We start from the raw sequence: 576,716 nt of genomic DNA on the forward strand, positions 1-576,716 counted from the left end.
TCGCTGAAGCCTGGAGAGCGAGAGGCGTCGGTGCGCACCGACACCTCTCGCTCTCCAGGCTTCAGGAAGCTATCCGCAAGCCTTGCGTGCCCGGGGGAACTCCCCCCGGGTGCGCAAGGCTTGCGGGCGGCAGCCTGCAGCGCGGAGCAAGGGGCGCCTTTGGAGGACGCCCCGTGCTTCGCGCAGGTGTCCGCAAGCCTTGCGGCCTGGGGGGAACTCCCCCGGCGCGCAGGGCTTGCGGGCGGCAGCCGGCAGCGCGGAGCACGGGGTGCCTTTGGAGGACGCCCCATGCTTTGCGCAGGTGTCCGCAGCCTGCCACCCGGCGGGCAGGGCGCCCTGAAGCAGAGCGCCCCGAGCACCGGACAGACATCCGCAGCGTGGGGAGCCCTGCAGGAGTTCCCCGCAGGGCTCCCCACCCTGCGGATAGCAGCCTACTGCCCGGCGGGTGGGGTGCCCTGAAGCAGAGCACCCCATGCGTCGGACAGACATCCGCAGGTGGGGAGCCCTGCAGGAGTTCCCCGCAGGGCTCCCCACACTGCGGATAGCAGCCTGCCGCCCGGCGGGTGAGGCACCCTGAAGCAGAGCGCCCCGCGCGCCAGACAGACATCCGCAGCGTGGGGAGCCCTGCAGGAGTTCCCCGCAGGGCTCCCCACGCTGCAGATAGCAGCCTGCTACCCGGTGCGTGTGGCGCCCTGAAGCAGAGCGCCCTGCGCGCCAGCCCCACAAGCTCGGGGGACAGCGGGGAGGCCAGCGCCGCCATCCCACTGTTCCCCCCCAAAAAAGTAGGTGCGTCCTATGGGACGGAGCATCCTATGGGACGAAAAATATGGTATTAAACCTCACAATAATTTCCTAATTATCTATGTATTTCTAATAGCATAACCAAATCAGTAATTTTTGATACAACTGTAAAAACTACTCTGAAGATTTATTATTCCAAAAACGAAATCTTCATCTGGTTGTAAACATTAAGATTATACCAGCAAGAATGAGTCTTTCTGTAAACAAAAAACAAAAAACGTTTTAAATCAAGTCTTACTGACAAGTGATTTGAATCGTGATTTGAATCGATTTGATTTAAATCAAATCCACCCTACATGATACGATGAAGTCCCTTGATGCCCATGGAAACGCAAGTTTTACAGAAATCACTGTGCACAGTCACGTCCCCCCTCGCCAACCACATTTTACTAATCACAAGGAATAACTTGTTGTGCTTGACTCACTCCAAAACAGGGTCTTCAAGTATAGTTTCTCTAACTAGATGTACTTAAAGCTTCATAAAACGATAGATAGATGATGACAGATGATGATAGGTAGATAGATAGATAGATAGATAGATAGATAGATAGATAGATAGATAATATTTATTCAGAATTTTAAAGATTACAAAAAGAAAAAAGAAAAAAAAGACAGAAAAAATACAATCATTTAAAAAAGAAAAAGAACAGATTAAACCTTTACATAACTTTCTTCCTTTACTTATTTCCTTGACCTCCTCACACCTCCCATTTTTGTATTCTAGTTCAAATTGTTATTTCAGCAAATCCTTCCAACCTTGTTTTTATCTTAATAATTTGATTTAATATATTGTAGTTTTACGTTCTCTCTTTCATCAATTCATTTTTACTTTAATCCTTTATATCATTTCTACCAAAACCACATAATTTTCTTTTTCCAACATCTTTCTAACAATCCTTAATTTTACAATATTTATGAAGATATACTTTAATTTTTTTCCAATCTTCTTCCACCAACTCTTCTCCTTGGTCCCGGATTCTGCCAGTCATCTCTGCCAGTTCCATATATTCCATCACCTTCGTCTGCCATTCTTCCCGGGTGGGTAGATCTTGTGTCTTCCAATACTTTGCAATGAGTATTCTTGCTGCTGCTGTGGCGTACATAAAAAAAGTTCTATCCTCCCTTCGCACCAATTGGCCGACCATGCCCAGGAGAAAGGCCTCTGGTTTCTTCTAAAAGGTATATTTAAATACCTTTTTCATTTCATTATATATCATCTCCCAGAAGACCTTAATCTTTGGGCACGTCCACCAAAGGTGAAAGAATGTGCCCTCAATCTCTTTACATTTCCAACATTTATTATTGGGCAAATGATAAATTTTTGCAAGCTTGACTGGCGTTAAGTACCACCTGTAAATCATTTTCATTATATTTTCTCTTAAGGCATTACATGCCGTAAACTTCATACCTGTGGTCCATAACTTTTCCCAGTCAACCATCATAATGTCATGTCCAACATCTTGTGCCCATTTAATCATAGCAGATTTAACCATTTCATCTTGTGTATTCCATTTCAACAGCAAGTTATACATTCTTAATAAATTCTTAGTTTTAGGATCTAACAATTCTGTTTCCAATTTTGATTTTTCCACCTATCTGGCTAAGATCAAGTGATGATAGATATAGATAGATAGATAGATAGATAGATAGATAGATATCTCATAGCCAGATTTTTTGGGGGGTTGGAGATTGGTGGTGATGGCAAAGTGGAGGGAGAAACAAAAGCATTGCTTCTACCGCTGGGAAATGAATCACAATTGCTTTCCAGATCTGCAGGCACAAGAGCCCTCCTTTAATTCCCTTTTGCAAATGCAGAGTCCTATTACAATGTGCTCAATGGTGCCAACGACTGTGCGATTCAGAGGACAAAAATAATAAAATAAAGCATCCGGAATTTGCACAAAGTACTGAATACAAATTACTCGCCACTTCCCTTCTATGGAGCCTGAGCTTCTCGCGGCCAAACGCGAAGGAGATTTATGAGGCTCCACAAAAATGCAGTATTGCAATTATTATATTCTGAGGTAGCAACCAGTTTCTAGGAAATGTGAAGCTGGTGTAAACATCAACTTGAAGAAATAAACTCCAACTCAAGATGTGGACATCAATCAATATAAATACGACCCCCCCCCCTCCCGATGGACATGTCAGAGTGACACCCTTGCCCCAGCCAACATTGTTAGTGGAAGGTGATGGCAGGAGCAAAGCCGTACGTCTTTGCTGTATGGCATCGGTTCAGTTACACCCAAGAGAGACACCCTTTTAAAGTGTTTGTTATGGTCCATCTTAAGGGCACGTAAAAAAGAAAACAGAAACCGTGGATGTGGTGGGGGGGGAAGAGTCATAATTATTGAGACTGCAGAACTGGAGTTTGACTCCTCCCCTGCTGTTATTAGTACTGGGAGGAAAGTTCTGGTCCCCCCCCCTTAAAACAAGTGTTTTTACACACACGCTCTTTCTAATCGATGGATTAAGTGATTAAGGGTGTGGTCAGGACATGAATGAAACAATCGTAATTAACTTGACCACCTCCTTTCAATGGGACCACTGCATAATCTGCTTTCTCTGGAACTAGGCCCATAAGTCAGACCGAGAATGATTTCCACGATCCAATGGCATTCCTAGTATGCATGTGTTTGCATCTGAATGTGTTACGCATAGGTGTGCATGCATATAATTCCAAGAAAACGTATCATATTGATACATCACTGATTATCCATATCTGTGAATATTGTCCTCTCATGGGAAACCCCCCCCAGCAATCATTCTAGTGTCCACTGTATGCTACATTTCAATTGGTACCACAGAGAGCAGGTGATACAGAGGGGGGGGGGGAATCAGTAAGTGTCATTAATCACAAAAATCCGATTGGCTTGGCTGGTTTGATCCATCCATGCTGGGTTCCTGTATCTTGACGCAAAGTGGGTCACTGAAGCATCAGCACAAGATTCTGATACGTTTTCCTTTCGTGTTCCCATGAGTGGTGCTTTGTGACGTACTCCTTTGCCTTCATTACAATCTCTTTGTGCAGAAATGGGTCGCCGATCAGGCTTTTAGACAGCTGGACAAACTCCTGAAAAGGTGAGAAATAGCTGTTGTTATTATCCCACTGCCAATATCCAAAAGGACTCAAAGGAGATTACACTCTATAAACTTGCCACGTTGCAAGGGAACAGGAACAGCAGCCTTACAGATTGTCAGATCATCAAGCACAGTTTTGTCTACATGGGCTGGCAAGTGGTTCTCCAGGATTTGAGGCCATGGTGTTTCCAGACCTACCTGAAGATGCCATGGACCTAACCTGGGACCTCCTGCATGGAAAGCAGGTTTTCTGCCTCTGGTCTATGGAAGAGGGCAGGTTAAGGGGAAGAGCTTTCCAGGGGCTGCCTGGAACAGAGATAAAAATGGGGGGTTAATGATGCAACTCTTACCACTTTGAAGCTGGCTCAATTCCAGCCATGTAGAAGCCTGAGCCCAACCTGGCTCCCTCGAGATGTTTTGGGCGACTGCTTCCAATGGCCTGATTGTGCTGGATAGGATTGTGTGAGTTGTGCCTAAAACATCTGAAGGGCACCAGGTTGGAGAAGGTTGGTCCAATGTGTCTATAAACACACTTCTCTGTCCTCCATCCAAGCTAGGAAGAGGCATTATCACATTTTCTTCTAAGATGCCAACAGTAAAAAGAGAATGGAAGCACAATACGACCCAGCGATTGCAAAATTAACTGAATAGGTTAGATTGAGGGAAGGAGGCAAACGCAGGGCCAATCTGAAAGATTAGGGTCTCCTTTTATGACATATACGGAGCAGAATTATCACATACAATAGCTTTAACATCTCTTCGCAGGTGAGATGAAAGGTAGCAAATGCAGAAAGAATAGCACTGATGATTAAAATGTATTGGATACTTACAAAGAATGAAATCATAATAGGATGTGTTCTGCAAGAATAACAGTTTTCAGAACACATAATCTTTGCTTCCGTATGCTTTTGTGCAGAAAAAAATGACACACACATACATGCAAATGAATAAAACAACACATTCCAGGGAGGCAAAAACAGTCAAGAAGGTGCAGTGCAGGCCGGTGAGGGGCGTGGCCTGGGAAGAATCCTGAGGGCCAGACAAAGAACATGGAGGGCCACATATGGCCCAAGGACCTGAGGTTTGCCACCCGTGAAACAGAACTTGCTTTTCAAACTTTGGCAAGTTCTCCTTTCCAGTGACGGTCAAGGGATGGTCTAAAATCCTTTTTGCGTGGAATCCTTCTTCCTCAAATAAAAAGGAAGGGCTGGTGGTCAGGGAGGATTCTGTTGTGGCTATCAATTGCATAATGCCATCTCTCCACCAGTGTCACCCCCACAATAAGCCTAGGGAGGGTGGGGGAGATCAGGATCTGGCCCACCAGCTGGATCCAGTCTCTCCCCGCATTTGGGGCATGCATATATGAAGGAGGTGTGAGACCAGTATCCAAAGTTGTTTAATGTTCAGGAACATTCCTGTATGGAGGCCACGAAGGACTACCCGAACTTGCAGACTCAAGATCTATGGGCAATAAGCAACCTCCGCCTGAGATCAAGCCGTTCTGCCTCTCCAACGCACACCAGGGGTGCGGAGGTGAGTTCCACGTTGATACAAGTACCTTTTTCCCGGAAAAACCAATTGCATTTGTTAACAAAGAGATTCATTTGTGAAGACCGCGGGGAACAATGAACTCTCCAGGGAGAAAAATGTTAGGCACAATTGTTTTATCGGAAGGGGGGTGGGGGTGGGAGGAGGGTCAGGGTAAAGGAAGTGCGACTGCCAAAGTCTAATGAAAACAGAGGATCTACCTTCCTCGGACTTGACTTAATAGTATGCATTAATCATAGGCACTCTGAACAAAAAAGCATTTTACACTCTGCAGTTTTATTTAATCTCTTGGTGTTGGGTTTTTTCTTTTCTTTACGGAACACGTTATTATTGCACTTAGCTGATTTTTGGAGGCCAAAATTTAATTTATAGAATCAACAGGATTAATACTCTCACACACCCCTCCTTTCCAAGCCTAATTAAGACCACCAGTTAATTGGGATATAGAGTGAAGCTTCAAAAACATAGGTTGCGTGTGAAGGAGACATGCTGGGGACTTAAAATCAAAGTGATAGTTGGGTTTTGCTGCTGTTCTTGCTGCTACCTGGGTGCCAGTTGCCTTTAGAATACTAAACGCTAACCAGATGGGAGTTAGAACCTAGGAAGCTGCCTTAAATAATTGACCCCTTGGACCAAGACTGGATGGATGGGATATTGCCCGCTCTTGATGTGGTTGCACTCCCTCTGAAGGAGCAGGTACATAGCTTGGGGGTACTTCTGAATCCATGCTTGAGTAGCCTCGGTGGCACAGAGTGTCTTCCTCGTGTGCCTCCTCCACAAGAGGTCTAGAGGGTGGCAACAAAAGAACAGGCCTGTTCTGTGGTGGCTCCCCATTTGTGGAAGGCTATGGTTTTCCCAGTAGTGATGTATGGAAGTGAGAGCTGGACCATAAGGAATGGCTGATCACTGAATAATTGATGCTTCTGAATTATGGTGCTGGAGGAGACTCTTGAGAGTCCCATGGACTGCAAGAAGATCAAACCTCTCCATTCTGAAGGAAATCAGCCCTGAGTGCTCACTGGAAGGACAGATCCTGAAGCTGAGGCTCCAATACTTTGGCCACCTCGTTAGAAGAGAATTCTCCCTGGAAAAGACCCTGATGTTGGGAAAGATGGAGGGCACAAGGAGAAGGGGACGACAGAGGACAAGATGGTTGGACAGTGTTCTCGAAGCTACTAACATGAGTTTGATCAAACTGCGTGGAAGACAGGAGTGCCTGGTGTGCTCTGGTCCATGGGGTCACGAAGAGTCGGACATGACTAAACAACAACAACAACTCCCCAGGGAGGTTCACCTGCGCCATTCTTAGATATCTTTCAGTGACAGGCAAAAAATTTACTCTATAACCAGGCCTTTGGCATTTAAATCTCTGTGGCCTTTTAGTTGTTTTTAATGCATTTCAGTTTCCCTTTGGTTTTAATGTTTCTCTATGTGGTTGCTCGTTTGTTGATTGGTTGGTTGCTGTGGGTTGCCTTGGACAAGATAAAGTGACTAACAAATTCAATATATCATCATCATCGGTCCATCCAATGCAGTACTCTCTGTGCTGACCACTAGGGGCGCTCTAGGATTTCAGACAGGGGATCTTGCAAAGTCCTACCTGGAGATGGCGGGGGATGAACCTGGGGCCTTCTGCAGGCAAATAAGGTGTTCTATCTTGGAACCACAGCCCTTCCCTATTCTTTAAAATGTGATCCATCCTTCAGGCCCCTTTCAATGAAAAGGTATTGTCCAAGGTCTCCCCTGGAGACTTCCATCTCTCCCATCACCATTCCTAAGTAGCTGCTAGTACCCAGGTGCCTGGCAGGACCCCACTGGCAATAAACCCACCCTGCCCTTGCTGGAGTTGGTACTGCTTTGACCTCCCCACAAATCTGTTTCCCTGGCCACAGGCTTATTCGCTGGCAGCGACCAGGTTTTCAAAGCTGCCAGCCATCTGAGGTTTCCCCAAATACCCTGGAGTGTCCGATGTAGAACTGCTCAGCGGTATTGTGGGAAACTGATTTGAGGATGTGGAACTCTCTTCCCCTAAAAGTAGGGAGGTAAGAAGGTGTCGATTTCAATTCTGAGCCATGTCTGTCACATACAGCAGCGCTTCTGTTCTGCTACAGTTCGGCTTCTGAAGGAAATATGTCATTTGGCTTGCTGTCTCTTGTGGCAGAACTTTATGAAATAAATTAGATAATAATACAGAAAGTGAGGTGAATAACGGTTTTTGTTGGAAACCGAATTACAGCAGAACAGTGCTAGTCACAATGAAGATGGGTAATTATTACATTATTCCACGCCACTCACTTCAGTGCAAAGGAAACGCAATACAAATGGGGGGGGACCCAACATGAATTACGTGTCATTTGATATCAATGGTGATCATATCCTGCACCACTGAATACCATAACTCCAACCTATATAGGTTTAAATTCCAGCATTATTTACTACTACTACTACTACTACTACTACTATTATTATTATTATTGATTGATTGCATTTATACCCCACATTTCCTGAAAGGAGTTCAAGGTGGCACATGGAGTTCTCCTCCCCATTTTATGCTAACAACAACCCTGTGAGGTAGGTCAGGCTGAGAGTGAGTGACGGGCTCAAGGTCATCTAGCGAGCTTCATGGCTGAGTGGGGATTTGAACCCTCATCTCCCAGGGTCGTAGTCCAACACTCTAGATCAGTGGTAGGCAACCTAAGGCCCGTGGGCCGGATGCGGCCTAATCACTTTCTCAATCCGGCCTGCGGATGGTCCAGGAATCAGTGTGTTTTTACATAAGTAGAATGTGTCCTTTTATTTAAAGTGCATCTCTGGGTTATTTGTGGGGCATAGGAATTTGTTCACCCCCCCCCCCCAAAAAAAATATAGTCTGGCCCATCACATGGTCTGAGGGACAGTGGACCAGCCCACGGCTGAAAAAGGTTGCTCACCCCTGCTCTAGTTGTTACACAACACTGGCTCTCAATGCAAGTGCGCATTGGGTCATTACTTCTTTTTTTACCTGGGGGTTTGAGTATAGAAGCCCAGTTGTCTTGTGCGTGATTATTGCAGCATTCCCTGGGATATTCCTTGCCATCACCGGAACATTTAAATCCATCGCCTAGTGGAGAAACACAGAGGAGAAAAAGGCTTAGGGTTAGTTAGGTAGAGCTGGAAATTTGCAGAAGATTGTGGAGCAGGGTTCTGAACACAGGCTTCTTGTTGGGGAATCTGGTTGGCTGCTGTAACAACAGGATTATGGAACTGATGGGCCACTGGTCTGATCCAGCAGGGGTCTTCTTGTGTGCTTATGAATACATCATCTGGGTTTATTTGGGCTCGAGAGCACTGGCGGATCTGCCAGAGGTTAATCTTCACGAGGGACATAAATTTCCAGCAACCACCGGAGCATAGAATGGCATGAGGTAAACCCTCGATATCTCTGGGGAAGCGCATGGAGCCCGCTTGCGCACTTGTCAAGCAGAATCCCCCCCCCCCCCGCCCGACCTGAAATTTTAATTACCGCCGCCAGCCTCAGAAATCCTGAAAAACATGTGGTGCCTTTGAGCGCTTAATGGCTCATCTTGTACAAATTACTGCGGTGTCAGACAACAGAAAGAAATCCACTCTCCATGTTGTTCAATCCATACCGATTCACTGGCACTTAGGAGAGAATGTGCTTTTAATTACTGTCATTATCGTGGGGGACGTGATTTCCCCATGGTGTAATCGGCCCGGAAGGAAAGCATGACAAGTTTGGGGGTTTTCTTGGGGTGGAGGGGTAGAAAACAGAAAAAAGTAGATTACTTGAGCTTGCCTGCACACTTGCGCACAAACACATTAGTGGGAAAGACGGCTCTGTTTCATTGATTAATTGGCTAACAGTGTGCTGCTAAACTTATCTACGCAGAAGTGAGCCCCACTGACTTCAATGGAACGTGTTTGACAGTAAGCAGGGGAACTTTGCTCAAGCATTTTTTCACTGCCTATGCTGAGGCAGCCAGAACAGTCACAAATGGCATTGCAGGCTCTGCAATTCCATGATTTCTATGACTATTAGGAAGGGAGAAGGGTGATTCTATGAAGTTTGCTCCAGTGATGGTTCTAACTGCCATCATCTCAGCCTGAATTCTTTCCAGCAAAGGGAGACGTTAAGGCAGGACTAGGGATTATTTCCAGTCTGGGGGCCAGATCCCTTTCTGAGCAACCAGGCAAAAACTTCTTTTAGGTTCCCAGTGGGTTGGGGGGCAGGTGTCTGTTCTGCAGCCCTAAGAGATATCTGATGGACTGGACAAACCTCACCTAGCCAACCTACTGGAATTGGTTTCTCTGTTGGATTGCACAGTGGTGAGACTCTGGTCGCTTGCTGCACAAATAGCTGTGCCTGCCCTGCTCTTCAGAAGGGAGAAGGCTCTTCACAAGGAAGGTGAGGGCATGTGGCTCTTGTTGGATTAATGCTTTAGCTCACGCTTAGCGCCATGCGTTTAACTTCTCTTGCACTTGCTCTTGATTTCTGTAACCTGACACTCGCCTAATGCACTGATCTGATCTGAAAATCACAAGATTTGTGAGTCTGAGTTTTTCACTGGACGGGGAGGGCCAGGACACCAACAAATTTTCAGTCTTCCAATGGGGAGCATAAAACTGGGAATGGGGTGAGTGGTAATTTCAGCCCAGACACTTGGGAGCAATGAAGGATATGCATAAAACAAGCAGGTTTTTTTTTTCAGGACGAACTTGCCAGATCTCAGTTTCAGCACTTCACAGGTGAGTTCTGGCACCTCTCAGGCAGGCGCCATTGCCATTCTAAGAGAAAGAGGGGTTAATGGTGAGTACGGCCACCTCTTTTTCTAGAAAACATAGCACTGAAAACAAGGAAAGTGAAGGTACATAACAGAAGTGGGATGGAATCTTTGGGGAATCTCTTTCCCCTCTGAGTGTACATTTCCATCAGAATTTGAACCAGGAACCCCTTGAATCTGTGGACCAGCATCTCGTGTGGTGAGTCACTTTAAACACAATCTGGAGGCAGATAGCTCACTCTCAGGTCTTAGCTTGGCTGCAACCCATTTATCAAAGAAGGTTCTTCCTGATCTGATCTGACTCAACCATAAACAAACCTGTCTCTTTGCCTGGCTGACATTTATGCTTCCATGAATATGCTTTTCTGATCCACTTGCACTTGACCCACAATTTGTTTTTTTTTAGAAGAAAGGGGGCCACTGTAAGAAGTGTCCAAGATGGGCTTTTGATCTAAGCCACAGCAGAGCTCTTCTTATGAGTCCACCAAACCCTCTTGATAGAAGGTTGGACGTCCTCATAGCTCAAATCCACCCACGGAAGTAGTGTTGGCTGAACAAGATGGTCCTGAATTAATTTTTTTTAATCAGTGGAGTCCAAGCACTGTCTGAGGTTTCACTTTCTTTTTCTGGAGCAGTTTTTCTGCCCTGGTTAATGAAAACAAGGTTTTGACAGATGGTCATTCCTCCTGTTGACCATCTCAGGTAGGGTTGCTGTTGTTTCTCCTAATTAAAATAGCACTGTTGTTCAAGAGCTATCTTCTCTTTCCTTTCTAGGCAGATGGTGCTACTTCACTGTCAGGGCCAAGAGTATCGCCCATGGGAAAGATGGACAAAATAATCCTTTACCAAAAAGACCACAAAATGGTAATGAGAAGAACTGAGAAATGGGCGGCTTCACCACTTATGAATTTCCTACCTCAGGGAGGGTGATCCCTAAAGAAAAGGAAGTGGGGCAGATCCAAATTGTCCCCTATAACAATCTTAGAAATGAATGAATAAATCTAGCTAAAATAGAACACCTTAGTCACCTCCTCCCTGCCCCAAATAAATTCTGAAATATTGTGTGATACTAATACTTTGAAGTGCCTATATTTTTGAGCCTTTACTAGCAGGTGAATGTGAAGCTGGTGGTGATTTATTTATCTGTTTGTTTTTAATAAGGCTAGGCAGAAATTCTCTCCCTCCTTCTTGTTTTGCAGCCCTGTTCAACCCAGCAACGGATTAGAGAGACAATCCAGCAATGGATAAGATCTGTTGAAAGGCGTTAGGGTAGCTGATGAATCTTTGAGTGAGTAGGCAAGAAAATGCTGTTCTTGCACCTGGACCACTTTTGGACCAATGCAGTTTGATTGGAAATCAGGAGCGTGGCCAGAAATTGCACTATGGCATGATCCAACAGGAACGTACTGTAATTATTTTCCTTATGGAATGGAAGAAGTTCTGTTTCAGACTCTGTGTACAGATTTTCTCCATCATCCCTTCCCACTCCGTGCATGAATGCTTTGCACTTCTTTTCTGAGGAAGGTAGTTTAGCACAAGGGGATCTGGCCTGTCGACGATGATCCAGATTTTATTTCCAAGCTTCTCAGGTAGGGAACCCTCGAGACCCTTTGGCCTTTGGACGGCTGATTAGAGGAAGTGTTGAAAGAAACTGAAGATTTGTGCTTCTTTTCCCCCTACCCCACTTTTTTCTTTTCCCTTGATTTTTTTTCCCTCTCTTCAAGCGTAAGTCCAGGTGCTTTCGTTAGTGTTTAAAGCCCCAAATACCTGAAAAAACACCTCCATTCCTATAGACCCTCTTGAGTGCTAAGGCTGATGGAAGAAGACCCTGTGGTTGTTCCACCAAGCTCCAAAATCTCTTTTTCTTTTTTGGTGGGGAGAAAGTGTTCTCTGTAGCAGCCTCTAAGGGACATGGAATGGTTGGACACAGAGGAGTGGTGGGAGGAACCAGCTGGGGAACTGCCAAGGGGAGAAGGCCCATAGCCAGGGGTTTGGTGATGGGACAACAATGAATGGGCAGAGGGAGGAGAGAGAGAAGACTGGGAGGAGGAGGTGTCAGAAGCTGAAGAGGTAACAGGGTTTAGTGAGCAGGAAGAGTCTGTGGCATAGAGAAGTCCAGAAGCAGGACAGAAAGCAGGCCAAGAGGCTGAGAGGAACCAGGGTGTCTCCCCCTCCTGCTGCAACAACCTCACCTCACCCTGGTCTCCCAGGATCAGGAGAGGCATGAAGTGGGAGAAGCAAAGGCTGGCAGGTAGTATCAGATTGCTTGGGGAAAACCCAGGAAAGGGAGAGAATTAGACAGCTGTGGGAAGGTGGGGACCTTCAGCCTCCGCAACTGCCTCATATGGGCAAGACCTACCAAAGAAGAGTTGCTGTGCTCATTAGGCCTGACACTCCTATGCAGATCCTGTTTCTGATAATAAAGAGTTAACTCCCACTTGCTCAGTGTGATTTACTGCTGGTTTGCTCCTGCCGCTAAGTTGTGGACCTCCTTCCCCACAGACCTGTTCCTGGCCTTTCACTATGCAGATTTGTAGTTTCCAGCTTCTGCTGAAGACACATCCTTTTACAGTAGCCTTTGGCATTTTTTAGGACCAAGCCTACTTTGTGATTGTGACTTGCTATCATTCTGAGGCCTAGAAACTCCTCTTTTCTCAAAAAGCTGGGACGCTCAGTCTCCCAAGAGAGCTGCTATGAATTCTTATTATGCAAGAATACCTTGCTTCTGTCTGTCGCTGTAGTAAGATGCTAAAACAATTCGTGATAGGATTATCAAGAAAGAGAGGCGGGGCTCTGCTTACTAAAACAGGGCAGCAGAGACGAAAAGTCAAGCCAAAATAAATGACGCAAAGCATGGTCACTATTATGTAAATATAGATGTAGAAATAGTACACATCACAAGCATTGTTCAGGCATTATGACACACAAGTAGAATTGCTTGCTGGCCTTGCACCCACCACTGTGTCTCTTCCCTGACGGCAAGAGCTGTTTAATAGTGGAATGGACTCCCTTGGAAGGTTGAACAGAGATTGGATGGCCAACTGTCATGGATTCTTTAGATGTGATGATTGCAGTGCAGAAGATTGGACTAAGTGGCTCTTGGGATTACTTCCAACTCTACAATTTTGAGACAGGGGAGGCCTGTTGATTTTGCTAGCCCCAAATTTGAATGAGGTTACTGGGTTGAGTATGGGACGCGGGTGACACTGTGGGTTAAACCACAGAGCCTAGGACTTGCTGATCAGAAGGTTGGTGTTTCGAATCCCCGCGACGGGGTGAGCTCCTGTTGCTCGGTCCCTGCTCCTGCCAACCTAGCAGTTCGAAAGTACGTCAAAGTGCAATAGGTACCGCTCTGGCGGGAAGGTAAACGGTGTTTCCGTGTGCTGCTCTGGTTCGCCAGAAGCGGCTTAGTCCTGCTGGCCACATGACCCGGAAGCTGTACGCCAGCTCCCTTGGCCAATAAAGCGAGATGAGCGTAGCAACCCCAGAGTCGGGCACGACTGGACCTAATGGTCAGGGGTCCCTTTACCTTTTCACTGGGGTGAGTTACAATTAAATCAGTTAAAATAAATCTTTGTCAAGAAAACGGGGTAGGTCCATTTCTCTCTCTCTCTCTCTCTCTCTGATGTCAAAAGCCAGGGTAAAGTGGTGTGTCTTCAGCATCCAATAAAAGCTACATCATGAAGATGCCGGGTGCATCTATATGCAGAGGGAATGTCACAATTTCGGGGATGCCACAAAGAAGGCACTGTTCTAGGATGTAGCCACCCCGAGGGTGCTGGAAGTACCAAGAGGGCACCCTCTGCTGATCCTGGCACCCGAGATGGACTGTAAGGAAGGAGGCTGTCTCTCTAGATCAGGCATAGGTAAACTTGGCCCTCCAGATGTTTTGGGACTACAACTCCCACCATCCCTGACCACTGGTCCTATTAGCTAGGGATGATGGGAGTTGTAGTCCCAAAACATCTGGAGGGCCGAGTTTGCCTATGCCTGCTCTAGATATTGCTGGACAACAGCTCCCATCGCTCCTGACGATTTTGATTGAGACTGACAAACAAAAAGACGAAGGCCACAGCTTCCCATTCCTCACCCACTAAGCATTTGTTAATTTCACAGGCCGGCTGAAACTGTGAGTTGCTAACTGTTCCTGCATAATGTTTTAGAGAAAGCCCTTGTGTTTTGCGGGCTTTGAAAGGCAGACAGGGAAGCTGATGGAGAGTTCAAACCAGCCGAGCAAGGGAACGTTCAACGTGAAGGTCAATGTTCAAATGCAATTACCTCTAAGATTGTGGCCGACATCCCCTCCGAAATGGAACTGTTGACAACGGCAAAGCATTTTTTCACAAGAGCGTGCAGGTCTTCTTGAGAGATCTCCTGTAGCAAATGCACCCCATCTGCCCTACCAAGCAAAGATGGTTTAGTCTGTTAGTTGGCCTCCAGACACTGGACTTCAGAGTCGTCTGGAGATATTGGATGGCAGAAAGATTTCAGGTTGAGCTGGGGATCAAACCTGGGAATTTCTGTGCACAAAGCAGATGCTCTAGCACTAATCTGTGGCCCCTCCCCATAAATTCAGGAACATCCACATAAAATGTCTTCTGCAAAGCACCACATATTTTGGTGGTGTTATATCAAAATAAATAAATACTTAACACACACACACCTTCCAATGTAGCAGCAAGACAGGATTAATCTCCCTTCTCCTGAAATGTTCCTAACCTCCCCTGCAGCTCCTCCACCCATAAAATGAAATGTAAACATTTTGGATTTCAATTTTGGATTATAAATGGCTAATTTTGCTCAGAAGCTTCTTTTTCAGAGCTCTTTTTAGAGTTATCTATCAGCTGGCAACCTGGTTTGCCTTTTCCAACTTGGGTAAAAATCCAAGCCAGAGAAGAATTATGGGGTCATAATGCTTGTCTTGTATTCAAGGAGAATGTTACGAGCCCTTAACACTCATAATTCTGAGCCAGAAAATGTATGCTTCAGTAAAATCGCCACCTCAAACTGAAGTGAACATAGGAGGTCTCAGTAGGAATCGAGCTTCTCAACTAAATCTGAGCAACATGGAAAGAGATTTGTTTGCAATGAGAATTCGGGGGAAATAAATATAGCTATATATTTTTCTATTTTTATTTTTTTTAAATCTCCAAATTAGGAGCCTACCTTTTAATTTTCTCTTTGACTTCCTCTGCAAAGAGTGGATCAACCTACGACAGGGGAAATAAATCACAGGAAACCTATGAATAGCAAATCATCCTCCACATTGGGAAAATATTAATGGGCTGAGGTTGCAGTTTTGCTGGATACCAGGGGTGGGGAACCTCAGGACTCAGGCAAAAGGTGGCCCTCCGGGCCCCTTCATCCGGCCCCTGGGACTTTCCCCACACCACACACCTAGATCACTGGCTCTGCTTTGAACCTTCCTTGAATGTTTTTGCCTGGATTGAAGGTGTGCTTGAGCTCTGGTACTGCTTCTCACTTGTCTGGTGGAATGCGTAAGTGTAAAAGTAAAATTTACTTCACTCCTCTACCCCATTTTTTGCCTCTACTCTGCTGATCCTGAAGTGTGATGATGCCTCTTGGTATCAGTCACTGAGATGTTTGAGCATGAGAAAGCTTTTGAAGCTCCCAAACGAATGACCAGGAGGGAGAGAACATGCCAGCAGGGCATGTGTCTCTGCTGGATTCCTACTTGTGTGTAGGACCTCCTGACAATCAGTGGACAAGGAGAACTAAAGGTGGCTGGATCTGCCTTTTTTAATGTTCTGCTGGGCCCATGCTGGCAGGGGGCAGGGAGGAGGGCATTCCCCCCCCTTTCTTTTTTGTTCTGGCCTTAAAAAAACCCCCAAACTATGCCAGCTCTAGGGGTTTAGCCTAAAATTGGATGTGAGAGCCTTGCCCATCCCAAAGTTACAGGTGAAGAACTTTCAGATTTGACAAGCATTTCTTCTGCTTCCTCTTACTTTGTTTGTAAAGGTAAAGGTAAAGGGACCCCTGACCATTAAGTCCAGTCGTGGCTGACTCTGGGGTTGCGGTGCTCATCTTGCTTTATTGGCTGAGGGAGCTGGCATACAGCTTCCAGGTCATGTGGCCAGCATGACTAAGCCGCTTCTGGCGAACCAGAGCAGCGCACGGAAACGCCGTTTACCTTCCCACCGGAGCTGTACCTATTGATCTACTTGTACTTTGACGTGCTTTCGAACTGCTAGGTTGGCAGGAGCAGGGACTGAGCAACGGGAGCTCACCCCATTGCGGGGATTCAAACCGCCGACCTTCTGATCAGCAAGTCCTAGGCTCTGTGGTTTAACCCACAGCGCCACCCGTGTCCCTTCGTACTTCGTTTGTATCCATCTCTAACAGACATTTATTGTTCCAGGGTGGTGTGGGAGGAAATGGGGAAGCTCATATTACCCAGCATCTCAAACACTGGCATGTAACTTCCTTTCTGCCCTGTTCTACATTGGGTGAGCACTGGCTGTGAACCTATCCAGTGTCTCACTGAAGAAGCAAAGGGGGGTGAGATTTGCCTCCAAGATGGTGGCTCTCTCTCTCTCTCCTTCCCTGGGGAGATCCCATGGGCCTTGGGGAGCACAGGAACTGATTCATCTAGCTGAGCCAGTGTGGTGTAGTGGTTAAGAGCGGTGGACTCGTAATCTGGTGAACCGGGTTCGATTCCCCGCTCCTCCACATGCAGCTGCTGGGTGACCTTGGGCTAGTCACACTTCTTTGAAGTCTGTCAGCCCCACTCACCTCACAGAGTGTTTGTTGTGGGGGAGGAAGGGAAAGGAGAATGTTAGCCACTTTGAGACACCTTCGGGTAGTGATAAAGTGGGGTATCAAATCCGAACTCTTTGTCTACTTCTTCATCCTATGGCCCCCCAGGAATGCAGCCCAAGACATTCTTGTTCCACCAGGGTTTTAATGTGTTTAAATTTCATTCAGATAGGATTTCAAAGCCTGTTTTCTTCTGTTGCAGATGCTCTCTTGAACAACATTGGTGTTTAATAGTCACAAAATGCCTTGGCAGAGTCAAATCACCATGCAGAAATGCCTTACAAATAAGTAAATAATCTCATCCACTACAAAGCTGTTTCACTTGGTTTCTTTTTTTTTTACCAATCCCTGTGCTGCTGCAGTTTAAGAATTTTCAGAAACTTTCCCCCAATAAAGGAAAGGAAAAAGCAGGTGTGCAATTAAACTTTAGGATATATAAACGTTTTGAGAAATTTCCCAAATTTGTGGGGCTAAGGTGGGACGCGCCTGTTTGTTTCTGGGGAAAGTGAAGCAGATGTAAAGTGAAGTGCCTGAAATCTTTCACAGGCTGCATCTGAAGACATCGGAAACGCAAACCACATTATACCTGCTCCCAATTTTCTCTTCCACCCCAGTTCGCTTTCAAATCTTGCAGTGTATCAGAGTGGAAAGAAACAGAGATTAAAAAGAAAGAAAGAAAAATAACCAGCACAATGGAAAGCAGGAAGGTAATAAGACAACTCAATGTTCTAATGAAAATATAGGAGCTGAAGGTTCTAAGAGACAAGTTAATAAGAGAGGGGAAATTGCATTCGTTTTGCATCAGAGATGTTTCAGGGCTGGGGAGGGCTGGGGGAATAAATGACAGAAGGGGGCGAACAGTGCAGTTTCCAGGATATCAGACTGCCAAACCTTGCAAGCGGGGTTGATATACCCAGGAAGATATGGTGTGCATGTGTTTGCATAAGAATAAATACATGCACACTCCAAAACAGATGCTGAAGGGAGAAAGAACCTGAGAATGTAAGAAAAGCCCTGCTGGATCAGGGCCCATCAAAGCCTGCCTCCTGTTCTCGCAGTGGCCAACCATATGCATTCAAACTGGACCTGATGAGCACAAGAGAAAGTCTCTCCCCTCCGATGGTTTCTAGAAACTGGTATTTAGAAGCACTCTGTGTCCTAACTCCCCAGTGGATGGGAGCAATTATGAGCAGGCTTGCGAGATCCACTTTTCGTTTTAAACTAGAATCCTGAGCTCCGCCAAGTGGACCGGGACCTTCTGTTTCAACTGGCTTGTTTTACTGCACATTTTAAAGTGTGGATGTTTAATGTTTTGACTGAGTTGTTTTCCTGCTCTAAATGCTTTGATCTTAGAAGCCACCTTGGCAATTAAGCAGTATGTAAATGAATAAGCTCCAGGGACGCGGGTGGCGCTGTGGGTTAAACCACTGAGCCTAGGACTTGCCGATCAGAAGGTCGGAGGTTTGAATCCCCACGACAGGGTGAGCTCCCGTTGCTCAGTCCCTGCTCCTGCCAACCTAGCAGTTCAAAAGCAAGTCAAAGTGCAAGTAGATAAATAGGTACCACTCTGGCGGGAAGGCAAATGGCGTTTCCATGCGCTGATCTGGTTCACCAGAAGTGGCTTAGTCATGCTGGCCACATGACCTGGAAGCTGTATGCCAGCTCCCTCAGCCAATAAAGCAAGATGAGCACCGCAACCCCAGAGTCGGTCATGACTGGACCTAATTGTCAGGGGTCCCTTTACCTTTAAATGAATAAGCAACATTAACAACTTCATCCTGGGGGAAGTGTCACAGCTCAGGGGGAGAGCTTCTGTCTTGTAAGCAGAAGGTCCCAGGTTCAGTCCCTGGCATCTCCAGGTAGGGCAGGGAGAGCATCCCTGCCAGAAACTCTGGAGAGCTGCTGCCAGTTTGTGTAGGCAATACTGAGCTATGTAGAGCAATGTAAGGCAGCTTCCTATGAAGGTCCACAAGCAGCTGGGTCTCCCTCTCAAAGCCCTTCCATGGCAGGCAGCGTTGCCAGATTCAGAAGCAGAGAGCGCTCTTCCTAATGCGGCAGGAGACTGGAAGGCACAAATCGCATCAGTGGCCTAATACAGCATCAAAGAAACATGACCGAACATGACAAATCAATAGGCGTGGGCTCTTTTAAACGCAAAAACTTCAGAAGAGGAGGACAAAACGATTCACTTCAAGCCCTCCCCCTCCAGTTGCAAACAACCATCCTGGATAAACAAATTATTCTTCTTTAATGTGGCCATCGATACAAACTTGGCCTGGAAAACCGTCTTCCTTTACTTTGATGTTTTATTAGGGGTGGGGGGAGCCTATCAGTTTATTTATTTATTTAATCCCATTTTATTACATCGCTTCCCATGAAATATCTCAAAGCGACTTCACATTTATTTGTTGTTGTTGTTTTTTTAAAGCCTCTGCAATTAAAAACAATCACAGAATTTCATATATAGAAATGCAAAACATAATTGAGGGAGATCTTTGTGTGGAAACACACTCGGCCTGTGTTGAAATATACCACATAGGATTTGGCCTATTGAGAATTTATCATCAGAGTGCTTGAGTATACAGTCACACTTCGGGTTGAAGTAGCTTCGGGCTAAGTATTTTTGGGTTGCGTGCTGCGGCGACCCGGAAGTAATGGAGCATGTTACTTCCGGGTTTCGCCGCTTGCGCATGCACAGGTCAAAATGACATCACACGCATGCACGGAAGTGGCAAATCGCGACCCGCGGACGTGGCTTGCGTTCGCTTCTGGATGTGAACAGGGGTCCAGAACGTACCAGAGGTACCACCGTATATAAAATTATATTACTGATATAAAGAATTCCCTCTTCTGCTGCCTTACATTCCCCCCCCCCCCCGGGAGGGGGGATTAACTCTGATATTAGTTGCTGCATTGGAGAACCTACCCTGGAGAATTTAACCTGAAGGGCATTTGTTTTCCGTTACTTCTCTTCCCACTCCACTGCTCTCGACTTCAAACTTTCTCAGAACTGCAAAGTTTCTCGCTGGATTCCAGTAAATCTGTTTTACTGGGGGCGTATCTCCCCTGCCACTTTCATTGTCAGCTGGAATTCTGTGCAGACTCTTGCCAGACAGAAATCTCAGTCGTTTGCTACCAGCTGACATCTGTTAATTATGTGCAAACGCAAGACCGGCAGGAATGGCTTCAAAATAGCCAGAGCACAGAGATGAGCTGTTGGTAGCAGTCACAGGACATGTTTGATCCTGCTTGGTACAGAGGTCAAGAAGGACGATCTATATTTCAAAAGAGCAAACGGCACAGATGGAGGCAAACTGCAGCTGGGGGTGGGGAAGTCTGATTTTTAAAACAGGAAACAACACAAATGAAATGTTCTTTCTTCTCTCTCTCTCTCTCTCTCTCTCTCTGCCTTGTGGTTCTAATCCGGTTTGGGACTGTTGCATTTGCTTTTAAACTACAAAATAAAAATTTGTCATGTGTGAGCGTGTAGCTTGGTCTTTTTGCAGACTCAGTGATGTTACCGGCACTCGGAACATCCAAGGGCAATGAGTCCCACAGGTTAACAAACTTGTTTTGTATATTCTGTTTCAATATACAATGTGTATGCAGGTAGAAGAGTTTGGATTTGATATCCCGCTTTATCACTACCTGAAAGAGTCTCAAAGCGGCTAACATTCTCCTTTCCCTTCCTCCCCCACAACAAACACTCTGTGAGGTGAGTGGGGCTCAGAGACTTCAGAGAAGTGTGACTGGCCCAAGGTCACCCAGCAGCTGCATGTGGAGGAGCGGGGAAGCAAACCCAGTTCACCAGATTACGAGTCTATGACTCTTAACCACTACACCACACTGGCTGTCAGTTCTGTTATCATTCATTGGTTGTATGCTTTGTATTGTATTTTCAGCTGGTGAAGACTATCACGAAACAGTAGTATCATTCCGGAAACACTGTCCTTGAGACTTTTGGGGACGTCTTACATTGGAACCTTTGAAAAACATTTGCGAAAACCTTACTTTTTAGACGTTTGAGTCATCTTTTGTTGAAACCTTTGAATAACCATTGTGAGACTGACCTTTTGACGCCTATCTTGAACACATGACTTGACGTTCTGTGCCACTAGTCTGTTACACTGCATATATGAACTCCAATAGATTCATTTCTACCTTTTGAATGATATTCTTTTACATATGATTTAACAGTTATTAGCCTATGTGTTGTGTCTTCATTTGTGTTTGGGCAGCCACTTCGTCAAGCTAATTGAAGGAGAACTCCATACCGTGAAACGCAGAGATTGCATCAGGTGATTTTGGGTCTTATGTGGCTATCCTACCCCCACTCCACACCAACAAACACTAAACTTTTTTTTTTTTTAAAAAAAAACCTTTTAAAAACAAATTCTATGAGGAGCAGAGGCAGTTTAGTGGGTTATATTTTACTTTAACATTTTTATGGTAAAGGTAAAAGGACCCCTGACCATTCGGTCCAGTCGTGGCCGACTCTGGGGTTGTGGCACTCATCTCGCTTTATTGGCCGAGGGAGCCGGCGTACAGCTTCCGGGTCATGTGGCCAGCATGACTAAGCCGCTTCTGGCAAACCAGAGCAGCGCACGGAAACACCGTTTACCTTCCCGCCGGAGCGGTACCTATTTATCTACTTGCACTTTGACATGCTTTCGAACTGATAGGTTGGCAGGAGCAGAGACTGAGCAATGGGAGCTCACCCCATCGTGGGGATTCGAACTGCCAACCTTCTGATCGGCAAGTCCTAGGCTCTGTGGTTTAACCCACAGCGCCACCCACATCCCTTTAACATTTTTAGATGGCCTAACATTTTTAGATGGCCTAAAAAACAAAAAATACAATTGTGCAAACTGGAAGTGAGTAGAAGGAGCATTATGGGTTTTTGAGGGGATACCTGCTGAGACCTTTTGCAGGTGCCATAGGAGGTCCTACTGGGCACACTGGCACGTACGAGCACCAGGCTGGCAATCTTTGGTTTAGTATGACCTTAATGGCAGAGAGATCTGACCCACAGGGCATAATCTAGCAAGACATTCTGGTGGAAGCCGCACACAGCAGTTTTGAGGGATGACTCCTTCTCAGTGGGGGGCTATAGACTTAACAGCGCCTGCCTGCCCTAGCACATGAAAACAAATTCACGCAAAGAATTTATATTTAGAAAGAATGCTTACAAAGGAAGCAGGGAAACTTACTGTGGGTCCAATTATAATCAGGTGTGTGCTGGGCTCCTCTCGGTGCCATTCTATCAAACAACAGGAGAGAGTTCTGGTTACAGGAAAATAAGCGTCATATTGTTCTGGTTAGGGCATTGTAAAGAGAAACTCGGGCAATCCATCAGTTAATTGGTTTATGCAAATTTTGACTCATTAAAAAAAAAGGAAGGTGCCCCCAACCTACTGGGCAGCAGACTTAAAACTAATTAATTAATCAACCACAAAGTTATTTTGCTGTTTCTGGAGGGAGGCACTCGTGAAAAGTCAATGAACACAGAAGCCCTGGTCAGGGTAACAGGAACTGAACTCTGCATTTCCATAGCAGACGCGATACTGGAAAGCTCTTCGCAATCACTGTTGTGCTGATGTATCAATCATTCTGGCAAACCTGACAGCCATTATGCCCAATTCACAGCTGGGGGACTGAGGCCAAGACATTGTGATTTTTCCAATTGCCCTACATTTTGCAGAGTCCCTTCAGATACCGGTCCTACTTGCTCTCTCTCCTAGCCATGGTATTCTGGCCCTCCTGTAGCTCAGTTAAAGAAATCCTACTTGATCAAATCATATGCATCTTAATGAATTATTCAATCAATCAAAGCTGCATGTGAATAAAACAACAGTCTACTATATATTTTAGAAAATTGTTTGCTCGTTTGCTTTATGCATTTGGACATCTCATAAGAGTTGGTATTTTGCATTATGCTTCCTGGGTTCAAGAAGCAAGTTTTCATCTATGCTTGGATAAAATTGGATGCCATTTTGAATCAAGATGGAGGACTGAACTTGTCAAAACCGCACTGATTTAAAACCAGATTCCAAAACCACACCAATATTATTATTTTTTGTCCCTTAAGAATTCCTAAGCAACACCAGGCACGAGGTTACTAGTTCTAAAGAAAAACAACGTTCTGTCCCAACAAATTAATAAATAAGTTGTTACTTATTTTAGTATAGTGCTAGCAGAGGCATCCTCCCTCCTGTCTCACACTCGTACATGAGAACATCTCTTCCTGGATGCTGCCTGCAGTGACAAGCACACACACATGATCTATGCCTCTCCACCCACCCACCCACCCACCCACCCCAGTGGTCCTGCTTCCTTCACCTGCAAAAGTACGAACATCTGGCCAATTAATTGACTGAACCTCACACAATCAACCTGCTAAGATTTCTTCAGTCAGGTGACAGCCCTATGTAGCAGCGAAGTGGATTACTACCCCATGTTCATATTTAGTGAGCAGAATTTACAGCTCAGCTTTAGCACAGAGTGACTGGATTAGCCTGATGATTAAATTCACTGCTTAATCAATGTTCTCTTGCTGAGGGTCAGTTCCGAAGCCTTGTCACTTTCGTGGTTTCTCTTCAGTACAAGTGTAAATACTTGTGGTGCTCAGAGCTGTCTCCCTGAAGCCTTTCCCCTCCAACTCTCTCTTCTCTCTCACACACACATAAACACACACACAAACACACTGCCATCCAGTCCCTGCCCCTGATTCTGTGTTCAGTACAGACTTATTGACCTTTCCTTTAAAAAAATATTCCATGGCCTTGCCCAACCTGATGGCTTGGGCCTCATTTCTCATTGTGTCAGCCTTCCCCCAACTTGGCGCCCTCCAAGATCCCAAGGCTCCAGATCCCACTGGACCCAGCTAGCAGACTGCTTTGGGCTGATGGGAGTCCATCAACCTCAGGAGGACATCAGGTTGGAGAAGGGCTGGGGCAGGAACTACTGAGCCAAGTGGGACTATCAAGGGCAGGGGAGAAAGATTTGGCGTTGGCCAGAAGGTAATGGCTTTTCCCACCTGCCTTGCCCCCCCCCACCTTTAGGAGCCTTCATAAAGGAGCTGTTTCCAGAGGAAGAACTATGGGGGGTGGGGGGTTGGAGAGACTCTGTCATCAGGAGATGCTGCTCCACCTCCAGCCCAAGGAACCTTTCACAAGGGAGCTGCTGCCATGAATATTATGTGTATGTGTCTCTTTAATGGACTGAATAGAGGGAAAGATTACACTGGTCAACAACAAATTTGTTGTCTGTGTTTTTTCAGCTGATTTAGGATGAATCTGATGCACTGAATCCAAAAATCACATTGGTTTTGCTCAATCAGGTCAAGTTTTTGAGGTATGACCACATGTCGGTTTTTTACGTTTTTGTTCACATGTACGCTTGCGTGGAGCATTTTAGAAGAAATAGCGGGGGTAAAATGCCATGTTGAATAATTGTTTTGATTGGAAATGATTATTTTAATGACAAGAAGTATTCAGGTCCAATAGTTCTGGGTGATTATGTTGAAAAAGGATCAGTTTGAAGTCATAAAACCTCGAAATCTTCCTTAAATTGGTGCGGCAAAGCATAAAGTTGGGGGATCAAAACTAAGTTAATGGGGCAGCCGCCCCACAAAGTGTAAAGCTTGGGCGCCACACCTGGTGTGCAAGGCATGCACCGAGACTCTACGTGGGTGGACCACTGGCAAGAGGAGTCTGAACTTTGGGATTCCCATGGTTTGGAGGGAGTCGACAAACCATGTCACCGACTGCTACTTCTGCACTGTTGATGTGACTGGGATCAACAGAAAGAACTGGAGCAGCCTCAAGTATACTGATCTTCAATCAGCACGTCGTCCTGTAGCTCGTTGTGATGAAATTCCAGTGCCTATCTTCGGAGAATTTCCTGACATTAGTGACGAAGATGCCTCCAGTGTTGAAGGACATGAAGAAGAAGAAGTGGTTCTTGAAGATGATGCTCCACATCCATTTTCCCAAAAGGAGTTGAATGATCTAGTTCACGACCTCAGCTTGTCAAAGGACTCTGCCGAACTGTTGGCATCCAGATTGAAGGAAAAAAACCTCCTCTCTGACAGTGCTCGCATCAGCTTCTTCCGCAACAGGCATCAAGAGTACCTCCATTTTTTCTCGGAAGAGAAGGACTTGGTGTACTGTGCAGATATTGCACAGCTTCTGCTCAAGCTTGGAGTGCCACAGTACGAACCCAAAGATTGGAGACTGTTCATTGACAGCAGCAAGCGATCACTGAAATGTGTTCTGCTACACAACGGAAACCAGTTTGCCCACTGAAGGAGAACTATGAAGCGGTGAAGTATGTGCTGGAGAAAATTGGTTATGATCAGCATAAGTGGTTTATTTGTGTTGACCTGAAGATGGTGAACTTTTTGTTGGGACAACAGTCTGGCTTCACCAAGTACCCATGTTTTCTGTGCATGTGGGATAGTAGGGACCGTGCTCAGCATTACACGAAGAAGGACTGGCCTGTGCGGGAGGAACTGGTGCCTTGCAGAAAAAGGAACGTCATCAACGACCCTCTGGTGGACAGAGACAGAATACTCTTCCCATCACTGCACATAAAGCTTGGCTTAATCAAGCAGTTCACCAAGGCTCTGGGCAAGGATGGTGACTGCTTCACTTACTTATGCCAGGCTTTTCCAGGATTGACCATGGAGAAGTTGAAAGCTGGCATCTTTGATGGTCCTCAGATCCGTCAGCTCATCAGAGATCCAGAGTTTGGAAGCTCAATGAACGAAGTGGAACTGGAAGCGTGGAAGGCATTTGTTCTGGTAGTGAAGAACTTTCTTGGCAACAATAAGGCCAGAAACTACGCAGAACTTGTCAACAACATGCTGACTGCTTTCAGAAACCTGGGCTGCAACATGAGCGTCAAGATGCACTACCTATTTTCACATATGGACCGGTTTCCTGAGAACCTGGGTTCAATGAGTGACGAGCAGGGGGAGAGATTCCATCAGGACATGAAAAAGATGGAGACCAGGTATCAGGGTCGCTGGGATGCAGTCATGATGGCTGACTACTGTTGGACTATGAAGAGAGACCTCCCTGCCGCTGAGCATTCCTGGTGTTCCAAGAAACGGAAGTTCAAGCCCTGAAGTTTGAAAAATGGTGAAGCAACATGCAATTTACGTGTACTTACCTTTATCAATGCCCACCATTCAGTTTACAGTAAACCTGACCTGATGGAGAGAAACGGATGCCATTTCCTGATTCAGCACTGCAAAAATACCCTAAATCAGTTGTAGAAATCTAGACAACATTCAAAAAGTAAAAAAATTGTTGCCCAGTGTTATGAATCATAGGGGTGTGGAGAGTGTATGTATGAACTTAACAGTGCTAGTTTGTTTTTTGGCTGCTGCTTTGTTGATATTGCCTTGTAGACTATAAACGCTGTATTGATTTGTTAATCATATAACATGAATTTTGCTTTAATTGTGATGTTTAGCTTATTTTTTTAGTTGAAATAAAAAAATAAAAATAAAAAATTGTCCAGTAGCACCTTATCTCAGGCCTATTTAATTGCTCATCTTCTAACATTGTGTATGCCATCAAATGCCAACAGTGCCCTTCAGCTCTCTATACAGTGGTACCTCAGGTTACATACGCTTCAGGTTACAGACTCCGCTAACCCAGAAATAATACCTCGGGTTAAGAACTTTGCTTCAGGATGAGAACAGAAATTGTGCTCTGGCGGCGCAGCAGCAGCAGGAGACCCCATTAGCTAAAGTGGTGCTTCAGGTTAAGAACAGTTTCAGGTTAAGAACAGACTTCCGGAATGAATTAAGTACCGTATTTTCCCCTCTATAACACGCAGATTTTTTCTCCTAAAAAGGAAGGGGAAATGTCTGTGCGTGTTATAGAGCGAATGTGTGGTCCCTGGAGCCGAAAAAGCAGGCAAAAATCAAATCGCGCGTCTCCTAGAAGGGAAACCTGAAAAGAGGAAGTGGCTGCTTTCCTGCATTCTGCCTCAGGGTCTTACTGCCCACCCTCCTCTGTTTCATTGCTGTCTTTGCTCAAACGGAACAAAGAGCAGGGAAAGCCCCTCCCCTCCAGGCAAGCAGAGGGGAATTCCTCTCTGTGCTACGGTGCTGCTGGGGGAGAGGGAGAGAGAGCGGGGAAGGGAGAGAGGGGGGGAGGGAGGGAGAGAGAGAGATGGCTGGCTTGGGTGGGGGGAAACTTTTGCCTTTCTTTCCTCCCTCCGTTAAATCCCTCTCCTGCATTCTTAGCCAGCTGCTTCTCTGCACACCCCTCTCATGTCGCTTCTTTGTTTTTCCTTCGCTCCCCACTTAAAATGTGGTTACAAAGCATAGATCCACATGGATCCTCAGGATCTTTGCATTGGGTCACCCCAAATTCACCATCAGATCACATAGCATGTCCATGGCTACAGCCTGCACCAAAAAAATCACGCACCCACTGTTGCCTGGGGCTGCAATGGTGCAAAAACGTGGTTACAAAGCATGGATCCACAGGGATTCTCAGGATCTTTGCATTGGGTCACCCCAAATTCACCATCAGATCACATAGCATGTCCATGGCTACAGCCTGCACCAAAAAAATCACGCACCCACTGTTGCCTGGGGCTGCAATGGTGCAAAAACGTGGTTACAAAGCATGGATCCACAGGGATTCTCAGGATCTTTGCATTGGGTCACCCCAAATTCACCATCAGATCACATGTCTGTGGCCACAGCATGAAGCCCAAAAATGATACATCCACTGTTTCATTCAAAATGTTTCCCCCCTTGTTTTCCCCCTCTAAAAACGATGTGCGTGTTATGGTCAGGTGCGTGTTATAGAGCGAAAAATATGGTACTTAATACGAGGTACCACTGTATTGGACAAACCGGACAAACCCTACACAAAAGGATAAATGGACATAAATCTGACATCAGGAATCACAAGACAGAGAAACACGAAAGCTTATACCAGAACAAACTTAGTTGGTCTATAAGGTGCTACTGCACAATTTTTTATTATTTATTTATTTATTTTGGCTGCGTCAGATCAATGCAGCTACCTACCTGAATTTATTTTTTCGTTGTTGCTTTGTTAACACAGTTTAACAGAGTGTCATCGTTTCACGGACAATTTGTTAATTATTCTAAATGTTTTGTGCTGTATCTGTGATGTTCTATTACGCTCCATCATGCTATCATTATTTATCGTTTGTAAGCCTCTTTGGGATCCCTTTGAATCAAAAGCGTCACAGAAACATAATGAATCAAAAGCAATCCTGCATTTGCTACAAAGCAAAAGAGAAAGGAAGGGGGTACCAACCTGCAAAAGCATCCACTAAATAAAGAGGATCCTTGACTCTTCTCAGACCACATATCAAGAGGAAGAGGCGCAGACTGCTGCTGTCCTGGAGAATCCCTTTATTATTATTTTAAAAAGCAAGAATGTCAAGAAAGATTACACATGCCTGGAAATGTGAAATACAGAAATCAGGAAAGTTATGGTTCCACCCTTCCTCTGGCCCAAGTACTTGGCTCTCCCACCTTCCTTGGACTTGGATGGTGAGATCCCAATGACATCCTCATCCATTCCATCACATAGAAGTCAGTGCCTGTCGAATCAGACATGGGGCCTTGACGTCACCACAGCCAGTTCCTCAAGGACACAAGGCCAACTGCTGCATAAAGCCTTGGGTTGCCCTAGTGCTTGGCAGAGACAAGTCTCAGTCAGTAGGACCCACTGGGACAGCCCAGGCTCCTGACATTCTTAGAGAGACTTGTCTGGACTTTGATGACCTGCTACCAGAGCTGACTTGACCTCCTCTGCTGAAGAAGAGTTTGGATTTGATATCCTGCTTTATCACGACCCGAAGGAGTCTCAAAGCGGCTAACATTCTCCTTTCCCTTCCTCCCGCAAACACTCTGTGAGGTGAGTGAGGCTGAGAGACTTCAGAGAAGTGTGACTAGCCCAAGGTCACCCAGCAGCTGCATGTGGAGGAGTAGAGACGCGAACCCGGTTCCCCAGATTACGAGTCCACTGCTCTTAACCACAACACCACACTGGCTCTGCAGAACAGGACAAAGAGCCGGCAGAACAGGACAAAGATGGCACCACAGGTTGGGCCATCAACCTTTGTAGGGCTAGCAGGCACATGTGGAATTTTGCAGAAGTGCTGTTGGTGCCAGTCACAAAATGGCTGCCAAAGGGGTCTTTGTGGTATTGCACCAAACGGCTGCCACATCTAAAAGAGCAGGGAGGAGCATAAAGTGGTGTAAATTTTCTCCCTAATTAATGAATGGAGCGGGGAGGAGGGAGGCAATTAAATCAGCCACTGCCATGCTCTCTTACCGGAAAAAAGCTCTTTCCACCTCTCTTCTGCTCAGAATGGTAAGGAGAGCAAGTGTCTCATCCACGGCTTCCACTGGTGAGCCAATGCAAGCAGAAACTGAGCAGCATAGATTTCTGAGGACTTATTTATGGAGACCTTTCATGGGCCTTCCATGGAGAGCACTGGTGCCCATGTGTGAAAGGTTGGCAACCCCTACTATATGTGCTTTATGGGTGTGTGTCCAGAGATAACAAGAGAGCTTCCACATCCTGAAAATCAGAACAGCTCCGAAAATTAAAAACACCCCTCTCCGAATCCTTCACCATTGCCTGCCAATCAGCTCCCTCGACACTACACCTGACATTTCAGTTGTTAACATGAGAGGGAAATCTACTGAAGATAGCAATCTATGCTCTTCGCCGTGCTTCAAATGCATTCTTTTTTTAAAAAAAAAAATTAATAATAGTAATAATCTGCCAAGGGAAGTTTTTCAAAGTGCCACTCGAGTCAATGTCAGTCCAGTTGAGGTATGAAATTCAAAAAATAAAATAACACACACACCCCATCATGTTTAAAGACAAGAGAGAAGGGACAGAACATAAAGGGAATGGCAAAGGCTGAGATGAGGCAGCTTGAGAAGGCAACAGTTGAGATAGAAGCGGGGTTGGAATGAGCTTCAGAGTGTCATGGTCTGGTTCACGGGCGATCAAAGTCCCAGATGGGGACGTCGGGACCGGGGGCAAGATGGCGGGGTGGGAGCAAGAATGGGAGTCAGGAAGCCAAGAGTCTGAGGGTCAGAGAGCCGGGAGTCAAAAAGCCAAGGGTCCGAGAATCAGGAAGCAACAAGTTACAAAGTCAAGAAGCCAAGAGTCACAAAGTCAGGGGTCCAAGGATCAAGAAGCAAGGAGTCAAGGAACCAAACGCAGCAAGGCAGTGAAGGGGTACTGTGGCAAAGAGCCGAAGGGAAAATGCTGACCTTATATCCCTTCCCGGCTCTTGCCACCAGGTGCTGTGAGTTACCAACTAGCCTCACCTGCCTTGCCTCTTCAGAACAAATTTAGGAAGGCCCTAGTCCTGCAGAGTCCTATTGGTCACAGGGCCTGGCTCCTGCACAGACACCTGACACAGAGTTAGGGAATGTAAGAAGAGCCCTGCTGGATCCGGCCAATGGCCCATCTAGTCCAGCATCCCGTTCTCACAGTGGACCATATGAAGCTCACAAGCAGGACCTGAGCACAGCAGAATTCTTCCCACCTGTGATTTCCAGCAACTGGCATTCAGAGGCCTACTATCTCTGAGGTACCGCCTAGCCCTTGCGGCTAGTAGCCACATAAAGCCAGTTTCTTTATAAGGCTGAGCCAGACCATTGGTCCATCAATCCCGGCGCTGTCCGTGCTGATAGACAGCAGCTCTCCTGTGTAGGGGACATTCCAAGCCCTGTGCAGGGGACTGAACCTGGGACCTTCTGCATGCAAAGCAGATGATCTAGCCCTGAGCTATGGGCTTTCCTCCGCTGTTCATTACAGGGGTGCAACTGCCAGCTCATCTCTGGTTGCATGTGGGGTGGGTGGGGCACATTGCACGGCACTGTTCAGTGCTTCTTTTTCTAAAAAAAGATTGAGGTTAAATCCTGACAAGACAGAAGTACTGTTTTTGGGGGACAGGAGGCGGGCAGGTGTGGAGGACTCTGGTCCTGAATGGGGTAACTGTGCCCCTGAAGGACCAGGTGCGCAGCCTGGGAGTCATTTTGGACTCGCAGCTGTACATGGAGGCATAGGTCAATTCTGTGTCCAGGGCAGTCTACAAGCTCCATCTGGTACGCAGGCTGAGACCCTATCTGCCCGCAGACTGTCTTGCGAGAGTGGTGTGTGCTCTGGTAATCTCCCACTAGGACTACTGCAATGTGCTCTATGTGGAGCTACCTTTGAAGGTGACCTGGAAACTGCAATTAATCCAGAATGCGGCAGCCAGACTGGTGACTGGGAGGAGCTGCCGAGACCACATAACACAGGTCCTGAAAGACCTACATTGGCTCCCAGTACATTTCCAGGCACAATTCAAAGTGTTGGTGCTGACCTTTAAAGCCCTAAACGGCCTCGGCCCAGTATACCTGAAGGAGCATCTCCACCCCCATCATTCTGCCCGGATACTGAGGTCCAGCCCTGAGGGCCTTCTGGTGGTTCCCTCACTGCGAGAAGCTAAGTTACAAGGAACCAGGCAGAGGGCCTTCTCGGTAGTGGCACCCGCCCTGTGGAACGCCCTCCCACCTGATGTCAAAGAGAACAACTACCAGACTTTTAGAAGACATCTGCCCTGTTTTGGGAAGCTTTTAATGTTTGATGCATTACTGTATTTTAATATTTTGTTGGAAGCCACCCAGAGTGGCTGGGGAAGCCCAGCCAGATGGGTGGGGTATAAATGATATATTATATTATTATTATTAAAAAATGTTTACGGGTACTCTCATGTTTCTACTCATATTGAAATACTGCCCCTCAATGAGGCCAAACTTAGATTCACAAAACGTTTAGGGGTATGCATACCCCTGGGGGAAAAAGCACTGGCGCCGTTCCACTGTCTCCCTCATACTTTCTCCTGGCCTTGGCAGGAATGCTACAGATCATTCTGTGCCATTCCAGATGTTGCTGTGCTCTGATCCCCATCAGACGCCTGCCTGCATGGCTAATGGTCAGGGATGATGGGAGTTGTAGTACATCAGCATCTGGAGGCTTCCTCCTCCTGAGATAAACAGGAAAAGCTCTTCCCCCGATCATCTCTCTCCCATTGCATCATTTTCTCCCTGTGTTGTCCTAAAAAAAAAAAAGACGACCCAGCAAATAACTCTCTGCCAGTAAGTTTCCTGCCTCTTAATTTCCTGAAACCTTTGTGATCTTTTTCAAAACAGCTGTGAAACGCAGGAATATCAACCACCCCGAGCTACTGAAGTAGTTCCCAAAAGCTCGTTTCCCTAAATGTCACCAGGGATTGGTAGCACGTTCCAGCAATATCGCTTTTGAAAATTAAAAATCAAACCGGGGATTTTAAAATGCTTTCATCTTCACAACATTTCCGTTTGGCTTCCATCTGAATAGGCCGGCTCCATCATGTAAGCTCCAGACAACCGAAAAGGTGATTTTAAAGGAGGTAATTTGTTTCACATTTTAATTTTCTTGTTTGAGGGTATATATCCACACACACACACACACACACACACACAATCTCTGAGTCCAAACACAATTACAAAATCTTTGACTAAACAGCAAAAAAAAATAAAAAAATAAAAAGGTAATCAAAATATTTCTAAAGCTCAAAACTGCATTTCTTTTATAAGAAAGGAGAACAGCTATTCTTAATGGCAGTTCAATATTTTAAAAATACCAACACAGTCTCCAAATTGGTTTATTTAATTCTTTTCTTTTGCTATCCTTCCTTTACACAAGAGGTACCTCATTTTGCTCACAGCAGATAAATTCCTTAATTTTTAATAACCATCCCTTCAATACTGACACTTCCCCTCAGTATTTTAGCACAGACCACTCTAGCATCTATTAACATAAGAAAACTCCCTTCTCTTTCTTTTAACTAGCAACCATTTTAAAGTTTTTTCTTCTTCTTGCAGTTCAAGGAGGTAACCCACCTCCCACCCCCTCATGAGATAGCAAAGAACTGGTGGTTTTTTTACCCCAGAAAAGCCACCACAGGTGTTAAGGCCTCTGAACAGAAGCATCAAGAAGCAAAGAGCCGCTGCAATAGGGAGGTAGACAGGCATCCCCACACCCCAGAAGCGCTGTGGCTTATCACAATATACTTTCAAAACATGTTGGTCACATTCACAGAAACTTAGCCTTAGGAAAAAAGAGAGACTTTTAGGAAGACTGGATTCTGCTCTTAGTTTGTATTCCTGTGCAGCTGGTGGACGGCGGCATGGGTGTAGCTCAGCTTCTACAAAACCAGAATAGGTGGAGTTTCCAATGAACATCTGGAACAGATCTAATCCCCTGAGCTGCATCTACATTAATGGTTTCTACCTGAAAAGCTGGGACGCGGGTGGCGCTGTGGGTTAAACCACAGAGCCTGGGGCTTGCCGATCAGAAGGTTGGCGGTTCAAATCTCTGTGACAGGGTGAGCTCCTGTTGTTCGGTCCCTGCTCCTGCCAACCTAGCAGTTCGAAAGCACGTCAAAGTGCAAGTAGATCAATAGGTACCGCTCTGGTGGGAAGGTAAACGGTGTTTCCGTGCGCTGCTCTGGTTCGCCAGAAGTGGCTTAGCCATGCTGCCCACATGACGTGGAAGCTGTACGCCGGCTCCCTCAGCCAGTAAAGCGAGATGAGCGCCGCAACCCCAGAGTTGTCCGCGACTGGACCTAATGGTCAGGGACCCCTTTACCTTTACCTGAAAAGCTAACTTCCAAGTTAACCTCCCTTGCAGCCCTGACATTCACTGATCATTCTTCTCTGTCCACCATGGCAGCACAACTGCAATGAAAGCAAGCACTCTGCTTCTGATGACAAGGTCCGCCGCGATGCTTGAGGCTCATCTTGCACCTTCCTGCGTTTGGGCCCTGCTGTGAGTCGTGATCCAAATTTGCAGGTGCGAAATTGCTCAAGAAAGGAAGGGTCAGCCCATGCCTATCACCAAAGCGCCCTGCTTGAAATTTTAATTATACGTATGTTATAGGCATTCGGCTTGGACGGAGACTCCGCTGGGCTCCATGCACATTGAATTCATCTGGACTGTCAACAGCATTAACCCCTGCACATCTGCAGGCTTCTCACCGTTTAAGATTCTGGGGTGTAGTCAAGCTCCACTATACAGGTGTATGCAGTGCCGGGTTTACATATAAGCCAAACAAGCTATAGCTTAGGGCCCCACTCTCTTGGGGCCCCCCAAAAATGTAAAGAATTTTTTTTCAATAATTACTTTGATAAAATACATATTTTGTTACATACAAATGGCTTTAGATACCTATTAGGTCCCTAAATGGGATGCGGGTGGCGCTGTGGGTTAAACCACAGAGCCTAGGACTTGCCAATCAGAAGGTCATGGTTCAAATCCCCGTGACGGGGTGAGCTCCCAGCTCCTGCCAACCTAGCAGTTCGAAAGCATGCCAAAAAGTGCAAGTACATAAATCGGTACCGCTGTGGTGGGAAGGTAAATGGTGTTTCCGTGCACTGCTCTGGTTAGCCAGAAGCGGCTTAGTCATGCTGGCCACATGACCCGGAAGCTGTACGCCGGCTCCCTCGACCAATAAAGCAAGATGAGCGCCACAACCCCAGAGTCAGCCACGACTGTACCTAATGGTCAGGGGTCCCTTTACCTTAGGTCCATAAATTACCATATAGCATATATTCAACACAGAAAACAGTGACAATTTGCTGTTGACAAAGGACAGCTGGACATATAAAGGGCCCCATTACCTTCAGTAGCTTAGGGTCTCATCAAACCTAAATCTGGCCCTGGGTGTTCGCACGATCAACCCACACATAACCACATATATGCATGGCGCCAGAAATGGCAAGAGAGAGCTGGAGAATGCCCATGGCTCATGAAAAGACCCTCCCTGGAGCCCAAAGTGGATATCTTCTTTTCTTCATCTTTTCTGTCTCTCTATTTCTTGATTTTTCTTTCTCGTTTTGGTTTTCCATTATTCTTTTGTCTTTAGACAGGTTTGGCTTTTAATGTAAAAAACTTTCAACTTTTATGTTGAAAACATTCAATGAAAATTAGCTAGAAAAAGGTGGGTTTTAAAAATGCAACAAACAAACAAATTATTCTGTTCCTAGCAAGTGCTTCCCCTTGGAGCCCCCCCCCCAAGCTATTTTGACAACCACCTGGGCTAATCTTACCAAAACTGGTCTGAAAAGGCTCACCTAACTTTCCTCTGTGTACACATATATATGTGTATGTGTAGAAAAGGACAACCAAAATGCTAGAGGGGCTGGAATAACTCCCCCTATGAGGAAAGGTTACAGCATTTGGGGCTTTTTAGTATTTTGGGGGATGGGAACTAAGGGGGGCATTAATAGTAAGAAACACATTTATGGAGCCCTTCAAGGCATGAAGCCATCAAAGTGGTATACAGAGCCAAAAAAGAAAGCACAGAATAATGCTCTAAGACAGGTATAGGCAAACTCCAGCCCTCCAGATGTTTGGGACTACAATTCCCATCATCCTTAGCTAACAGGACCAGTGGTCAGGGATGATGGGAGTTGTAGTCCCAATTTAATACAAGAAGAAAATTAATTAAGAAAATTAATACAACAAGCTCTAAAAGTTTTTTTAAAAAACCATACATACAGACAGACTTTAATAACAAAGAAAGCATTTCATCAAATACAAAACTGATCTTCCACAAATAAGTGGGTTACACCCCAGGGAAAGTTTTCTTAAACAAAGAATCAAAATGTACTCAGCAGGTGCCTGCCAGATTTTGATTAGTCACTGATTTCAGAGAGCTGGATCTGCAACACTAAAAGCCCAGTTTCTACTACAGTGGTACCTTGGGTTAATAACTTAATTTGTTCTAGAGGTCTGTTCTTAACCTGAAACTGTTCTTAACCTAAAGTACCACTTTAGCTAATGGGGCCTCCCATTGCCGTAAGTGCCGCCGCCAAGCAATTTCTGCTCTCAGCCTGAATCAAATTTCTTAACCCAAGGTACTATTTCTGGGTTAGCGGAGTCTGTAACCTGAAGCGCCTGTAACCCAAGGTACCACTGTACAGGCTAAGCATGCCTCTGAGGGTAATGGTACAATCTGCCCAAAGGAGTGCCCATCGCTGTGGTCTAAATCATTGAGCCTCGTGGACTTGCCAATCGGAAGGTCGGTGGTTCGACTCCCTGCAACGGGGTGAGCTCCCGTTGCTCGGTCCTAGCTCTTGCCAACCTACCAGTTTGAAAGCACGCCAGTGCAAGTAGATAAAAAGGTACTGCTGCAGCAGGAAGGTAAATGGCGTTTCCATGCCCTCTGGCTTTCGTCACGGTGTTCTGTTGCGCTAGAAGTGCTTTAGTCCTGCTGGCCACATGACCCAGAAAGCTGTCTGCAGACAAACACCAGCTCCCTTGGCCTGAAAGCAAAATGAGCGCCACAACTCCATAGCTGCCTTTGACTGGACTGAGCAGTCCAATGGCCCTTTACCTTTACCTTTTGCCTTGCTTGCCGCACTAAAGCTGTACCCACCTCACTCTTTCAAAGCAAAGACTTTGGGTCATGTCACCCATTGGCTTCATGTCTCACATTGCTTAGCCATGCTTATCACCTGATGGCATATCACCGACTGTGCTTTTTAACCCTTGTGTTGTCTATACACAGTACAGTGCTACCTCGGGTTAAGTACTTAATTCGTTCTGGAGGTCCGTACTTAACCTGAAACTGTTCTTAACCTGAAGCACCACTTTAGCTGATGGGGCTGCCGTGCTGCCAAAGCATGATTTCTGTTCTCATCCTGAAGCAAAGTTCTTAACCTGAAGCACTATTTCTGGGTTAGCAAAGTCTGTAACCTGAAGTGTATGTCACCCGAGGTACTGCTGTACAGATTAAATATTTTGGCAGAAATCGGGATCACAGTTCAAGTTCTTTATCCAGCAAGAGCCAGGACAGAGAGTCCTAAAGGGTAGATATGAGAGTTGTGGAGGGGTACATGTGACAAAAGTTCACCACACCTGCATTGCAGGAAGTGGAGAGGAACTTGATGCAGACATACCATTTCCAGAGGTAGCCCTGAATCTCTGATCACGTATCCCGACTGTAGAATTTGCTTTGCTTTCTTAGTCTGAATTAAGACATGCAGTATTTGTACGGCTTACTCTGTTCCCACTGAAAAAGCAGACTTTTCCTTTTCCTGCATGTAATCCTCCTCCAAGCTTTGCAAACACAATCAAAATAGTGTATCAAGAATAATTCCTATAGGACTGCTGAAATAACACTTTTTACTCTTTTCTTTTTAACTGAAAGTACGGTGCAGAACAGAAGCGCCCTTTTTAAAAAGGGCTTTGGAGCAGCACTCTCTTAATGCCATCCCTGCATGCATGCCAAATATATATTTTTTTTTAAAAAGAGAAAAAGTCTGTTTGAGAAATCACAGATAAAACTCTTACAAAACACTCCTTACAGATCGTTAATCTGACTGCGGGCCCTACAGGCTTCCATGCAACTTAGCGATATCAAAGAGAAACTCGCTGCAAGTAAATGGAACTGCTGGGGAGAGATTTATCTTATCTTAAGATAAATCCCATATATATATGGGTTTTCTTCTTCTCTCTCTCCCTGTCGGCTCAAAGAAAAGAAAATACAAGATGTTTTGTCCCATTTGAGGTTTTACACGGCGGCTTGCCTTACCATACACCCGATAAGGGAACATACAAGGTTTCTTAAAAACCAAGAGACGTACCCAGCTGCCTAAACAATCGACCCAGGAAGTGGCTGCTGGAGAAAACTGTGGTTTGAGAGCCCTAGTTTCTCTCTGTGTACAGGCAATGACCCAGAATAAGGCAGAACAGTGTGAATGTGTGTGTGCAGGACAGGGTGTGATTATATGTGCTCCACTGATGTACGCAGGAGGAAGGAATGAAGCCCGCATGTGAAATGGTTGCCGACTGTAGTGGAAGATTTGTGCATTAGTGACAAATACCAGATGGTAGGGGAGATCAACCCATCACCTTCAACAGGGTTTTCTGAAGTTTGTTGGGCACCTGGGCGCAAGGCTGGAACCAAGTATCTTAGTGCATGAAGAAAAAGAATAGAAAGTTGGTGGATTCTGCCCGAGAACCTGCAGAGCTGCTGACACTTACAGCAGCAATACTGCGATGGATTGACCAGTCAGTAGGATAGGGATAAAGTTAGCTTCCAGCAGAAGTTCCAGTGGAAGCTCTGAAGGTGATCAGGAATGGTGGCCATGTAGTGCTCTTTATCAGTCGGAGAGTCCACACTTGTATAGATTTAGAGGCACTTAAGAACATTGGGACGTGGGTGGCGCTGTGGTCTAAACCACTGAGCCTCTTGGGATTGCCGATCAGGAGGTCGGCGGTTTGAATTCCCGTGACGGGGTGAGCTCCCAGCTCCTGCCAACCTAGCAGTTCGAAAGCATGCCCAAAAGTGCAAGTAGATAAATAGGTACCGCTCCAGTGGGAAGGTAAACGGCGTTCCGTGCGCTGCTCTGGTTTCACCAGAAGTGGCTTAGTTATGCTGCCACATGACCCGGAAAAACTGTTTGAGGACAAACGCCAGCTCCCTCGGCCTGTAAAGCGAGATGAGCACTGCAACCCCAGAGTCGTCTGCGACTGGACTTAACTGTCAGGGGTCCTTTACCTTTACGAACATCAGAATAGGCTGCTGGATCAGGCCAATGGTCCATCTAGTGCAGCAACTTGTTCTCCCCTCCTGCAATTTCCAGCAACTGGCATTTGGGAACTTACCTCCAGCTGTGGAGGTAAAGCAGAGCCATTGTGGCCATTGATAGCCCTCTCCTTCTCCATAACTTTGTCTAATCCTCTTCTGAAGCCACCTAGGCTGGTGGCCATCACTGCCTCATGGGGGAGCGAGATCCAGAGTTGTCCATGAGCTACATGAATAAGTCATTTCTTTTCTCTGTCCTGAACCTTCCAACATTCAGCTTCATTGATGTCTACAAGTTCTAGTCTTATGAGTGAGGGAAGAAAGCATCTTCTCTGTCCACTTTCTCCGTGCCATTCATAATTAAATAAAGACTGTTGGTGGCCAACTCCAAGGCTCCTCCTTGCACTTCTTAAAGAACTGCATAGGTAAACTGCACTTGGACCAAACAGCCCTTCAGAGAAGTATCTGTTATGTCATGGGTCTTCAACACAGGTTAGGACCAACCAGGGGGTTGCAAGGCCATCCCAGGTAGGTTGCGGCAAGTGGTTGCTGCCACATTGGACTTTCTGAATCGACATTTCAGGATTAACAATGTACCTTGTTAGTACCATTAAGTATAAATCAAAACTGAGCATGTAAAAGTAGATCCCATGGTGCACATTGGGAGCCAGAGGTGGGTCTCAAGTCTGGACCAGTTAAAGACCTCTGTCCTATGTAACGTAAGATACATGCCGCAGCAGCTTTTGGGGGTTACTGTAGGTTTGAACAGGGAACCTGTGTTCCTCAATGCAACAACCATAATCACTGACCAGTGGCTGTGCTACCTGGGTCTTCTGGGAGTTGGAGTCCAGCAACATACCCATCTTCTTGCTCAAGAAATAAATCTCTCCCGTTTTAGTTCATTCTTTTCAGCAGTGTTCCAAAACCATGTTGATTTTCTAAAGGAAGCTATCCCAGGTCTGATGCATCCCAAGCTTTCCTTGTCTGGGTTTTCTCTTCTTCAGAAGCTGCACAACTCTTGAACCTGATGGCAGGGGTTACATCACCTCTCTGTTCCTGTGTTCTGTTCCCTTTGAACCACCCTGAGCCTTTCATTCCTCCTTAAAGAAACAGGCCCTTTCATCTCCCTTCTAACATTTCAAAGTGTTCACTGAACATCTACAAAAGTGAGAGGAGGGCACCTTGCTGAGAATTCTACCTTGGACCATGTTGGTTGTTTTATGTTCTGGTGTTTTCAAGCTCCAAAAGACTCCCCACCCCCCACCCCCAGCAGTACCAAAATAAGCTTTTTGATCAATTTCTCATAAGATTTCCCACCACTTCTAAAACTTAGGTCCTTCCATTACATGGTTGGGAAAAGTCATACTTGTGGCAGATTGCTGTGACCATTTTAGGTGCTGCAAACTGCGACTTCTTGAGAGGTTTGACACACTTATGAAGGAAAGAACATAAGAAAAGCTGGCGAATCAGGCCCATCTAGTCCAGCATCCTCATCTTAACAGTGGGCTGGAACATAAAACATACTTAAGAAGACTGAAAACACATCAAAGCACACACATTTCCCCCAACAATTAAGATCTTTAAAGCTTAAAGGCCCAAAGAGTCTTCAACAGGTTGTTGTTGTTCTTTAAGGAGAATGAACTTGAAGACAAACAAAGGATCGTTCCAGGTTCTACGCCCAAATGAACTTAATTCATGGCAATAACAGGAGCTGCTTTCGGGTGACATTCAGAGATTGCTGAACTAATTCAGTGAACTTCATTTAAACTGACCTAATTCATTCTAGCACCGACTACATTGCCGCCATGCAGAAGTCTAAGGTATCTATAAAGGTAAAGGTAAAGGTAAAGGTATCCCTGAACGTACGGGCCAGTCGTGACCGACTCTGGGGTTGCGCGCCCATCTCGCTTAAGAGGCCACGGGCCAGCGCTGTCCGGAGACACTTCCGGGTCACATGGCCAGTGTGACGAAGCTGCTCTGGCGAGCCTGCACCAGCGCAGCACACGGAAACGCCGTTTACCTTCCCGCTATAAAGCGGTACCTATTTATCTACTTGCACTTAAGAGTGCTTTCGAACTGCTAGGTGGGCAGGAGCTGGGACCGAACGACGGGAGCTCACCCCGCTGCGGGGATTCGAACCGCCGACCATACGATCGGCAAGTCCTAGGTGCTGAGGTTTTACCCACAGCGCCACCCGCGTCCCTAAGGTATCTATACCTGCATACAAACCCCTGCCTCTCTCCATCCCTCACCCAGGTGAGCAAGAGGCACCACTGCAGTGGAGCCGTGGCCTGAGATGAGTCTCCAGGACTTGAATGAAAAACATGGAGGGCTTAACTGAGCTCCTGGGCCCCAGGTTGCCCACTCCTGGGTCTACACTGACTACCAATGTCTCTCCAGGGTTTCAGACAAGGAGAATGTTCCAATGCTACCTGGAGATGCCTGGTATGAAAGCAGCTGCTCTACCTGCCAGGAAACAAAAAAGCCACGTGAATCTGATGATCATGCATTTCATCTGTAAGTAATTTAGAAGGCCCACATGCCCTCAGACATCTCTGTGTCTATTTTTGCTGTGTGCGGTGCCACTGGAAGTGATATATGCACATTTGGGATCTCCCCACCCCCACAAACCCCTGTACCCTTTTCTCCATTCTTCTGTTGCTGGTTCCTTTAATCACACAAAACAGCCAGATTCGGGATCCAATCATCATCCAGGCACAGCTCCCCAGAGACAAATCATCCAGCTTCTGAAAATTATCCATTTTTATTCTTTTCGTTCCCAGACACGCGCTATGATTTACTGGGAACGAAATAACCTCACAATGCTCAATTTAAGAATTGGACACTGCTTCTGAATAATGACACACATTTGCCGCCGTGATAAAGCAATTGAGCACTCGCAGTTCATTCGTAATGGAAAAGAGGCTGCACACTCTGTGAGCTGGGATTGATGAGTGGGCTGCTAAAATGTTTTTCTTTTAAACTTCCCCAGAGTGAAATACTGAAAATCGCCCTCGCAACCCTAGCCAATCCTCTGCTGATGACAAGAGAATCCTTCGCTAGTTCGTTGTCGTTTCGGGTGAGGAGGCTTTGCTGAAATAAACCAGTACTTCATTTTGTGAGCTGCCGTTTATGCTCCGCTGTTTTTCCATGGCGAAACCCAAGGCGGCATCCTCAGTAGTTTCGCATCGACACCGACCAGATCTAGGCGGTTGCACCATTCCTGTCCACCCGGCCACACCCTGGGGAACTATGACCCAACGCCTGAATTATCGCATCTGACCTGATAAAATTCTGTGTGCTTGAGCCCAACGTAAAGGATAAACAACAACAAAAACCACGTAGGACCACTACACTGTGGTATGGAAACTTGTTAATCAACAAGGTGGAGCAAGCTCTGGAAGGGAGGACAAGAGCCAATGACTTCAAGGTACAAGAAAGGCGATTCAACTAAATACCAGGGAGAACTTTCTGAAAGTAAGAGCTGTTCGATAGTGGAATGGACTCCCTTGGGAGGTGGTGGACTTCATTCATTGGGTTTTTTTAAGCAGAGGTTGGATGGCCACCAGTCTTGGATGCTTTAGTTGACATTCCTGCATTGGACTAGATGACCCTTGGGGTTCACAAGTATAAAAACCATTGACACAAGCATCATGAGATAAATCATCCAAATTAAAAGGCACTATAAAAGAATCTCATTAAAATAACAAGGTAATTAAAGCACGAGAGTTGGGGGAGAGATTAAAGAAATGGTCATCTCTTTGGCCATGCTGGCTGTGGGGTCATGGGAGTTGGAGTCCTACAACATCTGGAGGTCCCCATTTCTGCCCTAAACAATTTAGATGCACCTTATACGAGCACTGTGCTCAGCTATGAAATTTATTATTTTTATAGGGCTTAGTTTTATTGGAATAAAATGTTTTGGCTTTAATGTTTTATGTATGTACATTAGATGCCTCGGGAGGGCTTCAGGGAAGCAGAGAAATTTTGGGGGGAAATATGATTACTTTAATAAAAAGATGCTGCCAACTTGTCAAAGCTAAGTTAGTTAGTGCCTGGATTGTGCCTTAATATAATCCCCCCCCCAGAAGAGCAGGAGAAGAGCTGTAGCTCTGAGAGAGTGTTTGCTTAGTATGAAGAAGGACCCAGGTTTAATCTCCAGGCAGCACTGAGAAAAATTCCTGCCTGGAGCCCTGCAGAAGCTGTGCTTGTCCACTGTAGACCAGGTCTGAGGAACCTGTGGCCTTCCAATTATTGTTAGATTAGAGCTCCTGTCATCTGTGATCATCGGCCAGGGCCCCTGGGGCAGATGGGAGTTGGAGTCCCACACCACCACTGGTGCAGAACACCCTATGCTAGATGGATCAGTGGTCTAACTCACTATAAGCTTAAGGTGCTGGTTTTGACCTTTAAAGCCCTATGTGGCCTAGGACCCACGTACCTACAGGACCGCCTCTCCTGGTATGCCCCGTGGAGGACCTTAAGGTCCACAAATGACAACATTTTGGAGGTCCCAGGTTGCAAGGTGGTTAGATTGCTCTCAACTAGGGCCAGGGCCTTTTCAGTACTGGCCCCAACTTGGTGGAATGCTCTATCACAAGAGACTAGGGCCCTGCAGGACTTGACATCTTTCCACAGGGCCTGCAAGACAGAGCTGTTCTGCCTGGCCTTTGGTTTGGACTCAGTCTGGCCCTTATGTTTCCCTCCCCTTATGGTTTTGATTTATGGCCTACTTTTAAAATGAGGCTGCATTTTAAATTGCATTTTAACCTGTATTTTAAATTGGTCCCCCCCCCATTATGTTTTTTACTGTGATTTTACTGAGCCCAGCTCTGGCTGGGGAGGGTGGGGTATAAATAAAATTTATGATTATTATTATTAGGGAGTGCCCCATGTTCCCATTGGGGACTCTCATATGTACCACCTCTACAGAAGAAAAGTTGGGAAATCTATGTGGCCGCACTTATACTATGGAACTCATCATTGCATGGGGAGGCTGGACTGCCCCCCCCACCTCTTCCTGATGTTTCATTATATGGGAAAAGTAGGGCATATTCACTGGGGGGTGCATAGTACAGCTGGGTGTGCATAGAAGTAAATGTGGCCACTTGTACTGGGGCACACAAACAGGTAAAAAGGTACAGGGACCCCTGACAGTTAAGTCCTGTTGCAGATGACTCTGGGGTTGCGGTGCTCATTTCGCTTTACTGGCCGAGGGAGCCAACGTTTGTCCGCAGTTTTTCCGGGTCATGTGGCCAGCATGACTAAGTCGCTTCTGGCAAAACCAGAGCTGCGCACTGAAATACCATTTACCTTCCCGCTGGAGCAGTACTTATTTATCTACTTGCATTTTGACGTGCTTTCGAACTGGTAGGTTGGCAGGAGCAGGGACCGAGCAACGGGAGCTCACCACATTGTGGGGATTTGAACCGCAACCTTCTGATCGGCAAGTTGTAGGCTCTGTGGTTTACACCACAGCACCACCTGCATCCCACACAAACAGAATGTGTGCACAAATCTCCACAGCCACCCCAACATTGTGTCTACTTTCTGTCCCTACTTCTAAAGTCAGCTCAGCCTCCAGAGAGTCTCATAGCATAGACTATAAATCGAGGGTAACCCACACAGAGCCTTGCAAATGTTGTTGGGACTACACTCCTATTGTCCACTATCCAGGGAAGACCTGGGATAGCATGAGACTCTTAATCTCAGGGTCGTGGGTTTCAGCCCCACGTAGCACCAAAAATTCCTACGCTGCAGGGGTCAGACTAGATGACCCCCTTGGTCCCTTTGAACTCGACAATTCTATGATCCTAAGGCCACAACTGGCCACTGTAACCAAGGCTGTTGGGAGTTCTAAGCCCAATAACATGTGGAGGGCAACATGTTGACTACCGCTGCAATCAATGACTGAAACATGGACCAAGCAAGCCCTATTGATTCATACTGACGCATCGCCTCTCCGCCCCCTCAAAAATCATTATTTCATCTAGGCCTTCTTGGAAAGGTTGCGTGGAGATTATTCAGACTAGTGAGTGAACTCCCTTCAGTTTGCAGACACATACATTTCAGGGAGGATTTTATCTATTTATGCTTTTTTAAAAAAACTACACCATTTCTGTTTTTTAAAGAAATCACTGGATGAAAAGCTGGCACCAGTTCACACTCCCTCCCTCCCTCCCGACACTATTTTCACTGTGGTTTAGAGGGAGAAAAATCAATTTCCACCATTGCTAGTTGGAGCTGTCGCGGACTCAGAAGAGACGGCCTCTGTTTAGCTTTCAATTCAGGCTCTCTCAAAAGGAGCTTTGTTTTGCACTACTTAAATGAAGGTTATGGACATTAATTATGAAAACGTGGGATGAAAAGAAGAAGAAGAAGGGAATTTTAACTAGGGGCCTGAAAAGATCCATTCAGAAACAAGTTTTCAATTTGTTTCGCCAATTTAGCTGGCCTACACAGGGGTAACAGCAAAGTTTAGAGCCATTCGAGTCACCCAGGAACCACACGGTTTGGAGACCCTGTTTCCTGTCCAGGACTTTGCACAAGCTGCTCTAACCTGTGTATTCAAGGATTCGGCAACTGTAGTGGATGCAGAAGGGTAGTGGGAGACACCAGCTGGGGAACCCCCAAGGGAAGAAGAAGAAGAAGAAGAAGAAGAAGAAGAGTAGTAGTAGTAGTAGTAGTTTGGATTTGATACCCCACCTTTCACTCCCCTTAAGGAGTCTCAAAGCGGCTAACAATCTCCTTTCCCTTCTTCCCCCACAACAAACACTCTGTGAGGTGAGTGGGGCTGAGAGACTTCAAAGAAGTGTGACTGGCCCAAGGTCACCCAGCAGCTGCAGGTGGAGGAGCGGAGACGCGAACGCGGTTCACCAGATTACGAGGCCAGAGCTCTTAACCACCACACCACACTGGCTCCTCAGAAGGGGAGGAAGAGACTTAATAGAGCGGTGGGAAGGAGGGGACCTCCAGTCCTCGCAACTGCTTTAGATACCTATTAGGTCCCTAAATGGGACGCAGGTGGTGCTGTGGTCTAAACCACAGAGCCTAGGGCTTACCGATCAGAAGGCCGGTGGTTCAAATCCCCACGACGGGGTGAGCTCCCATTGTTCTGTCCTAGCTCCTGACAACCTAGCAGTTCAAAAGCACATCAAAGTGCAAGTAGATAAACAGGTACCGCTCCGGCGGGAAGCTAAACGGCGTTTCCGTGTGCTGCTCTGGTTCTCCAGAAGCGGCTTAGTCATGCTGGCCACATGACCTGGAAGCTGTACGCCGGCTCCCTCGGCCAATAAAGCGAGATGAATGCCGCAACCCCAGAGTCGGCCACAACTGGACCTAATGGTCAGGGGTCCCTTTACCTTTACCTAAGGAGTCTCAAAGTGGCTAACAATCTCCTTTCCCTTCCTCCCCCACAACACTCACTGTGAGGTGAGTGAGGCTGAGAGACTTCTGAGAAGTGTGACTAGCCCAAGGTCACCCAGCAGCTGCATGTGGAGGAGCGGGGAAGTGAACCCGGTTCCCCAGATTACGAGACTACCGCTCTTAACCACTACACCACTCCTGGCTTCTCTGGAAGAAGGTACAGAGCCGGGTGTTGGTGGTGGGGCGACAATGAGTGGTCAGAGGGAGCAGACTGGGAGAAGATGATGTTGGAAGCTGAAGAGGGAACAGTTTAGTGAGCAGGAAAAGGCTGTGGCAGAAGCGGAGGCTGGAGAGCAGGGATGCCAAGAGGCAGAGATCAGAACAAACACAAACCCCTGTGTTGCAAAATGTGACAATCTACAAAAATGCAAACGCAACACGCTGGATAATAACTGTTAGTAAATATATAATCGGTATGTCGTCATTCAAAATATATGAATAAGTCACTTCAAAACAATATATATATATCATACAACAAATCTCACAAAATATACAAGTAACCGCAAGTTGTTATGTGTATCAGAGTCAAACAAAGATTCAGACAACCAATGAATAGCGAGGAACGCCAAACCGTCTCTCAAAGGAAGACGTCTCACAAAAGTCTCAAAGGAAGACTGATCCACTAGTATGATCTTCACTAGTATGTATGTTTCACTGATAATTATTCGCTGATGAAGACTTCGTTCTGAAACAGTTGAACTATTCCGGATGCACTGTCCTGTTGAGACTTTTGTGAGACGTCTTCCTTTGAGTTATCTCCTGCTTAGACTACTGCAATGCGCTCTATGTGGGGCTACCTTTGAAGGTGACCTGGAAACTGCAATTAATCCAGAATGCAGCAGCTAGACTGGTGACTGGGAGTGGCCGCCGGGACCATATAACACCGGTCCTGAAAGATCTGCATTGGCTCCCAGTACGTTTCCGAGAACAATTCAAAGTGTTGGTGCTAACCTTTAAAGCCCTAAACGGCCTCAGCCCAGTATACCTGAAGGAACGTCTCCACCCCCATCATTCAGCCCGGACACTGAGGTCCAGCGCCCAAGGGCCTTCTGGCGGTTCCCTCATTGCAAGAAGTGAGGTTACAGGGAACCAGACAGAGGGCCTTCTAGGTAGTGGCGCCCGCCCTGTGGAACGCCCTCCCTTCAGATGTGAAGGAAATAAGCAGCTATCTTATCTTTAAAAGACATCTGAAGGCAGCCCTGTTTAGGGAAGTTTTTAATATTTAATGCTGTATTATTTTTAACACTCAATTGGAAGCCGCCCAGAGTGGCTGGGGAAACTAAGCCAGATGGGCGGGGTATAAATAATAAATTTATTATTATTACTGAGAGACGGTTTGGTGTTTCTCGCTGTTCATTGGTTGTTTGAATCTTTGATTGACTCTGATAGACATAACAACTTGCAGTTACTTATATATTTTGTGAGATGTGTTGTATGATTATATAGTGGCTTATTTGTATATTTTGAATGATGTCATACCGATTATATATTTACTAACAGTTATTAGCCAGCGTGTTGCACTTGCATTTTTGTAAAGAGGCAGAGGTCAGGCAGGCTGCTGAAGAAGACAGGGGGATCTCCCTCTCCTGCTGCAACCAGCTCCCCTCGCCACTGGTCTCTGAGAACCTGAAGAGGTATGAAGAGGGTGGAGAAGAGACGGAAGAAGAAGAAGAAGAAGAAGAAGAAGAGGAGGAGGAGGAGGAGGAGTTTGGATTTGATATCCTGCCTTTCACTCCCTTTAAGGAGTCTCAAAGGGGCTAACATTCTCCTTTCCCTTCCTCCCCCACAACAAACACTCTGTGAGGTGAGTGGGGCTAAGGTAAAGGTAAAGGTACCCCTGCCCGTACGGGCCAGTCTTGCCAGACTCTGGGGTTGTGCACCCATCTCACTCAAGAGGCCAGGGGCCAGCGCTGTCCGAAGACACTTCCGGGTCACGTGGCCAGCGTGACAAAGCTGCATCTGGCGAGCCAGAGCCGCACACGGAAATGCCGTTTACCTTCCCGCTGGTAAGCGGTCCCTATTTATCTACTTGCACCCGGAGGTGCTTTCGAACTGCTAGGTTGGCAGGCGCTGGGACCGAGCAGCGGGAGCGCACCCCGCCACAGGGATTCGAACCGCCGACCTTTCAATCGGCAAGTCCTAGGCGGTGAGGCTTTAACCCACAGCGCCACCTGCGTCCCTGAGTGGGGCTAGGAGACTTCAAAGAAGTGTGACTAGCCCAAGGTCACCCAGCAGCTGCATGTGGAGGAGCAGAGACGCGAACCCGGTTCCCCAGATTACGAGGCTTCTGCTCTTAACCACTACACCACACTGGCTCACACGGACAAGGTGTTAGAGTCTCAGACTGCTTGGGAAGGACCTGGGGGAGGAGGAGACTTAGGAGAGTGTTGGGAAGGCAGGGACCATCAGTCCTTGCAACTGCCTCCTTGGGACAAGATCTACTGGGAAGAGCTTCTGTGCTCACTAGGCCTGTTTTGTTTTTCGAATAAAACTTCGCTGACACCTTGTGAGTCATTGCTGACCTGCTCCCAGCCCTTGCCCTGACACAAGGACAGATAGGACAGAGTGAGGAGACTGGGAATGGGGTTGGTTACCTTCAGACTGCAGAAATCTCTTCCAGTTGAAAGAAGCGTTGCAGGTGGTCACAATTCCTGATAGCAATCATAAAAACAAGACGTGCATTAAATAATTCATGGAAAGCAATACATGGAAGGCCAGCTTCATCCATTTTAGTGGCATTCCTCTTCCCTTCCAAAAACCATTCAATGCACTGGGGCTTGTAGATAAGAGTTAGGGAACCAGTATCCCTCCAGAGCCTGTTGGATTCCCAACTCCCATCAGCCCTAGCTATCATGGCCAATGGTTAAGGATGGCGGCAGCCGCAATCCAGCCGCATCTGGAAGAACCCATGCTGGCTGTCCTTGCCATAGTTACTCTTCCAAGTGCGCGAAGATGGGGATTTCATTGCCACTAAAATTTGAAATGCTATTCCAGCCATCAACAGAGGCATCCTTAACACCTCCTCTCTTCATGACACCTTTTATGTGAGCGGCTATTACAGCATCCCCTGGCCTGGACATCTTTCAGAGGCAGACTTCAGGGGCGGGGAACACTTTTCAGCCCTGAGGGCCGAATTCTGCTCTGGGTAACCTTGCAAGGGCCACATGTATGCCAGCGGTAAGCGTGGCCAAAGGCAAATGTGGGTGGAGCAACAGGCACAAACTTCACCTTTATACAAGGGGCTAGCTTCTACAGTGGAGCTTCAACTTACCGTATTTTTTGCTCTATAAGACTGACTTTTTCCTTCCTAAAAAGTAAGGGGAAATGTGTGTGCGTCTTATGGAGCGAATGCAGGCTGCGCAGCTATCACAGAAGCCAGAACAGCAAAAGGGATTGCTGCTTTCACTGCGTAGCGATCCCTTTTGCTGTTCTGGCTTCTGAGATTCAGAATATTTTTTTTCTTGTTTTCCTCCTCCAAAAACTAGGTGCGTCTTGTGGTCTGGTGCGTCTTATACGGTACATATGCCTTGTCTCGCGGACATTCCAAGTTGCGTCTGCGGCAAAGCCGGAAGTAAACACCAGGTTTGCCACGATTCGTGCATGCGCGGAAGCGGCTTTTGCCATCTGTGCGTGCGCAGAAGCGTGCTACTGCCTAATGCGCACGCACACAAGATGCCTCTTCTAGCATACTGTTTCGACCAGCAGATGGACCGCCGGAACGGATTATGTCCATAAGTAGAGGTTCCACTGTACAGGCATCTAAACACCCCTCTCTAGCCTCTATCCAAGCAAGGAAAAGGCACAATGAGAGTTCAAGGACATGTCTCACCCAGGCACAAACATTCAAGGTTGTGTGAAGATGGCCACGACTCCACAATATGGAATACAGATATAAAATTTACAGCATATTATGGTCTAAGAGAAAATTACATGAAAATGGTATCTCAATGGTATCTAACACCAAGTAAACTGGCAAAAACATATAAATCAAAATCAAATAAGTGTTGGAAATGTAAAGAGAAAGAAGGTTCTTTTTATAATATGTGGTGGCCTTGTAGCAAGGTTAAAGCTTACTGGGAAATGATATATAGTGAATTGAAAAAGATGTTTAAAATAACATTTTTGGGGGGAAACACCCCAGAAGCTTTCCTTTTGGGAATTATACGGACAGAACTACCCAAACTGTACAGAAATTTATTTATGTATGCGACTACAGCGGCAAGAATGTTACTTGCCCAAAAATGGAAAGAAGAAGAAGTCCCAGTGAAAGAAGAATGGATACAAAAACTTGTGAAATATGCAGAAATGGTGAAATCAAGAAATCAAGATAACAAACTTTTTTTATAAAAGAATGGAAATGGTTTATTGAATATTTACAAACAAACTGAAAACAAATAAGAATGTTGGCGGGATTATTGTAATAACCTGCAGTTTGAGTATATATTTAAATTAGATGAATAAATGATCAAATTAAGTTAATTTGGATATGCAGAAAATATTTTTTAAAAAATGAAAGAGGAGGAAGTCAAGTTTTGAAATTTTAAAATGACAGTAAAATTATTGAAATGCATAAACCTGAAAATCATAAATTTTATATATCTAAGAAAAAGAAGATGGCCACGATTCTTAAACCTCACCCATCCATGATTTAGTTTTTCTCTGCAGAAATAGGAAACTTATAACACTTACCTTGAGCTTGAACATATATTTTGTTCCTGGCACGAGGCTTAAAAACAGAGGCATGAAGGGAAAGCAAGTTAATTTAACTAAGCAAAGCAAAAGTGAGAAAATATTTACAGTACACATCCATACACGAAATGGTTGTGTTTCAGAAACCACTCTCCCTAAAATACCTGCAGAAGGAGATTAAGATTCAGCACTTTAAAATGGTTGCTTTCTTTACCTCCCTCTGCAATGGAGATGTTGGCTTCCTGCTCAGAGCGTTTTTCAATTGTCAGTGTGATGACATCAGATATTGTTAGGAGCAGGGCCTTTTCCAGAGTGGCCCCGAGGATTTTCCTCATCCATCTTCCAAACATCTGGTGGCTACTTTTAAGAATGTGGGACTACGTTCTACCAAAACAAGAGATCATTTTCATTGGTGATATTTTTCGTATTTTACGGTTGCACATTGATACAATATGTGAATGGCCTGGGGGAAGATTTCACTCTTGAAAGGCTCTATAGAGCTTCTTTTGTTTTTAAAGTTTAAAATTGTGAGGGTTTTACCCTTAAAGATGAGGCATAAAATATTCAGAAAAAAATATAAAGAAAAAGCTCACCATTGGCATCAGAATGTTGACAGTGAAAACTTTGCAGGGGTCACCAATCTGGTGCCCACGGAATGTGCCCCACAGAGGCCTTCCCTCCACCCAAAGGGTGTCGTCGCCCCCCCCCCCCCCGTGCTAAAATGAGTCTTGAAAGAAGCATTCTGCTGCGGCCAACAAAATAAGCTGAAATGGCTGCTTGGTTGTGTTGCGAATATGTGGTCAAGACAGCTCCTCTGGTTTGCAAATGTGTACACAGGTCAGAAAGGTTTGTTGACCCTCTGTAAGTGCATCCCAAAGAAGAGAATTTCAAACGGGTTTGGCTCCTTCTAGAAAGGAGCGCCAGAGCAAGCTCAGGAGCATTGGGAGAACGGGAAGCTTGAAAAAGAACTTTACTTGCTATTTATGGTCTCCATCAACCAGTTTTGTAATTTGACACAGTTACCAGCTTAGCTCAAAAACAGCCCTTAAAAAATAAATGCTAACATACCAGCAACATTTCATAGCATCCCCTAGCAAGTGTCTGTTGCACAGAGAAAGGTGTGTGTGTGTGTGTGTGTGTGTGTGTGTGTGTGTAGCCTCTTGGAATGAGTGGGAGGTGGGGAATAAAACAAGAAGGAATAATGAAGGTTGCAGTTTGATGGGAGAGGACGGTTGCCAACAAAAGGAGGCGTAATTTGTGTTGAAGGCAGAGAATCATAGAGGAAGAGTGTACTTATCTGGAGTAGGCTTTTTCGACTGTATCAAAATAAATTAAAGCCCTGTCTGTGATTGCTATCAAATACTGTATTTATATGGAAAGTAAATCTGCCTTCTCTAGGGCTCTCTAAACCAAATCCCTCTTTATGTCAGATGTGTTTTATAGCCACTGCATACAAAAGCCAGTAGACCAGTCAACAGGCAACCCTAAACCTCGGTTTGATGTTGTGTACCTGAAGAGCCATGAGCCTCAGACATGTTCACACTGGCTTGCTTTAGATGGCTCTTGGGCTCCCTTCCGACTCTCCATTTCTACGATTCCAAGTCCACATAGACAACTCTAGATGGACCCGTGATCTTCATGGTATTGCTCTGTTTCCAGCAACCAGCAGCAACCATTTTCTCCACCAGGAGCCACCCATCCATCTGACCAGGTGGCCAACGCCCAAGGATGATGGGAGTTGTAGTCCAGCAACAGCTGAGGGCCACAGAGTCCCCACAAACCCACATTTTAGGGCAACGCTCTGCAGATACGACTGAAAATGCCATAATTACGTACCCAATTCACTGCAGCTGCTTCCTTCATTGACTCTGTGAAGGACACTGCAAACCTAGAGGCAGTGAGAACAAAGGGAGGTCAAATCAGGACCCAATGATTTAGATCAGAGCTGTCCAAACTGTTTGTCGTGGCACATTAGTGTGTTGGCTGCAGTGTGTAGTTGTGTTGTGCAAACGCTTCCCACGTTCCTCGCAGGGCTGGAAAGTGCTTAGTTTAACCTCTGGTTTGCTAGTAAAACTAGCAAAACTTCTCTGCTGCTCCAGAGAAGCGGACACGGAGCAATGGATCCAAACTACAAGAAAGAAGATTCCACCTAAACATTAGGAAGAACTTCCTGACATTAAGAGCTGTTCGACAGTGGAATTTGCTGCCAAGGAGTGTGGTGGAGTCTCCTTCTTTGGAGGTCTTTAAGCAGAGGCTTGACAACCATATGTCAGGAGTGCTCTGATGGTGTTTCCTGCTTGGCAGGGGGTTGGACTCGATGGCCCTTGTGGTCTCTTCCAACTCTATGATTCTATGAAAACTGAATTACTGTGTCGTGAAATGATGCATATCTAAAACAGTGCGTCACCAACATGAAAAGTTTGGAAAACTCTGTTTTAGACACACACACTTGTATACAGACTTCTCTTTTGCTTTCCTCGTTCTTTCATATGTTCTTTACCTTCTGCTGACATTCTCTTTTGACCCCTCTTTTTTTATTTTGCTTGTGCTTTGCGTAAGGGCCATAGCTCAGGGGCAAAACACCTGTCTTGCATGCAGGAAGTCCCAGGCAGTGGTGTAGCGTGGGTTGTCAGCACCCGGGGCAAGGCAAGTAATTTGCGCCCCCTAATCCCTAACCTGCCGCCGCTGCCAGCTTCTTCTTGCTGCTGCCTGGTCTGGTCTGGTGTGGTTCTCTCCCGCGCTCAGCGCTGGGCGGCCGCTGCACTGTCCCTCCCCCAGATAGTCCCTCGCTCTCTCTCCGCACCGCACGCCTGACACCTACCCCCTCCACAGTGGGCGGCGACCCGGCGGCTCAGATCGGATTCGCACAGCCAGCAGTGCAGTGAGAGAGAGTGAGTGAGCCAGGTAGGGGCAGAGAGCTGCGAGTGCGAGCGCGCCCCCCCAGAAGTTGCGCCCAGTGCGGCCGGCCCCCCCTGCACCCCCCACGCTACGCCACTGGCCCCAGGTTCATTTCCCAATGGCATCTGCCGCTGGGGCTGGGAAAGATTTCCTGCTGGAAACCTTGCCAGTCCGTGCAGGCAATACGGAGCCAAATGGGCAAATTCAGTAGAAGACAGCTTCTTCCTCTGATCCTATAAGGTTTGCCTAATGTTTTGAAATAAGCAGAGGCTGTTTGGCCTCAGGCTTTTCTCAGGAGGTTAATTGTCACACTAGACAGCCTATGCTAAAACCCAATAGCTTTAAAGATGATCAAAAACTTAGCCAAAGACATGGACTTTCGCTCAAACACCTTGCTCCAATTTCTTTTCAGTGCAAATTGTATTTCCCATCTATCACGTTCTTGAGTGGGAGGGAAACTGTGGCTCATGGCCTGTCCAGTGATAAGACTGCCAAATTAAAAAATATGCCCTCAGGGAGAATCACCAACATTTAAGAAGAGTTTGATTAAAATAAAATAAAATGGAACAATGGCATGCTCTTTTATGAAGCTGAATGAGCTTCTTCTCCCACCTCCCCACCCTTACAGAATTTGGCAGAATATGTAGCAGGTAAATCACACAGTTCCGCCAGTCAGTTTGTACTGGCACCCCATGCTCAGTTACTGGATAGGAAAGGGCCGTGTCTCACTGGTAGAACATATGCTCTGCATGCAGAAGGTCCCAGGTTTAATCCCCGGCATTTCCAGACAGACACATGTCATGAAAGCCTAGAGAGTTGCTGCCAGTCAGTGTAGAAATAGGCATAGCTGTCAACTTACAGATTTGAAAATAAGGGACCAGCAGCCTTGAAAATAAGGGATCAGCAGCCAAAATAAGGGATTTTCCAAGCACAGGTATGTTCAACTTCTGAGCCCCTCCGAGCCAAAGGCAGAAAGCCCAGCCAGCAGCCAAACGAAGCCTCAAGCGGTGGTTCCCACAGCGCAGCAACCCGGCAAAGGGGAAGCAGCAAGGAAAACCACCGTCACCTCTCCGCTGGGAAGCGCTGAGCAAAGGCGAATCCCCAGGCAATGCGGCTGATTTGATCGGCACAAAGTATGCAAGCTCCACCCCCCAGTCATTCTTAGACTCCTTATTGGATGAGCAACGCAGCCAACCAACACAGTTGGAGCCTCCCTCCTCCCTGGCTGGCAGGTAGGGAGGGAGAGGAGTTGCTTTCTTTGAAACCCGGGAAATTTAAGGGACATCATCAATAAGGGACAGCAGCAGGACACAGCCTTGAAAATAAGGGATCAGCAGCCAAAATAAGGGATTTTCCAAGCACAGGTATGTTCAACTTCTGAGCCCCTCCGAGCCAAAGGCAGAAAGCCCAGCCAGCAGCCAAACGAAGCCTCAAGCGGTGGTTCCCACAGCGCAGCAACCCGGCAAAGGGGAAGCAGCAAGGAAAACCACCGTCACCTCTCCGCTGGGAAGCGCTGAGCAAAGGCGAATCCCCAGGCAACGCGGCTGATTTGATCGGCACAAAGTATGCAAGCTCCACCCCCCAGTCATTCTTAGACTCCTTATTGGATGAGCAACGCAGCCAACCAACACAGTTGGAGCCTCCCTCCTCCCTGGCTGGCAGGTAGGGAGGGAGAGGAGTTGCTTCCTTTGAAACCCGGGAAATTTAAGGGACATCATCAATAAGGGACAGCAGCAGGACACAGCGCTGGGATATGGGACTTTCCCACCAAATAAGGGATGGTTCACAGCTATGGAAATAGGACTCAGTCTGGTGGCTGCTGAAGCAACTTCAGAGCCCTCCTCTCCTCTAGCTGTGGTTCCCAACCTTTTCAGTACGGTGGCCCAGAAGTCCAAATTTACTAGGTATGGCGAACCATCGATTTATCGCCACACAAATTCTGGACTTTAGGTCTTCAGCAGCCATTGGTTTCATAGGTTTTTTACTGCATTTGCCTGTTTTATAACCATTACTCGAGGCACCCACGCATAAATTTACTTAATGCCTCCATTAATGTGGAATTTGTTGAAATATCTACAGTTCTTGCAACGTTATCCACCTTTTTTTAAAATGGGAATTGAAGAAGACCAATCATGGGATTGTGGGATATTGCTTCATAAGCTATAAAAATTTATTCCAAAAACATAGAGTTATACTAGCAGTGGTAAGCTACAACAAATTATGAATATTTTTAACAGTTAACGTTCATGAAAGAAGCCCATTTGGGGAAGTATCACCGGAGGATCCTGCTGGATCAGACCAGTGGCTCATCCAGTTTCCTGGTCTCACAGTGGCCAACTGGATGACTGTGGGAAATCAGCAAGCAGGATTCAAGCGCATGAACACTGTCTCCTCCTGCGGCTTCCAGCAATGGGTATTTTAGAAGCATTGCTGTCTCCAACTGTGGAGGTACAACGTATCCATCATGAAGTAAAGGTAACGGGACCCCTGACCATTAGGTCCAGTCGTGACCGACTCTGGGGTTGCGGCGCTCATCTCGCTTTATTGGCTGAGGGAGCCGGCGTACAGCTTCCGGGTCATGTGGCCAGCATGACTAAGCCGCTTCTGGCGAACCAGAGCAGCGCACAGAAACACCGTTTACCTTCCCACCGGAGCGGTACCTATTTATCTTCTTGCACTTTGACGTGCTTTCGAACTGCTAGGTGGGCAGGAGGAGGGACCAAGAAACGGGAGCTCACCCCGTCATGGGGATTCGAACCGCCAACCTTCTGATCGGCAAGTCCTAAGCTCTGTGGTTTAACCCACAGCGCCACCCGCGTCCCATCCATCATGAAGTAGTAGCCATCAATGGGTCTCTCCTGTATGAATATGTCTAATCCTCTTTTAAAGCCATTCAAGTTGATGGTCAACACCCCTTCCTGGGGGAGCCAGTTCCAGAGTTTAGCCATGTGCCCCATGAAGAAGGACTTCCTTTTACCCGTCCTAAATCATCCAAAATTCAGTACACATTTTGCCGACAAGTAGGTCAACGCGGGGGTTAGATGGCTGTCAGACATACTCCCAAGATCATTCGATACATAGCCGGCTACAGCATTTTGTCCTCACAGCAGCTGAAAACCCCGTTTTGCAAAGATATGTGCTACCAAATGGCAGCACAAACATTGTTTCATCAGCAAACTCGGGATACTCTGTGGTAATCGGCTAATTTTAGCAACACGAAGCCAAAATTCAGAAAACCTTGCCTTCAAAAAAAATGTATCTTTGAACATCCTATCACATGACAGTTTAAGGAGCGGCATCACTCAATTTCCGCTGTTTCTTCAGCTGGAAAGCAGTGGACAGATTTGGGTTAAGCAAACCTCAAATCCCCCTTGGCTTAAATATTAATTAAACCAGATCGAATGATGGTTTGTCACAAGGTGCCCATACAGAGAGCTGTTTGTAGTGAGTATTTTACTCCAGTGGGAAGGTAAATAGCATTTCCGTGCGCTGCTTTGGTTCGCCAGATGTGGTTTAGTCATGCTGGCTACATGACCCGGAAGCTGTCTGAGGACAAACGGCAGCTCCCTTGGCTAGTAAAGCGAGATGAGTGCCGCAACCCCAGAGTTGTCCGCGACTGGACTTAATAGTTAGGGGTCCCTTTTATTCATTTTAAACTATCATTTCCTCCCTCTATTTCCTTCTCACTTTGCTCTGCTGCTGCCAGTGTCAAAATTAAGGCGGTAAATTTAGGCTGAGGGAGGGAAGACACCATGTAAACAACAACATCCTCATAATAAAAAAAAATATGGATAAGATATCCGAGATGGGGAGAAGGGCAAAGAAGGAGTAACACAGACTGGCTATATTACTACCCAAGGATCCTCTTTTGCCTAGGAATCTGGCTCTTTCCTCTACCTGGCTTCCTCCAACACTCTCGCCATCACTTTGGCCTTTTCGTCACACTTGGCATCTTCATTGATGTCGGTTCCACCAAAGATGATTCCAAAAGGAATCCCGCTGCCTGCAAAAAGCCCAGAGGTGCAAGGGTTAATTTGATTAAATTTAACCGAGACTTCTTCTTCTTCTGGTCTTCCTACACTGCCTTTGCAATGGCCGCCTAATGATTAAGTTATATTTTATGCCCAATGTCAAATTATACATGTTACAAGTCTGGACACCCTATCAGAATTTTACATTCCGATAATGAAGAAAAGATTCCATTAAAAAAAAAAAATCCTGTATTTGGCACGTGTTCTTCCAATATCGCTTTTACAGCAGGTAAGATAGATAGATAGATAGATAGATAGATAGATAGATAGATAGATAGATAGATAGATAAGATAGATATCTTTATTGTCATTGTCCCATGTAGAACAATGAAATTGAAAAACTACATAAAACTACATAAAACTACTACAAAACTACATGAAACTACTACAAAACTACATAAAAACACAGTAACCATGGGCCATGGGTGCCATGACACCCAGAAAGGCCTTTGTTGATGTCCCCTAGATGCTGAGCTTTCACTTTAAAAAAAGGGGGGGGTCTCTAGCCCTCTTAGAAAGTAACAAAACAAAATGTGCAGGTACCTTTCTAAGAGATTTCTATGAAATGAGCCAGCCTGATTACTCCTGTTGTTGTTGTTCAATATATTTATATCCCACCTTTCTCCCCAGATGGGATTTGAGGTGGCTTACTATGTTTAAAAGTATAACTCTTAAAAACAAAGTCATAAAAACAAAAAAATACTAGTTTAAAACAATAATTAAAATTCATCACTATAGGGAAGTTTTTAATGTTTGATGTCTTACTGTGTTTTAATTTGTTGGAAGTTGCCCAGAGTGTCTAGGGTAACCCAGTCAGATGGGCAGCAAATAAATGAATATCCTCATCAAAACACATTTAGAACCAGCAATTAGAATGCCGTTTGCCCTGACAGAAGCCAGCACTCAGCACTGTCTGCTAGTCAAACAATGAGCTAAAGTTTACATTTTGTGGTTCCATACCTTACAGTGCAAATCTCCATATGCAACTCAAAAGTAAGCCCTACTAGTTTCAACAGGGCTTGCTCCTTAGTAAGCGTGTATGGGATTGCAGCCAGAGTCAAGTAAGGTTCTCTAGCTGCTGAGAGATCCCTACTCTCTCCATCCAAAAACCAAAAGCTCTTGCATCTCCTCAGATCTGGTCCCTCTGCCACACCCGCTGCCAATTAAAAAAGAATGAGCCCCAGCAACCAACACTCTTTTCTTGCAACCGATCAGGATGGCAAAGCAGTAAGCTTTACATTCTTTTAAGCTCTGGAAGGTGGGGAAACAAATACAATTAAGTGGCAGTTTTACACCTCATTAAACTAACAAATAGCAGTGGGATGGTCACTAATTAGTAACATGGCTGCTTTTAAATTCCGGATAAACGCTTGTTAAAAATAAATCAGAAGGAGGACATGTGATGTATGCTCTAGCTGACCCAGGCTTGCCCAATTACTGTATGGTTTCCCCACCCAGTAGGAGGCATCCTATATCACAAAGTTTGTTTATTTATTATATTTGTATATCTCACCTTTTCTCAAAGGAGCTCAAGATGGCACACACTCTTCAACCCTCTCTATTTTATTCTTACAAGAACCCTGCAAGGGAGGTTAGGCTGAGAGAATGTGAGGTTGCCCAGTGGAGCTTCAACCCTGGTCTCCCATGCCCTAGTCCACTCTAGCTGCAATGCCACACAGACGTCACAGTTCATCCTCACACTTCATAACTCCACTAATGGGTAGTGCCCGGCACTACCAAGGAATTAGTGGAAACCATAAAACATTGCAATTTTAAAACGCATAGACTGATTTGTGAGTTTGGACCTGTTACACTAAATAGCAGGTCACGCCAAAGTCACATCTTGATTCAAAATGGCTCCCGGTGTCCAAATGTCAACAAAGACTGCCACCTCCGCCTCAAGAAATCTCATGTTGAGTTTGGCAACAACGTACTGAGGTGGCCAAGCCTATGCCAAAAAATAAGAATGGGTGCCATCATGCCAAAGTCACGTTTTGGCCCACCCTCTTGATTCAAAATGGCGCCCGCCACCATAGTAAAGTTTGCTTTCCCCATCTTGGGAACTCTCATGTCAACTTTGATGGCTATATCTGTAGCTGAAACTATGTCCCCAAATGGACAATCACCCCAAAGCAATGTTTTGGTCCACCATCTTGATTCAAAATGGCATCCAAACATTGATGACAAACAACGTTAGCCGGATTGATGGGGTCTGTCATGCAAGAACATTTGGAGGCCACAAGGTCAGGGAGACAATTTCTAGGAGACAATTTCTACCAGGTACAAATATGCAAAAGGTTGTAGGAAGATTTTGCTTTTTCCCAAATGGGCAAACAAAGGCAATAACACCCGAAATACACACAAAATCAGAAGCCACAGTACCTTGCAGAAGTCTGCCTGCTTTATAAAGATGAATGCCCAGAGCTGCCTCAAAGTTCTCAGAGGGAATGAGATTTGAAACTGCCAACGGGGATTTGCAGGAAGAGATATCTACAAGGGTACATGAGTGACCAGCAGCTTCTAGGTGATCCCTACAAACACACAAGAAAATGGAATAAGATCGGAGTTTAACATTACATATCTGCTAGAAACCTTCCATAGTGTCAAACAGCACAGACAAGGTGCTTCTCTCCATCTCAGTAACTTTGGGTGGAATCCAGTGTGGTATAAAGGTAAAGTTATCCCTGACCGTTAGGTCCAGTTGTGGACGACTCTGGGGTTGCAGCATTCATCTCGCTCTATAGGCTGAGGGAGCCGGTGTTTGTCCATAGACAGCTTCCGGGTCATGTGGCCAACATAACTAAGCTGCTTCTGGCAAACCAGAACAGGGCACAGAAATGCCATTTATACCAGTGTGCTATAGTGGATGGACAAGTCTCCTGGAACTACTGCACTAGAAACTACAACTTGCTAAGATTAGAACAGTGATTAGAACAGTACCTCTATGAATGGCAAACTATAGGGGAATTTGTGTGCTTTAAATGTCTGGTGTGCATACAATTCACACAAATACACACACACTCCATAGATCAGCTGCTACTTGATCACAAAACTGCGAAACGTTACAGATTGAAACTCAATGTGTGTGTGTGTAGATGCAGAGAAGCAAACAGCATATGTGTAACATAAAAGAATGCAAAAATCTACACTGTCTTTCTGACAGTAAGAAGTGTTTGATGGTGGAACAGGCTCCTATGAGAGATGGTGGATTCTTCTTCCTTGGAGGTTTTTAAGCAGACGCTGGATGGCCACCTGTCATGAATGCTTTAGTTATGACTTCTGCTTGCCTCTACTTTTGTTGTTGTTTAGTCGTTTAGTCATGTCCGACTCTTTGTGACCCCATGGACCAGAGCACGCCAGGCACTCCTGTCTTCCACTGCCTCCCGCAGTTTGGTCAAACTCATGCTGGTAGCTTCGAGAACACAGTCCAACCATCTCATCCTCTGTCGTCCCCTTCTCCTTGCACCCTCCATCTTTCCCAACATCAGGGTCTTTTCCAGGGAGTCTTCTCTTCTCATGAGGTGGCCAAAGCATTGGAGCCTCAGCTTCAGGATCTGTCCTTCCAGTGAGCACTCAGGGCTGATTTCCTTCAGAATGGATAGATTTGATCTTCTTGCAGTCCATGGGACTCTCCAGAGTCTCCTCCAGCACTATAATTCAAAAGCATCAATTCTTCGGCGATCAGCCTTCTTTATGGTCCAGCTCTCACTTCCATACATCACTACTGGGAAAAACATAGCTTTTACTATACGGACCTTGGTTGGCAAGATGATGTCTCTGCTTTTTAAGATGCTATCTAGGTTTGTCATTGCTTTTCTCTCAAGAAGCAGGCGTGTTTGAATTTCGTGACTGCTGTCACCATCTGCAGTGATCATGGAGCCCAAGAAAGTAAAATCTCTCACTGCCTCCATTTCTTCCCCTTCTATTTGCCAGGAGGTGATGGGACCAGTGGCCATGATCTTCGTGTTTTTTTTATGTTGAGTTTCAAACCATATTTTGCACTCTCCTCTTTCACCCTCATTAAAAGGTTCTTTAATTCCTCCTCACTTTCTGCCATCAATGTTGTGTCATCTGCATATCTGAGGTTGAAGACTTCCACTCAGTGTGGGGGTGTCTGTGTGGAGATGCAAAGACCAACAGCTTCACCTGACGGATCTCTGCCTGCAAAAGACACTGCGAGTCTCCCGGAAAATTTGTTTATTGTAAATGCTGCAACCCTCAAATACGACATAAATGCATGCGGCAAGCCTAATTCACCTAGCGAACTCCTGCCTGCCCGTTATTGCGGGAGCTCCGGTGCCTCGAGCCCCTCCCCGAGGCGCGGGGAGCACTTACTGGATCCTCCTCGCGGTGGTGCCGTTCCCGGTGTGGGCTCGCAGAGCCCCCAGCATGAGCAACCGCATGGCCCTGGCTGAGCACAGCTGTCTCCCTTGCCCTACTTCCGGCCACGTCCCTCTCGCCTTCGTTCCCTCGTGTTGGGTACCGGAAACCTGCTGCCGGCTCTTCTAGGCATCTCACGCGGCCCTCCTTTATTCTCAGCTCTATGGTAATCAGCGAGGCGTTTGTAGTGGCCTCCCACAGGGAACTCCCTGGAAACAAGATTCAGGACATTCCGTTCCGCTTCCATCTTTCAAAAGGTGATTTGGGCTTGGCGGTGTTGGACAGAGCTATTACGCAGAAGAGAGAGGACGCTTTATGGGTTTGCATTATGAACCATATGGGAGCAAGGTGCCAGATCTCTATAGAGCAGTTGTGGGGAAACTCTGGCCCTTCAGAGGTTTTGTTTAGTTTATTTTTTTATTGCTATTTGTTATTGTGGTTAATATTGTTTTAAATATTATGAATGCTGTAGTACTTTATGAATCCTATAATATCACTTTTGCTGTAATTGTGCTGTTTAGCTTATTTTTTACCTGTTTTGTTAATAGTGTTTTATATACTGTAACTGTTTTACTGACGATTTGTTAATTATTCTGCATGATTTATGTTTCCACTTCATTTTTTTCCACTTTTAATTTGTATACCGCCTTGCTAGATTACTATGCACAAGGCAGTTTAGAAGCTGAAGAAACCACAATATAGACAACCTTATAAGAATCTTATCTAATACAAAAGTCAAAAATATAAATTTGAAATAAACATATTCTATTGTGTTATTATTGTTTATTGTTTGTAAGCTGTTTTGTGATTCATGTGTATCAAGAGGTATAGAAATATAGTAAATCAAATCAAATCAGCCCCAGTAAACATGGCCAGAGCTGATGGAAGTTGTTGTTCAGCAACACCTTGAGGGTTACAGGTTCCCTTCCCCCCATTTAACCAACCACGAAATAGTATTTGAATAGAAAACTGGGTGAACAGGTAACCAGTCAAAAAGCGCTCAGAGTAGCCAGCCAGACGTGTTTGGCAAGCTTGCAAGCTAGGTGTAAACTCAGGAACAGCCTCCCGCTATTTTTCGACAGCAACTGGCATTTTTCCCCAAATGCAGTACGTCCTCGTACCTGAGAGTTCAGAACAATTACCTGCTCTATGTTTTGCTTTCCCAAATGTATCCTGGCATGCACGTTAATTTATAAGTCACATTTTACAGAAGTAAATAGATGAGTACTTTAAAAACCAACCAACCCTCTTGGTTCACTTCCAAGAAAAAGCGTGACTAGGGTATTGCGACAGTAACTCACGCGGCAACGCTCATTCCATTGATAAGACTGCGAGTTGCCATTGACAAAAAAAAAACCCACCGTGAAAAGCAAGGGCATTGGGCGAGCCAAGCCACGCCCCCGTTCGCTCGCACCTGCCTCGATTAGCATATTCCCCCTCCTCCCTCCCCGCAGCGTTCTATTTTGCCGCGGCTAACCACGTGAGGGCTGAACCTGGAAGGGCCTCCCTTCTGTGAGCGATCGCGCGGCGCGGCCAATCAGCGAGCGCGAATCTCCAGCCCTGGTCGGGAGGGGGAGGAGGACCTGGGCATTCCAACAGCCGAGAGAAGTTGGCGGGCGGAGGGAGGGAGGGCAGCGCGGAGCTCGGAAGGGCCGCCGAGCGCGAGGGTTCGGCGGGGTCCGGTTCGGCGAGCGCGGCGGGGAGGGCACGGGTAGCGGAGCAGCCGCGCCGAGGGAGGCGCCCTGACCGGGGCGAAGTCACGAGTTCGAATCCCGGGTGGGGCAGTTTGGGGTCGGGTGCGTGGAGCAAGGAGGGGGTTTATGGGGAACAGCTGAGAGCCGGGGGGAGTGGGGGATCCAGAAGATAGCCCTGCCCTGAAAGAAAGAAATACCCACCCCCTTCCACAGGAACCCCAAAACTGAGACAGGTTCAGGGCAGCTTAGGTAGATCTGGGTTTGCAGAGTTCTGGATTAGCAGATTTGGGGAGCAGCTAGGTCAGGGGGTTGGGAGGCCCCTGAGAGTGTGAGCAAGTTGGAGGGGTTTTTTTGGGGGGGCAGGCTAGCTGTAAGTGGGCTTAGTTCCTTAGACTGGGAGGTGTTTCCATTGCACTGGAGTTTGGCCGTGGTGTTTAGATTTCCCGGCGCCCCATGGAAGATTCTATGGAGAGGAGCCCCCTCTTAGGAGGGGGAGACCAGCGGGGCCCACCCAGCTCCCCCAGCGCCAGTGCCTTCCGCGGCCGGCGCCTGGCCTGTGCTGCGGTGCTGCTGGCGGAGATGCTGGAGCGAGTGGCGTTCTACGGCATCACCTCGAACCTGGTGCTTTTCCTCAACGGGGTGCCCTACAACTGGGAAGGCACCCAAGCCAGCCAGGCCTTGCTGCTCTTCATGGGCGTCACCTACCTGGTGTCGCCCTTCGGGGGCTGGTTGGCGGACGCCCTGCTGGGCAAGTTCCCCACCATCCTGTTCAGCATGGCGGTCTACCTGCTGGGCATGCTGGTCTTCCCTGCCATGTCTTACTCCACCACCCGCCAGTGGCTCTGCGGGGAGATGCCCCTGCGGATCGTAGAGAACTGCTCTGTGCCCGTGTCGCCCAACATCACCCACACCCCGTGCCAGCTGCAGGGAGCCAACCGCTATTGCCTGGTGGCCAGCTTCGTGGGACTGGTTCTCGTGGGAATCAGCGTGGGCTCTGTCAAGGCCAACATCACGCCCTTCGGAGCCGACCAGGTCAAGTATTTTTTAATTTACCTTTTCTTGTTTCCAAGAGATTTGTGCTGCATGCCGCAAGGCTGCAAATAATAATAATAATGCCGTTTCCTGGAGAATAAAGCAGTTCAGTATTTCACTCAAGAGCGACTGTTTTAAGATGTTTAAATAAATATAATGTATTAAAAATAATGAAGGTGAAAAAGCAGATTAAGATTCCTCTATGTGTCTGAACAAAGCAGTTATATCAGACACCAAAAATTTGTGGTACAGAAAAGGAGCTTGCTTGATGTCAATAGCTAGGGAGTTCCAAAGTGTGGGCGCTGTCATTTTTTACTTTTTTTTTACAAATGTGTAATGAGTATTATGGGGCACCATTATGGAGGTTTGCAGATGGAAGCGGTCAAGTGGTTATTAGTGAGGGGAGGCTATCCGCCAAGGAAGCTGGTCTTTTCTGTTGATAAGGAAGCCACACTTTGCTATGGGGAAGATGAATGAAACGTGGCCCTCCGAAACTTGCTTCAGGCCCTGTGCTCCTCAGCCACATCTGTTATTGGCCCTGTTCTGCACGCTCCATTCATGTTTTTGCCTGGAGTTCGGATGTGGCCCCTGAACTCTGATCACGGCTCTTGCTTGTTTGGATAGATGATAAGAGTGTATGCAGGAAGTCACTTATTGTATGGAAGGGGGGGCATTTGTTGCTCTGGACACCGGCATCAGAAGATACTGTGACGCTTTGGGGTGAAAAAGGTCCCCCACTTGCGCCTTGCGGTGAGGTCATATCTGTTGACACCAGCAAAGCACAGATGATCAAGGAGATGGAGCAAGTTTCCTTGTGAGCAGAAGTTGCAGCATTTTGGACTTTTCTTGTGTAGAGAAAGGGCAAGCAAGATACGTACAAGTTTATAAAGTTATACATGGTGTGCAGAAAGTGCAAAGAAGAAAGTAGCCACAATGACGATGTTCTGCTTCCAGTGTCAGGGGTATCTGAATGGCAGTTGCAGGAGGGGAGGGTGTCTTGCGTTCATGTTGAACAGGCTTCCTCAAACTCGGCCCTCCAGATGTTTCTGGCCTACAACTCCCATGATCCTTAGCTAGCAGGACCAGTGGTCAGGGTAGTCTCAAAACATCTGGAGGGCCAAGTTTGAGGAAGCCTGATGTTGAACTTGCAGGCTTCCCAGAAGCATCTGGTTGGCCACTGGGAGGACAGGATTCTGTGCTAGTCCGTCCACTGGCCTGATCTAGCAGGGTTGGTCTTCTGTTCTTACGTTAGATGGATTTCCTGACTCAATATTGCTGATGGTGTATGTATGGATCTGGCTCCTGTTGACCCATGTCATTAGTTCGGCTAGCCCAGGGCTGCCAGTTCCACCTTGCGGTCACTTTTCCAGGTCTCATGGGAAGGACCATAGACCAGCCCTTTACGTGCAAAAAGCTCCAGGTTCAGTCCCTGGCAACTCAGGGTACGAGGATTTTTCATGCTTTCAGGAATGTGCTAATCCAACCAACTTAGAGACTTCACTCCGGATTTGTGTTGTGTTTACTCCTTAGCCTGTTCTTCTCCTGAAGATGACCAGAGTTTTCCTTCCCCTACATGGGCTTCCTTCCCAGGTTGATGAGCCCCACCTGCCCCTCACTTCCCTTTACAGCACATGCAGAAACTGCCTTCTTTGACCTTTGGACCTGCTGTTGGTCTTGTCTGCTCAATCCCCAAACTCACCGAGGGTTTGAGACTCATCGACTCCCCTCTGCTGGTTTAGCTGGCCAGTTGAAGCCATTCCCGGGGTTCCTGAGCTTGCTCTATCCTCTATGTAACAACCCTTTACAGTGGTACCTCAGGACGGGTTAAGAACTTAATTCGTTCTGGAGGTCTGTTCTTAACCTGAAACCCTTCTTCACCTGAAGTACCACTTTAGCTAATGGGGCCTCCCACTGCTGCACAATTTCTGATCTCATCCTGAAGCAAAGTTCTTAACCTGAGGTACTATTTCTGGGTTAGCGGAGTCTGTAACCTGAACATAGCTGTCAACTTTCAGATTTGAAAATAAGGGATCAGCAGCCTCGAAAATAAGGGATCAACAGCCTCACCTATCCCGGGGACAGTCTACTGGATATCTAACAATCCGGGGTAGCAGTGGGAAACGGCGCTGGAATAAGGGAATTTCCCGCCAAAAAAAGGGAAGGTTGACAGCTATGAACCTGAAGCGTCTGTAACCTGAAGCGTCTATAACCCGAGGTACCCTGTACAGTCATACCTCAGGTTACAAATGCTTCAGGTTGCGTGTTTTCAGGTTATGGACCCGCCAAAACCCGAAAGTACCAGAACAGGTTACTTCCGGGTTTCGGTGGTTGCGCATGCGCAGAAGCTCCGAATCTCAACCCATGCATGCACAGACATGACGCTGTGGGTTGGGAACGCTGCGGGTTGCTAACAGGGTTCCTCCTGCACGGATCACGTTCACAACCCGAGCGTCAACTGTAGTTATTTGAAGATGGCTCTCCAGGTTGCACATAGCCAGCTCCTCAATAGGCTTGGCTTCCAGACCTTTAGTCATCTTGGTTGCCCTCCTCTGTCTGCACACGGTCCAACTTGTCCCTATCCTTTTTAAACTGCAGTACCCAGAACAGGACACAGCACTCCAAGTGTGGTCTGACCAAGGCAGACTAGAGCAGGACTGTTAATTCCCTCGACCAGGACATTAGACTTCTGTTGATGCAGCCTAGAACAACATTAGCTTTTTTGGCTGCTGCATCATGCTGTTGACTCAGTTGAAGCCTGGGATCTACTCAGACCCCGGATCCTTTTCACGTGTCCTGCTGGCAGTGAACCCATGACCCACATTGTTCAAGAAATGCAAATCTAAACCAGGGCTTGCTAATGTGGTGGACTCAGGATGTTGTGGACCTCAGCAGGTCAAAATAGGAGTTGTAGCCACAAACATAGATGGCACCAGGTTGGGGGAGAGGCACATGGAATTCATCCCTATGGTCTTTGGCTCCACATGACATTCACTCAACACTTCAAGTGGAATTTCCTTTGCATAACCAGCTTGTATGTGTACATGTACGCACATCAACTTCTAAGACATAGGTATTTTCTTCCTGTTTGGGAAAAGGCTCTGTGCAAATAAAAAAAAAACCCATCATGTTCTTTTACCAGCAAAATCTCAGCAAGCAGAAATGGCAGTGGTTGCGTATGTCTTGCAACACACACAACAAAAGACACAAAGCCTTTGTTCTATGGACTCATGTTTGCAACGATAGGAGGAAGTTTTTGGTTTGCGCAGAACTCCTCAGACCGCCGTGATTGAAAGGGAGGCAGGGAAAGAAAAGGAAGATGACATGCTCCAAATAATCTTGATTGAAGATACGGTGCATACTGAGCACATAACAGTTCAAACAAAAGAATGCTAGCTGGATTATAAACCGGGTGGCTTTCGAGAATCCCCAAGGGTGGGAAGTGGGACTTAAGCAGGAAGCAAACAGGAAATAGTTTAATGAAGGAGTGGGTAGTTAATAGGATAATAAACTATTGGATATTAACCTTTTTCTTCTACCCCATTGTTTTCTCCTCTTTGCCGCCCAATTGCCTGGGGTTTTCCTCTTGCTTCATTGGACTCTCAAGAGATAAAGATGAGAAATGTTTTGGGTTTGGGGTTTTTTACAAGGGAAAGGGCAGGGTGAGTGAGGTCTGTCTATCTTCCAACTGAACATGCATTCTTTCCTATGAAGGAAGGTGCAGTGTGAACTTAACCGTTTGACCCAGATTTAAAACAAAGCTGCCCCATCACAAATGAAGTACAGTAATTTTTCAGGGGAAGTAGCCTTCAAATCATGTCCACAGAAACCCTACGCATAAGAGGACAACAAAGAACACAGGAGCTCGATCATGTGGCCAGAAGCGGCTTAGTCATGCTGGCCACATGATCTGGAAGCTGTACGCCGGCTCCCTCGGCCAATAAAGCGAGATGAGCACTGCAACCCCAGAGTTGGCCACGACTGGACTGCACTAATGGTCAGGGGTCCCTTTACCTCTTTATGTGATTGCAGAAGTTCCTTTGTGTGCTTGTCATTTTGAGACTAGTTTAAACTGTCCTATATATATAGAGAGAGAGAGAGAGAGAGAGAAAGAACACTACTTCATTGGGAACAGTATGCTGATTCAGGCATGATTTTCAGAATGGGACATGGCTGGACGTAGGTTCCCCATCTCTGATCTAGATGTTGTTGTTGTTGTTCCCCACCTTTTCTCCTGACAGGGACTCAAGGCAGATTACAGGTAGATAAGAACCGCTAAATGAGGTTCTTTCTCCATCAATTCCTACATGATCTGCTGTTGTATTTAGTCAGAAATGCCTGAGATTGAACCTGGAGCCTTGTGCATTCGACACACGTGCTCTGCCACTGAAATATGGTCCCCCGTACACGCACTTCTTAGTTTCAACCATAAATCACACTTTAAGGACCTGACTTCTCCATTTCCATCATTGCTGTGTGTGTTTCATTTCTTTAATTCCACTTCCCAACCCTGTTGGTTAATCGATTGGGTGCTCCCTGGAGTTTCCGGGATAGATGTGCAAAGAACTGCTAAATCTTTTCAACATCGTTCATGTGCCATTTTATATGTGCGCAACACTGTTGGGTTATAAAAAAAAACCAAATAAATTTAATTTCGCTCTCACAAATTAACTAATGTGGATTTATGTGATTATGTGGGGAAACTCAGCCAGATGGGTGGGGTATAAATAAATTATTATTATTATTATTATTATTATTATTATTATTATTATTATTATTATAGCATAAGCCTCCCACCCTTCTCTCTGAAGGTCACTTTAACTGTCATGTCTTCCAGCAAAGTATCCTGGGATTTGTAGCTTCTGAGACTTGTGAATTCTGCGGTGGCTCTTTTCCCTTCTCATCGAACTACAGTTCCCAGAATCTTCTTGGGAGAAGGAATGACTTACAACTAGTGGGGATATTATAGAGTTCTCCCCTGCCCCACCAACATACAGTGGTACCTCAGGTTACATACGCTTCAGGTTACAGACTCCGCTAACCCAGAAATAGTGCTTCAGGTTAAGAACTTTGCTTCAGGATGAGAACAGAAATTGTGCTCCGGCAGAGCAGCAGCAGCAGGAGGCCCCATTAGCTAAAGTGGTGCTTCAGGTTAAGAACAGTTTCGGGTTAAGAACGGACCTCCAGAACAAATTAAGTACTTAACCCGAGGTACCACTGTAATTCAAATACCTAACCACAGTATGACTTAGGGTTTTTGAAAATATTTTACTGTAGTTTTCTAATGCTGGAAATGTGTATGCAAGTACATAAAAAAGGTACTATAAATATGTTTTTTAAAAAAACACAAAAAAACTAATAAAGAACGTAAAGAAAAAACAGTGTGGAGCATCTGATAATCTGGCCTGTTATAATGCTTCTTTCTTTGCCGGCTTCAGATTTGAACCCAGGTTTCCTGGACACAAAAATCACTGCTTTTACCTAACAAGCAGCAGGACAAATTGTACATTAGTCATGGCGTCCGTGGGGCGTGTTACATAAAATAAATATATTTTGTTGGCATTGTTTTCCCTCCCCACATGCAAACATCTCCACCTGCCTACATTTCTAGGAATGTGTCCTGATGTGAAGGTTGACTCAGTCAAAGAGCTTCATTCTCAAAAAATAGGCTTGGGACTGTGATGTCCTCTTTATCTCCTGCTTCCCTTTTTGAGCAGTGTTGCACTCTGTCCGTTTCCTGTTCTTCTGTGAGACGCGTTTTGATTCCCCCCCCCCCAAACTTTTGCAATTCTGAATTTAGCCCATTCGCCAATGAGGAAGCGAAACTGTCCTTAAAAGACAAAACATGCCAGTCTGAATGTGCAGCTCCAGCCAATCAGGTGGTTCTTCAGCACCACTGAAATGAATGGGGAACAGTGGCTGCACCCGTCTTGTTATTAATTAGTTCATCATTATTATTATTTATGTGAAGACAGGCTCTGGCAGATTGAGCAGACAAGACTAATAGTGGGCTCAACAGTCTTGAACATGGGTAGGCAAACTAAGGCCCGGGAGCCGGAGCCGGCCCAATCGCCTTCCAAATATGGCCCGCAGATGGTCCAGGAATCAACGTGCTTTTACATAAGATGTGTCCTCTTATTTAAAATGCACCCCTGGTTTATTTGTGGGGCATAGGAATTCTTTCATTATTTTTTTCCAAAATATAGTCCAGCCCCCCCACAAGGTCTGAGGGACAGGGGACCGGCCCCCTGCTGAAAAAGTTTGCTTTTTCAGCAGGCGCCATGAAAGAGGTTTCTGCATGTGCCATAGAGGGGGTAGAGGGGGCTCATTCATGGTGTGTGTTATTGGGTTGTTGTTTTTATTTTGATTATATATTTCATGGTTTTATATTTTGATTTTTTTCTGTGAACTGCCCTGAGACCTCCAGGTATAGGGCAATATATAAATTCAATAAATCATCTTCATCATCATCATCATCATCATCCACCTGGAAAGGTAACCCATCTAGGAGAAGGAAAATGGATCCTAAACCTTTGCTGCCTTGTGGAATAATTTCAGGACAAGAAAAGGCTCAGGGGGAAACCCTACACAAGATTAAACTGTTGCAATGCTAACTTTTGCGTGAAACGGGCTGAGCTCAATTTAGTTCTGGAACTTTAAGCAAATTCCTGCACCCAGAACATGCTCAGAGCCATTCTGTGAGAGGTAGACTACAGCACCCAGAATCCTTTGAAGGGCAGGGGAATGTGCTTCAAATCTGCTCTAAAGATTTAGTGTGTACACTGCCTAACTCTTAACCGCTCGCCTGCACTGCTGTTGCTCATCTTCTCAGTAAGGAGTTGTAGAACAAAGCTTGAAAAGCACGGCTTTAAAAATGCAGCTTGCACCTTCTCTATTTCCTTCCCTTTCTCCTGTCCACCATATTTTTGTAACCCAATTCATTGGAACCAATGATGGGGGAAATTGGGTGTAAGCACCCAGGTGACACAGGACTCTTCTTCCATGAATGTTGTTAAATGCATAAATAAACCAACAACCGTGTTACTAAGCAGTGGCGTCTACCCAGCAACCATCCTGGGTTTGCTTTTCACCCAGCCTCCTTGGCACGGGTGCCAAGCTGGAGGAAACGGGACACTTTAATTCGATTAAAAGCAAGTCATGCTTGTTATGGAGCGTGGCCTGGGATTAATATCATGTTGCTCTGCTAAATGCAAGTATTGCATAACTGGGAAAGTTTGAGCAAAATAGATCCCCAGCGATGATTCAGCAGGAAGATCGTTCTGTATTCTGCATTTCGTTTCATTTTTTTCCCTTGCCGAGTTGGAAACTCAGGAAATTTAGCAACTGGTGCAATGACTGGGCATAAGAACTTCAGTTAGTCATCAGTTCCAAACATACATCTGTTTAAAACTGGCATCTTGGGCTCTCTCTGTGTGTGTCTATCCCTGTCACAAATGTTGTTCTCTTAAGGGGTGATTCACCCTAAACAGATGGCCTGTGAGTCTCGGACATATTTTGGGCATGTGCTGAGTAGAGGAATGCAGTGCAAAGGCGCATTAGGAAAGTATCTTCAGCTGCCGTTCTTATTTATTATATTCCATCATTATTTCTATTTATCACCATCTCCTCCATTATAATGTCTGGGGCAAGGAGGTTCTGGGAATTTTGAAAGGATGCTGACAAGCTGGAACTTGCGCCGAGGGTGATGGGCGACCAAGATGATGAAGGGGTCTGGAAACCAAGCCTTTTGCGGAATGGATGAGGGAGTTTGGTAGGCTTACTGTGAAGAAGCCCAAGAGGTGATAGGAGAGCCATCTTCAAACATAAGAGCTGTTTGACAGTAGAATGGATCACCTCCAAAGATGCTCCTTCGTTGGAAGTTTTTAAGCAGAGGTTGAATGGCCATCTGTCAGGGATTCTGTCACCATGATTCCTGCATTTTAGGGGGTTGGACTAGATGAGCCTTGCGAGAGAGGGCCTTTTCGGTGACTGCTCCCAGACTTTTGCACTCCCTCCCTGGAGAAGCCAGACTGGCTCCCTCCTTGCTGTCCTTCCTCTGACAGGTGAAGATGACCTTGTTCCAACAGGCTTTGGCAGGCGCACAGCTTTTAATGAAGGGACTGGTGCCCTGCTGTTTTTATTGTACAGTGGTACCTTGTTTACTGAACAGCTTAGTCGTTGAACAAATCGGTTCCCGAACACTACAAACTCGAAAGTACCGTATTTTTCGCTCTATAAGACGCACCAGACCATAAGACGCACATAGTTTTTGGAGGAGAAAAAAGAAAGAAAAAAAAGATTCTGAATCTCAGAAGCCAGAACAGCAAGAGGGATCGCTGCGCAGTGAAAGCAGCAATCCCTCTTGCTGTTCTGGCTTCTGGGATAGCTGTGCAGCCTGCATTCACTCCATAAGACGCACACACATTTTCCCTTACTTTTTAGGAGGGAAAAGGTGAGTCTTATAGAGCAAAAAATACGGTAAGTGTTCTGGTTTGCGAACGTTTTTCGAAAGTCGAATGTCCGATGCAGCTTTCATTTGAGTGCAGGAATTGGAAGACGTGCCTTGGTTTTTAAATGGTTTTGGGAGTTGAATGGTCCACTGTAATTAATAATAATATGTTATTGTAGTTTGAATAGATTTATTAGATTGTGTGTGTGTGTGGTTAGATAAATCTAATTCTTTCATTGTTGAATGGGTTTTGGAGTTTTTATTTGTTTTTAGTTTTTCTTTTATCTGCAAGCTGCCTTGGAAAATGGGTGGGGTTTAAGTTAAAAAAAAAGGTTAAAAAAGGTAAAACAACAACAACATTCTTCCTGATGTTTAGTCCGAATCTGCATTCTTGTAACTTGAAGCCATTGCCTCAAGTCTTACCCTCCAGAGCAGGAGAAAGCAAGCTTGCTCCATCTTCCATGTGGCAGCCATTCCAATATTTGGAGATGGCTCTCATATCTCCTCTCAGCCTTATCTTCTTCAGACTGAACACCCCCAACTCCCTCAACCGTTCCTCATAAGACTTGGCTTCCGGCCCCTTTGCGGGGAGGGGATGTGGTCTCAGGGGCGCCTCCCGTCTCTGCATTGTGTGGCATAGACACTTAAAAAGCAGGTAAAGCAAAAAAGACCCTTTGACGCGAGTGGCGCTGTGGGTTAAACCACAGAGCCTAGGGCTTGCTGTTCGGAAGGTCGGTGGTTCGAATCCCCGTGACTGGGTGAGCTCCTGTTGTTCGGTCCCTGCTCCTGCCAACCTAGCAGTTTGAAAGCACATCAAAGTGCAAGTAGATAAATAGGTACCGCTCCAGCGGGAAGGTAAACGGTGTTTCCGTGCACTGCTCTGGTTCGCCAGAAGCGGCTTAGTCATGTTGGCCACATGACCCGGAAGCTGTACACCGGCTCCCTCGGCCAATAAAGCGAGATGAGTGCCGCAACCCCAGAGTCGGCCATGACTGGACCTAACAGTCGGGGGTCCCTTTACCTTTAGCATGAATGGGGAGAGTGGTCTTCCACATGAGGGGGGTCCAGTACATGGGGCCCCTTTTCACACCAGCCAAACTTCAGCTGGTGAAGTGGGGAGGCCACTGGCCAGTGTGTTTGCGTATGGACCAGCCACTGGGGTTGTCGGAAGTGCCCGGGGGGCACCTGCACAGCCCCCAGATCGAGACAAACACAGCATGGGACGGTCATAACTCTTCAGTCCCGTTGAGCAGCAGTGACACATAACCGAAAATATGTGCACACTCAAAGAGCAGAGTAAAGCTGGAAGCTGAGGCTATGAGGTGTGGCATTTAAGTAATTTATTAAACAATACAGTGGTACCTCTGGTTGCGAACAGGATCCGTTCCGGAGCCCCGTTTGCAACCAGAGAAGAACGCAACCCACGTCTGCATGTGGCGGGTCGCGATTCGCCGCTTTTGCGCAAGCCGTGATGTCATTTTGATCACCTGCACATGCACTAGCAGCAAAACCTAGAAGTAACCCATTCCATTACTTCCGGATTGCCATGGGACACAACCTGAAAACGCTCAACATGAAGCGTCTTTAACCTGAGGTATGACTGTATATACAAGACAAAGCAATCATGGCGTCCTCTTACATCTTCTCCAAAAGAGAGAGAAAAACAAAAAACAAAACAAAAGTACAATACAATGGAAGAGATAGGACTGGCTCCTGTTTCCCACACTTTCCAAGCATGGAATGTAAACACAGACATGTGATGTGACAATCACACATCCAGCAACGGGAGAGAAGGGTGGGTGACTCAGGGTGTGAAGCCCCATGTGGCTCTCATGCTTCGTTTCTGCATATGGGGGGGGGGAGCATTCATATGAACCCCCGTTAAGAGAACCACCTTCATAAACCAGCCAGCAGGGTCCATCCATTGCATAGCCAAGGCGTATTCCGGACAGCAGGCAATGCAGACCCCTCACAACATGGATTTGGGGAGGGGTGGGTGAGATGCCCAGCTAGTGCGGTTCTTGCAAAGATATGGCTGCTTTAAGCGCACGCAGGTCTGAGCCTCGTTTCGGCTGTGAAATGGTGGGAGGTTTACGGCAGAGCTATAAACTCTGGTCAGCAGGGAACTATATTTTGCATCTCTCAGTTCCTCCTCGCGGGGAGTTGCTGCACAGCTGCTCCTCAGTGGCTTCCCGGAATTGCTGTGGTCTTACTTTCACCAGTGTGGCAGAAACAAAGGGTGGTAGAGCACCTGCATGCTCCCCGGTTCATTCCCTGCCACCCCCAGGTTTGGGAGGGGAGAGAGACTCCGGTCTGAAACCCTGCAAAATCACTGTCGCTCTGACTTCCTGCGGGTTCTGATTTGGGATTGAGCGATTCCCTGTATTTTTCCTCTTAGAATAGAGTTGGGAAACCTCAGGCCCTTGGTATACTCTCCTCAGGCCACATGCTCACTGCCCCTTGCTTTGCACCCTCCTTGAGTGTTTTTGCCTGACTGGGATGTGTCCAAACTCTGGTGATGCCTCTTGCTTGTCTGAATGAGGAATACAGAGGGATGGGGCAGTGTAGATAGAAACCAGCTTATGGTACAAAAGGTAAAGGGACCCCTGACTGTTAGGTCCAGTCGTGGATGACTCTGGGATTGCGGCGCTCATCTCGCTTTATTGGCGGAGGGAGCCGGCATACAGCTTCCAGGTCATGTGGCCAGCATGACTAAGCCGCTTCTGGCGAACCAGAGCAGCGCATGGAAACACCGTTTACCTTCCCGCAGGAGTGGTACCTATTGATCTACTTGCACTTTGATGTGCTTTCGTGTGTTTTTTTAAAATAAATTTTTATTGAAGTTTCCATAGATTTTTAACACACCAACCAAGCACAATAACAAACAAAAAAGAAAAAAGACATTATAAGAGATACAAACAATAAACACATATAAATTCAATTTACACTTTCTTGTGGCTTACTTTCCCGACTTCCTCATACCTTCCCTTTCTGTATTCTAATTTCTGATAAAGTTATCAGCAAATCCCTCCCTTACTTTTAACTTAATTTCAATATTATTTATTTTCTTTAAATTATCCCTTACCGCTATTAACCTCTTATTTTATAATCCAGCGTCATTCTAACATTCCTTAATTTTACAGTATTTCTTTAAATAGTCCTTGAATTTTTTCCAATCTTCTTCCGCCGTTTCTCTTCCCTGGTTTCGGATTCTGCTCGTCATCTCTGCCAGTCCCATATAGTCTATCACCTTCATCTGCCATTCTTCCACGGTGGGTAGGTCTTGCGTCTTCCAGTACTTTGCGATGAGTATTCTTGCTGCTGTTGTAGCATACATAAAGAATGTTCTATCTTTCTTTAACACCAATTGGCCAACTATGCCCAGGAGGAAGGCCTCTGGTTTCTTAGGGAAAGTGTACTTAAGTACCTTTTTCAATTCATTATAGATCATTTCCCAGAAAGCCTTAATCCTTGGGCACGTCCACCAAAGGTGAAAGAATGTTCCTTCGGTTTCTTTACATTTCCAGCATTTATTATCGGGCAAATGGTAAATTTTTGCAAGCTTGACTGGGGTCATGTACCACCTATAAATCATTTTCATAATGCTCTCTCTCAGGGCATTACATGCCGTGAATTTCATACTTTGATGTGCTTTCGAACTGCTAGGTTGGCATGAGCAAGGACCGAGCAACGGGAGCTCACCCTGTCGTGGGGATTCGAACCGCCGACCTTCTGATCGGCAAGTCCTAGGCCTGTGGTTTAACCCACAGCAGTACTAAAGGTAAAATGTATGTTCAGCACTTGGCACAACTTTGCCTCTGCCCACCACTGGGATGTTGCCCCCAGATGGTCACCTGGCAAAGCATGTAGGCTGAAAAAGTCCCAATTCCTAATAAATGTTCTGATCTAGCTTTCTTCTCCCTGCCTTGCTAGTCTGTGTGTGTGCAACTCGGGTTTTTGTACGGAGGAAAGTTCAGTTATTGAACTGCATGTTAACAGCATAATACAGCGTCCAAAAACAAAACAAAAAACCTAATCTAGGCTGCATCAGGAGATGCAAAATGCCCAGATCAGAGGATGCAATAGTTCTGCCTTGGTCAGACCACATCTGGAGCACTGTGCTCAGTTCTGGGCACCAGAGTTTAAGAAGGGTACTGACAAGCTGGAAGATGTACAGAGGAAGGCGAACAGGATTATCCAAGCACCTGGAAGCCAAGCCTTTTGAGGAATGGTTGGGTATGTTTAGGGTGGAGAATAGAAGGTATGGTGGTTGTGGTTGTTGTCGTTTAGTCGTGTCCGACTCTTTGTGACCCCATGGACCAGAGCATGCCAGGCACTCCTGTCTTCCACTGCCTCCCGCAGTTAAGTCAAACTCATCCTGGTAGCTTCGAGAACACTATCCCACCATCTCATCCTCTGTTGTCCCCTTCTCCTTGTACCCTCCATCTTTCCCAACATCAGGGTCTTTTCCAGGGAGTTTTCTCTTCTCATGAGGTGGCCAAAGTAGTGGAGCCTCAGCTTCAGGATCTGTCCTTCCAGTGAGCATTCAGAGCTGATTTCCTTAAGAATGAATAGGTTTGATCTTCTTGCAGTCCATGGGACTCTCAAGAGTCTCCTCCAGCACCATAATTCGAAAGCATCAATTCTTCGGTGATCAGCCTTCTTTATGGTTTCATACATCACTACTGGAAAAACTATACGGACCTTAGTTGGCAAGTTGATATCTTTGCTTTTTAAGATGCTGTCTAGGACGTCTCTATTTTCATCAGAGAAATTTTGGAGGGTATGGTGTCGCAAACCACCTCCCATCATCCCTGACTGCAAGCCATGCTGGATGGAGCCAATGGGAGCTGGAGTAGCCATCTTCAAATGGGCTGTCATCACTTTCCCCAAAGATTTCTGGGAACTGTAGTTCAGAATGGGTGCTGAGACTTGTTAGGAGACCTCCGTTGCCCCTCACAGAGCTACAAATCCCTGCACCTTCAAACGACAGTTCCCAGGGTTCTTTGGAGGAAGTCATGTGTTTTAAAAGCCTTTGGTCAAGAGTAGGGGGACCTGCAACCCCCGTGGTGTTGCTGGAATGCAGCTCCCATCATCGCTGACCATTAACCATGCTGGCTGGAGTCGAACACATCGGGAGGGCAACAGGCTCCCAACCCCTGGTTTAAAAGCTAGCCAACAATTGGTGGTGTTCTTAGACAGAAAACAAAAAACACCCGTGGTTGACAACCTTGTGCTCAGGCTCATCAAGCTGTAGATTTCAGTCTAGTCACCAGATATGTGCTTTTGAACATCGGAAGCAATTCCCTACTAGAAAGGGGCTGCTTAGAGGACTTTGGTATCTGCTGGAGTCCTGCTGTTATGGCACTTTAATCTCGCTGCAGATGGGGCAGATAACCCCAATTAGAAAAGCCAGGCTGATTGGAAATTGCAGAGTTTGGAGAAATTAAAAGATAAAGTGCGAGATTGGTTACATTATGCTCAGATTAAAGAGGCTTTTAATTTGGATAAAAAGTTAGGATTCCAGGTGGAAAAATCGAAACTGGAAACAGAATTGTTAGAACCTAAGACTAAGCTACTCTCAAGAATGTATAATTTGCTGCTGAGGTGGAACACACAGGATGAAACGGTTAAATCAGCTATGATAAAGTGGGCACAGGATATTGGGTACAACATTATGTTTGCTGACTGGGAGAAGTTATGGACCACCGGTATGAAGTTTACGGCATGTAATGCCTTGAAAGAAAACATTATGAAAATGATATATAGGTGGTACATGACCCCAGTCAAGCTAGCAAAAATATACCACCTGTCAGATAATAAGTGTTGGAAATGTAAGGAAACTGAAGGAACGTTCTTTCACCTCTGGTGGACTTGCCCCAGGGTTAAGGCCTTCTGGGAAATGATATATAATGAGCTGAAAAAGGTATTTAAGTATACCTTCCCTAAGAAACCAGAGGCCTTCCTTTTGGGCATTGTTGGCCAGAGGGTGTTAAAGAATGACTGAACATTTTTTATGTATGCAATGACAGCAGCAAGGATACTTGTCGCCAAATATTGGAAAACTCAAGATTTGCCCACGCTGGAAGAATGGCAGATGCAACTGATGGACTACATGGAGTTGGCAGAAATGACTGGCAGAATCCGAGACCTGGGAGAAGAAGCAGTGGAGGAGGACTGGAAGAAATTCAAGGACTATTTACAAAAATATTGTAAATTATATGAGTGTTAAGAAGGATGAGAGATTCGAAAACAACAGGGCACCATAAACCTAGTTGAAAAGATTATGAGAATGAGTGAACTGTATGAGAATAATAAATTTTGAATAAATACTATGTTAAAATTAGGTATTTAAGATCTAGATAAAATATTCAAAGTCGGGGACAAAATATTGAAAATGTGTATAATAAGAATGGAAATAAGGTGATAAGTTGCTGGCTAAAGTTTTATTTGTGGAATGCAGGAACGGGAGATGTGAGGAAGTCCAAAAATGAAGAAAAGATGGTTATTACAAGATGCTAGATTTTATATTTGTTATATTTGTTTCTTTTTGTTTGTTTTTTGTCTATTCTGTTTTCTTTTTTCCTTATTGTATCAACAAAATTCTTAATAAAAAATTAAAAAAAAATTAGAAAAGCCAGGCTGTTCTTAGGCTGCATTCAGACAGCACTTTTATTCCTGACATTTCCTTACCTGACCATTTCCACGTTTTACGTGATCTTTCACACATCGTGAAATCCACTTCTGGGAATCTAGCAGAAGCTCATCGCCCATGTTAACCCTGCAAAATCATGTGCTGTAACTTTCCTGCTGTTTTATGGTGGCTCACAGCATGTGACAGAATTTGGGGGACTTATTTTCCGGCATGCAGATCCTTCCCCCCATTTTCATGGGGAGCAGAAGCACACATGGGCATAAGAGAAGGGGACGTGTCCGATAACATCTGCTGTGGTGCCTTACTGGTGTGGATGAAATTTAGTGTGCCATGGCTCTGTAGATCAATCAGACAGCTGCAGTTTCATAAGGCAATAGTTAAGGCAGTGCAAAAGGTACATGAGAAACCTGGGCAAAAGTACTAGCGTGATCACCAGGAAAACTAAGGCAGTAAACCCCAAGTCTGAATGCACACTTAGATTCTTAATCTTGCGTGGGTTCTTAGGAACATCACCAAGTTAATACTGACTTGCTTGCTATTTTCTATACGGCCCTCCGTTTGAGGATCACAGGATGGTTTACAAGACAGGCAGCTCCCATTTAGTGTGGGGTTACGTCTCAAGGCACCACACGGCTCAGTGAAATCGCATATATTTGTTTTTTTGTTTTTTTAAAATATTTTTATTGCTTTTAAGAAATACAGAAAAAAGAATAAAGAGTAGTTATGAGAAAATAGAATAGAAGAATAACAAATTTCCATATTCTTTTTCCATCCAATCTAAAGGACTTCCCCACATCCTCCAAACCCTGCGTTCCCTGTCTTATAAAACATCAGCAATTTGTTAACTTATTTCAAAACTTATTGTATCTTCCATTTTATCATGTTCCCTAATTTCAATTTTACTGTAACTCAATTCTTATATGCTTTGTATTAAACACAATAAAGTTGTTTCATTATTTTACCTCTGAATTCTTGTGTCTCAATTTTCATTTCATTAACTTACATTTGCTGAAGCTAGAGTTTCCTGAAAAGTGCATTTTTTAACATTCATACAGCTTATGGTGTTTTTTCAAATAGTCCTTAAACTTTTCCCAGTCCTCCTCAATTGTTTCTTCTCCCACGTCTCGGATTCTGCCAGTCATTTCAGCCAATTCCATATAGTCCATCAACTGCGATTGCCATTCCTCCAGCGTGGGTAAATCTTGTGTCTTCCAATATTTTGCGATCAGGATCCTTGCTGCTGTGGTTGCATACATGAAAAAGGTTCTGTCCTTCTTAAGCACTCTCTGGTCCACCATGCCCAGAAGGAAGGCCTCTGGTTTCTTAGGTAAGGTAAATCTCAGTACCTTTTTTAGTTCATTATGGATCATTTCCCAGAAGGCCTTCACTTTCGGGCAGGTCCACCAGAGATGAAAGAATGTCCCTTCCGCCTCTCCACATTTCCAACATTTATTGTCAGACAGATGATATATCTTAGCTAGCTTGACTGGGGTCATGTACCACCGGTATACCATTTTCATAATATTTTCCTTCAAGGCAGTGCATGCCGTAAATTTCAAACCGGTGTTCCATAACCTTTCCCAGTCTACAAACATAATGTTATGCCCCACATCCTGAGCCCATTTTATCATAGCGGATTTGACTGTCTCGTCCTGTGTATTCCACTTAAGCAGCGAGTTATACATTCTCGAAAGTAGTTTACTTTTTGGCTCTAACAATTCAGTCTCTAGTTTCGATTTTTCCACCTGGAATCCAACTTTTTTATCTATTTTAAATACCTCTTGAATTTGCGCATAGTGCAGCCAGTCTCGTACCTTAGTTTTCAATTTCTCCAAGCTTAGCAACCTCCAATTGTCTCCAATTTTTTCAATTATTTCCCAATATTTAGGCCAATGGGCCTCCATGTTAAGTCTCTTACGTGCCTTGGCCTCCACCGGTGATAGCCACCTCGGAGTCTTACTCTCCAATAAGTCTTTATATTTTATCCAGACCCTCCAAATTGCTCTTCTGACAATATGGTTTTTAAACAATTTGTGCACTTTAACCTTGTCATACCACAAATATGCATGCCACCCAAACGCATTGTCAAACCCTTCCAGATCTAGGACGTCAGTGTTCTCCAATAAAACCCAATCTTTCAACCAGCAGAAGGCTGCAGATTCATAATATAGCCTCAAGTCTGGCAGGGCAAATCCCCCTCTTTCTTTCGCATCAGTTAATATTTTAAACTTTATTCGGGGCTTTTTGCCCTGCCAAACAAACTTAGAAATATCCTTCTGCCACTTTCCAAAACATTCCACCTTGTCCACGATCTGTAGGGCCTGAAACAAAAATAACATTTTCGGCATATATTTGAAGCACCGTCACAAAAGCCTGCAAGCACCCCATTCCACCCCTTTTTGTGATGATTTGGGATCGCTTTCTGAGATGGCGCAATAAGTGTGTGCATGGCTGAGCGCGTGTTGAACACATGTAAATGGAGCCTTGACTGTATAAAACCACAAACGTACATAACATAGTAACAAACAAACACAACTGGTCCCCTCCCCAAAAAAACCCCACTTTCTCTGATGCTCTTGGATTTTCAGAAGCATCACAAATGCAATTAAAACTGAATGGGAATGCATTGCTCTTGATTAGGCGTTTGTTTTGGCGAATAGTTATTGACTTGTAGGTTGTTTTTTTACGGAGGAGATTTAAGAACAACAACAAACTCTCGTGCAGGTCAAAGACCGGGGCCCCGAAGCCACACGAAGGTTTTTCAACTGGTTTTATTGGAGCATAAACTTGGGGGCCATCGTATCCTTGGGAGGCATCGCGTACATCCAGCAGAACGTGAGCTTTGTCATCGGCTACATCATCCCAGCTGTCTGCATCGGGGTGTCCTTCGTCGTGTTTCTCTGTGGCCAGAGCTTCTTCATCACAAAGCCCCCTGACGGCAGCGCCTTCACAGACATGTTTAAGATTCTAGCTTATTCATGTTGTTCCCGGAAGAGGCCTGAGGAATACTCCAGCAATAGGTAGGTAGTGGGGATTTCCCCCCTTCTAGGCAGTGTTCAAAATTCCCCAGGCGCGTTTTGTGACTGGCGTGGGTCCAGTAGCAACTATGTGGAGATCTCTTGAGGCCATCTTGTGACTGTCCTTCCTGGGGCCTGATGGAAGTTGTCGTTTAGCAGCAGCCAGAGGGCCAAACCTACCCTAGAATGTGACAGGATGTTGGGAAACTGATTCATACGGATGCACTCACACACATTGTGCTATCCAAGGGAAAGAAATCTTAGGCGAGCTTAGTTGCCCGATTAAATAAGCATGAGTGTTTGCTTGTTATCGAAAGGAATGTCCTGCCTATGTCTAAGATAATTGAAGGCAGATTAACGACCCATAAAGTAATAATTTGTAAAAAAAAAATACATAATGTTGAGAAGAATGAGCAATTAGCAGCCATGCAATAAAGCACACTTTGGAAGATTGAAAAGGCAGCAGTAGCATAAATGGTTTTAAGAGAAATATTCTGCAAACACTGGATGGAGAAGAACTTCAGCTGGCTGCTGCTGCAGAATCTCTGTCTCAAAAGAGAGAGCGTGTTTTTAGATGCTGTGCACCCATATTGGAGAAAACTTAGAAAACATCTTTGGCTTTGGGAGCGTTTGGATGCCGTTTTTGAGCCAAGATGGCGGACTGAACCTTTCAAAGCTGCACTGATTTTAAACCCATTTTTGTATGATAGTTGTAAACACTGATTTCCAAACTGCCCTGATTTTGTTTGTTTGTTTCTTAGAACTCCCAAGCAACACTGGGGATGGGGCTGCTAGTATACTATACAGGTTTCCCAAAATTTCCAGTTTTGCTGTGTTGCAGTCCTTTGGATCCATCTCCCTTCTTCCTTCTTTCAAGTAGAGACACCCAAGGGGTACTTCATCAACCAGCTCCCAAACAAAGCCTCTTCGAGATGGCCAAATCATCCCATGGAGGGCCATTCAGGGAAGATAAAGTTGAGGATGTGAAAGCGCTGGTCAAAATCATTCCAGTCTTCTTGGCCCTCATACCTTACTGGACGGTCTATTTTCAGGTTGGTGAACAGGGCCCAATTCGGTTTTTGGTTCCTGTAAGTCAAGAGCAGCAAGGGGGCTAGATATGCCACCTAAACAGTCTTTGGCTGTTAGTGCAGAGGGTGAAAGTCCTTGACGTATTGAGATGGAGCCGCGGATGCCAGTCATAAAATGGCTGCCGCAGGAGTGTGGCATGACGCAAAATGGCTGCCGCGTCTAAAAAAAGTAGAAAAAGAGGCAAGAGCACAAAATAGATTGCAGGGAAGCCCAACAATGCCTGGGTCTGTTTGCAAATCAATTGCTTTCAAGGAGAAAAAGTGTGTGTTTCTAGGGACAAGCAAGTATTTGCTTCCCATGTTGACATCAGCCAATAGAGTGTAAGCTGCTTGGGGCAGGGACCCTGCACTCTGTAAAGAGTCATTGATGGGACCCTTGTCAGGGATGGGAGGCCTGTGGTACTCTGGGTGTTCATAGACTCCAGGGCCTTCCTCTTCCGTCCATCATGGCCAATGGTCAGGGATGATGGATGAGGTATAGTCCAGGCATAGGCAAACTCCAGCCCTCCAGATGTTTTGGGACTACAACTCCCATCATCCCTAGGTAACAGGACCAGTGGTCAGGGATGTTGGGAACTATAGTTCCAAACCATCTGGAGGGCCGGAGTTTTCCTATGCCTGGTATAGTCCATTGACATCTTGGAGGGGCACATGTTCCGACTTCCAGCAGAATATAAACAATTTCCTTTCTTTCACTTCAGATGCAGACAACGTATGTCCTCCAAAGCCTGCACTTGAGAATTCCCCAGTTTTCAAACAGCACCTCAAACAGCCATACGGTAAGTGGTCATGTGGATACCCCAGTTTCCCTGCAGGTTGGCTTCCTGGGTTACAGTTTCATAGCATGCAGGTGGGATTGGGGGGGGGGGAGCATGATGAAGAATCAAAACAGAAAGGGGGGGAACAGACTCTGTCATTTAGTGGTCCGAGATGCGATCTCTTCCGGAGTGACCTCCTCCTCCTTTGTTGTAACTGTAGGCAGAGATAAGAGACAACACTAATTTAATGATCCTCAGAGGCATGGGAGAGTGTTCAGGCATACTGTTAAAATAATAAATGGTACCACTGAGCATTATCCTACCTTTTAAAGAATCCTTATCTATTAAGCCCCATCTGCAATATGCATTTAAAGCAGAATCATAACCATCTTTCCCCAAAGAATCTTGGTGGGGGGGTGCAGTTTGTTAAGAGTGCTAGGAGACCACTATCACCCTCACAGAGCTAGAATGAGCAGAGTGATTTAATAATTAATAATAATAATATTTATACCCCACCCATCTGTCTGGTTTTCCCAGCCATTCTGGGCGGCTTGCAACATACCTAAAAACATAATAAAAACACCAATCCTTAAAAACTTACCAAAACAGGACTGCTTACATATGTCTTCTAAAATCAGATAGTTGTTTATTTCCTTGACATCTGATGGGAGGGCGTTCCACAGGGTGGGCGCCACTACCAAGAAGGCCCTCTGCCTGGTTCCCTGTAACCTCACTTCTCGCAGTGAGGGAACCGCCAGAAGGCCCTCGGCGCTGGACCCCAGTTTCCGGGCAGAACGATGGGGGTGGAGATGCTCCTTCAGGTATACTGGACCGAGGCCATTCAGAGCTGTAAAGGTCAGCACCAACACTTTGAATTGTACTCGGAAACATACTGGGAGAAAGTGAAGATCCTTTAGGACTGGTGTGATGTGGTCCTGGCGGCCACTCCCAGTCATCAGTCTAGCTGCCGCATTTGGGATTAGTTGTAGTTTCCGAGTAACCTTCAAAGGTAGCCCCACATAGAGTGCCTCTCCCAAGGGAACTCTGGGAATCGTAGCTCCGTGAGGAGAAAGCTCAGCAGATGCCCCTTTTTGGTTCCAGAATGCATGCAAATGGACACTGGCAGACATCCATGGGATTATCCAGGATCATTCCCTCAGGCTCTTCCCCAGATATATCGTTACCTCTATCGCTTATCTCTGCATATCTCTCTCTCTATACATATCTGGACTGGCATGTGTGATAATAATAATAATAATAATAATAATAATAATAATAATAATAATAATAATAAATAATTTTATTTATACCCCGCCCTCCTCAGCCAAGACCGGGCTCAGGGCTGCTAACAACCAATAATAAAAACAAGTTGATTAAAATACAAATTTAAAGATTAAGATACAATGTTAAAACAATTAGTGAGCAATCTCATCATAGGAGGAGAAAGAAAAAAGAAAAAGGGGGAGGGAATCAAACTGATTCTGAGCCAAAGTCCAGGTGGAACAACTCTGTCTTACAGGCCCTGTGGAAAGAGATCAGATCCTGCAGGGCCCTGGTCTCAAAAGACAGAGCGTTCCACCAGGCCGGAGCCAGTGTTGAAAAGGCCCTGGCTCTGGTTGAGGCTAATCTAACTTCATCTAGGGTGTTGCTGTATGTGGACCTTAAGGTCCTCTGTGGGGCATACCAGGAGAGGCGATCGCCTAGGTACAAGGATCCTAGGCCGTGAAAGGCTTTAAAAGTCAAAAGCAGCACCTTAAATCTGACCCTGTACTCCACCGGGAGCCAGTGCAGCTGGAAAAGCACTGGGTGAATATGCTCCCATGGCAGAGACCCCGTGAGAAGCCTTGCTGCAGCATTCTGCACCCGCTGGAGTTTCTGGGACAGCTTCAAGGGCAGCCCCGCGGAGTGCCCATTTTAATAAAGTAGAAATTCAAACTCCACTGGCACACATCAGGATTGTGCCCATGTTACACACAGGGAGCCTTGTACCCACATTCTGGTTTAGTAATGCCCTTTTGATGACACCGCTCCTGCAGGTTGCTGAATGATTAATCAGTTTTGTTGGGAAGGCACAGAAGTTGGAAAGGCCAGGGGGGGCTCCTGTCTCTGTGGGCGACCCCTAGTCCTAGGCTCATCCCCCCTTCCTAAATGGTTCAGCTCACCTCCTTATCACCCTAATAACCCAAATTCATAATGTATCGTGGTTTTAATGCAGTATTCATAAATGACGTGTTTGATCCAAAAAGCTAACCTGCTTAATATTAACATGTCAGCAATTCCGAGCAATTTGGAAGAACTGCATCACAAGGAGCCGCTGAACTTCAACGTGGGTGGGCAGAACTTCCAAAGTTGTAAATAAAGTTCTGAGTGTATAAGTTTCAGGCTTGTATCTCAACTTTGAATTCTGAGTGGCTGGGGTTTTTTTAAGACTCGTTTTAAGCCTGATGTTGCAACCAGCATCAACCCCCTAAATCCCTAGGCCTGTATTTTGACTTTAAATTCTGTTTGGGTTTTTTATTTTACTTCATTGGACTTGTTTTAAACCTGGTAAAGGTACAGGGACCCCTGACCATTAGGTCCAGTTGTGACCGACTCTGGGGTTGCAGCGCTCATCTCGCTTTATTGGCCAAGGGAGCCAGCGTACAGCTTCCGGGTCATGTGGCCAGCATGACTAAACCGCTTCTGGAGAACCAGAGCAGCACACAGAAATGCTGTTTAACTTCCCGCTGGAGTGGTACCTGTTTATCTACTTGCACTTTGATGTGCTTTCGAACTGATAGGTTGGCAGGAGCAGGGACCAAGCAATGGGTCTCACCCCGTCGCGGGGATTCGAACTGCCGACCTTTTGATCGGCAAGTCCTAGGCTCTGTGGTTTAACCCACAGCGTCACCCGCATCCCTTTAAACCCGATGGGTACTTCCAAATTCATGTAAGCAGTTGCATCACCCCACCAAACTCCTAGCATTGTGCTCTCCACACCCCTGAGAAAGGTGCCACACCTGATTCTTTCAGGACCAAATGGACAGGGGTTTCCACTTCCATGACAGGTTCTGGCTGTCATGGTGTGGGAGGTACATCACCAGAGTTTTTGCTACCAAGGGAGGGGAGAGGAACCTATGGCCTGCCAGATGTTGCTGGACTACAACTGCCTTCGTCCCTAACCATTGAGCATGCTGGCTGGGGCTGAAGGGAGTTGGAGTCCGAGAACATCTGGGGAACCTGTGCACTACTGGCGACCCTCATTCGGAACCTCCTTCTCCGTGAGAGAAAAACAGATTCTCTACTTTTATTTATTTATTTATTTATTTATTTATTTATTTATTTAAAGAGCAACTCCTCTGTACAGCTGAGGGACTGGGTTCCACAGGTGCCTTGCCTTTCCAGAATTTCTGGGGCTGCAGCTTACTGGCCTACATTTTCTGAAGCGGAATATTTAACCACCGTCGTAAGAATCCACACGGGCTTTTAAGTAGACGGCCCTGGCAAGGTTTTCGGGTTTTAATCGGATGCCTTTGTGCCTCTGTGGATCGAACTTTCCCGGTGGTTGCTGGGCTTGTGGAGTGGGCAGCGTTTTCAGTTTCCAGTCGGCCTGTACCGTTGTCTTGTCAGTAGCAGTCTTAATGAATGGCAGAACAACTACCATTGCCTCTGAGGGCATTTCAAGAAGGGTGAGACGCAGAGGCTGAAAACACAGCCTGTGTGTGTTTGCATGTGCATAGATATCTTTATTATTATAAAAGACATTGTGTACATGCCCTCTGTACTTAACCTGTGGTGCTCCCGCAATACTTCCTTGCTGCCATAAATCGTATTTTGCTGAGCGCTGTGGGCCGGTGCAGATGTTGTGTTATGTGACTTTAATGAGTTTGCAGCCTTGGGGAAAATGAATTTCTAATCTCTCTGCTTCCTTGGGCTTCTGTGCAAGGGGTCGGTTAGTTTGCTGCCTGCCAGATGGAGCCCAAAAGTGACACGGTCCTTGGGCAAAAGCTCTTTTGAGGAAGGGACATGGCTCAGTGGTAGAACATGTGCTTTACATGCAGAAGGTCCCAAATTCAGCCCCCTGGTATCTCCAGGTAAGGCTAGGAGAGAGCTTTGCCTGTAACCCTGCCCATCCGTGTAGACAGGACTGAACTAGAGGGACCAAAGTTCTGACACAGGAAAAGGCACTTTCCAGCTCACAGGTGTGGAGGAGAGGCCAGGCAGGAAGAGGGAAGTTAGGTGAGTTCCCATCAGCCTTGAAATGTGTCTTTATGAATCTGGCACAGGAGGCCTTCCAAACTTATTTTCTGGATTGCTCTCTCCCTTTGCCTACTCAGCTGAGAGACACATTTCAGCCTGAGAGACACATTTCCTTCTGGACATCCTTTTGTGGGGGGGGGGGTGCATATCAGTGATGGGCAGGACCAGAGACAAAAGTGGGCCAAGAAATAAATGTTGTTTTTACTTTAATACTCTATGGTAGGCTAGTTCCTACACACACTTGCAGCCCCTCCCTATCCCCAATATAGAAAACCAAGAGGCATTATCACAAAGGACACATTTCAGGTAGGCAAAACACTCAACGGTGGTGACGGGTCTAGCCTGGGATGGAGGAATGTGGCTGTAAATAACTCCAAGGGCCAGAGAGCAATGTTTTGAGGGCTATGCTATATTCAGCCCCTGGTCCTTAGGTTACCCACCCCAGGGTTGAACAATCAATAATTAATCAAGTACAAATCAGGCTTACAACAAAATACTGCTCCTATTAAGGATGCCAGCCAGCAATGGCCATTTTCTAGAATACTCCTTTCCATCCCCCCTCCTGTTTTTTGTCCACCCCCCCCCCCCAAAAGAAATGGCCAACTAGTAATCTGTGCCCCACAAACATGTGCAGGTCTCATTGGGCCAGTTTGGCTCCACCCCTTGGTTTGTTTGGTTTTTTTAAAAAATATAAACTATTTTTTCTCATGCGCAAGTCAAAAAATGTACTCTTTCGTCAAGTTTTCTCTGTTGGGTAGGTAAAGTATAACTTGAAATCTTTAAAGCCAACAGCAAAGACTATACTAGTGGGTTGTTGTTGTTGTTTTGAAAAAAGAAGCAGTAACATGAAAGTGCTCTCAAATGCCAGTCTTCCAAAATGGCCGGATCTCTGGCTTTTAATGTGCTGCCTTCAAAACATTGAGGTGTTTACTCAAAATCGTTTAGAATTCAGCGGCTGGATGGTGGAGCAATATCCCCAGCATTCTGATTGATAATTTAAATGGCATTTCTTTCTCAGATTTTGTCGAAATAGCCCTAGGGTTCTTAATAATGAAAGTTGGGAAAATGTTTTGCATTTTGTTTTGTTTTTTAACATGCAAGGTGTGATTGTCGAAATCTGTCAGATACGCATAAAGTGAAATGCATCGTGCTATTTCGTTCTGCCTCAATTAAATTTAAAGTTTTGGTGGTTTGATCTGAATGCAAATTCAGAATCTTTTGACATCACATACAGGGGCATCAGCTTTTATGAACTAGGGCAGACTTCAGACATGGCTGATCTCCTTTGGGGTTTTGTTTCATGTTCGTTAGAGTGCTGGTAATACATGTGAAAAGGACCAAGGAGTTCTTATTAGAACTGCAGGTTCCTGGGTTCTGATCTAGGCAGTGAGATTCTTTAGGGTGTGAAAAAATATGTGCATGCCACATTGAGCTTGTTTGAGGGAAAGCAGTATATACATATGATTAATAAGTTAATAAATAGTAATCCATGTAGGAAAATACAGGTATTCTGGGAGAGTATACATGCAGAACTGCAAAAAATGCTAAAGATCTCTTTCAATAAAAAACCAGAGGCCTACCTCCTGGGAATAACAGATTTGGATATTCCACAAAAGAGGAAGGGTATCTTTTTATATGCGACGGCGGCAGCAAGAGTTTTGATCGCAGCAAAATGGAAGAGTAATGAAATCCTCTCTATACAAGATTGGATCCAAAAGCTGACAGAATATGCCGAATTAGATGGTTTATCAGAAAAAAATAAAGAATAAATCAAAACAGGAATTTGTTTCTAAATGGGAGGTTTTCAAAGAATATCTGAAAAATAAATATAGTAGTTTAAATTCTGTTGCAGCATTCCAGGAACTTCAGTAATAGTTGCTAGGTAGATAGAAGAAATTAGATTTATTGAGAATAAGTTTAATTATGAAAAAAATGTGTATTGGCAATAAGTAATATGAATTTGAAATATGGAATAGACGGGAAGTTGGGTCTTTAGTGTTAAGACCAATAGATGTTTTATTGCTTGCCAAGAAAATTATGTGTCTATGGTTATTTTTGTAATTTGTGTGTAATTTGGTATTTGTGTTTTTTTGTGTGTGTTTTTCCTTGTTGCATAAATAAATATTAAAAAATAAATAAATAAATAGTAATAAATAGTAATCCACTTGAGATGTTGTGCTCAGACCCACCTGCCTGCTTGTCTTGGTATGTTCCCAGAGTTTCTCATGGCGCAAAGAGCTGGTGCAAATGTGCATTTGCTCTTGTGTTTTAAAGTAGATTTCCTAATATATTTGAAAACAAATGAACACACGTCTGTGGATAATCTGACTGTATCCTCATGACCACTGCTCCTTGTGCATTTTTCTAATCTATGGGTTGTGCTGAAGAAGATTCCAGCGAAACAGTCAGATTATCCGGGATCGCTGTCCTACGTTGTTATTCACTTACTACTTCGGCACCATGAACGCCTAAAAAGCTTTACTGCTCAGCCCACAGGATAGCATCTATTACTTTGTCTCAACCATAGACTTACTATACTTTTATGGACTTTCAAAGAATGACAGACATGTGTTCATTTGTTTTCAAATATATTAGAGAATTTACAAGTGTACACATTTTGTTTTTGTTGTACTAAATCATTTATATTATGCAATAAGAACTACGGTGCTATCTAGTATATTGGTCTAGGTGTTGCTTGTGTTGCTTGTTGTGTTAAGTTTGCAACACAGGGGTTTGTTGTTCTGTATTAAAGTACCACATTTTTCACTCTATAAGATGCACCAGACCACAAGACGCACCTAGTTTTTGGAGGAGGAAAACAAGAAAAAAAATATTCTGAATCTCAGAAGCCAGAATAGCAAGAGGGATCGCTACGCAGTGAAAGCAGCAATCCCTCTTGCTGTTCTGGCTTCTGGGATAGCTGTGCAGCCTGCATTCGCTCCATAAGACGCACACACATTTCCCCTTACTTTTTAGGAGGGAAAAGGTGAGTCTTATAGAGCAAAAAATACGATAGATTTCCAGCATCAGGCTCTGTCAAGCGAGATGCTCCTTTAACTCAGAGCCGGAGAACCTGCAGCCCTCTGGAGGTTGTTGGACTCCCAACTCCCATCAGCCCCAGCCAGCTTGGACAATGGGAGCTGGAGTCCAGCAACATCTGGGAAGGACACAGGTTCCTATGCCTGGGATAAATGATGTTGATAACAGCAGCGCAAGATCCAAAACTCTTAGGCACTTTTGGGGCGGGGGCGGGGAGACTTTCTAGCAATGAGAAAACAGTTAAGCAAAACCATGTAGGGGAACGTGTGGTTTCTGAAGCAAAGGGGGGGATCAGCAGGGAATGTATAACTGACTGCTTCCTGTCACCCTCGCCATTAATATGAGCTCTGATGGCTGTTTAAAAGCCATCTTTGTGTGTGTTTATTTCAATAATTTACAGGGCTTTGTTTATCAGATGTGAGTGGCGTAATCCATAATTCTGCAGACAGGTGTTCTGGTGATTAATAGGGCTTAATGGAATCTCAGCCCCTTGCATGACAGTCCTGTTCCGTTAACGAGATTCCAGGCTGAGTCAAGCGGTGAAATCTTAACGATGAAAATTAATGCCCCTCGTTCAACTGTACAGAGGGGTGTGTCCTCCCTCCCTTCAAATTGGTAGCCATAATGTATAATGTTCCTTATGATTTATCACTGTCCAGAAACTGATTCTGAATCACTTCTGGTCCTGGAATCATTAAAATTATGATCCCCTCCGGGACTGTTAAGAACGATGACACACACACACACACACACACACACACACACAGAGGAACAGTTTCCATCCTCCTTTTCCCTTTGGAGAACAATTGAAAGTGGGCAGAGTTATTAGTACTATTATTATTATTATTATTATTATTATTATTATTATTATTATTTCATTAAATTTATCCTTTTTCTTTTAGCAAAGTAACTCAAAGCACCTTGCAGATAGATGCATTGAAACCATTAAAAAAGGAAAGCAGAGCAAAATTGAAAAGGCAATTCGTTTTTCAAAAAGCTGGTTAAAACATCCCACCCCCTCATAAACAGAAGAACATAGATAATTAAAAACCAGAGACCTGGTAAAGGGGGACGGGGCTTGCCTTGCACCTAATGATATATAATGACGGAGCCAGGAGAACCTCCCCGGGTTCCATTCTACTGTGGAATGTGGAGCAAAATTGGGGAGAGATGCTCTTGTGGTCAGACCCTGCTTGTGGGCTTCTCATTTTGGACATCTGGTTGGCCACTGTGAGATCAGGATACAGGACTAGATGATAATAGTAGTAATAGTAATAACAACAACAATAATATAATTATAATAATAATTTATTATTTATACCCTGCCCATCTGGCTGGGTTTCCCCAGCCACTCTGGGCGGCTTCCAACAAAACACTAAAATACAATAACCTATTAAACATTAAAAGCTTCCCTAAACAGGGCTGCCTTTAGATCTCTTCTAAAAGTTTGGTAGTTATTTTTCTCTTTGACATCTGGTGGGAGGGCGTTCCACAGGGCGGGTGCCACTACCGAGAAGGCCCTATGCCTGGTTCCCTGTAACATGGCTTCTCACAGCGAGGGAACCGCCAGAAGGCCCTCAGTGCTGGACCTCAGTGTCCAGGCAGAACGATAGAGGTGGAGACGTTCCTTCAGGTATACTGGACGGAGGCCGTTTAGGGCTTTAAAGGTCAGCACCAACACTTTGAATTGTTCTCAGAAACGTACTGTGAGCCAGTGTAGGTCTTTCAAGACTGGTGTGTTATGGTCTCGGTGGCCGCTCCCAGTCACCAGTCCAGCTGCCGCATTCTGGATTAGTTGTAGTTTTCGGGTCACCTTCAAAGGTAGCCCCACATAGAGTGCATTGCAGTAGTCCAAGCGAGAGATAACCACCACCACAACAACAACAACAACAATTTATTATTTGTACCCTGCCCATTTGGCTGGGTTTCCCCAGCCATTCTGGGCAGCTTCCAACAAAGATTAAAAATACATTAAAATACCACACATTAAAAAATTCCCTGAGCAGGGCTGCCTTCCGATGTCTTCTAAATGTCAGGTAGTTGTTTAGATGGGCCTTCTGGCCTGATCCAGCGCTCCAGGCTCTCCTTATCCTCTTACAACTTTGTTCCATCTCTCTCTCTCTCCTCCCCTTTCTCCCCCAGTTCCCTGCAGCTTGGCTGACCATGTTTGACGCGGTGCTTATCCTCATATTAATACCTTTGAAGGACAAAGTGGTCGACCCCATCTTGAAGAGGCACGGCCTGCTCCCGTCGTCACTGAAGAGGATTGCCGTCGGCATGTTCTTTGTGATGTGTTCTGCGTTTGCTGCAGGTGAGAGAGGGGAGGGACAGTGAGAGTGCCGCTGGTTGAACGGTCATTTGGCGGCTGCCCGGAACATCTAGAAAATGGGATAAAAAATGTGATACGTTACACCAGCATCAGACCAAAAGCCTATCAAGTTCAACACTTTGTGTCTCGGTTTCTGACCAGATGGCTCTGGGAATCCCACAAGCACAACAGTGTTTTCCCCACTTAGGGTTCCCAGAAGCTGGGGTCCTGAGGCCTTCTTCCTTCCAACACTGGCTGGTAAACCACTGAGAGCCTTATTCCTCCATGAGAGCCAGCGTGGTGTAGTGGTTAAGAGCCGTAGACTCATAATCTGGTGAAAGGGGTTCGCATCTCCGCTCCTCCACATGCAGCTGCTGGGTGACCTTGGGCTAGTCATACTTCTTTGAAGTTTCTTAGCCTCACTCACCTCACAGAGTGTTTGTTGTGAGGGAGGAAAGGAAAGGAGAATGTTAGCTGCTTTGAGACTCCTGAAGGGGAGTGAAAGGCGGGATATCAAATCCAACTCTTCTTCTTCATGAATTTGTCTAATTCTGTTTTGAAGCCATCCAAGTTGGTGTCCACCACTTCAAATCCCATGTAAAGAAGTGCTTTCTTTGATCTCTTTGGAGATTCTGTTCCAAATCAATTCCGTTCCTCTTCCGTTCCTCCTATCCATTACTCAAATCACCTCCAGATAAAAGTCATGTTAACATTTATTTCCCCTTCCAAGAAAAGTTAACACCTACCTACCCAGTAACCAAGATCACACACCCCTCCAATTCGGTTCCTCCCAAATTCTTTGCCCACCCAGGAATATTTTGGGCCCATACATAGACCCCTGCCAACACCTGTGTCACTGTATTTGTTTCAGCAGTCCTGTGCCTTTAATCTTCTCTAATTCTGCAACTTAGTCAAGAAGAAAACAATGATGCCTTTGTAGGATGTGTAAATGATCTACTTATTGAGAATAATTTCCACATGCTCAGCACTTTTCCACAATGCTTCATAGACTGCTCATACCTTCACCCTGGTACCCACCACAAGGAACGTATTGATAAAGCGTTATAGTGTTAAATAAATTAATCTTGAGGGCTTGTAATCCTCTCAGTATATCAGAGAGAGGGACACTTTATAGGGCCATTAAGGCTTCTCTCTCGATGAGAAGAGGTAGTTACCTTATTAGGGACAAGGTCATTTTGATATGTGGGCAAGACAAGTTCCTGCTGTAAAGTCGTTTGAACTTTTAAACCAAGAATATCTTTTTGGCGTTTCTTTTATTTCTTTTATCCCTCTGCTACAAGAAATTTGTGCGTTTAATTTTAGTCAGTTCCCTGTACCTAGGCAACACAACTTTCTGAGGTCTATATACCATATTTTTCGCTCTATAGGATGCACTTTTTGCCCTCCAAAAATGAAGGGGAAATGTGTGTGCATCCTATGGGGCGAATGCAGTGCGCACCAACCCCTCTCGCTCTCCAGGCTTCAGGAAGCTATCCACTAGCCATGGGATAGCTGTGCAAAGTCGTGCAGCTCTCCCACAGCTAGCGGACAGCTTGCCTGCACCCAGAAGCTTGGGGTACACTGCGCTCAGCACGCCCCAGGCTTCAGGCAGCTCTCCACTAGCCGTGGGAGAGCTGCGCGAAGTCGTGCAGCTCTCCCACGGCTTGCAGATAGCAGCCTGTTCTGGGGCTTCCCCTGCCCCACCCCCACACCTGGGGGGGAAATAATTGTTTTCCCCTTTATTTCCCCCAAAAAAAACTAGGTGCGTACTATAGGCCGGTGCGCCCTATGGGGCGAAAAATACGGTAACTTCAGCAAACAAAATTATTTTATCCCGCCTCATTTTTCCCCGGGTGCTAGTCCAGCACGACATCGTTTTGGCTGCTTATGGATTGGGCAAACGATCCGGTAGCACACTTTTTTCCGTGGGGCAGCAACTTCTTTCGGGTTCTTCTATCCAGGCAAAATCCAGCGGCGCCACCTTTGCCTTCCCCACCCACCCCACCCAGCTGCCACGTCCCCTGAGCGCCCGCCCTCCCCGATGCAATTTGCAATGCCTATTAGAGGCTTTCGATTATTTCAGAATATCTTATAAATTGTGCGAGAACGCGACTGATTAGATTTAATGAACGTTGGCGGTGCTTACTTTCGTGGCTTACATTGTAAATTCTTAGCACCGGTATTTAAGACTACTCAGCTGGAAAATCAACTCCGTTTGCAGCCTTTTAAAACAATTACGGCAAAAATTTAATCCCAAACTTTAAATGGTAAAGAAGCGCCTTCGATCGTATCTTGAAACTTAGCACATTGCTACTTCGAACAACCAAAAAAGAAAGGAAGAAAGAGGAAAGAGGATGTAGCGTGTCAGGTGAAATTATTATCATGGACATATTTTTTTATCCCTCCGCAGGAGGCAAGGCAGTAAATACTGGGTGGGTGTGAATGTGCAGGGAACTTAGTGCCTGAACAGGGATTCGAATTCAGGCTTCTGCAAGTCCAACATTCCATTGACTACACCACTTTTTTTAAACAGCCACCACAACCCTACAGAAACAAAATAAACTCATTTTGAAAGGCTTTGTGAGGAAAGGAAAGTATTCAACAAAGAAGAAATTGTTGGGGTTTGCTTCACTTCTAGGAAAAGATAATTAATTTGTTCATTTCATTTCAGAATTTCTCAGTGGCTCTACATTCACTGAATACCCAGAAATAGAATGTAAAGCATGATACCAGATTATAAAACAGCATTAAAGAATTAAAAACTGCAGAAAGAAATTCGATTAAGGCTGCAATCCTAACCCCATTTACCTGGGAGCACGTCCCATTGAATTCAATAGGGCTTACTACTGAGTAGACATAGTTAGGATTGCAGCTGAATTCAGGAAGGCATGGAGAGAAAAGAAAAACTTTCAACAAATGGCAGAAACATTTATTATTATTATCTGGGCGTTTTTAAGCAACAACGAGATAATGCAAAGTGACTTACAGTATACAAGCAAACAAATGCATATGTTAAAACCAGCATAAAAGAGAAAACAGAAAAATCTAAAGGACAATCCTAATTTTTAAAAGGAAGAATTCAAACATTCCACCAACTCAAGGCCACAGATAAATAAGAGAATGAATTAAATGTTTCTTTACCTGGGGCCTTAAGGTGTGTAAACGATGGCACCAGGCGGCACTGGCGGAGGAAGAGGAGTGCGGGGGGAGCGCACCGGCAGCGCGATCCCGGCAGGGTGCCATCGCAGCTGCTCTCCCACCCTCACTGGGTCCCCCACCCCCTCAGGTGGAGTGCCACACCCCCAGGATGCATGCCAGCCTGTTCTCCCCCCCCCCCCCCCCCCAGTGCCGGAGCATGAAGCTCCACCACTGCCAGGCAGGACTCCCCACAAATGGGGAGCCACTGCAGTAAAGACCCTTCCTTGTGTTGCCGCCCCCTGGACCTCCCAAGGAGGGGGCACATGGAAAAGGACCTCCAATGACCACCACAGGTGGTAGGTCGGTACATATGAGGAGCGGTGCTCCTTGAGATATAACAGTGTTCGGCAGGGAATTGATTGATTGATTGCACCGCCGTATACACATAGGTCTCAAGGCAGTTCACAACATAAATTTTCAATTAAAAGCACAAAATGCATAATAAAAACAATTAACAATACTAATGTATGCTAACTAATAAAAAATCTACCACCAACAAAAGCCTCTAAACAATTCCCTAGGCCACAAATACAAACATCCCAATTAACATTTAAAAACATTTTAAAACAACCCCCATTCCCCAAATAAAACAACACCCACCCAAGTTAAAACCCCATCTCCCGTTAAAACAATCATTTTAGCACAGGGGGTCAATCCCACAGCACTGAAAGCACTTCCTTGAGCCAGAGAATGGTTTGCCACAGGAATATGAGGCACCATCTGTAGACATAAGCAAGTGGGGTGGGATGTATGGGGAGAAGCAACTTCTCACCTGCCGTGGTCCAGAACTGCCTAAATTGCAGCCCATTCATCCCATCCAAGCTGGTAGACGGAGCCCGGCATTACTTATTTACTGTATTTAATTTTAATCCTGCTTTTCAGACATCTGAGAGCCAGTGTGGTGTAGTGGTTAGGAGCGGTAGTCACGTAATCTGGGGAACCAAGTTCGCGTCTCTGCTCCTCCACATGCAGCTGCTGGGTGACCTTGGGCCAGTCACACTTCTCTGAAGTCTCTCAGCCCCACTCACCTCACAGAGTGTTTGTTGTGGGGAAGGAAGGGAAAGGAGAATGTTAGCCGCTTTGAGACTCCTTAATGGGAGTGATAAAGCAGGATATCAAATCCAAACTCCTCTCCTTCTTCATCTGATGAAGTGAACAAACACAAACCCGTGTTGCAAAATGTAACAGTCTACAAAAACGCAAACGCAACATGCCAGCTGATAACTGTTAGTGAATATATAATCGGTCATGATGTCATTCAACATATACGAATAAGCCACTTCAAAATGATGTATATATCCTACAACACATCTCACAAAATATACAAGTAACTACAAGTTGTTATGCGTATCAGAGTCAAACAAAGAATCGAACAAATCAATGAACAGCGAGGAACACCAAGCCGTCTCTCAAAGGAAGATGTCTCACAAAAGTCTTAAAGGAAGACGTCTTATCAATGGAATATTCATACCGGTGGGAACTATCCAGTGAGCACTGATCCACTAGCATGATCCCCACTAGAATGAATATTCCATTGATAATTATTCACTGATGAAGACTTTATTTCGAAACAGTTGAACTATTCCGGATATACTGTCCTTTTGAGACTTTGGAGAGACGTCTTCCTTTAAGACTTTTGTGAGACGTCTTCCTTTGAGAGACGGCTTGGCATTCCTCACTATTCATTTATTTGATTTGTTTGGACGCTCTGGTTGCGAACGTGATCTGTGCGGGAGGCATGTTCGCAACCCGCAGCATTGTGTCTGCGCATGCGCGGGTCGTGATACGGTGCTTCTGCGTATACGCAAAGCGCGATTTAGCGCTCGTGCGCAAGTGCTGAAACCCGGAAGTAACCCATTCTGGTACTTCCGGGTTCGGCGCAGCGCGCAACCTGGAGCATCTGTAACCCGAGGTATGACTGTACATCTGTTTGAAGTGGCTTATTCCTATACGTTGAATGACATCATAACCGATTATATATTCACTAACAGTTATCTGATGAAGTGGGTGGGAGTCAGGGAGAGCTTACGGCGTACTCAATTTGTTGTCTTTCAAGGCTGCACAAAGCACCTTGTTGCTGATTTGCTTGCTTGCTTGCTTGCTTGCTTGCTTGCTTGCTTGCTTGTTGCAAAAAGCAAACATAGGTACCACTCTGGAAATTCTGACAATAATTGCCTCCCAAAGCGACTCACGTCACTTAAAGAGGGAGGGAGAAGAGCCTGATGCCATCAGGTGTGCAAGCTAAAAATAGGCAAGACGTACGAGTAAAAAGGAGTAGACAGATTAGATAGAGGAGGGAGATCAGGTTCTTCTGATAAGTGGGACTTTTCATCCAGCTGAAGCCAGGCTGGTCTTCCCTTGCTGGTAAGAAGAGGTAGCTCACTGGGACAAGACGGTTTGAGCACATAACACCAATCCTGCCTGGTGGTGGCCACAGATCGGCACGTGTTAACCATGAGCAAGCAGCGTTTCCTGCTTCACATGACTGGCATGAAATTTGAAGGGGGGGGGAGGGAACTGCCTTTTTCAGACATCCTCCCAGCTGCATAGAAACCTGAAACGCAGTTTGCCTCCGCTTCCTCTTTCTTCTGCAAGCACAGCACCAATGTTGAAGGAGGCTGGTTTTCCTCCTGTAGTTGATACCTGCAGCATGGCAGTTTGGTTTTGGCTTTATTTTGAATTTTTAAAAAAGGATGAAACTGGAGACACTCTTTACGTCCGGAATCTGGAACCTGCGCCCACCCAACCCCCAGGTGTTGTTGGACTCCAGTCTCCATCATCTTTGACCATTGGTTGGGATGATGAGAATTGTAGACCACCTGGAAGGCCAGAGGTTCACCACTCCTGCCTTGCACTGCAAATATACCGTATTTTTCGCTCCATAAGGCACACCTGACCATGTTGTGAACTGCCTTGAGACCTATGTGTATACGACGGTGCAATCAATCAGTCAATCCCCTGCCCAACTTTTTTTTTGGGGGGGGGATTCAAAAAAATAAATAAAATACCCCCCAAAATACCTGGTTCTGGGGGTGGGGGATGCTCGGGCTTGCCCCAGCCCCCAAAACAGGTATTTTGGGGCCCGGAGCTTGCAGAACCAATGTTATGTGGTCTCGGCGGCTACTCCCAGTCACCAGTCTAGCTGCTGCATTCTGGATTAATAGCAGTTTCTGGGTCACCTTCAAAGGTAGCCCCACTTAGAGCACATTGCAGTAGTCCAAGCGGGAGATAACTAGAGCATGCACCACTCTGTCGCATTAGAAGCATTTTAAAGCATTCCAAATAGCTGGGGCCATAACAGCAACCGAAAGCAGCATACCCCAACCCAAAGATCTTCTGGCTGCCTCAGCTTCTGAGGCAGCAGTCCATCAGTGAATCTGTCAGAGCCGCACCTGAGGCCAGGTAGAAGAGGCAGGGGGCAGGTCCCACAAGGCCCACAGCCGATGGTCTTCTTTTTCTTTTTTTTTTGAAAATGATATTTATTGAAGTTTTACAGACAGAAAAAAGTTATAGAATAAAAAAGGAAAAAATAAAAATAAAAAAGGTACAAAAATACAAAGGAAAAATACAAAATACATGAAAAATAAAAAACAATTAAAAACAGATCAATCTTTTCATGTCTTGTATTTCATTTACTTGTTTCCTGACCTCCTCACACCTCCCTTTTTTGTATTCCAATTCACATGGTTAATTCAGCAAATCCTTTCCCTCTTTGTTTTTATCTTAATTCTTTATCTTAACATATTATAACTTCGTATTTTCATCTGATTATCAATCCATTTTTACATATTCTTTTTAACCTTGTTGCTAAAGCCGTTTCATTTCAATCCAACATCATTTTAACATTCATTAATTTTACAGCCACACTCCTTTGATGCTGTCTCCTCGGAAGTTTGTCCTGTTGAATTCACTTGGGCTTTACTCCCAGTAAGCAGGTTTAGGGTTGTGGTACTTTATCCAGTGACTTCTGAATCATGCTGTACAGTTTGCAAGCCTCATTTTTGTTGGGGTTTTAGTTTTCATAGGAATCAAAAGGGATTTATCTCTTGCTTTTGCAAAATCGCTGTAGTCCAGCATTTGCATAAAACCAGCAAGCGCTGGATTTCGGGTTTTTTTCCTCCCGCCAGATAATACAGGTCGCCAGCATCTGTTGATGCTCTGCTTTGACTTTGTACCGGGTGTGTGTGTGCTCTGCTAGCCATAATGAGATGGCCTTTATTCCAAATGATGTCTGTTTGCATCAGTAGCTGCAAGCTAATCCACGTGGGACGAGGGACGGATTTGTGTAATTCTGGTTAATAAAACGAGAATACAATAACTCCAGAATCCTGTGGTGCAGGAAACTGGAATTTCCCAAAAATGTGCTTCTTTTCCTGGCTGTTTTTGTTCTTGTTTCCTTTGGTGTGCTTACAGTATTTTCTGCATGTGGATGTGAGAAAACATAATTTAAGCTGTGGCTGCTTAGTTCAGCTAATCCTCTTGTAAGGCAAGCAGATCTGCATCCGTTCTCTTCGAACTGAGAAGAAGCAGCGGATCCAGGGTACCAGCTCACTTGCCTAGCTTCTTATAGGAACACAGAGTCAGACCATGGATAAATCTAACTCAGTATTGTCCACACTGACTTGGCAGCAGCTCTCCAGGGTATCAGCCAGGAATTTTTCCCAGCCCTTTGCAGAGACCCCAGGGATTCAAGACGGGACATTCTGCATGCAAAAGGTCATAAAGGTTTTCATAAACGCTCTATAGAGTTTGGAGTGAGCAGTGAGGAAGGGGCCAAGTTTGTTGACGACACTAAATTGCTCAGGATCCATAAAACAAAAATACCTTTCCAAACTGAATGAATAAGTGGCAAATTCAATTCAGTGTAAACAAGTGTAAAGTGGTGCATGTCAGGGCAAACAAAATCTTAATTTCACCTAAAGGCTCATGAGCTGGTAGACCAGGAACAAGACCTTGGGGTCATCATAGATGGATCCATGAAGAAGTCAGTCTTTGCAGTCTGCAGCAACTTTTATTTTTTACTTTTTTAAAAGCTAATTCCATGCTAGGGATCATTGAGAAAGGTTGCACAGAAGGGCCTGCAGCCCACTGGCTAAAATAAGGTTCTTCACCCCTGATCTCTGAGGGATGCGGGTGGCACTGATCAGAAGGTCGGCGGTTCGAATCCCCGCGACGGGGTGAGCGCCCGTGGCTCGGTCCCTGCTCCTGCCCACCTAGCAGTTCAAAAGCACCTCAAAGTGCAAGTAGATAAATAGGTACCGCTCCGGCGGGAAGGTAAACAGCATTTCCGTGCGCTGCTCTGGTTTGCCAGAAGTGGCTTAGTCATGCTGGCCACATGACCTGGAAAAACTGGGGGCAAACACCTGCTCCCTTGGCCTGTAAAGCGAGATGAGCGCCACAACCCCAGAGTCGTCCGTGACTGGACCTAACGGTCAGGGGTCCCTTTACCTTTTACCCCTGATCTAGAAGGAAGGGTGGGATTTTTTAAAAAATGTGAAGCTCCATATTGCATTTCCCCCTCTCTTGCAGGAATATTGGAAAGCAACAGACTGAAGATCGTGAAGGTCAGGACTATCAATCAGACGATTGGGAACGCAGTCTATCATGCGGCCGATATGTCCGTCTGGTGGCAGATCCCTCAATACCTCCTGATTGGGTTCAGCGAGATATTTGCAAGCATTTCAGGTGAGTTTGGGAAGGGGAGCTCAGAAAGGTCTTGCGGCTCTTTCCTGTACGGCCATTTCATCCCGTTGGCTGAGGAGCCTTGGGCCACAGGGAGAATGCAAACCCCACCCCTGCCTTCCTCCCTGTGTGGCCCTCAAAACTCTTCCCAGGTTACATGCACCACTCTCTCCCAGCTTCCCGCATGTAATGTTTTCTCTGGCCGGAAACGTGTCTCTCAGCTTTGGGGAACGCCTCTTGCTTATCTCTGCTGTGCGAGATGCAAAGCTCAAATTTCACGTCCCGCCCACTTTTGCCTGTGGCCCCACCCACCGCCAGCATGCGGCCCTTGGAACATTGCTTAGAAAGTAATGTGGCCCTCGGACTGGAAAAGCTTCCCCACACCTGATTTAAAAGCTCTCTCACCTGCCCTGGGCTCTTGCTTCCATTTCATACTTTTACGATGCCGCTTTTAGGGATCTGCAGGTGAGGGGAAGAAAGCTCATTCTGTGTATTTGCAGCGTTTTCCACTTGGCAGTTATTTTAAACACGTTTGTGGGAGCGGGGGTTATTGAGGGGTTTTTTGTTCTTGTTTTTATTACGTATTTGGTGTTCTCAATTTGTTTATGTTGTTAAGAGCCCTGCCATCTTCGGATAAAGGGCAGTATGCAAAATAATAATAATAATAACTAATAATAACAACAACAACAACAACAACAACAACAATAATAATACTACTACAGTGGTATCTCGTGTTAAGAACTTAATTCATTCTGGAGGTCCATTCTTAACCTGAAACTGAGGTACCACTTTAGCTAATGGGGCCTCCCGCTGTCACACAATTTCTGTTCTCATCCTGAAGCAAAGTTCTTAACCTGACGTACTATTTCTGGGTTAGCGGAGTCTGTAACCTGAAGCATCTAAACCTGAGGTACCACCGTAATAATGTTGATAACGTTGGAGCCCTGTTTTGTGCCATTGTCATCAAGGTCCAGGGTTCAGTCCCTGGAAACCCCAGTCAAGTTGTAAGACCTGGGAGGAGAGGGGATTCTCAGCCTGACATCTCAGGGGGCTGCCCCTGCTCCTTGGCAGTTGACATTGCAGAGCTGGATCCAAACCAATGGATTCAATTTACGAGGGGGTGGGGGAGAGGAAGAAAAAAATCTAGCCTATCTCTTAGCAAGATTACCCATGGGACACAAGTAGCTTTGATGGTGGGGCGATGGGCTTTGGTGGGCTCTCTTTCCCTAGAGCTGCTTAAGCAGAGGTTGGGTGACCACCTCGCAGGGATGTTGTAGGAGTTGATTTCCTGCATTGGCACAATGTACAGTGGTACCTCGGGTTACATATGCTTCAGGTTACAGACTCCGCTAACCCAGAAATAGTACCTCGGGTTAAGAACTTTGCTTCAGGGTGAGAACAGAAATTGTGCTCTGGCGGCAGCAGGAGGCCCCATTAGCTAAAGTGGTGCTTCAGGTTAAGAACAGTTTCAGGTTAAGAACGGACCTCCGGAACGAATTAAGTACTTAACCCGAGGTACCACTGTATTAGAACTGCTTTTAAGAGGTTTCATGTCCTGTTGTGTGTCGCCCTGGGCTCCTTTGGAAGGAAGGGAGGAATAGGGGAGCCTCGTAAAAAGGAGGGGCTGTAGATCAATGCTGGAACATGTGTTTAGTTGTCTAAGGCAGGGGTCAGCAAACTTTTTCAGCAGGGGGGCGGTCCACTGTCCCTCAGACCTTGTGCAGGGCCGCACTATATTTTGAAAAATAAAATAAAAAATGGACAAATTCCTATGCCCCACAAATAACCCCGAGATTCATTTTAAATAAAAGCACACGTTCTACTCATGTAAAAACACACTGATTCCCAGACCGTCCACAGGCCGGATTGAGAAGGTGATGGGGCCAGATCCAGCCCACGGGCCTTAGGTTGCCTACCCATGATCTAAGGGTCAATCCCTGGCAGCCTCAGGTTTGTTTTCGTTTTAAAAAAGATCAGGTGATGGCAAAGACTTTTGCTGACTTTGGGAGCCACTGTCAATCAATGCAGATGGCACAAGGTTAGATGGCCCCAAGGCTGCAGATGTTGCCAGTGTGCAGCTTGAAATTCGCTGCCCTAGCCCAAGAGGGAAGTGTCCTTGAGTATTTCCGTCCCCTGCCGGTTTCATGTAGTGTCCGGCAGTACAGGCTCCTATTGATTTTATTCTCTTTTCTCTCTTTCCTTGTTTTTCGTGGAATGCACAAACGGGAGGAGGGAGCGTGGCCGTAAAATCTCATTTTCTGGTCTGTTTCACACACATTCAGGGCTCATTAGCAAAAGCAAAGCAAGAAATAGCTCCAGCTTTGTGCCTCCGTTTCACATGCATGTTGTTTTGCGTAGACGTCGAATTTAATAACTGATGCTCTCTTTTCTCTGCTCCTCTCTCTTCCTTTTTACTCCCCCTCGACACTCGACACCTGGATCACCATGGGCCAAAAACAAAGAATGCCCCCCAAAAATGATAGTCTGTGCCTCGTTTTTAAAGTCCCCCCCCCCAAGTAAAGTTTAGTTGTTAATCTTGAACATTTAAGTTTAGTTTGGTTGATGAATAAAAACAATGTCCCTTTGATTGAGTACATCTTCACCTTTAAAATAAGTGCGGTCATACCTCGGGTTGAATGTGCTTCAAGTTGAGCGCTTTCGGGTTGCACTCCACGGCAACCCGGAAGTAACGGAGCACGTTAACTTCTGGGTTTCACCACTCGCGCATGCGCAGACACTCAAAATGACGTCACACACATGCATGGAAGCGGCAAGGTGCAACCCGTGCATGCGCAGATGCGCCGTCTCATCTTACGTTCCATTCAGGATGCGAACGGGGCTCTGGAACGGATCCCGTTCGCATCCCGAGGTACCACTGTACCATATTGGCCCAATTATAAGTTCTTCCCCGAATTCTGATCCAGAAAAGTTACAGTGCGGCTTATAATCAAGACCTTATGATGTGCTGCTGAAACAGCTTCCCAGGAGGACCATTGGGGTTGTGGGACAACGGTGCGCCGTGCACCCGTGACTCCCAAGCTTTCCCCGAGCTGCCGGGGGGGGGGGGGAGTTGCGCCACTCTGCCAACAGGAATCTCCTCTTCCTCCTTCATTTTGACAGCTTGGGAGTCGCAGGCGGGCTGCCGCCATTGCCCCACGTTCCTGGGATGCTTCCTGGGGGGGAGCTGCACCGCTTTGCCGACAGCATTCCCCCCTTCCCCGTTCTTTTTGACAGCTCTTGGGAGGCTCCCCCCAGGAAGCAGCCCGGGAGCGTGGGGCAACGGTGCATCATCCACCGTCCGCCCCAAGCCAAGATAACACCTGATACAAGGCTGCCTTCGTTATATTCATTAAAAAAACAAACTTAATTTATTATTATGATCCCTTTATACCCCCACCTTTTCCACTGACAGGATAAAAAGCAGATAAAAGCTTACATGTAAAAGCAAGAATTGCTAAAAACTTAAACAACAAGCAGCTAAACATTGATAGAATTAAAACTTTGGCATACATCTCAATGGAGTATGCCACCAGGGGTGAAGTCAAACCGCTGTGCTAGCAGCACTTAAGTGACCTCCCAGGGGCGCAAGCCTGGGGGGGGTTTATATCTGGAGGTCCTGAGCTGCCTGAATAACAAGACCCGCCCCCCCCCCAGCCTTATTGACATTGTCCAAAGGAAAGCGTAGCAAAATGTTTGGCACCAGCTTGGCTGCAGGGGTTGCTGGAAGGAGGCATACAGGGTGCCATCCAACTGTTTTGGTGACTCCAGCAAGTCAGATTATTGTCTTCCCCATCCCTTGTGAGGCAAGTTTGGTATCAGTGCACTTCTTCACCCCAGGGCGGCGGGGAGAAGACCGCTTTTGCGGCTTTTTGCCACGTGTATCTTGATTTTTATACTGTTACCTCCTTGCACAATCTTTATTATCAAAGCAGATATGAACTTGGTGGCCACAGAAACTCGTTACTCACATGCCCCAAAGCTCTTCATGGTCCACCTTTTTAGGAGACGACTTTTTAGGAGGCAACCTTTTTAGGAGACGACTTTTTAGGACAACACCTCAGGGTGTTGTTTTGAGCAGGGCTTTGGAGGGACAGCTCTGCAGATCTGGCAATGTAGATGGACCCATCTGCACTAGGCTTCAGGCTGTGACGGTGTAAATCGGGGCTTGGGAACCTTTTTTCAGTCAGAGGGCCATTTTCCTTACTGGGTGACCTTCCGGGGGCCACACGGTAGCCATTGGGCAGGGCCAGGGGCAAAAGCAGCCGGAGCAATTAATGTTAAGTTTTGTAGCATTAGGCTAACTTCTATAAACACATACAGTGGCCATTGCGGTATTAATAATACATTTCAAGGCCAGGAGAATGTCTCCCTACCTACCCATTTCCCCAGATGCGGCCAATGGAATTGCATTTTGGTTTCTCTAAAAATTCCTTGGGTGCTTCATCTGAAGAAAAGCCACTTCATTTGCTTCCGGGACGGAATACTGGCAGAAACTTGTAAAAGTTAACTTTTTCTCTCAGTAGTTCCACAGTGAAGCCACTAGGTGGCAGGATTTTAGATCCTCTTCAGGCAGAAAGAAAATGTGGGAAAAAACTGTTCTGTCCTCAGGAATTTCAGCCCCTGTCATTTTGCTTTTTTATATTTATACTTTTTCATATTTCTGCTTAGAAAAACTCAAAGAGGCCCTGTTCAATGTGGTGGGTATATTACGCTGCAGAGTTATACCAGGTGTCCTTTTAAAGTTGTTTCTGGACAAACATTTGGTTCTGTTTTGTATCTCAGTTCAAAAAGCGAGAATTGTCCTTCAAGGGCCTTGCGATTTGTTCAGATTATCCCACAATCCATACTGAAAGGGTCAGGTTGACTGTGGACTAGCCACTGTCTCTCAGCCTAGCCTACCTTAAGGGGTTGTTGTGAGGGTGAAATGAAGGGAGGGGAGAGAAAATGTATGCCTCCCTGTTTTTTTGTTTTGTTTTTAAAAAAAGTCACTATAAAATCCATAATAATTAAAATATACAATGGTACAGTTCCAAGAAAAAAAATATCTGTGATTAAAATTTGCAACAAAACAAGCTTGTTAAGAGGCTTAGCAATGGAACAGTTAAAAGTGTGATTAAAATAAGTAATTGGGTCTTTGGTCGCAAATTTCAAAGAGACTGGAGTAAATTTATTTGGTATATGAACAATTATTGTAGAAATGTGAAGACACTAGCGGGACTGAAGTAAATCCAGGAACGATAAACTTTTAAACTTTTCAGACCAAAGAGATAGAGTTGACTACAAGGATATTAAGGTCAGAAATTGATAATTTAAAGTGTGATACAAAGATCTGAAAATTAAAAAAAAAAAAACAGCTGAAGGGACAGAGGGAAGTCACAAGCTCGGCTGAGCAAATAGTATATTTGTTTGTTATTGCAAGGTTGGATTTGTTGTGTTATAAAAGGAAAAACTAATAAAAATTATAAATAAATAAATAAATAAAATAAGTAATTAGGAAAATCAAGTTCAGAGGAAGCCTTGCCTAAACTGGTGTATCTTCAAGAGCCGATGGAATGCCAATACTGATGGGCCTGTCGTCTTTCAGCCTGGAGGCATTTTGCAGGGATGGAAAAGCCCACCTGCGTGTTACCACAAGCTGAGCACCATCAGACTGTGAGAAAAACCAGCCAGGTTTCATTTGCTCATCTTAATTCCCTTACTCACAGCTGTCCATGGAGGCGCAGGTCAATTCTGTGTGCAGGGCAGCTGTCGACCAGCTCCATCTGGTATGCAGGCTGAGACCCTATCTGCCCGTGGACTGTCTCGCCAGAGTGGTGCATGCTCTGATTATCTCCCGCTTAGACTACTTCAATGGGCTCTACGTGGGGCTACCTTTGAAGGTGACCTGGAAACTACAACTAATCCAGAATGCGGCAGCTAGACTGGTGACTGGGGGCAGAACACATAACACTGGTCTTGAAAGACCTACATTGGCTCCCAGTACATTTCCGAGCACAATTCAGAGTGTTAGTGCTGACCTTGAAAGCCCTAAACGGCCTCAGCCCAGTATACCTGAAGGAGCATCTCCACCCCCACCGTTCTCCCCGGACACTGAGGTCCAGTGCTGAGGGCTTTCTGGTGGTTCCCTTGCTGTGAGAAGTCAAGTTACAGGGAACCAGGCAGAGGGCCTTCTCGGTAGTGGTGCCCGCCCTGTGGAACGCCCTCCCACCAGATGTCAAAGAGACATTTAGAAGACACCTGACATTTAGAAGACATCTTAAGCCAGCCCTGTTCAGGGAAGTTTTCAATGTGTGACATTTTAATGTAGTTTAAATCTTTGTTGGAAGCCGCCCAGAGTGGCTGGGGAAACCCAGCCAGATGGGCGGGGTACAAATAATAAATTATTATTATTATTATTATTATTATTATTATTATTATTATTATTATTAGGTGGTGACTACGAACCGTAATGGCGATGCAGTGCTGGAGACAGTGCCGAGAATCGCAAGTGGAGATGGCGCTGTTGCTTAGGCAGCTGGTTTGCCACTTTGCCATTCACAACAGACCTCTTGCTATTTCCTGACTGCCCTCTGCACCCGATGAGCTGTAATAAATGGGAAGGAACCAGATCTCAAGCTTGTCATTGCAAGCTTGTCATTGAGAGCCAGCGTGGTGTAGTGGTTAAGAGCGTAGTCTTGTAATCTGATGAACTGGGTTCGCGTCTCCGCTCCTCCACCTGCAGCTGCTGGGTGACCTTGGGCTAGTCACGCTTCTCTGAAGTCTCTCAGCCCCACTCACCTCACAGAGCGTTTGTTGTGGGGGAGGAAGGGAAAGGAGAATGTTAGCCACTTTAAGACTCCTGAAGGGGAGTGATAAAGCGGGATATCAAATCCAAACGCCGCCTCCTCGTCGTCCTCCTCCTCCTCCTCCTCCTCCTCCTCCTCCTCCTCCTCCTCTTCTTCTTCTTCTTCTTCTTCTTCTTCTTCAATGCTCTAAAACTGGCATTCGGCACTGCACAAAGAGTCCGCAGGGAGCATGTGGCCCAATCTGTTCTCATGGTACACCTTCCCATCTTCAGTGCTGGATCATCTTTATATGTGTGACGATGTAGATGTTGCAGGGTCTTCCTTTATTTAGATCTGGGTGCAACAACTTCCTCTCCAATGCAACTGGCATTCATATGCATACAGCCTCCCACAGCAGAAGACAGCGATTGAGGCTAGTGGCCACCGATAGCCTTACGCTCCATGACTTTGTCTAAATCCCTTTTAAAGCCGGTCTCTCTCTGAACCATCCCCTCAGCTTACTACATAGTTAAGTGATTGCTGATCCACTGCTATTTGAAGTACCTGTAGGGGCAACCTATTCGCTCACGAAGAATCATTATTGAAACAGTTCGTTATCCGGAAAAACTGTTCTACACTTGGAGCCCTCATCACCGCACTTCTGCAGGATTTTGACTGTTGAAAGACAATTTGCCTTCATCTCAGCCTGTTTTGATACTGACTGATCCCGCTTTCTGATTCTGTGCATGGAACATTTATTTGATTACTTGCGACTTTATGCAAGGATGACATATTTTCTGCTTATGAAGTGTGAAACAATATAATGTTAATAATATTTTGTTAGATCATTATTAGCCGCGTGTTGCTTGTGGTTGTTTGGAGTTTTCTGTTTTTGCAACACAGGGAATTTCCTGGCCGTACTGAGCCAAATGGAAACAATGGTCTGACTCAGTATAGGGCAGTTTCCTATATTGTTGGTGATGGACCTTGAGGTTCTGTTAAAGAAGCATATAGAATCAAATACAGTGGACGCTCAGGTTGCGAACGTGATCCGTGCGGGTTACTTCCGGGTTTTGGGTGTCGCGCACACGTGGGTTGCAATTCGGCACTTCTGCGCATGCGCAAAGCACAATTTAGCGCTTCTGCACATGCATGACCCCTGAAACCCAGTAGTAACCTGTTCCGGTACTTCCGGGTTTCGGCAGTCCGTAACCTGAAAAAACACAACCTGAAGCGGCTGTAACCCGAGGTATGACTGTAACTATTAAACTTGAAATGACCCCTGGGGTCATCTCGTCCAATTCCCTGAAATGCAGGAATCGCAGCTAAAGAATCCCCGGCGTATGGTCATCCCACCTCTGTATAAAAAAGGAGAGTCCACCTTCCGAGGGAGCCTGTCCCACTGTCAAACAGGTCTTAGAATCAGAAACTTCTCCCTAATGCCGAACCCAGAAATATAAAGCTTGGCCCACCTTTTTGCAGGGTGGATTTTAAAAGTAGGCACCAGTGCTTTTGAATTGTGCTTGGAAAATTGTCGGGCAGCCTGCGTAGTTATTTTTAAGTTTTCTTCCAGCATGCAACATGCTTCCGCTTTTGAATCCTCTGCAGCCAGAGTGTTGGGATAAAACGCAAGAGTTTGTGTTTGAACTGGAGTCTCCCTGCTGCTCTTAATTGCTTTTTGACATTTGTCCACCCCTCTTCCAGTTGCTCTACAAAGCTTTTGTTTCAATCTTCTGGTGGTTATCTGAGCTAAAAGGCAAATAATGAGAAGCTCAGCACCTCAGAGATGGGAGTCAGATATTCTGGGAGAGTGGCAGATTGTCGAACGCTTTGGTTGGATATTCTGGGAGAGTGGCGGAGTGCTGAATGTTTTGATGGGGCTCTCCATTGCGCTGTTCCGTTAAGCCCTTCAATTTGCATAATAAGTTGAATTGCAGCAATTATGACACATTCCTTGCTTTGAAACGCACGTGTCCTTTCCTTTGCACAAAGAGCCCAGATTTCGTACGGAGTAGAAACCAGGCTCTGTTTATAGCAGTCTTTTATCCAGCAATACGAGCTCAACTTCAGAGGCTTTTAGAAATGCAGGCATTGCCTTTCGTCTGCAATCCTGTTTGCAAAGTCAGAGGCACCTGGATAATCTTGCTGCAGTTGCAGAGCAGTGATGTGGAATCTGCGTCCTTCCAAGATGCCGTTGGACTCTCAGCTTCTCCAGCAAGTATGCCCAGTTGTCAGAAACAATGGCATGAGCCTCCCCTAAAAAGACACCCGCTAAGTTGAACAAAAGTTGGGGTTCGGGGCTGACGTAAGGTCAGGCAGATGTTTTAAAAGCCTCTGTGGAGGACTGTGGATTCTGCATATCACAAGAAGCATTCTTTCATGCAAAGGAAGAGACATAGGTGCACAGAGGCTGAGTTGTAAGTGTGTGTCAAAGCAGTGTCTACATGGCAGTTAAGGCAGTTGCCTTAACTTATCCCTTCCATGCTTTTGGCACATGAGTAAATATGTGAGGTTTAAACCCTTAAACCAAAGGGTTTTGGTCCTTAAGTTTTACATTCTATAGCATAGTGTTTAACATGCTTCACAGTAGCCTTTTAGGATTTAAATCAGGTGTGGAGAAACTTTGACTTTCCAGGTGCTTACTGAACTACAACTCCAATCACCCCTGGTTGTTGGCCATGTTTGCTGGGGCTGAAACAAATAAACCTGTAATTATATCTCTCGCTCACTGTCTTAGAATGTGCCATAAACATTACAGATAATGTGTGATGAATAATAATTGTGGGTCCACAGGTTTTGAGCCTGTGTCTTCATGGCCTTTATACTCGTGAAAAAATGTTGCCCAAAATAATGGATAGAATTCGCCTTAATTCCTCTCCCCCTTTGTTCTTTTGTTCCAGGTCTGGAATTTGCATATTCTGCTGCTCCCAAATCTATGCAGAGTGCTATTATGGGTCTCTTTTTCTTTTTTTCCGGAATTGGGTCTTTTGTTGGATCAGGGCTTCTGGCTTTGGTGTCTATTACAGCGATTGGCTGGATGAGTAATCACACAGATTTGGGTAAGTTATTTATGTGTTTATTTATTTATTTATTTATTTATTTATTTATGTTCCAGCATGTTAGAGAAAAAGAAAGCAGAGTACTTATTCCTAAAGCTGCCGCATGCTGTTAATTTTAAAAACTTTCCTATCTTAGGCACGGCTGTTTTTTCTAAGCTGCAATTTTCACTGGCAACCTTCGCCAGAGGAGGCATTTTAAAAGCTGAGCAACGATTACACAGAAATTCCGAAACGACCCTGTAATAATTCCACCCCCCACCCCCGTATAACAATGCTGGTTCGTTCGTTACTATCTTTAGAATGCTGTTAGAGGCTGCTCTGGAGAAATTGTTCGCTGAGCAAAGCAGTTGACACCGGGGATCTCCTTTATTTTGGTGCCCTCTGAGCAAAGTAGCTGGTTATAGACCATCCAAGGGGTTGTAACTACTATCTTCTGGTTGCAGATCCCTCCTTCCTTCCTGGTGAAAGACGACTGAGAGGGTTGTGAGGGAATAGCTTCAGATATTGCCAGATGAGACGGACTATCTGAATCCGTGCTAGCCCTGGGTTCAGGCCTGGTTGGGGGCCAAATCAGCCTCTGTCATTCTAATGGATGAACTTTATTATTTATTTATTTATTTATTTATGCATGCATGCATGCATACATACATACCCCGCCCATCTGACCGGGTTTTCCCAGCCACTCTGGGCAGCTCCCAACAGAATATTAAAAACACGATAAAACATCAAACATTAAAAACTTCCTGATACAGGGCTGCCTTCTAAAAGTCAGATAGTTTATTTTCTTGACATCTGAAGGGAGGGCGTTCCACAAGGGAAGCACCACTACCGAGAAGGCCCTCTGCCTGGTTCCCCATAACCTCACTTCTCGCAGTGAGAGGACTGCCAAAAGGCCCTCAGCGCTGGACCTCAGTGTCCAGGCAGAACGATGGGGGTGGAGACGCTCCTTCAGGTATACTGAGCCGAGGCTGTTTAGGGCTTTCAAGGTCAGCACCAATACTTTGATTTGTGCTCCAAAACGTACCGGGAGCCAATGTAGGTCTTTCAGGACCGGTGTTGTATAGTTGTATGCCGCATTCTGGATTAGTTGCAGTTTCCGGGTCACCTTCAAAGGTAGCCCCATGTAGAGCACATTGCAGTAGTCCAAGATGGAAGGACAGGAGGAGTGCCATGCTGCTGCTGCTGCTGCTGCTCAATCTCTCAGTGGCCTTCAGAACCACTGGCTATAATATCCTTCTGGATTGACCCTGCTGGATGGGTCTCAGTAGCACTGAGCTACAATGGCTCTGTTCCTACCTGCAGGGTTGTGAACAAAGACCAGCAGGAGAGTCTTGTCTGGCTTCTGGGATAGCCACGCAAAGCCTCTTGAGTTCAGCGGGGGCGCTCCTGCCTCTTCGCTCAAGAGGCTTTGCGTTGATTTCTTGTTTTCCTCCTCTAAAAACTAGGTGCGTCTTAGGGTCGGGTGTATCTTATAGAGCGAAAAATACGGTATTCAAAATCCAACCCAAACTGTCTAGGTTAATGAATTCAACAAAATGGGTGAACGTGATCCATTGATGCCGGCTTTTCCAAATCTGATAGTCACTGGCATCTCCAGCACCACCATCCCCCAGGTAATCCCACCGCCCGCCCCCCCAAGGAAGCAGCACCATCCACTTTGAGGACCGCTGTGTTGTGACATTGGTGGAGCTGCTCTGAGGTATAGAGAAGGTTTGATAGAGAAGGGGGGGGGGGGAACCTCATAGAAGGCTCAGAGCCAGGAGAACTATCCCAGGCAGAATCATTCCCCCCGGCTGATTGATCCAGTTTCCTCCACATGCCGCAGCAGCACAGTGTTAACTGTGTTGGCTCAAATCATTGTGTTTCTTTAGCTCCCCCTCACCACTTAATTTGCCCACAAACACTCAAGTGCCAGCCCAGCCCCCATGAAACAATTAAATTATTTCTGGAGTTTAAAAAATGGAGATTTCCATGGCGTTAACATCCTGACCTGTAAAAGGGAAATTGCTACTTTTAAAAGACTCGGCCTCTGCATTGTTGTTTTTTCATGTCAAGTGCAAAAGCCCCTTTGGGCTCTTCCGAGAGCTTGTAATTATAAATCCATTTAATTGAATCTTACGTTTTACGTAATTAAAGTAATTTCAACTTGACATGTATGCACAAACAAGGATTGATGAGTACAGAATTTTTTCTGACGCCCCACCACCCTGGTCCCTGCCCAGTTCTAAGTAATAACTATAATGAACCAATAGGGTAGTCCTCCTGAGGTCTATTGGACTCTGTGTGTGGACATGCAACATTAGCAAACAAAGTTTCCTTAACAGAAGCGTAATTTTCAACCAATGAGCTTTCCTAATTTAGGAAACTAAACCCTAGTTTTGAAGAAAAGCTGAGTGCAAGCCCTGTGCGGGTGAACTGAAGTGTCTTAATTGAAGAGCAAGATCTCAGGAAAGTTTTCACACGGTTCCAAGAAAAGGAAACTGCTAGACGGCTCCAGTATGATTAAAAAAAACAGTTTCCTGTTGAGGGACAGCTTCTGTAGAAAGAAAATATTTTAGCCCATGGACTGCTCTCTAGAGACTCAAGCAGCTCCCAAGAATACAGGCAACCCGTGTCATCCACAGGGGTTCGGGTCCAAGGATTATGCGCATGTACGAAAATCGTGTATAGCTAAAATTGCCTTTTCCTTGGCTGGCAAGGGGCGAGGGAGCCCTGCAGGGAGGCCTCCTCATGTCTCCACGTCTTCCCTTTCTCCACGTGAGTGACTGAAGACCGGCCGCTGTCACCTATTCATCCCTCTACCCTGCATAGGTGGAAATGGGGAGTTTGCCTAGTCTGCATGGGGGGGGGGGGAGAGCCGCTCCACAGCTAGCCATCCCACTTTCTATAAGTTGGCCAGTGAGGGGAAGGGCCAGAGGTGTGGGGAAGCTGGAGACCCCAAGTGGACCTCGAGCATAGAGCCTTGTGAGATCTTTGTGGGTTCAAAATCTTGGATCACCACCACTCCCAGAGCTGTTAGCCTTGCAGGCTCGCCAGGCAGGACTTGCCTGGTCAGGTGTAGTTCCTGGACCAATGGAAAGGAGGAGGAGGGAAGCAAGCGGAAAAGGCAGAGAGAGATGCAGGCAGAAGGAAAAGGCTGGGATAGAGCGGCAGCAGAGCGCATATGATTGGAATCGTGGGCGTTAATAGTGTTAATAGTCTTATGTGTTAATAATGCACATGAGACAGAGGTCGGCAACCTGAGGTCCGCAAGCCAGTTCCAGCCCGAATGGGTTCTGGATCCAGCTCCTGGACGGTCCAGAAATCTCCGCATAGTTCTGATTCATATAGTTTGGGCTGCACCATTTTTTCTTTGGAAATCACTTCTGCGCAGGTGTGATTTTCGGTGTCTGGGCATGCGCAGAAGCGATTTCCAGCGCTGAGCCGGTCCGGCCCGCTGACGATCTCCACAGGAGTGATCCGGCCCATGCCCTGTAAGCTTTGCCGACCCCTGACATGAGATATGATTTGCCCGCAGGAAAACCAGCCAACCTCACTGTAAAGCTAGCATTAGTGTTTCTCTTTTGGCAAAATGCTTCTGTGTTCCAGCTATGTGGAATGGCATTACTTGGTGTAATGGCATGAACTTACCTTATCTCTCTCTTTCTCTCTTTTCCCTCTAGGTAACATTAATGGGTGCCATTTAAACTATTACTTTTTTCTGCTGGTTGCTATTCAAGGAGCAACCCTTCTCCTTTTCCTTATTGTGTCTGTCAGATACGACCGCCAAAGATCCCGGACTAACGGACCTCCCGCCAGTGTGCGGACCTGACATCTGCAAGGAAAGAGCAGCTTTTATGACCGACGTTTGACGTCAGATGAACCATCCATCTCTGAGGTCTTAAATGCTAATAATACAGTGGCCCTTTGTGGCCAGGAAACATTTTCTTTAAACTTGCATGTTAACATTGCGTTCTTGCCTCAGCCCTCTTTGTTCCTTCCCCTGTAAAAGTAGGTAAGTGCCTTATGTTAGCAAGATGGCCTTGTCTTGCCCAGAGACATGGCCCAAGCTCTGTTTTTCAACTGTGTTGCCCTCGGGCACAGAAGATGCACAGAAGATGCAGCGAACTTATTCGAAGCTGTTTCCTTCAGTCTGTTGAAGCTGGGGATGATTAGCCTTTGGATACAGAAGCGATGAATGACTGCCTACTAAGGAGACGTTTAATTTCTTTGACGAATGACTTTGAAGGAAATGAGCAAAAGAAGGTTGCTTGCCTTGCTTATCCATTTCCCCAGAAATAATGTTCTCCTTTCTTAAAACGGAAGTGTCGGTGTGGATGGGGGTGAGAGGTCTCTGTTGGTGGTGTTGGTTATATGGGAATGAAGCGGTGTGGAATTTTTTTATTCCTGTGTTGTCCAAAAAGGGAAGCAACTTCAACCTATGTGGTATTTTCCGCGGCAAAAGTTATGAAACTACTGTAATGAACAGGCCTCGCTGTGCAACATGGTGGTCCTTCTGTTACTGTCTCATTTCTATCCGTTAAATCATTTCGTGGCGGGAAACTGAGCTGGTATCAGAGTCTTTCCTTTTCCTTTTCTGTTGCCTCACACCTTGAGAATTTATCCTTTTCTTTCTTAGGTAGGAGTTGAAATGTACTCAAGCGTTTGGGATATATTGTGTGCTGTGAATAAGCAAATCTGTTGCTGTTACCTCATTTTTAGGTCACTTTCCCATTTAAAAGCTGCTGGCGCGGATGGGAGTAGAAACTAAAAGTATTTGAAAGTGTACTTTGAGCTAGGTTGGATGGACATTCTGAAGGGCACAGCCAATTTGTAATGGAGGCCCAAGATGGATGGAAGTTGTTTGTGGTGGGACCTTGGCAATCTGTGTGCCAAAACAAGGCCCAAGAATCTACATTGACTGCTAGCCAAACAGGTTCTTCATTAAAACTCCATCTTGTGGAGGACAAGGCTCTTGTATATAAATCAGGAAGAGGGAACATTCGACCTTCCTGAAGTTGGACACCCATCTCCCATCAGCCTCAGCCAGCTTGAGCAGTGGTCAGGGATGATAGGAGATGTAGCCCCAAACAACCTGAAGGGCCACAGGTTCTCCACCCCTGACGTAAATCTGCCTTGAGCTTCTCAGCAGAGGGGTGTGCCATAGAAACAGTTGGGTTTCCTCAGTCATTTTCCTAGCCTTCTTAATTAACCTAATGAAAGGAAGAGCCTTTATATTTCATCTTGCGTGTACCTCGCTCAAATGTTTTCTATTTCTCACAGGGCCTAATTTTCAACCACATAAAAAGCAATATTTTGCACAGAAATTGCAGATTTCTGGCAAGTGGGAGTCAGCTTCACCTAATAACAAATGGTTTTCCAACTTTTTTATTTTTGGTGGGGAGGTGATTAATTTTTAAGAGTATTCAAACATTGGAATGGAAAAGGCGCCTTTGGTTTTCTATAATTCAAGTACCTTCATTTGGAAATGTTTACAAAAGCCCGTGTGCGGGGAACCTGTGTTCTAGAGTGAATAAAAAAGTATGCTGCAGGTATTCTGTTCTCTGTAGTCTTTGATGCTCCCCCTTCTGCTGTTGAACACCAAGAAAGTGCATTGTGGATTTACAAGTTTGCTGAGATCCATAAAGACAAAAGAAGACGATCTGCTTGACCAGACCAAAAGGAAAAACTTGCTGGACTTGTTCAGAACTGCCTGGCATGATGCCCGAGAAAAATGAGGCCTAAAGCAGGAATAATCCAGGTTCTATATCAGGTTTCCTCAACCTCGGTCCTCCAGATGTTTTGAGACTACAATTCCCATCATCCCTGACCACTGGTCCTGCTAGCTAGGGATCATGAGAGTTGTAGGCCAAAAACATCTGGAGGGCGAAGGCTGAGGAAGCCTGTTCTGTATGTTAATACTTTATAATTCCTGTACAGGGATGGGGAACTTTTTTCAACCTGAGAGTCACATTTCCTTTTGGGAAGGTTTCCAAGGGCCATACGGCAGTGGTGGGTGAGGCCAGAGGCAACAAATGTAGATTTTACAGTGAGGCCAAGATGAAGCACAAGTCCTGGGGACAGAAACCCTCATGTAAAATGGGTGCTGGGGAACGTGAGTGCTATTATAGGTGTGTGATTGGATAAATTTCTGCCTTTATTCCCACAGCAAAGGTTGTAATCCCCATCACTAATCCCAGGTCCCTGTCTCAAATCCCAGGTTCCTATTTCTAATCCTAAATCTCTTATCTCTAATCCCCAAATGTCTATCTCTAATCCCCAATCCCTAGCTCCAATCCTAGGTCCCTCTCTTCTCCCAGATCCCTAGCTGTAATCTACATCCCTAATCCCAGGTTCCTATATCTAATCCTAAATTATTTCTAATCCTAGATCCTTCTCTCTAATCCCCAAATGCCTATCTCTAATCCCCAATCCCTATCTCTAATCCTGGGTCTACTCCCAGATTCCTAGCTGTAATCCCCATCACTAATCACAGGACCCTAGCTCTAATCCCAGGTTCCTGGTTCTAATCATAAATCTCCATCTCTAACCACAGGCCCTTGTCCAAACCACAGAGGATCCCTGCCTGCACTCTCTCTGATAGCCACTATCTGACTGCTAGCATGTCATCGGTATCCAAATTAAATTTCCCCTCCGCTCTTCTGATGGGCTCACCAGCTCCCCCTGCAGAAAAGAGTATATTGCCACTCTGAAGGTCCTCTGGGAGTTGGGAGGCGGTGTAAAAAAAAAGAGCAAAGCTTTAATACATGCAACACACTCCTCAACATGAACATTTCAGTTCCTTCGTTCCCTGCCTCGTTTTTGTCGCCAGGGTCAAAGCTTGTCTGAATACCCCAGAGAGACGACGGTGGATACAATCAATTGCATAATTTCACTCTTTTTTAATATGGAAGGACTTGGCAGAGGCCCAATCTCTAGTAATTATGGCCATTTATGAAGATTAATTTGGCACTTATCAAAAGGAGACAGTCCCTTTCATTCAAAAGTTTACGAGGTTGCTTTCCACTAGTGTGTGTGTGTTTGTGTGTGTTTGTGTGTGTGTGTGTGTGTGTGTGTTTTCCATTTCCCATTCCTCTTCTAGAGAAGACTAATCAATTAAGTTTATGGCTAATTAAAGAAATACCTTGCCATGCATCATTTAAGAGTTATGGTTGATTTGGCTTTTTTTCAGATTGATTTAATGTAGCAGAAACATCTCTCACATTAAAGGATGTTTTGTGAGATGCTAACCAGGGCAGGGATTTGTAAAGTAATAATTTAAGCTGCAGTCTTAGAAGTAAGTCTATACAAAAAAAAAAGGAGTGGGGATCATTTTATTTATTGCCATTTATAGACTGCCTTTCTGCCAAGGCAGTTTACCATTTTAAAATATTGACACCGACAAACGACACAAAATATTCTCTGGCCTATTTACAGAGCTGATGGAACAGGCTTCCAGGACTGAGAAGGGCTGGCGCTCAGTTCTAGACCATCTGCTTTGTATGAAGAAGGTACCAGGTTCAGTTCCTGTCATCTCCACATGGGAATTTCCCCTGCCTGGAATTTGGGAGAGGGGCTGCCAGTCAGTGTGAGTGAGCAGTAGTGAGCTAGGTCAGTGTTTTTCAACCACTGTTCCGCGGCACACTAGTGTGCCGCAAGATGTTGCCTGGTGTGCCGTGGGAAAAATTGAGAAATTCGAAAGATTTAAAAATAAAGTATTTTATAATTTTTCATATTTCTGTTTACTTACTATTTCATAAAAAAGTAATTATAAAATACTTTGTGTTTATTTGATTCCTATTCAAGAGAATTACTTTATATATAGTCAATATAGGCACAGAGTTAATTTTTTTAACCTTTTCTAATGGTGGTGTGCCTCGTGATTTTTTTCATGAAGCAAGTGTGCCTTTGCCCAAAAAAGGTTGAAAAACACTGAGCTAGGTGGACCAGTGGTCTTGCTCCTGCTCCAAAGGTTAGGACCTAAACCACTGGATTCAAGTTACAAGGAAGGAGATTCTGAATACTAAGAATATCATATAGTAAAAGGCCAGAGGCATTCCTTTTCGGAATTTTAAATGATGATATTCCAAAAGACAAAACAGAATTTTTCTTATACGTGATGTCTGCAGCAAGAATCTTGGTGGCTAAGTATTGGAAAGGGAATCAGTTACCCACTAGGGGAGAGTGGCTATGTAAGCTTCCAGAATATTTAGAATTAGCCAAATTGACAGACATAATAAGACCAAAACCAAAAAGTGAAGTAAAAAAAGAATGGGAGTGTCTAAATGAATACCTTAAAAGCCAGAACTCTGGCTGAGTCTGGAGTAACCTTGTGAAGTGATAGGATAGAGATGTGCTAGGATAGAGATGGTAAGGAAAACAGGAAGACACAATGAGAGCTAAAGGAGGTACTGTGGGATTGGTGGAAGTCAATGTTTTTCTTTTTAGTGTTTAGTGTTTCTTTTTAGTATTATTAACTTGTAAGATATGGATTTGTGTTTTTTTTATTTGTTTTTTGGATGTGGGTTTTTGTGTTTTGTGTATTTTTCCCCCGATATTTTTCGTGTTGTGTGGAAAATACTAATAAAATTTATAATAAAAAGTTAGAAAAAAAGAAATAAAGGAGATTCTGAGTCAACATCATGAAGAATTTTCTGACATTAAGAGCTGCTTGACCATAGAACTGTCTCCTTAGGGAGGTTATGGATTCTCCTTCCTTGGAGGTTTTCAAGCAGAGGTTGGATGGCAGTCTGTCATGGATGCTTTAATTGAGATTCCTGCATTGCAGGAGGTTAGACCAGATGACTTCAGGATCCTTTCCATCTCCACAATACTACGATTCTATGAAACGCAACAGGACAACAACAGTAGTTTATTTGTTGACCCCAAAATTGAATAAATTATTATTATTAATTCTTTGCAATAGATGACAAATAAATCACATACATTATTTCTTTATTAGGTGACAAACTGAATAAATTAATAATTTTGCATTAGGTGACAAACAGAATGAATTACAGTGGACGCTCTGGTTGCAAACGTGATCCGTGTGGGAGGCACATTGGCAACCCGCAGCGTTCGCAACCCGCAGCACCTTGTCTGCGCACGCACAGGTTGTGATTTGGCACTTCTGCGCATGTGCAAAGCACGATTTAGTGTTTCTGCGCATCTGTGAGTGCCAAAACCCCAAAGTAACCCACTCTGATATTTCCAGGTTTCAGCGCATGCTTAACCCGAAAACGCACAACGTGAAGTGTCTGTAACCCGAGGTATGACTGTATTAGGTGACAAATACATCGCATATATTATTAATTTATTAGGTGACAATAATTTGAACAAATTAATAAATAATTTTGTATTAGGTAACATAAATTGTTGCATTATTATTAATCAGCATTCCATGACCACAAAGCATGCTTAATCTTCATTCAAATGTTTGTACATTTCCCTGTTTCGTTTTGAGAAGTTGCAAGTTGTTTTTCTGCCCTGTGTGTGTTTTTGTGCGTGTGTGTGTGCACGCACGCACACTTGCAAAGCTCAGTACCCCGCAAGCCTGCCATTCCTTCCTTTTTGACCACTGATGGTTCCATGTTGCTACATAAGGAGCCACCTTCAGCGAATGAGTTCTGTATTGGTATCTACGATGGCAAAACTCCTTTGATTGCAAGGTGGGAATAGGTTTCCACTTTTAATCTGGAAGAATGATGCCCTGGGTACCTGTTCGCCGTGATATGCCTGCTGCTCCTGAGTTTAGGACCCACCCGCGACGGAGTGGCAGTGACCATTTCAAAGCAAGGTCGCTCCAGCTAGCTATGAAATCAATTCACAGCCAACCAAGGACCCATCTGCAAGGAATCGAAATCCATTTGCAGATGGAGATATTATTAATCAGAGAAAACTGCCCCCCCCCAACCTTGCCAAAATCATCCTTGAGACTACTAGGCAAGATATACTGGTACCTGAAATTGCTCAGCTCGGTGGAAAGATAATTTCATTTGGACAGTGTATATGTTTGGGTGGTTGACAGTGTCCCTGTAGTGAGAATTACAAACCGGCAAAGACAATCAGATGTTGATCAATGTGAGTCTCAGACTGCACAGTAATTCCTTGATTCTTTACGCCGGTGCTTTGCACGGACTTCCCTAGTCTAGTTCTTCCAGATGTTGGATGCCAGCTCCCACCCAGTGCCAGATCTACAGATGTTGGTGAAAGGGGGCAATGGTCTGCAGGGGGCAGGGGCTTTAAGGTTCATGTCACCACCACTAAGAGAAGGAAATAACAACAACAACTACAACAACAACAACAACTTTTATTTATACCCTGCCCTCCCTGGCCAGAGGCGGGCTCAGGGCAGCTAACATCAATAAAATCACAGTAAAAACATAATAGGGGAAGGGGGGGAACCAATTTAAAATACAGGTTAAAATGCAATTTAAAATGCAGCCTCATTTAAAAAGTAGCCGATAGATCAAGACCATAAGGGGAGGGAAATATAAGGATCAGACTGAGTCCAAACCAAAGGCCAGGCGGAACAGCTCTGTCTTGCAGGCCCTGCGGAAAGATATCAAGTCCCGCAGGGCCCTAGTCTCTTGTGACAGAGCGTTCCACCAAGTCGGGGCCAGTACTGAAAAGGCCCTGGCCCTAGTTGAGACCAATCTAACCACCTTGCGACCTGGGACCTCCAAAGTGTTGTCATTTGTGGACTTTAAGGTTCTCCGCGGGGCATACCAGGAGAGGCAGTCCTGTAGGTACGTGGGTCCTAGGCTGCATAGGGCTTTAAAGGTCAAAATCAGCACCTTAAACCTGACCCCGTACTCCACTGGGAGCCAGTGCAGTATAGACTTCTTTTCCTTGGTGACAGCTGCAGGGGGTCGTGAAAAAGAGAAGGTCCTTCTCCTCTTGGTGTCCCATCGACTTTTGCATCTTAGTGGTGGCAGGAGTGGGATCACTTCCCCTACTGTATAAAATCTGAATTGACATTTGTTCCAATTCAGCTTTAAAGAGCAGGTTTCTGAGGGAAAAGCTCGGCAGGGGGGGCCCGTTCGGACACAGAAGGTTAAAGTGTGGACCTCTGCGTGGAAAGAGCAGCATAAAAGGTAAATATGGATAAGCTCTCAGGCACTCTTACGAAGGCCTTTTTTTTTTACATAATATCACACTGCATCATGCAACTGGAAGTCTTTAATCCAGGCATAGGCAAACTCGGCCCTCCAGATGCTTTGGGATTACAATTCCCATCATCCCTGACCCACTGGTCCTGTTAGCTAGGGATCATGGGAGTTGTAGTCCCGAAACATCTGGGGGGCTGAGTTTGCCTATGCCTGCTTTAATTTTAGAAACAAATTGAGTTATCTCACCCATGTTGAAGTTGCACTGCATCAGGGGATTTGTAGTCAGATCATTCCCATTCCACTTTCTTTCACATTGTTCACTGCAAGAGATCATTTTGGGTGCAAAAGCTAGTCTTTTTTATTGGGGCCCGCTCCTTTGCTTGTATCATATTGGGCAAAATGAGCTTATTTCATTTTGTCCAATGAGATATTTAATACTTTATTATGCATCCTGTTTCTACCTGCATGCAAGGACCAGAGTGATACACCCAGAACACGCTCCAGTGGCTAAAACAAGTAATACGAGTCTCTTTAGCTAAATAATCTTAGGTTTTCATGGGGGGGGGGTTTCCCTCCAAAGAGGCAAAGATATACTTCTTCAGAAGTGTCAGTAGTTGATAGCTTGATGGCGTAGAATTATACAATCATGAAATTATACAGCCCAGTCTTTGGAATCCCTGCAAGACATGAGTGTTGACTTCATCAGATTTCCCGTACTGATATTTAAATGTAATCTCCAATCGTTTTTTTTAAAAAATGGAGGCTACCAGTTGATAACCTGTGGCTTGAATTACTGCACTAAGACTCACTGAAGGGAAGAAAGAGCAAAATGATAGCTTTGGGGAAGAATCCAGGGAAATAAGCTTCATTTGCCCAACAGAATTGTGATTTTTTTGACATGAGAGGCCATGATAAACTGGAAGGGCGTGAGCCACCCAGGGGCTGTGCTTAGGTAACTTCATGGACTCGGGATACACAAAATTGCATATGCCTCACCCAGATATACAGTGGTACCTCGGGTTACATACACTTCAGGTTACATACGCTTCAGGTTACAGACTCCACTAACCCAGAAATAGTGCTTCAGGTTAAGAACTTTGCTTCAGGATGAGAACAGAAATCGTGTTCAAGCGGCGCGGCAGCAGCAGCAGGAGGCCCCATTAGCTAAAGTGGTGCTTCAGGTTAAGAACAGTTTCAGGTTAAGAACGGACCTCCAGAACGAATTAAGTACTTAACCCGAGGTACCACTGTATGCTGTTCTTGCCATCCATCTGTCAGGTTACATTACCAATATGGGAGAGACGTTTTGTTGCAGCTGGGGCAGAGGGAGACATCCAGTTGTGCTGCTGCAAGTGTACCATTGCATTTCCCCTCTCTCTGCTCCTCTCAGTAGTCATTCCTCCTCTGATCACTGCTAAGGTTGATCAGATTGAGGTTGAATCCTGACAAGACAGAAGTACAGTTTCTGGGGGATGGGGCAGGCAGGTGTGGAGGACTCCCTGGTCCTGAATGGGATAACTGTGCCCCTGAAGGACCAGGTGTGCAGCCTGGGAGTCATTCTAGGCTCATATCTGTCCATGGAGGCACAGGTCAATTCTGTGTCCAGGGCAGCTGTCTACCAGCTCCACCTGGTACACAGGGTGAGACCCTACCTGCCCATGGACTGTCTGGCCAAAGTGGTGCATGCTCTGGTTATCTCATGCTTGGACTACTGCAATACGCTCTACATGGGGCAACCTTTGAAGGTGACCTGGAAACTACAACTAATCCAGAATGCAACTACAACTAATCCAGAATGCGGCAGCTAGACTGGTGACTGGGAGCAGCTGCCAAGACCACATAAAACGAGTCTTGAAAGACCTACATTGGCTCCCAGTACATTTCCAAGCACAATTCAAAGTGTTGGTGCTGACCTTTAAAGCCCTAAATGGCCTCGGTCCAGTATATCTGAAGGAGCGTCTCCACCCCCATCATTCTGCCCAGACACTGAGGTCCAGCACCGAGGGCCTTCTTGCAGTTCCCTTGCTGCGAGAAGCCAAGTTACAGGGAACCAGGCAGAGGGCCTTCTCAGTAGTGGCACCCGCCCTGTGGAATGCCCCCCATCAGATGTCAAGGAAATAAACAACTATTGGACGTTGAGAAGACATCTGAAGGCAGCCCTGTTTAGGGAAGCTTTTAATATTTGGTGAATCATTGTATTTTAATATTCTGCCGGAAGCTACCCAGAGTGGCTGGGGAGACCCAGCCAGATGAGTGAGGTATAAAAATTATTATTATTATTATTATTATTATTATTATTATTATTATTATTTATTAATTCTGGTGCTCTCACTAAGGTTTCTATTTCCCATCCAAGATGCTGACCCAAGGATGGGTGAAAATTCACATACACCCCTCCCTGGCTATATCATGGCTATGGGTGGATTTGAACCCTGGTCTCTCCCAAGTGGCGATCCAGCGCTCTAACCTCTACACCACGTTGGCTGTCAGTGCTCTCCTTATTGCCCTCAGATAAAATTAGAGCTGCATTTTGGGAGGTTGGCTGTGGAGGAAAAGCAAATGGCACCGGCCAAAGGTGGATGGGACTGGCAGGGCAGATGGCAAGGAGGCCAACAGTAGGTGGCGCCAGATCCAATGACAGGGATGCCCAACTACCTTATCTTTCCATGTACAGTGGTGCCCTGCAAGACGAATGCCTCGCAAGACGAAAAACCCGCTAGACGAAAGGGTTTTCCATTTTTCGATGCGCTTCGCAAGACGAATTTCCCTATGGGCTTGCTTCGCAAAACGAAAACATCTTGCGAGTCTTGCGATTTTTTTCACTTCCCCCCCCTTTTTCTAAGCCGCTAAGCCGCTAATAGCCTTTTAGCCACTAAGCCGCTAAGCCTTTAATAGCCGCTAATAGCGCTAATCCGCTAATAGGGTTGCTTCGCAAGACGAAAAAACCGCTAGACGGAGAGACTCGGGGAATGGATTATTTTCGTCTTGCGAGGCACCACTGTATTGGATGAAGTTTTTTGACTCAAAAACCATGTCAAAAAACTGGGGTCGTCCAATACACGGATAGTGGCATGGGGGGGGCAGAAGCGGCGTGCCCACCAGCCAACTGGTTGGCAGGACCGTGGCTTCCCCTGATGCCTCAGCGAGCGAGGAGTGATCTGGGGGCGCTGGCTGGTGGGAGCGCAACTTCCCTTGATGCCGCTGTGCGCAGGAAGCACTCCCTGAATCATTTCCTGCACAGCGGCGTCAGGGGAAGTTGCCCCCTAGCCAACCGGTCGCTGCCGCTGTGTGCAGGAAATGATCTAGGGAGTCTTTCCTGCCCACAGCTGCGTGGGGGGAGGGGCGCAACAACTTTGTGCCATCTCCCCTCATTTTCTTAAAATTGAGTCCCCCAAAATAGGGTGGAGTCTTATACATGGGGGCGCCCCTTATACATGGGGGGCGTCTTATAGATGGGGAAATACGGTGATTCTAGTCCTGCCTTTCTCCTCTCCCCCTGCTCAGTTCTACAAGAGCAACACTGAGATTTGGGAGGAGGCAATTGTCAAGCAGTGCCCCCCCCCCCGGACTGGATATGAGTAAGGTTGGTGGCCTAATGGACTGCCACTCTCTGGCATCTTCAGCTAATGTGAAAGACGCCTTCAATCCTTTTGCTAGCCACCCCAGAGACCTGATTAGCCTCTGCCGATTTACTCAGTGGGAAGAAGAAAAGGAAAGAAGTGGGGTGGGGAGGATATCTCCTCTCCGCGTGCAACAGGATTAAATTGAAGCAGGTGATTACCTGCGATTTGAGGCTTTTTGCTTCCATATCAAAGGCCCATCCGTCAGCAACACAAGGCAGGTGTTCTTCTCCTGGTAAAATGCATAGATCTGCACGATGAACAAGGTAATAGCAGAGCGCAGTTGCGGGAAAATTGAATAAAATCAGCCCAAGTCGGGAAGGAGGGAGAAAGGGCTGCCCTGCTGTCACTCTGGAGCCCTGCTGCAGATTTCGCTTACGGAAGAGATTTCTGCACATTACTAGAAAAATACACCTGAAACGAAGGAATCTTCAGATTATGTTCGGCAAGGGATTCATGGCGGTTGCTCAGGTTCACTGTAAGGTGGACGACTGCACATCCCCACCTCCCCCCAAAGAGTAAATGTTTCTACAAACGAGAGATACAGGAAGCTGCATTGTACTGAGTCAAGCCATTGGTCCATTGAGGTCAGTGTTGTCTACATTGACTGACAGTGACTCTCAAGGGCGTCAGACAACCCTACCTAGAGATGCCAGGGATTGAGGCCTTCTGGGGCCTTCTGTGTCACTGAGCAATGGTGCTTTCCCCTTGTGCAAACTTTTTCCCCAAGGACAAAAGAGGGCACCAAAGTGCATGCAAGCCAACATGTGTAATGGATTAGATGCAAATATCTAATTTACATGGAAGTGGAATCCAGGTGACCTGCCTGCCTGCTCAGTCATGATGGGCAAGTTCAAGGCCCATCGGTGCAAGTCTTCTCCAGGTTCTTTGTCTGTGAAGCAGCCTTGGACCTGGCAGTCCGTCGTGCAGAGGACTGTCCTTTACAAAGTGGGATGCATGACTATCCAAAGAGTGGGAATCAATCTCACACTCTTCCAATCACACAATCAGTGCAGGCATTTCACAATTCTTGGCAGAACAATCTCCCATCTCTTCCTTCTGCACACTGTTCTGAAGGTTCTGTTGTGATTTTTGACTACGTGCCATTCTGTGCAGCTTCACACAGAGTCAATTAAGCATTGGCCAAAGGCCAATGAGAGGAGAGAGGAGTTATTCTGCCTAGAGATATGAGACCTTGGATACAGCTCCACCATTGGTTGAGGTCTCACACAGGCATGATGACTTATGACCTTACTGACTGGATAGTTTGTTGGTCAATGTGGAGTCTGAGAGTCATTTGGAGTTTGTTAAGAGAGAGCTAGTTAAGATCCATTTTCTGTTCTTGCATATAGTAACTTGTGGAGTCTGCTGTAAATAATAAACACATCTAAGTAACCAAGTTACTAGTAGCAGCATCTGGTTCCTGCTTCGTCCATCCTGCCTGCAACTGATTGCTTTCTGCATATGCTCTGCTAAGGTCTGGCTAAGGTCCTGCAAGAGGTGAAACACCAATAGGTTATGGGCAGCAGATCAGTTGCAGAGTGTTTCTAAAGTTTCTGAAGTTGTGGACGCCTGGGTAAACAGTCTCCCAGATTCCTAGCAAAGGAGTTGGTGATCAGTGGTAGCTGTGTCATGTGTGTGTTGATGCCAGATGCTGACCCAGCAAGACCTGCGTGTCCTGGATGACTGGACGTCTGGAGCTGCTAAAGACAGACACCAGACACCAGCTGGAGTGTTTGGAAGCTGGATGTTGCGGATTGCTCTCTGGAGTTGTAAGCTATGAGTAGCTGGTTCCTGTTTGTTGTGGAACACTGCTCGGATGAAATGGCTTATCTGATGACATTGCCATTTGAACAGCTCAACAACCACAACTATTTGCTATGGTCTCAGCGCATGCAGGCTACGTTGCAGAGAGAGTTTCTCTGGGAGTCGGTAGACAGGCCGACAATTTGGAGGGATTGTGGCAGAAGGGAAGAGGAGAAAGCCCCATTGCAGCAGTGGGAGTCCTTATTTGCAAGCAACGCAGTTGTAGAACATTTTGTCCCCTCTCCCCAGTCCTGCTTTCAAGCATAGGCTGCCCACAACCCTGGTCTGGCCCTGACAATTGGCCTGTTCTTAGACTATGTATATGCTACCTAGAATTTGGACTGTTGAGTTTTTCCTCTCCCTAGCTTTAAGTACCGTCTTTTGGGGAATGGTCCTCCTAGCCTCCAGATACACTGAAAAGTGCACACATCTTGCCTCAAACGTGGCTCAAAGCTTCCTCCCTCTCCATCTGACAGCATGCTCATTTTCTTCAAAACAAGGAGGACCAGAAACATGGTCAAGAGATAAACCACTGTGAATCTCTGAAGGAAACTCTCACACAAAGTTTTGTAAATGTTCCTTACAGCCATGTTCCCCATGGGACATGAGGACCAGAATCTTGCTTTATAATAAAACCACAACTTTGGGGAGAGTTGAGATTGCGTTCCAGGTGGACAGTGATGCTCACTTTCCATTCTCATGTACCTTGGCTTGATTTGCTTTTCTCCCGCATTTCAGTCAACCATTCAGTTTGCTGTAACGAAATATATTTTAACAGGCCTGGCACTGTCCACTGAGGGACCAGCAATGGAAAATCCATTACTCTGTTGTAAAGTATTGGTGAAAAGTTAATAATTTTGAAAGTGCCCTGCCAGAATCATAACCACATCTAAATTCCAAGGCATAAAGTTTGATGATCTCCAGTATTGTTAAATTGCCCTGGATAATATAATGGAAAAGAAAAGCAGCAAAGCAAAGTACTTGTAAATGAAAAAAATATGTGAGGAGAAGCAATAACTCAAAATTGCAGCGTGTGTGTGGCTACAGGAGTGGTCTTAATATTGGCAGAGCACTTGAAATATTTTTATACCGATTTCTGATGGAATGGAAATCAAATATCCTAATGTGTGGGGATTTTGTGAAGTGCAAAATGGATTGAATTGTTTGCCAGGTGTTATAGCAACAACTTTCAAAAAATTATATACACATATACATAAAGAAAGAGAGAGTGTTTAAGGGTCACTGTTGTTAACAATCCAATTACTTTTAAGCGCATGGTTTTAAAAGCATTTTCTTCCTCCAGATTTCTAGCTGTTGCGGAAGTTTGTTAACTATGTGAAAAACCCCTGAGAATGTGATGGTAAATGACTCTTTTGCAAGGTTAACCCACTTCCCCAAATTCATATAACAGGTGGTGTTTGTGGGATTTGTGTGTGTTGCAGGAACCCCTGAGCACAGAGGGCCATTGCCCCCAATAAATGCCATTAAATGTGCATGAACACACACACACACACACACACACACACAAACACAAACACACAAACAAACAAATGAACACAAACACAAATCCCTCTCCCTCTGCCTCTCTTCCCTGCCATCATTCCAGCTGGGATGGAAACCATGATTGTGAGTACAGTGAGGGGGCAGGGAGTGATTAACCCTTTCTCCCATATGATGGTCCTAATCAGGGGTGTAGGAAGGGGGGCGCAGGCAGCCCACCCCAGGTGTCATCCCTGAGGGGGTGACAAAATGGCACATCCCGGGGGGGGGGGTGGCACTTACCGCGGGACCTAGCCTGCAGTGCGCCCAAGCCACGTGCCTCTCCTGGGAGCGACGTGGTGGCTTGGGGCCCCGCACTGCCCCAAATGACAGTCTGGGGCTTGCGTCTGCCCGGCAGACTCCGTGGGTAGTTCACCACAGTGCCCCCGTGGGCAGATCGCATTGACCCCGCCGCTCTGGGTGCCAGAGCAGCTAGCTACGCCCCTGGTCCCAATTAAAATCACCTATCCCCAGCCTGTGGGACAAGGGCATTGTCCACCTGACCACAGAATAATCTCTTGAGTCAAGAAGTCTGGAAGCGAACTAGCAATTATCGGGTGCTGCTGAACCGTTAAGTCTGGAAACACGCTATGAACCAGCTTCTTGTGTTCTTTTTTACCCTTGAATTGCTCTGGAACTGACTTCCAAAAGATGCAACCCAGCCCACTAACTTAGATGGCTTTAAAAGTGGATTAGACAAATTCATGAGGGTAAGGCTATCAATGGTTACTAGCCGCAATGGCTACCTTCTGTCTCCACTTTTGAAAGCCTCTGAATACCTGCTGCTGGGAATCACAAGTGTGGAGAATGCTGTTGTGCTGAGGTTCTGCTTTCAGACTTCCTAGGGGCATCTAGGCAGCCTCTGTGGGAACTGGGTGCTGGACTAGATGGGCCACCTCTGGCCTGATCCAGCAGGACTCTTCTTATGTTTTTAATTTGCAGTTTTGAAATATCTATTGATAAATATGAACAGAAATGCATAGATACAGATAGGCGTCCCCCAGCAAGTCTCCAGACTGAACATGCTCAAAATATCAAAATTGCAGGATGTGAGGGCGATCTGGCTGCGACATCTGTCACCCCATTGATCGCCAGGGTTGATTCGGCTGATCTGGCTGGCTAGGCGGGTGTCCCCTTCCTCCCTCACTGCTCCATGTGCGTCCCTCCCGAAGCTGCGCACTCGGTGGAAGAGGACGACCATCCCAGATAGAAGGAGTGTGCCATTCTTCGGTCAAGGGTATACGATAGCTGCGCTCCCCTGCTAGAACCTCCAAACAAAATATCAAAATTGCAGCATCTTCTTCTTTGGCAATCACTCGTAGCCGAGTAAGATTGTCTTCCATAAACACGGTTTTAACAATGAGTACATAAGTGACTGTTGAGGCCAATTCTGGATCCACACGTCCTTCCACAGTGGGGATATTGGTTCCCAGGTGGGAGTTGATCACAGTGGGGATTTGCCAAGTGTGCCTTCCTTTTAGCACATTTCTCCCTTGCGTCCTGAATTCGAGTGTCTTCAAAGCCCATAACACCTTTGGGTAAAGGCTGTTCTCCAACTGGAGTGCTCGCAGGCCAGTGTTTCTCAGTTGTCAGTGTTTATACTACATTTTTTTTAGATTTGCCTTGAAACAGTCTTTAAACCTAACCTCTTTTGTTGAAAGCATTACATTTTAAGTTTAGAATAGAGTAGTTGCTTGGAAGACGATAATCAAGCATCTGCACAACATGACCAGTCCAACAAAGTTGATGTTGAAGAATCATTGCCTCAACACTGGTGATCTTTGCGTCTTCCAGTACACTGATATTAGTTCGCCTGTCTTCCCAAGTGATGTGTAAAATTTTTCGGAGACACCGTTGATGGAATCTTTTGAGAAGTTGGAGATGGCATTTATAAGTGGTCCATGTTTCACAAGCATATAGTAAGGTTGGTAGTACAATAGCTTTGTAAACAAGCATTTTGGTTTCCCTGTGAATATTCTGGTCCTCAAACACTCTGCACTTCAATCGGGAGAAAGCTGCACTCTCAGAGCTCAGGCGGTGCTGGATTTTGGCATTAATGTTGGCCCTTGTGGAAAGATAACTGCCTAAGTAGGAGAAGTGATCGACATTTTCCAAAGTTACACCATTGAGCTGGATTTGTGGTGCTGCAGACGGGCTATTTTGTACTTGTTGGTGCAGCACTTTGGTTTTTTGGATGTTGAGTGATAGGCCAAGCTTTTCATAAGCTTCTGCAAAGATATTTAGGATGTTTTGGAGGTCATCCTCTGAGTGTGCACACACTATGTTGTCATCAGCATACTGGACAGAAGTACATAGAGACAGATAGGCATTCCCCAGCAAGTCTCCAAACTGAACATGCTCAAAATATCAAAGTTGCAGCATATATATATATATATATATATGCTTTCGTAGATTTTCACGGGTACAGGAATGCAGGTTTTGGTGTCCTCGGGTGTCTTCCCGTGTAAAAGTTGGGGTGTCTAGGCGACGTTTCGACGAGGTCTCACTCGTCATCTTCAGGCTGGTGCTTTCGGCTTCTTGTTACTGGAACAGAGCGGGATCTCAATGTTTGAGTTCCTATAAATACTGTAGAGGGGGTGTGGTGTCTAGCCTCCAATGTTCTGGGCAGAGAGGAAGTTCCTAGGCACACTAGCCTGGGAACTTCCTCTCTGCCCAGAACATTGGAGGCTAGACACCACACCCCCTCTACAGTATTTATAGGAACTCAAACATTGAGATCCCGCTCTGTTCCAGTAACAAGAAGCCGAAAGCACCAGCCTGAAGATGACGAGTGAGACCTCGTCGAAACGTCGCCTAGACACCCCAACTTTTACACGGGAAGACACCCGAGGACACCAAAACCTGCATATATATATATATATATATATATATATATATGCACACAGAGAGATACATTGTGCATTCAGTTTCTTCCTCCTGCATCCTGATCAGGAGATTAATGTATTTCTGCAATGCAATCAGGGTTATTTATATTAAAGCAAAGCGAAACCTTTGCTGTTCTAATATGATATATTAAGCAATCCTGCCTTCAATCTGGTTCCTGTGCCATCTTCTGGTGCGGCTGGCTTTCCACTTAAATATGATCATGTCAGTTCCACTTGACAGACAAAAGCTGCATCAAGTTGCAGAATGGAGGAGGCCACTCTGCAATGTTAAATGTATTCTCCAGCTGCCACAGTTAACACCGCTGATCTGCACTAAAGCAAATATGTGCCTTAAAACTCACCATGCTCCAGGAGCCCCAGCACGGTGTTTGGGACACCTGTAGAATGGGTGTGTTGTTCCAGGGAGGAGAGAGAGGGAGAGTTCCACTGTGGTGGGGATTGCACAAGGAGTTGGGATCAGTGTGATGCAGCAGCAAAAAATGCTGCTATTCTAGGCTGCATCAGTGGAAGTAGAGTAATATTCCCACACTATTCTGTCTTGACAAGGCTCCACCTGGAGTGCTGTGTCCAGTTCTGGACGCTACAGTTTAAGAAGGATATTGATAAGCTGGAACATGTGCAAAGGAGGGCAACCAAGATGATCAAGGGTCTGGAAACCAGGCCTTATGAGCAACAGCTGGGTATGTTTAGCCTGGAAAAGAGGAGACTGAGAGGAGATATGAAAGCCATCTTCAAATATCTGAAGGGGTTGTCACATGGAAGATGGATCAAGTTTGTTTTCTCCTGCTCTGGAGGGTAGGGTGTGAACCAATGGCTTCAAGAAAGGAGATTCTGACTAAACATCAGAAATAACTTTCTGACGGTAAGAGCTGTTTGACACTGGAATGGACTACCTCAGAACATGAGGTTGGTCTACAGAGGTTGGAAGTCCGTCAGGGGTTCTTTAGCTATGACTTCTGAATTACTCCTGAATTACTAGCTGACCTTAGGAGTCCCTTCCATCTCTGCAATTTGATGATTCCAAGGCTCTGATTCAAATCCTTACTCACACATCAAGCCACCTTGGGCCAGTCGCTCTCAACCTGGCCTGCCTCACAGTCAAAAGGGAAAGAGAGAAAAATGTAATTTCAAGGGTGTCTTAGCAACATATGATTGATTCTCTTGACAAGGGAAATGTAGTGATGGCTGACAAAGTGAAAGAGAATAAGACAGGTGGGAAGTGGGTCGGGACAGTAGTGTAAAGTAACGGCAGGTTGTAGATTCTAGGAAATGGCTGGTCAGTTTCTGATTTCTGATCGATTGCTGTGTGCCTAGGCCTTCAGAAACTGGAAATGGAGGTTACATGGGACTCCGTAGCTGGGATCCTAGGATAGGTTACAGTGCAACCCTCCACCTGCCTATCCAAAAGTGGAAGTCCTGTTGATTTCAATGCTACCAACCAGAGATTTAACAAACAAACAAACAAACAAACACCTCAGGTAAGATGCAAAGCAAGACAAAAGCAATGATTTTTTTTATTACTCTTATTAATTTCATTTATTAATTTCTACCTATGAAGCACCTCAATGCAGCGTCACAATACAATAAAAGCATATAAAACAATTGCATATATAAAAGCATTTAAAAGACTTGCACCTACAAGTTCAGGTGCACTGTAGATGCAGACTGGGATTTAAAAATTTAAAAAACCCTCCACTTTAAAAGGCTTGTTGAAAGAGGAAAGTCTTCAACAGGTGCTGGAATGGCATGGAGACAGAACCTGTCTGAGATGTAACAGGAGGGCAGTTCAACATTGTGTGGGGCGCATTTCTCCATTTCCTTTTTAAGTCTCCTAACCAAAGGTGGGATGTGGGTGGCACTGTGGGTTAAACCACAGAGCCTAGGACTTGCCGATCAGAAGGTTGGCAGTTCGAATCCCCACGACGGGGTGAGTTCCCGTTGCTCAGTCCCTGCTCCTGCCCACCTAGCAGTTCGAAAGCAGGAAGTGCAAGTAGATAAATAGGTACTGCTCCGACGGGAAGGTAAACGGCATTTCCGTGCGCTGCTCTGGTTCGCCAGAAGCAACTTAGTCATGCTGGCCACATGACCTGGAAGCTGTACGCTGGCTCCTTCGGCCAGTAAAGTGAGATGAGCACCGCAACCCCAGAGTCGGTCACGACTGGACCTAATGGTCAGGGGCCCCTTTACCTTTACCTTTACCTTTAACCAAAGGTTAACCTTCCGAAGTCCCTGATTCTTTGGAGGGTGTGTGTGTGTGTGTGTGTTATCTAGGCATAACATTTCTACATCATTCAAAGAGGCCAAGGTAGTCAAACTGAGAACTTGCGACCTCACAGAACTCAATGTCATAGGTTGCATACCTCCTCCCATATTGGCTTGTTGGTGTTTCAACAGATGAGGCTCTTCTGCCAGAAGCTTGTGGCCTTTCCAGAAGCAGCTGAACAGCCACTGTGGGAAGCAAAATGCTGAACTGTTTAGATATTTGGACTGATGTAATAAGGCTCTACTTATGTCCTGAACAGAACCTCCATGTGTAGAGGAAAAGTACCTCTGAGTAGATGCTGAAGACAACACAAGAGGATGGTTTACTTCAAACCCTGACAGCTTTTGTAGAAAAGAAGACTCCAGAGTTATAGGAAACAATTTTGAGTATGTGTGTAATGTGTTTCTATGCTGGGCAGGTGCAGAAAAGCAGGATTATGAATGGACTGCTTACAGGCGCAGACTCTGTGTGGATAAATACGATAACATTTGGAATGAGTTTATACAAAATGTAGTAGGCTATTAACATTTACATAAGCACTAGGACAATAACACTATACCAATTTATACAAGAATGTATGGGAATACTGTATATTATTGTTGTTGTTGTGCATATTTTCACTTTTTATATGTATCTTTGTTGTTGTTTTTCTCCCTCTCATTTCCCTTCATTTTTTTCTGTATCACTTTATTTCTTTTCATTGAAATCACTTTAATAAAATATAAATATCAAAAGGCAAGTTTTTAAGAGTGTCCCTAGAGGTAACACCACTTACAATCAGGAATGAATGGGGGGAATGGATGATGTGGGTCAAATAGAGGTGGATTTAGGGCAGCACAACCAGTTTCCCCACACTGGGCACCAAGCCTAGGAGGCAACATAGGCTGTTGCGACTATGGTGTCATGAATTGAGCACAACGGGAGGTGGGAGGCGAGGGGAGGGGCACTGAATGTTGGCCTTGCACAGAGCACTGCTGAAATTTGAAAGACCAAAGTCTGCCTCTGGTTCAGAGGTGGATCCTGGAGGAATATGACAAACCAGTGGCAGAACTAGAATCATAGAATCATAGAGCAATGCAGGAATCCCACAAACCTGAAATTAAGTCTCACACTCTATCTCTGCTCTATCTGAGCAGATTAAACCAGATGTGTCCATGTGTGCACACACACACATATGCCCCTTCTCCAGCCTCCAGCATCATTACATTTCATAGGCACATTCCAACCAGGCAAAAAACACTCGAGGAAGAAATAGGACAGAATCTGGAAGCTATGGGGCAGGATCTGGCCAGCTTTAGGAGGATCCTGCTGTCCCCTGGCCAATCATGGATGAAACCAAACAGAATCTTGACTTTCCTGCAGGGGCAGAAGACCTGTGGACTTTCTTGTGTTGCCAGACGACTTCCTTCATCAAACCTGACCACGCTGGCTGGAGCTGATGGCAGGTGGACTCCAGGAACATCTCCCCAAGCCTTGGTGTACTGGCTTTCAGACCTTCTCACTGATGACCAGATAGATGAAATTTAATGGCTGGACCAGCAAGAGAAGTTTCACTAGTTGGATCAGTGAGAAAGCTGAGTGGTTGGCAACTCTAAGAGACTGGCAACTGCGATTTGGCATGGCAAGGTGAACCACCGCTAGGCCTACTCAATTCTTGGCATGTCTAGGGCACCACAGTGCCACCCAAAGCAGGCTTAATTGCTCACCGTTTTGCAGTAGACATAATTAAACAGTAACACCCCGTCCCAGTTATTTCCAATTTGTCTCCTAACAATGGCACAACCTGTAGGCCAAAGTCAACCCATCAGCTGCTTCCTGGACCTATAAATTGTCTAATTAGCACAAGCATGCAAAATATGTGGCAATAGGGGTGTGATTATTTCCCTCTTTGTAATCAGGCTTTTGTGTTTCAAAATACTGCTGGAAAACAAATTGCTAATTGCGGGAAATCTTGATTTTAATTAACACGGAAGAGATGTATTGGGGCAAAGGGGAGGAGGAAATATCACTAAAATAAAGACCTGAGTGACACATTTGCATGCAAAACTCGTGTTTTCATTAGAAATGTACAGCTTCTCAGGTTTTACAATGCAACCCACATAATTGATTGCATGACATGGTGTACACACACCATTTGAATGGCAATGCCTTTCAACTTGGGGGAGGGGGCAGCCCCACAGAACTTTTATGGGGGGGGCAAGATTCCTTTGGCCCCCCAGGAATTGGCTCCTATGCCTCCTTGGCATCTTGACTAACCACCTGAAGCTAGACATACTTTAGCAAGGAGAAAGGGCCCTTTCCTGGGAGCCAGTGTGGTGTAGTGGTTAAGAGCGCTAGACTCGTAATCTGGGGAACCGGGTTTGTGTCTCCGCTCCTCCACATGCAGCTGCTGGGTGACCTTGGGCTAGTCACACTTCTTTGAAGTCTCTCAGCCCCACTCACCTCACAGAGTGTTTGTTGTGTGGGAGGAAGGGAAAGGAGAATGTTAGCCGCTTTGAGGCTCCTTTGGGTAGTGATAAAGTGGGATATCAAATCCAAAGTCTCCTCCTCCTCCTCCTCCTCCTCCTCCTCCTCCTCCTCCTCCTCCTCACAGCATGCCTTCTCTTGCTGCTCTCCTCCAGCCACTGGCATACTGCCTTCGAACACTGAAGCTCCACAGACCCATTGTGACTAACAGCCAGAAACAGTATTAGCCACAATATCTGGCAGCCAGTTTCCCCGTGGCTGCGGCATTCCTTCCATCTCTGCGTGGATATTTAGGCAGGCATTACAACTTCCACGGCGCCTCTGAAATGTCTTTTAAGTACACGACAAAGCTTATGGCAAACTCGGCTGCTGTGCTGAAGCCAGCAGAGCAGCAATTCAAAGCCAATTTGATGCAGCTTAAGAAGAGGGGGGAGAGGCAGGGAGAGCGCTCCCTTGCCCCAGCAAGACAGCACTTTAAAGAGCTCAAGGAATCATGGAACCAATTTTAGCAGCAGGAAAGTGGGTACTTGCACCAATACTCTGAGCACGACTGGCTTTATATCTATCTATTGACTTAACCGGCTTTAGCATTGTGGGTGATATTGAGTTTTGGACTCATTTTCTGTTGCAAGGATGGGGAATGAGCGGCAAGACACAGAGGCAGAGAAGAGACCATTTTTGCTAGGTAGAACAGGATCGCCTCCACTGGCTATTCATCTAACTTGTGCTCTGAGTAGACCCATTGGAATTAAAGTGCATGGCTTCAGTTAGGTCCACTGATTTCAGTGTGAATGCTCTGAGTAAAATTTCACTGAGTTGCTACCCATTGGCTCTGGAATTTGAGATTAACGGGTCCCAGAAAGACATTGCAAAATTCAGAGAAGTGTGACTTTCGAAACATGGTTGGTTTCTGGCAAAGATGATTTCTGGGAATGGAGTTGAGAGATGACATAACCTGGAGAGAAAACAGTAAAGACCTGATGAAGAGAGCACAGTGGGGGTTATATTTTCTGAGAATCCTCTGGAAAAATAATCTCTCAAAGGACCTGTTGATGGCATTTTACCACTGTACTGTTGAGAGTGTATTAACTTATGGCCTGTGTGTGTGGTTTGGGAGCTGCACGGTCAGGGAAAAAACAATGCTGTCCAGGGTTGTAAAGACTGTGGAGAGAATAATTGGGTGCCCTCTTCCCACCTTGGATCAAATCTATGCTTCCAGGTGTCATAAGAAAGCTGCAGAGATAGTGCAGGATAGTGCACACCTCGGAAATGATCTGTTTGGCTTCTGCCTTCTGGAAGAAGGTACAGGGTTATAAAGGTTAGGACTAGCTGCCTGAGAAACAGTTTCTATCCAAATGCAATTTTGGTTTTAAATGCAGTGTAAGGTAGCCTCTAAGGGACGCGGGTGGCGCTGTGGGTTAAACCACGGAGCCTAGGGCTTGCCGATCAGAAGGTTGGCAGTTCGAATCCCTGCAACGGGGTGAGCTCCCATTGCTCGGTCCCTGCTCCTGCCAACCTAGCAGGTTGAAAGCACATCAAAGTGCAAATAGATAAATAGGTACCACTCTGGCGGGAAGGTAAATGGCATTTCCGTGTGCTGCTCTGGTTCGCCAGAAGCAGCTTAGTCATGCTGGCCACATGACCCAGAAGCTGTACGCCGGCTCCCTCGGCCAATAAAGCAAGAGGGGTGCCGCAACCCCAGAGTCATCCGTGACTGGACCTAATGGTCAGGGGTCCCTTTACCTTTACCTAAGTGACTTGTAGGAATCAAATTTGGTTTGAACCATTATTGGCTTCTTCTTCTTGGCCAAACGAAGGCTCCCACCCCACCCCCCGCCACTCCAGCCCACTGGGAAGAACTGTAGCAGCAGCTGTTTGTCTCCATTCAAGTTGAGAGAAACCTGCCTTCTATGATTTAGCAGCAGTGGCGGTGACATAACCCCCAATGATCACCCTCCCAGTGTCATAACACTATTAATCTCTGGTAGCTGATGTAGTTGATGGATGGGGTTGGGGAAAGATGATGTGGATTGTGGACCTGCAGGGTACCATAGATGTCAAAAGTTATGCATAAAGAGAAAGACTGAAAAGGTAACCCAGATGAATCATTACGACGTCAATGGTTACTATCCAGTTTAATGTTACATGTGTTAAGAGAATGAATGATGTTGATGAAATCTGTAATCCAGTGGCTTGGAGCATAACCATCAGTGATTCGTAATATTTGCCTTTGATAGAAGGCAAGCATTATGACTCTTGAGTTCTTTCCTGGCTTGGATTTTTATCCAAGCCAGAGTAAAACTCATTTCGCCCACTTCCCTGGTTGCAGTGGAAGAGATGGGAAGAAGGATGAAATCCTTGTTGTACTCTAGTTTTGGGGTGGGAAACGTATTTCAGCCCAGGGGCTGTCCCTCATAGACAGCCTTCCAGGGGCTGCATGCCATTGTTTTATACATTTTTAAAACTGCAGATGTTATGATTGCAAATCTGGCTTAGATGTTTCGCAGGAAGTGATCCATAAATGCAGTGAAATAATTAATAATTATTCTCTCCTGTTGTTCCTCCAATCCCTCAGGGCTGCTAATATGGGTTAATTATGCAAGTGTCTTGCATCACCAGCTCCCTTGAATTAATTGCTCCCAATGAGATTCACAGATGGTTACGTCTGGAATGGTGGAAAGAAGAACTGGAATTCTAGCAAGAGTCATTGATAACAGAATGCGTTCCGCGGTCTACAGAGAAATGCTGCCTCCCTCACAAAGATCACAGCCTTCTTAGGCATTGGAACCACTTGTTGTTGTTTAGTCATTTAGTCGTGTCCGACTCTTCGTGACCCCATGGACCAGAGCATGCCAGGCACTCCTGTCTTCCACTGCCTCCCGCAGTTTGGTCAAACTCATGCTGGTAGCTTCGAGAACACTGTCCAACCCTCTCGTCCTCTGTTGTCCCCTTCTCCTTGTGCCCTCCATCTTTCCCAACATCAGGGTCTTTTCCAGGGAGTCTTCTCTTCTCATGAGGTGGCCAAAGTATTGGAGCATCAGCTTCAGGATCTGTCCTTCCAGTGAGCACTCAGGGTTGATTTCTTTAAGAATGGATAGGTTTGATTTTCTTGCAGTCCATGGGACTCTCAAGAGTCTCCTCCAGCACCATAATTCAAAAGCATCAATTCTTCAGTGATCAGCCTTCTTTATGGTCCAGCTCTCACTTCCATACATCACTACTGGGAAAACCATAGCTTTAACTATATGGGCCTTTGCTGGCAAGGTGATGTCTCTGCTTTTTTAAGATACTGTCTAGGTTTGTCATTGCTTTTCTCCCAAGAAGCAGGCGTATTTTAATTTTGTGACGGCTGTCACCACTTAATACACGTCTATTGCTCTGCTACAATGAAGGTTATGGGAAATGCAGGGGTGGGTGGGTAGGAATTTGAGGTATTTGTCAGTGCCACAAAATTTTGTTTTCTCCCTGTGTTTTAATTCATGCAAACCCCTTGGATTGATATTGATCAATCAATTTCCTTTATTCGACCGATAGTCAGAAATAAAACATTACACAATACAGAATTATAAACTAAAACATCATAGGGGTACATAAATAAGGTAGGGCCACAGTACTAGACCTCTCACAGATAACCCACATCAAAGCATTCAGTTATACGTTTCCGACACTTGAGTGCCAGGAAAAGGAATTTAGCCACTGACAAAGTTGTTTTCCCAGAAGACTTATTTAGCAGATATGCTGTCTGCTGATTGATATTGAAAACAGTGGTGAGCGCATGGACACAATTTATTCAAAAACAACAACTTCAGCCATCACTAGGCTGAAAATGAACTTAATTCCAAACAGGAAAGTTAAATAAAGATTGTTCCCCCTACAAACTTCATTTAACTATTTGGAATTAAGAATAATAAGCAAAAGCCTTTAAGAAATGAATTTTCATCAGGACTTTTTTTTTTAAATTGCAAACTCATGCAGAAATGTAAAAAAGTGAAATTATGAAAAATGGCAAACTGAGAACCATAGAATTGTAGAGTTGGAAGGGACCATGAGAGACTATCTGTTCCAACCCACTGCAACACAGGAATCGTTTGCCCATAATGGGGCTGGAACCCACAACCCCGAGATTAAGTGTCTCATGCTCTACGAACTGAGCTATCCTGGCTGAGAAACCAAAATGGATAGATTCATCTATTCCCTATTCCTGTGCTCCTCTGTCCCCTTTCTAGTGGTTTTTGCTAGTGGTTTTGGCTGATGCAACCATTTTCCTGGTCCTCTCCTGACATGCCCCACCATTTTCACTGAACCATCTTTGGAGCTCTGGCATCAACCACAAACATTTCCAGTATGTGGAGATGTGGGGAGGGGTCAGGATGAATCAACATTTTCCATTCCCTGTCAATTGTTTCTAGGACTTTCCCTTAAAAACAAAATAATCTGCCCAGGTGTTTGAGTACCTACAAGTAGGGATGTAAGAAGGAAGCCATTTCCATTCTGACCCGTATTTGCCAAGATCAGTGCTGTTTCTGTTCTGGAGCAGTTTGGTTTCTGCCAATTGCTGCATTATTCACCTTGGTGTGCGCAATATAACATCAAGTTACATAAGGGTTTCAGAATTATGGATCATAGCCAACACTGGTAGGTGGCAGAGTTTAAAGGCTGTGCAGCAAAGGAATCTGATGCATATACGTAGCTGCAGTGGCGAAAGGTTATTGCACAACAGTTGATTCTTGTTATGAAATCCATTGCACCACAATATTTGGCAGGCCAGCCCAAGACATTTTGGCACCTGAGGCGGCTTCCAAAATGGGCCCCCCTCTCCTCATTAGGGAAGGAGTGAGGGAATATCTGCATCAGGAAAAGGGGGGTGGGGTGGAGAAGAGAAAGATTGACATTGGGATCTGCTGTGCTGCTGGATCCTGCCACCTGAGGCAGTCAATTCACCTTGCCTCATGGGTGGGCTGGCCCTGATCTTTGATAATGTATTAGCACAATGTCCCACTGACATAACAAGCATAACACTACACAGATTAGGCTAAAGGTAAAGGTAAAGGGACCCCTGACCATTAGGTCCAGTCACAGATGACTCTGGGGTTGCAGCATTCATCTCACTTTATTGGTCGAGGGAGCTGGCATACAACTTCCAGGTCATGTGGCCAGCATGACTAAGCCGCTTCTGGTGAACCAGAGCAGCGCATGGAAACACTGTTTACCTTCCCGCCAGAGCGGTACCTATTTATCTACTTGCACTTTTTGGCATGTTTTCGAACTGCTAGGTTGGCAGGAACTGGGACCGAGCAACGGGAGCTCACCCTATTGCGGGGATTCGAACCACCAACATTCTGATCGGCAAGCCCTAGGCCCAGTGGTGTAGACCACAGCGCCACCTGCGCGCGTCCCACAAATTAGGGTACAATCCAGTAATTGTTTCAACTCTTGCTAATGCCTCAAGCAAGGAAGGATTGGCAATATTGTCATATTGTAACTTGGTTCCTCAGACAAGGTGCAACTAAATGTCAACAGAAGGTAAACATTTATTTATTTTTAAGATGGTGATTTCCAGAAGGTGTGAGTGGAGGACTTGGAGGTGAACAAGTGGCACAGCTGTCTGTTTAATCAATGATGTCTTAAATGCAATTAGCCACTTAATTGTCGCATTTCCATTTAGCTGATGTGTGGCCCATGTAATTAATTACAGTTAGGTTCCCCTCAACCTCGACCCTTTCAGATGGCAACACTGTGTTCTCCGGCTCCCACATGGCAAATTAGGCAGGGAGAGATTAGTCACGGAAGTCATCCGGATGATATTTCCATCAATGCTAAAAGCAAAAGAGCAAAGGGACAACGCAGTTCGCCCCGCCACTATCGCCTGTCTCACTCTTCCTAAGTGACAGAGACATCATGATCTCTCAAAAACACAAGCTATTCAAACAAACAAATCACACGATGTGCCTGTTGCTGCATTAGACTGCTGGGCCAGGGGTAGGCACGTAGCTCAGTGGCAAAGCATCCGGTTTGCTTGCAGAAGGTCCCAGGTTCAGTCCCTGGCATCTCCAGGTAGGGCTGGGAAATCCTGGACAGCTGCTGCCAGTCAGTGTAGACAATTCTGAACTAGATGGACCGAAGGTTTGACTCAGTGAAAGACAGATCCCTATGTTCCTACATACAGTGGTACCTCGGGTTAAGAACTTCATTTTGGAGGTCCGTTCTTAACCTGAAACTGTTCTTAACCTGAAGCACCATTTTAGCTAATGGGGCCTCCCACTGCCACCGCACAATTTCTGTTCTCATCCTGAAGCAAAGTTCTTAACCTGAGGTACTATTTCTGGGTTAGCGGAGTCTGTGACCTGAAGCGTATGTAACCTGAAGCGTCTGTAACCCGAGGTACCACTGTACTTCAGAATGAAATGTGTGGGGTAGCAAGGGCAAAACAAGCTTCCAAGCACAATTCAACTTGTTGGTTTCAAACTAGGGAATGGAAACTTGTAGTCTTTCACATAGAATCATAGAGCTGTAGATTTGGAAGGGACCCTGAGGATCATCTAGTCCAACCCCAAAGCTCCCACTTGCCGTACTAAGAAACGCTTTTACAGAATTACGATTCCAATCGATGCCCTTGGCGGTGGTGGATGGTCGGTATGGCAAAGTACAGTAAAAGTCTGTGTGGGCAACCTTGCATAGAGGACCTGTACCCCTATTTATTGCAATGCCCGCTATATATAGAACCAAGAGACCAATTTATAAAACCCCTGCTTATGAATGGAACACACTCGAACAGGGCAGAAAGGGTGAAATGGCTGCTGAGTGATACTGATGACTTCCTAACTTATAAAGTAGCACTATATGCGTTGGCAGCTAAGAAGATCAGGGGAAAGGAACTAGATAAAGTAGCGGTCAATTGCAAAGGTGATTTGGACATTTAAGCTGGCACATTCTATCTGAGAACCCCCTGTTATTCTATTGTATGCAACAAATAATTTCTAGGAGACTTGACTGTGGTTTATTGTATTTGCTGTGCCTGATATTTTTATGGTTTTTATGGTTGTTGTTGTTTTTCTTTTTGTTTCCTTTGTGAATGATGCCATGGCCTTTGGCTAGTGCAATAAAATTTATGATGATGATAGTCCTACAGTGCTGGAATATGCAGCTGTCCCATATGGGGATCACACCTGCAACCTTGCCATTATCAGCACCACGCTCTAACCAACTGAGGTGTCCAGCTGGTGCCATGTGATTGGATTCTAACTCCCATCCTGACCACTGTCTGTGCTGGCTGGGACTGATGGGAGCTGGAGTCCAAGAAGATCTTGAGGCCCAGAAGTCCCATATCCCTGTCGGAGCCTCCGTACGACCGAGCTGTAATAGCTAAGTCTTTGAATAAGACTTCAGGCATGCTCTCCATTGCGCAGAATACTCAGACAACAGCCAAAGGAGCCAGAAATATGTGCTACATTGCTACTTTATTTTTAACTATGCAAGACAGAAAAGAATATGTGTCTGCTCTCTGTGAGAGACAGAAAAGCAACAGGACACAGAAACAGGAAACCAGTAACTTCAACATCCGTCTCCCATCTCCCGTGAGACTTCCAACAGTCTGGAATGTCAACAGAGTCTTGTGACTCCAAGAACTGCACAGTGGCATAACAGAAACTTAACAATCCCCACTTTAAGCAGATTGGGGCCGATGAAACACAAAGGCAACTATCTCCCATATAAACTTGCCCAGCTGTGGAAATCTTCTTCATGAGCCCATCTCCAGGTTTTCCTGTTTTCAGAATTGGGCTGCATGGTGATTGGTATGGAGCCGGTTCAGCAGTGAAACCCCAGCTTTGCAATGCTTTCCCCATGTGCTTATATTTGGTGTATTTTCAGCGCCAGGTGAAGACTTCCTTATTAACCCAAGCTTTTCAGAATATCAGTCCTCCTGGATCAAGCCAAAGACTTATCTAGTCCAGGTAAGTCGGACTAGATATTCTGTTAGAATATTGCATGGGTCACTGCTCAGCAGGGCCACTCAGTCATTAGACAGAATGAGTGAAGCAGCTGCCCAAAGCAGCTTATTTTAAGTGTAACAAAAGCACAGAAAATTCTTAGTTATTTAATTTGTGACTGTTATATTTTTCTGCCAGAGAAGGGCAGAGGTGTTTGTAGGAAAATTTGCAAGTAAGTCCTCCCTTACCAGGAGGGAGGGGAGGCAAGAAAGTTGGTGCTTTGTAGGTGCATCAGCAGGAACACCAGACTGGCTCTAAACAATGTGCCCACACAATGCTGCCCTCCCCACTGCCAGTGAGCGGTGGCAACTTCACGAATGGAAGAACAGGTGGGTGGGTTGTGTCTCTCCTTGTGGACCACTCCTGGTAGCAGGTGATGGGGGCAGTGCTGGATTGAGATACCTTGCTGCCTGAAGTGAAGAATAAGATGCCAACCTCCTCTCATGCCACATACAAAAGCTAAACGAACTGGCATTGACTCTTACATCAACTCTTGTGATGGACAGGACACATGGGCAAGACAAATGGCACATACAGCTGGCCACCACCGAACCACTGCTTCCAGCTCCCACTCCACCCCACACAGCCTATGGTAGCTGCTCCCCCCCTGCCTGGTGCCCACAGGCATCATGGTGCCTGTGACTCTGAGCTTTCATTTTCATTTTTAAAATAAGCCTCCAGCCCTCCTAGAAAGATGGATAGGGGCAAAATGTGCCAGTTCCTTCTGAGTACTTTCCGTGAAACAAGAAACTGCATATTTGCTTGCTTGCTTGCTTGTTTATTTGTTTATCTACTTTTTTATTTATCTAGTTTACCCTCCTCCATCTGCAGATCTCAGGGTGGTTTACAGCATAAATATACAAAATAAAAACACAAAATACATAATAATACCTTGTGCATTTTTCATGGTACTGAGGAATGCTCCCTGTTGGTATTAGAGAGAAACAGAAACTGTGTGTTTGTGTGTGATCTCCACAATCAGGCCCAGCAGGACATAGCTAACTTCCCATGACAAACATCAGGTTGTGGGCATGGCCATCTCTCTAATAGTGTCTTATGCCATGCCCCACAGCAGCCATTTTGTGTTATGCTACACCCCCTCTATGGCAGCCATTATGTGACTGGTGCCTCCGGAACTCTTTCAAAAGTGAAAATGTGCCCACAAGACCAAAATGTCTGCCAACCCTTGCCATATGACAATCCCTTCTCATGTGATTTGAGTACTAAACAATGAAATTCTAACTTTGAGAGGCCTTCAGTAGCACTTGTCAACTTAGTTTCCCTCATTACTTACTTTCAAAATAATTTAATAACCCTGAAGTCTTAACAGAACGATGTTCTTCTTACAATGGATTCCATTTCAATTTGACTTCATTAGAGTTGAATGCTCCCTTCTGGAAATGAGCCCAGAACAGCCAGTTCTAGACCTGAGGGCCTCTGAATGATGCCAAATTGGTCCAGTTATTTCAAGTTCTGAGACATGATGTTTGCTGGCCAATCACTTTTAGTATTAGTATAATTTTGGCTGTGAGTGTGCAGCTGGTTTTGGCGGCACTGGAAATTAATCACGATCCATTGAATGACAAATTCTTTGGATTTGTTTCCTAGAGAGGCAGAGGTTTGCACATGTATGCTTGAACCTGATGTGATTAATGACAGCAGTGGGGGCTTTTAGTTCAGTCAAGATCGGTGTGTGTGTTTTCTCTTTCTTCAAAAAACAAATATTGCTCAATGCCAATTTATCTGGGAGCAAGACAAGAGAACCGTAGGCAGTATCCAATGCACTTGTTCTGTTAGCGCAAGGATTTGTGCTTGCAAATGGAGCATCCCTCCCTGCCTGTGCACACCCTGTACCTTACCAAAATGTGCTCTGGACTATTAGGGAAAACCGCAGAGCAGATTTAAGGGGTGCATGGAGCATGCAGAGAAATGAGAGGAACAGGAAGTTCCGTTGCCCAGCCTAACATCTTTGCACTAATGGAACACGTTTGTGTAAGTTTTATGGAGATTCTTATGAGATACCAGATACAGTCATACCTCGGGTTAAAGTAGCTTCAGGTTGAGCATTTATGGGTTGTGCTCTGCAGCGACCCAGAAGTAACAGAATGCATTACTTCTGGGTTTCGCCACTTGCGCAGATGATCAAAATGACATCATGTGCATGCACAGACGCGGCGAATCGTGACCCACGCACGCGCATACACGGGTTGCGTTCACTTCAGGATGCGAACAGGATCCGTTCTGGAGTGGTACAGAGGTACCACTGTACTTTATGGTGATGTAATTCTGAATTAATAATGTTATAGACAGTGGGTGGCAGTAATGGGGACCAGAGGCTTAGTGAGGGTTACCAGTGCCTGGGGGGTTGGGAGGAAAATGGATGGAATACGCATGTGCATTCAACTGCCTTATGGCATCGCTCAGGAGATCACAGCCACAGAGATAAGAAGAGTCGTTCCATTGTCTGGAGAGGTCATTTCCTGGTTCACGTGGAGAAGCCGTTTTCAATGGAGCCCAGTGACAGAAGCACGCAGCTGTAATGAGACAGCACCTGGTGTTGAAATTTTGCGACCCCTAACAATTTTGCACCTGGATCAACTGCCCCTGTGCCCCCCCCCCATGCTGCGCCACTGATAGGGCCTATCCCTTGCCTTGCAGCACCATCAAATTCCGAGAAGGACCTAGCTAAGACAACTTGGCCTCAGCTTCAGGAGCTCTATCCATGGTACTGAACCTATATACGTATTTTACTCCATCCAATGTTCTGACTCTTGCCTTAACCTGCCCTGCTTTGGTGTATTTCCTGTTTAGGGATCAAGGAACTACTGGCCCTTCCTTCGTGGTGGGCATCCTGTGGATCACAAAGATGTGACATTTCCCACTGGATTAGTGCCCAGGCAATGCAGAAGCATGAAGTCAATTCCTGGTGCCAAAAACAGAAGCGACTTCATTAACATTTGGGAATCTCTGCCTGGCTGGTGGCTGCAGCTTGGACATGGCACATGATATAATTGGAGGCCCCATGATATAATTCTGGATCTCAAAGTGGATAAACAGCACTGGCTTTATCGTTCGTTCCTCTCTTTCTCTTTCCTTTGCCACCCATATTCCATCTGCCACAATGTCATCTTGTTACTTCTCCTTTTATAACTTTGCAAAAAACATTTCCCTTCCTCTCTTTCCCCTTGTCAAAAAGTGCTTCCTGCACAGGTCATCTCTTGCCTAGACTACTGCCCTCTTCTCTTCTCTGACTTCCCACTGCATCCTCTTTTCCCCCTCAAACCTATCCAACACATGTTCCTTGCTCTTACCTTCAAAGACCTTGATGGCCTTGCCCTCCAATTACTCTTATATCCCAATACTTCCTGGCCCAGAACCTCTGTTCCTTCAGCTCCATTACCTTCCATTGTCTGAAGGAGATGACATCATTGTGACTTTACAAACACAGCAAAGAACGAAGGTATTCCCAGTCACATTCACTACAACTTTCCTGATTGGCTGGGGTCACTGTAGGAAAAGGATGTCCTGCAAGGGTCCAGGCCTTGTTAGGAATTCTGTGCTGCTCCTAAAAGAAAACCCCCAAACAAGCCTGCAATTAGATTGGTGATTCCAGCCACATGGATGGCCCACTGACCTCACTCTGCATGCATGGACACTTGTGGTCCCCCTTTGGCACAATCCCCACACCTAATGCTGTTGCAAGGGAGATTCTTGAAATTCCCGGACTCTTCAGATTCAAAGCTACGGTATGCCACCTTGTAACGACACGTTTTTAACAGATAATTATCTCATCTCAGCTCGCTGAAAGAGACTCTTAATATCGTTTTGCAGCTCTACAACTCCTGGGCCTCCTGAGTCCCTCGTCTGGGGAGCTCCGATACATTTGCCGAGAGCGATGCCGTCCTAGACGCTCTATCCATTCATTGCTGGGCCCCCTCCAGAGTTTCAACATGCTGGCACTTTCAGAAATGCAAATCTCGACATTTTGACCCAACACGAATTTCTCAAATAAATGATATTTCACAGCCCAACGGCTTCCTCCCCTGCTGAGAAGAGAATTTATATTTGCATTGACTTAAAATGACTTCTGATGAAAGGAGGGGCGAGGAGCAGGGAGGAATGATGCATTGCTTAAAAGCATAATGTTCCATCCACAGCTTCAGGGAATATCTGTTGGGCAACAGGAGAACTGTTCGTTCAATATTCTCGCTTTAAATACCACCACCACCCTTTAAGATCTCGGGAATTGTGGTTCCAGCATCCACTCACAACTCGGTTCAGATAAGTCCATATGAATGTGTAAGCAGGAGTAGGGCATTTAATAGCTGACCCGCAAAAGTATTTTGTAGCTGAAAGTATTGGGTAGCTGGTACACGCTGGCATTTAGTTTATCCGGCAGTTTTAGATTGCTGACAGGGACTGTGGCCTTGAGTAACTGACCACTGGTAACTTGCGTTAGATACCTGACAAAAATCAAGCCAACCAGGCAGTTAGTCTGAAGTGCTCATCTACTCAACAATTATATTCCACTTGTCCAGCCACATTCAACGTTTTGATATTTTGAGACTTTCAAACTCAAAACTGCAAAACTGAATGTGTTGCCATATTTCAAATAGCCTTGAATATGCGAAGTTCCCATAATCCTTTGGGGGAGGCCATGACAGTGGGAAATGGTATCATGGTACATTAAATGTATGGTGTGAATGTGGCCTTTGATGGTTGACCTCAGCTGCAGGAAAACTATGATCGTTATGTTTCACTAAGGTTTAAATTTTAATTAAACCATGGGTTTAAATGTAGTCAGGCTTGTGCTCTGTGACTATTTAGGCCCCCATAGCAGCCATTATGAGGCTTACAAGGCTCTCAGAGCAGCCATTATGTGGTGGTGTCCACAACAGTTTATCCTGTTCCAAAATGGCCGTAACTGGTTGGCGATTCCTTCCGTAGGGGATCCTTGATTGGGTGGGATCATTCTACAAAATTGAGTGAAGCATTAGCCCAAATCACAAATGACAAGTGTACCTGCTGCCCCAAAGCTAGCACCTTAATAATAATAAATTTTATTTATATCCCACCCTCCCTAGCCAAAGCCGGGCTCAGACCGGCTAACAACAGTAAAACGATAAAACGTTCTAAAATCATTTCATTATAAAATTAATTCCAATCAAATTAATGGCAACCATTGGGCTAGATGTTCTGTGAGGATTGCCAAAGGAGGGAGTCAGGCTGTGCTGGGCCAAAGGCCTGGTGGAACTGTTCTGTCTTGCAGGTCCTAGTCTCTTGTGACAGAGCATTCCACCAGATCGGGGCCACAGCCGAAAAAGCCCTGGCTCTGGTTGAGGCCAGCCTAACCTTCTTTAAAAAAGAAAACTCTGAATACTTGGCCCTACTTGGAATCTCCTGGAGCTTCACAGATTGCTCTCACAGACTTTATGGCTCAGTGGTGGAAAATATGGCGGAAGGGCAGGGCAGACGGCCGAGGTTCCCACCGGCATCGCCATTCATCAAGCTCATTCTCGCAGTCATCCTCGACATGAAAAGCTCCAGAAAACCTTGTTTCTGCCACAAGTGACTTTTTTGAGCAGTTCATCATTCATTGTGCCATCTCAGTGATGGATAGCAGGACTTTGCAGGAACTGCTTGGCGAGACTTGGGCTTGCTGATACTTTCCCGAGGACATGAATCACTGTGTTCAACCTCACTTACATGCTAATGGGGGTCAGGGACCTATTAGAGTGTTTTGTGCTTCCCCTGTGAAAGCTGTGTATGGTGTTTGTGTGTATGTGTCATCAGCCTGTGGTAACCGAGACCAGCCCTCTGCTTTTATGATGCAGATATGCAGTCTGATGAAATGGAATCAATGGGGCAGGTAGGTAATTTTAGGCTCTTGGAGTAAGTGTTCTTAACGGAGCCCCTCCGTCCCCACTTCAAGATGTGGTGAACCACCCTGGCGTTTGGGTCCCTCTTGCTTATTCTGTGCAGTGGGGCCTTGGGCTTCTGCCCCCTAAAGTCTTGCCTGGATAGCACCATTGAACAGAATCCATCCTCTCAGAACGACACAGCCTAGCTGTTTGGGCCAAGTGAGGTAGCAGATAAGGTATCAATGAGGCAATGCCAGGTCAAGTTCAAAGTGTTACTATTAGTATACAAAGCCCTTAGTAACTTGAGACAGGTTTACCTATGAGAGTGCCTTAACCCATAGACATAGGAGCCAATATTTTAGGGGACTCAGCCCTTCCAAAGTTGGTGGGCATTGCCATTCAAATGGTGTGCATCCACCATGTCATGTGATCATTTATGTGAGGTAGGGCTTACCTGCCCCCATGCAATATTTTATTCAAGTTGGCACCCCTGTCCATAGACTCAACACTTCAATCAGCAGAATTGACACTACCACAAGTACCACAAAATACCCAAGCCACATTGGTAAGAATACAGTCATTTAGTGTGGCAGCAGCACCCTCACTTTGAAACTCCCTGCTTACTGATATCAAACAGACGCCTTCACTGTATTTTAAGAAGGCAGGCAGGTGGGGGCTGGCTGATGGCAGACTGAAGTTGGTGGGACAGTGCCCCACTTGCCCAAATGGAGCAGCTTCCACTGGCAATTGTTCTAAATAATCAGGCTCTTCCTACATTCTCAGAAATGGTATACCCTACACCAGTGTTCCCCAACCTTGGGCCTCCAGCTGTTTTTGGACTACAATTCCCATCATTCTTGACCACTGGTCTTGCTAGCAAGGGATGATGGGAGTTGTAGTCCAAAAACAGCTGGAGGCCCAAGGTTGGGGAACACTGCCCTACACCATATGAATAGCAGGCAACACCACTTTCCCATGGTATCAAGCTGGTGACCTCAAGCTGAACATAACATCACCAAGAACCAATGAAGCCTATTGAGAGTGCAGGATTACTGTATCCATTAAATAGTGATCCCAAGTAGACCTACTAGAACTACTAACTAGATCACAAACTGGATCACTAATTGGGGAGCAGATTGTAGCTCAGTGGTAGAACATCTGATTTGCAAGCAGAAGGTCCTAGGTTCACTCTCCAGACAGGGCTAGGAAGGCTCCTTGTCTGAAACCCTGGAGGGACCCTGCCAGCCAGTGTAGACAGTTTTGAGCTAGATGGACCAGTGGTCTAACTCAGTAGAAGGCAGCTTCCTATGTCCCTAATGGTCTGTGCACGTATTGGGCACCTTTTGACCCTGCCACTGGCTGAAAATTTGTGAAATGTTTTTATTTTATTTTAATGTTGCCAGAAGTGTGTGCAAACACAAAACACCATTGCTAGCTAATTAAGGGCAGGAAAAATAAGAAGCACTTTTTAAAAGCAAATGCTTTTTCATACCCATAGGAGCCTCCTGTTGTTGTTAGACCAACTTCCACCCCCCCTAAGCTTTGGCCCTTTGAGTTGGGTCTGATGGCAGCTGGAGTTCAATGACATCTGGACTACCACAGCTTTCACCAGCCATGGTCAGGTTGAAGGCATACACATTTCCATATAAAACAAGACACTTATTTGCAACACACAAACACCCCTTTCCCACTTCATTGAAGCATCCTTGTATCTGTCTCTGCAAAGGATTTTGATTTGATTTCCACACTTTCACCAACAAACCTACTGATCAAGCCATGTAAAGCCTTTTAATTACAATTTGTATAACACATATAAATAAATATTACATTCTTTGAGTCTACAATGCATACTAGGCAAATTTTGTTTTTAAAAAAGTCAATCTATGTTATAGGGTGGTGGGCTTCGTCACACCCAGACAGTCAGACAAACAAAAGGGGGGTAGGGATTCTGGACCCAAATAAAACTTAACGAGTCGTTCAAATAATAATTGGAATTGATGAAGGCAAGCAGAGTGTGTTCCTATTTAGCAGGCAGCACAGGGTGCAGCTTTCCAAAGATGTAGAAGAGAGTGACAAGACCTTTAAATCTCAACAAGATTTTACTGCAAATCAGGAGGAAGAAGCGAACCTGGAATGTCAGAAACTGTGCTCTTTCGTCCCCTTGCCATTCGGAACTGAGTTAGAATGTTTTCTTGGGCTATGATAGTCCTCCCTGTCACCAGGGGAGCTCCACTCAGCCAGGCAGCACCTTAGTTTATTTTGACCTTGTGTTTTTTAAACCCCGCCCCCCCAGTTTAGTCCGAGGTTTTGATTGGGTGACAGGCAGCTTTGATTGGTGCACCTTGGCTTCTAAACCTGGCTCTTTTGGCTGTGGGGGTATGTCTGCTCACTTTCCTCCCTGCTTGCCAGGTCCCTCTCAGGCTCCAGTCCTGGTCACGTGGGACTCCCTGCTTCTCACCTTGTTCTTTTCCTGTTGTCAACTTTCCCCTTGTGTGGGTCTGGCCCAACCATGAGGCAAGGTGACGCAACTGCCTCAGGCAGCAGCATCCCCCGGGGCAGCAGACCCCAATGTAGATCTTAGTTCCCCACTTGTTTCTTGATGTAGCTCTTCACTCACTCCTTCTTCCTTGGCAGGGAGGGAAGCACCATCTTGTGGTTTGCCTCAGGTGCGAAAATGTCTTGAGCCAGCCCTGCTGCTGTGGCCTAACCTTCTCTGGGTGATGCAATATCATGGCATAAAGTTGCACACATGAGGTCACCAGGATTGGGCTTGGGCTTCTGCTAGCTGCTGGGAATAGGGGGAGGACTATAGTCCAGCGGTAGAGCATCTGCACTGCATGCAGAAGATACCAGGTTCAATCCCTGGCATCTCCTGGCAGGGCTGAGTGGGACCCTGCCTGAAATCCTGGTAGGTTTAGACATTATGGATACTCATATTTTCTGTCCTGACATTCTGAAAGGAGCAGTGAAATGCCTCCTCTTCCACTTCTGTAGCATGTGGGGCAGAAGAGAAGGGACGAGCCTTGTAAAATCTTCTTCCGGGTGTCTTTTGTTTTACTAATCATGGAGGGGTAAGAACCATGCACTGAAACCCATCTTGTGCACCATGAATTCTGCTGTCCCCAATATCTGAGATTTCCCCAGGTGATGCTCTCACACTTCCTCACCCTTGAGGACTGGAAATTTGCTTCCATGCTTCTGAGGCAAAATAGTCATCTCCATGCTTGGAAGTCATGTGCTGGAGATGACAACTTTTCTTTTCTTTTAGGATATAACTTTGGTTGTGAAAATGAAACTAGAAAGTTCATTTTCTTCCTCACTCACCTGCAAAAGAGTTGCCTCCTGCACATAGTTCAGGAATGGTCAATGCCTACCTTTGTCAGTTACAGATAGGTAGCCGTGTTGGTCTGCCTTAGTCAAAACAAAAAAATTCCTTCCAGTAGCACCTTAAAGATCAACTAAGTTAGTTCTTGGTATGAACTTTCGTGTGCATGCACACTTCTTCAGATATACTGAAGCAGAAGTTACCAGACCCTTCTATATAGCGAGAAGATGGGGAGGGGTATTACTCAGAAGGGTGGTAGGAATGGGTGATTGGCAGATAGCTGTGATGAGCCTGTTGACGACTCTTAACGACTGCAATAGGTCTTACAGGAAAAAGCAAGGGGTGAGAAGGTGAAAAATGGCTTTGTCATGTATAATGAGATAATAATCCAATGTCTTTGTTCAGACCAGGTCTCTCCATGGTTTTAAGTTTGGTAATAAGTTGCAATTCAGCAGCTTCTCTTTCCAGTCTATTTCTAAAACAGTACAACGCATCATCAGAGATCTACAACCTCTCCTGGACAATGACAGTTCTCTTTCTCAAGCTCTGGGAGGAAGACCTTTCATTGCCTACAGACAGCCACCCAATCTTAAACAACTCCTAACCCACAATAATACTACAACCAGACTTAACACGGACACTGGCACCAGAGCCTGCAATAAACCCAGATGCCAACTTTGCTGCCACATACATCCAGACAACACCATTACTGGCCCCAACAACATCACACATACCATCTCAGGACTATTTAATTGCTCATCGTCTAACATTGTGTATGACATCAAATGCCAACAGTGTCCTTCAGCTCTCTATATTGGACAAACAGGCCAAACCTTATGCGAAAGAATAAACGGACATAAATCTGACATCAGGAATCACAAGACAGAGAAACCAGTAGGAGAACACTTCAATCTCCCAGGACATTCTATACAAGATCTCAAAGTAGCTGTTTTACTACAAAGGAATTTCAGAAATAGACTGGAAAGAGAAGCTGCTGAATTGCAACTTATTACCAAACTTAAAACCATGGAGAGACCTGGTCTGAACAAAGACATTGGATTATTATCTCATTATACATGACAAAGCCATTTTTCACCTTCTCACCCCTTGCTTTTTCCTGTAAGACCTATTGCAGTCGTTAAGAGTTGTCAACAGGCTCATCACAGTTATCTGCCAATCACCCATTCCCACCACCCTTCTGAGTAATACCCCTCCCCACCTTCTCACTATATAGAAGGGTCTGGAAACTTCTGTTTCAGTGTATCTGAAGAAGTGTGCATGCACACGAAAGCTCATACCAAGAACTACCTTTGTCAGGACTATCTTATTGTTCTAGTCTGAAGGCTGAAACAATACACCTGTTTTGAGATCCTAAGAATCTTTAAGTCAGTTTTCAACGTTCTGACACACTGTGGGGTGACCAAGAAAGAAAAGTGGGGCTAAGTAGATGAGTGGGTGGAGCACCACCACAAGGAAAAGGTCCAGGCCCACTTAAGTGATGTACCTTTCTCCTTGCTCCCATATTTATGAATGACTGCCACCCAATCCTATGGGGGTACAGTAGTGGGGTGCGGGAGGAAGCCTTTGGTTCTGATGTTGCAGAACTTCAATCCTCCTCATCCCATACCATTGGCTATGCTTGATAGGGCTGATGGGAGTTGTAGTTCCAAAACATCTTGAGGACCAAAGTTTATGCACAGCATGGATACAATGGAGCATTGCTCTTGGAGTGTTGGGTGCCAACATTGTAGTGTTGCACCTCCCCTGCCCACCCAAGTAGAAGGTAGCCAAGTTGCCACTAATTGGAACACCATCAATGTATTTCCCCATCCTTGTAAAGACTGTTCTAACATTACAAGGGAAGGGCCATATCATTTTAATGATTCCTTCTACAAACCAGGACTTGAGTGTGGGACCATTGCCTCCTCTTCCAAAACACACAGCACCTGGGACGCCAAAAGTCTCCTTTAGCCTACATTTCTCAGGTCTTTGGGCTTCCATTCAGCTTGTGGAAACTGTGGGGTTTGCCCAGGTTTGGAGCAGGACTGGCCCCACCTCTTGGCTTGGCTTAAAACACCAGCCTTCATGATGAGATGTGGGAGAAGAGACGTAGAACAGGGAAGGGGGAACCTGTGGCCTCACAGATGGTGCTAGACTGCATCTCCCATGGTCCTTGACCATTGGACATCCTGGCTGGGGCTGGGAATTGGAATACAAGGATGTCTAGAGGGCCACAGGTTCCCCAAACCCAATGAAAGGGTGCATACAGATTGGGGCTGGAGAAAAGACTGGAGCTCTCTATCCTTGCCTCCCGCATGATAGTCTTGATGGGTTTTTATGGATAGCATGTTTAATTTCCTGTTCTCTTGGGATGAAACCACAAAGGGAACATCACAATGGAAGCACCCACCACATAGAGGATCCTATGCAGCATTTTGTTGGTGTCATTTGTCTACTGATGATAAGGCTTTATGCCAAGGGTAGCCCAAGTGATGCTTGGCATATGTTGGACTCCAGGGCCCATCAGCCACTGCCAGATGGCCACATGTTCCGCCATCCCTGGTTTAGTCTGTAATGGAGTTGGGATCGCCTAACATCTCATACTTCACAGGTACATCATACGTGCAATCAGGAACAATGAGGTCATTGATTATTCAAGTTAAGAGATGCATGTGCTTCTGGAGAGGTTGACAGTGGTTAACTCTGCCATTCCAAAATGTTCAAGAGCTTTTGACACAAAAAAGATGGACATGAAATATGCACCCAGCATCCTTGCTAGTGGTGGCCTCTGGGACTGGCAGGGCAGACACCAGGGAAGCCACAATGGATGGAGCCTGAGCCAATGGCAGGTGAAAACCAACTAATTCCACTTTTGTCCTGTCTTCCTCCCTGCTAAGCTCCATAACTGCAAAATAGAGACTTAGGAGGAAGAAGCTGACAGCCAGGGCCAATCCCTGGCTGTGAGAAGGCAGGCAGGGGGGGCTCGGAGGAATCAAGAATGAGGTTGGTGGGGCAGTGCCCCATTCACCCTTGTGCCCCATGCTCCACTGGTTCCAGCTTCTTCTCAATAGAAGGTGAAATTGTGTGTATGGGGGGAAACCCCAGTCCAAAGTGGGAAGGGCTAATAGTTGGCAGGTGGGTGGTGAGGGCTGAAAAGGCTGCTTCAAGGGCCAGATCCAGCCATCAGCTGGCCCTTAATGAAATTCATGCATTAGGCATGCCACACTGAAATGAAGTGCTTGTGTTGATCATCTTCAAGTGTTGAGAGTATATGTAAACTAATGTTGGGATATTATTTTTGTTCCATAGAAAAACTCCTTGCTTAATTATTGCCCCCCGCCCACTGCATCCCTCCAAAATGAAAAGTAAGGTATGAAAGGCAGAAGAGTGGGGAACAAAGCGAGGGGGACCCTACGTACAGCATGTGACACAATCTTTTTTTTAAAAAAATCGAACTGTAAAGAAAAATAATATTGTCTCTCCTCTGCCTGGCATCACATCCTGTCTCCAGCTGCAGCGACTGTATGACTACTACCTTCAGACAGTCTCTTCATAAGTCTCAGTATCATATTTTTGATGCTTTATTAGAAATATAAAGAAGTTTTCTTTCTTTTTTATTATCTTTTTTTCCTTTTTTTGTAAAAAAAAGAATACTTTTGGTACCTTGTGTTTAATTGTCTTTGACACCCTAATCATCCATATCATAACCTCACCTTGTCCCAGCACATCATCCTAGTCAGTTCAATTCCTTTGGGCTTCTTGTCCCAAGTTCTGCCAAGCTGGTGCCCTCCAGATGTTTTGGACTACCAAATCCCATCAGCACAGCTGTACAGGCTGGGGCTGAGGGGAGTTGGTAGTCCAAAATGTCTGGAGGGGACCAGCTTGGTGGAGGTTAGCTTATCCCAATGGTTGGACGTTCCATCTGGGGAGGGGGAATAAGAACAAGCCATCATGAACATCTTTAGCAAATACCTCTCCCTGACTCCCTCTCTATATATAATCTGTTGTGTGTAAGTCTGTTCAGTTCCCCCCACAGTTCACACACACACACAAACAGATCCATCTTATTCCGCAAGTCCCTCCCAACTCAACTGAAGGCATCAAGGTGTGGTTGCTAAACCATAAAAAAACCCCATCAACTGAAGCTATGCTTTGTCTTTGAGCTTCTCCATGTAGTTTCTTATCTCTTTCGACTCCCCCAGGTCCATGTCATGGCAAACCCATTTAATGTCATCTTCATTGCAGTTGAGGATAGAGTTGATGGTGGGGCAACCATCGTCTGGAGGGATGGTGGTAAACGTCGTGAACTTCACCCGCTTCCGCTTGGAGGTGGGTGAATGCAAAGGGGGATCGGGTTTCGGCCCTTCCCCCTGCTTGCCCCCTGAGTCAGCCGACCGATGGATTTGGCTCTGGATACTTTTCGGTGTGCTGCTGCCATTGAGGAGCTGGTTGCTCTCCTCAAAGCCTATCCCTCGGTCTATGTTAGTTGTGCGTTCGTTCTGCTGGGGGGAGACGTCCGCTCGGTTCTCTAGGAGCTCACTTTCATTCCCAAGCCACACCCAGTCATGGGAGTGGCTCATGGAGGTTTGCCCTTCCATCGGAACTTGCTTGTGCCTGTATTTTAACGTGAAGGTGGCACAATTTATCAGGAAGACAAGGATGGCAAGGCAGAAGACTCCCAGCAGAGCATACATCCCAATCTCCAAGTCACTGAGACCCCTGGGTGCCTGCACAAGGTCACTGTCCTCTGTGCCACCATTGCTTTTGGGAAGGTCAATTTGTGCTGGGAAGTTGGTGAAGTCGATTGGGATGTTTTGGAGCTGCCCGTCATCCGAGAGCTTTTCTCCATCCAGGCTGTTCTTAAAGACTTTGCTTTTGATCGTAGACTTTGCAGTGGTGCCAGCTTTCCTGACGGAAACCTCCTCTCGTTCGGCAGAAGGGCTTCCATAGTATCGCCCGTCTTGCCCATACCGCTCTTGGTCCAACACCTTCTGCCTTCGGTCGCTCGCATGGTTCTCAATCTCATCGGCATCGTAATCGCCGGCCCCATGGGAGTTGGCATCATTCTGACCAAACTTGACCTTGATGCTACCGTTGCCTACGGCAAGAACACTCTTCCTCTTGGACTTCTGGCAGGTTTCAGAGATCATCATGTCCACTTTGACCAATGTGCCTTGTCCTTCACCTTCTGCTGCAACCACTGGCCATTTCATAGCAGAGCTCTGGTGGGCTGAAATGACTGATTCATCGAGAGAGGAAGCCGAGAGGGAAAAGTCTTTGGGGTCGTAAATGTCCAGTGGGGTCACTGAGCCATCGCTGAACTGGATCCAGGAGCTGACCACTGCTTCCTAAAAGATAAAGGAAATGGTTAACCACAAGATCTGAAACGGGCCCTTCATCTCACAGTTGCATGGAGAGATAGGTATAGGTTTTCCTGCTTCCTAGCACTAAAATGAAGGATTATCAACTCAAATGAAATTGCAAATAGCTAAAACATGGAATGGGTTACTCAAGATGTAGTGATGTTCAACAACTAGACAAAATCATGGCAGATATAGATATCAATGGTTACCAGTCATGATCACTGTATACTGCCTTTAGGATTAGTCACAATAAAATGTTTCTAAGTATCAGGTGCTATGAAATATGAGTGGGAGAGCGATATTGCAGCCATGTTCTCGTGTTCCCATGGGTCACTGTGATAATAAAATGTGGACTAGATAGACCTTTGGTCTGATCTAGCACGGCTTTTCTTATGTACCATACTACCTTCACAGTTCTGAGATGAAGTATCCGTGTGCATGCATGTGCATAGGTGTGAATGGGGAGGGGGGAAAGATAACTCTTTCTATTTTCATTTTTCCTCTTCTTGGAAACAGGAGCAAAAGGACCATCTAAATGATCATTTAGCCAAACTGTGATTGATACATTTTTTAATGGTGGCACCCCAATTATGGAACCATCTCCTCACCGATGTCATTTTGCTGCCCTGAGAAACCTTTCCAGGTCTATTTCCCCATGATTTTTTAATCCAGAGTAACTCATTTGATCTTTGTCAGTGTTTTTATGCAGCTTTTTATTACTTAACTTTTATTTCTGCTGACGATTATGCCCTGCTCTCTATAGATCTTGTTGCTTGGATATATGTTCCTTTTAAATTGTTTCTTCTCATCTGCTTTTATTGCAGGTTCCTTCTAAATTGTTTTTATTGTATTTCCTGAGATATATATGTTTTTATTAGCCACCCAGCAAAAGTGTTGGAAGGCGGGGGTAGAAATCCCCACATTGAATAAATAAAATATCCATTTTCATCAAAGCTGGAAAGAGGGAGGAAGCAAAATATTAATTAACAAAGCAATCCCTCATTTTTTTTTTTTTAGGAGGGGAATCCTATAGCAGAGCTACTGCCACTTCTTCTAAATCACTGTAAACACGGCAGGTGTGTTTTTTCTCTTTTTTTCATGGAAACACAGGAAACTGCTTTGCAGTGAATCAGACCCTTGGAGCATCTAACTCAGTCCTTTCTATACTGACTGGCAACTGCTTGCCAGAATTTGGCAGGGGATTTTCTCAGCCCTTCCTGAAGATGCGCAAGGATTGAGCCCAGGACCTACTGCATTCAAAGAAGATGCTTTTACCAGTGATCTACATTCCTTCCCCAAACCAATATCCAAGTTAAAACCTGATACAGGGACACAGGAAGCTGCCTTAGTGGAGGCTGCCAGTGTTTGAAAAAGAAAAGGTTCTGACCTCCTTTTTACTCCTTTGCCTAGTCCTCAGACCTTAGTTGGCACAAAAGAGTCTTTGAGAAAGAGTATCCTTGCAGAGTATGGCTGCTTTTATTCTTAAAAAGTCTCCTTCTCCAACCACGACCGACAGCTTTTACATACACCAAACACAACCAGCTTTCTACCATCCAACCAATCCACACCAAACACTAACATTGGCCACTCTATATACAGTGGTACCTCGCAAGACGAATGCCTTGCAAGACGAAAAACGCGCAAGACGAAAGAGTTTTCCATTTTTTGAGTCATTCCGCAAGACAAATTACCCTATGGGCCTGCTTTGCAAGATGAAACGTCTTGCGAGTTCTTGCAAGTTTGCTTCCTTTTTCTTAAAGCCACTAAGCCGTTAATAGCCGCTAAGCCACTAAGGCGTTAATAGCCGCTAAGCCGCTAATAGCCGTGCTTCGCAAGATGAAAAAACTGCAAGACGAAGAGACTCGCGGAACGGATTAATTTTGTCTTGCGAGGCACCACTGTATACAGGTACAATTTGGTGAAAGGTTGCACGAGTCATTGTAGGCCGCTGACTAATGCTGACTTAGTTCTTGTAGCATTAAAGAAACAGCGGCCATTTTTTAGGCGTGACAGGGGCTGGTTCATTGGGGCGATCAATCTCAGTCTCCCTCAGCCAACTTGCATGCAGTTCATGGGGTGGCCCTGGTAGTCTGCTTCCTCCTGCTGAGTCTCAGGTTTGCCCTTCTGGAACTCAACAGAGAGGAGGGAGGTGGGGACAAAACTACAATTAGTTGACCCAAGTGCAACAGCACTGCCTCTACTTGTGACCCCCAACACCTGGCATTCAAAGGCATATGGTGTCCCATTGTACTGTCCAATCATAATGCCAGCATATGTTACCAGGTTGTTTGCAAGCAGCTGAGATTTGTTCCACCCCAGCTCAGAACAAAGGGCATTGCTACCCTTCTGGTTAAATTTCAAGCTTTTTGCTGACAACAGCAAAGGGCGTTTAGTTCCCTGGGAGCCTGGGACTCAGCTAATATTCCATTTTGAAGCTAATCCACAGCATGCTTTGCAGAGACCAGGTGAGGGGAAAATGTACCATGGCACTGGAGAGAAAGGACAAAGGGCTCAATGTTTTTAGAATGCTCAACATTCTAAAAGGACCCCAATGGTTATTTAGTCCAATCTCCTGGAATCGCTGATAAGGGTCTGGAAACCAAGCTTTATGAGGAATGGTACAGAGAGTGGGTATGTTTAGCCTGGAGAAGAGGAGACTGAGTGGTGACAGCCATCTTCAAATACCTCATTGGAGGTTTTTAAAGAGGGGTGGGAGGTCTCCTGCATTGCCAGGGGTTGCACTCAATGTTTTCAATGGTCCCTTGAAACTCCACAATTCTATGATCCTTCTGTTGAAGGATAATTGGGCTGTGGGGGTGTTTTTAGTGTGCTTGGGGGTGCAGCTGAGGAGAGGAGGACTATACTTCCTGGTTGTGTCATCCCCCCACCATAACTGTCCCTCCTCCATTTGACATCCAATTGCAACATGATGGGCATTTTTGGCAGGGAGGTCACAGCTGGGGAAGGAAAAGTGAACATCACAAAAAGCTACTGGCTACAATAGAAGGCTCCCCACCCCCCAGCACAATTACAGCAGGAAGGAATGGGGCCCTTTTGGCACTTGGGGGTGCCTCTGTGGGCACTTGGGTGCTGTGTTGGTGACTCATGGTCTAAGGCAGCCCTTGCCAATTTGGTGCCCCCGAGAGTACCACTCCCATGATCTTCAGCCAGTGCTGTGCTGGCTGGGGCTGAAGGGAATTGTAGCATCTATGGAAAAAAAAGAAAAACCCCTAGAAATAATGTAGCACTGTGTCCTTCAAAGAACTGTTTCTGCAAAGCTGGCCATGCTGGTGTGCTGCATCAATAAATCGCCCCCACCCTCATTCTTCGACAGGCACCTCCAATTACCATCAAGGAATGAAGATGGATGAAAACCATCTCATCTGCAGAGCTTCAATCTTTCATGATGGCACCCGAGATGTGACAGATCTCCCACTGGCCCATTAATTACAAGTCATAAACCTGGAGAGATTATGGTAGCCCTGGTTACATTCGCCTCCTCTTTTCTTTTCTTTTCTTTCTTTCTTTCTTTCTTTCTTTCTTTCTTTCTTTCTTTCTCAGTTCTGCAGTTCTCTCTGCAAACAAGCAACATTTTCACAGGATTGCTGCCAATGGTCCTTTTTTTAAAAAATGGGATGATTTATTTGATGGCAGCAATGATGGGAAGAGTGTGAGATCACTTTGAATGGCAGCAGAGCACAGCTGAAGGGAAGAAAAAACTGTGACCACTCCAGCAGTTGTGGGTCCATCGCAGGACCTCAGATGTTGAACAAAATATAGAGGAGAGCATGTGCAGGAGAAGGTAATCTGATCTGTAAGGTGCCCAAATCCCAGTCATGCTACCCACAAAGTAAGCGGAAGTGATTTACATTAAAACAAATGAAGAACCTCTAATGAAAATCTAAAAACACAGCAATGCTGATAAAAAGCAGGACTTACAGACCCCACGTCATAGAAAGAGGCCAAAATGGTACCCTTCAAATTAAGGACCAAAAGGCCAAGTAAAGATAAATGTCTTTGCCTCAAAGTAAATAGGGTGTCAGGTGGCACTCCACAGGGAGAACATTCCACAAGTGAAGTGCCACTACGAAAAGGCCCAATTTTGTGTTGCCACTCTCCAAATCTTCCATGGTGGGGGCACACAAAGAAGGGCCTCATATGATGATTGCATTGTCTGGGTTGGGTCATGTGGGGAGAGGCAGTTCTTGAAGGACTGGGTTCTTGAGACTTATATATTTATTTATTCTATTAGGTTTATATACTGCCTGTCACTGACTGAAAGTCAGTGCCAGTCAGCTGAACAGCAGTGACTTCAAGCCCCACTGAAATTTGCTACATTCCAGAGCTTCCAACTGGGAAGTATGGAGTATAACTGATACAAACAGAGCTTGAAGTCAGCACCAGTCAGCAGAGATCTTCCTGTGCAATAGAACTTGAGTTCAGGCTATGCTGTGAAGGAAAAATGTGTTACCTGATGTCATGATATCAGGTGATTGGCAGGGGGTGGCTCTGCCTGTCTGTCAAAGTGGCCAGCTGGGGGTGGGGGTGCTAAGGATTTGCCCTGCTGGACTGAAAGGTTTCCACATCACCACATTAGAAAAAGAAGATTTGGTTCAAAAATGGACAGCTGTGAAGGAAGTATCCAGTTTTTCACCCCTTCAGTATTGGGCTGTGCTGTCATTCATGATGAGGAAATGTCTCATATCTGAGCAGGCTTCTATCATTGCTTGAGTCAAATCAATGATATTGTGTTCTGATGAACACAGGCACAGCCCATGGAAAAAAACACCATTTGTCTTCTCGTTGACATTTGTAAGCTGCTCTGGGAGCCATTTTTTGCTGAGCAGTAGGATAAAAATGTTTTAATCCAGATCTTTAATTAATCAAATTGCTTATAATGTGAAATGGTCCTGGAGAAAGAGAATGGGGAAGAAGAGAAAGGGAGATGTAGCCACCATGTAACTCAGGCATAGGCAAACTCGGCCCTCCAGATGTTTTGGGACTACAACTCCCACCATCCCTAGCTAACAGGACCAGTGGTCAGGGATGATGGGAATTGTAGTCCCAAAACATCTGGAGGGCCGAGTTCGCCTATGGCTGATGTAACTGCTGCTTGAGTCACTTGCTGATGACTGTGTCTACTAAGGGTCTAAGTCAGAGATGGGGAATCTGGTGTGCTCCTGATGATGCAGGACTCCAACTCCCATCAGCCTCAGCCAGCATGGCCAGTGATAAGGAAAGTGGTAGTCCAACAATATCTGGAGGGCCGCATGATTCTCATTCCTGAGGTAAGCTGTATACGCCAAATGTAAGTAAGAAGACCTTAACACAATCAGAGGACTGTTACTTTCCCTGTAACTCTCCCCGCCTTCTTTAACCATCAGAGAGTTTCTCAGTGTGCAAATAGAAAGATGACACACAGTGCTGGGCCATGGGAACAATCTTTGGTGAACCAATAGCTGTGGGACTAGCTAGTAAAAGGTAAAGGGACCCCTGACCATTAGGTCCAGTCGTGGCTGACTCTGGGGTTGCGGCGCTCATCTTGCTTTATTGGCCGAGGGAGCCGGCGTACAGCTTCCGGGTCATGTGGCCAGCATGACTAAGCCGCTTCTGGTGAAACCAGAGCAGCGCACGGAAACGCCGTTTACCTTCCCTTCGGAGCGATACCTATTTATCTACTTGCCATTGACATGCTTTCGAACTGCTAGGTTGGCAGGAGCTGGGACCGAGCAACGGGAGCTCACCCCGTTGCGGGGATTCGAACCACCGACCTTCTGATCGGCAAGTCCTGATCCCACAGCGCCACCCGTGTCCTGGGACTAGCTAGAAGTCAAGATCAAAGAGGATAGAGGAGCAAGGCAGGAATCAGGACCAAAGAGTGAGCTGGAACCAGAGGACAAGCCAGGTTGTTGTTGTTGTTGTTTAGTCGTTTAGTCGTGTCCGACTCTTCGTGACCCCATGGACCAGAGCACGACAGGCACTTCTGTCTTCCACTGCCTCCCGCAGTTTGGTCAAACTCATGCTGGTAGCTTCGAAGACACTATCCAACCATCTCATCCTCTGTCGTCCCCTTCTCCTTGTGCCCTCCATCTTTCCCAACATCAGGGTCTTTTCCAGGGAGTCTTCTCTACTCATGAGGTGGCCAAAGTATTGGAGCCTTAGCTTCACAATCTGTCCTTCCAGTGAGCACTCAGGGCTGATTTCCTTAAGAATGGATCAGTTTGTTCTTCTTGCAGTCCATGGGACTCTCAAGAGTCTCCTCCAGCACCATAATTCAAAAGACAAGCCAGGAGGCAGGGTCAAGGAGCAAGTCAGGACTGAAGAATTAGCAAGAATACATGTGCACATCAGAACTCAGGGAGACCTTGTTCTCCAGCAAGGCTCTGCTGGCACAGAAAACCCTCTTCTGCTCCTCCTGCTCAGGAGGATCCAATCTCCAGCTTGAGTGGATGGAGTCAGTCCAGGGCCTGATGGTACTTCTTTGAGAAGGTGCCACCTGCAGTTCAGTGGCTCACCACATGGGGCAGCTGCAAACAGAACCAGCAGCTCCTGACATTTTCCATTTCCCCCTCCTGCCCCCACCCCCAGGAAAAAGAAATGTGAGAGCCTTGCTGGGTCTGGCCAAAGGTTATTCTTGTCCAGCATTCCATTTCTCCTATTTATTTAGTCAATCAGCTGCTTCCCAGAAGCCCACAAGCAGGGCTCAAATGCAACAACCATTCTCTTCTGTTGGCACCCATCACCTGGTAGTCAGAAACAGAGGATTTGAACATGGTGATTCCAGATAGTGATCATGGATAAGAGCCATGGTTCTATGCCAGAGGTCATTTCTACCTTTGAATAGACAAGAAAACACAAACCAGGGAGGGATTGGGGAGGAAGTTGGTAGCCATGAAGTCTCCTCCAGCCTCAATGAAGCATGAAGAATAGGCAGGAGTTATTTCACTCGGGGACATTCCTGCACTATCCTCCATTAGCAGCCCAAGATAAAGGAGCCAAGCCTAAGTGCCCATTAAAATTTCCCCATTCTACTCTCTTTTCTTTCTCCTGAGCTGGTTTTTATAGCTTGTTGGGCAGTGAGACAAAAGAGAGCACAGAAGTGCATACTGTGCATTGGGGAGTCTCAACTTCTTGGGTTGGTCTGATGCACTCATTTTCAATCTGCAGGGATTTATTCATTTCTGTTTATGGTGGGGAGCATCCTAAAGCAGCATCTTCCCCACCTTCTGCCCAAATCGGTACAGCCCATTCTACCATCTCACTCGGCAACATTTTTATAGACCCCGTTCAAGTGACTGTTTCTAGACATGTGAGGGAAACGAGTGTCCCCTTGCAGATTCCTTCTGTGTCTGCCTCACCTACTTATTTGATTTGCCTCGAGATTGAGACTTCTATACATTCCTCATCTCCATAGAAGCCACGACCTGAACCTTTCTGCTCGGAAGCTTTGCCCTGGCTCAGTTGGAGTATCAGAGACCTGTGAATTAAGTAGGATCAACACGCTGGTGCCTTGATGAGCCCAAGCGTGAACCTGCCTCTGTCAGCCAAATCAGAGAATAATAGGCTACCAGCGGTGAATGGCTTTGCCCTTCCAAATGGAAGAAAAGAACATGTTTCACCTGCTCGTCTCCTCTCCCTCCCTCCCTCCTTTCAATGGAAGCGAAGTCAATTGGGGGTGGGGCTTGAAATACAAACTGCAGTTAAAAGAGCATCTCCCCAAAATGTCTTATACCTTTCCCCACATTACTGTTGCCTGCCATGCATCCCTCTCCCTTCCAGAGCTGCCAACTTGAATAAAATATTTTGGGGGGGGCGGGGAGCAGGGAAGCCCAACCCTGCATAATCAATGACACGACACAGTGCACACACACCATTTGAATGGCAATGCCCATCAACTGCAGAAGGGGCAGCAGCACCCTCAAATATTTTATTAGGGGAGGTGAAGACCCTTTGGCTCCCATGCCTCCTTCTTTTCCCTGGTAGTGGGACAAGGGTGGCAGCCCCTTTTCCTCTTCATTGGGATACCATTGCTGTTAGGAGTTTAGTTAGGGCTCTTGAGAAAATTTAATTCAACTTGGCTCCTAAGCCCAGTAGAGTTTATTGAATCTGGGAGCCCTAGAGAATATCACTTCCCAGAGCTCCTTCAGCCTAGAACACTACTACCACCACCACTAACACCCAAGCAACAGGTAAGTTTGGAGAAAGAAAAAGGGAAGATAGCAGGATAAGGGTTCATGGGATGGGGGTTGGTTGGAGGGAAAGATGCTCAGAATCAAATCCTGGGATCTTCAACATGCAAATCATGTGCTTTACAACTGAGCTGTGTTTCATTCTGAGAGACCAAGGGATTGTTTTTTTAAGCACCTGCAAGGAAATACTGAAGCAAGCAAGCAGGCATATTTAGGCAAGCCAAAGAGAATAGCATCACTTAAATGCTACTTTAAAATACCTTTTTAAAGACCCTGACAACCACAGATAGCAGTTGAGCTCTCCCCATAGTCAAATGTGCAGGACTCTCAGAGAAAGGCTTATGAAACATGGGTCCACAGCTCAGCTGTAAAGCACATGTTTTGCATGCCGAAGATCCCAGGATTTGATTATCAGCATCCCAATTCAAAAAGGTCTCAGGATGCCATCCTAAGGAAATAAATCTTATGCAGCCTTTGGAGACCCAATATCTACGAGAAGAGATTGATCCATGGTCAAACTTGGTATATGACAGATTTGTGTGTTCAGCTTGCATGCATTAAGCAGCTTTCTCCAATTTTTGCTGTTCTGCATTATGTATGACGCAGTCATGTTCTCCAGTGTGATTCCCTCTCAAGTTTGGAGGAAGACATAACAGGAAGAGGCACCACTCAGGGAGCCTTTGCCCCCCACTCAAGAATTTTCTGAAGCAGAATATGTGTCCTTGCTGGAGTCTTTGCATTTGTAAGACACACACACAGTATAGTCTTTGTCTGCTCCACACATGATCTAGAGCAATATCTACTAGGCATTTGTTTAAAGAGAACCAAACGAAACATGAAAGCTAAAAATCTCAGGAAACAGATTACTGTGTCTCTCCAGAACTGCCACCCCTCCTACAATGGTGGGATCACAGTATGCACACATCTTGGTGCATTGCTCCAGAGAACTGCCTGAATAGATAGAACAAAACAGGATTCCACATACTCTACCTGTTTGGGCGTATGGAGCAGCTCCTGGGCCACAGTGACAGCCACAACAGCTCGGTTACTCACTGCACTGGGCTGAAGGAAGAGTGACAATCCAGCTACCAGCTGGACCCCCATATCCGTGATGGTCACCTTCTCATCCAGCACCGTCACAGTTTTCTCTGCCAAGATGGAATCAGACAGCGGAGACAATACCTTTGGGAGAAGCCAAAGGACAACAAGGAATCTATTTAAGATGGGGTTAAAGAGCAATAGTCACCCCTCCCCAAATTCCTTATGCAAATTTATATTTTCTCACATGAGTATTTCAAGACTCCAAACGTCTCACAATAATGTCTATGGCACGGGCTGAATAACCAGCATGGTCGTTGCTAGCACAATTTTATACATCGTTGCTGCATAAGTTGGAAACAGGACTTTGGTGATGGCTAGCCTACCTACCCCTTAGTGAAACTGTGAAGAGGGCAACCAAACACCTTGAGAGGTATGAAGGACTACAGGTCAATGGCAGAGCCATCTGCTTTATATCAGTGGTTCCCAATTAGGTAAGTACTGCAAACCCCGTTTTTCAAAAGCCAATCCATGGATCCCCTACTTTGACAATTTTGATATCTCTATGGTAGTTTTTGTTATGTGAATGGTGCCTCAGACCCCCTGGGTGGGTTATGCAGACCTCCTGGGGGCTGTGGACCACCAACTGGGAACCTCTATATGACCATGGCATCACCAAGCACGGTTGGGGAAAGACTCCCAGCATCACCAGGGCTGGGGAAACAATGCTAATGTAAACCAGGGATTGGCAACTTGTGGCAGTCCAGATGTTCAGTTGCAATTCATGCCTACCCAGACAGCATTACTAATGGTCAGGAATGATAGCTATACACCAGAACATCTGTAGGGTCACAGGCTCCCCACCCCCATTGTAGACCATAGTAAGTTAGACAGACTAAAGGTCCAAATTGGTATAAAGCAGACTCCTATGTTCCTATCAGGCATGTTGACTTGTCACTTGTTGGTATCTTTTGCATACAGAAGATCCCAAGTTCAACCCCCAGCATTTCCTGGTAGGTCTGGAAGAGGCCCTGTCTGAAATTCTGAAAAGCCACAGCCATTCAGTGCTGACGTTGACAATACTGAGCTAGTTGACTCCATATAAGGTGGCTTCTTAAATTTAGGCCTAGAGTTTTCAACTAGGGTAGGGGAGATTGATTTCCAGCTTGTTGCCTGCTAGCAGAAGCTGTATTAGCCAGCTGCAGTACCTTAGAGAGAGGTATATTTAAAAAGAGGTGTTGTACTACTGCAAAGCAGTAAAGATGGGCCCAGTTTTCTGGTTCTGGGAGCTGTAAACATCCTTTGAATGTATGGTAGATAAGACCATTCAGCTGAAGTTCTGGCTTAATGGGGTCAGGACATATGAGGGAGAGAGCCAGAAACAACATCCCTTCTGGAGGGACTCCTTATACATAGATAATTCAGAAAACCAAGAAAGCTCAGTTTCTTTGCTGCTGCTATTCATGGATCAGGCCCTGAGGAAATAATATCTATGGCCAGAAGGGCTTCCTGTAGCTGTTGGAAACAGGATAGCAGGGAAATCTTGCAAGGCTGACTGTCTTAAGGTACAGGGAACATTTGCTTGAATCTGAGTTGTCTGGGCTCTTTGGAGAACAAACATACAACATGGCTTTTGCCCCAGTGAGAGTTACCATTTTCAGTTTACCCTTTTCCGTTCTGAGCAGTCTACTGAGGGCCACAGGACAGTGACCAGCAAGACCAGAGGCAAAAGTGGATGAGGTAATACATGCACCTTTGTATGGTAGGCTGGTCTCCACACACACTCACAACCCCTCTGAGTCCTCCATCCAGACAATAAAGAGGCATTGTCAGTGTTCAATGACACATTCTAGCTAGGCAGAAACACTTGCTAGCAGAGCCCGTGAGGTATGTGGTCTGGAGGGAGGGGGCGTGTGCTGGGCACAGTACAAAGGGCCAAATAGAGAGGCCTGGAGGGCCATATTTTGACCCCAATTTTGAGGTTCCCCACCCCTGCTTTTGCCCATGCTCAGAATCTGGCAAGGCACAACGCCCAGAAACCATGCTACTAATTCAAGGCATCTGAGGAAGCTTCAGCCCTGCCTTTCTTGCACAATAAAACCATGGAATGGGATGCTCTCGCACCTAGGTGCAACCACAGCAGCTCAAAAGATGGCACCCATTGTTGACTGACCTGGACCATTGTCATGCCGACTTCCTGTCCCACCAAGACTTTGCCCCCCTGTAGCTGGGCCACGTGAGGCTTCTCTAGCTTCATGAAGTCCATCACCAAATCCGTGATGTCAAACTGCCAATCAGATCCTAGCAAATAGGTGAGCTGTCCCCATGGGCTGGTGTCCTCAGCTACAAACTGGGTGAGAACCCGCACCATGGCGTGCTGGTACTGGAGGGTGCAGCCTCGTCCTTTCCGCTCATCTTCGTCCTCATCATCACTCTCCCTTGTAGGTCTGAAAGATTATTATTTCAACTTAACATTCATTCCCAACCAGCACAGATATCAAGCAGGTGTGCCTCATGTGCACAGACGTGCCTTTTACGAAGAAAATGCACCTTGCAAGCATATGAAGCAAACTCTTGCTTGGAGAAACCAAAGAAGACCAATACGTTCTATTATGGTTGCTAGATCATGGTCAATGCACTTTCTCATAAGGCCCTAGTCAATGATGAGGTCCATGCCCAGACAAGAGAGTTTAGCTCAGTTGTAAAGCACATACATTGTGTACAGAACATAGGAATTCCACCTGTCTCCCTCAAACCACCCTTTCATCACCCAGGAAATTAAGACTTTGCATTATTTCCAAAAACCAAACTTAGCAATGGCAAGGGGGGTGACCCCAAAGGTAAATGAGGAATGGAGGAAGGTGTCAGACTGAGTGAGACTGTTGGTCCATTTAGCTCATCGTTGTCCACACTGACTGACAATGGCTCTCAAGGGTTTCAGGGAGGAGTCCTTCCTACCCCACCTGGAGATGCTGGGGACTGAACCAGGGTCTTTCTGCATGCAAAGTATGTATGTGCTCCACCACTGAGCCATGGCCCTTCCCCAGAAGGTCTCATGCTCAATCACTGGCCATCCTCATGGATTCTCTTTTGCCATCCCATTGCCATAGATCATGCTCTTCCTCATCCTCTCCTGTCCTGTGGATTGGCAATGTGGGGAGGCAAGGGGATCTCTTCAATGGAAAGAGGGTGGGGGCTCAGAGCTTCTTTCCTATTTATTACATTTGAAACCATTCAGCTTTCTGCGCTCCAAACTTTGAAAGCACTACAGGAAAAGTGAACTGGGGTGTGTGTGTGTTGAAATATAGATGGTTAATTTCCCACATGGTGCTGGTGAGGGAGAGCTAAGTCCCTTCCAAGCTTTGTGTCTTCCACCGCTATCTCTCATGTGCTAACCTTCCATAGCAGTTGGGAAAGTTTGGCTGTGTGAGATAGCACTTCAGCCTCCTCAGATTCCCTGGTCTGTTGGGAGGTCATCTCCAAGATTCTGAAGAAGGAAAGGCAGGCTGATACATCAGCCTGGCTTGGAGGAGATCAAATGCATTTAGCAACAAAACTCACCTCTTGTTCGAAATGATGGGAACTCTCCAGCCTTTTATTTGACTCAGCTCAGTGTCTGAAACATCAATCTGAAGAGGCAGGCGTGGCACCCATACAGTAACCTGCAGAGGAGCACTCAGGTACTGGTAGGTGAAGTTCACCACTGCATTCACCTTGCCTTTCATTTCCTTGCCGTTGACATAAACATAGTCACACCTGTCAGAAACCTAAAAGAAGAGGAGGGAAAAGAGAAGTATTTAAGTGTGACACCAGTGGGTATGCCATTTGAATAAATGTAGCTGATTCCCTCCAGATATTCTAGGATGTAAATTCTTTTTTAATACAGGCCTTTACAAAAAAACCTGAGGGTGATGGGCACCATCTTAGAAGCAGTGTTCGTTTTCCCTATCATACAAGAGGAGGTGCTTCTTATGAGCATCTGAGAAGGCGTGTTCCCTGTTATACAGAAGGTAATGCCTCTTCTAAGATGGTGTCTACAGCAGAGGTGGGAAGCTATGAAACCAGGGATGATAAAACTGTGGCCCCCCAGATCTTGTTGGACTCCAGCTTCCGTCAGCCCCAGCCAGCAAGGCTAATGGTCATGGCCAATGGGAGCTGCAGTCTGATACCATCTGGAGTCAGCCAAGTTGGGGAAGTCCAAGCTGCAGCATCATCATGTGAACATGTGTGAACCTGTATCACAAATCCATAACACAAGGTTTGCAAACCACCCCATATCATCTCTCCCCCAAACTCTTGTATCCTCCTTCCTTCCTTGGGGCTTGGGGTACCGAAGTTCTTATGTTGGGGAAATATTTATTGAATTTTATAACAAATAATGGTACAAATCTCAGTCATCATGTTTGTCAGGGGTTCAGAAGGAGAGACACAGGAGGGGGAGCAAATGGAGAGTGAGGAGGAGGAGTACGAGGGGGGCGCAGGCAGTGACAGTGGCCAGAGTTATTCCACAAGCCTCTCTAGCGAATCGGAAGACTCACAGAAGGGAGCGCCGGTGGCCAGAGCAAGGGAGATTCCAAGGGAGAAACCTCAAGAGGGAGGGGCCAGCGGGGAGTCCCTGAACAGCAGCTGGAGATCAGGGCCAGCGTCTCCACCAGAGCGCAGTGGGGAGGGGGAGTCCCAGGAGTCGGGACCAGTGTCCTCACCACCAGAGGGAAGAGAGGAGTCAGGTTTGGCAACACCCACATCAGGAAGCGGGGAAACGGTCAGAAGGAAAGTCACCGGCTGGGCGCGCGCGCCAAGTTCAAATGTACAGGAGCACGGCACAGCGGGGAGCCCGGGAAGGGAGCCAGGTCCTAAAGCCCGCCGGAGGGAGGGGCAAGACTCAGGAGGCTCCGCGTCAGAGGAGTCCAGGAAGGAGGGAACCCCAGAGGGCAGAAGGACCCAACGCAGGAAAGAGCAGCGCAAGAGGTGGAGCCGGGCTAGAATCTTAAACTGGTGTGGGTGGAGCAGTGAGTCAGAGGGGACTTAGCCGGTCTAGCGTTAAGACGTGGGCCTGCGCGCCCAGAGCTTGGAAATGGAAACTAAACTTCAATAAAGACTTTTGTATATAATATCCACTGGGCGTTGGTCCTCTGTGAGCTGGGACCTAGCGGCAGTCCTGACAATGTTATTTACAATTATTCTCCCTCCCTTCCTCTGGACTTCCCTCAACTGCCGCTCTGCTGAGTTATTTAGTTTTATTTATCATATCCTGCTTTTCCTACACAAAAACAAAATCCCTTATCATTTCTCTGAAATATCTGCTACTCAAATGAAATTGTGAAAGTTTATTCAAATCCTGCCAGTGAATCCAGTCCATTCTGTTGTTTCTGCGAATAAACTGTAAATGGTTCCCAGACTCTTTTGAAGTCCTTTTTGTGCTTCTCTCGTAGTTTGTCTGTTAGCTTAGCCAATTCTGCACAGTTCATCGTCCCTGTATCCTCCTTCCTGGTGCACAGAGAGTTCAATCCTGCTTCCTGCGGTATCCTCCCCACCACAGTGAGCCAGTTTTGAGGGTTGGGCAGTGTCAGGGGACTGCCATCGGAACAGGGGAGGGAGGCAGGGGGGCCGCTGGGATACAGAGAGCCTCTGAAACTCCTGAGGAGCAGTTCCTCTTCCAATGGTGGGAAAAGCCACATCTCCAGTGGAGAAGTGAGGGAAGGGGCCAGCCAAGGTGGGAAAGGGATCGAGGATGCTGCTGAGAGCCCCAGCGCCTCACCTCACTGGGCTGGCCAGGAGGGACGCATGCCACTTCCGTTGCCCACCTTGCGCAGAGGGGTGAAACACAAGGAGGGGGAAAGGAGGCTTGGGGTGCCGAAGTTCTTATGTTGAGGGAGAAGGGGCCACTCCCAGATTCTGCAAGTGACTAAGACAGACATGAACTTTGTAGATCTGCACTGTAAATAGTTTGCACAATAAAACCTGTAAATGACAGGTCGGAGTTCTGCCTGGTTACTCATGAGCAACCACCATCAGCATCTGACAGGCAGCACCACCCACCTGCCAATCACCAGCTGTTAGTATGATGTCAGGTGACTGACAGGTGCAAGGTCCAACCCACCCCTTAAAGTTGGCCTGCCAGGGTGGGAGGGATAAAGACATTGTCTCCTGGGCCTGAAAGGCCTTCTGCAGTCCAAAGCAGCAATGCCACCGAATACCAGCTACTGAAAATGGAAAGGTGTGAGAATGCTCTTGTGCTTAGGTTTTGCAAGTGGGTTTCCCAAAGGCGTTTGGCTGCCTACTGTGAGAACAGACTGCTGGACCAGATGCACTACTGGGACTGATCTGGCAGCTCTTCTGATGCTGCTGTGTTTTTACATTCGTAGGTTCTGCACCCTGCTTCATGGCATGCTCAGTGGTCCTTAACACCCCCTCTGCTTCCTGTGATCAGGTGTGAGTGCCATTGTTTATGTAGCTAAAATGTAGCATCCACATGTAAAATGAGATGCATTGGCAGGACCAAGGAAACCTCAAAGTTTGCAGAAGTACAAAATACTAGAAGAAAAAGCCAAAGAGGGGGGTCTCTCCCAGCCACTGAGCACTGAGCATGTTCAGTGGTGCTGGAAAGCTGCCTGGCAGTTTGGGGAGGGAGAAATGGAAGACGGAGAAGGGGCAGGAGAATGCAATGGAGTCTCACGAACAGGAGTCCTCCACGTTGCAACATTCTGCCATGAGTCCCACTTGCGTAGCATAATCTCCTCTGGCCTTCGTCATTACAGTTAAGATATTCTAAATCCCCACAACAGCTTGATATGAAGAATGGAAAACCAAGTGAAAATAATTTCCTCCACAATAGCCCATTATCTGTTTATAAGCATTTGCAATACGTTTAGTACGATGAAGCTATTCTCTCCTCCCCCATCTCGCTGCCTCCCTTCCCTCCAACCGCTGCAGTGGATTTATCATTAGCATGTAAATACTGTCCTGAACTACAAGCATGCATTAGCATAGTCAATTTAAGAGTTATATTAGTAATCACTTCTTTAATCAATGTTGCAATTTACAGACCATTGAGTTTTCTCATTTATTACCTTGCTGAGTACAAGTGGGAGGGATTTTTTTTATACTATTTTTTTTTAAAGAATCCTCTCTAGAAGATATAAATAATTAAGAAGGATGGGGATAGGATGAAGTGACGCTGCTTGATAAAGTCGTTGTCATAGTAATTCCTAAAGGTGTCATAAACGTCGAGGGAAATCTTGCAATGCGTTAATCATGCATAAAGTGGTCTGCAATCGGGGAACTTCTGTGTTACTAAGGACAGACCAGAATGTTTGCAGAAATTAACCAGCACGCAGCTTCAATTCCCTTTATGCTGCGTGGCAATCCCACCCACCTCTGAAAATGTTTTCATCTTCTTTAAATGAGGACCATTAGCTACCAGAAGGAGATTCTCTCTCCCTGCCTTAAAGTTATATGAACCAGGGCTAGGCGAGTGCTACCAGATGCATCCATGCAACTAGCATTCTGAGAATCTTACGTTAAAATGTAAACATGAATCGCCAAGTTTCTAGGCTAGGAGGTTGACCCTGCCTGTAAAAGCTTCATGAATGAACAAAGTTTAGTATGCTGCTGAGCAAAGTTGTCGCACAGTCTTCTCTCTGGAAGTTTTCTATATGTGAAAAGTGTGTCTGTGTGTGTGTGTGTGTGTGTGTGTGTGAGAGAGAGAGAGAGAGAGAGAGAGATTTTCTGCCTAAAGGCCAGTGTAGTACAGCATAGTAAAAAGACATTATATGTGCCTGCTAATTGTGAGATTTTTGATTTCATATCCCAGTTCGAATACTAGATCTAATTTTGTACCCTAGTTTTGTGGATATACACATCACATCCATTAGCTCTCCTTGTAGTTAGCATTCATACAGCTCTTTCAATGTTTGATGCACATTATCACTGCAACCCACACCATAGCCCTGCAAGGTAGGCTCCTATGATCATCATCATCATCATCATCCACATTGCAAACGGAGGAGGGAGTGTCAAGCTGAGATAGAGTGGATTGCTAAAGGCGGGATGAGGAAGCTATGGCCCTCTATATGTTGGACTACAACTCCCATCATTCCTAATCATTAGCTATGCTTGTGGGAATTGGGGTCTAACAATATTTGGAAGGCCATAGGTTCCCCATCCTTGAGCCCAAGGCCAGGTAGGCATTTCACAGAGAAGCTACCTTGCTAACCAGTGGTCTTCAAACTTGGATTTGCTGGACTACAACTCCCATCATCCTTGACCAAAGGCTAAGCTGGCTAGGGATGATGGGAGCTGTGGTTCAACAACAATTGAGAGCCCAAGGTTGAGGAACACTGCCCTGTGCACACCCATCTCTATGCTCCATCCAGGAAACCAAAAGGCATGATCAGTGTTTGAGGACATATTCCAGCCAGGCAATAGCATTCAAGGAGGGGATGCAAAGCTGGGACAGAAAGCTGCATTGGGCCTGGAGAGAGGGGGCATGGCTGGGGAAGGAGTATGGCCTGCAAAGAGTCTCATGAGCCAGAGAAAGAGACTTGGGAGCAGCAGTTGACCCCTGAGCTTGAGATTCCCCACTTTTGAAAATGTGACAACCTGGCCTCTCATCTCCCACCCACTCCAAGACTAATGGCTGGTGTGGGATGCTGGTGATGTTTTGCAGAGAAAACATCTTGCAGAGGAGGTGGGAAATGTTTGCGATAAAACTTTCACCTTCAGGTTGACCTGCCTGTACTGGACACCCGATATATGATTTAACGCTATCTGTAGCCAAATGCTCTGTCAGAATCAGAACAAACGTGCCAGCCAGCCAAGGCAGGACAAGGCTGCTGTGACAAAAGACAGCCAGAAAACCTGCACTTCAAAAAATGGTTCTGGGCTAACATCCAGGCTGTTGTTTTCTCCTGCAATGACACTGCTGGCCCATCTCAATGCTAGACGAAACAAAAAAGCTCACATCCTGGAGAAGCGAATTTTGCAGCCAAGCCTCTTGTATTTTTTTTAAAGGAGGCATGTGATATTACTTAGGGACGCGGGTGGTGCTGTGGTCTAAACCACTGAGCCTCTTGGGCTTGCCAGTCAGAGGGGTGTCTGTAAAAACAGCCCACTTTACAAAGGCAAAATGTCCATTTGCTGCAGCATTCACTTTTGCTTCTGGCCCCACCCACCAATGGCATGTGACCGCCAGAAGTCAGCCCAGACAAGAATGTAGCCCTCAGGCTGAAAAGGGTTATTTTATATTTTAAAATATCTATCAAAAACAAAATGCCTACATATACCTCTGGGCACCAGCAAAATCACCAAAGTATGCAATTTCCAATTACCCATGCACATTAGTTCTGACTTTAACTAGTTAATTGTACTCTCAGAGATACTACCAAAGCTATTCATTATTTTTATTAATTATGGTACATATGTTTCTGCCTATTAGTAAATCATCTGTGCACAAAGCTAATTTAAATCCCACTTGCTCATGTGCAAAACCAGAAATCTTCTCTTTCTGTCTAATTGCACATGCCAGTAGTTCCAAACAAATCAAACATCAATGGAGCAAAAGGGCAGCTCTGCTTTGTACCTCTTTTCAAAACAAACAGATTTGAGAAGATTCCATGTGCCTTTACTTGTAATTTAGGAAAGAGGCATCATATTCTAACCCACTTTATAAATTCTCAAGGAAATCCAATTTTTCCGAAGTAACAAACACAAATTGCCAATATATCTTGTCAAATGCTTTTTCAGCATCCAGGGAAATAAGTGTCGCTGGATTTATTCAATAGCTGTTTAAGGCAACCAAATTGGGTACCAATCTTAAATAGTCTGTTCCCTGTCTATGCTTAATAAAACCCACTTGATCCAAATGTACTACGGCTCTTATCACTGGTTAGACTATGTGCCAATTAAGAGGGCAGAAGTAGAACCAAAGGGTGGAAATGGCAAGGAAGCAGGCTTTAGTTAAACCAGGAATGTGGAAGCTCAGGCTCTGGACCTGAACCTGGCCCTCCAGATATCTTTGTCTGGCCCATGAGGGGGGGAAAGGGGGTGAATAAATATCTACATTGGGAACAAGGAAGGGATGGTTGAAGTGGGAATCAAAGGTAGTGGCAGGTGAAGGGAGGGGGGAGGACCACTCTGAATCATGTCCGGTGAGTACAGAGCCCAGGAAACCCCAGAGGGGTGGGAGAAGACCAGCAGTGCCTCCCATTCACCAAGAAGCTGCTGTAGTTGCAGGGAGAGGGAGTGGCTGTTGAGGAGGAGGCAGATCTGGCCTTCAAGGAGCATGTGTCAGCGGCAGCAGGAAATGCATTCTTTGGAAGCTGGTTCTGCTGCCCTTGTGAATCCTGCCACCTGAGGTGATTGCCTTGTCTTGCCTGATCGGTGGGCTCGCCCTGCTCACCAGTCTAGCTTCATACCCTCTCTGGGTGCATTTGCCTGGCTAGAATGTGAACCTGAACTATGATGCTTCCTGATTTTGGAAGTTCACCTCTCACAGCGCACCAGTTCCCAGCACTCTTAACAAACTACAGCTCCCAGGATGATTTTTGGCAGGGTGTTTGTGATGGGACATGCTTAAAATGGGTGCTGTGCCCGAAGAAATAGAGCTTAGTGTACAGGATTGGAAGCAGGCTGGTAAGGGAAGCTGTCTATCCTTTTTTTGAGACTTTCCACCTCAAAAGCCTCACTTGATGCCACCTGGGAAGGATAGCAGCCCTGCTGTGTCCTTTCCCTCTATTATCCTGGTTCTTCTTCTTCTTTTTACGTTGTGAAGTGTTTTGGGGCTTTTAAACATATTTTGATATTTGCCATCTAGAGAGAGATTTGAAATCACCTTTATGTAAATCCTGTACTCTGCTGAGCAAAGAGATGGGCATGACTTTTTTATTTTATTTTTTTGGCTTTTCAGGTGCTCAATGTGACGCTCCCTCAGCACTTTCCTTGATTATCAAAGTTGCACTGCAGCCACTTTTCCACAGCTCCTTCTAAATTTCTAAATTTCAAGGAAACATTGGGGCGGGAGTGGCGGTAGCAGCAGGCGAGTGGTGGGAGGGAGATAAAGCATAGAAGAAAAGAATGGACCTAAGCAAAATTTCCAAAATGCTTTTTCTAGTTTCCTTATTTCCTTTCCCTCCACTTCTCTTCCCCACCCCATTAGTTTACTGGCACCTCTTGTAACAAAGGCCGTTGCATTAAACCTCCAAACAGCTTTGTCCAGTGATAAATCACACTCTATCAAGGTGACTGGTGCAAATTGCTGGGAAGAGTCTAACCTTGGTCTACCTGAAAGCAGGCCAGTTGTTGTTCGGAGGTACCCTTAAGTACTGGGATGCTAGAGGCAGGATGCCAGAAAGCTGGGAAGAGATAAATATCTCAGTGGCAGAGCTCCTGCTCAGCAAGCAGAAGGTTTCGGCTTCAGCCCTTGGCCTTTCCAGTTCAGAGGCAAAGGGAAAGGTCCTCAGATTGAAAACCTGGAGGAGTCTGCAGCTGTTCACAGTAACTAACACCAGCAGTCAATCGGTTACAAAGCTAGATTCAAAAGGCTGTAGCAAAGATAGCACAAATTTAGCATCACTCACTGGTCTGCTTGTTGCATGCAAACAAAAGCACCTTACCAAACAGTTGTGCAATAGATTGCACAAGCATTATGAGCTGGAGACATGGCATCTCCCTTGCCATCCCAACTGTTTGCTTAATTAGGGTTTCTAAAGCCCTAATTAAACATTTTAGCCCAGCCCGATTTGGGGCTGAATTCAGGTGTGTGGTTGCTGGGTTGGATCAACCAAATCCAGGGGCTGGGGTCAGAGACCTGGGTCCCAGGCAGGGCCGGATTTAGGTTTGATGAGGCCCTAAGCTACTGACGCAGAGGGACGCAGGTGGCGCTGTGGGTTAAAGCCTCAGCGCCTAGGACTTGCCGATCGAAAGGTCGGCGGTTCGAATCCCTGTGGCGGGGTGCGCTCCCGCTGCTCGGTCCCAGCGCCTGCCAACCTAGCAGTTCGAAAGCACCTCCGGGTGCAAGTAGATAAATAGGGACCGCTTACCAGCGGGAAGGTAAACGGCGTTTCCGTGTGCGGCTCTGGCTCGCCAGAGCAGCGATGTCACGCTGGCCACGTGACCCAGAAGTGTCTCCGGACAGCGCTGGCCCCTGGCCTCTTGAGTGAGATGGGCGCACAACCCCAGAGTCTGTCAAGACTGGCCCGTACGGGCAGGGGTACCTTTACCTTTACCTTTAAGCTACTGAAGGTAATGGGGCCCTTTATATGTCCCTTTATATGCTCTTTATATGTTCTCATCCTGGGGCAAAGTTCTCAACTCAAGGTTAACTCTTCCAGTTAGCGGAGTTTGTAACCTGAGGAGTTTATAACCTGAGGCATTTATAACTCGAGGTACCACTCTGTGTGTGTGTGTGTGTGTGTGTGTGTGTGTGTGTGAGCAAACCAGTGACATTTTTGGGAGTAGGCTAGCAGGCAGGGCCCATTACTTACATCATAGGAGCCTACAGAACACAAAACACTGTTGCTGCATGTAGGTTTTGTTTTATTTGTTTTTTATTTTATATTTTGGAAATGTACATCCAGTTTTTCCCCCTTTAATTTTTTTGGGGGCCCCCAAGAGAGTGGAGCCCTAAGCTATAGCTTGTTTTGCTTATACGTAAATCCAGCACTGGTCCAGGGTGGGGGGCAGGCACTCTGCACAGCATCCTCTGTCCCTATGAGATTCCCTCATCAAGTCCCAGATATGTGCTGTCATTTTGCGTTTCAGCCAATGAGAGGTCAACCTCATGTATGGCATCTCAGACTCTTCCTCCACTTCTGTTCATACCAGTTTGTCTTGGAGAAAAAGAAGGTTTCAAAGGGCTATGTGCAGTACCAGCTTCTGAGGGACCAGCCTCCTTTTCACGACACACTGTAAGTCTCCTGGGCATGGACTTAATTAAACAGCCTGAGATCTAGAACTTCTCAGGCCTTAAGAATGCAATAATCATTTTCTCTTTAGGGGAACAAGTGGGAATCCTGCCTGGTCTATCAACCTACTGAGCTCATGAAGGCTCCCTGCTAGCCACAATATATGGAATGAAATGCAGCCCACAGAACTAGGTTTCAAATTTAGCACCTGTCACCTTCCCAGCTTTCAGCTTCAATCACAGGGAATTGGAACAGGATAAAAAAAATGCAGTGTGTGTTTGAAGGAGGCATATTAAACCAAAAGTAGTTAGGCTTTGTTAAGAGCTGGCTTCACATTATTCATTAAACAGAAATCATTATTTATTAAACAGAAATAGAAGGAAATGTCCACCAGCAATATGGCTTGTTCCTCCCCCCCCCTTCCCATACCTAAAAGCTGTTGACAGTACTGCTTGCCACTAGCCTGCCTTTAAAACCATCTACTCCAGAGGTTGAGGAACAGTTGACAATGTCTGTAATTGGACCTCCATGTGATTTCCCTCCCTTTCTTTCTGATGATAGCAATTGAGACCTTTTTGACCAGGGCTGCATTTCTCAAACAACTGAACAGTTAGCAAAGTCAGTTAAATAACGCAGAGAGAGTCCAGGGAGAAAAGAAATCCTAATAATATGTTAGTGAGCAAAGTGAACAAAAAGAGTGTGCAGTTTGAGGAGAAAGGAGCAACAGGGGATTTTCTTTCTTCCATCAGGCCTTGTAAATAGCAGGGAGAAAATCAAGTTACAGATAGGTAGCCGTGTTGGTCTGCCATAGTCAAAACAAAAAAAATTCCTTCCAGTAGCACCTTAAAGACCAACTAAGTCAGTTCTTGGTATGAGCTTTCGTGTGCATGCACACTTCTTCAGATACACTGAAACAGAAGTTTCCAGACCCTTCTATATAGTGAGAAGGTGGGGAGGGGTATTACTCAGAAGGGTGGTGGGAATGGGTGATTGGCAGATAGCTGTGATGAGCCTGTTGACGACTCTTAACGACTGCAATAGGTCTTACAGGAAGAAGCAAGGGGTGAAAAGGTGAAAAATGGCTTTGTCATGTATAATGAGATAAGAATCCAAGGTCTTTGTTCAGGCCAGGTTTCTCCATGGTTTTAAGTTTGGTGATAAGTTGTAATTCAGCAGCTTCTCTTTCCAGTCTATTTCTGAAATTCCTTTGTAGTAAAACAGCTACTTTGAGATCTTGTATAGAATGTCCTGGGAGATTGAAGTGTTCTCCTACTGGTTTCTCTGTCTTGTGATTCCTGATGTCCGATTTATGTCCGTTTATTCTTTGGCGTAAGGTCTGGCCTTCAGTGCCAACAGTGTCCTTCAGCTCTCTATATTGGACAAACAGGCCAAACCTTACGCCAAAGAATAAACGGACATAAATCGGACATCAGGAATCACAAGCACTGCAACAGTTTAGCACAGCGCCCCAGCGGACACCTCAATTTGTGGGCTGGTCAAACAACCTCCATAGGCTGCTTCCAGCCCAATGGGCCTTAGGTTGTTGACCCCTGCCTTATAGTATCCCCCCCCCATGGACCAGTTTAATGTACCCATTGTAGGGCTCATTATACAGTGTTACCTCGAGTTACAAACGCTTCAGGTTACAAACTCCACTAACCTGGAAGAGTTACCTTGAGTTGAGAACTTTGCCCCAGGATGAGAATGGAAATCATATGCTGGCGGTGCAGCGGCAGCAAGAGGCCCAATTAGTGAAAGCACGCCTATAGTTAAAAGCAGTTTCAGGTTAAGAAAGGACCTCTGGAATGAATTAAGTTCATAACTAGAGGTACCACTGTATAGTACTGTTTTTGAAAATGATGGGCAACCAAAATATATTAAGTCATCTGCTGAGACCCCCATCAATTTTTACATGGTCCACAAAAGTTAGAGAACAACTGAACTAATTTAATGACCACATTTCTTTCTTAAGGAAATGAGTAAAATATGTATCATAGGGTGTTTTTCTGTTGTTACTTTTTTTTGGGGGGGGGGAGTGTTCTTTGTGGACGCATTGCTAAAGTAAACATTGCTTACCTGATATGTGCATTAGAAAATGGGGAGAGACATTGTGATAGGTTATGAAAACATTTTTGCCCCACCCTTCCTTGGAGGAGCTTAAAGGTAAAGGTAAAGGTACCCCTGCCCGTACGGGCCAGTCTTGACAGACTCTGGGGTTGTGCGCCCATCTCACTCAAGAGGCCAGGGGCCAGCGCTGTCCGGAGACACTTCCGGGTCACGTGGCCAGCGTGACAAAGCTGCATCTGGCGAGCCAGAGCTGCACACGGAAACGCTGTTTACCTTCCCGCTGGTAAGCGGTCCCTATTTATCTACTTGCACCCGGGGGTGCTTTCGAACTGCTAGGTTGGCAGGCGCTGGGACCGAGCAGCGGGAGCGCACCCCGCCGCAGGGATTCGAACCGCCGACCTTTCAATCGACAAGTCCTAGGCGCTGAGGCTTTAACCCACAGCGCCACCTGCGTCCCTTGCTTGGAGCTTGGCGTGATGCAAATGGTCCTCCTCCCCATTTTGTTCGCACAACAACCCTGTGAGGTAGGTTTGGCTGAGAGTGACTAGCCCAAAGTGAGTATTATGGTTAAACAGGGATTCAAATGTGGGTCTCTGTCATCCTAATCCAGAAGCCTACATAGGGTTGGTAGTGCTAATAAGCCTCAAATCTGCCCAGTGTCAGGGTTCCCAGAGTGTTCCGATACCAACTTAGGAATTTAGTGGCCCAGTGGAATGTAAACTTTTGTTTGATCCATGTAAACTTTTGGGCGCTAAATCAGTAGCACTATTTGCAGTCTAAGGTCTGTTTCCTTCCAAGGGACTATCAGAAGTCTGTTCTTCCCCGGCTAGTTGCTGGTTTTTATTTTCTCCCATAACCCGCTGTAAAAATGTAATGTACAGTTTTAAATCCTATCAAACTATCGTCCGTAAAAGAACCCAAGCTAAAGAACTGGAGAGCTGGGCAGCAAGGAGAAAGGAGAAAAGAACAATCCAAGGAGAACAGATTGAAAAAGTTGTGTGTAAATTTGAGTATCTACCTATAACATTCAGCAGGTGATGACAACAACAATGTTTCTGTGTATCTTGCTAAAGTATGAGAGAAATTGCAGATTTAAAGAGTGCTGCTCAGGATGGGGGAGGGCTGATAGACATTTACTTTGGAGGCATGCAAATATCGATAGCAACATTTCTTTTTGGGTGGGTGGGTGTGGGTGTGTTCCAGAGATGCCATACTGTGGGATTTCCCCAGCTTAGCACAAGATCCTTGCCCAAGAGTGGAAATCCATTGCACAATCTCTTGCACAGAGTCTAAAAATGCTCACATGCTTTGAAGATGCTTGAGGTATTGTGAAGACCTCTAGGTGACCCTCAGCCCCTTCCTGCACCAGGTCAGCAGGAGAAGACAAGTAGGAGATTCTACCAGCTGCCCACCTTGATACATATTTCTTTCTAAACTATATAGGAAGAAACTGTATTTCTTTCTTAACTGTTTCCAAAATAATTTTACTTCCATAAGGAGTTGCTGCAAATGTGTGCGACTCTGCTGTGTGGTGAAACCCAGAACTGCCTGTGGCTGCATCTCAATGAAGTATGAAGTACCTTCAGACCCTGGGCTAACTCTGCTGATCCAGACTGGCCACTGGAAATCCTCATGGGCAGGAGAGAGTATAAGAGAGCTTCCTGCTCCAGTTGAGCCTTGCTTCAGTGACAATCTCATCCTGAGCTCTGGCTTGTTCCACCTGAAAGCACCCTTGGTTACGCCTCAGTCCAGCTTGTCTTCCATCCTAGTGCCTGGTTTGTCCATCAATCTTGACTGCTCCTTTAGTCCTCCTTCCTCCTTCCCAGATCACCTTATGCTTCTACCAGCCCTGACATTGCTAGCCTACCATGGCTTCCCTCAACCTGGTGTCCTATAGATGCTGTTGGGCCATCCCTCTTGACCACTGGCTATGCTGGTTGGGACTGATGGGAGCTGTTGTTCAACACACGGTAGTGGCTGGTACCCCCTCGGACTGGTAGAGTGATAACAAGGGAGGCCAATAGTAAGTCAAGCCAGAGTCAATTATAGGCTTAACCAGAGGCAATATCGGGCAGAGCCAACTTATTCTAGTTTCCTTCCCATCCTCTTCCCTGCTGAATTCTACAAAAGCACTGAGGCTAAAGCACATCTGAGCAATCAGATGTTGGGGGTACTGCATTAGTTTTCCTGGTTATAAGCACTACTCTCTCGTTTTCTAGCGCTCCTGTCACTTTGCAGCACCTAATGCATTATGGAGCGCTGACATTTTTATTTCATGCCCACCAGCGGTCATGGTGCAACACAATGATGAATATCATAAGACAACATCACTCTTCCCTGTTTTTCACACATACATGCCTCTGTTTCCCCTTGATTCCGTGAAAACAGCAGGAAAGAACTGTATGCTGTGATAGTGCCCTAAAGTTCATCACTTTACTCCCAAGATTTTCCACTTCAAAGGGGGTTGCAAATAGTTTCTTTTCTGTTAGCAATTAACATGGAAATGAGCACTAAACTGTCACAAGACTCCCCTTGATTTCCAGAATTGGCATTTAGGTCATGTGGAAGCTCAAATATAACACAGAAATTAACAGGGAAATATTGGGGAAATGAAATGAGCTTCTGTGTGAATGGAGCCTCAGGAGGAGGAAAGGGAGGAAACCGCACGGACTGGTTGACATAGGAAGGAAGGAAGGTATGGGGTGGCAGAAAGCAGATCGAATACATCTGGAGAAAACCAGGTTGGGAAAGTCTGCTTTGGCAGTCTCAACTTGTGTTCTGGTCCTTCCCCACCCCCCATAAACCACTCTCCTTCAGCCTTTTCAAGGATATAACATTTCCTTGAGAATACCTCACCAATTCAACTAATCAGCTGGCTTTAGTTGATTAATCTGCTAAGAAAGCCAACTCAGCCTGCAACCTGAAAAAAAACATATATTCAATAATTTGCATCTGACAAGAGTGTAGCAATCCAGTGCTATTAAGCACTTTGAAACCATCCATCATAACAGCTTGGTGGTGCTAAAGAAATAGATGAACACCGGTTTTATAAATTATTTCACATCTCTCTCTCTCCTCTCTCTCCCCACCTCTCTCTCTGTTCTCCACCCCCCACCCCACCCCAAGGCTGACTCCCCAGATGCAGAGTTTTTAAAAACTCAGCTCCTGCTAATGGGGAAGGAACACCCCCCTTAAAGTTAAGAGTGCAACAATTACCTGCTGATCTGCTTAGGAAATTCTCCTCTGTCAGCTTTCTTTTTGTCAAAGTTAGATGCTTCTGAGTTATATGGTGGAGAATGCTTCATTCGCTTTAATTTAAATAGACACACAAATAAACAGGAGAGTGTCTATTTCTGGACTAGGCAATTGGTTCTGGATTTGTGTGAGAGAGAGAGTGAAAGAGAGAGAGGGAGAGAGAATTTCGAACTTCCTTATGTGCTGCTTGGAGGAACACTATCCGCAGTTTGGGGAAAACAGAAAAACATAGTAAGTTGCCTTACAAACCAAGTCGGACAATTGACATATCAAGCTCAGCATTGTCTACATCAGGAGTAGCCAAGATGGTGCTCTCCACATTTGGCTGGACTACAGCTTCCTTCATTCCTGACCATTGGCCAGTCTGGCTGAGACTGATGGGAGTTGGAGTCAAACAACAACTCAAGGGCACCACATGACTGCTCCTGTTCTATCTGCACTCGCAGTGGCTCTTTGGGATTTCAGATCCAGCAGCCTATCCCAACCCTTCCTGGAGATGCCTGTGACTGAACCTGGAACCTCCTGCATGCAAATTGTGTTGAGATTTCCATTCCACCTTAATGAGCAGATGTGTGGAGCTGTTGCCTGTCACATGTCTGTTTACATTCCAGCACAGCTTGCTGGGGACTTCCGTTGTGTGTATAGCTTTTGCTTTTCCTGGTCTCTCTGAGAAGACGTAGAAAGAGAGAGATGACATGTTTCTTTGTCCTGATTTATGATTAATAAATCTGTAGTTGTAGTATGCTTTCACAAGCCTCACGCCTATTCTGTGTGCACAGTTCGATCTGCTGATAGTGTGCCCTGGCTTTGAAGCTCGGGTCACTGATTTACGTTGGAGCAGAGGGGATGGGTCTTCACAGTGGGATGGCTGCAAGGAGATGGCCCAGCCAGGGCTAGCCAGCTTGCCTCCTTGCCCTCTGCATGTCGACAAAGTGTGCTCTACCACCGTTGCTCTTCCCCATCTTCAGTGGGAGAAATGTTTTCCAGTTTAAAGGGTCTTGCCTGATCCAGCAGCCGCTGGCTCTGGTTCTGTAAGGGAAGCTGTGGATTTTCTGAGACTTTCAGGACAGAGTCCTCCGACTCTCAGCAGTATGATGGGAAGTGGTAGCAAGTTGGCTCCTAATGCAGAGAGGCTTCTGGGAAAGCAGGTGAGCCCGGGTCACTGTTAAGGTCCATTCCCTCTCCCACTTACTCCCAGTCTATGGGCTCACTGCTCAAACCTGGCAGACCTGACCCTTCCTATAGACCTTCTTAGATAGACTACCTGGGGGCCTCAGGTTCACTGGAAAGCAGTTTGAAACCCACTGTGTGATTTGAAAAGCACCGTGCTTGGAAGGTGAGCCCTGCCTAGGCTCTCAGCAAGTGAAGAGAGGTCTGCTGTCAGGGACAGGGGGCAGCCATTATTAATAGACACAGAGAGATCTTCTTGGTGGAACCGAGCTTAGCAAGCAAGATTCGGCTCTTAGTCATGTTTTAGTGCCACTGTAAATATATTTTGGTCCACTTTTAAAAGGTTAGAGACATCATTTGGAGGTCTAGCACGTTTATAGCTAGTGAAGGCACACGTAAATCTAGGCACAAAGGAGCGATGGGGCTGTCAAGGGCGGAAGCCGAAGTTGGGGGGAGACAGTTGGCAGATCAAGCAGGGACATCAGTTACCTGCTGAGTCGTGTAACTTTTATTGCTGGAGGGGGTGCGGGGAGGGTAGTATTACCAACCTATTGATCAAAGAAATACTTTATGGGACTGGTTTTGTTGGAAAGCCACTTAGAGAAGCAAATGGGGGGAGGCGGCAAGGCTCTAGTCGCTCCCCCTGCCATCTAAGAGCCGACCAGCAAATCTGGCTGTCATATTTTCCGCTTCTTTCCTTGCTACTCCATGGGATTGGTCGTAGCTTAGCAGAAAAGCATCTGCCTTGCATGAGGAAGGTCCAAGATTCATTTCCCAGCATCTGCAGGGAGGGCTGAGAGAGACCGCGGTCTGAAACTCTGGAAAGCCAGCATGAACAACCTTGAGCTAGATGGGTTAGTGGTCTGACTCTGAATAAGGCAATTCCCTACATTCTGACTTGACTCAGCCCTTTATTCAGAATGATGAGGCCTGGAACCCTACTTTATTTTTAGGGAAAGAACCATGTCTCAGGGCACAAGCTTTGCATGTCAAAGGTACTGGGTTTAATCCCCAGCATTTCCAGGTAGGGCTGGGAAGGACCCCCATCTGGGAGCCTGGTGAGCTGCTGCCAGTACAAGATGGCCCAGTGGCCTGGCTCAGTGTAAGGAAGCTTCTGAGGTTCCTTGTCTGCCTTTGGTGTCAGAATGAATCACTTTGCCCTTGCCCAGTCTGGTTTTGGATATCAGTAGTGGCGCTGTGGGTTAAACCACAGAGCCTGGGACTTGCGAATCAGAAGGTTGGCGGTTCAAATCCCCATGATGGGGTGAGCTCCCATTGCTCGGTCCCAGCTCCTGCCCACCTAGCAGTTCGAAAGCACGTCAAAGTGCAAGTAGATAAATGGGTACCGCTCTGGAGGGAAGGTAAATGGCGTTTCTGTGCACTGCTCTGGTTCACCAGAAGCGGCTTAGTCATGCTGGCCACATGACCTAGAAGCTGCATGCCGGCTCCCTCGGCCAATAAAGCGAGATGACCACCGCAACCCCAAAGTCAGTCACAACTGGACCTAATGGTCAGGGGTCCCTTTACCTTTTAGGTCCAAATAACTTGATTTGTTTACTAGATGACTGAAGGTGTTGCTGGACTACAGCTCTCATCATCCCTGACCATTGACCATGCTGGCTGGAGCAGAAAGGAGTTAAAGTCCCACAATATCCAGAGGGCCGCAGGGTCCAGGATTAAGCCATGGTCTGGCTTAGAGTGATGTGCTGGCTGAGCCTGTACCTGACTCCAGCCACTTCCCTGGCCACTGCTTTGCACTGGGCTCTGGTTGATGGACCACTGGGCTCTAGTAAATATACACATAGATGTTTCAAGTCTGGAGACTGCCCATGCCTGCTTTAGGACACCCTTTGACTTGCTGTTCACCCACTGAAAATGCAGGCAATGCATATATAAGGAGAAGAAGTGTCAGTTACCAAACAGTGGAGAGTGAGCTGGTGGGAGTATAGAGGTTACAGCATTGGACTAGGGACCTGGGAGACCAGGAGTCAAATTCACACTCGGGTGACCTGGGTCCAGTTAATGCCTCTCGGCTTAACCTGTTTCATAGGGTTGTTGTGGGAATTCATTGGGGGCTGGGGGAAGAACCAGTGACATCACCTTGAGCTCCTTAGAGAAAAGTTGGAATATAAATGCAAGAAATAAAGTTAAGACAAAGAGCCAGTACAAAGTTATTGACCCAAGAAGGCATGTGGATCATGAAGATCCAATAGCTCAAGAAGCCTATTCAGCCCCTGAGAGATGCACATTTCAAGCCCACTAGTGGTGGTGGGGTGATAATCCTGTCACTTACTTTGACAACATCTTCTGCAGAGGACTTGCATTCCACGGATTCGGAGATGTCCGTCACAGCACTGTTCTCTTCAATCGACACCACTTTGATGGGGACCGCAACTGTCTTCCCTGTGAGGATCGCAGTGTTCAGGATCTCTGTGTCCTGCAGGGCAAACAACAGTGCAAAAGGATTGCTGCCATTGCTTTGTTTGAGCGGAGCCCTTGAGATAACGAGGAAACCTGAAATGAAATTCTACAGCTGCCTTGCCCATCCTGGTACTTTCTCAGTGCTGTTGGGCAACAGCCCCCACCACCATTGACTATTAGATCATGCTGCCCTAGGACATCTGGAAGGAACCAGGTAGGGGAAGGATCCTCTACATCAGCGGTTCTCAACCTGTGGGTCCCCAGATGTTGTTGGACTACAACTCCCATCATCCCTGAGCTCTGGCCTTGCTAGCTAGGGGTGATGGGAGTTGTAGTTCAACAACATCTGGGGACTCACAGATTGAGAAAGGCTGCTCTACACCTTCCAGACTTAACCAGTGTATATGTATTGTATCTCTATAATGTTCTTGTGTGCACTATGGATTTATGGAGCTTGTTGCCACAGGGCTGGCTCCCTAGCTTAGACGACTTTAAAGGGGATTTTTTTTTTGGAGGGGGGAAATGAACGAATTCCTATGCCCCACAAATAACCCAGAGGTGCATTTTAAATAAAAGCACACATTCAACTCAGGTAAAAACACCAGGCAGGCCCCACAAATAACCCAGAGATGCTTTTTAAATAAAAGGACACATTCTACTCATGTAAAAACATCCTGATTCCTGGACCGTCTGTGGGCTGGATTGAGATGGTGATTGGGCCACATCTGGCCCCCGGGCCTTAGGTTGCCTACCCCTGGTCTTGGTTATCCTCAGAAATTCTAGGAAGCACCATGGACAGCTACAGATAGGTAGCCGTGTTGGTCTGCCATAGTCAAAACAAAAAATTCCTTCCAGTAGCACCTTAAAGACCAACTAAGTTAGTTCTAGGTATGAGCTTTCGTGTGCATGCACACTTCTTGGACACCATGGACAGCGCCGCTTTAAGGGAGGAATGGGGAAATTTTTGGCCTTTTAGATGTTGGATTCCAGCTCCCACCAGCCTCAGCCAGCATGAGCAATGGTCAGGAATGACAGGAGTTGCAGTCCACAACATCTTGAGGGCTACCACTTTGGCCACCCTGGACCTAGACTAATTCCCCAGTTGAAACTGCCCAGGCAAAAGCAAGAAAGGACCTCCAAAACTTGAAAGGCAGCTCTTCATGAACACAGTTTCTTTCAAAAGAGTTCTGATCTAAATGAAAAGCAGATTGCTTTTTCATGTAGTTTTATCTTTGTTGAACCCCATCTCCTGGTCTCCCTTTTGCAAAGAACTTCAAAGTTTGCCGGATGCACGTTTTCAACTTGCAGCCCTAGAAAATGACTGGAACATTTTGCAAAAGCAGCAACAGAGGTCAAAAAGAAGGGATTTTTTGTTTGTTGTCGACTTAAATATGGATCAAAGAATGTCCAAAGGTACCCATTGCTTCATTTCCAATTGTTTGAAAGCCATACCCTCCCCTCTAACCCCCACCCCCCATCTTCGGATGCTTTGCTGCCAGTTTGATTCCTTCCATTGAGGAACAAAAGAAAAAAGAATGAAACAGTTGAGGTGGGAAATGAGGTCATCTCAGGTGAAGTTGCCCTTTGGCTATCATTTTTACCAAAAGCTAGGATATCTTATTCAAACATTGTCATGCACTATTATGAAGCTGCACCCTCTGCCCATTCCCAGCGATGTTCCCACCTACCATGATTGTGTATGCTGATATTATGATTCTAGTCTATTCTTATTATAATTATTAAATATATATTTGCATGCTGCCTTTTAAGGGGACCCACCAAAGGCAGCACACATGTCTGTGCTTCCTGCATGCCCAAATGGATTTGGTTTGGAGTGGGTTTGCAGCCAGAGCATGAGGGAAACACTGTAGGTATATCCTCCATTTCAACACCACTTGGCATTGGGCTTATTAAGCTCACTCTGTCCTGAAATAACCAGCCCCTTCTTCTGCCATCTCCACACCCCTCCCACTTAACCACTGTACAGTTACAGCTGGGTTGGGAGGGAGTGTCTTTCAGCCCAAGGGCCACATTCTGCTCTGGGCAACTTTCCAGGGACCACATGCCAGTGGCAGGCGAAGCCAGAGGCAAAACTGGGTGGTGCTATTCATGCAAATGCTACCTCTGTACAGTTGGCTAGTTTCTGCAAACACTTCTCTCTACCCTCTGCCAAGACAAGCAAGAGGCGATACCATAGATTGATCATACATTCTAGTCAGGTAAAGGCTCTTAGTGAGGTTGTGAATCAAGGCCAGTGGGGGGCTGTGGCCTGAGGAGAGATGGTGTGGCCTGGGGAGAGTTTTGAGGGCCAGATAGAGAGGGCTGGAGGGCCACATATGGCTCCCGGGTCAGATGTTCCCCATCTGTGCTGCAGATTTCTCTGGAAGCAGGTGCCTCTCAATGGGCCTTTTTTTTGGGTAGCTATACCAAAGTTTGCACTGTGAACCATTTCTCTTTCCTATTCCAGGACTTTTGGTGAGTTTACGAATGGGTATTACAAAGCTATGGACTAACTTATGGAATTTCACTGGTTCCATTCCGACTCATGGATGCAAAATGGTCTACTTGTCTTTTATCGTATCTGTAATTAAGACACTTCAATCCCCTGCCCTCGGCTAATGGTTTCATTACAGAAAACCTGCATATGAATGGATTTATTTTGATTAATTACTTTGGGGACTTACATCTGGGAGGAAAGAAATCAAAGGCATGGCTTGTTGTGCTAATGGCTTGCTGAATTTTTATATCCCTGCCCCCAAACACTCCCACATAAACCAGCATCTAAAACTGCAAGAATAGCCAGCTTCAGGAGCATTCATTAAAAAGCATCTAACAGGTACCATTAGCATCATTACAGATGACTGACATTAGTCTGGGATGGGTAACTATTGTGCTAGCTCAACCAGAATACAGGAGTGGGAGGCTAATAGTTCATCTCTGTCAAAATCAATTGTGATTTATTAGCCTAGGAACTGTCCAAGTTCATAAATCATAGGGGTACAAGAGGAATGTATTTTCCACCTCCATGTGTGCTGCTGGGAATCACAGGTCTGTGTAACATGCATTCCCATTAGTCAAATGGCACCAGAGACCATGAGACAGAATCAAGTAGGTAGCTTGGGAGGAAGAAGCAACATGAAAGAAGTGTGGGGAAAATGGATAGAGAAATGTTTTAGTATCTCTCTCAAAACACTATAACCCGTGGATAGCCAATGAAACTGAATGCTGGAAGATTTAGGGTAGACAAAAGAAAGGACTTTCTAAAAGAAGTGCCATGGTTGCATCACTTCCTGGTGCAACCGGACTTCTCCATGACCTTCCCCTCTGCAGGGAGGTCTTGTACTTTCACAATGATTTCAAACGGCCTTGGCCCAGAATACCTGAAGGAGCATCTCCACTCCCATTGTTCTGCCCAGACACTGAGATCCAGCTCCAAGGACCTTCTGGTGGTTCCCTCACTGTGAGAAGTGAGTTTACAGGGAACCTGGCAGAGGGCCTTCTTGGTGGTGGCACCTGTGCTGTGGAATGCCCTCCCGTCAGATGTCAAGGAGATAAACAACTACCTGAATTTTAGCAAACATCTGAAGGCAGCCCTGTTTGTGGAAGTTTTTAATGTTTGATTCTATTTTTAATATTCTGTTGGCAGCTGCCCAGAGTGGCTGGGGAAACCCAGCGAGATATGCAGGGTATAAATAAAAAAATATTATTATGTTACTAAATGGGGAGGGGAGGGGTTGACAATAATGGATGGGTGGAGGAAGTAAGCACCAATGGGAAACAGGATCCAACTAAAAAGGAAGAGCTCAAAGGGCAAGGAAACTCAAACAGGACCTAGCTGTAATATTTGCTTCACCTAGTTTTGTATATCAGGAACCACCAACCTTTGAGGGCCAGTGAACACATTTGGAATTTTGAACAAATGTCATGGGCAGCAGTCACAAAACGGCTGTCATGAAGACATGACTGTCAGGGAACTGCCATCGGAGCCAAAGGAGGAGGGAGGGCTCCAGAGGGATGCCGGAGAGCGTACCGGGAGGGAGAGAGGCAGCCCATCTGCGGGGGAAGGAAATCAGCGTAGCACCAGTGGAGAAGGGGGGCAGATGGGGGAATCGGTGAGGAGGCTCCATGACTCCTCGCCGGAGACCAGCGGGGAGAGCACGGGTCCTCCGCTGCCCAGACCCTCCCTGTGCAGAAGGCTTCCGCGCAGGGAGCGTAGGAGGAGACTTGGCATCAAAGAACTTCTTTGCTGGAAGAAGTTCAAGAAACGCCCACTGACGGATTCTGCCAGCGATTGAGACAGCCACGGGCGAGTGGCTGTCCGGACAGAAAGGGTTCACCCAGGTGACTCAGCCAGGTGTGGCGACGACTTACGCATGAGCAACCCCTAGAACCATTACAATGACATACCATGAAATGGCTGCCATATCTAAAAGAGTGGAAAAAAAGAACTACAACATAGTTTGGGTGTGTCTTCCATCGATGGAAGAAAAGGCACTTACATCAGCAGCCACAGGGAGAAGATCTTCACGCTCCTCCTCTGTTCAGAATGAGAGGGACAGTAGGCACTCAATGCTTCCACACAATGGAATGTTGGCATGTTCAACGCAAGAGAATTCCTACTCAGGAAATGAGGAAGCCGTCACTCATGGATTGTAGATTTCTGAAGGGCTATCCACTGGCACCGCAAACACACTGCCATCTGAGGGAGTTATGCAGGTACCTATGGATATTGTTTTGGTGACCGACCTAAGACTGGAGTGTGCCACTTGATTTGTTTTGCTCTTACAATGATAACATAAAAGTGGGTGCTGCTCTCCGTTTCCATCCCTGATCTGTTACTCCCCACAGAACTGCTTCTCTCCATGTGATGAGTTGTGGAAACCTTGGTTCCTACCACAAGGCACTATCATAACACAGGAGAGTTTGCATCTTGCTTGGGTGGCGCTGTGGTCTAAACCACTGAGCCTAGGGCTTGCCGATCGGAAGGTCGGCAGTTCGAATCCCTGCGATGGGGTGAGCTCCCGTTGCTCGGTCCCTGCTCCTTTCAACTTGGCAGTTCAAAAGCATGTCAAAGTGAAAGTACAGTGGTACCTCGGGTTAAGAACTTAATTCGTTCCGGAGGTCTGTTCTTAACCTAAAACTGTTCTTAACCTGAAGCACCACTTTAGCTAATGGGGCCTCCCGCAGCTGCTGGCGCGCCGTCGGAGCACGATTTCTGTTGTCATCCTGAAGCAAAGTTCTTAACCTGAGGTACTATTTCTGGGTTAGTGGAGTCTGTAACCTGAAGCGTATGTAACCTGAAGTGTATGTAACCTGAGGTACCACTGTAGATAAATAGGTACCACTCCGGCGGGAAGGTAAACGGCATTTCTGTGCGCTGCTCTGGTTTCACCAGAAGCGGCTTAGTCATGCTGGCCACATGACCTGGAAAAACAGTCTGCAGACAAACGCCAGCTCCCTCTGCCAGTAAAGTGAGATGAGCACTGCAACCCCAGAGTTGTTTGTGACTGGACTTAACTGTAAGGTGCTTTACTTTACCTTCAGGAAGGACTATAGAACAGAAAGCAAAGAGCAGGAGAAAGAAGGGAAGTGACTCGACTTTATATTTACATGGAAGCCTTTTGCCAATTCTTTGACCAAGGGGCCTTCATTTTCTAGGGTCTGTATAGCTGAAGTTGAGATGATAAAGTTTCAAGTGCAGGTAAAGCTGCTTCTTTTTCTGCTGCAAACAGACAGGAATTAATTAATTCCCAAACACTCCCAGTATACAAAGGGGAGCATAATTACTTCATGTAAATAGATAATTAACAGGCAACAACATTAAAAAGCATTTTTCTTGCTTGTTTCTCTAATGACTTGATAGGCACAATGAATTGGTGGTACAAGCACAGAAACTGCGCCCCCCCCCCCATTTAATCCACGCAGGAGAGGCAGAGTTTAAAAAGTGATTGATGAGTTGCATTTTCAACCAAACTCCCAAAGAGCTTCTGATTTCATCACAGATCCTAGAAATTTCACTGCTTCTCTCTAACTCAAAAATAAATTATTCCCCCAACTACAAAGACTGATTAAAGATCTCATTTTGTGCTAGCCTTTCAGGCTGCAAGCCTAGACATGCTTACCTGAGAGGCTGGCAGTAAATCCCATTGAACTGAATGGGGGTTACATATGGGTAGAGAGAACAGGAGTGGAGAAACTTTTTCAGGCTGAGGGCCACATTCCATCTAAGCAACTTTCTGAGGGCCACGTGACAGCAGTAGGCAGGGACCAAGGCAAAAGGAAGTAAAGAAATGCAGTAGAACCTTGGTTCTTGAACTCAATGTGTCCCAGAAGTCCATTTGACCCCTGAAACGTTCGTAAACCAAGGCATGGCTTCCGATTGGTGCAGGCACCCTGGAAACCATAGCTGACAGCCGCATTGGACATTTGGCTTCCAAAAAACTTTCAAAAACTGGAACACTTACTGCCGGATTTTCAGCGTTCGGGAGCCGATTTGTTCATCAACTAACCTATTGATCTACTTGCACTTTTGGGGGTGCTTTCGAACTGCTAGGTTGGCAGGAGCAAGGACCGAGCAATGGGAGCTCACCCTGTCATGGGGATTTGAACCGCCGACCTTCTGATCGGCAAGCCCTAGGCTCTGTGGTTTAGATCACAGCACCCACCCACGTCCCAGTAGAGTCATAGCACAGGCAAAAAGACTCAAGGAGGGTGGAAAGCAGGTGAGGTCTGGGAGAGAGGGTATGACTGGGGAGATGGCATGGTTTTGGAAGAGACTCATGGGTCACAGGGAGAGACTTGGAAGGTTGCATTTAACCCCTGAGTCTGAAGTTCCCCAGCCCTGTTTTAACATTTAGACCTCATGGCTATGACAATATTATTAACATAAGTCAAGCAGTCACATTTCTATTTAAGCAAATTGATTTGAGTCTCAGGCATGGATATGTTAAATCTTAAGGACTTGAAACTTAGTCTTTAAAATAAAAATAAAAGCGAGCACTTTGGACGCAGTATTACAAATGAAAGTCTTTCTTTGTTTTGGAAGAGATGTTTTTTTAAAAAGCTGCATGAGCAGGGAAGAAACAGTTTGTAGGGTGCTGGAACAAAACTCCACAACAGAACTCACAACAACATGGACTTCATTGCATATTCAGAAACTGTTAAGCCACATTACGAGCCAGCCTGACATTGCAATCACAGATTAGAGTTATTATCCACAGTGGCGATTACAGCTGATTAGCAGTGGAACATTGTTAGGCAAGGGATTCTGTTTATCAACATAATCCTGTGATTAAAATTGCCCTTTGGCCAACTTCACTTGTGAACACTCCCACGTATGCACTCAGTGCCAGAGCTAAGGGAAGGGAGGAAAAACAAAGCCAGAAACACTTGTGGAAAAACAAGTGTTTTTTAAGTGGCAAGGTGTGCAACTCAGAGCACAGCTACATACAAGCCTACAGAGCTATAAAACTGAAATGTAAGGGCATGTGGGTGGGTGAAGGAAAACTCATCTTACGCCAGGAATTAATCTGCTGGGCAAGCTCACAAAAGCCATCCTGCTTCCACCACAATCTGCAGAATGGGTATAGTAAGAAATTCCCAACTTTAACAGGATTGTCTTAAGGATACTCTCCTAAGTGAGATGGGCAGCTTCTACTTTGTGTACCTAATTAGGCCTGGCAAAGGTCCCAATTTCACCTCTGTCTGGTTCCCTGAAAGCATGCCTACCATATCCACACCTTGCATGATAAGCATAGCTGTCAACGTTCCCCTTTTTTAAAGGGAAATTCCCTTATTCTGAATAGGATTCCTCGCAAGAAAAGGGAAAAGTTGACAGCTATGGTGATAAGTGACGGTTCCTTTGCAAGCAGATGCCAATCAGCTGATAGGATCTGATAGGGTGCCCTCCGAAGATCAGCTGCCCTTTGGGATCTCCCTAGTAAAGCTGCTACAAGGTATGTCCGGACACCCAACTTTATAACAAAGCCAAGAGGGGTTGCCCTCGACAACGATCACCTGATTAGCATGGTCATTGACAGCATGCCCTGAACAGGGTGTGTTGTGAGCCTTGATTTGTTTCTTTGCAGGCACAGTTCAAATTCAAACTGCTCCTGCAAATGGACTTTAAAGGGGCTCACTGTAACTGCTAATCCGTGGTTGCAGCAATCCCCTTTTAATTTGCTATCTCTCCAGCCTTTATGCATGATGTTATGCATCAGGAGTGGCAAAATCCTAGCTCAGGGACCTTATCCAGCCCCCAAGTCAATTTTGCTGCCTTTCATCCAAGTTCCAACCCATTTTGACAGGAGCAGCAATTAGAAAAGTGTATGCACAGCATTGAGATAGGTGGAAAGACTGAAAATTCTCTGCCTGGCCCAGTGGTCTGGTTTGGATGGAAGTTACCTGCCCTTTGGGCAATCAGAATGATCATCTGATGAGTAGAGAAGGGACAACAGACCCTTTCCTCAGCTGAATTGCACTGATCAGCTGTGGCAGGATGGCTGTGCATTCTCTTCACCTGTCTGCCCATGTGTGCGGTGTGTGCATGGTGAGAAGGTGGGGTGCAGGTTGGCCATGCCCACCACTTGCATGTGCCCCCTAGAGAGATGTCTGAGGCTGAATGTGGCCCCTGGGTTAAAAAACGTTTAGTTACCTCTGTTATAAGGACACAGGTGGCTCTGTGGTCTAAACCACAGAGCCTAGGGCTTGCCAATCAGAAGGTTGGCGGTTTGAATTCCCCCGACGGGGTGAGCTCCCGTTGCTCGGTCCCTGCTCCCGCCAACCTAGCAGTTCAAAAGCATGTCAAAGTGCAAGTAGATAAATAGGTACTGCCCTGGCAGGAAGGTAAACGGCATTTCCGTGCGCTGCTCTGGTTCGCCAGAAGCGGCTTTGTCATGCTGACCACATGACCTGGAAGCTGTACGCCGGCTCCCTCCCTCAGCCAATAAAGCGAGATGAGCGCCACAACCTCAGAGTTGTCAGCAACTGGACCTAACAGTCAGGGGTCCCTTTACCTTTACCTCTATACTGCATGGTCCCTAAGCAATACAACTTTAGCTTCCTCAACCAGGTGCCCTCCTGATGTTTTGGACTTTGTGTCTCTCTTCATCCCTGGCTATTGCCCATGCTGGCTATGGCTGATGGGAATTGTAGTCCTAAACAAAGGGCACCAGGTTGGAGATTGATTGACCTGGTTCCGTTTTCGGTCACCAAGCATGCCTAGATGCCATGCCTATAAAGCTCCCTATTTAATTTTGCTTCCAGCCGCTTGTTCCTTTCCCAAACAACGTCACTTAAGACAAAGTCCTGAGAGTGGGTGGAAGAAACAGGATGCAGGGACCTGAGAGTACTCTGATTCACCCTGAATGAATTGCAGTGCCTTAGTTTTAAAGTATCTGCATAGAGACAACCATTAATTAAATAGCCCTTTCTTATAGAAAAATCGGGATTGCAGGCACCACTTTGGAGTGTTTAGAAATGCACATGCAGTCCTGCCTTCCTTAAAATACATGCCAGTCAATCATTTTCGGTGGACCTGAGACACTGACATCTCTAAGACAGCAGGGGGTGTGGGGAGTGCGCCACACGCCTCAATTCGGATGCCTCAGAGCTATCTTTAAGATCCTTGATGCCTCTTCTGAAGTGCCTTTGAAGTGGTCACCCTGTTAACATCCGGACTCTCAGAAAAAGTGGCAGTAGACAGACGGCTCCTTTTGATGTGCCACATGACGGTTGCATTGCTAAAATTCAATTATGCAAGCTATCAAAACTTTAAAAAATAAAATAAAATATCCACTTTCCCATGAAGGAGAGCAACATAAAACACTTGCAAACAAATTGAAATAACATTTTTGTGATGTGAGGTAATGGATCATGATTAGGATTTTGCCTTGCATCTAACTGTGTGTATATGTGGTTGGAAAGAAAGAAAGAAAGATGATAGATCAGGCATAGGCAAACTCGGCCCTCCAGATGTGTCGGGACTACAATTCCCATCATCCCTGACCACTGGTCCTGTTAGCTAGGGACGATGGGAGTTGTAGTCCCAAAACATCTGGAGGGCTGAGTGTGGCTATGCCTGTGATAGATAGAACAAGCAATGGCCTAGAGGCGTGACTTCCTAACCGCTAAATTTCAGACAGATCAGGCAAAGGATGCCCATTTTAGAGGCAAAGAAACAAAATTTTAGTGTGGACGATGGAAACAAATACACCTTATTCCATTATGATATCAAACCAGTTGAGAGTTTAAAAACAAATATGCACAACTTTCTTTGAGGGACAGGAAAACATGCTATGGGAAGGAGCACCATTACATGTGCCACCCCTTTATGGCAGTACAATGTGGGCAGCTACACTGTGTGGGGGCCACCAGCTCTTCCAGTCATCGTTTTCTAAAAAACATCCTTTACAAAATTGATAAGATGATTGTATTAGATAATCCAGCTCTAGCAGTAATGAGAAATGCAAATTAATGAGGACATGAAATAGAATCTGTGGTACGCCTTCACACATGGCTGCTTCTCTTTTTGCCCTCTGAAAAGCTGTAAATGTGGAAAGTTCCCCTCTCTTTTCTCTCCCGACCCATCATAATCAATGTGTCTCAATTGTGATTAAGACCCCACTTCTTGATCTCAGCCCTGCCCCCCCTCCAGCTCAGGACTCTCTGCTTGGAAGAGTTGTAATGCTAAATATAATTAGGCATAGTTCAGTGAAAAGACAAGTACAGTGGTGCCCCGCAAGACGAATGCCTCGCAAGACGAAAAACCCACTAGACGAAAGGGTTTTCCGTTTTTTGAGCTGCTTCGCAAGACGGATTTCCCTATGGGCTTGCTTCGCAAGATGAAAACGTCTTGCAAGTTTGTTTCCTTTTTCTTAACACCATTAATACAGTTGCGACTTGACTTTGAGGAGCAACTCATAGAACGCAGTGTACATAGTAGCCTTTTTTGAGGTTTTTAAAGACTTTGGTGAGTTTTGAAGCTTTTCCAAAACTTCTTTTGCAGCCATTTGGTAAGTTAAGCTTTTAAAACTTTTTTTTTGGGGGGGGTGTTGGATTTTGGGTTGGGGTGTTTGGAATTCAAGGACTTGGTGTTGGGGAGGGGTTTGCAAGAATCTGGAAGCTTGTGTGTTTTTTTCTGCATTTTTATGATTTTCTGTGACCATTGGGCCACTCTGCTATTTTTTTAAAAACAATTCTGGATTTGAATTTCTGTGTGCTGAGTGACTGGGGGAACAGTTGGGGAGGAGTTTGCAAGAATCTGGAAGCTTGTGGTTTTTTTCTGCATTTTTATGATTTTCTGTGACCATTGGGCAACTCTGCTGTTTTTTTAAAAAAAATCTGGATTTGAATTTCTGTGTGCTGGGTGGCTGAGGGAACAGTTGGGTAGGGGTTTGCAAGAATCTGGAAGCTTGTGTTTTTCCCCCTGCATTTTTATGATTTTCTGTGACCATTGGGCCACTCTGCTGTTTTTTAAAAAAAAATCTGGGTTTGAATTTTGAAATGCTCTTTACAGTATGTGTGACTTTAAAGAGCACTTAATAAACTCTTGTTGTACCAAATTTGGCTTTGTTTGGACTTTTTTTGACCATAGGAACGCATTAATTGATTTTCAATGCATTTCTATGGGATTTCGTGTTTCGCAAGACGAAAAATTCGCTAGACGAAAAAATTCGTGGAACGAATTAATTTCGTCTTGCGAGGCACCACTGTATTATGTGCCCGTTGCCTCCATTTGCTAAGAAATAGAATACACATTTCAAGATATGGCGGCAGCTGGACATCATAGGAAGAGAATGGATTTCCCAGTGCATGCTGGGAAAGCACAAGATTATTGCGACTTCCCTTATTAGGGCTGCTAACCAGTTAAAAGATTTCCAGCTGATTAATTGCCTGGCATTTAAACAATGCATTGATTAACTAATCAATAAAATAAAATTAAAGGCCTGCAGCACACGAGATTTAGCTACATACTGCAAATCAAAATGTAAACTCCAGCTGCCCGCTCCTGGCCTCCCCCAACTGCTTGTTCTATTAGCTTCTTATTCTCCCTTCCTCCTTCCTTTCATACTAGGAACTATGGCAAAGACCATGGTGCTGATTCAGAGTTCATTCGGTTAAGGACCATGCATGGCAACACTACAGTTGAGGCAGAAGGAGCAAGTTGTTTCAGCACTAGCATCCAGCAACTGTCAAAGTGTTACCGTCTGGGTTAAGTTGTTGTTGTTGTTTAGTCGTTTAGTCGTGTCCGACTCTTCGTCACCCCCTGGACCAGAGCACGCCAGGCACTCCTGTCTTCCACTGCCTCCCGCAGTTTGGTCAAACTCATGCTGGTAGCTTCGAGAACACTATCCAACCATCTCATCCTCTGCCGTCCCCTTCTCCTTGTGCCCTCCATCTTTCCCAACATCAGGGTCTTTTCCAGGGAGTCTTCTCTTCTCATGAGGTGGCCAAAGTATTGGAGCCTCAGCTTCAGGATCTGTCCTTCCAGTGAGCACTCAGGGCTGATTTCCTTCAGAATGGATAGGTTTGTTCTTCTTGCAGTCCATGGGACAATCAAGAGTCTCCTCCAGCACCATAATTCAAAAGCATCAATTCTTCAGCGACCAGCCTTCTTCATAGTCCAGCTCTCACTTCCATACATCACTACTGGTAAAACCATAGCTTTTACTATATGGACCTTTGTTGGTAAGATGATGTCTCTACAGCACTAGCATGCAGCAATTCTCAAAGTGTTACCATCTGGGTTAAGTAGTCAAGATTAAAGACCCTCCCCTTTATTAATCTATTAAATCATATTTCTGGCCCACCTTTTTGGGAAACCCTCACACCAAAAGCCAGTAAAAGAAAGATTATGCTAGCTGTCTAAAACATTTTATCCACAGAAGAAGCAAGAAAATTCCAGATTTGACACCTGCAAAAGAAGTGTTTACAAGGCCTTCCAAAATGTTTGCTGTGTGATAGCCTTCCAGAGATGAACCATAATGGAGTGTTAGAGCTGTGGGGCCACCACAGAAAAGACCCTCTCTTTCATCCCTGTTATTCTCTGTTATCAAGGTGATGGGCAAACAAGGACGGTTGCAGAAATTAGTGTGTGGGTAAATGGATAGGGTGGTCCTTCAAAGAGCTTGTGCTCTGATTGTCTTTTATGCAGCCACTGGCTTCTTCTAAGCAAGCAGTGTTTCAAGCTGCAAGGACTTTCTTTGGGGACACATCTTATGCCTTTCCTGATTCTCCTGATAACAGTCAGTGAAGCACATTGCACAATGCAAATTGCAGAGTGCTAGAGGAAAGGACCCTGCCTGCTTACAGCCTACAATTTGACAGAGGCAGGAGAAAATAAAGGGCAGAAAGGGACAGCAGGTATAGCTGGGGAATTGTTATGCAATTGTTTCAGCAACATGTAAGGTTATTTCAGCGACATGTAAGGCTGGGTTAGAAGTTTGGTTGCCATAGAGGAAGCCAATGCTTTCTTTCTGGGGGTACGCAGGGGGTATGCATACCCCTAAGCATTTTGTGAATCTAGGTTTGGCCTCATTGAGGGGCAGTATTTCAATATGAGTAGGAAAAGGAGAGTACCCCTAAACCAGGCATAGGCAAACTCGGCCCTCCAGATGTTTTGGGACTACAACTCCCATCATCCCTATCTAACAGGACCAGTGGTCAAGGATGATGGGAATTGTAGTCCCAAAACATCTGGAGGGCTGAGTTTGCCTATGCCTGCCCTAAACAGTTTTTAAAAAAGAGAAAAACAGCACTGGAGGGAGCTATGCATACACTATATCATTCTAGGTGGGAGGTGGGCACAAAGGCAATCCAAAAGTTGGCCAGTTAAAGGCAGTGAGCGACAGTGTGGGGAAGTGTGGGTTTTAGAGCCACACACACTGAATTCTATACCTCTGGACTGTCAGTATTTTGCAGGAGGCATTTAAGCATATACTGGTGAATTTAGCTTTGTAGACAATTAAAGTGCTCTCTTGCCCCAGCACAACAAATCCACTTTAAAAAAAAGTTTTTGCAGGTAGGAAAGTGGTGGGGAAATGTGGAGTGATCGAATGATTAATGGGAAGGTGCATAAGCACCCCATCAGCAAACCAGGGCAATTCCTCACTCTTGTATAACCTCCCTGCAAACAGATCAGAACAAACACCTGAAGAAGACCAGGTATAAGCTACCTTCCATATAAGCTTTGTGCTTCTAAATCAGAATGGATGCTCAATAAATAGGTCATCCAGAGGCAGTGGAAGGAGAATATTATTGGCTGGTGACTGTTTCCCATTTCATAGGGAAATTTTACTGCGAGGTGGAAGAATTTTAAACTGGAGAGGTTCTTTTTCATTTTTGTTTCATGCCAAGCTTGTCAATAAAGTTTTGTTCTGTTTCTTGAGTGCTGGAAAATGCTGGCTGATCTCCTTCTCTCTCTCTCTCTCTCTCTCTCTCTCTCTCTCTCTCTCTCTCTCTCTCTCTCATTGTTGTCAAGAGGCATTCTGTCTATGAAAACTGAAAGTCACTTGGAGGGCTGTCAGTTTGCTGGGGTGGGAAGCACTGGGTTCTTTTTCCGCCTGGACCTTTGCCAGCCATTTGCTTCTTAGCATTCATGCTTGTTGTGCAAGAGAAGTTGCACTCCATTAGAGGATGAGGCAGAGGGTAATGGGGAGGCAGTGCTGAGGACCTTGTTCCAATGAAGACTAATGATCAGCACCTCTCCCATCCTTTGCTCTGGGTTCATCTATAAAATTAGCTCTGGTGAGCGGAGCCTGCAACAAAATATTGTATCATCTATGCACCTACTAAGGTCCCATCTTCACTATACATTTAAAGCAGTATATTACCACATTAACAAGTCACGGCTTCCTCCAAAGAGTACCAGGAGCTGTGTGTTATAGGTGCTGAGAGTTGTTCGGAGACCCCTATTTACCCCACAGAGATAAAATTCCCAGAATTCCCTGAGAGAGGGATTGGCGAATGGGTGAGGGGGTCTCCTAACAACTCACAGCACCCTTAGTAAACTACCATTCTCAGGATTATTTGGGGAAAGCCATTGCTATTTAAAGTGGAATGAGATTGCTCTAAATGTGCAGTGCAGATGGAGCCATTATCACAGTTCTGTGACACATCCCAGCCAGGCAAAAATACTCAAGGAGTCTTATATAAGGGACATGGCCTGGGGAAAGTAGGTGTGGCTTGGGGAAGAGTCTGGAAGGCCAAATGAAGAGTCTGGAGGGGGAAAGTGGTGGTGCAGGCTGGAGGTCACTACCCCAGTGCTAGAGACATCCAGTCCCCTGCAGATATTCACTTCCCTGTACGTAATGAATGATCTCTAGCTACTGCTTCAAGATGAGCTTTGAAGCTATCAAGAAGGAAATCCAGCCATCGCTTCTGGAAACAGCTATTGTGGGAGGGACCCATGCTATGTCCACAAAATCTAAGATTTTTTAAAGAGAGGGAGAGAGGCAATCTGTCCTGTGCAATTTGAGTCTCATCCCTTTTAAAACCAAAATTAAAAATGCAGCAACATTATGTACTCGGCCCTATGGCTACGATAACTTATTTATTTGCTAATTTACTTAGCAGACATGGTATAATAGCTGTGATCAACAGAGAGCAGCAGTGTAACAAAATGCATGAATATTTTATCTAAAAGCATACATTTGTGCACACAGCTGGTATGGAAGCGTGCCCAGTGGGGGCTGGGTAGGGGACTTCAGCAGTAATGGATACAACCCAGATTCTGTAAGATAGCAACTTCCTTCCCAATGCAGATTTTTTTCAGGGTATCAGCAACTCCCAGCCCCCATGTTTACAAAAGCAAAGCTTTTAGTCTACAAGGTTGTTGTTGATGGAAATACTAAAAATCTGTCTCTGCATAGAAGCATAGCTTCAGACTAGAGTGTAGAGGGGCTCATAACATCATCATCAACAACACCACCACCAATATATGCATTTCATCCCTAAAAATAATAATAATTTTATTTATGTCCCACCCATCTGGCTGGGTGGCTTACAGCATATATAAAACCACAACAAAACATCAAACATTAAGAAACAGGATATCCTATACAGGCAACAAACAGTTATTGCGTGACCAGGCGCAACAGCCCCAGGCCCCAGGGATCATGAGAAAGGGATAAAGATTCTGACAATGTTATGGAATTAAAGGTTAGGCCACAACTTTATTAAGCTTCCAAATGTAGGAAGATCTTGGCTTAGGCCTTGGGCGTGTATCCCTCCCAGCCTCCCAGCTGGGGGAACTAGAGCACATCAGGGGAAATGGGATATGGGGGTGCTCTGCACGGCATAAGTGTAGCAGGCAGCCCAGCCCATATCCCTGCACGCAGGGTAGTTCACTTACAACCTTTCAGTGTATGGCCAGTGACACCCATTATATAACCCCTGTATGAGGGGACCCTGGAATGGCTGCCGCAGAGGGGTGAATCACCACTTCACGCCCCTCCCCCAATTATAGGGAAGAAAAGACTAAAGGATTCCACCCAAGGCCATAACCAACAAAGTTGTGATGAATTGCTATGGGGAAGACAAAAGCTGCCAATGCAGGAAAATTTATTCCCGGTCCTTCAACAGCAATCAGTCAAAGACCATAGCAGCACCCACTAAACAGGAAGAAAAAGTTAACCCGCAAACAAGGAAATATTAAACAAAGGGAGTGTAGGGAGGGTGAATCTCCAGAGCTGACTGGCTGGCTATCATAGGCTCCACCCCCTATTTATAAATGGGGCTGGCCCCACCTCCCAGCAAGAAACTTGATTACTGAGGTTGGGCGTGAACCTCCAAATAATAACACTGAGAGGCAAGCCAGCCACCTTTCTACTAATAAGTTCCCTGGGAACTGTAGCACCGCGTGTGATCCCACAAAGGACACCCACACTATAAAGTGTGAGTGCTCACTGTCTTCCACAGTGGTTCATATCTATATATAGAGAGATGGAAACACTGCTATCAGCAGCATGAGCAGTGGGGGTCGGTGCCCAATGAAACTGGAGGGGCAGAAGGCAGGTGTCAGGGAACTGACATCGGAGTCAGAAGTGGAGGCAGGGCTCCCAAGCGATGCCGGAGAAGGGCCAAGCAGGGAGAGAGGGAACTCATCAGCTGGGGAAGGAAATCAGCGTAACACCAGGGATAAAGGGGGGGCGGATGGGGGAATCGGAGAGGGGGTTCCAGGACTCTTCGCCGGAGACCAGCGGGGAGAGCACAGGTCCTCCGCTACCCACACCCACCCTTCAGAAGACTTCCGCGCAGGGAAAGTAGGCATAGACTTGGAATCAAAGAACTTCTTTGCTGGAAGAAGTTCAAGAAACGCCCACTGACAGATTCTGCTAGCGACTGAACAGCCACAAAATGAAGGGCTGTCCAGCCAGGAAAGGTTTAACCAGGCTACCTAGCCAGGAGTGGCGGCAACTTACGCACGAGCAACCCCATATAACCATTACAGCAGGGAACCCACTGGTAGGTGGGGCCAGAGCCAATGACAACCAGGCAAATTAATTCTAGCGCTGTCCTCATCCTCCTCACTGCTAGTGTTACCAGGGCTGTCTTTTTTTTAAAAAAAATTAATTAAATTTTCCATTTTAACAATCCAATCAAATCACATTAAATATTCCAAATTATACAAATACATATCATATAGTCCAAATATTCTGCCAAATTATAATTTTTTATTGGGACTTCCCATGCTTCAAGTTCGGGCGGGCTCTGATCATCTTATGTCTCTACTGCCTTGAGTGTCCAATAGTTCCTTTAAATCTTCCTGTTGTTAACCTTCTACCAGGGCCATCTTAAGCATAAGCGGCGCATGGGTGCGAAGATCCGCTGACACCACGCTTATCTCTGCTCAGGAAAAGAAAACTGGAAACATGAGGAGCCTGGTGCAACAAACCAGCCCGAGGCATCAGCGTCGGTGACTGAGCAAAGCCAGGCACATTGTGGTGTGAGCAGCATGTGCTGGGCGGGCCTCTCCATGGCCCTACGACAATCCCAGGCGCGCAGGAGGATGGAGCTGGCCAGCCATCTCAGCATCTCGCTGGCTCGCTCACCCCCGAACCTGCGGTGCAGAGCTACCTGCAGCAGAAGAGCCCGCCGCGGCGCTCTGACCGATGGCTGGGCTCTTCTCTGGACTCCAATTCTTGGGCCCCGGACTCTTGGCCTGGCACCCCTGGGAGCCTGGCGCCTGGGTGCCCCGCACCCCTGGTGCCTATGGTTAAGGTGGCCCTGAGTGTTACAAAGGCAACAGAGAAGCTAATGAAAAAGGAAGCTGACAGCCAGAATCATCCCATAGGCTGAATGTAGACAGAATGAGGCCTTGAATGAAGACTGACTGAGCTTTGTGGGACAGTGCCCCATTCATCCTAATGGACCAGACCCAACTGCATACAAGCTTAAAAATACAAAACACACGAGGAAAGGGGAGTGGAGCAAAAAGGTAGAAGAGGAAGATCTGATTCTTCTAGGCCAGAACAAGGTTGTGAGCTGTTAATTGGGCTTTTATATTCATTTGGGACCAGGCTGCCTTTACCTTGCTCGTCAGACCTAAGAAATGTCCCACTGAACCCAGGTCAAAGGCCCATCTAGTCAATCATCCTATTCTAACAGTGTCCTACCAGATGCCTTTGGAGAAGACCTGAATGTAATGGAAATTGTTTTTCAATGGTTTTTCAATGGTTTTATTTTAGGTTAAATCGTACTATTCTAACAACCTTATGGTTGTTGTTTTTTTAAACAATCTTGGGCTCCGTTGAGGGGAAAGTCAGGATATAAATTAAAGAAACTAGCAAACTATTAAGGAACATAATTCAGTGGTAGTGTCCCTGCTTTGTATGCAGAAGGTCCATGGTTCAGTTCCCAGCATCTGCTACAGCTTGGGCTGGAAAAGGACTCCTGGGATGTACTGCAGACAATAACATGCTAGATGGTTCAATCAATGGCTTGACTTAATCCCTGGATAAGGGATTAAGAAACAAGGCCCTCGTTTCTTTCTCTTTCGTCTTCCTCTCTCCCCACATACTCTAGGGCAAGAGTGTTATCAAATAAATAATTTAAAACACACCAACCTCTGCCCCCCACCTCTGCATTGCACATTAAGTTATTTCTACCACCGCACTGGGGGGTTTCCGGCTTGTTTTAACTTTGCGGATTAAGAGGATGGGGGTTTATTAAGGGTGCGCCTTTCGTCTTGTAAAGGGAGGAATGTATCCTGCAGACATCTCTCCAGCTCTTCAATTTTTTAGCAAGAGGTGCTGGGGAATGACGCTTGAGCACTTGGGCATCTACTTGCAGGTTTTATTTTCAGAATCCAATTTTGAGAGAGAAAGCAGCCCAAGTGAAAGTTGCCTACCCCAGCTCCCTCCCAAATATATATATATATAAAGAAATAACAAAAGTAAAATCTCAGTTTAATTTAGTCCATTTGGCAAGTCTGCAGGGAGACATTACCACCGGCTCTCACCTCATTTTGGAGGCACCTCTTTAATTTTTGATAAGCACTAGTAATAACACAGGCACTTGATCATGCGGCAGAGAGAAATGTGATGGTGAAACAGCCATAAAAATGCCAACAAAGGGGGTGGAGGCAGGGGAAGCAGAGGAGTAACTTCACAATCAGTGCACCCATTTGCTCTCACTCTTTTTCTTCCAAGGAAACTTTTTTTTGTCAAAACAGAACAGCAAACTCCTTATTTTATGGATTGAGTAGCACTGGAGGCTGATATGCTTGGGCAAACAGGGTTCTGCCAACATCAAAGCTCAACCTGTCCTCAGCCAGCTTTCACCTACCTAACTCCTTACAACGAGGTGTAAAGGGCATCGTTTTCCATTCCACCCTGTAGTTGACACATGCCACATTGTTTCTGTGCCACTGCAGGTCATCTTCCACACACAAAAACTTGCATTTTTTCATTGCTTTTCACTGTGGTGAGATTAAGCAATTTACATATCTTTTAAAATTATTATTGAGATGCAAAATCAAGCATAGAACAGAATTATAGCAGAAAACAGGTATGAAATATCAACGTGAAGACAAAAAGGGGGTTAGAAACATCAGTAATACATTCAAGACTTTTGGGACAATAGAAATTACAAGTCTATTAAAACAAAAGCAACCATAGACGTGGATGTTTTCCAGGTAGATGAGCTGCATTTTTTACCAAAACCTTTGTTTGTGAAGCTCTACATGTATTCATGATTTATTATATTATCCACATCCATTTATAGACCTCGAGAGGTCAAAAAAGTAATAAGTGTGGGAAACTGCTAGCATGGCAGTTGAAAAAGAGACAAAAACTTAATACTGTTACAAATCTAGAAATTGATGGGAGAATGGTTCAGAAACCCGAGGAAATTAGAAAGTGCTTCCAGAGATATTTCAAAGAACTTTATTCACAAGGGCCACAGAAAGATTCGGAGGTGGACCAATTTCTTAAAACCAATGGATTACAGAAAATACCTCAGGAAATGAGAACAACCCTGAATAGTAATATTACACAGCAAGAAATTGAAAGTGCCATTCAGAACCTACAACTAGGCAAATCTCCAGGCCCCGACGGACTTACCTCCAAATACTATAAGGTTTTGAAAGACTATTTGATACAGCCTTTGTTGGAGGTTTGTAACCAGATTATGGAGGGGAGGAAGGCACCGGAAACGTGGAAAGAAGCCTTCATCACATTGATACCCAAACTAGAAACTGAAAAGACTCAGCTGAAGAACTACCGCCCCATCTCACTCCTAAATGTGGATTACAAAATTTTTGCAGACATTTTGGCAAGTAGGTTTAAGAAAGTGCTTAATGAAGTGATCCATAAAGACCAGGCTGGCTTTCTCCCTGGTAGGCATTTGTTTGGCAACACAAGAAACATCATCGATATTTTGGAACTTCTACAAACAAAATTAAACACTAGAGCGGTGTTAATTTTTATTGATGCGGAGAAAGCCTTCGACAATATTTCCTGGATGTTTACGAAGAAAAACTTGGAAGGGATGGGAGTGGGGCGGGGGTTTGAAAATGGAATAGAAGCAATATACTCAGAACAAAAAGCGAAATTGATAGTAAACAATGTGGTGACAGAGGAGTTTAAAATTGAAAAAGGGACACGGCAGGGGTGCCCCCTATCCCCCCTATTGTTTATTTCAGTTCTGGAGGTGCTATTGAATATGATTAGAAAGGACCGGTTGGTACAGGGAATTGAGGTCGGAGTGAAACAATATAAATTGAAAGCATTTGCAGATGACATGGTATTAACATTGCAGGAGCCTGTCTCTAGTACTAAAAGAGTGTTAGAATTAATTTCGGACTTTGGTCGGGTGGCAGGATTTAAGCTGAACAAACAAAAAACTAAGGTTATAGCAAAAAATTTGACAAGTACAGAAACAGATGAGTTTGTGAAAGAAACAGAATTAAATGTGGTTAAAAAAGTAAAATACCTAGGGGTGTATCTGACCTCCAAAAATTTGAATCTGTTTAAGGACAACTATGAGAAATGTTGGTTAGAAATCAAAAGAGATTTGGAAACATGGTCAAGATTGAAACTTTCCTTGTTGGGCCGAATAGCAGCTATAAAGATGAATGTATTGCCAAAAATGTTATTTTTGTTTCAGACCCTACAGGTCGTGGACAAGGTGGAATGCTTTGGAAAGTGGCAGAGGGATATTTCTAAGTTTGTTTGGCAAGGCAAAAAGCCCCGAATAAAGTTTAAGATACTAACTGATGCGAAAGAAAGAGGGGGATTTGCCCTGCCAGACTTGAGGTTATATTATGAAGCTGCAGCCTTCTGCTGGTTGAAAGATTGGATTTTACTGGAAAACACTGATGTCCTAGATCTGGAAGGGTTTGACAATGCTTTTGGGTGGCATGCATATTTGTGGTATGACAAGGTTAAAGTGCACAAATTGTTTAAAAACCACATTGTCAGGAGAGCAATTTTAATGGTCTGGACAAAATATAAAGACTTATTGGAGAGTAAGACTCCGAGGTGGCTCTCACCGGTGGAGGCCAAGGCACGTAAGAGACCTAATATGGAAGCCAATTGGCCTAAATATGGGGAAAGTATTGAAAAGATTGGAGACAATTGGAGGCTGCAGAGCTTGGAAAAACTAAAAAACAAGGTGCGAGATTGGTTGCATTATGCACAAATTCAAGAGGTTTTTAAAGTAGACAAGAAGGTTGGATTCCAGGTGGAAAAATCGAAACTAGAGACAGAATTCTTAGAACCAAAAAGTAAATTACTTTCGAGAATGTATAACCTGCTGCTTAAATGGAATACTCAGGACGAGACAGTCAAATCCACCATGATAAAGTGGGCGCAGGATTTGGGGCATAACATCATGTTCGAAGACTGGGAAAGATTATGGAACACCGGAATGAAATTTACGGCATGTAGTGCCTTGAAGGAAAACATTATGAAAATGATATACCGGTGGTACATGACCCCAGTCAAGCTTGCTAAGATATATCACCTGTCTGATAATAAATGCTGGAAATGTAAAGAGGCGGAAGGGACATTCTTTCACCTCTGGTGGACCTGCCCGAAAGTGAAGGCCTTCTGGGAAATGATTCATAATGAATTAAAAAAGGTACTGAGATTTACCTTACCTAAGAAACCAGAGGCCTTCCTTCTGGGCATGGTGGACCGGAGAGTGTTTAAGAAGGACAGAACTTTTTTTATGTATGCCACCACAGCAGCAAGGATTCTGATTGCAAAATACTGGAAGACACAAGATTTACCCACACTGGAGGAATGGCACACGCAGTTGATGGATTATATGGAACTGGCCGAAATGACTGGCAGAATCCGAGACTTGGGAGAAGAAACATTTGAGGAAGATTGGAGAAAATTTAAAGACTATTTGGAAAAACATTATAAGTTGTATGAATGTTAAAAAATGCACCTTTTAGGAAATTCTAGCTTCAGTAATGTTAAATTCAAGAAATGGAAATTAAGGCACAAGGAGCCAGAGATAGAATAATGAAACAACTTTATTGTGTTAAAATGAAAATGTACATGATTTGGGTTATAATGCATTTGAAATTGGGTAACATGATAAAAAGGAAGATACAATAAGTATTGAAATAAGTTAACAAATTGCAGACGTTATGTATCACAGAGAATGCAGGGTTGGGAGGATGTGGGGAAGTCCAACAGATTTGGAAAAAAGGGTAAGAAAAATTTGTAACTTTTCTTTTTGGCTTTTATAACACGTTCTTTATTCTTTTTTCTGTACTATATAAAACTAATAAAAAATATTATAAAAAAAAAGAGAGGTCAAAAAAGTAAGAACAAATTTCTTCCTGTTTGGTATGATTTTACTGTCTATGTTAATAATGCAGAACATAACCAGTAATTTACACAATGCACATAATTAATTATGTAAATTACATGTTACATTGTCATTATGTGATGCAAAAGGGCGGGTGGTGGCAGCCATCATCAATTACATTTCGTTTGCAGATTGAAAGCAACAAAAGTGAATGCTGCTCATATTTGCTGCATTGATTTCCATTTTAGACATGGAACAAGTAAGTGAGCACAGGCAATTCCCATCTCCATCAGAATTCTCTGACTTGCCTGCTCTTCACTTAGGACCAACGCAGGAGCTGAAATGGTTTACCAGCATTGCCTTTGTGGAATCCAGCAGGGAGGGAAATGGGGTTCAAACCAGAATTAATTGGGTTCACCTGCTGTTGACTCTGGCTCCCCTTGGCATTGGCTCCTTCTCCAGCTACTGCCAGCCTCCCTGCCCTCCGCCCTTCCCATCTCAAGGGGCACCATCCTCCACAGTTGAGAAGTGCAGGGAATTTCTCAACATGGAGTAAGGTAAAGGTAAAGGGACCCCTGACCATTAGGTCCAGTCATGACCGACTCTGGGGTTGCGGCGCTCATCTCACTTTATTGGCCGAGGAAGCCAGTATACAGCTTCCGGGTCATGTAGCCAGCATGACTAATCCGCTTTTGGAGAACCAGAGCAGTGCACAGAAATACCATTTACCTTCCCGCCGGAGTGGTACCTATTTATCTACTTGCACTTTGACGTGCTTTCGAACTGCTAGGTTGGCAGGAGCAGGGACTGAGCAACAAGGAGCTCACCCTGTCATCCAACAGCAGTGGCTTTCATGCTGTGGCTTCCCATCTCCAGCAATGAATGAGAAGATAAATGGCATTCATAGGTTATGAAAGGGAAGATGAACATGCTGGTGAAATTCTTATGGATGGGATGCAGGGTTTTTTGCTGGCTGCTTTTAAGGTGGCCAAGAGATGTTTGTGGGTACATTTCCTTGCATTCTAAAATCCTCTTTTTGGTGGTCTGGTGGGGAACCTTTTCAGCCTGAGGGACACCTTCCTTTCTGGGCAAGCTTCCAAGGGCAGTCGGGGGCAGGGACAGAAGCAAAAGTGGGTGGAACAATGTGATATTACTTTTGCACATGCTACGTTTTCCTGGAGGGAAACAGAGGCATTATTAGAGTTCAAGACTGCATTCCAGACAGGCAAAAGCCCTTAGGGTACAGAGCAGGGCCGATGGAGTTTGTGGCCTGGGGAGGGGCTCAAGGACCAGATAGGGGGGGCTTACAGGGTCACATTTGGCCCCTGGACCTGAGTTTTCCTTTCCCTGGTCTGCCCTCTGCAGTTTCTTGGATGCCTGAATTCTCTGGAATCTGCACAACATCCAACATAGAGGGAAAAGGCAGGACAGAATATAGGTAGAGCCTTTCTCTTCCATGTGCTTATTTTGCATGTGAAATGTTTTAAAAACCGAAAAGGTGATCATTCAAAAATGCTTTAGTGAAAAGAGTTCTTTTGTCCACTTTTGCTGCATGTTGAAGGCTCAGCCGTCCTGTTTGAGAAAGGTTGGCTTGCGTTTGCCCAGAGTTCCCACAAAACACAGTGAATCCTCATTTTGTTACAGCCTCCTCAGAAGATGGAGGACAGCATCCCTCAAAATGCCAATACTGATACTTGGTATTCGATAGACATCAGCTCGTACAAACTGCAGGGTAACCATTTTTCACTAATAGGGGATTTCAGAAGGCTTACGAGTGTAATAAATTGCAATGCAAGAGCATTTATTATTGTTTGGGGAGGTAACAAATCCTGCAAAAGGGACAATCAGGCTGATAAAGCAGGGAGGGGAAACAGGGGAGAACTCAGACTTGAGGAGTCCAGATTAAAATTAATGCTGCCAATCCTCTCCTTTCCATTTCATTTGCTAAAGTTTCCGTTCTCTCCAGCATGCCATTACAGACGCTAACAATTGTAGCGTGACAGCACTCACAATGTGCAGTGGGCTTCAGTTGTTAATGCCTTTTGCAATGTTACTGAAAAGAGGTGGCATGGATTTTCAAGGGCTCGGCCTGTATCAGGGATGCAGAACCTGGGGCCTTCCAGATGTTGTTGGACTCCCATCAGCTCTAGGCAGTATTGCCAGTGCTCAGGCATAATAGGATTGATGGTCCAACATTTGGAACAGTGCCAGCACATTCTCAAAGCAATCTAACTTAGTCTCATAAAGCACATCCTTTTTAGCCTAGACCATGTCTATTGTGGTCTGTGACCAAACGTGACAACCAATGCTGATTTGGAATTCACTGGTATGCAAAATTAACCAAACTTTTTAAAGAATTAGTATCTGACATCGGAATCTCTCTCATGAGGCAGACATTGACATTGACACTGGAATCTCTCAAAGACTCCAGATTTCAATGCCAACCTCAACCGATCATACCTATTTTCTTTTAAATCCATCATGACAGCCATCAAAATGCTAAAATCTACCATCTAAAATGGAGACTATGACATGTAGAGGAGCAGATCAATGAAGAGTTCTCAGCAAGTTAAAGTGAATGTTCCTATGAAAAGAAAACCCTTTTCAGAGCTGTAGGAAGCTGCCCAGTCAAGAGAGAAAGAAGAGGAGACAGCAGTAAAAATATACAGTATGGACATTGTCCAGGCCAAGTCACAATCTGACCAGGAAGACTTTGAAGGCCGCCTAGGTCAAGCAAAACCCATGACCAGCTGATGTGGCAAAAGCCCTTTTCTGCTCATGAATGCTCTTCACGTGGGCAGAACCTCACAGGTCCATGGGTTCCAATTCAAGCTTCAGCAGCTCTCATGAAAAATATTCCAAATATTGCCACATTAATTTTTTAAGTGCATTTCAAAGATGTCAGTGGGGCAGTTTGGCAATTTTAGACTCTGGATTTCACAGGTTTAATGGGATGGGGAGGTCAATCTCGAAACAGACGGATGGCAACTGGGATGTCAGGGGGATGTTGGAGGAGAAGCTCCCCTCCCCCTCATTATTTCCAATGGCAATATTTCTAATCTGGCATTTTTTCAATCTCTCCCCTGCATTTTCAATGCCCCCCCCCGAAATGGGAGCAGCCAACCCGCAAGACAAAGACAAAGGGGGGGGGGATTATTTGTTGGATCTCTCCTGATTCCTGATTTGCCAACCAGTAAAGCAGAAACAAGGAAATAAGGAAGTATTGATGTTCGGATAACTGAATATGCTGTGTTTATACTGAGGTTTGGGCATAATTCTTTACGTGCAGATGAGTGAATTTTTGCATAGTGAATTAGCAGAGAGCAGGACCTGCATGTACTAATATCACTGCAAACAAAACCTGTCTGATACTAAATACCTTTGTGCATCAAGAAACAGTCATAATTTAAATAACACTACACACCAATGAACAACAGCAACAACCCAGATAATAAATGCTACTGAACAGGAACCAGCAAATACTGTCCAACACACAAAAACTAAAAAACACACACCATTGTACACCAGTGACCAAACAGTGTAACTGACTATCATCAAATATCAGATTTTGGGAATATTCAGTGAATATTCAGAGAATATTTCAATATTCCAAAAAGGAAGGTGAAGGTGAGAAAGTTGCTGGGGTCCCTTGAAGTACTATGCAGTTATTCTTCTGACAAGGTGTTTGTTTCAGGGAGCCAGAAGTCCAAATGCTACTTCTTGATGCTGTTTCAAAAGCCTTAAACATTTCTTGCTGAGTGTTCCAGGAAGCAATCAAGCAGTAGGCTGCTGAGAAGCACCCTGGTTCTGCCAAGCGGTAATTAATGAGGTCCTTAAGGGGTTTGTATGATGACAGCAGAAACAACAAATAAATAAATAAATAAATAAATAAATAAATGCACTAATGAGAATGAACGCTTTATCATAATGGAAGGTAATGACTGAGGGCAGGATGATAAATTCACTGGGAATTTTTTAAGCCTCAGCAACATAATGAGTTACCTCCAAGGATTTAACAAAGAAATATTATTTTTTTTAAGAAGGAAAAGAAACAACCCTCTAAAGCTTTTCACTTTCACTTTGTTATCCGACACATGTTTTGCCTTGCTCGGCTCTTTGGTTTACAATTCATTATCTAGACAAATTCTCATCACCAAGGATGTTTGGTCATTATGTCATTATGGATATTTCCTTGCCGTGACTCTCAACAGCTCAGCATCAGAAATTACTGTGGGAAGGAAGAATGGGAGGAGGGAATCAGAAGTGAAGAAGAAAGGATGTCAGGTGGGCTGGGTTCTTGCCTTCTGTGTGATGGCACCCACTTTTTGGAATTCCCTCCCATTAAGTATTAGACAGGCTCCATCTCTGTTGTCTTGTTGGCAGCTGAAGACCTTCCTCTTTCAACAAGCCTTTTAATCAGAGCTCTTTCCCCTTCTGCATCTGCAGTTGAATTGTTTTTAAGATAGAATCATAGAATTGTAGAGTTGGAAGGGACCACAAGGGTCATCTAGTCCAATGCCCTCCAATGCAGGAATCTTTCATCCTACATAGGGCTCAAACCAGTGACCCCAAGATTAAGAGTCTACTGACTGCTCTACTGACTGAGCTATCTTTTAAATAAGTTTTTATTGTTTTATTGCTTGTGTTTTTGCTGTCCTGGGCTCAGTTGGAAGGAAAGGTGAGATATAAGTGAAGTCAGTCAATCAATCAATCAATCAATCAATCACTCAATCACTCAATCAATCAATCACTCAATCAGTCAGTCAGTCAGTCAGTCATTCAGTATCCAGGACTTCCTCTGTAAGCACAGAAAAATGACCCACCATCCTGACTGGGTCACTTGACGTTCTTCAATGGTGATAATGTAATTGCCATGTATTAGTGAAGCCTTCCCCAAACTTCACTCTAGAGCTGGGTTCTTCAATCTTGGTTTTTCAGATGTTGCTTGACTTAAACTCCCACCAGCCCCAGCCAACACGGAGAATGGTCATGGCTGATGGGAGTTGTAATCCAGCATCACTTGGGGATGAATGTTGAAGAGCACTGCTCTAGATGTTCTTGGGGCTCCAACTCTCATCAGCCCCAGCCAGCAGGGTCAACGGTCAGGGATGATGGGCATTGGAGTTCAGTGACGGCTTCAGAGCTTGGGGAAGGCTGTACCAGTGTACAAACCTCAGTGGCAGCCTCACTACTTGAAATTTTGTCTAATGCAGTGGGTAGTATGTCAGACTAGGAATGGAGACAGCCAGGCTGCAATCCCTGCTTCAGGCATGAAGCTCACTGGGTGATCTTGGACCAGTTACTGTGAGCCTACCTCACAGGGTGGCTATGAAGCCAAAATGTGTGTGTGTGTGAGAGAGAGATAGTGTGCTATATATATAGAAAGAGACATTGGATGGTCTGGAAGGATGAGGTATAAATGCAATTAAAAAGCCACTTACTGGAAGCTGGGTGGAGGGGGCAAGTATAGTTTGGATACTTGTCTTCCCATTAGTTCTGAGCATCCTTGGGTGTATCTCACATGCATGTCTGTCAGCAGCATCTTGGTCCTCAGACTCTGTAATGCCATGGAATGTGGCCCTTTCCACAATGCTACTAGAAAATTGTTTGAGGAAGGTCTCATTCTGCACAGCAAGTGATCCAAAAGAAAAACAGACTCTCCATGCCCAGGTTATGAAACTGCTCACCCCTTTCACAAATACTTTGAGAAAGGGTCTTCAGAACCATCAAAGTGATACATCCCTCTGTTGCTAGGTTGTCACAACACAACACGAGGCATGGGTAGGAGAGAGGGAAGAGACAGTCTTTTCCTGGACTGGGCTAGCCTTCTGTGGTCTCCAAAATCTTTGGCAATCCTCCTCCCTAGGGTCCTTTCAGCTGGAGTCACCAGGGATTGAATGTAGAACCTTCTACATGCAAAACATGGACTCCACCACTCTGCTTGCCCACTCAGCTATACTCCCTCCAGCCACAAAATCTTTCACAACCCATAGACATTGCCTTATTTTCACAACTGCCTGCTCTCTTCCTAGAAGTTGGAATAATCATGCACATCAGACACTGATGAGGAGGAGTTGACAAGCAGTCTTATAAAAAAGTGCTTGTTACGTATATATGGTTTTGTCTTTTGTATTTCATACTGAAACTCCAGCAAACGGTCTGTGTTCTTTCCATGGAGCCATGAGCTTGTCTTGACTGTCCTCCAGGACTTGACTGTCCTCCAGGAGGATTTTTGCAGCATTTCTTCTAAGCCACAGCTTGACGACCAAGAGGTAAAAATGATACTTAAGCCTCAGTATGTAGCGGAAAAGACAGTGATACCATAAGCCAGCCCAGTCAACAGAGCCCCACGGGCAACCTTACAGCTGCTGTAGCAGCATGAGCAGTAGATGCTGTAGAAACTTCAGAATTGGCCAGAATTGAGATGAGCCAGCCTGCTCTCGCCACAGATGCTGCTTGCTTGTGAGCGACATCACGGAGCGATGCTTTTCGATCCGGCGGCTGCCAAGTGCCGCAGCCACCATATGTGCCCACAGTTGCTGCCTTTGCCTGCCAGATCAGAAGGAAGGAGGATAAGGCGAGGGAGCCTTTCTCCCCAGGATGCAAGGAACAACTGTGACAGCTGAGATGTCTGAACCAGTCTGCAACAGAAACAGGACTGGGAAGCTGGAGGCTGAAAAAGTGAGGGATTTTCAGGACTGCTGAGAGCTGCTACTGCTCCACACTGCTGCAAAGCAGCCTTCATCGGTGAGGTGTGATCAGTTTCCAGCGTGAGGGCCACATTATAATAATAATAATATTATAATAATTTATTATTTATACCCCGCCCATCTGGCTGGGTTTCCCCAGCCACTCTGGGCAGCTTCCAACAAAGTATTAAAATACAGTAGTCTGTTAAACATTAAAAGCTTCCCTAAAGAGGGCTGCCTTCAGCTGTCTTCTAAAAGTCTGGTAGTTGTTCTTCTCTTTGACATCTGGTGGGAGGGTGTTCCACAGGGTGGGTGCCACTACTGAGAAGGCCCTCTGCCTGGTTCCCTGTAACTTGGCTTCTCACAATGAGGGAACCGCCAGAAGGCCCTCGGCACTAGACCTCAGTGTCCGGGCAGAACGATGGGGGTGGAGATGCTCCTTCAGATATACTGGGCAATGTTTTGAGGGGCACATGCCAGTGATGAGTGAGGCCAGAGGCAAAAGTGGGCAGTAGGCTAGTTTTTACACACACTCACACAACCTTCTCCATCCTCCATCCAGGTAAGCAGGAGGCATTCAAGGATACATTCCAGCCTGGCAAAAGTGCTCAGGTTGCAATGAAAGGCTAGAGAGGGGTGTGGCCTAGGGAGAGTTCCAAGGGCCAGAGAGAGAGGCTTGGAGGGCCACATTCAGGCAGTCAAAAAGAGTGTCCCCACCCAAACCAAGATGTAGTCTGTAGTGGTGCCGCCCATTCACCTTAATGAAAATCGACCCAATTCACTCTTCTCTTCTCAAAGCAATATACTAATCTTCAAAACTCACACTTCTCCTAATTTTGCCATGCAGTTCTTTAACCCAATGATTTGAAGAATAATGCATATATTAGGGAAACGTGTACATAATAATGCATACATTGGTAAAAATAATTCATAAAAATGCTTTCACACTAAGATTTTACATGAAGACTTAAAATAAATAAATCAGAAATTGCTATGGAAATGTAGGGAACTGAGTGGAAAAATGAGAAACTGAGAGAAAGCAAATTGACCGCCCACCTTTACTTAGAGTTCCACTATTTTATTCTACTGCATCAGCAGGTCTTCCACAGGCCCCACTCTGTTCTAAATTTCCAAAATCTAACTTTGAGGGGAAAACTTGGTACATAACACAGGAGACCTAATTTTTTTAATATAGAGTTGGCAGCACTTAGCTTGCCTGAATGCACAGAGCAATTCTGACTTCTTAGCAGATGGCTGCATCAAACTTTCCCTTTGACTCTATCTTTCTCCCTCTGTCTCACTCTCTCTGTGATTCTGAACAAGGATATTGCCAGGTAATCAGCTCGGCAGGAGATTAACGTTCAAATGAAGAAGAAATTTTTTAAAAGAGCCTGGCTGGAACTGCAAAGCTAAAGAGAAAGCAGGGAGCTTTCCTTTATCTAGTCATATCCTGCTAGCAAAGGCATTTTTTTTTTTTAACCACTGGCACATTATACACCTGGATTTTATCAGTACGACACATTAGAGCTCCCACCATGCCTTATCACCAGGCATGGCACAGAAACAGATGCACTCAGCACTAAGAAGGTGTTTCAAAGCACATTTTTAGTAGGTGTCCTCGTACCAGGCTGCTGTCTGATTTTTATCCCCTCCTCTCTTTTTTGGGACCAAGTACTATAAATTGCAATTGACTTTCACCAGGAGAAGGTTCCTGAACTGCCCATTAACATCAAGTAGTCTGAACTGCTTTTCTTTCTGTAATCTAACTGGGGCCGAGTCAAAGCTATTCACAGTTATTCCACAAACTTTTCCTCCCATCAAAATCACCCCAACTTCTTTTTCAACCACTCCCAGCTGCTGCCTAGAATTTTCTGTTTTGCCTGTTTGAACACAACGTCATCACTTGCTCTCACCTGACTGTGCTCACCCCCAGTAATGTCCCTGTGTAGTCAGAGCTGAATGGCTATGTAGAACTTGCAATGTCTTCCCAGTGCACTGACACGTGGGCAGATGCAGTGGCCTAGCGTGGGTTGCCAGCACCCAGCGCAAGGCAAGCATTTCACCCCCTAATCCTGTGAATGTTGTCTGGGATATCCCCTGGAAGCAACAGGTGGACTCTGCTGCACCCCTGCAGTAACCACTCTTCAGATGGGTCACCTGCCACCTGCTGGTTCTCTTGTTCACCTTTTCAGCTCTGCGAGCTGCCAGTAGGAGCGACAACTTGTGCTCTCTGGCAGGCTTGGTGGTGTCCCAGGAGTGCTGGAGCCCCAGCTGCAGCAGGCATGGTAGGGTGGTGGTGGAGAGCAGGTAGAGACACAAAGCACATCCTTTCCCTGACTGTGCAGTGTGAGGGGCTCATGTGAGGTGGGCACTGGCAGGTTCTGGGCATGCCGGCAGCTCTCCTCTCCATGCTCCTGTTGCTGCGTGCATGCCTTGCCCAAGGACACATGCCAGGAGGGAAGCCCCAGGGAAGGACTGGCACAGGCTGGGGAAAAGTTTGGGCTTTGCCGGGCAGGAATTCTACCCTCTCCAGCCACAGCCACAAAGCCAAAGGTGCCTCAGAGCTGCTGCCTCCTGGCCACTGAGTGGGAGACAGGAGTCTCGCAAGAGGTCTTGGCACCCACCCCGTGTCCCTGTGGGCCTCTTCAGGAGAGAGCAAGCAGCTTAGACAACCCATCAGTCCTCTTGCTCACTCATTGAAGGAGCAAGCAGGAGAGAGCGTGGCCGGGCATGGGGCTTTATCTGAACAGCAGTGCAACAGGTAGAGTTAGGGAAGGGGAGGGGAGGGGAGGGGAGGGAAGGGAAGGGAAGGGAAGGGAAGGGAAGAGGTGGGAAACTTTGCCTTTTTGTTCAGCACTTTTCTTCAGAACAAGTTCTCCATCCCTGTCATACACATACCATAAAATGCAGATTGGATTCTGACTGGGGGAGAAATCAGAAAAAAGCCACAATATCTTAACCCTCTTTTTCTCAAATATTTCTTTTTAAAACCTTATTTAGTGTCAGGATAACATGGTGGTAGTGGGGAGCAATGTACCCTGAGCTGCTTGCGAGATAGGCAGAATAAAATAAATTATTACGTTGCAGTACTCACCATGTAAGAAGCCTCAGAATTAATAAATGGCAATAAAAGTAAATTTTGAAAAGGATTACGTCTGTCTACATGAACTCTCTTACCATCGCCAATGGAACAATCCCGACGAGATCCTTCTGGCAAATGAAGATTTCAGAGAGGGCTGGGTCTGTGGTCCCCTTTCGAGGATATTCCACCTGCCAGGTGATAGGCTGTGTTCCGGAAAGACTGCTGAAGCTGGCTATTTCAAAGTTCAGCCGCACCACCTCGCTGAACATATTGTTATTATTTCTGGAATAATGGCAAGGGTGGGGGTGGGGTTGAGAGAAGAAAAGCAGAAAAGGCATTCAATTAAATAGATTGGCAAACATTGTATGGCCAAGGTGAAAGTTCACATCAGGAATGAGGAACATTTTTCAGCCTAAGAGTCACATTTCCTTCCATGCACTGTCGCAGGACCAGAGATGAAAGTGGGTGGAGCAACACATGCAAATCTGACCTTTGGACAGTAGAGTAGCTTTAGCATACACTCACATACTGCTCTTTATTCTCCATCCAGGCAAGCAAGAGACATGATCAGAGTTGAAGGACACATTCTAGCCAGTCAAAAGCTCTCAAAACAGAACCAGAGAGAAAGTATGTCTGGGGAGGGCCTGTGGTCTGAAGAGAGTCCTGAGGGTCAGATAGAGAAACTTAGACAGCCTCATTTGATGCCAGAGCCTGTGATTCCACACCCTCTGCTTTAATTATTTGAACATTTGATTGGAATTCACAGGGGCTGGGATTGAAAACAGGGGCCATGTCTATGAGAAAAGAGTAGCAAAATGACGTGGCAAGTTCTTTGGTGGTGGGTAGCATACCCCCTTAACCTCCTTCTTTTTGCAAGCACCAACTCTCCCTCCCTATTAATTTGCATTAAATTAATAAATGTATTAGATATAAAATTAAAACTCTCAGAGAAAGTTAATCAAATCACCTTAACTATATGTAGGAATACAGATCATCATAAAATGTTAACAAACCCAAAGGTCATACGATAAAGAAGTAAAATGGTTGCATGTTATGTATAATAACAAAAAAATTCAAATAAGTCCACTCTGAGTAGAATTTAATTGGAATCAGTGAAAAGTGTATTTCCCCAAGCAGACCAGCCCATTTCACCTCAGTTCTGAAATTCCAAACCAAGCTCCCCACTGTGGCCAAAATAGGAATACAGTCAGGTCTAGACTTGCCAACATATATTTTTGTTTTGCTTTTTGCTTTTCTGTACCTTTAATGGACCCTTGATCTCCAGACACCGGTACACCATCCTGCTTATTTTTGGGTCCTAGAGCAACACTTTGTACCTCAGGTACAAAGTGAAGCATCCCCACCCCAAAACTATGGAACATCATTATTTTGCGTCTCCTTCCTGTGGTTCCATAGCTCTTGCAACACTCCCAGCAGATGAAAAGGGCCACTTGGAATTCACTTGCCTTCAGCTATCATTGCCTTAGCTAATGGTTTGCTTTGCCTCCCTTTCTTCGTCTCCTTTCATTTTGTTTTTAATTTGAGTTAACTGTTTCTTCTAAACTCTTTAGCGTATACGCAATAAAACACCTAAGCGGATTGCTCTAGAAATAAATCCCCTTTCAAATTCAGGTTCTCTCCCTCCTTCCCCCTTCCCATATCTTTGTTCTTTTGAAAAGTCAGATTTCTGCTTAGTATTCATCCGATGTGGAAGTCTCTCTCCGCAGACACTGGAAGCAAAACAGCATTTTCCTCCACAGGTGATAGCAACAGTTTAAGGGCTTTAAAGCTTCAGAGAGAGGCTATAGTTAAGTTAGACACCTCTTCAGGAATTCTCAGGGAAGGTATCTATTTTTTTCCTCCAAAGTTTCAGTTTCTTAAAAGCGGGTAGCAATTATCAAACCGGGGCCAGGATTCACTTTGGATCATCCAGCAGTGGCAAATCTCCTTATGTTTTGTGTCTCTTTCACATATGCTCAATTCTTAGGTCTGTTCCAGCACATTCTGGCATTAAGCTGCAATTAAGAAGAAGAAGAAACCCCCACAAAAGACTGCATTTAAACATATGCTTTACATCAGGGTTGTGCATGCTCTATCGTGATCAGATTTGGGCTCCTAGACAGCCCAGTATGAGCTGGAGCTAAACTGACTTGCATCTGGACCCTGAACTGATTTGGAGGACTTGCACAATCATGTGGTTGGAGGGTGGGAGAAGGGGAGGTACCTTTCCCAGGTATGTTTAATTAAGGTTTTGAACTTCGTAGATGGGTTGAAATTTCACAGAAGACATCTTCCACTCCAAGAAGACCACTTCACTATTCATTCATTTCTTTCTTTTTCTGGTGTCTACAATTTCCTACTCACAGTGGCCCAGAATTATGGAAGCCCCAGTACATTGTGGGAAATGCAGAATGGGAGCCAGACTATCGATGCCGGAAACTACTCTTATGGGAACTGGTTAACACCACTGGTGCTGCTCTATTTTGTATTATACAGTGGTGCCCCGCAAGACGAAGGCCTCGCAAGACGAAAAACCCGCTAGACGAAAGGGTTTTCCGTTTGGAGGCGCTTCGCAAAACGAATTTCCCTATGGGCTTGCTTCGCAAGAAGAAACCCATAGGGAAATCTCTGGGGACCTCTTTTAAATGCTAGCGGTGGGGAGCAAAGCCTTTTCCCCCCCTCCGGCCTTCAGAAGAGGTCCAGGAAGGTCGGCGGGGGCCGAAAGGCTTTGCTCCCCACCGCCAGCATTTTAAAAGCAGTCCGGGATAGCAGGGAAGCGCTTCCCGCTATCCCGGATGGCTTTTGAAGGCAGGCGGCGGGGGGGGGGGGAAGCAAAGACTTTTGCCCCCCACCGGCCTTCAGAAGAGGTCCTGGACCTCTTCTGAAGGCGGGCGGGGGGCAAAAGTCTTTGCTCCCCCCTGCCTGCCTTCCGGGAGAGCGGAGAAACGCAGCGCTGCGTTTCTCCGCTCTCCCGGGAAGGCAGGCAGGGGGGACAAAGACTTTTGCCCCCCCGCCCGCCTTCAGAAGAGGTCCAGGACCTCTTCTGAAGGCCGGTGGGGGGTGAAAGTCTTTGTCCCCCCTGCCTGCCTTCCCGGGGGCTTTTAAATCGCCCCGGGACAGCGGATAATTCCTCCACTGTCCCGGGGCGATTTTAAAATGCTGGCGGGCAGCAGCGCTGCCGCCCACCAGCATTTTAAGATCACCCCAGACAGCGGAGACTTCTCCGCTCCCGGGGCGATTTTAAAATGCTGGCGGGCGGCAGCGCTGCTGCCCGCGAAGCCCTCGCTGCCGCCCACCAGCATTTTAAAATCGCCCCGGGAGCGGAGAAGTCTCCGCTGTCTGGGGTGATCTTAAAATGCTGGCGGGCGGCAGCGCTGCTGCCCGCGAAGCCTTCGCTGCCGCCCACCAGCATTTTAAAATCGCCCCGGGAGCGGAGAAGTCTCCGCTGTCTGGGGTGATCTTAAAATGCTGGCGGGCGGCAGCGCTGCTGCCCGCGAAGCCTTCGCTGCCGCCCACCAGCATTTTAAAATCGCCCCGGGAGCGGAGAAGTCTCCGCTGTCTGGGGTGATCTTAAAATGCTGGCGGGCGGCAGCGCTGCTGCCCGCCAGCATTTTAAAATCGCCCCGGGAAGTCTCCGCTGTCCCAGGGGCTTTTAAAATGCTGGGGGACGGCAGCGAAGGCTTCGCTGCCGCCCGCCAGCATTTTAAGACCGCCCCGGGACAGCGGAGAAGTCTCCGCTGTCCCGGGAAGGCAGGCGGGGGGGGGGAGCAAAGACTTTCGCCCCCCACCGGCCTTCAGAAGAGGTCGGGGGACAGACTGTCCCCGGACCTGGTCTGAAGGCGGTTTCCATAGGAACGCATTAATTGATTTTTAATGCATTCCTATGGGAAACCGTGCTTCGCAAGACGAAAAACTCGCAAGACGAAAAGACTTGCGGAACGAATTAATTTCGTCTTGCGAGGCACCACTGTATTGGCATTTCATTGTAACCCACTCTAGGATTAGTATGATGAAGGGCTGATTTATAAAAAGGAAGGAAGGAGCTGTCACATTGCCACTGTGAATGGTGAGCTCCACCCCAGAGAAACCTCTGGTGAACGTTACCTCCTCCTGGAAATATTAAGTGGAAAGATCACCCCAATTTCTGCCCATTAATAGCACAGATAATATGGAGAAGGCAGTTGTACACAGATCTGTAGATTACCAAATTCTCCCCTGACCAAATTTTGCTGCCCCCTCCTGAGATTGTGCTCCCCCAAAGCTTGTACCATATCCTCCTCATGCTTCACCCCTGATAGAGAGGAATACCTGTGAAGTGATATGCTCCAAACGCCACCAGCTAGGCCTAGTGTCATGTGGCCTCCAAATGCCTGCCCACTGATATATAGGGCCTTCAGGAACAAAATATTGCCAACCCTGGCTCATGTGATTATAAATCTGTCTTTAAGACACTGCCTTAGGACACCGTGTGTGTGTTCTTTTCTGATGTAACATGGTAACAAGGCAGTTACAGTTATAGCCGCATCGTAATTTCAGTGTTCTCCCTCTCTCCGTCTCTTGTTTTTAATTGCCAGTTTTATTACAGTAGTTATTTAAAAAGAGTAAATTAACCAAGTCACAGCCGTCTGAGTATGTCTTTCTGGTGGGACATAATTTATTTATGCCTTGCCCTGGCAGGGCTGAGATGCAAGGCTTGTGGGGAACTGAGATCTGGTGACCACCGTAATCAAGAAACAGTTTTCAGATAGAAGCAGTTTTCAGATAGTAACACAGGGATGGGAAGCCCCTTTTAGCTCAGCAGGGCAGATTGTTACCCCCCCCCCCCCGTCTGACAGCTAGATGCAGTCATTCACCGGATGTCACAATGATGTCAGATGACATTTTTGCCTGCAGAGATCTTCAGAAGCCCCATCACAAAGTGCTATTTTGTACACCACATTGAAAAGGGCTTTGAAGACACCACCCATCAGCTAGTTGGTGATACCTGCAAATACCCTTTAGGATGTGTTTGATGTTTACCTTCCTCACACCTTACATCATATTTGATGGCCTGAGAGGGTCAAATGGGGAAGCCTGGTGGACCTAATTAGGCACATGGGATGGAGGTTCCCCATTCCTGTAGTCAAAGCCTGGTTTACAGGTATTCAGAGTCAGGTTCTTCAGCACCCAGGAGAGCTCCCAAGGACAGCTGGTGTTGCCCTAATGAAGTCCAAAACTCATTATATGTCCAAACTGGGCCTGATAACTGCCAGATCTGCCTCATAACGATTCTGGCATTCTATCTATTGTACTATGCTGCCTCTACAGAATCATGGTTGCAAATTTCAGACCACAACAGAAGCATCCTGGATGAAGAAAAATCAGATTCCAGAATGAACTCTGCCTTCAGAGAAATCAGCTGAAGTGCTGCAATTTCATTTTAGCCTAAACTCAGCTTGTGACGACTAGAGGATGCAAGCAATTTGTAAGAACCAGAGTTAACAGTCAAGGCAAGCTAAGTGAAGGGCTGGGGGCTGGGGAATTATATTTTTTTGGAGATAGCAACATTCAGCTTATGTTCCTACAGAGACAGGCAGAGGCAGTGGCAGCTGGCCTGTTGCTTCCCCTCAATTTTAAGACTTTGTCTCTAGTTGTTAGCCTCCTCCTTGGCACTTGTAAGATGTAACCTCATTTGGCACTGCATGCTTGCATCTATTTGCTGTGGGATTTTCCCTCTCCCTCCTGCAGTTCCTTCGCTAGATCTTTGCCCCTCCTCATGATGGAATAATTTGAGATGACAAGGGCAAAACACATATATCTATATCTATCCATCTGTTGAGAGAAATTGATATCTACAGAGCATTCATGTACACGTCTCCTCAGAAGCAAGCCCTATCAAAAGGGAATCTTTTTCAGCCTGGGGGCCACATTCCCTACTGGACAACCTTTCAAGGGCCACAGGGCAGCGATGGATAGTGCCAGAGGCCAAAGTACATGGAACACCAAATGTAAATGTTACCTTTGTATAGTAGGCTAGTTTCAATCTTGCTCCTCTCTAACCTCCATCCAGACAAGGTGCATGATCAGAGTTTAAGGCCAGGCAAAAACACTTAAAGAGGATGAGAACAAGGACTGGTGAAGGATGTGACCTGCAGGGGGATGTATGATGAGGGAGGGAGTGAACAGATGGAGAGGCTTGGAGGGCCACATGTAGCCTCTGGGTCTGAGATCCTCCACATCTACCCTACTGAGTTTAGTGGGGATTATTCAGTGGTGCAGTTCAGTAGCTCAAGGCTCAGAACTCAAAGTGGGAGCTTAAACCATTGAGATGACCATCACTTCAAAATGTGGCAAGGCAGTTATACTGTCTTTGCTTCCATCATCCCCATGCTCATTCTGCTGACTTTTCACTGGACCTCTCTTCCAAACACCTGCCCTGACGGCACCACAAGATTTAAACCCTGCATAAATAAGGGCATGGGTGGCTCTGTGGTCAGAAGGTCGGTGGTTCGAATCCCTGTGACGAGGTGAGCTCCCATTGTTTGGTCCCAGCTCCTGCTCACCTAGCAGTTCAAAAGCACATCAAGTGCAAGTAGATAAATAGGTACCACTCTGGTAGGAAGGTAAATGGCGTTTCCGTGCGCTGCTCTGGTTCGCCTGAAGCGGCTTAGTCATTCTGGCCACATGACCCAGAAGCTGTCTGCGGACAAACGCCAGCTCCCTTTGCCTATAGAGCGAGATGAGCGCCACAACCCTAGAGTTGTCCATAACTGGACCTAATAGTTAGGGGTACCTTTACCTTTAAATATGCATAGGATTGCAGTCATATGGCCTCAATGTTTAACCAATCAAACAGCTAAATTAATATCCAGAGGAATGCATCTAAAACATGAGACCTGTCTACAATCAGCCCTCTCCACCATTGATCCACTCTCTTCATTGTTGGGCCCAGATTCACTTAAGAGCTGGGCCTGAATTCCACTGGAGTCATGGACTTCGCTCATAAAGGGTTTGGTGAGTTACAGAGAGAGCCCTACAGTTGCTGTTACAAGCTCCACCATTCCAAACTTTGGATGCATCTGTGTTTTGCTTTATAGTCACCCAGTGGAGGCTGGTTCATTGGGGAAAATGGGGAACCGCCCCACCAATGGTAGTCTGTGCTCTCTTCACCTCACCTGACTTCTTACTTCCAAGCAATCCTGAGGTGATCCTGGCTGTCAGCTTCCTCCTCTTTAGTTTCACTGTTGCCCTTGCACAACTCAGCAGAGAGGAGGATGGAGGCAAATCCAGCATTAATGGACTGTGCCTGCCATTGGCTTAGACACCACATACTGTTTGGGGGTCTCTGCTTTCGATCCCCACCAGTCCCAAAGGACACCAGTCGCCACTGCAGTAATCAAGTGATAAATACAGGATAAGTCCTTTAAAAGAGGCCCCACGGATACAGAGTACACATGTTCCATGGGGCCTCTTTTAAAAGACTCACACTGTACATATGTATGAACTACTCCTACAGTTCAGGAAAAAAAGAAAAGATGCACAAAATGTTCACTGATCTTTAAAGGTTTCACGGGGTTTCAATTGATGGCTTTTGTCCACAGTACAAATGAATTGAAGAAAGCTTTCTCCCCCACCCACAAAAGATAAATGGACATTGGTTTTGTGAATCCCTGGCACAGACAATTCTGTCTGACTGTCAAACACAGAAGAGCAAAACATCCTCAGTGTTTCAAGAAGACAAATGAAAGAGATACAATCCTAATGTGAAATGGTCTGTGAGAAATGTAGGAGCTGACTCAGATGATGTGGATGCTTTGCTGATAAAGTCTGACAAGGGGCAAAAACTTATTTCAAGTGAGCCACTTCCGGGTCGGCGCCATCGCCGAATGGCGGGCTCCCTCCGAGCTCCGGAGGGAGCCGGCTTGGCAGGGGCTGGGTCCTACCGCACCGGCGATGCGGGGACCCTTAAAAACCACGGCCAGATTGAGGCCGTGGACATGGAGACTCGGCTGGCACCGTTAGCGCCCTCCCGACTCGTGAAGGAGCCTTTTTAAAGGCTACGGATCGGGTGCCGGGGAGAAGCGTGGTGCTTTGAGTTCTCTGCTATCCCTGCCGAGCGCAGCCGCATGCCATCCGGCGGAGAGCGCTGACTTCTTCCATTGAAAATTTGGCTCTAAAGAAGAACCCGTGAGTAATTGGAATATGGACTAAAAAAAAGGGGATAAATTTTTAAAATTCGGAGCGAACGGGGGAGGTGGAAAAAAGGAAGTCAGCCTACCCCTAAATTGTAGAAGAGCCAAAACAAAGGACTGGACAACTAAGATCGAGTGTAACCTTATCTTGCCGAATCAGCAACTTCGCGAGGGAAAATTATAAGATTGAGCTGGAGGAGAAAAGTGGAATTGTTTTAAAAAAAAAAAAGAGCAACCCCCCCGGAATCCCTGGAGCGATTCGTGAAACTGCCTGGAGAAAAGTGATGGAGGTTTTGACAGCTGTCAAAGAGCTGTCAAAAAGGAAGATTAAAATAGAGACTTTGTTATAAGGACTTTGCCGGTTATATTTGTTACAAATTGAATACAAACTGTTTTAAATATCGGTCAACAAGCTACTTGGTCTGGGGGATGTGATTCTGGAAGGGAACTTTGTTATTGCAATCCACCTAGAGGAGCCGAGGGACATTGCATGTGTTTTTCACAGGAAATGTGAACAGTTGAATGGAACTTTCAATCTCCTGGGAAACTGCAGGAATGGAACACTATTTTGTCTACAGAGGTTTACACACTACAGGAAACAATGGAACTATTTGTTGGAAAATGAAAGGAACATGATGTAATGCTTTGCTTCAAGAATAACAAACCTCTGCAGAGACACTAGAAACTTTTGGAAAAAGAACATTTCTGTGGGAGAACAGAGAAATAAAAAGGAGGAGAATGATTGATAAGAACAAGGAAACAACAAGAACTGGACAGAACTGGGGGAACATTTGGGATATTCAGGTTTGACAAGCTTATGGATACAAAATTGGAGTTTTTACTCCTGGATATAAAAACCTGGATAGAAGAAATGGGCCCTTATTTGATAGACTCCTTCTACGATTGGACATCCGTAATTAAAGACTGGCAAAGAACCTGAGGGACATAGTGTAATGTGGGAACTCCAGGAAGATATTAGAAGTGGAGGGATAGGTGAAACGCAAAGGGGAAAGAGGGGAGGGAAAATTGGAATCCAAAGGCTGTAAAATTACTATTTATATTTATCTTATTTCCATCTGTACTATGTTTGAAAGGGGGAAACTCGTTGAAGGGTATAGATCGATCTTAGGGGATGGGAATTTGGATGAATTGGGTTATTGATGAAGAGTGTAATTTGGGGATAAGAATTTGTTGAATTTAATTGCTTATTTGGAAGATTTGGAATACAAGAGGGGGTAGGGAGGGGAAGTCCTAGTTATTGGCAATAGATTGGATTTAATTTGTTTTGATTTGTTCTAATTTGGAAAACCTTAATAAAAATTATTATAAAAAAAAAAAAAAAACTTATTTCAAGTGATGCCTCAGAGCAGAGCAGGTCAGGTCAGGTGAACATGGCTCTCAATTAAATAACACCTACGCCTGATGTGCTGGTGGTCCTGGTTTTCAGACCAATGCAATGGTGAGGAACAAGTGACCCTCCAGGATTTCAATTCTCCAGCCAGTGTGGATGATCCCTACAGTCAGGGATGATCAGAGCTATAGTTCAACAGCAGCTCCTCACCCCTGCCCTGTGCAATTTGGGGCAGGATGATACATCAGAAGACATGGTAGCCCACTGACCCAAACAGTGGTCCCTTTCTGTAACATGTAGTATAGAATTTACTTCATGGACTAATGAAAGGATGCTGAACCTGTGGCCCTCCAGATGTTAGTAGGTTCTAACTCCCACCATCCCATAGTCAAGGATGATGGGAATTGGAGTCCACAACATCTGGAGGGCCACAGCTTAATCACCCCTGGCCTAAATCTCTTTTGCTAACTATTCCTCCTCTCCTGCCATTAGCGGGCAACACATCTGGCCCAATTTGTTGAACTGGCAGGAACACACCACATATATATCAAAGCAACGGACAGTTTAGAGAACATCTATGAATGTCCAACTTTCAAGTTACACACCCCTTCCAGCTAGCTTTAAGACCACAGTATGGCTAGTTAGACCATAAGACACTGGAGGCTGCCTTATACTGAATAGAGTAGTCAACAACCTATTCATAAGGAAGTAGTAGCAGAACTCAAGCTAAGAGATGAACCCTTTTCATGCATGTAGAACGTGGGGGGAGAATAGTTCTTACAATTTCATTTTCTAAGTAGAGATAATAACACGAATAAAAATGAATTGAAAGCTGGGAAATTGTAAAGAAGAAAGAACTCCCCTCCCCCGCCTGCCAAATCTTCACCTTCATTGCCAACCCAGCTTTTTCTCAGAAAAGCAATTTCCGTTGTGTTCTTATTTACCCTTGGAAATACTATTCTAAACTCTGAGAGGTTGGGAGAAAAGCAGATGTACTTCAATCTTAGCATTCCTGGAAACAGGGTACAATTCACTTAGAAGAGTATAGTTTTCAGGTGAAAACTACATTCAGAGTATAGTTCTGAATGAGTCACTGTTGCCTCTGCTTTGGACATCCAAAAAGTAAAGCAATTTTAGGCAGCAAGACAATTGAAATCTGTGCATCGTCAATAATGCTGAGGGCGTGTCCTGAAAGATGGGGTGCACCTGTGGATTTTAGATTCACCCAAATGAGTTGTCCTGTTAGCACAAGGACACTTCACCTCCTCTACTCATGTTCTGAGTTCCCCCTCCAACCTATGCATATTGACTCAGATATCGTGGGGAATGATAACAGATGTCTTCTAGGCTGAAGGAAGCATTCCTTTGTGAGCAACCAGTGGGGTGTAGCAGCTGGAGTGTTGCACCTGGGAGACCAGATTTCAAATTCCCATTTGGCTATGAAGCTCACTGGGTGACCTTGGGTCAGTCGCTGTCTCTCAGCCTAACTTATCTCACAGGGCTGCTTTAACGATAAAACAGGGAAGAAGAGAAGCATCCACACATACACCTTGTGCTCCTTGGAATTAAGGTGGCATATAAATGTAGGGAATAAACAAACCTTCCTCAGGTAGCAAAGCAGTGGTGGATGGAGATGGAGGAAAATGTGAGAAGGTCCAGATGCAGAAGGGGGTCAAGCAATACACATGAATCTTCCTACCTTTCTACAGTTGGCTACATTCCAGCCATGCAAAAGGAGGGCGTAGTGAAAGGGCTGGGATGGGTTGTGCCTGGGGATAGTTCTGACAGCTGGATAGAGAGACTGGGGGCAGTGGGGTCTGCATTCAGTCCCTAGGTTTGAGGTTTACCACCCCATAGTATAGGAAAGTAGTCTAAATCAGCACTTCACCAGTCTTTTGCTCGTTGCATTTTTCTTTCCTTTTCTTTGAAAACCACAATCTGATATATGTTATTTACCAAGATAAAACACCCAATTAGCTCATTTAAGGAATCCTCTAGATCTCATTGAATTTCATTTGATCTGTGCTCAAAACATACAGTTTAGTAAGACGCGTCACAGATGCAACTTCTCCAATCCCACAGAAACATTAAAAGTGTATAAGATGAAATATCCTGAAATATTCCTTGTAGTAAGTGCAGAGGGCAAAGCATTGAACCTATCTAATGTTAATGTATGTCTATGTTTAGGAATATTTGACACATCTAAGCATTTTGCTTCTCTAATTCCATAATTGGGATGCATAACCACAAGTAACAGGGAACAGGTTTTAGTTGCTAGAGATCCCATATTTTGAAATTATAGATCCCCAATTCTCAATTCTTCATGAGCAGAGCTTGAGTCCAATAGCCCTCTCCCTACTGGGGATTCCCACCAACTGGTATTCAGAGGCATATTACCTTTGATCCTGGAAAGATTAGGGTTGAATCAGAAGTTTATTAGTCAACCTTCTTGGCTCAAAGGGGGGCCTTTCAGAGCAGGATTTCCTGCCACACTCCCTCGATCACATTTTTAAAATGACTTTGACTATCTATGCATGGTCATGGAGGATTGGACAATGCTTCCTGCTGGTGCTGGACACAGTTATTAGCTTAGTTTTTTACTCACCAGATGCCAAAGCAAGAGGAGAAGCATGAACCTCACTCTCCTTAGGCTTTAAGACAGTTTAGCATGGCCAATGAGCTTAGATTACATGATAGCACTGGAAGACAAATCAGAGTGAGGGCAATACTAAATACCCTCCAGGACGACAGCTAATTGGTTAACCAAGCTTAAAAATAGAAAAGGTGTCCAGGAGAATGGGGTTTGCCATTGCCGTTATACTAAGTGGAGTGAATATTTTGTACATTGGGTCTCCTAAAAAATTGCCAAAATTTAGTGTTCCACTTTGCAGCTTGCTAACAGGACTCTGTTGAGAGTCTGTCAGAGTGAATGAAGCACTATTCTGCCAACCACATTCTGCCCCCAAACCAGCTATGACCTGTCTCCCTTCTAATAAACAAGCAGTCTATAAGAGGAGGCAGTGCCTATTAGATTTTTCTCTTTCATCTCAATTTTGCCTTTGTTGCGCCCAGCAGTGAAGAAGATGGGGGCAAAAGAAGAATTAGTTGGCTCTGCCTATCATTGGCTTTGACACCACCTACTGGTTGGTCTCCCTCTCTTCTGTCCCACCAAACCCAATGAGCAGCCACTACTGGGGAGAGAGAAATATATGATAGGTAGGTAGGTAGGTATAGATTCATAATTTGCTACTAATGATGTAATCTTTTTGCCCGTTTCCTACAATGAGCAGCAGAAGGAGTTAAACAGTATCCATGGACAAACAAATTATATTTCAAATCTGCCCCAATTCATAATGGAAGATGGATGCAAGAGAGCGTGAGAAAGCCAGGACAAATGAAAATCCAGCAGTCGGTATTTGAATTAACAACCCCTCTTTCTCTCACCTGCTCTCTCCCTTTGTGCTTTTCGTACTGCGGGGGGGGGGGGGGCAGGGCGGGGAACAGCCACCTCCAACTTCTGTAATTATTGATGCAGTTTTTGCTTGGAAGTGCAAAGATATTTGTGACAAGCCACAGAACTGAGAATATTGGAGGTGTAAATGGAATGGCCTCTTTCTGTAAGCTCAGCTGAAAACGGGTATTAGAAGAGACATCAAAAACATGCTGGAGAGTAGAGAGTGTTTAAATAAAATTGCCTCAATCTCTTCACCTTGCTGCATTCACTTCTGGCTGCTGCCTTCCAGCACTGCCAGCATGTGCCCAATACAATGGCCAGTGTGTCCTCTTGAGATGACACTTTGAGATGGCAAGGCTTATTTTATATTCTTCACTACAGTGGTACCTTGGTTTACAACCATAATCCATTCCGGAGGTCCGGTTGTAAACCAAAACAGGTTGTAACCCAACAGGTTGCGCTTTCACCAATGGGGCCTCCCCCCCAAAATTTGTTGTTATCCAAAAAAATGGGTTGTAATCCCAAAAAAGGGACACACACTTCCGGGTTTGACGTGGTTGTAATCCAAAACGATTGTAATCCAAAGCGGTTGCAAACCAAGGTACCACTGTATTTCAGAAGGGAATTGGCATGGCATAGTGGTTAAGGGCGTTGGGCTAGGACCTTGGAGAGCAGAATACAAATCACTGCTCTCCCATCCACTGGGTGACCTTGGGCCAATCATCTTTTAGCTTAACCTTCCCCACAGGGTTGTTGTGAAGGTAGAACTCGGATGGAGGAGAATCATGTATACTCCCTTGAATCACTTGGAGGAAAGGTGGAATAGAAATGTAATTATAATATATATTTTTTTAAAAATCTCCCCCAGTGTTTCCTCCTAAGATCCATTCCAGAGAGGGAAATGTTAAGAACTGCATATTCCAAGGATGAAGGACCTGTGGGCCTCCTGCTATTGTTTGACTCCAACTCCCATCAGCCCTTGCCAACAACCATCATCACCTTGCCAACAAAGGTCTGTATAGTTAAAGCTATGGTTTTCCCAGCAGTAATGTATGGAAGTGAGAGCTGGACCACAAAGAAGGCTGATCAACGAAGAATTGATGCTTTTGAATTATGATGCTGGAGGAGACTCTTGAGAGTCCCGTGGACTGCAAGAAGATCAAACCTCTCCATTCTTGAGGAAATCAGCCCTGAGTGCTCACTGGAAGGACAGATCCTGAAGCTGAGGCTTCAATACTTTGGCCACCTCATGAGAAGAGAAGACTCCCTGGAAAAGACCCTGATGTTGGGAAAGATGGAGGGCACAAGGAGAAGGGGACGACAGAGGATGAGATGGTTGGATAGTGTTCTCGAAGCTACCAGCATGAGTTTGACTAAACTGCGGGAGGCAGTGGAAGACAAAAGTGCCTGGCATGCTCTGGGCCATGGGGTCACAAAGAGTTGGACACGACTAAACGACTAAACAACAACAACCCATCAGCCATAGCTGATCTTTATTTATTTTATATTTAAATAAAGGTAGATGCCAGCACTTGGGACCTTTTGCATGCCACAAATGTGTTCCACCACATCATCCTTTCCTAGGACATGGAGCTCCCTTATACTGAGTTATTGACCCACTGAGCCTGGTATTGTCTTCTCTGACTGGTAGTGGACCTCCAAAGTCTGAAGCAGGGGTTCCTTCCCACCTCATGGTCCCAGATCCTCCTAACTGGAAGAGGCAGAGTCTGAACAGCAACTGCATTCAAAATGTCTGTCCTTGAGTTGAGTTCTCCTTGATGCAAACTTTGTTTAAGAATGTTGCAAACGAATTACTTTTACCATCCTCTTTAGAATGTTCTCTCTCTTTCTCTCTTTTACAGGAGGCTGTTATTTCCACCTCTGTCCAGAGATGTACATAAAGTGCCAAAAATTGTAAAAGGGGGGACGGGAATCAATATGTCATTAGCTATTTTTCCCTCCCAGAAAAGTTCATAGAAGTAGGTAGTTACGTTGATGAGAAATTGGGAGGGAAGGGGTGGAAACAGTTCCAAAGATCAGATCATTCAAATAACGAAGCTCCTTGCTGATTTCTATCAATATATTCCTTGATGTGCTTCTCCAGAGCTCTGATCTGAGTTGTTAACTTGACATTTATGTCAAAACTACATCCCATAAAAGGTCAGAACAGGGCTTAAACATCACTAGTCGTGTAAACATCAACAGCCCTCACCTCGTGCTGAAAATACAAAGTGAAAGGAAAGAATGGTGAACTTTATGAGTGTTAGGAGACAATCCATTTTCTCTGATCCAGGTGAGATAGCATCTTAGGCCCCATCTGCACTGTACACTTAAAGCAGTATAATACCACCTTAAACACTCATGTCTTCTCCCAAAGAATGCTGGGAACTGTAGTTTGTTAATGGTGTTGAGAGCTCTTAGGAGACCCCCTACCCCTTTCACATAAGTACAATTCCCAGAGTGGTTTGATAATCAACCCCTCTTCCCAGGATACTCTGGGAACTGTAGCTCTCTGAGAGTGTAAAGAGGTATGATACTACTTTAAATGTATAATGCAGATGGGGCCTTGCCGTGTCTCCTTAGTCCAGGATTCCCTGCCCTGATGCCTTGCAGATGTTTTCAGCAACAACCATCACCATCTCTAACCATTAACCATGCTGAGGAAGGGGGCAGGAGGTGAAAACTGTTACTAGAAAATTCAGAGAACTGCATAATCTGGAGGATAAAAAACCTTCCAGTCTATGTATTAGCCCAAGATGTGCAAATGGTGTCAATTTGCTAAAAAAACACAGAGGGAACAAAATTCTGCTCCATCCCTAGTAGAAGGCAATATGTTTTGTTTTTGTTACTACATATCTGCATTTGTTCTGTACATATTAAGTGATAAGTAAGCTGTAAGTCTGAATTTCTGTTTTATTTGCTTGCATATGCTTTTATGTGTTTTTATATTGCTATATTACTGGTTTTAGGATGTTTGTGTTTTAATTTTTAAATTTTTAAAAAACTTGTATATTGATTGCTTTCTAGACTGTATACCACTTAAGATATTTTGGAAATATTTAGTGGTATATAAATGCTTTTAAACAAACAAACAAACAAACAAACAAACAAATAAAAGCACTAAGTAGGGATGGGAGGGAACATTGAGTTTGTTGGCATATTAATAAGAAGCTACCCAATTTGAATTCCTTGAACCAGCAGGGAAACCAAAGTGCAGACATCCTTCAAAATTCACACTTCTCCAAATTTGTGAATTGGTTCCTCCAACAATCCAAAATTTTATCAAAAAATGCATTCTATTAGGCAAAATGTGTGCATAAAAATGGATATACATATTAGGGGGGGGGCAGTAAAAATGCATTGTCTTAGGGGAAATTGCTTGCAAAAAATGTGCATTTTAGTAAAAGCTGCATACAAAAATGTATTCATTAGGAAAAAATAAAACTAAAATGCTGATGGCTTTTCAAAAGGATTTTTGTTTTAAAAAAACCTTTTCAAATTGCTGCAGGAATATGGAGTACTGAACTGAGGATTGGAAAAATGAGAAACTAAAATTGACAGCTCCATCTATCCCTAGTACTAAGTAAAAAGCCTGAGCTTCTCTCTCTTACACCACACAACAGTCCTTGAAAGCAGAGGTTTATGCTTGCTGGTGGTCTCAATTCTCTTTCCCCCCTACCCCCCCGCCCCAAAAAATCATCTCAGAATCAAGGGGTTGGAAGGGAACCCAAGGTTCATCTAGTCCAGGCATGGCCAAATTTGGCCCTCCAGATGTTTTTGGGACTACAATTCCCATCATCCCTGACCACTGGTCCTGTTAGCTAGGGATGATGGGAGTTGTAGTCCCAAAACAATTGGAGGGCCAAGTTTGGCCATGCCTGATCTAGTCCAACATCCTGAAATGCAGGAATTACAGCTAAAGAATCATTTGTCTCCAATGCAGTTCTCAGAAGCCCTGAATAAAAGATTTTTTAAAAAGCTGCCAGGTATCGTGTCAATAACACAATGCCTCAACTCAGAAAAAAAGAAAAAATCTTTGCAATGACTTCCACTCTGGAACACATATGGCTGCATATCTCACCATGCAGTAGGCAATTTATCAGACTAAATAACTTAAAACAAAACGGCACACCCGTAGGTGAATTTATTGTCTGCATTCTCTTCCATGCGGAGATTCCTTTGATGTCCCCGCCTGCACCCAACTTTTACGATCTGGCAGGGGATGGGAAACAACGATGGTTCTATTGGAGGCAGCTGTGTAAGCAGTTCCCATTTAACTGGAAGACAATGAAAAATTAATCGCAAACCGAATGTAACTAAGTTTCGGTGGAAAGAGCAAAACCACTCAGACATTATCATCTTCAACAGATGTTTGCTGACTGTCTAAATTTACAAAATTACCTGTCATGTTTTACTATTTCCTCGAGGAAAACAAAAAAGAAAATCAGCAGGCCTGACTTGTCTCTCTGAGTTAATAAAACGTTCCCCATATAAATAGGATATTAAAAGAGCTTTTGACTTGCAGTCATAACAGTTAGCTGGAAAGATTGAAAAACAGCAAATGGGAGAGATAGTCCTCTCACTAGTATTGATTGCTGTTCGATATTCTTAACTACAGAAGGAGAGTTCAGAAGAGTCTTGGCAGTTAAAAGACTGTTTTCTGCCTTCTTACATCTCTCTCCCTCTCTTTTTTGAACATCTGCTTCTGCTGTGGAAGAAGGTGAGGTGACATTTGTCATGTCTGAAAAGTCGTTTTCCTACAGGCGGAAAATATCCAGAAGCATATCATGCAAAGAAAGTGGAACAGGAGCTGAGGGCCAGCAGAAGGCTCTCTAATTCTTTTCTAACAAAAGCCCTGCAAGGTAGTTTAAACTGAGAGATCACGACTAGCCCTGGGTCAACTAGTAAGGTCAAGCAGTGGTTTAAACCCAGATCTCCTGGGTCCTAATCTAACCACTAAAGCCACACACTTCAACCCTGATCTCCAGATGTCTCTGGACTGTAACTCCCATCATAATTATCAATAGTGGTAGTAATAGTAATAATAAATATTAATAATTACCGTATTTTTTCGCTCTATAGGACGCACATTTCCCCCTCCAAAAATTAAGGGGAAATGTGTGTGAGTCTTATGGAGCGCATGCAAGCTCCTTGGCTTCAGCGATAGCAACGCGAAGCCTCCGAATCGCAGTGGGAGTGCTCCTGCCACGCTCGAGGCTTGGCGTTGCTTTTGCTGAAGCCTGGAGAGAGAGAGGGGTCGGTGCGCACCGACGCCTCTCGCTCTGCAGGCTTCAAAGATAGCCGCCTGAGGGGGCCACTATGGGTGCATAGGAAGATGGCCAACATTAACATCTCTCCGACCCACACGAGGTAATTAAGAGGCTGTGATGGGAATAAACAGCCTCCCGCCCCCCCCCAAGCAAGTGGGGGGGGGGACTGCCCTTGCCTGCTGTGCCCTACACCACCCCCAAATTTGAGGGGGTGGGGGCACTAGGCAGAAAGCCCTTGTGCGGATCTCGGCGCTCCTGGACGCTGTCTCTGGTTCGCGCCTCTAGCTGCAGCAACTTCAAAAGAAACAATTAGGAGGAAGCTAATGCACATATTTCAAGGAAGAAGGGGGAGTAAAGACTGCTAACTGAAGAGATCTCTGAGAAAGAAGACGGGTCGGAAGAACAAGAATAAATCATGAGAAGACACACCAAGGCTCGGTATGTCAGCAATGGGACTTGATGGGGGGGGGGGACTTTTCCTTCTTTTCTCTATGTGATTACCAAGAATTCCCCCCCAAGTCAGAAATGCCATTTAAATGACTTAAGCTGATGATTTAAGACTGTGTGCAGATAATTTTCTAACCAAAAGCATGTTTTGAGGAGACCGTGGAAAGTATAAGAGCTTTGGAATGACGCAGTAAAAAATAGCGTCGCCATTTTGGCAAGTTCTGTCGAAAGACTTATGTCTGGGAGGAGGAATGGATCTGTTTTCATATTGTGGGTGAGCCTCCTCAGAGGGATTAAAGAAGGCGACAGATTTGCGAGATTAATGATGGAAAGAGTGCTTTTATTTATGAAAGTGATGATATATGGAAACCATCTCGACATGATGATTCGACGAATGGAAAATTCACACAGGATTATAAATGGTGTTTACCTGCTTAAGGAGATTATCAGAAGAGATCATAAAGAAAAAAGAAAAATATATGAATAAGACGAGATGTGGGAACAGCAAGATAGGACTGGATAGAATTATGAACATTACTTGGACAGATTTGTGGATATTAACGCAGCAGCAAGAAGATGATTGGAATCCCCTTCGAAACTTGAAATATGGGTCCCCCCAACAACAAAAAAATTAAAATTCGGCTTTGTAATTCGGAATTTATGTGATGTGATTTGATTTGATTGGTCAGTTAATAAAAAATATTTTTAAAAAAACAAAAACAAAAACAAAGATAGCCGCCTGAAGCCTCCGGAGCGCAGCGGGAACTCCTGCTGAGCTCCGGAGGCTTCGGGTTCCTTTCGCTGAAGGGTAGGTGCCCCTTCAGCTAAGGCACAGCGCCCCTTCAGCTAAGCGGGAGGAGAAATGGAAGGGGCTCCATTTCTCCTGCCGCTTCGCTGAAGGGGCGTTGCACAGAGAGGGGGAGATTTTTTTTTCTTTGTTCTCCCTCTCTAAAACAAGGTGTGTCCTATGGTTGGGTGTGTCCTATAGAGTGAAAAATATGGTATACCAAATATAGTGGATGCTACAGGCTTCTAAACGAGGCATTAAACACACAGCTTCTTTAAACTTCAGTTCCTTATTTTAAGTGTTTCCTAAAGGAACATTTGGGATGTGGGTGGCACTGTGGGTTAAAGCACAGAGCCTAGGGCTTGCCGATCAGAAGGTCGCGGTTCAAATCCCCATGACGGGGTGAGCTCCCGTTGCTCGGTCCCTGCTCCTGCCAACTTAGCAGTTCAAAAGCACACAGTGCAAGTAGATAAATAGGTTCCGCTCTGGCAGGAAGGTAGACGGCATTTCTGTGCGCTGCTCTGGTTTCGCCAGAAGTGGCTTAGTCATGCTGGCCACATGACCCAGAAGCTCCCTTGACAGTTAAGTCCAACTGCGAACGACTCTGGGGTTGTGGCACTCATCTCGCTTTACTGGCCGAGGGAGCTGACGTTTGTCTGCAGACAGTTTTTCCGGGTCATGTGGCTAGCATGACTAAGCTGCTTCTGGCGAACCAGAGCAGTGCACAGAAACGCCGTTTACCTTCCCGCTGGAGCGGTACCTATTTATCTCCTGGCACTTTGACATGCTGTCGAACTGCTAGGTTGGCAGAAGCTGGGACCGAGCAATGGGAGCTCACCTCGTCATGGGGATTCGAACTGCTGACCTTCCGATCGGCAAGCCCAAGGCTCAGTGGTTTACACCACAGCGCCACAAGCAAAGCCTACTGAGAGTGAGGGCAGGCTAAAGCCCATGCAGCAACTTTTTCACTAGCTGTCCTGGACACATGCTGGGAAAGGTTCATGTTTCCTGATTAGATGGGGGCAGGAGTTAAAAAAACAACTCCAGTCTGTTCCTGAGTGTTGTCAGCATCACACAAGGTCACAGTCTCCTTTAGGGCCAAGGAAACAAATCAAAGTTTGCTCCACAGCCGTGACTCTGTCTCCATGTTCGGTTCTAAACTTGCATAAGAGCAAGCAATCAATATTCAGTTTAGAAATAATTGATAGGATGATACAGCTGCTCATGCCAAAGGATTAAGTCTCAACCAATAGTAATAACCCTAAGGCTTTTTTTTTTTTTATAATGTAGAGAATCTTCTTCTGGGTATGAAATCATTTCTCTAGAAGGAGAAATTCTGACAGATGGCATTAAGTTGTCAGAACCTACACATATATGGCTGTGATAGATGAGTTCTTCCATATGGATTTTAACTTCCTTGGCATGCTGGGTTTTCTGATGGCTATCAGGTCAGATGATGTGCCAAATTCTGGGAGAAATAAAGTCTCTCTGTGTAGCAAAATGTGTGGAGAGTTTCTCTGACAGAGACACAACCAGAAGCCGCTCCATGTAGTAAGAAACAGAGTTGCAGGTTGGAGCATTCTCTGGCTCTCCTCTGACTTCTGTCTGCTGCTCAGCCAGGGGCTCCAACCGGGCCCCCACATCGAGGGGACCCAGCCACGTGACACCACCTGGCATGCACCGGGTGGGGGCGGATGATCTTCACGCTTCCTCGTCCCAGCCCCTGCCTGGCTCCTGGACTCCCAGGCAGAGGCTGAGACGAGCAAAAGCAAAGATCACCCTCACTTGTCTCAGCTGCCATGCAGCTGGGGGGTGCTGAAGCCCCTTCTGCCCCCTGTACCCAGAACCCCTGTGCTCAGCCTTGAGAACTTGGTTGTGAAATTGAAGAATTAAAGACCAGCAGGGGCTAAAAGGGAACTTGGCAGTGGTCGTAGTATTCAGTGGTTGTTGGTCAAGAGGGGTGGTTACTCTATTTTGTTCACTCATTTCATATATTTATATAACACAATGCCAAAATAACCTCTAAGTGGCTTACACACACACACACACACACACACACACACACCCCTGCACTGCAAGGCAGGCAATTTACTATGATCACAGTTCAATTCAAAGTGTTGATGCTGACCTTTAAAGCCCTAAATGGCCTCAGTCCTGTATACCTGAAGGAGCATCCCCACCTCCATTGTTCAGCCCGGACACTGAGATCCAGCACCGAGGGCCTTTTGGAGGTTCCCTCACTGCGAGAAGCCATGTTACAGGGAACCAGGCAGAGGGCCTTCTCGGTAGTGGCACCCGCCCTGTGGAACGCTCTCCCACCAGATGTCAAAGAAATAAACAACTATCTGACTTTTAGAAGACATCTGAAGGCAGCCCTGTTTAGGGAAACTTTTAATGTTTGATGAATTATTGTATTTTAATATTTTGCTGGAAGCTGCCCAGAGTGGCTGGGGAAACCCAGCCAGATGGGTGGGGCATGTATGTATGTATGTATGAGTGAATGAATGAATGAATGAATGAATGAATAATTATTTATTATTATTCTGGTTCTCTCACTAAGGTTTCTATTTCCCACCCAAGATGCTGACCCAAGGATGGATGAAAATTCACATACACCCCTCGCTGGTATTTCTCTTTCTCACCAGGCAGGCTCAAGCAGCAACGTTCCTGCAGGCATGGTCATCACTTGACACCTGTGGCTTCAAGCGACCATCTGCATGCATGAACAAGCGGCCCCAGATCAAGAACCACATGGAGAGCTTCCATGGCATCTCCAAGGCAACACCCTTCCAAAGAGTCTTGGCACTGAAGCTTCTTTTCATTCCATCTGTCCCAGATCTAATTAAATGGCTTGGCAGTCAGTCCAGAATGGCCAAAGGGAGATACTCCTATGTACAATCACAATTTAGGTTTGGAGAGGATTGGGCACAGTGGTAAAAGAGGGGAGGTCTATCAGCTGTAATAATAATTTCTAAATGGAAGGGCTGTAGCTCAGTTGCAGAGCCAATGCTTTGCATGCAAAAGGTCCCAGGTTCCATTCCCAGCATCTCCAAGTGGGACAAGACTCCCTTCTGAAGGTCTAGATCAGCCTTTCTCAATCTTGGGTCTCCAGATGTTTTTGAACTACAACTCCCATCATCACTGACCACATGCTGGCTAGGAATGATGGGAATTGTAGTCCAACAGCATCTCAGAACCCAAAGTTGGGAAAGGTTGGTCTGGATAATTGCTTCCGGTCAGTGCAGACCAGTGCTGGAGAATCTAACTTGGCCTGAAAGGCTATATCCCCCAAACCAGGACCACCAGTCCCATATCTGACATCATATGTAACACAATGTGTGAAGCAGGTGAAGATGTGGCTGTAAAGGAACCATCAGGAGCTTAAAGCATGTACTTTACTGCTTCTCAGCAAACAGGGCTTGCTAATCAGTTCCGGCAGCATCAAGCTCCATAAATGATCCATTTTTAGGTATGCTTTGTGTAATGGTTCTAGGGGTTGCTCGTGCGTAAGTCGTCACCACACCTGGCTGAGTCACCTGGGTGAACCCTTTCTGTCCAGACAGCCACTCATCCGTGGCTGTCTCAATCATTGGCAGAATCCGTCAGTGGGCGTTTCTTGAACTTCTTCCAGCAAAGAAGTTCTTTGACGCCAAGTCTCCGCCTATTCTCCCTGCGCGGAAGTCTTCTGCGCAGGGAGGGTGTGGGCAGTGGAGGACCCATGCTCTCCCCGCTGGTCTCCGGCGAGGAGTCATGGAGCCTCCTCACCGATTCCCCCATCTGCCCCCCTTCTCCACTGATGCTACGCTGATTTCCTTCCCCCGCAGATGGGCTGCCTCTTTCCCTCCTGGGAAGCTCTCCGGCATCCCTCTGGAGCCCTCCCTCCTCCTCTGGCTCCGATGGCAGTTCCCTGACACTTTGCATTCTACCTGTGCCGACAAACCGACATCCCACACCCTGTAAGCTGGCTTTGCAGACACCTTTGCCTGTCTGCAGGGTGTGGGGGGTGTTGATTTGAGGGCATGGCTTGAATCCAAATTATACCTGCAAACACCGAAAGCAGGGCTTGCAGTCGGCACCAATTAGTTGGGTCACTAGGAAAGGCCATGGTTCAATCTGAAAAGCATCTGCTTTGCATGCAGAAGGCCTCTGGTTCAATCTCCTGGAACGCTTGGAGAGCCTCTCTCCCTTGAAAGTCACTGTCAGTCAGTATACACAGTTCTGAGCTAGCTGGACCATTGGATTCGTTTGGAATAAGGCAGTCGGCCTCCTGTATTCCTGATGTCATAACAATGTTAAGTTATTAACATATGGGAAGCGCCACCCATTTGTCAAAATGGCCAGTGGAGGGTGGGGGAGGTCAGTATGTGGCCCACAGGCTGGATCCTGGTCCTCAGCCCTGGTGTAGGCAACCCTGAGCTGGATGGACCAATGGCCATCTTACCTGCCCATTGAGTGGTTCAGAAGCACTGACTGCCATTTCCCAAGAGGCAGTCAGTCAAGAATGGATATTGCCTTCATGCGCTCGTTATGGGGATCAGAGAGGCATATCAGAGTGGCCATGATGGGAAACACTGGACAGGCATTGGGTCCAATCCAGCCAGTAGAGGCTGGTCAATTGGGGCGAATGCAGGGCTGCCCTTCCAAGCACAGTCTGTTCTTAGCCAGCCCCCATCTGGCTGCCATCTTACTTATAGCGAGTCAGGGGTAGGTCTGCCTGTAATTTGCTTTTGCTCCACCTACTGTTGGTATCCCTGCCCTCCTCAAAGGTTACCAGCCACTACTGGACCAAATAGGAAGATACAATGTCGGACTTCAAGGGTTGTGTCTAATCAAGTTATACCCACTGATAATTATAACCACTGAAATCAATAGACTTCAGTTAGACATGTTCATTAATTTCAAAGGGTTTACTTCGAGTAAGACTAAAACTGAATATAATATTTGAAGTGTTCCACAGGAAATGATTCATATATGGAATGAAACAAATAAAAACAGTTATAGAAATTATAGAAATGCTCTCCCCATGGAAATTTGCCTGGCACCTTCATTATACACCTTTAGGTTCCAGGCAAAAATGTTCCTCTTCAAACAGGGTTTTGGCTGACCAAAGTCCTTTTAAATGTTCGGGGGGGGGGGAGCTGGGGGGAGGGGCTTATTGTTCTGTTTTTATTATGAATTTTAAGTTTTTATATTTTTTTGCTGCATCTACAGATGAAGGGCGGTAAACAAATGTAATAAATAATAGTAATAATAAAAATAAAAATATTTTAAAATCCATCAGTCAGTGATGGTCATTTATTCTCCAAAACACACACACACAAACACATAAATTTCACAGTGAAACGCAGGTGGAAAGCAATGTAAAAACTCAAGTATTTGAGTCCTGCATTAGGCTACTCATTTCCTCCCAGCATCAAAATTGAAGCCATGATGGATGAGCTGCTAGCACTGTTTATTTGGCCCAGTTTCATAATTTGACAGTGTGAAAATACTGATCTGAGGCTGAAATTCAGACAGCACAATAAGGGCTGCCACAGAGCATCTACGTCACCTCCTGAAAGGCATCCTGGTTATGAAATTGCCAAGTTGATGGATGTCGCATCCGCATTGGAACTGAAGGTCTGATTCCTTTCCTGCCCCTACCACAGACCTCCTGAGCCCATAGAGACACTACTGAAAATCACGAGAATGTGCTCTTCTTCTTCAGCACACCCTCCTCACCTTTGGAATCGCGAACATCACTGATTTGGTAGGATGCCCACCCACACACCCAAGTTGCTCTCACAAGCTCCAAATGAGATTGAACCTCCCCTTTGCATGTGTGGCACTGCAGGAACACTGCAAGAGACAGGCTGCATGTTGCTTCCCATGCATGGGCTTCTGGGTAGAGGAGAGAGATAGAATAGCAGGGAGAGTAGCAATTACTGCACAGAAAGAAGCTCCTGCTGCTTGATTAATATCTCACCAAGGTTTTACAGGAGATAATGAATGGCCCATGTCAGTGGCCCACAAAAGTCTGGCTAGTCAGCCCAGCAGGGTGCATGCAAGCCTTAAAGGGACTCACACCAACAGGAGCCCAATGCAAAGTTTAAGATGCAAGATGTAGGAGATCCATCTGAGCTGTCACAAACTTTGGAAGCAAGCAAAACGTCAGAGCCTTACAAGGGATTGATACCTTTTAAGAGGCTGAGAGCTGCCTGGGTAAGAATAGCCAGAGGAGGGTGGAGAAAAGCTTTCCTCTTGAGATTCTGTTTGCAGGCTGTGAAAGTGAAGAACACATTTCCATTATATTGGGAGAAGAGCTGTTTTTAGGAAACCACCAAAATGGTTGAGCTTTTGGAGCTGTTTCCTCTGCTTTTTCCATCAGCTTGCCGATTTGTCAAAATCCCCCCTGCCCGATGCCGTTTTCACACCCGGAAATCAATTCCTCCTGAGCTCCCACAAACATTCCCCTCTGCTGGTGGGCAGAGCTATGTGTTCTACAAAGAACAAAGGAAATTGCCTTATAATGAGTCAGATCACTGGTCCATCTAGTTCAATACTGTCTTCACTGACTGCTGCGGGCTCACCTGCAAAATTAACTATGTAAAGTAGATTTACCCTGTATTAGTCCATGTAGAGGAAGAGACACTTATCACAATACTCACAAGAGACTCTAGAGGTCACCCTAACAACCTTTAAGCGTTTGAAACAGGCTAAGCAAATGGATCACTAATCAAATCAATTTCCTCCCAGAAAATTGATTTGGAATTGAAAGGGAAGGATGAGTTCAGCATGATTTGTATTGTTAAGCCAGAACATCAAGTTGATGAATAATGGTCATTATGCTGTGTTGTACAAGACGGAACTGTGAGATTGGAGGTGTTGCCTGTGCAAATGACTGGGGTTAACAAGGAGGAGATAGAGACCTCATCGTGTCAGAGCAAAGAATATGGGTGTGTTTAAGAAACTCAGCAGATGGCTTAACCTTGATTTGTACACATGGGCAGGTGTGAAAGTCTAGAACAAAAAGGCATGCTGGTAACAGACTGCGAGTCAAGCGGCTAAAATAAATTTGCATTATTTGGGCCCCATAAATAGTGTTTCTGTGGGGTCAAGCCATAGCCAGGATACCTGCTAACATTTACCCTGGGCAATCTTTAGAAGGGGTCTTACACTGTATTGCTCATTTGATAATGGGAACTATCGTCACATATAATTGTAGCTTACGAAAAAGAGTAGAATGGGCAGATTTGCAAAGGTAACTGATTTTCCCTCCTCCTGGCTTCAGTATAGAAATTGCAATTATATTTTGACGTAGACAAAGAGGTTTGCCATCCCTTCATTATTTTTAAAGTAGATCAACAGGAGGGAACAATAATGAGCCACTGACCAAGAGATGGGATTGGAGGGCTTAAGAGAAGAGCCTGTTTATGTTTGTGTGGGTGCATGGGGGGGGGAGTGAAAGATTGCAACCTTGCATGAGAGCATGGAGCCCCAAAACACGTGTTGGAGGATATACACTGGTTGGGACTGATGGAATAGTACCATAGCTGTCAACTTTCAGATTTGAAAATAAGGGACCAGCAGCCTCGGAAATAAGGGATCAGCAGCCAAAATAAGGGATTTTCAGAGCACAGGTATGTTTGACTTCTGAGCCCCTCTGAGCCAAAGGCAGAATGCCCAGCCAGCAGCCAAACGAAGCCTCAAGTGGTGGTTCCCACAGCACAGCAACCCAGCAAAGGGGATGCAGCAAGGAAAACCACCATCACCTCTCCGCTGGGAAGCGCTGAGCAAAGGCGAGTCCCCAGGCAACGCAGCCGATTTGATCGGCACAATGCATGCAAGCTCCACCCCCCAGTCATTCTTAGACTCCTTATTGGGTGAGCAACACAGCCAAGCAACACAGTTGGAGTCTCCCTCCTCCCTGACCGGCAGGGAGGGAGGGAGAGGAGCTGCTTCCTTTGAAACCTGGGAAATTTAAGGGACATCATCAATAAGGGACAGCAGCGGGACACGGGGCTGGGATAAGGGACTTTCCCGCCAAATAAGGGACGGTTGACAGCTATGAATAGTACATCCAGCAATGGCAATAGGACCACAAGTTTGCCATCCCTGCTACAGTATAACTAAATATGCCTCCTACATTGGATGTGCTCTTTATACACGCCTGACACCTGGATGTATTCTGAGACTGAAGTCCTTCCCTCATGCATCACAGTAGTCTCATTGATTGAATCCCTGCTGCTCTGATCACAAGCAATGTGGTCTCAGTCCATTAATTTGGAGCATGGAAACTAACAAAAATCAATGAGGTGCTACTTAAAACCCACTTTGCTCATGATTATAAATCCTGTGTTTAAATGTGTGCAAGGAACAAGAGAGAACATTTGAGTAAGTGGTAGAAAACAAACCAAGTCCATTGAGCCCTTTCTCAGATATAACAGGAAAGAAGGATGGGGCAATTGCAGGTGCTCAGCTGAAGCTGGGCCTAGATACATATTTTCTATGCTCTAGCTGGGCCCTGTGTACTAGACCAGTGATTCTCAAACTTTTGTACTGGTAGGCTACTGAAAATTGGTGGGGTTCTGAGCAGAACATTTAAAACATCTATTTTTTTCAGGGCCAGCATCATCAACATCAGTACTGTATTATTATGAAAACCACAGGCCCTAAGCCAGGCCAATGAGAAGGACCATTTTAACTAGTACCTAAAGGTAAAGGGACCCCTGACCGTTAGGTCCAGTAGCGGATGACTCTGGGGTTGCCACACTCATCTCACTCTGTAGGGCAAGGGAGCTGGCATACAGCTTCTAGGTCATGTGGCCAGCATGACTAAGCCGCTTCTGGTGAACCAGAGCAGCGCAGGGAAACGCCGTTTACCTTCCCGCCAGAGAGGGATACTTTAATTAGGAAAAAAATTAGTAGACTACATCGGCGCTGTAAAGTGAAAATCATGGGTCCTAGACCAGGGTGTTTATAGTCTGTTCAGTATATCTGACCCTGCTTTAAAGAAACTGTCTTGGTGTCTGTTGTCAGATCCGAGTGCAGATATTCTCAGCTGCTCCACCAACTTTCCAGGGACCTTCTGAATGAGTTCATGGGCCACCAGTGGCCTGTGGACCACAATTTGAGAACCTCCTTGGTGAAGTATCTGACTGGAGACCAAAACAGGTTCATTGGTTCATTGGAGAGAAGAGGAAGAAGTCTAGGGATGGACCCGCACTGCCATTTTGAATTCCCAACAGGATGGAACCTAAACTCTGATAGATGTGAGATTTTGCAGTTGACAGTGACGTATGGGTCTAGAAAAGTCTGGGAAGTGAAGCTTAGTGAATACTAATGGGGATTTTATTTGCTTTATCTTGTGATTCCCCCCCCCCCCCAATTCTCTCATGCTTTATTGCCTGGTTGATTTATCACTTCTCTCCACTGTCGAAAGCCAAATTGGGCAACAGTGTGATGTTCTGCTGCTGAAGTCAGCTGTTTATGAGTTTCAGCAGATGTTCCTGTTTGTAAGATACTTTGGGAGAGAAACCTTGCCTCATCTTAGCTATGCATCATTTTGCCCTTCCTTCCCTACATTTCCTCAGTCAGTAGGCAAGTGCTTCTCCTCTGAAGCTGATCAAACATGCAAACTGAGATTGGGTGAGGGGCACTGGAAAGTTTATGCAGCTATGTCCTTTTTAAAAACATCACACAAGGGTCACTCTGAAAAACCTTTTTCAGGACACAAGAGTTTTTAATGGATAACCTAGCTACCACGGGCAGCTCATTAGAGAGGAAGGTTGTGGAAAGAATTGTGCACCAGCAACAGCAACAGATTGGTTTCGACGCCAGGCGACAGAGTCAAATTCCTGTGGCTGTTTGATCAAAGCACACTGGAATTAGCAGTGTCGCAGAAGTTTGTAATTACCTGATTTGTCCCGTGAAATTATCTAGCTTGTAGTGGTCAGTGAGATTAGGAAAGCAAGTGTGTTTTAGCATGCTCTCTCTCTCTCTCCAATATAAATATCTTACACAATGAGAACCAGCATTGTGCAGTGGTCAGAGAGTGTTCCTCAACGGTACCCACCAGATGTTGTTGGACTCAACTCCCACCAGCCTTTGCCAGTGTGGCAGATATCCGGGCATGATGGGAGTTGGAGTCAAATACATCTAGAGATGTCACCATGTAGGAGAATGTTGGGTTGGAATGTTGAATTAGGACATGTCCTTGGTTTCTATGTGACAAGAGCTGGGTTTGAGAGGTGACTTTCTCTCCTTTTCCACTCCTGTGATTGCGGACGGGAATTTCAATCTGGGAATCCTGAACTAAACATACATTTCTGTTGCTGTTGTTATCCCTATGGTTAATGTCATTAATTTTATTAGTATACTGTTGTTCTTGATAGTATTGGCATTGGTGATGATATTGTTAATGATATTGTTATAGATATTATTCATCTTTTAAACAACAGTAAGAGCAGCAACGGGGACGCAGGTGGCGCTGTGGGTTAAAGCCTCAGCACCTAGGACTTGCCGATCGAAAGGTCGGCGGTTCGAATCCCTGCGGCGGGGTGCGCTCCCGCTGCTCGGTCCCAGCGCCTGCCAACCTAGCAGTTCGAAAGCACCTCCGGGTGCAAGTAGATAAATAGGGACCGCTTCCCAGCGGGAAGGTAAACGGCGTTTCCGTGTGCGGCTCTGGCTCGCCAGAGCAGCGATGTCACGCTGGCCACGTGACCCGGAAGTGTCTCCGGACAGCGCTGGCCCCTGGCCTCTTGAGTGAGATGGGCGCACAACCCCAGAGTCTGGCAAGACTGGCCCGTACAGGCAGGGGTACCTTTACCTTTACCTAAGAGCAGCAACATGTTGCTCTATGGAACAAATGCCACTGCCAAGCTACTTTGGGAGAAGCAATGACCCAGAAAGATCCCATTTGGGGACTGCCGTCCTGTGCCAAATTAAATTAGTTTGATAAAATATCTCTGTTCTGTGCAGATAGGGCTCCAAACTACCCTTGGCAATGTTCTGAAGGCCTGCTGTGTGGCATGGCCAAAGGAAGACTGACAAACGGGAGCAGAGCGGCGCAACCTTCCATACCAAGTAGGCCGCAAAAGTAATTCGGCATGGGGGGGGGGGGAGAGAGAGAGAGAAGCCAAAAGGAAGGGGGAGGGGGTTTATTGATGGGGGGTGTTCTTGATTTTCTTATGTATGTTGTGTTTTTGTTTTGCATTTTAATGCTGTCAACTGCCCTCAGATCTATGGATGAAAGGGTGGTATACAAATTGAGTAAGTAAACTTTTTTAAAAAAACAAACAAACAAACCCTCACCCCTGTTGTTTGGCTAAAAAGGCCACTTTGTAGTCAGTCAAAACATTTAAACTTGTAAACCCTTCCAAAAAGATATACATCCCTTTGTAAAGATGAACAGGGACTGAATGTGCTAAACCATATTCAAATATGGCTTCTGCCATTGTGTCTGACTAGTCATGAAAAGGAGCTATGCTAGAGGCTCTCTCATCTTTACAGCAGGGGTGGGGGAATCTTTACTGCCCCATCCCGATTTTGCTGAGCTATACTCCCATCAGCCCCAGCAAGCATGGCAAATGTTCTGGCTGGATGGGTGTTGTAGTCAGCAGCATATGGAGCAGGGCTGTCTTTAGCATATGCTCTGCCAGGGTGCAAAGAGAACAACAACAACAACAACAACAACAACAACAACAACAACAACAACAACAACATCATATTATTTATACCCCGCCCATCTGGCTGGGCTTCCCCAGCCACTCTGGGTGGCTTCCAAAAAAAATATTAAAATACAGTAATGCATCAAACATTAAAAGCTTCCCTAAACAGGGCTGCCTTCAGATGTCTTCTAAAAGTCTGGTAGTTGTTGTTCTCTTTGACATCTGGTGGGAGGGTGTTCCACAGGGCGGGTGCCACTACCGAGAAGGCCCTCTGCCTGGTTCCCTGTAACTTGGCTTCTCGCAGCGAGGGAACTGCCAGAAGGCCCTCAGCGCTGGACCTCAGTGTCTGGGTTGAATGATGGGGATGGAGATGCTGCTTCAGGTATACTGGGCTGAGGCTCAGTGCCCCCAAATTAACTTTTATTGAGCTTTTTCTGGGAGGGGGGAAGCCAAAGTTGTTGACCTCTTTTTAGAGGGGAAATCGCTCACCTGTAATGACGATGCAGCAGAAAAACTGCTTTTGTTTCCTGACTCATCGGGAATATTTGACGCTACGGAGTCACAAGATGTGCCCCCACCCGAATTTGGCCCCCAGGTGCCCCGCACACCTTTACCCCTAGGTAAAGATGGCCCTGATATGGAGAGCCCAAGGTTCCCTTCACCTGCTTCACAGCCCATAAGGTCTAGAAACATGTGTTTGTGCTTTTTTTTAAAAAAAAGCAGACATTTTGAGCAAGCTAAATTCTGTGCATTTCCTGAAGACATATAGCCCTGTTCACTGTATAACAATGACAAAAGGTTGTCTCCAAAAGTTGTCCTACTCAGAGTAGACCCATCAAAAGTAATGGACATTGACTCACTTGGATCCATTAGTTCTCCTGAGAGTGTAGTTTAGCTGGATACAGCTCAAAGAGATTTGCAGTTCTATTTATCTAAGTAGATTTCATCAAGTGTGTTTATTTGTGTGTAGCAGGGACGATGACGTGACAGCCTGCTTATTGTTTTTACTGAGGATGTAACTATACTTGACATTGCCCATGAAAGCCCTGGCTTCCTTTTCAAGGATATCTATGCTCCCCCCCCTTTTGGCAGACTCCCAAAATGTTTTCTTCTTCTTTCCCTTTTTGGTCCTCTGCCCTTTGCTTGTATTGCAAACTCTCTATTGCAAATCCTACTAATGGAAATGAGATCCTTTGTGGTCAGATAGAGGCTGTAAGCTGCTCACAACAACAGATGTTTTCTCTGTCCCCAGAATGTCAGAGGTTTGTTGCACCCACTCTCGCATCCCTGTTGCTAACCAGGCATGGAATGCCTTTAAAAATCTCTCTCTCTCTCTCTCTCTCTCTCTCTCTCTCTCTCTCTGTGTGTGTGTGTGTGTTTGTGTGTTGGGGTGCAGTGTGTTTGCTTCAAAACCTGGATATCTTTCCGAGCTCAGAATTTAATCCAAGTTGGAAAGGTTATCAGATATCAAACCCTCTGACAGAGAACTTAGGGGGTGAATGGCGACTGAAAAAGAGCAGGAAAAGGGGGCACTGAAAAAGAATATTGAGGTATTGACATTTTGTTGTTGTTGTTGTTGCTGGATAGAGGGGAGAGCTCCCTGAAGCTTGCATAAAAAAAACTAAATAAATAAGGGAGCATGCAGAACAGGGCCTTTTTAGCAGTGGCTCCCAAAACGCAAGCCCAAGCCTTCATCATTCTTGGTCATTGGCCATGCTTGCTCCAAGGGCTGATGGGAGTTGTAGTGCAATAACCTCTGGAGGTTCCCTTACAGCATCGTGCATTCTGAAGTGGCCTTTAGCAGTTAATTATTATCTGAGCTGCAGAACTGGCATGATGACATAGTTTCAGAAAGTTTGTGTTATGCTGGGTTACTGTTATTTTCGTGCAGCCTTTTGTATAATGTTTCAAAGTGAGATTGGAAATTAGAGGGTATACCGTCATTGGAGGATTGGAGATCGAAATTATTAGAATATGCGGAGATGGACAGGTTGACAGGAAAAATCAGATACATAAAGGATCAGAGGTTTGTCAAAGACTGGGAAAGTTTCACAAAATATCTGGAAAATCTAATTGATGATCAGATAACTCTGGTGGGTTTCAAAGATGCTCTGTAAGAGGTAAAGGGTAATGTCCAAAAGGAAATGTACAAATGCGGGATGTAACTTGAAAGAACGTAACATGAAGCGGACGTAACATGAGGTATGACTGTAGAATGTGTGCTTTTATTTAAAATGCATCTCTGGGTTATTTGCGGGGCATAGGAATTTGTTCATATTTTTTTCCAAAATATAGTCTGGCCCACGACATGGTCTGAGGGGCGGTGGACCGGCCCATGGCTGAAAAAGATTGCTGACCCCTGTTCTAGGGCATTGCCAGAAATTTATTAATGGCAGCTTTGAGCCGTCCCCATGCACACTGGAGCACTAGAAAACGAGAGCTGGAAAAATGGGGCTGGGCATGCACCCAAGCAGGGTTCAGCCAGGGTTGGGGGCTGCAGCAACTACTCAAGGATGCCCAACACTGGCACTAGGCCTGTACCCATCAGTGCGCAACACAGCAGGGGAAGAATCATAAAGCCACCTGGCAGAAAGGAAGAGAAGCGAAACAAGGAGCATGCATCTGGATGAGTAGTGCAGTTAATGAAGGCTTTGCAACAGGGTCCCCTCCTCCCGCCTGGGATAGAATTAGGTACCATCTGTAGCCAAAAAGAAAGAAAGAAAACGGTTTGAGACCTTTGCCCACGCCCCACAGAATTGCACTATAAATAAACTGATCAGGGTTTCAGCATATATTAAATGGTGCTACTTGCGTGTTTTAAAGAGAGAGAGAGAGAGAGAGAGAGAGAGAGAGAGAGAGAGAGAGAAAAGGCTTCAAGGCATTTTTTTTTCTGCACATGCTTTCCTAATGCACAATCAAATCCACTTTCTTCTCATTTGCAAATTGTGGGGGGAGAGTGATAGATTGATATTACCCTCCTCTTCCTGTGCCCCCCAAAGAGCTTTATTTTGCACAATGGCCCTATGCTAACATGTAATACAGGAAGAGCTCATTGGAAAAGTGATAGACCAACCAGCAATGAGAACATCTCTCTCAAGAAATGTAAGATCAGAGCAACGGAGCCAAACAAACCAACGTTCTGCAAAGCCATTTGAAGAACAAGAGGACTCTTTGCTAACACACTCACCCACCACTAACCATAGTAAATTGCCTTATACCATTGATGCTATCCTTTCTGGCAGTAGCTCTCCAAGATTACAGACTTAAAATCTTCTCCAGGCCCTACCTGGAGATGCCAGAGATTGAATCTGTGACCTTCTGCATTTAAGGCTCTACCACTTAACTAAAGTTCAAATCCTAAAGTTCATATTTACACTAAGTTCAAATCCTAAAAGCATGCATTTTTTCTGTTTAGCAAAATGGTCATTTATGATACGCAGGTTCTCCTTTACAGAGAGTAAAGATGTTATGTTGGGTTAGATCAAAGATCCTGTTTCTCACATAAGAATAGCCAAGGGTCCGGTATCTTGTTCTCAGAGCAGCCAACCAGATGCCAAAGGGAAACTCACAAAGCCACTCCCGACATAAGGGGAGGTGTTGCGGGCTCATGCCCACCAACATCTGCGCGGGGCTGGCCACGTCAGCCCCAGGGCCAGCCAATCGGCTTGGGCCACTTAAGGTTGGCGCGGCCTGGGATCTCCCCTTTCCTTCCTCGCCCCAGCTGCGGTTTCCCACCCACCCTCCCTTTAGGTTTCCCTTCGGATTTTGCTATGGACCTCGGTTGGTCGCCGCAAGGGGCCTGGTAGGAATTGTTCCACTTGGCTAATTTGCATTGATTTAAAAGCCATTTGGTTTTTTCACCTACCTCGTAGCAAATCGTCACAACGCCTTTGGCTTGGCGGTTAGGCATTGGTAGGGGCATTGTTATGCAGATGAGTCGGGGGGAGGAGCGCCATCACCTCCCCCAAATATTTAAGGGTAGTCCGATAAAGGATTCCAGGGGCGTTGCCTCGTCCGAAACCTATGGAGGCTAGGGCCTAAAGCGCGCACCCAAGCGGTGACCCCTCGGGGAGAGGCTAGGGATGTGCATCTCAGGGGCTCCCCCTGCTGGTTAACCCTTCCGGTTCTCATACCGGATAGTCTGATAGGACCAATGCCTAAAGCCAATACCGCTCTTACCTGTAACCAATAAAGTTGTAGCCATTTTTCGCCCATTAACCTAAAATTTTGGTGTCCTGTCTCTTTATTTATTCCAACTGGTGGGGGGGGGGGGCGGGAATCGCCACGCAAACAGAACCTGAGTGCAAGGGAGCCACTGGGAATGTTATCTTTCCTTGAGCTTGTCTACTCTTCTTTTAAAACCATCCAAGTTGGTGGCCGTTGCTACATCTTGTGGGAATGAACTCCATAGTTTAACTATACACTGTATAAAGCAGTGCTTTGTTTGCCTGTCCTGCATCTTCCAACATTCACCTTCATTGGATGGCCCCAAATTCTAGCATTACCAGAGAGGGAGAAACAGGTATCTCATGTTCGTTCAACAGATGCCTTCAGGAAGCTCCAACGCAAGCTGTGAAGGCCACAGCCCTCTCTAGATGCTGGTCTTCAGCCATTTCCCACTTCAGAGAGACACTGCCTCTATGCAATGAAGTTCCATGAAAAATATAAGAAGGTCCCTGCTGGATCAGACAAAAGGCTCCTAGGATCTAGGAGTCTTGGCTGACCACAAACTTGACATGAGCCAACAGTGTGACACGGCAGCTAAAAAAGCCAATGCAATTCTGGGCTGCATCAATAGGAGTATAGCATCTAGATCAAGGGAAGTAATAGTGCCACTGTATTCTGCTCTGGTCAGAGCACCTGGAGTACTGTTTCCAGTTCTGGGCACCACAGTTCAAGAAGGACACTGACAAACTGGAACGTGTCCAGAGGAGGGCAACCAAAATGGTCAAAGGCCTGGATACGATGCCTTATGAGGAACGGCTAAGGGAGCTGGGCATGTTTAGCCTGGAGAAAAGGAGGTTAAGGGGTGATATGATAGCCATGTTCAAATATATAAAAGGATGTCACATAGAGGAGGGAGAAAGGTTGTTTTCTGCTGCTCCAGAGAAGCGGACACGGAGCAATGGATCCAAACTACAAGAAAGAAGATTCCATCTAAACATTAGGAAGAACTTCCTGACATTAAGAGCTGTTCGACAGTGGAATTTGCTGCCAAGGAGTGTGCTGGAGTCTCCTTCTTTGGAGGTCTTTAAGCAGAGGCTTGACAACCATATGGCAGGAGTGCTCTGATGGTGTTTCCTGCTTGGCAGGGGGTTGGACTCGATGGCCCTTGTGGTCTCTTCCAACTCTATGATTCTATGATTCTAAGGCCCAGCTGGCGAGCATCCTATTGACTATGTGGAATAATAGCTTGATCAGAATCAAAGCCTTTTCACATGTTATGTGGTTATCAAACCGAGACGATGGGAGCCTCATGTCCCACGGCAATGGCACCAACTCACCTGCTCCTTGGACTCTGCATTATTCTCTGACACATCACTGTTGTGGTCGAGTGTTTCCCACCATTTCCTACGTTCTGCGTCACGTCCCACTGCCTTGGGTCACTTGCCTTTGCACTCAGGATATTGACTCCTTTCTTTACCTTTGCCCTATTGGGAAAAAAGAATTGCAGTCATCGTCGTCATCGTCATCATCATTTTTTATTTGTATGCCGCCTTTCCACAGTTAAAAACCAATGCTCAAGGCGGCTTACAGCAGAAAAACATTTACATAATTACAAAAGTCGTAAACAATAAATAAACCACATAAAAAAAATACACAACCAAATGGGAAACAATTTTCACATAAATCAAAATCTAAAGCTAAGAATACAGCAGTTAATATTACAGTTTAAAATGACATAGGTAAAAAAATAACAGCAATTTAAACAAAAAACAAAAACAAAACAAAACAAAACGAAGCCCTCTCTGCCCATCAGGCCCCACCCTAGGCCAGGTGGTGAGTGGCGGGGCTGGGGCCCTCAGGCACAGAACAGGGGAGTCCTCCTGGGTGGTAGCCACAGCAGCATTTTCTTATAGGCCTGTCAGGCCCCGCCCTGGGCCCGGTGGTAAGTGGCAGGACTGGGGCCCTCAGGCGCTGAGCAGGGGAGTCACAATAATATTGCAATCTGGCAAGGTATACACACACCCCGGCACACACAAACACACACCTGTATAGGAACCTAAGAATAAGCCTGAAGGTCAGGGTTGTGAAATACTTCTAAAATGGTCAAATGAAGCAGTTCCTTCTGTAAGATACATAACAGAAATACAGGTACCTTTACTAAAACGATCAGAAGAGGGAATCCATGTTATATGAGAGTGAACTGGAAGTGACTTCTAATGAGCTCGGAAGTCTTTCCTGTTGTGTGACAGGGAAAGAGGAATTCAGGGAAAACAAATAAGGAAGCCACCATTTTGAACGGCATTACACTCCACCCTGACAAAGAGTCCTGGCCTGGAAGATATTGCCAAAAGTCTGTCTAGTTCAAGGTTAACCAACATGGTGTCCTCCAGATGTTGCTGGCTGGAGTTGATGGGAGTCTAACAACATCCAGAGAGCATCACCTTGCCTAGCCTAGGCTTTTCCCAGCACCCTGTTTCTTAGAGAGGCCAACCAGAGGCTTTTGGGAAGCCAATCAGACCATCAAGCAATGAGCAATCTGAAGCACAATGGCACAGGACAAGTTAGAGACAAATGCAAGATGGCGTTGGTTCAGAAAGCAGGCTTTGGAGCTCCCCAGGACTTTAATGGACTTTAATTGCTGCTCAGGGAAGTAATTTTTCCTTTCTCCACTTGAAACTTACCAACTCACTGAGAACTTATCAGCATTTTCTTATCTATGTTATAAGAAACACTCTGGGCAAGTTCTGTGAGAAGCATCCAGGGCAGGTCGCTAGCTGTTAATTGTTAATTGACTTTTATACTTTGTTTTTTGACTTCCTGGCAGTCCTTACACAGAGAAGCTCATCAATAGAACAAACTGAGCGCCTTTTCCCTTTCTTTTCTTGCTAAGGAAACCTCTCTTTGCTTACTCCTCACTGCATTATTATGCCTGCTTGTAAACACTACAGGGATCCACAGGAGGCAGTCCTTTCACCAGTTCCCAAACAATCAAAAATGGAGGACCAGTGCCCTGTGACCTTCATTGAATTAGCCTGAAAAGAAGCCAAGCAATTTCCAAACAAGGAGGTCCCACATCTGAGCCAATTCATGTACAATGGCATGGGAACAGGGGGTAGCTATCCTGCCTCCCTCCAGCTGTGGCAGGAGTGTAGCTCTCATCATCCCTATCCATTGGACATGCTGGCTGGGACTGAGGAGACTTTGGCCTCAACAGCATCTGAAGGGAGGCCCAGGCTAGCCACCCCTGTGCCAAAAGGAAATTAGACAAATTCATAGAGCATGGGCTAATCAATGCCTATTACCTATATGGAACCTCATTTGTGAAGAAGCAGGATCCCATTGAACTCCAGGTGCTGTGATTAAAATAAAAGCATGGCAGGGGATATTCTCTTCTTGCCCTGGTTGGCTAGTGTGATGGCTAGTGTGGGAGACAGGATAGACCAGGGTTGCATTCGGATATGGGGAATACTGTGTTGGCTTTTCTGATTGCAGCGCCAGTGGTTCTTTCATGTTTTCTGGCATTCATTTAACGCTACAATACTGGCTGCATTATGGAACTGTGGCTTTCTGGCCATTATCAACAGAAGTATGGCATCCCAATGAAGGTACCACTCTATTCTGCCTTGGTCAGATCACACCTGGAGTCCTGTGTCTAGTTCTGGGTGCCACAATTTAAGGATATTGACCAGTTGGAACATATGCAGAGGAGGGCTATATCAACAGAAGTATAGCATCCCAATAAAGGGAAGATGACCAAGATGATCAGGGGTCTGGAAACCAAGCCTTATGAGGAACGGTTGAGGGAGTTGGGTATGTTTAGCCTGGAAAAGAAGAGACTGAGAGGAGATAAGCTGGCCATCTTCAAATATCTCAAGGACCATCATATGGAAAAGGGAGCAAGCTTGTTTTTCCCTGCTCCAGGATGTAGGACCCAAACCAACTAAACACCAGGAAGAACTTTCTGACAATAAGAGGTGTTTGACAGTAGACCAGACTCCATTGGAAGGTGATGGATTCCCCTTCACTGGGAGGTTTTTAAGCAAAGGCTGGATGCCCACCTGTCAAAGATGCATTAGTTGAGATTCCTGCTTTGCACTAGGTTGGACTAGATGATGTTTGGGGTCCCTTCCAATTCTACACTTCTATGATTCTATGATATACTGACATGCCACACTATATTTCATTTACCTCAGTGGGTGTGGTGTGACAAAACAATGAACATCATTGGATGACGTTGCTACTTGCTCACCGCCCCACATATGTGCTTCTGTTCCCTCATGAAAGCAGCCAGAAATAACTGCATGCCCTTATACAACCTCCAGTTTTTGTCACTTCACTCCTGTGATTTTCCATTCTAAGGGGTGTGCAGATGGAACCCCCCCCCCACCTGGAATTAAGCAGCACAGAAACGAGTACCAAATAATACACTACGTTCTATCAGTTTTCCTGACGTGGCTCTTACATTGTATGAAATCTCAAATTAATGCATAAACTAACAGGGAAACATCAGGCAAATGGAATAAGCTGTAGTGTGAATGCAGCCTAGTCTGTGGTAGTAAACATGGCACCCTCCAGAAACAGGAAGCTGTTGGAAACAAGATGGGTAGACTTGATTGGGTAACCTGCATGGGGGTCCTCCAGGACTTCCAGCTCTTCCTAACCATTGACCCTAATGGCTGGCTGGCTGAGGGCTGATGGGAGTTGGAGTCCACACCTTCTACTAAGTCCATCTAGTTCAGTATTACCTACACCGATTGGCTCTCCAGTATTTCAGGCAGGTGTCTCTTCCAACCTTACCTGGAGATGCCAAAGATTTGAACCTGGGATCTTCTGCTTGCAAGGCTCTATCACTAACACTGAGCCCTTCTCCCATCTGGACACTGGCTATCCCTGGGCCAGAAAGGTCTTTATTCTGATCCATCAGGGCTCTTCTTCACGTTCTAAGATGTTGAGTAGCAGCAGATACCGTATTTTTTGCTCTCCTAAAAAGCAGATACCGTATTTTTTTCCTTCCTAAAAAGTAAGGGGAAATGTGTGTGCGTCTTATGGAGTGAATGCAAGCTGCGTAACTATCCCAGAAGCCAGAACAGCAAGAGGGATTGCTGCTTTCACTGCACAGCAATCCATCTTGCTGTTCTGGCTTCTGAGATTCAGAATATTTTTTTTCTTGTTTTCCTCCTCCAAAAACTAGGTGCGTTTGGTGGTCTGGTGCGTCTTATACAGCGAAACATGCGGCACACGAGAGGAATCTGCTGAAATGTCTACTGACATGGACCCTCCCCACCAACCACTTTCTTCCATCCAGACATCTCACACATTGTCTGCCCCTGTGCTGCCTCAGAGAGATCCGTTGTCACTTGCAATTGGAGTTTGTATGGGGGGGAGGGAAGAGGCTACAATTTCCCCAGGAGTTGGAGATTGCTCTTTCCACCGTGAAGCCCGGCAGAGGTACGAGCTGGCTTTGTGGATGATTAGGGAGGACGTTTTCGTTGGACAAGGTTAGTAGCACAATCCAGGACTGGAGGACAAAAATTTAAAAGAGGGGGAGGAAAAAAGATACAAGAACAGCAAGAGGAATAAACAACTCTGGTGACAGAGCCATTCTGTTAATTAACCCACCGTATCAAACATTTTGGGGAAAGCAACCTGCCTTTACATACACACACAGAGAGAGACATTATATAATGGCTTTCTGGAGGCAGGAAGAGTCCAGGAGTAAAGTAGGTTATCCAGAGTAAGGGAAAATCAATGCAGTGATGGCACTTAGTGCTGGAATGGGCGGCTGGAATGCCCCAAAGACTCGAGCTTCTAAATAAATATGTGGAATTATAATCTGCAGCACTCTCTCCTCCCTCCGCAGTATCTCTCTTTCCCTCTCGCAGTTTTATATAACAATGTCAACAGATGAGGTGGAAGTAGGCCAGGAACTGAAAGATGTCTGGGTTTCTGTGCTTATTTTCTTAAGCCAACTCAGCAGCCGCAGCAGCAGTAGTATTACAAAGGCATCCTCTTTGGCCAACCACAAGAACAGGGAAAGCTGCCTTATTCTCAGTCAAGCCATTGGTCCATTGAGATGAGTGTTTGTCTACACTCTCTAGACAGCTTTCATTTGCAGCCCTACTTGGAGAAGCGGGGGCTTGAACTGAGGATCTTCTGAGTACGTTTCCGAGCACAATTCAAAGTGTTGGTGCTGACCTTTAAAGCTCTAAATGGCCTCAGTCCAGTATATCTGAAGGAGCGTCTCCACCCCCATCGTTCTACCCAGACACTGAGGTCCAGCGCCGAGGGCCTTCTGGAGGTTCCCTCACTGCGAGAAGCCAAGTTGCAGGGAACCAGGCAGAAGGCCTTCTCGGTAGTGGCACCCGCCCTGTGGAACACCCTCCCACCAGATGTCAAAGAGAACAACAACTACCAGACTTTTAGAAGACATCTGAAGGCAGCCCTGTTTAGGGAAGCTTTTAATGCTTGATGCATTACTGTATTTTAATATTTTGTGGGAAGTCTCCCAGAGTGGCTGGGGTATAAATAATAAATAAATTTATTATTATTATTATTATTATTATTATTATTATTATTATTATTATTATTATTATTCTACATGCATAGCGGACGCTGTGTCCTTGAGCTACGACCCATCCCTCTTGTTATTCCCAAATGGTCATAACTGCTACTGAGCAAAGGAGCTAGAAACATTTCATTTCTTACATGTGTTATGCTAGCTTTTCCTTTATGGCACAGGCTGTTAACCCGCGGTCCTCCAGATGTGGCTGGACTACAACTTCCATCTCCTCTTGCCTCTGGCCATGCTGGCTGGGGCTGATAGGAGTTGGAGTCTGTCCAACAACAGCTGAAAGGGCCACAGGCTATTTGCTCCTGCATTAAGTGGCTCAGGGTGGTGAGCCGAGTCCCTCACACTGCCGTTTCATTCTTACAAAGCCACTCCCGACCTAAAGGGGGGGTTGCGGGCTCACGCCCCCGTCTACATTCTTGTGGGGCTGGCGGCAGCCCTGCGGGACTCAGGGATCATTAGTATTCTCATTAGTATTCATCACCCTCGGGCCAGCCAATCAGCTGGTGGTAGGGGCGGGCTTACCTAGGAGCTCTTAAGGTTGGGGCAGCCCTGGCTCACCCCCTTTGCTTCTCTACAGCAGCAGCGGTTTCCCACCCACCCACCCTCTAGGTTTGCATTCGGACTTTGCTATGGGCTTCGGCTGGTCGCCGCAAGGGGCCTGGTAGGAGTTTTTCCCTTTGGGTAATTGGCTGTGATTTGAAGCCACTTGGTTTTTTCGCCTACCTCGTCCCAAAACGTCACAACTCCTGGTTTTGGCGGTTAGGCATTGGCAGGGGAATTGTTATGCAAATGAGGTCAGGGGGGAGGAACGCCATCACCTCCCCCACAACTTGAAGGGTAGTTCATTAAAGGACTCTGGGGGGCATCGCCTCGTCTGAAACCTACGGAGGCTAGGGCCTAAAGCGCGCTCCCGAGCGGTAATCCCTTGGGGAGTGCCTACGGATGTGCATCTCGGGGGGCTCCCTCTATTGGTGCTTAACCCTTCCCGGTTAGACCGGATATTATGTTAGGGCCAATGCCTAAAGCCAATACCACTCTTACCTGTAATCAATAAAGTTGTGGCCATTTTCGGCCATTAACCTTAATTCTGGTGTCCGGTGTCTTTATTTACTCCATCTGTGGGAGGGGGCGGGAATTGCCACGCAACAGCCTTTTAAGGTAGGCTAAAGGGATTTTCTTATGGATGTTTTATGTAAACCACTTGGAAGTTTATTATTACTATTATTAAGTGGCATATAAATTTTGCTAAATAATTTTTAAAATATATATCAAAATGTGAAAAGGGAGCTTGGCTGCATATGGGGATTTCCTTGCCCAGTAAGATGAATGGGTGATAGAATAATAGATGTTTAGAGTAAGAAGGGACTCCCAAGACCAATGCCTTGCCATGCAGGTAACACAGTTAAAGTCTCCCTGACAGATCCACCCAATTTCTGGTTTTTTAAACTGCCAATGAAAGACTATTCACCACCTACCAAGGGAGTCTATTCCATGGTCAAACAGGTCTTACTGTCAAAATGCTCTTCCTAATGTTTAGTCAGAATCTCCTTTCTTGTAATTTGAATCCATTAGCTTGAGTCCTAGCTGCTGGAGTAGCAGATTTCTACCCCCAAAATCCTGCTTCAATGGTATCACTGAAGCCAATTTTAGTGTTGTAAAAAAGTATGTAGTTTAGAAATACACTTAAGCAAATAGTCATGCTATAGGTAGTCATGCTATAGGTAAAAGGTAAAGCTAAAGGACCCCTGGATGGTTAAGTCCAGTCAAAGGTGACCATGGGGTTGTGGCGCTCATCTCGCTTTCAGCCCAAGGGAGCCAGCCTTTGTCCACAGACAGCTTGCTGGGTCGTGTGGCCAGCATGCTTCTGGCACAACGGGACACCATGATGAAAACCAGAGCACATGGAAATTCCGTTTACCTTCCCACCACACAGTAGCTATTTATCTACTTGCACTGGTGTGCTTTCAAACTGCTAAGTTGGCAGAAGCTGGGACAGAGCAAAGGGAGCTTACCCTTTCACATGGATTCGAACCACCGAACTTCCGATCGGCAAGCCCAAGAGGCTCAGTGGTTTAAACCACAGCGCCACCTGCATCCTATTTGTCATGCTTTATTAAGAGCAGAAATCATACAATGGTAATCCTATTCATAATATAATATTGGTAATGATATAGTATTGATAGCTGTAATTGATATGTAACAATGACAGCTACTATTACAATTGCCTTTCCTTTTGGCTGCCTGTTACTTAGTTAATGAGCCCTTGGTGGGGGATCAGTGATGTGACTTTGAATTACTTTTAAGACACCCAGAACCTAGGGGATAAGGTGGTCTATAATATGACAGACACCTAGATAGGGAGGAGAAACGCTGTAGAAGAGTGCTCCGCTGTGTCATAAGACCACCCCAGAAAAAAAATTCTAAACAGTTTTGGACTTCAACTTAATAAACACTGCCCCCTTTTGGCTTATCTCTATCAGCGTCTCAGATTATTTGTATCCCCCCCCACCCATTTCCCAATAACGCTTGCTATATAGCACTGCTGTTTCAAGATCCAGCCCCAGCTGCAGTATAGAAATTGACGTCCTGAATCTGAGAATGAAAAATGAATTTCAAAGGGGTTGGGACATAATAGCACACAACTGTGTTATGCACAATTTTCTGCAGTGCTGAAAATTGACTTCCCATTCCCCAGCACTTTTTCACCCCTCCTTAAAAAAAGAAAGAAAAAGAAAATTCACAGAAAAGTGCACTTTCTGGCTATCACCTACCTTCACTGGCACCCTCAGGCAGCCACGTCCGACTGGCTATGGAGCTCTGTAACAGTAGCCCATTTACTGAATGACCCCGACTGGTTGAGATCACTCACATGCCTAATTCAACAGGCAAGGGCACTGATAACACCAAACAGGATAATCACAGAACTGTAGAGTTGGAAGTGACCACAAGGCTCATCTAGTCCAACTACCTGCAAAGCAGGAATCATCCAAACTCTCTTTAAAAACCTCCAATGAAGGAGAGCTAACCAGCTCCCATTCCACTGTCAAACAGCTCTTACCACCAGATATTTATTCCTAATGTTTAGTCATAATCTCCTTTCTTGTAATGATTGGCTTGGGTCCTAACCTCTGAGGCACAACTCTACTTTTTACATTTGCAGGTGAGGTAGTGGATGTACTGGACCGATGATGTCTTGCCTCAGTATGAGAGTCAACAAACTGAAGCTCAATCCAGGTAAGACTGGGGCACTGTTTATGGGTGGTTCCCCAGACCAGATGGCTGGGAGGTGGCCTGTTCTTGATGGGGTTACACTCCCTCTGAAGGAGCAGGTATGTAGCTTGGAGGGTACTCCTGGATCCTCTGCTGTCGCTGAGACTCAGGTGGCCTTGATGGTGTAGAGTGCCTTCCATCAGCTTCGGCTGGTGGCCTAGCTGCACCCCTAACTTCTGGGTCCTGTAGTTTTAGCTGGATTCACCCAGCAGCAGGTAACAGTCTCCAGAGAGCAGTTCCTATCTACAAATCCAGTCACCCGAAGTAGCATCAGACTCTTCAGGACCACAGAGAGCTCCCAAAGGGAGGCAGCTGTTGCTTTAACAGAATCCAGAATTTAGCTAAGCTTTAAGCAAAGCATGGCCACTGTCAAGAGTACCAATGCTAAAGTAAACTTGCAAGGGATTTAAAAGAGTGGGCACTTTGGTATATAACGCTTTTTACAATGAAGCTGAAAAGTCTTAAATTGTGCCTTTTGAAGACATCAGGAGTTGCCTTCAATTCCCTGCCCCACAACCCACACTCCTTTTGTTTGGATTGCAGTTATCCCTGTTATCACTCAAGCCTATTCAAGAAGCATTGACCTCGCTCTGAACTGACATCCTTTGACCTCAGTAACAGCTGTACATAACCAAATCTGATTGGCTATACAGTCTTGTGAAAAATGTCATCCCATTTACTGTGTGATCCCCCGTTAGCTGGGATCACCCATGTGACTCATTCAGGAAACACTGCTCTCACTCTCAATTGGCTTAGTTTACCTTCAGCTATGCCATTGACTAGGGACATGGGTGGTGCTGTGGTCTAAACCACTGAGCCTAGGGCTTGCCGATCGGAAGGTCGGCGGTTCAAATCCCTGCGCTGGGGTGAGCTCGGTCCCAGCTCCTGCCAACCTAGCAGTTTGAAAGCACGTCAAAGTGCAAGTAGATAAATAGGTACCACTCTGGCGGGAAGGTAAATGGTGTTTCTGTGCACTGCTCTGGTTTTGCCAGAAGCGGCTTAGTCATGCTGGCCACATGACCTGCAAAAACTGTCTAGGGACAAACGTCGGCTCCCTCGGCCAGTAAAGCAAACATGAACGCTGCAACCCCAGAGTTGTTCACGACTGGACTTAACTGTCAGGGGTCCTTTACCTTTTCCCTTCAGTTATGCCACTGACTAATCAAACCTGAGTGACTGTGACTATGTAGCTTTGTGGTGTGAACCTGTTCACCAGATAATTCCCAAGTGGTGCTTCTCTTTAGAATACTAGTAGGGTGTTGTGTGTTCTTTTAAAACAACAACAATCCGTGCAGACTAGAAATCAGGAGAATTTGTTTTAGTTTAGCTTTCTTCCCAACATGCGCAGGGATTTTGTTGTTGTTGTTGTGAAGAAGCATTTAATTATGTGAACCCCATACTTGCATTCTGAAATGGTTGACTACATCAGTAAATATATTTCCTGGTTTCACTCCTGTTAATTGCTGATTCAGTAAAATATGTCCTCCTAATTATTGCTGCTGGGGCTTCCTAGAAAAGTCAGAGGAGTGATCTTAGCCAGCAGGGAATCACAAAGCAAACAGGCTGATGCCACAAATGCTACCCTGAGAATGAGCTATGATTGAGTCACAGTATCACAGGGGGCAATTAAGCCAATCTGGAGTGAGAGCAAAATTTCCTGAAGTAGTAATATGAGCCAATGAGTGAACAGAAAACAGAATAACGCCATAGTTATCCTTTCTTCCTTCTGTGATGGAACTCCTATTTGGGGATTTCCCTGGCTGTTTTCTGGCCCACGTAGGACCAGTCTGGATAGTTAGCCTTGGTGAAGGCTTGACATTTTCATCCCCCCAAAAGTTTTTGATTTGAATTTCCACTGAAATGAGGCTGCATTTTAATGTTGTATTTTAATTTTGTTTTTCAGTTGTATTTCAATCAATTGTTTTTATACCTGGTGTTAGCTGCCCTGAGCCCGGTCTTGGCTGGGGAGGGCGGGGTATAAATAAAACTATTATTATTATCATTATTATTATTATGGAGTTAATTAAATTTGGCAATGTGCTAATATCACTGAGAACAACTGACGTCAATTCAGAGTAAAGACAATGCTACTTAAATTCGCAGAAAACTGTTTTAAAAACCCTACTGAAAAAGGAGGGAAAGCTGAAAATATTCAGAAATTTCAACGAGTACCTTCATCTCAATACTACCTGCATTTTGGTTGTTGTTTTTTTTAAAGCAACAACCTCATCCTCATTCCCCCCCCCGTTATGATTAGTGCACTGTCTCCTCTCTCCTCACCCCCCCCACTTTGCTCTATGCTTCACTGCCTGAACACCCATGCTTTGCCCCCTTCGCATTTGCTTTTGTGTCCCTCTGTGCTCCTTGCTTTACTGAGCATGCACATTTAGACAGAACACATGCTCAGTCAGGCATTAAGCCAGGTGCTTCTTCTGCGCTCGCAGCACCCAAGTGGGTTGGAGTCTAGGGAAAACACTTTCACTCTCTAATGCAAACCAAAGTAGAAACTAAGAAGAAAGCAGAGAGAGAGAGAGAGAGAGAGAGAGAGAGAGAGAGAGAGAGAGAGAACTGCCCCTGTTCCACATTTTCTCTGTTGATTCAAAATTTCAATTTGCAGTTGAATCACATACAATATCCTTACATAGAGATTGGATTTTTTTTTAAGACTATAATTTAAAAACAAGAATGGTCAAAACCTGGGATGTATAAATTCATTTATACAAGAGAAGATATTTATTCTGATATTTATTCACAGTGGACTGTGCTGAGTTATCTTAAGCTTGAAAGCCTTTGGAGATGTGGGTCTGTGGGTAGGTGGGAGGGTTAATATGGGTGCCATCATCCATCACCATTATTTATTTCCTGGCTACAAGCCTGAGATGAGAAAGGATAATAAGATTGTAAGCTTGGAAAACAGGGGATGCAACCAACTAAGGGCTCATCCAGACTTCCTTTTGTGCACTCAGGCATAGGTCTGTGTCTGAGTGGGTTTTTGTTTTGGTCCCGGCACTTTCCCTGGGAAAACCCACATTTTACCACTGAATTGGAGCAAACTGCACATGGGTTTCCCACAGATTTCTGCTTGCAATCTACAGTAAAATGTGGGGTTTCCTGGGAAACACACACACACACACACACACACACACACACACACACACACACCTCACTTGGACTTGGACACAGAGCAAAGTTAAGTGTGGATGAGCTCTAACTTCTACTTAGAGGACACTTGTTGAACCAGTGAACCTACATTTGCCATATCAATTGATTTCAATGGGGCTACTCTGCGTGAAACAAACAATGGATACAACCAGCAGATTCTATTGTTCAAAACTCTATTTTTTACTTTCAGGAAGGAATGTCATGCCAACTTCAGACAAGGCAAAAACAAGCAATTAAAGGGTCTCTAGAGTTCTGTTGTCCAAAGAAATTTGCCTAGTTAAATGGGAAGGGGTGGGGGAAGAATCTCCTGACTCCAATCCACTTCTTATGCACTAGAAATACTACTACTACTAATAAATAATAATAATAATAATAATAATAATAATAATAATAATAATAATAATAATTATACCCTGCCTATCTGGCTGGGTTTCCCCAGTCACTCTGGGCGGCTTCCAACAAAGTATTAAAATACTGAGTTCTGTTAAACATTAAAAGCTTCCCTAAGCAAACCAGAAGGGTTCTCATCTTATTTTTACACCAGCCATCTTTCTTTATTAGATCTTCTCACGCCACCTGGAATTTGTCATCATTCCTGAAATACTTCCACAGATCTGTGTAAGTGCATTATAAAATAATCTATTTTCTTCCGAAGTAAGAATCCTAAGAATTTAAAATAAGTTTCTAATCCTCATGGATAAGTGAACATGTCATCCAAGCATTTGATGGGACAATTTTTTTCATACACACACGCGCACACACACACACACACACACACACACTTTTTCTCAGCAGAGTCTCAAACCAAGAGATATGTCTACACAATTGTTTTCTGATGACTAAGAGTATCAGCCGGTTTCTTTTTCCAACTCTGTCTTTCTAACACATATTCAGGATGGCTTCCAATGGTAAGACCACCATATACTAAAACTGTTATGGCTTGACCTGGTCACCCACAGAGGAAGGCCAGTCAGGCATTGCAGGACCACAGACAGCGCCAAGAAAGCAGCTTAATCCAAAAACAGTTGCTCAGCCCTCCTTACACACTTTTCAATTTTCAATTTTATCCACCTTCCAGCCAGCCATCCCAGATCATCCCCAGACTCTGACCCTCCCAATGAGGACAGCTTTGTTTGTTAAAGTTCCAACCCTGTGGACTGGCCACACCTTCTGTGCTCTATGACTTCCTGCCTGGTGTGCTCCCTAAGCTGTTGGATCAATGAGCTACAGTGGGAGGCATTTCATAGAATCATAGAATCATAGAGTTGGAAGAGACCACAAGGGCCATCGAGTCCAACCCCCTGCCAAGCAGGAAACACCATCAGAGCACTCCTGACATATGGTTGTCAAGCCTCTGCTTAAAGACCTCCAAAGAAGGAGACTCCACCACACTCCTTGGGTTTGGTTCCTTGGCAGAAGGTTCCCATGAAGGTCTTGCTTCTGCAGAACCTGGTGCTATGGGAGGTTGCACTATGGGCGCCTGTCTGTCAGGCTCAGAGCTCCTCGGATGGAGATTCTGCAACCTCCGACCCCGTTGTCTCAATCACTGCTTCATTTATGGGGTTGTGACAATAAACAGTCTCAGAGAGCAGATGAAAACGATTTAGAACAGATTCTAAAAGAAGGGACAGGGATGTAATCTTGATGAACAGCACACTTCTGTGAAATAAAAATGGGCTCTGCTGCCCATCCAAAAAGCAGGCAGCAACAGACAGGCATACTTCGGTTTGTGGTTTTATAAAAAGTCCTCATGAAAACCCATCACCACTTTTAGTGCTGATTCCACCTTAATATACATATGTCTGTACACCTATTATACACATTTTTATACAGCAGTTTTTCAAAATAAAATGCATTTTTGTATGCTCTTTTCTCTAATACAGTGGTACCTCAGGTTACATACGCTTCAGGTTACATATGCTTCAGGTTACAGACTCCGCTAACTCAGAAATAGTACCTAAGGTTAAGAACTTTGCTTCAGGATGAGAACAGAAATTGTGCTCTGGTGGTGCGACAGCAGCAGGAGGCCCCATTAGCTAAAGTGGTGCTTCAGGCTAAGAACAGTTTCAGGTTAAGTACGGACCTCCAGAACGAATTAAGTACTTAACCCGAGGTACCACTGTAGAAGCATTGTGGTGCACACATTTCTATAGTATACACACTTTTGTACAGGCTACTTGGCTGGAGAACTGCATTGCAACATTCAGAGAACTGCAAATTCCACACAAAAAATGTGTGATCTGTGAAATTGGGCCACGAAATTTAGAGTTCAATTTCAGCTCATCAATACATTTCGGTATATCTGCCCTTCTGCTATGCTTCCTTCATAAGAAGAAAAATCTTTTTAAAGATGGTTGGCAATTTTACATCACATAAATCTTCTGCATCTTCCGAAGGGAATCATCTTCCAGTTCCCTGACTTCCCCTCAACCCTGAAGTAGTTCTGATTCCTCCAACATCAGCTCGGCTTCCTGACTGCAGGGATTCAAATCATTTTGTTTCAGCATGATGCCGCAAAAATGCAATTGCATGTGGCAGGGTCTCCGCACAGGAAAGCACCTGGCCCTGGGATCCACAGGCTGCTGCCGTAGCGGGAGAGTTCAGTTTGGGAGAAACAACCGACGTGGCATATGAAATACAGATGAATCCATTTCAGTGCACCGAACGATGCTGCATGCTCTAGGGGAGAGTAGTGCATGATGCTCAAAGACGGGAGCGGAACCAAAGCCCTACATTTGGCTATCAAGAGAAATTATGCAAATTAAGAACATGTATGCAGAATGACACAATCTATTCTTAGCACAGAATGTGAGCTCTCTTGGCCTGAATTTCATTTCTGGTAAGGCAAGAGGTGCACACATTCATTCCCCATTCTGTGCTTGTACTTAGAACTGGGTTTTTCCAAAGGCATGGAATTGATTTGCTACATTTATATCCCACCTCCCTCCAAGGAACTCGAGGCAGCATGGGTAGCTAGTCCCTATGCTAATGTTTTAACGTGTTCGGAGCAGTGGAGGTGGGTCCATTAGGGCAAGTGGAGCACATCTCCCCCAACCTCAGTCTGCCCTCATCCAATGCCCACCCACATGCCTTCTTACATGCAACCATCCCAGTTGGTGGCATCACTACCTACCAGATTCTTCTGCCTTAGTCTGTACTGTCCTTGTAGGAGTCAGCAGAGAGGATGGGAACAAAACTAGAACGAGTCAGTTCTGGATCCACCTACTGTTTGGGCCAACTGCATTCTGTCCCACCAGCCCCCCATGGTTTGGGTAGGTTGGTCTGAGAGAGAAAGACAGAGGCAAGGCCACCCAGTGAGGTTTATGGCTGACGCGCTGTGGGTTAAACCACAGAGCCTAGGACTTGCTGATCAGAAGGTCGGCGGTTCGAATCCCCGTTATGGGGTGAGCTCCTGTTGCTCAGTCCCTGCTCCTGCCAACCTAGGAGTTCGAAAGCACGTCAAAGTGCAAGTAGATAAATAGGTACCATTCTGGCGGGAAGGTAAACAGCGGTTCCGTGCACTGCTCTGGTTCGCCAGAAGCGGCTTAGTCCTGCTGGCCACATGACCCGGAAGCTGTACGCTGGCTCCCTTGGCCAATAAAGCGAGATGGGCGCCGCAACCCCAGAGTCAGTCACGACTGGACCTAATGGTCAGAGGTCCCTTTACCTTTACTATATTGCCCCCGTTGCATAGTTTTGTTTGTATTTTTTCTTCATTTTTTTGCACTTCTGCAGACCTTTCACACTGGTGTTATTATTTTATTATTCGTCATTATTATTTATTTATTAGATTTCTATACCACCCTTCATCATAAAATCTCAGGGCTGTTGTCAGTGGTGCTATTTTGGCTGCAGTCCCATCAGCGCCACAGCAGCTAAGCTTGCTATTAGAAGGAATGATTTGTTCCAGCTTCCTGCCCTAAGATATGATCCAAAATCACTTTGGCTGAAAGTTGTTAGGAGACCCCTGCTCCCTTCACAGAGCCACAATTCCCAGAGTTCCCTGGGAAGAGGGATTGATTGTTAAACCCCTCTGAGTATTGTGGGTCTGTGAGGAGTTCGAACAACTCTTAGCAGCCTTAACAAACCACAACTCCCAGAGTTCTTTGGGGGAACTAATGGCTGTTTAATGCAGCATCATAGTACCATTAAATGTAAGGTGTGAATGTGGTGCCGTGGCAAATCTTTTTCCACAGGAGGCATTTTTTTAAGCAGATGCACCCTGTCCCTCTTTCCTTATATGACAAAGTCTCTTAAGTTAAAGCCTTTGTATTAGCGCTGAAGCAAGGGAATCCCCCAGCCTACCCAAACATATAAGAGCAAGGGCAAGTATGACAAAAAAAGATATATGGAGTAACCCAATCCAGGTTTAACAGCAGCAAGCACCCCTATGCCTTTCCCCTGCTCTGCCCTTTGTGCATAAAACCCATTTGTACACAAAACACGGGTGCAGACACAGAGAATGTCCTGGTTGCCATGCAGTTGCTAAAGCTTGAACTATTTCTTATCGTTAGAGCAGATACATTCTGCTCTGCAAAGCTCATAACTTAATTTTTTTTATTCACCTGAGTTAAAGCACGACATAATTCACTTGTTAAAGAATAGAATAAAGAGATCTGCTACATTTTGAAGCATTATGTATGACCATACATAATAAATCTAAATGTCTCAAATGTTGAAGAGGATTTGCCACTACAGTGGCCTAAATGGATAATGCATTTGGGGTCTTAGTTGCTGATGTGTGATGAAGTCTGAAAGGTGTGTGCACACATGGTGTTTTTCAAAACAATTCTTAAAACATTATGAACCAATAACTTACATTTAGCAACAAACCACCTGCTTTTGCTGTACTCCGTAAAACAATTCCAGCTAATGAAAAAGCTCTTTTAGCCACACTTTTGTTCCCTAAATCTAAACAAGCAGATCAATTTAGCCTTGGTGGCAAATTTCCACATGTTTTCCATCTGTTCATTAATAGATGGTGCATTAGGCAGTCTCCATGTTTTTGGAGAAAAGGATTCAAGATAATTGCTGGTCTTGGCTTCTTTTGGTTATGTGTGATAGAATGATGAAAAATAAAAACCAGTAAATATCAATAAAATACAGCATTTACTTTTTTTATTTGTTCCCCTATAAGTGCTTTCAATGACCATCTCTCGATGGATGGAGGAATGAATCTATAAATGTTGGTTCTCTCCGTGACCCAGCCTACTTGCCCTCTTTCTGCATTGGTTTGCCAATGTCCCAGTTGAAGAAAACATGTCAGCATTTTAGTATACATTTCTCCTATTAATAATAATAAAAAATTGTGTATGTAATTTTGCCTAATACTCATTTTTGGAAGTGATTTATCCTGAGATAACACATTTTTGTATGTTATTTTCATTACTATAACACCCACAGTGATATTCACACGATCCTTTCAAAGCACTATTTAAAACCTTCTTCAACAATCATGGCTTAGTCCAAAAAAGTCATGGCAACTATAGTTTGTTGCAGGATTTTTGGAATTGTAGCTCTGTGAATGATCTCCTAGCAACTCTTGGCATCCTCAGCAAACTATAGTTCCCATTATTATTATTATTATTATTATCATTATTATTATTATTATTATTTTAGGGGGGAGTCATGGCTGTGAAAGTGGCGAGATACTGCTTTAAATGTATAGTGTGGTTGTGACCATGTTTTCACACTTTCCCCAAATACACACATTTCTGTACACAATTTTTACTCATTGAAGTACTGCCTCACATTTGGAAATGAGTGGATTTTGAAGGATAACTGCATTTCAGTTCCTGCATTGTTTCAGGAAGTGCACCATGGATAAAGATAAAAGTACCCCTGATCATTAGGTCCAGTCGCAGACGATTCTGGAGTTGCGCGCTCATCTCGCTTTACTGGCCGAGGGAGCCAGCGTTTGTCCACAGACAACTTCTGGCCAGCATGACTAAGCTGCTTCTGGAGAACCAGAGCAGCACATGGAAATGCTGTTTACCTTCCCGCCAGAGCGGTACCTATTTATCTACTTGCACTTTGATGTGCTTTCGAACTGCTAGGTTGGCAGGAGCAGGGACTGAGCAACGGGACCGAGCAACCCCGTCACGGGAATTCGAACCACCGACCTTCTGATCGGCAAGTCCTAGGCTCTGTGGTTTAACCCACAGCGCCATCCGCGTCCCTGCACCATGGATAAGGTTACGTTAAAAGGCAAATCAAGACCCCTTTCCCCGCTCATCCAATGGAGGCTGGTCCATTTGGGCAGTCCATTTGCCCCTCCAACCTCTTGGCCACCCCCCACCTGCCAACCTTTTTACATTCAATCCAGGGAGTAGCCTTGGTTGTCAGTGTCACCACTGTAGAACTCAGCAGGGAAGAGGATGGGGGCAAACCTAGAATCAGACCGATTTGCCTGTCATTGGCTCTGGCTCCATGTACTACTTCCACCAACCCAGTCCCGCCACTGCCCTCATTCCTACCTCAATGACAGTGAAAATATTAACACAGGCACAGGCTCACAAGTTGGATAGCTAGGAGGAGCAATTCAGGGACTTGGCAGCAGACAAAAGGCAGAGCCACCTGTAAGGCAGTTGAAAGGCTCCATAACCCCGAGTCAACTGTTCCGCTCATTTCAAGGGTCTTTGATCAAACATACCAAGAGTTATGGGGCTGCACAACAGCAAGGGATATCTAGAAATGACAGCCACAAAAGGAGAGGACATGAATAATACAAAGGGGAGGCCATTATTTCCCGTGCTGCAGGAAAACGTTCCTGCTCCCTACAAAAGAGAGAATTTATCTTTCTTTGATCGGAGGCGACAAAGCCAGAATACTAATTCGTTCAAATGAAACACAGCAAAGGAAACGAGAAAACCGTCTGATATTTCAGCATCACACACTCAGTCCAGTGAAGGGATTGCATTGTGGACAATTCTGGTTGTCTTGCTTTAAAAAGGATTGCCTCCACCCCCCATCCCCGCTTCAATCAGCATTGCCAGGCATGATTTCAACAATGAGTCAGTTATCCGTCAATTAAAATACCCTTTAACGTATGGAGCTCAAAAAGGAATATTAATGTCTCTTGATGGCTGGAAATCTCTCTCCCCTGCCTTTGGAATGTGACATCTTTGAACTACTGAGAAAACCAGGGAAATGGCTTCATTCGTTTGCATTTGGGCACTGAGCAGCTACATCACCTGGCAACTAAAAAGAATGGGAGGTATACAAAAATAACATCAATGCCCCTTGACGGATGGATAGTTTCCCTAATTTGGACACAAAGGACAGACATGAGTGTACATCAAATGTAAAACACACTGTATTATCTACCTCATTCCTCTTTGAAGCATGTATATATGTGGAATGGAATGAACTATTCAGGAACAGAGCATAGATAAGCTGTCTGGCTAGCTGGAATCCTGAACAGGAGCTCTCCACATTTTGTTGAGGGTTGCAACCTGCCATTTCTAATCAACCACCAACCAACAAGATACATGGTGGCTTGTGCCAAGTTTGCTTGAAATGCTGAGATCAAAATTCCTGGGTGCTGCGATCCATCATTACTTGCTTTGCTGCGACACTGAACTGTCCAGAGCAATCCTCTGGTCTATAGGATGCTGCACTGGGTATGATAGCATTCCCCCCTGTGTGCTGACAATTACATTTCTTTCGTGAAATATGGCACCCAGCAGAAAGCATGAATAATGAGGAAAGTTGTAGAAAAGAAGGGAGATTATGACCCCTTCCAAGATTTCACAGGCAAGCATAACAACATGCTTGTAGCAACCCTTTTCTGTTATTGCTATTATTATTATTACTAATGATTATTATTATACCCTATCCATCTGGCTGGGTTTACCTGGCCACTCTGGGCAGCTTACAGCATATATAAAAAACTTGTAAAACACCAGACATCAAAAATTTCCTGATACAGGGCTGCCTTCAGATGGGGAAAGCCAGCCAGATGGGTGGGGTATGAAAAATAATAAATTATTACTATCATGTCATAGCGAGGATCAGTGCCACTGCTGTACTAGAAGAAGAAGAAGAGTTTGGATTTGATATCCCGCCTTTCACTCCCTTTAAGGAGTCTCAAAGCGGCTAACATTCTCCTTTCCCTTCCTCCCCCACAACAAACACTCTGTGAGGTGAGTGGGGCTGAGAGACTTCAGAGAAGTGTGACTGGCCCAAGGTCACCCAGCAGCTGCATGTGGAGGAGCGGAGACACGAACCCGGTTCACCAGATTACGAGACTACCACTCTTAACCACTACACCACACTGGCTCTCCAGCCAGTGGACACACCCAATGGCATAATGTAGTACCCTGGGCAGAAGAGGCATGCCCTGTTGTGTGGCAGAGAAAAGTGAGAGCCCTTCTAAGTTGGTCCCTACCCCCCTCTTTTTGGGGGGTGGTAGGTATTTGTATTTTAAAAGGTACATTAAGTGGGAGGAAGTAAGGAGTGGAAGGGAGTAACTGGTTTGTTCAGTTTTTGGTCATGGTTTTAGTATGTATTATGCATTTTTATTCTGCATTTTTATGCTGTGAACTGTCCTAAGAACTATGGATGAAGAGTGGTATACATTAATTATTATTGATTATTGATTATTATTTCAGAAGGGACCACAAGGATCATCTAGTCCAACTCCCTGCAATGCAGGAATCTTTTGCCCAACTTGGGGCTCGAATCCACAGCCATGAGATTAAGTCTTATGTTCTACCAACTGAGCTATCCCAGTATAATATTAATATTAATATCAATATTGATGATATTGATATTGATAATAGTGCACTCCTTGGACCCTGCAGAGCTGATTCCTACCCTGGTGGGCTGGGCCCTTAAAAATAAAAGAACAGAGGAGCACAAGGAGATAGAGTCTTGCAGATCTGCCATTTTATTCCCCACAATGCCTCCTAAATCATCTCACTCCCACTGGGGGAAACTCTTCAAGATCCCCACAATGTCCTCCAAACCTCTGGACTCTCACTAGGCCCCACCCCTCACCGGACTTGCTTCACACCTTCTCTGAGTGTTCCTGCCTGGCTAGTTTCAAACTTTGATAAGACTTCTTTGTTTCCCTGGCTGGATGGGTAAAGAAAGGTGTGTGAATGTCTCCAGAATCTATTCTACTTCATGAAGATAGAAATTGCATTTGTTGTTCAAAACCCACTTTCGCCTCTGGCCCTGACCATTCATAAAAACACAGAAATGATAGTTTGAAGGGTCCTGGGGGGGTGTAATCTATTCCCTCCCCCTGCATTGCATTGTTGGCAATGTGGCCCTCAGAAAGTTGACCAGAAGGGAATGTGGCCCTTGACCTGAAAATAAATCCCTTGAAATAAGCAGTTGCATACAAATTAATAATAATAATAATAATAATAATAATAATAATAATAATAATATGACGCGTTCTTAAAATGCCATCCCTGCTAAGCAAGTCAGAGTCCAACCTTCTCTTTGTCTATCCCAAACTCCACAGAAGTGTCTCCCATTTCCCTGCCTGTATTTGAGCCAAACTGGATTCTAAATGACCCTGTCTAATAAAAGAGATCATTATTTTTTGTTATCAACCAAAAACCTCCTTTAACAGCCTCATAAGAGCCCTCTAACCACTTACTATAGAACAATTACATTGGCCGGACATAAATTTTGCCCGATGGTTTTTACTGCCACTCTAAGCCAATGAAGGAGTTGTTTTGTGAAGGGAACCATCTACTTCCAAGTTCAAAGGGTGGGGGAGGCTGGTCCTGCTTTATTTGATATCACCCAGAAACACTAATGGGATCCAGGCAGGTTTATGGGACAAAGAGCAGGCCCCTTTCCCTTGGGCTGTTTTCAATTTTGCTTTCAGATAGACATATGTGCCCCATTTCCTGAAGATGAACCTAGAGTAGGTTAACCCATGAGTGGGGGGAATTGATTTTGTTTGCATTTTAATGACAGGCTATCTAATTCTCACTTCCTCAAACCAATATAGGGACCAAAAAACAATCCTTTGAAATTCACACTTCATGCCAGACTCTGAGATGTAGTTCTCCAAACATGTGATAATGCAAATACTAAAAGAGAGGAAAATATGCATATGCATGCATATGTGACTAAAAATAGCATGCAAAGATGAACCACATTGAGTGAAAAGGCTTGCAAAATGTGCTAGGCTGATGGTTTAAGCCCACACAGTGATGGCTGTCCGCAGGATTCCTGCATTGAAGGGGGTTCGACCAGATGACCCTCAGGCATAGCTGTCAACTTTTCCCTTTTCTTGCGAGGAATCCTATTCGGGATAAGGGAATTTCCCTTTAAAAGGGGGGGGGGGGAAGTTGACAGCTATGCCCTCAGGGTCCCTTCCTACCCCACAATTCTATGATTAGGAGAAATTTGCACTAAAAAAAAGCACAATAGCAAGCTTTGCAAATTTCTATGGAAATGTGGAGAACTGAATTTAAGACTAGAAAAATGGAAAAAAGGAAAAGAGAGAGAATATGAAACTGACTGTCTGTCCCCACCCAGAGTCTTACCACTTCATTCCATTGCATCTGTGGACCTGGCCTCCCACAGCCCCTGCTAAATTGTAAATACTCAAAATCTAACTTCAAGGGGGAAACTTGGTACAAAGTGCAGGTCACAAATTGCTATGAAACTGAATTCAAGACAGGGAAAAGGAGAGACTGAGAGAACAAAAGCTGACAAATGTGTGCATCCCTATTCCTGGGCCTGAGGTAATAATAAAAAGGCAGGCTGGAGCCATCCTTTAAAACCAGGAAGAGAAAATTTTGGCCTTCCAGATGTTGTTGTACTCATCCCAGTCAGCATGGCTGATGGTCAAGATCAGGGGTCAGCAAACTTTTTCAGCAGGGGGCCGGTCCACTGTCCCTCAGACCTTGTGGGGGGCTGGACTATATTTTGAAAAAAATAATGAACAAATTCCTATGCCCCACAAATAACCCAGAGATGCATTTTAAATGAAAGCACACCTTCTACTCATGTAAAAACATGCTGATTCCTGGACCGTCTGTGGGCTGGATTGAGAAGGTGATTGGGCTGCATCCTGCCCCTGGGCCTTAGTTTGCCTACCCATGGTCAAGATTATGGGAACTGTAGTTCAACAATATCTGAAGGGCCATAGGTTCTCTCTCCCTGCTTTTAAATAACCAAGTACTCCCTCCCTTGAAATTCAACCTGCGGCCCCACAAAGATTTTGTGTGTATCCATTGACCAGCTGCAAACACCAGCTTCACTGACCACTTGTCTCATCTTAATCCGCCCCTGCTTCCCTCTAGGCGATGTTATCATTCTGTTGAGATGCAAGAAAAGAATAATCAGCTCCCCCAACTGCCTTTTTCTTATTTTTAAAGTCACGTTATTTCTGTAGCACGTTCCGTTCTGTAGCAAGCAGAATAACACCCCTTGTAGGATACTTTTTTGGACTTCATTTATTCCTCCTCATCACTCAGTGGATCCACCTTTGGGGAATCCTTTGGTATTTTAATTTTTGCCTCACCATTCGGGAAGGTAAAAGTGGGAACGACCACCTTGGAGCTCACTATTGATCTCTCGGAGGATAAGCCCAAACCGAAGCTGAAATGAGAAGTGCCAGAGTGGGTAATATGCCTCTAAGTGGTTTTCTATTGCTCTCGACTTCTTATTACCAAACTCTCTGGCTCTCCAGCATCGTGGGGACTCCCAATTCTCTCCCTGCTTAGTTTTCCAATCAGTGACTCAGAGAGCAGGAAGTAAAGGAACCGCAAGGCACATGTCTCTCTGACACGGGCAACTCTGCCAGCGCCGAATCAAAACAGACCACATAGAATTTGAGCTGTTTATGCATATGGTTAGGCACTGGCACCAAGAGAGATGAAAAATATCAGGGACCTGATCGCCAGAATATCTTATTTTCTCCACTTGCCTTTTTAGTTTCTCTCTCCTTGCAAAACTGCAAAGTGTGAACGCCAGGACAGCCTGAAATAATGGATAGAGCTAACTTTTAGAAAGGTCTCTGGATTACAGTTCTTCATCCTTGGCCCTACAGATGTTATTGGACTACAACTACTATCATCCCTCACCATTGACTAGACGACTCCTCATTTAATCCTTAGAGACCCCTTTAAATATCTTCCTTGCGGGAGTCTAGTAAATCCATTATCAGACTGGTGGCCATATATTTGCATGTTCTAATATCTCTTAGACTTCCTAAGACAGTTCCTAAGTGAAGCCAAAAAAAGTCCTGTTACCTACACTTACTGGCAACAGTATGATCACACTTCACTCACAGCATTTTGTAGAGTCTCATGCCTTTCATAAATAACCATAAAATCTGTAACACCTGTGTGACATTAATGGAGTCAAACTAACAATTTGTGTTTTGCCAGATAGGCACATGAAGGGACTAAGGATCAGTGAACTTTCCTGTAACATTTGCTAGAAAGAACTCTGTGAGATCACTTCCTTTGTCTGCCTTGGCAGGAAGCTGTAACCCTACCTACCTCTTCCTTCCTTCCTTCCTTCCTTCCTTCCTTCCTTCCTTCCTTCCTTCCTTCCTGGACAGCCTCCTCTTTATTCATCATGCTTCCAAGCTAACCACACGTGCATGTCTGAGCTCTGCAGCTCAGACACCATTTATGAACTTAACATTTTGTATTTCTGTAAGGGAGTTATTAGGAGTTATAAACCTGCCTTCTTTTTGCTACAGTAACTGCTGCTTTAAGACCTACATTATGTAAGTAAATGCCACTTTTACTTTTTCATAAAACAATGTGTGTGTGATTGTTGTTTTTAAGGGTGAGAAAAGGTGTAATACCAGGAAAATCCAGTTTGGATTATTCTTACCTGAAGGTTAGATCACCCTTGTCTTAGCTTCCAAATATAAGCTGCGAAGGATGGTACCCTGCTGATCTCACTAAGGTGAGCAAGGAAAGATAATAGCTAAACCATACATCCTCTCCTTGTGTCTAAATCCATTCCTACAATACAGAGCCCCACAGATTCTTGCCCTGGAGAGCAGTCTCCCTAAGGACAAATTTGCAAGACCCAAATTGCTACACAGGAGAGACTCTCTGCCTTCTGTACATCACAAACAACCCCATATACCAAGATCAACTGTTTCCTCCACCCCACAAACTGCACAGCATCCAGAGTCAATCCTTCCAACTCTGAAGAGCACAACGCCCCATCAAAACTTTGAACAGTGACTTGTCTCTGCCCCCTGTTCAGTTAAAAAGAAAAAAGAAAATCCTTCATAGATGGGCAAAAGGAGAATGCCCTCTTTCCCTTACTCAATGCCTTTGCCATCACCTAACAAGGTCCATTTAACCCAACTTTTAGCTTCCAAAGTAAGATCAATGTCCCTCTCTCCTAGAGCCTTCCTAGACAAAGTTCCTCTCGATGATATGTCTCTGTAGCCACTTAGACCTTGAAAACATTCTCTGATGTGGTGTTCTGCTGTAGATTTTATCAATGGGTTAAGAGACACATAATTTATTCCCTTATGAGGTGGCTGGTCAATCCTTAGAGACCCCTTTGAATATCTTCCTTGCAGGCGTCTAGTAAATCCATTATCAGATTGGTGGCCATATATCTGCATGTTCTAATATCTCTTAGACTTCCTAAGACAGTTCCTAAGTTGTCACTTTTAATAATTGATAATTGGTTCTCCCGAGGCTGTGATTCTGTATCATTTTATATTTTGTACTTTGCTTAATGGTCGGTTGACTGTAATAAACATTTGATGAATTGATACAGCCAAGAGTTGATTCCGCTATATAATAAATGGCCACCGCTTCTGAACAACATCAAACAACATTATATGCCTGTTTCTTTGGCAAACCATGTCCTTCAATTTGTCAATTTGTGCAATCCCAAACATCCTTAATAGCCTCTCTTTCATAGGAGACGCAGACAGGGATCTCCATCAATGAGCCATTACAAGTTTCCACTGTGAGACACAGGGTTTACAAACAAATACTTGGGAAACAGCCTTATCCCTTATACACCCAGTAGATTCCTGTGGATTGTGGGAAGCAAGTTCCAAAGATCTCAGAAGCCCACTCCACGGTAATCCTCCACAGGGGTTAATGCAGAGGTACCTTGTGGTACCTTCCAGCTCTACAATTCTATAATTCTAACTTTGAGCAGGGTTTTTAGTGTGCCTGCTGCCTCTGTTCTGTGGAATAACCTTCCTCTCAAGATGTGTTACTGTGAATAAAGGAGAGAGAGAGAGACCCTAATGGGAGATACACATTGTAACACCAATGTCTCCAAACCTGCTTTGAGCTGCCCTTTCCATCCTTACACCTTGGGTAAACAGATTCCAGGGCTGAGAGTAAGATTGAAGTTTCCATCTCCTCCCCACTAAAACTCCAGTTCCCTGCAACTGACTTAAAACAAAAGCCACACAGTGGGTCAACTCCCAGTAGAAATTGTTTGGATATCATCCACTGCATTTGAGAATCCTGCACTTTTCCATCTCGGAACTCCCTTTTTCAAAGGAGATAAGTAGTGAAAAGGCTCTTTAAATGAAGAATTAAGGGTCTTTATGACATCATTGACCAGTAAACCAATCCCCGCTTCTTCATTTGCATATGCCAAGCCACAAATTCAAGTCAGGATGTGATCAAGGTTGCAAATATCCCCACTATTTTGTGGGAATCGTTCAACAATATCACTATCATTAATTCTCCATTGCAAGTACTCCTACTGGATAGTAGGGAAAGTATCCCAGTAGCATTCGCTAGGTTTAACTCCCAATCACAGTAGCCCAAGAGAGGAGACACCTCTTGAGATAGGCATTCAAGTCCTTTTTGTTATGCACCACAACAACACAAAGCCACAGCATGATCAATACATTCTAAAACCAGTTCATTTTGCCCTTCACTCAACCCCACAGGTCCATGCTTTAATGAGATACATATGAATAGGGATAGGGGATAGATATCATCTCCTAGCTCTTTTGATTTACTCATTTATGGCCTTTTGAAAAGATGCTAATGAGAACCTCAAAAGAGAGGGGGGGAGTATAAGAAGATCATTGCCCCTCATTTGCTCCTTGAAAACATGTCGCCATTCCTGGATCTTGCAGGAAATGGCTTCTGTTCTGCAAAAGTCTCCCAGAAGCCACTCGAAAGCTAATTTGGTGTGCTGTCATAAGCTTTAGTAGCCGAGGCAGGTAATGAGAGTCAAGAGTTTGGACTAATTGCAGACTCACATCTGACACTAGCAGCCACTCTACAAAGTCAGAGCAACTGGAAAGAGGAAGCAATGGGCTTCCTCCAGATTGATTGATTGATTGATTGATTGATTGAGTTGACTTGATTGATTGTGCAGATGAAGATGATAGAGAGTCTGGAAACCAAGCCTTATGAGGAACAGTTGAGGAAAGTGGGTATGTTTAGTCTGGTAAAGAGAAGATTGAGAGGAGATATGTTAGCCATTTTCTAATATCTAAAGGGCTGTCACATGGAAGATGGAGCAAGTTTGTCTTCTCCTGCTCTGGAGGGTAGGACTCAAACCAGTTACAAGAAAGGAGATTCTGATTAAACATCAGGAAGAACTTTCTGACAGTAAGAGCTATTCAATAGTGAAACAGACTTCCACAAGAGATGGTTCCTGAAGGGTTTAAAGCAATGCTTGGATGGCCATCTATCATGGATACTTTAGTTGAGATTCCTGCATTGCAGGGGGTTTGATTAAATGACCCTCAGGGTCCTTTCAGCTCTGCAATTCTGTGATTCTACAATACCTACATATGTTGCTTTTCCACAATGAGCTGTGCCCAGAGAGGCTTACAGGCAAAAGGCAAATGCTGGGATGGGCAATGATGGTAGTTCTCTTCCCCAGGCTCCTGGATGTACCAGCTGATTAGGTCACCTCCAACAGTATGGGATATTTACCGGTAATCATGATTTGGGATGTACGAAAGCATTGCTTTGTCTCCCACCCTGTATTCATTGCATGCAGTGCTGTTTCCATTCCACTGCAATTTATTTTCCACCAAAAACTATGTTATTCATCTTGCTGCCTGTTGTGGTGAAATTAAAGGTTATGCAATTAATTATGTAAATTACATTGTTCTTATGTTATCCCACCCTATTCATTTCAATGCAAAGGAAACCCAGTACAAATGGGATGGAGTATAATCAGTTATGTATTGTTTATGGGCTGAAAGCAGCAAAAGCAAGGGGCAATCGTATTCACTGGATTGATTTCTGTCCCAGATTTCGGAAGGATATTTGAACACTATCTATTTCCACTCCTGTTTCCATTTTCATCAGCATCCCCCCATGTCCCTAATCATGACCCTAACTAAAAATAAGTAGATGAAGCTAACTCATACTGTGCCATGTGGAGGGACCATCATTGAATGGCAGAACATTCAGTGACCCCGTTCAATCCCTGACATCACCAGCTAAACATACAAGGCAACAGGTGATGGGAAAAGGCCTTTCTCTCTGTACACCCCTTAGCAGCCACTGCTAGTCAGCACCCACAATACTTGGCTAGATGGACAAACAGTGTAAGGTAGATTTCTGTGTGCCAGTCTATTAACTCAGTGTTGTCTACTCTGTTTGGCAGAAGCTCTCCCAGGCAGAGTTCCCTAAGCTGGTGCCCTGGACTACGCCTCCCAACAGCTCCTACCCAGCATGGCCAATAGCTAGAGATGACAGAAACATCTGCAGGGCACCAGGTATGAAAAGGATGCTCTTATGTCTCTCAAGTACACAACTGCTCTCCTTTTAGATAGGGACTTCTGGAATTGAATCTGGAACTTGCTGTATGCAAAATGTAGCCAATGAATGATTCTGATTGGCCACGGGCAGCCCACTGGAATTTTTCAGCAAGCACCCATGATCTCAGCAGAACAGATGTAGCTTCACAGTGCCGTTGACAAGACAAAAAAAAATAAATGACAGCCCATAATATCCAACAGAATTAAATGGCAGTGAGGGCAAATGAGGGCTGAGGCCAGTGAAGGAAAAGGAGCAGGAAATTGCATTGAATAGAACTGAAATACTGCAGACATGCACTGAATTTTTCAACAATTCCCCCAAAGAAAAGCAAAATGAGGGAAGTCGCTTTGGCTTAGGCTTAGTTGAAAGGGAGGCACCTCATCTATCAAAATGGCAACTTAAGAAAAATAATAAACCTGAGGTCAGAAAAGTGAGGATGTTTCAAAGAACGGATTTTTTTTCTCCTCCAATTTGTACAGCTTACTGCTATGTGGATTTTGTCTAAGCAGCACTCCAAAGGAGCATGCAGGCATAATTCAGAAATTCAAAATAATAACAAAGGATAGACTAGAGTGCCACACACAGACTGTAATTTCTTTTGCTGGGATGTCAAAATGTTCTCTCCTTCAATGAACGTCTTTCTCAGGCATTCTAATTACCGTGACAAACATCAAAAAGTGCTGCTTGCAATTTGGCTCCAACCTTACTTAACGGGGAAGAAAGTGTTTGAATTTCAGATGTGCTGTTTTGCCACTTAACTTCAGTGCACCTTATAGCAGTGAAGAGGCAGTTCCCATGGCACTGGATGGAACACTCAGTCTTTCTGAAGATCTAGGACAAGGGTGGGGAATATTTTTCAGCCCGAGGGCTGGCACATTCCCACCTAGATAAGCTTCTGGGAGCCAGTGGCCAGTGGCAGGTGATGCCAGAGGGGAAAATGAGTGGAACTATTAGTGCAAATTTCACATTTGTACTGTAGGCTAGTTTCTCACATGTCATCTGTCCAGGCAATCAAGGGGCACTGTCAGGGTTCAAGGACACATTCCAGCCCAGCAAAAACACTCAAAGAGGAGGCAGAGCAGGGTTGGTGAGGGGTGTGGCCTGGGGAGAGTTCTGAAAGCCAGTTAGAGAGACCTGAAGGGTTGCATTCATCCTTTGGGTCTGAGACTTCCATCCCCTGTTCTATGGGACAGCAAGACCCCAGAACTGGAACCTCCTGATTTGTTTTGATTGGGTAACCCTGAATTATAATGGGAAAACCAAACATTCTCTCTTCCAACCCCCCTTTATCATTCTGTAGACTTTCATTACTCCCCACTCCCACTTTTCATCTCTTTTCTAAACAGACAATTGTGCCAGCACTATCCATGCATCAAGCGCACAGCGCGCACAGCCACTTAAAACATAACCATGAAAAGATTACAGTGATGCTGCCCAGATGCAGCCAAGAAGAACTCAGCATACACGGCAGCCTCTGGCCATAAAGGCCTCCTTTGGATTATCCTCAACAGTGAACTCTCCTAGATAAGTCCATTTGCTATTATAAAAAAGCCAGAGGATAGAACTGATGGTTTGCATCTTATTGTCTTCAGCTGCATTGATGTCTCCAAGGCAATAAAGCTCAGCTAAATGGACCAGCTATAAAATTCACAGTGGAGACTGCTACAGAAATCAATATTTGATAGAAATGTATGGAACAGGAGAGATCAAAGTAGATCAGACTTCTAGAAAGAGCTGCAAAGTCCTACCAGAATTAACAGTTCCAGACTGGAGTCATGGGCTTCCATAAATGGTTTGAGTCCAGGATAGCATTTTCTTCCATATTATCCTGCCCACACCCTAAGGTATGTTGGAGAGACCTTGCTATAACTCAACCAGAGGATTCCTCATCAGAGGATGACCTGGGGCTACCAGCACTTAACAAAGCCCAGGACCTGACTAAATCTGGGGAGATGGACGGGTTGGAACACTGGGACAAGGCCTCCAGCAGGCCAACCATGCAGTGGGAGAGTTCAGGAACGGAAGCTGAGGCTGAATAAGGCCAGGTCCATGTGAGCTTAAACAGCAGAGTTCTAAACTCCAGGGAAAGCTCTTTAAGAGTCAAGGTCTCTTTGACCACAACTACTATACAAAGGTAAGAGTCTCATGCTATGGTTCCATTCATCACTGGCCTATAACAACTGATGTCTTTCAGCCAGACCCTTCCAGAGTGAAAGCCTCAGTACCAGGCTGGAAGAGCTGATAGAACTGTCTTTCTTCCACCACTCTGCCTTGTACCTGAACCTCTGCTTGCTCAGAATTGGCTCTTGGACTGCTTCTAGACTCACTTCTCATCTGGAATCAGACCTTAGACAGGCCTCAGATTTTGCTGCTGTCTGTGCCCATTCAAGAGACCTTTTTTTTTTTTTTTTGCGGCTGTACTCCAGTTGCAGAACCTTCTTATGGCAGCTGCATTTGGTTCCCTCTCTCTTTTTAGCTTCTATAATCAAACACAGACAATTTTGTTCAGCCGGGCTTTTTTATTGACCTTGGCACTTTAAGCTGACTGTGATGCTTTAACCATCTGTCATGCTGTTTCTGATTTTTTTTTAATTGTTTGTGAATTATTGATGATTGTTTTATTGTGATTTGAAAGTTGTCAGCAGCCTTGAGCACTATTCTTCTAAGCGGAAACGGAGGAGACAAATTATTCTCCCATATAAATAAAAGCTGGACCTGGAATGTCTGTGTGATACCTTCCAATATGTCACAGAGGAAAATAGCCCTATAAAATTCCCATCATTTCTATCTCCAGGATCACTGCTCAACATCCTCCCAGTTACACATTGCTGAGGGCTGTATGCCATGGGTAGCCAACATGGTATCCTTCAGATGCTGTTGCAGCCCAACTCTCATCATCCCTAATCACTGGCCATGCTTGCTGGAGCTAATGGAAGCTGAACAACATCCAGAGGGCCACAGGTATCCCATCCTTGCCTGAGCACCGACTCACATGTGTTCCAAAGTCCTTGAAGAAATGTACTGCCGCTACTGGCTTAATAATAATGGCCAGTTCAGAACTGGATGACATTTCCTGAATGATTTTTTTTTTTGGGGGGGGGGAGAGAAACATTATATTACATTTTAACAAGCTGGCAAATCAGATGTTGATTGGTGGAGAGCTATAAACAGGTAGGAATGTAGTCCCAACAAGCCTTTCATTAGAAGAATAAAGGGATAAGTATGTGTCTCCCAGAATGTCACAACATTTTCCCTAAATGGGCAGGCTTTGCTCTGTTCCAGTTCTGTTCAAGCAAATTCAAAAGATTTCCCCTTATTTCATGAAGAATATTTTGTTGAGCACTAAAACTGGACCTCAGCATAAGCACAATTTTTCCCTGGCTATGGGAGGATTTGGGGGTGAGGGGTGGTTGACTAGTACCCTAGTGGAAATGGCTTCAGTGGAAAGATGAGGAGGTTGCTTCTTTCCATACTCTCTCTACTCTGGAGTTGTGAATCCTGCGAAATAAGGGTGGAATTAAAACTACTATACAAAGGTCAGAGTCTCATCCATCACTATGGTTCCACTCATCACTGGCATATAAGGCAGCTTATGAGGAAATGTGGCCCTTGGACTCTGCTTAATGCTTGCAGACATAGACTAGGTGGTTTTCAGTTAGAGACTTTCCTTCTTCTCAGCCACTACCACTGACAGCCATAAGAAATCAGTAAATACCATTTCTTGGACCCCAGCTTTGCCATTCCTGGTAGCACCTTGGGGGGGGGGGGATGTTGATTTGCAAGCGTATAGCCAGGATTAAAGAAACAACAAAGAAATGCCACGGGTGGCTATTTCACACCCAAGCGAACTATTTCACAGATAGGAGGGTTACATCAGATTTGTACCTCTAGGAACTATTACCAGCAAACATCAGATTACGGTTCAATGAGCTACAACAGACTCACAATGCTTAACAATGTATCAGCACACCAGGCACAGTCTGACGCTTGCCCATGCTTTTGGTCGTTTGGCAGGATAGGAACAAACCAACTTGATGTAAAGCACTTTCATAGCTATTACTGAGAAAGTGGAATGTGTGCACCCTATTGGTGTACTTCCATCTTGAATGTGAAAGCAAGGTCACAGGAAAGAGGAGCCTTTCTGTCCTCACCACAACAGATGTGTCTGGGTTAATTGACCAGTAGCTGGTAGGGTCAGGCTGGAGTTTCAGTACCCTGGATAGCTCCTAGGAGACAGTCTTGAGAAGGCCTATAGCTCAATTAAGGCCTTTTATCCAGGGCATTTTTTAAGCTGGAACTCAGTTCTGGCACCTCTCAGATGGCGCCATTGCCATTCTGAGAGAACAAGGGAGGTGTGAATAGTGAGCACCTCTTTTTCTGGGGAAAATAGCACTGCTTTTATCCCTCTTGGTCCAGGCAGCCCTTTTCAGGCTCTACCCTCTTCACAAAGAGCCTCAGATGATTAGCTCTTTGACCTTCAGCCTAACATTCTGCTGCCTCTAGGTCATCTCTTGACTCTCCCATTGCCTGCACTGGTGAGCAGGTATAAGGGACCTGAAACTGTAGAAGAGATGTGCATCACTTCTGTTTGTACCACAAATTATGCGGCAAATCAGAGTGATTCAGGGACAGGTCACTTGTTTTTGAACCAGATTGTCCCAATAACAAGATGCTTCACAGTTGCAAGTTCACAGTTATAAATTTATAACAAAATTGTGAAATTAATAAATATAGTTATGCTGTTGTTACTGTTATTGTTTTATTGTTGCTGTTAATTTACTGTTTTTATATCCCATCTTTTCCACCAAGGAGCTCAGAGTAGCATACATAGTTATGTTGTTATGTGCTCTGTTATTTCTTTGCTGATATGAAAATTTGTTTGATATTTGAATTACAATTGAAAGAAAAACAGAGAAAAAATCGTGAGTTATGTTGAGGTAGTTCAGGGACCCCAAAAGATTCCAAGGCTTATTATCTCAAAAAATAAAATAAAATGACAGGAAATGTGATTGGAATATGTGGACTTGGGTGTGAATCAATGATTATATAATAACTAAATAATTACACTGAGGCATTTTTTTTTCATTTTCTGTTGCAAAAGTCGGAAATTGAAAGATAACTATAGCATGTACATGAAAATCGATTTCAGATTTGAAATCAGCATTGAAAGACCATATGAGAACAGTTGAAAAATCTCATGCAAAAGAAAATGAAAAAAAAAAAATTATTCCCCAGTATACTGTGTATCCCAAGGGAATTTTTTTTTTGCATACCTCCAACTGCACATAGATATACATGTCACTTTCAATGCTATATAAGTCATTTACATTTATACTCATATTGTACTACTTTGGCTATGTGTTTAATAACATATTGAATTCTTGCATTGTGAAAAACAAAGATTATGGTGAAAAGTGAAAAACATGAATTGCAAAAAAACTAGAGCTTATAGAACAAAACCTACTTCAGATATGAAATCAGCATGTCGAAATTAGGTTAGAACAGCTGCAGGTGTCAATGTAACAAAAAATTTGTTCCCCAGTGTTATGGATTGATGCCCTAACATATAACCACAGTGAATAAATTTTGGAGGGAATAAAGAGTTAGATTTGAATGTTTCTTATTATTAGAGGCAACATTGTGATGTTGGACTGAAGAACTATTGTTGACCTTCATATACAACAACCATCAGAGAACCTCCTTTGGACTTCTTGTATCAAAATAAATGAATAAACTGGAATGTCCCGGGTTGAAGTCTGGAAAAAACACCAACTAGAAGAGGGAGGAACATCTGAATATTAATCTAGATTGAACATTTGACTGTTTTAAAGAATTATTGCATATATAACTGGCAGGTGGATAGTTGGAAGTCACTTATATCTATTTCTTTTTCTCTCTCTTCTTTTTCTCTTTATTCTTTTATATTGTCTGTTGCTGTATTTTGAAAAGCCTTAATAAAACTGCATTTTTGAAAAAAGGAAGGTGATGGATTGAAGGTGGACTCTGCGTGAGAGGCAGGGTAGAGAGGATCTATCAGAGTGGGAGAATGGGAAAATGGGAAAAGAGGGAGCAGCTCCCAGGTGACAGCTGGGAGGGTTCACCCTCTGTGTAGCATAAAGGTTAAAATTTTGACAAAGGGCTTTCTCTTCTTTTTCTTCCTTTCTATTTTCTTCTTTTTGCTATTCTTATATTTTTTTCTTATTTAGATGATTGAATATAAATGATGATTGAATATAAAAAAGAAAATTAAAATAACTTAAAACACAGAGGCATCATTCCCCACTGAGAAATGAAACTGTAGAAATGTCCAGAGTTTGAAAGGAAAGAGGATGAAGAGGTGGTGTTGGGAACTTATTATTTTGATGGACAGGTCTTGCTTTTAATCTTAGTGAATTATTTCCTGAGGTCTCTCTAAACACTGTGATTTGAAGGAGGGATGTTAAAGTCCATACACATAGTTGCTCTTCACATGGGTCCTCTCTGTTTTCAGCGCAAGAGCAGGATGAATGCATCAGTGTAAAACTACTGGGCTGGGCTGCTTCTTTCTCAATCCTTCTTTCCCCTCAAAAAACAATTTAATACCAAAACTCTTGCTCTCTTTTCTTCATAGAGGGTACTTCCACAAAAGTGGGGCAGGGTGAAAAAACTGCTCTTCCTTGTTTTTCTGTTACATAGCAAAGATAAAATCAGCTAACATGATAGCTTCTTAACCTACAGTATTTCTCTGAACTTTGGTGAGTGTCTTCTCCCTGGGATGTGGTCCAGAGAGAGAGTGCTGAGGGGCTGATATCTAGGCCTGGGTGGCTGCATCCAGCCTCTAGAACAGGGGTCAGCAAACTTTTTCAGCAGGGGGCCGGTCCACTGTCCCTCAGACCTTGTGGGGGGCCAGACTGTATTTTGGAAAAACAACAACAACAAACGAATTCCTATGCCTCACAAATCACCCAGATATGCATTTTAAATAAAAGGACACATTCTACTCATATAAAAACACCAGAGATGCTGTTTTGGTCCCTATGGCAACTTTGGGGTACAACAACTTTGGGGTAAAATTGTAAAAAAAAAAAGCTTAAAAAGCCTAACAACTTCAATCCTAAAAAAAAGCTCAACTCAACAACTTCAGTCGGCCCTCACACATGTTCACTTCATCATGTTCACTTCATCTTTGAAAAAAGTTTGGGCACCCCTGTGAGTCTAGACCTAAGGTGGGCTGTCCCTTGCCTGTTTGAGCCTCCACCCTTTGCTTGTGCAAAAAGGACATGGATCACAGCCAAAGTTTCTCTTGGAACCCAACAGCTTGAGATGTAATTCTAATGCCTCCCTTTGCTCCCACGCGGAAATGATATACAAGCCAAGCCAGCGTATGGGCAGCCAATTAAAAATGCCAATAAAAGTTACAAGAACAAAAAAAGGTCATGTTTACTCATTATGTGAGGAGGAACAACAACAGTGACAATCTCCCCAACACACACACACCCTGCCAAACCTCAGCCTCTCTCGTCAGGTGTTGATTAAACCGACACAATCATGGCCAATCATTTGGTTTCACCAAGGGGTGTAATTAAGTGACACGGCTTAATGAGTAGGAATTTTGCCTTGATTAAATATATTGGTGCAGGATAGTTTGATGAGAAGAAAAGACATTATGTGTGGGCGGGTGGTGTGTGTGTGTGTGTGTGTGTGTGTGTGTGTGTGTTGCTGTTTCTTGCTTGGATCTGTGTCCACTATCACCGTAAATGTGTCCCCTGGTTTTAAGTCACTGTTTCTGTTAGCTACTTACCTTGAATAAAATAGGGACACCTTTGTGCAACTGGAACACCTGCATTCTCAAAGAAAGATCACTGTCCCAGCAAAAGCACACACACCCATTTATTTTGTAAAGCTCTTACACATACACAAACACACCAAGCTTTACAAATGGAAATATCTGTGGTAGTGAAATTGTTTTTAAACTGTCTGTGCATAATATAGTGTCATGAACTGGCAGGACTTCAGGGAGGGGGAATAGGATCCCGGCGAGGGTGCGTCTGGGTCACACAGGGGCAAGCTAGGAATGGGGAAGGAGAGGTTGTTGTAGATAATACGGGGTGACAGAGAATGATGAGGGGACAAGGGCCTGTGCCCAGGAAGCTGAGCAGTGGGACCCCTTGCCATCAGCATGAACATGGTGGGTCCTAAGACGTTAGGAACAACAGGCAGGGCACTCCAGGAAGCAGAGGCAGGCCTGGGCCTGCAGCCTAGTTCCCTAGCTGGCCAGCTGGGGAAGGAGGCTTGTGATTCCTCAGCTGGGGAAAGCTGAGAGCAGGTGAGGGTCACCTGCCTCATCATGCTGCAATCAACAAGCATAGTATCAGAAGGCAGCAGAGCTGTGGGGCTGTGTCTACTCAACTGCCCATGATGAGGGAACTTGCCTGGGATTCTCCTTGGACCTTCATGGGTTTCGACTTTGAGATTGACTCTGGACTGTATCCTGAGCACTGAACTTCTGTCTTGGAACCCCTGGACTGTGTTTCCTGATCTTTGGTGTGTGGATTGGCCTCTGGTCTTGGAACTTCCTCTTGGCACAATGTTTGCCTGCCAGGTAGGCCAAGGGATCAGGACCTGGTTTTTTTTTAATCTATGGAGTTTTAAATACTGTATTTATATGTGGAACTGTTATATGGATTTATTATATTGTAGAGCACTCAGGGATGCTTCATGGGAAGCAGTTGGTAAATGAAATAATAATGTTGTTAATAAATAATAATAATGATATCCTGTGTTCACATGATGCATTGGAAAACCCACCACATCCACTTGGTTCACATCCTGGTTGTTTTTCACTGGACTGGAATAGAGGGGGGGTGCATGTAGAAACTAGTTTTCTGTGTAAATATAAAATTTACTTTTCTTGCTCTTCCTACTTTTGCCTTTAACCCTTTCCACCACTGTAATGTAGTCTTTGGAAAGTTGCCCCCCCCCAATAAAGTAGCCTTTGTTCCAAAACTGGTGCATCATCCATTTAATTTCTATCATGATGGAACTCAAGGTGGCCTTTATGGAATTCCCCAGGCAGTCATCCAAGAAGTCCCTGACCACATGTGGATCTGATTAGCCTCAGCAAGGCAATGGTACCATGTGCCTTCAAGGTCATGCCCTGTCGAAGAAAACCACTGCGGAAATCAGGGATGGGGAACACTCCAGATGCTGGTAGACTCTAATTCCTATCAGCTGGCCATCAGGATGTTGTTTTCATCCAGCAAGATCTGGAGGGCCCCCAGGCCCCCACCACAGATACAAAGAATGGAGCCATTCCACATCAGGCCAGATCTGTTTTCTAGTTCCCTGGCTTTCTGCCCAACCCTTTTGGGATTCTGCCCGCACTTAACATTTTTGTTTGGTCGATGGCACCCACATCCCAAGTCTGCCCTCCCGGAGTTCCAAAGAACTCCCCTCCCCCCTCCACAACTTACTAAGCACTCAGTGAAGCTAACTTTTAAAAAGTGCAGTAAAAGCTTTTGGCTGGCCTCACCTGCCACTTTGTAGAAGGGGTGATGGATGGCAGAAAGAAGACATATAAAAAGCAAGGCACTTCTCTCCCTCCCCTCCCCCGCCCCCACACCAGGCCCATGCAAACCATATGCTCCTAATCTGCCCGGCCATACTTGGCAGAGCACATTTTTATGAAGGCTCATTTTGTGGTCTCCAAAGACCCCATAAATATTTCCCCTACACAGAGAAGGTCTTACCACATTAATGCTAATGGGATCGTTGTGTAAAGGCAAATGGGAAGATTGCCAAGCTCTAACAGTGTGGCATGTCTCCCTTTAATATTCCCTGTCATCCTCTCTCCCTCTAAGAGTTAGCTAGAATAGTATAACTTGGAATTGGATCAGAAATGATGTGTGTGTTTTCATGGCCGTAAGGGACTGCGGCACTCAGGAAATCAGTAGACAAAGGATAAGCCAAGCAGTTCTCAACATGTGATAAACTAACTATGGTGCACTTCCAGGAGGACCATGAAGCCTAAATAGAAATGATGGGGGGGGGGCAATGCAGTGAGCCAGTGGTTTCTTTGGAGGTCCCAGCACATATTGAAAAGGCAACCCTCAAGAAAGTGGCTTGCCTCTTCAGCAGTGCAAACAGCATGCCAAAAAAATCCTAGCTGTACGTAGTTCTCTCCAGCATGTACATTTTACCTCTGAATCACGATCAAAGGGATCAAATATACCCAGAAGTGATATTATTATACTTTCATGTGAAGTTGTAAGATTAGAAATGTGGTGTTGCAAAAAGAAGGGGTGGTGGTGGATGGGGCCAGGAGGCAGAGCCTAAGCAGAATACATAAAATATTGATGATGATGATGATGATGATGATGATTGATGATTTATTTATACCCTGCCCATCTGGCTGGGCTTCCCCAGCCACTCTGGGTAGCTTCCAACAAAATATTAAAATACAGTAATGCATCAAACATTAAAAGCTTCCCTAAAAAGGGCTGCCTTCAGATGTCTTCTAAAAATCTGGTAGTTGTTGTTCTCTTTGACATGGGAGGGTGTTCCATAGGGCAGGTGCACCTACCGAGAAGGCCCTCTGCCTGGTTCCCTGTAACTTGGCTTCTCACAGTGAGGGAACCGCCAGAAGGCCCTCGGAGCTGGACCTCAGTGTCCATGTAGAACATGTGCATTTCTGGCATCTGCAGAGGTTCCCCCCCCCCCAAAAAAGCACCAAACCTATTGCGGTGTTACATTCATCCCTACCATTCTTGTCCTCCCCACCTGTCTGTGCTGTACTGAAGTGCTTGTGCAAATGGAGAAGAAGATGGCATTGTGATGTGCTCATGTGCTTGCCCCTTATACATTCCATGTTTCATCATCAAACATGAGAGTATGCTAGAAAGGTGGATGGGAGGGAAGATGAGAGAAAGGTTTCACCTACCCCAGTTCTAGTATAAATTGTAGAAATCCATGTGAAATTGGAAAGAGGGAGAAGCAGAATAATGTGCCTGGGGAATGTGTAGAATGGCAGAGGGAACCAGGGGAATTTGCTTTTACTCTCTGTTTCCATGGCATGGGTGGGGAGTGCAATAGCAGTCATAAAGCAATTTAGGAAGCAAAATCATCTTTGAAGCAGCCACTGCCCTACTCCTTTAAACATTGGAGTGAGTGATCTGGGACTCTGAAGTGTGCAAAAGAACTATTTGAAGCAGCTCCATGCTTTGTCTTTAAGTGAATGGGCAGGCGGTAATAGGGTTGCTTGGGATAGGGTGGGGTGGAGAAAAGGAGAAAGCCTGCTCCTGTCTCATCTTCCACACCTTCCCTGATGCTGCCCACCTGCATAAGGAGAAGTACATAGCTGTTTCAAAGAGTGCTTTTGCAAAGGATCTTCTAGTGGGTCAAGATTGACTAGGGTATTAGAGGAGTAGGGCAGTGGCTGCTTCAAAGATGATTTTGCTTCCTAAATTGCTTTATGACTGCTATTGCACTCCTTTTCAAAATGGGAGCACAAGGGCTGCCAAAGCCTTTACATGCATCCCAGTGCTCACTTTTTAAACCTCCAATATTGACTTGAAATGTAGGAAATTTTGGCAGGGAGTAGTTCCACCTATCTGTCAAATTTGACCTGTGAGGCTTATCCAAAAAGCCAAGAAGGTTCACCTTCCCTGGTGTATAGGAAGGGGTGGCCAACAATCTCCCTGTCCCGAGATCACCTGTGCCTCTTAAAAGGGGATCAGTCCACACTATGAACACCTTAGCAGTAAAACAGCCCCAGCTTGTAAATCTATTCATCTTCACCGAACAAGCCTTAGTGAAAGGGATGCCACCCATTGGGATTCTTATAATTAAAAATGTCAAGTTGCTCCCTGTAATATTTCCACAGCTTCATTACAAGCCACTGGTGGCAATGAACTCATGACCTCCTCTTCAAAGGCTCTGTAACCAAGAGCTGAGGCTCTGGAGCCAAGCAGAGTTGATGAGCAAGTCTGTAACCCAAGAAGAAAATTGGTCCTTTTAATCATTGTGCCCTACTTCAGGCGTGGGGAGCCTTGTGTCCCTGGAGATCTTGCTAGACAGTAGCTCCCATCAGCCCCAGCCCAGGGTCAGAAATTATGGGACTCCAACACAGCACACCAACAACATATTGAAGGGAACAATTTGACCATCCCTGCCTTAGTTGTAGATTTTGAAAATGAGCAGTAGGAAGGAAGATTGTCCTCCGTGAAAATTATGGTTCTGCCAAAATTTCTGGTTTTGTTTCAGACAACACCCATTTGAATTTCAACTGAGATTTTTTTAAAAATGGCAAAAGGTGGTGCCAAATGTTGTACACCAGGGTAAAAGACCCAGATTAACATCAGCTGCACTCTATCAGCAGACTGGGGTGGGGTGGAGTCCTTGCTTTACCTCATTCACAAAGATACCATGATGCTACCCATATTCAAATTGTAAATTGAATAATACATAATGCAAATGATAAAACATGGCTGCAAATGGAGTTTGACAGAAATATATAGAGACCAAGTTTACCGCCCTGAGACCTCTGGGTATAGGGTGGATATAAATTCTAATAATAATAATAATAATAGTTACAGATAGGTAGCCGTGTTGGTCTGCCATAGTCAAAACAAAAAAAAATCCTTCCAGTAGCACCACCAGCCTTCTGAGTAATACCCCTCCCCACCTTCTCACTATATAGAAGGGTCTGGAAACTTCTGTTTCAGTGTATCTGAAGAAGTGTGCATGCACACGAAAGCTCATACCAAGAACTAACTTAGTTGGTCTTTAAGGTGCTACTGGAAGGAATTTTTTTTGTTTTGAATAATAATAATAATAATGTTTAATACATAATAAAAATATCTTTTATTCCATTGTGAATCCATTTGCAAAGACAGATCTGAAAGCATGTTAGATGTGGGCACCTAAATTGGTCCTTCCATCCCACCATTGGGACCTTTTGTACTACATCCACTTTTGTATATGACAGAAAAAGAACATGCTGTTCAGAGATGGAGAGAGAAAGATCTTTATACACTAACTGATTTATTTGAAATGGGTTCACCTATATCAGCTGAATGAGAAAAATTGGAATGCAGGGTGTAAATTGGCTTCCTATTCACCAAATAGTGCTTTTTGTATCAAATTCTGAAGTTAAAGCACATGCCACAAGACCTTTAACATCATATACATCTATACTCTATCAGACAATTAACAAATTAACAATTGGAGGATGTAATTCCGTGAAAGGGCAATGGGAATTTGATTAAGGGATAGAGATTGCAGAGGAATAATTTGTGGGCTAGAGAGCCACAAAAAATCAGTCTCAACACATGTATGAGAAAATATTTTAATTATTAAACTGATGACATTTGACACCATTAGGGTGTAGCTATATTCATAAAACGATATCACCATTGTGCTGGAGAGGCTGCAATAATATAGGTACAACATTTCACATGTGGTGGACATGTGAGCCTATAAAGCCCTTTTGGCAGAGGGTATTTTAATGTATTTTTAATCTTTGTTGGAAGCTGCCCAGAGTGGCTGATGAAACACAGCCAGATGGGCAGGGTACAAATAAATCATCATCATCATCATCATCATCATCATCATTTACAGAAATAAGCTATATTACAGGTGGAATGTACCCCAAGTTTGTGATTGTTAATCATTTTTAAAGAAGGGCAATTTGGCCTTTGTTGTACAGAACTAATTATTTTTTTCTTTTCGTAGCAGCATACATACTAGTGCTACAGAATTGGAACATCTGTGTATTTCTCACTGGAAAAAGAATGTGTGTTTGATTGCTGTATCAGGAAAGTTAACAAAGATTAACGTGTATGGAATAATACAGAAAATTTTGTGGAACTATGGCATCCTTTTATAAAATACTTTACTGATAACCCTGAAGAATGTCAACCACCGAAATCACAGGTTGGAACTGGACAAACTTGAATAAACTGATCTGCCCTGAAGGGAGGTAAAGTAAGATTTTGTTTTTGCATTTTGTTAGCTTGGGTTTTATTTTGTAATTGTTGTTCTATATTGGAAATCAAGAACCACCACCCCCAGTAGTAACAGTGGAAGGTAGTCAATGCTGGTCCTCCTCAGAGTAGATCTACTGGAATTAATGGAGCTATGCTTGTCATGCCTGTTAATTTCAATGGGTGTATATATTACGTACATACAACTCAGTTGTACCAAAGGTAAGTAGTAGCAACAATAGAGACACTCTTTTATAGCAACAGCAAAGTAGCCATGGGAACAGATATCTCTGAGTCACTGAACTGTACAGTTGGAAGGGATTACAATGGTCATCTAGTCCAACCCCCTGCAATGTCAGAATCCCCCCCCATGACCCACATTTCAAGAGTCACATGCTCTCAGACCAAGCTATCCCATGAACATGGTTTATATATCCTAGATTACTAATTCCGCTCTGAAGGCTATGCAACTATTTTGATTTTTTTTGCAAGTGAAAACTTCATTCTAAACAACATATCAAACCTTCCATCTGCTAATCTTTGTGGGAAATGTTAGGAATGACTGAAAGAAAACAAACATCCTGTTTCAAAAGAAAGTTGACCCCCCCCCCGTGGTCCTGTTCCATCATCAATCTCAGCAGCACTGACCACCTGAGTGTACTACTATAAGGAAACTTTTGATTATTCAGAAGCAGGCTGTATTATAATAATAATAATAATAATAATAATAATAATAATAATAATAATAATAATTATTATTATTATTATTATTATTTATTTATTTATGCCCTACCCATCTGGCTGGGTTTCCCCGGCCACTCTGGGCAGCTTCCAACAGAATATTAAAATACAATAACCTATTAAACATTAAAAGCTTCCTTAAACAGGGCTGCCTTCAGATGTCTTCTAAAAGTCTGGTAGTTGTTTTTCTCTTTGACATCTGGTGGGAGGGCGTTCCACAGGGCGAGAAGGCTCTCTGCCTGGTTCCCTGTAATTTGGCTTCTCGCAGCAAAGGAACTGCCAGAAGGCCCTCGGCACTGGACCTCAGTGTCCAGGCAGAACGATGGAGGTGGAGACGCTCCTTCAGGTATACTGGACCGAGGCCATTTAGGGCTTTCAAGGTCAGCAGCACCACTTTGAATTGTGCTCGGAAATGTACCAGTCTGCTAAAACAAGGACACCCTTGCGCAGGTGCTGCTGAGACATGATTCTCCAGTAGCAGAAACTTGGGGGAGGGGGGTCACTGAATTCCAGACAGGTGCAGTGCCTCCAGCAGACAAGCAATGGCCTTGAAAGGTGATGTGCCATGGAGCTTGCTTTCCTTCGGCTTAAGCTGTTTCAAGGGTTTGCTCCTCTTAGGAACAGCTGCCTGTGCTTCCATCCCACTCAGGCTTACAGACTCAGCAAGTTCAACTCCCCTTTGGCTAGGTTTCTACCTGAATATGCAGGTGATCAGCATCAAGGTTCACTCTATGTCTGAGGTTGTACAATCTCACTATGTAGAAGGAGGAGGAGAATATTATCTGAAGAGGCAGACGTAGTAATTTCTCCACCTTTTCCTCATGCTAACATCTCTCTAGAGCAAGGGTGTGGGAACCTGTGGCCTTCCAGATGTTGCTAGCCCGCCCCCATCCCAACCACTGAACATCCTGGCTGGGAGCGATGGTCAAAATCTAACCAGGAGAGATAGATTCCCCATCCCTGCTCTAGAAATCAGTGCTGTTTCCAACTTCCATCAGTCCCAACCAGCACAGCCCAAAGGTCAATAAGGTTGGGAAATGTGGCCCAACTATATATAGTCCATGTAATAAAATACTGGCGAGTTGCGACACTGTGAAAAGCCACAGGCAACTAGGAATCAGCATATTTGTCAACGTTGGTTTCTCCCAGTTCCTCATTCCTCCTACCCCCCCATCTTAAATTTGGTTCTGCACAATTCTACATCAGTTTGATGATGATGATGATTTTAAAAAGTCCTCATGAAGATTCACCGGCATTGTAGTGCATTTTTTCCTCTTACGACACTTTTGGTTGTATCCTTGCAAAGCAATTTCCCTCAGTATCATGTATTTTTGTATGTTTTCACTAACATACGGCAGGGGAGCTAACTTGGGCCCCAGGTTATGGGTGCCCAGTGCGTGTGATGTCATGACACTATGTTGCGACATGATGTCATGATGTCACATGCCCCCCAGCCTTGGAACCTGACTTCTGTTGGCACCAGAAGTCAGGTTCCGAGACCTCACAAGACCTTGGATGTTGTGTCGAGGGTGCTGAGCACCCACAACAATTTTTTTGTGGGTGCTGAGGCAGCCAGAGCCCCCTATACCTGACACCCCTATGGATATTTATGCACAGTTTACCCTAGTATATGCATTTTTGTATGTGTTACTTGGCTGGAGAACTGCATTGCAAAATTCAGAGAAGTGCAATTTTTGAAAGATGGCTGTTTTAGTTCAGATTGTGGGTTTTTAAAGTGTGAATTAAGTAGGTTTGCCTTTAAAGGCAAACTGAATTAGCCCCCCCCCCAAGGGATACAAGTGACACAAGAGTAGATGTGCAATAATACAGCTCCCCTCCCCCCATGAAGTGCTTGACAATTTCTCAGTTACTTGCACTTCCCTTGCAGATAAAGCAAATACAAACACAAATATACACACCTGATACAGTTTCCTCCCCTTGGGGAAATACGAATTCCCATTTCAACCTACAAACTTGTAGGCTCTCTCTGTGTAGTGGTCTTAGATCTCAACGGCAAATAGTCAAATGAAAGATTGCCATTGGGGTCCTTTGATATATCAGAGCACAGAATGCATTTTTAAATTATTATTATTATTATTATTATTATTATTATTATTATTATTATTATTATTATTATTTGTAAGGACAGCAAATGTTACCTTTGTTAAATGAAAGTCCATTCACTGGAATGTGGGTGTTCCTTGGCTGCTATTAGCCAGCACTGTCCCAGATAGCAGAGTGGGGGGGCAGGATTTCACTAGACACTCTTGCATCTTAATTAGTCTAGAGAACTAGGTGCTTTTAATTAATGCTTGTAAGCCAAGCCTTGAGACAGGTGTGAAGACCCTCTCCCAAGTCAAGTCTTAGCTCTGAGGATCTTCAAGTGTATAAGCAAGCTTGGGAGGGAAGATCATTAATTGTGGAGGTTAACAAGGAGGAGTGATGCCCCTTTACACATTCCGCCTCCCAAAGAAAAGAAGCGGCTCCAGGTGCACTTTGAACAATTTTTGGCCAAAGGTCTACTGGAAAAGATCTGTAAAGATGGCTGCCGAATGCTTGAAGCAGGGTTTTGAGCTCTAAGGCCAACTCTAAGGTAAGTTTCTGCTCTATAACCAACCCTTAGCATTTGTTTTTATCCTCTCTTCCATTTTATTTCTTAACTCCTTTTAGTGCTTCGTTTTGTTTTAATTTATTGTTTTATCTCATTGTTTTATTGTTCTAACTCCCCTAAACTGTGAGGCTGCATGAAGCTGGGCTGGGCTGAGCACTTTGCTAGGCAGTGCCAAACACAAGGTCGAGCCAAAGTTTACAAGATACTATAGTTAAAGCTATGGTTTTCCCAGTAGTGATGTATGGAAGTGAGAGCTGGACCATAAAGAAGGCTGATCGCCAAAGAATTGATGCTTTTGAATTATGGTGCTGGAGGAGACTCTTGAGAGTCCCATGGACTGCAAGAAGATCAAACCTATCCATTCTGAAGGAAATCAGCCCTGAGTGCTCACTGGAAGGACAGATCCTGAAGCTGAGGCTCCAGTACTTTAGCCACCTCATGAGAAGAGAAGACTCCCTGGAAAAGATCCTGATGTTGGGAAAGATGGAGGGCACAAGGAGAAGGGAAAGACAGAGGACGAGATGGTTGGACAGTGTTCTCGAAGCTACCAGCATGAGTTTGACCAAATTGCGGGAGGCAGTGGAAGACAGGAGTGTCCGGCGTGCTCTGGTCCATGGGGTCACGAAGAGTTGGACATGATTAAACGACTAAATAACAACAGTTCTAAATTAAGGAAGAGAAACATCTTGATTATCAGAACTGTTGACGAGTACAGTGGTGCCTCGCAAGGCGAAAAGAATCCGTTCCGCAAGTCTCTTCATCTTGCGGTTTTTTCGTCTTGCGAAGCAAGCCCATTAGTGGCTTAGCGGATTAGCGCTATTAGCGGCTTAGCGGCTTAGCAGATCAGCTGTTAAGCGGCTTAGCGGATCAGCTGATAAGCGGCTTAGTGGCTTGGGAAAAAGGAGGGGGGAAGGGGAAAAAATCCAGCAGGAACTCGCAAGACATTTTTGTCTTGCGAAGCAAGCCCATAGGAAATTTGTTTTGCGAAGCACCTCCAAAATGGAAAATGCTTTTGTCTAGCAGGTTTTCCGTCTTGCGAGGCATTCGTCTTGCGGGGCACCACTGTATTGCAGTGGACCTTGTTAGCGCAACAGGAGATTCTGAAGATGCAAGATATGGTCACTGTGGCACATTGCTTTGGTCACAATCCAGGCTACTGTCACATGCTCCAGATGGGGCTGCCCTTGGGGAATGTTTGGAAACTGCAATTGAGGGTTCCTAGGAGAGGCAGCTCATAAGAACACAAGAAGAGCCCTGCTGGATCAGGCCAGGGATCTATCTGATACAGCTTTCTGTTCACGCAGTTGTGAACCAGATGTGTATGAAAAACTGGCAAAAAGGATGTTACACCCTTGTTGTAACACCCTTAGTTGTAACAAACAATGTAGTTTACTGTACAAAACTCACATATACATGTACAAAGCTCACATATACGTACATTAGTAACGGATATGACCTCCGCTATTTTTAAGCAGCATTTGAACACGGTTTGGCATGGAGTCTACTAGTTTTGAACAGTCACTGTTGATTTTTGGATCCCTGTATCACACTTGAATCAGCGCCTGAATGAGCTTCTCCATAGTCGTACAGTCTACAACACGGAGGCGACTTTTGCATATAGCCCACAAATTCTCAATGGGATTTACATCCGGGGAATTCCCTGGCCAATCAAGTACCTGTATTTGCTGCTCTGTCATGAATTTCTTCACCACTTTTGATGTGTGACGGGGGCTAGGTCCTCCTGCAATATCTCAGTACCGTCAGGATACCTCTTTCCCAGTTCTGGAATAACTCTTTTGTAGAATCTCAATATATTGTGGCGAGCGCATCATTCCTTCTATTGGCTGCAGGCTCCCGACATCAACTGATTTTCATGTTTGTTTTGAGTACAGGATTACGAGTAAGACAGAAAACATGCTTTGTTTCAATTAATTTGCAAAAGCTTGTAGGTGTACAGACCAGATGTGGCCCTCAAGGCCACTTTATCTGGACCTTAGGACTCTCCCCATCCATCGATCCCCTCCCCAGATTACAGCCTTCAGCCTTGCTTCACAACTTCCTTGATGGAATGCACCCTTCAACTCTGATAATGCCCCTTTACTTCCCTGGATGGAAGGTAGAGATGTGGACGTGTGTGTAGAAATCACAGAGTACTACACAAAGGCAAAATTTACATCTCTTGCATCACACCCATGTTTGCCACTGGCCCTGCTGACCAAGGGCATTTATTGTTTAAAAAGAGAAACAGAATTTTTATAACCATAAACTCTACTAAGCATTTTGCATAAAATATACATTAAAATGATCAATGAAAGGCAGAAGGAAGAAAGAAGTTCACTTTAAAAAAATCAAAGAAACATAAGCAAAATCAGCAGGTGTAGAATGAACATTATAGGGCCCTTGTTAAAGTGCTTGATCCACAGATCAAAATGATCAAGTGGTTCTTGGAAGGTTGCCAGAAGAGAATGTGGCTGGAAAAGATTCCTCACCTGTTACTTATGAGGATCACCTGCTTTTCTGGCTGAGCTGTAATAAGCCAGTTAAACGATAACACTGAAAGCAAAGTAAACCCCATCTTCACAAGGCCTTTTAAAAAAAGCTCTCCATAATAAGCAAAACTGCTTGACAGGAATCTGAAACTAGGATCTGATTTCTCCTCCACCTGTGTCTGAAAACAGAAAATGAAATAATAAGAGGTGGAGGGGTCTGTTTGATGGTTGCTGCATCCCTTTATTCTCCAGAACTGAGCCAGATCACTTTGGTACTTTGGTGCTTTGCTGAATTTCCTAACAATAGTGCAAGCGCTTTGAACTTGTGAGCGTTTCAGAGCCACGCTGCATGAAGGGGAATGATTTGATGCCATTCACATCTGAAGGCACACGTGTACACAAGGGGGGGGGGGCAGGGGACACATGAAAGAAACCTTACCCTCAGGTCAACATCATTCCATGGGGTAAGCTGCCTTTGAAGCTTGGCTTCCTAAGTTTGAACTATTGATTTGAACTAAACAGCCACACTTTCATCTAAAAAAGGAGAGAGCTGCACGTTCATTCCGCTGCGTGCTGAAAGAAGGTTCAGACTGGTGCAGAACCATAGGGATAAGTTCTAACTAGGGTTGGATAAATCTCTCTTTTTCGCCCAATCCCCCCTCCAAATCTCAAGTTCAGTTCTGCACATTCCCACATCAGGTTGCAATTTATGTTTTGAAGAAACACACTCCTGAAAATTCATCCACATTTTACTGTGAATTTCTCCCGATACACATTTTGCAAAATTATTTCCTGCTATGTAATGCATTTTGCTATTTCCAGAACTATTTGGATTTTGATATTTTCGCCTTACGATATATGCATACTAGCACACATTACTAGGCTAGAAAACTGCATTGCAAAATTCAGGAGACGTGAATTTTGAAGGGTGGCTGTGTTTTGGTTCATGTATAGTTTCTGAAAGTGTGGATTAGGTAGGTTTACCTTTAAATGAAAACTGAAGCACATTTTCCCTCCATCCCTAGTTCTCCCTCTCTGTTCTCCACTCAGCTTCCCTCAACACCCATAATTCCAAACCACATAAGAAGTTTCCCATTGTGGACTGCTAATAAAATCATAGAATTGTAGAGATGGAATGGACGACCAAAAAGTAATGTGAGAATCACGGCTAAATAATCCCTGGCAGATGGCCATGCAATTTCTGCTTAAAACCTCCAATGAAGGAGAGTCCACCACCTTCTGAGGTAGTCTGTTCCACTGTTGAACAGGTGTTATAATCGGAAAGTTATTCCTAAGGTTTAGTTGGAATTTCCCTTCTTGTAACTTAAATCCATTGGTTTGGGTCCCATCCTGTGATGCAGCAGTAAACAAGCTTGTTCCATCTTCTAAGGGACAGCCTTTCAAATATATGAAGATGGCTTTCATATCACTTCTCAGTTTTCTCCTCTCCATACCCAACTCCCTCAATAGTTTCTCATAAGGCTTGGTTTCCAGACCCTTGACCTCCTCCTCCTCCTTCTCCTCCTTCTCCTCCTTCTCCACCTTCTTATTTTAATTATACCCTGCCCATCTGACTGGGTTTCCCCAGCCACTTTGGGTGGCTCCCAACAGAATATTAACAATACAATAAAACACATTGGCCATCTTCCTCTGTACGCATTCCAGCTTATGAATGTCCTTCTTAAACTGTGGTGCCCAGAACTGGACACACTTCTCCAGGTGGGGTCTGAACAAGGCAGAATAGAGTGGTACTAATACTTCCTTAGATCTGGAAACTATGATGCAGCCTAGAATTGTTTCAGCCTTTTTTCTTACTTCCCCTGCTGCTGCATCACAGTGATGACTCCAGTTGCTCACATTATTGCTGCCTCCCAGGAGGGTCGCGGGTGGCGCTGTGGGTAAAACCTCAGTGCCTAGGACTTGCCGATCGTATGGTCGGCGGTTCGAATACCCACGGCGGGGTGAGCTCCCGTTGTTCGGTCCCAGCTCCTGCCCACCTAGCAGTTCGAAAGCACCCTTAAGTGCAAGTAGATAAATAGGTACCGCTTTATAGTAGGAAAGTAAATGGTGTTTCCGTGTGCTGCGCTGGTGCTGGCTCACCAGAGCAGCTTCGTCATGCTGGCCACGTGACCTGGAAGTGTCTCCGGACAGTGCTGGCCCCTGGCCTCTTAAGCGAGATGGGCGCGCAACCCCAGAGTCGGTCACAACTGGCCCGTATGGCAGGGGTACCTTTACCTTTACCAAGGAGGGAAAGGGGAAGGTGGTGGCAGCATGGTTGGTGTGGTCCAAACACAGCAGCAGAGCCAGTCCAGTGCTGCCACCAGTCTGTTTGCACCACACTGTGACCAACAACCTCTACTGGCTAAAAGGGAATTCTGCAGACTGAAGTTTCCTGCTGTCGTTGCAACATTCTGACCTGGAAACTCTGAAAGTCAGCTGCGGTAGAGGGGTGGGGATAGCAGCATGAGGTTGTGAAGCCAAGAATTAGTGTAAGGAGGGAGACGTTCATTCATATATTGATCTGAGTCAAGCAGGCAAGTCATGGGCTGCCATCACCTTGTACACATCTATTGTAATGCTTAATCTTCTTCCATGCTAATATTTCCAGCCTCCTTAGTTCACCCGCCCCAGACATCCTGAATACAGCTGCACTGTCAATACTCATTAGGATCCCACCACAGAGAACTGTCTCGGCTGATCTGTTTAATCGCTCTCCTGGCCACATTTAGCCTCTATCCCTCTTGCAAGCTGATGATTTATTATCCTTGCTAATTGTCTATTGTCTCGCTGTCAACTTGTTAGCTGGCAATGGGTAATTCCATACCTCTCTTTTACAAACTTGGAACCTTGCAAGATGCTGTAACAAGCTGAGGAACTGGGAAAAGGCAAAATCTGCCATCCACTAGGATGAAAATAACCTGGGGTTTCCTATTGGAACGTAGAACTTCATCCCTCACCTTTTTTTTCTTCCTTATCCTGCTCAGCACCACCTGTGATCTGGTCTGCTGGGTACCTTCTGCATCAAGTTAACAGATTTAACAGCTAAGTCACAGGATAGTCACGCTCTCAGTATTAAACGCCTTGGCGTGCTGTGTGTAATCCCATGCCAAATCAAACATGGCACACTGCCCTGCAGATAAATGTTAGGGCATTACGTGGAATTTAAAGTCATAGGAGGCTGCCTCATACCAAGACTGACCAACATTCTGTCTAGCTCAGCATCCTCCACGTTGACTCCTAGTAGCTTTCCAGGGTTTCAGGGATAGGTCACTCCCAGCCCTATGCTGGGGATTGAACCTGAGACCTTCCACATGCAAGGCAGACGCTCTGCCACTAAGCGGGAAAACACAGGAAGAGAAAATGCTGTTGTACCCAGGTCCCGCTTGCAGGTTCCCCACAGGCACCTGGGTGGCCACTGTGAGAACAGGATGCCAGACTATATGGGCCAGTTGTTCTTCTGTTCAAGTAGCAGAATTTTTGGAAACAGAAAGCTGGCAGCCACAGCTGATAGGAAATGTGAGACCTAGTCAGCTCCATGGGGAAGGGCTGTGTCATTTGCCCCTAGATTCTCACCTGCAGGAAGGAAGGCTCTGTCATTAGAAGGCTGGTATAGCCTGGCTTTAAAAGGCCACAGGTGGCGCTGTGGGTTAAACCACAAAGCCTAGGACTTGCCGATCAGAAGGTTGGCGGTTCGAATCCCCGCAACGGGGTGAGCTCCCGTTCCTCAGTCCCTGCTCCTGCCAACCTAGCAGTTCGAAAGCACGTCAAAGTGCAAGTAGGCAAATAGGTACCGCTCCGGCGGGAAGGTAAACGGCGTTTCTGTGCGCTGCTCTGGTTCGTCATAAGCGGCTTAGTCATGCTGGCCACATGACCCGGAAGCTGTACACCGGCTCCCTCAGCCAATAAAGCAAGATGAGCGCCGCAACCCCAGAGTCGGTAACGACTGGACCTAATGGTTAGGGGTCCCTTTACCTTTACCTTTATATCCTGGCTTAGCTTAATAAAGATGCAGCCACATAGAAAATGGGTCCCATTTTGTGGGGTTCCACAAAATGAAAGAGTGGTGGAGGGCATTCTCCACCTGACAAAAGTGGCCAAACTCATAAAAGGTCTTGCCTGAGAGACTGGGATGAGACAGAGCACATAAAGTAACATTTATTCATTTGTTTGCTACATTCATGTGCCACTGATAGGCTGATAGAGGGGCTTTCACTGTTTCACTTTGTCCTCTGATGTTGTGAGGCAGAAAGTCTACTGGGAGATGAAGAACCAATTGGCAATTAGTCATAGCTAGTCCAGTGATGGGGGCCTAAGTGTCTCGCCTTTACCTTCGAAGCAAGTAGTCTAGTGAAATGGTCACTGATGAAGACATCCTCTGAGGCAACCAGGTAGAAATTAAATGTGGGAGGTTCATGTGCACATATATGAACCAAGGAAGGGGTTGCACAAATGCCTCCAATCACCCATTACTTTATCTGTGGGGATAGGGGTAAGGCATTTGTTCACACCTCCTGCACAGGAAGTGTGGGTGAATGTACAGTCTTAACCACTTCTGTGGGTCATTGTGTGAGCAAAGGTTAAATGTGGGATGAGATTGAGTTTTCCTCATCCCTCCCCCCTCATTTTCCTTGTGTAACATGACTACTGTATTTTAATACTTTGTTGGAAGCCGCCCAGCCAGATGGGTGGGGTATAAATAATAATAATAATAATAATAATAATAATATATTATTATTATTATTATTATTATTATTATTATTATTATTATTAATTTAACTGCAATCCTGAAGCCACACTGGCAGCCTTTTTTCACTGAAGCGCACTGAACAAATGACTTGAGCAGCCAATGGAACAAAACAATGTGAACGTGGCTATTCGTTTAGCCAAAAAATAATTATGGTTTGAACTTGTCTCAGTTTCAAAGCCCCTAGCAAACCACGGACAGCACACCCCAAGTAGAATTTGATGTAAGAGTTTCCAAATCTGACTGAAATGAAATGTTTTGTGGAGCATCCTCCCTCCCCAGCTCTCCCTGCTCCATTCCTCTCCCCACTTCTGAACGGCAAGGTTTGAATAATGACGACTTTGCTCAACGCAGGAAGATTTCCATCAGCTTTCCTCAGCTTGGGTAATCACAGTACAGATATACGAGATTCCTGTGTAATAAATGGCCATAAGGGCATTACATAAATCTCCTTATGTTTGAAAAGGATAAATGTAAAGCAAACATCTCATAACTTAGTTGTATCATTAGCTATAAATAGAAGAGAGAAAGAGGGAGGAAGGAAGCACATGAGATACATGGACTTTTTGCTACACCTGCGAGGGATGGCAATGAATTCAAAGGATGGGTAGGTCAGGCAGTTTACATGCTCTGGTCAACCCTGATTGAGCTATTGGCTGTCAGGATTGGACTGGGATTGGAACAGGGAGTCTCGGAGTCCCAGATCCAACTGTAGACCACTCCAGGGTGGTTTGGAAGCCCCCGAAAAAGTCTAGAACAGTGGTTCCCAATTAGCTAATTACTGATGACCCCCTATTTCCAGGCCATGGACCCATTACTTTTGACATTTTGATAACTCTATGGTAGTTCCCTGTGCAAAGCAATTTTTTAAAGAAAATGTGGGGTAGCCCCTAATATTCAAAGGATTTTAGTTATTCTAAAAAACAAATATGTGATGTTAGTACAAACTGCCTATCCCCGGGCAGTAGGAAATACTTGTCTCTATTGCTCTAATACAATTGATTTTAAGAAAGCAATTGTGTCCCTAATTTGCAAGTGTTCTATATGCAGAAGGCTATTTATATGAGAGCACATTCAAACATGCAACTCCTTACTTGTAACCTGAGATGGTATATCTTAGCAAAACTTTGCAGCATATGGTTCTGCTAACTGAGGGATCTTACACCTTCAAGACATGGGTGAAAGTTTGGTGAGCTCTTGATAAAGTATTGGTGAAGAGTGAGTAGAAAACAGCTGGAATTTTGCACTGTTGGTACAAAAGTAGTAGTAGTAGTAGTAGTAATTTACCTATTTATCTACTTGCACTGGCATGCTTTTGAACTGCTAGATTGGCAGGAGCTGGGACAGAGCAACAGGAGCTCACCCCGTTGCAGGGATTCGAACTGCCAACCTTCTGATTGTCAAGCACAAGAGGCTCACTGGTTTAGACCACAGCACCACTGCTGCAGCGGGAAGGTACATGGTATTTCCGTGTTCTCTGGTTTCCGTCATGGTGTTCCATTGCGCCAGAAGCGGTTTAGTCATGCTGACCACATGACCCAGAAAGCCATCTGTGGACAAACACCAGCTCCCTGGTCCCGAAAGTGAGATGAGCGCCGCACCCCACAGTTGCCTTTGACTGGACTTAACCGTCCAGGGGTCCTTTACCTTTTACCTAGTAGTAATTTATTCTTATTATTTAGTGCCCAAGTTTCATCCCTGGCTCAAAGAGATTAGTTAAATAAAATAATATTAGTTAAATAAAATACTTATTTGGAGTGAAGTCTTTATTCCTGCTGATTACCCATTTTATTTATCAGGATTCTGCCGTGCATCCGTTTCCTCTCACCCCAAATGTAGCCACATAGCTTCCCACAGAAAACAAGAAAACAACATCCATTCAGGCTGCCTTTTGCACTAAACAGGCCTAGGTGATGCATTGATACATCACCCAGGACTGGTATGAACCAGGCAAAAGAACTCAAAGAGGAAAGAAAGCAAGGCTAGTGAGGAGGGTGACTTGGAGACAGTCCCAAGGGTCAGACAGGGAGGCTAGAGTGCTGCCTTTGGTCCCTGGGTTTAATGTTCACCATCCCTGATGCAGAGTATTCTATAAAGTGGTAGTATTCTCTCTCCCTCTCCCTCTCCTGCTCTCTCACTACCTACATTTAATCTTCAGCTTTGCTAGTATCAAGAACACCACATTTTTCTTTACATCTGTTTTCTATCTGACTAAGAGGCCATGCATTCTGATTAATCCTAGAGGCAGACCAAAATAGCAGGTTGGGTTCTGCATTTCCAAAGGGAGAATGTCCATTGCTGCTGCGTCCAGCAAAGCCTTTCTATGAGCAGGCTCCTTTTTTGTGTGCCTCGCATGGAGTGAAACACAAGAACGTAATGTCATTGGTTCATCCAGTTCAGTACTGTCTACACTGACTGGCAGTGCCTCTCCAGGGTTTCAAATAGAAGACTTTCCCTGTTTTAGCTGAAGATGCCAGGAATTGAGCCTGGACCTCCTGCATGCAAACTACACGGTCTGTTGCTGAGCTATTAAGCTTCCTAAGAAGATAACGTGAGATTCTAGTCCTCATGGATCTGAAAGAAGGGCAAAATGCAATAGGAACATAGGAATGTCAGGCCATTCTAATTTTTTCCACTGTCATCTGCCATTATGGGGCAACATCTTGTACCTAATCCCATGTAAGACCTGCTGTCATTGGGAAATGATATCAACCCAAATGTCAAGCACAGAGAGTTGGTCTTCTTTCGTACGACAGGAGCAAGACAAATACGATGGAAGCTCAGTTCTTGAAAATCTTTGTTGAATGATTTGGAAACTGAATGTCGGAAACCCGGTAGTAATTGCTTCCATTTTTGAACATGCCTCGAAAGTCAAACGGCTTCCACTGCATGTTTTCCCCATTTTTTCAAAGGATTTTGCCAACAACCCATTGATCCTCGGTTTTTGAACGTTTTGGAACAGTCTTCTGCAACGGATTATGTTCGAAAACCAAGGTTCCACTGTTGTTGCTTTCAACTGGGAAAAAAGCCTCCTCCTGCCACAGAAGATTGGATCGAATACATGTAAAATATAGTATTTCTGCTTATCTCACCATTCTTCTAATTTTCTCATCTTTACAATTTTAAATTCAGTTCTCCACATTTGCATATCAGCTGGCAATTTATTTCTGGTTTGCTTTTTTTGTTTTAAAAAAAGCCTTCATGAAAATTCATCATTATTTTTGTGCAAATTTCCACGAACAATGAACAAATGCATTGCTACCTCCCCCTCCCCCCGGGCTTTAAATTGCTTTTATATATTGCATTTTACCTTCTCAAGTTGCACTGAGACTTTTTACTGTGAAAAGTGACTGATAAATGTACCGTATATTTTTTTTGTTTGACATGCTCGGTAACATGAACATTTTTAAAGGCACACTTTATCCTAGTATATGCATATTTGTTTAATACATCACTTGGCTGGAAAACTCCACAGCAAAATTTGAAGAAGCAAGCTTTTCAAAGGGTGGCTGCAAGTTGTTTGCATATTGTTTCAGGAAGTGAAAATTAAGGAGGTTCTTCTTTCAGCGCAAACAGAAATGAATCTCTCCCCCACCTGTACTCTTGGGGAACAGTTTGAGGAAATGCCAGATAAGGAGTAAAAACGTAGAGCAATGTCCGTTTTAGGATGCTGATGTAAGAGCAGCACAATGTTTAGTCCAGTCTCCCATTGCACCATTTCTTTTTGTGTATGTTTGTGTAAATGCTTTTTATTAACTTATTATTACAGCATATACACACATGACACTTAGAAAACAAACTACAAAAGAAAACACAAAATAAATGATAAACAGATATTCATAAATCCTCAAATATCTGCACATGGACTTATGTTATCTAATCTTTAGTTCTTATTCTATTCTAATAGACTTCCTCCTCAACGTGGGTCTGATTTTAAACTGGATAAACTGTTTCACCGCACCATTTCGAAAGGTTGCAGCAGAAGTCTTTACAATCAGCCTCAGACGTTCCACTCAGCTGGCAGGTGTCACGCAGATTATCTCATCAACTTAACCAAAGCTGCTTCCAGGACAATCAGTTTCCTTTCCTTCCCCCATATTTTTACAAGGTTGGAGACAAATAATACCTCCCCCAAGAGCTGAATGTGATATGCAGTTGTGCACACATGGATTGGTTATAGTAGGACAAACATAGGAATCTTCCCTCTATTGAGCCAAGTGATGGGTCTACCTAGCTCAGTATTGTCTACACTGACAGGCAGCAGCGTGCCAGGTTTTCAGACAGGGGTCCTTTCCAGCCCAATTTAAAGATGCCAGAAACTGAAATGGACACTGTGCACAGCAGATGATCTATCATGGACCAATGGCTCTTCCCCAAATAAATATCCAACTTAAAACCTGATATCAGAACATAGGAAATTGCCTTATACAGAGTCAGACCACCTGGACTGGCTTCCTAGGATTTCAGACTATACGCCCTCCTTAGTCCTACCTTGGAGGTACCAAGGATTGAACTGGGGACCTTCTGCATGCAAAGCAGATGCTCCACCTCTGAGCTACAGCACTTCCTCTTGCAATGTGTCTGTGTCAAAGGGTCTTGAGCTGGGCTTGAAGCAGGAACCAGGACTGATGTCAATCATAGAATTATAGTATCGTAGAATTGTAGAGTTGGAAGGTACCCCAAAGGTCATCTGGTCCAAGCCTCTGCAATGCAGGAATCTCAGCTAAAGCATCCATGACAGATGGCCATCCAACCTCTGCTGTAAAACCTCCAAGGAAGGAGAGCCCACCATCTCCCTAAGGAGACTGTTCCACTGCCGAACAGCTCTTACGGTCAGAACGTTCTTCCTAATGTTTAGTCGGAATTTCCTTTCTTGCAGGTGGATCGCTTCCCAGATTGCTGCCTCCCTCTCTGCACAGTATTTCAGTCAGATATTGGCAGGTTTACATCAAGATCATGACTAGGTGGCAGATAACCACCATTTTTAAATTTCCCCATGATAGACTCATCGAACTGTAGGATTGGAAGGGGCCCAAAGAGTCATCTAGCCCAACCCTCTGCAATGCCCTGCAATGCTTCATTAGGGACAGTACTGTACTGTTTTTGAGGGACAGGGGGCAGGCAAGTGTGGGGGACTCCCTGGTCCTGAATGGGGTAACTGTGCCCCTGAAGGACCAGCTGCGCAGCCTGGGAGTCATTTTGGACTCACAGCTGTCCATGGAGGCGCAGGTCAATTCTGTGTCCAGGGCGGCTGTCTATCAGCTCCATCTGGTACGCAGGCTGAGACCCTACCTGCCCACAGACTGTCTCACCACAGTGGTGCATGCTCTAGTTATCTCCCACTTGGACTACTGCAATGCGCTCTACGTGGGGCTACCTTTGAAGGTGACCCAGAAACTACAACTAATCCAGAATGCGGCAGCTAGACTGACTGGGAGTGGCCGTCGGGACCACATAACACCAGTCCTAAAGGATCTTCACTGGCTCCCAGTATGTTTCCAAGTACAATTCAAAGTGTTGGTGCTGACCTTTACAGCCCTGAATGGCCTCGGTCCAGTATACCTGAAGGAGCATCTCCACCCTTATCGTTCTGCCCAGACACTGAGGTCCAGCGCCGAGGGCCTTCTGGTGGTTCCCTCATTGTGAGAAGTGAGGTTACAGAGAACCAGACAGAGGGCCTTCTCAGTACTGGTGCCCATGCTGTGGAACGCCCTCCCATCAGATGTCAAGGAAATAAGCAGCTATTTTATTTTTAAAAGACATCTGAAGGCAGCCCTGTTTAGGGAAGTTTTAAATATTTAATGCTGTATTGTTTCTAACACTCGACTGGGAGCCACCCAGAGTGGCTGGGGAAACTCAGCCAGATGGGCGGGGTATAAATAATAATAATAATAATAATAATAATATTATTATTATTATTATTATTATTATTATTATTATTATTGTTAGAATGTCAACAGCAGTGGCCAAACTTGGTCACTTGGTGCTGACAAGAATACTGGGAATGGTGGTAAATTAATGTATGGTACAGGGCTAGGCAATAGGATTGTACTAGCAACTGCCCAGTGCGACAACCTATTGACACTGGATTTCATGGAACCTAATCTAGAACATTAGAACATAGCAGTGGAAGATAGGAGTGCCTGGTGTGCTCTGGTCCATTCTGGTCCATGGGGTCACGAAGAGTTGGACAGAACTAAACGACTAAACAACAACAACAATCTAGAACATAATGGACACACACACAGGCTTTATAATCTTTGTCAGTCACAGAACATAGCAGTACAATAGTACTACGCCTGTGGCTTCCCTAAGCCTGGTATAAGTCAGTGTGGTGTAGTGGTTAGAGTGTCAGACAAGGGACCTGAGAGACCTAGGATCAAGCCCCTGCTTGGTCATGGAGCTCACTGGTCAGTGACTTTGGGCCAGTCACTGCCTCTCAGTCTAGGCTGTTGTGGAGATTAATTGAATAGCAAAACCATGGACATCACCTTGAGCTGCTTGGTGAAAAAAAGTTGCATATAAATGCAATAAATATAAGAAACAAGAAAATAAAAAATGGCCTTCTAATCTTCACAGTCAGTGGAGCAGCATTCCTGGCTAGTGAACTTCAGATTCTGGCTCAAATCCTTATTCTAGTAAGTGGCGCCAGGGCAGCAACATAATGGTAAATTTTGAAGCTGCTTATTTTGGAGGTGCTTGCCATGATAGCTCCTATGACTATGCCCCCAAGGAGAGTCTGAAATGCAGGCAGCTCTCCCTCCCCTATCTATATATCCACACACACATACAGTATATACCGTAATGCCCAATTTATTAGTACCAGCATGAGTGCAATCTTATGCATAGTTTCTTTGGAGTAAATTCCACTGAACTCAGTGCTGTACAAAGCACATTGACCTTTCAACCAATTAAGGACTTTGGCAAGCTGGAAATGAAATTGTCTGCTTTTAATTAGGAATGAAAACAACCTTGCAAAGAAGTGCAATCATTTAAACCATTAGTGGGAACCAGGGACACCTTCAAAGAAAAGGAAGGGCGTATCCAACCTCTGCTTGACCATTTTTTCCCCCTTTTCACTGCCTTCTTCAATGTTAAGCTGTCACAAACAAACTTGAAAGCCTTGTTATCACCTCATTTGGTCGACAGAGCAGGCGGGGCCCATCAGTTACCCAAGCGTTCCAGCAGAAGATGTCTTTACTGCTGCTCTGAAAAATGTCCCAGAGCTGCATTCATATTCACCTACATCAGGGATTTTGGGCTAGAAACCATAGCCACTGGTCAAGATTCAGGCATGCCAACTCACTAACTGGCCCTGGCTGTGACAGTCTACAAACTGGAAGCAACAATAGCAAGATCATAATCCTTCAACTCTCTTTTAGAAATTATTTTCTGTTTCTAGCCTCCGGAGGGCTATCTGCCCCCAAAAGCTATTTCCTCCCTCTCCACTATGATCTGTCCTGCATTAATGTAATTCATATAAGCTTGAGACATAAATATGTTCATGTGTGGAATCCTTGGGGAAACCTTCAGTTGCCTAAAGCACTGGAAGAGCAGTTGTGACCTTTATCGCAAACATCCCTTGACTGTAAAGCATAGAAATCAAAGAGAAAATGCATAAATAAAGCTTGCCCAATATTTTTGGTTAAAGTTCTTTCATCTGGGAAGCAGAAACCTAGGAAGATGTCTCGTGTAGAGTCAGGTTATTGGTCCATATAGCTATGCACTGTCTCCACAGACTGACAGTGGCTTTCTGGGTGCCTACAGCCACACCACCCTGAATGCACCCGATCCCGTCCGATCTCGGAAGTTAAGCAGGGTCGGGCCTGGTTAGTACTTGGATGGGAGACAGTGGCTTTCTGGGTTTCAGACAAAGCACATTCCCAGCCCTACCTGGAGATTCCAAGGATGGAACCTGGGACCTTCTGCGTGCAAAGCAGATGCTCTGCCATTTGGCTTTCCCCCAATCTAAGCTTGCCAGTGTCAGCAGAGAGCAGCCAGCTGAAAAGCCAACCCACCCGCCAATCACACCCAGCAACACAACACAGAGCAGACATGCAAACTCATTATACCTCAGGATGAATTGGTCCACAGTGATGTTGTTGGTGACCGTCACCAGAACACTCACAACTTCTCCTTGTCTGATGGGTTTTGCTGGCAACCAGATGACGACGTTGCTGTCGAGCCACAGCTCTGTCAGCTGAGAGCTCTCCGGGGTCCTGTAGAGAGTGATGGAACCAATTCTCTGCAAGTGGGACATGGTTTCCCCTGACCCTTCCTTCCCTGGGCGGATGGCGTTCCCCTTACGGATGTCTTCCGAAGTACACTCTGTATTTTCATCTGCAGGCTGAATGGTGTAGTAAAGCTCCACTGAGCTCCCTTCAGACTGATTGGATGCTTTTTTGCGGCCGGTGACAACGGTTGCTGGGTTAAACCAGGTGGGCTGAAGTTCCAGGTCAGCCACACACAAGCCCAGATGACCCTTCAATCTGCAGCTGCCCCGAACCTCCCGTGTTTCCCGAAAGGCAAAGACTCGCATGCAAGGCAGCTGCTCTGTCATGCTGTAGTCATCCCAATCTCTTCCCACGATGTAAAAAAGAACTTGGACTTTGGGCCTGGTCAAATAGACCTTTTCACTCATGATGTATGCTTTCAGCTTCCAATTGAATGTAAATTTGTTGGTGGATCCAAAAAAGCTTGAGGTCAGCAGCAGGTCCTGGGGCACAGCCTGTTCCACAGAGAAGGGCCCATAACTAGCATTGATCACAGGGGTCTTCTTGGCTTTGTAGGTGAAGAAGGTTTCCATCCGAGATTGCAAACTGGAGTTCCGCATGAACTCCTGGTTAGTTTCTTTGAGGAAAAGTGAACTCTCGGTGCTGGAGATCTGATATCTTACAGGTAGATATGTTGGCAGAGAGGAAAACTTCTGAATGTTGTCTGAGGCCCCACGGCCAACGGTCACTGTTGGCAAAGAAGGAGGCAAAAAACAAAGAACAAGATGGGTCAGACGAGACAATGCCCAGTTAGCTATTTGTGCAAGAAAGCTCCAGTTTGGTTCAGGGCCCAATTTTGTGTCCTTGATCGTTCCATGCCCAATATGATCTGAGGCCTGAATGGAATTAGGGACCTTGCAACCTGCTAAAGTTGGCTGTTGTGGGGGCAGGGGGGGATATTCCTGGACTACATCATCTCCCATTCTCTGTCTCCCCTCCCCACCACATGCTTCATATCCCCTCCTTGACAGATCCAGAGCACCATGGGTGACTCTGACCCCATCCAGTGCAACCCAGGGTTACCACAACCCACTCTGGACAAATCCTGGATCAGCCCAATTCAGTTTGAGATCTGGGATTTCTCCAGACCAGATGCAGTTATGGCTGCAAATGAAGTTTTATCAATCAGTGTCTCAGGAGTGGAGACGTATCAGGAGGGGGAACGTCATGCCCAGGGGCCAGATGCAGACCTCAACTTTTCTCTATCTGGCCCCTTGGACTCTCTTGAGGCAACATGTTCTCTCTCCAGACCATAACTTGCTCTGTACCCTCCTTGAATGTACCTCTTCCTTCCTGAATTTGTCCAATCTCCCATTTCAACTATCTAAGCCAGGGGTTATCATTATATCTTGTGGTAGCAGATTTGATTAAAAAATGCCCTATGTGATAAATAACTTTCCTTTGTCTGAACATAAGAGCCCTGCTGGATCAGATCAAAGGTCCATCTAGCCCGGCATCCTGTTTTCACAGCAGCCAGCCAGATGCCTCTGGGAAGCTTGCAAGCAAGACCTGAACATAAGAGCATTCTCCCCCCTTGTGATCACCACCAAATGGTATTCAGAAACATGCTGCCCCCAGTAGTATAGGTAAAACATAGCCATCGTGCTGATAGCCATTAATAACCTCCCACTCCATAAATTAGTCTAATCCCCTTTTAAAGCCATTCAAGTTGGTGGCCATTACTACATTGAGTAGGATCAAATTCCACAGTTTAGCTATGCCCCGTGTGAAAGCTCTTTCTGTTGTCTGTCCTGAATCTTTTATTCTGACCCAAATCTACCGTCAGGCAAATTATTATTAAGCTGAAATAAACTGGATTTATCATAGTCTTGCATCTTGGAGCATAGTTGCTATTATCATCATCATCATACCTTTTATTGGCATCACATACAAACATCACATATCCCTCCTGCCCTTAAGATCTTCAACGCCAAAATTATAGCTCAATTGCTCTATGGTATTCCAGTCTGGCTGCCAGGGTTTACGCAGTTGATAGTGCAGGCAGTGCAGGCAGCTTTCCTCTTCAAGATTATTTACTCTCCCACGCTGTGTACCCTATGCAGCCTTGTGTCTAGAGGGAGGCCAACACAAGGTAGAGTCTGTCGCCTGGTTGCTATTAGAGATTAGCAATGCTGGGAGCTTGCAGAGGCTCAGAGAGCTGCAGGTATCTCACTTGTAGTGGTTGGGGCAGGGTGGAACCGCTCCCCTGGCCCCCCATCCGCATTGTCACAGTGACAAATCAGAGGAAGAGGGGAAGAAACAAAGGGCAGCATAGTGCAAACACACTAGCAAAGCAAATGCGGCACTCCTGCTGGTGTGTTTGAACCTTGCCAACCTTGCTGCCACCTCATCCCTCCTTCTCACCTTCCTAGCACACCACAGTGATGGCAGTGACAGATCATAGGAAGCTGTCATTTCATTGGTCCATCTTGGCTCTCCAGGGTTCCCGGAAGAGAGTTTTCCCCAGCTCTACCTGGAGATGTCAGGGATTGAACCTGCAAAAAAATCTGCAAAGCAGATGCCCTACCACTGAGTCATGGCTCAGATATGGTTCTTGACATCTCAGGTTTAGTTTTGCTCATGTTTCACATTCTTTTTTTAAAAGAGAAGATTTAAGCTGTTTAATAACCCACTAAAACTTAATTTTATGATATACAGGTTGCAAATTCTCAGTTCCGCCACCATTGAAAAGACAGCCAGATTCATCAATATTCTACCAAGGCATTGCAACACAAACGCATCAGCACCCATCTGCCTTTGTACAAGCACGGAACTAGGTGGGATGCTAGCAAGTGAAAAGCAATAAAGGGAGATACTTTCTTCTGATGAGGCAGGGATAGGAAAATAGCAATGAGTGCCACAACTCCAGAATGTTAATTTAAGGTGATGGACCTTCATATTTAATTCATGTTGGAGAGATAGGTGGCAGGATTTGTTCCTTCCAAATGAGCAAACTGCCATTAAGAGCCAGAAAATGCAATAGGAAATAGTAATAGCAATCAAACAAGAATAGAATATATATTTTGATTTTGCTAGACGTGGGGAGCTGGGGGATGCTGAAATTCACACACCCGTTCCCAGCAACCACTGGACACCTTAATCAGCAACCTCTCTTGGCTTCTGGGATTTGAGTAAACAATGCCCACACAATTTCTAGCATTTCGTCACATAAGGACTATGATTATTTTTTTTATTTAAAAGAAACTGAATGGTAAAGCCTACATCCTCAGGAATTTGAATCCTGAACCCAGCACTTCCATGACAACACTACCCTCAAAAAAAGCAACAACACCACATCCCTAAGGATAGGATTCAAAACTTCTACACCTGCTGAATCCATGTCCACCTCCAATTTTAAAATCCAGAGTTCTAGCCATCAGGTTCCAATGGAAACACAAAGGCTTCTATAGCTCTCCCTTTGTCAGAGGCCTTAGGCCTGAGGATCCAGCCTGAGGATGCTGAAGCTGTAGTGGTTTACCACACAGGGCAGGCACATAAAAAGCCAAAGATTCCTGACAGTAGATATTCTTGACAGTTAATCAGACCTTTTCATTTAAAGGCTTAGGCACAGCATGAGCCTTACTTAACCCTGATTGCACAGAGGTCACGGATGAGATATCAAGCAGGGCCCAGACAGAGCCATGAAGTCTAAGCATCCTGAAGACCTTTTTATTAAATTCCTCTGGGCTAGACTCTAATATCTTGGTTGGGTGCTTATTACCGGCCCGCTGCCGTGAAGTGAAAATTGCAACCCCTGTAATAAAGGGGATTTTCTATTTTCACCCTCCCCTGCAGGGATGCTTCGCCATCCATCGATGTTTCGGGAGCCTTTACTGACACAGATCAAATGCTGGAAATCTGTGGACAAAGCCACATGAGCCCTTTGTGCTGAAATAAGCTCTACACAAAGGTAACCCAAATGCAGTGACCAAAATAGTTTTGTTGGGGTGTGTGGGAAGGTGGGATTAAATGTGCCTACAGAGATATGACAGCATTCTGAAATGTAGTCCACTTGCAAGTTCCAATGGGTAGAAGTCAGTTAATTCCTACTCACAGTAGACCTGATAAAATTAATTGAGCTACGTTAGTTGTGCCCATTACTTTCAATAAGTCTGCTCTGAGTAGGAGTAGCATTGAATGCCAACCAATGTTTCCAAAGAATCTGAAAGGTCTTGTTGTAACCCAACCTTGTGACATTTCTGATGAGAGGAGCTTTTCTTCAGTAGTAGTGTCCTAATCTCCCCCAAGGACTTAGAAATCAAACTATTACCATGACTGGGGGTCATGGTTTATTGGTGAATCCAGTATAGTGTCCCAGCATAGATCTATAGGCTGCAAACAGGCAAATAAAGGCAGAGTATAATGAACATGGCCAGGCTTTAACTAAGACATTGATCCAAGTTTCCTAGACCAGACAGATGGGAAGTTGCCTGCTCCTGATGGGGTTACACTCCCTCTGAAGGAATGGGTACACATTTTGGGCGTACTTCTGGATCCATTACTGTTGCTTAAGGCTCAGGTGGCCGCAGTGGCACAGAGTGACTTCCACCAGTTTTGGCTGGTGGCCCAGCTGCACCCCTCTCTAGACAGGGATAGCCTAATGTTTGTTGTCTATTTTCTGGTAGCCCCTTGGTTAGATTACTACAATGTTTTAAATATGGGGCTGCCTCTGAAGACAGTTCAGAAACTCCAGCTGGTGCAGAATTCAGCGGCCTGGTTGCTCACCAGGGCAAGATGGTTTGAGCATATAATGCCAATTCTGGCCCGACTACACTGGCTGCCAATTAGTTTCCTGGCCCAATTCAAAGTGCTGGTTTTGACCTATAAAGCCTGAAGCAGCTCAGGACTGCAGTACCTTAAGGACCACCTCTCTCCATATGAACAGACCCAGACCCTGCAATCATCATCTGACATGCCTTCTCCATGAGAGATTTGGAGGGTGGCAACACAAGAATGGGCCTTTTCTGCAGTAGCTCCCTGCTTGTAGAATGCTCTCCCCAAGGAGAAATCATTATCATCATCATCATCATCATCATCATCATCATCAAGTTACCTGTCCTTTTGGAGATGGCAGAAGTGAGGGCATTTAAATTCTACACAACCTCAGTAGAAGGGTAAAGTTTTGGTGCTCATCATCTTATAGATATAAGGACTCAACTGAGTTTTGCAGTTTGTCAGAAAAACTCCTCCTGTTTTGCAGAGCTCTCCTGGGTCCTGAAATGCCCAAATTTGACCAGCTACCTTGAACCAGTGCTGTGCTCTTTGCTTCATGCTTCCTGCCACTTGCTGACCTTTGCTCCAGGCTGAATTTCCCCAGATCTTGCCCAGGATTCCATGGGCACTTGTACCAGCAGAAATAAGAGGTCTCATCTGACAAAGATGGAATCAGATTTCATACATTACAGAGATGAATCACTGTATATCAGGGATGTAGTGTGACATTCACGATTATGCATACAGCAGCAGTGAGGAGACTGGGGAGTGTATGGGAACACTGTGAAGTGTATTCCTGCACCCTTGAAATCCCTGCAAACAGACACACGCACACATACCTTTTGTGGCATAAAAGTAGGGAGGACATTTTTGCTCCGTCCTATGAAATAGAGATCCATTTCAAAAAAGGACAGACCCTGGACAGGCTAATCCAGAATAGGTGTGTGTATATGCGTGAAGAACCTAAATCAGATGCCTCAAACATCCCATCTATTTTAACACATTTCAATGTGTCCATTAACTTCACCAAGATCAGAAGTGGTTATGTCAGGCCTGTAAGAGTCAATGTGCTTTATTTATTTGTTTGTTTTCAACATAACCTTCACTAACCTTTGCGGCATCCTCCATCAGGAGGCAGCTTCTGTAAGGTCATCGACCGGCAGGATAGGAGAGGTTCACAGGTTTCAATCACAAGAATCCCACAAGGTCTATAGCCAGCTTGCACATCATTTGTGAGAATTAGCCAGGAAGTGAGGAGAAAGACAGGCCAGTGGGATGAAAGGGCACAAGTATATCCAGAGTTTTTAAAAAGGGGGGCTATTCGGAGTAAAAGGCCAAATTCTCCTTGCAATACATAAATCAGAGTCAGCGCCCTGTCATGGAACATTAAATCAATCCATGATATTTTTCTAAGATAGTAGTGGTCAGTCTAACCTCCTCCCACCATTAGACATTAAAGTGCATTTAAGAAGAATGAACAGGAAACAACCCTCCACTCTCAATACTTAAACTCCCACATTTCCTGCATAATTCTTTTGAGAGTCCACACTGGTATGGCTGAAGCTTCACTGTGATATGATCCCATGCGTCTGAACAACAGAATCACATTGAATGAGTAGATTGCTCTAAGGGACCCCAGAGCTTGAACTGAGAAGCTCTGTGACCCTCTAGATCACTGGTCTCCATTAGTGGGTCATGACCTGATCCAAGGTGGATTGAAAAAGCAGCACTAACACAATGCAAATATATGGTAACGGGTTAAAAAATGGGTCTCCGATTACATGTTTGGTTTAAAAGTGGGTTCCAGGTCTGAAAAGGTTGAAGATGTTGCTGCACTCCAATTCCCATAAGCCCTACTAGGATGTTGAGAGTTGGGCTCCAACAGCATCTGGAAGGCTACAGATTCACTATCCCGGGGGGGGGGGGGAACTACCTATGGGAAGAATCATAGCTCACTTATTGAAGCATGGGAGGGAAACAGGAGTTGAGGTGCTCAAGGCAAGCAGGCACCTGTGCCACTGACATGCTTTGTCTTTAGAAGACTCCAGGTCCAATCCCTGGCATCTCCGTTAAAAGGACTAGAGCCATGAGTCCACCTAGACCAATACTAACTTATCCATTGCATTAGCAAAGCTCTTTCCCAGCCTTTCAACCTCATATGCCTTTTAACTGGTGATGTCAAGAATTGAACCTAGGACCTTCTGCATGCAAAGCACATATCCTGATACTGAGAGGCAGACCCTTCACTTTCTGATTGTTGTGGCCAGTGACACAGATGTCAGCCACCCTTGGACTCATCAGTTTCTGCTTCTCTTCCACCAAACTCCTCTTTTAAAGGTGGGCTTACACACATAAGAAGCCACTTTATACCAAGGAAAACTGAGTGGAGGCTGGTGCACATTGGGACTGGTGGGGTGGAAGGCAGGGGGCCCACAGTAGACGGCACCAGAGCCAGTGGCAGACAAGGCCAACTAATGGTAAGTTCTACAAGGGTGACAATAAGGAAGCTGAGAGCCACTGCCACCCCCAGAACTTATTGCAAATATAAAGGCAGTGGAGGCTGGTCCATCAGCATACATGACATACTGCCCCACCAAACTTAGTCTACTCTCAGCTAGCCCCCACCTGCCTGCCTTCTTACCTACAACCACTCCTAGGGTTGGCTCTAGCTGCCAGCTTCTTCCTCCTCCTTAGTCTCCATGTTGTCCTTGTAGAACTAAGAAGGGAGGAGGATGGGGATGAAAGTGGAATTATTTGGCTCTGCCTCTCACTGACTCCACCTCCAGCTGGCCTTCCTACACTCCACCCTACCAGTTCCAACAATCATCAGCCACCACTGCTCCAGAATCAATGAGAGAACCACCAGCAAGAAAATGTATCCCTCTGAGCATCAGCCTTGCATGGTTGTAGGACAATAGCTTGTCACCTGTGATTAAGGAGACCTGCAGGTTGAGGGCAGGGGAGGCTCTGTCAGAGTGATGCTCAGCGCCACTGCTGTTTATGTCTCCTGCTACTTTATATGCTCCATCAAGTTAATACAAATAAAATAGGTCATGCCTTTATGATATAGGGGTAGGTGGGGGAGAGAAATAATGCAGACGTTTCCTAATTAGGACTGCATTGTTCTGATGTTTCCCCTGTCAGGCTGCTCCTTTAATGCATTGTTTCTTTGTGTTAGGCCAGCTAATTAAAGAGGGGGAGGAGAGAAGAGGAAGGCAAATCCTGGATGCGATGTCATTCCCCCCCTCCTTTCCTTCCTTAATGGCAATGAATTTTTCTCCCCCTTTCAATTAGGGCCACCACCATTAATGGATTGCTCTGCTGAATTAATAGCTCAGAGGCAGTATAAAAATAGAACCCATTTTAATCAGAAGCAAGGACCATGACCCTGCCATTGCCATCATGGAAACACCAACACCGGCTATACTTGAAGGTGCTTCCAGCAAAAAGCTCCACGTCTCTAAGGATCTCCAGGCAGAGAATTGAAAACCAGGCTTCTATGCCCTCCTTTTCTGTGGCATTTTTGCAGCTGGTCACAAGAGGCAGCAGCTGCTGCTGTTGCACTGTCCACTGCACTTGGGTGTCACCAATGCTGCTGGCCAGAAGGAGGTACTGCAGCTACTAACTTAGAGTTGTGGGTGTCATAATAAGGCTACTGTTTCAGAGCTGCAGCTAGCTTAAGGGGACTGACTACTAGGCCATGGGTAGGCAAACTAAGGCCCGGGGCCCGGATCCAGCCCAATCACCTTCTAAATCAGGCCCATGGATGGTCTGGGAATCAGTATGTTTTTACATGAGTAGAATGTGTCCTTTTATTTAAAATGCATCTCTGGGTTATTTGTGGGGCATAGGAATTTGTTCATTTTCCTCCCTTCAAAATATAGTCTGGCCCCCCACAAGGTCTGAGGGGCAGTGGACTAGCCCCCTGCTGAAAAGGTTTGCTGATCCCTGGACTAGGCAAATCCAGCCTTATAAAAACTCAGCTCTCCTAAATAGGAACACCATATTTTTTGAGAACAAAGGATGCACCCTAAATCCAACATCCTGCTTTGCAGAAAAGTCAACCTCTGGAAAGACAACAACGAGAGCATGGAAGCCAACACTCTGCCTGCCGTTCCTCCCTGCCAAATGGAATTCACCCTGCCTTTAAGATAGCAGTCCTATTTAGCAGTTTGGGCTAGCCATTGATAGACCTCCTCCACATTTTTTCCTCATCCCCTTTGAGTGTCACATAAGCCAGGATGCACTGCCACACCCCTTCTAAGAATATACAACTTTCTAAGATTATACAATCATCTTCTAATTATACAATAATGATAATTAGGGATGCATTTCAACAATCAATACAGATCTCAATTTGTTGACTTTCAGGTAGAGCTTCTATTTTCTTTGCACATATATCGGCAAGTGGTTTGGAGCGTTCTAGTATCTTCTTTCGAACTGCTTGTCAAAGTGCAAGTAGATAAATAGGTACCGCTCCAGCAGGAAGGTAAACGGCGTTTCTGTGCGCTGCTCTGGTTCGCCAGAAGTGGCTGGCCACAGGACCCGGAAGCTGTATGCTGGCTCCCTTGGCCAGTAAAGCGAGATGAGTGCTGCAACCCCAGAGTTGTCCGCGACTGGACCTAATGGTCAAGGGTCCCTTTACCTTTTTAGTATCTTCTTGCTGAGTGACTCAAGTTGTGTTTTTCATGAAGTTTCATTGTACCTAACAGAAGTTGCACATAATGTGTGTTTTCAGTATTCCTAAATGCTTAGCTTGGGAGCATACAATGGCCCATCACCTCCTGCTTAATACTCATTGAGCAGCTCTAGGAAGTTGGAAACCGGGACCCTGCTACTGAAATAGTATTGGATCTTTGACCACCTCCCTCCCCCAGGACACCACACTACTAAACTAAATCTCTGTGGCTCAGTGGTTTGCCACAATGGCACCGTTTGCCAGATGCAAACACTGCCTTAAAATCAGTAGCCATGAAAACAGAGCTCCCCCGCTAACAAAACACTCTTGAGGTGTAAAATACCTAAGCAGGGAGTTTCCAGGAGCAAAGACCATTCAAATTCTAGACTGTAGTGATAACAGGTGGGAAAGAATCCATTTACCCTGGAGTAAAATCTTCAGCATGGCCTGTGTGCCCCAGCCTGTGGCCAACTCCCTGTGGCACCATGTTTGTGGCTGAGCATCAAAGCCACAAGTTGCACCCACTGAGCCAAGTATCTGGGATGCTATTGAACGGCCGTTTGTGCCCCCCAGTCTGCCAATTCTGCCAATTATTAATTGCAGTCCTTTTATTTACTGGTAAACCTGTCATTCTCTTTGGTATCACATTTAACAACAACAACAACAACAACAAAAATGTTTTGTAGTTGAAACCCAAAAGAATTCTTTTGAAACCCAAAAGATTTGTAGTTGAAACATTGTAGTTGAAACAGCAGCTCTTAATGAGAAACTATTAACAGGCATTCCCCCCACTGCCCAGACTCTGCTACCCCTGTTCCACCCCTCAGAATGAGCCTTGGCAACCTGAGCTGATGCCTGAACTTTCACCTTTCTCTTGGCAAAGAACCAGACTAAGTCAACATCTCTGGGCTGGTTTCCATTACCAACTCCTGATTAACATACAGAAGAGTCATTTCTCCCCCCGCCCGCCTTCTTTCTTCCAAGCACCCAGCAGAACAGGAAAACTTCAGAAGAGGGGGCCTCCCGATTGATGTCTGACTTTGGAACTGAGCTCATAAAAAGGGAATAATTAAAACCAGGTTACCGGGGGGGGGGGGCAGAGGATAGATTCTTCAGAACTGTTTTCCCCTCCTCTGCTGCTAACATTGCACTTCATCACAGCCTAAGAAAGGAAAGGCTGAAGGTTGTTTTGCATCCTGTCCAATGCTTAAAAATAATCATCTATCTGGATCTATCAGATATGGGAATTACTAACATGCAGCTGAATGAAATAAGTTGCTTTTCTAGCACTTGGTGCACTGTTGACCCTCACGACAGGTCAAGTCAAGGGGCTTCTTGCATCTGCCCCCTAACCTTTTTGCTAGAATCATAATTCCTTGGTGCAAATTGATGGTGTGGCCACATCTTAAATACTTTGCACTAGTCTAATTGCTCCACCTCAAAAACAATACTGCAAAACTGGAGGGGGGAAATTAAGGGACCACTGAAGTGATCCTTCCCTAGAAAGAATGGGGGAAATTTCATTTGGTTCTCATTTTTAAGCAAAGCTGACCTTATTTCATTGTTCTGAACTATTATGAGGATGGGAATGGAGTTAGCCTTCCAATTTTGCAACACAAAGGGACATATATAGGAAGCTTCCACATACCAAGTCAGACCCTTGGGTCATCTACCTCCATATCATCTACACCAGGCACGTCCAACAGGTAGATCGTGATCTACTGGTAGATCACTGGTAGATCACCGGCTCCCCAAAGAAGCTCAACAACTTTGCCTCCCCTGAAAAAGCTTGACATTTTTGCCCTGCACCCCCCAAAACAGGGCTTTCCTTCCTAAGAAAAATTCAACAACTTTGACCTGAACCCCCCAAAAGGGGGGCAGATCACTGCCAGTTTTTAACACTGTGAGTAGATTGCAGTCTCTTGGGAGTTGGCCACCCCTGATCTACACTGACTGGCAGTGGCTTTCCAGGTTTTCAGGCAGGGGATATTCCCAGCCCCACCTGGAGATACCAGGGATTGAACCAGAGGTCTTCTGCATGCAGAACAGATGTTCTACCACTGAGCTATGGCCTTTCCACACCTCTTAAGATCCACATCTTGGCTCCACCCACTGATCTGCTTGTTTGTTTTAAAAGAGGTTGTCAGATTGAAGAGTCCTACTACAGTGGAGGCTGGTTTGTTAGAGCAAGTGGTCAACCTCAGTTTGCCCTCACCAAGTCCCCATCTGTTTTGCCTCCGTACTTACAGCTAGTCCTGGGGGTGCCAGTTTCCTCCTTCTCCTTAGTCTTGCTCTTGTAGAACTCAGCAAGGAGAAGGAGGATGGGGACAAATCTGTTACAAGTTGGTTCTCCTTGTCATTGGCTCCAGCTCCACTTGTTATTGGGGCTCCCTGAATTCTGCTCCCAGAAGCCTCAATGGGCACCAAGCACCACTGTCAGAGGCAGAATCATGGAACTTCACATCACAGCCATCATCACAGGGGGTTTGATCTGGAATACCAAGAACATCAGATCTGAGCGAAACCTAAGCACAATTGCAAACAATGGCCTTAGATGTGGAACGACCTAATTTTCTTTCTTGGAACTGAGCAAAATAAAAATAAAAAATCCCAAGATATTCTTTTTCTGATTACTGAACAGAAGGTAGTCATTTATTTTGTGTTTTCAAACATGATCCTTTGTAGAATGTTTCTCCCCTCCCATTGTTCCCGCCAACGGTGATCTCATTTCATAGCAAGCCTGCTCAGGCTGAATTGAAAGCAGAGATGCTCAGAGCTAAAGCGTCTGTTCCCATTTACTGTGGCTGCAGCAATGCAGGTAAAGGGAAACACTGGCTTGGGAAATCTCTCAGCTTGCTTTTTTTAACCATTTGGGAGATTGCGAAAGGAACTGCCACACACAGTGCTTTGCAGGGTGCCTTGATGGTTCATGAAAGCCCTTTGAAGTCATCCGGACTTCTATCCTGGATCTTCTCCCTCCAGAGAGATACAGCTCAGTGACAGGGCATAAAAACATAGGATGAGCCTGCAGGATCAGGCCTGTGGCTCAAGGCCATTATCCTGTTCTCATATTGGTTCAACCAGATGCCTATGGGAAGCCTGAAAGCAGGACTCAAGCACAAGAACTCTCTCTCCTCCTGTGCTTTCCAGCAGCTGGTATTCAGAAGCATCAAGACCACCGACTGCGGGGGCAAAGCTAGTAGCCATTGGTAGCCTTATCTTCCATGAGGGTATGTTTTGTGTGCAGAAGATCCCTGTTTCCATCTCTGGCATCACCAGGTAAAGTAAGGTAAAGGGACCCCTGACCATTAGGTCCAGTCGTGGCCGACTCTGGGGTTGCGGCACTCATCTCACTTTACAGGCCGAGGGAGCTGGTGTACAGCTTCCGGGTCATGTGGCCAGCATGACTAAGCTTCTAGCGAACCAGAGCAGCGCACGGAAATGTCGTTTACCTTCCCACTGGAGCGGTACCTATTTATCTACTTGCACTTTGACGTGCTTTCGAACTGCTAGGTTGGCAGGAGCAGGGACCGAGCAACGGGAGCTCACCCCGTCATGGTGATTTGAACCGCCAACCTTCTGATTGGCAAGTCCTAGGCTCTGTGGTTTAACCCACAGCACCACCCGCATCCAACAGGTGTTGTTGTTTAGTCGTTTAGTCGTGTCCGACTCTTCGTGACCCCATGGACCAGAGAACGCCAGGCACCTCTGTCCTCCACTGCCTCCCGCAGTTTGCTCAAACTCATGCTGGTAACCTCGAAAACACTATCCAACCATCTCGTCCTCTGCCGTCCCCTTCTCCTTGTGCCCTCCATCTTTCCCAACATCAGGGTCTTCTCCAGGGAGTCTTCTCTTCTCATGAGGTGGCCAAAGTACTGGAGCCTCAGCTTCACAATCTGTCCTTCCAGTGAGCACTCAGGGTTGATTTCCTTCAGTATGGAGAGGTTTGATCTTCTTGCAGTCCATGGGACTCTTAAGAGTCTCCTCCAGCACCATAATTCAAAAGCATCAATTCTTCGGCGATCAGCCTTCTTGATGGTCCAGCTCTCACTTCCATACATCACTACTGGGAAAACCATAGCTTTAACTATACGAACCAACAGGTAGACTGACATAAATATCCCTGTCTGGAGCTCTACAAAGCCACGGTCAAATCAGTGTAAACCAGATGTGGGAAACCAAAAAACCCAGGGACTGAATGCAGCCTTTCAGGCCTCTTCTGCTCCTTATCTCCAGGCCACACCCCTATATGGCCCTGTGCTGTGCCCTCCTTGAGTGCTTTTTCCTGGGTGGCTTCCCATTGAGACATCTGGTTGTCCTCTATGAGAAATGGGTGCTGGACTAGATGGACCTTTGGTTCGATCCAGTATGGCTCTTCTTTAGCCATACCAGCTGGAGCTGATGGAAGTTGGGGTCCAACAAGGTCAAGAGAGCCACAGGCTTCCTCATCACTGCAATCAATTGTTCTCATTTGAAGGAAGTGCCAACTTACTCCCACTTAAGCTACTAAGGACATGGGTGGCGCTGTGGTTTAAACCACTGAGCCTCTTGGGCTTGCCGATCGGAAGGTCGGCGGTTCGAATCCCCATGATGGAGTGAGCTCCCATTGCTCTGTCCCAACTTCTGCCAACCTAGCAGTTCGAAAGCACGCCAGTGCAAGTAGATAAATAGGTACCACTGTGGTGGGAAGGTAAACGGCATTTCCATGCCCTCTGGTTTCCGTCACTGTGTCTTGTTGCGGCAGAAGCAGTTTAGTCATGCTGGCCACATGGCCTGGAAAGCTGTTTGTGGATAAACACTGGCTCCCTTGGCCTGAAAGTGAGATGAGTGCCACAACCCCATAGTCGCCTTTGACTGGACTTAACTGTCCAGGGATCTTTTACCTTTACCTACTTTTACTTAAGCTACTGAACTCCACTACTGGATCTTCCTGCCCATGTGCTGTGGGTGAATATAGCTTGTCTACATGCTCCCTTATATTTGCCAATAGATGCAATTGCTGTTGAAGCCTCACTCTTGCGATTTTAATGCTGGCAAGTAAGCAGTCGACTCCCCTCAGAGCCAGGAACTTTCTGCACTTGGACAATGGGCCACCAGGGGGAGCTGCTTGAGTGTCCCTTGCAGTTTTTATGCACCCCCCCATCCCACCCCATCTAACTGTTCAGGTTTCCATATCAAAATTTATCCCAAACAAGCCTCAAATCCCCAGGAAATCACAGGCATGAACATTCAAACACACAAACCATCAACAAAACAGAATTCAAACAGCAGAGAATTCTGTTCCAGCATCTCTTCTTGGATATTTACGCCAATCAGAGTATGTGAATTTCTGAAAAACCATTCATCTGTGGTTTTCATCAATGACAGTGGTTTTGCTTTGATCATACTGGTTCTGGCTGTCCTGGAACGCACTACTGCAGGTGTGTGTGTTCGTGTTTGTTTGCTCTAGATTGTTACAATTTACATGCCTTTGATGGCCAGAACAATGGTTGGGAGTACTGGACCACAGCTCAGTGGCAGGGCATCTGTGGTAGAACATCTGCCTAGCATGCAAAAAGGTCCCAGATTCAAACCAGTGGAGGCTGGTCCATTAGCCTGTCTGCCTGTGGCACTAGCTGTTATTCTCCTCCTCTTTCATCTCGCTGTTGCCTTTACAGAACTCATCAGGAAAGAGGCCAACCAGAAGTCATTGGTTCTGTCTATTATTGACTCTGCCTCCACTGTCTGTTGATCAGCCTTCTGACCTGCCAGTCCCAATGGGCACCAACCTCCACTGGCTCAGTCTCTGGTGTCTCCAGGAAGAACTTCAAAGAGCTCCTGTCTGAAAGCCATTGCCAGTCAGAGTAAAGGCAAAAGTAAAGGTAAACGACCCCTGGATGGTTAAGTCCAGTCCAATTCGATTATGGGGTCAAATTCCACATTCAGGTCGAGAGAGCCAGTGTTTGTCTGCAGACAGCTTTCCGGGTCATGTGGCCAGCATGATTAAACTGCTTCTGGCACAACAGGACACCGTGACAGAAGCCAGAGCACACGGAAATGCCGTTTACCTTCCCACCGCAGCAGTACCTATTTATCTACTCACACTGGTATGCTTTCAAACTGCTAGGTTGGCAGGAGCTGAAACAAAGCAAAAAGCAAGGGGAGCTCACCCCGTCACGGGGATTCGAACTGCTGGCTTTACGATTGGCAAGCCCAAGAGGCTCAGTGGTAGATAATACTGGACTAGGTGGACCAATGGTCTTCCTGTTTGCTTCTCATTGAGCAATTTAGTCAAGCCTTCTAACATGGCTTCTCTTATTTCCTCAAATAAAATACCTTGTGCCCTCCAGATCTTATAACCTACAACTCCCATCATTCCTGGCCACTGGCCATGCTGGCTAGGGCTGATGGGAACTGGAGTTGAAAGCATACAGAGAGCAAAATGTTGGCTATCCTTGGGCTAGAGGCTTGCTTTGCAAAGCTGAAAGCTGAAAATGGTCCAGAAATCTGCAGGCAGGGGACAAGACTCCCAACAGGCCCTTCGGTGGCAACACCAAGCCTGTCTTTAAGCCACAGAAACATGACCATGCCAGGTCTTACACTGGTGAACTAATTGGTAAGGCTCCTTAAAATTCAACCATCTAACCTGTTTTTTAAAAAATGTGCTCAGATGCTACACACACACACACACACACACACACACACACACTTACTTTCCCACATTATTTTCCAGCCATTTCTGACATTGCCTATGTAAGCATCTTGAAACACTTTTCTAAAAAGAAAGAAAAAACCCAAACACCCAACCCTCGCTTAATCAATATCAAGATTAAACCAATATGTTTCCAGGCTTGGATTGAGATCTGGCTCAGAGTTTGTGTAATGGAGGAGAAGAGAATGGAGCAATTTAACCACATCTGTGGAACAGAGCAAATAAAGAAAAGTTCAAAGAGATTGCCCCCCTCCTTTTTAAAGGACTAAAGTTTCAGATTTAAACACATATGCTTCAGAAATGCAAGGTCACATTTTAAATGTGTGTGGCATTTTGCTGATTAGTTTTTTATATAAAAAAGAGGTTATACAGTGGGGTGAAAGTACTGCTCTGTTGACTAGTCAAGGGCAAAAGGTCAAGCTTCTATTATTTCTATGAGGCCTTGGTCAATCCAAAGGTTTTGTTATTCTAGCCAATTTGAGAGGCTGATAGATATAGCTCAGGAATTCTGAGTCTGAACTACCAGCAACATCATGATTATTTATAATGTAAATACAAACCTGCCTGGACATTCAGATAATCATCAGGGACATGCATGTGGGTGCCCCCTGTTAGAATTCCTGCTCCGTGATTGCAGTCATGGGATTTTTGTCTTTCACATGACGGTGTATGTTTTGACTCCACAGAGTGGGAAGTGATGGAGACGGGATGTTTGTGTTACTGTGTTCCGTGAAGCAGGACTATTGTCCTTTGCCCTTTCCTCTTTGATGTCTGATGCTAGAGAGAGAGGGAGCCATGTTGCAGTGCTCCGTGTGTGTTTATATGTAAATAAAGTAGATTAGCCAAAATGCTGAGTTGCTGAGGTCTGTCATGCAAGCTGCGAAGACTCTGCGGATCCCTAAGTGTGCCGATGTCCTTTGGCATTGGTCGCTGTGATGTTTGGGCAGAAGAAAGCTTTTGAAGCTCCCGAACGATCAACCAGGAGGGAGGGAACATGCCAGTTGGGCATGTGTCTCTGCCAGGGTCCTACTCAAGAGTAGGACAAGCTCCTAACACGCCCCTCACACAACTGAGACAAGGGGGCTGGCTACTGGGTGCCACAGAGAGAGCCTTTTTGGTGGTGTCTTGACTATGGGACTCCCCTTTCAGGGACAGTGTATTGGTTTTGCACGTAGGTCAGGTGTGGGGGACCTTTGGTCCTCCAGATGTTGCTGAACTATAACTCCTTTTATCCCTGCTCATTGCCTACGTTTGCTGGTGTCGATGGGAGTTGTGGTTTAGAAACACCTACAGGGCAAAAGCTCGCCAGCATGACAGTGCCAGGTTAAACCCCCAGTATATCCAGGTCTTGCGAAAATCCTGGTCAACTGCTGCCAGTTAGTCTAGACTAGGCATGGGGAACCTGAATGGGCCTGAGATGTCATTTTCCCCAAGCCCTGCTCACCTACCCTGCACCTGGTGCCGTATGGCATCAGATGTAGGGCAGGTAAAGAAGATGACTGCAAGACCTGATTTCAACAGATCATTTTTTGTAGTTCAAGTCCACCTGTCAATCAGGTTCAAGTCCACCTGTCAGGGGAAATGGGAGGGTTTTGGGAGAGACTGTGGGTTGCCAAGCTAACTTGCTTCCAAAGCTCTATTGCCCCTTTGCTTACCCATCTCCCTCTGGGCCTAATCTGCACAATTGCCCAGAGGCAGGGGTGCCTCTTTGCAGGCGTGTTGGCACCAGCAGAGCTAATAATAATACTAATAATTTATTTATACCCCGCCCATCTGGCTGAGCTTCCCCAGTCACTCTGGGTGGCTTCCAACAAAATATTAAAATACAGTAATGCACCAAACATTAAGAGCTTCCCTAAACAGGGCTGCCTTCAGATGTCTTCTAAAAGTCTGGTAGTTGTTGTTCTCTTTGACATCTGGTGGGAGGGTGTTCCACAGGGTGGGTGCCACTACTGAGAAGGCCCTGGTTCCCTGTAACTTGGCTTCTCGCAGTGAGGGAACCGCCAGAAGGTCCTCAGCGCTGGACCTCAGTGTCCAGGTAGAACGATGGGGGTGCTTCCAGCGGTATGCCCACCCAACCCTGAGCCTGCCCTCACTGTGCCCTTCCACCCACAGGTAAATGGCAGTAGCACCCCTGCCAGGAGGCTATTGCCAAAAGGAATAACTGCTTCATTTTCTCACACCTGTCGTTGCTCAGGAAGGGCCCTTGCAAGGCTGTGATGGGTGTTGCCTGGTGGCCTAGCCATGACTACCTCTGGTACCTTCCCTGCTTAAAACCAATTCATCTCTTCCCCACTCCTCTGTATTCTTACATACTCCACTAGGCCTTTTTTAGCAAATAAATAAATAAATAAATAAGAGCATTCTGAACAAGAGGGAGCTACCAACATCTCTAACAGTGCTTCCTCAACAGTTCTCTTGATTAGCCCTAATGTTTTGACACAAGCTTTTTATTTATTTATTCCTATTTATTTTTTACTGTCTTTTTTCCCTAACAGGGCACAGAAAAAGCAAACATTGCATTAGCCCATTAAGGATGGAAGAGCTGGATAAATACCCTGCTGCTTTGTTCCCAGCACTTTCCTTAATACACTCCTCTTGAAAATCACATTTCGCAGCCTCAAGAAGCCAGGCTAGGTTAATGCAGACTGTTAAGACAGGAGTGGAGACATATTCAAGGCCAGCTCATGGCAGCAAGATTGGTGGAATAGGGCAAACTGCTACCTTAAGTGCTCAGGAACAGGCAGTTGCCCAAAACTCAGGTTTTTGTTGTTGTTACCATTGCTGTAGCTATATTCACACCTTGCTTCCACCATGGAGCTCAATTGTCCGCAGGTTGTCTCCCATCCAGGCCCTGATCAGACCAAGATCTTCTTACCTTCAGTAAGCAGGGTCTGTCCAAGACATTTTGTTGCCTGAGGCAATGATCAAGCTGATGCCCCACACCATATATGAAAGCTGATTGAACTAGCAATAGGATTGCGGTCACATCCACACCATACATTTAAAGCACTGTCATTTCACTTTAAACAGACATAGCTTTTCCTAAAGAATTTTGGGAGCTGTAGTTTGTTTAAGGGCACTGTATTCTGCCTTGGCCAGACCACTCCTGGAATACTGTGTCCAATTCTGGGCACCACAATTTAATAAGGATGCTGACAAGCTGGAACGTGTGCAGAGGAGGGCAAACAAGATGATCAAGGGTCTGGAAACCAAGCCTGATGAGGAACAGCTGAAGGAACTGCGTATGTTTAGCCTGGAGAAGAGGAAACGATGATAGCCATCTTCAAATATCTGAAGGGCTGTCACACAGAAGATGGAGTAAGCTTGTTTTCTCCTGCTCTGGAGGGCAGGACTCGAACCAATGGCTTCAAGTTACAAGAAAGGAGATTCTGACCAAACATCAGGAATAGCTTTATGATAGTAAGAGCTGTTTGACACTGGAACAGTCTCCCTTGGGAGGTTGTGGACTCTCCTTCATTGGAGGTATTCAAACAGAGGTTCGATGGTCATCAATTGTGGATGTGTTAGTGGAGATTCCTGCATTGCAGGGGGTTGAACTAGATGACCTTTGGGGTGCCTTCCAACTCTACGATTCTATGATTTCCCCACCTCACAACAAGGCAGTGTGCTGCTCACAGGTTCACGGGAGCCAGTGTGGTGTAGTGGTTAAGAGCGGCAGTCACATAATCTGGGGAACCGGGTTTGTGTCTCCGCTCCTCCACATGCAGCTGCTGGGTGACCTTGGGCCAGTCACACTTCTGTGAAGTCTCTCAGCCCCACTCACCTCACAGAGTGTTTGTTGTGGGGGAGGAAGGGAAAGGAGAATGTTAGCCGCTTTGAGACTCCTTCGCGTAGTGATAAAGCAGGATATCAAATCCAAACTCTTCTTCTTCTTCTTCCATGTTGAAGTAGTCCAGCAGCCCACTTGGTATGAAAAGTTGGGCTGCCCTGCTATAGGAGAAGCATGGTTGACATTCAAGGAAGACCCCCTTGACTGCCCCATGTATGAAATGGAATATCCTGGAGGAAAGCATGGATGGTTAGGACTCTGAAGAGGAACCCTCTAAATGCAATATCAATCCCCCCACCTTTTTTTAAAGCACTGCATTTCAGAAGATCTCATCCACAAGGGAAGTGAATTTTCCTCCACCACCTCTTTGGCTGAGGCCTGCAGCTATACCAGGAGTAGCAGTTCCTTTTGGGCTCATTTGGTGTTATGGCCCAAAGAGCACTTTATTTCAGCAACTTCCCAATCCTCTGTCTCATTTGGCTGCCTCCCAAAAGAGCTCCTAGCATCCTTTAGGCCTCTGCAACCTTTTCACTCCAAAGAGAGGAAGCAATATGTTACCTAACATCTGGTCAGACGTGTAGTTGGCTGACCTAGATATTGCTTACCGCAGATGTTGCCCATCAGAATATGAAGGGGGTGGCTATCAGGGAATGCAGGGCAGCGATTATATATATATGGGTCTGGCAATTGTAAAGAGTCTTGATTGGCTGCTGTTCAAATTCATTCCAAGGGCCAATTCACATTCTCTCGTGCACCACAAAAACATGGATCAAATGTCAGCCACAGTATACATCAAGAGTCCAGATTTTGACACAGTTACAACACTTTTTGCAAGTGCTTTTTCAGACATGAATGATACCTGAAAGGTCATGGGGTGCCTTATAGGTGTGAAAACATAAGAACAGAGACCAGGGCTTTCAGGAAAGATTAAAGGAATATGTGTGTTTAGCATGGAGAAAAGAGAACTAAGAGACAATATTGAAGCCATATGCAAATATGGCAGCCCAGTCCTGGTTTCCCATCCCTGCTGAAGTTGGCAATGTGGGCCCAAATTGTGCCCTGCCTGCATTCTGATGGACGTTCCTACCATTTTGGAGGGTGTTTTCCTTGTAGATAAGCAACCACTTTTTAAAAGTAAGTCAGAAGGGGGGGGGGGAAAGGAGGTTCCCTTGGGTGGAACCCCCCCCCCCCAAATAAACTTGACAGGGATGCTCAGAAGCCATGCCCAGAGATGGTTAGCTCTAAATTGAAAGAAGAGAAATTGTTTATTTGATACTTGAAAGGGCGGCAGTGGGAGGGTGAGAGAATCGAGTGTGGGGGAAATAATTAGAGGAAGCCACTCTTGTCATTGCCTGGTTCATTTCTGTCGAAACTCTGTTGAATAATGATCCCAAATACTCTCCTGGTGATTACAGTTTCCTGATGATTTATCAGTGTGCTCTCTCTCATTGCCCCCAATTTGCCCCCACCCCCTGAGCTTCCTTTTCTTGATCATGTCCCTGAAAGTACAAAGACAGGTGGTGGTTTGGGTGACTGAAGTATCTGAGAAGGAGGAGAAGGGAATAGTGGGTCATCCTTGGATCCTCTGCACCAATGGCACAAGCTTCATTCTTTCTCTGTGACCTTCCCACCCTCCACAATGGGGGACGGAGCTTCAGCTTATCTCTTCTCCCCTCCCCATCCAGCAAAAAGAAGGTTTTTTGTTTTTTGTTTTTTTTAAAAAAAACTTCCAACAAAAACACTCCTTGTTCACACACACACACACACACACACACACACAGACACAGGTATTTATGGTCATAAGAAACAAGGGTCACATTAACATATAACTCAGCATTATCAGTACAGACTGGCAGCGGCACTCTAGAGTTTTAGCCAGTCAACAATCCCAACCCTAACTAGAGAGATCAGGGATTGAACCGTCTATGCACAATGTGTGTACTCCTCCATTGTTATGGGCCCGGTGGCTATGGCAGGATGTGGGATGGTTTGGTAGCCACAGAAGCAAGAGGATGAGAAAAATGAAGAAGGAGCAAACAGTGTGACTGTGTGTGTGTGGAGGGAGGGAGGGAGGGGGAGAGAGAGAGAGAGAGAGAGAGAGAGAGAGAGAGAGAGAGAGAAAGGAAGGAAGGAAGGAAGGAAGGAAGGAAGGAAGGAAGGAAGGAAGGAAGGAGGTGGGCAAAGCCACATCAGGGATTTTGACCAGTCAGAGGGAGGGGCTAAACAAGAGGTGATGTTGGCATTGGACGTTGGCAATCTCCATCAGCTTAATAACCCTGTTTTCCAGGCCAAACCAGTTTTCATTGCCACATCTCAACAGCTCTTCTGCTTAGCACCTCTCTTTTAATGGTTAGCTAAAACCTGCTTCCCTGCAATCTCTGCCCACTGCTTCTTTTTCCTGCCCGGCAGAATAACAGAGAAGAAATCTTCCTCCACAAGACAGCCCTTGGGATGTTTGAGGACCCCTTGTTCTTTGCTTCTCCAGAAGAGAAGAGAAGAGAAGAGAAGAGAAGAGAAGAGAAGAGAAGAGAAGAGAAGAGGAACCTGGAAGGCCAACAGATGCAAAAGTCAACTTTTGTCTGTACATAGACTGCTGGTGAGGACTTAAAAGATGGAATGCTGTCCCCACCGACATGAATATACCGGTATATAAAAAGCTGGTATATCAGGAGAAGGATAGGCTAGAACACTTCTGAATCCCATTATCTTTTCAACCTTTGCTGAGGAATTTGGGGGGTGGGGTGGCTTCTCTCTCCATCTTTGTAGAAACATTTTGAAAATTGGACCCCTGCAAGAAATAAATAGTAGTAAAGTGACAACACAGGTTTGCCACCTTTCTCCACACATATAGAGTTGCCATGCATTTTTCTGTATTTGAGAAAATTGATAAAGAGAACGTTTTCTCTCTCTCTCATAATTCTAGAAGTTGGGGGCATTCAATGAAGCTGAACGTTAGAAGATGCAGGGCATAGAAAAAGAAGTACTTCTTCACACAGAAAATTCACTCCAGAATTTGCTCCCACAGGAGGCAGTGATGGTCAGCAACTGCTTTAAAAGTAGAATAGACAAAATTGTGGAGATTAGACTATTGGCGGCTTTTAGTCCAGCATCCTGTTCTCACAGTGGTCTACCAGATGCCAATAGGAAGTCAGCAAGCAGGACTTGAGGGCAACATCACTCTCCCTTCTTGTGATTCCCAGCAAATAGCATTCACAGGCACATTGCTTCTGGCAGTGTGGATGGAAGACATAGCCATTGTGGCTAGTAGCTGTTGATATCCTTATCATCCATGAATTTGTCTAATCCTCTATCAGAAGTGCTTGAACAGCCAGTCATGCTACCAGCAACTCTACTTCCCCTCTCCATTTTTATGTTCCTACTATCGGATCCAGGATGGGTAAGAATAACCAGAAAGGATTATTGTGACCCCTTAGGGGGTGTGTGTGTGTGTGTGTGTGTTTTGCATACATTCTGCATGTGTGTGGCATGTATCATGTATAGAAAGCATGAATGCTGTAGATATGGTCAAAGCTGCATGTGTGCAAATTTTCATCACAACTGGCTTGGCCACGTTCACCATGCATGTGGGAGATTGAAGTCAAATACAACTAGCAAGCATAGGGCTAGTTAGTGCATGAAAGGGTAAAGGACCACAGAGTTGTACTGCTAGTAAAGCCTTTCTACCCCCCCCCCTCTCTCTCTCTCTCTGTAGCATGTAACAAGACAGATATATGTGAGCTTGCTCCCAAGCTTTCAGCACTTATTGGAATTATATGCTGTACTTTCCACCCTAGAGTATTTCCCCTGTGTTATCTTTGCTGTTGCATGGAACAATGCGATGACTAAAAACATGAATCTGTAAGTAAAGCATTTTAAACTTACTTAACAGTGTGTGGTCTGCAAGAGAGGCAGAAAGAGGTAAGCTGCTGTGCACAGTTGAACGGGATAAGAAAGGTCTAACAACCTATATTCCTAAAGCTATACTGTGCTGCATATTCTTGTGAGTTTAATACCCTGCTACTGGGGCTCTCTGTGTGCTAGCCCTGGATTTTGAATCCAGGAACTCAGCCATTTGTTGTTCACCCACACACATGGGTCCAAAAGGATTCATATATTTAGTTCCCCACAAAGCAGAGGGTGGCAAAGGGCTGGAGGGGGGTTGGATAGGTTAAGGAGAGAGTTGGGGAGGGTTAGGGGGTTTGCAAAGGGTTGGAGAGGGCTGCAAGAGATAGAGGGTTTGAGAAGGTTAGAGACGTTTGCTGTAAACATGGCTTTACCCCCCATTTAAAAACCTTGTAAATAATAATCATGGGAATAAATCCTCCTCTCCATCTGCACTAACTAGCCACAGTAAATACAGCCTGGATAAGAATTAGGGGACCATAATGTCCATCAGGCTGCCCACTAATGCCCGCAAGAGAAAAGCCAACACCGGATTTTCTGCACATTTGCAAACCAGCTTTACTGGTTAGATTGCTGGGGGCAGTAATAGATAGATTTGAAACACACACACACAAACCCCGGCAGCTCTCCACAATTCATCCCCATCTGGGGAGGGTCACCACCGTAACAATACAGGATTATTGCCATCCATGAGATCAGATGGGGATGAGGAGGGGGAGGGAGAGGAGGGGGAAAGAGACATACTTTGCAAATGAAAATGTCAAATGCGAAGAATGAAGAAAGGGAACAAATGATGCCCCCCCCCCACACTAATGGGCTTGCAAAAACAACAACATATAAATTTCCAAACGTGCAGTCCAGCAGATCTAGTGATGCCCTGATGCACTTGTTCCTGTTTGGAGCATATTTTTCTCAGGCACAACAGCAAGCAGGAGGTACTTGGCTGTAAATCCAGCCAGATCTTTGCCTGCAAGCCTCATGCTTGCAAGGGTCACGGGATGCCGTCTTCTAAGTCAGAGTGTAGGTCCATTCAGTTCATTATGGTCTACACTGGCTCTCAGAGGCCTTCTGAGTTTTCAGGCGGGAGCGTTTCCCAGGGGCCAAGCCCCAGACCTTGCGTATGAAAGGTGGATGCATTACTACTAAACAGGAGCCCTTCCTCAACTGCTTCTTTTAGCGGTTGGTCTTTCCCTGTACACTGCCCACCCACCCCCTTCCTCTGTGCCACCAAGGATGGGAAAGGACATCAAAACGGAGACTCAAAAAGCACTATCTCTGCAACAAAGGACTCAATGTGCCTGATCAAGGCTCAGCGATCCAACCAAGTTTATGGCAGTGGGTGGCTTTTCAAGCTTTCAAGCCTCCCCATTTGATCAGAATAGCAAAAGGGCCCCTCCTTTCAGCCCCTTGACAAGTGAGCTGATATAAATCACAGTCTTCCCAGCAGGAACTCTTCCCTAGACAATCGACCCTGGCAGGATCTCAAAGCCTCACATAGGCTATTGTAAAAAAAGAAGAGGGGGGGGGGGAGAGATCATTGCCAGTTTTTTGTTGTTGTTTTTTTAAGAGAAGGGGAAGAGGGAGTCTGATCTTTTACAACCCTATGTCATAACCCAAACCTACAGAATCTTATAATAGGCCTGCATGGGGAGGAGGTGGGTGGGTGGTGGGGTCATTCCCGTGTCATCAGACATTGCCATTTGGTTTTAAGACATCTTGCAGGGGTTTTAGACTATTGGCTCCCAAAGTTAAGTGCACTCATCTACAGGCTGAACATTTGTTTAAAAGAGGTAATCAACCATTTTGCTGTGGAGGGCAAATACTCCTGGCTCCTTCATCTTCCATCCCATGTAGTCAAACTCAGGACAGGACAGACCCTAAGCACTGGGATGTGCCTGCTGGGGTGTGGTGTAGGTGGAGAAAGATCCCCAAGATTAAATAACCCTCTTTGCAGGAAAAAGGTCTGTACTTCTCTGGCACAGCAAGCACTGAGAACGGAGCTTCCTGCTTCATGGGATCAGGCAGTGGAACGCCAATGTGGGGTACTTTGAAAGCCACCTAGTCTGACTCCCTGCTCAGTGCAGGGAATCCAGAACACCCCCAAAAACATGGCTCCTGCCTGAGACCTCTAGGGAGGGACAGCACCCCCTTCCCCCAGGTAGCTGGTTCCAGTAAGGGAGAGCACACAACCAAGTAATCGCTTCCACGAATGAGCTGCTGTTACCATTAAGGACTTCTAATGTTCATCCTAAAGTTCAGCTGAAAACTGCCCATCCTTCCACGTAGTCTGGGGACAGCCTTGAGGGCCTGATAGAGAGGACTGGAGGGCCACCTCCAGTCCTGGGCTTGAGGTTCCTCATTGTTGTTTTAGGCAATGTTTTTGGCAATGGTGGCACATGGACGTGGGTGGCGCTGTGGGTTAAACTACAGAGCCTAGGACTTGCTGATCAGAAGGTCAGTGGTTCGAATCCCCGCAACGGGGTGAGCTCCCTTTGCTTGGTCCCTGCTCCTGCCAACCTAGCAGTTTGAAAGCACGTCAAAGTGCAAGTAGATAAATAGATACCGTTCCAGCAGGAAGGTAAATGGCGTTTCCGTGCGCTGCTCTGGTTCGCCAGAAGCAACTTAGTCATGCTGGCCACATGACCCGGAAGCTGACTGCGCCCAAATGCCGGCTCCCTCAGCCTATAGAGCTAGATGAGCGCCGCAACCCCAGAGTCGGTCACAACTGGACCTAATGGTCAGGGGTCCCTTTACCCTTTACCTTTAAAATCAGATCAGAATTGTGAAAGTTCACAATACTAGGGTTTTTTTTTTAAAAGCAGCTGTACACATACACTTTCTACAAAGGAGCTGTTGATCAGCCTTTGGGTATGTTGCAGTGCCACTCCTGCAGGTGGCCAGAGGTGGTACTACAGTGACCAACTCAGCAGGGGTCAAGTGAAGCCCCAAACTGGATTCTAGCTGCTCTTATGAAGCTGCTGACTCTGCCCTGGCGTCTCATTCAGACCACCTGGCCTGGAAAGACTCTAAACCAGCAGCCCCTCAAAGTCTGGTGTTAACCACAGGGAAGCCTGTGATTTTAAGACTGGACCAAAATCCTCTTCCCATTTCCCTTTTCTGCTGCTTTATTGGGGGGGGGGATAAAATTCTCTGAAATTCAGGGGGATGGATTGACAGAGAGCCTTGTGGGTGGTGCTGGTTTTTTTTAAAACAAAAGTTTTTAAAAGAAAGAGAAAATGTGTACCTGTGGCTCATACAGTAAAGTAAGGTGAACAGTAGATTCCTCCCAATAACTTCATAAACAAATCTGTTCCCCCACCTCCCCAATCTTTCAGGCACGATCAAAACATATTCTTTATATTTCCTTGAACTAGTTAACTCTCACCAGTTTCCTTAAGAAATGCCTTTACTGAGCTGCGTTTCCAAGTAAGGCTGCTACAAGGTGTCTTACGTAGATAGACTTCGTATTTGCAGTCAACGTCAGGTGGAAGACATCATAGAGTCCCAAGAGATTGCTTGCTGAAAACCTTCATTCACATAAGCAAGCAGGTATATTCTGGCAGAAATGGCAATACAGTGGTACCTTGGTTTACAAACTTAATTCATTCTGGAAGTCCGTTCTTAAACCAAAACTGTTCTTAAACCGAGGCACACTTTCCCTGAAGAGGACTCCCACCACCGGTGCCCTTCTACCATTTGGATTCCATTCTTAGACCAGGGTAAAGTTCTCAAACCGGGACACTATTTCTGGTTTTGCGGAGTTTGTAAACTGAATCGTTCTTAAACTGGACTATTCTTAAACCGAGGAACCACTGTAATAAATTCGTAACACACAAAGTGGCCCTCAATACACTGGCTTGAAAAGAAATCAGGAAAAATGAGTGTGATGAAATCACTGCAAGTTGTGGTGAATCTGAAATCAAGATGGATTTTACTTCTCTTTCTAGCAGCATGGATGGTGGCTCATATTATGGGTGAATGTTCTGTATTATTTTCATAATACTATTGCTACAAGTTTGTCGTGGCCTTTGGCTAGAAAAATAAACTTAAGCTGAATTGAATAAATTCTTTCTAAAACATTTTTTACACAGCTCTTGTTGTGATAATCCAGCCCCTTTTAATCCAGATTAGGATACACGGTTCTGTTTACTACACATTCACAGAGATGAATCCTTGGCTAAGAGGGATTCCATAATGGAAACATAAGAAAAAGGTGTGTGTGTGTGTGTGTGTGTGTGTGTGTGTGTGTGTGTGTGCACGCACAGAAACAAAGAAGTGTAGAGAAAGGGCCATCAATGCAGATAGGAAATGAGGAAAGGAAATGAGGGTGGGGGTTCATGCTCTGGGCACAGGAACAGAATGCCCATTGAGGTGTGCACAGAGGCACTTAAGAGATTCTCCCTCTGGGTATCTGTGTCCCTGATCAAAAGGTCAAGAGCGAATGCAACACACACACAAGCACACGATGGGCGGCCTGTCGATCAGGCTCTTGCATGAAAGGGGAGAGCCCTGAGCTTTGCACAGAGTGGCTTCTCCAAAAAGGGGAGCAACAAAAGCACACTGTGTGTGTGTGTGTGTGTGTGTGTGAGAGAGAGAGAGAGAGAGAGAGAGAGCGCACAATCTTCACTGCATGGCACACATTGTTAAAGGGGGGAAACGGGAGTCAGAGATGAGAGGCGCTAGCTGACTGGCCAGCTTAAGCATGGGACAGTGGTGGTGGTGTAGGACATGTCGTCCAGCAGGATGGGGGAAATCTCTTCCTCTCCATTTTTCACTCCCCCCCCCCCATCTAAGTTCAGTCCCTTGATAATTCATCAGCATTTTCGTGTGAATTTCTCCTAATCACATTTTTTTGGTAAAGCAGTTTACCCTAACATATTTTTAAAAGTGATTTTCACAAATATATGCATTTTTATTCAAACTATACCCTAGTCTATGCTTTTTTATACTTGGATAACTGCACTGCAAAATTTGGAGAAGTGTGATTTTTGAAAAATGGCCATGTTTTGGCTGGAGTACTGCTTTGGAAGGTGCAAATCAGAAAAGGTTTGAATTTATAAGGGAATTGAACTTTCTCTCTCAATCCCTAGTCTGCCACATGGAAGTGTTGATAGTTCCATGGGTACCAGCTTTGCATGGACAAGGTCCCCAGGTTCAATCCCTGGCACCTCCAGGTTTTATCTATTATTGTTTTAAAAGGTCAGGCAGTCCTGGGCTATGGACAAGCTTCTGCCTTCCTCCATCAAGGATGCTATGAGTATCAAGCTATGGAACAAAGGGTGAGGTTCTGTGCCAGATCAGGCTCTTCGTCGTGCCTGCTCTGACTGACAGAAGCTCTCTAGAGCTTCAGGAAAAGGAAGCTCTTCCCTATCAACTGCTGTCTTAGTGGTGGACCCATGGGCATATTTAGGTCCACCAGGCCTCCCCATATGGCCCATGAGGCCATTTTAGCCAAGTCATGACCACCTGCCCAACGCCCAACATCACATGTAAAGTCAAGTTTGGAACAGGTAAACTGGGTCAGAAAAGGGGTTGCATCACCACTGACCTGCTGCTTGGAGGCATCTGCAAAGCCCTGCACACAGCACCCTGTGCGACTCATTGCAAGGCCCAACCATCAATGTTTCTCAGTGCTTGCAGAGAGCTGTGCATGGCACCTTGAAGCCCTATGACCAGCTGGTTGATGGAGCTTCGAAAGACTGCAGAAGACTTTCTGCAAAGACGGACAATTAACTGGTTTCTAAGGGCCAAGTGTTACAAGGGGCGAAAATGGGTCACCTGCCGTCATGTTGTTCCATGGCAGGAGGAGGAGGTAAATACCCTGCCCATTGGTCAGATTCGGGACCCCATCCCTGTGCTGCCTTATTTTTAACTGGAGACGCAAAGGACCTGGAACCATCTGCTTGCAAATAATGTTCTTCACCGTGGAGCCACCATCTCTCCTCAAAAGAATCTCCACCCCTCTGTCTGGTTTCTCAAACTAATTCCATCCCTCCATTAAAAGAGAGGTGGGGGAAAGCTGAAACAGGTCCCATATAAAAATATAACCGACAATTTCCATAGTGGGTGGAGGCGAAGAGAATAATCTCCACTTACAGTAATTCTGTGGAAGTGTCTGAGGCCTTGGGATAAAACAGGTCAGAATGTATCATAGCAGGTGGTTTGAGGGGATCAATGTTGATATTTTTAAAATGCAGATCAATGGATGACATTAGATAATGAGACAGGCAAACCACAATGTTTCAGGAGAAGGGGCAGTAGACAGCTGTTAGGCAGGCAGCAATGTCTGGAACCTGCAAATGTACATACAACATAATTATATCCCATGATCATCATCCCTCCTCTCTCATTATTATTATGATTAAGGGAATTTCTATGCCACCCTTCATCTGAGGATCAGAGGATGGTTTACAAGTGAAAAACACCATACAGTCATTAAAAACAAAAGCAATGCCCCTCACCAGTTTAAAAGGCCATATTTTGTTTTATCAGCCAAAGGCGTGGAATAAGAGGAATGTTTTTGCCTGAAAATATGAAAGAAATGCACTAGGAGACTGTCTCTGGGGATAGCATTCCACAAGTGGGGAGCAACTACAGAAAAGGCTCATTCTCATGTTGCCACCCTCTGGTCCTCTTGTAAAGGAGGCACACACAGAAGGGTGTCAGAAGATGCTCTCTCTCCCCATATTATGTACAGAGCAGTGACGCACATTCTGGGCTGAGGACCACACCAGGTCAGTTTGCTATCTGATACTACATATTTAAAAGGGACGCAGGTGGCGCTGTGGGTAAAACCTCAGTGCCTAGGGCTTGCCGATCGCATGGTCGGTGGTTCAAATCCCCGTGGCGGGGTGAGCTCCCGTCTTTCGGTCCCAGCTCCTGCCCACCTAGCAGTTCAAAAGCACCCCTAAGTGCAAGTAGATAAATAGGTACCGCTTTACAGCGGGAAGGTAAACGGCATTTCCGTATTCTGCAATGGTGCCGGCTCGCCAGAGCAGCTTCGTCACACTGGCCACGTGACCCAGAAGTGTCTCCGGACAGCTCTGGCCCCGGCCTCTTAAGTGAGATGGGCGCACAACCCTAGAGTCGGACACGACTGGCCCGTATGGGCAGGGGTACCTTTACCTTTACCTTTACTACATATTTGGGGATATGTGAGGTCTAGAAGCCAGTGTGGTGTAGTGGTTAAGAGCGGTAGTCTCGTAATCGGCGGAACCGGGTTCGCGTCTCCACTCCTCCACATTCAGCTGCTGGGTGACCTTGGGCCAGTCACACTTCTCTGAAGTCTCTCAGCCTCACTCACCTCACAGAGTGTTTGTTGTGGGGGAGGAAGGGAAAGGAGAATGTTAGCCGCTTTGAGACTCCTTAAAGGGAGTGATAGGCGGGATATCAAATCCAAACTCCTCCTCCTCCTCCTCCTCTTCTTCTTCTAGAAGCTTGCATCTTCTAAAGCTGCTCCTCTCAAACTCACAAGCTGTTCCCATGTGCACAGAGCTGGAATGCTAGAACCTAGGAGGCTGCTTTATTTGGGGCCAGATCATTGCCCATGTAGCTCAGTATTGTACACTGATAGGCAGCAGCTCTCCAGCATTTCAGGCGGAAAACCTTTCCCAGCCCTACTGTCAGATAAATAAATCCTTTCCCAGCCTGGCTTGGAGATCACTGGAGAGTGAAGCAGGGATGTTTGCAAGCAGAACACGTGCAGTTATGGGTCTGCCACGGCACAGGAAGCTACATTATGCAAACTATGGCTCTACCTAGCTCAGCATGGTCTACACTCACCAGCAGTGGTCCTCCATGGCTTCAAAGGGTAGAGGGTGACTCTTTCTCAGCCTGGTTTGGAGACGCTGTGGATTGCTCAGGGACTCTGATGCTAAGCTACCAACTTTCCCCAAAGAGGAAAAAAAAAAGCTGCAGTAGACCTATAGGAAGTGGCTCTGGCTCTGTGTAAGAGCTATATGTCTGGGGTGATGTCAGATGCTCCTAGGGTGGAACCAGGAGTGTTCCACTTCCAGAGCATGTGCAGGCTTCCCTCCTCCCACAGGGCTGGTGGCTGGAGGATAGTACTTATAAAGAGATCACCACAGGCTGTACCTCATCCTGTTCAATCAGGGATCCAATTCCACCTCGCTGTCTGCTTTGCATCTGCCAGCTTGCAGTTCCCCAGTCCCCCCCCCCCTAAATATAAAATAAGATTCCAGTCCTCACGGTCTATCTATCCATTATCTCAGTTGGCTGGGTGTGTAGAACTCATCCGGAGCACCAAGGGTGCCCAGGAAAAGCCTTTTGCTCAATGCAAACCCCTTGCCTAGGCGTCTGTTGTTGTGCTTGGCAGCTACATGTCCAAGCCCCTGCTTGCTTGTATGATCCCTGATCCAGCTGGGATGCCTGTATGCTTTGTCTGCCCAGCTTCTTGCCCATTAGCATAATGGTTACTCCTCCGAGTATGTTTTCATTCAGCGAATCCCCCACCACGGCAGTCAAAGAATTAATTACTCTGAGAAGGGGCCTGTGCTTTCCCTTGGAGAGGGAAAAAAAGAGTTTCACAAGTTTGGCTTTTCACGAACCTCCCTTTCCCGCTGAGGTTGCTCCAGAGCTTGTCAAAGCATTTGGGGCAGCGCCATGGGTCAGTGCCTCGCAAAAGGGGAGACAATGCCAGGGGAACTATGACACTCATCCCCAAAAGTGATTTACTTGCTGTTTGAAGCAGGGAGGGGAAGGGGGACAAAAAAGAGGGGGGGACGTGACAGAAGCAAACTCTTGGGTCAATGTGCTTTATTGAAAAGAGGTGCGGTGTTTTGTGAGCTTTCTAAAACTTTGTTTTTTCTAAAAGATAATACACTAGTAGACCAAGGGACCACCAGTGGGACTTGAGATTGCGAGGGCTGTAGCTCCGTGGTAGGACACCAGGCTTTGCATACAGAACACACACACACACCTCCAAAGGAGATAATGGCTGGAGAGTTGCTGCCCCTCTGGCTAGACAATAATAAACTGAATAGACCATGCAGACTGGAATCTTACATTATATTTCGGGGAAAGACTAGTTCAGTCATACAGCACAGGCATTGCTTGCAAAGTGCCCCAGATTCAATCTAGAGCATTTCCAGGTAGGGCTGGGAGAGTCCACTGTCTGAAATCCCAGAGAGCCACTACCACTTAGTGTAAGACAATACTGAGCTACATGGGCCAATGGTCTGGCTTCCTCTGTTCCTAGATCAGTTTTTAATTTGGATATTTGTTTGGAGGAAGGGTCCTATCTCAGGGGTACAAACTTTGCATGCAGAAGGTATCAGGTTCAATCTTCAGCATCCCCAGGAAGCCCTGGCAGAGACCCCTCTCTGAAAGACTGGCCAGCTGCTGCCAGTCAATGTAGGTGGACAAGTGGTCAGAAATGGTATAAAGAAAGGGATAATGGGAATTGGTGGAGGACACAGCATGCTCCTTCTGGGGGAGTTTGTCCACCTTTGGTCCACACACTGCAAAGCTCTCACCTGTGGCTCCTAGGTGCTGTCTGCATGAGACAGTGGCCACACTCCAAGAATGGTGCTGATGGGTCTCAAACCTTCAATGAGTTAGGGACTCCTATGCAAAGGCAGACTCTGGCAGATTGAGCAGACAAGACTAATAGGTCCAGCAGTCAAGAAGGTGGTTTCTGCACAAGCTGTAGAGAGAAGTGAGGGGCAGATGGGGCTTGTCAACCTGGGAAGGTAGCCCACCTAGGAGAAGGAAGACTCTTATTCTAAGCCTCCGCTGCCTTGTGGATATCTCTGGGAGAAGAAATGTCTCAGGAGTAAACCCAACACAAATCCTGAGTGGGGTCCCTAAGACAGTTGGATGACACCTTGTACACCTTTCGGCAGCTCCTGCAGTCAAGCTGGTGCCAAACATATTGCTTTCCTTTCCTTTGGACCCCATCAGCAATGGGAAAGGGGGGGCCCTGTCATCTGGAGAACCCAGTAACTCCACACACCGCCCAAGCTTGCTCCCTGAGGACACTTTGTTGGATGCCAACAAAGCCAAACCATCTGGAGAGCACCAAATTAGGGCAAGTTGGTCTACATTGACGAGCAGTGCCTTCCCAGGTGTTTTTCCAAGTCCTACCTGGAGATGCCAAGAACGGAATCTGGGACTGTTTGCAAGCAAAGCATGTGTTCTGCCTTGCGCTTTGGCCCTTCCCTAGCTCCTCTCCCTTCTGCGCTAGTTTTCTTTTTCAGGGAGATTTCTGTTTCATTTAGCAGTGGGCAGCGAAAAAGTAAATGTGGTTCCTGCTTCCTAGTACAAGAAGCAGCTCATTCTAGCAATTCAGCATCCCGTCTCCTAATTCTTCTGGATGTTTAGCCCTGTCCTTGGTCAGCTAAAAGCCTGGCAGCCGAAGCCTCTTGGAAGCCTGCTATCAACCTATCACTTACTAGAGATGAAATGAAGGCTGAGCTGAGGACTTCTTTTGAACTTGGGGTCCCTGAAATGTCTATGTTTACCAGTGAATTTTCAATCCTCCTCTTCAAGCACCAGCAAGGAGAGACGGACAGGGGAGGTACAGTTTTATTTTTACTCTAGAAGAGGAACAAGGTGACCTAACCGGGAGGAGGAATATGCGGAGAGATGTAAAACAGATATAATACTGACAATAAAATCCAGTCTACTGTTCACGGCATGTACTAGTTAAATTGCTTTCTAGCTTTTAAAGACGATGGCAAAATCCTACTCCGTTTAAAAAATGCATTAAATAATAACTATAATTAGTCAGACTAAGTGTAAAATCAATTTCTAATTAATCAAAGGAAGACAAGACTGGGGACAGGGAGCAGAACTGACATTTAGAAGCTGTATTACTAAAAACCTGGGCATTGGGACCAAAAACTGTCATCCAGCTTCATTCAGATCCTTTGAAGAATTGAGCCATTATGTCTCTTTCATGCCATGAGGACTAGAAACCTTGCTGAATATAATATTATCAAGATTCCAAGTGGCACAGAAGGATAGAGGAATGCTCCTGACTGTCAACCGCAGGAAACACCCAAGAAAGGCATTGCTGGATTAGAAAATCAGGACTTACCGTATTTTCCCATGTATAAGACTAGGTTTTTTCCCCTTAAAAATAATGTCAGAAATTAGGGGGCGTCTTATACACGGATACATCTCCCCCCATTTTCTTAAATCTGAGTCCCCCCAAATCTTATACATGGGGGCGTCTTATAGACAAAAAGATGTGGGAGTCCTTTGGCTTCAAACTCTATCCAAGGTTTCCCACCTCTGTGTTAGTAGGAGAGAGAAGGTGAAGAGATGCAGATCTCCTTTTGGTTGCTGACATACAGCTCTGGCTAAGGGCGTAGGAAGGGGGGGTGCCCCAGGTTCCATCATGGAGGGGGGTGACAATTTTTTTTTTTTATAATATTTTTATTAATTTTAAGAAATACAGAAAAAAGAATAAAGGATAGTTATAAGAAAATAGATTAGAAGAATAACAAATTTCCATGTTCTTTTTCCATCAAATCTAAAGGACTTCCCCACATCCTCCAAACCCTGCGTTCTCTGTCATATAAAACATCAGCAATTTGTTGACTTATTTCAAAACTTAATGTATCTTCCATTTTATCATGTTCCCTGATTTCAATTTTACTATAACCCAATTCTTGTATGCTTTATATTAAACACAATAAAGTTATTTCATTATTTTACCTCTAAATTCTTGTGTCTTAATTTTCATTTCATTAACTTATATTTGCTGAAGCTAGAATTTCCTAAAAGGTGCATTTTTTTTTAACATTCATACAGCTTATAGTGTTTTTTCAAATAGTCCTTAAACTTTTTCCAGTCCATCATGGAGGGGGGTGACAAATTATCAAGGAACAATTACGGCCCTACTAGGGCTGTTCATAAAAAAACTTTTTTTTTTGAAAATGCCTGCTTCAAAAGTCTTATCTTACTACACTAGGGATTATACAGCTATATATGAAATTTCATGCATATCAGTTAATATCTTGACCCTCCTCCACGAAAATAGCTGTTTACTTGGCCGTTTTCCTATGTCATGAAGGCTGAAATTTCAATTCAGTGGAGCACTTACTGTTCCCATCCCTAACCCTGCGGAAAGCCATCTAATTAGACTTTAATTTGATTTTGACATGTTTTTAGGAGGTAATTTAATTATTGTTTGATTTGATACCAATGTTATGTACAGTGGTACCTCGGGTTAAGTAGTTAATTTGTTCCGGAGGTCTGTTCTTAACCTGAAACTGTTCTTAACCTGAAGCACCACTTTAGCTAATGGGGCCTCCTGCTGCTGCTGCGCCACCACGGCTCGATTTCTGTTCTCATCCTGAAGCAAAGTTCTTAACCCGAGGTACTATTTCTGGGTTAGCAGAATCTGTAACCTGAAGCATCTGTAACCCGAAGCGGATGTAACCCGAGGTACCACTGTATCTGATGTTAGCCACCCTGAGCCCAACTTCAGCTTGGGAGGGTGGGATATAAATAAAAGTTTATTATTTTATTACTTGTTATTATTCCTTTGTAAGAAAATATGAAATAACGTAAAACCATTTTTGCAGGCAAAAAAACAAAAACAAAAACTAACAATGTGGGGGAGTGACAATATATTTTCTGTACTGGGTACCACCTGACCTTCCTATGCCTCTGGCTCCTGCTAGATCTGGTCTCAAAGACCAGGTATTTAGAAAGGAGAGATGATATCAATGCAATCATAGAATCATAGAATTGTAGCATTGGAAGGGTTATCTAGTCCAGTCCCCTGCAATACAGGAATCTCAAACAGATTATACATGACTACTACTACTACTACTACTACTACTAATAATAATAATAATAATTTATTATTTATACCCTGCCTATCTGACTGGGTCTTCCCAGCCACCCTGGGCGGCTTCCAACAAAGTATTAAAATACAGTGGTCTGTTAAATATTAAAAGGTTCCCTAAACAGGGCTGCCTTCAGATGTCTTCTAAAAGTCTGGTAGTTCTTCTTCTCTTTGACATCTGGTGATATATTATTTATACCTCTACTTAGAAACTTCCAAGGAAGGAGGGTCTACCACCTCTTGTGGAAAGAAGAAGAAGAAGAGGAGGAGGAGGAGGAGGAGGAGGAGGAGGAGGAGGAGGAGTTTGGACTTGATATCCCGCTTTATCACTACCTGAAGGAGTCTCAAAGTGGCTAACATTCTCCTTTCCCTCCCCCCCCCCCAACAAACACTCTGTGAGGTGAGTGGGGCTGAGAGACTTCAAAGAAGTGTGACTAGCCCAAGGTCACCCAGCAGCTGCGTGTGGAGGAGCAGAGAAGCAAACCCGGTTCACCAGATCACAAGTCTACTGATCTTAACCACTACACCACACTGGGAGTCTGTTCCACTATTGTAGAGCTCTTATTGTCAGAAAGATCTTCCTGATTCTTTTTCTTTTCCCATTAAAACACAGGGGCTCCAGAACAGAGCTGGGAAATCTCGAATCTTTGGCATGCTAAGATCGTCATTTGGCCATTGCGTTGACTATTGATTTCAAGCCATCCCAGTGCAGTCTTTTAATGCCCAAGTTATGATGATGATGATGATGTCTCAGTGTGCGTGTGTTTTCAAAAAGGGAAGTACAAGAATGTGGCACTATCATTTTAGTATGTGCGCTTTAATGATGACTCGTCCACAGTATTTTATGAGCCGGATCTATTTCTTTCTCACCCCATAAGCAATGACTGTTATGGTGAGTTACTGTGGCGAATTAGACAGCGCCGTGTGATCAATCATGGAAGATTTCCGATCGTTGCCGTTTAATGGCTAATTCTTCAAAGCTACTAAAAATGTGAGCTCATGCAATTAGTCTCTTTCTAAACGAAAGCGATGGAAGCGCAGCGAATGTAGGGCACCCCAACAGTGCAATTAAAAAGAAAGATGAAGAGAGGACTTTATATTAGCTGAATGGAAACAGGGATAAATTTTGGCAGCAGCTACCCCCATTTTGTGTGCTGGGTTTGGTGGTGCTGGTGATTATTATTTTTTTGCCGGGGGGGGGGTAAGAATCCCATTTCTCAATTGCTTCCATATTTACTTCTTTTAAGATTGTCTACCCCACTTTTCTTAAGGGAAATTCACATTAGTTTTTGATAAAATCCTAATATAGGCAAACAACCAATAGCAGTAACCAAAACCACCGCAAATCCCAATGGTGCACACAGAATCAGCAATAAAAGTAGACAACAGGTTTACTTAAATTTTGGAATTATTATTAGTAGAAATAGTAAATGCAGATTCCATCTCATCAGGTTATCCATTTTGTACAGTGTAGAAATTGGGTCTTTGGCACCTAATCTTTGGAGCACCCTCCTTCTCAGTGCCAACTGAAGACCTTCCTTGTTCAACTAGTTTTTTACATGGAAATCTTTACTGCAGTCAGCATCTCTATTGGAATGAAAAATTGTTTTCATGTACAGAATTGTTTTTTTTAAACTGCTTCAACATATGAAAAAGTTGTCCATTGTTCTGTTTGTTTAAAAAAAGATTTGTGAAACTGTAATTGTTTTTTTATTGCTGACGTTTTCATTGCAAAGTGACTTTAAGATAGCGTATGGGAAGCAGTTCATAAATGGAATAAATTAAATAAAAACAGCAGTAGGGCTACTGTTTGCTTTGGAATGTGGAATGTGACTTGTATTTCTTATACTGATTCCTGTATGTTGCAATCTGTAAATAGCTTTGAGGTTTCTGTTGAAACATGAAGTGGTATATAAATTAAACTAAATGTGGAAATGTTAAATGTTAATGCATTTTAGGGGGTTGGGCTAGAGGGCCTTTGGGGTTCCTTCCAACCCTCTACTTCTATGATTCTAAACAAATAAAAGGTGAGTCAAGCACCAAGCACATCAGGCAAAGCAGCAAACAGCCATCAGCCTACCCCACAATTTCCATAAAGAGGCATGCTGTTTTACATATATAAGGAACATGGCATTGGAGACAGGAAGGCCTCCTTGGCAGGAGCATTCTATTGTATTGGTGCCACCACCAAAAATGCCCCGCTGCCCGTCATACGCACCCACTGAACCTGATGGCAGAATTGGATCAGGCAAAAGGCCCACCTATTCCAGCAACTTGTTCCCACAGTGGTCAATCATTAATAGGAAGTGAGTGCTTCACATATTTTGGTTTGCAACTCCCATCCTCCCTGACCACTGGCCAATACTCAGGGGTGATGGAAATCTACAACAGACGGACTTGGGCCGACACAGATTTATTTGCCACTGACTGCTTTCTTTCAAAGCACTCATAATCGTAGCCATATGAAGACACACAAAATAATTTCTTAAGTGATCTTTAGGGTTCCTTTCAATTCACAGGATTCCCTTTCCATGAAGAACAATTGACAGCTAAACAAGCAGCAAACTGGGTTAAGTGTGTAGTGGAGACATACCCCACGATCAGCTGTGCTACCTGTTCCACACTGAAAAAGCTCATTAATATCATCAGTGCCTAATCTGCAGCTCTCCTGCATTCTATAGGACTGTTTCACATGAGTTGTGGAATGGCTTTGGCTTGGCTAAGGAAGTCAGGAGTTTCCACACACCCTGCAGAAATGTATTCCTGAAAATGGCCAAGTAGTTTTCAGGACAGCCCTCTGCTTGATGTCCAACAAGCTCTTCTAGATTATGGTTTTTGTTCTTCTTGCACATGAAGTGGATGAGATGTCTGACAGTTCTGCTGACTAGCCAGCCAGCCAGCTGGTTCATGTTTTGTGTCACCTTCTCCTCCCTCTTTCTGCCCTCACTGGCACACCCAGCTGCCTAAATTCCTTCTTTCCCCCATCCCCATTTCCATGAAGGCAGTTGGCTTATTTCATAAACAGAAGACTGGTGGTCATTGGGTCTCTTCCCCTCCCCCATCATAGCTGAGTCAGCTTGATTGCTGACCAAATCTCTGGAGACAGAGGCCAAATTTATTTTGACCCTTGCATTCCCCAGTCATCTCCACAGGGAAGAGAAAGACATGGATACCCCAACCCCTTCATTCCCACCAATCTCTTTATTTCACTGACAATGTCAATGATGATAAATAAATTATTAACAACAATTATTAAGGTGATGATGACACAACAACCTAGGCAATTTACAGTAGAAAAACAGGAGCTCTCCCAGCTGAAATTTATTTGTGCTGAGTGCAACAGTTGGATGAAAGGGGCATTCATCAAGTTTATTATCATTATTGCTCCTTTTTTCCATCACAAATTGCAAAGAGCTGTTCCTCCCTGCAGCCCAGGATATGGGACAGATGCAGCCTCTCACCTGGACCTCTTGCCTCCTCTCCCTGTCTGCTTCTGGAGAACACCAGTTGGAGAAGACCATTCTACACTGACTGGCTGTGGCTAAGGCCTAAACGTCTTCATCGACCTTGAAAACCCCAATATTTGGTTCAAATACGAAGGGTGGTAGCTCAGTGGTTGAACATATGCTTTGCATGTGGATTATCTCAGGTTCAGTCCTCAGCATCTCCATGGAGGGCTGTGTAAGATCTGGTTTGAAGCAGCTTCCTATGCCCTTATTTGAATCAATCATATATTCAGAACCATGAGGGCTAATCTTACTTCATATTTAGGGGAGGTAAAGAAGAAGAAGAGTTTGGATTTGATATCCAGCTTTATCACTACCCGAAGGAGTCTCAAAGCGGCTAACATTCTCCTTTCCCTTCCTCCCCCAAACACTCTGTGAGGTGAGTGGGGCTGAGAGACTTCAAAGAAGTGTGACTAGCCCAAGGTCACCCAGCAGCTGCATGTGGAGGAGCGGGGAAGCGAACCTGGTTTACCAGATTACGAGTCTACCGCTCTTAACCAGTACACCACACTGGTGTAGGGTCTCAGGTTCAATCCCTGGCATCTCTAGGTAGGGCTAGAGAGCCCTGCCTGAAATCCTGGATAACTGCAGCCAGTCAGTGTTGACAGCACTGAGCTACATGGTCTGACTTGGTAGCAGGCAGCCTCCTACATTCCTAAAATGGCAGCATATGAACCCTGGAAACTGCTTTAAACTAGGCTGGAGTACTCACCTAACCCTGTGTTGTCTATTGACAGAAACTCTCCAGGGTCTCCACATGAGATCTTTCTCAACTGAACCTTCTATCTGATGATGTCAGGACTTGGACCAGGGACCCTTTTGCATGTAAAATATATGCACCACCATGATGCCAAGTAAGTAGGGTAACAACATACCAAAACAGGGCAGGACCTCTGTCCTTTTAAGATGCCAAGGTATCAACAGTAACACCCATGGAAAGTTGGCCTGCTTTGGAGCTTTTAAAGGGGCAAACACCCTGTTTCTTTTGGACTGTGGCCAAGCTAGCTAGCCCTTGGAAAACAAACAAAAAAACAAAAAAACAAGGTAACTGTTTCTGGAACCACAGCCAGACTCAAAACATCAGAAAGACTCACAGAAAGGTGAAACCAAGCCTAGCATTGAGACATATAATATACTGAGAGTTCTGCCCTATGGGGAAGGTTCTGCATTGGGTTTCAGCCTTGTGTTCCTTTGGCTCCTGTAGGAGCTTCAAATGGTCTTGGCTATACCTTGCCAATATTTCCATTCTGCTAATAATAACACAAAAGCCAGCCCTGGTCAGAAAGGCAGCAAGCTCCAAAATGCACCTCGGCTAATCCAACTCAATTAGTCAGAGGCTTTTCATGTGACCTTCCCAACCTCTGGGATGTAAGCAGCCTGTGGAACGGCAAAGAGGAAGTCGAGAATTTATCTGTTGACCGATCAAACGCAGCCATCGGTGCAGGCAACTGATAATACATTCTCCCATTGGCAGGGCGAGACAGGAGGTGCCAAATGCATTATCCAGTCACGCTCTCTGACTGACTAGGCACCTTGACTAATACCTTCATGCGGTGGAAGCTTGGAAACTACCTCCGCCCTCCCCCAGGGCAGGAAAACAGTCTTTAGAAGTGTATCAAAGCGCGACCCCCTTGAAGCCTGAGCTTCTGACACAGAAACGGAAAGGTGCCGCAAGGGAATGAGTCGAATCCACCCAGTACCCAAAAAATCCCCTACTCACTCACTCGCTCACTCTCTTTCTCTCACACACGGGGAGTCATGATTTTTTTTGTGGGGGGGTTGCTAATGATATTCCCCAAAGGAAGGAAGAAAATGAATGGGCAAAGGGAGACTCAGATCCTGCTCAGTTCAGACTTCAGTAGTTGTTGTTGTTTAGTCATTTAGTCGTGTCCGACTCTTCGTGACCCCATGGACCAGAGCATGCCAGGCACTTCTGTCCTCCCAGGCACTTCTGTCCTCACTTCAGTAGTTAACACTGAGCAAATCTGGGAATAAGTACCTGTCAGAGACACTGAGCTAGCTTCCCAACACAGTTGAATGAACCAAAGCGGAAAGGACACAAAGTTCACTGCTGTAAGGCTGAAGAGCTTTTAAAAAAACAAACCCAATGCTATTGTGGGGAAAGGGTCACAACAGAATAGTCAGAATATTCCACATGCACCCAATATTTTTAAACATGCAAGTGTAAAAGCAGGGGCCATGGAGGATAAGGCCATGCATGGCTAGTAGCCACAATGGCCATCTTTGCCCTCCACTGTTGGAGGCAGTATGCTTTTGAAGTCTAGTTTTGTGGAATCACAGGTGGAAAGAGCGCTATTCTGCTTGTGGGCTTCCCACAGGCATCTTTGTGTAGGTTGGCCATAGGATGTCAGACTAGACGGGCCTTTGATCTGATCCAGGATTTTAGGTTGAATTTGAGAAAAGGATCCACCTGACTCTATTCTGACCAGCAGTCACTCTGCAGGTCTTCTCCGCCCACCTACCTCTGATCCTTTAACACAGAGGTAAGGAAACCTTTCTCAGCCTCAGGGCCACATTCCCTAGTAGTCAGCCTTCTAGGGTCCACATGCCATTAAGTGAAACAAAGGGTATGACTCTCATCTTTGTTCAGTAGTCTTACCACCCAGCCACAAAAGAGCTAAAGGTTTCTACATGCACATCTCTCTGTCTGGGCATGCAAGAGGCATTATGGCATTATGAATCCTGAAATTTTGAACTACAAAACCCTGCAAAACTGCTACAAAACCTTTGTACCAGTTTGAAGTGAATTGGGCAATGTTGTATTTCCACAGAATGTGGTGGCTAGACTGCTGATGAAGACAATCACAGAAACACAGAATTGTAGAGTTGGAAGGGACCCCAAGAGTTATCTACTCCACCCACTGGAATCATAGCTAAAGTATTCCCAGCAGATGGCCATCCAACCTCAGTTCAAAAACTTTGATTGAAGTCCACCACCTTCCGAGGTAGTCCATTCCACTGTTAGCTCTTGCCATAAGAAAGTTCTTCCTAATATTTAGTCAGAAACTGCTTTCTTGAAATTTGACTCTAATGGTCTGGGTCCTGCCCTCACGAACAGCAGAACACAAGCTTCCTCCATCTTCCATGTGACAGTCCTTCAAATATTTGAAGATGGTTGTCATATCACCTCTTGGTCTGCTCTTCTCAAGTTCTCTCAACCGTTTCTCAGAAGACTTGGTTTCCAGACCAATCAGCCAGCAGTATGTTACACCTCTGCTAAACCACTGCCTGGCCATCTTTTTCTTTGGCCGAGTAAGATTGTCTTCCATAAACACGGGTTTAACAATGAGTCCGTAAGTGACTGTGGAGGCCAATTCTGGATCCACACGTCCTTCCACAGTGGGGACATTGGTTTCCGGGCGGGAGCTGATCACAGTGTGGATTTGCCAAGCATGTCTTCCTCTTAGCACGTTTCTCCCTTGCGTCCTGAGTTTGAGTGTCTTCAAAACCCATGACACCTTTGGTAAAGGCTGTTCTCCAACTGGAGGGCTCGCAGGCCAGTGTTTCCCAGTTGTCAGTGTTTATACTACATTTTTTTTAGATTTGCCTTGAGACAGTCTTTAAACCTCTTTTGTTGACTACCAGCATTACACTTTCCATTTTTTGCTATAGGGTTGGGTTTGAGGTTCTTGTGTTGATAAACAAAACCCTGAACAATTTGGCTCCAGGAAACCTTAAAGACTACTTGAGCCCTCACATCCCAGCCCTATCACTGAGCTCATGCTGTGACAGCAGCGAAGCAAGCTGATCGGGCTCCTGGGGTGGCACACATGCCCTGCGCCCGCAGGGCAGGGCAAGCCAGGGCAGGACATTCCACGGGGCCTCTGAGGAGTCTACCTGCCTCCTCCAACTCAGTCGCCCTACAGCTTGGGGGGGAGGCAGTGGGCGGACCATTTGGGAAGCATGGAACCTGCGAGTGCCCAAGCCACCATGTCTCTCCCAGGAGAGATGCATGGCTCGGGCATGCTGCAGGCCCTGCGGTGAGTGCTGCCTGGCATTTTGCCCCCCCCCCCCAGTGGGGACACCCAGGGTGAACTGCCCCCACTGCACCCCCCTTCCTCCAACCCTGTGCTGTGGAACATGCTTCCAGTAAAGATGCAGCAGACACCCTCACTATTAACTTTCAGACATCTCTTTTCCCTGCTGGCAGTCCTATTCAATAGTTTACTTTTTCTCTGTGTTTGCCCATCATTTCAATGATTAGTTTGTACTGGTTTACATTTTATTCGTATAAGTTGCTGCACCCCACTTTGGTATTTTAGATGAGCTAGCAGTGTGTATGTTACATTTAAAGTTGCCTTCATGGGAACACCCCTCAACTGAACAATCCAGGCAGTTGATACTGCATAGAAAAGCCACGTCCAATTTGGGTCCGTTCCCACCCATTTGATATAAATCATTCCCTCCTTTTCCACATACCTGGCAAGATTCCCCTGATTAATCCTTTCCAATGGCAAGGACGGAGAATGCCAACTTTGTGTGAACTGAAAGGGACCGTGGAGGCATGGAGGGGAAGCGAGAGAGAACCGGCTAAAGACAGAACCGCTTCTTGCAAAAATCCAGGAATAAATGTAAGACGCTCGGGAAAGGGCAGAGGTCTTCTCCCCATAAATATCAAAGTCCTCTAACACTCTCATGCTAATCATTTCAGCCTTTGGAAGGAAGTAGATGGATGGATAGATGATAGATAGATAGATAGATGATAGATAGATAGATAGATAGATGATAGATAGATAGATAGATAGATAGATAGATAGATAGATAGATGATAGATGATAGATAGATAGAGATAGATGATAGATAGATAGATAGATATAGATATAGATATAGATATAGATATAGATATAGATATAGATATAGATATAGATATAGCTATAGCTATAGCTATAGCTATAGCTATAGCTATAGATAGATATAGACAGATAGATATAGATAGATAGATATTGATAGGAATTAATCCAGAGAGTCTTTTTTTGTTACCCTAGCCTCTAAGGCTGGCAATCCTCTTTGCATGCTCTCTTTCCCCCAACATCGCAGAAAGTGATTCAGGCAACACTTAATAAATCTGACTCCCTGTGATGGTTCTCATCTTCCACAAAGAGACGGGGGTGGGGGGAGGAGAAAGCTCGGAAAGGGAAAAAGAAAAGACAGTGAGAGAGGGAGGGGGATCTGAGAGGAATCTATTCACTGATTAGAGAACTGAATTTGGCTGCCAAACAGCAGCAGGGCAAAGGATTCTGGGCCAATTCCTCCCGACCGCTGTTGAACTTATCACCACACAGACACAAAGCCGCTTCCTGTATGTCATAAGTTTCAGTTTGCCTCTAATAAGCAGCTGGACCTCAAAGGAGAGGGGGCTTCATTGTTATTGTTGTTGTCAACACTGCCTTTGCTCTGTCCTTTCTCACCAAGGGTGAGGAAGTTTTTTTCCACCCGAGGTGTCCAGTGCTTCCATGAAACAGAGCAAAGCAACTTGCCTTGGGCAACAGATCTGACCTCCAGTCCAGCCTTTGTGCAGCTACCAGCCCTGCCATGGCTTCACCACTGGCACCACAGAACCCTTGCCACTGAAACTGTGCCACTGCTGCTGCATCATGGTAGTAGCGCTGGTTGTAGTCACAGGAGAGGCTGCAGCTATGGTGGCAGTACGGGCACAATGGTGGGGGAAGGATTTGTGGGAGGCATCAGTGGCAGGCGTTTTGCCTCCAGCAGCAGAACATCCTGGGCTGCCTCTGTTTCTGGACAACCTTTGAGGAGTCACAGGCCAGCAGTGGCAGGGTTAGAGTTAAGTGGGAGGAGCAATAAATGTCACTTTTACCCTTGAACACTAGGCTGGTTTCAGCACACTCTCACACCCTCTCCATCCAAGAACTCTGAGTTCAAAGTCACATTCCAGCCAAGTGAGAGCACTCAAGGAGAGTGAGAAGTTGTCCCAACAAGGAGTGTGGCTACAGAGCAGTTATGGCCTCAGAAGAGTCCTGCAGGTCAGTTACAGAGGCTGGAGGGGGGCATATTTGAGCCTGTGAACCCCAGTTTAGAAACCAACATGCTTGTTCTAGGATGCTCCTAGCCTATGCTGGACTTCATGTAGCACCTCTACATTTTGTCCCAGCATCTTCAGATGTTTCTGGGTCAAATGTTTACCCAAAGAGGGATGAATATGCTATGAAGCTGAGATGAGACTTACACATTGGGGCGCCGGATATATGGGGTGCAAGGGGCTCCAGCCCCCTCATATTTTGGGGCAGGGGGCTGCATGCCCCCCAATATTAAGGGGGCCACTGCATTTCAGGAGTTCAAGAACACATTTTTGTCCTTCAAAAACGCTTGAGAGTGCAAAGCAAGGAGGCAAGGGATTTAGGAGGTTGTGTGACCTTGGAGGGGGGAGCCCAAGAGCTGGAAAGGAAAGCCTGGAAAACTGAATTTGGCCTCTAGGCCTGAACAGACCCCCAGTCCTAATCTAGGCCCTCTGTAGCCACCATAGTGCTCTCCAAGTACCATGCCACCAGGCCATGGTGACTGGGGCTGGTAGGACCTGGTGTCTGCCACCACCAGCCCCATGCCTGCAATGGTGTAGCTCAGTCAGCAGAGCATGAAACTCTTAATCTCAGGGTGATGGGTTTGAGCCCCATGTTGGGAGAAAGGTCCCTGCATTGTAGGGGATTGGACTAGATCAGGGGTCAGCAACCTAAGGTCCATGGGCCACAAGCGGCCCACGAGCCACTCCCGAACCAAGCCACTCACTTGGTGAGTCCCCACGCACTGCACTAAACCAGCACAGTGCAACGCAGGGACTCACTTCTGTGGCACCAGAAATCACATCTGCACAGACGCAGACACCAGAAATCATGGGCGCATGCATGATCCGGCCCACGGAGTGATCTCTCTTGGGGTGAACCGGCCCAGGTGAGGTAAACCTTGCCGACCCCTGGACTAGATGGCTCTTGTGTATTATTATTATTTTATTATTTATTAAAGGTCCATATAGTTAAAGGTCAACAAAGGTTCATATAGCTAAAGCCATGGTTTTCCCAGTAGTGATGTATGGAAGTGAGAGCTGGACCATAAAGAAGGCTGATCGCCGAAGAATTGATGCTTTTGAATTATGGTGCTGGAGGAGACTCTTAAGAGTCCCATGGACTGCAAGAAGATCAAACCTCTCCATTCTGAAGGAAATCAGCCCTGAGTGCTCACTGGAAGGACAGATTGTTTAGCTGAGGCTCCAATACTTTGGCCACCTCATGAGAAGAGAAGACACCCTGGAAAAGACCCTGATGTTGGGAAAGATGGAGGACACAAGGAGAAGGGGACGACAGAGGATGAGATGGTTGGATAGTGTTCTTGAATCTACCAGCATGAGTTTGAACAAACTGCGGGAGGCAGTGGAAGACAGGAGTGCCTGGCGTGCTCTGGTCCATGGGGTCACGAGGAGTCGGACACGACTAAACGACTAAACAACAACAAAAGTTTGTTAAGGGCTCTGTATTCTGCTTTGGTCAGACCACACCTGGAATACTGTGTCCAATTCTGGGCACCACAATTTAATAATGATGCTGACAAACTGGAACGACTAAACAACAATTTATTAAATTTGTATACCCCACCCTTCATCCATAGATCTCAAGGTGCCTCACAACATGAAAATACAACATAAAAACACAAAACACATAATAAAATCCAGAACAAACAAACAAAACACAAACACAAACACACAAACCCATCCCCCCCAAAAAAGGACTGGAAATGCTAACACAGTATTTCACTATTATGTCATTCGACCATTGCTTGGCTGGTTGTGGTCCCTTCTAAATCTGCAAGTCTGTGCTGTCTACTGCTGAAGAAGACCATCCATGGACAATCAGAGGTTTCTGGGAAGCCCACAAGTAGAGCACAATAAGTGCCCAAACAACTCAAAACTCACTATATATTACGCGGCACGAAACAGTACGGGGAAAAGGTAGAGGCACTTGAATCATGGGCTGGATTTTTTTTTTAACCACACAGTTTTCACAAGACACTTGTCAGGAGGGGGTTAAGCACTAAGGAGTTCATGGTGGGGCCATGCGCTTGGCACTGAATACAGATGAAGCAATCACATTATTAAAAAGACTCCATCCTTCTCTCCCCCCCCCCACCCACTCATAATAAATTTAGGCTCAACCCTTAAGAACACTCACATGAAGCGGTTTAGGAAAACTGAGGAGACAAATCCGCCGGCATTTACAGCTGGGGAAGGCTCATAAACCATGCAAACCGTGGGTGGTGGCGGGGACTTCCACAAGGGGGGAATCTCATATGCTTACGATTAAGTCGTTTGATGGGTAGATGCCAAGGCATTTGAACAGGTCACCCGAAGGAAAAATGACTAAAAAGTACCACTAATATGGGAACATCCGAAGAAGCAGGACTCAGAAAATATTATCTAGGGGCTCAACACTCACATGGGAAAAACAGCACAAAACCAAAAGCTCATGGCACATGCTCTGACGATTCCAGGTTATTGGAGACAGCCCTTTTTTCCAAGTACTAGTCACATCCCCCCAAAAAAAATATCAAGGGAAATGCTTTCTTCTGAGCAATATTGTTGAGGAGGACACATGCCTATGGTGGGAAAAGAGGCAAAAGACAGCACAACAGTGTTTATAATATAAAAATAAGATCCTTCTCTAACCTCCACTCAGGCAACCCAAAGGCATTATCAGAGTTCAAGGGCATGTTCAAGCCAGGCAAAAACACTCCAGGAAGAGGGGCAGGCAGGGAGTGCAGCCTGGTAAGGGTGGGTGGGTATGTCCTGTGGAGGGTCCTGAGGGCCAGACAGAGAGGGGCCTGGGCGGTTAAAATTTGGCCCCCAGGCCCAAAGTTCCCTATTCTTGATTTAGACGGAAACACTCCAATGCCAGCAGCAAGACATGGGAAAAACCACAACATGGTCATTGGGTAAAGTTTGAGTCTTATACAGTGGTACCTCGGGTTAGGTACTTAATTCGTTCTGGAAGTCTGTTCTTAACCTGAAACTGTTCTTAACCTGAAGCACCACTTTAGCTAATGGGGCCTCCTGCTGCCGCAGCACCGCCAGAGCACGATTTCTGTTCTTATCCTGAAGCAAAGCTCTTAACTTGAGGTACTATTTCTGGACCATAAAGTGAGAGCTGGAGCATAAAGAAGGCTGATCGCCGAAGAATTGATGCTTTTGAATTATGGTGCTAGAGGAGACTCTTGAGAGTCCCATGGACTGCAAGAAGATCAAACCTATCCATTCTTAAGGAAATCAGCCCTGAGTGCTCACTGGAAGGACAGATCGTGAAACTGAGGCTCCAATACTTTGGCCACCTCATGAGAAGAGAAGACTCCCTGGAAAAGACCCTGATGTTGGGAAAGATGGAGGGCAGAAGGAGAAGGGGACGACGGAGGACAAGATGGTTGGACAGTGTTCTCGAAGCTACCAGCATGAGTCTGACCAAACTGCGGGAGGCAGTGGAAGACAGGAGTGCCTGGCATGCTCTGGTCCATGGGGTCACGAAGAGTCGGACACGACTAAACGACTAAACAACAACAAACTATTTCTGGGTTAGCGGAGTCTGTAACCTGAAGCGTATGTAAACCGAGGTACCATTGTACACCCTAATTCAGAAACCAGTAGAGGTTAGACTGCAGCGCAGCAGAAAATAAATGCAGCATGAAGCAGGCTGGGAAGAATCCCCAACCAACGTCTAACGGGAAGTGTGTTCTCAGGCAGAGATCCTTGGTGTGGGAACAATAGGGCTTGTTACGAGCAGACAAGAGCATCCTTATTTTCGTCGGCAAAATGTTGGACGGTATGCTATGTTTGACATTCATTCTGCCTGTACAGAGATGTGAAAGAACAGAGGCTCAGAAAACCCTGGCTAAGAGCGGACAGCTGCTGAGAGGGACAGTAACTGGGTCCTGTCACGTATTTCCTTCTTTGCAGGCACAAACTGCAAAGAAGGGGAGAGTCGTTTCGATGTGAGCTTCTGCCTGCCTTTTCTTTGCCGACCTACTGCTGGTCATTAACTTCATGTTCACAGAGCCTTCCTGGTTTTAACTTGGGGTTCACTCACTGGTGTCGCTGAGACCCTCCAAAACTCTGAGGCTCCATGTATCAGGGTAAACAAAATGGTACCCTCCAGACCAGTGTTTCTCAACCTGTGGGTCTCCAGATGTTGTTGGACTACAACTCCCACCATGCCTAGCCAGCATGACCAGTGCTCAGGGATGATGGGAGTTGTAGTCCAACAACATCTGGGGACCCACAGGTTGAGAACTGCTGCTCTAGATGATGATGGATTACAACTCCCATCAACCCCCAACAAGCATGGCCAGTGTCCAGTAATGTTGGGAGGGTGCCATGTCAGCTACGCCCTGGAGATGCTAGGGATTGAAACTGGACCTTCTACCTGCAAAACAGCTGCTCTGCACCTGAGTGTTGTTGTCGGTGTTGGGTGCACAGCTCAGGTAGGGGTGGTCCAGTGCCAAGTCCCAGGAAGTTCCATCTTCCACTGTCCTGGATCTGGCTGCTCTTCGCAGTTCCTCTTGGTCCTTGCTTCCTCTCAGCAGGTGACAGTCCCTCAGTGCACCTTGCTCCTGCCATCTCTCTTGCACCTCCACCCAGCACAAGCTTCTCCATCCTCTGCTGCACTCCAGAATCTTACGTCACCTGTTTGGTCTTCATTTTATTCCTCCTGCTCCTCCTCATCCCTACCCTGGAGAGTTGTGTTGACCCTTGGGGCTTGCCTCGCCTCTCCTTAAACAGGACACTACTATTAGGGCAGGATCCAGCCACAGGTGCAGGGATCTGTGCTTCCAACCCTATCTTAGCCTGACCAGGCACAGCTGTGTTTCCTCAGGCATTTCCCACTTATGTTTGGCTGTCATTCTTTCTAGGCAACTGACCTAGGCACAGAACCACTCACTCCTTCTCCTAAGCCAGTGGTGGCCAAACTTGGCCCTCCAGCTGTTTTGGGACTACAATTCCCATCATCCCTGACCACTGGTCCTGTTAGCTAGGGATGATGGGAGTTGTAGTCCCAAAACAGCTGGAGGGCCAAGATTGGCCATCACTGTCCTAAGCAAATAACATTGTCACTCCCTTCTTGGAGAGCCAGTGTGGTATAGTGGTTAAGAGCGGTAGACTCGTAATCTGGGGAACCGGGTTTACGTCTCCACTCCTCCACATGCAGCTGCTAGGTGACCTTGGGTTAGTCACACTTCTCTGAAGTCTCTCAGCCCCATTCACCTCACAGAGTGTTTGTTGTGAGGGAGGAAGGGAAAGGAGAATGTTAGCCGCTTTGAGACTCTTTTGGGTAGTGATAAAGCAGGATATCAAATCCAAACTACTACTACTCCTCCTACTCCTACTCCTCTTCTTCTTCTTCTTCTTCAGCTGACAGCGGCAGGGGAGGGGAGTTTGTTTTGATCAGCCCCTCTGGTAACTCTTCCACTAGTCCTGTGCTCCCTCGCAGTCCCTGCTGCCGCCCTCTTCCAGGTCCCCCATGTCTGCCTCATTCTGGAAACTCTGCATAGGGCACTCTTTGCCCTTGCTGTCACTTTCCCCCAAGCCAGTCTCTTCCAGGTGATCTTCTTCCTCAGTGCCAGTCTCCTCCTCTGAGGCATCCCTCATCCCTTGTATTCGCTGGCACCCTCTTCTGTTCCATCTAGAGTATGTCCAATGATGGGGCACAGGCTGATCCATGACACTGAGCTAAGGTAATTCAGGAATTGTTCTGTTGCACTTGTTCACAAGGAATACAGAACAGCTCCCCCAAATGGATGTGTCTGCCCATTCTTCATGCACATTCTTCAGCTGGCAATGGGTATCTCAGAAATGTATCTATTCATGACCTCCTTCCAATTTCTTGAAACCCTATAGCTTGATAGTTTCTGCAGATGCTGTGAAGGGGGGGAGGGGGGGACCCATGAACCTCTTTCTGAAACTGGTTTTATGACTGCAGTCATAACAGAAGAAAATGATAGAATCAAGGAAGTCTCGCACAGAGACAATTACCACCATCTAGTCAGTGCATCACAAAATATAATGAAACAGACATGATAATAGTCAAGCGTGATGTTACAGAGGCAGCTCTTATAATTAAAGAGTGTGCTCAACAAAATACAGGAATGAGCTGTGCAGGACGTAATGTGGTGATTTCAAGAGCCTCTTTGCTTTCTGAGCGTCTAAGCCCAGGCTGCACTCCTATTATTTTCCTAGCATTGAGAAGCGGCAGCAGCCCACTAGTTCACCCTCTTGAACAAATTGTTCACGTGCAATATCCACTGCCAGAACGCTAGAGTACTGCAGCACACTCTGCCTGCTCACCTGGAATTCACAGCTCCCACTGTCGCCAGACAGCCAAGTTGCCATTTTTGCATGTTATATCAGAAGCATGACTCACTTGCATTTTTGCTGGATGAATTCTAAGCACCTAAAAGCTTCCATCCAGTCTCAGACCCTGACACTGTTCTTTTAAGCTTCTAAGCCAGGCTTCCTCAACTTCAGCCCTCCAGATGTTTTTGGCCTACAACTCCCACAATCCCTAGCTAGCAGGACCAGTGGTCAGGGATAATGGAAATTGTAGTCTCAAAACATCTGGAGGGCAGAGGATGATGGTTCAAAGCCATGCCTTTGGCAATCTGCATCTATAGCCTGACCTATACCACTGCAAGCCTCAAATAGAAAGTATGGGTCTGAATAGATTTCTACTTGTCCTATGCTTTTCCCAAAGAAATTTGAGAGTTGTAGTTTGTGAAGGACAGTGTATTCTGCCTTGGTTCAACCACACCTGGAATACTGTGTCCAATTCGGGGCACCACAATTTTAGAAGGATGTTGACAAGCTGGAACGTGTGCAGAGGAAGGTGACCAAGATGATGAAGGGTCTGAAAACCAAGCCTTTGGAGGAACAGTTGCGGAAGCTGGGTATGTTTAGCCTGGAAAAGAGGTGATTGAGATGAGATATGATAGCTATCTTCAGATGTCTCAAGGACTGTCACACGGAAGAGGGAACAAGCTTGTTTTCTCCTGCTCTGGAGGGTAGGACTCGAACCAATGGCTTCAAGTTGTAAGAAAGGTGATTCCAATTAAACATACAGAAAAAAAAATCTGACAGTAAAAGGTGTTTGACAGTGGAACAGACTCCCTTGGGAGGTTGTGGACTCTCCTTCCTTGGAGGTTTTTAAGCAGAGTTTGGCCGGCCATCTGTCTTTAGTTGAGATTCTTACATTGCAGGGGGTTGGACTAGATGACCCTTGGGTCCGTTGCAATTCTACCATTGTATCATTCTATGACTCTATGATTCTATATTGTAGACCTGTGGTCTTCAGCTGGTCCAGACCTGAGACCCTCCTCTGCCTCCCAAGCTGCCACATGGGACCCACTTTCGTATCTTCTCTTTTGATTTCTCCTTAACAGTGCTAACAATGTGCCTTATTAATCCTTAAAATTGAAATTCACAGAGCGATATATATACAGTGTTGCATCTGTGTTAATACCAAATGAAAACTAATCTTGCACTGTGGCAGGAGAAAGGTTTGTGGTTGGTCAAAAATACCGTACTTTTCCGTGTATAAGACTAGGGGTTTTTTTATTTAAAAATTATGTTCAAAATTGTGGGTTGTCTTATACATTGATACAATCCCCCCATTTTCTCAATTTGGAATCCCCCAAAATAGGGTGTGTCTTATATATGGGGGCATCTTATACACAGAAAAATACGGTATCTATTTTTTTCTTTTAAAAAGAAAGGCTAGTGCCTTTCTCCTGCCACATTGTAGTACTTGTGGAAATTGATTACAAGAACATCTCATCAGAAGAATGCAGCCTAGTCCAGACACACATGTGGAGCTCCTTTGGGCTGCTCAGCTTAAGATGGAATCCAATATGGCAGCAACAGCTTTGCTGAGACCCAACTGGTGTGTCCTCGCAACCCACCATTAGTTGAAGACCTACACTTTAGACTGTGTCCCTGCTCACAAATCCCATCACCTCAATTTCATCTTTCCTTTTCCTCTGGCCTGAAAGGTTTGGTTCAACCCCAATGGTTATGGATCATGTACAATGGGATATGAATGGAACCAGTTAGTGGAGAAACTACATAGAGGTAGCTCTCCATTTGCACGGGGGTTGCACACTGAGGCCTCGTGCATTATCAGTGGGGCACGCATAAGCCCACCCTGCCCCCTCTCTGTGCCCAAAACGACACATGGGTCAGCGGTCATGCACCTGCTAACACGCACAGATGGGGAGTTGTGTGTGTTTTATATACTTTAGCCTCGAATATGACCCTCAAATGGGGAGGTTTGTGGCTTTTGTTGTTTTAAAATGGAAGCAGAAGTCGTTTTCATCTTTGTTATAAACAAAGCTCTCCCTCTGGTATTAACATCATTAACGAGCATGAGTTTTCTTTTTTCTTTTTTCTTTTTTTAAAAGGTATTAGAATCTGACATTTCCATGCCCCAATAAAGCGTAAGCTACCTTTGCAACAGATGCTTTCTTCCTTATTCCCCAGCAACAATAACACCGATGGCTTTGCCCTCTTAAACCGCTTTCGTGGTCTAATCTTTCAGATGCCTCCTTCCCTCAGGCCCTCTACCCCACTTTTATTTATTACTAGGATTAGGGGAATTTTCAAAATAATTAGAAGACCTGAAATAAGGAAGGGTTTGTTTATTTATTTTAAAAGCTCTGAAACCTCAGCTTATTAAGAAGCCTATCGGATTATACCATCTAATAAAGACCTACCTACTCTCTATTGTTGTGGGGGATGACCCCGGTTCCATCAGGCCTCCTCTCCTCTCCTCTCCTCTCCTACCCACCTGTGAGTAGCCATCAGACTACCTCAGGAGGAGAAATAGGAAGTAGGGCTCATTCCCTCAGCTTTGCTGAAAGCCCAGCTCTATCAGACACTTCCTATAACGAAATTCAGTGGCATCAGGCCTTTGTTCTCATGAACGGTGGGATTTGTGCTTCAAGCATGAACAAAGTGATGCCGAAACCACTGATTCATGGTTCATTTAGGCATAGGGAATATTGTGTTAGTTTTCCTGATTATAAAGCTAGCACTTCCATCCTTTTTTCTAACGTTGCTTTCACACTGCAGTTCTTTGCATCCATCTGTTTCGAGAGACAATGGAGTGCCCCACCAGGGGTGAAGTCAAACCACTGTGTTAGCAGCACTGAAGTGACCTCCCCGGGGTGCAAGCCTGGGCAGTGTGTATGGAGGTACTGAATTCTCCAGATGACAAGGCCCCCTCTTGCCCTTGAGGATGTGTTCCAAAGGAAAGGAGAGCAATATATTTGGCACCAACTTGGCTGCACCAGTTGTCAGAAGGAGATGTACAAGGTACCATCCAACCATCTTAGGGACTCCACTCCAGATTTGTGTAGGGTTTACTCCTTAGCCTTTTCTTCTCCCAAAGATATCCCCCAAGGCAGTTTAGAATCAGTGTTTTCCTTCTTCTATGTGGGCCACCGTCCCAGGCTGGTGAGTCTCATCTACCACTCACTTCTTGTTGCAGCACATGCAGAAACCACCTTCTTGACCATTCGGCCCACTTTTGATCTCATCCACAGGAGCCTGCCTTCACATGCAGGGGGAGCACCTAACTCAATAAGGGTTTGAGACCCATCGGGTACCCTCTCCTGGTTTAGCCGGCCAGTCAAAGCCATTATTGAAGTGTGGCGACTGTCTCATGCACCAAAGCAACCTCCCTGGGGCACAAGCCTGGGCAGTATGTGGATGCCATGGGCTGCCCAGACAACAAGACACACAAACACTCGGTCTCACTGATGTGGTCCAAAGGAAAGGAAAGCAAGACATTTGGCACCAGCTTGGTTGCAGGAGGTGCTGGAAGGAGGCGTACAAGGCACCATCCAGATGGACGAGCCCTCATTTTTCTCAACAACATGTGCAGAAACCACCTTCTTGACCGTTGGACCCATGGGTGTAGCCAGGATTTATATTAGGGTGGGCAGGATCAATGTTAGCGGGGCAGAACCAAGCTACCATATTTTTCGCTCCATAAGACGCACCTGACCATAAGACACACCTAGTTTTTAGAGGAGAAAAACAAGGGAAAAAATATTCTGAACGAAACAGTGGGTGCGTGATTTTTTTGGTGCAGGCTGTAGCCACGGACATGCTATGTGTTCTGATGGTGAATTTGGGGTGGCCCAATGCAAAAATCCTGAGGATCCATGTGCTTTTACCTACTCCCTCCCAGGCAGTCTCCTTTATCGCTAGCGTCCCTTATCTACCTCCTGATGACTTACTGATCAGCTGCTTCCTTTCAACACCCCCTTCCCTCTTGTTTGCCTTAGTGTCTTTTCCTTAGCTGGAGCAGTTTTTTGCCCCTCCTTTTCTTCTAATTTCTCTCCTCATTGCTTTAGTCTTCCTGTCTCCACTCCTTGCAAGTTTGCTGTCTTTACCTCCCTCCTCCCAGGCAGCCTCCTTTATTGCTAGCGTCCCTTATCTTGCTCCCGATTGCTTGCCGAACAGCGGCTTTGTTTCAACACCCACTTCCCTCTTTTTTTTTAAAAAAAAAAAAAGCATGACCTGCTTTTCTCCCCTGGGCAATTCGGCTCCAGGGACCACACATTCGTTCCATGAGACACACAGACATTTCCCCTTACTTTTTAGGAAGAAAAAAGTGTGTCTTACGGAGCGAAAAATACTTTATCTGTGACACAATTGGTCAGTTAGTTAAGTATTATGATTTTTTACTTGATTTAGGGAGAGGCAGCTACCCCCCCTTTTGCTCCGCCTATGGTTGGACCCACTATTGGTCTTGTCCACTCAATCCACCAGAGTCTGTCTTTGCATGCAGGGAAGTCCCTAACTCACTGAGGGTTTGTGACCCATCAGCTACAATTGCCTGGTTTAGCCAACTAGTCAAAGCCACTCCTGGGCTGTGGCAGCTGTTTCATATTGACAGCTTCTAGGAGCCACATGTGAGAGCTGAGTGCAGAGTGGGGACCAGTGGTGGACAAACTACCCCAGAAGAAGCATGACATGTCCCCACCAGAGGTACTTACCCCTCCCCTAACACTCCATACACCCCACACTGCAGTATGTAACAGCGGCTTTTGGACCGATATGAATGAAATTAAATGTGGTATGCTGGTATAACAGCGGACATGGTGTGATATAAGAACTAATATCATTGGGAAACATGGCTATACCCCCACCTTTTCCACACATATGTGCTTCTGTTTTCCCCACCCCCCATGATTCACCCATGAAAACAGCAGGAAAGAGCTGTATGCTGGTACACTGCCCCAGTTTTCATCACTTTACTCCCGCAATTTTCTGGGTTAATGCGGTTACAAGCAGATTATTTCTGGAAGCAATTAACAAAGAAATGAGCCCCAAACTTCCGCTAGATTCTGCTAGATTTCTAGAAGTGGCTTCTACATCATGTGAAAGCTGCAATATAATGCAGAAATTATCAGAAAGGGAAACCCTGAGGAAATGGACCTTCATCCAAATATCCTTTCAAATAGCCCTGAATTCTGGCTTTTACAGAGCCAGTGTGGTGTAGTGGTCAGAGCAGTGGTCACCGTATATATTTACGGTGAAAAATATATACACCGTATTTTTCGCCCTATAGGACACACTTTTCCCCCTCCAAAAATGAAGGGGAAATCTGTGTGTGTCCTATGGGGCGAATACAGGCTTTCGCTGAAGCTTGGAGAGCGAGAGGGGGCGGTGTGCACTGACCCCTCTCGCTCTCCAGGCTTCAGGAAGCTAGCCGCCAGGCTTCAGGAAGCTATCCGCAAGCCTGGGGAGCCCGCGGGAGTTCCCGCAGGGCTCCCTAGTCTGCGGATAGCAGCCTGCCGCCCGGCGCGCGGAGCGCCCTGAAGCAGAGTGCCCCGCGCGCTGGGCAGACATCCGCAGGGTTCCCCACGCTCAGTGGCGTAGCGTGGGGGGTGCAGGGGGGGCCGGCCGCACCGGGTGCAACATCTGGGGGTTAGGGTTAGGGGGTGCAAATCTACGGGTTAGGGGGCACAAATCCACGGGTTAGGGGGCTCAAATCTACGGTTTAGGGGGGCGTAAATCCACGGGTTAGGGGGCACAAATTACTTGCCTTGCCCCGGGTGATGACAACCCACGCTACGCCACTGCCCACGCTGCAGATAGCAGCCTGCCGCCCGGCGCGCGGGGCGCCCTCAAGCAGAGCGCCTCTCGCGCCGGGCAGACATCCGCAGCATGGGGAGCCCTACGGTAAGTCTTTCAGTATGATAGCACCAACACTTTGGAACTCCCTAGTTATTGATGTTAGGCAAGTGCCTTCACTGAACTCTTTTTGTTGCCTGCTTAAAACATTTTTGTTTAGACAAGCCTATTTAGACATGTAGAAGTTACCTGTGTTTTAACTCATTTTAGTTGCTGCTATTGTAATAATCTTCTGAATGTTTTTAAATACCTATGGTTTTTTTCATGAATGTAATGTTTTGTAAATCACTTAGATTTTTTTAAAAAAACACACACACACAATCAAGCAGTATATAAATTTTGTTACATTTCAGTAGGTCTACTCTGAGTAGGACTTAAGTGGATATCACCAATAAATTTATAAAATCCAGCAGCTGGCTGAATCCCACCCCCCACCCCACAAAAAACACTTCTCCCTATTCCCACATATGTCTCTCACTCAGGGTATTTTATTCTCTCTATTTGTCAGTAAATTAAATATCTCCCCAGTGATGCTCTGGAATTTATGTGGGTCTGGTTCCAGAAAGTGGAAATTCTGTCCCGTGCATATTATGGCACCCCAAAAGGGGCCTTTTTTAAAAAACTAGGACTTTGGCTGTGAGATACAACAACTACAGAAGTCGGAAAATGACGAACGCCGAATCAACCGGCAATCAAAGGAACATCAGGCGCTTGGCTTTGAAACGAAAGCCGCATGTCAGTGCTAGACGGCTGAAACGAGAAGTTCACTCATGTCCGACAAAGGCTCAGAGACCGGGGAGGGCAGAAAGGATTTAAGACAGAATAAAAACAGAGAGAAGAGTCCAGATAACCCCAGAATGCTTTTCAAACAAAAGAAAACCTGCACACACAATTCTCAGGACCTTTGTGTAGCAACTTCTCTGGAAGGAGGCCAAGACTTAGGAGGCAAGAAAAAAAATATCCTGATGCTAAAAGTGATTAAAAGAAGAATAAAAATGCTAAGCTCTGAATCTTGAATATCTCCCCAGGCAGAGCCCCCACCTCCTCCCCAAAATCAGATTGAGAACTGGTGGGGAGGAGGTCTGGAATGTGGAGCGTCAGACCAAGAAGGGATTGAAGAGCAAAACTGAAGGGGAATAATTCTTTCATCTCCATCCCCAGAGCTGGATTCCCCATTGGGTTCTTTGTCCACTTGGAAGCTTAACCGTTAAGGATTTTATTACCACCTGCACTCCCTGCCTCGATTCAATCCAAAGCAAAGACTTGCTTAGCATGGACTCAGGGGTGGGGCGGGGGGGGCGGTTGTTCAGTCTCAGAACCACTATTTACATTTCTTATTTTTATTGGGAAGACTTTAGATCCTACCGCCAGTGGTTCAATATGCTGCCTCTAGGAAGGGAAAAGTAGGAATGTCAATTTATGCAAGATCTAAAATGTTCAAAACCAGCATCTCCTTGTCATATATATCCCATATGCTCCAACCATTCACATACACTTATTTATTTATTTATTCATTCATTTACATTTTTATTGTACCCTTTCCCCAAAGAGTTCAGGGTGATGTTCAGTGGGTTTGTTTATTTATTCATTCATTTTACAGATTTATAAACTGCTTCACAGTCAGAAGTGGATTGAAGCAGTGTACAATGTGATAAAAATATATAAAAGATACATGCTCTAAAAGTAATAAAACAATTTTTGCAAACTTACAGATAATTGTCCATTAAATGACTGAGGAAACTTAAAGAAAGTCACTATATTCCTGTGAGATTCAATCTTGTACCAGCAAATTTATGCTGCGTAATTATAACTGATTGGGAGGTCTTCAGCAACAAATCAAAAGATCAAACTTTTTTTTCTGCAATAAGGAAAGTGATGGGGAAATGAGCTAGAAAGTGTGGGATAGTTCTTGCTTGATGCAACAGCACTTAACCACCCCACAAACAAATCAAAATGAGGGTTTACTAAATAGTCAACAATGTCCAACCTACCTGCAAATAAATCAGGATGAATGTTCAACAAACAAGTCACATGGAAACATTCTTCTTAAACAAAAGCGGTCTTCATCTATAAACATTAAGATGCTAGGTGTCTGTCTAACTTCAACTTGGACTTCATTCCAGAAGGCTGTTGGCCAGCACCAAAAGCCCAGTTCCTAGTACAAACTAAGAACATCTCTGGGCCATGTGCTATTCTGGACAGTGCCTCATCTGATGAATGCTGTTGCTGGGATGTGATTTAGGTTATTCCTCAGACCAACCTGGAGGTGTTGTGGATTGGATCTGAGATCTTCCTGAACTCAAATCTTCAACAGCATGTTGATCATCTTTGTGTGTGGTGCTGGTGGGATGATGCTTCTCATGAAAATGAGTATGTTTCAAACATGACCCTATGGCTCTCAATACCGTCTACCAGAAAGAGTTTACATCACGCCACAACACACACACACACACACACACACACACACACACACACTGCAGCTTTCTAATTTCTTTGCAACTTTCAGAGCAGCCAAATCTCTCCCGGTTCCTCATCTCTATGCTACTGCAACAGCTATGTTGGAAAGCATTAATTACTCCCCAAAATAAGATTCATTTCCCAGTGATTATTTCAGGGATATTCAGCTTGCAGCCTCATCCCTAATTATATTTCTCATGTCAATTAATTAAAATCATCCTAAGTAAAATACTAGGGGGTGTGCATGTGTGTGTTTTACTTCATTACTTAAAGTTTAGCAAAGAGAAGGAGAGCGAAAGAAAATACATTGTGGGATACGATTAGATGTTAGCAGACGGTGGTCTCAGCAGGGTTTCAATTATCCTATGCATAATAGGTCTCTAATTCAATACAGAGCTGTAATTAAGAATGTAATTAAACACACAGAGGTCTGCTGATGTCATCACGCCAAAAAAGCACCTGATGGGGCATATTAGTATAAAGCAGGGTATGCTAAGTAGACAGAGCCCCCTTACTGAGAAAGTTAAGATAACATTTGCCGGATGACAAACCTTATCTACTGCATACTGCAGAAATATGTCTGCAAAATGTACTACGAACTACTCTAAGGGATCTGGACGGTGGGCACGAACCAGGTGCTCCCATGCAGGCAACCCCAGTGCGGCACAGCCAGGTACTCTTCTCTGCCCACCAAGGGCAGCGTTGGCCAGTCAGGGTGGCCCCACTTTGCTCCGGAGGAGGGGGTGGGATCACTCCTGCGGCAGAGGCTAGGCTGGTGCCCCCCACCTGGTGTGCATGTGTGTGCCCACAACTGACACTATGCCACTGTTTCTGGGTTAAGCACAATACGTGTATGTGCAGTCGCACATAAATGGGAAGTTGCCTGGAAGAAGAAGAAGAAGAAGAAGAAGAAGAAGAAGAAGAAGAAGAGGAGGAGGAGGAGGAGGAGGAGGAGGAGGAGGAGGAGGAGGAGTTGTTGTTGTTGTTGTTTGGATTTGATATCCTGCTTTATCACTACGTGAAGGAGTCTCAAAGCGGCTAACATTCTCCTTTCCCTTCCTCCCCCACAACAAACACTCTTTGAGGTGAGTGGGGCTGAGAGACTTCAGAGAAGTGTGACTAGGCCAAGGTCACCCAGCAGTTGCATGTGGAGGAGCGGAGACGCGAACCCAGTTCCCCAGATTACGAGTCCACCGGTCTTAACCACTACACCACACAACAACATGCACACTATAAGTCCACCTGAACTTAGCAAGACTAAGGGCTTGACTAAACCTCTGCTTGTCCTGTGCCAAGAATATACAAGTCAATTTCCCTGGGGGAAAGCAGTGGGTTGAGAGGAAGTTTAGGGCAAGACCTGACTTCTGAGTAAGCGTACCTAGGTTTCTGCTGTGAATCCTAAAGACTGACTGACATGAAGCAACTAAGCAGAGCAACCACAGAAAGCAAAAATGTATATAAAAAAAATTTCAAGGAACCAGAACCGATTTTTCACAAATGAAATCAAAATGCCTGTGGCCTGTGAAACAGTCACTGAACCATCATTTATTCTCTTCAGATTAAAGACAAATACTTTTGTCATTCCTGGATCCCCAACATCAGGCATGAGATTGGGGGGGGAGAATGAAATACTGTACATTCCCAGAGCTTTCACATACATTATTTCAGACATACTTACAACAGTCCTGTGTAGGTCAGTATAGTGTTATTCCCATACAGATTGGTGCACTGAGGAGGAATGTGGGCCATTTCATGAGTTAGTAGCTGAGGTGAGGTGTGAAACATAGACATTGGGGCTCAACTCATACTTCCACACCACCCTTATGATCAAATAGTAACAGTGGTAATTATAAAAAAGACAAAGGGTTATCCCTCTTTATCACTACCCGAAGGAGTCTCAAAGCGGCTGACAATCTCCGTTCCCTTCCTCCCCTGCAACGAACACCCTGACAGTTAAGTCCAGTCACAGATGAATTTGGGGTTGTGGTGCTCATCACACTTTACAGGCCGAGGGAGCCGGCGTTTGTCTGCAGACAGTTTTTCCAGGTCATGTGGCCAGCACAACTAAGCTGCTTCTGGTGCAACAGAACACTGAAACCAGAGCAGCGCACAGAAACACTGTTTACCTTCCCGCCAGAGTGGTACCTATTTATCTACTTGCACTTTTTGGCATGTTTTTGAACTGTTAGGTTGGCAGGAGCTGGGATCGAGCAATGGAAGCTCTCCCCATCACAGGTATTCGAACCTCCAACCTTCTGATCAGCAAGCCCAAGAGGCTCAGTGGTTTAGACCACAGCGCCACCCACGTCCTAGTGATGATTATAATAGACACTAATGATGAGAGCAACCACATTTGTCAGGGGAGCTTTTACAAGCAGCTGAATCAAAATGTAACACTTTTCCTGCGCTCTAACATGGCAGGCTGCCAGGGTATGGAGGGAACTTCATGTCTGAATGTGCGCGCGCGCACACACACACACCTGCCACAAAACAAAAACAAGCCCCGGACACAGAATGATGGCATGGCAAGAAGGATTTAGCATAGCTTTCTCTATTTCCAAGGAGACCTCTGCACAGGCACGCACTGTGAGAAAGCTGCAGAGATCTGTCAAATAAACTTTAATAAAGCACCCCAACACACACACACAAATTTGTCACTCACCTGCTGCAGCTCCTTAACAACAACAACAACAACAACATTTTTTTTATACCCTGCCCTCCCCAGCCAAAACCAGGCTCAGAGCGGTTAACATTAAATGAATAAAACATTAACATAAAATCAGGCAATCAATTAAAATACATCCTAAAATCAGATCAGGATCCAGTCAGAGGGCAACCCACAGATTAGGGTTCGGGACCTTAAAGTAAATGAAGGGACCTTAAAGTAAATGAAAGTAGTAGACACACATGTGGATGTGGATTTTTTAAAAAGAAAAAAAAGAGGGGAGGGAAAGTTTGCACGGGAGTTTGAAAAGAGTTGAAAAGTTTGCATCTGGTTTAAAAAGAAGGGAGGGAAAATTTGTGTTGAGAGTTTGGAAAGAGGAGAGGAAAAGTTTGCTTGGGGGTGCTGAAGAGGCAAGGGTAGGTGGAATGAGTGGAGGGGAAAATCAGTGCAAGTAGATAAATAGAGACTGCTTACTAGCGGGAAGGTAAAGGGCGTTTCCGTGTACTGCGCTGGCTCGCCAGATGCAGCTTGTCACGCTGGCCACGTGACCCGGAAGTGTCTTCAGACAGCGCTGGCCCCCGGCCTCTTAAGCGAGATGGGCGCGCAACCCCAGAGTCGGGCACGACTGGCCCGTACGGGCAGGGGTAGCTTTACCTTTACCTTTTAGAGATCAACATAGGGAAGAAGGAGGGGGGAGATCAACAGTGATAAAGTGCTGGTTTTGTCTTCTCCTCATTCTCCAGAGAAGGAGTGGGCAGGCAGCAGCAGAAAGAAACCTAAGCAGTATGGCCCCTACGTATTGGGGGTAGGATCTGCCAGCCCTGTGGACTGGGCAGATTCAGATGCCTGAATCTCCTTTGGTCAAATGGGTGGGCCAGCCCTGACTGGGATCAGGAGACCAAGGTTTGAACCCCCACTCAGCCATGCAGCTAATTGAGTGAATTTAGGCCATTCCCTACCTCACAGCCTAACCTACTTTAGAGAGCTGTTGTGATGATAAACCGGAGGTTGCAGAGATCCATATGTGCCACCCTGAGCTCCTAGGAGGGAAGACAATAAAAATAGATTAATCCCGGATTCCCTAAGGAGCAACGAGGGGGGCTCATAATGAGAGCCCATTATCATGTCCCTGGTTTATTTACATTGCCTCAAGTTGCTTGCCTCTCATGATGTCAGATCTGGCATCTGAACTTGGTACCAAGTGGGCATTTCTGGTGCTGGAGTTCCTGGTCCTGGGGCATTTTAGTTATGGCATTTCCACTCAGCACCAACGATCCTGTTAGACAGTGCTCCCCCCCCCTCCTTTAGAAAAAGTGTGCTCACCATGAAGTTGTTACAGTAAGTGCCAAACTTTTAACACTTGGGGTAGGCTTCTCAATTTGTATTGTATTATTTTATATACTGTGGCTTGCCATTGTTTTATTGATTATAGTTTAGAAATTATTTACTGTATCTGTTGAGTGGATTTCTGTTTAACTTTTATATGCTGATGTTATCATTTTATACTATTCTAATAATTGTTGAATGTCACTTTTTTGATGGAGGTTGCTTATTTTAAAGTTTTGTTTTATTGTCACATTTTTGTATTGCATTAGATTGTTATAAGATTTACTTTTTTTGTTTCTTCAGCTTGCAAACCGCCTTGAGTTTTGTAAGATAGAAAAATGGTATACAAATTAAAAATGATGAGGAGGATGAGGATGGGAAGGTGTTGGTACTGCGTACTCTTGAGTAACCCCAGACAAAAAGCACGGCTGTTAGATTTGGATACATGGTGATTGTAAGTTAGGAGAGATGAAGTCACTGGTGACTGCTAGCCATTCAGGAGGTAGTACAGTGGACGCTCGGGTTGCGAATGTGATCCATGCGGGATGCACATTCACATAGAATCATAGAGTCATAGAATCCTAGAGTTGGAAGAGACCACAAGGGCCATGGAGTCCAACCCCCTGCCAAGCAGGAAACACCATCAGAGCACTCCTGACATATGGTTGTCAAGCCTCTGCTTAAAGACCTCCAAAGAAGGAGACTCCACCACACTCCTTGGCAGAAAATTCCACTGTCAAACAGCTCTTACTGTCAGGAAGTTCTTCCTAATGTTTAGGTGGAATCTTCTTTCTTGTAGTTTGGAACCATTGCTTCGTGTCCGCTTCTCTGGAGCAGCAGAAAACAACCTTTCTCCCTCCTCTATATGACATCCTTTTATATATTTGAACATGGCTATCATATCACCCCTTAACCTCCTCTTCTCCAGGCTAAACATGCCCAGCTCCCTTAGCCGTTCCTCATAAGGCATCGTTTCCAGGCCTTTGACCATTTTGGTTGCCCTCCTCTGGACACGTTCCAGTTTGTCAGTGTCCTTCTTGAACTGTGGTGCCCAAAACTGGACACAGTACTCCAGGTGAGGTCTGACCAGAGCAGAATACAGTGGCACTATTACTTCCCTTGATCTAGATGCAATACTCCTATTGATGCAGCCCACAATTGCATTGGCTTTTTTAGCTGCCGCGTCACACTGTTGGCTCATGTCAAGTTTGTTTCACAACCCACAGCGTTCACAACCCACAGCATTTGCAAACCACAGCGGCACGTCTGCACACGTGCGGGTTGTAATTCAGCACTTCTGTGCATGCGCGACCACCAAAACACGGAAGTAACCCATTCCGGTACTTCCGGGTTTTGGCGGTCTGAAGCTGAGACTCCAGTACTTTGGCCACCTCAAGAGAAGAGAAGACTCTCTGGAAAAGACTCTGATGCTGGGAAAGATTGAGGGCACAAGGAGAAGGGGACAACAGAGGAGATGATTGGACAGTGTTCTCAAAGCCACGAACATGAGTTTGACCAAACTGCGGGAGGCAGTGGAAGACAGGAGTGTCTGGCGTGCTCTGGTCCATGGGGTCACGAAGAGTCGGACACGACTAAACGACTAAACAACAACAACAAACCCGAAAAAACACAACCAGAAGCGTCTGTAACCTGAGGTATGACTGTATCATATATACCCATGGTATCCAATGTGGTGTACACCAAATATTGTTGAGCTAGGGCTCCCATCAGTCGCAGCCAGCATGGCCAACATGGCCAGGAATGAGGGGAGTTACAACATCCATCAACATCTGGAGGGCATGATAATGGTTACTTCTATATAACAGAATAGCAATAACTCTCTGAGTACCGATTCTTAAAAAGCTAAAACGGGACCATCTCTTCAATAGAAGAAGATATTTGTAAGTTTTGGGGAGAACACCAAGGTGCAACACTACAAAAAATAATAATCTTTACAAGAAACCCAAACAGCCCAATGGGCCATATATAGCCAACAGGCATGGGGTGAACATAAGGAGACTCCGGCTGGATCAGGCCAATGGCCCATCTAGTCCATCACCCTGCTTTCACAAAGGCCAACCAGATGCCTAATGAAAGCCCACAAGCAAGACTTGAGTGCAACAGTGGTTTTTGCATCCGAGACCCCCAGTATTTAGAGGCTCACTGCTTCCAATAGTGACGGTAGTTCATGACAAGTAGCCCTTGCTGGCCCAGTCCTCCATTAATTTGTCCAATTGTCTTTAAACGCTGTCCAAGTTGGTGTCCTTCACTATATATTGTGGGGGCAAAATCCATTAACCAGCTGTACACCGTGTAAAGAAGTACTTCTTTTTGCCTGTCCTGAATCTCCCAGCTTTCAGCTTCACTGGCTGTCTATAAATTCTAGCATTCTAGGAAAATGCATGGAGTGGAGAAAATGGAGAAGAAGTAGTTTTTCATCTAATCCATTCTCTCCAGTCCATGAATTTTCCAATACATCTATGCCATTTTTAGCCTTACTCCCCCCTTTTTTTCTAAACCAGAAAGCCCCAAATGCAACCTTTTCTCATAGGGGTGTTGCTCCAAGAGGGGACAGAAACCTGTATGGACAGGAGGTTGGAGAGGTAATGAAATGCGCTGAACGAGGGGATGGCTAAACCGAAGCACTCCACAGTGCAACTTTCAAGTTGCAGTGTCCACTTGTAAAACAGGTGAAAGGAAAACATTGATCAAGGAGTGCTGAAAAAGCACATACACCTTTTTTAAAAAAAGAAAGAAAGAAAGGCCAGGGTTTTTAACACAGTCAAAAATATCCCCATGTAGTTTTGCCTTGGCCTTAATCAAAAGTCATTTTTTCCCACTCCGCCATATTTCCCTTGGCCATGAAATGCTCTTCAGGCTTCTCTGTTCTAAATGGAACTGACTGAACGAAGTAATTTCCCCACAGTGAGCACATCAGGTAAGTGAAGGCTCTTTGAACCTGTAATCTCTCAATGCTGTCGGCTGTGAGCATCGCGGAAAGCCTCAAGTTCCAAAGTTGGAGAGCAGAACCTTTCCCTTGGCATGAAAACCTTTGCCTGGGGGTCACCTGCCCTTCCCCCCACCCCACCCCACTGCCACAGACTAGAAACTTAGTGTGTAGTGAACTCAGCCTCAAAAGGATGTGGCCATCTAGAAGGCCAAACATACAATGAGCTGAGATGACACACTCCAGAACTTAGAAGCACCAGGGACAAAGTCAGAGATGACAGATCTGAGGACTGTCACTTTTCCGCTGTGTCTTGTGACCTCACCTTTAGATAAGGGTCCATGTATGCCTTGGCCTGCTTCTTTAACCTTCTTCCCCATGACTCCTACTTCGTTTAGTTAAAATAGAAGTTGAACTCTGCTCATCAACGGGGTAGCTATTCACCATTTCCCCCTTCCTTTTCAGAATATGGTCCCTTGAACTCTCTCACCGCACGGACGCTCTGGTTTTTCTTTTGTTAAAATAGAATCATTTAATGCTTTCACGGGGGTTTCACTAAGGCTGTGGCAGCAGTTTGCAAAGTGGGGGTTCTTAGAAGCTTCTGCATCACCTACAGCCAGATGCACTTCTAGATAGAGATACCATGGAGGGAACATGGAATTCTCTGCATTGAAAGCAGGTGCTATACCACAGAACTATATGGGGCTTCCTTTAGAATACACAGTGGGGAGAATTTGTGGGACCAGGAATGGGGAAGAAATCTGTTTGCATTTTAATGAAAAGCTACCCAATTTGCATTTCTCCAACTAATACAAAAACAAAAAGCACAGCTTTTGCTTGAAACGGGTGCTTAACTGAAGGTTGCAATTCAGTTCTCCAACCAGCAGGTAACAATAATGCAAAGTGTCCAAAAAAATAAATAAAATGCTCACAACAGTGGAAAATAGCATACAAAATGTGTTATACTTGGGGAAACTGCTTGCAAAAGGAAAACGGGTATATCAGTTAAAACTGCAAGCAAAAATGTGTTCATTAAGGGGAAAAATCACACTAAAATTGAGGATTTATTTTTAAAAATCAAACTGTTTCATAAATGTGGAGAACTGGATTTCAGATTGGAAACATAGAAACTGGCAGATTTAACAATGCCCATCTATTACAAAACGTTGTGGAAAGTAGTGTTCCTGTTCAGGGTTCCAATCAGCCATGCTTTCTTTCCAGGATACTTGTCCCACCGCAGCCTTCACGTTTCCTCCCCACCCAACAACAGACACCCAGTATTCCATGGCCTCTGAGTATGTACAAGCTTCAGTGGGTTGTTTTAAAGTTCCTCCTCTTCCAGAATCTCATCCGAGTTTTTATCTCTCTCTTTCTCAACCTTGCTGATAGTGCCATCTTCCATAAGGATGATGTTGCTCTGGCTGCATGAGGCTCGCCACTCAGCGAATGGGTTTGCTATTAGTAAATATGATAAGGAACCTCCAGTGCTGTGTGATAGGCTAGCATTGGATCACAGTTCTTGGGTATGAAAAATGAGGGTGTTAAAATCCAGCCTCATCTTTTTAATGAAATGGTGTGTAGAGCACAGGTAGGAGGCCCAAAGGCTCAGTGTGCAGTGGCAGACAATGCTAAAATTTAGTGGCCCACCAAATGGAGACCTCTTGTGCCATTCTACGCCATTGCTGTGGTACCCTCTGCAGCCCAGCGCCCTGTGCAGCCACACTGTCGCACTACCCTAAAACCACCTCTGAAATGTGGACCTCTAGGCCTCTCTGTTGTCCCTGGGACTCTCTTCAGGCCACACCCCTATCCCCAAGCCACACCCCTTCACCAGCCTTGTTTCAGATAGACAGCCTGGCTGGAATGTGTTCTTGAACTCTTGCTTCCCTGGATGGAGGATAGAGAGCAGGGTATGATTGTCTGCAGAAATTGGCCTGCAAGAATGAAGTTTGCATTCATTGCTCCACCCACTTTTGCATCTGGCCCCTGGAAGGTTGTGGTCCTTGGGCTGAAAATGTTCCCCCACCCCTGCTGCAGAGAACATGGATCAGATTTTAGTTATGGGATGGAGCTCTATAAAAAAATATGCCATAGGCAGGCATCAGTGATAGCATTCAGTTCACCAAATCCATTAAATTCAAAGTAGGATTTCTAGTGCTGAGGCTAAAGCTACATAGATTGGTTACTGTTTGAGAGAAGACAATGATTCCAGTCTTGACTTAGACCTTGAAACAACAACCAGCAGAGACCGGGGTGTGGGGGAAGAGAATTAGAAAATATAAGTCTCTCTTCAAATCGGCTCTTTACATAATTGTGATTCTCCTCAGTAAATGTCCCCTGAGGGAATGGCTGTCCCCCGCCTTTCTATGCTCAAGATGACCACGTTTAAATGTCAGGCAAAGCTTCTCATTGCAGCAATTGTGGTTTCGCCACTGCAGCTAATTTAATTCTATTTAATTTCAAATGAAGTTTCAAGAGCCAACCTGAAAAAGTTCAACGGGAGCCTACAGCTGCAAGGCTCTCCTTGCAGCCTTGAAATATAGTGACATCTAGACTTCACCCATGAAATCAAAAGGATTCTGCAGCACTGTAAACAAGGTTGGAATGTGCCAGATTCTGAACGGTTCACTCATCCCTACCACCAATGCACAAAGGAGCCCTAACCCCACCCCAGGCCACCTGGCTTGGCAGAGTCCCTTCTCATGCTTAGGAGCTCTGCAGCACAGAACCACTTCCCACAACAAGCAAACATATGGACAGTGGGGATCACGAGGAACTCCTTAGTGCAGCAGATACCAGAAGGGCTTGCTGTCTGACATTCGGTGAACCCCACCTGCAAAGGAGGAATTGAGAGCAAGAGCTTGTTCCTTTATAGCCACATCCTTGCCATACCCCACATCTGATGTCACTTGTGGGAGCTGTAATACAAAAAAACAAAACCCTATCCCTGCTATATATGTATACTCAGAAGTTCAATGGGATTTATTCCCAGCAAAGTAAGGAACATAATCAAGCTGCCTTATACTGAAGCAGGCCATCAGTCCATCAGGGTCAATATTGTCTACAATGATGGGCTTTCAAGGGTTTCAGACAGGGTATGTTCCCAGCCCAACCTGGAGATGTTAGAGGATGAACTATAGACCCCACCATGGAGCTATGGTTTCTCTCCATGGAAAAATGCTGGGGAAGGGATTGTAGCATGAGAACCAGGTTAAGCACCCCATGTCCACCATTTCCTAGTTTGCAATGCTTCCCCCTCCCACCTACCTATTACCATAATTAGCTAATAAACACCCATCTGGGAAAGACCCGTTTGCCAAAGTACACTGCTGTTCAGCCCTAGGGCACTACATAAACAACATACGTTGTGATTATCAATATTAAGTGACTGAGTCTGGCTTCTCAGCAGCAGAAACTGTGAACCTTTAATTATTTCTGTATGTTTCCCCTTCTCCTCAGAAAAAAAGAAAAAGGAAAGGAAATATCCATTTTCCAGTTTTCAAATGTAGCTTTTTTATGGAGAATTTGGAAATGCTGGTGAGTCATGCTTTACAGCTTTCTTGAAGGACAAAAGCATTACAATAATATTAATTTATCTACATACACACAGAGAGGGGCAAGGAACACACAAGAAATAATCAACTGCACAAATATAAGATGGGAGACACTTGGATTACTAGCAGTACATGTGAAAAGGATCTAGGAGTCTTGGTAGACCACAAGCTTAACATGAGTCAATAGTGTGTTACAGTAGCAAAAAAGCTAATTCTAGGCTGCCTCAACAGAATATAGTGTCCAAATCAAGGGAAGTAATAGTCCCGCTCTATTCTGTCTTGGCCAAACCATACCTAGAATAATGTGTCCAATTCAGGGCACCACAATTTAATAAGGATATTGAAATGTGCAGAGGAGGGCAACCAAGGTTATCAAGGGTTTGGAAACCAAGCCTTATGAGGAACAGTTGAGAGAGTTGAGTATGTTCAGCCTGGAAAAGAAGAGACTAAGAGGATATATGGTAGCAATCTTCAAATAACTCAAGGGCTATCACATGGAAGATGGAACAAGCTTATTTTTTCCTGCTCTAGAATGTAGGACTCTAACCAACTCTCTAATTCTATGATTGAGAACATTGAGGGAGTGAGAAAGAATGTGCTGGGTGCTTTTTAATATAGTTTTATGTTTTTATTGGGTTTTCTGCAAGTGTAACAAACATCACAAATAAACAAAAAAGAACAAACACTAACAAGTATTACAACAACAAAAAAGTAGAAATGGAAAAGGAAAAGAGAAGAGAAAAGGTTTGCATTAAAACAGTAACATATCCATAAAATGGGATTATCCTAATCCCATGACTTCCCTCATCCCCCTCCCCTGGTTCCGTAAAGTGTTTTTTTAACTCCAAATTTCTATTTTAACCTGAAGTTTCCTGTACCATCTCTAAAATTATAAGTGTTTTTAAAATCATGCCAATGTATTAAGATGTCTACAGTACTTTTGTAAATATATAATAAGCATTTCCCATTATTTTTTAAATTTTTCATCGTCTTGGTTTCTGAGCTTTCCAGTTAATGTCACCATTTCGGAATGTGCTGGATGCTTAACCAAGGTGTACCAGTTGACTAAGAAGTACTAGAACTGTCATGATCTTGGAGTCCAGTGGTGAACAGCACATGGAGTCTGAGGCTACAGAATCGTAGGCTAAGGAGACTGACTTGAAAAGTGATGCAGGTGACCAAAAGACCATTGAATCTGAGACTGGCAAGTAGAAGCTCATCCCTGATCCAGATTACACACCACTGGGTCTCATTGAATCAGAGCCAGGACTCTCCTGAGTGCCTTCCTCTGGGCCCGAGGAATTGAGCATCTCTGAAACTACTTTGCCACTCCAACAGCACAGGAAATGTTCCAGATGGGAGTCCATTGGGCACAGGAGGATTGCCTCTCTTGAGGCCTAAGTTTTGACCCTTGAAGAACTCTAGTTCTGTATAGAGACGCTTTTTAACATCTATTTTTTTATTATGTTTTTATATATGTTGGAAGCCACCAGGAGTGGTTGGGGCAACCCAGTCAGATGCGTGGGGTACAAATAATAAAATATGTTGTTGTTGTTGTTGTTGTTGTTGTTGTTGTTGTTGTTGTTGTTTTCCACAAGGTTATGGAGCCTAGAGGAGATGGGCTAGAGGCAGAGGCTCCAAAGGCCTCATACCTCTTCTGACCCTGGTCTGAGCAAATCACCCTTGGAGCTCTCCATGGTGCTGCAACACCTGACTTGACCTGTGGGCTCCTACATGGAACCAAAACAGGACCCGGCAGAGCAAAGTGTTTGGTTGTTAAGGTACAACAGCATCTAACTTCAATTCATAATACAAGAAATGACACACCAGGTGGATGGGGCATTCAGCAACTGGAAACTGAAAGCAGACACCACAAATTGGAAAGGACACACTGGGTGGTATTCAACTAATCAAACTTAAAGCAGACCCTTTGAAATTAATGGACCTCAACTGATACCATTATTAAATTTATTATCCACTCCTCATCAGCAGGTCCATCAATTTCAGTCGGTCACCTCTGAGTAAAACTTAGCTGAGTACTACCCATTGTGACCAGTTTGGTTAATTTTGGACTATTTCTGGATGCCATTTTTGGCAGAGGAACCCACAATGGCATGAGTGCTCTTTCGAACTACAAGATACACATGAGGCTCTCTGTGGATGAATAATCATTAATGCTGACAATGGCTAGTGTTCTTACCAACCAGGATGGCTTTAGAAGAGGATTAGACAAATGAGGATAAGACTATCAATAGCTAATAGCCATGATGGCTATACTCTGCCTCCACATTGTTGTGAACTGCCCTTTGGATGAAGGGTAGTATACATAATTAATTAATTAATTAACAATACTTTTGAATATCAGTTGTTGGGAACTGCAAGGGGAGTGAGTGCCTGAGTCCTGCTTGCTGGTTTCCCACAAGCATCTAGTTGGCCACATTTACTGGTTTTATAAATATTACAATGAACTTTGGTACAGTATTTATTAAAGCTACGTGCACAAAGTTTTCCCCCTATTTCCCCAATTCCAGTCTGCTTAGAGTAGAACATGTCCTTATCTTAGCACACACAAAAAAGCTTCAATAAAAAGGTGAAACAGATAACGAGATAGATCAGAAACTGGATATACAAATTCTACTGTTGTATATTCAGTGTATTGTAGGACTCACAGCCTAATCCAATGTGTGTTTGCTCAGAAGTGAATTCAGTGGAGCTTAGTTGAGGTTTGTTTGCTGTTTTGGAGGACAGATTTATCAATGGCTTTCAGCCACCAAAGCCAACATAGAGCTTCCATGTGTAACGAGGCAGCATCGCTCTGGGGACAAGGCAACAGGTGAAGGCCACTGCCTTCGTGCCTTGCTCGCAAACTTCCAGACGCATCTGTCAGGCAGCTGGTGGGATTAGAATGGTAGATGAGATGGAACCTGGTCCGATATGGAAATTTGTATGTTCCTACTATTACACAGATCATTCACAATAGCAAACCTGTCAGCATGCAAGGAGGAATCATGGGTAAGCAACAACCCCTGTGCCAAGTGCAACAGCAAGCCAATTGGCACACAAGCAGAGATCGTAGGTGAGAAACAGCTGAGCAGTGTGTGCAATAGCAAGCCAATCAGCATGGTGGGAAGAAGCAGCACTTATGCTAGTTCACATCCTATTATTGTATTTACTCGAATGTAATGCACACCTTTTGTGGCCAAATTATGTCATGAAAACTAGGGTGCACATTAGATTTGATGGCACCGGCAACTACTTTTTGGTTTCAAGGGTTGGAAAACTGAGGTGCACATTAGATTCGATGGAGCATCTAGGTAAAGGTAAAGGGACCCCTGACCGTTGGGTCCAGTCGTGACCAACTCTGGGGTTGTGGCGCTCATCTCATTTTATTGGCCGAGGGAGCTAGTGTACAGCTTCTGGGTCATGTGGCCAGCATGAGTAAGCTGCTTCTGGTGAACCAGAGCAGCACACGGAAACACTGTTTACCTTCCTGCTGGAGTGGTACCTATTTATCTACTTGCACTTTGATGTGCTTTCGAACTGCTAGGTTGGCAGGAGCTGGGACCGAGCAACAGAAGCTCACCCTGTTGCAGGGATTCGAACTGCCAGCCTTCTGATCAGCAAGCCCTAGGCTCAGTGATTTAGACCCCAGCGCCACATGAATATTCACATGAATATGGTACACAAGGGATTACTCCCACACAGCAGGTTTATGCAAATGCTAGGGCCCACACCTGCAAGAGGTGACCCAACCACTATCTGAAGCTGCCCTGTCCTGCCCCCCCCCTGCAGTCCCCTTGGTAGCTATGCTGCATGTGTTTGGAGGGTTATATTATGAATAATTGTGTGGGAGCAATAATGATGGACAATGGAACTGTCATTGATGAGGAAACCAGCCAGCCAGTTGCCACCAAAAAGAGAGGGAGCAGGAGAGCACCAATAAGCACCAAATGGTCCCCTGTAACTTCCAACCACCTTTTCTTAAAAAAAATAAAAATACTACCCTGTATACCTTGTATGAGACACGGGTGGCGCTGTGGGTTAAACCACAGAGCCTTGGGCTTGCCAATCAGAAGGTCGGCAGTTCTAATCCCCACAACAGGGTGAGCTCCCATTGCTCGGTCCCTGCTCCTGCCAACCTAGCAGTTTGAAAGCACCTCAAAGTGCAAGTAGATAAATAGGTACCGCTCCGGCGGGAAGGTAAACGGCGTTTCCATGCGCTGCTCTGGTTCGCCAAAAGCAGCTTAGTCATGCTGGCCACATGACCCGGAAGCTGTACGCCGGCTCCCTCGGCCAGTAAAGCGAGATGAGCGCCGCAACCCCAGAGTCGGTCACGACTGGACCTAATGGTCAGGGGTCCCTTTACCTTTACCTTTATACCCTGTATAAAATATACATCTCTTGCAAATATGTTACCCAAATGTGCAACGTCACTTCTTTTTGACAATGCACAAATACTTGTGGAAATCAGAGATCTTTCCACACATCCCTACTTTCATAGGGGATATATCAGGGAATAGCTACCTCAGCCTCTGGGTCCAAATGCAGCCTTCCACAACTGTCCTTGGCTGGAATTTTGCCTACTGTATGAGGAGTTCTATTCATCTCTCTGCCCACTTTTGTCTCTGGCACCCCTCTCCACTGGCACACAGCCCCTAGGTGGTTGCCTATAAAGGAATGTAGCCCTCTGGCTGAGAAAAGGCTCTGCATCCCTGTTATAAACAGTGATCAGAATCTGCAAACAAATATTCATTTGCAAATGCTGGCTTGGTGTAAGCAGATGGCAAGAGGCTCCTGCCTTGCCATTCCATCCTGTTGGGACTGGTGAAAATTAGCAGCTTTGGAGACATCAGTACAAAATTATCTTCTCCACGGTGGCTAGTCTTTGTATGCTAGCCTTTGTTCCAGGCCAAGAGAGATATGCCTTTTGTTTCCACCAGCCACAAAAGGAAAACATTCTGATTACACGGGAGGCCGAAAATTCAAAATTAAAACACCAGAAAGCATTTGCAGAAAGCAAGGGCGGGGGAGACTTTGCATATATTTAAGTCTTACTAAACTCTGCCAGATTTACTTGCCAAGGCTACAGTTTTTGAATTCATACCGTACTTTTCTAAGTGCTCAAAACACTTCACAGATATCCTCTTAGTAAACATTTCAACCCCACTGTAAGGAAGCATTAATGCTCCTCGGTAGTGGCACCCTCCCTGCAGATGTCAAGGAAATAAACGACTACCTGACTTTTAGAAGACGTCTGAAGGCAGCCCTGTTTGATATTTTAGTATGTTCTGACATGTGCTTTGAGCCGCCCAGGGTGGCTGGGGAAACTCAGCTGGACAGGCAGGGTATAAATAATAAAATAAATTATTATTGTTGTTGCTGTTGTTATTGTTATTATTGAATTGCCTGTGGCCCTCCAGATGTTGCTGGACTCTAGGTGCCCAACAATCTCTGGTAGCATCATTAGGGATGGTCCTTGAGCCCACCAACATCTGGAGAGCCACAGGTTCCCTATACCTGTACTATGAACAATTCTTACTTTCTGGGAACTTTTGCCAGCAAATCACTGTCTCAGTTTGGGGGCTTTGGGGCCTTGTTAATTAGGCCATTCATAAGGTTTCAGCTTTCCCAAGTTTCTAAAAATAATATCTACATTCGGAGGGAAGCACAGTTAAATCTTGAACACAAGCTTGTGATTGAGACTAGCTGTGGAAAAGCCTCCATGTGACTGTGGTAGCTAGAGGTTCTGACTGTAGCTATAACCACACAGGTGCAACTCCTTTCAGTCTTTGACAAATCCTATATGCTGCCACACATGTATATGGCTATGTCCACAGCCCCTAGGGAGATTGATTGCACCAGTGATATCCGAATCAGATCAGATATACATTTTTAAAAGAGCTACCTTCAAACTCTGCTGAAAATAAATCCCTTTACTCGAGCCCAATCTGAAGGATACTCCTGGCACAGGCAGTATAAATGACTCGTTTTGGATGGGGATATTTAATAGCTATAGTTCTAACTTTCTAACTTCAACATTCATCAGTTTGCAAAAGGTGTTTGGTTTGCAAAAGCTGCACAGACTAGATCTCTGTGCAGCTTTCTGCAGAAGGGAACCAGATGGATTTCATCTCTCCAATCTATGATTCTTTGCTACGCTGTTGAGAAAATAAAATCCCCACACTAAATCCTGACCTCTGTTATACCAACCACAAACCCAAGAGACTTTAGTGCTTTATATGTACTGTATACACTCTCTTTTCGTCTGCTATAAAACCAGGCTTTTTGGAGTGCTCAAGAGACAGCTACAAATCTGCTCCTTCCAAACACACACACACACACACACACACACACACACACACACACGTGAACATCTTCAGGAATGGTCTGTTTTCAGAACCTTTTATTTTCCCCCTCCTCTTTTTAATAAAAATAAAAATATTCTTCATCAGTAAATCAATATTATCAGAGCTTTGTTTTGTTATCCCCATCACTATTCTTTGACCAAGGATTCATTCGGCTTGCTTTTTACATTTTTTTTAAGAAGCCATTTTACCAAAACAGCTCTCAAATCAACTTGTTTATCTATCTGGCGAACATCCAAGTCTTTCTTTACACATCTCAGAGTGGCTGATGTTAGTATTGCCACTTAGCTTCAAGAATGAGCTGGGAGTTCTCCCTTTACTCAGAACGTCTAAATGGACGGGTGAAAGGGGAATGTGGAAATGTGTTTGGAAACCACATGCCCAGAGTGAAGTGCCCTGAATCCATACCTGGGGTCAATGTGCCTGAAAGCCGCATTCCTTACTGGGCCATCTTTTGAGGCTACCTGCCAGTAGCAGGCAGAGCCAGAGACAAAAAGAGCAACAAATGTACATTTCACTTTTTACAGTAGCCTGATTTCTATACACTCCCACACATGCCCAACTCCCTCGACTATTCCTCATAAGGCTTGGTTTCCAGACCCTAGAACATATTGGTATGGGGAAGACCTTCGCAATATGGCACCCTTGCGAGGCCAAAATTTTACGCCCCTACCCCAGTGCCTTCCCAAGCTGGGTAAGGGAGGCGCAAGGCTTTGGGAAGGAGGTGTGGGGCTCTGGCAGGGTCCTGAAGCCCTCCTGCCTCCTTCCCAAAACTGGGCAAGCACTAACTAGGCTTTCGCAAGGAGGCAGGAGGATTCGAGAAGCCTGACAGAGCCCCAGTGGCAGACCTAGGGATCCAAAATTTCAGTGGTGCCCTGTGCAACACCAAAATTCAGTGTCCCCGCCTCTCGTGCTTCTTTCTAAAGCACAGTTGCAGTACCCCTTGTGGTGTGAGCAGACCGGTCATGGTCCTCCCCACCCTGGCTCATACCTTCTTCCCAAAGCCCAGCACTTACTAGCCTTTGGGAAGGAGACCAGAAGGTGCCCCCTTAGCCCCTCTGCCCTGTCAGGGGGAACCAGTCAAGTTATCCTAAATCCACTTCTGTCTTGGTTGCCCTCCTCTGCACATATTCAAGCTTGTCATTTTTCTCTCTTAAACTGTGGTGCCCAGAACTTATTTCTCAACTATAACTCCTATCGGCCCCAGCAATGGCCAGGGAAAATGGGAGTTTTAGTTCAGCAACTTCTGGAGGGCCAAAAGTTGCTCACACTTGGACTAGATGACCCTTTGATCTGATCCGTAAACCTTTGTGCTACCGCACGGATGTCCTGCTCATGAGTATCTAATTAGCCACTGCAATAACACATTGCTGGAGGAGGTGGACCTTTGTTCTGTTCCAACCGGGCTCTCACGTTCCTATGGAGCAGGTAAATCATCAAACAGTTGATCCTCTCCTGCTTCAGTCGGAAATGGCACAGGCTAGCAATAGATAAGAGCATGTGGGTTTTCTCTGTTCATCTCTTTTAGCTTTTAATAATAACGCCTCAAAGCGCTTCAAGCCAAAGGAAAAACAGAAAGGTCTGGATCGCCCAAGCTAGTGACCTGAAACACCAAGAGGTGCCAAGCGAGTCATCAGCAAATATCTTAAGTGGTTTTGTCAGTGTTGCGGTTAGCCAAAGCACACTCACGGAGAGCAGAGTTCATCAAATTGACTGGTAGTGCAAGAATTCCTGTAATTTCCACACACATTTCTTGTATAAGATTCCAGCTCAAGAAATTAATATGCATTACCACGAAAGGGAGAGAAAGGGAGAGCGAGAGAGGCGGGGAAATAAGGAGATATAAAGGGGGAGAGGAAAGGAAAAAAGAGTTGACATCCTCAGGTTAATTCACTTGCTTTTCAAGCGGGGGGCGGGGGGCAGGGGCGGAATGGGGAACCTGAGGCTGTGTATTGACCCAAAATAGACTGAACACATAAGAGAGAGAGGGCCTTTCCACTTGCTAACTCAAACAGACACTGGGAGCACCAGAGCAAAATTATCTGAAGCTGAACGTATCATCCTCAGGCTTTTACCACATCTTCATTGCTCAAGAAAGAGTTTTTCTATAATGGAAATAATAACAATAATAATAATAGCTGTGGATTTCCCAGTGCGCTGTTCAGACATCCCTCTTTCAATTGACACTAGCTGCCTATCTGCATCTGGGGCCTTTGAAGAAGCTGGTGTTTAAAGACTTAAATGGACCAGGACCCAAATATTGGAAGGGCCAGTAGCTCAGTCCTACAGCTTTGCATGCAGAAGGTCCCAAGTTCAGTCCCCAGTAGCATCTCCTGGTATCCCTGCAGAGATACCAAGCTGGATGGAGCAATGGTCTGACTCCATATGAGGAAACTTCCTATGTCCCCAAAGGAGCTCTTCTTCCTGTACTAGCGTGCTTGGGTCTTGAGAATTTCTGGAGAGGCACTGCTCCAAGTGCCCTCTTTTAGTAAAGTTACCACATGCTTCAACAAAAGAGAGAGACTTTTTGCAGTGGCTCTCCAGCCTTGAAAAGCCAGTGTGGTGTAGTGGTTAAGAGCGGTAGTCTCGTAATCGGCGGAACCAGGTTCGCGTCTCCGCTCCTCCACATGCAGCTGCTGGGTGACCTTGGGCTAGTCACACTTCTTTGAAGTCTCTCAGCCCCACTCACCTCACAGAGTGTTTGTTGTGGGGGAGGAAGGGAAAGGAGAATGTTAGCCGCTTTGAGACTCCTTAATGGGAGTGAAAGGCGGGATATCAAATCCAAACTCTTCTTCTTCTTTTAGGAGGTTTGCCTGGTATAGCTATTACATGCTTTGCGGCACCAAGTAAAGACCTCTAGATAGCCCAAACCAGCACACTGACCACTAGTGCTTGCTATTGGTCAATGGTCCAATGAGTTCAACATCCTATTTCCACAGTGGCCAGTCAGATGTCTTGCAGATGTCTTCCACAAGCAGGACATGAGAGCAATAGTTCTCTCCCAACAACTGGTATCAGTTGTTGATACCTTACACCCTGCCTTCAAAACTGAACAGCATTCTCAACTTTTCCAAGCAAAAAATGCTACCTGGACTCGGCTTCCTTTGGAGTACACAAGAACAGATTCTTACGGCATTCTGAAAACAGAAATGACAAAATATGCAAGCCAAGCAGACATCCCCAACTTGCTACCCTCCAAACATTTTGGACAGCAACATTCATGATCCTGGACCATTGGCCACACCAGCTGAGGCTGCTGAGAGCCTTGCCCCACATCCATCCTTTACCCTTTACTCCAGGGATGAGGGACAGGCACTCCTCAAGATGCAGCTGCCATGCTCAGTGGGTCAATGGCACTCAAGAGCATCAGCCGGCTGAAGCTCTGCCCAGGTCTCCTGGGTCATTTTCAGAGTAGCCTACAATGTTACAAGGACTCCATAGACCTTGGCAGGATCTGCCAAGATGGTCCTTACATCCACAGAGGTGGCAGTATGCACATAGGCAACTGTGGAAAGGTAGTCAAGACCAGTGGAAGCTGGTCCATTAGACCAAATCAGGCATTGCCCCATCAACCTCAGCCTGTTCTCACCTGTCAGCTTCCTCCTCCTCATTCTGAGTCTTGTCCTTGCAGAACTCAGCAGGGAAGAGGTTAGGGGCAAGACTAGAATCAGGCTCTGACTGTCATTGGCTCTGGCTTTGTCTTCTGTTGGGTCTCCCTGCCTTCTGCCCTACTGGGTCCAATGGCCATCAGTCAACACTGGTTAACACACAGGCTGCTGAAGAAAGCTGGGCAAACTCACTTAGTTAATTCATAGAATTAATTACATTCCTCACCCCTCACTTTTTAAAATTCATGCTTCCTTCTCAGGGTTTAGTTTCCTATCCCTGCAGAAATATTCCCTATTACTTCCCTGTTGATGGCTTAGAGATTCCCAGAGGCAGCTGCTAGCAATGCTTCACACTGGCATCTCTGCAGATGTTCCTGCTGCCAACGTCACCCCCAGTTCTGATGGAATGAAATAGTGTGAAAAGGCTTGGTTGTTTACAGCACCTGCTCCTGATCTCCTTACCTTGCCTGAAGTGCTCATCCTGTGTTTGAGCTTGGACACTTCCATCTGCAGGTGGAAGGTCATGTGATCAGACACACTCCCATACAGAAAATAGTCATCCTTGCACACAGAGAACTAGTATGTCAGACAGAAGGTTCCAAGCAAACCCTGCTGCCAATGTGCTAGATTTCTATGTGCAGGATGTTTGTTTGCATCAGGGCTGGGATGTGGACAGCAGTTGGAAGGGAACCAGGAACTGAGAATCAGGACATTGAACAAGCCAAGGGATGTTGAACAAGCCAGGAGTCAAGACCAAAGAACAAGACAGGGTCCCAGAGGTAGGATTGAAGAATAACCAAGGATGCAAGAACATGCCAGAGCTCAGAAAGGCCTAATTGCTCAAGGAAACTTCAACTGGAACAGAAAATCCTTTTATATTCCTTTGTGTCCAGGAGAGCCAGCCTGATTGGGTTGAGTCTGGTTGGGCCTGAAAGTAGAGGTACACTGAGATGTTCTCAATGCACAGGGCAGCCACCCATGGTTCCAATAGTTCCTACAGCTTGTTGTTATCCTTGCACACAAGCCTGAGCTTTTCTCTAAATTCTGAAGTGCTGCAGTCAAAACATAAGCTTACCGTCTAGGGCTTATGGCAACTGAAGATGCAATGACTGTAGGAGGGAGAGTTTTGAAAGCAGCTCCCACATGCCCAATGCAAATATATCTTTGCATCGAAAAGCCTAATGCCAAACATTTTCAGCATACAGTTCAAATGGGGGGCGGCGGGACTGGCTGGAGAGGGCATCTATTACCCAGCATCCATGATGCCATGGATACATTGTGATGCTGTGCATAGGTGCAGAAAGGGACATACAAAATTGATCAAGACTAGCAGAGAGCTCAATGAAAACATCAACCAAGTATGCAGTGACTAGGAAAAGGACACAGTCCATGTTAGGAACCATTAGGAAAGAGATTGAACATAAAGCACCCAGTATTATAATGTATTTTATGCTACCATATGGTACAACCACACTTGGAATACTATCTCCAGTTCTGGCTGGTCTGCCTTCAGGAGGATACTGTAGAGCTGCATAGGGTGCAGGAAAGAGCCACCCAAATGAGGAGGCCTGGGACAGCTGCCCTATGAAGAATGGTTGCAACATTTGGGGGCTTTTTAGTTTAGAAAAAGTAGGAAGGGGACATGATAGGAGGCTATACCATTATGCATGGTGTGGAAATAAGACAGAATAGGTTTTCTCCTTTATAAGAAAAGCCCTACTGAAAGGCCCATCTAATCCAGCATCTTGTTCTCACATTTGGCTTAGAGGAAACTTGCAAGCAGTACATGAGTGCTACACTTAGAATCACAGAATGATAGAATTGTAGGGTTGGAAGGGTACCAAAGGGTCATCTAGTCCAACCCTCTGCAATGCAGGAATCTCAGATAAAGCATCCATGACAGATGATCCAACCTCCGCTTAAAAACTTCCAACACCTTCTGAGTGAGTCCTTTCCACTGTTGAACAGCTCTTACCGTCAGAAAGTTCTTCCTGCTAATTAGTGGAAATCTCCTTTCATGTAACTTGAATCCATTGGTTTGGGTCCTACCCTGCCCTTCCCCAGAGCAGGAGAAAACAAGCTTGCTCCATCTTCCATGTGACAGTCTTTTGGATATTTGAAGAAGGCTATCACATCTCCCAGCAACCGAAATCCAGAAGCATACCTCCCCACTTCTTGCCTAATACTAAAAGCTGGGGCCTCTCAACAGAGCCCAGAAAACTGGGAAGTTCAGGACTGACAAATGAAAAGAAAAAACAATGCATATTCTCCCTTGGTTCCCATTGCTTCCATCTCCGCTGCACTGAATTTGATATTTTAACCTCCTAAGGACAGGGACCTGTATTTTGTAAAGTGCTATGCAGAAGAATGGTGCTATATAAACACCTAACAGCCAAGTCCATTCCATGGGAAACTAAAAGGAAAACCCAAACACACCAATTCATTTCATTCATCCCATGCCTCTCGCTTCTCAGAGACTCCCATAAACTTCAGGACTATCATGTCAGAGGGGGTGGAGAAAAAGGGCTGCCAGAGGCCTGCAGCAGACAGCTTTCAAAGCCAAGAGTCTTTTATTAGTAAGATTCTTACGTCACTCCCCCAACAGCACAGCCGATGCTGGCAGGATAAGATGAGGAATAAAATTTGTTTACGGGTCAAGAGGAATGCATCAGCGACAGAGCCAAAAATGGAACCAGAGGCCATCCTCACTGGCAATATTGCCCTGTGACACCTTGAATCTTCAAAAGTCACAGCAGGGCAGAAGGCACGAGGGCTAGCCCAAGCTGAAAGCCAGATGCTCAGGCATCACAAGGTGGTTTTGTGGGGGAGGGCTGAACTTGCTAGCATCTTGGGAGGGAGATGAGGAGGTGATCTCTGCTGCAGGATTGCAGATCAAGGAATTGAGACAAGGCTAAAAATTTATTTACATATAAAAGCATCCCAGTGTTTTGCTTAGGTGTTGTGTATTGATGAAATTGTGTGGTGTGGATATTTGTATATACCTCTTCTACCTTACTTCTAGCTTAAGTATATAAAAACAAAATTCTAATATTCTTCCACACAATCTAGGAAGCTGGAATTAGGCACATTTACAGCTTTTGCACAGTTAAACAATAATGCACCTTTTAGTTCTCCCTTGATTGGATGGATATCCCAATCCAACATTTTTTTTCTGGGCATGGTTGTTCGATAGCCCATTCCCACCTTAATAAAATGTTCACACGCACCAACTTCCGTGGATACATGGAACAAATGTTTGGTTTTTCTCCCTAAACAAGGATGATACCTTGCTTTCAAACATGCCAAAGATTGACTTCCCAGTGACAGAAGTGTTTCTTAAACTTGATTCAGGAAAAGCAAAGAATGCTTATTAGTTACAGCCTTGAATTGATAACTGTCACTTACAGAAATACACAGTCTATAACAAATCGCAACAGGGATAGTCTGTGTGGTGCCCTCCAGTTGCTGTGGACTACAAATCTCATCATCCCTGGCCATCAAGTATGCCGGCTGAGGTTTCTGGGAGCTGTAGTCAAAAAACATCTGGAGAGAACCGTGTTGACTATCCCTGCTATAGAAGTTCAATGGGACTTATTCCCAGGTACGTGGATATGAAAAACAGGTTTCACCTCAGTCTCTGTGCCTTGCTCCAAATTGGTATAGACTGGTGTATGTGGAATGAGCATCAAAAACAAAGGAAAATAGGAAGCTGCAATTTTCCTGAGTCAGACCTTTGGTCTATCTAGTGCAGTACTACCAACACTGACTGGCAGTAACTCTCCAGAGATTTAGACAGGGGTCTCTCTCAGCCATTTCTAGATATGCAGGGCCTGGAACCTGCAACCTTCTGCAGGCAAAGCAGATGTTCTACCACTGAGCTACAGCTCTTCGTCTGAGCCTAACCACTTAGGAACAAAAAGCCAACAGAAAAGGTAAAATTGATGTGCTGCTAATTGTGTCACAAACTCAACACAAACCGCCTCCCCCCCCCCTTAATTAATTTCATCACCCTTACCCCAAACCCATAAGAGCAAGGATAAACAAACGTGGGAGTCAGAGCTCAGAGCCAGCTGAAAGGCACAGACTTCTAGCCCCAGGAATCTTGCATACCAAACCCAGGCTATATGCAAACCCCAAGTACATACACACACACAGAGTGAGGTCAATGCACACTGCAAGAAGGCAGAAGTGAGGTTGTCCCCACATCACAGAACAAAAGCCAGTAAGTTATAAGGAAGGAGGCAGCGTATAAAAGTTGGATACAATCAGCTTTCAGGAAACCGGTAGCCTGTGAATGCGTCACAATTTTGGAAGGAGGGGGAGAAGGGGAAAACTAAAGACCTGCAACACAAGTTTTCAAGAGCCCCCACAATAGACGGCATTGTATACAATGACACGTGCGGGTTAGGGGGGGATGCCTGGGGAAATTGTGGAGCCAATGTGGTGAGGTTTCCCCTGTCCTCGGGCTTCATCAGAAACCCAGACAAGCAAAAGCAGGCTGACAGGTGGTTTAGTGTTGCACTCAAAACAAACAGGATGGAAGGGGTAATATTGGGTTAATGGGCTTTTCCCGTGCTTACGGCTGGCATGGCGATGGAGTGGAGCAAAGATTGCTAAGTGATCATTGGCGGGGAGGGGGGTTTCCCTTTAAATATGTGACACAGCTCCAGTTTTAATTGCTGGGAGCCTTTTGCTCTGCGGTCGACCCTCCTCTAGCCTACCTGCCGCCTGAGCGGCAAGTCTACTAAAGTCACTGGTCCCTAAGGAGGACGCGCATGTGTTAGTAGCCCATCTGTTCAGTCTTTCCAGGGTTGGCCATTTGTAACATGCTGATGGCCTGGAGAAGAAAAGGGGGGAGAGGGGGAAAGGACCACATCTCTTCCAGTTTGCAAAGTCTTTATAGGATGGTTATCTTGAGCAGATGGTCGCTCACCACAGATGAATGCCGATGGGACATTGTTGCTTCAGAACAAGGTTAGTAGGTATCTGGCAACTGCATTACAGACTATGGCTTTCCAATTCCACGACAAGCTTCCAAATATCGTCAAACAACAGGGAACCTGTGGCCCTCCAGATGTTGTTGGACAACAGCATCCACAATCAAGCTGCCCGAGACTGCTAGGAGTAGGAGTTTAGTAACATCTGGAGGGTCAAAGGTTCCCTTGGTCATGGGATAGCTTCTCCATTCTCGCCCACCCCTACCCCAATTGCATTTTGCTAGTAAGTTTGCCAGTTGCAGACTGCTGTAGCCTTTACCGCGTTTTCAACCTCTATACAGTGAACAAGCAGTCAAGATCTCCATGTCCTTCTCTTAGCAAGGGAAACCCCCAGCCCAGCCCAGCTGTCAAAAACTTCCTATAGCTGTTACTTAAAGGGCACAGAAGCAGACGCACTCACCTCGGCATAGCAGAGCGCCCAGAGTCAAGCTGAAGGCCACAGGGGCAATCGGCAGAGCACCCATGTTGAAGAACTCCCGGGAAAGAGGTGAGGAACCGGGAGCTGTATAGCGGGAATTTGCCGCAGCTTCTCCTTAGAAGTCAAAAAGCTGCTCTTCTGAAATATTTCCACCTTTGCATTTCCTCGGATGGAAGTTCCTGGCTGATCACCTCTTCGCCATGATTAGGTTCTTCCTGAATGGGGGTGGAAGGAGAAGCCCCCTCCCAGCCCCCCAAAATCTCCACAACACCTAGGCATCCAGGGACGCTTCTGTTCTACCGGATAAGGTGCAGGTGCGCGACACGGGCCAAAAGAGCATCGAGGGGGGTTGGGGAGGCTGGGAGAAGACGCGGAGCACCCTCGGATCGCTCTGCAAACTTTTCCACGTCCGCGGAGCCGCAGGTTCGAGCCCCGCGCTGTGCAAAAGTTGGGCAGAAGAAGAAAGAGGCGGTCGTGGGCGCGGGGAAGGCGGAATCTTTCGCTGTTTCTCCGCGGCGTCTTCCTCCCTCTCTCTTCTGTTTGGAAGCAACTCCAGGGGCGTCGGGAAACGACCTTTCCCACCGCTTTCGGTTCTCCCCGCCGGAATCTCTGGTGGCAATTGCTTCTCTCCGTCCAGCTGGCCGCTCTGCTTCGCTGCAAAAGCCTCCGGCGAGCGCAAATCCTGGGAGAGACTTTACGAGAGACAAATCTCCATCACACAGACGCGCTCGCACGCAGAGAAAGAGCAAGCGAGCGAGAGGAGGAGGCGGTAACCTTTGGGGGCTCCCTCCAATCGGAGCAAGGGTTGGGGTGGGTTTTATATTTTTTTCCCCTCCTTGCGGGGCTGGAGTGGAAAACTCCAAGGCTGGAAGGGGGGCGGGGGGCGGGGTGGCTTCCTCTAACATTCCAGAAGCTGCAGGAGCAGAGGCACAATTACTCGCGAGTAATCCCATTGAGTTCCGGGGTGCTTACTCGAGAGTGGGCAGCTCGGGCGCGTGCTTACCCGCAGGCAAGTCCAACGGGGCTCGCTGCCTTTGCGCCCGACTAAGTAAGAACGGCTCGACTTGCGGCCCGATCCTCCGCGCGATATATCCCCGATGTCCCTTTGGAACTGGAGGGGAGTTACTCCAGAGTAAGCGCGGCTTCGGTTGTTTTGCCCATGCCTCCGCGTACTTACTCGGTAGCGATCCCATCGAAGCTTGTGCGCTTTACTCCAGAGGAAGTGTGACCTGGCTTTCGGCCTGATCCTACGCGCGTTTACGTGGCAGTAAGTCCCGCTGAGTTTGGGGGGGGGTGTTACTCTGGAGTAAGTATGATTTGCTTGGCGGCCCGATCCTGAGTGTTTACTCGGAAGCAAGTCTCACCGACCTGGGGATGTGAGTAGGTGTGAATAAGCTTGCAGCCTAGATATACTTACTCGGGAGTAAGCCCCAGCTGAGTCCAAGGAGGGTTTACTGTCAAGAGAAGTATGAAAAAGGTCAGAGCCTGCAGCCTTTGGCTAGTACGTCCCGCTGAGTTAATAGCGTAGGTGTGAATAAGCTTACAGCTCGAGCTTTCACATGTTGGTTGGATAACACCCTGGTTTCAAGTTGAACAGGATCACACCCTTGCAAATTTACCTGATGCCCAGAGATTAGGTCCTTGTGGTTTCCCAAATAACTGTGCCTGGGATCACATAATGGCCTGTGGGTTACACTTTCTTAGGAGTAAGTTCCCTTCAGATCACTGGAAAGTCTGGTGAATTGTGGTTAAAACTGACTTGCAATGCTCTCTGGAGATAAGTGTGGCAGGTATGAAATGCATCTTTTGTGGGGGCGGTGCAGCAGGGGTCCTAGGGCAGGGGTCTCTTCAGCCCTCCCAATAAAATATTTGACCCCCCCTCCCCAAGTTGATGGGCATTGCCATTCAAATGGTGTGCCTGCACCACGTCTTGTGATAGATCATGCGTCTTGTGATAGATCATGCGGGGCAGGGCTTATCTGCATCTCCCCCCCCCCAAAAAAAAATATTTTATTCAAGTTGGCACCCCTGGCAAGTTACATAAAGGTAAAGGGACCCCTGACCATTAGGTCCAGTCGTGGCCGACTCTGGGGTTGCTGTGCTCATCTCGCTTTATTGGCCGAGTGAGCCGGTGTACAGCTTCCGGGTCATGTGGCCAGCATGACTAAGCCGCTTCTGGCGAACCAGAGGAGCACATGGAAACACCGTTTACCTTCTCACTGGAGTGGTACCAATTTATCTACTTGCACTTTGACGTGCTTTCAAACTGCTAGGCTGGCAGGAGCAGGGACCAAGCAACAGGAGCTCACCACATTGCAGGGATTCAAACCTCTGACCTTCTGATCGGCAAGTCCTAGGCTCTGTGGTGTAACGCACAGCGCCACCCGCATCCCAGGCAAGTTACATAGGGGTTTCCATTCCACCCATAAGCCTGAAACTTGCTTTGGTTTATGTGGGCCTCCTGCACAGGGCCTGCTTCTTACTCGCACCCCAAGCATTTTAGCATGGTCAGAATGGGCCTTGAAACTCTGGCGACACCCCCTTGTCTGTTTTGCTGGAGGACAGAGAGGTACATGTGTAGAAGACAGCCCACCATCCAAAGGGAAAAAATGTGCATTGGTTGCAGCAACCACTTTTGCCCCTGGCCCTGCTCATCTCTGGCATTTGGCCCTCAGAAAGTGGCCTACAAGGAAATGCGGCCCGCGGGCTGGGAAGCTTCCCCAACCTTGCCAACCAAGCGAGGCATGAGAGACATTCCATTTCTCATCCGTATTCTATCTATCCCACAGGGTAGATAAAGGTGGGCTAGCTCAGTGGGTAGAACACAAGACTCTTAATCTCAGAGTTGTGGGTTTGAGCCCCATGGTGGGCAAAAGATTCCTGCATTGCAGGGGGTTGGACTAGATGGCCCTTTGTGGTCCCTCCCAGCTCTATGATTCTGTGGTTCCATGACACGTGGGTCAGTAGGAGGGAATGGCCCCGATGCAGGGCCAGCCCTGCTGTTAGACAGAATGTTTTGCGTGTCCCACAAAAGGGCAGAATTAATCTGGAAAGAAGACTTGTTTAGTAGCTGTTACAATAGGTGGTGGTGTGTATTTAGTAGTGGTGTGGTCCCCATCAGTGGCGTAGCGTGGGGGGTGCAGGGGGGGCCAGCCGCACCGGGCGCAACATCTGGGGGTTAGGGTTAGGGGGCACAAATCCACGGGTTAGGGGGCGCAAATTACTTGCCTTGCCCCGAGTGCTGACAACCCATGCTACGCCACTGGTCCCCATTGTGGTATGCACTTGCTCCAGCCAAATTCAGAATCCCAGACTGATTCAGGTCAACCCACGATTTACCCAGAGTAAGTTGAGGTCAGTTTGTGTCGTCCTGGAAAGATCCAGAGCTGTCAAGGTGGGGCAGGGGGGCAGTTGAGTGGCGAGGGATTAGGAGAAAGACATGTGTGCAGTAGACCAGGGGTCAGCAAACTTTTTCAGCAGGGGGCCAGTCCACTGTCCATCAGACCTTGTGCGGGGCCAGATGATATTTTTTTTGGAGGGGGGGGTGAATGAATTCCTATGCCGCACAAATAACCCAGAGATGCATTTTAAATAAAAGGGCACATTCTACTCATGTAAAAACACGCTGATTCCTGGACCGTCCATGGGCTGGATTTAGAAGGCGATTGGGCCAGATCCAGCCCCTGGGCCTTAGTTAGTCAACCCATGCAGTAGACTGTGTGGGTCTCCTTCCTCTGACACCATGTTTACTCAGAGGATTAAAATCTACTTAAAGGCTGCGCCAGACCCCTGATTCAGTTCAGGGCCCAGATCCCGGTCAGGCTCATCCTGGGTCAGAGCTTGCATTTAACATGTGTTTGAAAGACCAAACCAGGCCCCAAATCAGATAAAGGGACATGGACAGTCTTGGTGCCCACTAAGCCATGTTTTAGGAGATTTCAGAACAGGAGTGGTGAACTTGAAGCCAGGGCACTGAATGTGGCCCTCCAGGCTGCTTTATCTGGCCCCCAGAACTCTCTCCAGATTATACCCCTCCCTGGCCCTGCTCCCCCCCGCCCAGTGTTCTTGTCTGGTTGGAAATGTGACCTTGAACTCTGACAGCGCCTCTTCCTTACCTGGGGAGAGATGAGAGAAAGGTGTGTCAGTGTGTAGAAACTAGTCTACTGCACAAAGGTAAAAATTGACATTTGTTGCTTCTCTCACATTTGCCTGGGTCTCTGCCCACTCTTAGCACAGGGCCCCTGAAAGGTTGTCTAGAAAGGAATGTGGCCCCTGGGCTGAATAATGGGGGTGGGGTGAGTTCCACGGCCTACTTTGTACTCTCACTTCCATTACATACTTTGGAAACTGCTTTGAGGAACCTGTTCGGCTGGGTACAACATTCAGGGTAAAAAAGAACGAAATTTATTTCTAGATATATTTGTCACTCAGCGGTTTCTGGAGTCGAGGTCTGTGTCATGTTATTAAGTGCAAAAGGAGAGATATAAAGAAGTCTGTGACTCTTGCTTTTCCTGAGTTTGCTATCTGACTTGAGGCGATGTAGCTGCAGGCAGAAACTTGAACACATTTCATCTTGCTCCTCTGTTAACACACACAGAGAGTCACAGACTCACTGGTCATTTTCCATTTATGACATAAAATAAAAATAGGCTAGCAAGTACCATAAAAAAAAAACACAGGGAAGTAGTTAGATATTTATTTGACATATTTTTCATCCCATCATTTCAGCCAAATGCAATTCAGCATGGCTCATCTTATGCCTTCCTGCTTTGGATGGCAATGTAGTATATTTCTACATTTAGGGACGCTCCAAGGCGATGGTTGTTGTTGTTTTTCTTGGTGGGGAGAGGTCAGTGGCTTCTGCAGCATGTCACTGATGCAATAATAGTGCATTAATGGTGGATTTATACATCAATCCGCTTTTATTAGCTGTTCTGTGGAGCTTTCGCAATGCTACCACATCATTGTTGTCTGGAGGGGCGCAACAAGAGGGGAACACGCATGGCTAGGATACTACTAGCCCCAAAAAGGAAATATGACAAGACACCAACAAAAGAAGATTGGCAAGCGAAATTGATGGAATATGCTGAGATGGCGAAATTAACTGGGAAAATTAGAGATAAGGACAATAGGTAAAGGTAAAGGGACCCCTGACTGTTAGGTCCAGTCGTGGCCGACTCTGGGGTTGCGGCGCTCACCTCGCTTTACAGGCCGGGGGAGCCGGCGTACAGCTTCCGGGTCATGTGGCCAGCATGACTAAGCCGCTTCTGGAGAACCAGACCAGCGCACGGAAATGCTGTTTACCTTCCCGCCGGAGTGGTACCTATTTATCTACTTGCACTTTGACGTGCTTTCGAACTGCTATGTTGGCAGGAGCAGGGACAGAGCAATGGGAGCTTACCCCGTTGCGGGGATTCGAACCACCAACCTTCTGATCAGCAAGTCCTAGGCTCTGTGGTTTAACCCAGAGCGCCACCCATGTACCCATAAGGACAATAGAGACTTTTAAAAAGATTGGGAACTGTTTACGACGTACAGTCATACCTCGGGTTACAGACGCTTCCGGTTGTGCGTTTTCAAGTTATGGACGCGCTGAAAACCCAGAAGTACCGGAATGGGTTACTTTTGGGTTTCGGCACTCACACATGCACAGAAACACTAAACCACTCTTTGCACATGCGCAGAAGCACTGAATCGCAACCTGCGCGTGCACAGACGCGGTGCTGCGGGTTGCGAACACTGTGGGTTGCGAACGTGCCTCCTGCACGGATCGCGTTCGCAACCCGGGCATCCACTGTACTTACAGAAATATTGCAAAGATGTGGACTCACTAGCAGGGTTTGAGTAAACACTTACAGTTAAGAAAACAAGTATAAAAGTTAAGATGCAACAATTGGGAAAATAATAAAGTGTAAGAGGTAATTTGAAAAAAATGTGATATAAAAGCGATAAGAATATAATAAAATTGAATCAAAATAAAAAAAAACTCCCTTCCAGTAGCACCTTAGAGACCAACTAAGTTTGTTCTTGGTATGAGCATTCGTGTGCATGCGCACTTGGTATCTGAAGAAGTGTGCATGCACACAAAAGCCCATACCAATAACAAACTTCGTTGGTCTCTAAGGTACTACTGGAAGGATTTTTTAAATTTTGTTTTGACTATGGCAGACCAACATGGCTACCTACCTGTAAACAAAATTGAATGAAAAGATTATAAATTTAAGGTAGAATAAGACAAACAGGAGAAGCAAATATTTAAAGAACCAAAAAAGGAGGTTGAGGGAAGTCACGGGAGGGGAGGTTGAGGGGAGATTGGGATTTATACATTTTTCTTTTGTGATAATGATGATTGTGTTGAATATAAAATTGTAAAACTTAATAAAAACTATTTCTTAAAAAAAAGAGTGGGACATACGTGGAACATTTGCGGGACAAAAAGCCACAGGACTTCAGCAGGAAGCTATGGGACATGCACTGATTGGAAATGATGCACTTTGTGGCTTATGTTCTGCTCAGCAGGACCCTGGATCTCAGCCCCCAAAATCATGCTCTGATGATACAATTGACCAGTGCTTTTTTCTGGGGGGATGCAGAGGGATGCATACCCCTCAACATTTTGTGAATCTAAATTTGGCCTCATAGAGGGGCAGGAAAATGAGAGTATCCCTAAACATTTTTTTAAGAAAAAAGTGCTGCCATTGACCATGTAAGCCCCCCCCCCATTAATTAATTAATTAATTGCTTCCTATAAACCACCCTGAAGCGATTTCACAATACAATAAAGACACACCGGTATATAAAGGAACTCCATATAGAAAAGCAATTAAAGCAATTGCATGCATAGAAAAAAGGAATTTCAAATCCATTTGTAAGGTGGGTGGGTCTTTATCCCCGCATTACAGGGTGGCAGCAGAATTGCAGCCAATGACTTGCAGTTGCTAAAGCAAGCTAAGGCTGAAAGTGAGATTTGAAGATGGAGATGTCTTAGTTTGGATCTCAGTTTCTTGGATTCATTCATAAATGCCTTCCCCATGAACCATCAATTGCTCGTGGGACTGGCAGGGACTGGAAGCTTGCTGGATCAGGCCAAAGACACTTTTAGCCCACCATCCTGTTCCCATAGTGGCTGGCCAAAATGCCAGTGCAAAGCCCCTGAGTGGTATAGGATCACAGACGCATTGAATTGTAGAGTTGGATGGGACTCAAAAGGTCCATATCTCTGCAGTGCAGGAATCACAGCTGAAGAATCCCTGACAGATGGCATGTGAGCACAATAGCAGTCTCCCCAGCTGTGATTCCCAGTACAGTGGTACCTTGGTTCTCAGACTTAATCCATTCCAGAAGTCCGTTCCAAAACCAAAGTGTTCCAAAACCAAGGCATGCTTTCACATAGAAAGTAATGCAAAATGGATTAATCCGTTCCATACTTTTAAAAACAACCCCTAAAACAGCAATTTAACACGAATGTTGCTATCTAACAAGACCACTGATCCATAAAATGAAAGCAATAAACAATGCACTGCAGTCACACAATCAATCAATCAGTAGCTGGGTTCCACACTATCACAAAAACAAACCAAAAAAAAGCCGCAAAAACAAAATTGCAAAATAAATAGCAAAAACAGACAGACTTCAGCGCAACCCTCAAAACGGAAGTGTGACACTCAAATCGTCAGCGTAACACACAAAACGGAAGCCCAACACTCAAAACGGAGCATGTTTGGCTTCCAAAAAAAGTTTGCAAACCCGAACACTTCTGGGTTTGCAGTGTTTGGGTTCCAAGTTGTTTGAGTACCAAGGCATTTGAGAACCAAGGTACCACTGTAACAGAGTGCCTCTGTGCACTCACCTTTAAACAAAACACATACTGCATATAGCTCAGTATGGATAGTATTTGGATAGTATTGGATAGTATTTGGATAGGCTTGGATAGTATTTCTCATTTTGTTCCTTCCCCACTCTCCACAATATTTGGTTCATCAGTTCAAAACAATGCACAAGATTAATTGCCTCTCTCCCCACCAACACACACACACATAGAGAGGCATCTTCACTTTTGCAGTCTATAGCTCTGTTGCCCCTAAACCACTGCCATAAATATCACATGGGAGAGATCTGTATCAGACATTCTGAACTTTCCCCCCCAAAACCAGGACCTATCACTTTGTGATGTATAAATCCTCTTTGCAAAGTTTGATACCCATACTTCTGGAGTAACAGTTTGAGTCTTGCAATCCTGAAAGTGCTCTGGTTTGTTGATTCATAATGCTGGAGTTGGTTGTTCCTAGGCTCTGTGTGGGGTCTTGTCCTGTTTTCTTTAACCGCGTGACTTTTTCACCCTGTCTCTGAAAGAGAAGAGTGCATGCAAGCATAAATGGGGAGCCCTTGAGATAACATGCAACATGCATGAAATTGACTGGACCAGAAACAGCTTGCCATCTGCATTAGATTTGATGTAGGATTTCTAGATAGATTCTACATGTGCCACTTAAAACACTTCTGAGCCTCTTTCCTGTGGAGAATGTGCAGGTGTTAAAAGATGTGAATGCATTTCAAAATGCATTTTTATCAGGGTTCCCTTTTTCATTGGTTTCACAGAAGGTGGTTTTACAATTGCATTTCAAACTTCCTGCATTTTGTAAAAAAAATAACCCACGAATGCCTTCCATCCACAGCACTTTTTAAAGTAGGGCTACCACATTTAATTGAGGAGTAAGATCTATCAGTTAGCCTTCTTTGAATTCAATAAAAAGGCACCCCTCCCAAATAATAGGGCAAAATATTATTTATGAACATGTTAACAATCTGAATATAAAACCGCCAATGGGATCTTAGAAGAGGCGCTTCCCTCTTTAAATTCCATTTCAACTTACTATAATACTTAACATACCTTGCTACAGTTTCACAAAATACTTAAATATAACCAAGTATGACTGAAAGAGAGGAAAGGGTTGGGGGTGGATGACATATAGTCGATACTTATTAGATGACACCCAATGCTGCTGCCCGAGGGTGCTCTGTGCTGATGCTAAGACTGTCTGTCCCTACCTTTTCATAATGTTGTTGTTGTTTAGTCGTTCAGTCGTGTCTGACTCTATGTGACCCCATGGACCAGAGCACGCCAGGCACTCCTGTCTAATGAGCAACTCTTCCTAGTAGATTTTGCCCATATGAGGCAGTTGTGGGGAATGAAGGTCCCCACCTTCCCACAGCTGCCTAAGCCTCCTTCTCCTCTGGGTTATTCCCAAGCAATCTGAGATTCTGCTGGAGTGCCTGTCTCTGCTCTTCCCTCTTCATACCCCTTCTGGTTCTAGGAGACCAGTGGATAGGGGAGCTTGTCGCAGCAGTGGGGGGACACCCTGGCTTCTTCACCAGGCTGACTCACCTCTGACTCTTGGCCTCCTCTCCTGCTTCTGAATTTGATTCTGGACTTCTCTCTAACACAGCCTCTCCCTGCTCACTAAGCCCTGTTACCTCTTCAGCTTCTGACACCTCATCCTTCCAGCCTTCTCCCTCTCACCACCCATTGTTGTCCCACCACCAATCCCTGGGCTCTGAGCCTTCTTCCCTTGGTGGTTCCCCAGATGGTGCCTCCTACCATTCATTCATCTGTGTCCAGCCAGTCCATGATTGGTGGGTGGGGTTAGTGGCAAAGGTGAGTGGAGCAGCACATGTAAATCTGACCTTTGCATGGTGGGCTAGTTTCTGCACAAGCACACACCTCTCCCTACCCAGACTCGATCCACAAGCTGCTCACTCCTTGTATACACTGACTGGCGGGAGGTCTCTGCAATTACAGGCAGGGATGTTTCCCAGTTACCAGGACTTGCGGCGGGGTGTGTGTATGAGTGTGTGAATAAGGTAAAGGTAAAGGGACCCCTGACCATTAGGTCCAGTCATAACCGACTCTGGGGTTGCGGCGCTCATCTCGCTTTACTGGCCGAGGAAGCCGGCGTACAGCTTCCGGGTCATGTGGCCAGCATGACTAAGCCGCTTCTGGCAAACCAGAGCAGCGCACGGAAATGCCGTTGATCTTCCCGCCAGAGTGGTACCTATTTATCTGCTTGCACTTTGACATGCTTTCGAACTGCTATGTTGGCAGGAGCAGGGACCGAGCAACGGGAGCTCACCCTGTCACAGGGATTCGAACCGCTGACCTTCTGATCGGCAAATCCTAGGCTCTGTGGTTTAACCCACAGTGCCACCCGCGTCTCTGTGTGTGAATACCTGGACCTTTTAAGCTAGAAAGTGACTTCTCTAAGCCACAGGGGGCTCATTGACATGTCTACTTGCCCATTGCCTAGAAAGCTTGGGTCAGAGTGGTTCTCTGCTTGTCCCATGCTTTCTAAGCACAGATCCAAGCAGTTTTGCCTTTGCCCCACTTCTTTCCCTGGAAAGCCCACTCTTCAGTGCTAAATCAGTACAAACAGCTATCCTCAGAATACCCAACTGCTGTTTGTTCCAATTCAGTGCTGAATTGCAGGTTTCCCCAGCGGACAGCGGCAGGGCAAAGAGAGGGGTGCATCAGCCCTGAGTGTCAGCTTTTCCACAGGCTCAGCCTAGCCTGTAGGACTGGCCTGGCTTAAAGCAGCGCAGCATGAACATGACTATTATTTGTATCAATGTTCCATTTGCAGCAGCAGCAGCAGCAGAAGCCACAGCTCCTCTGACAATAGCTAATGAGGTGTTAAGATAAACATCTCTCAGCACTGTTCCCGAAAACCCTTTGCTCCACTGGAGAGTCACATTGAAACACAAAGCAAATGAACTTTGGCCAAAACAAAAACAAAACAAAAAAACCCCCCATCACATTATGAATGAAGCAAAGCAAGAACATCTTTGATTTGGACTTTACGCATACATTCTCCCAGTCCTTCCAGAAGAGAACAAAGCCGGAGCTTGCTGTACTTTTCTAAGTGCATATGGCGCCCCCTGCTGTCTGCATCACATTTGCAAATGTGGAGACATGAACCGAAATAAAGGGGGAACAGAGGAAGGTGTCTTATGCTGAGACTATTGGTCCATCTCGCTCAGTATGGTCTGCACTGACTGACAGTGGCTCTCCAGGTTTCCTGACATGGGAATTTCCCATCCCTAATGGGGGATGCAGGGAATCTCTGCTCTTCCACTAAGCCATGGCCAGTACTATTTTTCTAAAAAGAAAGAAAGAAAGAAAGAAAGAAAGAAAGAAAGAAAGAAAGAAAGAAAGAAAGAAAGAAAGAGGGAGGTGCTGGAAACTCACCATGAACACCTCCCTTGTTCTATTAGAATGACAATGGCGCCCATTTGAGAGGTGCTGGAACTGAGTTCTGGTGAGTTCTGGCTGGGAAAAACCAACTTTTGACTATTGACCCTTCCAGGGTTTGTGTGTGTGGATAGGAAGAAGTTCAGACAAAAGAAAGGACTTTCTTCACATAACACACAGGTAGTCTATAAAATGGGAGATGTAGAGATGGCCGCAAATCTGGACAGTATTCAGAAAGGCTTAGATAAATCTATGGTGGATGAAGCTGTCAATGGCTACCAGTCATGATAACTGAATTTCTTCCAACGTCAGAGGCAGTATGTCTCAGAATTCCAGTTTCTGGAGAAGATAAGTAGCAGAGGGCTATTTCATACCCTCCAACGCTTCTCTCGTGGAAATAGGGATGTCCCATTTTATAATGATAATTTTACTACTTACACCCCACACATCTTACTGGCTTGCCCCAGCCACTCTGGGCAGCTTCCAACATATAAAAACTCAATAAAGCATTGAAGGTTAAAAAACACACACACAACCCCTTCCTTATACAGGATTGCATTCAGACGGTTCGTGGGTCATATAACTCCATACCCTCCAACATTTCTCCAGTGAAAATAGGGACATCCTAAGGAAAAGTGGGACATTCCAGGATCAAATCAGAAACTGGGACAGCTTCTCTAAATCAGGGACGTTGCTGGAAAATAGGGACACTTGGAAGGTCTGCTATTTCACATGTCCTACTTGTGGCCTGTGCAGTGATGTCTGGTTGGCTACTGTGAGAAAGAGGCTGCTGGACTAGGTAGCCCCTGGCCTGATCCAGAAGGGTTCTACTTAGGAAAATGTTCCTTTCTTTTTATACATTTTTATTAATTTTTTAACATATCAGTTCCAACAGTCATACAACATAACTTCTCATCTTATACAATGCTTTAGACTTCTGTCAACACCTCTGATGATTTTCCGTTCTTTATCACTTATTCTGCATTTCTTAATTTCTGTATTACATTTAATTGTCCTTAACTAATAATTCTCTTCATAGTCTTTCTTGCAATATTTCAAATAATCCACCTTACAAAACTTCTTGCAGGCCCTCTAGCATAATCTGTTCCTCACAATTACTTTTCAAATAGTTCATATATTTACTCCAGTCTTCTAAGAATCTCTGATCCCACAGGTTTCGCATCCTTCCTGTTAATTTGTCTAATTCTGTGTAGTCCATCAACGTCATCCTCCATTCTTCTTTTGTCGGTAGTTCTTCTTGCTTCCATTTTTGTGCCAATAATATTCTTGCTGCTGTCTACTTAGGAAATTGTTTCAATCTGAAATTATTTTGTGGTCTGGTGTTTATGTTTCTTTGTTTTGTTTTAGCCCAAGGTGTGATCTGCCCAAAGGTGGAATCCAGTACCAGAAACCTGACATCCATATCCACACCTGGGCAGCCCAAAGCCCCCTCTGGATTGTTTTTGAAATGTTGTAAAGCCTTTCATGGACTCAGTGCCTGTAATTTCTAAGCAGCAATGAGAAAGGGGGCTTCTCTCACACACAGTTGTTGCTAGGAGCTCAAAAGCTGTGGAATGCCATGTTGAGACAACCTCTAAGACTTGTCATGGTACCCTTTAAGGGGAATATTGACTCCTTCGGGGGTCTTGAAAATCACACCAGCCTCCGGGGAGAAGAGCTGTGTTCTGGAATTTGCATCTGCAGTCGCCATCTGCCTATGTTGGGAAGAAGACAGTGGTCTGGTTCTCACTGAGATGGTAATTAAACCTGTTTCTGATCCTTATTCCTTCAAAATGCAGGTTACGGTTAATGTTTATTATCTTTAACTCCTGCTTGAAGACTTCCTATGGGCAGTTAGTTTATATTTATGTACATTTATATTTATGTGCACACTGCCAGCTCATATAAAATATCAAGGAGGGCACAACAATGTATACAATAAAACATCAAGCACCACCAAGCAATACAAAATGGGGGAGAAAGATTAAACAGCTACATGGATCTGTTGGTATACTAAGATCTGTGACTGTGTCTAGTAAGATGGCTACTATTGAGCACCACAGTTTAAGAAGGATACAGTGGTACCTCGGGTTAAGAACTTAATTCGTTCTGGGGGTCCGTTCTTAACCTGAAACTGTTCTTAACCTGAAGCACCACTTTAGCTACTGGGGCCTCCTGCTGCTGCTGCACCACCGGAGCACAATTTCTGTTCTCATCCTGAAGCAAAGTTCTTAACCCGAGATACTATTTCTGGGTTAGCGGAGTCTGTAACCTGAAGCATCTGTAACCCGAAGCGTCTGTAACCCGAGGTACCACTGTATTGACTTGCATGCAGAGGACCATCTATCTGAGTATTATCTGCACTGACTGTCAGTGGCTCTGCAAGGTTTCAGATAGGAGTTTCTCCATCCTACCTAAAGAGGCCAAGGATTGAACCTGTGACTTTATGCATGCAAAGCAGATGCTCTACCAATGAGCTATAGTTTTTCCCCTATCTCCCGTACTTCACCTCTGTCTTGGGCCAGAACGTTGACACATATAAAATTCAGTAGCACAAGTTTATGGATCTTGCAATGCAAATATGCTTCCACAAATGCCACCCCCCACCCATGATTGAATCAAGAAAAGAAGATCCTTTACTTCTTTGAAGCAAAAGCAGACCCTCCAAGTGTCCCTATTTTCCAGGGACGTGCCTGATTTAGAGAATCCATCCCAGTTTCTGATTTGATCCACAAATGTCCCACTTTTCCTTATGGCATTTCCTTTTTTTTTCATTGGAGAAATGTTGGACAGTGTGGAGTTATCCAAACCCCAATCCATATGAAGGCAATCCTGTATAGGGAAGTTGTTTTTTTTTAACATTTAATGTTTTATTATGTTTTTTATATATGTTGGAAGCTGCCCAGAGTGGCAACCCAGTCAGGTGGGTGGGGTATAAATTGTTCTTGTTGTTGAATAGGCCACCCCTTTTTTCATCAGAGAAATATTGGAGGGTATGTGAAAGCAACACAGAGTCTTGTGTTAACTTAACAATGTTGTCAGGGAACTGCCATCGGAGGGACAGGTGGTGGACAGGCTCCAGGAGAATAGGAGAGAATCTGCAGCAGAGGAAGGAACCAGCAGGGGGAGTGCAGGAGTCACAGCGGAGGGGAGGCTCTGGGATACTTCTAGTGAGAATAGCGAAGAGGTAACAAGACCCCCATTAGGAACTCCCACCCTTCGCCGGAAACTGTCACGCAGAGAGTCACGAAGGTGCATGTCCGTCAAACAGCTTTTATGTTGGCGTAAATTCCGTAGACGCCCACTGTCAGATTCTACCAGCGACTGACGGAGTCATGCTTTGGGGGCTCCGTTAGTGCCTCAGTTTGGATGACCAGCCAAACCCCAGAGGGATCAAGCTTTTACGCACAAGCAGCTCACTATCCCATCACAGCAATCTGACAGTCTTTGAAAGCAGCTTGTGCAAGCAGAGGGCATCATGAGCGAACCAGCCGGAACCGGAGGAGCAGGAGCTGGAGCTGGAGCAGGTCCAAGCCTGGAAGAAAGGTACAGGGCGTTGGAGGTCCAGCTGGCGCTGCAAACGGCGAGGCTCGAGGAGAGGAGGGCTCAAGATGCGGATAAAGGGAAAACCACCCCACTTGCCAGACGGGTGCCTGGATTGGTGCAGAAATTTGGGGGGGATCCCAGGAACTATCAAGCCTTTAGGACAGAGATGCAATATGCTCTCAATCTACTGTTTGATGACTTCCCCGATGAGAACTCTAGAGTGGCGTACGTGATTGGCCATCTAGAGGGAGGGGCGAAGGACTGGGTTCGGCCCCTGATGGCAGCCAATAATGAAATCTTAAAGGACACTATGAAGTTTTTTCGCGCCATGGACTTGATGTTTTCCAGCGAGATCGAGCAGGGGGTGGTGCGCAGACAGTTAATGGCGTGTAAACAGGGGAGCCGATCTGTACGTGAGTACTGGACTGAGTTCACCATGCTGATTCATAGACTAGGGTGGGACCTTGCTAGTGAACCTATTCAAATGCTGTTTGAAGAAGGTCTCTCTCCGGCAGTGAAAGATGAACTTTCCCGGGCGCCTAGGGCGGAGTCTATGGATCAGCTGACTAAATCAGCGCTGTCCATAGGAGCACGCCAGGAGGCTAGAGCTATGGAAAAGCGGGAAGGAAAGGGGGAACGTTGGAAGGACTTCCGCATTCCAGAGATTCCGGAGCAGCCTTTCCCGCCAGCAGAGCCGATGGAACTTGGAACAGCGCGCGCGCGCGCAGTTTCAAACACCAGTGAAGGGCGGAAGAAGGAGGGAAAGAGCGGCAAGAGATGCTATCTCTGCCAACAGCCAGGTCACTTTGCCAGAGTCTGTCCGCAAAGGAAGGAATGGCAAGGGATGGCGGGAACTGTTGGGGGGAAGGAGGAAGAAGAAATCACGGAGCAAGTAAAAGCCAACGCCTGGTTGCCAACATCAGGGCACAGCAGCCAGGCCAGGGAGTAGTGAATGTGCCCACGCCGGAACCTCCAAGACCAGCGCTTGTGATAGAGGTGTTGCTGGAACTGGCAAACGGACACCCACTGAAGATAAAAGCGCTATTGGATTCAGGTAGCTCATGTAATTTCATGAGTAAGGAGTTTGCAGCTGAACACCAGATACAGACTATCCCATTAAGTAAGCCTTTGCAGGTTACCACGATTGATGGGAGGGAGCTGTTGGGAGGAGAAGTGAACCAACAAACTGTACCAATGATAATGAGGGTGGCAAGACACACAGAACTGATAGCGTTTAACGTAGCCACCTTGGGAGGAGCTCCTATTATCTTGGGAATGAGCTGGCTGGCACTACACGATCCGCTAGTAGGCTGGCATCAGAGAGTGGTTTCCTTTGGATCAGCACATTGCCTAGAACACTGCAAGGAGGGAGAGGCTCAGGCAGGGGCCAGGGCCACTCTAGCAGGGATGGAAGTGATGGACAAGGGGAGGGTGCCACCACAATACGCTGACTTGATTGACGTATTCAGCGAAAAAGAAGCAGATAAACTGCCCCCGCACAGACCCTTTGACTGTCAAATTACCTTACTCCCAGGAGCACAATTGCCAGTGGGCAAGCTGTATGCAATGTCAGACAGTGAGATGCAGGAGTTAAGGGAGTTCATTGACAAGAACCTCAAGCGAGGTTTCATCAGAGAGTCACGAGCGGTGGGGGGCAGCCCAGTGTTCTTTGTGGACAAAAAAAACACGGGCAAGCCCAGGCTTGTATGTGATTTCAGGGCCCTAAATGCAGTGTCAGAACCAGTGACTTTCCCTATGCCTAGAATTGATGACATTCTAACACGGGTGAGAAAAGGGAAAATTTTTACCAAGCTGGACCTTAGGGGGGCATATAACTTGATACGTGTGAGAAAGGGGGATGAGTGGAAGACCACTATGTTCACCCCCTTGGGGGCTTTTGAGTACCGGGTTATGCCTTTCGGATTACAAGCGGGCTCCGCCTGCTTTCAACCATTCATGAATCACGTCCTGGGGCCACTGCTCTACAAGAACTGCGTAGCGTTCTTAGATGACGTCCTGGTGTACTCAGAGAATGAGGAGCAGCATGTGCGAGATGTAAGAGAGGTACTGAGCAAGCTGCGAGAAAACCGGCTGTGGGTGAAACTGGAGAAGTGTCAGTTTCATACCAGGGAGGTGGAATTCCTGGGGTACCGGTTGTCTGACAAGGGATTGGCCATGGATCCCAGCAAGGTTCAAGCGGTACTGGAATGGAAAACACCAAAGACCAAGAAGGACGTGCAAAGGTTCCTGGGCTTCGGAAACTTCTATAGGAAGTTCATCAAAAACTTTGCCCATTTAACAGCGCCCATCACGGATTGTCTTAGTAGCAAAAAGAAATTTGTTTGGACGGAAGAAGCGCAGCGGGCGTTCGAACGTTTAAAGCAGGCGTTTGCGTCGGAAGAGCAACTTTTGCACGTGGATCTACAACAACCAATGAGAGTGGAGACTGACGCGTCAGACCGTGCGGTGGGGGCCGTTCTTCTCCAGCCGGGAAAAGATACGTCTGAATGGAGACCGTGTGCATTCTTCTCGCGGAAGTTGAACAAATCCGAGAGGAACTACACAGTATACGACCGAGAACTGCTCGCCATTCATGAAGCATTCCGGAAATGGCGGCACTTGCTGATTGGGGCGCAGCACAAGGTTCAAGTCCGAACTGACCACAAAAATCTGGAATACTGGAGAACAGCCCGAGTGCTGAACCAGAGACAAGTGCGATGGGCCCAGGAGTTCTCCAAATTCCACTTTGAGATTCGTTACGTGCCCGGCTCCGAGAACGTGAGGGCGGACGCTCTTTCCAGGAAACCTGAGTACTTAGAGGGGGAGGGAGCGCCTGAGGCAAGGCATGTAATCCCTGAAGACCGCTGGGTGTGTGGGGCGGCATTGGTGGGGCAGAGGGAACTGATAGAGGGTACTGAGAACGATGAATACGCCCAAGAGAAACTCAGAGAGCTCAGGAGGACAGAGGAGAACACAGGGGGGTTTGAAGAAAAGAACGGGGCATTGTATTACAAAGGGGCACTGTACATACCCGATGGGGAACTGAGGGGCAGAGTACTCAAGCAGTTGCATGACAGCCCCACAGCGGGACATTTTGGACAGCACAAAACCATGTGGTTGGTTACCAGGGAGTTTTGGTGGCCCAAGGTGAGGGAGGATGTACGGGAATATGTCAGGGGTTGCGACAGGTGCCAGCGAGCGAAAGGAGAGAGGGTGGCGCCAGCGGGGCTATTACAACCCTTACCCACGCCAGAAAGGCCATGGGAGGCAGTATCCATAGATTTTATGACGGACCTGCCAAAATCCAAAGGCAAAACAGCTGTCATGGTGGTGGTAGATCTATTAACCAAGATGTGTCATTTTATAGCTTGTTCACATGCGGTCACAGCGGAGGAAACCGCCAAGTTGTTTGTAGAACATATTTTTAGGTTGCATGGCGCCCCCTTGAGGGTTTTGAGCGACAGAGGGAAACAATTTACTTCCAGGTTCTGGAGGAAACTTATGAGCTTACTGCACGTAGAACTCAATTTCTCAACTGCCCGGCACCCAGAAACAAATGGGCAAGCGGAAAGGGCAAACGGGATTTTACAACAATACCTGAGGTGTTATGTAAAAGACAGAGAAAATGATTGGGTGGATAAGTTACCTCTAGCAGAATTTGCCTACAACAACGCGGAGAACGTGTCCACAGGGATGAGTCCCTTTCTGGCAAATTATGGGTGTCACCCCCGGGCATTCCCAGGAGAGGGAGGGGAGAGGTGGAGCGTGCCGGCGGCGGAATATTTTTTTGAAGAGATGGAAGCGATCCACCGTCAGCTTCAACTTAACTTAGAGAAAGCCAAGGAAGAATATAAGAAGCAAGCAGACAGAAATAGGAGGGAAGGTGAAACTATAAGGGTGGGAGACCGGGGGTGGTTATCCACCCAAGGACTACCGTTCAAGGGCGGGAGTAAGAAATTGAGACCCAAAAGATTGGGACCCTTTGAGGTCATACAGCAGGTCAACCCAGTAGCATTCAAACTCAGGCTGCCCAGTCACATGAAATTACACCCAGTATTTCACAGGTCATTACTGTCGCCGTACCGAGAGGGACGTGAGTGGGGGGAGCGTGAGAGAGAGGCCACCCAAACGCCCGTGATAGAAGAGAGAGAGCGCGACATGAACGTGGCAGGAATCATTGATTCCAGGTGGAAGGGGAATCAGGTGGAATATCTGGTAGAATGGGAGGGGGAAGTAGAGTCGGAAAACACTTGGGTACCAGCAGAGGTAGTCAATGACGAGGTCTTAATAGAAACATTTCATCAGCGTTTCCCAAGAAAACCGCAACCCGTGGCACGATTTAGAAGGGAACACTTTGGGACCACCGATGAGGAAGGAGAGTTTGAAGGGTTCCCAGAGTCAGGGGTGGGTGAGGAAGCCGACTCCGACGAAGAAGAGGAAGACGGGGAGAGAGACGGTACGCCGTGGCTAGAAGTGTTTGAATCCTCGGACGACGAGGAGAGTTCCTTCAGGGGCTTTCCGCCCTCACCGCCAGTGGGAGAGGAGGCGGGAGGGGGTGAAGGGGGCCCTGGGGGGGAGGTGGATGTCAGGGAACTGCCATCGGAGGGACAGGTGGTGGACAGGCTCCAGGAGAATAGGAGAGAATCTGCAGCAGAGGAAGGAACCAGCAGGGGGAGTGCAGGAGTCACAGCGGAGGGGAGGCTCTGGGATACTTCTAGTGAGAATAGCGAAGAGGTAACAAGACCCCCATTAGGAACTCCCACCCTTCGCCGGAAACTGTCACGCAGAGAGTCACGAAGGCGCATGTCCGTCAAACAGCTTTTATGTTGGCGTAAATTCCGTAGACGCCCACTGTCAGATTCTACCAGCGACTGACGGAGTCATGCTTTGGGGGCTCCGTTAGTGCCTCGGTTTGGATGACCAGCCAAACCCCAGAGGGATCAAGCTTTTACGCACAAGCAGCTCACTATCCCATCACAAACGTGTATATGTATATGGGCAAATCCTTGGCCTTCAAGATGCTACAAGACTCTTTGTGTGATATTCAGTGATTGCTGAACTATTACCTTTTGCTGCACGGCAGAGGGCCCTGTGCCACAATGAGCGATACGGATGATAGCTTAGTAATCCTCTAAATACTTGCCAATGAGAGCATGTGCTAGGGAATGAATGAGAAAGACTTGTGCATTTTTGTGTTTAGCCATATATGAAAAATGAGATCTTTCTTGCACTTTTTAAAATAGAAAAATAGAGCCACTCAACATTTTCACCTTTGTTTGTGTGAAACTGGCATATATGCAATCTGACAGCGAGATCATGTGACATCAGTTTAGAATATTGGTACCACATGGGCACTTATGTGACTTCTGATTTGCTGTCTTGGCCTACGCGACTTTGCCAAGCAACATCACCTATCTGTGGTGCCTGCCCTGCAAGGCTACTGTTATGGTTCAATTTCCCTCCCTCTGAAGGAGTGAAGCCGAATGACTTGCCTGAACCGAGTGTGTGCACAGACCATAAGATTTGATTTGGACCCTGTTTTGGTGCTTTAGAAAAGAATGAGAATCAGTCCAAAGTACTTCAGCTAGGGGTTCAAATCCACATCCTGATTTGGAAAAACAAAACTTCTTGCCTATCCTGTTCGCTATCATGGATTGTTATAGCTATTGTCAGTGCTTTTTTTCTGGGGGGTCTCAGGGTACACATACCCCTAAACATTTTGTGAATCTAAGTTTGACGTCATTGAGGGGCAGTATTTCAATATGAGTAGGAGAATGAGAGCACCCCTAAACATTTTTTAAAAGATAAAAAGCACTGGTTATTGTTATTTAAATGGCTATAACATTGTTTTCTTTTTGGCAGAACTGGATGAAATTTGCAAACATATTCACCCCTCCATAGTGGATAGGGTCTGCCAAATTAGAGACAAAGTGGTTCATATGTTCTTTTTTTGGCCATTTTTACATTTTGATTCTTCCCCCAAAATGAAGCAATCTACAACTTTTAAATTTCTTTTAATTGAGCAGAAGTTTGTGAAATTTGCAGGCAAGGTATTCCCTTCTGATGGGATAAACCCTGTCAATTTTTAGGAGGACAGCTACAGTGGTTTTCTTCTAATGACAGGATTTACTGGTTTGAAAGGACTGAAAAGGATTTCCCTATTCTCTCCTAGCATTTTGTGGACAATTGATAGCAAAGCAGCATATGTGGGAGAGGTGACCTTGTTTGTTTGTTTTGGCGAGGCACGATTGGTTTCTATCCCTCTGGTTTTGCAGAAAAATAGGACAATAGAAAAATTTGCACCATAGAAAGTAGTTATGAAATTTTGTCAAAACAAAGTAATGTTGTTTATTATTTTTGTATTTCTTTTATAAAAAACCCTAATAAATATCTTATAATAAAAAAAAAGAAAGTAGTTGTGACGTTAACATATGAGAGTGCTGGAGGTGAAATAGTTAAACAGGTTACCCAATCAGAACCCGGGGGATGGAGTCAGAGGGACTATAAAACCAGCTCTGGGAGGGGCGAAGAGAGGAGTTCATTGGGAGTTGGGTGGTGTGGGAGTGAATGGGGATAGAGTCTGTGGGGAGGCTGAGTTTAGTGTATAGAAATAAGCTGAGTCAGGAAGAGTTATGAGCTAGGGAGACAAGTAAATATCTGAGAGGTGGTATAGTGAATGAGAGCAAGTAGTGGAAGTTATAGGTCTGGAAAGGTACCCCATGATTGTAACTGACTGATACTGTTTATGAAACCACATGCTTGACTGCAATGAATAAACAGAAGTTTATGTTCCAATTTAACCCTGACTGGACTCAGCAGTGTACCAGGTAGGGCCTGGGTGGGGGCAGCGAGAAAAAAAAGTGGTGGCACAGGGATCAATAGACAGTGAAATGTCCGGGGACCCTGTGTGATCGCCACAGTAGTGTGCAAAATTTCAGGAGGGTGGGTGCAGGGGCTAGGGCATTGTGATGAATGGGGGAAATAAACAGCTTCAGGCTTGTTCTCTGCACTGTGATAGGAATTTTATGGTTTTAGATATATGGCAACGTTCATAACCACACGTACATAGATCAACACAGGAAGGCCAACCTGGAACCATTTTGATTCCTAAATTGACCAAATGTTTTCTCTGCAAGGTCAAACTGGAAAAGTCTCCCCATTGTCTCTTTCCTCACAAATCCTGTCTTAAGGACACTTTTAAGATATGAATAAGGTGTGAGTCTGTGACATGGCCCAGGAAATAAGTATTTTACCACTACAGAAGAATGGCCAGGCTCCCCAGGAAATCCAATCAAGTAACCTGCCAGACAGGAGATAAACAAGGACAAGAGAAAAACAACATTTAAATATCTGTGATGTAGGTGGGATGTATCTGAGGGGTGGTCTTAGGTTACACCCCTTCTGTGATGTATGCATAATGTTTCTGGGGGTGGTCTTGATCTAGAGGATGGGAATTTCAAGTCTTTATAAGCCCTTGCACAGCAATTTTGGGGGTCCTCTTCCTCTCCTACGTGTGAGGGGAGCACCCTGTTGCAACAGATCAATAAAGATCAAGCTTACTAGCTGCTTTGCTTCTCAATATTCTCTGGTTGGCCTCTGTTATTTTCTCCTACCAATAGGGAACCTATGTAAGGACTCTATATGGGCTCTTGGATACCCCATAAGGGAAAAGGGCATATTTTTATTTACAACAGCACTCAAAGTCACAGAAAAAAAGTGCAAAGCTGATTTGACAGGAGTGGAAGCGTGGGCATTCAACACAGAGGAAGGAAGACTTCCAGGCAAACACCACAAGCAGAACGAGAAAAGAGCACGGAACGGACAAAAGCAAGGTGATACATTATTTCAGTTTCCCTCCTCCAAACCATTGCAATTTGAGAGACATGGTCCAATAATTTCCTTTGATTAAAAGTGAAACCTGTCAGTCACAAAAAAGTTCCCCATTCCCACACACCCCAGCCTGGCATTTTCCTGATCTGGCAAGCTGGGGGAGAAAGGTTTCAATTTTTGTAAACAATGTTGTCTGCCGTATTTTTCTTTAATCCAAATGTCCAAAGCACTTTGATGCTCTCTATTTTGACAAAAGGAGTTTTGGACAGAGCCCGCTTTAACTTGGGCAAACCTCAGGTCTGTCTGAAGGAACCCTCTTAAGTGTGAATGAGGAAAGTTTGCTTTCCAAATATCAGTTGCATTGAATTTATTGTCCATCCCTATTCACTTTCCTATGACCTTAAAGGTAAAGGGTAAAGGGACCCCTGACCATTAGGTCCAGTCACGGACGACTCTAGGGTTGCAGCACTCATCTCGCTTTACTGGCCAAGGGAGCCGGCGTACAGCTTCTGGGTCATGTGGCCAGCATGACTAAGCCACTTCTGGCGAACCAGAGCAGTGCACGGAAATGCCGTTTACCTTCCCGCTGGAGCGGTACCTATTTATCTACTTGCACTTTGACATGCTTTTGAACTGCTAGGTTGGCAGGAGCAGGGACCGAGCAACGGGAGCTCACCCCGTTGTGGGGATTCGAACCACTGACCTTCTGATCGGCAAGCCCAAGAGGCTCAATGGTTTAGACCACAGCGCCACCCGTGTCCCTCCTTCTATAACCTTATGCTTTAATCAATAAATAATATATAAAATAGAATGTATTAGACATTCATCATAGTCACCCACCCCTTCTCTTACTGCTGACAGCTTTGCCTGTCACTTTTCACAAAGGTTTTAGTGCTACAGCATTAGCTCCCAGCACCAAGCAGCTGGTGATAAACATTACTGGAGGTGGGAATTTGAGTCAGACAAACAGAGAACAAAATGATCCTTGCCGTGTGGGGGAATAGTGCAAACATCTTCCCACAGGCAGGTGAAATGGAAGAGGGAGGATCTATTTCTGGGGAGAAGAACTGAATAGGCTACCAAGAGGCCTCCTTGCATCAGCTTTGAACTTCTGCAAAACCACCTCCTGCCTGGGTGGCAGCTCAGAAGGTCGCAGCCAAGTAACACTTAGAGGCGGCTAATAGGGCAGAAGGCAGGGAGCCCGATCAACTGTGGAGCCAGAGCTAATGAGGTGCAAAGCCAGCTAATTCTACTTTTTGCCCATCCTCTTCCTTTCTATGGAAGTTCTATGAGGTGTTCTGTGAGGTGGAGACTCAGGTTGGTGGGGCAGTGTCCCATTTGCTCTAATGGACCGGCACCATGGACAGCCATTCCTGAGGAAAGTGTGGCCACCAACCATTTAAGCTAGGAATCAGCAACCTTTTCCAGCCATGGGCTGGTCCACCGTCCCCCAGACAATGTGGTGGGACGGACTATATTTTTTTTGGAGGGGGGGGATGAACGAATTCCTATGCCCCACAAATAACCCAGAGATGCATTTTAAATAAAAGCACACATTCTACTCATGTAAAAAGACACTGATTCCCGGACCATCCATGGGCTGGATTGAGAAGGCGATTGGGCCACATTTGGCCCCCCGGCCTTAGGTTGCCTACCCCTGATTTAAACAAAGAAGCAAAAAGGTGTTGGTAGTGGGGAAAGAAACCAGAGGTGGAAGAAACTATGGCAGCGGAGGAAGGACATTCACCAAGGCCAGGACTGGCCCAAGACATTTTGCTGCCTGAGGCGAAGGACGCAAAGACATCGCCTCTGCTCCATGTGCAAAAGTTGACCAGGCTGGCAGCTGAATTTTACTTCAGCATCCTCCATTGCACTTGAAGGTAGGAAACTAGCTTAGGGGGTGCAGGGCAGGCCTCATGGCACATACACAAAAGCTGTGTTCACCAGGGCTGTGCAATAAATCGGCATACCATTGAATACCTATATTGAAATAACATTGCAGTAAGTGTTTCAACAAGGCAATATACTGGTGAACAAAAGGTGGACACTTAACAGCTTCCCAGGGGGTAGCTCAGCTGAACTGATAGGTAAAGGTAAAGGTACCCCTGCCCGTACGGGCCAGTCTTGACAGACTCTGGGGTTGTGCGCCCATCTCACTCAAGAGGCCAGGGGCCAGCGCTGTCCGGAGACACTTCCGGGTCACGTGGCCAGCGTGACATCGCTGCTCTGGCGAGCCAGAGCCGCACACGGAAACGCCGTTTACCTTCCCGCTGGTAAGCGGTCCCTATTTATCTACTTGCACCCGGAGGTGCTTTCGAACTGCTAGGTTGGCAGGCGCTGGGACCGAGCAGCGGGAGCGCACCCCGCCGCAGGGATTCGAACCGCCGACCTTTCGATCGGCAAGTCCTAGGCACTGAGGCTTTAACCCACAGCGCCACCTGCGTCCCTCACAGCTGAACTGATACTTTGCAGATAATTTGCAGGCAGATATCTCCAGCTTTGTTTGCTCTCTCCCTCCTAACCAATAAGAAATTGTGATAAACCCTCACACAAACCAGCAAACTCTTACAGCTTAGCTGGTATCTTTCCACTTAGAGCTCAGCTAATTATGCAGAGCCTGCTAACAATCAAGGAGAAACCCCCCATGGCTAGAGAATCAAAGATCTGGGTGGGGGGGGGGGGAAACAAAGTAAAGAAGTAGACAAAGAAGTGGAAAACACTTCTTTCTTTTAGGAAGAAAAAGAGGGGGAAGAGTTTTATTGTTATTTTCTGGTGGTGTTTATGTTGTTGGTTCCCCCTAAATAGCTTCCATCATATTGAAAAGGAAGGGTTTTTTATTTATTTAAAGGACACTATCTTTTTGCTTGCTTGGGTCCCTCCTTCCCTCCCTTCCATAAAAAGGGAGAGATAGTGGGATGAGGGCTTGAGAGGGGGGCTCTATGGGGCAGGTGTGGAGGGGAGAAGATAGAGCTGGCTGCCTTATGCTGAAATGGGAGGTTGGGTACTGTGTGAGAATGATGGGGAGGGTGTTTTTCGGTAAGCAGTGCAAGCAAACATGTGTCTACTCACAAGCAAGCCCTACTGAATTCAATGAGGCGTACTCTCAGTAGAAGTAAGTTTAGTTGAACTCAGTGGGGCTCATGCATGCGCAGATTCCACTTAGACCTCTGAGTGGGGAAGCAGATGCAACTTGACTTAAACTACTCTTAAATTAGTTAAAAAATTATTATATGGAAGTTTATTTAATATTTTTATTAAATCTATTACTTCTCTACATTTTAAAGCCCTCCACCACTGCAGGGGGCCTCGTCTAGGCCCTCGGCTGCTGCAGGGAAGTGCGTCGCACCTTTGCCACCGTGGGAAGGTATGGAGGGACCTTCTGCCCCCACGGGGAGGTGTGGCAAGGCCCTGTGCTGTTGCAGGGAAGTACGGCACACTCTCCACCGCTGCAGGGAGGTATGGCATGACCTCTGCTGCCACAGGGAAGCCTGGCAAGGCCCTCCGCCACTGTAGATATATATCATGATATATCATGATATTTAGCTAGTGATATATCATGATGTTGAAAATCAGATATTGCCCAGCCCTAGTGTTTACCTAAGGCAGCTGCCTCACTTTGTCTCATGTTAGGGCCAGCCCCGGCAGTGTGGCAGTGTGGCAGCCCAAAGGAAACACCTTACCCAGGGTGCCTGAAACCTGACCGTGCACCTAGTCTGGAGATAGACATGTGCTGCACACATAGAGGGGTGTGTGCAGAGATGAGCAGCATTCTTGTCCAATATAGCTCTGATATCACACAATCAGTATCTATCTCTCCCCCCCTTTCTCTATATAATATTTATATATTTAAAAGCATTTTTAAACAGCTTTAATGTTTTAAAAATCTCTAAGCAGTGTACACTTAGCACAATATAAAAAATAATGCACATTAAAAGAAAAAAATGTAGTTTGAAATCAATAAAAAGGTATAAGAGCAAATGTATTAAGGAAATATGTACATATAAATCATACACTTTCCTCTGCTTTCAACATTCTCTACATTCTGTGTTAACTAAGACAATCAACTGAATTCCTAAAGGGTTGCAGACTTGTTTTACTGTCTTGTTGAATAGTCTTTGACTTTCAACTTTATTGATTATTCCAGTGTTTTAAACCACTTGTGGCTCCCTTTTGACCTTTGCAAGGTGGTATGGAAATGGTGTTCTAAAGAAATATGTTTCCAAAACAGACACATTGTCTCTCCTTTTGATTCCTTTTGATTCCTTTCGCTCTCTATATCCCAAATGCACATGTGTAAAAACACTGCCCCAAAGATCCATTTTTTATATCATCTTACATAGGGTTGTATTTATTTTTTTATTTACATAATGTTATCCTGCTTTTCAGTTGAAAAAGGCGCCCAGAGTGCATTAACATACTGCCAATGAAACAAGACAGTGTCTGGCCTTAGGCTTGCAATCTAAAAGACACAACACAAAAGAAAAAGAGAGATGGGGAGGGAAGAGAATAAGGCTACCTCAGGCCCCAATCCTTAAAGTTCAATATTAGTTCATGTTAGGGCCACATACCAGATTTGGCCAAAGGCTGAACTAAACTGATTTTTTGTGAGTTCAGAATCTGGGCTTTGCCTGATTGAGGTGCATACAGCCCCAGATTGGGTCTCTCAGAGCAATCTGTGCTGTCAGGGGGTTGGTGGTGACCTTTAAAGCCCTAAACGGCCTTGGTCCAGTATACCTGAAGTAGTGTCTCCACCCCCATCATTCACTGAGATCCAGTTCTGAGGGCCTTTTGGCGGTCCTCTCACTGCAAGATGTGAGGTTACAGGGAACCAGGCAGAGGGCCTTCTTGGTGGTAGCACCCACCCTGTGGAAGGCCCTCCCATCAAATGTAAAGGAAATAAACAATTATCTGATTTTAGAAGACACCTGAAGGCAGCCCTGTTTAGGGAAGTTTTTAATGTTTGATGTTTTATTGTGTTTTTAATACTCTGTTGGGAGCCGCTCAGAGTGGCTGCATATGTCTTTCTGTCTGTCTGTCTGTCTGTATAAATAAATAAAAGGCATTGGTGTGGGGGCAGGGAAAGAGGCTGGGGGGGAGGACACCAGGCACAGCCAAACTGAGCAGAATAAACCTGGAGGATTCAGTCCTGAGGCTGCAGGGTTTGGAAGGGGAGTTAAAGAGATGCACTCTCATTCCCTGCCACCTTCCTGAGTGTATATGTACTTAGGGATTAAAATGCACCTCTATTAAATGTTAGCCATTCCCCCTTAATTGATTAAGGGCCAGACCTAGGACACGTGCTCTTCAGATTGGCCCAGCCTGGGTTGGGTCAGTCCCCTGGACTGGGTAAAGAAGGGGGATGTGCATTGCTGCACATCAGGCATGGCTGATCTGGTCATTGCATGATGGTGAGTAGCTCAGCTTACGTACATCTGGATCCTGCTGGGAGTCATTTCCGCCTCTGAATAGGCTTTGCGTTCTGTGAAGGCAAGCCACGAGATGTATGCCTTTGCAGATGGAAAGGAGAGAGCAGACTTCAGCTATTGTTGCTAAACCTTTTTCTCTGCTCGTTCCATTTCTGCCATTCTGTTTTTTTCCCCACTGGAAACACAGCTGCGGAGTAGCCAGAAGAATTTCAGCAATCAGATAAGAACAAGTGGTGTAATTTCAACACAGCCCTTTTCTTGCCCATCGCTTTTTGATTTCATTATAAAAAAAAAAAATTGCTTGGCTCGAAGTTTGTTCAGTAGAGTGGAGCAGTGTGGCTCAAAAAGGCAGCCCGTTGGAGTAAACAGAAGACCACGGAGAATATATAGTCCTGGTTGCATTCTGCTACAGTGGGGGTGAGGAACCTCAGGCCTGGCGAGGTCAAAAGTGGCCCATCAGAATTCTCTAGAGAGCCAGTGAGGTGTGGTGGTTAAGAGCGGTAGACTCGTAATCTGGTGAACCATGTTTGCTTCCACACTCCTCCACATGCAGCTGCTGGGTGACCTTGGGCTAGTCACACTTCTTTGAAGTCTCTCAGCCCCACTCACCTCACAGAGTGTTTGTTGTGGGGGAGGAAGGGAAAGGAGGTTGTTAGCCACTTTGAGACTCCTTCAGGTAGTGATAAAGTGGGATATCAAATCCAAACTCCTCCTCTTCTTCTTCTTTCTAGGCTCTGCCTCTCCACTGGCCAATCCTGCTCCATACTTTCCTTGAGTGCTTTTGCCTGTCTGGAACATGCCCTGTTACTATGAAGGTGTCTGTTGCTTACCTGGGTGGAGAAGTGCATGGACAAACCTCTGATTTATACTGTATAAAGGTAACCCATCCACTGCTCCATCCACTTTTGCCTGTCCCTGCCCACCGCTAGCATGCATGGAAGAGGTTGCACTGTTGTTTTCAAATTCTGGGACTCAGACGCTATAGTAAAAATATGGCATTCTCTGTGACACTGGAGTCCTTTACTCATAAATGGGCCAGGCCTCTTTAAGAGTAGAACAGGCATCCCCAACCTGTGGCCCTCCAGATGTTTTGGCCTACAACTCCCATGATCCCTAGCTAACAGGACCAGTGGTCAGGGATGATGGGAATTGTATCCCAAAACATCTGGAGGGCCGAAGGTTGGGGATGCCTGGAGTAGAGGCTCTACCCATCAGGGGCAAAGCTCAGAGGAAGCTGCTGAGGAGGCTCAGTTTGGGTCTGCTGGTTGCTTGGGCATCATTCAGTCCTGCCTTCTTTTCATAGCAAGCCTAGTTTCCACTTGGAGCTATCTAGGGTACTACTTATCTTGCTTCTTTATGCTATTTGCCTCCCCTTACGGGTCTGGACTTAGCTTTGTCTGACTGTGCCTTGTTGGAACTTGACATTTGCTTGACTCAACTGTGCTTCCTGGATCTGGTGGTATATGATCTATTGCCCCTGAATTCTATGTACAAGCCCCCAGCTTGAGCTTAGATCCCTGTCCTTCAGCTGGGACTGCTGCCTAAAACAGAACACTTCACTTGGGTCACTTCTAATGTGATTGCATCCACCCAGGCTGGTTATTGGCTCGCCTTGACCAGGATAGGCTATAAAGACTTCCTGGGCATTCTAGGACTTTGCATGGTCCACAACTGAGACCTGAAAATGCAGCTGAATCTAACCTAAGAACTCAAGAAAAGCTCAGGAAAGCACCACCTCATCCATCCCATGGTGGTCAAGGTCCATTTAGTTCAGCATTGTCTACCCTGACTGATAGTAGCTTTTCAGAGTTTCAGACAGGAGTCTTTCCCAGCCCTACCTGATGGCACCTTCTGTATTTAGAGCAGATGTTCTACAACTCAGCTACAGACGTACATAGGATTCTGCCTTTTGCCAGAGCATGCCATATATCTGACTAGCCTAGTGTTGCCTTCTTCCAGGTGTGACCCAAGTTGCACCCTTTAGATGGGTCAGATATTAGGTGATGTGGAAGGCTTTCCACCAGAGTCCCACTCCCAGTCTCAGTAGACCAGCCTTCCCCAACCTGGTGCCAGTCTACAACTCCCACCAGCTACAGGCAGCATGTCCATTGGTCAGGGATGATGAATGTCTGGAGTCACTACTTTGATCACTTCTGGAAGTAGACAAGGGTGAGAAATGTTTTTTAAAAAATGTTTTTAAAAGGAATTTGGACAAGGAGGGGGGGTACAGAGAAGAATGGTCTTTGCCAGCATCCTTCCTCTCCCTAACCTGCCCCCCCCCCCATTCCAGGAGATTCCCATTCCAGGAGATTCCCTGACAAGCCACAAAAACCACTATTTTGAATCAAGCTGCAAGGACAGCTCTAGATAAAATATACCAGGCAAAAGTGTCCAGGCCTTTTGTTCTTGAATGATGGGATGATCAATCTTGTCCTAAGAATCATAGGGGAATGTCAAATGAATATTGTTGAGGGATGCAACAGGGGATTTTGGGATGCAGGGGATGGGAAGATAAGAGGCAATGTTAGAGCATTACTGTTCTGAGCCATTAAACAAAATTCTAGTTCTGCTTTATGTGCAGTTGAATGAAGACCTCTTCATTATTTATTAGCGAGCCATCATGGAAGCCATAACCCAGGTGAGAAGAGGATAGATTTATTGTTGTTCTCTTTAAAGTAGGGAAAGGTTAGTGTGCCACTGGATTCCACACTAATATAACCTTTCTGCTAATGGCAGTGATTAGCATTTGGTAGACAATGGGAAGAAATTGCTTTTGATATTTATTGATAAGTCTAGCAAGATTTAGCATGACTCTAATAATAATAATGCAACACGTTCAGTGGCTGATACAAAGGTTTTGGATTTTCCCACAATGAACTCAAATAAAATGTTAAAACTATTATTCATAATTAATGCACAGAACCTTTGATGTACACAATGCTTTTAAACAGTGATAGAGCCAGAAAGTGTTTATATGATTAATTGAATAGATAACTTAATTTTTAATAATAATATACTGATGGCTCAGAAATGTTCCCTCAATGGAGGGATGAGGAACCTCAGGCCTGGGGGCCAAATATGGCCCTCCAAGCTTCTCTCTGCGGCCCTTCAAACTCTCCCCACACCAGCACCACCTATACTCACGGCATGTCTCTCCCAGATGCTGCTTTGCATCCTCATTGAGCGTCTTGGTCTGGTTTGGAATGTGCCTTCAGCTTCTCGTAATACCCTTTCCTTTCCTTTCCTGGATGCAAGACAAAGAAGGTTGTGTAAGTGTGTACAAACAAGAGGCTACCTTCAAAACACATGCCCTTCTCTATTCTCCATCCATGAAAGCAAGAAGCTTCCATAGATGGAGTATAGACACCATCCAGACAGCAGAAACACTCAAGAAGGGGGTGAAGCAGGGGCAGTAGTGGGTCTGACTTGGGAGGGGGTATGGCTGGGGAAAGCTGTCACCTGAGGAGAGCCTTGAGAATTGGGGGGTCTTCTGCGTGTTAGTACTACTGGGCAGCTCCTCTGCCCAGTGTGGATGGCTGAAACAGGACTCTTGCTTCTCACTGCGTACTAACATGCCCTGAACCGCTGCCTGGGAATGACTTAAAATATCTGAAGGTCTGTCACATGGAAGGTGGCACAAGCTTGCTTTCTGCTGCTTCAGAGGATGGGACCCACACCGATGGATGGCGAGAAATGAGAGTCCAACTAAACATTAGGAAGAATATTCTGGTGGCAAGAGCTGCTCCCTAGTGGAATGGGCTACCTCAAAAGGTTGCGGACTCTCCTTCACTGGAAGTTTTTAAACAGTGGTTGGATGAACATCTGTCAGGGATTCTTTAGCTGTGATTCCTGCATTGCAGGGGGTTGGACTAGATTACCCTTGGGGTACCTTCCAACTCTACATTTCTATTATTCCTTGGCTGGTTTATTGTCTGATGCCTCTTAGCTTTTTATTTATTTATTTGGAGGTCTTGCCATGCAACCCAGTGTGTTCCAGGACAATGCTTGCTTGTTTATAGAGATAATTGCCTTTCCACTTGGTATGTGTGTAAGTTGCTTTTCCCTATAGAGTGGTACCTTATGTTAAGTACTTAATTCATTCCGGAGGTCCGTTCTTAACATGAAACTGTTCTTAACCTGAAGCACCACTTTAGCTAATGGGGCTTCCCGCTGCCACTGCACCGCCAGAGCACGATTTCTGTTCTCATCCTGAAGCAAAGTTCTTAACCCGAGGTACTATTTCTGGGTTAACGGAGTCTGTAACCTGTAGAGTATGTAACCTGAAGCGTATGTAACCTGAGGTACCACTGTAAATTAAACAGTTTGGAATGATCACGGAAGGTGATCCTCAGTTCCGTATTTTTTCTGTGTAAAAGACTGGGTTTCCCCCCTAAAAAATAATGTCAAAAATTAGGGGGCATCTTATGCACGGATACATCTCCCCCCATTTTCTTAGATCAGAGTCCCCCCAAATAGGGGGTGTCTTATACATGGGGGCATCTTATGGAAGGAAAAACACGGTAAGTGTTTGATATTCCTTAACACTCGCAAGCATCTGATTGGAAGCTTCTTTGTAATTGGGAATTAGGCTCTCAAATGCTGTCTATTTACACCTTCCTATGCTTGGAGTGCTATACTCGAAATTACAAAGGCACAGTTTCCCCATGGGAATGCAATCATGCCTGTTAGTGAGGTGATATGATTTTGTACACAAAAGGGGAGAAGTGTGTCTCTTCCGAGGTATTAAGAGGCATAAAGGATGAGGCGGCAACTCCAGAGAGGGTGGGATCGCATGTTGCAAACCACAACAAAAGCTATCTATTCATGCTATTTTTATTCTTCCTTTTCTTCTCCCTCCTTTTCTCCTTGCAGCAACAACCCTGAGAGGTAGGTTAGGCTATGAGATCGTCATTGCCCCAAAGTCATCCCAAGGTGCTTCATAGCTAAATGGGGATTGGAACCTGGCTCTTGTAGAAACACAAGAAGGAGATTATTTTGCCAGAGCTATTAGTCCCTCTAGCTCAGTATTGCATACACTGACAAACAGTGGCCACCCAGGGTTTCAGGTGGGTGACATTCCAAGCCCTACCTGGCAATACCAGACAATGAACTATGGACCTTCTGCATGCAAAGCCGTGTTGCAGGGGGTGCTACAACACTGCTGTAGAAAAGAGCGAGAGGCAGGAGCGTGCCAAATTTTAGCATAGTACAGGGCGCAGCTGAAACTTGAGAGGCCAAAGTATAGCACTGCTACCCTTCTGCTAGCAAGGTGATTGCAGAGAACACACTGGCAAAGCAGGTGAATGGACAGTTCAGTCCTGCTCGGTGTTGCTTCACATCCTGTGGGATGCAGAATCCTCCCCCATCCCACAGGTCAACTTTATCGGGTGGTGTGGGGCAACCTATTTCTTGACGTCATCATGATGTCAGGTGTTACATGGATGGGTGGCCCTACACACCTGTCCAAGTTGACCCACTGGGGCAGGGAAAGAGAAAGACCTGTCCCCAAAATTTCTCTGCCCCCATTCTAGTTATCAGCCTTGACTCCTGGCTCCTGCTTCCCAATTTCCCCACTCTGCAGCAGCCTATAGCCCTGCACTGACAAGCACATAAAGTTTTTGAGGGACCCTAAGAATAGATTGCACCCTGTATCTAATGTCCTCTCTCCATGAGTGAAAGGGCTCTTGCAATAGAAGATGAGTGAGTTTTAACATTGCACAACAAAGGAATCCAATGCAACAGAATCTCATTGTGCAGCAAAAAAGGTAAAGGTAAAGGATCCCTGACAGTCATGTCCAATCTCAGATGACTTTGGGGTTGTGGTGCTCATCTCAGGCTGAGGGAGCCAGCCTTTGTCCGCAGACAGTTTTTCCGGGTCATGTGGCCAGCATGACTAAGCTGCTTCTGGTGAAACCAGAGCAGCACATGGAAACACTATTGACCTTCCTGCTGGAGCGGTACCTATTTATCTACTTGCACTTTGATGTGCTTTCAAACTGCTAGGTTGGCAGGAGCAGGGACCGAGCAACGGGAGCTCACCCCATCACAGGGAAACCGCCGACCTTCCAATTGGCAAGCCCTAGGCTCAGTGGTTTAGACCACAGCGCCACCCATGTCCCTTGTGTCAGTGCAGCAAAGTCACCAGCAAACTGATTATGCCATTCTTTTGCACAACAATGTCCCACTGGTGCAAAACATTTCACCAGCAGAACAAGTATACAGCTAAGTGACTTTTAACTTAGTACTATATTAGATACAACCCCATTCCACACACATCCCCTTCATATTTCTGCCTTCCTCTCTGGTGGGCTGGGGAGGTGCACAGACACCTGAGTTATGACTCTACAATGCTGAACAGCTGAGGGCACAGGTCTCTCGTACATCTTTGGCAGCGAATCATGACAACCGGCAGGAACCCAGCTGAGAGACACAGAGAGCTGATGCAACAGGGAAAAGAGCAATTTATTTAAAGCGGTGAATTTTTGTGCTGATTTTAGGAGCTGATTTGCAAAAGGCCAGGGATGGCAGCACTGCGAATGCTGGCCTTAATTAAAGTTCAATTATATTTTTCTCTCTTTTTTTGCCTTAGAATGCTGACAGGTTTTTCCTTTCCTCAAGACAATTAAGTACATTTGTTTTCTGCATAGAGAGATAGAGAAAGATTGAGAAAGGGGGAGTTTTTCCTACCTCATCTGTCCCAAAGGAATAGTTGTACTCTGTCTCCATCAACCAGCATGGTGAACATCTTGAATGTTGAACCGCACTACTGTAGAATTTTCAAAACAGGCCTTGCATAACTAATGGTGCTTAATCCACAGAGAGGAGAGAACAGTTGTCAGCTCTAAGATGGTGTGATAAACTCATACTGTCACTCAGGGATGGAGTGAAAAGTAAATTAGCGGAATCAAAAAGCCATTTTCTTCATGATTAGCCACCGTGGTGATGGCACTCATTTAATATTTGCTCAGGCCTCTCTGATCAAGCTTAATGTACAGAAAAGGATGCATTCGTGTGTGTTTTAATAAAGGAAACCAAATGCAAATTAATTTCACGACTGCACTCCAGCAGCACATTTACCTGAGAGTAAGCCACATTGAACACAAGGACTGACACATCTGTACTCCAAGTTTCTAATTTTTCCATTCTTAAATGCTATTCTCCACATTTCAGCAACAATTTCTGTTAAAAAAAAATCCTCATTGATAACCAATTGGCGTGTTAACGCATCCCCCCCCCCCCATAATATGCTTTTATGCATTTATTCTTTATATTTTCTGTAATATAATTTGTATGCAATATTGCCCAATAGCTACAATTTTTTGTAAAGGAAGTTTACCTCATACAATGCATTTTGTAATGTTAGGGTCACTAATATATGCATTTTTATGCAGACTTTACCTGTTCATTTTATATATATATATATACACATATTACTCAGCTGCAGAAATGCACTGCAAATTCAGAGAAGTGTGAATTTCAAAGGATAGATATGTTCTGGTTTGTGCAATGTTTCAGTAAGTGCAAATTAGGTAAACTTGCATTTAAATGCAAACTGGACTAAATTTCTCCCCTTCCCTACCAGTTTGGATCCTGGATATATATGACCACGTTTGTTGACTGCCCTCTTAGGCAAATATGGTCCTCAGGCAATGGTAGTTTTGCTCTAGGAGAGTCGAAATGCACTTTACGTGGCTAATTATCTTCATTAGCCTCTGTTAAAACATTTCATTAGCTAAGGCTGCAATCCTAACCCCACCTACCTGGGAGTAAGCAGTATTGAATTCATTAGGGCAGACATGTCCGTTCCAGGGGCCTAATCCTGGCCACTGGTTGATTTAACCTGGCCCCCGTGTCAGTATATGTCCTTGGGTAAAATCCTAAAAGAAGCTCAGCAACCTGAACCCTAAAAATGCTCAACAACTTTGGGGTGAACTTCCATAGATAGATATGGTTAGGATTGCTGCCTAAATCTTGTGACAAGGAAATTGTTTTGCGATTTAAAAAAAATGCTTCCTCCCCCCCTTCAATATGGATATTTTACCAATCCACGTCCAGATTCTTTTTTAATAGTCCATAAAATGCTCTTGAAATATTTACAAACCATCTGGCTCATATTTAATTGTAATTAGACAGAATCTAGGAAAATAATTTTTTTTGCCTTCTTGTAATTAAGCTAACCATGCAAATATGCTTGCTTTGTTGAAGACATGGTGACGTTCATTCCGTGCCTGGGGCTAATTTTAAAAATTGCTTCTATTCATCATTGATCAAGGACCGCTAAATTTTCCTCTTTGAACTTCTTAAGGAAATTTGGTGTGAGGGAGGTCAGGTGGCATGAGATGACTTACTGCAGATCTTTGAATGAGCAGAATAAGACTAGAAGTATATTCCATATACTTCAGATAGGCCAGATAGAGCAGCATTTTAATAAGTATGTGAACACATATATTTTTCTTATTCCTAGAAGACTTAGGCCAGGAGCCAAAGACCTACTTTAGTTTCACCCAAGGGTTAGCACATGGGTAGGAAAACTAAGGCCCGGGAGCAGGAGCCAGCCCAATCACCTTCTAAATCAGGCCCATGGACAGTCCAGGTATCAGTGTGTTTTTACATGAATAGAATGTGTCCTTTTATTTAAAATGCATCTCTTGGTTATTTGTGGGGCATAGGAATTTGCTCATTACCCCCCCCAAATAAATATAGTCTGGCCCCCCACAAGGTCTGAGGGACAGTGGACTGGCCCCTTGCTGAAAAAGTTTGCTGAGCTCTGGCCATTAGCATGCAGTGGCGTAGCGTGGGTTGTCAGCACCCGGGGCAAGGCAAGTAATTTGCACCCCCTAACCCCTGGATTTGCGCCCCCTAACCCCTGGATTTGCGCCCCCTAACCCTAACCTCCAGCTGTTGCGCCCGGGCACCCCCCCCCCACCCCCACGCTACGCCACTATTAGCATGTACTTTTTTAAAAAAAGGACTTGTTTTTCAAAGGTAACAGATAATGTTGTTATATATAATGAAGCAGCCTCATACATAGCACTGCTCAGGAATTCCAAAAAAAACTGTGCAGTTTTGAATCTCCCACCTTTATCCAAAAGGGTATCCAATTGTATCCAAACATAGACAAAAACCTGATCCATGAAGTCAGGAGCCATCCTGCAAATTTTGGTTATGCTATCTTAAAATGTGTCCAAATGCACAAAGAAGAAACGGCTTTTCAAAATACATGCAGGTAGTGGCATATTTAGGGGACGCAGGTGGCGCTGTGGGTTAAAGCCTCAGCGCCTAGGACTTGCCGATCGAAAGGTCGGCGGTTCGAATCCCTGCGGCGGGGTGCACTCCCGCTGCTCGGTCCCAGCGCCTGCCAACCTAGCAGTTCGAAAGCACCTCCGGGTGCAAGTAGATAAATAGGGACCGCTTACCAGCGGGAAGGTAAACGGCGTTTCCGTGTGCGGCTCTGGCTCGCCAGATGCAGCTTTGTCACGCTGGCCACGTGACCCGGAAGTGTCTCCGGACAGCGCTGGCCCCTGGCCTCTTGAGTGAGATGGGCGCACAACCCCAGAGTCTGTCAAGACTGGCCCGTACGGGCAGGGGTACCTTTACCTTTACCTTTAGTGGCATATTTGCCACAGTATGAAATCTAAGGTGCTCAATTCAATTAGTGTTTAAAGCCCTAAATGACTCAGGCTCCAAATATTTGAAAGATCGCCTCAATTCCTACAGACCCACTTGGGTGTTACAATCAGGAGAAGGGAGCCTTCTTAGTAGTTCCAGTACTCAGAGGAACAGGAGAGTAAGTGGTGAGCTAGGACAAGGCATTCTTCATGGCAGCCCCATAGCTGTTGGATTCCCTTCCTACAAAGATGTATTTGATACCTTCATTTTACCATATGCTGAAGAGCCACCTCTTTTCTTTGAATTTGATACCTGAAGAGGTGGATTTAGGGCAGTATGGCTGTACCATGAGTACAGCTGCAGGGTGCGCCTTCTCAAAGCCCAGTACAGTTGTACCTCTGGTTGTGAACGGGATCCGTTCTGGAGGCCTGTTCGCAACATGAAAAGAGCGCAACCCTGTGCATGCACGGGTTGCAATTCGGCGCTTCTGCGAATGCACGTGACGTCATTTTGCGCTTCTGCGCATGCGTGAGCGGTGAAACCCAGAAGTAACCCTTTCCAGTACTTTCGGGTCACCGCAGGACATAACCTGAAAGAACGTAACATGAAGCAGACGTAACATGAGATATGACTGTAAGTGCTTGCCCAGCTTTGGGGAGGAGGTGTGAGGGCTCTGACAGTGTTTAAGAGCCCCTCTGGCTTCTTCCCAAAGCTTGGCAAGTGCTTACTGGGCTTTGGGAAGGAAGTAGGAGGGTTCTAGGACCCTGCTAGAGCCTTGCTTCTCTTTCTCAAAGCCTGGCTTAAGCCGGGGCTGCAAGGGCTGGGAGGAGGGTGGCATATTACCAAGATCCCCCCCCCCCGATACCTGAGATGTATATATTTTAGGATCTATAAAATTCCTCTGACTGTAAATTGTTGTAACTGATATTAATATTGTATTTTTGTAGTGTCGTAACCTACCTTGAGACCCTAAGGTGAAGTACGAGCTAGAAATTCTATAAATAATAATTGATATTGTTAAGTTGTGAGTGAACATATCAGATGACACAGCGATTCTTCAAACAGCTCTTGTTTATTCACAGACCAGAACAGAACTGAACTGAAGGGTTCAGCCAGCCTGCTTATATAGAGCTCCACTAGAACACAACAGTAACCATTTTCTGTAACTATCCAATCACTGAACGTCACTTTCAATCCCTTATTTGCATATGTGGACCTGAGCGAATACTATCTACAGTATCCCCCTGCTGGCCCAGGGTGAGAACTTCAGTACATAACAGATATTAATAAACTCAAGTTGAGCAGGTGTGCCATACGGTGCTGCGTAATCAACCTACGGAACATAGAATCATAGAATCATAGAGTTGGAAGAGACCACAAGGGCCATCAAGTCCAACTCTCCTGCCAAGCAGGAAACACCATCAAAGCACTCCTGACATATGGTTGTCAAGCCTCTGCTTAAAGACCTCCAAAGAAGGAGACTCCACCACACTCCTTGGCAGCAAAATTCCACTGTCCAACAGCTCTTACTGTCAGGAAGTTCTTCCTCATGTTTAGGTGGAATCTTCTTTCTTGTAGTTTGGAACCATTGCTCCGTGTCCGCTTCTCTGGAGCAGCAGAAAACAACCTTTCTCCCTCCTCTATGTGACATCCTTTTATATATTTGAACATGGCTATCATATCACCCCTTAACCTCCTCTTCTCCAGGCTAAACATGCCCAGCTTCCTTAGCCATTCCTCATAAGGCATCGTTTCCAGGCCTTTGACCATTTTGGTTGCCCTCCTCTGGACACGTTCCAGTTTGCCAGTGTCCTTCTTGAACTGTGGTGCCCAGAACTGGACACAGTACTCCAGGTGAGGTCTGACCAGAGCAGAATACAGTGGCACATAAGAAGATCCCTGCTGGATGAGGCCAAAGATGACCCTTCTAGTTCAGCATCCTGTTCTCTCAGATGCATGTGGGAAACCAGCGAGTGGGACCTGAGCACAACAGCTGTCTCCCCACCTGAGATTTCTAGCAACTGGTATTCAGAAGCATACACCCTCCAAGAGGAGGCAGAACATAACCATCAGGGTTAATACCCTTGCCAGCTTCATCTGCTATGATTTTCTCCAGTCCTCTTTTAAAGCTACCCAGGTTGGTGGCCGTTGCTTCATCATGATGAGTCGAAGTCCAACCACACCTGGGCGGTCACAGACTCCTCATCTCCACTGCATTTAGTAAAGGTGCGCCCCTTTCCATCCGTAATTGTTTCACTCTCTTCACTGTAGCACATGTCTGTGATAGCTTCATTTTCAAAAGCCATCTGCCCAATCACACAGGGGGATGTTGTGTGATAAATACCTCAACAGCATCAAGACCTAATACAGTGGTATCTCTGGTTAAGAACTTAATTCGTTCCAGAGGTCCATTCTTAACCTAAAATTGTTCTTAACCTGAAGTACCACTTTAGCTAATGGGGACTCCTGCTTCTGCTGCGCAATTTATTTTCTCATCCTGAAGCAAAGTTCTTAACCAGAGGTACTATTTCTGGGTTAGAGGTACTATTTCTGTAACCTGAAGCATCTATAACCTGAAGTACCACTGTAGCAGGTCCCATCACCAGCATCTCTGCAGGTTGCCACACTCACCTTGCCACTGCCTACGGTGGTGCCCACCAACCGCTTCTGTCAGGTCCATGAATGGATTGTGGTTGTGTACAGGAGGGGTTCGCCGCACTTATTTGTGGAGGCAATAATCGTGCAAAATGGGGTGATGGAGGGTGTATTTCCCTCCCTGTGAATCAAAACATATTGTCAACAACTCCACCCCCCACCCAAGTTGTAACCTTTCCTGATAGGAGAGTCGCTGCAGCCCTTCATCATTTGGTCTGCCCCTTTCTGAACCTTCCGTCTAATCAGCCAATCACCTGAATCAACTAATTGATGCCCCCACCACAGTTTATAAGCTCACATTTCCTACGTTCCCATAAATCTGCTCTTAAAAATGTGTACCCATCTATCTATATATATAGTTTTAAAAATCAATATTTCTTCTTCTTTTCATTATTCAGTAATAAAACAAGGTCCTATTCTCCCTTGTATCTCATTGTCTTCCTTGGCATTGAGGGCCCAGGTAACCTTCTCAAGTTTCCCTGATTTACGATTTAATTTCATTTGCTCTTGTCTTGGTTTTTTATCGTGGCATTGAAAATGGAGCATGGAGTTGGGGATTGCTTACCATAAAATCATATTTTCATTCTCTGGCAAGGGTATCCAAAAAGGGAAAGAAATTAGACTGTCCCAGTCTTTTGAGCAATAAAAGTGACATGGGAGTCTTGAGTTAGGGCATGAGCTGAAGCTACAAAGGTCAATCTCTGTGTGTGTGTGTGCTGGGGGTAGGCGAGTTAGCAACTCTTTTTGCAATGTATTCCCTGGATGGTGCTGAGCATGCTCAATACACAGCATCCAGGGCTGCTACAAACTGGTGAGGGCTGCTCCACTAGGGCGAATGGGGCATTGACCCATTAACCTTAGTCTGCCCTCAGACAGACAGACAGCCTTCCTACATATCACTCCAAGGGGGGTGAAACTGGCATGCCAGTCTTCTCCTCCTCAGTCTCGGTGTTGCCTTTGTAGAACTCAGCAGGGAGGAGGACATGGGCCCAACTGGAATTAGGTGGCTCCACCAGTCATTGGCTGGGGCAACCCAGCCTGATGGGCAGGATATAAATAAAATTGTTCTTGTTGTTGTTACACCTACTGTTGGCCTCCCTGCATTCCACCCTGCCAGTCCCTAATGGCACCAGCCACCATTGCTATAATAAACCATGGGAGCTGCATTTCCATGGAGCCAAGGATCCCTGGCTACTGCTATGCCTCTTTCCTGCAAGTAGAGTTGGCAGGTCTCTAGTATACCAAAGTCTGAAGCAGAAGAGGCAGGGTCACAGGGGTGCCAATCCTCAAAACTCAAGAAACTGGTAGCTGAGTTCCACCTGGGAGTATAGTCCTGTGGCGAAATGGCAGAGTTTGGCAGTAAAGAGGGGAAGCTAGCAATGGGATGACCCAGAAAAATGGGAAGCATTCAGGATGGGGCAGGACCTCATTTCTCTACTTCTGCTTCTTTGGGGTTGTGGTGGTGGAATGAAAATCTCTTATGAATGGTTAGTGAGATGTTTTCAATAGCACTTTTCCCAGTTCCCCATGCTTCTTTCTGCAGTAAGCTAAACAGCAATGTGCCCAGGACAACGCACTAACACTGGGCACTGCAAATTGATATGGCTGCTGGTGTTGCATGTATGAATGCCATGTTTAATAGATACCACAGTGTCATGAATGAGACAGCTCCCAGTGAAGGTTTGCAGCCAGCTCCCAGTGAAGAAAGCAGCCAGGAACAGAGAGAGTTAACTGTCATGCAGGATGAACATCGGCTAGTGCCAACTTCCCCACCCCTTGGGATGCAGACGGATAAGGGATTAGCTGAGAGCAGGCTAGAAAGCAGTCAAAGCTTGATGGAAGCACAAACAGGAAGGAAACAGTTAAGAGACAGCCTCTCAGAGAATGGGAAAGAGGCAGGAGCTGACCCATTAAGTCCGAGGTCTCGGCAAATGGGAGGTTTGCAAGACAGGAAATAAAGCAAAAGACTTAAGGTTCATCAGTTCAGTATCTTCTGTCGACATCATAAGGAATCTTCAGAAGGGTCATCTTGATTGATGATGGTGGAGGCTGTGTTAAGCTTTCCAGAGCTATCTGTTGTTTTGACAATAAATTGTCCTTTTTAATTAACTACTCTTACTGTATGATCAAGCCGGGGACTGGACTCCTGACACACAGGCAGGCACCTGCTACTCTGCCATATCTATACCTATTCCTATCTATACCTGCACACTTTGAAGAGGCCATGCTATGAACCATTGCTATTCCACTTCTAATCATGGAAAGTGTTCATGGGCACTGCTGTGATGTCATAGCACCCAGGGGTGATATGTAACATGGGTTCTTCATTGCCCTTACTTTCCAGTGTCCCTGGATGCTGCTGTAACCATGCTCAATAGCATCAATGGCTTCGTGGAGACCCTGTCAACAGCTTTCTAGGAACTGCCATTTCCATTCCTGCACAAGTAAGGAAATAAGTTGCCATAGAGGGTTCTTGTTGGTTGCAGGCTTTAAGGAGGCATCTAAACCAAGGGTGAAGAATCCCAGACACAGGGCTTAAGTGTGGCCCTCCAGGTATAAATTCAGTAAATCATCATCATCATCATGTTGCAGGAATTTATGTATAGGTTGGGGGGGGGGTTGCCCCTCCAGCAGATATCATGCACATGCAGACCACTAGCAAAATCAGCACAATCGCTTTTGTGACTGTTGTGATTTGTCCCCGCAAAACATTTCATCACAATTTCTTCCTATCTATTCAAAGGGCCTTTGCTGCATGATACCAAATGTAACAATTCACTGATAAATGTATCTATGTACTTGCTCACTGGAAAAACTTCAGAAATTCATATAGACATGTGAGCTCTGATACTCAGCAGCCCCTCTGCCTGAGTGATAATCCCTGGCATCCTGATACCTGAGTGCCAGACAGGTAGCCATTCCAGAAATAACAAACCCAGATGAAGACAAAAGGGTGTGATTAACTTGGCTGGGAAACAGGAAAATGTAAATATATCTTTTGTTACACTTAATGGGTGTTTGGTGGAGGGCAAGGAGAACCATGGAGCAGGGTCCAGGATGCTCAGATTACTGCCACCAGACCTCCATTTCATGATGTATTAGTGATGTAGTTGGGGGGGTGTAACATGGGGATTAGCAGCTAATAAAAGTTTGGGTGCTCTTTTGTTCGGGGCTTCCATCTTGTTCCACCTTGTGGCAGGTGGGGGTCCTGTCTTCAATAAAGACTAAGCCTACTGGCTGCTGTTTTGCTCTGGTATTCCTGGCTGGTGTCCTTGTTTTTTTGTCCAAGGGAGCCCTCAAATTTCTCTGTTAACAATTACTATCATCATCTATCTGGCCCCCAGCAATGGACTGCATGAGAAGGTGGAGGTCTCTCCTTTGTTGAAGGTTTTTAAACAGTGGTTGGGCTAGACTCTAGGGGTACCTTTCACCTCTACAGTTCTGTGATTCTGTGATTTACAGACTGAACACACAACAGCAATGAATACTGATTGTATTCACTGAGCTTATTTCCCAGATATGAGTAGAATAAGTGAATACCGGCAATTACTGAGCCTGCTTTTCTTGGAATTCTCCAACATTTCTACTCTGAACATAGAGGTTCTAAGGTTGCTGTTGTTGCTGCCATTGTCATAATCAAAATATATTTATCTCCCAGCTTTCGTTCTAGCAACAGGTCTTCAAGGAAAATAATGTTAAGGCACACAGTAAACATACAATTGTTAGAGAAGCAGGTGAAAGCTGTAGGGATTGGAACAGTGTAATTTATGAGGCTAAATATGGCAGAGGAACAAAATGAAGAAAAAACATAGCCACATTTTTTATATAACTTAGATGCATTAGCAGTGCTATTTTTCTAGAAAAAGACATGCTGGAGCTCACTATAAACTTCTCCCTTATTCTCTTAGAATGGCAATGGCGCCCACCTGAGAGGTGCTGGAGCTAAGCTCGACTGAGCTCTGGCTGAAAATAAGCCCTGTGTAAACTCTGAATGGTGCTGCCAAACAGTTTAACATATACAGACTCCATGATAAAAGCAAAATATGGAGATAATTGTCTGTTCAGATATGTCTTCCCACTTCCCAGCTTCAAACAAGCAGGGTGTGTTTTCCCTGAAAAATTTCATTGGTAAGCAAAAAGTGGGGATCTGAAAACGTTATAATAATTAAATGTACCTTCCTTGCTGCTACTTATATCACTCTAACTCTCCAGAAGACATTATTTCCCCATCCAAGGGACAGGAAGATCTCATCCAGTAGAAAATATTTCGCAGTATGTGCACACAATACCTATTTTATATAAGCTGCATTTGTTGCCAATTTGCTTTCGAGGTCAGTTGAAAGTGGCCATAATGAATACAGTGGTACCTTGGGTTACAGATGCTTCAGGTTACAGAACCCACTAACCCAGAAATAGTACCTCGGGTTAAGGACTTTGCTTCAGGATGAGAAAAGAAATCGTGCTCCGACGGTGTGGCAGCAGCCGGAGGCCCCATTAGCTAAAGTGGCACCTCAGGTTAAGAACAGTTTCAGGTTAAGAATGGACCTCCAGAATGAATTTAGTTCTTAACCCGAAGTACCACTGTACAGTGCTTGACCTTGGGCTGAAGAGTTCCCTAATGCTGCCCCCCCATTTTATCTTCACAACTCTGTTAGGCTTAGAGAAAAAGTCACTAACTCCTGGTCTGAACTGGGGAAATTGAACCAGGATCACGTGATTTTAGTTCATCAACGCTCACAACAGCACATACCACGTTCACTGTTATTGCTTCTGGAGATCAGGGAGGGGGAATCTATGGCCCTCCAGATACTCTTGGACCCCAACTCCCAATAGACCCTAGGCCAGCATGATCAATGGTTAGGGATAATGGGAGGTGTAGCTCAGCAACATCTGGAGGGCTACAACTCCCCCAGCCTCGTTATACTTGATACTCTTCCCCTAATCCTTTTCCAGTGAATATTCTCCAGATAGTCAGGGCACTATAGTGGTACCTCGGGTTACATACGCTTCAGGTTACATACGCTTCGGGTTACAGACTCCGCTAACCCAAAAATAGTACCTTGGGTTACTATTTTTATATGATGATGATTGATGATGAATTCTCTCAGCAAAACCAGAAGCAGGTAGGGTGGAATGGAGCTGAGGAATGATAACCATCTACTCCAAGTATTCTATTTATGTGATATCTACAGTTAAAATAGCAGATACCCTTTTTGTACATGGGTAAATGTGTACCCAGGACGCGGGTGGCACTGTGGGTAAAAGCCTCAGCGCCTAGGGCTTGCCGATCGAAAGGTCGGCGGTTCGAATCCCCGCGGCGGGGTGCTCTCGCTCCCGTTGCTCGGTCCCAGCGCCTGCCAACCTAGCAGTTCGAAAGCACTCCCGGGTGCAAGTAGATAAATAGGGACCGCTTTCTAGCGGGAAGGTAAATGGCATTTCCGTGTGCAGCTCTGGCTCGCCAGAGCAGCGATGTCACACTGGCCACGTGACCCGGAAGTGTCTTCGGACAGCGCTGGCCCCTGGCCTCTTGAGTGAGATGGGCGCACAACCCCAGAGTCTGGCAAGACTGGCCCGTACGGGCAGGGGTACCTTTACCTTTACCTTTTAAATGTGTACCCACAAGTATATCAAGTTAGGCTGGATCTAGACACATCAAAAAAGCAACTCAGTTAAACATATTGTAAACTTCATAAAAGGAAATCAAGGTGGTAAAAGATGGGACTCCACAGTGCCATCTGGTGTCACAGTGTTATAACTCATATAAAACGCCTTTTCTTTACTAATGTAGCTGAGTCCTTAGTTGAGTTTGACCCGCAATCTCAACTGTACAGTGGACTAGTTTCTACACTCACTCACTCACACACCACTCTGTATGCCCCATCCAGTGGAGCAACCATTGAAGGGCACAATCCAGCCATGCAAAATACCCTCAAGGATGAGTGTGAAGCAGGGGGCATAGCAGGTGTGGCCAAGGATGGGGCATTTACATTGGGGAGAGTCTCAAGAGCCAAACAGAGAGGCATGGATTCTCACATTTGGCTCCACGGTCTAGGGTTCCCAACCCCTTGTCCAATTCTCACCGTGAAAAAGTTAAAAGCTTTGATACTTGGGGGGGGGGTGAATATAGCAGAATGACTTCTTTTTCAATGCTCTCTTCTGATGAAGTCAGGTCAAAGCTACAGCTGGGCTAATGTAGCATTTTTGAAAAGGATATAGATTTTTTAAAATGGGATGTGGATGATCTAATTTAGTTCTCCCACATCTTCTCGGCCATAAGGAGTTATTTATTATGAAAAGGGTTTTTTTTTTAATTGAACTGTGAATTAAAGGGAGGCTTTCTTCCCCTCCACTTCTCCTCATATATGAATCAATTTTTTGAATGTACCTGCCTGCTGTTTCACTATCTAATTTGAGAAAATGCATTTTTCTTTCTTATGAAGCTCGTACTTTGAAATCCTCACACACCGAGATGCAATTTTCAGATAACATACAAGTGGGTTTTGTGCTGTATATCCGGCACTGAACACATGTAGGTGGGGGTGGGGGTGGGGAATACCCATAAGCCATTTTATAGAAAAGCACAGTTAATAACAGCTCAGGAGTGTAACAATAATGCCTCAGAGCAGGAAATTTAGCCTGCGAACAATTATTCTTCCCCCTGCATTTTGCCCCGGAGAATCTATTTCAGTTTATGAAAGATTTGAGCTGTAAGTTATTAAAAACACATCTTTTATTTGGATTACGGGTGACATGTATTTATGTGCAAAGGGCTTGTTCCTCTTTAAGGGGTTATTAGTCACTTCAAGGTGATCCGATTCTGAAGGGTGTTCCATTACTGTAAATAGATTTGGATTAAGGTGGTGGTGAATATTCCAAGATTGCAATATTTGCTTGCAAAGTAGCATTTGCAAGCAGAGCTGGTGTCTTGCATTTGCCTAGGTACCTCAATCGGGGTGCGGTGCTGGCACCCAGGGATAAGTGGCCCCCAATCCTTGCAATTGCTGCTTGTGTGGATGCAATCAGGGGCAAGGAAAAGGAAAAGGACCAGCAGCTTTCATTTGCCTTGTGTCATCCTTCTGGACAGTTGTGAGGTTTGAGCCCAAGTTAATGGTCAGTGATGGAAGCAGCAGCAGCAATTGAAAGCATCTTGCCCAAAAGCCCCCCAAAATCTGGAACTGGCACTGCTTTTCATGCAACTGAAGTATACCCCACTTCCCAAAATTTTCCATTGCCCAGGATGCTTTGGTAGTGTTCAGAACCCATTTATTCCCCTGGCATCTGCTTCATCTCATGCTACTTCCCTTCTTTGTCCTCACTGCTTTCAGCCTCATTTGAACCTTCTTCTGATCAGCTGTGGAGGTTTTCCAGATGGGTTTACAAGCACCTTAATATCAGAGACATCATACATAGCCTTGTGAGTGCGTCAACAAAAACCTGTGTGGCCACAGAGGGCCACATTCAACACACAGGATTAAGCAGCAGCATGGACAAATGAGGTCAGGGACAGTGAGGGCAAAGAAGAAGTGGAGGAGGGAAAGTGGTGCTGAGAAGAACACCAATGGAAAATCATAAGGGTCTTTGCAATGAACGTTGAAAAATCAATGAAAACAGGGAACATTTTCTGACACTCGCAAACTGAACAAGAAAGGAAATAAACTGTGTGGGCTCAGCCCCAACATGATCAGGAAAGCAGCGTTTGATGCTTGATGCTGTTGACTTCCTATCAGCAACAGATCCAACGTTCCTAACAGCTTCGCCTTTCTCATGTGCAATGGTGAGAAAACATGTGAATCTGCTTTGCAACAAATCAGACCACTGGTATACCTTGTCAGGAATTGTCCTACACTCGAGTAGGACCCTGGCAGAGACACATGCCCAACTGGCATGTTGTCTCCCTCCTGGTCTTTCGTTCAGGAGTTTCAAAAGCTTTCTTCAGCCCGAACATCACAGTGACTGATGCCAACAGACATCAGCACACTTAGGGATCAGCCCAGTTTGTGCAGTTTGCATAACAGAACTCAGCATTTTGGCTAATCTACCTTATTTACATATAAACACACACAGAACACTGCAACATGGCTCCCTCTCTCTCTAGAACATCCTGTCTCCGTCACTTCCCACTCTGTGGAGTCAAAACATATACCGTCATGTGATAGACAAAAATCCCATGACTGCAATCTTGAAGCAGGAATTCTAACACAACAACAACAAATGTTTATTCGGCTTTACGCCCATCATGAAACACAACACAACAAAACAAATCAAATAAAACAGCGGACTCGTACAAACCACAAGTAGTATAACACAGTTCGCAACTCACAAGGACGGATAGTAGCCATTCATAAAAAGTTTAAGATTAAGATTAAAAAATTTTGGCACTACACTAAAATCAATATCTGATGTCATTATAGAAAGTTCTTATAACTATCAATAATCAGCTAACATTCCGTTCCGTCTCTTGTACGAGAGGACGGCTGTTAGGAATTTAGCAACCTGTAGGGTAATATAAGGATCCACATCTTGAAGAACCCAGGCAAGCTGTAGGTCTACTGGTTTGTCAGCCATAGGCTGGATTATGGAGTTTAGTATACTAGCACGGGCTGAACTGTACAAAGGGCAGATAAACATAACATGATGTAGAGATTCAGATGTTTTCATTTCACAGGCACACACTGAAGGGACTTGGCCCTTAGTGAATCTATGTCTCAGCACGTTTGTTGGAAAGACATTGAACCTAGCTCTAATAAAGGCATATCGGTGAGACGCGGCCATAAGCGATGTTAAGTAGGACGGAGCGCGGTAGATAGGGGTTATGCCGAAATTTAACGGTGAGCAGGCTCCACCACCAGCTACGAAATTTTGGTATAGCTCCGCATCATCCAGCCTTTGATTTATACACCTTTTTGCCACATTTAGATCCAGTTTGAGCAATTCAGTGGGCGAGATCTCATAGGACAGCAATTTGGCATGGATTTTTCCTGACCACAAATTTGTGAAGTCATCCCGCCACATGCATTGAATTAGATAGTGGTTCGGGAGTTTATGCCATAGGGATATCCAATAGATCAAAACTCTCCTCCATATAACTAACTCCACTGAGGGGATCTTCATTTCTAAGTGAATAGCCGCATTACTTACGCATGTTGGTAATTTTAAAAGTCGGCGTAAGAATTGGCTTTGAAGTGTCTCTAAAGGTGAGAGGTTTGCAAAGGCAGCCCATAAAGGTGCAGCATAGGCCATTGTGGCCATCACTTTGAATTCTAACACACCTAACATAATATTGTGCCTTTCTGATTGGCAGTAGTTATCCCGAGACTCAAGAAAAGACCCATCCACCACTAGGCATGCTAAGTTGGGCCCAACATTGGACAGGGGGCTGTCCTACGTGCATGACATCACACGTGTGACACACAGACACACACAGTTGGGCCATGCCTTCTGGGGACACATAGGCAACCCTTTGAGGATTGCCAGACTGCCTTCCTAGAGGCACTCTGGTGATCACAGCAGGGGGCACAGAGGGCAAAAATCACCCTCCCAGCATGCATCTTGTCCCCACCCAGTGAGCCAGTGCTTGCCCAGGGGCAGCCCCTCAATATTGAGGGGAGGCACAGCCCTCTACTTCGAAATATTGATTGGGCTGAAGCACCTTCCGCCCCCTATAGCCAGCCTCCCTGCTCACCACCAATATTCCATCATCTGAGATCCATTTTGAATGATGAACCAGGGAACATTTGCATGCAAAGAATGTGCTTATGGGGTCTTCCTCCAAGCTGCAGACCATCTCTCCTGTGTTTCATTTCTGCTAGTCCAGCAGCTTTGGAAGACTCAGAAGTGGCAACTCAAACCTTTATGAAAACAGCCTTTAGCACCTCAGAAATGAAAGTCCAGAAACTGTAGAACAGGAAAAGGTGAAAAGCAAATAGCCAGATTAATCCGTAGAGAGGCAGAAACTCTAGTAATCATAATCCTATATGCATAGGAAATAGGAATTTTCCTTATACTGTATCAGACCATTGGTCTATATATCTCAGTACAGTGCTACCTCGGGTTACATACGCTTCAGGTTACAAACTCTGCTAACCCAGAAATAGTACCTCAGGTTAAGGAATTTGCTTCAGGATGAGAACAGAAATCGTGCTCTGGCGGCACGGCAGCAGAAGGAGACCCCATTAGCTAAAGTGGTGCTTCAGGTTAAGAACAGTTTCAGATTAAGAACGGACCTCTGGAACAAATTAAGTACTTAACCCGAGGTACCACTGTATTGCCTACATTGACTGGCAGTGACTCACCAACATTTCAGACAGGAGCCTCTCCCAGTCCAACTTGGAAATGACAGGTGTTGAAATTGAAACCTTTAAATGTGAACTAAATCAAATTTCCCCTCCATCCTTCTCTCTTTCAACCCTGGTCAATGTCACCATAGGGATAACAGATGTCCATTTCCCACCTCAAGAATAAAAGGAAATAAACATCCTTCTAGTTGGCATTTTGAAGTACTCATGCAGCGATTTCCAGTTTTTGTTTGTGTGTAAAATCTGCATTTATTTAGGCTTCCATCCAAGCATACCTCCTGGTGTGCAAGCCCCATTGAACTCAGTGGGACTTCCTGCAGTGAAAACAAGCATGGGATAGGACTGAAAACAGTTCAGCAGATTTGTGCAATTTTAGGCATCACAGTTTAAGATGTCAACAAAGTGGAATGTGTTCTGTGACCAGTAGTGACTGGTGCCCTTGGCACTGCTAGGGCAGAATGCAGGGCAGAAGTCAGCAGGTGGGGCCAGAGCCAATGAGAGGCAGAGCCACCCACCAAACTGTAAGTGAAAAGACAGGTAGGAAGGTGTGACTGATGGATGGCAGGCTGAGCTGGGTGGGTGCCCTTTTGCCCCAATGCACTCCCCTTCTCAGCAACAAAGATGGTGAGGGACCTGGAAGCCAAGTCTTACAAGGAAAGGTTGAAGGTGTTGGGCATGCTTGCCATTCAGAGACAAAATGGCACCTACTTTCAAATATTTAAAGGACCACCACATGGGCTGCATTTGCATTACTCCGTTTCCCCCAGTGTTTCCTTACCTGCTAATTTTCACATTTCCTGTTTCACATAATGCAAAAGCCACTTCTGGAAAACTAGCAGAATCTTGTGGAAGTTTACTGCTCACTTCTGTGTGTAACAAAGGCTACAATATCTGGACCTTTTCAGTTTAGAGAAAAGGCAAGTAAGAGGAGACCTAATCGAGGTGTATAAAATTATGCACAGTGCATTTTCTCCTTGTCTCTTAACCAGTGCTTTTTTTCCTTAAAAAAATGTTTAGGGGTACTCTCATTTTGACTCAAGAAAACTGCCCTTTTATAGTTCAAATCAGGAAAAATAAATATAGTAAATGGACAAAAGTACAAAGATGCACAAAATGTTTGGGGTATGTGTCCCCCTGCATCCCCCCAGGAAAAAAAGCACTGCTCATAACACTAACTTGGGGACATCCAGTGAAGCTGCATGTTGGAAGATTCAGGACAGGCACAAAGTAACAATTCTCCACACCCACATAGTTAAACTGTGGGATTTGCTTCCTCAAGAAGTGATGATAGTCACCAACTTGGATGGCTTTAAAAGAAGCTTAGTCAAATTCATGGTGGACAAGACAGAGTGGGAAGGGACCCAAGGGTCAAAGAGCCAGTGTGGTGTAGTGGTTAAGAGAGGTAGAGTCATAATCTGGTGAACCGGGTTCGCTTCCCCACTCCTCCACATGCAGCTGCTGGGTGACCTTGGGCCAGTCACACTTCTCTGAAGTCTCTCAGCCTCACTCACCTCACGGAGTGTTTGTTGTGGAGGAGGAAGGGAAAGGAGAATGTTAGCCGCTTTGAGACTCCTTAAAGGGAGTGAAAGGCGGGATATCAAATCCAAACTCTTCTTCCTTCGGGTAGTGATAATGTGGGATATAAATCCAAACTCCTCCTCTTCTTCATCTAGTCCAACCACCTGCAAATGGCTACAATCTAACCTCCATTGATGAAAGTAGCATGTGTCTAAATACTAGTTGCTGGAGATCACAAATGGGGAGAGTGCTGTTGCACTCAGGTTCTGCTTGCAGACTTCCTTTGGGGACATCCAGTTGGACATGATATTGGCCTGATCTGGCTTTTCTTATATATCTCCATCCCACTGTTCCTCAAATAAGTTCCTGTTGATACACAACGTTCTCCCCCTTCACATGTTATCCTCACAACAACGCTGTTGTCACGGTCTAGTCTACGGGAGATTGAAGTCCCGGCTGATGACATTGGGACTGGGGGCAAGATGGTGGGGTGTAAACAGGAACGAGAGTCCAGAAATCAGGGGTCTGAGGGTCAGGAAGCAGGGAGTCAGGAAGTCAAGCGTCCAAGGGTCGACAAGCAAGGAGTCACAAAGCCGAGGTCCGGGGATCAGGAAGCAAGAAGCCGAACGCAGCAAGGCAGGAAGCGTGTTGCTGTGGCAAAGAGCCGATAGGAAATGCTGACCTTATATCCATTCCCAGCTCTTGCCACCAGGTGCTGTGAGTTACCAAGTGGCCTCAGCTGTGTGGCCACGCCTTGCCTCTCCAGAACAAACTTAGGAAGGCCCCAGTCCTCCAAAGCCCTACTGGTCACAGGGCCTAGCTCCTGCACATGCTCCTGACACCTGTGCAGTAGGTTAGGCTGAAATAATGACTGGTCCCAAGGTTGCCCTGTGAGCTTCATAGCAGAGTGGAGATTTGAATGCTGCTCTCCTAGGATCTAGTCTGACACTCCAACCACAACACTATGTTCACTCTCAAGTTCCACCACCATCATCACCATGTGTGAAATACCTTTGACCCTCCCTCCTTCCCCCATCTCTGCTGCTTGGGGCTGTTAGTCACCAGCCCCTTATTTGCAGCTGGCATTTCCCTTTCCACCGACAGCTCAACAAAGCCAATAATAAAACCGAGCTCTCCGTGCCAGTCATTAGGTGAGAGAATGAGAAGTGGCCCCTCAAACATAATAAACTGCTCCAGCCTCCCACGTAATGGCAAATGTGAGGTGGAAATCTTCTCTGCGCCTCATCCAAGGCCTTTATTATTGCATTTAGCTGTCGGTGTGCCTCAGCAAACAATTCTAATATCTCTCGCAGCCCCAGAGCATCATGCAATTCGCTACTTGAAATGCTTCCTTTATGGGCTTCTAGCAAAGAATGGATCCTTTTTGCTATATTTCTTTCTTTCTCCCTCTCTGTCAGGTGGGGAGAAATAGAAGCAGGAGGGAGCAGGACAGCTTCTGGAATTTTGGAAGCTTCAGCCCACAGGTGTCTGGGCTTTTCCATTTAAACATGAGGGCTAGAAACTCAGAATAAAATGAGAAGTGTGAAAACACATTTGCATTCATGGCCAACACCTTTTGTATGATCAACAGCTGAACACGTGAATTCTAGAGCTCTGGAAGGAGCACAGGAAGCTGCCTTCTTCTGAGTCATGCCACTGGTCCATCTAGATCAGTATTGTCTGCACTGATTGGCAGCATCTCGCCAGAGCTTCAGAGCTTTTCCCAACTCTACCAGGAGATGCTGGGTACCGAACCAGGGAGTTTCTGCATCCAAAAATGCAGATGCTCTAATACTGAACAAGGGCCTTGCACCAAATAAATACAGCAGTACCTCAGGTTACATATGCTTCAGGTTACAGACTCCGCTAACCCAGAAATATTACCTCGGATTAAGAACTTTGCTTCAGGATGAGAACAGAAATCGTGCACCGGTGGCGCAGCAGGAGTGGGAGGCCCCATTAACTAAAGTGGTGCTTCAGGTTAAGAACAGTTTCAGGTTAAGAACAGACCTCCGGAACGAATTAAGTACTTAACCCGAGGTACCACTGTACCAAAGTTAAAACCTGATATAGGAATCTGATTTACTCAGATTCATCTTTATTGGTTTATCTTGTTCGGTAATGCCCATCATCATGATGACAACAGGACTGGACGCTAAAAATAAATTACAAAGATACATCACTCTCTCTAAAACTGACTAGGAGTTTCCTTCTACATTCCAATGCAGGGTTGAGGCCTCAAGTTCAGCCCAAGGGACACATTCATTTCTCTGGACCACATGCCAGTAATGGTCAGGGCCAGAAGCTAAAGTGGAGGGAACAACAAATACCAATTTTACCTTTGTACAGTAGGCTAATTTCTACACAATCACACTTATGATGCAAAGCTCTATTTTCCATGCTGGTGTATGGAAATGGGACCACTGGCCAGTTAACTGAACTTTATGTGAGCTATGCAGCTGTTGGTTGTATCTGTATGTCCAAAAGCCTTGGGGCAGTTGGGTGACCGTGCTTAAAATGATTCAGTTCTTAATGCAGAAACATAGCATCTAAGTCAGGGGTTGGCAAGGTTTACCGGCCATGGGCTGGATCACTCCCATGGAGATCGTCCATGGGCCAGACTGGTGCAGCGCAACGCTGGAAATTGCTTCTGTGCATGCCCAGATGCCCAAATTTGCACCTGCACAAAAGTGATTTTTGGCATCTGGACATGTGCAGATGCTATTTCCAGTATCTACGCATGTGCAGATGCAATTTCTGGCGCCGCTCAGCGAGTCCCCGCGCTGTGCTGGCTTGGTTCATGGGCGGCTTGTGGGCTAGTAAAACGGTCTTCGTGGGCTGCATCTGGACCATGGGCTGCATGTTGCCGATCCCTGATCTAAGTGCTCAGGCTCAGGCTCTGGATCTGAAGAGCTAGGCTTCCTTTGCCAAGCATCTCCCAACAAATGCCTCCCTCCCTTCTGCATTTCAGCCTCTGGGCTGGTCATTCCAAGTATCTCCTATGAACGTCACAAACAGCTTCTTTCAGTGGCACATCAGTGACACATCTTGTCATCTAGGCATCCCAGGACCTCCTGACACACTGCCCAGACTTGTGCTCCAGGAAGGTCACTTCAGTGCTGCTAATGCAGTGGTTTGGTTTCATCCCTGGAGGGACAATCCATTGTCCCTTGAGACAGACGGGTACCAACTAATCAACCAACCGACCAACCAACCAACCAACCAACCAACCAACACAGACCCTTCTCTGTCCTCCATCCAGGCAAACAAGAGTTCCTACTAGAGTTGAGGGGCACATTCCAGCCAGGCTAAAACATTCAAGGAAGAGCCAAAGTCAAGCTGATGAGTGGTGTGGCTTGCAGAAAGTAGGGGTCTTGAAATAATCTCGAGGGTCAGGAAGAGGAAGCTGCAGGGCTGCCTTTGGTTCTCTGGTCCAAGGGCACCAATTTCTCATGCATCTGCTTCTGATTTGCAAAAGTAGACCTCTGGCGCAGAGGAACCCATAGCATGGCCTGGAATGACTTGGCTTTGCGCCTGTGTTTGAAAATCTAACTTTCTGCAGGAGTCGTATGACTTTGGGAGATGTTATAAGTTTGTAACCTGATGAGTGAAGGCCAGGGGGGTTGGGTGGGAAAGGGTTCAACCATAATTTTCTTAAGACTCAGTCTCATTGATGTAACCCTTGGAGCAATAGACTGTAAGGAAAGAGAAGAAAACATCTCAGAAATTATTTCCCTTGAGATCTTTGCACCTCAGTCTACCTGCTCTACCAAGGGGCTGCTGTCAACTGATGGTCTTTGCTGCAAAGGTTCTGTTAGTAAGATGACAGGTTAAGAAAAAAGAATTCCTAATCAAAATGATTGCCAGAGTCTTGCTTCTGACAGCTCATTGTTGGAATGATCACCTATCTTTCATTATGACCTTCAAATGTTTTAAAACGAGTGTTCTGCCAAAAATTCTCACACTTTTCTCTCTCCCCCCCTCCTTTCTCCAGCAATTAATTGGGGGTGGGGGAGGAATGCGTTTGAAAATTATCAGGAAAAAAATGAAAAAGGTGAATTTAGGCAGGCACACAAATATAGGATGAAAGACACCTGGCTTGCCAGCAGTACATGTAAAAAGGATGTTGGGATCTTAGCTTTGCATGAGTCAACAGTGTGATGCAGCAGCAAAAAAGTTAATGCAAGCCTAGGCTGCATCAATGGAAGTATAGTGTTCCGATCAACAGAAGTAATAGTACCACTCCATTCTGCGGGTGGTGCTGTGGTCTAAACCAGTGTTTCCCAACCTTGGGCCTCCAGCTGTTTTTGAACTACAATTCCCATCATCCCTGACCACTGGTCTTGCTATCTAGGGATGATGGGAGTTGTAGGCCAAAAACATCTGGAGGCCCAAGGTTGGGAAACACTGGTCTAAACTACAGAGCCTAGGGCTTACCGATCAGAAGGTCAGCGGTTCGAATCCCCATGACGGAGTGAGCTTCTGTTGCTCGGTCCCTGCTCCTGCTAACCTAGCAGTTTGAAAGCATGTCAAAGTGCAAGTAGTTAAAAGGTACTGCTCCAGGGGGAAGGTAAACAGAAATGGGGGAATTGGCCTCACCTAACTAGGCATGGGTGGCGCTGTGGGTTAAACCACAGAGCCTGAGGCTTCCTGATCAGAAGGTTGGCAGTTCGAATCCCCGTGACGGGGTGAGCTCCCATTGCTCGGTCCCTGGCTCCTGCCAACCTAGCAGTTCGAAAGCACGTCAAAGTGCAAGTAAATAAATAGGTACCTCTCTGGCGTGAAGGTAAACGGCGTTTCCGTGCGCTGCTCTGGTTTCACCAGAAGCAGCTTAGTCATGCTGGCCGCATGACCCGAAAGCTGTACGCTGGCTCCATCGGCCAATAAAGTGAGATGAGCGCCGCAACCCCAGAGTCGGCCATGACTGGACCTAATGGTTAGGGGTCCCTTTACCTTTATTCTGCCTTGGTCAGACCCCACTTGTAGTACCTTGTCCAGTTCTGGGCACCACAGTTTAAGAAGGATAGTGACAAGCTGGAATGTATGCAGAAGAGGGTGACCAAGATTACCCAGAGTCTAGAAACCAATCCTTATGAGGAATGGTTGAGGGAGTTGGGTACGTTTAGCCTGGAGAAGACTGAGAGGCGATATGATAGCTATTTTCGAATATGTGAAGGGCTGTCACATGGAAGATGGAGCAAGCCTGCTTCCTGTTGCTCCAGAGGGTAGGACTCAAAACAATGGGTTCAAAGTATCCAACTGGGATAGCAATGTCCACTTAGATGGGTCACTGAAGTGGAGCATCAACATCAGGCACTGAAAAGACAATAGGGATTTGGTCAGTCTGACATGGAACAGGAGGGAGTTGCAAGGGAAGATGGCACCACACTAAGGGCCTGAGGGTTCCCCCGGCCACTCTGGGCGGCTTCCAACAGAATATTAAAATACAATAGTCTATTAAACATTAAAAGCTTCCCTAAACAGGGCTGCCCCCAGATGTCTTCTGAAAGTCTGGTAGTTGTTTTTCTCTTTGACATCTGGTGGGAGGGTTTTCTCTTTGACATCTGGTGGGAGGGTTTTCCACAGGGCGGGTGCCACTACTGAGAGGGCCCTCTGCCTGGTTCCCTGTAACTTGGCTTCTCGCAGCGAGGGAACCGCCAGAAGGCTCTCAGTGTCCGAGCAGAACGATGGGGGTGGAGACGCTCCTTCAGGTATACTGGACCAAGGCCATTTAGGATTTTAAAGGTCAGCACTAACACTTTGAATTGTGCTCGGAAATGTACTGGGAGCCAGTGTAGGTCTTTCAAGACCAGTGTTATGTGGTCTTGGCGGCCACTCCCAGTCACCAGTCTAGCTGCCGCATTCTGGATTACTTGTAGTTTCCGGGTCACCTTCAAAGGTAGCCCCACATAGAGTGCATTGCAGTAGTCCAAGCGAGAGATAACTAGAGTATGCACTACTCTGGCGAGACAGCCTGCGGGCAGGTAGGGTCTCAGCCTGCGTACCATATGGAGCTGATAAACAGCTGCCTGGACACAGAATTTGTAGATCAGTACCAACATCTTTAATTGACCCAGCTAGCTAACAACCAGTATAATTCTTTGAGCAGTAGCATAATATGACAGTCATATTCTGCCTCAAACCCACGGCTACCAGGCAACAAGAAAATCTGCTCAAGATCTGGGAAATGATATATAATGAGCTGAAAAAGGTATTTAAGTATACCTTTCCTAAGAAACCAGAGGCCTTCCTTTTGGGTATTGTCGGCCAAGGGGTGCTAAAGAAGGACCGAACATTTTTTATGTATGCAACAACAGCAGCAAGGATACTCGTTGCCAAGCACTGGAAAACCCAAGATTTACCCACACTGGAAGAATGGCAGATGCAACTGATAGACTACATGGAACTGGCCGAGATGACTGGCAGAATCCGAGATCTGGGAGACGAGACGGTAGAAGAAGATTGGAAAAAATTCAAGATTTACTTGCAAAAATATTGTAAATTGTATGAATGTTAAGAAGGATGCTTGACTATAAACAATTTGGCACCATTAAAACAGACGAAGTGAATTATGAAGATAAGTTAAATTTAAGAAAAAACAATTTTTTTAGATAATTATTAGGCTAAGTTTAATTTGTTAAAGAGTGAAATAAATGTATCTAAAATTTGAGATATAACATTGGAAAAATAGACAGTAAGGATGGAGACAAGGTGATAAATTGCTGGTTTAATTTCTATAATTTGGAAAGCAGGAGCGGGAGATGTGAGGAAGTCCAAAGGAGATAAGAAAATATGTTATGATATGTAATATTTTTGTTTGCTTATTTATATTGTAATTAAAAAACTCTTAATAAACATTATTTTTTAAAAAAAGAAAATCTGCTCAACCAGAGCCAGTGTGGTGTAGTGGTTAGTGTGGGACTAGGATCTGGAAGACCAGGGGTCAAATCCATACTCAGCCATCACTGCGTGACCTTGAGCCAGTCAGCACCTTTTAGCCTAACTTACCTCACTGGGTTGTTGTGAAGATAAAAGGGGGAGGGGTGAACCATGTGTACCACCTTGAACTCATGGTAGGAATGGGGGTGGTATAAGTGTAGTAATAAATGAATCAAAACACGCACACCAAGAAAAATCATAAAGAAATTCTAAAGTGCCTCTTTTGCATTGGGAAAAGGTAGTTTTGAGAAACTCAAGGACAAGTTTCCGCACAGCACTGTTTTAAATGGCAAAGTGTCCTAGCCAGACCCAACTGGATTCCTTGAGGTTGGAGAGTGTTAATTGTGGGAGCTGTACACAAGGGCTTAATTACTGTTATTTCCCATTATTTCACCTCCCCCTCCTCACCTCATAATTATGGCACTTGGAACATTGGCATTGTATAATTTTCAGACTTAGAAGTTTAAGATGACCGCTTTTATAATACCATGCTGTTCTTTTTAAAAAGAAATAACAACTCTCGCCTTAGTAGCAACACACAATGCTGCAGAATGCTGCAGTCAGCATGAAGTCACTGCTACAGGTTGCAACATCCAAGTCCACACTTCAGGTTCCTAAGTTCAAGAGTTGATGGGTTTCTGAGTGTCTGCTCCCATTTGGCAAACCACTGAACTGCAGGTCAAGCCTTCTTGGTGAAGAACTTTCCTGCTCTGAAATGACTCCACCTACTCAGACTAGCCATTGGATCACATTGGACATGAAGGAGTATATGAGTCTTTCTTATTCAAGCTGAGTCCTGATGTGTGCCTGTGTCCTTGGCTAATTTTCTTCTCTGATGTCTGGTTGGCCATCAGACCCAGTTTATCCTCTTCAGTTATGCACCCTGGCTTGTACTTTTGGTCCTAACTTGGCCCTTGATCCTGACTACTGGTTAGTCTCATAGGTCCCAGTTCCTGGGTCACCATCAACTGTTCTCCAACCCTGAGAGTTCCTGAGGTCAAGTCAGCAATCTCAGTAAGAAGCTGGAGACTGAACCCATAAGTTCAGCATTCAGTTTGTCCCCATCAGCCTCAGCCAGCAGGACTAATGGCCAAAGATGATGGGAGCTGTAGTCCAGAAATGTCTGAGAGACTACAAATTCCACTCCAACCAACCTATGCATAGCAGAACCCCACAGATTATGATGGCCTACATAGGGTTTTATTTTCCTTTCCTCCACCCTCTCTCTTTTACATATATATATATATATATGTTTTGGTGTCCTCGGGTGTCTTCCCGTGTAAAAGTTGGGGTGTCTAGGCGACGTTTCGACGAGGTCTCACTCTGTTCCAGTAACAAGAAGCCGAAAGCACCAGCCTGAAGATGACGAGTGAGACCTCGTCGAAACGTCGCCTAGACACCCCAACTTTTACACGGGAAGACACCCGAGGACACCAAAACCTGCATTCCTGTACCCGTGAAAATCTACGAAAGCAAATATATATATATATATATATATATATATATATATATATATATATATATATATTAGATGGGCAGAATGTGTAAATGAAAATGTACGCAGAGAGGAAGAAAACACTGCCTTGGAACATGCCCATAACTTGAAACAAATCTAAATTATTGTGCCAAACGTGAACATAGATATGGAAAGGTAAACTGTATCCCCCCCCCCCAACTATCACATTCAAATAATGCTCATTTCATGCAGAAGGAAATTCAATACACAGAAGACTATAATATTGAAATATGGTGAGCACCAAGATTGGTTCCTGCATGCACGATGCAAGGTGTTTGAAATGAACATTGGAAAACAGATGTTTTAACTACATTTCTTTTCCACATTGTACATGGTAATAATGCAGAAATGTATTGAGCTATAGACAAGTCTGAACACTACACTGGAGAACGTCAGATACTGAGCACAGAATAATGCAGAATGTCCAGCTCTTGTACATGGCTAACTTGGTATATGACCCCTGATTTTCCCTTTAAGCTCCAAACAATCAACATCCAATGAAGCTGAATGTTGGAAGATTCAGAACAGACAAAACAAAGTCCTCCTTCACACAGTGCATATTTAAACTATGGAATTTGCTCTTACAAGACACAGTGATAGTCACCAACTTGTATGGCTTTAAACAGTAGAATCAGTCAATTTCATGGAGGAACAGGCTATCGGTGGCTAGTAGCCATGGTGGTTATGTTCTATATCCACGGTTGGAAGCAGTATGTTTCTGAATACTTTGTTGTTGTTGTTTAGTCGTTTAGTAGTGTTCGACTCTTCGTGACCCCATGGACCAGAGCACGCCAGGCACGCCTGTCTTCCACTGCCTCTCGCAGTTTGGTCAAACTCATGTTGGTAGCTTCGAGAACACTGTCCAACCATCTCGTCCTCTGTCGTCCCCTTCTCCTTGTGCCCTCCATCTTTCCCAACATCAGGGTCTTTTCCAGGGAGTCTTCTCTTCTCATGAGGTGGCCAAAGTATTGGAGCCTCAGCTTCAGGATCTGTCCTTCCAGTGAGCACTCAGGGCTGATTTCCTTAAGAATGGAGAGGTTTGATCTTTTTGCAGTCCATGGGACTCTCAAGAGTCTCCTCCAGCACCATAATTCAAAAGCATCAATTCTTTGGCGACCAGCCTTCTTCATGGTCCAGCTCTCACTTCCGTACATCACTACTGGGAAAACCATAGCTTTTACTATACAGACCTTTGTCGGCAAGGAGATGTCTCTGCTTTTTAAGAAACTGTCTAGGTTTGTCATTGCTTTTCTTCCAAAAAGCAGGCGTCTTTTAATTTCGTGACTGCTGTCACCATCTGCAGTGATCATGGAACCCAAGAAAGTAAAATTTCTCACTGCCTTCATTTCTTCCCCTTCTATTTGCCAGGAGGTCCTCGGACCAGTGGCCATGATCTTAGTTTTTTTGATGTTGAGCTTCAGACCATATTTTGCACTCTCCTCTGTCACCCTCATTAAAAGGTTCTTTAATTCCTCCTCACTTTCTGTCATCAAGGTTGTGTCACCTGCATATCTGAGGTTGTCGATATTTCTTCCGGCAATCTTAATTCCATCTTGGGATTCATCCAGCCTAGCCTTTCGCAGCCTTTCTGCATATAAGTTAAATAAGCAGGGAGACAATATACAGCCTTGTCGTACTCCTTTCCCAATTTTGAACCAATCAGTTGTTCCATATCCAGTTCTAACTGTAGCTTCTTGTCCCACATAGAGAATTCTCAGGAGACAGATGAGGTGATCAAGCACTCCCATTTCTTTAAGAACTTGCCATAGTTTGCTGCGGTCACAGTCAAAGGCTTTTGCATAGTTAATGAAGCAGAAGTGGATTTTTTTCTGGGACTCTCTAGCTTTCTCCATAATCCAGCGCATGTTTGCAATTTGGTCTCTGGTTCCTCTGCCCCTTCTAAATCCAGCTTGCACTTCTGGAAGTTCTTGGTCCACATACTGCTTGAGCCTTCCTTGTAGAATTTTAAGCATAACCTTGCTAGCGTGTGAAATGAGTGCAATTGTGTGGTATTTGGAGCATTTTTTGGCACTGCCCTCCTTTGGGATTGGGATGTAGACTGATCTTCTCCAATCCTTTGGCCACTGCTGAGTTTTCCAAACTTGCTGGCATATTGAGTGTAGCACCTTAACAGCATCATCTTTTAAAATTTTAAATAGTTCAGCTGGAATATAATCACTTCCACTGGCCTTGTTATTAGCAGTGCTTTCTAAGGCTCATTTGGCTTCACTCTCCAGGATGTCTGCCTCAAGGTCACCAACCACACTACCTGGGGTGTACAAATTCTCCATATCTTTCTGGTATAATTCTTTTGATGTCTTCTGCTTCTGTTAGGTCCTTTCCACTTTTCTCCTTTATTATGGTAATCTTTGTACGAAATGTTCCTTTCATATCTCCAATTTTCTTGAACAGATCTCTGGTTCTTCCCATTCTGTTATTTTCCTCTATTTCTTTGCATTGCTTGTTTAAGAAGGCCCTCTTCTCTCTCCTTGCTATTTTTTTGAAATCTGCATTCAATTTCCTGTATCTTTCGCTATCTCCCTCGCATTTTGCTTGCCTTTTCCCCCCCACCCCTGCTATTTGTAAGGCCTCGTTGGACAGCCACTTTGCTTTCTTTCTGAATACTAGTTTCTGGAAAATGCAGGAGGAGAGAGTCTTGCTGGATATCTGCGCCCTTTTCATGGATATCTGGTTGGCCATTGTGTGCTACAGGTTGAGCAAGCAGAGGGCAGAGTGGCCAGCGGTAAGTGAGGTGTTTGCAGCACCGAGAACTGGGTCCCATCTGTCTCTTAAGCTAACCTACTACCCTCAGATGCAGTGATGGTGACTGTTGTCATTGACTGGCTGAGTCAGGAGCATGCAGATGAAAGGTTTGTCATTGGGAGGGCTCCAGTGGGATGTGGAGGTTTCTGCTGGAATTGGGGAAGCCTGCTAGTGATGTTCCAGGGTGTGTGTGGGTATCCCTCAATTTACTATTATGCCTTTCCCATCTCTACAATGAGAGCTGTGAGACTTGCACTTGCCTCTGCCTCCATCTCCACCTCTCTCTCCTCAGCTGTTGTAGCCTCTCTTTGACACTTCCATGGTGCCTGTCATGTCACCTATGCAGATCCCATCAAACACTGCAAGTGGCCCTGCCTCTTCAGAGAGGGATGCTCCACCAGCCTAGGGGGGGGGGCAGATACATCTCCCCTATCACCTAGACCCAAGAGGATGAGAGAACAGATCATTCTGTCTACTAGGCACAGTGAGAGATTGCAGACACACTTGCTGCGCTGAGATGAGTCTGCCCCATTCCTCTTAACAATAATAATAATAATTTATTTATATCCCACCCTCCCCAGCCGAAGCCGGTCTCAGAGAGGCTAACAACAATAAAAGTAACACAATTTACATAAAATCACAATCAATTAATTGAAATGCATTCTAAAATCAATTCATTCTAAAATCAATTCAAAATCAAATTAATGGCAACCATTGGGTAAGAGTTCTATGAGGATTACTGAAGGAGGGGGTCAGACTGTGCCTTGCCCAAAGGCCTGGTGGAACAGCTCCGTCTTGCAGGCCCTGCGGAAAGATGTCAAGTCCCACAGGGCCCTAGTCTCTTGTTTCCACCAGATCAGGGCCATGGCTGAAAAAGCCCTGGCTCTCGTTGATATAGGCTAGTAAGGGTGTGTGTCAATGTCAGATCAATGTTTTGGGAGTTAGATCACCTGCCTTTGTGTAGCTGTACTTTGGATTAATCATGTGTTTTGCCTGTAGCGCCTTAAGCCAGCGATTAGCATATGTGTCACAAAAATCTAAACATTAAAGCCTTTGGAAAGAATCCATCTTTGAGTTCTTGTTCCTCAGCAGCTGGGAGCTAGGACAGCTGTCTTCTCACCACGATTGAAGTGGGATTCAATTGCCAGTTCCGTTGACTCCTGAACTTGGAATGGAGGCGTATGTGTATGAGGGCCATCTTGTCCTTTGCCTCAGGCAGCAAAATGTCATGGACTGATCATGGCTGGAGTGCCTGATCTGTGGAGAAATCTGGAGGTTAAGTCTCCAGAGCCTTGTCCTTTTCTGTCTGTAAGACACTGCAAATGTTTGGGATGGCTGCTGCTCCCTTTGTCTCTCCAGATGACTCCTTTTCTCTCTTCCATTTCCCCTTAATTACCAGAGGAATTACGACCAAAGTGCCAGCCTTCACTGTGAATTTACTGACTTCTGTCAGCTTGTCATGATCGGCACAATTTAAAAGTTTGATTCCTTTGAATTACAGCTTCTTCACTTACCTACTGAGAAGTATAGATTTGTGTGCTGAGAAGAGCTTAGGCAGAGAGCAGAGGCACCTTCTGCTGAAAAGGATTTCAAAGAGAAGGGAAGATGTTAAAATGGGTAAAGACTCGAGTTTGCAAAAGTGGGCTATGGCTCTTCATGATGTTGACTTACAATTATGGAAGTCACTTGTTGTCCGGGTCCAGTGCCAGATCCCACAGTGAAAGCAGCAAGGCTGGAGGCAAGGCAAGGCTCTTCAAAGGTTGCTGGGTCATGGAAAGCTCTGGCTGAGCAATTTGCTCCATCAAAGACTGGGAGCAGGCTTATGCCTTTCAAGCCTCTGGTGCTAAACTCTGGTGCCCTCCCTGCACTGCCAAACTGGTGGTGTGCAGTAGGAGGCATCTGGTTCTTTGGGGGAAGGTGCCTCTGAGAGCCCTACAGGCCCTGGTGGTCTAGAAGGTTCCTCTGGGGACTTCTGTTCAACCACCTCAATTGCAAAGGTCTCTCTATCTTCAGTTGTGTGTTCTGAGACCTGAACCTAACCTGGCTCCCCATCTCATGCCCTTTGCCCTATGACTCCCTGTCTAGATCCCTACTAGATTCAGCCATCATGGCCATCACTATTCCATATATTGTTGGACTTCATTAACTCCAGCCAGTATGGCCAATGCCCAGAGATTATGGGAGCTATAGTCCAACAACTTATGGAGGGCTGCAATGACCCCACCACTGAGGTAGACAAATCAGCATGGTGCACCATAACCAAGAGCAGTTAACAACAGTGTGGACAAATGAGGTCAAGAGCAATGAGGACAAAGGGGGAGATGGGAGGGGGGGAATGCCACTGAGAAGAAAGAGCAGACAATGAAATGAAAGGTCCCTAGATAACACTGGGAGAGGGGAGGGAATGCAGAACTTGTTCCTTAGTAATTTGTTTGACTTACTTCAAAGTGACTGCCAAACTTTAATTATTTGGCACAGTATAAAACTCAAGACTGATCAAATGAGGAATAAAGAGATACACAATAGTGTAATCTGGTCCATTTTTGCAAATGAAACACTGGCCTACCAACCTCAGTCTGACTTTAGCCATCCACCATCTGCCTGCCATCTTACTTAAAACCAGTGTAAGGGATGGCACTCTGGGCTTATCAACACTTCCTGCAACTTTCCCCCAGTTAAAGCCACTCTTTAGGACTCAAGCAGCAGGCAGCAATTTGGGTTTTCTCCAGATTGATGTTTGCTCCAATTTAGCACCAAAGAGCAGGTTTTCCCTGGGAACGGAGTGAGGCAAGGGGGAAACCACTCAAACCAGTGCCTAGAAAGTGTGGGTCAAGTGGAAAACTGCTTGGACCTGTGCTTTCTAAGCATGGGGCAAGTGGAAGTGTGGACAAGACTTGAGTGCCAGCTTCCTCGTCCTTAGGCTCAGTTTTCCGTCTTGGAGAACCCAGCAGGGAGGAGGATGGGAACAAAACTAGAATTAGTAGGCGTGCCATCGGCTCTGCCTACTGTTGTCCTCCCTACTTTCAGTCCTACAAGTCCCAAGGGGCAGCAGCCACCACTACCACCCTCTACCGTGCTGTGAAAGTTGACAGGAATTGCAAGAGGCTTGTTCATGCTGGAGGAGGAGAGAAGGGCTTGGTGCAAGCAGAAGTGGAAGTGGGGATCTCTCAGAAGTGGAGTGGAGGCTTTGTGGTGAGAGATCCCCGTCTCCACTCCTGCTTACACGCCAGTAGGAGTGGGATCGGGCAGTTCAGCTGAAGAGCGTGAAGCCTCCACTCCACTTCTGAGAGATCTCCACTTTCTAGGCACTGGCTTGCCTGCAAGCAGGAACAGGCTGGCAGTGTGTGTGTGTGTGTGTGGCAGCGATGTCCCTTGCCTGCTCACTTGCCGCCCTGGCCCAGCCTTCACTCACTCAGTGCCAGGGTCCGCCAGAGCTGGAGGAGGGGGTGGTTGCTGTTGTGGCGGCGGCGGTGGAGGGACCCAGCGTTGGAGGGCTGCAGGTGCCTGCTTGCTTGCCACCCGGCCCACATTCCCTCACTAGGAAAATGGAAGTGTGGTACTCAAAATGTAAGTTATACTCAGAACAGAGCACATCCCACTTCAGAAAAAAGTTCCAAAACCGGAACACTCATTTCCCGGTTTGAAGTGTCCCGGTTCCAAGTAGTTCAAGAACTAAGCTGTTTGAAAACTGAGGTACCACTGTATTTATTTTTCCCAGTTTGAATTGTATTTGTTGTTTTTCCCGATTTATTCCCCCCCCCCCCATGGTGATTTTCTTGAGTCAAAATGAGAGTACCCCAAACCATTTTTTAAAGGAAAAAAAGGACTGAGTTATACCATAAAATTATATATCAATGAAAAGATAATTTAATGAAGAATGTAATGCAGTAACTTTTATGAAGAATTATTTATCACAACAGCAGTCATAAAGAAGAAATGTGAAACACACAGAAACAATGAGATAAACAGGTTAAATTGCCATGTTGGCACTTGGAGATAAATAAGTGGGTTTTGGGTTGCAGTTTGGGCACTCTCTGAAAGATTCGCCATCACTGCTCTAGTGTGATGTTAACTATGAGTCGGCTATTTCGTGTGCCTCAATAATATGATCATGCAATACATTAGGTGGGTGGGGGACCCATCAGATCCAGCTTGACAGCTGTTTAAAAACTCAACAATCACTTAAATACTTTGCTGACTTCCTGCCAACACTCCCTGCCCCCTATCCATATTACCCAAGCTTGTGTTTTTTGGAATGTTGAAAATTTTGTCCATTAAGTATTGCTCTTTGCTAATGTGTAGTTAATTGCATAATGGAAAAAGCTTTTAAACCACTCCAAGGGTTATATGGCTGTTTAATTGCATGACTTCCTAATTGACAGAAGGTTGGATATAATATTCTGGCTTTTAAAATAATAAAAAATATTTAAAAATATTGTCACATGGTAGGAGAAAAAGAGACCTTAAACAGCTTGTACTAAAAAATGGCAGTCAGTCAGGTTGAAACCCATTGATTTCTTCATATATATTAATGTCAGTTAATAAAAGATGCAACAGTGACACCATTGAGCCCATTATCTAGATAAGGTGGAACTGAAAGGAAAAGCTAGTTTAAAGAAAGAGAACAGGGGTATTTTTATCTGGGCAGCATTGTGCCTAAAGGGGCTACTTTGAAACCAGCATAGCTCTTGCTTCAATGGGAACATGCATAGGCTCCTAATCCCAGATCAGTATAGCTTGGGAAAGCATTTGAAAACCAGGGTGTAACAGGGTCAGCCTGTTGGTCCATAGTACAGCAGCAGAGCACATGCTTTGCCTGTAGACAGTCCCAGGTTCAGTCCCTGATACCTGCAGGTAGGGTTGGGAATGTCTCCTATGTCCAAAACCTGAGACAGGGCAAACCTGTGGCTTTTCCAGGTGCTGCTAAATTCTTCCCAGCCAACATGGTCAGAGATGACATGTTTGGCTGTAAAGCACATACGTTGCATATAGAAAGACCCAGGTCCAGTCCCCAACATCTCTAAAATGAATGGGGAAAGACACTTTCTGAAGCTCTGAATAAACTAGATGCACAGCTGGTTTGACTTGGCATAAGCCAAGACTATAGGTAGCTGCTGAATACTTCAGACCACTGGTCCATCTAGCCCAGTATTGTCAGCACTGATTGGTAGCAGCTCTCTAGGGTCTAAAACAGAGGGTTTCTCCCAGCCTAACCTGGAGATGCCAGGAATTGATCGCAGGACTTTCTTCATGTAGAGCAACTGTTCTGCCACTGACTTATAGCCTTTCCCAATTTCTCACTAGCAACCTGGTATCACCTACTCAGGATTGGGGACATGTTGCCAGAGGTTGAGGAAAGGCGTCATTGCCATGCTGTGACCTGAGAGATCCCATAACTGGATTTTCCACTTGGAAACCTCTGCATGGGCTCTGTTGTTGTTGTGTCATTTAGTCACGTCCGACTCTTCATGACCCCATGGACCAGATCATGCCAGGCACTCCTGTCTTACATTGCCTCCCACAGTGTACTCTACCACCAAGCTTTGGCCCCTTGCCAAAAGCCATGCCTCACTTCTGAAGTTGGCACCACCCAAACCAAGATGTCTGCTGTAGCTCTTTAAAAATCTAGCTCCTATTTATTGATAAAAAATATTTCTGTACCGCCGGTTCATAATATATCCGGGTGGTGTACAGCAATAAACTACAAGACACCGTTAAAAACAATGCAAATAATAATTACTCTGTCTGGCTAATTAAACAGCTGCAAAAGGACTTATGGCATAGAAAAGTCTTCAAAGGGATGCCTAAGAGTCAAAAAACAAATGCCTGCCATATCTCAGCTGGAAGTGTATTCCATGGTATGGGAACAGAAGCAACAGAATTCTCCTGGGTGATCTCAGTGATGGAACTGGGATATAAAGCTTCAGGTTTTCCTTAAGGTATCCTGGAAACAAGTTGTTCAGGGCTTTGGGCCCAAGAATCCAATAACCTTTTCTCCCTCTTCTCACAATGGCCAACCAGATGCCCACAGGCAGGGACTTGTGACAAGACTCATACTATTTTAGTGTTCTTATCTTGCAGCTTTTTGTATGCTCTTTAGAGAAACAGCTTTTAAATGAATACAATAAAGCAACAATATGGGGGTGGTGGCAGCAAATGCCATTTTAGCCACACTTATTCATCCTGATTCCAGCTATATTCCAATGCTATTATTGTTGGGAGTAAAGCAGCAGCACTTGGAATAAGTTACCTGAACCAATGGGCGGAGACAGACAAAAATGCAATCTATTCTTCCCTCGCTGATTCCTTCTAGACCAGCTATCTGTATATTCATAGAATCATAGAACTGTAGAGTTGAAAGAGACCCTGAGGATCATCTAGTCCAGGGGTCAGCAAGCTTTTTCAGCAGGGGGCCGGTTCACTGTCCCTCAGACCTTGTGGGGTATCTATTTGTGGGTTATATTTTGGAAATGTACATCCAGTTTGTTTTTTTCTTTATTTTTTGTGTGGCCCCCAAGTGAGTGGAGCCCTAAGCCAGGGGTCAGCAAACTTTTTTTAGCAAGGGGCCGGTCCACTGTCCCTCAGACCTTGTGGGGGGCCAGACTATATTTATTGGGGGGGTGAATGAATTCCTATGCCCCACAAATAAGCCAGAGATGCATTTTAAATAAAAGGACACATTCTACTCATGTAAAAACGCGCTGATTCCCGGACTGTCCGTGGGCCAGATTTTAGAAGGCAACTGTGCTGGATCCGGCCCCCAGGCCTTAATTTACCTACCCATGATCTAGTCCAGCCCCTGCAACACAGGAATATGCAGTTGTCCCACACGGGGACTGAACCTGCAACCTTGGCATTATCAGCACCACACTCTAACCAGCTGAGCTATAGATGTTGTTTTCTTTCTCTCACTGGTTTTGCTTCCTGCTTCTTCTGCAGTGTTCAGCTTGGGCCTTCTTTTTATGGATCCATGATGACCACATGTAAGCTTGTATTGAGAACAGCTTTGTTTGCCAGAAGTCGTAAACCTTGACCTTTGTTTTTCTTTCAACCAGAGCTCTTACCAAACTGTTTACTTCTGCACTCCACTCCTACAGAGGCCATGCCCCAATAATTCTCATTCATCTCTCCTGCCCCCATCAAACTGTAGCAGGATGGAAAAGGATCATGAGTGTTAAACAAAGTTTAAAAGCAGATTTTTGAGAGAATTAACCAACACACACACACACATTCACATGCTAAGATTAGACTGAGCTTTGCAGCTAGTGGGATTAAAGAGATCCCCTCTGTTTTGTCCTTTGATCTCTCTGCCTCTTATCGCCTCAATGGTCTTCCGGGTCAGTGATACAGAGGATTATCACTGCTCCAAATGGCTCTTGGGCTCTGAGGCCATGGATTATGGGCTGGAAAGAAACCTAAATGGGCGGACTGTGAACATTTTCAAGACTGTTGGGTTCCTGGGCGGAATGATATGCCGTCCCAGCAAATGAATTCTCATCTCATTAGGCGACATAGGAAAGAGAGGGAGAGGGAGGGAAGGAGACTATAGCATCCATATAGTGATAATTGTTTTCTGTTTGGTTTATGCAATGAGTGAAAAGGTGGCATCTTATATTGGTGCTTGGCTGCATGCCAGGGATCCGTCTTCCAAACTAAAATCCAGTAATGGTGGCTGGTGCCCAGTAGAACTGATAGGGTAGAAGACAGAGAAGTCAACAGTAGACAGAGTCAGAACCAATGTTAGGCACAGCCAACTCATTCTGAGTTTGTCCTGTCCTCCCTCTGCAGAGTTATGCAGAGGAGGAGCTGCCTCAGGCATGCCACCCCCTTGAACTGAATCATAGAACTGTAGAGTTGGTGAAGAATTCACCTGTCATCTCACTCATACAAAGATTTGTGTTCTCTGAAACCCTTTCAGCACCTTTTGAATATGATTTGAATTATAGCAATCCATTCTCAGAGCGCTCTCTCTCTCTCTCTCTCTCTCTCTCTCTCTCTGTGTGTGTGTGTGTGTGTGTGTGTGTGTGTGTGAGAGAGAGAGAGAGAGAGAGAGAGAGACTATAATTCTGATTGGAGAGATTCGGCCTTTTGAAAATCAGCCCACGATTCTCTTGCCCAAATAGTCATGCCTACTGCGAAACAACAAGGCAGTTGAAATTGAAAGGCTCTTCCCAGATTTCCAGAGCACTTAATTCCTGCTTTTAAATCAAGGTTCTATTTAAACCCAGGCACAAGTTTCCAGCTTCTTCAGCCAAAAAAATACCCCTCAAACAAGGGTTGCTAATGGATTTGTTTCTTCCAGTCCTCACATTGCCGGTCAATTTGACCTGAAATGTAATGTGATGCCATCACACAAGAGAAGCTTTTCCAGTGTATGCTTCCCAGTGGTGTCCTCCTGCTAGAGGAACCCTCCGCAGTGGAGGATCTGAGCCAGTAGCATCAAAGGGTAGTCCATGCTCTCAGGAGAAACTTCTGGAGGAGAGAAGATCCACCTCAAAGGCAGAACTACCCTCAAGCCCTCGGGAGAAATACTGCATCAAGAAGGAGGTCAGAGACCTCATCTTCAGGAAAAGTCCCCATTTACAGGAAGGGACTCCTCATGAGTAAAGGGCTCCTTGTGAGTGGGACCTTCCCTATGCTGAAGACTTCTTCAGGAAGCCTCTAAGAAGCTACCGCTAAACCCTGGTTGGGGTTCTGGCAGCTCTTACTTAAAACCCTCAACTCCAGGTTGAGTAGGCTACTGAAATAATATCTGCACTATAGATTTAAAGCAGCATAATAGCACTTGAAACAGCCATGGCTTCCCCACTGCCCCAGGAGACTCCTGTTCCCATCACAGCAACAATTCTCAGAGTGGTTTGACCATCAGTCTCTCTTCCCAGGGAACTCTGGGAATTGTAATTATGTGAGGAGAATAGAGGCCTCCTAACAACACTCAGTACCCTTTAAAAAATGGCACTTCCCAGGATTCTTTGGGGGTTCCTTGCCCTTTCTTTGCTGGACCTTGTCCTTGCCTGGATTGCTGCTATCTGTTTGCCCTGACTTTAGACGGCCCGTGGAAACTGCCTTTTGCCTTTGCTATTGTCTGGCCAGTTGCTGCCTGGTTGCCTTTGGACTGCTTGTTGACCCTACTGTAGAAGGTGTCTTGGGCATGCTTGAAGAAGGTGATATGGACCCCTTCCTCCCTTTGCACACAATAAGGCTAAATACACTTCTCACGTTTACACAGTGTAGATTGGCTGGAACCTATGGAGTCATGGGTTTGGTAGATGCAGAAATTCCCAGTTCCAGCCCTGCTAGCTCCAGGCAATTAGCAAGCACTTGGTTTTGGAGGGCTCCTGTCATCAGTGAGCTCCCTCCCAGAGTGGGGCCCCCTCTTCCAAACTACCCATTCATTTTCTCTCTCTCTTGCAGCTGAAACTTGCCCAACCACCCAAAGCGAGAGTGTAAGGCAAGCATCTCCTCACTGCTTGCATGCTAAGAGACGGCAGGTGAGCAGGGAGCAATAGCAAGGATGCTCCAGTGATCAACAGTGGACCCCTTGCAGAGGCATGGGCCTTCGCAGCTGCCCAACAAAAACTGCCTCTGACGCCCCGGTAAGCAAGTAGGCATAAAGGGTTCTTGTAAACGCATCCTTTTTTACAACTGCCTTGATTAAAGAAAAAATGGGATTGTAAGAAACACCTGTGTTTCCTCCTTCCCCCCTCCAAACATTGTGCAGCTTGTCACACAGAGGATCAAATCAGTCATTTACGGATGTGGCTGCTCATCCTTTATGAACCGTCACCTGCTTATAATATCCAATATGATGCTTATCTGCAAAAGGAACTTGAGTGGGTGGAAAGCTTTGTGTGTGAGAGTGAGAGCTTCCTTTAATCTTTGGAGGAGGGGGAGAATCCAGAGATGAGTAAGCTCTTCCCAGCTGCTGGTCCAAATATTTATCGCACCTCTCCTTGTTGATATTTCTCGCCCAATATCCTCCTGAGTACAAAGGCCTAATTGTCTTGATTTAAATGAGGCTGATTGGAAGAACCCAATGAGATGTGAAACAAAAACAAATTAATGTGCAGCGTGGCTGTAGGTTTCTGCGGCAAAAGCCAAGCTCCTGCTTGCTCAGATGAACGAGAAGGCAGACAATCAGAGGGGAGGGAGACATACTGGCTGCCCCCTCTAAGGTTGGCTGGATCCACCTCCTTGGTTGTATGGTTTGAGCTCTGGAGGAGGAACTGATCTGCCCCCTACAGTGATGTTTGGGAAAATTAAAGGTGTCTCAGCAGGATCTAACCATGGGGAGATCTCTGGTGGATCCACCCTCCCCGGAATATCCATTCTCCCCCAATGTTCAGTTTTTTGTTTGTTTTTTAAAAGCGCACACCACTCCCCATATTCTCATCTTCTGTGTTCATGTGTTCATGATTCCAAACAGGAGCTTTAGGTATCCTCTACTGCTATGTTTATTGAAAAAGAGGAACGTCCCTTGGCAGAGTCAAACCATTAGCCCATCTACCTCAGTACTGTCTAGAGTGATTGGAAGAATTTCCCCACTTTCCTCCAAAGTGGGCAGCCAGCTGTCTCTAGGCAACCCATAGCCATACTATTTGGCTAAGGAACTACAGTGGTACCTCGGGTTACAGACGCTTCAGGTTACAGACACTTCAGGTTACAGATTCCGCTAACCCAGAAATAGTACCTCGGGTTAAGAACTTTGCTTCAGGATGAGAACAGAAATCGAGCGGTGGCGGCAGCGGGAGGCCCCATTAGCCAAAGTGGTGCTTCAGGTTAAGAACAGTTTCAGGTTAAGAACAGACCTCCAGATCAAATTAAGTTCTTAACCCGAGGTACCACTGTACAATTCAGGTCAGTGCTGTTTGGAAGGTGCTTATGTTCAGGTTCTCATGTTGTTTCCCAAAGTGTGGATTTGTATCAATATGGCTTTAGATGTGAACCAAATAGAGTTTCTCCCTCATCCCTACTTGCCACCCTTAAGCTTCGGTTACCTGAAGAAGCCTCCTCATTCTGCATCTTGGAATGCGGTGGTGTTTGGTGGCTGGTGCCCACCAGGACTAGGAATGCAGAAAGCAGCAGAGACCATCATCTCCTTCAGACCCAACAACAGACAGAGCCAACTCATTCTAGCTTTATCCCCACTTCCTCCTCCCTGCTGAATTCCCCAAGTGAAACACTGAGACTGAGGAGGAGGAAGCAGACTGCGAATGCCACCCCACTGAAGTGGTTGCGAGTAAGAAAACAAGGCAGGTGGGGGCTGCTTGATGGCAGACTGAGGTTGGTGGGTAAAGGTAAAGGGACCCCTGACCATTAGGTCCAGTCGTGGCAGACTCTGGGGTTGCAGCGCTCATCTCGCTTTGCTGGCTGAGGGAGCCAGCGTACAGCTTCCGGGTCATGTGGCCAGCATGACTAAGCCGCTTCTGGCGAACCAGAGCCATGCACGGAAACGCCGTTTACCTTCCCGCTGGAGCAGTACCTATTTATCTACTTGCACTTTGAGGTGCTTTCGAACTGCTAGGTTGGCAGGAGCAGGGACCAGCAATGGGAGCTCACCCCGTCGCGGGGATTCAAACCGCTGACCTTCCAATCCCACCCACGTCCCTTGAGGTTGGTGGGACCTGCCCCATTTGCTGATGGAAGACTTTCACCTTAAATGACTTATTTGCTGGTTGCAAACAGTTTGTAATTCTTTCAAGTATAAATGTGTGTCAGATGGGAAGCGGGGGGGGGGGAGACGGGGGGGGGGGAGAGTCAATGCCTCCCTTGTCAACAAAGGTTTAATTGCTTTCACCTGTATGGAGGCTGACACTCTTTTTCTTCCTTGAAAGGGGGATGCCTTTTGTCAATTAAATAGCTTTGAATATTTATTTGGAGGAGAAGCTCCTGGCTGCTGTTTATTGTGCAAATGCAGCACACTAATGATGGCGACAGGCAAGCCTCCCTCTTTCCCATTTTGTTTTCAAAAGAGGAGAAACCTTTGAGCTCCATTGCCCTTGCTGCACCAGCTTCTGCTGTTGGGAGGGGAAACAGCAGCAGTTGGGGGCTTCTGTTCTTTTGGGGACAATGTTGTTGAAGGCACCTTGGCTTTCCATGCCTCTTATCTCCCGCTTTCATCTTGCGACTTTTTCAGATTGGGTTGGCATACCCTCCAATGTTTCTCTGATGAAAATAGGAACGTTCCCATTCCATAGTGATAATTTTACTATTTATACTGGGTTGCCCCAGCTACTCTGTGGTATCAGTGGTCAGTGAAAGCTTGCAGGAGGTATATTTTATTTGTTGGAAACACTTCACAATAGTTATATTCTTCCTTCCTTCACTGTCTGAGGGAGTTTGCCTCTGGATACCACAAGCAAGGAGGTTGTTTGCACTCAGGTCCTGCTTTCACATACCCACCAACACTTCTCCGATGAAAATAGGGCCATCCCATTCCATAAATGATAATTTTACTATTTATACTCCACACATCTGACTGGGCTGCCCCAGCCACTCTGGGTGGCTTCCAACATATATAAAAACATAACAAAACATTAAACATTAAAAAACAGCCCTATGTTTGAAAATCTCCATACGTCCAACATTTATCTGATGGAAATAAAAGCATCCTACCATACCCTCCAACATTTCTGCAATGAAAATAGGGACGTCCTAAGGAAAAGCTGGACGTCTGGGATCAAATCACAAACTGTTGCCTCTGGGCCTGCGCACCACTGGTATGTGACCCCTGGAACATTGCCCCAGTGGCAGAGCTGCATGCTCCAGCACCTGGGAGCAGAGAGCGGGCAGGGGCATGGCTGGTGCATGTCCCAGGGGGCATGGCACACATCCCAGGGGTGTGGCGCGCCACCCAAGGGCGTGATGTGCATCCCAGGGGCATAGTGCACCGCCCACAGGGCATGGCGCCACTGAGGTGGGGGCTATGTGGCACGTGTTGGGGCAGCCACAATTGTACCCCCCTCCCCAATGGTCCTGGGGGCGGTGCGCTCCCTCTGCCCCCCTTTCTTCTGCCAGTGCATTGCCCACAAGAAACTGTTCCTCTCCAGAAATGGAGGCCTTGTCCCTGTTTTAAGATCCCTTATCTTTTCAAGAGGAGAGTGAAGTGTGAGCTGAGATGTTCTCAGTTCTTATCTCTGCTCCAGACAAGAATTTCATGGGTTGGTTTCATTCCAGCTTCTTTCTCTCAGCCCTGTCCTCAAAATATGCATTCTAGTTAGAATAAAACATGTTGGTTCTGTAACTCATGTTTTGGGGAAACCAGTTCAAGGGAACTTGGGAAAGGCTATGTTTGAGCAGAAAAGGGGCAGGCGAGGTGGAGGCTGTTTGACTCATCGTCCTGCCATCATTTTTCAACTCAAAATCACCCTCTCACTTCCCCAGGCTGCTTTTCCACCTTGGAAGGGTTCTTTTCTAAGTGGTGTTGCTTATTATCATCCTCCTCCTTATCTATGGAAGTTCCTAAGTGGTATCAGGGGCGCCAGCTTATAAAAAATATTGGGGGGGCGGGGGCCCATACCGACTTATAAAAAATATTGGGGGGGCCCAAGACCTCCAAACCGCTGCTGCTGGGGGAACGAAAGGGGCGAGCCCCGGGCTGCCCCGACCTTAAGTGAACCTGTGAGGGCCTGCCCTTTGCGGCAGCCGATTGGCTGCCGCCGTGGGCGGTGAATATTAATGAGCTAGGGGGAATCCCCGCTTCTCGCGGGGCTGACGCCAGCCCCGCGAAATTGTTGATGGGTCGAGAGCCCGCAACCCCACCCCCTCTCTAGATCAGGAGTGGCTTTGTTTTAACTCATTACTGAATGTATTTTAAAAGGTAACTATCGTCAAACAAGGGGGGGAAAAATACCAACATAATTTTGTGCTTTTACAAAGCATAATATAACTAATAATTTTTGAGGGGGCTCGGGCCCCCTCAGGCCCCATGGAGTCGGCGCCTATGAGTGGTATACATATTTTCTTTTCTCCCTTTTCTTTTTAAAAACATACAATGGATAAGACCAGTTAAAATGAATCATAAAAACAGAAAACTTCATTACAATGGGTGCTGAAATAATAATAATAATAATAATAATAATAATAATAATAATAAATACTCATAGAATTGTAGAGTTTGGAGGGGTCCAAGCGTCATCTAGTCCTGCAACCCCCTGCAATGTCAGGCACCTGAAGTTCAACAGGCCTTTCCAGACCCTCCAAGTGTCCCTATTTTCCAGGGACTTCCCTGATTTAGAAAAGCCATCCCAGTTTCTGATTTGATCCCTGAATGTCCCACTTTTCCTTAGAGCATCCCTGTTTTCATCAGAGAAATGTTGGAGGTTATGCCTTTCTATTTTCAGCCAACACAGAGCTACGTAGAATCAGGCCCAGAATACCGAATGCACAAGTTCTGGTGGATTAGAGCTTTGCATCTGAGCCATGGAGGGCCACCAACAGGAACCAATCATGGCCAGGAATCTAAAACTTGTACCCTGCATATGTTGTTGGACTACAGTTCCCATCGTTCCAGGTCATTGGTCACGCTGTCTGTGGGCTGATGTTCGTTGGCATCCAGCAACACCTAAAGGATTCTCCATCCATGATGAAGGATGGGCAGCTAATCAGTTAATGGTGCGTCTCATCCCTCCTCCTTTAAAGCGATGTCTTTGAGAACACGGGTCCCCAGTATGTTCAGCCTCTGCTTTCTTCTGGACAAACGTTAGCTCAGCTTGACATCTTTCATTCTCTCTTTGTGATACTGCGCCTTCTGAAGCAGCAGGGGGAGCTCCTGAGTCATAGCTGCTTATGCATTGCCTTGAAAGAAGGCCTGAACTTTTTGAAAGTTAAATACGGTATGTCTATGTTATTCCTTGATCTCATTTTTGGAGACATGTGAAAACATTTTATTTGCTAGGCTTAGGGGCTTTGTCAATTGCTGTTTTGTTTCTCATCTTTTTATTTTTTAAAAATATTATATATTTTATCCCCATATATATATATTATATATATATATAGGGATATCATTTTTTTGATATATGAATATCAAATATTCATATAAGATGCCTATCAGATCACCTCTCAGTCTCAGGTGCTGGCAGAGCCATTGGTCCTGTGTGCTGCTGCTTCAGTATAAGGCAGTTTATAAGGCTGTTCCTATATGAAGTTTTAATTTGGATATTTGTTTGAGGAGGGGCAGTAGCTCCATGGAAAAGCCTTCTGCTCTGCATGCAAAAGGTCCCAGGTTCTCTCCCTGATCGCCTCAGGTGGGGCTGGGCACGCCCCTGCCTGAAACCCTGCAGAGCTACTGCCAGTCAGTGTAAACAATACTGACCTAGGTGGACCAATAATAATAATAATAATAATAATAATAATAATAATAATAATAATTTATTTGTACCCCGTCCATGTGGCTGGGTTTCCCCAGCCACTCTGGGCGGCTTCCAACAAAGATGAAAGATACACTAAAATGTCACATATTAAAAACTTCCCTGAACAGGGCTGCCTTCAGATGTCTTCTGAATGTCAGGTAGATGTTTATCACTTTGACATCTGATGGGAGGGCGTTCCACAGGGCGGGCGCCACTACCGAGAAGGCCCTCTGCCTCTTGCAGTGAGGGAACCGTCAGAAGGCCCTCGGAGCTGGACCTCAGTGTCCGGGCAGAACGATGGGTCGAGTGGTTCAAAACCTAGCTCTCGACGATGGGTCGAGTGGTGATGTTTCTATTTTTCTTAATATATGTGGGGTTTTGTGTCAGCGTTGCTTGTGCAGGTTCTTTGTTGTTCACTTGTGTTCCTTTGGTGGTGAGAGAAGTTGGGGTTGGCCTAGGGTGTGGTTATTCATTTGTGGTTGGCTGTGGTGGTCTTTGTTTTCATGTGTGAGTGGGTGTTTTGGATCAGGTTAGCCATATTGATTTGTATGCTGTTGGTGGATTATTGTCGTTGTCTTGTTGGGCTGTGTATGTGATAAAGGGGAGCCATACTAGGGTGAAGGCATCTTCTTCTATTTGTCCCTGTGTCAGCTTCAGTTTATTGGTTAATTTTTCTAGTACGGCTGTTTCCCATACTATTTGGTACCATTGATCCATGCTTACTCCTGACAGGTCTCTCCAGTGTCTGGCTATGATGTTTCTGGTTGCTGAGAGTAGGTGGGTTATGAGCTCTTTGTGGTGTAAGTGGGCATTGTTGTCTTGGAAGATGTTGAAAAGGATTTGAAACTTGCTTTCTGAGCATGTGCTCCACAAAGCAGCTCACGGCACCCAAATGCAACCTTTAAAAAACCTCCATCTGTTATTCTCACATCTTGGAATCACCCTCACCTAGCTGCTTTTCTTCACCTGCAGAAAGAATTATCCCCATGTCAGGGAACTGCCATCGGAGCCAGAGGGAGAGGGAGGGCTCCAGAGGGGTTCCGGAGAGCATCACGGGCGGGAGAGAAGCAGCCCATCTTCTGGGGAAGGAAATCAGCGTAGCACCAGTGGAGAAGGGGGGCAGATGGGGGAATCGGCGAGGTGGCTCCATGACTCCTCACCGGGGACCAGCGGGGAGAGCACAGGTCCTCTGCTGCCCACACCCTCCCTGCGCAGAAGGCTTCCGCGCAGGGAGAGTAGGCGGAGACTAGGCGTCAAAGAGCTTCTTTGCTGGAAGAAGTTCAAGAAACGCCCACTGGCGGATTCTGCCAGTGACTGAGACAGCCACGGGCGAGTGGCTGTCCAGACAGAAAGGGTTCACTCAGACAACCCAGCCAGGCATGGAGCCGATTTACGCACAAGCAACCCCTAGAACCATTACACCCCATGAATTTCCCCTGTCCTTTTTTGCCATGTAGGTGAAAACACAGCTGGGAGAGCTGGATTTTGAGCCGAGGAAAAGGATTTGAACTAGAACTGTGTACCAAATTCATCCTGGCAAATGAGACATATTTGGAGGGACTCGGGTGCCAGATGAATTGTGTACAGGCAGCAAAATACAGCCAAAGAGTGGGGGAAGGCACACAAACTCTCATCCCTTCCCCCCCCCCCCAGCCATATGCCTAATTTTGGGATTTTAAAAACCCTAGTTACCAGGGGCAGCACAACCTGTTTCGCCAGCTAAGGCAAAATAGGAAAGTGCTGCCCCACTGCTGCCAAAGCCTCTCTTACCTGGGTCTTGTGGTGGTGCCCGTGAAGCAGCAGTCATGACAACGGGTTCCAGTGAGATCTTGCAGAAATCACATGCAAAATGTGGTCAAAATCTCACAAGATCTCACTGGATGCTGCCACCTCTGCCATTGCTTCTCCACTGCCTCAGCCTGCCTCATGTGCAGCACTACTAGTTACACATTAGCTCTGCTATCAAACTAACTTAGGATTGGATCCAGGGCAGGGTAGGTGTTGCCTGGGTTGGCCCAGGGTGGGTGGACCTAATTGGGGACTCCTGTATCAGAGAAGAAGAAGAAGAGTTTGGATTTGATATCCCGCTTTATCACTACCCTAAGGAGTCTCAAAGCGGCTAACAATCTCCTTTCCCTTCCTCCCCCACAACTAACACTCTGTGAGGTGAGTGAGGTTGAGAGACTTCAAAGAAGTGTGACTGGCCCAAGGTCACACAGCAGCTGCATGTGGAGGAGCGGGGAAGCGAACCCGGTTCACCAGATTACGAGTCCACTGCTCTTAACCACTACACCACACTGTCTCTTAGAGACATCACCTTGCTGACAAAGATCTGCATAGTTAAAGCTATGGTTTTCCCAGTAATGATGTATGAAAGTGAGAGCTAGACCATAAAGAAGGCTGATCGCCAAAGAATTGATGCTTTTGAATTATGGTGCTGGAGGAGATGCTTGAGAGTCCCATGGACTGCAAGAAGATCAAACCCATCCATTCTGTAGGAAATCAGCCCTGAGTGCTCACTGGAAGGACAGATCCTGAAGCTGAGGCTCCAATACTTTGGCCACCTCATGAGAAGAGAAGACTCCCTGGAAAAGACCCTGATGTTGGGAAAGATGGAGGGCACAAGGAGAAGGGGATGATAGAGGACGAGATGATTGGACAGTGTTCTTGAAGTTTGACCAAACTGTGGGAGGCAGTGGAAGACAGGAGTGTCTGGTGTGCTCTGGTCCATGGGGTCACGAAGAGTCGGACATGACTAATGACTAAAGAACAGCAAAGTACCAGGGCCATGAGGAGGGTTGAGGACTGTGCACAGCTCTAGCTTGAACCCAGATCTCCCGATCCTATGTCCAGCACGCCGGCATACTGTTATGCATTGGTCTGGTGCCCCTTTCCCTTTCCCTAGCCCATGCCACCTGCATTGCTAAGCAGAGCCACAAGGTGAGATTACCTAGAAAGGAAAGCATGTGCTATATATGTGTGGTTGCCTGCAGGAATGTGCTTTCCTGTAAATCACACAGATGAAGTGAGACACCATGATTGTAATGCGAAGCTGACATTCTTTTACAGCGTATAGTCATCTAATATTGGTTGCCATAAACACTATAAATCAAAGCCCAGTGCGAGTGTGCAGCACTTTTTTATATATAAAAGCCCTGCATTTGCCGAAACGATGCAAGTGCCTGGCAGTAAAACACCTACCTCTCCCATCATTCATTTGTTCACTTGCCAGGGCAGGTGCCAGTGGTCAGCATAATCGGGCAACTGCCAGGGCCCCATGCTGCAAAAGGGCCCCATGGCTGATCCATGAAGCCTCCTCCTGGCCCTGTTGATCTTCTTGCATATTGTTGCTGCCTCTTCACACGGTCTCCTTTGAGTGAGTGAGCAGTAACAAGAGCAAGAGAGAGCAATCAGGCTGGGCAGCCACAGGGGTCACATATTTCCCCCACTGTTGTGAGATGTACTGCTTTTCTCTTCAGATTCTAGTCATCCTTTCAAAATCTGCTTCTGTACACATAAACGAGTAAATGCAAACCTGTGATCCCCTTGATTTGGTAAAGAATCATCCCTGCTTTTTGGCAATAGGTAAGTGGCAAACAAAGGAACCAGTGACTGTCTACCAAAAAAAAGTTCGGTTGAAAATTCTCTTTTGTAACCTTTCAGCCCAGCAATTCCTGGGTCCTCTCTGACCATGTGTGACCCAATGTGCCAGAGCTGGGACATGATCAGCAGGGTAAAATGAGTCGGGTACCAGAAGCCATGGAGCAAGCCAAGTGGAGACCGGGTTGAAGAAAAGCCAAAGAAACAGAAACACGCCAGAGCTTAGGGAGACTATATTGCACAAACAAGGCTCAAGCCCTCTTCTGCTCCTTCCTGTCCAGAAGGATTCAGTGGTCACCCTGTGGTTCCATAGCTCACCATACAGGGCAGCTGCACCCTGGCCCAGATGCTTCTGACACAATGCAATGGAGAATAGAACTTCTATACCATGAACAACTATGCAGAGGAGGTAATGCCAGCACAAGCACTTTCATTCCACGTATCTTAAAACTTCTGAAGTATTCTGCTATGCCAAGTCACAACTACCAACTTTTTCTCTTCTGCATAATCATTAAAAGTTAGAGAAACCTTCTCTCTCTCTCTCTCTCTCTCTCTCTCTCTCTCTCTCTCTCTCTCTCCCTCTCCCCCCTTCCATTAGATAATTCCATAATCCTATGTGGTGGATTCAGGTGAGAAATTGTGACTGGCTAAACGTCACCCAGTGGGTTTTATCGCCCTGCTAGGATTGGAACTCAGATATCCCCACTGACATTCAAGCCCAGGCAATGGGAGAACCAGTGGGCCACCAGTTGTTGGACTCCAATTTCCATCAGCCCTAGCTAGAATGGCCAGTGTTCAGGGAAGATGAGAGTTGGAGTCCAGCAACATCTGGTTCCCCACTCAGTCCTAGCCAATACACCACACTGGCTTTGACCTTCATTGGCTATTTCTCCTGCTTTCCCCATCCAGGTCTTTAAAAAAGGGGTAGGGAACCTCAGGTTCCAGGGGTTAAATGCAGGCCCCCACACCCTGTATCCAACCTTTGAGATCCTTCCCAGGTTATTCTCCTAACCAGCACTGGTCCACCTGCTCCTTAGATGCCTTTGCCTGACTGGGATTTGTTTTTGAACTGTGATCATACCTCTTGCTTGCCTGGAGGGACAATGGAGAGATTTTGTATTTCGTGGCTAAGAATGTGACCCTGTATACAAAGATAAGAGTCAGTTGCGCTGCCTGTCCGCCTCTGGCCCCAGCCACCACTAACATGTGCCCCCTGGAAGGTTGCCCTCAAGGTGAACACATCCCTTAAACTGAAAAAGGTCTTCCCCTCCCAATCCTTTAGAGCAGTGTTTCCCAACCTTGGGCCTCCAGCTGTTTTTGAACTACAATTCCCATCATCCCTGACCACTGGTCTTGCTAGCTAGGGATGATGGGAGTTGTAGTCCAAAAACAGCTGGAGGCCCAAGGTTGGGAAACACTGCTTTAGAGCATGCAACTTCCGCCAACCTTTGTGCATGGAAAAGCTGGCCGTGTCAATCTTTTGCATTCCCCTCTTGTGCTGATTCCCCCCCCCCCCCATTTCTTTTTGCTAAATCATTTGCTATGCATTTAGGGGTCTCTTTGCAGCCTTAGGAAGGAAGGAAAATAATGACACCAAGCAAATTTGGATCAGCTGGGGATCCCTCCTCCTGCCTAGTTAGGTCTCGCCTCTGGTAAGCTGGCTTTTTTGAATCGAGGAGGGTGGTAATGGGTTTTTCATTTCCCAAAATGTCCCCCCACTGAAAAGAAGATGAAAAGCCACATGAGAAAATAAAATATAACTAAGGCTATTTTTTATTCCACCCATCAGGAAACAAGGGGAGGGGCTGTCATTATATCTGGAGCATCTTTCTATTCTGATACAAGCAAGGCACACAAATACAAGGGTTATTGTAATATTTTCCTGGGCCATCAGCCACTGCCTTCCTCAACTTGATGCCCTCCATATGTCTTGGACTACAACTCACACCAGCCTCAACCAGCAGGAGGTGGCAGCCTGATCTAACCACTGAATGTTGCTGAATTTGCTCACCAAGGTGGAGAGGCAGACCTTACGCTTCCCATTTCTTTTGGACTCTGCTGTCAAGCAGATGATGTGCATCGCTCCGATGCTATAACTGCCAGAGAGGAGACTGATTTTCTTTTTTTTTTTTATAATAATTTTTTATTGTTTTTACAAAACAAAAAAAGCAGGGAACAAGGGTATAGGAAAAACAAACAAATCACAAACAAATACATAAAACATGACATCCCCATACCTCCCCTTCTCTGCATCATTATTTTATAATGTGTCAGCAACCATTCAGTCAATTTCTCTATATATTCTCATTAAGTTTCCCCCTTTAATTTACGATTTACAGCTGTAGTTCTTTGTTTCTAGCCTCTCGACATCTTAACCGTCCGATATTTTACAATAGTTCTTAAGGTATACTTTAAATTTTCTCCAGTCTTCCTCCACCGCCTCCTTCCTCTGGTCACGGATTCTGCCGGTCATCTCTGCCAATCCCATATATTCGATCACCTTCGTCTGCCATTCCTCCAGAGTGGGTAGTTCTTGCATCTTCCAATACTTTGCTAAAAGAATTCTTGCTGCCGTGGTTGCATACATAAAGAAAGTCTTATCCTTCTTCGGTACCAATTGGCCCACCATGCCCAGAAGAAAAGCCTCTGGTTTCTTTGAAAACGTCCATTTAAGGACTTTCTTAATTTCATTATAGATCAGAGGAGACTGATTTTCATGCTCTGCTATTTAAGGCAGGGGTGAGAAATCTCAGGCCCAGTGGTGGAATGTGGGCCTACAAGGAGGACTGTGCATAGCCCCTTCCCCACACCCTTGGGAGTCCATGATACAACCCAGCTGACTCCTCCCCAAACTCACCCTCTTCTCCTTTGTAGTGTTTTGATTTGGTTTAATCTTGCCTGCCGTCTGGGCAGAAAATGATTTTTTTTTACATCTCACCAGCTTAATTTTCTGAGGCATTTATGGGTCAGGGGTGTGGGCATTCCAGCTCACCTAGCACAGTGACTAAAGGCTCTCTGGGTTTTCAGGCATGGGGCTGCTTCGCTGGAGATGCTCTTGATGGAAACTGGCTCTCTCTGCATGCAAAACACATGTTTTACCTTGGTTCATCCTGCAGAGTAGCTTCACAGACTATTCGTTGTGGGTGAACATATCAGACGACACAACAATTCTTCAAACAGCTCTTGTTTATTCCGAGGCCAGAACAGAACTGAACTGAAGGGTTCAGCCTGCCTGCTTATACAGAGCTCCGATACAACGTAACTGTAACAACTTTCTGTAACTATCCAATCACTGAACGTCACTTTCGATCCCTTATTTGCATATGTGGACCTGAACTATCTACAGTATCCCCCTGCTGGCCCAGGGTGAGAACTTCAGTACATAACAATTCTTACATCCTGTGTCAGAGCGATCCTTCCCAGACAGCAGGTGCAGACTGCCCTGGGTCCTGGTTGCCTTTGTTCCAGCTTTTGGAGAGAGGATCCTACCTTTCCGTACCCAGTAGCCAGCTGTTATCTGCCCAACAATGAGACATTACTAGCTTAAAATGCAGCTAGGTTGTTCTTTTTCGCAATTTGGATCAAAGCTCGTTGGGCAGGGGGATGCGCCAAAATGAAACATTTCGTAAGAAGCGAATAATAGGTATGGACTGCAGTTAATGTTGTGCGTACACAATATGCAGAGGAAATGGGTGTGTCCACAGCTTTAAATTTTGATGCACCCTTCACCTTCTGACAAAATTAAGCTCCCTACAAAAGGCATATGGGCAATACGAGCTGCGGTGAAGGGGTCTAAAATAAGTTAGATTCTGGAGAGGTAAATGGCATTTACCAAATATATCTATATCAATTTATTTATCTATGATAAAAAAGACGGTGTTCCAAATGCCATTTCTTATTTTCATTCCTGGCAAAGTCCATTTGGAAGCCCAGTGAAGATGCAAACACGACTCCTGGGTGGTTTTGAAATGTCAAGGGATACAAAGCTAGTTTTCTTTAAAATCTTCTCGTTCACCTTCTTAGTGGCTCATGCATGCAACAGGAGGAATGCTTGAGATGTCCGCTTTGCCCTTGTGCTTATGCTCAGTAATCTTTCTTGGAGTTGTCTTCTGTTTGGGGAAGGAGGTCTGGCAAGCTGCAAGGCCAACTACTTCCTGGCTTCAAAGTTTTGCATTTGCATTTTTTACTTTTTCTTTGCCTTCCCGGTTCTTGGCCTCATTCATCCACATTGTGTTTTAATCCTGTTCTTCTTGCATTTCCCCACTGGCAGCGTCTGTTACGTCATGACATCTGATGTCATCTCAAGATGCATCACTGAAGAGTAGGAAGGCAAATCTGTCAGTTTTGGTTTCTCTCTGTTTCTCTCCCCCCACCAACCATCTTAAGTCCAGTTTTCCACATTTTCACATCAGTTCGCATTTTTTTAAAAAAGAGACCCCATAACTCACCAGCATTCCTCTAAATGTACACATTTTTATGCAGTTTTGCCAAATACACACAATTCTGCAAAGCCATTTTCCCTGATAGAAAGCATTTATTTTGTCTGTTGTTTTCACTAATATGTGCTTTGTTATGCCCACTTTAGTACATACATTTTTGCACACAATACTTGGCTGAAGAACTGCATTGCAAAATTCAGAGGAGTGCAAATTTTGAATGAGAGCTGCGTTTTGGTTCTCATGTTGCTTTGGAAAGTGCAAATTTAATAAGTTTGCCTTTAAATGCAAACTGAATCAGCTTTCTCTCCCACCCCTAGGGAGCAGTTGCTGTAGTGCTCAGCTTCTGCTTGTAGGCTTCTCATGGGCATCAGGTTGGTCACTGTGAGAACAGGATGCTGGACTGCAAGGGCCTTTGGGGCTGATCCTGCACAGTTCTTCTTATGCACTTAAATAGGTTTCATAAAGGTTTTTTTAAAAAAAAACAAACAAAAACAAAAAACTTTCATATTTCTGGGTGGATTTTAAAGGATCTTCTCTTTAAAATCCACACAGAGGTGAGGTGGACTATCTGAATAATAATAATAATAATAATAATAATAATAATAATAATAATAATAATAATAAATTATACCCCACCCTCCCCAGCCAAGGCCAGGCTCAGGGCGGCTAACAGCCAATAATAAAAATGAGTTGAATGAATACAACTTAAAAACAAAATTAAAATACAACATTAAAACATTAAAACAATTTTAATGCAGCCTCATCACAGGAGGAGAAAGGAAAAAGAAAGAGGGGGAGGGAATCAAATTGACTCCAAGCCAAAGGCCAGGTGGAACAACTCTGTCTTACAGGCCCTGCGGAAAGAAATCAGATCCCACAGGGCCCTGGTCTCATAAGACAGAGCGTTCCACCAGGCCGGAGCCAGTGTTGAAAAGGCCCTGGCTCTGGTTGAGGCTAATCTAACTTCCTTAGGGCCCGGGACCTCTAGGGTGTTGCTATTTATGGACCTTGAGGTTCTCCGTGGGACATACCGGGGGAGGCAGTCCTGTAGGTACGAGGGTCCTAGGCCGTGAAGGGCTTTAAAGGTCAAAACCAGCACCTTACATCTGACCCTGTACTCCACCGGGAGCCAGTGCAGCTGGAAAAGCACTGGGTGAATATGCTCCCACGGCAGAACCAAGAAGGAGCAGACTTAAATGGGTCTGTCCATCTGTACTCTGGAACTAATATTTGCACATCATTTGTGGTCATCATCTGAGCCCGGGCATCTGTTCCGCAGCCAAAGTTAGGATGCTTTGCATAAACGAATGGCACCTTTTCTTCTCTTACTGTCTTTTTTGTCTTTTCTAAAAAGACTTTATCATCCAAAATTTCTTCATTCAGTCTCCACCTGAAGGTGGACTGACTATCATTTTGAATCTCCATAATTATAGAATTGTGGTCTGACAATGTTCTTGGATCTATTTCAATTTTTTAAATTCTGGACTCCAATTCTTTAGAGACCCAAACTGCATCCAGCCTGGAGCTGCTTCCATAGACATGTGAGAAAAAAGTGAACTGTTTATCAAATGGATGTTTTACTCTACAAATATCTACCAATTTTACTGTTTCTGTCATTTCAAAAAAAGTTTTGGGAAGCCTACCTTCTTTTGTGTGTTTCCCCCTAAACATTCTATCCATCTCTAATGATGGGGCTCCGTTAAGTTCCCCCATCACTATTACTTTCTCATCTGCAAAATCTAGCAATGCTGTTTCTAAATTTTAGAGGAATTTTGATTTATTTTCATTTGGTGCATAAATACCCACCAAAATTATTGTTTCTCCCTGTACTTTAATTTGCACCACCAATTTTCTCCCTTTCTCATCTTTTTGAATTAATTGTGGTTCAAGTACAGGTTTAATATAAAGACTACTCCATGTTTTTGAAATATTTACTGCAATAAATTCCATCCCTAATCTCTTATTAATCAAAATTTTCTCATGCTTCCTCACAACATGGGTCTCTTGGAGACAAATTATATCAAGATTTTTTCTTCCAGTGGCAGCACCACAGTTGTTGAACTCTCTTCCAACAGACATTCAACTGCCCCATCTTTGATGTTTTTGTAGAAAGGCAGCAAAGCATGTTTATTCCACCAAAGTAGACACTTCATCAACCCTTGGGGTTCCTGCACCACTGCAGGTTCTTCTTTCTGGTGTGCGGATGATGTCATATTGGCTAATAGGGAGTCAACATTTATAGAACTGAGATGCGATGTGATTATGGTTGTGATCTGTGAGTCTGAGGAATGTTTTCTTACTTAGTTACTTTTTTACTTAGAGAGATTTTTTCTATCTTGCTCTCCAGCTGAAAAAGGTTCCCAGAGTGGCTCATGCATCAATTGAAACAAACAAACAAAAAATCAATCCCTGCCCTCCCTGCCTTACAGTCTAAAAAGCAATGACATAAACGAAAAATAGTTAGGGGTGGAGGAGGGAATATACAAACTCAGTTTCAGATTCTTAGTTACAATTGCTCTGAGAACACTGAACAACATGAATTAATTTGGGATGAGTACAGAAAATGGCCAAAATGCTGCAGGTGCTTCTCAACTGTCACCAAACTGAATTCAAAACCAGGAAAATGATTTATTCTCAGCTTTATTAAAACCAGATTATTGTCATTCTTTCTTCTCAGTGAATTTTTGTGGGTCTGGTTCTTTTATTTCTAATTTCTGTCTTAGCTTCCTTCTTGAATAAGATGTGACCCTTTCCAATCTGTCTGTCAGCCATTTTGGCTCACAGGTAACAAACCGTATCCAGTTCTGATGTGAACGCCAACTGTGAAAGCAGAAATAATAAAGGAATCAATCTGCACTTTAAAGAAATTTTAATTCCGAGTGCTTGGCTCAAGACAGTCAATTGGAGCGAAGCATCTGAATCGGAGGCAGAACCACAGTGCAAATTAATTTTCTACTCATTTTGTTTTATCATTCCAACTAAGTAATGCTTCGTTTATAGGCTGAGCCTGAATGGTGTTTGAAGATTAGCTTACAAAATAAATCTCATACAGGTTGAGTTTGCAAAAGCTAAAAAATAAAATGAAATAAATGATGATCTAAACATTCTAGTTTTACAGTCACCACCTTCAAAAATTGCTCCCAACTCTTTTTTCACTGCTTGTCGTGAAATGACAAGGCAATGGAGAAGAGGAAGAGGACCCCAGCAAGGGGTGCAGCCATGACTGGGACCCACCAGGGCAAGATGGGGATGGGAAAGGAGAGGTTGGGGTTGCGGAAAGTACACATAGGGTGACAGAGGACAGCGAGGGGATGGGGGCCAGTGCGCAGGGACCAGAAGAGCAGGACCCCCCATCAGAGCCAGAGAGGCCCCCATCTCCATGAACAAGGTGAGTTCTGAGGCATAGGAAGTAGTGGCAGGTACACTCTTGGAGACTGAGTTAGGCAAGGACACACAGCCCAGCTCACTAGCTGGCCAGGTGGGGGCTCAGGTGGGGATGTCCACCCTGCAGTATTTCTGTTTCTTTGGACTTGCCGAAGCCAAAGGCTACAAAATAAAACAAGGGCAAGTCAGCAAGACCACTTCAGGTGGTCTACATAACACTTCTTTTGGCTCTAGGTCCCTGCAAAGAAAACATCTCTCATATCTTCCTTAGACGGGCTCCTTGGATTTGCCGTACATGTTTTCACTTGTTGTGACTGAACACTGCTAGCTTCCCCTGTGAGAGTCAAGCTGCCACAGAACTGAAATAAAATGGAGTGAGAAAGAATAGACTGGTTCACTGCCAGTCTAGGTGAAGACCATTTTATTCTGACAGGCTTTGAGAAACTGACTGCTTTTAAATCATATTCCAAGACAATAATGCCCACTCATGTCACAAAGAACTCATAACCCACCTACTCTCAGCAACCAGAAACATCATAGCTAGACACTGGAGAGACCTGTCAGGAGTAAGCATGGACCAATGGTACCAAATAGTATGGGAAACAGCCCTACTAGAAAAATTAACCGATAAACTGAAACTGACACGGGGACAAATAGAAGATGATACCTTCACCCCGGTATGGCTCCCCTTCGTTACAGCCCAACAAGACAATGTCAAGAATCCACCAATGGCATATGAATCAATATGGCTAACCTGATTCAAAAACACCCACCCACCTTACTCACACACAAAAACCAAAGTTCAACACAGCCAATCACAAACAAGCAACCGTACCCTAGGCTAACCCCAATTTCTCTCACACAAGTGAATAGCAAAGAGAACCTGCACAAGCAACACTGACACAAAAACCCACACGTACATTAAGCAAAATAGAAATATCACCTCCCGACCCCACCCCCACCCACCATGGCCCCCTCCACCTCTTCCACCCCTTTTTTCTTCCTAATGTAACCCTAATGTCTCAACAAATGAAACTGACCTATGGAAAATGAAACTTGAAAAAGAGACATTGCGCAGACGTTTGTAAACCAAGAAAACATTAATAAAATGTGTGTTTTTTTAAAAAATAATAATCAAGGGCTTTGAATAGTGCTGTGTTGTGTTAAGTTTTGTAAGCTGACTTGATTCCTAGTCTGGGGAAAGGTGGGAAAAGGAGGAGGAGGAGGAGGAGGAGGAGGAGGAGGAGGAGGAGGAGGAGGAGGAGGAGGAGAAGGAGAATTTATTATTTGTACCCCGCCCATCTGGCTGGGTTTCCCCATCCACTCTGGGCATCTTCCAACAAAGATTAAAAATACATTAAAATGTCACACATTAAAAACTTCCCTGAACAGGGCTGCCTTCAGATGTCTTCTAAAAGTCTGGTAGTTGTTTATCTCTTTGACATCTGATGGGAGGGAGTTCCACAGGGCGGGTGCCACTACAAAGAAGGCCCTCTGCCTGGTTCCCTGTACCTTTGCTTCTCGCAGTGAGGGAACCACCAGAAGGCCCTCGGTGCTGGACCTCAGCATTCAGGCAAAACGATGGGGGTGGAGACGCTCCTTCAGGTATACTGGGTCGAGGCCGTTTAGGGCTTTAAAGGTCAACACTAACACTTTGAATTGTGCTCGGAAACGTACTGGAAGCCAATGTAGGTCTTTCAAGACCAGTGTTATGTGTCTCGGCGGCCGCCCCCAGTCACCAGTCTAGCTGCCACATTCTGGATTAGTTTTAGTTTCCGGGTCACCTTCAAAGAAGAAGGAGAAGGAGAAGGAGAAGGAGATATATAAACTATGTAACATGTTAAATAGCAGACAGTGAGATGAATAATGTAATATTTGATGGAAACCAAACTGCAGTGGAATGAAAACAGTGCTGATGGGGACGGATACAGGACAGGATGGAAATCACTACTTTCTTAAAATTTTTCAAGTATGAACGTTCAGAACTGCAACCATATGTTTGCTCAGCTCTGACAATCAAGCTCTTCATAAGCATGCAAATGGGTTGTTCACGGGCCAGACAAGAGCTGAACTATTACTGCTGGATTCACCCCCCCCCCCCTACTGACTGGGAAGTAGTACCTATTACTTTATTGGCCCAATAATGTTGAAGCTTCTAAATTGCGGCTGGGAGGAGAAAAACATACAGGTGTTAAAACCTGATTCTCTGAGAACAATTTATTGTTTTGGAACATTTTGCTTTTTGAGCACAGAATGAAGAAGAAATGATTAAATAGACAATAGCAAGGGCATTAAGGCTGACTGGGAGAAGAAATTATGGCTTTCAGGATGGTTTTCACTTTCATCAGTTAGTCAAACTTATGTTTTTGCACTTAAGGGCATAAATTGAAATGTGTTTTTAGACACATTTTATTGTGTGTTTTCCCCCTCTTCTTTCTTTCTCTCTCCTGTAATATGTGGCAATTTGCAATTTTTGAAGGTTTTTGCTTGTGTTGTTTCTGTTGTGCTTCCATTCTCTTCTTTCAGAATATGCAGGAAGGAGGTGAAAAGGTCTGAGCCAGTGCTACTTAGCTTCTTCCACGTTCCTGTTAATGAGTGAAGAAAAATGCCTCCCACATGCAGCAATTGCCAGCAGTCAGGGACAGTTCCATATTGTTCCAATACTTTTTCTCTTTGCCTCTAATTCCTCACATCTCCCCTTAAGAACATAAGGAAAACCTGCAGGATCAGGCCAATGGGCCATCCAACCGAACAATCTCTTCTCATAGTGGCCAACCAGATGCTTATGGGAAGCCCATGAGCCCCAGTTAGTTGCCTAATTCTCTTTATTTTATTCTCTTTTATGCCACCACTTTTTCTTGGAGCAAATTCCTTAGATTACCGTATTTTTCCATGTATAAGGCTAGGGTTTGGGGTTTTTTTACCAAAAAAAAGGTTTAAAATTGGAGCTCGTCTTATACACAAATAGTGCTGAGGGGTGTTTACTTAATTTGGAGACCCAAAAATAGGGGGCGTCTTATATGTGGGGGCATCTTATACATGGAAAAATATGGTAACTATCTGTTTCGTGAAGAAGTACTTTTTTTCTTTGTCCTGAATCTTCCAACATTCAGCTTCATTGAAATCCATGAGTTATATGTATTAAAGATTATGCATACACATTTTAAAAGTCTAAAATAGTCAAGACCCATCCTGTATTATATTATAAGAGCCATCAATAATACACATTATATGTTTCTGGGGCAGAGAGACAGACAGACAGACAGACAGACAGACTTCAGCATGAGATGGGGTGAACAAGTCGGTCGATTTTGGTTTCTCCCACTTTTTCATTCACACCACTCTATGTCCTTCTCAGGTTGTAATTTATTTATTTTTTGAAAAGTCAGAATGAAAATTTCTATGCATGCTCCCATGCATTATTCCTAACATAAGCATTTTGCATGCCATTTCACCAGCAAATTCCCGCAGCACAATGCATTTCTTCACATCACTTTCACTAATGCACGCTCTCTCTTTTTGTACACTGCACAATTTGGAGAAGGACAGATTTAGTAGCATAGCTGTGTTTCGGTTCACCCATTGGTTCAGAAAGTGTGAATTAGGTGGAGTCACAAGAAAATGCAAACTGAACAAATTTCTCCCCAATCCCTACCATCTGAGTGGCTGATATCTGGTCCTAGCCCTCAAACACGATTTCTTCCAGGGACTTATGTTCTGAATTAATACCTTGTTTCCTGGCTAGAGTAGCATTTCCATTACAGGCGCATGCCACTTCCTTTTAGCGAAGTCATTAAACAAGCTATTTGCATCAATTACCTGTCCAGCCACCGCTTCAGCCTTCTGATTCATTTCTCCAGTGTTTATGATATTCCGGGACGAGTAATGTGCTTCGTGAATCAGAGGAGCACAAGCAGAGAAATACTAACACTGAAATCAATGGGCCTTTGCTTTCAGTTCCTTGGATGGTTGTCATCAGCTCCCTGGTCAGTTTTCGGGCTTGGATCATTCTCCAAAAGAAGCTGGTCAGTCAGGAAGGCCCAACATTTCTTTTGCTTCTACAACACCATATGCACTTGGAAACACGCTCAGCCTTCTCTGAACGCCCTGAATCAGGTGTTTTCCAGCATGTGTGAATGGTCACATACAGGGCCGTCTTTAACATATGCACCGCCGGGGTGCAAACAGTGGCAGAGCTTCATGCTAGGGTTAGGGGGTGGAGAGCAGGAAGGGGTGGGGCTGGTGAATGTCCTGGGGGTGGGGCACACCGCCCACAGGGGCAGGACAGGCGTCCTGGGATGGGGCGTGCCGCCTGCAGGTGTGGGGCGCCCAGTGCAGGCGGAGGAGCAGCCGTGTTGGCACCCTGCTGGGATCGCACTGCCAGGGGGGGTGCACTCCAACCACACTCCTCTTCTTCCACCAGTGGGTGCAAAGATCCGCCCAGCGCCCCCAATTTTAGTTTAGCCCCCAAATTAACTTTTATTATGCTTACGTCAGACACCACGCTTATGCCTTATCTCTTGTTTATGAAAGAAGGGAGTAAAAAGAAACAAAAGTGTCCTGCTGCGGGGGGGGGGGGCTTCAGGAGGGGTCAGTGAGGTTGCAGCACCCATCAGTAGCCCAGCAGGTGGTCAGCAGCAGTAGCAGCAGCAGTCCGGCCAGGGCCCCCCTCTGAGGTCCATGCCGAGCTCCAGGCAGGTGCAATGGGGCAGTGCGGTGATCCGAGCCTGTGGGCTCCCGAGAGGGGTGCATGGAGCTCAAGGGGGCAGCAAGGCGCCAGGAGGGGCATTATGTTTGGGAGGACGGGGAGGGGAGGCTGGCGGGCTGGATCAAGGCATCCCCCTTGGCGTGCCAGCAGGTCAGGTCGACTGGAGGTAAGGCGGTGTCAGGTGTGCGTGCAGGAGCTAGGTCCTGTGACCAGTAGGGCTTTGCAGGACTGAGGCCTTCCTAAGTTTGTTCTGGAGAGGCAAGGCGCGGCCACACAGGTGAGGCCGCTTGGTAACTCACAGCACCTGGTGGCAAGAGCCAGGAAGGGATATAAGGGCAACATTTCCCTTTGGCTCTTTGCCACAGCAACACGTTTCCTGCCTTGCTGCGTTTGGCTCCTTGCTTCCTGATCCTTGGACTGCAGCTCCTTGCTTCTCAATCCTCGGACCCTTGACTTCGAGACTCTTTGCTTCTTGACCCTCGGACCCTTGAATTTGTGACTTCCTGCTTTCTGACCCTTGGACCCCTGGCTCTTGTTCCTGCTCCCACCCTGCCATCTTGCCCCTGGTCCCACCGTCCTCAGCCAGGACTTCAATTGCCCGTAGACCAGACCGTGACAGGCGGCAAGTTCAGAGTAGGTCCACTGAGAGTGGCAGGGTGGGGTCGGATGGAGAAGGGGTCATCCCAGAGACCCTGAGTCCCCCAGCAGCCTCCCGGCGGTCAGTTGCCCGCGGGCATCTTTGAAGTCCACAGCTCCTGCTTCAAGGTTTCAGTTTGTTCGCCTCCAGCTTGCGCAGAGTCCAGTCAAAAAGGAAAAAGAGGGGTGGGGTGAGTGCGGACACCGGGGGTGGGTGAGGAGGAGGGTGATCTTTTTGAGTGCAGGTTTCGGGATCTGCTGGATCTGTGTGCAGCTGACCCAAGTGGTGACCCATTGAACTGCAGGTGGCATCTTCTCAATGAAATACTTTTAGGGCCTGGACTGACTGTCCACCCAGGACAGCCACTAGATATTTTGTGGGCAGAAAGGAGCACAAAGGGCTTCTTGTTCCAGTTGAGCTTTCCTTGAGCGATAATGCTTTCCTGAGCTTTGGTGTAATCTTGTATCCTTATTCCTCAGTCCTGACTTTTGAGCTGATCCTTGACCCTGCCTCCTCTTTTGTCCTTTGATTTTGACTTGCTCTTTGGTCTTGACTTCTGGCTTGGTCTTCAGCCATGCCTTCTGGTTTGATCCTTGGCCTCAACTTCTGGTTTGCTCCACAGCCTCTGGTTCCCAGTCCAATCTTGATAGAGCTGTGACCTGTCATCTCTCTTCTGACATTGTACCATCCACAAAAGTAGACTCCTCATACAACCATTTGTGTGTTAGAGTTTAGCCAGCTCAATATGAAATAATGTATAAAGGCGCCATGTACCAAGGCAAAGCAATGGTCCATCTTGGCCAGCATTGCCCATCCTAATTGTACGCTGTAGTTTGCTTCCAACAAAATTAACATTTTAAAAATAACGACCGTAAGCAACAGCCTATAAATATTGGATATAAAAAAAATTATATAAAAGCATGGCCAAGAAATGGAATCCAAGGCAGTGCTATTTATTTATTTATATTCATTTCATGAAAATTATGCATGACTTGATTTTTTTATATATTAACAAAACCTTCAAAGTGGTTTTTAAAAAGGTAAAACAATAAAATCAATAAAAAATTTACAACCATACTTTAAAACATGCAAAAGTAAAACAGCTTAAAATCACCCAAAATTTCAAAGCATCTGGGCAGGCTTCTCTAAACAAGAGGGTTTTTAGCAGGCACTGGAAACAGCACTGATTGATATCAATTGGCAGGGAGTTCCAAGTGCTACCACACTCAATGGCTGAGTACTACAAATGCAGAATGAGGCTGAGACTCTAGGAACCATGACCAAAAAGTCTGGCCTGTAATAGTAGAGGAAGGGGTGGGGCTATGCAGATAAGGGGGTGTGGTTAGTCCTCAGTGGGCTCTGCCATCACTCTGTCTATTTCTGAAGTTTAGACATTCTAATGTTTCTTTGTGGGTGAGTGTATACCTAGGGATGGGTGGCCTCTTTCAACAAGGAGCCTCAGCCCCTAGCAGTAGAGTGTCTTTGCCATTAAAAAAATAAACTAGGTGTCATCCCAAATATGTTATTGATATCTTCTTCTAAAACTACTTGGCAATCCCTTTGCAATAAAATGCACTCCTTACAATGGTGAAGTTATCAATGTCTTCTCCTACCTTGCAAATAAATCACCTTCCCAAACAAGAGTGGGAGGAATGGCTTTCGCCTAAATGGAGCCATCCCTCTCCCCTGACCATGAGAAGAGAAAAACTTTGCAATAACTATCATATTAGTCTCCATCCAAAATATCACCACGGTTGAGTAGCCTTGTACTTGAGGCTGAGCTAATGAGTTCTCCAAAAGCTAAGGAATAAAAGAATTCCTAGAAAGAAACTGGGGGTGGAGGTGGGGAGGGCGATTACCACATACACTTACAAATAATTTTCTCCATAAGTGAAGTGATTCATTGTCGAATAGGCAATCATGGCGGCAACTTTGTTAATTATTTTTTCATCGTTTTGTTATTAGGCTATTAATAATGCATCAGAAGTGGGGCTCCTTCTGCCGTAGACATTTGTTCAAAAATGAGTTACCCGACATCTATATTCCATTATTGATGGGATTCAAAATGCATTTCATTAGAACGCTTTGAGAAGGGAAGCAGCAATTTGAATGCATTTGGGGGGCAGTAATAACAGCAGTGAAATTATGTTTTCGCAAAACAGAGGCTGACAAAGTTGTCCTCAAAGTATTTCATTAGTTGCATCCATAGTAACAAATGGAAGGCATTCAATAAATGTTGAAGGGACAGTAAACTCTGTCAGGGAGCAGAACACGTACTTCTTTCCTTTGACAGCTGTGCCATATTTATGAGATACAAAACAGGATGTTAGAGGAAGTGGGTTTGTGCTTTTTATTACAATGTGTTTTGCTGGTATACTGTTACACACCACCCTGATCTCTGGGTGGTGAGATACTACAGGGGTTGTGTGCTTACCCAGGGCTTGGTGTCCTTGGAAGGAAGGTCAGTGGAGACTGTGGTACCTTTAAGATATGTGGTTTTAATTATACATATATACAATATATATATATATATATATATATATATATATATATATATATATACACACACACACACACACACACACACACATATACAAATATACATATATACAGTCCCATGGACTGCAAGAAGATCAAACCTCTCCATACTGAAGGAAATTAACCCTGAGTGCTCACTGGAAGGACAGATTGTGAAGCTGAGGCTCCAGTACTTTGGCCACCTCATGAGAAGAGAAGACTCCCTGGAGAAGACCCTGATGTTGGGAAAGATGGAGGGCACAAGGAGAAGGGGGCGACAGAGGACAAGATGGTTGGATAGTGTTTTCGAGGTTACCAGCATGAGTTTGACCAAACTGCGGGAGGCAGTGGAGGACAGAGGTGCCTGGCGTTCTCTGGTCCATGGGATCACGAAGAGTCGGACACGACTAAACGACTAAACAACAACAACAATATGCAATTTGAGCATGAGATGGGGGAAGCTCACAGCATCAACACCCCAGAAGATCTTGTTTCTCCTTCAGCCACAGCTTTGAGTCCAGAACACAGCAAGACATGTCTCTGTCACCAGCTTTCCCAGCAACTTTCCAGCCCTACTTGTTGGCCCTTTTGGTTCTTCGCCACCTAGATGCAGTTAATTGCAACCCAGCTGAACCCTTTGAAGTGAAGCAGAAGACATGGGTAGGCAAACCAAGGCCCAGGGGCTGGATCTGGCCCAATCGCCTTCTAAATCCAGCCCATGGATGGTCAAGGAATCAGCATGTTTTTACATGAGTAGAATGTGTCCTTTTATTTAAAATGCATCTCTGGGTTATTTGTGGGGCATGCCTGGTGTTTTCACATGAGTAGAATGTGTGCTTTTATTTAAAATGGGTTATTTGTGGGGCATAGGAATTCGTTCATTTTCCCCCTCCAAAATATAGTCCGGCCCCCCACAAGGTCTGAGGTACAGTGGACCAGCCCCCTGCTGAAAAAATTTGCTGACCCCTGGCTTAGGGCCCCACTCTCTTGGGTGGCCCCAAAAAAATTAAAGGAAAAAAACTGGATGTACATTTCCAAAATATAAGATTAAAAACAAATAGATACCTATTAGGTCCATAAATTACCATATAGCATATATTCAACACAAAAAACAGCGACAATTTGTTGTTGACAAAGGACAGCTGGACATATAAAGGGCCCCATTACCTTCAGTAGGTTAGGGCCTCTTCAAACCTAAATCCAGCCCTTGCCCGACCCATTTCCTAACCTCCTCCAAACTCATAATAGTATGAACTGCACATTCCTCACTCCACAGACAGCTCATCATGTGATTGAAAATGTCCCTGGATTGCACCACTTCATTCTGCTGGTAGTTGGAATTGCATGATTGTGGAGATGTGACGGAGTTTGAAGCAGGGGCCTGGACAATGTGAGCACCCCTGAAGTCTTGTGAGAAGAATTAAATTGGGCATAGACTGCAGCAAGGAGTTCTTTCCCTTCAGTTCTTCCTTGGAAATCACAACAGCTAAGTGGTGCAGCGAATGGTTTCCCCATGAAAAGTCTCAGGTTCAGCTCTTGGCATCTTCACTTAGAAGGACCTTGTGGGCAAGTGATCTGAGACCCCGGGAAACTGCTACCAGTTTCTGTAGACCAGGGCTGGGGAAACTAGCTCTCTAGAGATTGTTTGGTACTCCAGCTCTCATCTGCCCCAGGCAGCATGACCACTGTCAATAAATGATGGGAGATGCAGTGCAGCAACATCTGGAGGGCCACAGGTTTCCCAGCGCCAGTGTAGACAATATTGAGTCAGATGGACCAACGTGTATAAGGCATGCTGTGAAGCATTTGTTCACTTCATAATGGGTTGAGGACAACTGAACCAAAGGCTGCCATCATTTGACTAAAGGTCATTCAACCCAGACATCATTTCCTAAATTTGCTGCCATCTCTGGTTAACAACCAATACACACTCTAAAGACTGGTTCAGCAGGCCTGTTGTGTTGATGTAGGTAAACTATCTTGAAAAAGAAAGGGTACACCAAGACAGCCAGATACAGGTGCCATCTTTCCTTGGTTTTTGCTTTAGATGATGTTGCTGGACTCCTACTCCCATCATCCCTGTCCACTGACCATGCTGACTGATTTTGACGTCCAACAATGGCAGGAGAGCCCAAGTCTCCTTTCCCCTCCTATGGACCTTTATCTGGCACTAGCTGCAGAAGCACAGCTTGAGGGGGGCACTGGGTGCCACACCGTGGGGGGCAGCACTTACCGCGGAGCCTGCAGCATGCTGGAGCCACACGTCTCTCCTGGGAGCTATGCAGTGGCTCATGTGCCTACAGGCTCCTCGCTGCCTGAAACGGCAGCATGGGGCTTGTGTCTGCCCATTGCCTCTCCCTCAGCTGCCCTACAGCTGAGCAGGAGGCGGTGGCAAGACTCCATGCAGCACACCCTGCCCCGGCTCACCCTGCCCCGCTGGGTGGCTCACCCCACCCCTGACCACAAGGCACAGGTGCCACCCTGGTCACCCGAGCAGCTAGCTATGCCGCTGATCAGCTGAATGTAGAATGAATAGCATGTCTCTGCTTATTACTATTTTTAATCAGCTTTGAAAATACTGTCCAACAGGGTCTCTCGTACATAGCAAGGCATGCAGGAGGTTGACTCCCCACCTTGGTGAAAAGACCCAACTGACTTTAATTAGCAAGAAAAAAAAATGATTACTGACTTTTCTCTCTCCCAAGGCTATGGAGAAATCATACCAACAGTCTCTTCCTTGAGGCTCATTCATTTGTCATTACAGGCCTCCATGGTGCTCCTGGGGTGAAGAACATTAGCCACTGGCTCAGAGTCAATAGGAGTGCCGCGACATTTTCTGTTTTCTTTTGCATCAGTCATACAAAGCAAACACTTGCATTCACTTGTCACTAGGGACACAGCAAGAATTTTAGTGGGGAAGCTCAACATGGTGACCATCTGATGTTTCAATTGGTACAAGGCAAAATCAAGGCGGGCACAGCTTCTGCCTCTCAATTCTGCTCACACCCCATCTTCCACAGGCTGTAACCCCATCTTCCTGTTCCAATGCACACACACTACACCTTAGCAAAAGGGGAATGGGGGGACTGTGGTGGAGGGCTCCAAGAGATAGTGGAGGGATTAAGGAGGTTGGCAACCCCAGATGCTAACTGCATCATAGGAACATCAGAATCTGCCTTATATTGAGTCAAACCACCGGTCCCTCTAGCTAAGTTTTATTCATACTTACCTGAATCTACTCCCCAGGGTTTCAGTTTCTTCCACTCCTACCAGGAGATGTTGGGAATCGAACTGGGAACCTCTTCAAACAAAGCAGATGCTCTACTACTGAACTGGGGCCTTCTGTTCCAACACACACACACATTGATAATGGGGGAATGAGCTAACTGTGGTGGTCTCCAATGGTTTTTTTTGAAGGGATTTGGGAGATTAGTAATTAACCCTCCCCCCTCCCAAGTCTTGGATCCCTAGTTAATTTGGGCCTACAACCCCCACCATCCCTCACTGTTGACCAAACTGACTGTGATCAATGGACATTGTAGTTCAGGGTAGGGGAACCTTTGCTCAGCCCCAGCCAGCATGGCCAAAGGCCAGGAATAATGGGAGCTGCGGTTCAGCAACATCTGGAAGGCTAAAGATTCCCAACATCTGTTGTAGTCAACAAATTGTCCTCCACAAAACGATGGGGACCATGCCTTCATTAGTTTACATAGGGTGCAGAGAACCTGTGGTTCACCAGGTGTTGGATCATGCTGGCTAGGGCTCATGGGAGTTGAAGTCCAACACTCTCTGGAGGGCCACAAGTTCCCCATCCCAGGCTGTGGGCTGCTTTGAAGGGCTGAATCTATAGAGATTGCTGTTAAGTAGTAAAATTCCTGTCTTTCTGAGCTCTGTGAACAAGGTCCATGTTTTTAAAACCAAAACTGAACAATTATTTTCAGTGGCTTTTCTCTACCCCATGCCCTTGTGTTGTTCCAGCAGCCCACGTCTCCCACGTCGCTATAATCTTCTGCCCTTTGTGGTGAGTCACTAGGGCTGGGAGTGGGGTATTTGACTCAGCCCACATTTAAAGGTGAACCTACCTTATTCACACTTTCTGAAACAATACAACAACTGAAACACAGCCAGGCTGCAAATTTCACACTTCTCTGAATGTGGCAATGCAGTTCTCTAGCCAAGTAATGTGAACAAATATGTAAATAGGTATAACCATAAAAGGAATAAAAAAGCAAAAATAGCCTACAAAATGCATTGTTTTGAAGGGAAAATGTTTTGCCGAAATGTTCCTATTGCACGAAAGTGCATACTAATTGCAAATTGCAAATAAAATATGCGTTTATCAGGAGAATTGTGCATTAAAATGCTGGTGAATTTTCACGAGGGCTTGTGTATCACAAACTGGTGTGGGAATGTGAAGAACTGAACTTCAAATTGGAAAAATGAGAAACCAGGAAAATCTGAAATGGACAGATTTGCCCATCTCCATGAGTTACTAAGTCAGTTCCCACTAAGGGGAAGGACCATAGCTTAGTGGCAGAAAGTTTCAGGTTCAATTCCAGGTAGGGTTGAGAAATACTCCTGTCTGAAAATCTGTTAAGCTGATGCTACATGGTGTAATACTGAGTTAGACAGTTAAGTTGCTGTATGACTGTTAGTAAGCCAGGAACAGTTACAACTCTCATGACAGACTCCACCCACCTGAATGGCTCACTGGCTTCTTCTAGTCTAGAGGAGATATAAAGGCTTCTGAGTCAGGTTAAGAACATAAGAAAAGCCCTGTGGCATCAGGCCAAAGTCCATCTAGTCCAGCACACTGGTTTCATAGAGGGTAACTAGAAACCTATGAGAACAAGCCCACTAGGCTATTGCCTGGGTAACAATCATATCTACTGAATGCAGTTCTTGTCCTCAAACCTCTCAGCCATTGTGTCACAGAAACTCCCAATTTGGGTCTGGAGGAATCCCATCTTCTCTGAAGCTGCCGCAATTTGTGTGTCCACCTGAACCAATTGTGGGCAGCATGTCTGCTTCATTTCCTTGCCTTCCATGTGTGCTCCGAATGCTTGAATAATTTCATTAACGTGATGAGATTTTTTTTCAAGCAGAGCTACTGAAGTGTTATTTCCCAGGCAACATACTGAAGCACTTGCCTTGTTCATATTCCAGCCTAACTACATGCTTAGGAAATATTCAGGGGCTGTGTTGGGTTGTGGGAAGAAGTGCGCCTTTATGTTCTTTCTGGAACAAATAATACCTAGCAGAATTATGATTAATTGGCATAAATTATTGCAAAACAGCAAAGCACAACAAAGAACCTGTAGCTCAGTGGTAGAGCACACACTTTGCATGTAGAAGACCCCTGGTTTGAGAGCCAGTGTGCTGCTGTGCTTAGAAGGTTGGACTAGGACTTGGGGAACCCAGGGTTAAAATCGCTGCTGAGCTATGAAACCTGCTGAGTAACCTTGGGCCACCCACAGCCTCTTAGCCTAAACTACCTCACAGGGTTATTTTGAGGAAAAAATGGGGAGGAATAGAAACATGTGCAGCACCTTGAGCTCCTTAGAGGAAAAGTGGGGTAGAAATGCAACAAACAGACAAACAAATGACATCTTCATTTCCAGGAAGCAAGGATGGGCACTACCTCTGTCTGGCACCATGGAGAACCATGGAGAACTACGATGCTAGGCTAAGATGGGTCCTACTGAACCCCAGTGCAGCTTTTGCATCTTTTTATTTGCTGGATTGACCATTAACTGGTGAAGAAGTCACATCATGACAGCCCCCTTTTAGCCAGAATCCAGAGACGTGTCTCCAAGGAGAGCCCAAGAAAGCAGGCAGCTATGTTGCTCCATAGTTACACACAGATAGGCATATACATGAGTGGCAGCCATTTTGTGCTATGCCAGCAGCCATTTTCTCATTATGCCCTCCTGTGGAAAGGAAAGTGAATTCATGGGGAAAGTCGAGGGGGACGTATTTCAAAATAAACCACTAGAAGATTCTTTCTCCGTCTGTCTCCTACAGAGTGTCTGTTTGCTGCTGGAGTTAAAATGAGAAGGAACAAGGTGTCAGTTGGGCCAGGAAGGGCAACGGAAAATGTCTTGCTCTTGCTCTGTAAAGTGATGGTGGTCAGTTGAGTCCCAGTGCCTCAGAATGGTCACAGCTATTCTGCTGTCATTTTTCTCCTGACCCACACTGTACTTGACAGCCATGACTTGTGCTTTGCCCCTGACTGTCAGGGCAAGGCAAGTGAAAACAAATCTCAGCCAAGGCAGAGAGCAACCACCACTCCCTACTCAGCTACCCTAAGGCCACAATCTCAAGGCGTGGAGGAGGTGGCAGGCTGCTTCACACTGAAATGTGTGTGGAGGAGCAACCCTCAGATGGCTTTTTCCTCCCCTGTATAAGACCATAATAACCTACTGGATCAGGCCAGAGTCCCATATCTTCCAACATCCTGTTATCACAGTGGCCATCCAGACCACTGTGTTGAAATACTGGCTTAAGATCTCAGTATTTGGCCTGGAGAAGGGATTACTGGTACATCTATCCAACGAGGAGTTTATCAGTCCATGGCTCAAAACTATGGCCAGAAAAGCCACCCCGATTGGACTGTCACCATCCCTTTTGTATCAACTGGGCTACGATACCGCCTTTGTATCCCTGAGGCAAAGGCTTTGGGACATCTCACATAGCGACCTGCGATCCAGATCCAATGTAATCTGTGGCCCGATTACAGCTGGAATCCAATACGGGCACGACTTTCAGTTAGCCTCATATCTTAGGAATTTGTCCATACCCACCTATCGGCGTATATTTACCAAAGCTAGATTAAATGTATTTCCACCGGAAGTTCTAAATGGTAGACTGAGAGGTATCCCCTACCAGAATAGGCCTTGTTTATGTTCTCAGGATGTCGATTGCATGAACCATATCCTACTGCATTGTGGGCAGTATGAGCAAGCAAGAGATCAACTGATCAAACCCTTACTAGCAATTTTGCCGGGAAAATCTGAACCCTCACATATTAAGTACCTTCTGGAGGATAGGTCAAATGATATTATACTGAGTGTGGCAAAGTTTCTTTTGGAGGTCGCAAGAAACAAAGACCATCCCGCTATAGACAAAACAAAATTACTACCTCAGTCTCTTTCACCTGTTGTTTAGTTGTCTTAACTGCATCTTGTTTTAAAACTGTTTTGTGGGTCTATGGACCGATATAGATAGATATAGATAGATGATAGATAGATAGATAGATAGATAGATGATAGATAGATATAGATAGATAGATAGATGATAGATTAGATAGATAGATAGATAGATAGATAGATAGATAGATAGATAGATAGATATAGATAGATATAGATATAGATAGATGATAGATAGATATAGATAGATAGATAGATAGATAGAGAGATAGATAGATGATAGATAGATAGATAGATAGATAGATAGATAGATAGATAGATGATAGATCAGAAGCCTGAAAGAAGAACCTGAGCACAACAGTGCCCCCTCTGCTTGTGATTCCTAGCAACCGGTATTTATGGGTGTATTGGCCCCAACAAGTAGAACATTTCACAATCACAGCTTGATATCCTCCATGAATTTGTCCAATTCTCTTTTATTTTATTTTTGTTAAAGATTTTATTGATTTTCCATTTTCAAAACAAATATCCAATACTAAACATTAGTTTTTCACACACCCCTCCCTGTTGACTTCCCTCAGCTTCCATTTCTGGTTTATTACATCAAATGATACGCCCTGCTGTTTATATACAATACTATATTATCACAGTGTTATATTCCTTGTTGTATGTAAACAAAATTGTAAATGTTTATTTAAATCCTGCCAACGGGTCCATTTTTTTTGGTGTTTCTTTCCAATATATTGTAAAAGGTTCCCATTCTTTTTCAAAGTCCCTGTTGTCCCTTTCTCTTAGTTTGTCCGTTAACTTTGCTAACTCTGCATAGCTCATCAGTTTTTCTTGCCATTGTTCTTTAGGTGATACTTCTCCAGTCTTCCAATTTTGTGCTATTAGAGTTCTTGCTGCTGTGGTAGCATACATAAATAATGTCCGTTTTTCTTTCAGCAGTTCTTGTCCTAAAATACCAATTCTCTTTTAAAGCCATTCTAGGTGCTGACTTTTGCTACATCTTCCATCGTTTAGCGATGTGAAGAAGAGTTTTCTTTCGTCTCTCCTGGATCAGCTTCATGGGAAGGCCCTGAGCTTGAGTATAATGAGAAAGAAAGGAAAAAACTGTTCTCCATGCCATGCATAATTTTGTCCAGTTCTATCATGTTCCCTCAAAATTGCACTTTCCGTACTAGAACTCATTTACACTTCATGTTAAGTATTTGGGGGCCCCTCCCTTTTCCATTGCATGATAAAGTTTTAAATTGTCTGAACATAACATAAGAAGAGTCCTGCTGGGTGAGACCAAAGGCTCAACTTGTTCAGCATCCTGTTACCACAGTGGCCAAACAGATGTGTCTGAGAATCCTGCGGTCAGAGTGCTCTCCCTACTTGTAATCCTCACCTTAGTATTCAGAGGCATTCGGCCTCTAACAGAGGCATTAGAACATAAACATTGTTCTATTGGTTGCCTTATCCACCATGAATTAGTCTAATCCAGGGGACAGCAACCTAAGGCCCATGGGCCACAAGCGGCCCACGGGGGTCATTTAACCAGACCACGAACCACCCCTAAACCGAGCCACCCACAGATGCAGACACCGGAAATCATGGATGGGCACGATCCGGCCCATGGAAGGATCTCCACTGGAGTGGACCGGCCCAGGTGAGGTAAACCTTGCTGACCCCTGGTCTAAGAAGAAGAAGAAGAAGAGTTTGGATTTGATATCCCGCCTTTCACTCCCCTTCAGAAGTCTCAAAGTGGCTCATATTCTCCTTTCCCTTCCTCCCTCACAACAAACACTCTGTGAGGTGAGTGAGGCTGAGAGACTTCAAAGAAGTGTGACTAGCCCAAGATCACCCAGCAGCTGCATGTGGAGGAGCGGAGATGCGAACCCGGTTCCCCAGATTACGAGACTACCGCTCTTAACCACTACACCACACTGGCTCTCACTATGTAAGAACAACCTGATATCTAGCCATGCTAATAGCCTCATGTCTTCACCTTGACAGGGTGTGGCAATGCCTCCCACTGCCACTGAAGAGTGTTGTGATGGTGGCGATACTGCAGGCAGCTAGTAGATTTGCACATGTGGCCTATTTGCATTGTTCATCTTTCACAATACAGAATTAACAACTTGCAACATACAAATTAAATGATCTTTCATTATTATGGAAACTCCCTCTTCTGTACTCTGACACCAATGAAGTCAACATGGATCCCTTTGCAGGCTTTTAGAGAGAAATTAAGACTGATTTTCCTGAAATGCGAGGTTGTAGAGATATGGGGAATGGTGCTGAAACAGTGCCAAATAATGCCTTGGCTGCCAAACCACAATTAAAACAATGGCCTATGGCATATGCTCACACATGCACATACATTCATCCTTGCCCTTCCACCCCCATACCTCCTCCCATGCTGAGCTTCATTTTCTTTATCTGTTTTTACAGAGTAACCCCTGTGGTGCCCTCCATATGTGGGGCCAACTCCAATCATCCCTCGGCCATTGGCCATGGTGGCTGAGACTGATGGGAGTTGTAATCCAGTAACCGAACTGCTGCCTTTGGTTTAGTGTGCCTTTGAACGATTTAGCTAAAAAATACAATGAAAAATGATGCTAGAGGAAAGAATCTGGCCCATTTTTTAAAGCTTCGTTGCATCTATCACAAAAAGCTTCTTTCTGCAAGATCCCAGGTCATGTTCTGGGATGCATCATCAGTGCTTGTACATAGTACACTGACCCCATAGGAACTGGAGCACATCCAGTGCTCTCCTGTGACTGCACATTGCAGAACATCACCAGTAATGTCACATTATCTTTTAGGGAAGCTTGCCTACCATTACTGGTCTTCTTTTTGGAAAATTCCTGACATGCTTCCAGAGAACCAAGGTGTCAGGGAACTGCCATCAGAGCCAGAGGCAGAGGGAAGGCTCCAGAGGGATGCCGGAGAGCGTCCCAGTAGGGGACTTCCGGAGGCGGCGCAAAACAGCAATGGCGGTCCTCTTTACCCAGTGAAGAGGGGCTCCGCGAAAAAGGGTCGTCCGCTACGGCAAAGCGGAGACCCATTAAGAAAAACCGCAGGCAGAGCGAGCCTGCGGCCGTGGGACTCGGCGGGCACCCAAAGCCCCCCCCGGAAACGAAGAAGGGGCTCCGTAAGGGGCTCCGGAACGTGAAAGGGGGAGCGGCGCTGTGAGTTCATCGCTCTTTTCGTGGATGCAAAGCCGCGCTGCTGCTGCTGATGAGCGCCAACCTTTCTTCTTGAAAACATCAAAATTGGCTGCTACATACCCGTGAGTAAGGGGAGTTAAACATCGGAAAATTTGGGAATTTGGTTGAAATTCGGCTGAAAACGGGAGGCGAGTAACAGGAAGTCCGTCTTCCGATCCTGCTAACCAGATTAAAGCAATTGCGCAGAAGAGCGCTGAAGCGCTGAAAAGGGACTGTAAAAGTAAAACGAGGGTGTATTTGACAGACTTTGTAGTGAAAAGACAAGCAGGAAATCTTTGTAAAAGTTGTGGATTTTATTTTTGGGACCTTCTTCCTAATTTTGAGCTATGTGGAGTTAAAAGGGACAACCCAGCTATCGGGCTGTCAGGGTGCAAAGGAGAACTGTCAAACTGCTGATACTGTTATTGTAGCTTAACTGATACATAGACTGAGATACTAACGTTTAAACATTGTTGCTGGGACCTTTCTTGACACCTTGTGGCTTTTCTTCAAGACAAAGAAAGCCTGTGGAAACTTCCTTTTGTGCTCTGGAACTATTAAAGACTTAACATAGGGAATATAAGAACTTCAATGGCGGACAAGAGTTCTCTCCTTCCTTGAAACTTTGAAATACCCCCACCTAGAGGATTGTGGTGACATAGAGGCCTGGGAACTGTACTTTATTGTGATTCTCTGTGGTTAAATTGTTTACACTCTGGACTTTGTCTAACTTATGAAACAAAAGAAAATTTGACCTTGAACAGAGGCAGGTGTGGAATGAGTGGTACAGGGAGAACAAGAGCAGCTAAAGCTAAAGAAAAAGAAAAGAAACCAGGGCAACTTGTTCAAACAACCCTATCTCATCAACGAAGATCATCCGTCCCAACTGTGCTGACAGCACAGGAGGTGGAAATTGAAGAGCCTGCTGTAGAGCCTGCTGCAGAAGATATGGCAACTGGAGGATCTGAAATAGTCCTGAAACAAATCTTGGAACAACTTGGAATTTTAAATCAAAAAGTGGACAATCAATCATCAAAAATTGACCAAGCTACATCCTCTATTACTAAATTATCCGAGCAAGTTTCTCATCATACTCAGGCAATTGAAAAATTGCAAGGGGCAACGACTGAAAATTATAAGCTTGCGGTGGAAGCTAGTCAAAAAGCAGAACAGGCGAACAAAAAGGTTGATGAGATTAGGGGGGAAGTAAGGCCTCTGAAAAGACAGGTAGGGGAACAACAAGCCTACCTGTCATTGGTTGAATTGAAAAGTAAGGAAAATAATCTCAGATTAAGGGCTATCCCAGAATTGGAGGAAGGAAATCTACAGGGATTTTTAACACTTTTGTTCTCCAAATTCTGGGGGATAGAGGAAGATAAGGACTTTAAAATTGTGACTGCCTTTAGACTGGGAAAATTGATAAAGAAGGACAAGTCCAGAGACTGTTTGGTTATTTTGAGATCGAGAGAGGAAAGAGACAAGATACTAGGCCTACATTTCAAAAAATCTTTGGAGATAGAAGGTAAAAAGGCTGAAATTTACAGAGATATACCTAAACACCTTTTGGATCTTAGGACCACTTATACAGATTTGACCAAATTGTTGAGATACAACACAATCCCTTATAGGTGGGAGTTTCCGCAAGGACTATCATTTACCTACAAAGGAAGGAAAGTAAGAATTAAAACACCGGAGGACCAACAGAAGTTCCTACACGACCACGAGGAGGACCTCCAGAAAGGAGCTGCAGCTTCTTGGCCTCCACCACCACCGGGACCATCTCCAAAGCCTACACCGCCTGGATCTGGACCAACATTACCACCTCCGGGATCGGAGGGAAACCTAGACACCCCATTGTAGACCCACCAATTAGACCAGGATGTCGCTGCAGCTTCTTAGTTGGAATATAAACGGCGGAAATTCTCCGGAAAAAAGAAGAAAAGTATTTCATATTTTGAAAAAAGAACAATTGGACATTATTTGCCTGCAAGAAACACATGTGACAAGGCTCCACAGAAAAGTGCTAATTAATAAAAGACTAGGCCAAGAATTCATCTCTTCGGACAAAGTGAAGAAAAGAGGAGTGGTGATATATGCAAAGGAGAGCCTGTCACCGAAATTCTTATTCAAAGATGAACACGGCAGAATTTTGGCGATTGAAATTCAGACACAAGGAGAAAAATTTCTGATATTAGGAATATACGCCCCAAATGAAGGAAAATCGGAATTTTTCAGGAAGCTGCATGAGATTATGCTGGACTACCTAGACTACAACAACGTCATCATGATGGGTGATATGAATGGGGTTGTGTCTGTAAATATGGATAAGTCGCAAAGTGCTAACATAACGAAAGATGGCAGACTACCTAAAACTTTTTTTGAAATGACTGACAATGTGGACTTAATTGACATTTGGAGGGTTAAGAACCCCCTAGGAAAAGAAGGGACTTTCTTTTCTGAAGCTCATCTGACATGGACACGAATCGACCAAATATGGATAACTAGAGGACTGGCACCTAAGACTAGAAAGGTGGAAATCTGCCCAAAAACCTGCTCCGACCATAATGCTTTGAAAATGGAACTCAGACTAAATACAACCGGATCCTTCAGATGGAAAATGAATGACACCCTACTAAGGGACGAGAAGATTGTTAAGAAGGCCCAAAAAACTTTAAAGGACTATTTTGAGATAAATTTAAATACCACTGTGGAAAAAAGAATAATCTGGGACGCAAGTAAAGCAGTCATGAGAGGGTTTCTAATACAACAAAACACGATCAAGAAAAAACTCTGGAATGAAAAGAAGGAGAAGATATTGGAAAAAATAAGAGATGGAGAAAAAAAACTAAGATCCAGGCCCAAGTCGAAGGAAGTGCTGAGAGAAGTGAAATTTTTCCAAGCACAATATTTGAAATTGATAAATCAAGAGGTGGAATGGAGAATTAAACAAATGAAACAAAGATCTTTTGAATCAGCAAATAAGTGTGGGAAACTGCTAGCATGGCAGTTGAAAAAGAGACAAAAACTTAATACAGTTACAAATCTAGAGATTGAAGGGAGAATGGTACAGAAACCCGAGGAAATTAGAAAGTGTTTCCAGAGATATTTCAAAGAGCTTTATTCACAAGGGCCAGGGAAAGATTCGGAGGTGGACCAATTTCTTAAAACCAACGGATTACAGAAAATACCTCAGGAAATGAGAACAACCCTGAATAGTAATATCACACAGCAAGAAATTGAAAGCGCCATTCAGAACCTCCAATTAGGCAAATCTCCAGGCCCCGACGGACTTACCTCCAAATACTATAAGGTTTTGAAGGACTATTTGATACAACCTTTGTTGGAGGTTTGTAACCAGATTATGGAGGGGAGGAAGGCACCGGAAACGTGGAAAGAAGCCTTCATCACATTGATACCCAAACTAGAAACTGAAAAGACTCAGCTTAAGAACTACCGCCCCATCTCACTCCTAAATGTGGATTACAAAATTTTTGCAGACATTTTGGCAAATAGGTTTTAAAAAGTGCTTAATGAAGTGATCCATAAGGACCAGGCTGGCTTTCTCCCTGGTAGGCATTTGTTTGGCAACACAAGAAACATTATTGATATTTTGGAGCTTTTACAAACAAAGCTAAACACTAGAGCGGTGCTAATCTTTATTGATGCGGAGAAAGCCTTTGACAATATTTCCTGGATGTTTATGAAGAAAAATTTGGAAGGGATGGGAGTGGGGCGGGGGTTTGAAAATGGAATAGAAGCAATATATTCAGAACAAAAAGCGAAATTGATAGTAAACAATGTGGTGACAGAGGAGTTTAAAATTGAAAAAGGGACACGGCAGGGGTGCCCCCTATCCCCCCTATTGTTTATTTCAGTTCTGGAGGTGCTATTGAACATGATTAGAAAGGACCGGTTGGTACAGGGAATTGAGGTCGGAGTGAAACAATATAAATTGAAAGCATTTGCAGATGACCTGGTATTAACATTGCAGGAGCCTGTCTCTAGTACTAAAAGAGTGTTAGAATTAATTTCGGACTTTGGTCGGGTGGCGGGATTTAAGCTGAACAAGCAAAAAACTAAGGTTATAGCAAAAAATTTGACAAGTACAGAAACAGATGAGTTTGTGAAAGAAACAGAATTAAATGTGGTTAAAAAAGTAAAATACCTAGGGGTGTATCTGACCTCCAAAAATTTGAATCTGTTTAAAGACAACTACGAGAAATGTTGGTCAGAAATCAAAAGAGATTTGGAAACATGGTCAAGATTGAAACTTTCCTTGTTGGGCCGAATAGCAGCTATAAAGATGAATGTATTGCCAAAAATGTTATTTTTGTTCCAGACCCTACAGATCGTGGACAAGGTGGAATGCTTTGGAAGGTGGCAGAAGGATATCTCTAAGTTTGTTTGGCAGGGCAAAAAGCCCTGAATAAAGTTTAAGATATTAACTGATGCGAAAGAAAGAGGGGGATTTGCCCTGCCAGACTTGAGGTTATATTATGAATCCGCAGCCTTCTGCTGGTTGAAAGATTGGATCTTACTGGAAAACACTGATGTCCTAGATCTGGAAGGGTTTGACAACGCCTTTGGGTGGCATGCATATTTGTGGTATGACAAGGTTAAAGCGCACAAACTGTTTAAAAACCACATTGTCAGGAGAGCAATTTTAATGGTCTGGACAAAATATAAAGACTTATTGGAGAGTAAGACTCCGAGGTGGCTCTCACCGGTGGAGGCCAAGGCACGTAAGAGACCTAATATGGAAGCCAATTGGCCTAAATATGAGGAAATTATTGAAAAGATTGGAGACAATTGGAGGTTGCAGAGCTTGGAAAAACTAAAAAACAAGGTGCGAGATTGGTTGCATTATGCACAAATTCAAGAGGTCTTTAAAGTAGACAAGAAGGTTGGATTCCAGGTGGAAAAATCGAAACTAGAGACAGAATTGTTAGAACCAAAAAGTAAACTACTTTCGAGAATGTATAACCTGCTGCTTAAATGGAATACTCAGGATGAGACAGTCAAATCCGCCATGATAAAGTGGGCGCAGGATTTGGGGCATAACATTATGTTTGAAGACTGGGAAAGGTTATGGAACACCGGAATGAAATTTACGGCATGTAGTGCCTTGAAGGAAAACATTATGAAAATGATATACCGGTGGTACATGACCCCAGTCAAGCTTGCTAAGATATATCACCTGTCTGATAATAAATGCTGGAAATGTAAAGAGGCGGAAGGGACATTTTTTCACCTCTGGTGGACCTGCTCGAAAGTGAAGGCCTTTTGGGAAATGATTCATAATGAACTAAAAAAGGTACTTAGATTTACCTTACCTAAGAAACCAGAGGCCTTCCTCCTGGGCATGGTGGACCAGAGAGTGCTTAAGAAGGACAGAACCTTTTTTATGTATGCTACTACAGCAGCAAGGATCCTGATTGCAAAACATTGGAAGACACAAGATTTACCCACACTGGAGGAATGGCACACGCAGTTGATGGACTACATGGAACTGGCCGAAATGACTGGCAGAATCCGAGACCTGGGAGAAGAAACAATTGAGGAGGACTGGAAAAAATTTAAAGACTATTTGGAAAAATATTATAAGTTGTATGAATGTTAAAAAATGCACCTTTTAGGAAATTCTAGCTTCAGTAATGTTAAATTAAAGAAATGGAAATTAAGGTACAAGAAGTCAGAGATAGAATAATGAAACAACTTTATTGTGTTAAAATGAAAACGTACATGATTTGGGTCATAATATATTTGAAATTGGGTAACATGATAAAATGGAAGATACAATAAGTATTGAAACAAGTTAACAAATTGCAGACGTTATGCATCACAGAGAACGCAGGGTTGGGAGGACGTGGGGAAGTCCAACAGATTTGGAAAAAAGAGTAAGAAAAAATTGTAACTTTCCTTTTCTACTTCTATAATATGCTTTTTATTCTTTTTTCTGTATTTCATAAAACTAATAAAAAATATTATATATAAAAAAAGGAGAGCGTCCCAGTAGGGAGAGAGGCAGCCCATCTAGTGGGGAAGGAAATCAGCGTAGCATCAGTGGAGAAGGGGGGCAGATGGGGGAATTGGAGAGAAGGCTCCTGGACTCCTCACCGGAGACCAGCGAGGAGAGCACGGGTCCTCCGCTGCCCACACCCTCCCTGCACAGAAGACTTCCGCGCAGGGAGAGTAGGAGGAGACTGGGCGTCAAAGAACTTCTTTGCTGGAAGAAGTTCAAGAAACGCCCACTGACTGATTCTGCCAGCGATTGAGACAGCCACGGATGGGTGGCTGTCCGGACAGAAAGGGTTCACCCAGGTGACTCAGCCAGGTATGGCAACGGCTTACGCACGAGCAACCCCCTAGAACCATTACACAAGGCTTTCGCAGAAGACAGCGTGCCAGTGGCTACCCTAAAATTTTCACCTTTTATGCGAACCTCTTAAAGATCCCCGCTTTTTAATAATGAACTCCCATGCCTCCTTTGCAACTAACTAATGCCATCCAGTGGTAATGATAAGACATACATTTATTTGGTGAAGGAATTAGACAAGAATTCACTTGTAGTTCATAGAATCATAGAATCATAGAGTTGGAAGAGACCACAAGGGCCATTGAGTCCAACCCCCTGCCAAGCAGGAAACACCATCAGAGCACTCCTGACATGTGGTTGTCAAGCCTCTGCTTAAAGACCTCCAAAGAAGGAGACTCCACCACACTCCTTGGCAGCAAATTCCACTGTCGAACACCAACTTTGCCACCAACTTTGTCCAAAAGCAAAATTCAAAGCGTATTTAGTTCCTTCTGGATTGGGCAAATGGTTTGCAAAAGGAAGACAAAACTTAAGAACAGATCTGCTGGGTTGGACCAAAGGTTGATCTAGTCCAGCTGTTCTCATAGTGGCCAAGCAGATGTCTATGGAAAACCCACAAGCAGGACATGAGTGCAAAAGTGTTCTCCCCACTTGTGGTTCTCAGCAGCTGGTATTCAGAGGCATACTGCCTCCAACGGCGGAGAGAGTACATAGTCATGATGACTAGCAGCTATTGTGTTCCTGCCTAGTTCACTCTACCCTCTGGACCAAAGGGCCTGAGGCTGATGAGGAGGAAGATCCAAGAGCCATCCAGGGACCCAGACAACTGATATGGGGACCTCCAGCCCTAGTGCTCAGATGGCTGGATCCAATGATGGCTGGATCCTTGGAGAGTGGAAGTGTGGAGATGAGTTGGAAGGCCTTGCTCTCCCTCTGAGGCAACCTCAGACTGGAAGTATGGGTGGGGGTGAATGTGCCATCCTGCCACTTAAAATGTCTCTCCCTCCCCACCTTCTCCCTCCCTCCCTCTCTCCTCAAAACTGGAAACCACCAGTACAGCCAGCTCCTTCAAAACCACTTGCTCTACTGTCCAAATTGCAGCTATGAGCTTCCATCCTACAGCTGAAATAAGGCTCAAGGCGAAAATGAATTGACCGGTTTTCAGTTATAAAACTTTCATACACAAGGGGTGTGCATCTGCTTCAGACAAAGCCCCCCAAACTGAACGGAACTTGCCTCCCAAGCTGAAGTGTTGTGGACTGTTGCTAAAGCATCAGACTCACTCTGGAGCTTCAGGAGGTGGCCGGATTCAGTTTTGCATAAGCCTCCAAACAGGCATACTTTTGATCTCCCTCCTGGCATGCTTCCTATAAAAGGAAAATGCCAGACAGGAGGCAAGGAAAGAGATGGGGGAAGGGGTCTAAGTTTGTGACTGAGAGCTGTAGGTTCCAGTTGGGAGATGACTATACCAGGACTCCCCAGTTACAGTGCTTTTAGGAGGTACACTGAAATAGCATATCAGCTGTTGTTCCAGAGTTTTTAATGATTTTGCAATTTGACCTTACACTATTCCAGAATTTTGCAGGGAGTTGTACTCGAAGAACCTTTACATTGCCTGCCATGGTCATGCAAATTACTTACAAACCACGGATTTGCCTGTTATCATATACTTACGGTGATGGAGCTCAGCTAGAGTTGTTTCATCCAGAAGTGGGGATGGGGGCGACATGATCACTTTCCCTTTTGGTCTTCTGTGTGAATGGCTTGGTTCAGGTTACAGCACAAAGTTAAACCATGGAACTGTCTCTCACAGGAGGCCGTGATGGCCACCAACCTAGATGGCTTTAACAGAGGATTAGACACATTCATGGAGGAGAAGACTATTGATGGCAACTAGCCGTGAAGGCAAAGCTATGCCTCCACAGTTGGAGGCAGTGATGGTTCTGAATACAAGTTGTTTTTGCCAGAAGCTCGGGCTTTGCCCTCACCGGTCCTGGAAGGAGCCTTTTAAAAAGTCCCATATGCTCAGAGACTTTGCACCTGTTCACTGGGGGATATAGGAAGCCCAGAGCACTTGTTCTTTTAGATGTCCCTTTTATGAAGAGGCACGTAGTAAGACCATTGAGGCTCACTAACCTCCCAGAAAAGCAAAAATTTGATCTTTCCTGTTAGGCAAAGATCTTGAGATGACTCAGATGGTCGCCAGATTCTGTGTACAGATCTGTAGGCGCAGACCATCCCTGACTCAAACTAGTTTGTGAAGAAAATCCCCAAACTCGGTTCCATGGGTGACTCTGGGTCATATCTATGCAGAAGCTTACTTTAAAGTTTTAAGTGTCTATATGCTTATTGCATTTATAAATTTTAAATTTATTATTGTTTGTTTTCTTTCTGGGATTGTACCCCCAAAGTGTGTTTTATAAGCTGATCTCCGACCGTAATAAATTATCTATCTATCTATTCATCGAATCTGTCGATCCATATGATAACTATGTGAGTATGACATTTTTAAAGGAAAAGGCTACTACATTTATCTAAATGATACTATAATTTAGATTTGTGGGTTATTTTTCTTAATATGTAGCAAAGGTTGTCACTGGAATTCTTTATTAAACATGGAAAACAAATTAAATAAATACACATACAAGTCGTTGGAAATCACCGTCAGCACCTCTTGTGCTGAGATCCTGCTTCCCAGTTTCCCACAGGCACCTGGTTGGGCACTATGAGAACAGGGTGCTGGACTAGGTGGGTGTGGCGATCACAAACAGGGCCTCCGGACGTTTGACGGTCTATTGACCCTGTGCCACCACTGCAATTGCTTTTTCCGCTGCCCCCACCCCGTATCTCACGGGGACACATGGAGTCCTGTCAGTTGTTAACATAAACAAATAATCAAGTTTATTTTTAAATGCAGGAACAAGCTTATGGTTTAGTTCCTAACAACTCCAAACTGATTATTCCAACTATCTATCTGACTCCACCTAACAATTCCTCTCACTTTCTCACAATACAACTCTACCAACCCACACCTAAACCTCCTTCTTCCTTCTTCAACTCCCAAACCTCAACTGACTTCCAAAACCTCCCACTCTAACTTTTATTCCCCCCTTGCATTCTCACTGGCCAATCACATCCCACCTATTTTAACCCTTTCCTTATGACCCATCCTAGGAGGCAAACGCCACATTGGGCCATTGGCCTGATCCAGCAGGCTCTTCTTATGTTCTTATACAGATACTCACATTATATTCAGATACATATAACCTAATACCAGCCTTCTTCAACCTGATGCCCTCCAGATGCCCTGAACTACAAGTGCTGATGGCAACTGCTGTCTAAAACAGCTAGAAGGGAACAAGGGTCTTGAAGGTCACTTTATGCCTGTCAGTGTTTGTAAAAAGCAAAATAAGAAAGGAAAAGGTTCTGACCTCCCTTTGTCTCTTCAGCCTGGTCCTCGGACCCTTGTCTGCATAAAAGAGACCATGAGAATATCCTTGCAGAGTTTTATTCTTAAAAGTCTTTGTGCAAAACACGACTGAATAACTATACACACCAGCACTAACTAACTAACCAACCAAAACACCAGCCTCAGCAACAAACTAACATTTCTCACTTATATATACAACTTGGTGCAGACCACTGAGTCATGCTGACCCAGCTTTATTCGCATTAAAGAAACAGCAGCCATTTTAGCCATGACAATGCCAAAGTCCTGTCTCTGAGGCCTTCATTCCGGGTGTGCTGGTCAACAGCAGCAACACACACAAACCCTAACACTTCATTTCTTCACTCCTAGAAACTCTGTTACTCAGTAGACACAAGCCTTCCGTGATAAAGGCCACTTACACCTAGACTTGCATTTTAAAACCAATTAGTTGCCGTGATTTCTCTGTACCAGAACCTGAAGGCACAGTCGACGAGGTGTCTGTGAGGCCGCCTCTCCAGCATTGGAGTCATTGGAGACGATATTGCCAAATAATGTGATTCTTTCTATATTTAAAAAAACCCCTGCTTGAACAGAAATATATTAAAAAATCTGAGATGGCAACAAAGGACCTTGCTGTGGGAAAGGGGAGAATGTTAATTGCATCACATTGATTTCATCAAGAGAAAGTCATGAGGCATAATTGAGAATGGGCAACGTGATTATTAATTCCGTAGATATGTTTTACAGCTGTCACATGCTTTTTTCCAAGGGGGGTGGCGAGCATAAGTTTCTCGGGACTGTGTCTGAAGAATTGTTTCCCTTAAACATTCACAATGGGTTTCTCTATCTCTCTCGTTGTGTCTTTTCTTTCATTAATCTCTTCCTGACACAATGCTGCAGAGACCTGTTGCCAAGCCATAGACTGAGAACTGTAGCTGAACAAGAATGTCCATTTGTTTTCCTTGCTCCATAGGCAAAAAAGCTCAGGCCTGGGGAGTGAACGCAGACTTCCAGCCCTCTTTCCCTGGGCCATGGAACTCTCCCCATCCCTAGCCATGTCTCGTCTGCTCAAGCCACACCTTTTCCCAGCCTTGTTTCATGCCCTACTGGGGTATTTTGCCTCTTGGGAGATGCGTGTCAGGGGTAGGTAGAACCAGAGGCAAAACAAGGCAGAGCAATCGGTGTAAAGTTTGTAGGATAGTTTCTACACACACAAACACACACACTGCTCTTCTGTCTTCCATCCAGAAAAGAAAAAAGGCATTGTCAGAGCACAAGGATACATTCAAGGCAAGCACAAAAGCTCAAGGAGGGTATTAAGTGAGGCTGCTGATTAAGGTGGCCTGGGGAGAGGGATGTGCCCGAGGAAGAAGTGTGATCTGGGGGAGAGGGCCAGCCCATCCATGAGGTGGAATGAAGCAGCCCACCTCAGGCAGCAGAATCCCATGGTACCCTCCAAAGCATCCACTCACCCCTCTTGCCACAACCTCTCCCAGCCTAGTCATGGTTTGATGTCTCTGCTCTGTCTTGTGACATTTTGTCTCTGCTCTTTTTTTATCTCATTTTGTTTTACATTGCATACTATGTGACCATTGTATATTACAGGCACGTCCAACTCGCAAGAGATTGTGATATACTCCCAGTATTAAAAAACAAAACAACTGGCACTGATCTACCCATTGTAATTATGAGCTTTTTTTAGAGGGGACGGTCCAAAAACCCATGATCAACTCATTGAGCATGCCTGGTATATTACTTCTGGATTGTGCTATGCCATGTCTCACCTGCTTCAAGGCCTCCAGCAGGCTGCATGGATGGATATTCTTTGGGCATGGTGAGTTTTGCTACATATAGAATCATAGGATTGGAAGGTACCTCAAGAGGTCATCTAACCCAAACCCATTGTGTGGCAACTGCAAAAAAGGATCATGCTAGGGATCGTTAAGAAAGACGCTGAAAATAAAACTGCCAGTATCAGGAGGCCACTATACAAATCTATGGTGCAAACACACATGAAACACTGGGTTCAGTTCTGGTCATCTTACCTCAGAAAGGACATACAGAGCTTAAAAGGGTAACTGTAATGACCAAAGAGATGTAGTAATTCCCTTAAGAGGAATCTGGGGCTTTTTAAGTTTGAAAAATGGTGAGGAAGAGGGGATGTGAGAGAGGTGTATGAAACTGTGCATGGTGTGGAGATAGTGGATAGAGAGATGTTATTCTTCTCCTCCCATAATGCTAGTACTTGGGGACACCCAATAAAGTCGAATGTTGGAAGATTCGGAACATACAAGAGAGAGTAATTCTTCACATAGCTCATAGTTAAACTGTGACAGCAGCCTTCTTCTGTTCAGCACATGGGAGGGCTTTGGAATGTGGATGACATCACGTCAAGTAAGGTCAACCTTCAGTGACATCATTTCCTGCAATCCACAACCAACGTTGAGTAAAGTTTGTGCAAGGTGGAAATGCATCAGGAGCTCATTGCAAGCTATCCGACGCCTCTCATTTCCCTAAACAGAACCTCCTCCCAATATGGAAAGCCCCCATTCCGCTTCCTCCCCACCATCTCTTTTTACATCAGCTAGGTGAAAGAGATGTTCCCATTGTGCCACTGCTAAATAAGCAGCCAGCAGCCTTATTTCCCCTTGATTCGCACGCATGAGAATTCAAACAAAAACAAAAAAATAAAAAAGATGTGTGCTTTCCTCTTTTGTCATAGCGGTCCCATTACTTGTCAGTCTTGGTGCATAAATGTTCCACCACTTGCTGTTGTTTTTCTACCGGCTTCCTTTAAACTTCACATCCATTTGACATCATAGGTAGCTATGAAGGCCATTTCCTTCCCTCCCTGTTTTAAAACACCTTTTCTTCAAGAGGCATTCTGCAAGGAATTGGTAAATGTTATAAACTTTTTTGAAAAGGCGTTTAATTACCCACAGGGCGAGTTGCCATAACACACACACACCCCCGTCCCTCCACAGTGGCGACTTCTTTTGTGCCAGATCTTGGCTGTAAGGAAAGAATTGTGTGAGTTTTTCTTAATTGCTTCTCACAAGCTGGCCGGGCTGCCTGCAGTCTCACCCGTTTTCGTTTGCTTGTTTGACTTGTTTGTCAGCCACAAATTGGCCTTGTCATTGTGACTGGATTATCGAGGTGTTTAAAGAAATCACGCTGGATTAAAGGATGCAGCAGGGAATGGCTCCAAAGTGATGGGCTAGTTCACAAGGCAAAAGCAATAGCTTGAGGGGGGGGCAGAGCACATGCTCTGCATGCAGGAAGCTCCAGATTCAATCTCTGGCAACTCCAGTTAAAAGGACCAGGTAGCAGGTGGATTGAAGAGAATCTATTGGCCTGAGACCCTGGAGAGCAGCTGTGTGATGGCCTGGGAATCTGATTCAGAGGCTGAACCTGAGGAATCCCAACCTGCACAGGAGTCCCCACCTCCAGGGCTGGCTGAGCTGGGGCAGGGGCTTGAATCTGAAGGGCCCTCACCTGTGCCGGATCCTCAGGAGCAGACACCAGGTGAATCCGCTCTGGCTCCGGAGGTGATGGAGGACCCATTGCCTGCAGGTGCTCCTCTCTCAGCCCCGCCAGGAGGTGAGGTTGCCTCTGGGTCCAGTAACCCTCCAGCCTCTTCTGAGCTGCAGAGGCTCAGGGCAGAGAGGCAGAGGGAACTGAGTTCTCTCAGGAGGAGTGCTCGCCTTAAGGCCAGGGGAGGCGAGTCACCTGTGGGCCGGGACCGCCCTAGGCCACAGAGGAGATAAAGGCCAGTCAGCCCAGTCCCAGGTTGCAGGAGCAACATCGCTGGTAACCTGTTCCTGCCGGCACCCTGACCGCTCTCCTGAATTCCTGACCACGCCCAACTCCTCGCTTTGGACCTCGCTTTGCCCCTGACGGACAGCCTCCTTACCCTCAACCTAGGACCGGACTTAGACCATGCTGCACGGTAACCCCCCCCCCCCGGGACCAGCACAAGCTGCCACTTAGAATAGACAGTATGAGGCCACAGGGGGAAATAGTTTGATCTGGTGCAAGGCAGCTTTATTTTCTGGGGAGGGTGGTGGTGAGTCCCCTACACCTCACACTGCATGAAATGGATATTGCAGATTTTTTTTGGGGGGGGGGAACCCTTGATGTGCAGTAGTGATGGGAAACCTCAGATCCAGGGGCCAAATGTGGCCTTTCCGGGCTCTCTGTCTGGCCCTTAGGAGTCTTTGCAGGCCATATCCACTCCCTGAGCCACAGCTCTCACCAGCCTTTGCACCCCTGGCTAGAATGGGTTATATTCAATGTTATTCCTAGGTAAAAGGTAAAGGACCCCTGGATGGTTAAGTCCAGTCAAAGGCGACTCTGGGGTTACGGCACTCATCTCGCTTTCAGGCCAAGGGAGCTGGCATTTGACAGACAGCTTTCTGGGTCATGTGGTCAGCATGACTAAACTGCTTCAGGTGCACACGAGTGCCAGAGCGCACGGAAACGCTGTTTACCTTCCCGCTGCAACAGTACCTATTTATCTACTTGCACTGGTGTGCTTTCAAACTGCTAGGTTGGCAAGAGCTGGGACAGAGCAACAGGAGCTCACCCCATCACGGGGATTCGAACCGCCAACCTTCTGATTGGCAGGCCCAAGAGGCTCAGTGGTTTAGACCACATTGAAATGTATGGTTATGACTAACTTATGAAATGTTGGGGAAATGAAATAAACTGCCATGTTAAAGAAGCCTGGGTTGGGCATCACCCATTATGGAATAAATGAAATACTCCATTGCTTGATTAATTACAAGTCATTCTTTCAGCTGTTAACTGACTTATACTCACAACTTTTTCCCTTTTTTACTCAAAGTAAATATGCAAACTCATCTGAGGCACTTGCAAAAAGACTTTCCAGTGCAACCTTTGTTAGTGTTATGAAGCAAAGAAGGTTTTCTTTCAAAATGCAGACAAACCTGAATCCTCTCCTATCGTTGCAGTACAAATGTTTCCTTACTGCTTTCATTAAGCACAGCTGTCCTTCCAGCAGCTGAGTTCCTCGCATTCAAACCATTTGTCCTATGCCAGCAGGTTTCTTTCATTTCCCCAACCTGCCAGTCTGCTAATATATATTTAAACATCATCAACAACAAGTCAACCTTCTAGCCAAACACCAATTATTTGAGATGAATCGTCGGGCAATTGACAATAGCACACTTCCTAAAATGAAGGGTGCCTGTCCATGTAATAGAACCATTATATGCTCTTAGTAACAGTTGTTAAGAATTGAATAAGAAACAGCAAAGAACTCGGTGTTGCCACCATGGTTTTTGAAACTCTGTGCATGCACAGGAGCAATGCGCACAAAGCTCCTGGGTTTTCCAAACCCGTCAACAGTCTTGATTTGACTGGGACACCCCAGAATTACAGAGGCCACCCTGTCTTCTGATTGGATGTCCCATTTTTGGTGCTGAGCTCTTGTGTGAGTTAGCTGGCTCCTGTAACAGCTCAACACTGAAAGATGCTTGTCTTTTGTGCAAAAGAAGGTGGTCTAGCCAGATTCATTTAAAGCAGTATCATACTTGCTTCAACAGTCATAGCTGAATCCCAAGAACTGTAGTTTGTTAAGAGTGCTGAGAATTGTTAGGTGACCCCATTCCCTTAGAGAGCGAAAACCTAATTAATTTGGGACCAGTTCTAGGGTGTAGCGACCCAGGGTGGATAAGTCTGACTGGGGTCTTGGATCTGAGCCACAGGGTGGATTGGGTGGGGATGACCCTAATATTTGGCCCAACTGTGGATTTGAAGGGCTTTCTCTCTCTCTCTCTCATCAACCAATATGGCTACATTTGCTTTTTTATGTTCTGGGCATGTAGAAGTAAATACCACAGACCAAGAGGAAGGAACTGCAGGTCAATAGTGGAGCATATTTCATTGCCTGCAGAAGATTCCATATTTAATTCCTGGAATCTGCAGCTGAAAATATCAGGTAACAGGCAATTTGCAAGACCCCTTCCTGATACCCTGGGAAGCTACTACCTATCAGGTTGGAGAATACTGGGCTAGATAGATGAATATTCTGACCTGCTTCAAACGATGCCTTAATATATATTTTTTGTTGTTTAATTCAGAAAAACAGCATGCATTGTCCACCAGCCTCTGGGGACTTACTAGGCATTTTGGCTTACTAGGGTGGGCATTGGCCTTGCTTTACAGAGGACAGCTCTGAAGAGCTGTGTGGCTGAAGTCCAGTTCAAAGTTGAAGAATCCTCAGAAGGGAGAGCAGGATTTCTATTTAACTCATAGCCCTTATTTCTACATTTGAATCTCTCTTGATATAAATGAGAGTGTACAATTTCCATTCAGTTCTGTCCCCCCCCCATCATCTTTTTCTGCCTTGCGTTTTCTCTTTTGGGGGGGGACGATGCTTAAGGGGCCACCCTCCAGCCTGTGTGAATGGTCCTCCCTAGCAGGAGTTGAAACATGTATGACAAAATGGGTCAGACGTATTGCAAACCATCCTATCTTCTACTTCCCTCTTCTGAAGCATGATATTCATAGCTTATGTTCCTGCCTGTCGTAAATATGTCCAGCGTGAAAACTGAAGTCCACAGCACATTCTCTGCTTACGGCTAGAGTGTTGGCTGAAGGTAAAATTTACCCAATGTCAAAGGCGAGTATTTAATGTAGCTTTCAGCTGCTAATACACTGTTAAATATTTGAGAAGGATGAACTGCTGTGTAAGCTCAACATCAGCAGCTTGCTTGCCTGTGATTGCCATCATACTAGGTTTGCCAGATGTCCCTTAGTTTCAAAAGATATTCCAAGGCACCATCACCTCCATGGATATAGCAAATGCTTCTTATTTCAAAGCATGGGAGCTTAGCGCTGGCATGCATTTGGTTCCAGAAATCCTGCCCTGAGTACTTGAGTGTAAAACATACCCTTTAAGATTTGCTGAATCTTTGATGTCTGCATTTGATGCCCTGTGTTATGTAATTCCAATATTTAATGATGATGATTATGATGATGTTTTGCCCTCCCTTCATCCAAAGGTCCCAGGGCAGTTTACAACATTAAAACATAATTTTAAAAACAGTTTAAAACAATTTGCAATCACAAAAAATTAATGATGATGAGTCATACTAATCATATTTCTTACCTCTCATGAGAAGGTGCCAGATCAGGTTACAGCAGATAAAACCATGATACTATTAAAACAATAACAACCCCATCCATAACCCCAGAATCAATTTTGTCCAACACATTACTGAGAAGACACTGAAATAAATTCTTCAGCTTTGAAAGGCCAGGATAAAGATGTACAGTGGTACCTTGGGTTAGGAACTTAATTCATTCTGGAGGTCCGTTCTTAACCTAAAACTGTTCTTAACCTGAGGTACCACTTTAGCTAATGGGGCCTCCTGCTGCCGCTGTGCTGCCGCCATGCAATTTCTGTTCTCATCCTGAAGCAAAGTTCTTAACCCGAGGTACTATTTCTGGGTTAGTGGGGGGAATCTGTAACCTGAAGCGTCTGTAACCAAAGGTACCACTGTACATCTTCAGCAATGGTTGGAAGCAGTAACAAGATGTTGCCAGATGCCCCTGTGTGGGGAGTGAGTTCCACATTCTTGGTGCCATCACAAAGAAGCTCCTCTCATGAGCTACCATCGCCCAAACCTCTGAGAGCAGAATAACCACCAGAAGGTCTTCCTCCACTGATCTTAATCCCTGGGTTGGTCTACAAGGCACTCTTTCAGATATTTGAGGCCCAAGTCTTTTAGAGCTTTATGCATTGAAGTGAGCATCTTGAGTTCTGCTTCAGAACAGGTGCTACGGACATTCTGGCATCTGTTCCCAATAACAACCATGTTGCTCATTCTGAACCTGTTACAGTTTTTGAACCACTTTCAAGGACAGGTGCATGAGGACAGCATCTTGGTGAACACAGGACAATGGGGCCCAGCATGTTGGTTTCACATACTTAAGGTTTATGTAGCAAGGAAGGAGCATGCCCTTTCACTCCATTGCTACATGGCCAAAGACTGCAGCTGTAAACATGTCCAGGTGAAGTGAGGGATTTAAGCCTTTCATATCACTTCAGCTCACTTTCCTAGACTCCTATGATTTGATTAATTTGTTTGATTGGTGTAAGTTCTTCTAGCTTGCTATATTTAATAAATACAAACATTTATACAGTGGTAAAGAGTTTCAGACTAAGACCTAGGAGACCAGGGTAAAAATCCTCACCTCATTGCCTCTCAACCTAACCTATTTTACAGGATTGTTGTGGAACCATGCACACTACCTTGAGGTCCTTGCAGAAAATGTTGTTATATAAATGCAATAAATATAAATTGAGTCATAAGTCTTCTTTATAGATGTGTTAGATTTAACAACCAGTTTGTGTGTGTGTCTATAACTACACATTTTTTTATAAGGAAAGAGAAACATTTATATTGATATACAGTGGTACCTCGGGTAACATATGCTTCAGGTTACAAACTCTTCTAACCCAGAAATAGTACCTCGGGTTAAGAACTTGCTTCAGGATGAGAACAGAAATCGTGCAGCGGCGGCGCAGCGGCAGCAGGAGGCCCCATTAGCTAAAGTGGTGCTTCTGGTTAAGAATGGACCTCCGGAACGAATTAAGTTCTTAACCCGAGGTACCACTGTATTTAAAAAAAGATGCGGGGGGGGGGCAGTCCTATGACATTCCAAGCTGGACCACTTTGCTACTGCTAATTTCCCACTATTACCCAAAGCTAACCATGTTAGGATCTCGTTTAGCACAAAAGCGACAACTTTATGTCACGTGAAAGGGATGTCTTTGCTCTCATGATCTCTTTGCAGAAGTTATTTGCTTTACTCCTGCCTGGCCATACAAATGGAATCAGGTTGGGGGGGGGGGGAGAGAGAGGTAGAAAGACTGCCCTACTTCGCCATAACATCATTTTTATATCTCCACTTCCTTCCCCCGCAGTCTCATTTTCAGATAATGAGAGTGACAACTAAGTACACAAACACACCTCGTTTTGCTGTTTTCCTTTCTCCCTCTTCCAACAAAAAAACTCTCCTCCGCTGACAAGTTGCTTTTATCTGGCACAGTCAGAGCTGGTGATGGACTCCTAGACACAAAGCAAAGAGAGAAGCTGTCATGCCAAACCCATCCAAATAAATATAAACAACTCAGCGAGGGGAAGAGACTTAAGGCCCCCACCCACGTGTGTGTGTGCGTGCCTGTCTGTGTGTGGCTGATATCTCATAATTGGGAAACTCTCTTGCTGATTTCCTCTGGATTCCCAACTGTGAAGGCTGAGGGTGGACAGATCAGTCAGCTTCCAGTCCACATCTCTTTCACGTGTATTAGTTCATCTGTCAATACTGGCTGCTCCCAGACAACCTGCTTATTCAACATCCATCCTCATCTGTTTGCACAAAATTTGCAGGTAGTTTAGGCAACCCTGACTATTTACTAGGGCTGAGCATAACCCCTGCCATGACCTGATCTGGGGCCCCCGATCCCCACCTCGGTTTGGATCCAGCCCCAAATCAATCCAGAGTTGGGGCTAATGTTTACCCCGTATTTTCCGCTCTATAACACGCACCAGACCACAAGACGCACCTAGTTTTTGGAGGAGGAAAACAAGAAAAAAAAATATTCTGAATCTCAGAAGCCAGAACAGCAAGAGGGATCGCTGCGCAGTGAAAGCAGCAATCCCTCTTGCTGTTCTGGCTTCTGGGATAGCTGCACAGCCTGCATTCGCTCCATAAGACACACACACATTCCCCCTTACTTTTTAGGAGGGGAAAAGTGAGTCTTATAGAGCAAAAAATACGGTAATTAGGGGTTTTACAACTCCAGGGGGACGTGTGTTTGAAGAAAGGCAGGGGAAGAAGGAGGCTGTGTCCCTCCTCACTACCACCTCCCAAACTGAGAGCAGGAGGTTATTTCATGTAGGAGACACTTTTGCTACTGGACCCTGAAGAGCACACAGCAACCTACAGGATTAAACCAACTAGCTGGTGGGCAGGTGATTCAACGCTGCCAGGGTGTGCTTTGCAAGCATGTTCACTGTGGAGAAGGCGATAGCAAAACTGATCTTTGCAACCTTCCTGCCCGATAGCCCGGCCCCCAGACAGTCGTGGATCACTTTGGGCGGGCCAGGGCCATCCACAGCTGTCTTGATCTGATTTGGCACCTAGACTAAACATCTTTCCTTCCGCAGTGTTGGATGGCAGGTTGAGAGGAGTTCCCTACCAGGACAGATTTTGCTCGTGTGCTCAAGACATCGATTCTATAAAACATATTTTGCTGCACTGTGCGAAATACAAGCAAGCCAGGGCTGAACTGATATTACTCTTGCTGGTACCTTTCCCGGGAAAATCAGAGGCTCACTATGTCAGGTTCCTATTGGAAGACCGGACAAATGCTAGAACATTAGCAGTGGTGAAGTTTTTATCAGTGGTTGTAAGAACGAATGATCCCTATCTTTAAGTTTGAACAAAATACTTGTTTAATCTGGAGGTACACTGTCTGAATTGTGCATTGCTTTGTAACGATTTGTTGTGTCTCTGGGCTGTAATAAAGATTGATTGATTGATTGATTTGGCACCAGCCTGGATCCCTGCCCCTCCCCCTCCCATTTTGGTCCAGGCACAGCTCTCCTATTCACTCCATAGCCACCTGCATAGCATAGCCCTGCCTTGCAGGGGGTGGACTAGATGAGCCTTGGGTCCATTTCAACACTATGATTCCATGTTTTGGATCTGTTTGGGTGGGGGTTACATTATGCACTAGCAGCCATCATCATACACTTTCTAGTGCATTTCCCCATTACATTCCTTACAGTCAAATGTCTGATTTGATGGAGAAGAAGATTTGTTGTGCAAGAACCCCAAATCACCTTTAATTGTTCAAGATGAAGTTGCCAGTGTGTGGATGGATCTCATACAAAAGTAGATGGTCTATAAACACCCTTCATTTCATTTTCTACACCAATCTGTGATTATTATTATTTTTAAATGCACAAACAGAATTTTAAATTTTAATCTATTTTATGCAAAATAAACAGTTGCAGGGTTGGTGTTGTTTTTTACCTAAAGTACATATTTTATAAGCATTTTATCCTGAAATTGGCACACTGGAAGCATTTGTGTGCACTTTTTGTGTGCGTTAAAGCAGAGTCTCTTCAGTCAAGGAGGAGTTGGTACATTTTGGATAGTAACTTAGTTTTGTTATTTAACAGATCTCTTTCCAGCTTTGAGGGTTCTGTGGCAAAACCGTTTTTTAAAATCTTGTTTAAAGGTCTCCAAAATTTGGAGAAGTGCAAAAACTGAAGGATAACTAGATTCCAATCTGCCTCTTGCTCCAGAAATTGCAGATTGGTGGCATTTGGGACTGCCAATCCCAGCTTCCAAGAAGAGTTTGTGGCTTTCTCCCCCATTTCCCACCTGTTGCCTTAGGTGCCTTTGGGAGCTGAGTCAGCATCTTCATAGAATCATAGAATCCTAGAGTTGGAAGAGACCACAAGGGCCATCGAGTCCAACCCCCTGCCAAGCAGGAAACACCATCAGAGCACTCCTGACATATGGTTGTCAAGCCTCTGCTTAAAGACCTCCAAAGAAGGAGACTCCACCACACTCCTTGGCAGCAAATTCCACTGTCGAACAGCTCTTACTGTCAGGAAGTTCTTCCTAATGTTTAGATGGAATCTTCTTTCTTGTAGTTTGGAACCATTGCTCCGTGTATGCTTCTGTGGAGCAGCAGAAAACAAACTTTCTCCCTCCTCTATTTGACATCCTTTTATATATTTGAACATGGTTATCATATCACCCCTTAACCTCCTCTTCTCCAGGCTAAACATGCCCAGCTCCCTTCAGGCTTCTGAAACAGCCACACCACATTCCTGCCAGCCTGCCCATGGTAACACCCAGCTGTGTCAGAGCTGGTGGGTCACAGCCATCAGGTAGGTCTCTGGCTTCTTTTCAACATGCAGCCCTCGAAAAGCTTCAGAAACTTGCTGCTCTTTGTAACCCCTAAATCCTGACCCATGCCTCTACACTTCGAGGGTGCATGTGCAAAGGTCCTCTTCCTGTTGCCCCCATCAGCCAGTGATCCCAGGATGCTTCAGGGTATATGAAATGCCAAAGCCATCTCCTTGAATATAACCTGGAAACAAAATGAAAGCCAATGGATTTGGTACAAAATTTCCCTAATAAGGGAGACACTAAAGCAAGGGTGGGGGACCTGTGGCCCTCCAAATGTTCCTAGACTACAACTCCCATCATCCCTGGGCATTGCCCATGCTAGCTGTGGCTGATGGGAGTTGGAGTCCAAAACGTTTGGAGAGCCACACATTCCCCACTGCTGCTGTGTGGCAACCCACTTCCTGTGGCTTGCATGGGTCTATAAAAACATCTGAACCTCTAGTGGTCTGGATGTTATTCATTACATTTTTCTTCTGCATAGTTTTCCCTCTCTCAATATTTTATCTCCATGATAGCCCTGTGAGATAGGTCTACACTGAGAGATAATGAGTAAGCCAAGGTCATCTAGTTAGCTTTGTGATTGTATGCAGATTTGAACCTGGACTTGCCTAGTCTAGTACTGTAACCCAGGGATGGGGAGTCTGTGGTTCTCCATATGTTTTTGAGTTATAGCTACATCCCTGGCCATTTTCCACGCTGGCTGGGGCTGATGAAAACTGGAATTCCAAAAACATCTGGAGGAGGGCCAGAGTTTCCACATTCTTAGTGTTTTAAGTCAAGAGCCGCCAACATGGTACTCTCCAGATGTTGTGGACTACAGCTCCCATCATCCCTCACCACTGCCCATTCCAACTCGTGCTGGTGGGAATTGTAGTCCAGAAAGCTAGAGGAACACCATGTTGACTACGCCTGCTTTATGTCTGCTACCAGACCCAAGGAGCAGTCTCGCTAACCCTGTGAATGCATTGTGGTATGTGTGCACCTGCTGAGCACAACTGGCTGCACAAAGTGATTCACATCTGCCATCTTTAAAAGCAGCAGGACTATTAACACTGCTACTATGGGTTGATTAAGGATATGTTGTCAGAGCCGAGTCTTGTTCTCTGCATAATGCAGCCATGCAATCTAATTGCTGGTATGGAACAAATTGATTTACAGCAGGAGGTGGGGGATAATCTCCCTTCCGTCTCTTTTTTGTTGATAGGAAACTCAAAGCAAAATGAATCTGAAAAGGGACACTGACACACTCTGCTTCGCAAGAGTCAGCGGTGGTGTTTTCCTCCCCCAGAGAATGTCAGGTAAATCATGCTGCAGAAAGAAACAGTAGGAACCAAAGGTGACAAGGTTGTCCAGCTTAGCTCTGAAATTACCCATCATGCAAACAGAGCCGTTTTAAGTTCATAACCCAGTTTTTTTAAGTTTGAGGTGGTTAGCTTCTCCACAAGGGCCATATTCCACAGTCTATTCCAACATGTTGCTAGAGTTACATTGGCACCTGTTTTCCAATATTGTGTTATTATATTTCTAGTTGCAGATATGCAGCTCAGTGGGTCCTCAAACAATAAAACTGTATGGTCACCTGTAATTATATTTAATAGGTCTATTAAAAGGTAAAGGGACCCCTTACAGTTCGGTCCAGTCACAGACGACTCTGGGGTTGCAGTGCTCATCTCGCTTTACTGGCCGAGGGAGCCGGTGTACAGCTTTCGGGTCATGTGGCCAGCATGACTAGGCTGCTTCTGGCGAACCAGAGCAGCGCACAGAAATGCCGTTTACCTTCCCATTGGAGCGGTACCTCTTTATCTACTTGCACTTTGACATGCTTTCGAACTGCTAGGTTGGCAGGAGCAGGAACCAAGCAACGCGAGCTCACCCTATCACAGGGATTCGAACCACAGACCTTCTGATTGGCAAGCCCTAGGCTCTGTGGTTTAACTCACAGTGCCACCTGAAAGGTCTATAATATGTATGTGTGTGTGTGTGTGTGTGTGTGTGTGTGTGTATACAGTGTTACCTCGGGTTAAGTACTTAATTCGTTCCAGAGGTCCGTTCTTAACCTGAAACTGTTCTTAACCTGAAGCACCACTCTAGCTAATGGGGCCTCCTGCTGCCTCTGCTCCACCGATTTCTGTTCTCATCCTGAAGCAAAGTTAATAATCTTGAAGCACTATTTATGGGTTAGGGTAACCTCAAGCGTATGTAACCCAAGGTACCACTGTATAGTATACACACACACACACACACACACACGTATATACTATAGGTCTATAGTCTTGAGCTAATGGAGAAAGGATATAAGAAATCAGATGAAAAGTTAACAGATGGGCCTTTGGTCTGAACCATCAGGGCTTTTCTTATGTCCAGTTCCAAGCAAGCGCTGAAATAGGGAAGGTCTTTCTGACACTACAGAAAACCACTCCAGCTCTGTTGAAAAGAGCCAGCTTTCCATGCAGAACATCCTAACTTCAATCCTTGACCTCTTCAGTTTGAAAAACCTTTCTTCCTCTGCCCAAGAGCCATTGTCGATCAGTGAACAATGGGCATACAGCATGTTGTTCTCTAGATAGGGATGGGAGAGGAATCTGTTCTCTTCTTTTCTCACAGTGGACCAACCTGATTTAATGCTTTGAACTTGTTCAAGGATCAGGACACAAGTCTCAGTTGGCTACCACACTTCTCCAGATGCAGTTTCAGTCCCCCAAAGTGGGCACCAAAATATGTATTTCATGTCAAAATGTGACTTTTGGGGCTAAGTTAATGCATTGAACACATGCATCTTTTATGGAGACAGTCCATATTAAATTTGTACAATTTACATGCTGGTGTTGTATAGTCTACAATAACTGGAGTGCTTTATGTTCACTACTCCTGGAGTAGGACCACGCCCCCTACAGGCTAGATGGGCAAATAATTTTAACTGATGTAGGGCATTTCTCATGGTTTCTCACATGGTATGCGTTCTGCACTATTGTGCACAAATGGTTGCCTCCGTATTGAGATGAGGGAGAAATTTTATTCAGTTCACATCTAAAAGCACATCCTGCAAATGTCAACTTTCTGAAACAATACATAAACTGGAAAACAACCATCCTTCAAAACTTGCACTGCTCTGAGTTTTGCAGTGCAGTTCTCCAGTCAAGTAACTTGTACAAAAATGCATGTACAGTCATACCTTGAGTTGAATGCGCTTCGGGTTGAGCGCGTTTGAGTTGTGCACTATGGCAACTCGGAAGTAACAGAGCATGTTACTTCTGGGTTTCGCCACTTGCGCATGCGCAGATGCTCAAAATGACGTCACGCGCAAGCGCAGAAGCAGCGAAAAGTGACGCATGAGTGTGCAGACGTGTCGTTGCTACTTACGTTTGCTTCTAGATGCGAATGGGGCTCCGGAACGGATCCCGTTCGTATCTAGAGGTACCACTGTACTAAGGTAAAGTGTGGATGCAAAAATCATATAGCTGTGAAGATAGCATACAAAGATGTGTTATAGCAGGGAAAATATAAATGTTATGGGAAATAGGTTTTGCAAAGATGTTTCTATTAGGCAAAACTACATACAACTAAGTCTCTATGAGGAGAAATTTACACTAAAATGTCAGTGAATTTTCATGAAGCCTTTATGCAAACCAATGTGCAAATGTGGAGAACTCAGCTTACAACTGAAAACGATTGTTACCAGCCTTTAGCTTTGAAAGGTGTGTTTGTTTGTTTCAGCTCAATGAAGGAGAAAACCTCACAAGACTTGCTCTCAAAGTAAGGCATTCTGCTCTCCCATCCTACAACCATTGTGGGGTTCATCAGTTGCCACTTGGGGCTCAGTAAAATTTTGGGGGTGCACACTGAATAGCCTTTGGATTCACCTTTTCTAACCTACTTCATGCCGCTTTTAATTTGATTGTCTTATGCTGGGTTTTATTTTGACTGTCTTTTTCATTTGGCATTTAGGACAGGCAGGTAAGTGACTTACAGCACAATCAGCTTCCCGATGCATGTTTTGATACACAGATCACGTCACTAACCACCCCCTTTTGTTGACTGGCTGTGGAGGACTACTGGTTTGGTGCTCTCAGGGGAGATGATCTGGGGTTGTTTGGCCCTCAATTCCATCATCCAAGTCATTTATAAATATGTTAAACAACAACAAGCCCAGGACAGAACCCTGTGGCACCCCACCCCAAGATGATGAGGAACCATTATTTTGTCAGTCAACCAGCTACTAATCCACCTAACTGTTACCTCGTCCAGCCCACATTTTACCAACTTTTCAGCAAGAATATCATGGGGGACTTCATCAAAAGCCTGATTGACTTCTGAAAGTCCAGATGCACATCTGACTAAACTAAGCTTTCCCTTGCCTTTGTATAATGAAACCCAAGAGGACATGATTACTTCCTCCCAAGACTACCAGTACATCCACTTCATTGATCAGTTGCTCCCTGTTGGTGAGGACCAGCATGTTCTGATTAAACCTACCCAAGCTCATTAGATGTGATTGTTATGAGTTCTTCCTTGTTACATTTTAAGAAATATATCCTTTGGCCAATTCCTATCATCTAAAGTCTTAGAGACGCGGGTGGCACCGTGGGACACGGGTGGCGCTGTGGGTTAAACCACAGAGCCTAGGACTTGCTGATCAGAAGGTCACGGTTCGAATCCCCATGCCGGGTGAGCTCCCATTGTTCAGTCCCTGCTCCTGCCAACCTAGCAGTTCAACAGCACGTCAAAGTGCAAGTAGATAAATAGGTACCACTCCGGCAGGAAGGTAAATGGAGTTTCCGTGTGCTGCTCTGGTTTGCCATGCTGGCCACATGACCCGGAAGCTATACGCCGGCTCCCACAGCCAATAAAGCGAGATGAGTGCCGCAACCCCAGAGTCCACGACTGGACCTAATGGTCAGGGTCCCTTTAAGTCTTAAAGTCTTCATGAGGAACTGAAATTGTCAGATTTGCCCACCCCCACCTCCATATGGAGCATCTCTTCCAAAGGATTAAACCATGCGTAGGCAAACTAAGGCTCAGGGGTCAGATCTGGCCCAATTGCCTTATAAATCCGGCCCGCAGACGACCTGGAATCAACGTGTTTTTACATGAGTAGAATGTGTGCTTTTATTTAAAATACATTTCTGGGTTATTTGCGGGGCATAGGAATTCGTTCACATTTTTTTTTCCAAAATATAGTCCGGCCCCCCACGAGGTCTGAGGGGCAGTGGACCAGCCCCCTGCTGAAAAAGTTTGCTGACCCCTGGATTAAACAGTGAGGGAATCAGAAGTGTGCGTTGTCTGAATGGGATTTGTCTGAATGGGATTTGTCTGTGGAAAGGCACAATGCCACTGCCTCCTAGCCACTCACCGGTGTGCCAAGCTTAGCGAATCACAGAAATGCTGCATGTCATTTCCCAAACCTTCCTTGGCAGTGGAGGGGAGAAGAAAGCCCTCCGGCAGAGTGGTTTGGTCATTTTATAGCCTGAAGGAAGAATGGATCTCCGCTATATAATATCGTTTGGCTTTAACATTCTTAAAAGAGTGACACTGGGAGCACAATGGAGATAAAAGTGTCATACCTGTCTGGCAAGAGAGACTGAAAACTCATTTCCCACTGATAAGTCATTCATTATTACGCTGGACAAACAACTCTTCCAAGAAATTCATGTCAGGCAGCTCAGCACGCTAACTATCCGGGAGTTCCCTCAGGAGATGGCCTGTAAAAAGAACTCTATCCGAGCATTTACTGCGGGACTTGGAGAAGGTGAACTTACATCGACCTCTACCGCTTTCGTATTTTCTCTTCTCTGGTAAACTCTAATAGCCTTTTACAGGAGTACTCCCTGTTCAGTCACTAGTCAGCTGCCTCGCAAAGGAAAGGCATTCTGAGTGGGCAGAGTTCTAAAGGGCCAAGTTCTAAAGAGAGCAGCCACAATCTTGGATGGTGCTTCAGCAAGACCTCTGTGAGAACCACAGGCAAAGCCAGCTGCCAAGATGCTAATGTGTGCAAGGGGGCATAGCAGGAAATAGGTCCTTTGCATCTCCCCAATTTCTGTTGTGCTTAAAAGTTGTTTACCCTGCCCTAGCTGTGGGAAGAGACGGGGTATAAATAAAAATATTATTATTATTATTATTATTATTATTATTATTATTATTATTAGCTGTCCTGAGGCTCAGTGCAGAGAATAATGCTCTCCTCTTGGCATACAGGATGGGGAATGCAGGAGAGTGTATCTCCAGTATTATTATTATTATTATTATTATTATTATTATTATCATTATCATCATCATCATCATCATCATCATTATATTTTCAGACCACGAGGGATGATATAATTGACTATAGCAGCAGGGTAACTGGGGGGATAGAAATGGGAGAGACAAGCTTTAAGCCCCCATTGTAACAAAAAGCACCCCCTTGTTAGCCTGCCCCACAGGGTTGCTGCAAGTCAACCAGAAAATTTGTTTTTTGGCTTCTTCTCTTTTTTAAAAAAAGTTCAACAACTTTCGAGTTTTCTTTTAATAAGTTCAAAAATTTCAGTGGTTCCCTTAAGAAGCTCAACACTTTTGGGGTCTTCCTTAAAAATGCTCAACAACTTTCAGGGTGTCCTGGTTTTTACTTTTTAAAAATATGGTAACCCTAATGGAGGAAGACTCAACTGCCATGCCAACTGGCTTCTGTATGTGTCTTGGGGGAGGGTGCCATCGTGGCCTTGGCCTCAGGCCACAAACATGAGCTGGCCCTGTCTGGAGGCATCAGGTCTCCATTGCCCTAAGCTCCTTGGAGGTTATAGCAAGCTGGACCATAAAGAAGGCTGATCTTCGAAGAATTGATGCTTTTGAATTATGGTGCTGGAGGAGACTCTTGAGAGTCCCATGAACTGCAAGAAGATCAAACCTATCCATTCTTAAGGAAATCAGCCCTGAGTGCTCACTGGAAGGACAGATCCTGAAGCTGAGGCTCCAAGACTTTGGCCACCTCATGAGAAGAGATGACTCCCTGGAAAAGACCCTGATGTTGGGAAAGATGGAGGGCACAAGGAGAAGGGGACGACAGAGGACGAGATGGTTGGACTGTGTTCTCGAAGCTACCAGCATGAGTTTGACCAAACTGCGGGAGGCAGTGGAAGACAGGAGTGCCTGGCGTGCTCTGGTCCAGGGGGTCACGAAGAGTCAGACACAACTAAATGACTAAACAACAACAACAACAAAAGTGCTATAACACAGAAAGCTCTCGCCAGTATGGGAAGCAGTATAGTGATCTGTTCATCCCCAGATCTCTGCAGAACCCTTTTGTTATCCACACAGCACCAACATCGATGATTTGCACAGTCTAATGTCTCTGTCTGAAAATACCTTGGTTGTTTTCCCTTTAGCTACCAGACATCACACTGAGATAACTTTGATAGAAAGAGGCATATATTAAAATTTTAGAATGTTGCTGGGCAAGACCCTGATGCTCTCATTAAGCGTGTGGCTAGTTTTATTCTTAATTAAGTTACCGACAAGTTGAAGGGGAAGGAAGGGGGAAAACAACCCACATCCCATTAGCTCTATAAACTCTTTGAAACCTTTTGATGACAGCCTCTGGCCATTAATATTTCTCCACTCCTCCTCAACCCCCTTCTCTTTTCTCTCAGCACCTCAAAATTGAATCATGAGAGTCATGTCATCTGTAATTACTGGAGCCCATTACACAGACCGGGGTTGGGCGGCACTTAAAGAAATTGCTCCGGCGATTGGATATGTCAGCAAAGGCATCAACTTCAGCCAGGAGAACTCGCCACAAAGCTCATTGCCACTAATGCCACAAAGTGGCATCTTTTTGTGAGCAGAGAGCTACTGAAAAGGTAAGTTCTACAGAAGTGAAAGGAGAGCAAGTGTCGCCGCAAGAGGAGAAACCATGCACACAAATCCACAGCTATTTTTTGCATGGTCAGGAGAGGATCGGCTGCCTGTGTCAAAATAGCATGAGGGACCAGCTGGGGCAGGGAAGAAGAACCTGAAGCCCTCTAAATGGTGTTGGACTGGGGCAACTGGCCAGCTAGGCCAGTGGTCAAGAATGATGGGAGTAGCCTCTGGGGGGACACAGATTCCCCATCCCCAGTCGAGACTGTTCCTGTATCATCAGCAACAACAGCAACATTGAGGCTGGAGTTCTTTAGAAAAGTTTATTATTATTATTATTGTCAGAGCCACCCGAGGTCCCAGCTCACAAGAGACCAAAATCCAGTCCAAGTTATATACAAAAGGTTTTATTGAAGAACATTGTTGTCGTTACATCCAAGCTCCGTGGCTCAGCATCTGTTACCCTTAGATGTTAGAAGTCCCCTCTGAGTCAGTCCCGCCCCTGCACCAGCTTAAGAGGCTTGTACTGCTCCACCTTTTCCTCTCCTTCCTTTTCCGCAGGGTCTTCCTGCCCCCCTGTGCTCCCTCCCTCCGGGACTCCCCCGAGGCTGAGTTTTCTGACGCCTGCTCCCCCCTCCTTCGTGCTTTGGGACCAGGCTCCTCCTCAGGGCTCTCCTCATTTCCGCGCGCCTCCACATTTGAACTTGGCGCGCGTACGTTGCCTCTGACCTTCCTTTCGACCGTTACGCTACTCTCGGTACTACACTCCTCCCCTTCCGGCAGGACGTTCTGCTCCGAACTCCTTCCCCTCTCTGCTTCCTGTTCTGCTCTTTCTGACACACTGGCAACTCCACCCCCTTCACTCCGTTCCGACGGAGAGGCCGGTCCCGATCTCCAACCCCCACTGGGGATTCCCTCTTCGTTCCCCTGCTTCTGACTGCTTCCCTCTCTACTGCCCCTTGGCCTGACCAGGGGGGCTCCCTTTTGGGAATCCTTGGATTCACTTGACGGACTCACTGACAACCTCGGGTCGTCGTCGTCCTCTTCCTCATCGCCCTGGGACCCCTCCCCCTCGCTCTCTGTCCCTGAAACCCTGACAATTATTATTATTATTATTATTATTATTATTATTATTATTATTATTATTAAACCACCCTTCATCCATGGACTTCAGGGCAATTCACAACATAAAACTACAATGTAAAAACCACAAGATGCCTAATAAAAATAAGAATCACAAATCAATAAACCCCCTTCCCCAAAAAAATACAAATAGAGAGAGGAAAATAAATACATCAATATTAATCCAAATATACTTTGTACATAAGCTACGTAAATCACAGAAATATATATATAGTGGCTGATAAATATTAAATGTGTTTGTGGGCAAGGGAATTATTACTTTTTTGCCATATTTCAAAAAGCTTTTTTTTTCAAGATCTAAAAGAAGAAGAAGAAGAAGTTGTAGTAGTAGTAGGTTTTGAGCTATTTTTAAGAAAATTCGCCAAAATCTACACTTCTGGCCTGGGTTGCAATATGTCCAGAATTTCGAGGACATTTATGGCAACCTTAGTTTAAACTATTTATTTCTGCTTTTATCTCATGTTTTTGTCTTGTGAACTGCCCTGAGATCTTTTAATGAAGGGTAGTATATAAATCTAAGAAATAAATGAAAATAGAATAGTGATTTTGTTAACATGATTGATATTTTTTTACGTAATGAAAATAGTGCTTATTAAGCTTAAATGTCAAGCGTACACATAGAGGCAAATACCATTCTTTGCTGGGATAAGCCCTACTGAACTCACAGGGACTTACTTCTGAGTAGACGTGTAGAGGATTGCACTATTGCTTAATGTGCTTTCCTCCGCAAACTCCATCGCCCAGGCCATGCACGAGCCTACAGTTGCTCCTTCTCTAATGATGAAATCTCATTCAAGACTAGTATTGGGTGCTGACAAGTCCTGAGAGCCCTGTCCTGGGTGAGGATATTCAAGCTTCCTGCTCCTGGCCACCCCAGTCATTCAAAATAAAGTCTTGGCTCTTCCGGGGCGCAATTTGTTGGTCACACCAGTTTGACACAAATTGTGTGCTACTGGATTAAGCATAGAACCCCGACATTATCTTACATGTGTCATTTGGGTAAGCTATCCATTCTTTTCTTTTTTTAACCTCATTCTGTCTACAGTGAATTGCAAGTGGCCTGTCATATTAAAAATAACAATAATGAAAAACCGCAAAGAATTCACACCCAAATAATATAAAACACTGTAGCAGGACTCTTGTGTTACATGCCTTGTCTTGCCCTCCTGGACTTTAAAATACAAATCTTTCAGCAGGAAAGTTTTATGTGTTTCTTTACGCAATTCATAACCTCTCATCACACTTACCAGCATACCTTTTCCAAGAATATCATGCATTGGGGATCTCACCCAGGAAAGCAATAAACCTTTCCATCTTTTATTTCACTCACATAACAGCAGCTGCAGGGTAAATTTGCAACCTTGTGTGCCATTACAAGATTTAAGGGCCAAATTTTCTGGTCTATTGCACCTGCATCTCTCCAGTTAAAATAATCCTTTTTCTTTGGACTTACATCACCAGCGAGACAGAAAGAATCCCAGTGACCAGCATCTCACCTAACATACAAGCAGCTACTATATTTTACTTTTGACAAGCAGGAAAAATGATATCTGCTCAGACAAACATTATATACAGCCAATAGAAATTTATATCATCAGGGTTTAAGACATGCTGCAGAATGTGGCTGTTCAAAATGGCTGTTTGGGTTTGCTTTCCAGGCCAATTTGCTTTTTGGGGAAGGGCCATAGCTCAGTGGTAGAGCATCTGTATTGAGTGCAGAAGGTCCCGGGTTCGACCACTGGCTTCTCCAAGTGAGGTAAAGGTAAAGGACCCCTGGATGGATAAGTCCAGTCAAAGGCGACTCTGAGGTTGTGTCACTCATCTTGCTTTAGGCCGAGGGAGCCAGTGTTTGTCCACAGACAGCTTTCTGGGTCATGTGGTCAGCAGGACTAAACTGCTTCTGGTGCAACCGAACACCATGACGGAAACCAGAGCACAGGGAAATGCTGTTTCCCTCCCACCGCAGGGGTACCTATTTATCTATTTGCACTGGTGTGCTTTCAAACTGCTAGGTTGGCAACTGCTGGGACAGAGCAACAGGAGCTCACCACATTATGGGGATTCGAACCGCTGACCTTCAGATCAGCAAGCCCAAGAGACTCAGTGGTTTAGACAACAGTGCCACCGATGCCTCTTAGGCTTCTCCAAGTAGCACCTGCATGTCCATTGCTGGAAATCCAGGAGAGCCACTGTCAGTCTCTGTAGACAATACTGAGTTCAGGGAACAAATATTAGGCAGCTTCCTATATCCCATCATTTTACACAGTTTTGCTGAAAGCTGGAGCTGAGTTCTTGTTAATAATGACACAGGAACACAGAAAGCCGAATTAACTGCTTAAAAGCCTCAGGCTGCACAGGATCGCATGAAAGAGCGGTTTTGCATGCCACTTAAAAATCCTCAGAATAACAATGGATTTATATTGTTTGCCAATAAAGGAGTCTAAAGGGTCTATTGTTTGCCAATACATGGGTCTATAGAGGCAGTTTTGGGGTGGCATGACCAGTGTGGTCACACTGGCCACCACACTGCAGAGGGCACCAAAACAATGCTGCAGAATGGAGCGAGAGATGCAGGGGGTGCCAAATTTTTGTGTTGCAAGGGAACTGTTGAAAGTCCACCATTGGATCCAGAGGATTGACTCAGCAGGGCTCTTCTTATACTCTTCCATAGGCACCAACTCAAAGGGGCCAAGGTGTCTTCAGCCCCCCACAAAAAAATCATATTTGAGGGGACTGTGCCCCTGCAAAGATGAGTGGCATTGCCCCTGCAAGCAAGTGCCAGGAACACAGCTGCCACCCGGCACTCGCTTGTGCTATTCAGCTCTCTCTCTGACCCATCAGAGCTCTGTTGGGGCTTGTGGGTCCCCACCAGGGGATTCTTTAGCATATGCACCACTGGGGTGCAAAGATCCTCCCAGTGCCCCCAAATTTAGTTTAAAAAGGTAAAGGACCCCTGACAGTTAAGTCCAGTCATGAATGACTCTGGGGTTGCGGCGCTCATCTCACTTTACAGGCCGAGGGAGCTGGCGTTTGTCCGCAGACAGCTTCCACGTCATGTGGCCAGCATGACTAAGCCGCTTCTGGCAAAACCAGAGCAGCACACGGAAATGCCATTTACCTTCCCGCTGGAGCGGTACCTATTTATCTACTAGTACTTGACGTGCTTTCGAACTGCTAGGTTGGCAGGAGCAGGGACCGAGCAACGGGAGCTCACCCTGTCGCGGGGATTCGAACTGCTGACTTTCTGATCAGCAAGCCCTAGGCTCTGTGGTTTAGACCACAGCGCCACCTGTATCCCCAAATTTTTATTATGCTTATTTCAGACACCACACTTATGCCTTATCTCTTGTTTACGAAAGAAGGGAGGAAAAAGAAACAAACTTTTTTATTTCCTCATTTAGTGCTGCCATTGCGAATGACAAGGTGGTAAATCAGCACACAAAATCGAAAGTCCTTTAGTGAAACAATAGGTATACATTTCAATAATACCTAGGTATATAGGTACGTGGGTATACAGGGATGTGGTATACAGGGACGCGGGTGGCGCTGTGGGTAAAACCTCAGCGCCTAGGACTTGCCGATCGCATGGTCAGCGGTTCGAATCCCCATGGCGGGATGAGCTCCCGTCATTCGGTCCCAGCTCCTGCCCACCTAGCAGTTCAAAAGCACCCTTAAGTGCAAGTAGATAAATAGGTACCGCTTTATAGCGGGAAGGTAAACGGCGTTTCCGTGTGCTGCTCTGGTGTCGGTTCGCCGGAGCAGCGGCGTCACACTGGCCACGTGACCCGGAAGTGCCTGCAGACGGCGCTGGCTCCCGGCCTCTAGAGTGAGATGAGCGCACAACCCTCTGTCAAGACTGGCCCGTACAGGCAGGGGTACCTTTACCTTTATATAGGTATTTTGTGTTTCTAGCTTGATCAAAATTATTTATTACCGTATTTCATAACAGGTAGATAGTCAAGAGCTTAGGCGCATTCAGCGGTGGGTGCCTGGCGCCCCCCAGAATTCAGCGCCCGGGTGCCCCGCACCCCTTGCACCCCCAGGTAAAGACGGCCCTGGTCCCCACCAAGGAGGGAAGAGAGCTGTGTGCACTCTTGTAATGCTCTGTGCATGTGCACCCTCCCTTCTCCCCAAGCCCTTAATAAGCTTTTCTGTTCCACAAACAATTTAACACAGTGAGTGCTGGTTATGCATACAGACACATAGGGTTTAATTGTTTGTTTTGTTTTTTGTAGTATGTTGTTTTAATTAGCTGTCTGTTTGAAATGATGTTTGCACATCTAAAGTTTTAAATTGTGTACTTATATCTTGTATATGTTGTTTACATTTTGAGGTGGGGCCTGACACACAAACGCGCGGAATAGCCATTGGCCGGCCGGCTGGTGGGGGAAAGGAGGCAGTTGCTCTCGATTGGCAACTTGCGGGTGGCTGACAAGGTCATGAGAAGGCAGCTTTGGAAGGGGGCGGTGATGGCTATGGCTGCTGCTACTGCCCAGCACCTGCCTCTGCCTCCCTTCCCCTCCTCAGCCCCAAACCCCAGGGCTTTCCACACCTGCCAAGTCCTGAGGGAGACCTTGGTGCATGACCCATCACCTCCACCAGTGGGAAGTGGAGTGTGAGGGCCTCCCTCTCCTCCTCCTCCTTCTCCTCTTCCTGGCCCATGACAGAGGCCTTCAGCTCTGCCCCCTGGCTCCTCCCGAAATGCATGGTGACATTGCACATCGCACATGGCATCACACACATGGCATCAGCCCCCTCAATCTTTGGCACAAATTGGCGCCTCTGTACTCTTGTGTTATTGATGAGTGGCCTGTAGAGAAATCCAGTCTGGTTTGATGTGACATCTCAGAAGCATAGAAAATCAACTGTTTAATTCCAAATCTAGGTATAGTGAGAATTATAAAAGCCTCCTTAAGTTTGTTTCTGTTCCATCACAGTCCAGAGTGTTCCTTCCAGTTGCTCATCTAGATTTAAATGTCAACAAGTGCATGCTAAAGATATGCTCAAAGTCAAAAGTCTTTCTCCCCCCCCCTAAAAAAGCTCTCTCAGTTAGCATAAATCTTAAGCAAGCATCACCACTCTCCCTACACCCTGTTTTCTGTTTTGTAATTAACTTCCAGATGTGTGTGGCATGGTTAGCATATATATCCCCACACCACATGGTATAGGAACAAAGGAAGTGACACACTTTGATGTCCTACCTAAATATTTGAAAACCAAGAGCATTGTGATCATGATGCACTCCTCACGAATGTGACAGCCCAGGCAAACATCAAGGAAGAGGTATTATAATGCAACGTGGCAAAATAATTGGAGCTGTGAACAGCTCTTTGTCTACACCTGACAGCTAGGGAAAGTTAGAGGTCTTCTTCTGCTCTAACTTGCTAAGGGGGCATTATTCCATATTGCAACAACATGGGAAACATGTGGGCAGCCAGACTGGCCTATGTGCGTACAGCAGAGGGAGGGGAAAGAGGCAAAGCTCAAAATGGGGCAGAGATAGCAATATAGGAAGCTGTATTATACCAAGTCTGACTTTTCATCCCTCTTGCTCAGTACTGGCAGTAGATCTTCAGGGTTTCAGACAGGAGTCTCTCCGAGACCTACCTGGAGATGCCTGGGGCTGAAACTAGGGTCTTCTCCATGCAAGGCTGATGCTCTAACATTGGCCTGGAGTCCTCTGCTTAAACAGGAACACAGGAAGCTGCATCTTACCTAGTCACACCATGAATCCACCTGGCAGTGGCTCACCAGGGTTTCAAGCACTGATCTCTGAGGTCTACCTGAATATGCCGGGGATTGAACCCATCTGCAAGGCAAATGGTGCAGCTAGGTACAAACCTAAGATGATCCTAGAGGGACCAAGCCAAAGTCCCATCTAGTCTAATCAGATGCCTATGGGAAGCCCACAAGCAGCAGCTGAGTGCAAGAGTATTTTACGGTACATTCAAATATCTCCGTATCACCTCTTTGTGACTATTTCCTCCTCCTTTAAACCTTGCTGAGAATCACAAGTGGGGAAAGTCTTGACAACTCCCATCACCAGCAGTCAGCGTGACCAATAGCCAAGCATAATGAGAGTTGAAGTCCAGCAACGTGAAGGGCCACAGATTCCCCATTCCTGATCTACAGGTAGCAATCAGTTACCTGCCTGTGTCCCTGTCAGGTCCAAGCAGGATCATAGATACAGGCAGTAGCAGTTCAAGAATATCCAGAGAGCACCACATTGGCCGACCCTGCATTAGAGCATCAGCATTTTCTTATAATGGGCTTTATATCCAACAGTTTGGGAAATGAAAGCAGTAATAACTCAAGAGGGAGACAAAAAGGAGTGCTGATCAATGATAAACACACTCAAGATGTTTGGAGTGTGTGAACAAAATATTCAGCTTATGAAAGAAGAACAAGATGAGACAAAGATCTTAAGAGGGACTTGCCTTAAGCAGAGGAGGGGGTCATGTAGCTGGCTTTATACAGAAGAAATAGACAAAATGAAGGATGGGGAAGGAAAGGAGGGAGGGAGGCAGATCAGTGAGGAAGACAACTCTGTTTTTATAAAACTGCTCTGAATAAGAAGATGAGACAAAGATGAGCAAAGGGCACAAACACAGAGTGTGGAATCGAAGAGAGGAGGCAAAATGAAACTAAGAGGATCTGAAAGCAAGGGAGTGGATAGCCAGACCAAAACCAGAACAGGGGGTAAGTGACGACAGCTGAGTTTCCATTGCAATTCATGTTTCTATTATTATTCAATATGAGCTAGGACAGGGATCATCAAGTTTTTTGGGCCAGTGGGCACATTTAGAATTTTGAGAAACAGGATTTTTTGAATGGTTAAGAATTTTTAAGGTGTACCTCTTGGGAATTAGATCGGCTGACATTCCTGCCTCTAGGAAAAAAGTTTTCTTATATGCAACCGCTGCGGCCAGAATGATTATAGCAAAAAATTGGAAGGGAGAAAAATAAATTCTCAATAAGAGAATGGAATATAAGATTTTGTGAATATATAGATTCAGCAAGACTTACAGCAGTGGTAAGAGGCCAATCAGACCAAAAAACTGATAGAGGAGTGGACTTGCGTGAAGGAATACATAAAAAAACATTGTTCTGGTATTAATATATCGATATGCAATGAATGAAACTTATAGAGTGAAAAATTAAGAAGAAATGGGTATAAGAGGAGATAGTCAAAAATAATATTGATAACACAGCAAAAAGAAGAAAAGAAAAAAAAGGAAGTCACATATAGGTGGAGGGAAGTCAAAATTTATGTCTGTATGTTTACTTTGTATGTTTGTTTTCTTTTTTTGTAATCTAAGTTGAGAGGTGTATGGGTGTATGTCTCTACGTATAATAAGTTTGTTTAGTGTTCTGGTTTGTGTTTGTAAGTATTGCATTTATTAATAAAAGGTAAATAAAATAATAATAGTAATAATATAATTTTTAAGAATCTTTAGTTGATGTTCAAAAACACTACAAAAACACCAATTTTCCCATAAATTTATTGAGTTGATTTGATTGACTGAGTGCAAGCCAACAAAATGAATTCCAATAGGGACAAATGTAAGGTTCTGCACTTAGACAGGAAGAACCAGATGCACAAATACAGGATGGGGGACATCTGGCATACACATGAAAAGGATCTAGGGGTCTTGGTGGACCACAAACTTAACATGAGTCAACAGTGTGAGGCAGCAGCAAAAAAAGCTAACGCTATTCTAGGCTGCATCAACAGAGGTATAGTGTCCAGATCAAGGGAAGTCATAGTACCGCTCTATTCTGCCTTGGTCAGACCACACCTAGAATACTGTGTCCAGTTTAAGAAGGATGTTGACAAGCTGGAACGTGTACAGAGGAGGGCAACCAAGATGATCATAGAATCATAGAATCATAGAGTTGGAAGAGACCACAAGGGCTATCGAGTCCAACCCTCTGCCAAGCAGGAAACACCATCAGAGCACTCCTGACATATGGCTGTCAAGCCTCTGCTTAAAGACCTCCAAAGAAGGAGACTCCACCACACTCCTTGGCAGCAAATTCCACTGTCGAACAGCTCTTACTGTCAGGAAGTTTTTCCTAATGTTTAGGTGGAATCTTCTTTCTTGTAGTTTGGATCCATTGCTCCGTGTCCGCTTCTCTGGAGCAGCAGAAAACAACCTTTCTCCCTCCTCTATGTGACATCCTTTTATATATTTGTGTGTTTTTTTAATAATATTTATTGAACATTTTCAAATATAACAGAAAAAAGAAAAGAAATAAAACATCCATTTTATAACCTTGTTTTCATTTTTTTTTATAATAATTTTTATTGGTTTTTTAACAAAAAGACAAACAAAACACAAAACAAAACATATAAAAAACATTTAAAACATGACTTCCCCATACCTCCCTTTCACTGCATCCTTGTTTTACAACTCTTTAGCAACCCTTCAGTCAATTTCTCTAGTAGTTTTCTTTAAATTTCCTTAATGTTAATGTTTACAGCTGTAATTCTCTATTTCTTACCCCCAGACATCTTATCAGTCCTCAATTTTACAACAATTTTTAAGATATATTTTAAATTTCTTCCAGTCCTCTTCCACTGTCTCTTTCCCCTGGTCACGGATTCTGCCGGTCATCTCTGCCAGTCCCATAAAGTCAATCACCTTTGTCTGCCATTCTTCCAGAGTGGGTAGTTCTTGCATCTTCCAATACTTTGCCAACAGGATCCTTGCTGCTGTGGTCGCATACATAAAAAAAGTCCTATCCTTCCTTGGCACCAGCTGGCCGACCATGCCCAAGAGAAAAGCCTCCGGTTTCTTTATAAATGTCCACTTAAGGACTTTTTTAATTTCATTATAGATCATTTCCCAAAAGGCTTTAATCTTTGGGCAGGTCCACCAAAGATGATAGAAGGTACCTTCAGACTCATTACATTTCCAACATTTATTATTGGGCAAATGGTAGATTTTTGCAAGCTTGACTGGGGTCATGTACCACCTATAGATCATTTTCATTATGTTCTCTTTTAAGGCACTACATGCCGTAAACTTAATGCCGGTGGTCCATAACTGTTCCCAGTCAGCAAACATAATATCATGACCGATATCCTGTGCCCATTTAATCATAGCTGATTTAACCGTTTCCTCCTGTGTATTCCATTTCAACAGCAAGTTATACATTCTAGATAGATTCTTAGTATTGGGTTCTAGCAGTTCTGTTTCTAACTTTGACCTCTCCTTCTGAAATCCTAATTTCCTGTCCTGCTTAAATGTCTCATTTATCTGATAGTAATGTAACCAATCTCGAACTTTAAACTTTAGCTTCTCATGACTCTGGAGTTTAAACTTTTCGCCATCTTGTTCTAGGATTTCACAATATTTTGGCCAGTTAGGTTCCATGTTTAATTTTTTCACCGCCTTGGCTTCCATTGGTGACAGCCACCTAGGGGTTTTACTTTCCAACAAGTCTTTACATCGAATCCAGACATTATACAAAGCTTTCCTAATAATATGGTTTTTAAAGCCTTTATGCACCTTTACCTTGTCATACCATAGATATGCATGCCAACCAAAGTTATTATCATACCCTTCTAAGTCCAAAATGTCTGTGTCTTCAAGGAGTAGCCAGTGTTTCAACCAGCAGAAAGCCGCTGATTCATAATAGAGTCTTAAGTCCGGCAGGGCAAAACCCCCTCTATCTTTTGCATCAGTTAAGATCTTAAATTTTATTCTGGGCTTTTTGCCCTGCCAGACAAATTTAGATATATCTTTCTGCCACCCCTTGAAGCAATCCATCTTGTCTAGAATCTGTAAGGTCTGAAATAAAAATAACATTCTAGGCAATACGTTCATCTTGATAACAGCAATTCGGCCTAACAAGGAAAGTCTCAGCCTAGACCATATTTCTAGATCTTTCTTAACTTCTGTCCAACATTTTTCATAATTGTCTTTAAATAAGTTCACATTCTTAGATGTTAAATTCACCCCTAGGTATTTCACTTTTTTCATTATTTCCAAACCAGTTTCACTCTGAAATCTCTCTTTTTCTTCCATTGTTAAATTTTTTTCCAACACTTTCGTTTTCTGTTTATTCAGTTTAAATCCTGCTACTTGACCAAATGTCTCAATTAATTCTAATGCTCTTTTGGTACTAGTATCTGGCTGTTGCAACGTTAACACTAAGTCATCTGCAAATGCCCTTAATTTATAATGTTTAGCTCCGACCTGTATTCCTTTAACCAACTGATCCTTTCTAATCATGTTTAACAAAACCTCCAGGACAGATATAAAAAGCAAAGGGGATATTGGGCACCCCTGTCGTGTACCTTTTTCTATAGGTATTTCTTCCGTTACCACATTGTTCACTATTAGCTTTGCTTTTTGTTTAGAATATATTGCACCTATACCGTTTTCAAAACCTTGGCCTACCCCCATCCCTTGGAGATTCTTCATCATAAAACTCCAGCAAATGTTGTCAAAGGCTTTCTCCGCATCCACAAAAATCAAAACCGCCTTTCGGTTAATGTCAACTTCTAATAACTCCAAAATGTCTATAATGTTCCTACATTGTCTGACATATGTCTCCCTGGGAGAAAGCCAGCTTGATCTTTATGAATCTCCCCTATCAGTACTTTTTTTAGTCTTTTTGCCAAAATGTCTGCAAAAATTTTATAATCCACATTAAGTAAGGATATAGGGCGGTAGTTTTTAACCTGGTTCTTTTCAGTCTCTGTTTTCGGTATAAGTGAGATGAAAGCCTCTTTCCACGATTCAGGTGCCTTTTCCCCCTCCATAATTTCATTACAAACTTCCTTCAATGGTTGTATTAACCATTCCTTCAACGCTTTGTAATATCTAGCAGTCAAACCGTCTGGTCCTGGAGATTTTCCCAATTGCATGTTCTGAATGGCACCCTCTATTTCCTGATCTGTTATCTTTTCATTCAGAATCATTTTGCTTTGTTCTGAAATTTTTGGTAAACCATATTTTCTAATAAATTCTTCTATTTCTTGTTCATTTACTGGCCCTTGTGCATACAGTTTCCTAAAAAAACTTTGAAAGCAATTACTTATCTCGTTGGGTTTGTGGATAATCTTTCCATCCATTTCTAAACTTGTCACAGTGTTCAGTTTCTGCCTTTTTTTCAGTTGCCATGACAGAAGTTTCCCACATTTGTCTGCTGATTCAAATGTCTTTTGTCTCATCTGCTTTATTTTCCATTCTATTTCTTGGTTCATCAGTTCCATGTATTGCGTCTGATAATACTTTATTTCTCTCAAAATCTCCTGAGACTTTGGTCTGGACCTCAATTTCTTTTCTGCTTCTTTTATTTTTCCTAAGATTCTTTCTTTCCTCTCGTTTTGTTTTTTCCTCTTTATAGAATTCTGTTGAATTAGAAAACCTCGCATCACGGCTTTGCTAGTGTCCCAAATTATTCTTTTCTCCACATCTGTTCTCAAGTTTACCTCAAAATAATCTTTCACTGCTTTTTGGGCCTTCTTGTAAATCTCTTCATCTTTGAATAGGGTGTCATTCATTCTCCATCTGAAGGATCCAGTTGTTGTTAGTTTCATTTCCATCTTTACAGCATTATGGTCGGAGCAGGTTTTTGGGCAGATTCCTACTTTTTTTATTCTTGGCGCCAGGCTACTAGTAACCCATATTTGGTCAATTCTTGTCCATGTCATCTTTGCTTCAGAGAAGAAGGTTCCCTCCCTCTCCAGAGGGTTCCTTGTTCTCCAGATATCAATCAAATCCATAGTCTCAGTCATTTCAAAAAAAAGTCTTTGGTAGTCTCCCTTCCTTAGAAATCACTTGTCTCTGTGCTTTATCCATGTTTGTGGAGACAACTCCGTTCATATCTCCCATCATTAAGATTTTATAGTCCAAGAAGTCCATTAATGCCTCATGCAGCTTCTTAAAGAATTCGGCCTTCCCTTCGTTTGGTGCATATACTCCTACTATCAGAACTTTTTCTCCTTGAATTTGAATTTCAACTGCCAGGTATCTTCCTTGTTCATCTTTAAATATCATTTTTGGAACCAATTTTTCTTTTACATAGATCACCACACCTCTTTTCTTGACTTTGTCTGATGATATAAATTCTTGTCCCAATCTCTTATTTGTCAGAAGTTTCCTGTGTATCCTGGCGATATGGGTTTCTTGTAGGCATATTATATCTAACTGTTCTTTCTTTAAAATGTGAAAAACTTGATTTCTTTTTCGGGGAAGGTTTAGACCGTTACAATTCCAACTCAGCAGTTGCAGAGACATCTTGTTACTGGGTACCTTTTCCACCGACTGCTCCAAGCTTTTGTTCCTCCTCGGTTGGTATTGGGTTAAGACCAAATGATAAGTTTGCAATGTCAGTTGTTTCTCTATAACCTTGTTTTCATTAGCATCTTTCCAGGACTTCCCCAGCCCACCCCCTCTTGTATTCCAATTCCTTCAAATAGATTCAGCAAGTTCTTACCCCAAATTTTAAACTTATTATAATTAACCCAATGTTAAAAATGTTTTTCCATCCCCTAAAATCGACCCCACTCCCTTCCACGAGTTCCCCTCTTTAATATGCAGAACAGATTAAAATGAAAGAAAATAGAAAAATGAATAAAGTATAATTTAACACCCTTTGGACTCCAAATTTCCCTCCCCCCTTTCCCGGTTACGTTCCCCAATGTCCATCAATGCCTGTTATTATCCTGGAGATCCCACATCTAGGCCGAAATCCTTCACAAGTCCACTTTGCCGTCTTTTTAATAGCCTTTGCCGTCTTTTTGATCATCTTTAATTTCAAGCGTCCAATCTTAGAAGAACTCTATCTCAAAAAGGTCCATTTTTCCATCCAGATCTCTGTATTTAAGAATAAAAACTCCAATTTTGTTTCTTTAGACCTTTCAAATCTGGATGTCCCAAATGTTCCCACTCCCAACTTTGTCCAATTCTTGTTGTTCATGTTGTTTTTATTGTTCTCTCTCCTCACTTTCCTCTAGTTTCTTTTCCTGCTCTCCTGCAAAAATGTTCCAATTCCAAAAGCTTCTAAATCCCCTACAGAGGCTTTGTTATTCAGGAACAAAACTTTACGTCAGGTCCCTTCCATTCTTCAATAGATAAGTCTATTGTCTCCTTTAGTGTAGAGACCTCTGTAGACAAAATAGTGTTCCATTTCTGCAGTTTCCCAGGAGATAAAAAGTCCAATTCGAATTCCATGCCAGCAATACTTGTAGTGTCCCACAGCCCCTCTAGAGGGATTACAGTAACTCAGTTTCCTTCCAGATCACACCCAACAGTCAAAGTAACTTGTTATTCCTTGTTTTAAACAATTTATATCTAATTTGTAACAAATGTAACCGGCAAAGTCCTCATAACAAAGTTCTCTTTTTATTCTTCAGCTTTGACAGCTCCTTTGACAGCTGTCAAAGCCTCTGTTTCTCCTCTCCCGGCGCTCTCGCGGATCACTCCCGGTTCCCGGGGGGGTGTTGCATTTTAGCTCACATTCTACTTTTCTGCTTCAGCCAAGTCTTATAATTTTCCATCGTGAAATTGGTAACTTTGTCAAACTTAGGTAACACTCGATCTTAGCTGTTAAATCCTTTGCTTTAAATCCTCTATGACAGGGGGGAGGCTGACTTCCTTTTTGCACCTCCCCCGCTTGCTCCGAATTTAAAATTTAAACTTTTTTCCCTTTTTAAGTCCAGTTTCCAATTACTCACGGGTTGTCCTTTTAATCCGAATTTTCAATGGAAGAAGTCAGCGCTCTCCGCCAAATGGCATGCGGCTTCGCTCGGTAGGGGAAGCGGAGGACTCATAGCACCACAGCCCCCCCGGCACCCGCTCCATAGCCTTTAAAAAGGCTCCTTCGCGGGTCGGGGGCGCAAACGGTGCCCGCCGAGTCACCATGCCCATGGGTTTCAGCGCCCATGGTTTTTGAGGGTCCCCGCAACGCTGACGTGGTAGAACCCAGCCCCTGCCGAGCAGGCTCCCTCCGGAGCTCGGAGGGAGTCCGCCATTCGGCGATGGCGCCAACCCGGAAGTCCGAATTTGACATCCTTTTATATATTTGAACATGGCTATCATATCACCCCTTAACCTCCTCTTCTCCAGGCTAAACATGCCCAGCTCCCTTAGCCGTTCTTCATAAGGCATCATTTCCAGGCCTTTGACCATTTTGGTTGCCCTCCTCTGGACACGTTCCAGTTTGTCATTGTCCTTCTTGAACTGTGGTGCCCAGAACTGGACACAGTACTCCAGGTGAGGTCTGACCAGAGCAGAATACAGTGGCACTATTACTTCCCTTGATCTAGATGCTATACTCCTATTGATGCAGCCCAGAATTGCATTGGCTTTTTTAGCTGCCGTGTCACACTGTTGGCTCATGTCAAGTTTGTGGTCAACCAAGACTCTTAGATCCTTTTCACATGTACTGCTCTCAAGCCAGGTGTCACCCATCTTGTATTTGTGCCTCTCATTTTTTTATTTTTTTTATTTTGCCCAAGTGCAATACTTTACATTTCTCCCTGTTAAAATTCATCTTGTTTGTTTTGGCCCAGTTCTCTAATCTGTCAAGGTCGTTTTGAAGTGTGATCCTGTCCTCTGGGGTGTTAGCCACCCCTCCCAGTTTGGTGTCATCTGCAAATTTGATTAGGATGCCCTTGAGTCCATCATCCAAGTCGTTGATAAAGATGTTGAATAAGACCGGGCCCAAGACAGAACCCTGTGGCACCCCACTAGTCACTCTTCTCCAGGGTCTGGAAACTAAGCCTTATGAGGAGTGCTTGAAGGAGCTGGGGGAGGATGTATGTGACACTAGGTTGCAGGTCCCACTTGTCTACTCTGACTGAACTTAGCAGAACTCATTCAATCATCCTGCTCCATGAGGGGTTTTTTTTGTTGTTGTTTTTTTTGGAGATTTGGACCAGAGCAAAACAAGCACCGCTGGCCACTCTCCAAGGAGGGGATCATTATTTTCCCATGGAGAATCTTAGATGGGAAGCTCAGCTTTGCCACTAAACCATGGAAATCCTTTCATTTTAAGATAAGATTAAACCTCATTCTATCTGTTGTGAGCCGCAAGCTTCTGTTTCTATTGCACCGTTGCAGAGAAAAACATTTAAATCAGCACCTAAAATGTTCCTCTGCATTCCAAGCCCTGGTGTTTGCTATACAATTGAATGCTATAATATATATTGATTTTAGTTTGGTTCCCGCTGTGAAATGTTTAATGTCGCTCTTTGAGAGATGAATTTTTAGATGTATGTGTTTCTACTGAGTTGATCCAGACACAGACACACACTTATATTCGCAACTGAGGAAAACGGAAAGGATAAGTAAGCAAAGAATATCATGATGATTAATTGTCACATTAGCATTCCGCCAGTGAAAATATGCTTTTCCCCATACACACTGCTTGTTGCTAGGGCTCTGATCACAGCTTCAGAACTGCATTATTAAAAAATGTGCATCCATGGTAGTGATACCTAATTTAAGAGGGATTATGCTGTACCAGAGCGAGGGGACCAAATATCTACAATTAAATGCCAGCATCACATAATTTTCAAGAATAAAGCCCCTGCCAATGTGTGAGATGCTTTGTCATTCCAGAGACACAGGTACAATAAGGTGATCTGATCACAACTTGCATGCATAATGCAGAGGTTTGCCCATCTCTAAGACTTCTCACCAAAAGGATGTCCTAAGCAAGGTTGTGCTCTCTCCACGAAGCATGGCTGTGACAGCAGCTACTAAAATGTTGTGGGGCTTCTTGCTGTCAGATTCTGGTGACAGCTTTAAAGCAAAATACAGTGGTACCTCGGGTTAATTACTTAATTCGTTCTGGAGGTCCGTTCTTAACCTGAAACTGTTCTTAACCTAAAGCACCACTTTAGCTAATGGGGCCTCCTGCTGCCGCCACGCCGCCGGAGCATGATTTCTGTTCTTATCCTGAAGCAAAGTTCTTAACCTGAAGCACTATTTCTGGGTTAGCAGAGTCTGTAACCTGAAGCGTATGTAACCTGAAGTGTATGTAACCTGAGGTACCACTGTACAGTGGTGCCCTGCAAGACGAATGCCTCGCTAAATGAAAAACCCGCAAGACGAAAGGGTTTTCCGATTTTTTAGCGGCTTCACAAGACGAATTTCCCTATGGGCTTGCTTCGCAAGATGAAAGCCCATAGGGAAATCTCCGGGGACAGCGGGGAAGCGCAGCGCGCCTTCTCCTCTGTTCCCGGACCTGTCCTAAGGCTTGCGGTGGGAGGTCCGGGAACAGAGGACAAGGCGCGAAGGGCTTCTCCTCTGTTCCCGGGGCTTGCGGTGGGAGGAGGGTTTTTCCTCCCCACCGCCAACATTCAGAACAGCATTCTGAATGTTGGCGGTGGGGAGGAAAGCCCTCCTCCCACCGCAAGCCTTCAGGACAGGTCCGGGAACAGAGGGGAAGGTGCGCAGCGCTTCTCCTCTGTTCCCGGACCTGTCTTGAAGACTTGCGGTGGGAGGAAGGTTTTCCTCCTCACCGCCAACATTCAGAAGGCTGTTCTGAAGGCTGGCGGTGGGAAGAAAAGCCCTTCTCCCCCGCCAGCCTTCAGAAGAGTTCCCGCCTAGGCTGCGGATAGCAGCCTGCTGCCCCGCACGAGGGGCGCTCTTAAGCAGAGCGCCCCTTGCGCGGGGCAGCAGGCTGCTATCCGCAGCTTGGAGAGCCCTCTGGACCTCTTCTGAAGGCGGGCGGGGGGCAAAAGTCTTTGCTCCCCCCCCGCCTGCCTTCAAAAGCCCTCCGGGAGCATTTTAAAATCACCCCGGGACAGCGGATGAATTCTCCGCTGTCCCGGGGCGATTTAAAAGCCCCCGGGAAGGCAGGCAGGGGGGGACAAAGACTTTTGCCCTCCGCCGGCCTTCAGAAGAGGTCCAGAGGGCTCTCCAAGCTGCGGATAGCAGCCTTCGCTGCCGCCTGCCAGCATTTTAAGATCGCCCAGGGACAGCGGAGAAGTCTCCGCTGTCCCGGGAAGGCAGGCGAGGGGAAGCAAAGACTTTCGCCCCCCCCCCCCCCCGCCGGCCTTCAGAAGAGGTCGGGGGACAGACTGTCCCCGGACCTGGTCTGAAGGCGGTTTCCATAGGAACGCATTGATTGATTTTCAATGCATTCCTATGGGAAACCATGCTTCGCAAGACGAAAAACTCGCAAGACGAAAAGACTTGCGGAACGAATTAATTTCGTCTTGCGGGGCACCACTGTACTAAGAAACCCATCTTCTGAAGCATAGCTGTGTTTCTATTTGCAAAAGGCCTTAGGAAGTTGTTGACATCTGTCTGTCTTGAAGGACAATGGAGTGCGCCTCTGGAGGTGAAGGCATACCGCTGCGTTAGCTGCACCCAAGTGACCTCCCTGGGGCACAAGCCTGGGCAGTGTGTATGAAGGTCCTGGACTGCCCAGATGCCAAGACCCCCCCCCCCACCAAAGGAAAGCAGAGCAATACGCTTAGCACCAGCTTGGCTGCAGGAGTTGCTGAATGGTGGCATACAAGGCACCATCCAACTGCCTTAGGAACTTCACTCCTTAGCCTTTTCATTTCCTGAAGATGCCTTGCAAGGCAGCAGGTATGGATTGCTCCTCAGGGTTTACTCCCAAACCCTTTCTCATGAGTAAGTAGAGCTGCAAAGCAATGAAGGTTTAGGATCAGAGCAGTGGCGTAGCGTGGGTTGTCAGCACCCGGGGCAAGACAAGTAATTTGCGCCCCCTAACCCATGGATTTGTGACCCCTAACCTGTGGATTTGTGCCCCCTAACCCTAACCCCCAGATGTTGCGCCCGGTGCGGCCAGCCCCCCCTGCACCCCCCACGCTACGTCACTGGATCAGTTTTCCTTCTCCTAGATGGGCTCCCTTCCCAGTTTGATAAGCCTCATCTGGTATGATACTCCTTTAATGAACATTGTAGGTGCAGGCCTCAGTAGATAGCAACTTCCTGTGTTCCTATGCATGTACATGGCAATTTCCTGTACAATATTCATACGGTTCTTTAAATGCTGCCTAGTTATTAATAGCTTGTTTACCCCAAAGTAAAGTTTGGAGCTCTTATTGAGAACAGCACATTCTGAAAGATCAGCCCATCACTTAAAAGTGATTTAAAGGTGATAGGACTAGGTGAAGAAATTTAACACATTAGTTTCCATTCACAGCAAACCATTTTGATGACCTTTCATGAAGCTCAGCATTGATGCAGTATAAATTAGCCTCTCTTCATTTCCTTTTTTTTAAAAAAAAAAAGTTAACTGGCATGTATGTCTGGTAACTTCCTTCCCAGCTCAGCTTTTCTGAATGCTTTTAAAATATAAAAGGCGTTTTTTGTTCAAAGAGACGGGGAGGATAATAATTTCTGCTATATTTATTTTCCCTCTGGGAAGTGTTATATTTGAATAGAATGGGGGCTTTCTTGTATTATTATTTTTAAAAATCAGCTAGCAAATCGAAGACACCAGAAATTGTCAAACATTGCCATTTTGCTCCTAATGCAATTTTTTTAAAGAAGAATAATATTAAAAGAGAGAATGAAAAAGCTGATATGGATCAGTCCAAAACTTTCAGAAGTTCCGGTGTCTGCTGTAGCAAAGTCTGTAGAACAGGCGGGCAGGGGAACCTTTTTCCAAGAGTCATGTTTCCTTGTGGGCTACATTATGTGGACCACACTCCAATGGTGGGCAGGGCCAGTGAGAAAAATGGGTGGAGCAACAAATGCAATGTTCACCTTTGTAAGTAGGCTACCACCCTCTTTGTCCTCCATCCGAGCAAGCAAGGACAGTTCAGGGACTGCACTGGGAAAAACATTTGGGGTGTGAAGCAAGGCTGGAGAAGGGTGTGGGCCTGGAGAGAATCCCTGAAGTTCACCACCACAGCTGTAGAAAAGCCCTAGACCAGGTGAGCAGCCTGGGAGTGATTTTGGACATGCAGCTGTCCATGGAGGCGCAGGTCAATTTTGTGTCCAGGACAGCTGTTTACCAACTACATCTGGTACACAGGCTGAGACCCTACCTGCCTGCAGACTGTCTTGCCAGAGTGGTACATGCTCAAGTTATCTCCCGCTTGGACTACTGCAATGTGCTCTATGTGGGGCTACCTTTGAAGGTGACCTGGAAACTACAACTTATCCAGAATGCGGCAGCTAGACTGGTGGCTGGGGGCAGCCGCTGAGACCACATAACACTGGTCTCAAAAGACCTACATTGGCTCCCAGTATGTCTCCTGTATTTACTCCTTTCTCCCTTATTAGAACATTTGCGATTTGTAAGATAAATATTTCAGTTCATCATCCATTCACATTAAGGATTGATTTGTCCTTTACTTGAAGACTTGGGACAACCCAGTTTAAGTCTTTTGCATTTGAAACGAAACCAACTTTCAAAGAGTCATCATTTTAAAAAGAAAAGAAAAGAAAAGTGGTTCCATTGTGCTAAAATTATTTATAGCTCTCTTAACTTTCGCCAATGCATCTATTGGAGTTAATAAGCCTATGGTTCATACTTTCGTGTGCCTTCAGCACGGGGTTGGAGGAAACAATAACAATGCAAATGAAAATAAGGTCTAAGTCACTGTGATACAGGAATAAATTGGGACAGACCTGACACAGGAGCACAATAAGCTGCCTCATAGGTCTCTCCAGTACATTTTTCTGGGGGAATGCAGGGGTCCACATAGAATCATAGAATCATAGAATCCTAGAATCCTAGAGTTGGAAGAGACCACAAGGGCCATCGAGTCCAACCCCCTGCCAAGCAGGAAACACCATCAGAGCACTCCTGACATATGGTTGTCAAGCCTCTGCTTAAAGACCTCCAAAGAAGGAGACTCCACCACACTCCTTGGCAGCAAATTCCACTGTTGAACAGCTCTTACTGTCAGGAAGTTCTTCCTAATGCTTAGGTGGAATCTTCTTTCTTGTAGTTTGGATCCATTGCTCCGTGTTCGCTTCTCTGGAGCAGCAGAAACAACCTTTCTCCCTCCTCTATGTGACATCCTTTTATATATTTGAACATGGCTATCATATCACCCCTTAACCTCCTCTTCTCCAGGCTAAACATGCCCAGCTCCCTTAGCCGTTCTTTATAAGGCAACGTTTCCAGGCCTTTGACCATTTTGGTTGCCCTCCTCTGGACACGTTCCAGTTTGTCAGTGTCCTTCTTGAACTGTGGTGCCCAGAACTGGACACAGTACTCCAGGTGAGGTCTGAACAGAGCAGAATACAGTGGCACTATTACTTCCCTTGATCTAAACATTTATAAACATCTAAACATACCTCTAAACATTTTGGGAATCTAAGTTTGGCTTCGCTGAGGGGCAGTATTTCAATATGAGTAGGAAAATGAGAGTGCCCCTAAACATTTTTTTTAGAAGAAAAAAGCACTGAGTCTCTCTCAGCCACTGGCAGAAAAAGAGGAGTGCAAGGGGAGCAGCACGATCCCCAGGGTGCCATTGCAGCTGCCCCCCGCCCGCGCTGGGTGCCCCACCCCCACAGGTGGTGTGCCCCGCCCCCAGGACACTCACCAGCCCCGCCCCTGCCTGCTCTCTGCCACTGCTCCCAGCCCTACCTGGAGGTGCCAAAAGTTGGACCAGGGATCTTCGGCATACAAGGCAGATGTTCCGCCACTGAGCTATGAGCCTTTATTTAAATAGGAATACTGTGGTACCTCGGGTTAAGTACTTAATTCGTTCCAGAGGTCGGTTCTTAACCTGAAACTGTTCTTAACCTGAAGCACCACTTTAACTAATGGGGCCTCCTGCTGCTGCCATGCCGCCGGAGCACGATTTCTGTTCTCATCCTGAAGCAAAGTTCTTAACCTGAGGTACTATTTCTGGGTTAGTGGAGTCTGTAACCTGAAGCATATGTAACCCGAGGTACCACTGTATAGGAAGTTGCTTTATGCCAAGTCTATACAATCTACCTCAATATTGTTCACACTAACGTGCAGTAGGTTTCAGACAGGGAACGTTCTCAACCCTAGCAAAGCAGATGCTTTCACCGCTGGATTGTAGCCCTCCCCAAAGTCACTGGCAGAGGAAGAGGAGTGGGGGGGAGTGCACTACCCCTGGCAGCATAATCCCAGTGGGGTGCCATCATGGCTGCCCCTCGCCCACGCTGGGTGCCACACCCTACGGGCGGCACACCACTCCCACGCCTGCTCTCTGCCCTCTGGTGCCGGAACATGAAGCTCCGCCACTGCCCACAGTTCCCACATGGGTCCTCTTCTATTTTTGATCTCTTTCTCACCTGATGGACAGATTTCAATGCTCCTTCTTAACCCCTCCGCGCTTCCCCACACAAGTGAAAAGGGGGTAAGCTCCCTTGACACCAGTGATTGACAGAAGAAGACCAGGGCCTGCTGGAAGACCTCTGGATGATTTGCAGTAGATCAACAAAGATTTCTTATGCTCAATTATTTACCAACGGCAAAAACAAAACTACTTTCTTCTTCCCTCAAAATAGACTTCTGAAATAAACAGACCAGTGTGAAAGGTCTGCAAGGTCAGTTTTTGAAAGAAAGCACACACAACACCCCGCCCCCACCCCCGGGGCTTAGCTTGTTTTCAAATGTGCCACAATCCTTTTATCAAAGTGTGTGTCCTGTGAAATGCAACAGGAAGGGAAACAGGAAAGAGTGTCAATATTCCAACTTCCTCCTTCAGCTGTATGCATTTTTCAATTGAGGGAAAAGGTGATTGCCCTCACAACCTCATAACCAAGAGGGCGGTGATAGGAGGCTCCCAAGCTTTTGGGCACTGTGTCCATTGGAATCATGTTGTTGACCGCCCGCAATCTAGGGTTTCCCTGGAACTGGCGAAAAGCCAAGGAGCCCAGCTTAGCAATCTAGGCAAATGATTATGAAGGTGTTCTGCAATAGCAGTGCTAATCCCTCTTTCCCTGTACTTTTTTCTCTGCAGTTGCTCAACAGGACTAAGGCATGTGACTAATCCTTATGCAAGGATTCCGCTTGATTTTTTTTGGGGGGGGGCAGGTATTGCACAGTTGCCTTGGAATGATCCTTCTGGTTTGATTCGTGTTAAGAAGTTGCTCCATTCATTTACCACCCACTGGAAAGTTGCATCTATTACTTTGCCCAGTTACTATCATTCTAAATTATATGTCATGTTTAACGCAACAAGTACTTCAATGTGCCTAACGCAGATATAAAAACTCTATAGAAAATGAAATCCCTGAAAAAGAACAGTAAAACTATGAGTTCTCCAGATGGAATCCATTGTTCGGCAAGCTGAGCTGATCTTTACAAATTGCAAATATGGGGGAAAGTCTCCCCAAAGACTGGTTATTATTTTCTAATCGTAGGGGGAAAAGACTGGCTATTATTTTCTAATGATAGGGGGAAAGACTGTCCTGATTCATCTTACCTCCCAAATAGCTTATCACAATGTAGCAGCTTGGAGAAGTCAAAAAACCCAATTATTTACTAAGGAAAGGGAAAAAAAGCTCGCTTGGAAAGGCCAGCATCACTGATGCACAAAAAATGCTGGATTAATTCCAGGTTCTGTTGCTGTGGTCTTATTAAACTTTTAAAAGATGTGGCCTGGGATGAGTTTTATATGCAGATAGGTGTGCATTAACCTTAGTTTTAGACTGCAATCCTGTGGTCGCAGGGGCCATAGACGAGAGTAGATCGCTCCCTCTGTGGGCAGACAGTGAGATTTGTGGGTAAAGAACCAGGGAGAAGAGTTGGTGGAGGAAGATTGGAAGAAATTTAAAGACTATTTACAGAAACATTGTAAAATTAATGAATGTTAGAAGGATGTTGGAATGAAATTATGTGGTTTTAGCAGAAATGTTATAAAGGATTAGGAAAAAACAGACTGTTAATTGGTGAAAAGAGGGAAAGTAAAGTTACATTATATTAAGATAAATTACAGGACAAAAATTGGAAAAGATGGAAAGGATTTGCTGAAATAGTTAACTGAACTAGAATACAAAAAAGGGAGGTGTGAGGAGGTCAAGGAAATAAGCAAATGAAAGATAAGTTATGGGAAGATTTGCTGTGTTTTTTAATGGATTTTATCTTTCTGTTTTCTTTTTCTTTTTTCTTTTTTTTCTTTTTTCCCCTTATTGTGATATGTTGTTTTGTTTTTGTTTAATATGGTGTTCTCCCTTTTTCTTTTTGTAACCTTTAAAACTCTAATAAATATTATTTTTTAAAAAAAGAGAGATTTGTGGGTAAAGCAAGAATGCATCCTCTTTGCAGCCATAGAAACTTCTATGGATGTTCCTTATCTGATGAAAAAGAGGTGTTTAGGGGAAATCTCATGGCGAATCAGTGGAAGCTTGGAATCCATCCGCTCTCCCAATAACATTCCCCTTCACTGAAATTTGCAATGCAGTTCTCAATCCAAGCAAATTGTACAAAGTTGCATATACAGTGGTACATCTGGTTAAGAACTTAATTCGTTCTGGAGGTCCGTTCTTAACCTGAAACTGTTCTTAACGTGAGGAACCACTTTAGCTAATGGGCTTCCCCGCTGCCACAGCCACACGATTTCTGTTCTCATCCTGAAGCAAAGTTCTTAACCCAAGGTACTATTTCTGGGTTAGCGGAGTCTGTAACCTGAAGCGTCTGTAACCCGAGGTACCACTGTATTAGTGAAAGTAACATGCAAAGATGTGTTGTGTTAGGGGACATTGCTTGCAGCTGTCAACATGCCAAGGGGACTAGAGGGATATCTCTCTGCCTGATTTTCCCCGAATTTCACCTGCCCATACTTTCGGATTTTGGTGAATCAGGTTGCTGATCTTCTGTTATATTTAATGAATATGACCTTTTCTACCATTTCCTTGCCTATGGAGCCTCTTTCCTGGGTGTAGGGGGAAAGCTTGTTTCACAAATCGCCTCCCAATTCCCCACGACTTTCCATAGGGATGAGTCCCATTCTGAGCCAGGAGGAAGTTTCCAGGGACTTGGACCCAATTAGCAATGGGATATAGATTTCAAAACTGGGGTTCATATTGTGAACAGTCCAGTCCCCTCACTGAAAAGTGTTACGACTCTTCCTGAGCAGCAGGCTCCCTCGCTGCTTTGTCATTGCAATTATAACACAGACCTCCTGTTCCAGCCACTGCAAACAGAAGAGCTACAAGCATCCTTCAAGGCAGAATCTCTCGACAAACATTGAATTGCTTCTTGGCAAACTTTGCAACTGACAGTATCTCCAAGCAGATCATTTCTACACCACAAAACGTGTAAGTGGTCAAATACCATTTGTTGGCAGAACGGCTCTGAGGTCAATAGAGATAGCAGAGGGATGTGTTTGACCATCGGGGACTTAATTTAGTTCATTATCCTGCACAATTTGCTGATACCTCTCTTCCATAATTACACGACTCTTCCCAACACTCTGAATGAGCATCATTGAAGCTGTCTGTAGAGCTGCTGTAAACTCTTAGCTATAATTATCCTGTTATTCAAAGCCCTTGTTTTCCCATTATCCTAAGAGTGAAGTCTGAACCACTGGAAATCTCCTAGAGTGGTTCATCTAAGCACATGAATTGGATACTGTCTCTGTGCTGGTTTACACATGCATATTCAGCACTTGTTGACAGCTGGATTGAATAAAGGATCAAGCAATAACGAAGGACCAAATCACAGTCTTAGAACACCTGTTTTGGAGGCAGAAGACCTTAGGCTCAGTGCCTGGCATACCCAGATAGGACCACAATAGACCTTTGTCTAAACCCTGAAGTACCTTTTCCAGCCTGTGCCAATCATGGGCAGAGCACCTATGGCCCTATGGATAAAGTTGAACTCTCATCAGTCCCAGCTAGCATGGCCAATGGATAGGGGAGATGGGAGTTGCAGCCGAACAGCATATGAAGGCCCCACAGTTTTCCCATCCCTGATCTATAACAAGAATACATTGTAGAAACAAGGGAGAAGAATTATAACTACTGGTTCCTCATCCCTGGTGTGAACAGAACTGATCAAGATGAACCAATGGTCTGACTTTATATGAGGCATCTTCCTGTTAATGACTGAGCCATCTCATGTCAATCACTAAGTATGCAAGCAGAATCATCAAATCACCTCTGATGAAATGTTCTTTCCCTTGATGGCATCTCACCAGCTTCTCTCCGTCATCTCTTCCACCAGCCATTTATGTAAATAGAAGAAGAAGAACAAGAACAAGAGGAGGAGGAGGAGGAGGAGGAGGAGGAGGAGGAGTTTGGACTTGATAGCCCGCCTTTCACTTCCCTTAAGGAGTCTCAGAGCGGCTAACATTCTCCTTTCCCTTCCTCACCCACAATAAACACTCCGTGAAGTGAGTGAGGTTGAGAGACTTCAGAGAAGTGTGACTAGCCCAAGGTCACCCAGCAGCTGCATGTGGAAGAGCGGGGAAGCGAACCCAGTTCACCAGATTGTGAGTTCACCGCTCTTAACCACTACACCATGCTGGCCCATTACACCATAGTTCATTGCTTCTCTTCTTTTGACCAAAACAAAAAAAACTCCTTCCAGTAGTACCTTAAATACCAACTAAGTCAGTTCTTGGTATGAGCTTTCGTGTGCATGCACACTTCTTCAGATACACTTTTGACCAATCATTCAAGATGACAATTGCTCCCTGATGAAAGGGAACATTAATGCAAACTCAACAAACAGTGTTAAGTTAGTGAACTAAATCCATTAAATGCAAACAAACAAACACCACTGAATTTATTTCATATATGTATATGTATGTATGTACATATAAATATATATGAAAGAGAGAGAGACAGAGAAGGTGGTAGGTCAGCATGATTTGCTTATAGGAGTTGTACTTTGAGCTAGTGCTGAGACCAATTACAGACCTCATGTTGAAATATATTATTATGTCCAAATATTCTCATTGAATCGGCGCTTACACATGCACATACAAACACTTCTGTCATACAAATTAAGTTGTCCAAGAGTTCGAACTCTCTGAGACCAGCCTACAAACATCATGCAAAAAATTAAAGCAGAAACGCAGTGGAAACTATCTTTGGTTTGGGACCAATGGCCTGGCTCTGCATAAAGCAGCTTACTGTATTCCTGTGAAACTCTCTTTCCTGGCAGAACAATCACAAGGAAGGTAGGGTTGCACTTTATAGTGGCATCAAGCGGAACCTGCAACAACCACAAAATTGCAATATGGAGTTCCACTGTTCAGGATTTCGATCATGCCCTTCCCTCTGCCCACTCCAAATTTCCATTCTGCCTTCCCAACAATTTTCCCTTATTAAACCACGCTGGGAATTACAACTCTATGTGGGGAACAGGGGCCTCCTAGCAACTGTCAACACCCTTAACAAATGAAACTTCCCAAAACTCCTTGGGGAGAAGTCATGACTGTTAATGGGAATCACAATTAGGCAGAATGCTGTTGCACTCAGGTCTGGCTTGCAGGCATCTGGTGATGCATGTGGTTGGCCATTGTGAGAAACACGGGATTGTGAGAAACACAGGCCTTTGGCCCAATCCAACCTATGTCTCTTCATGGGACCAGTTAGAGGAGAAAGCACTGAGTTAGGATAGACCTAACTCAATATAAGATGCTTAAAAATATGGATGAGTAATTTTCTTTTGAATTCTTCTCTGATCTACTGTGGAGATGTAAAATGGTTACCATGGTACAATACTGTACAAAGCAGTGAAATTACAACATTTAAGATTGCCTTTAAGAACAAGAACATTTGGTTCCTGCACTCTTGACAATGCTGTGTTGAATTTAATGGAGTTATATAACCTGCAGATTATGGAATCAACTGTGAAAGTGTTTGGCTCACAATTTTCCAAAGAAGTGGACTCATCATTTGAAAGGGCCAGTGCTTTTACTCAGGATTACTAGAACAGATTGAGAGGGACTTGAGAAATTGACCTGTTAAGGAGGTAGGATCTTGAAAAAAAGATATTGATATTGGTTAGGCCAACACTATTGCTGCATAAAACACAGCATTCTTCTTGCGGATGAGTCATTCTTCAGTCTGTTTTAGGACCATATCAGTTTTGAATGTGTTTACTCAAAAATCTGTTTCAACTTCTTCCTGCATTAATCTGTGATTGTTTGTTTCATTGATTGATAACTATATATACACAAAACAAAACAAAAAATTCCTTCCAGTAGCACCTTAAAGACCAACTAAGTTAGTTCTTGGTATGAGCTTTCGTGTGCATGCACACTTCTTCAGATACACTGAAACAGAAGTTTCCAGACCCTTCTATATAGTGAGAAGGTGGGGAGGGGTATTACTCAGAAGGGTGGTGGGAATGGGTGATTGGCAGATAGCTGTGATGAGCCTGTTGACGACTCTTAACGACTGCAATAGGTCTTACAGGAAAAAGCAAGGGGTGAGAAGGTGAAAAATGGCTTTGTCATGTATAATGAGATAAGAATTTCTGAAATTCCTTTGTAGTAAAACAGCTACTTTGAGATCTGATTTATGTCTGTTTATTCTTTGGCGTAAGGTCTGGACATAAATCGGACTTCAGGAATCACAAGACAGAGAAACCAGTAGGAGGACACTTCAATCTCCCAGGACATTCTATACAAGATCTCAAAGTAGCTGTTTTACTACAAAGGAATTTCAGAAATAGACTGGAAAGAGAAGCTGCTGAATTGCAACTTATCACCAAACTTAAAACCATGGAGACACCTGATCTGAACAAAGACCTTGGATTCTTATCTCATTATACATGACAAAGCCATTTTTCACCTTCTCACCCCTTGCTTTTTCCTGTAAGACCTATTGCAGTCGTTAAGAGTCGTCAACAGGCTCATCACAGCTATCTGCCAATCACCCATTCCCACCACCCTTCTGAGTAATACCCCTCCCCACCTTCTCACTATATAGAAGGGTCTGGAAACTTCTGTTTCAGTGTATCTGAAGAAGTGTGCATGCACACGAAAG

The 576,716-nt window shown here is 45.4% G+C and overlaps 3 protein-coding genes and 2 long non-coding RNA genes across 8 annotated transcripts; 2 read left to right on the forward strand and 3 right to left on the reverse strand.

The window, feature by feature from the left end:
- Positions 1–2,562: 2,562 nt before the first annotated feature.
- On the reverse strand, positions 2,563–62,155 carry GLT1D1 (glycosyltransferase 1 domain containing 1). Of its 2 annotated transcripts, XM_083717586.1 has the most exons (12): positions 62,018–62,155; positions 60,065–60,213; positions 57,549–57,654; positions 52,590–52,641; positions 50,754–50,790; positions 48,659–48,715; positions 28,304–28,399; positions 22,199–22,248; positions 15,378–15,421; positions 14,490–14,610; positions 8,432–8,530; positions 2,563–3,874 (listed from the first exon to the last, which is right to left on the reverse strand). In XM_083717586.1, the coding sequence occupies exons 1-12, from the start codon at positions 62,083–62,085 to the stop codon at positions 3,728–3,730; spliced, it is 1,026 nt and encodes a 341-aa protein (XP_083573712.1). In that variant the 5' UTR covers positions 62,086–62,155; the 3' UTR covers positions 2,563–3,727. The 2 variants fall into 2 exon arrangements, with proteins under 2 accessions (XP_083573712.1, XP_083573713.1); XM_083717587.1 differs by lacking the exon at positions 48,659–48,715 and having other exon boundaries at positions 3,299–3,874.
- A 1,509-nt stretch (positions 62,156–63,664) lies between these two features.
- On the forward strand, positions 63,665–118,575 carry SLC15A4 (solute carrier family 15 member 4). Of its 2 annotated transcripts, none has more exons than XM_083717324.1 (8): positions 63,665–64,788; positions 82,614–82,909; positions 83,784–83,958; positions 84,696–84,773; positions 94,173–94,341; positions 103,066–103,221; positions 112,883–113,041; positions 116,704–118,575. In XM_083717324.1, exons 1-8 carry the CDS (start codon positions 64,210–64,212, stop codon positions 116,850–116,852), a joined length of 1,761 nt encoding a protein of 586 aa, XP_083573450.1. In that variant the 5' UTR covers positions 63,665–64,209; the 3' UTR covers positions 116,853–118,575. The 2 variants fall into 2 exon arrangements, with proteins under 2 accessions (XP_083573450.1, XP_083573451.1); XM_083717325.1 differs by having other exon boundaries at positions 63,866–64,788; positions 83,787–83,958.
- A 40,895-nt stretch (positions 118,576–159,470) lies between these two features.
- LOC310833894 (transmembrane protein 132C-like) lies at positions 159,471–410,595 on the reverse strand. 2 transcript variants are annotated; one of them, XM_083717000.1, is made up of 9 exons: positions 409,813–410,595; positions 322,981–323,869; positions 261,979–262,125; positions 225,442–225,628; positions 192,183–192,326; positions 174,057–174,262; positions 172,669–172,942; positions 170,448–170,639; positions 159,471–161,253 (listed from the first exon to the last, which is right to left on the reverse strand). In XM_083717000.1, exons 1-9 carry the CDS (start codon positions 409,874–409,876, stop codon positions 160,051–160,053), a joined length of 3,306 nt encoding a protein of 1,101 aa, XP_083573126.1. In that variant the 5' UTR covers positions 409,877–410,595; the 3' UTR covers positions 159,471–160,050. The 2 variants fall into 2 exon arrangements, with proteins under 2 accessions (XP_083573126.1, XP_083573127.1); XM_083717001.1 differs by lacking the exon at positions 409,813–410,595 and adding an exon at positions 329,005–329,097.
- On the reverse strand, positions 242,449–247,580 carry LOC310834315. The gene is made up of 2 exons (XR_014559180.1): positions 247,469–247,580; positions 242,449–242,599 (listed from the first exon to the last, which is right to left on the reverse strand). It is a non-coding gene; the product is annotated as an uncharacterized lncRNA (long non-coding RNA).
- LOC310834349 lies at positions 325,860–338,670 on the forward strand. Its single transcript, XR_014559213.1, has 3 exons — positions 325,860–325,958; positions 326,977–327,091; positions 338,230–338,670. It is a non-coding gene; the product is annotated as an uncharacterized lncRNA (long non-coding RNA).
- Positions 410,596–576,716: the final 166,121 nt, after the last annotated feature.

This window comes from Podarcis gaigeae (assembly GCF_964106915.1).
Source record: "Podarcis gaigeae genome assembly, chromosome: 16".
Taxonomy (NCBI): Eukaryota; Metazoa; Chordata; class Lepidosauria; order Squamata; family Lacertidae; genus Podarcis; species Podarcis gaigeae.

What these genes read in the sequence shown, in the direction of transcription:
- GLT1D1 (XM_083717586.1), bottom strand. Translation starts at nt 62,085, where the DNA reads ATGCGGTTGCTCATGCTGGGGGCTCTGCGAGCCCACACCGGGAACGGC. An exon ending in AGAGTGTTGGAGGAAGCCAG is followed by an intron (nt 52,642 to 57,548) that starts GTAGAGGAAAGA and finishes CACTGCCTCTAG; the next exon opens with GTTTGCAGTGTCCTTCACAG. An exon ending in AAGCAGCTGCAGTGAATTGG is followed by an intron (nt 50,791 to 52,589) that starts GTACGTAATTAT and finishes TCTGTTTTTAAG; the next exon opens with CCTCGTGCCAGGAACAAAAT.
- SLC15A4 (XM_083717324.1), top strand. Translation starts at nt 64,210, where the DNA reads ATGGAAGATTCTATGGAGAGGAGCCCCCTCTTAGGAGGGGGAGACCAG. An exon ending in GATATTTGCAAGCATTTCAG is followed by an intron (nt 103,222 to 112,882) that starts GTGAGTTTGGGA and finishes CTTTTGTTCCAG; the next exon opens with GTCTGGAATTTGCATATTCT. An exon ending in GAGTAATCACACAGATTTGG is followed by an intron (nt 113,042 to 116,703) that starts GTAAGTTATTTA and finishes TTTTCCCTCTAG; the next exon opens with GTAACATTAATGGGTGCCAT.
- LOC310833894 (XM_083717000.1), bottom strand. Translation starts at nt 409,876, where the DNA reads ATGGGTGCTCTGCCGATTGCCCCTGTGGCCTTCAGCTTGACTCTGGGC. An exon ending in CCCATCATTTCGAACAAGAG is followed by an intron (nt 172,943 to 174,056) that starts GTGAGTTTTGTT and finishes ATAATCTTTCAG; the next exon opens with ACCTACAAGGGAGAGTGATG. An exon ending in TCGGCATGACAATGGTCCAG is followed by an intron (nt 170,640 to 172,668) that starts GTCAGTCAACAA and finishes CTTCTCCCAAAG; the next exon opens with GTATTGTCTCCGCTGTCTGA.